The 516,449-nt window shown below is 50.6% G+C and overlaps 160 protein-coding genes and 5 non-coding genes across 165 annotated transcripts; 93 read left to right on the top strand and 72 right to left on the bottom strand.

The window, feature by feature from the left end:
• Positions 1-3,161: 3,161 nt before the first annotated feature.
• On the top strand, positions 3,162-8,325 carry BO83DRAFT_312100 (uncharacterized protein; the record flags this gene model as incomplete). Its single annotated transcript, XM_025527504.1, has 8 exons — positions 3,162-3,319; positions 3,524-3,668; positions 3,723-4,037; positions 4,089-4,216; positions 4,269-4,310; positions 4,867-4,897; positions 5,813-6,394; positions 6,481-8,325. 8 exons carry the CDS (start codon positions 3,162-3,164, stop codon positions 8,323-8,325), a joined length of 3,246 nt encoding a protein of 1,081 aa, XP_025388418.1.
• Positions 8,326-8,925: 600 nt separating this feature from the next.
• On the top strand, positions 8,926-9,603 carry BO83DRAFT_312057 (putative oligosaccharyl transferase subunit Dad1; the record flags this gene model as incomplete). Its single annotated transcript, XM_025527503.1, has 3 exons — positions 8,926-9,150; positions 9,265-9,458; positions 9,537-9,603. The coding sequence occupies 3 exons, from the start codon at positions 8,926-8,928 to the stop codon at positions 9,601-9,603; spliced, it is 486 nt and encodes a 161-aa protein (XP_025388419.1).
• Positions 9,604-13,277: 3,674 nt separating this feature from the next.
• On the top strand, positions 13,278-16,476 carry BO83DRAFT_398414 (putative prefoldin subunit 2; the record flags this gene model as incomplete). Its single annotated transcript, XM_025533247.1, has 6 exons — positions 13,278-13,317; positions 13,381-13,471; positions 13,575-13,800; positions 14,318-15,581; positions 15,637-15,939; positions 15,989-16,476. The coding sequence occupies 6 exons, from the start codon at positions 13,278-13,280 to the stop codon at positions 16,474-16,476; spliced, it is 2,412 nt and encodes an 803-aa protein (XP_025388420.1).
• Positions 16,477-17,116: 640 nt separating this feature from the next.
• On the top strand, positions 17,117-18,436 carry BO83DRAFT_398415 (alpha/beta hydrolase; the record flags this gene model as incomplete). Its single annotated transcript, XM_025533248.1, has 3 exons — positions 17,117-18,028; positions 18,049-18,081; positions 18,320-18,436. 3 exons carry the CDS (start codon positions 17,117-17,119, stop codon positions 18,434-18,436), a joined length of 1,062 nt encoding a protein of 353 aa, XP_025388421.1.
• Positions 18,437-19,383: 947 nt separating this feature from the next.
• BO83DRAFT_388351 (DnaJ domain protein) lies at positions 19,384-21,114 on the bottom strand (the record flags this gene model as incomplete). Its single annotated transcript, XM_025532754.1, has 1 exon — positions 19,384-21,114. The coding sequence occupies one exon, from the start codon at positions 21,112-21,114 to the stop codon at positions 19,384-19,386; it is 1,731 nt and encodes a 576-aa protein (XP_025388422.1).
• A 2,617-nt stretch (positions 21,115-23,731) lies between these two features.
• Positions 23,732-24,531, top strand: BO83DRAFT_378071 (uncharacterized protein). Its single transcript, XM_025531158.1, has one exon. The coding sequence runs from the start codon at positions 24,165-24,167 to the stop codon at positions 24,399-24,401; it is 237 nt and encodes a 78-aa protein (XP_025388423.1). The 5' UTR covers positions 23,732-24,164; the 3' UTR covers positions 24,402-24,531.
• Positions 24,426-25,791, top strand: BO83DRAFT_398417 (uncharacterized protein; the record flags this gene model as incomplete). Its single annotated transcript, XM_025533249.1, has 7 exons — positions 24,426-24,493; positions 24,616-24,717; positions 24,794-24,828; positions 24,964-25,194; positions 25,308-25,357; positions 25,442-25,618; positions 25,738-25,791. 7 exons carry the CDS (start codon positions 24,426-24,428, stop codon positions 25,789-25,791), a joined length of 717 nt encoding a protein of 238 aa, XP_025388424.1.
• Positions 25,792-26,277: 486 nt separating this feature from the next.
• Positions 26,278-26,367, bottom strand: BO83DRAFT_t152. The gene has a single exon. It is a non-coding gene; the product is annotated as a tRNA-Asp (tRNA).
• A 435-nt stretch (positions 26,368-26,802) lies between these two features.
• On the top strand, positions 26,803-27,747 carry BO83DRAFT_22739 (uncharacterized protein). The gene is made up of 2 exons (XM_025526868.1): positions 26,803-27,682; positions 27,741-27,747. The coding sequence occupies exon 1, from the start codon at positions 26,979-26,981 to the stop codon at positions 27,468-27,470; it is 492 nt and encodes a 163-aa protein (XP_025388425.1). The 5' UTR covers positions 26,803-26,978; the 3' UTR covers positions 27,471-27,682; positions 27,741-27,747.
• On the bottom strand, positions 27,489-29,123 carry BO83DRAFT_22640 (metallophosphatase domain-containing protein). Its single transcript, XM_025526856.1, has 2 exons — positions 28,585-29,123; positions 27,489-28,442 (listed from the first exon to the last, which is right to left on the bottom strand). The coding sequence occupies exons 1-2, from the start codon at positions 28,784-28,786 to the stop codon at positions 27,508-27,510; spliced, it is 1,137 nt and encodes a 378-aa protein (XP_025388426.1). The 5' UTR covers positions 28,787-29,123; the 3' UTR covers positions 27,489-27,507.
• Positions 29,124-29,460: 337 nt separating this feature from the next.
• On the top strand, positions 29,461-31,329 carry BO83DRAFT_311654 (putative serine palmitoyltransferase 1; the record flags this gene model as incomplete). Its single annotated transcript, XM_025527486.1, has 1 exon — positions 29,461-31,329. One exon carries the CDS (start codon positions 29,461-29,463, stop codon positions 31,327-31,329), a length of 1,869 nt encoding a protein of 622 aa, XP_025388427.1.
• Positions 31,330-32,293: 964 nt separating this feature from the next.
• BO83DRAFT_312313 (60S ribosomal protein uL13) lies at positions 32,294-33,477 on the top strand (the record flags this gene model as incomplete). Its single annotated transcript, XM_025527510.1, has 5 exons — positions 32,294-32,314; positions 32,499-32,634; positions 32,843-32,896; positions 32,986-33,244; positions 33,339-33,477. The coding sequence occupies 5 exons, from the start codon at positions 32,294-32,296 to the stop codon at positions 33,475-33,477; spliced, it is 609 nt and encodes a 202-aa protein (XP_025388428.1).
• Positions 33,478-35,207: 1,730 nt separating this feature from the next.
• Positions 35,208-37,738, top strand: BO83DRAFT_23011 (putative AMP-binding domain protein). The gene is made up of 5 exons (XM_025526895.1): positions 35,208-35,525; positions 35,619-35,814; positions 35,884-36,330; positions 36,387-37,016; positions 37,087-37,738. The coding sequence occupies exons 1-5, from the start codon at positions 35,331-35,333 to the stop codon at positions 37,389-37,391; spliced, it is 1,773 nt and encodes a 590-aa protein (XP_025388429.1). The 5' UTR covers positions 35,208-35,330; the 3' UTR covers positions 37,392-37,738.
• Positions 37,739-38,913: 1,175 nt separating this feature from the next.
• BO83DRAFT_311715 (putative ubiquitin ligase complex F-box protein GRR1) lies at positions 38,914-40,809 on the top strand (the record flags this gene model as incomplete). Its single annotated transcript, XM_025527488.1, has 3 exons — positions 38,914-39,645; positions 39,709-40,395; positions 40,453-40,809. The coding sequence occupies 3 exons, from the start codon at positions 38,914-38,916 to the stop codon at positions 40,807-40,809; spliced, it is 1,776 nt and encodes a 591-aa protein (XP_025388430.1).
• Positions 40,810-41,438: 629 nt separating this feature from the next.
• Positions 41,439-44,490, top strand: BO83DRAFT_378081 (M28 family metallopeptidase). Its single transcript, XM_025531159.1, has one exon. The coding sequence runs from the start codon at positions 41,480-41,482 to the stop codon at positions 44,465-44,467; it is 2,988 nt and encodes a 995-aa protein (XP_025388431.1). The 5' UTR covers positions 41,439-41,479; the 3' UTR covers positions 44,468-44,490.
• Positions 44,491-45,507: 1,017 nt separating this feature from the next.
• On the bottom strand, positions 45,508-51,384 carry BO83DRAFT_426641 (DNA-binding ATPase; the record flags this gene model as incomplete). The annotated part of the gene is made up of 4 exons (XM_025535295.1): positions 45,508-45,802; positions 45,856-51,219; positions 51,286-51,303; positions 51,374-51,384. The coding sequence occupies 4 exons, from the start codon at positions 51,382-51,384 to the stop codon at positions 45,508-45,510; spliced, it is 5,688 nt and encodes a 1,895-aa protein (XP_025388432.1).
• Positions 51,385-53,530: 2,146 nt separating this feature from the next.
• On the bottom strand, positions 53,531-54,180 carry BO83DRAFT_437052 (uncharacterized protein; the record flags this gene model as incomplete). The annotated part of the gene is made up of 3 exons (XM_025535998.1): positions 53,531-53,805; positions 53,889-54,025; positions 54,153-54,180. The coding sequence occupies 3 exons, from the start codon at positions 54,178-54,180 to the stop codon at positions 53,659-53,661; spliced, it is 312 nt and encodes a 103-aa protein (XP_025388433.1). The 3' UTR covers positions 53,531-53,658.
• Positions 54,181-54,375: 195 nt separating this feature from the next.
• On the top strand, positions 54,376-57,650 carry BO83DRAFT_359948 (secretory pathway Sec39 family protein). The gene is made up of 3 exons (XM_025529376.1): positions 54,376-55,939; positions 55,989-56,142; positions 56,197-57,650. The coding sequence occupies exons 1-3, from the start codon at positions 54,406-54,408 to the stop codon at positions 57,338-57,340; spliced, it is 2,832 nt and encodes a 943-aa protein (XP_025388434.1). The 5' UTR covers positions 54,376-54,405; the 3' UTR covers positions 57,341-57,650.
• A 904-nt stretch (positions 57,651-58,554) lies between these two features.
• BO83DRAFT_23080 (dual-specificity mitogen-activated protein kinase kinase) lies at positions 58,555-60,665 on the bottom strand. Its single transcript, XM_025526896.1, has 4 exons — positions 59,553-60,665; positions 59,204-59,495; positions 58,779-59,148; positions 58,555-58,718 (listed from the first exon to the last, which is right to left on the bottom strand). Exons 1-4 carry the CDS (start codon positions 60,288-60,290, stop codon positions 58,589-58,591), a joined length of 1,530 nt encoding a protein of 509 aa, XP_025388435.1. The 5' UTR covers positions 60,291-60,665; the 3' UTR covers positions 58,555-58,588.
• A 5,902-nt stretch (positions 60,666-66,567) lies between these two features.
• BO83DRAFT_378085 (GPI anchored serine-rich protein) lies at positions 66,568-68,064 on the top strand. The gene is made up of 2 exons (XM_025531160.1): positions 66,568-67,563; positions 67,621-68,064. Exons 1-2 carry the CDS (start codon positions 66,998-67,000, stop codon positions 67,724-67,726), a joined length of 672 nt encoding a protein of 223 aa, XP_025388436.1. The 5' UTR covers positions 66,568-66,997; the 3' UTR covers positions 67,727-68,064.
• A 1,438-nt stretch (positions 68,065-69,502) lies between these two features.
• On the top strand, positions 69,503-70,924 carry BO83DRAFT_23176 (uncharacterized protein). The gene is made up of 2 exons (XM_025526903.1): positions 69,503-69,949; positions 69,998-70,924. Exons 1-2 carry the CDS (start codon positions 69,770-69,772, stop codon positions 70,598-70,600), a joined length of 783 nt encoding a protein of 260 aa, XP_025388437.1. The 5' UTR covers positions 69,503-69,769; the 3' UTR covers positions 70,601-70,924.
• Positions 70,925-71,427: 503 nt separating this feature from the next.
• Positions 71,428-75,213, top strand: BO83DRAFT_311974 (uncharacterized protein; the record flags this gene model as incomplete). The annotated part of the gene is made up of 8 exons (XM_025527498.1): positions 71,428-71,593; positions 71,667-71,870; positions 71,923-74,045; positions 74,089-74,164; positions 74,208-74,341; positions 74,390-74,406; positions 74,457-74,498; positions 74,547-75,213. The coding sequence occupies 8 exons, from the start codon at positions 71,428-71,430 to the stop codon at positions 75,211-75,213; spliced, it is 3,429 nt and encodes a 1,142-aa protein (XP_025388438.1).
• Positions 75,214-76,782: 1,569 nt separating this feature from the next.
• BO83DRAFT_311917 (DnaJ and TPR domain protein) lies at positions 76,783-78,547 on the top strand (the record flags this gene model as incomplete). The annotated part of the gene is made up of 3 exons (XM_025527496.1): positions 76,783-77,017; positions 77,082-78,243; positions 78,295-78,547. The coding sequence occupies 3 exons, from the start codon at positions 76,783-76,785 to the stop codon at positions 78,545-78,547; spliced, it is 1,650 nt and encodes a 549-aa protein (XP_025388439.1).
• A 297-nt stretch (positions 78,548-78,844) lies between these two features.
• On the bottom strand, positions 78,845-80,308 carry BO83DRAFT_444343 (uncharacterized protein; the record flags this gene model as incomplete). Its single annotated transcript, XM_025536493.1, has 4 exons — positions 78,845-79,208; positions 79,283-79,767; positions 79,844-79,911; positions 80,188-80,308. 4 exons carry the CDS (start codon positions 80,306-80,308, stop codon positions 78,845-78,847), a joined length of 1,038 nt encoding a protein of 345 aa, XP_025388440.1.
• Positions 80,309-80,735: 427 nt separating this feature from the next.
• On the bottom strand, positions 80,736-83,115 carry BO83DRAFT_359960 (uncharacterized protein; the record flags this gene model as incomplete). The annotated part of the gene is made up of 3 exons (XM_025529377.1): positions 83,077-83,115; positions 82,216-83,022; positions 80,736-82,182 (listed from the first exon to the last, which is right to left on the bottom strand). The coding sequence occupies exons 2-3, from the start codon at positions 82,887-82,889 to the stop codon at positions 80,736-80,738; spliced, it is 2,121 nt and encodes a 706-aa protein (XP_025388441.1). The 5' UTR covers positions 82,890-83,022; positions 83,077-83,115.
• Positions 83,116-84,510: 1,395 nt separating this feature from the next.
• BO83DRAFT_378090 (putative serine/threonine protein kinase) lies at positions 84,511-87,904 on the top strand. Its single transcript, XM_025531161.1, has 4 exons — positions 84,511-84,572; positions 84,671-85,631; positions 85,678-85,775; positions 85,822-87,904. The coding sequence occupies exons 2-4, from the start codon at positions 84,749-84,751 to the stop codon at positions 87,826-87,828; spliced, it is 2,988 nt and encodes a 995-aa protein (XP_025388442.1). The 5' UTR covers positions 84,511-84,572; positions 84,671-84,748; the 3' UTR covers positions 87,829-87,904.
• A 1,840-nt stretch (positions 87,905-89,744) lies between these two features.
• nut2 (mediator complex subunit NUT2) lies at positions 89,745-90,769 on the top strand. The gene is made up of 3 exons (XM_025528465.1): positions 89,745-89,817; positions 89,866-89,962; positions 90,042-90,769. Exons 1-3 carry the CDS (start codon positions 89,787-89,789, stop codon positions 90,406-90,408), a joined length of 495 nt encoding a protein of 164 aa, XP_025388443.1. The 5' UTR covers positions 89,745-89,786; the 3' UTR covers positions 90,409-90,769.
• Positions 90,770-91,093: 324 nt separating this feature from the next.
• Positions 91,094-92,939, top strand: BO83DRAFT_378091 (uncharacterized protein). Its single transcript, XM_025531162.1, has one exon. The coding sequence runs from the start codon at positions 91,361-91,363 to the stop codon at positions 92,627-92,629; it is 1,269 nt and encodes a 422-aa protein (XP_025388444.1). The 5' UTR covers positions 91,094-91,360; the 3' UTR covers positions 92,630-92,939.
• A 1,514-nt stretch (positions 92,940-94,453) lies between these two features.
• BO83DRAFT_23276 (HET domain-containing protein) lies at positions 94,454-97,088 on the bottom strand. The gene is made up of 2 exons (XM_025526909.1): positions 96,402-97,088; positions 94,454-96,352 (listed from the first exon to the last, which is right to left on the bottom strand). The coding sequence occupies exons 1-2, from the start codon at positions 96,886-96,888 to the stop codon at positions 94,464-94,466; spliced, it is 2,376 nt and encodes a 791-aa protein (XP_025388445.1). The 5' UTR covers positions 96,889-97,088; the 3' UTR covers positions 94,454-94,463.
• Positions 97,089-97,627: 539 nt separating this feature from the next.
• On the bottom strand, positions 97,628-100,378 carry BO83DRAFT_359975 (uncharacterized protein). The gene is made up of 2 exons (XM_025529378.1): positions 100,268-100,378; positions 97,628-100,180 (listed from the first exon to the last, which is right to left on the bottom strand). Exons 1-2 carry the CDS (start codon positions 100,313-100,315, stop codon positions 97,883-97,885), a joined length of 2,346 nt encoding a protein of 781 aa, XP_025388446.1. The 5' UTR covers positions 100,316-100,378; the 3' UTR covers positions 97,628-97,882.
• A 69-nt stretch (positions 100,379-100,447) lies between these two features.
• On the bottom strand, positions 100,448-101,942 carry BO83DRAFT_359978 (putative erythromycin esterase; the record flags this gene model as incomplete). Its single annotated transcript, XM_025529379.1, has 1 exon — positions 100,448-101,942. The coding sequence occupies one exon, from the start codon at positions 101,940-101,942 to the stop codon at positions 100,602-100,604; it is 1,341 nt and encodes a 446-aa protein (XP_025388447.1). The 3' UTR covers positions 100,448-100,601.
• A 393-nt stretch (positions 101,943-102,335) lies between these two features.
• On the top strand, positions 102,336-103,576 carry BO83DRAFT_311978 (uncharacterized protein; the record flags this gene model as incomplete). Its single annotated transcript, XM_025527499.1, has 2 exons — positions 102,336-103,194; positions 103,269-103,576. The coding sequence occupies 2 exons, from the start codon at positions 102,336-102,338 to the stop codon at positions 103,574-103,576; spliced, it is 1,167 nt and encodes a 388-aa protein (XP_025388448.1).
• Positions 103,577-103,697: 121 nt separating this feature from the next.
• On the bottom strand, positions 103,698-104,714 carry BO83DRAFT_407903 (putative inositol phospholipid biosynthesis protein Scs3; the record flags this gene model as incomplete). Its single annotated transcript, XM_025533999.1, has 2 exons — positions 103,698-103,810; positions 103,872-104,714. The coding sequence occupies 2 exons, from the start codon at positions 104,712-104,714 to the stop codon at positions 103,709-103,711; spliced, it is 945 nt and encodes a 314-aa protein (XP_025388449.1). The 3' UTR covers positions 103,698-103,708.
• Positions 104,715-105,077: 363 nt separating this feature from the next.
• On the bottom strand, positions 105,078-108,011 carry BO83DRAFT_312004 (beta-glucosidase; the record flags this gene model as incomplete). Its single annotated transcript, XM_025527502.1, has 7 exons — positions 105,078-105,311; positions 105,362-106,220; positions 106,281-107,472; positions 107,524-107,576; positions 107,630-107,674; positions 107,723-107,865; positions 107,955-108,011. 7 exons carry the CDS (start codon positions 108,009-108,011, stop codon positions 105,078-105,080), a joined length of 2,583 nt encoding a protein of 860 aa, XP_025388450.1.
• A 293-nt stretch (positions 108,012-108,304) lies between these two features.
• BO83DRAFT_398440 (uncharacterized protein) lies at positions 108,305-108,732 on the top strand (the record flags this gene model as incomplete). The annotated part of the gene is made up of 4 exons (XM_025533250.1): positions 108,305-108,374; positions 108,437-108,517; positions 108,563-108,609; positions 108,643-108,732. 4 exons carry the CDS (start codon positions 108,305-108,307, stop codon positions 108,730-108,732), a joined length of 288 nt encoding a protein of 95 aa, XP_025388451.1.
• A 3,536-nt stretch (positions 108,733-112,268) lies between these two features.
• Positions 112,269-113,548, top strand: BO83DRAFT_426660 (arsenic resistance protein; the record flags this gene model as incomplete). The annotated part of the gene is made up of 4 exons (XM_025535296.1): positions 112,269-112,500; positions 112,568-112,710; positions 112,757-112,843; positions 112,892-113,548. The coding sequence occupies 4 exons, from the start codon at positions 112,269-112,271 to the stop codon at positions 113,546-113,548; spliced, it is 1,119 nt and encodes a 372-aa protein (XP_025388452.1).
• A 51-nt stretch (positions 113,549-113,599) lies between these two features.
• On the bottom strand, positions 113,600-114,396 carry BO83DRAFT_311646 (bZIP transcription factor; the record flags this gene model as incomplete). The annotated part of the gene is made up of 2 exons (XM_025527485.1): positions 113,600-114,316; positions 114,373-114,396. 2 exons carry the CDS (start codon positions 114,394-114,396, stop codon positions 113,600-113,602), a joined length of 741 nt encoding a protein of 246 aa, XP_025388453.1.
• An 838-nt stretch (positions 114,397-115,234) lies between these two features.
• BO83DRAFT_378096 (uncharacterized protein) lies at positions 115,235-116,717 on the top strand. Its single transcript, XM_025531163.1, has 3 exons — positions 115,235-116,124; positions 116,186-116,267; positions 116,320-116,717. The coding sequence occupies exons 1-3, from the start codon at positions 115,569-115,571 to the stop codon at positions 116,432-116,434; spliced, it is 753 nt and encodes a 250-aa protein (XP_025388454.1). The 5' UTR covers positions 115,235-115,568; the 3' UTR covers positions 116,435-116,717.
• A 10-nt stretch (positions 116,718-116,727) lies between these two features.
• On the top strand, positions 116,728-117,180 carry BO83DRAFT_23389 (uncharacterized protein). Its single transcript, XM_025526914.1, has one exon. It carries the CDS (start codon positions 116,835-116,837, stop codon positions 117,084-117,086), a length of 252 nt encoding a protein of 83 aa, XP_025388455.1. The 5' UTR covers positions 116,728-116,834; the 3' UTR covers positions 117,087-117,180.
• BO83DRAFT_378097 (putative C6 transcription factor) lies at positions 116,975-120,574 on the top strand. Its single transcript, XM_025531164.1, has one exon. The coding sequence runs from the start codon at positions 117,275-117,277 to the stop codon at positions 120,344-120,346; it is 3,072 nt and encodes a 1,023-aa protein (XP_025388456.1). The 5' UTR covers positions 116,975-117,274; the 3' UTR covers positions 120,347-120,574.
• Positions 120,575-120,814: 240 nt separating this feature from the next.
• On the bottom strand, positions 120,815-120,886 carry BO83DRAFT_t151. Its single transcript has one exon. It is a non-coding gene; the product is annotated as a tRNA-Gly (tRNA).
• Positions 120,887-120,895: 9 nt separating this feature from the next.
• Positions 120,896-120,966, bottom strand: BO83DRAFT_t150. Its single transcript has one exon. It is a non-coding gene; the product is annotated as a tRNA-Gly (tRNA).
• A 488-nt stretch (positions 120,967-121,454) lies between these two features.
• On the top strand, positions 121,455-121,526 carry BO83DRAFT_t141. Its single transcript has one exon. It is a non-coding gene; the product is annotated as a tRNA-Gly (tRNA).
• Positions 121,527-121,810: 284 nt separating this feature from the next.
• Positions 121,811-123,778, bottom strand: BO83DRAFT_359996 (putative vacuolar sorting receptor (Mrl1)). The gene is made up of 5 exons (XM_025529380.1): positions 123,182-123,778; positions 122,835-123,122; positions 122,629-122,787; positions 122,378-122,405; positions 121,811-122,201 (listed from the first exon to the last, which is right to left on the bottom strand). The coding sequence occupies exons 1-5, from the start codon at positions 123,553-123,555 to the stop codon at positions 122,016-122,018; spliced, it is 1,035 nt and encodes a 344-aa protein (XP_025388457.1). The 5' UTR covers positions 123,556-123,778; the 3' UTR covers positions 121,811-122,015.
• Positions 123,779-123,926: 148 nt separating this feature from the next.
• Positions 123,927-125,648, top strand: erg24B (c-14 sterol reductase). Its single transcript, XM_025534000.1, has 3 exons — positions 123,927-124,021; positions 124,073-124,377; positions 124,427-125,648. The coding sequence occupies exons 1-3, from the start codon at positions 123,942-123,944 to the stop codon at positions 125,533-125,535; spliced, it is 1,494 nt and encodes a 497-aa protein (XP_025388458.1). The 5' UTR covers positions 123,927-123,941; the 3' UTR covers positions 125,536-125,648.
• On the bottom strand, positions 125,619-127,355 carry BO83DRAFT_444365 (tRNA-specific adenosine deaminase; the record flags this gene model as incomplete). Its single annotated transcript, XM_025536494.1, has 4 exons — positions 127,163-127,355; positions 127,037-127,085; positions 125,925-126,953; positions 125,619-125,895 (listed from the first exon to the last, which is right to left on the bottom strand). Exons 1-4 carry the CDS (start codon positions 127,326-127,328, stop codon positions 125,619-125,621), a joined length of 1,521 nt encoding a protein of 506 aa, XP_025388459.1. The 5' UTR covers positions 127,329-127,355.
• Positions 127,356-127,491: 136 nt separating this feature from the next.
• BO83DRAFT_378102 (splicing factor 3B subunit 5 family protein) lies at positions 127,492-128,207 on the top strand. Its single transcript, XM_025531165.1, has 2 exons — positions 127,492-127,825; positions 127,906-128,207. Exons 1-2 carry the CDS (start codon positions 127,583-127,585, stop codon positions 127,915-127,917), a joined length of 255 nt encoding a protein of 84 aa, XP_025388460.1. The 5' UTR covers positions 127,492-127,582; the 3' UTR covers positions 127,918-128,207.
• Positions 128,208-128,224: 17 nt separating this feature from the next.
• Positions 128,225-130,303, bottom strand: BO83DRAFT_398448 (uncharacterized protein; the record flags this gene model as incomplete). The annotated part of the gene is made up of 1 exon (XM_025533251.1): positions 128,225-130,303. One exon carries the CDS (start codon positions 130,301-130,303, stop codon positions 128,225-128,227), a length of 2,079 nt encoding a protein of 692 aa, XP_025388461.1.
• Positions 130,304-131,701: 1,398 nt separating this feature from the next.
• BO83DRAFT_398449 (uncharacterized protein) lies at positions 131,702-132,930 on the bottom strand (the record flags this gene model as incomplete). The annotated part of the gene is made up of 2 exons (XM_025533252.1): positions 131,702-132,102; positions 132,141-132,930. 2 exons carry the CDS (start codon positions 132,928-132,930, stop codon positions 131,702-131,704), a joined length of 1,191 nt encoding a protein of 396 aa, XP_025388462.1.
• Positions 132,931-136,813: 3,883 nt separating this feature from the next.
• BO83DRAFT_398451 (uncharacterized protein) lies at positions 136,814-137,647 on the top strand (the record flags this gene model as incomplete). The annotated part of the gene is made up of 4 exons (XM_025533253.1): positions 136,814-136,990; positions 137,022-137,111; positions 137,380-137,466; positions 137,582-137,647. 4 exons carry the CDS (start codon positions 136,814-136,816, stop codon positions 137,645-137,647), a joined length of 420 nt encoding a protein of 139 aa, XP_025388463.1.
• BO83DRAFT_23416 (uncharacterized protein) lies at positions 137,536-138,215 on the bottom strand. Its single transcript, XM_025526916.1, has one exon. It carries the CDS (start codon positions 138,071-138,073, stop codon positions 137,720-137,722), a length of 354 nt encoding a protein of 117 aa, XP_025388464.1. The 5' UTR covers positions 138,074-138,215; the 3' UTR covers positions 137,536-137,719.
• A 334-nt stretch (positions 138,216-138,549) lies between these two features.
• Positions 138,550-139,513, top strand: BO83DRAFT_398452 (uncharacterized protein; the record flags this gene model as incomplete). The annotated part of the gene is made up of 6 exons (XM_025533254.1): positions 138,550-138,620; positions 138,729-138,875; positions 138,953-139,113; positions 139,194-139,266; positions 139,340-139,422; positions 139,449-139,513. 6 exons carry the CDS (start codon positions 138,550-138,552, stop codon positions 139,511-139,513), a joined length of 600 nt encoding a protein of 199 aa, XP_025388465.1.
• Positions 139,514-141,821: 2,308 nt separating this feature from the next.
• On the bottom strand, positions 141,822-142,638 carry BO83DRAFT_378109 (thioredoxin). Its single transcript, XM_025531166.1, has 2 exons — positions 142,359-142,638; positions 141,822-142,270 (listed from the first exon to the last, which is right to left on the bottom strand). The coding sequence occupies exons 1-2, from the start codon at positions 142,379-142,381 to the stop codon at positions 141,973-141,975; spliced, it is 321 nt and encodes a 106-aa protein (XP_025388466.1). The 5' UTR covers positions 142,382-142,638; the 3' UTR covers positions 141,822-141,972.
• Positions 142,639-147,394: 4,756 nt separating this feature from the next.
• On the top strand, positions 147,395-149,759 carry BO83DRAFT_416883 (uncharacterized protein; the record flags this gene model as incomplete). The annotated part of the gene is made up of 2 exons (XM_025534722.1): positions 147,395-149,665; positions 149,721-149,759. 2 exons carry the CDS (start codon positions 147,395-147,397, stop codon positions 149,757-149,759), a joined length of 2,310 nt encoding a protein of 769 aa, XP_025388467.1.
• A 643-nt stretch (positions 149,760-150,402) lies between these two features.
• Positions 150,403-150,819, bottom strand: BO83DRAFT_426672 (uncharacterized protein; the record flags this gene model as incomplete). The annotated part of the gene is made up of 1 exon (XM_025535297.1): positions 150,403-150,819. One exon carries the CDS (start codon positions 150,817-150,819, stop codon positions 150,403-150,405), a length of 417 nt encoding a protein of 138 aa, XP_025388468.1.
• Positions 150,820-151,119: 300 nt separating this feature from the next.
• Positions 151,120-155,372, top strand: BO83DRAFT_360022 (uncharacterized protein). The gene is made up of 6 exons (XM_025529381.1): positions 151,120-151,398; positions 151,491-151,507; positions 151,564-151,587; positions 151,647-152,059; positions 152,127-152,702; positions 153,050-155,372. The coding sequence occupies exons 1-6, from the start codon at positions 151,386-151,388 to the stop codon at positions 155,358-155,360; spliced, it is 3,354 nt and encodes a 1,117-aa protein (XP_025388469.1). The 5' UTR covers positions 151,120-151,385; the 3' UTR covers positions 155,361-155,372.
• Positions 155,373-155,485: 113 nt separating this feature from the next.
• BO83DRAFT_337075 (uncharacterized protein) lies at positions 155,486-157,372 on the bottom strand. Its single transcript, XM_025528466.1, has 2 exons — positions 156,731-157,372; positions 155,486-156,647 (listed from the first exon to the last, which is right to left on the bottom strand). Exons 1-2 carry the CDS (start codon positions 156,874-156,876, stop codon positions 155,687-155,689), a joined length of 1,107 nt encoding a protein of 368 aa, XP_025388470.1. The 5' UTR covers positions 156,877-157,372; the 3' UTR covers positions 155,486-155,686.
• Positions 157,373-157,443: 71 nt separating this feature from the next.
• On the top strand, positions 157,444-160,434 carry BO83DRAFT_378114 (phosphatidylinositol-3-phosphatase YMR1). The gene is made up of 3 exons (XM_025531167.1): positions 157,444-157,729; positions 157,812-158,312; positions 158,368-160,434. The coding sequence occupies exons 1-3, from the start codon at positions 157,706-157,708 to the stop codon at positions 160,123-160,125; spliced, it is 2,283 nt and encodes a 760-aa protein (XP_025388471.1). The 5' UTR covers positions 157,444-157,705; the 3' UTR covers positions 160,126-160,434.
• Positions 160,435-160,804: 370 nt separating this feature from the next.
• On the top strand, positions 160,805-162,063 carry BO83DRAFT_378116 (40S ribosomal protein uS3). Its single transcript, XM_025531168.1, has 2 exons — positions 160,805-161,494; positions 161,722-162,063. The coding sequence occupies exons 1-2, from the start codon at positions 161,162-161,164 to the stop codon at positions 162,052-162,054; spliced, it is 666 nt and encodes a 221-aa protein (XP_025388472.1). The 5' UTR covers positions 160,805-161,161; the 3' UTR covers positions 162,055-162,063.
• An 882-nt stretch (positions 162,064-162,945) lies between these two features.
• Positions 162,946-165,542, bottom strand: BO83DRAFT_337082 (phenylalanine--tRNA ligase subunit beta). The gene is made up of 9 exons (XM_025528467.1): positions 165,285-165,542; positions 165,188-165,228; positions 165,106-165,125; positions 164,971-165,047; positions 164,785-164,914; positions 164,462-164,728; positions 164,164-164,405; positions 163,300-164,108; positions 162,946-163,240 (listed from the first exon to the last, which is right to left on the bottom strand). Exons 1-9 carry the CDS (start codon positions 165,335-165,337, stop codon positions 163,077-163,079), a joined length of 1,803 nt encoding a protein of 600 aa, XP_025388473.1. The 5' UTR covers positions 165,338-165,542; the 3' UTR covers positions 162,946-163,076.
• Positions 165,543-165,839: 297 nt separating this feature from the next.
• BO83DRAFT_378120 (protein phosphatase 2A structural subunit TPD3) lies at positions 165,840-168,982 on the top strand. Its single transcript, XM_025531169.1, has 9 exons — positions 165,840-166,388; positions 166,462-166,567; positions 166,636-166,787; positions 166,851-167,342; positions 167,406-167,520; positions 167,570-167,714; positions 167,773-167,873; positions 167,928-168,265; positions 168,316-168,982. Exons 1-9 carry the CDS (start codon positions 166,326-166,328, stop codon positions 168,652-168,654), a joined length of 1,851 nt encoding a protein of 616 aa, XP_025388474.1. The 5' UTR covers positions 165,840-166,325; the 3' UTR covers positions 168,655-168,982.
• Positions 168,983-169,069: 87 nt separating this feature from the next.
• Positions 169,070-170,475, top strand: BO83DRAFT_378121 (ferric reductase-like transmembrane domain-containing protein). The gene is made up of 2 exons (XM_025531170.1): positions 169,070-169,503; positions 169,719-170,475. Exons 1-2 carry the CDS (start codon positions 169,179-169,181, stop codon positions 170,267-170,269), a joined length of 876 nt encoding a protein of 291 aa, XP_025388475.1. The 5' UTR covers positions 169,070-169,178; the 3' UTR covers positions 170,270-170,475.
• A 797-nt stretch (positions 170,476-171,272) lies between these two features.
• BO83DRAFT_360044 (uncharacterized protein) lies at positions 171,273-174,128 on the top strand (the record flags this gene model as incomplete). The annotated part of the gene is made up of 4 exons (XM_025529382.1): positions 171,273-171,360; positions 171,449-173,480; positions 173,535-173,603; positions 173,650-174,128. 4 exons carry the CDS (start codon positions 171,273-171,275, stop codon positions 174,119-174,121), a joined length of 2,661 nt encoding a protein of 886 aa, XP_025388476.1. The 3' UTR covers positions 174,122-174,128.
• Positions 174,129-175,627: 1,499 nt separating this feature from the next.
• On the top strand, positions 175,628-176,085 carry BO83DRAFT_24245 (uncharacterized protein). The gene has a single exon (XM_025526974.1). It carries the CDS (start codon positions 175,713-175,715, stop codon positions 175,956-175,958), a length of 246 nt encoding a protein of 81 aa, XP_025388477.1. The 5' UTR covers positions 175,628-175,712; the 3' UTR covers positions 175,959-176,085.
• BO83DRAFT_24246 (putative serine/threonine protein kinase (Nrc-2)) lies at positions 176,086-178,436 on the top strand. Its single transcript, XM_025526975.1, has 5 exons — positions 176,086-177,106; positions 177,160-177,333; positions 177,380-177,505; positions 177,559-177,940; positions 177,988-178,436. Exons 1-5 carry the CDS (start codon positions 176,212-176,214, stop codon positions 178,331-178,333), a joined length of 1,923 nt encoding a protein of 640 aa, XP_025388478.1. The 5' UTR covers positions 176,086-176,211; the 3' UTR covers positions 178,334-178,436.
• A 558-nt stretch (positions 178,437-178,994) lies between these two features.
• Positions 178,995-179,783, top strand: BO83DRAFT_416895 (DASH complex subunit DAD3 family protein; the record flags this gene model as incomplete). Its single annotated transcript, XM_025534723.1, has 3 exons — positions 178,995-179,297; positions 179,428-179,705; positions 179,759-179,783. Exons 1-3 carry the CDS (start codon positions 179,118-179,120, stop codon positions 179,781-179,783), a joined length of 483 nt encoding a protein of 160 aa, XP_025388479.1. The 5' UTR covers positions 178,995-179,117.
• Positions 179,784-179,914: 131 nt separating this feature from the next.
• BO83DRAFT_407930 (mitochondrial 37S ribosomal protein uS5m) lies at positions 179,915-181,538 on the bottom strand. Its single transcript, XM_025534001.1, has 2 exons — positions 180,410-181,538; positions 179,915-180,352 (listed from the first exon to the last, which is right to left on the bottom strand). Exons 1-2 carry the CDS (start codon positions 181,446-181,448, stop codon positions 180,105-180,107), a joined length of 1,287 nt encoding a protein of 428 aa, XP_025388480.1. The 5' UTR covers positions 181,449-181,538; the 3' UTR covers positions 179,915-180,104.
• A 173-nt stretch (positions 181,539-181,711) lies between these two features.
• BO83DRAFT_378126 (tRNA (uracil(54)-C(5))-methyltransferase) lies at positions 181,712-183,522 on the top strand. Its single transcript, XM_025531171.1, has one exon. It carries the CDS (start codon positions 181,883-181,885, stop codon positions 183,482-183,484), a length of 1,602 nt encoding a protein of 533 aa, XP_025388481.1. The 5' UTR covers positions 181,712-181,882; the 3' UTR covers positions 183,485-183,522.
• A 50-nt stretch (positions 183,523-183,572) lies between these two features.
• BO83DRAFT_337105 (MDR family NADP-dependent oxidoreductase) lies at positions 183,573-184,941 on the bottom strand (the record flags this gene model as incomplete). The annotated part of the gene is made up of 3 exons (XM_025528468.1): positions 183,573-183,793; positions 183,845-184,011; positions 184,314-184,941. The coding sequence occupies 3 exons, from the start codon at positions 184,939-184,941 to the stop codon at positions 183,656-183,658; spliced, it is 933 nt and encodes a 310-aa protein (XP_025388482.1). The 3' UTR covers positions 183,573-183,655.
• A 418-nt stretch (positions 184,942-185,359) lies between these two features.
• Positions 185,360-187,093, bottom strand: BO83DRAFT_378127 (actin-related protein 3). Its single transcript, XM_025531172.1, has 4 exons — positions 186,963-187,093; positions 186,871-186,893; positions 186,445-186,806; positions 185,360-186,377 (listed from the first exon to the last, which is right to left on the bottom strand). Exons 1-4 carry the CDS (start codon positions 186,995-186,997, stop codon positions 185,478-185,480), a joined length of 1,320 nt encoding a protein of 439 aa, XP_025388483.1. The 5' UTR covers positions 186,998-187,093; the 3' UTR covers positions 185,360-185,477.
• A 1,089-nt stretch (positions 187,094-188,182) lies between these two features.
• On the top strand, positions 188,183-189,906 carry BO83DRAFT_311721 (threonine aspartase 1; the record flags this gene model as incomplete). Its single annotated transcript, XM_025527489.1, has 6 exons — positions 188,183-188,289; positions 188,355-188,554; positions 188,624-189,520; positions 189,570-189,679; positions 189,723-189,829; positions 189,879-189,906. The coding sequence occupies 6 exons, from the start codon at positions 188,183-188,185 to the stop codon at positions 189,904-189,906; spliced, it is 1,449 nt and encodes a 482-aa protein (XP_025388484.1).
• On the bottom strand, positions 189,893-191,754 carry BO83DRAFT_337112 (TFIIH/NER complex subunit TFB4). The gene is made up of 2 exons (XM_025528469.1): positions 191,446-191,754; positions 189,893-191,343 (listed from the first exon to the last, which is right to left on the bottom strand). Exons 1-2 carry the CDS (start codon positions 191,489-191,491, stop codon positions 190,235-190,237), a joined length of 1,155 nt encoding a protein of 384 aa, XP_025388485.1. The 5' UTR covers positions 191,492-191,754; the 3' UTR covers positions 189,893-190,234.
• A 208-nt stretch (positions 191,755-191,962) lies between these two features.
• BO83DRAFT_426690 (glycerophosphocholine phosphodiesterase) lies at positions 191,963-195,729 on the bottom strand (the record flags this gene model as incomplete). The annotated part of the gene is made up of 4 exons (XM_025535298.1): positions 191,963-192,205; positions 192,256-192,656; positions 192,714-195,527; positions 195,594-195,729. The coding sequence occupies 4 exons, from the start codon at positions 195,727-195,729 to the stop codon at positions 191,963-191,965; spliced, it is 3,594 nt and encodes a 1,197-aa protein (XP_025388486.1).
• A 1,268-nt stretch (positions 195,730-196,997) lies between these two features.
• BO83DRAFT_378131 (uncharacterized protein) lies at positions 196,998-197,410 on the bottom strand. Its single transcript, XM_025531173.1, has one exon. The coding sequence runs from the start codon at positions 197,332-197,334 to the stop codon at positions 197,143-197,145; it is 192 nt and encodes a 63-aa protein (XP_025388487.1). The 5' UTR covers positions 197,335-197,410; the 3' UTR covers positions 196,998-197,142.
• An 820-nt stretch (positions 197,411-198,230) lies between these two features.
• On the bottom strand, positions 198,231-201,706 carry BO83DRAFT_378134 (UNC45-central domain-containing protein). Its single transcript, XM_025531174.1, has 2 exons — positions 201,244-201,706; positions 198,231-201,123 (listed from the first exon to the last, which is right to left on the bottom strand). Exons 1-2 carry the CDS (start codon positions 201,322-201,324, stop codon positions 198,694-198,696), a joined length of 2,511 nt encoding a protein of 836 aa, XP_025388488.1. The 5' UTR covers positions 201,325-201,706; the 3' UTR covers positions 198,231-198,693.
• On the top strand, positions 201,363-202,003 carry BO83DRAFT_24356 (uncharacterized protein). The gene has a single exon (XM_025526988.1). The coding sequence runs from the start codon at positions 201,589-201,591 to the stop codon at positions 201,910-201,912; it is 324 nt and encodes a 107-aa protein (XP_025388489.1). The 5' UTR covers positions 201,363-201,588; the 3' UTR covers positions 201,913-202,003.
• Positions 202,004-204,507: 2,504 nt separating this feature from the next.
• BO83DRAFT_311833 (protein arginine N-methyltransferase) lies at positions 204,508-207,243 on the bottom strand (the record flags this gene model as incomplete). Its single annotated transcript, XM_025527493.1, has 4 exons — positions 204,508-204,771; positions 204,832-206,393; positions 206,458-207,079; positions 207,130-207,243. The coding sequence occupies 4 exons, from the start codon at positions 207,241-207,243 to the stop codon at positions 204,508-204,510; spliced, it is 2,562 nt and encodes an 853-aa protein (XP_025388490.1).
• A 3,645-nt stretch (positions 207,244-210,888) lies between these two features.
• On the bottom strand, positions 210,889-213,616 carry BO83DRAFT_378138 (uncharacterized protein). The gene has a single exon (XM_025531175.1). It carries the CDS (start codon positions 213,468-213,470, stop codon positions 211,281-211,283), a length of 2,190 nt encoding a protein of 729 aa, XP_025388491.1. The 5' UTR covers positions 213,471-213,616; the 3' UTR covers positions 210,889-211,280.
• A 154-nt stretch (positions 213,617-213,770) lies between these two features.
• Positions 213,771-214,723, top strand: BO83DRAFT_378139 (nucleobindin SSP120). The gene is made up of 2 exons (XM_025531176.1): positions 213,771-214,028; positions 214,122-214,723. Exons 1-2 carry the CDS (start codon positions 213,914-213,916, stop codon positions 214,604-214,606), a joined length of 600 nt encoding a protein of 199 aa, XP_025388492.1. The 5' UTR covers positions 213,771-213,913; the 3' UTR covers positions 214,607-214,723.
• Positions 214,724-214,762: 39 nt separating this feature from the next.
• Positions 214,763-216,190, bottom strand: BO83DRAFT_360085 (tRNA(Phe) (4-demethylwyosine(37)-C(7)) aminocarboxypropyltransferase; the record flags this gene model as incomplete). Its single annotated transcript, XM_025529383.1, has 2 exons — positions 215,248-216,190; positions 214,763-215,169 (listed from the first exon to the last, which is right to left on the bottom strand). The coding sequence occupies exons 1-2, from the start codon at positions 216,110-216,112 to the stop codon at positions 214,763-214,765; spliced, it is 1,272 nt and encodes a 423-aa protein (XP_025388493.1). The 5' UTR covers positions 216,113-216,190.
• Positions 216,191-216,907: 717 nt separating this feature from the next.
• Positions 216,908-220,188, bottom strand: BO83DRAFT_444435 (uncharacterized protein; the record flags this gene model as incomplete). Its single annotated transcript, XM_025536495.1, has 5 exons — positions 219,284-220,188; positions 219,093-219,213; positions 218,701-218,981; positions 218,385-218,628; positions 216,908-218,223 (listed from the first exon to the last, which is right to left on the bottom strand). The coding sequence occupies exons 1-5, from the start codon at positions 220,118-220,120 to the stop codon at positions 216,908-216,910; spliced, it is 2,799 nt and encodes a 932-aa protein (XP_025388494.1). The 5' UTR covers positions 220,121-220,188.
• Positions 220,189-221,389: 1,201 nt separating this feature from the next.
• On the top strand, positions 221,390-223,210 carry BO83DRAFT_311746 (FAD-binding oxidoreductase; the record flags this gene model as incomplete). Its single annotated transcript, XM_025527490.1, has 7 exons — positions 221,390-221,840; positions 221,924-221,985; positions 222,118-222,208; positions 222,270-222,609; positions 222,664-222,736; positions 222,785-222,848; positions 222,933-223,210. The coding sequence occupies 7 exons, from the start codon at positions 221,390-221,392 to the stop codon at positions 223,208-223,210; spliced, it is 1,359 nt and encodes a 452-aa protein (XP_025388495.1).
• A 571-nt stretch (positions 223,211-223,781) lies between these two features.
• Positions 223,782-225,437, top strand: BO83DRAFT_444446 (uncharacterized protein; the record flags this gene model as incomplete). The annotated part of the gene is made up of 5 exons (XM_025536496.1): positions 223,782-223,917; positions 224,013-224,078; positions 224,186-224,606; positions 224,737-224,826; positions 224,890-225,437. The coding sequence occupies 5 exons, from the start codon at positions 223,782-223,784 to the stop codon at positions 225,167-225,169; spliced, it is 993 nt and encodes a 330-aa protein (XP_025388496.1). The 3' UTR covers positions 225,170-225,437.
• A 1,073-nt stretch (positions 225,438-226,510) lies between these two features.
• BO83DRAFT_360091 (cytochrome P450) lies at positions 226,511-228,461 on the top strand (the record flags this gene model as incomplete). The annotated part of the gene is made up of 5 exons (XM_025529384.1): positions 226,511-226,699; positions 226,760-226,885; positions 227,015-227,174; positions 227,249-227,887; positions 228,007-228,461. The coding sequence occupies 5 exons, from the start codon at positions 226,511-226,513 to the stop codon at positions 228,459-228,461; spliced, it is 1,569 nt and encodes a 522-aa protein (XP_025388497.1).
• A 1,144-nt stretch (positions 228,462-229,605) lies between these two features.
• On the bottom strand, positions 229,606-232,009 carry BO83DRAFT_378141 (phosphoinositide binding protein ATG18). The gene is made up of 5 exons (XM_025531177.1): positions 231,629-232,009; positions 231,408-231,562; positions 231,114-231,273; positions 230,181-231,057; positions 229,606-230,126 (listed from the first exon to the last, which is right to left on the bottom strand). Exons 1-5 carry the CDS (start codon positions 231,678-231,680, stop codon positions 230,078-230,080), a joined length of 1,293 nt encoding a protein of 430 aa, XP_025388498.1. The 5' UTR covers positions 231,681-232,009; the 3' UTR covers positions 229,606-230,077.
• Positions 232,010-232,196: 187 nt separating this feature from the next.
• On the top strand, positions 232,197-236,092 carry BO83DRAFT_444458 (tRNA methyltransferase PPM2; the record flags this gene model as incomplete). Its single annotated transcript, XM_025536497.1, has 6 exons — positions 232,197-232,301; positions 232,416-232,633; positions 232,717-233,081; positions 233,145-234,826; positions 234,883-235,173; positions 235,228-236,092. The coding sequence occupies 6 exons, from the start codon at positions 232,197-232,199 to the stop codon at positions 235,684-235,686; spliced, it is 3,120 nt and encodes a 1,039-aa protein (XP_025388499.1). The 3' UTR covers positions 235,687-236,092.
• A 2,538-nt stretch (positions 236,093-238,630) lies between these two features.
• Positions 238,631-240,946, top strand: pps1 (tyrosine/serine/threonine protein phosphatase PPS1; the record flags this gene model as incomplete). Its single annotated transcript, XM_025532755.1, has 6 exons — positions 238,631-239,381; positions 239,434-239,520; positions 239,571-240,464; positions 240,494-240,644; positions 240,696-240,752; positions 240,820-240,946. The coding sequence occupies 6 exons, from the start codon at positions 238,631-238,633 to the stop codon at positions 240,944-240,946; spliced, it is 2,067 nt and encodes a 688-aa protein (XP_025388500.1).
• Positions 240,947-241,688: 742 nt separating this feature from the next.
• On the bottom strand, positions 241,689-244,051 carry BO83DRAFT_416914 (mismatch repair ATPase MLH1; the record flags this gene model as incomplete). Its single annotated transcript, XM_025534724.1, has 4 exons — positions 241,689-243,347; positions 243,401-243,667; positions 243,723-243,902; positions 243,956-244,051. 4 exons carry the CDS (start codon positions 244,049-244,051, stop codon positions 241,689-241,691), a joined length of 2,202 nt encoding a protein of 733 aa, XP_025388501.1.
• A 361-nt stretch (positions 244,052-244,412) lies between these two features.
• On the top strand, positions 244,413-246,796 carry BO83DRAFT_337153 (uncharacterized protein). The gene is made up of 3 exons (XM_025528470.1): positions 244,413-245,177; positions 245,242-245,493; positions 245,549-246,796. Exons 1-3 carry the CDS (start codon positions 244,514-244,516, stop codon positions 246,703-246,705), a joined length of 2,073 nt encoding a protein of 690 aa, XP_025388502.1. The 5' UTR covers positions 244,413-244,513; the 3' UTR covers positions 246,706-246,796.
• A 164-nt stretch (positions 246,797-246,960) lies between these two features.
• Positions 246,961-250,336, top strand: BO83DRAFT_378147 (proteasome regulatory particle base subunit RPN1). The gene is made up of 5 exons (XM_025531178.1): positions 246,961-247,260; positions 247,362-247,426; positions 247,493-247,657; positions 247,714-250,023; positions 250,077-250,336. Exons 1-5 carry the CDS (start codon positions 247,113-247,115, stop codon positions 250,107-250,109), a joined length of 2,721 nt encoding a protein of 906 aa, XP_025388503.1. The 5' UTR covers positions 246,961-247,112; the 3' UTR covers positions 250,110-250,336.
• A 418-nt stretch (positions 250,337-250,754) lies between these two features.
• On the top strand, positions 250,755-252,202 carry BO83DRAFT_378149 (protein kinase RIO2). The gene is made up of 3 exons (XM_025531179.1): positions 250,755-250,886; positions 250,952-251,096; positions 251,168-252,202. The coding sequence occupies exons 1-3, from the start codon at positions 250,824-250,826 to the stop codon at positions 252,166-252,168; spliced, it is 1,209 nt and encodes a 402-aa protein (XP_025388504.1). The 5' UTR covers positions 250,755-250,823; the 3' UTR covers positions 252,169-252,202.
• Positions 252,203-252,423: 221 nt separating this feature from the next.
• Positions 252,424-253,400, top strand: BO83DRAFT_360115 (mitochondrial 54S ribosomal protein uL23m). The gene is made up of 3 exons (XM_025529385.1): positions 252,424-252,578; positions 252,686-252,976; positions 253,056-253,400. The coding sequence occupies exons 1-3, from the start codon at positions 252,490-252,492 to the stop codon at positions 253,264-253,266; spliced, it is 591 nt and encodes a 196-aa protein (XP_025388505.1). The 5' UTR covers positions 252,424-252,489; the 3' UTR covers positions 253,267-253,400.
• BO83DRAFT_378151 (putative LON domain serine protease) lies at positions 253,399-256,933 on the bottom strand. Its single transcript, XM_025531180.1, has 3 exons — positions 256,082-256,933; positions 253,767-255,999; positions 253,399-253,712 (listed from the first exon to the last, which is right to left on the bottom strand). The coding sequence occupies exons 1-3, from the start codon at positions 256,551-256,553 to the stop codon at positions 253,628-253,630; spliced, it is 2,790 nt and encodes a 929-aa protein (XP_025388506.1). The 5' UTR covers positions 256,554-256,933; the 3' UTR covers positions 253,399-253,627.
• A 207-nt stretch (positions 256,934-257,140) lies between these two features.
• On the top strand, positions 257,141-258,493 carry BO83DRAFT_337169 (porphobilinogen deaminase). The gene is made up of 2 exons (XM_025528471.1): positions 257,141-257,607; positions 257,674-258,493. Exons 1-2 carry the CDS (start codon positions 257,325-257,327, stop codon positions 258,393-258,395), a joined length of 1,005 nt encoding a protein of 334 aa, XP_025388507.1. The 5' UTR covers positions 257,141-257,324; the 3' UTR covers positions 258,396-258,493.
• A 95-nt stretch (positions 258,494-258,588) lies between these two features.
• Positions 258,589-259,939, bottom strand: BO83DRAFT_378153 (IGBP1/TAP42 family protein). The gene is made up of 3 exons (XM_025531181.1): positions 259,662-259,939; positions 259,322-259,598; positions 258,589-259,264 (listed from the first exon to the last, which is right to left on the bottom strand). The coding sequence occupies exons 1-3, from the start codon at positions 259,871-259,873 to the stop codon at positions 258,683-258,685; spliced, it is 1,071 nt and encodes a 356-aa protein (XP_025388508.1). The 5' UTR covers positions 259,874-259,939; the 3' UTR covers positions 258,589-258,682.
• Positions 259,940-260,314: 375 nt separating this feature from the next.
• On the top strand, positions 260,315-266,247 carry BO83DRAFT_444467 (putative RNA helicase/RNAse III). Its single transcript, XM_025536498.1, has 16 exons — positions 260,315-260,880; positions 260,934-261,127; positions 261,182-261,285; positions 261,340-261,605; positions 261,655-261,762; positions 261,811-262,492; positions 262,543-262,601; positions 262,655-262,724; positions 262,777-262,845; positions 262,904-263,086; positions 263,145-264,215; positions 264,266-264,666; positions 264,725-265,238; positions 265,296-265,481; positions 265,531-265,683; positions 265,738-266,247. Exons 1-16 carry the CDS (start codon positions 260,654-260,656, stop codon positions 266,032-266,034), a joined length of 4,584 nt encoding a protein of 1,527 aa, XP_025388509.1. The 5' UTR covers positions 260,315-260,653; the 3' UTR covers positions 266,035-266,247.
• Positions 266,248-266,737: 490 nt separating this feature from the next.
• BO83DRAFT_337175 (dynein heavy chain) lies at positions 266,738-280,073 on the top strand (the record flags this gene model as incomplete). The annotated part of the gene is made up of 3 exons (XM_025528472.1): positions 266,738-267,020; positions 267,091-279,395; positions 279,455-280,073. The coding sequence occupies 3 exons, from the start codon at positions 266,738-266,740 to the stop codon at positions 279,899-279,901; spliced, it is 13,035 nt and encodes a 4,344-aa protein (XP_025388510.1). The 3' UTR covers positions 279,902-280,073.
• A 3,805-nt stretch (positions 280,074-283,878) lies between these two features.
• BO83DRAFT_24765 (survival factor 1 family protein) lies at positions 283,879-285,621 on the bottom strand. Its single transcript, XM_025527016.1, has 5 exons — positions 285,418-285,621; positions 285,119-285,334; positions 284,613-285,037; positions 284,180-284,556; positions 283,879-284,125 (listed from the first exon to the last, which is right to left on the bottom strand). The coding sequence occupies exons 1-5, from the start codon at positions 285,435-285,437 to the stop codon at positions 284,027-284,029; spliced, it is 1,137 nt and encodes a 378-aa protein (XP_025388511.1). The 5' UTR covers positions 285,438-285,621; the 3' UTR covers positions 283,879-284,026.
• Positions 285,622-285,915: 294 nt separating this feature from the next.
• BO83DRAFT_378156 (mitochondrial 54S ribosomal protein uL11m) lies at positions 285,916-286,929 on the top strand. The gene is made up of 2 exons (XM_025531182.1): positions 285,916-286,187; positions 286,302-286,929. Exons 1-2 carry the CDS (start codon positions 286,059-286,061, stop codon positions 286,632-286,634), a joined length of 462 nt encoding a protein of 153 aa, XP_025388512.1. The 5' UTR covers positions 285,916-286,058; the 3' UTR covers positions 286,635-286,929.
• A 3,353-nt stretch (positions 286,930-290,282) lies between these two features.
• BO83DRAFT_398496 (Pkinase-domain-containing protein) lies at positions 290,283-300,177 on the top strand (the record flags this gene model as incomplete). The annotated part of the gene is made up of 13 exons (XM_025533255.1): positions 290,283-290,552; positions 290,725-292,102; positions 292,165-292,928; positions 293,987-294,897; positions 296,205-296,288; positions 296,613-296,632; positions 296,783-296,861; positions 296,976-298,212; positions 298,260-298,470; positions 298,523-299,517; positions 299,565-299,654; positions 299,691-299,867; positions 299,917-300,177. 13 exons carry the CDS (start codon positions 290,283-290,285, stop codon positions 300,175-300,177), a joined length of 6,477 nt encoding a protein of 2,158 aa, XP_025388513.1.
• Positions 300,178-300,484: 307 nt separating this feature from the next.
• Positions 300,485-301,478, top strand: BO83DRAFT_444481 (uncharacterized protein). Its single transcript, XM_025536499.1, has one exon. The coding sequence runs from the start codon at positions 300,853-300,855 to the stop codon at positions 301,096-301,098; it is 246 nt and encodes an 81-aa protein (XP_025388514.1). The 5' UTR covers positions 300,485-300,852; the 3' UTR covers positions 301,099-301,478.
• On the top strand, positions 301,179-301,520 carry BO83DRAFT_444489 (nucleoside 2-deoxyribosyltransferase domain-containing protein; the record flags this gene model as incomplete). The annotated part of the gene is made up of 1 exon (XM_025536500.1): positions 301,179-301,520. A coding segment is annotated over one exon (342 nt), but the record flags the coding sequence as incomplete, so codon positions are not given.
• A 4,109-nt stretch (positions 301,521-305,629) lies between these two features.
• BO83DRAFT_388433 (uncharacterized protein) lies at positions 305,630-307,292 on the bottom strand (the record flags this gene model as incomplete). The annotated part of the gene is made up of 2 exons (XM_025532756.1): positions 305,630-307,043; positions 307,150-307,292. The coding sequence occupies 2 exons, from the start codon at positions 307,290-307,292 to the stop codon at positions 305,630-305,632; spliced, it is 1,557 nt and encodes a 518-aa protein (XP_025388516.1).
• Positions 307,293-308,321: 1,029 nt separating this feature from the next.
• Positions 308,322-309,900, top strand: BO83DRAFT_360149 (uncharacterized protein). Its single transcript, XM_025529386.1, has 2 exons — positions 308,322-308,952; positions 309,017-309,900. The coding sequence occupies exons 1-2, from the start codon at positions 308,490-308,492 to the stop codon at positions 309,859-309,861; spliced, it is 1,308 nt and encodes a 435-aa protein (XP_025388517.1). The 5' UTR covers positions 308,322-308,489; the 3' UTR covers positions 309,862-309,900.
• Positions 309,901-310,771: 871 nt separating this feature from the next.
• BO83DRAFT_407964 (uncharacterized protein) lies at positions 310,772-316,331 on the top strand. Its single transcript, XM_025534002.1, has 8 exons — positions 310,772-310,989; positions 311,044-311,893; positions 311,954-313,641; positions 313,692-314,033; positions 314,083-314,691; positions 314,754-315,618; positions 315,673-315,981; positions 316,031-316,331. Exons 1-8 carry the CDS (start codon positions 310,817-310,819, stop codon positions 316,211-316,213), a joined length of 5,019 nt encoding a protein of 1,672 aa, XP_025388518.1. The 5' UTR covers positions 310,772-310,816; the 3' UTR covers positions 316,214-316,331.
• Positions 316,332-316,385: 54 nt separating this feature from the next.
• On the bottom strand, positions 316,386-317,704 carry BO83DRAFT_378164 (glutathione S-transferase family protein). The gene is made up of 4 exons (XM_025531183.1): positions 317,445-317,704; positions 317,221-317,355; positions 316,964-317,147; positions 316,386-316,888 (listed from the first exon to the last, which is right to left on the bottom strand). The coding sequence occupies exons 1-4, from the start codon at positions 317,479-317,481 to the stop codon at positions 316,558-316,560; spliced, it is 687 nt and encodes a 228-aa protein (XP_025388519.1). The 5' UTR covers positions 317,482-317,704; the 3' UTR covers positions 316,386-316,557.
• A 668-nt stretch (positions 317,705-318,372) lies between these two features.
• Positions 318,373-320,393, top strand: BO83DRAFT_378165 (cytochrome P450). Its single transcript, XM_025531184.1, has 2 exons — positions 318,373-318,523; positions 318,582-320,393. Exons 1-2 carry the CDS (start codon positions 318,485-318,487, stop codon positions 320,004-320,006), a joined length of 1,464 nt encoding a protein of 487 aa, XP_025388520.1. The 5' UTR covers positions 318,373-318,484; the 3' UTR covers positions 320,007-320,393.
• A 1,564-nt stretch (positions 320,394-321,957) lies between these two features.
• BO83DRAFT_312339 (MDR family MFS transporter) lies at positions 321,958-323,838 on the top strand (the record flags this gene model as incomplete). Its single annotated transcript, XM_025527512.1, has 4 exons — positions 321,958-322,176; positions 322,229-323,123; positions 323,197-323,657; positions 323,722-323,838. The coding sequence occupies 4 exons, from the start codon at positions 321,958-321,960 to the stop codon at positions 323,836-323,838; spliced, it is 1,692 nt and encodes a 563-aa protein (XP_025388521.1).
• Positions 323,839-327,278: 3,440 nt separating this feature from the next.
• On the bottom strand, positions 327,279-332,045 carry BO83DRAFT_398505 (S8 family peptidase; the record flags this gene model as incomplete). Its single annotated transcript, XM_025533256.1, has 9 exons — positions 327,279-328,301; positions 328,390-328,536; positions 328,703-328,863; positions 328,975-329,271; positions 329,443-330,711; positions 330,733-330,800; positions 330,997-331,727; positions 331,765-331,808; positions 331,928-332,045. 9 exons carry the CDS (start codon positions 332,043-332,045, stop codon positions 327,279-327,281), a joined length of 3,858 nt encoding a protein of 1,285 aa, XP_025388522.1.
• Positions 332,046-338,130: 6,085 nt separating this feature from the next.
• Positions 338,131-339,356, bottom strand: BO83DRAFT_25019 (uncharacterized protein). Its single transcript, XM_025527033.1, has 2 exons — positions 339,282-339,356; positions 338,131-339,208 (listed from the first exon to the last, which is right to left on the bottom strand). Exon 2 carries the CDS (start codon positions 339,089-339,091, stop codon positions 338,234-338,236), a length of 858 nt encoding a protein of 285 aa, XP_025388523.1. The 5' UTR covers positions 339,092-339,208; positions 339,282-339,356; the 3' UTR covers positions 338,131-338,233.
• Positions 339,357-339,741: 385 nt separating this feature from the next.
• Positions 339,742-340,704, bottom strand: BO83DRAFT_444506 (uncharacterized protein; the record flags this gene model as incomplete). Its single annotated transcript, XM_025536501.1, has 2 exons — positions 339,742-340,529; positions 340,594-340,704. 2 exons carry the CDS (start codon positions 340,702-340,704, stop codon positions 340,131-340,133), a joined length of 510 nt encoding a protein of 169 aa, XP_025388524.1. The 3' UTR covers positions 339,742-340,130.
• A 662-nt stretch (positions 340,705-341,366) lies between these two features.
• On the bottom strand, positions 341,367-343,231 carry BO83DRAFT_426731 (uncharacterized protein; the record flags this gene model as incomplete). The annotated part of the gene is made up of 4 exons (XM_025535299.1): positions 341,367-342,001; positions 342,051-342,313; positions 342,359-342,920; positions 343,153-343,231. 4 exons carry the CDS (start codon positions 343,229-343,231, stop codon positions 341,367-341,369), a joined length of 1,539 nt encoding a protein of 512 aa, XP_025388525.1.
• Positions 343,232-343,553: 322 nt separating this feature from the next.
• BO83DRAFT_444510 (MFS general substrate transporter) lies at positions 343,554-345,357 on the top strand (the record flags this gene model as incomplete). The annotated part of the gene is made up of 4 exons (XM_025536502.1): positions 343,554-343,685; positions 343,750-344,638; positions 344,697-345,154; positions 345,214-345,357. 4 exons carry the CDS (start codon positions 343,557-343,559, stop codon positions 345,355-345,357), a joined length of 1,620 nt encoding a protein of 539 aa, XP_025388526.1.
• Positions 345,358-345,990: 633 nt separating this feature from the next.
• BO83DRAFT_360171 (tRNA lysidine(34) synthetase) lies at positions 345,991-348,062 on the top strand (the record flags this gene model as incomplete). Its single annotated transcript, XM_025529387.1, has 3 exons — positions 345,991-346,135; positions 346,186-346,368; positions 346,423-348,062. The coding sequence occupies 3 exons, from the start codon at positions 345,991-345,993 to the stop codon at positions 348,060-348,062; spliced, it is 1,968 nt and encodes a 655-aa protein (XP_025388527.1).
• Positions 348,063-348,385: 323 nt separating this feature from the next.
• Positions 348,386-353,388, bottom strand: BO83DRAFT_25066 (putative Rho guanyl nucleotide exchange factor). Its single transcript, XM_025527036.1, has 3 exons — positions 351,013-353,388; positions 349,104-350,962; positions 348,386-349,038 (listed from the first exon to the last, which is right to left on the bottom strand). The coding sequence occupies exons 1-3, from the start codon at positions 353,240-353,242 to the stop codon at positions 348,478-348,480; spliced, it is 4,650 nt and encodes a 1,549-aa protein (XP_025388528.1). The 5' UTR covers positions 353,243-353,388; the 3' UTR covers positions 348,386-348,477.
• Positions 353,389-355,649: 2,261 nt separating this feature from the next.
• Positions 355,650-360,674, top strand: BO83DRAFT_398513 (Sec7 domain-containing protein; the record flags this gene model as incomplete). Its single annotated transcript, XM_025533257.1, has 6 exons — positions 355,650-358,828; positions 358,884-359,229; positions 359,280-359,668; positions 359,726-359,832; positions 359,887-360,269; positions 360,324-360,674. The coding sequence occupies 6 exons, from the start codon at positions 355,650-355,652 to the stop codon at positions 360,672-360,674; spliced, it is 4,755 nt and encodes a 1,584-aa protein (XP_025388529.1).
• Positions 360,675-361,782: 1,108 nt separating this feature from the next.
• BO83DRAFT_312359 (mRNA splicing protein SYF1) lies at positions 361,783-364,569 on the bottom strand (the record flags this gene model as incomplete). Its single annotated transcript, XM_025527514.1, has 5 exons — positions 361,783-362,068; positions 362,123-364,134; positions 364,228-364,281; positions 364,344-364,460; positions 364,528-364,569. 5 exons carry the CDS (start codon positions 364,567-364,569, stop codon positions 361,783-361,785), a joined length of 2,511 nt encoding a protein of 836 aa, XP_025388530.1.
• A 275-nt stretch (positions 364,570-364,844) lies between these two features.
• On the top strand, positions 364,845-366,304 carry BO83DRAFT_378169 (H(+)-transporting V1 sector ATPase subunit D). The gene is made up of 8 exons (XM_025531185.1): positions 364,845-364,950; positions 365,030-365,142; positions 365,208-365,218; positions 365,280-365,605; positions 365,658-365,706; positions 365,758-365,767; positions 365,818-365,858; positions 365,906-366,304. The coding sequence occupies exons 1-8, from the start codon at positions 364,936-364,938 to the stop codon at positions 366,133-366,135; spliced, it is 795 nt and encodes a 264-aa protein (XP_025388531.1). The 5' UTR covers positions 364,845-364,935; the 3' UTR covers positions 366,136-366,304.
• BO83DRAFT_416942 (uncharacterized protein) lies at positions 365,955-371,764 on the bottom strand. The gene is made up of 9 exons (XM_025534725.1): positions 371,584-371,764; positions 368,996-371,501; positions 368,667-368,949; positions 368,280-368,618; positions 368,066-368,231; positions 368,020-368,032; positions 367,392-367,513; positions 366,905-367,211; positions 365,955-366,822 (listed from the first exon to the last, which is right to left on the bottom strand). Exons 1-9 carry the CDS (start codon positions 371,755-371,757, stop codon positions 366,425-366,427), a joined length of 4,308 nt encoding a protein of 1,435 aa, XP_025388532.1. The 5' UTR covers positions 371,758-371,764; the 3' UTR covers positions 365,955-366,424.
• On the top strand, positions 367,670-367,740 carry BO83DRAFT_t142. Its single transcript has one exon. It is a non-coding gene; the product is annotated as a tRNA-Gly (tRNA).
• Positions 371,765-377,313: 5,549 nt separating the features above from the next.
• BO83DRAFT_416943 (uncharacterized protein) lies at positions 377,314-379,412 on the bottom strand (the record flags this gene model as incomplete). Its single annotated transcript, XM_025534726.1, has 2 exons — positions 377,314-377,934; positions 377,984-379,412. The coding sequence occupies 2 exons, from the start codon at positions 379,410-379,412 to the stop codon at positions 377,333-377,335; spliced, it is 2,031 nt and encodes a 676-aa protein (XP_025388533.1). The 3' UTR covers positions 377,314-377,332.
• Positions 379,413-380,359: 947 nt separating this feature from the next.
• Positions 380,360-383,223, bottom strand: pkcA (protein kinase c). The gene is made up of 5 exons (XM_025527042.1): positions 382,454-383,223; positions 382,009-382,404; positions 381,534-381,947; positions 380,945-381,476; positions 380,360-380,890 (listed from the first exon to the last, which is right to left on the bottom strand). Exons 1-5 carry the CDS (start codon positions 383,067-383,069, stop codon positions 380,659-380,661), a joined length of 2,190 nt encoding a protein of 729 aa, XP_025388534.1. The 5' UTR covers positions 383,070-383,223; the 3' UTR covers positions 380,360-380,658.
• Positions 383,224-385,580: 2,357 nt separating this feature from the next.
• BO83DRAFT_25178 (putative MFS efflux transporter) lies at positions 385,581-387,484 on the bottom strand. Its single transcript, XM_025527041.1, has one exon. The coding sequence runs from the start codon at positions 387,413-387,415 to the stop codon at positions 385,925-385,927; it is 1,491 nt and encodes a 496-aa protein (XP_025388535.1). The 5' UTR covers positions 387,416-387,484; the 3' UTR covers positions 385,581-385,924.
• Positions 387,485-388,108: 624 nt separating this feature from the next.
• Positions 388,109-388,578, top strand: BO83DRAFT_388455 (putative eukaryotic translation initiation factor eIF1a-like protein; the record flags this gene model as incomplete). The annotated part of the gene is made up of 2 exons (XM_025532757.1): positions 388,109-388,419; positions 388,473-388,578. 2 exons carry the CDS (start codon positions 388,109-388,111, stop codon positions 388,576-388,578), a joined length of 417 nt encoding a protein of 138 aa, XP_025388536.1.
• A 174-nt stretch (positions 388,579-388,752) lies between these two features.
• alg3 (dolichyl-P-Man:Man(5)GlcNAc(2)-PP-dolichol alpha-1,3-mannosyltransferase) lies at positions 388,753-390,153 on the bottom strand (the record flags this gene model as incomplete). The annotated part of the gene is made up of 3 exons (XM_025529388.1): positions 388,753-389,349; positions 389,422-389,966; positions 390,033-390,153. 3 exons carry the CDS (start codon positions 390,151-390,153, stop codon positions 388,753-388,755), a joined length of 1,263 nt encoding a protein of 420 aa, XP_025388537.1.
• Positions 390,154-390,364: 211 nt separating this feature from the next.
• On the bottom strand, positions 390,365-391,293 carry BO83DRAFT_378175 (uncharacterized protein). The gene is made up of 2 exons (XM_025531186.1): positions 391,192-391,293; positions 390,365-391,126 (listed from the first exon to the last, which is right to left on the bottom strand). Exon 2 carries the CDS (start codon positions 391,039-391,041, stop codon positions 390,607-390,609), a length of 435 nt encoding a protein of 144 aa, XP_025388538.1. The 5' UTR covers positions 391,042-391,126; positions 391,192-391,293; the 3' UTR covers positions 390,365-390,606.
• Positions 391,294-391,798: 505 nt separating this feature from the next.
• On the top strand, positions 391,799-393,158 carry BO83DRAFT_426745 (serine/threonine-protein phosphatase; the record flags this gene model as incomplete). Its single annotated transcript, XM_025535300.1, has 2 exons — positions 391,799-391,815; positions 391,895-393,158. The coding sequence occupies 2 exons, from the start codon at positions 391,799-391,801 to the stop codon at positions 393,156-393,158; spliced, it is 1,281 nt and encodes a 426-aa protein (XP_025388539.1).
• An 88-nt stretch (positions 393,159-393,246) lies between these two features.
• BO83DRAFT_25243 (uncharacterized protein) lies at positions 393,247-393,832 on the top strand. Its single transcript, XM_025527043.1, has one exon. It carries the CDS (start codon positions 393,334-393,336, stop codon positions 393,694-393,696), a length of 363 nt encoding a protein of 120 aa, XP_025388540.1. The 5' UTR covers positions 393,247-393,333; the 3' UTR covers positions 393,697-393,832.
• A 386-nt stretch (positions 393,833-394,218) lies between these two features.
• On the bottom strand, positions 394,219-397,148 carry BO83DRAFT_311805 (putative C6 transcription factor (NirA); the record flags this gene model as incomplete). The annotated part of the gene is made up of 7 exons (XM_025527491.1): positions 394,219-394,710; positions 394,864-395,368; positions 395,427-395,623; positions 395,675-395,795; positions 395,850-396,810; positions 396,866-396,920; positions 396,975-397,148. 7 exons carry the CDS (start codon positions 397,146-397,148, stop codon positions 394,219-394,221), a joined length of 2,505 nt encoding a protein of 834 aa, XP_025388541.1.
• A 1,251-nt stretch (positions 397,149-398,399) lies between these two features.
• BO83DRAFT_388460 (NRPS-like enzyme) lies at positions 398,400-401,524 on the bottom strand (the record flags this gene model as incomplete). The annotated part of the gene is made up of 4 exons (XM_025532758.1): positions 398,400-398,978; positions 399,028-399,569; positions 399,620-400,126; positions 400,186-401,524. 4 exons carry the CDS (start codon positions 401,522-401,524, stop codon positions 398,400-398,402), a joined length of 2,967 nt encoding a protein of 988 aa, XP_025388542.1.
• A 1,182-nt stretch (positions 401,525-402,706) lies between these two features.
• BO83DRAFT_398525 (aminotransferase class I/II-fold pyridoxal phosphate-dependent enzyme) lies at positions 402,707-404,109 on the top strand (the record flags this gene model as incomplete). The annotated part of the gene is made up of 5 exons (XM_025533258.1): positions 402,707-402,733; positions 402,896-403,421; positions 403,555-403,666; positions 403,747-403,830; positions 403,860-404,109. The coding sequence occupies 5 exons, from the start codon at positions 402,707-402,709 to the stop codon at positions 404,107-404,109; spliced, it is 999 nt and encodes a 332-aa protein (XP_025388543.1).
• Positions 404,110-405,102: 993 nt separating this feature from the next.
• Positions 405,103-406,608, top strand: BO83DRAFT_398526 (uncharacterized protein; the record flags this gene model as incomplete). The annotated part of the gene is made up of 7 exons (XM_025533259.1): positions 405,103-405,190; positions 405,228-405,299; positions 405,328-405,556; positions 405,578-405,636; positions 406,023-406,161; positions 406,300-406,358; positions 406,382-406,608. The coding sequence occupies 7 exons, from the start codon at positions 405,103-405,105 to the stop codon at positions 406,606-406,608; spliced, it is 873 nt and encodes a 290-aa protein (XP_025388544.1).
• BO83DRAFT_25327 (uncharacterized protein) lies at positions 406,392-408,380 on the top strand. The gene has a single exon (XM_025527044.1). The coding sequence runs from the start codon at positions 406,611-406,613 to the stop codon at positions 408,108-408,110; it is 1,500 nt and encodes a 499-aa protein (XP_025388545.1). The 5' UTR covers positions 406,392-406,610; the 3' UTR covers positions 408,111-408,380.
• A 5,640-nt stretch (positions 408,381-414,020) lies between these two features.
• Positions 414,021-417,927, bottom strand: BO83DRAFT_360210 (putative C2H2 transcription factor). Its single transcript, XM_025529389.1, has 6 exons — positions 417,588-417,927; positions 417,251-417,491; positions 415,581-417,120; positions 415,265-415,525; positions 415,072-415,216; positions 414,021-415,018 (listed from the first exon to the last, which is right to left on the bottom strand). The coding sequence occupies exons 1-6, from the start codon at positions 417,616-417,618 to the stop codon at positions 414,099-414,101; spliced, it is 3,138 nt and encodes a 1,045-aa protein (XP_025388546.1). The 5' UTR covers positions 417,619-417,927; the 3' UTR covers positions 414,021-414,098.
• A 1,234-nt stretch (positions 417,928-419,161) lies between these two features.
• Positions 419,162-421,128, top strand: irs4. Its single transcript, XM_025531187.1, has one exon. It carries the CDS (start codon positions 419,330-419,332, stop codon positions 421,010-421,012), a length of 1,683 nt encoding a protein of 560 aa, XP_025388547.1. The 5' UTR covers positions 419,162-419,329; the 3' UTR covers positions 421,013-421,128.
• A 1,585-nt stretch (positions 421,129-422,713) lies between these two features.
• BO83DRAFT_437152 (uncharacterized protein) lies at positions 422,714-426,196 on the top strand. The gene is made up of 10 exons (XM_025535999.1): positions 422,714-423,151; positions 423,330-423,375; positions 423,613-423,763; positions 423,817-424,021; positions 424,078-424,654; positions 424,710-424,748; positions 424,802-424,870; positions 424,941-425,200; positions 425,254-425,882; positions 425,943-426,196. Exons 1-10 carry the CDS (start codon positions 423,006-423,008, stop codon positions 425,984-425,986), a joined length of 2,166 nt encoding a protein of 721 aa, XP_025388548.1. The 5' UTR covers positions 422,714-423,005; the 3' UTR covers positions 425,987-426,196.
• Positions 426,197-426,948: 752 nt separating this feature from the next.
• On the bottom strand, positions 426,949-429,991 carry BO83DRAFT_407988 (uncharacterized protein). The gene is made up of 5 exons (XM_025534003.1): positions 429,731-429,991; positions 427,751-429,652; positions 427,610-427,689; positions 427,404-427,553; positions 426,949-427,342 (listed from the first exon to the last, which is right to left on the bottom strand). The coding sequence occupies exons 1-5, from the start codon at positions 429,872-429,874 to the stop codon at positions 427,087-427,089; spliced, it is 2,532 nt and encodes an 843-aa protein (XP_025388549.1). The 5' UTR covers positions 429,875-429,991; the 3' UTR covers positions 426,949-427,086.
• A 260-nt stretch (positions 429,992-430,251) lies between these two features.
• On the top strand, positions 430,252-433,098 carry spb1 (rRNA methyltransferase spb1). Its single transcript, XM_025529390.1, has 4 exons — positions 430,252-430,395; positions 430,455-430,604; positions 430,671-432,351; positions 432,420-433,098. The coding sequence occupies exons 1-4, from the start codon at positions 430,378-430,380 to the stop codon at positions 432,974-432,976; spliced, it is 2,406 nt and encodes an 801-aa protein (XP_025388550.1). The 5' UTR covers positions 430,252-430,377; the 3' UTR covers positions 432,977-433,098.
• A 201-nt stretch (positions 433,099-433,299) lies between these two features.
• Positions 433,300-434,423, bottom strand: BO83DRAFT_378183 (ATG16 family protein). Its single transcript, XM_025531188.1, has 3 exons — positions 434,157-434,423; positions 433,693-434,069; positions 433,300-433,632 (listed from the first exon to the last, which is right to left on the bottom strand). Exons 1-3 carry the CDS (start codon positions 434,239-434,241, stop codon positions 433,474-433,476), a joined length of 621 nt encoding a protein of 206 aa, XP_025388551.1. The 5' UTR covers positions 434,242-434,423; the 3' UTR covers positions 433,300-433,473.
• A 145-nt stretch (positions 434,424-434,568) lies between these two features.
• On the top strand, positions 434,569-436,117 carry rab7 (Rab family GTPase YPT7). The gene is made up of 6 exons (XM_025531189.1): positions 434,569-434,782; positions 434,866-434,919; positions 434,982-435,077; positions 435,148-435,327; positions 435,423-435,570; positions 435,626-436,117. Exons 1-6 carry the CDS (start codon positions 434,753-434,755, stop codon positions 435,733-435,735), a joined length of 618 nt encoding a protein of 205 aa, XP_025388552.1. The 5' UTR covers positions 434,569-434,752; the 3' UTR covers positions 435,736-436,117.
• Positions 436,118-436,374: 257 nt separating this feature from the next.
• On the top strand, positions 436,375-438,499 carry BO83DRAFT_407992 (DMT family transporter). The gene is made up of 6 exons (XM_025534004.1): positions 436,375-436,740; positions 436,823-437,182; positions 437,246-437,251; positions 437,305-437,377; positions 437,429-437,853; positions 437,931-438,499. The coding sequence occupies exons 1-6, from the start codon at positions 436,606-436,608 to the stop codon at positions 438,255-438,257; spliced, it is 1,326 nt and encodes a 441-aa protein (XP_025388553.1). The 5' UTR covers positions 436,375-436,605; the 3' UTR covers positions 438,258-438,499.
• A 200-nt stretch (positions 438,500-438,699) lies between these two features.
• On the bottom strand, positions 438,700-440,512 carry BO83DRAFT_25540 (PH domain-containing protein). The gene is made up of 3 exons (XM_025527045.1): positions 439,962-440,512; positions 439,169-439,900; positions 438,700-439,095 (listed from the first exon to the last, which is right to left on the bottom strand). Exons 1-3 carry the CDS (start codon positions 440,205-440,207, stop codon positions 438,865-438,867), a joined length of 1,209 nt encoding a protein of 402 aa, XP_025388554.1. The 5' UTR covers positions 440,208-440,512; the 3' UTR covers positions 438,700-438,864.
• Positions 440,513-443,818: 3,306 nt separating this feature from the next.
• Positions 443,819-445,820, top strand: BO83DRAFT_25620 (glycosyltransferase family 15 protein). The gene is made up of 5 exons (XM_025527047.1): positions 443,819-444,215; positions 444,282-444,683; positions 444,738-444,824; positions 444,879-445,284; positions 445,339-445,820. The coding sequence occupies exons 1-5, from the start codon at positions 443,944-443,946 to the stop codon at positions 445,678-445,680; spliced, it is 1,509 nt and encodes a 502-aa protein (XP_025388555.1). The 5' UTR covers positions 443,819-443,943; the 3' UTR covers positions 445,681-445,820.
• Positions 445,661-446,605, top strand: BO83DRAFT_25589 (uncharacterized protein). Its single transcript, XM_025527046.1, has one exon. It carries the CDS (start codon positions 445,961-445,963, stop codon positions 446,477-446,479), a length of 519 nt encoding a protein of 172 aa, XP_025388556.1. The 5' UTR covers positions 445,661-445,960; the 3' UTR covers positions 446,480-446,605.
• Positions 446,606-447,479: 874 nt separating this feature from the next.
• On the top strand, positions 447,480-450,520 carry BO83DRAFT_25670 (uncharacterized protein). Its single transcript, XM_025527048.1, has one exon. The coding sequence runs from the start codon at positions 447,648-447,650 to the stop codon at positions 450,180-450,182; it is 2,535 nt and encodes an 844-aa protein (XP_025388557.1). The 5' UTR covers positions 447,480-447,647; the 3' UTR covers positions 450,183-450,520.
• Positions 450,521-450,617: 97 nt separating this feature from the next.
• Positions 450,618-454,830, top strand: BO83DRAFT_437160 (Ran GTPase-binding protein YRB1). Its single transcript, XM_025536000.1, has 10 exons — positions 450,618-450,682; positions 450,745-451,064; positions 451,274-451,532; positions 451,589-451,717; positions 451,781-451,847; positions 453,347-453,498; positions 453,631-453,776; positions 453,854-453,994; positions 454,073-454,193; positions 454,254-454,830. The coding sequence occupies exons 2-10, from the start codon at positions 450,768-450,770 to the stop codon at positions 454,340-454,342; spliced, it is 1,401 nt and encodes a 466-aa protein (XP_025388558.1). The 5' UTR covers positions 450,618-450,682; positions 450,745-450,767; the 3' UTR covers positions 454,343-454,830.
• Positions 454,831-455,652: 822 nt separating this feature from the next.
• BO83DRAFT_25736 (phosducin family protein) lies at positions 455,653-456,844 on the bottom strand. The gene is made up of 3 exons (XM_025527049.1): positions 456,107-456,844; positions 455,813-456,042; positions 455,653-455,755 (listed from the first exon to the last, which is right to left on the bottom strand). The coding sequence occupies exons 1-3, from the start codon at positions 456,695-456,697 to the stop codon at positions 455,740-455,742; spliced, it is 837 nt and encodes a 278-aa protein (XP_025388559.1). The 5' UTR covers positions 456,698-456,844; the 3' UTR covers positions 455,653-455,739.
• A 777-nt stretch (positions 456,845-457,621) lies between these two features.
• On the top strand, positions 457,622-458,259 carry BO83DRAFT_25770 (uncharacterized protein). Its single transcript, XM_025527050.1, has 2 exons — positions 457,622-457,872; positions 457,976-458,259. The coding sequence occupies exons 1-2, from the start codon at positions 457,796-457,798 to the stop codon at positions 458,181-458,183; spliced, it is 285 nt and encodes a 94-aa protein (XP_025388560.1). The 5' UTR covers positions 457,622-457,795; the 3' UTR covers positions 458,184-458,259.
• A 1,259-nt stretch (positions 458,260-459,518) lies between these two features.
• Positions 459,519-460,910, bottom strand: BO83DRAFT_388476 (WD40 repeat domain-containing protein; the record flags this gene model as incomplete). The annotated part of the gene is made up of 5 exons (XM_025532759.1): positions 459,519-459,539; positions 459,610-459,729; positions 459,800-459,889; positions 459,947-460,659; positions 460,709-460,910. The coding sequence occupies 5 exons, from the start codon at positions 460,908-460,910 to the stop codon at positions 459,519-459,521; spliced, it is 1,146 nt and encodes a 381-aa protein (XP_025388561.1).
• A 6,354-nt stretch (positions 460,911-467,264) lies between these two features.
• samB (MYND-type zinc finger protein MUB1) lies at positions 467,265-469,825 on the top strand. The gene has a single exon (XM_025527051.1). It carries the CDS (start codon positions 467,554-467,556, stop codon positions 469,369-469,371), a length of 1,818 nt encoding a protein of 605 aa, XP_025388562.1. The 5' UTR covers positions 467,265-467,553; the 3' UTR covers positions 469,372-469,825.
• Positions 469,826-470,091: 266 nt separating this feature from the next.
• On the bottom strand, positions 470,092-471,687 carry BO83DRAFT_408000 (putative oxidoreductase, 2OG-Fe(II) oxygenase family; the record flags this gene model as incomplete). The annotated part of the gene is made up of 6 exons (XM_025534005.1): positions 471,404-471,687; positions 471,293-471,352; positions 471,174-471,227; positions 471,094-471,110; positions 470,854-471,007; positions 470,092-470,775 (listed from the first exon to the last, which is right to left on the bottom strand). The coding sequence occupies exons 1-6, from the start codon at positions 471,572-471,574 to the stop codon at positions 470,092-470,094; spliced, it is 1,140 nt and encodes a 379-aa protein (XP_025388563.1). The 5' UTR covers positions 471,575-471,687.
• Positions 471,688-472,905: 1,218 nt separating this feature from the next.
• BO83DRAFT_416969 (heat shock factor-binding 1 family protein) lies at positions 472,906-473,840 on the top strand. Its single transcript, XM_025534727.1, has 3 exons — positions 472,906-473,122; positions 473,233-473,332; positions 473,429-473,840. Exons 1-3 carry the CDS (start codon positions 473,069-473,071, stop codon positions 473,602-473,604), a joined length of 330 nt encoding a protein of 109 aa, XP_025388564.1. The 5' UTR covers positions 472,906-473,068; the 3' UTR covers positions 473,605-473,840.
• A 17-nt stretch (positions 473,841-473,857) lies between these two features.
• BO83DRAFT_378197 (disulfide isomerase) lies at positions 473,858-475,258 on the bottom strand. Its single transcript, XM_025531190.1, has 2 exons — positions 474,602-475,258; positions 473,858-474,535 (listed from the first exon to the last, which is right to left on the bottom strand). The coding sequence occupies exons 1-2, from the start codon at positions 475,110-475,112 to the stop codon at positions 473,964-473,966; spliced, it is 1,083 nt and encodes a 360-aa protein (XP_025388565.1). The 5' UTR covers positions 475,113-475,258; the 3' UTR covers positions 473,858-473,963.
• A 340-nt stretch (positions 475,259-475,598) lies between these two features.
• Positions 475,599-478,140, bottom strand: BO83DRAFT_312421 (MKT1 family protein; the record flags this gene model as incomplete). The annotated part of the gene is made up of 8 exons (XM_025527515.1): positions 475,599-475,688; positions 475,741-475,933; positions 475,988-476,219; positions 476,273-476,519; positions 476,570-476,656; positions 476,836-477,549; positions 477,612-477,709; positions 477,771-478,140. Coding segments are annotated over 8 exons (2,031 nt in total), but the record flags the coding sequence as incomplete, so codon positions are not given.
• Positions 478,141-479,599: 1,459 nt separating this feature from the next.
• On the top strand, positions 479,600-480,595 carry BO83DRAFT_398546 (RTA1 domain protein; the record flags this gene model as incomplete). The annotated part of the gene is made up of 2 exons (XM_025533260.1): positions 479,600-479,876; positions 479,937-480,595. 2 exons carry the CDS (start codon positions 479,600-479,602, stop codon positions 480,593-480,595), a joined length of 936 nt encoding a protein of 311 aa, XP_025388567.1.
• A 445-nt stretch (positions 480,596-481,040) lies between these two features.
• BO83DRAFT_311613 (WD40 repeat domain-containing protein) lies at positions 481,041-482,415 on the top strand (the record flags this gene model as incomplete). Its single annotated transcript, XM_025527483.1, has 2 exons — positions 481,041-481,297; positions 481,347-482,415. 2 exons carry the CDS (start codon positions 481,041-481,043, stop codon positions 482,413-482,415), a joined length of 1,326 nt encoding a protein of 441 aa, XP_025388568.1.
• A 27-nt stretch (positions 482,416-482,442) lies between these two features.
• On the bottom strand, positions 482,443-484,832 carry dbp7 (putative ATP-dependent RNA helicase). Its single transcript, XM_025536001.1, has one exon. It carries the CDS (start codon positions 484,777-484,779, stop codon positions 482,452-482,454), a length of 2,328 nt encoding a protein of 775 aa, XP_025388569.1. The 5' UTR covers positions 484,780-484,832; the 3' UTR covers positions 482,443-482,451.
• Positions 484,833-485,049: 217 nt separating this feature from the next.
• BO83DRAFT_360271 (pantoate--beta-alanine ligase PAN6) lies at positions 485,050-486,604 on the bottom strand. The gene is made up of 2 exons (XM_025529391.1): positions 486,333-486,604; positions 485,050-486,244 (listed from the first exon to the last, which is right to left on the bottom strand). Exons 1-2 carry the CDS (start codon positions 486,358-486,360, stop codon positions 485,178-485,180), a joined length of 1,095 nt encoding a protein of 364 aa, XP_025388570.1. The 5' UTR covers positions 486,361-486,604; the 3' UTR covers positions 485,050-485,177.
• On the bottom strand, positions 486,485-486,835 carry BO83DRAFT_426772 (uncharacterized protein; the record flags this gene model as incomplete). Its single annotated transcript, XM_025535301.1, has 2 exons — positions 486,485-486,680; positions 486,723-486,835. The coding sequence occupies 2 exons, from the start codon at positions 486,833-486,835 to the stop codon at positions 486,485-486,487; spliced, it is 309 nt and encodes a 102-aa protein (XP_025388571.1).
• On the top strand, positions 486,797-489,884 carry BO83DRAFT_360273 (lysophospholipid acyltransferase family protein). The gene is made up of 7 exons (XM_025529392.1): positions 486,797-487,532; positions 487,582-487,800; positions 487,850-488,105; positions 488,158-488,836; positions 488,888-489,199; positions 489,252-489,505; positions 489,578-489,884. The coding sequence occupies exons 1-7, from the start codon at positions 486,983-486,985 to the stop codon at positions 489,747-489,749; spliced, it is 2,442 nt and encodes an 813-aa protein (XP_025388572.1). The 5' UTR covers positions 486,797-486,982; the 3' UTR covers positions 489,750-489,884.
• Positions 489,885-489,909: 25 nt separating this feature from the next.
• On the bottom strand, positions 489,910-491,541 carry BO83DRAFT_426774 (arylsulfotransferase family protein; the record flags this gene model as incomplete). Its single annotated transcript, XM_025535302.1, has 3 exons — positions 489,910-489,918; positions 489,996-490,652; positions 490,717-491,541. 3 exons carry the CDS (start codon positions 491,539-491,541, stop codon positions 489,910-489,912), a joined length of 1,491 nt encoding a protein of 496 aa, XP_025388573.1.
• A 1,882-nt stretch (positions 491,542-493,423) lies between these two features.
• On the top strand, positions 493,424-494,228 carry BO83DRAFT_378203 (uncharacterized protein). The gene is made up of 2 exons (XM_025531191.1): positions 493,424-494,036; positions 494,093-494,228. The coding sequence occupies exons 1-2, from the start codon at positions 493,507-493,509 to the stop codon at positions 494,103-494,105; spliced, it is 543 nt and encodes a 180-aa protein (XP_025388574.1). The 5' UTR covers positions 493,424-493,506; the 3' UTR covers positions 494,106-494,228.
• A 2,970-nt stretch (positions 494,229-497,198) lies between these two features.
• Positions 497,199-500,993, top strand: BO83DRAFT_378205 (LEA domain protein). The gene is made up of 2 exons (XM_025531192.1): positions 497,199-500,292; positions 500,342-500,993. The coding sequence occupies exons 1-2, from the start codon at positions 497,437-497,439 to the stop codon at positions 500,867-500,869; spliced, it is 3,384 nt and encodes a 1,127-aa protein (XP_025388575.1). The 5' UTR covers positions 497,199-497,436; the 3' UTR covers positions 500,870-500,993.
• Positions 500,994-507,345: 6,352 nt separating this feature from the next.
• Positions 507,346-510,921, bottom strand: BO83DRAFT_426777 (uncharacterized protein; the record flags this gene model as incomplete). Its single annotated transcript, XM_025535303.1, has 6 exons — positions 507,346-507,557; positions 507,608-507,722; positions 507,770-508,040; positions 508,088-509,116; positions 509,163-509,876; positions 509,933-510,921. The coding sequence occupies 6 exons, from the start codon at positions 510,919-510,921 to the stop codon at positions 507,346-507,348; spliced, it is 3,330 nt and encodes a 1,109-aa protein (XP_025388576.1).
• Positions 510,922-512,404: 1,483 nt separating this feature from the next.
• Positions 512,405-515,178, bottom strand: BO83DRAFT_444597 (Zn(II)2Cys6 transcription factor; the record flags this gene model as incomplete). The annotated part of the gene is made up of 5 exons (XM_025536503.1): positions 512,405-513,389; positions 513,446-513,669; positions 513,718-514,016; positions 514,070-514,245; positions 514,321-515,178. The coding sequence occupies 5 exons, from the start codon at positions 515,176-515,178 to the stop codon at positions 512,841-512,843; spliced, it is 2,106 nt and encodes a 701-aa protein (XP_025388577.1). The 3' UTR covers positions 512,405-512,840.
• Between the last annotated feature and the right edge of the window lie 1,271 nt (positions 515,179-516,449).

Raw genomic sequence — 516,449 nt, forward strand, 5'->3', positions numbered from 1 at the left:
AGCAGTGGGACGCATACAAGCCTCAGTCATGTGAGAATCCAGCCACAAAGGGGGGGAAAGGCTAAAGAGCCTTTTTCGGTGCTTTTAAGGGCCAAGATGGTGCCATTGCTAAGAGGGGTTTGGCCTGTAGGAAAGAAGTCTAAGGCTAGTGCAATTTAGTCCCCTGTTCTCTTTGGCGAGCGGAAGGCCAAAGTGGAGAGATTAGATCAAGTTGGAACTATGGTACAGTTAGTCTCCCATCTTGGGTGCACAGTAGTCGGGAAGATCCAAAGATTAATTAGTGCCCAGTGAGTGCTTACCGCATGTAAGCTACAGTCCTATATCCCTGATAATGAATTAATCTCAGTCCCAGTGCGTTGCTGGACATGGAGTGGAAGTATGCCGTTGAACGGGCTCGAGACTCTCTATACCGCTCATGACTGTCTCCAGTAGAGCAAAGTTCTCAGGCGGCAGGAGAAAAGTCTCGATGTAGAGAGAGAGGCAGCCTAGTGCTTGGTGCACCCCGTAGACGATACTTGATTAGTACTATTAGCCCCCCAAATTAGCAGCGATAACCCCGAAGTCAAAGATAGAAAAGGAAGACATCCCAAACCTGACGAATCATCGGAACCGATTTCCCCGATGCGCCGGCAGACTTCCTCCACATCCCGACCAATCAGGCAGCCACATTCGGCGGTATCGAGCGCCGCAAGGCACCACTTGGCCCGATGTGGTAATCTATAAGGGCCCGTGAATATCCTTGATTCTTTAGTGGAGGCTCGTGTTTACTGTTCATCATGCGTCAGCTTCTATACCTAGATAGCTGCTTGTCTCCTACTAACTTTGGATAGATCCCAAGCCAATGGACGTATGCAAGTTACGGTCAATATCCTTCAATCCACCTCACGGTCTTGTTTCGCCGGTGTTATCTTCCACTACCACCTGACAAGTTTGTAATTGTGATAATTTACATAATCACATGTCGAGAATGATCGCCTACCGGCAAGCTGTCGGCAGGAGAGCAGTGAGCTCAAGCATCAACCATCCAAAGCAGTAGTGGTATCTTGGAACACCAAGCAATCAATGATACGTTTTACGCTTATACGCAGCTTTTCAGTCCGCGCTGAGTGAGCTTTCCATAGTAGTTCAGTGCTTACGAGCCTTCGACCCCTTTGTATGGCCTCATTTCTAAAGCTGACACTGCGTGCAGGCCGGTCATAACTCGGTTGAGCACAGCTCAAGTAATCCGGAAATATTTTTGGGTTTAGGCTCTACAGACTCTGTACAAGCAACGTCCTCAGGATCGACTGCGTGTCATGGTCCCTAAAGTTGAGCAGCATGTCTCGGCAGCCTAAACCCGCCTCCCCGACATGCGATACTACCTTTTGTGCAGTGATAAGGCATGTTTGGTAAGTACTAAGATGTTGCTTATTGTTATGCATCCTATTTCTTGTCTCGTGTACATGACTCGCTTTCTAAAACAGAGAATGTGCATAAGGTTTGCTGACGATCAAGGAGACCCGATACCACATTGTTTTGAGCAGAGGATCTTGTCAGAGATCTCAGTCGGTTCATTCCAAAGAATTTTCGCTAGTCTTACTAAATTTCTATAGTCGATGCTGAGACAATGTGGTCCTTGGTCAGCGCCCGAGACGGCAAGCTATGGCTGTGGCTTCTATTTATGTGTGAGGGCACAATAAAGGAAAAGACTGGCAGGAACAGCGGAGAGCAAGAATAGCATGATGAATGACGATCGCCGTAAATTCTAAAGCCAACGTTCTGTTCGATGCAGCGGAGGGTTCCCCACTTTTAACACTGCAGACTCCTCCCTACCCTTACAATTAACTACTGCGTGCAACACAAAACCGTCACCCCGTCACCCCGTCACCCCGTCACATTGGTGAGGGGGCTTTGGGGGAAAAGCTTGACCGACCGGAACAGTGATTAAAACCCATTCTCGTCATCCGAGCTAGGGGTGATGACAGCAGCAGGAAGGACAACTGTCACCTGAAACTAGAGACCAAATGGATGCAGAGCGGGTAATTCAAGGAAGGCATTGGACTCTGGCGGAGAGGGGGATAAATGCCGCTATCAGACTATGACGCGGCCCCAGTGTTTAGGGCCACTTTGCACGCATTTTAGCATTATAAACTGGCGAACCCAGGACAAAGGTAAACGCCATCGGACCAAGTCATTCGGAACAGGCCGTGTGAGATTCGTCATGCTATTGGCCTGAGACTACGCACGCAAGGTACTAAGACGGGCGTCTAGCGGATTTCTAGTGTCGGTGGTTGGTAGCAGTCGACTATTAATGTAGTGCTACTAGTCCAGTCGGAGAGATCAAACCCGAGATGTCCTGGTGGACTGGTGTATTGTTGTATTGATGTATTATTGATCTCGTCCAAAAAGGGTCTTTACATGACGATTTGTGTGAACCGACCAGGGTGCATCCGTAGGTTGGACACCCAAGGAAACCGATGAAATCGCTGACACCAACGAGTCAGACAGCACAGAGCGTGGCAGATTCTTCCAGGCGTTCCAGTCGGATCGGCACGGTACGCCCAGTAAGCCCATTGCCAAGACTGGCAAGGCTGTTCAAGTTGTTTCCAAAGTTCCTTGCCACTCTTTGGGCTGGACGGTAACTGAGCACGCGACCGGGCCCCCCGTAACAGTACACAGTAAAGTAGCACGCCGGTTTGGCGGCGATTCCTTTTATTCTTTTTATACGTCTCTTCCCTGCCGATCGCCCTGGCGATTCGTGGTTTTTTTTTCTAGGCGCCCCCCATTTGCACTCAAATCTAATTTATTGACGACTATTCACATTACTCCCTCTTGTGCGCCGCACTGATTACGTCGCTCTCCACTGAATAATTATACTCTCGTTTCTTGTTTCTTGTTCAATCTTCTTCTCCCTTTCTCTTTCATTCTGACTCCTCCACACACATACATACATACATCTTGTCTCCCTCTCTTCTCGAACTGGGTGGCCCCTCCAACTTGTCTTCGTCCGTTCCCCCTTTGGCCCCTTCGGCCCCTACAACAAATCCCGCCCATTCCGGTTTTATTGGCAGCGCGGACATTCCCCGTCTTATCTACGGCATCGTGCAACCTCGGATAAGAGCATGCGCTTTACGGTCTCTCAACATTGAAAGAACAAGTATCGTCTATCGTTTCCCACCACTATGTGGTCTTCGACGCCCCGTTTGATTCTCGGCCTCTATGGGTTATTATGTGCTGTTGGATCGGCAAGCGCCGATGTCGATTTCATGAGTGTGCGACCTGATATGGTCAAGGATTACTCCGGAAAAGGGGGAGAACCGGGAGAGAAATACTTCAGTAAGTCTGGCCAAGTGCTGCGGTTGTTATCGGCTTTGTCTAACAAGTTACAGAGGAATCTAGGTATGCCATAGGATATACTCGGGCGGTGATTTCTTTTGTTGTTTTTGACTAACTCCAATCTGAACTAGCTTCCACTACCACTATGATGGACGGTATGTCTGGTCCACCACTAGTTCATTTTCACGATTGCTGATCCCCTTGATAGCTTCGCAGATAAACCTCTCTCCGAGGCGGAGACTGTTCCGCATCTGTCGGAACTCATCCGGACCTATCTCTCGACAATGGCAGACCTTGGGGCTGAAACCTGGATAATGCATGGAACTCTGCTGGCTTGGTGGTGGAACCAGAAGGTGTGACACAAACCATGGGTGTTTACGATGCGCCACCTGCTAATGGATGGATAGATCTTTCCGTGGGACAACGATCTCGACGTTCAAATTTCCGAGCCGACCATCCATTTCCTTGCGGATTACTACAACATGACCGAGCACCACTTCGAGATTTCAGGCGTTGACGGCGGCCGAACCTATTTGCTGGAGATCAACCCGAACTATGTCGTCCGATCGACCGATGACAAGCTTAACGTAATCGATGCGCGGTGGATAGACACATCGTCTGGGCTGTTTATCGATATTACGGCGGTACGCAAGGACGACGAGCGGAGGAAGAATGATCGCGAGCCTGGGGCGTTGATGTGCAAGGACGGCCATCGGTTTGATGTGGGTGGCTTGTGAACTGGTGACACAACAATGTGGCTGACCTGGGGTTAGGAAACTGAGATCTTCCCACTGCGGAACAGTTACTTCGAAGATGTTCCGGTCAAGATCCCGTTCGAATACGTTCGTCTACTAAAGAAAGAATATGGGTCGAAGTCGATGACTGCTTCCGTGTTCCAAGGGTATGCTTTTTTTTATTGTCAATCTCTTCGCTCTCACTAATGCGTGGCACAGATACCATTTCAACCAACAGACTCAAGTATGGGATAAAATGAGGTAGGTTTGATGCGCCCGAGCCATTCGCGATTCTTGCTTACATGTTTGATTTAGCCGGAAGAGGCACTTTGGGCGACGGGAGACCGACATTCCCGTTCGGACCACGCCCCTCGGGCGCCTGTTCAGGGGTTGACTGTGCGACTGTATGATATCGACCGAGCTCCCTTGATGCGCTTGTATCACGTTGGGCTTGTGTATGACGATAACGATTTGAAGTGGCCCAGCACCTAGACCTTCGACTTTATTTGCATATACGGCGTTTGCCTTCGGTGCGCTACCAATTCCGCATGTTGGCTATATATGGCGTTTGGGAATGTTTCTATATATACACTGGATCTTGTTTGTTTGCTCTGGGACATGGGACATCATGGAATACCGTTTGAAAATGTGGTCGCCCATAGTTAAATGGGCTGCTGGGCATCAAAGCCCGTTGTGTGGCTTCTGTGAACATACTATATAATTTAACTTACTACCTAGTAGTACTACACAATGGTGTGAATGTATATAGTGAAGGTGTGTCTCAACTACATTATAGTGGTGTCTGCGATCGAAATAGAATTTACTCTTGTGACATCCTTGCTGTTTTCGTCTTGGCTCTACACTATTGTCAGCAGCCGACTCTCAAGCTTGGGCACTACTACAACGATCTCCTATTGACGAACAAGAGATGATCAGACATGAGCATCTGTCATTAAAAGTTGTATAATGCACTCGAATGTATGAGAGGGACTGATTGTTCCTTCTAAAGAAACATCCTGCAGATAGATACCAAGTTAGGCTGGACCACAACCTCCTTCGCAGACCACCCGCAGATCATCCGCGGATTGTCAAGTAGACTGGTGCAGTTTGAAATAAGTACAATCGGAAAAAGCTTGGGCGTCGGGAAATAGAAGCGTGTTGACTTGGCGGACTTTGGGGGTTAACTCCGAGGTTGATCTGATAACTACAGAGTCCTGTGTGTGGTCTCCGGTGGTGACAATCAGCAGCCCTGACCATCTGGATTGGCGGCACCTCGTCAGTGACGTGTGTCTGTACACTGACACTGCATGATCGCCCCAAATCCCGCAGCCAACAAAGTCCGAGAATGGCGCCGTCTCCATCTTATCCTTCTTTATCCTTGGCAACTACTGTAATTCTTGCCCTACACCTCCCCATCCACGTGATTGTCAGATGGGATTAGTAAAGCAGGGCTAGACATGACCAATCACAGATCGCTTAACCAAAAAGCGACGGGTCCAGATCAGGCCGGGTGTAGCCAATAGCGAGAGACCATCCATCCCGGGGTTCCACTAAAGTATGAGTCGATGACTGAAGAACCAAGTCAGGCGCGACAAGTTGATAATTCATCTAACCATTATTGTTGAAGTCAAATCCTTTATTTCTCACTCTGCTCTTCACAACCGCTCTGTTTCTGTTTTCCATGTCCATCAATCGTCTCCTGCTACACATTCTCCTTGCGTGAGGATGAGGTTTGGTGGGGCTCCTGTCATTATCAGCAACAGTTCCACGCCATGTCCACTTCGTCTATGATCTCACTCTCAGCCCCATCGTCCCTCTCGCCCAGGAACGGGTCTGACGTTGTGCCTGGCCCGCATAGCAGCCACGACACCCACGGCATCCCTTCCCATTCCACACAGGACCACAGCTTGCGCAGCTGCATCACTTGCCGTCGGAGAAAAGTTCGCTGCAACAAGAAAACCCCTTGCTCCAACTGCGCCAAGGCCGGCATCCAGTGTATCTTTCCCCCACCAGGAAGGGCACCGCGCAAAGTTAAACGACCACAAGATGCGGAGCTCCTGTCTCGCTTAAGGCGCCTCGAGGGCGTCATTGAGCATCTCAGCGAAAAGAAAGCGACCGGTGCTGCGGTGTCATCTCCTGATACGCCTTCCCCGCAGGTACAACAGCATCCTCAAAATCCACCCGCACCCCCGGCCAATGCGCAGGCCTCGGTGCCTGAGGGTGATGGTGATGGCTGCCCGCTTCTTATGGATGCAGCCAAGCTGGATCCTACTAGGCCGGTAGCGCCGCGGAATATTGAGCATGAGTTTGGTCGATTGGTTATCGACGAGGGTCGAAGCCGTTATGTTAGCAATCGATTCTGGGCGAGTCTCGGAGATGAGGTGATTATTCCTGTTTTCTTCTTATCTTGTATTGATGCTAATGTCGATAGATCGAGGAGCTGCAAGATATTCTAGATCCGTCGTCTTCGGACGAGGAAGACTATCCGTCTCCTGAGACATCGTCAAGCCATTCGGACAACCATGATGGGTTTTTATTCGGGTTCTACTCCGTTTCACACTCACTACACGATTTCCTACCGCCGAGATCCCAGATTCCCTTCTTATGGAATACCTGGTTGGAAAATGTGGCGCCCTTGATACCAATCGTTCATAAAGCAAGCGCCAGGCAGCTATTCACTACAGCTTCCCAAGATCCAAACAGCTTGGATAAGAATTTTGAGGCGCTATTCCTTGCAATGTGCATGGTCGCGGTTATCAGCATGTCGCCCAGCCAGTGTTCAGTTCACCTGGGAGAAGAGAGGGATGTGCTTGTCAAGCGATACCGGTTCGCAGTCGAGCAGGCGCTTTCCAAAGCGGATCTCTTGAATACTCAAAATATCACTCTCTTACAGGCTGTGGTCATATTCTTGATAGGCATTCGTCGAGAAGATGACACCAAATTTGTCTGGTCAATGACAGCGCTTGTTCTTCGCCTTGCGCAAGGGCTGGGTCTCCATCGTGACGGCACCAACTTCGGCCTGAAGCCTTATGAAACGGAGATGCGCCGACGACTGTGGTGGCACATCTGTTTGTTAGACATCCGGGCAGCAGAGGATCACGGATCTGATGCGCAGATTCATGAGCGATTGTACGATACTCGACTGCCACTGAATATCAATGACGAGGACATCACGCCGGACATGAAGGAGCCTCCTAAAGAGAGAGTAGGCTGGACTGAAATGACATTTTGCCTGATTCGCTGCGACATTACGGTTGCTGTGCGTCGAGTCAGCTACACTTGTCCTAACGCCCCTTTCATTTCAGCAACCCGACAGCTCAACCCTGATAACTGCTCCAAGGTGATTCGGGCGATCAACGACCGCATTGAGGACCGATATATAAAACACTGTGACATGAATATTCCGATTCAGTGGGTCTGCGCGACGATTGGTCGCCTCATCCTGACCAAACTCTGGCTTGTCATTCATCATCCGATGACCCGACCTGAACGGGGCTTAACGTTGAGCCACGCAAATCGCGAGAGCTTGTTTGCTACTTCAGTGGAGGTGGCTGAGTTCCAGCGACTGCTGGATGGCGACGTCAAGACGTACAAATGGAGCTGGCTCTTTGCCACAAACATGCAATGGCATGCCATTGCCTTTGTGCTGTCAGAGCTTTGTGTCCGCCCGCTCAGTCCTCTTACCGACCGGGCATGGAAATGCGTGAGCACCCTATATACCGAGTGGATCAAGAACAGCAAGCAGCGGAAAGGCATGCTCTGGCGTCCGCTTTCCCGCTTGATGAAGCGAGCAACCGCGTTCCGAGCCAAGCAAGAGGAGATGCGCGCGCAGATGAGTTCCGGCATGATTGCAGCTCACGATGTCACTGCCCCGAATTGCCCTGGAATTTCTATTATACAGCCCCCAGTCCTGCCCCGAGCACTCGACTTCCAGGCTTCACCAACAAACCAAGAGAATGAGCCCTTACATGGTGTGCCCGAGAACGGCGGACTCGATTTCGATCTGCGCGACGGACCGGTTAGCGTGATCAAGGATCTATTCCCCGACACGGATTGGCTGAACCCTGCCACAGCTGCCAACATACAGCAGGAGTGCTCGGGCGCGTCGATAGACACGCTAGTGAGGCCGGCGGAGCCGAGCGAGACCCAGCAGGAGATGCCTAATGCGAATCTAAACTGGGAAGAATGGGATCAGGTGATGACTGATTTCCAGATGGACCTGCAAGCGTCCAATACGCAAAATCCTTTTGGCAATGCCCTGGACTGGCTTGCTTGATGAGGATACCAGTAGTGTTGATACCTTGATGGCCCTGGTGGCTATTATCGGCATCATGAAGATGCCTCTGTACTGAATGTCTCCTCTCTACACGACTACCAAAACCTCTCCATTCACGATAATGAGAAATTTAGCTAGGAATGAGCTAAAAGCTAATGATGAATTATGTATGTACTATGTACCTTGCAATGCAGCCGAGGCAGTACTTTACCTGTATACCTACATAGTAGGGAGTATAGCAACACTAAATGAACATAAAATATCCTATTAAATCCCTAATCAGAACCCCATCATTATTCTCCCCTTAAATTCAAACAATCCAGCCAATTATTTCTCTAATAGAACAATAACAACACCCCCGATCTATACATCACGTGACACCGCGTAACAACCACCCGCCCAGGACAGGCCAGCTTGCGTAACTATACCTCCACCTACCTCCCCTTCCCAATCCTTCTTCGCCCTCAACCCAACCCCGACCTCAATTCCCATTCTCCTCGATAGAAAAGAAACAGAGAAATACAGATACACAACATGGCCCCAAAACGCACCGCCGCACCAGCAACAACAGGCCCCGTCCCCGCGCCCTCACCACCTACCATGCCCTCCGCATCATCCTCCGCACCCGCAGCATCCTCCTCCTCCCTCTCCTCCGGCCCCAAAACCCTCACCCAGAACTCCTCTATTTACGACATCGCCCACACGGTCTGGCAGCAGTATTTGGCTACTACGCCGCAGCGCACAATGCTGCTTGATGCGTTCATGGGATTCTTGGTGCTGGTTGGTGGTGTGCAGTTTGTTTATTGTGTCGTTGGGGGGAATTATGTGAGTTTGCCCATACATTCTTCCTTTTTTTCTTTTTTGGTTGGTTTGGGGGGAAAAGAGAGGGAAATATCTAGGTGTGGGAATTTGGCTAATGTGTTTGGGGTACTTACACAGCCGTTCAATGCCTTCCTGAGTGGTTTCTGTGCCGCTGTAGGACAGTTTGTTCTTACGGCGAGTTTGAGGATGCAGACTAGTAGTGCTGCTACTTCGTCTTCTTCTTCTTCGACTGGTGGTGCGAAAGGGAAGGGAGGGAAGAAGGTTGTCAAGGGAGATGCTGGGGAGGAAGGGAGTGGTATTTCGGCTGAGAGGTGAGTTTAACATTTTTACTTTATTACTATTGACTTAGAAAGGGTTGGAATTGTGCTAACTGGTTTGGTTTTGTGTAGGGCATTCGCGGATTATGTCTTTGGGAGTTTGATTCTGCATTTCTTTTGTATTAACTTTATTAACTAGATGCTATCGGGTCTGGTATGGATGGATTATGTTTGAAGTGTGGGTGTGCAGCGGATATGATGGGAAGAGGGTGGAAAAGCAGAACGCTGGATATGAAGTGACAGGTGAGGATAGGATAGGATAGGATAGGATAGGAAGGGTGCATGCACGCTGTTTCCCTGGTGGAGTAGCCTTGTCCGGTCTGGTTCCTATCCGGGTTAGAGAAGGTAAAACAAGTCGAGGATTTGTTATTGCGTTATGTTAGCTAGCTATTACTATTTATACCTGTGTATCAATGTATCGATTCTACTGTTTACTCTCAGCATCGACTCTCATATAGCAATGATATCAGCTAATAATCTATTCATATATCCCTGGGTATAATATATCCTATATTCTACTAGTATAAATCAAAAAGCCCGTCCCGGTTTGCGCTTGATCTGCGGCTTCTTCACCACGCTTCCGCCTCCGCTTCCGCCATTGCGCGCACTACCACCACTACTACTCGACGCCGTCACACCTCCTACACGTCTTGCCGCCGCGACAGGCCTCCGTACCACAGATCCCACTTCGATCTCCTTTCTGCGTCTGGTCGGATCGTTCCTCTCCGCTTCGCGCTGCTTCTCCGCTGCGGCGCGTTCGCGGTCCGCCGCCATTTGGGTCTCGATCTCCACGCGCCGGTTGAACTCTTGTTCCGTGATGCGGCGCTCGCGCTGAGAGTAGCCCTTTTCTTTGACGGAGTAGAAGACCCCTCCGAGTTCGGCGAGCCACTGTTACCGAATGTCATTAGTACTTGACTTGTATCGGGGTATGTGATGGAATCTGGTGGACTTACATGTGGATCTACAGCAGTCACGGTAGACATGTACTCCTTACTGGTGAGAATCAATTCATGGTAGACCACGTACTCCGGGACATATCCCAGACCGTAGAGGGCACTGGTCGGGTGGAGTTGCATGCTGACGCTGGTTCGGAGGTTGAGGAACTCGCCGATACCCTTGACGCGCGCGGCTTGGTGGTAGAAACCCGAGCAGATGCATTTGCGGATCTCGTCCCAGTCGGTGCCGCAGCTGACCAGGGGCATCTTCTGGACTGTCATGATGTCGTGCAGTTGGTCTCGCACTTCGCGCGCCCGCCGCAGGGCCTTGGCGTGGAGGAAGTGGCGTGTGCACCAGCCGTCGGAGTAGCCATTTGCTTTCCATTGCGTGTAGACGTGGAGGAGGGTGAGGTGGTCGGATTCCGGGACGAAGAATTTCTCGCGCGCAGCGTCGGATTCTTCTTGGCGCTCTTTGGGGCGGTAGAAGACGCTGGGGACGGATAGCATGGATACGATGGTTAGCATCTCCTCGCTGCAGCCGTAGGTCTCTGCGGCAGTGATGATGAGCTTTGCGAGCGGGGGATCCATTGGAAATGGTGTCATCTGACGTCCTAGTGGGGTGAGGTCACCGAGGTTGTCGAGGGCTCCTAGGGACCAGAGTTCGAAGAGGGATGTGGTAATTGTTTCTTGGGGAGGGGGGTCCATAAAGTCGAAGTCGAGAAGGTCTTTGACGCCAAGAGATTTGAGGAGAAGGACGGTGTTGGAAAGACTGGTCCGCTGGATTTCCGGAATCGTTTGCAGGTATAGCTCGTTCTTGTACGCCACTTCGGTATACAGGCGATACGCCTTGCCCGGTCCCGTACGTCCTGCTCGGCCAGAACGCTGGTTGGCATTGGCCTGTGATATAGGCGTGATCTGCAGAGTGTCCATGCCCATCTTGGGGTTGTACACCTTCAGCTTGGAGTAGCCCGAATCCACGACGAACATGATACCGTCAACTGTCAGACTGGTTTCGGCAATGTTGGTGGCAACAATGACTTTCCGCACGCCAGGCTCTGCCCGTTCGAAGATTTTGGCCTGTTGCTCGGCAGGCATCTGACTGTAGATTGGCAGAATGCTCAACTTCGGCGGATCGTTCAGTAGCTTTAAGCGCTCATCAACCAGCTCGCATGTTGCTTCAATATCTTCCTGCCCTGTCATGAACACAAGAATATCACCAGGACCTTGCGAAACGTGGATGGCCAAGACCTGCTTGACCGCGCTGTCAACATAGTCCTCGCAGGGCGTGCGTGAGAAATGGGTATCGACAGGGAAAGTTCTTCCGGGGATGATGAACTCCGGTGCGCCACCGTAGAATCTGGAGAAGCGTTCTGCGTTCATGGTGGCCGATGTGACAATAAGCTTCAAGTCCCTGCGTCGAGCTAGGACTTTCTTGAGAAGACCCATGAGCACATCTGTGTTCAATGCTCTCTCGTGCGCTTCGTCCATGATGATACAAGAATACTTGTCGAGGTCCTGCTGGACAAGTGACTCTCGTAGAAGAACACCATCGGTCATATACTTGATGACCGTCTTCGGGCCTGTGCAATCTTCAAAACGAATAGCATACCCAACTTCATCACCAAGATCCACCTCCATTTCCTCACTGACACGCTTAGCAACACTCATAGCTGCTACTCGACGAGGTTGCGTACACCCGATCATGCCAAACTTCGAATAACCGTCCTCGTGCAGGAACTGTGTCAGCTGCGTTGTTTTTCCAGACCCCGTCTCACCAACCACGACCACGACCTGGTTATCCCGAATGACGCGCAACAAATCCTCTCGGACCGCGAACGCCGGCAGGAATTCCCTCTGCTCCCGAAGCGTCTTGCTCTTGCTGAACGAACTCTGTCCACCTTCATCCTTTTTCAAATGTTGGGCGAACTTGTTTCCGCTCTTGTAGGCATCCTCCACTGGCATAGCGACCGCACTGTCGCCCTCATCCTCCTTTACACCCATGAGGTTTCCCAGCGCTGTTCCCGCCATCGTTGTCGCCTCCTGCGCTTGCTTCTGGCGTTCTCGCTGCTGACGTCGTTCGCGAACCACTTTGCTCCCTTTCCGACTGAACACAGCCATGTCACTCTGCGGGTCTCGGACAGCTGAGATAGGCTCGAGCTGTTTGGTGAAGATCGTGCGGCCATCGAGGAAGGGCGGACGGAGGTCATGGACCAGCAAATGAACTCGGGTGCCTTCTTCATCCTCGGGCATGAAGTCGCCATCGAAATCGCGTCTCTGGGCGACACCAGAGGTGAGCATGCGGTTCGTTTCCCAGTTGTCGATATCCTTGCGCTTTGCGTCGCGCAGCTGTGGCGGGAGATTGGAGCTCTTCAGCCTTTTGGCTGGCGGCTGGTCATTGGAAGCCATGATGGCGTGTGATTGATGATCGAGAAATACGATCGCTTGGTAGAACAATTGTTGAGCTAAAGCTTCGCAGAGGGCTACAGCTGTCTGCTCAAGCCCTCCCGCCGATAGTTGGAGAAGATGCAATCACCGCGAATTGCGGATTTCCATCGTTTCTATCGGAGTTGCGACAAACACTGCAAACATCGCCGCCCGCTTCGTCACGTGTAACATCCCCTCCCAAGAACAGGCAGAAGATGGTGTAGATAGCATTAAATCATGAAATAAAGCTCTGGTAGTTAGTTAGTTAGATAGTTAGTTGTAGTCAATTGTACTGTTTATATCTTATTCCTGCATTACTCGTGGTTTGTTCGTTAGCGACGCAGACATACTAGTTGCAACAGAGCGACGCCGCAAGCACCGCCGATCCATATCGAAACTCCCCGCATCGCAACTCCGGCTTTGCAACTGCAACTTTCAATCAGATTTCGACATCATGGCCAGCCAAGCACAAGTCAACCCCAAGAGGCAACAGGGTATGTCTTGTATCTATCTTGTTTTCTGTTGCCGTCTGAAGAAGCCAAGCTGATTCGAAGCAGAGCTCCAGCTCCAATACTCCAACTACAAAAACACGCTACAACAATTGGCGCAGAAGATCGGTGATATCGAGCAAGAAGCAGAGGAGCATAAGTAAGCTGGCCTATTTGGAAGTTCTCTTCCTGTCGAATTCTGCACAATCGTGCGCCAGTATGCGCTTGTTTGGGAATGGCAACTAACGCACACTCAACGCTAGGCTTGTTATCGAAACCCTCGACCCCCTCCCTAAGGATCGGAAATGCTTCCGGATGGTGAACGGTGTCCTGGTTGAACGGACAGTTGAGGACGTCCTTCCGTCTCTCAAGACAAATTCGGACGGATTAAAGCAGGTGTTGGAGGAGCTATTGAAGCAGTACAAGTCGAAGCAGACGGATCTGGATAACTGGAAGGTAGGCAGATTGTTCTCTGGAAAGGAGGCCCACGTATGTGGGATGCCGAATGGATTGCTAACAGTTCTGTCGCTTTACAGAAGAAGAACAACATCCAGGTTGTACAGCCTTAGAGCAACGGTGCTGGTGTTTTCTCACGGTTTCTGTATCCTCTTCATGCAGCGTTACACACTGGAAAATAATATTTTTATAGTCAAAACATGTAATTCTAGACATCCGATCTGCTATCTTATAATAAAGTAGAGAACACTTCAGATGACGGTGTAGGACATACAACAAGACTTATATAGACTAAGTACCATCATTATAGTCAAACCAGTGGGTGGCTGCTTTACTAATCTGCCCTTCCGCCAGTCTTCATCTACAACTTCAACTGAGCCGACAACTTAAACATATCCATCACCCAGCATCATTAAGATGAGATCGCTTCACCACGCATCTATATACTGGAATATGTGATAGCATGTCACAGCGCCGTCAATTTTCCAGTTGCGACCCATGCCGTCGCTCCAAGCGACGCTGCTTTTCCGCCTCTCCCCGAGGGGAGAAGTGTATCAACTGCCAACGACTGGGCCATTCATGCACCTTTGACTTTGCCAGATCTCGGAAGGTAAAGCCTAAGCAAGACCTAGTGCGGCCTTCCCCGTCGACAAACAGCAATGAGCTACCACAAAATCCACTTCTAGGCTTTGGTAGTCCTGATGGTTACTACCAAGCCGGTACCACGCCCCCCGGGGATACCCTGGTCCCGGGGCTCAACCTCAACGAAGGCCATGATACACAGAAGGGCCATGACGATATCATGGACCTCTATCTGGTGAATCGAATGGCGTCGGATTTTGTGCCTCCAGTGCAAGTATCAAGCGAGGCGCAAACGTCCGTTCGCAGCAGTCTGACGGACAGAGTGTCCTACGCGATGCCGTTACTTGCTGGTAGTTCACTGACGAGTCCTGTCCGCCTGCTGAATTCCAAGCTGGATGCAACAATCTTAGATGATCGCCTGGGAAAGATTTATCACGCGATCATTACGGGATGTGCTTCTCGGTTTGTGGATTACGACTGCAATTTGTATGCAACGGCGTCACGCTACCGACTGGAAGGTTGGAGTGAACAGCCCTCGCAAAGACAAACGCCTGCTACCTTGGATACCTCTATAAATGCTCCTTTTCCGGACACCCCAGCTTCGGTTACACCGCTGGATGCCATATCTTCTCCGGATTCCGGGATGCCACTGAATGACCTCTCCCGCACTTTTACTGTTATCGGAGCCGTCCGTTTCCTTGATCATTTCGCGGGTCTCTACGGCAATCGAATCAGTGTGACTGCGCGTAAACAGTCTGATGCTGCATTGAAGTCAGTGCTTCGCACGTTCTCCCTTCAGTGGCTGCCTACCGAGAGTAGATTAGCCGGCGACAGTATCTTGCAGGACAGTGTTAAGGGGATACCCACGAGCGAAGCACCCCAGAACGCATTCTACGATTCTTGGTCTCAGACAAAGGAGGTTCTCGAACAGGCACAGTCTGTCCGGTCGTTCAGGGTTGTCTATGCCATTTTGCTTTTTGGTGGCATTACCGTTCCGACTAAAGCTCCAGTCGAGTCAACACGCAAGTTCCTTGACAGCGGCCTGCAAAGCCTTTGTCCTTTGAATGAGCTTGTTAGGAAGCACTGTACTACTTTGGGAGCTCACTCTATATACAGTGGTCTGCTGGAAGCCAGTTTGAATGCTGTGCATTGGGGCGGATACATCCGTGACCTTGGGGCATCGCTCACCATAAATCGTCCATGCAGACTTCCTATTCCGGGTCACACTAAAGGTAAGCTCACTGTTCTGGGCGGTTAGCCTTGGATATCCAAGCTGAACTCGAGTAGTGCTTTTCAGTACCGGCTCGACCTTGTCCACATTCGACTGGTCGAATAACCAAAATCTTCCTCCCGGTCTGGATGACAGCATCCCAAGTATCTGTAAGAAGGCAGTTGCTGAGGCGTTTTACATATGCAGGCAGATAGTTGAGACCAAGAATTCACTATGCTGTGATCAGTCTTTGGCTTGCATAGAGGATGTCACCTCAACAATGGCAACCTTGAACAATTTCGACAAACAGTTCCGCCCGTTCATTAACTACTGCATCAACAACCTGGAGTGTCTTTCCTTACACTCTAGAACAGCTTCTGGTGGGTGCTCAAACTAGCTTATGTGTCCACTTACTGACAAATTGAACAGTCTCGCTCGTATTATTCTGGGATCTGAGCATCCTCATCCTAGCCGAGGCGGTGGCTCTCAGCAGGGGGAGCGGCTCTGTTGACGACACTATCATCACTAATATGCGCTCCTATCAGGCTGAGGCAGTCGCATCGGTCACAAAAACTGTAGACCACGTACTCTCGCTACCGCCAGACTCTGCCTTCAATCTTGAAAACGGTCTTGATGCTGAAGTCCCTCTCATTGCCTATCACATTACCCCGAGTTTAACGGCAATGGTCTACCAAAAGACCATTGAAACTTTGATGGACTCTCAGCAATCACCGCTCCATACCGGAGAGACAGCCGACGAAGTTTGGCAACGGCAGGTTGATATCGTGCTGAAAGGCCTCAGCTCACTCGGTGAGACCGTCGGCGGATCCGAGGCGACCACAAGAGTTTTGCAGTCATTATTGCCGCGATATGGGGATATACTTTCTGAGTGCTGGACTTCTGATTTCAGCACTTGACTGGTGTTTAGATCACCTGCGAAGTACAGCGGATCTGATATGCGACGTTTGCTATAAGTACAGGCGAAGCTAGAAACACGATTGTGGTTCCTCTGCGGGCATTCCACCGACTTTTATTCCGTGGCTAGGGGGGAGAAAAGCAAATGTGAAAGCTCTGCGATCACCAAGCTTGGCTTACTTGCATCGTGTTGAGGAAGCTAGTACTCTTATCCCAACCAGACGAAGGATTCTGTTCTGGCAGTGAAGGTAAGGCCACCGCAAGCACCCTAACTCCCCAACAACCGCCTGTTTCCCAGTAACTAATGCCGCTACTAGCAAGAATTATTTGAATATATGGATAGAACAGTGTGTCTCATAGTTCACCTGTCACTATGCGGATACGTCATTGGAATGCTATCGGATCCGCTCTGTCGGTTCCGACCATCGGTTCCGCAACCCAGAACTTTTCTCGAGATGCAGTCTGCTGATCCTCGATATCATCAAACAATTCTTAACATTCCAGAACAACAATCAATCGGCTTACAATCTTCAAAGGTCAGACACTTACTATACTCAAACAACAACACCACTACACAGCTTCCACACGAGCCCCTACTATCGCGGGAAATAATCCCTCGTCCTAACTACTATATAAACTACAATGCCTACTAGTACAACCTCCACCCCCCTCCCAACCCTAATCTTCATCCCGGGCGCCTGGCACCTCCCAACCTGCTACACCAAACTCATCACTCACCTCCAAACCCACCACCCAACCCTCAACTGCACGACCATTACCCTCCCCTCCACAACAGGCGACCCCAGCGCCACATTCAAAGACGACCTCTCCGCCGCCCGCGCCGCCATCACCCACGAAACCCTCCACCACGGACGCAACGTCGTCCTGATCGCACACTCCTACGGCGGCATGGTCGCCAACAGCGCCATAAAAGGCTTCACAGTCCCCCAAACACCCACATCCGGCACCATCATCGGCCTAATCCTCATCGCCTCCGGCTTCACCCTAACCGGCTTCTCCTTCATGGACCCCTTCCTCGGCCACCCCCCACCCTCCTGGCGCGCAAACCACACCACCGGCTTCGCAGAACTAGTCACTTCCCCCCGCGAACTCTTCTACCATGACCTCCCCGAGGAAGAAGCCCGGTACTGGGTCTCGCAGCTCAGACCGCAGAGTTTGAAAGCGCTGTTCGAGGGCGGTGAGTACTCGTATGCGGGGTGGAAGGACGTCCCATGCTGGTATATCGGGACGGAGGGGGATAGGGGGTTGCCGGTGCTGATGCAGCGGGTGGGTATTGGGATCGCGAGGGGGATGTGTCCTCCGGGATGGAGGGTGGTGTATCGGGAGGTGGTGGGCGCCAGTCATTCGGTTTTTCTGAGTAGGGTGGAGGTCGTGGGTGGGTTGGTTTGGGAGGCTGTAGGGGGGTTTTTGGGGAGGAAGGATCTTGGGTTCGAAGGGGACGGAAGGAAAGGGGTGGATGATTATTGGAAGAGTCAGGGTGTGATTGTGCCTGAGGCGGATGTTTGGAGGGTGTCGACGTGGTTCAGGTATGGGGTACCGGCGGCGTTGGGGAGGGGGTCGGGTGGGGGATTGGGTTGGTTGGATGGGTTAGGGGGTGGTGGTGGTGGTAGATTAGATTAGATATGTTAGTCTGTCAGTATATATATATATATAGTAGTAGGTGACATGGTCTGATGTATATGTTTATTTATGGGTTGTCTGATTACGTTCGAATCGGGGGTTTTTTTTTTATATTTGGTAGTTGGGAAATACTATCTTCTTCGCTCTTATGGTGATAACTTAGTAGCCCTCGGTGTATGTATGTATAATTATGGCGGTGTATAGTATACTTCAGAATCGAAAGAATCATACTGTCTATCTCTGCATGATGAAATTCAGGTTGTCTATGCCATCATACTACTTCTCTCTATCATCATCTCATGTGTATCAACTACTAGATGAACGTGTGATGTATGACTTCACCGATAGAATCGCCAGGAAGTATTTACCGCAGATACTACTACTACTACTACCTACATCATATCATATCCACACCAGTGGAATGATAGGTAAGTAAGAACTATCCTCCATCAACCTATGTACCCAAACCTCATCATCAGCCTTAACGATTGGGACACTAGTATTTCCTCGAAGTTCGAACAACTAATAGTTATATACTTATATACGAACTGCATAGATACCCGATCCCGGGGCAGTTCTTCATGCCTAAGAAACCTAAAGCAAGAAAAAAGGATTAAGAAAAAGGACAAAGTCAAATATTTCCATGTCTATGGTTCGTCTGTTTGTTTCTTTCCTCTGTAGTGAATAGGAGCGGGCAAATGCAAATAAAAGCCCACCCACACATTTCAACATCAATTTCGTCATTCGTGATCGTCATCATGTACTCCTAAATGTGTTCAGCCCCACCGCCGTGAAAGTCATTCATGGCCACACCATCCCAAAAACTAAACCAAATAATCCAAAAATAATATAAACCAAAATGCAACCAACAGGGTAGATAGATAGCCCTGGTCCGTGCGCCGACTGAGTGGCGGATGTTGTTATAGTAGTAATAAAAACAGGTATATCGTAGTGGGAAGAAGAAGGGGGAGGCGAAAATATCAGAATCGAAAGGGGGTAAATGACAAAATTATGACATGGTACTCATCGAACATGGACCGTATACGCAAAAAAGTGATAGCTGGGAGGCCGTGGCATGTATTGACGTCCAACGATCAGACAGGAAAGACGTCAAGGCATGCGGGTGCTCAGAGACTATCGACGAAGAAAATGAGCTTCTAGAGCGGGGAGGGTGTGAGGGTAAGAGGGTGGCTTGCTGTTGTCGCAGCCTGAGTAGTTCGACAGATGCGGTCAGTTGTAGACCTGACTTCTCAAGTCATCATTGACACTCATCCAGCATATGTGGATTGCCGCCGTTCAGGGGGCGGAACCGGGTACTCCCCGTATGGCTGTCGCATGTAAGCATCGCGGGGTGCGATGTAATCTGGTCCCACCTCTCGCGCATACCTGTACTCTTTGTCTTTGGGCGAGCGAACCTCGCCATACACAGGCCGGCTTGAGGAGTGCCGGGACACACTGGGACGAGCAGCAGACTCATAGCGCATGTGTTCTGTGGGGTAGGCGTAGGTGCTACTCCGAACGGGAGGCTTCGGCATAGGGCGTTCTTGACGTGGCGGTGAACCCCCCCTTGCGTATCTGGGGGACTTCTGGGGTAGCGGTATGCTGGGTTCTCTGAGCACGGTGTCCGGTTCCGTCACAATCTTGTAGCGAGTCGACTTGGGCGGACTCTCGCCGGTTGCCATCTCTGGTGTGCCCGGACTCGAGTAGCCCGAATCGTACTTGTCCGTTCGCAGTTTCGCGGTCCGACTCGCCTCATGAACCATGTTATGCAGTGGATTTTCGCGGCTCATTCTCCTGGGGCGGGAATGGGTTTGTGCAGCGCTCGCAGAGCGCGAGGGCTGAAGGGACGGCCGGACAGAAGACGGAATCTTCACTGACGGTGAAGTTGCCGCAGTTGGCATGCTAGGTACCTTGACTTCGTAGGATCGGGCTTGGGGCCCGAGCTTCTCATATGATCCATTGCGAGAATTACTGGTCCGAACACTTTCCTTGCTCGGTCGTTTTGTGCGGCCCGAGTGTCGTGACGAGGAAGACTCTGGATCGGCGGATTCATAGCCATGATTGCGCGGGGGCGAGCGGGAGGTTTGTGGACGTCTGTCGATTTCGATTGGAACGGATCCCTTGGAGCGTTCAATGTAATCTTTAGCGGTGGTGTGTAGCTTGTCATGCTTCGACTCATGCTTCGATTCATATTCATCCGTGTACTCATCGTCGTAGCGGGTCGACGTGTGCCGGCGCGGGAGATCCGCCGGTCGGGATTTGCGAGAAGATGCCTCCCGGTTGCGCCTTTCCGAGGGGCGCTTAATCTTCACATAAACCGTGGACGAGGCGCTGGAGTCAGATGCGCCGCCATCGTCTTCGGAGTCGCTGTACGGAACGGCCCGCTCATACTTCTCGTAGGCATCCCGTTGTCGTTCCCTGGTACGATATTTGGCACGACTGCTGTGGGTCGTCCTCGAGTTGTCGCGAGCCATATCCCTCGCCGCACGAGTACTAGGGCCATCATCACTCTTGCTCTTCTTCTTCTCGCTCGGGGGTTTGGAGGAATATCGTTTCTTATACTCATCGTATTTTCGGGATGTTGAGCGCGACTCTTCGGAGAATTGGAGGTCGTCATCGGAATAGGTGGCTGCATCAGCCGGCGTCCTCTCCTCGTAGTACCGTCCGTTGCGATACTCGCGAGGGGCGCTGGCGCGCGGGGTGGCATAGGCCGAGGTACCATTGACCGGTACGCCTTGTTCGTGCATTTGGCGACGCAACTCAGCCAGCCGAGCTTTCGCATCGTACTTGGCCCTTCTCGTCTCATCCGAAAGCGTCTCGTAAGCCTGCTGCACCTTCTGAAATTCGTCCTGAGCCTTGCTTCTCAGCGACTCATCTTTGATCTTGTCGGGGTGACATTTCAACACGAGTTTGCGATGAGCAGATTTGATATCCGACAAGGCCGCATCCCTTGCCACCCCCAACACTTCGTATGGATCGATATCTGGCGCGGCTGCCATGATGGTCTGTGTAAGACACTAGTGAAAGATGGGGTAGAAAACATATAAACCAGCCTCAATGCAGGATCAACAGATGATTTAAATAGAGAGTATGATGCTAAATGCAGAGCGACAAGAAAGCGACAAGTGCCGCGGTGTGGCGTTGTATAAGAAAGCGTGGAGGACAGCAGAAGCGGTAAGTACCTGAACGGAGGGAGGCGAAGCCGGAGGGTTGCAGCGATAGCGCGGATGTGTAAGGTACGCTGAGATGGACAAGGCGGGCGGATAGACGGCTCGATGGGGTGACGTGGGTGCTCGACGATCAATGGCGCATAGTCAGGATTGTCCCGATCGGATATGCGGCCAATTCATGGAGAAGGCCGGCGAAGACGAAAGAAGGGGAAGAAGCAGGATGACAAAAGGGTAGGGTGAAACCGGCAGGCAGGAGGGGGAGTCAGTCGTAGTGAATTGGGATGTGAAATTAATGAGTAATAATGAGTAAAAGGAGAGACACGGGGAGTTTATGATGAGTGAGAATATGAACCATGCAGAATAAAAGTCACTAGTAAGAGTCTGGTTTGGAATGTGCAGCGGGTTTAAACCAAAGAGAGGGACAGAGAGGGTGGAGGGGAGGGGAGGGGGAGGGAAATGGCGAGGCAAAATAACCCAAAATAATAAAGAATTAGTTGGTAGGTTTTAGGGATTGGTTACTGATGGATCCCCAAGTTGTATGGCAGGAAGATTCCCAAGTACGTACCCAAGAGAAAAAGTAAGAGGGGAACAGCTGGGGGCAGTACTTGGCCCGGGTAATTTCGCCCAGCAAACCAGACCCGAAGTTAGTTAGTAGTAAGAGTGGATGCACTCCAGTTCAATCAAGAGGGGGGATGTGCCTATCTGGTCGGGAGAGGCGACCGGCGCTGAGGGGCAAAAGGGGAAAAAGTCAAAATACTAAAGAGAAGGAGAGGAAAAATGGAGAAAATCAAAAGGGATTTTCCCCCCAACGGGCAAATACCGCCAAACAATCGGACCCAAGCACACTGCGCCACGCTGCTTCAACTGTAGACCGGAAGAGTGTAAGCTAAAAGTAGAAAAAGCAGCCAAATCGACTAAGACTAAAGGATGGTCAGATGAAGTGGCACCACGTTTAGTCAGGGTTGCTGGTCGAGTGAGGGAGTTAGGGAGTTAGCTGGTCAGACGCCAACGTCGATGAATAATGGCTGATGATTTAGTTAACTAGAAGACGCTCGATGATGCCACCAGCTGCGTCTGGTTGGATTGTCCTTGCTGGGGTTTAGGCCAACTGCGAAGTATATCGGTGGTATAAGAAGTGGGCAGGAGTAGCAGCAGGGAGGACAACTGGATTCAAACAGGATTGATTGGCAACAATGACGATATAAGAGTCGGATCGTCTCGTGAATGTCTTGGGAGTGATGATGATTATGATGAGGGGGAGGAGCAGCAGCAGCAGCAGGATGACTCTGAAGAGAGTACTATGATTATGATCCTCTTTGCATTCGAATTCCTGGTGCAGAGGGAGCCAACAGATGGACTGCAAAGCAGCGGTGAAGTGGGAAAGTGAAACCAACGATGGGGTCTTGTCACAATTAGGAAGCCCAAGGGCCCGCTTTGCGAAGAACAACAGCAACAACCGTTAACAGGCAAGTTGCAATAATGGAGAACCAACGATGAACGATTGGCAAGGAGCGGTCAATCATTGATGCCTTTCAGGAGAAAGGCAGGATGAAAACAGGACAATTGGTTCATATACAATGTCCAAAAAGTAGATCACAGGAGGCATAAGAATACGGAATACAGGATCGAAGATTATTATTATTATAAAACAGCCACCAGAAGGTGATATAGAGAATGAGACGTATCATCCTGCAAACGAAGGGAAATGAAACTGGACCTGATGTGGTACAAATACCCCGGTGGTGTTCGACCGTGGGTTTATCTCCGATCCATGAAGGAACCATTTTTATTGGAGAGATTGGTACCTGGCGAGAAGACTTCAAGGTACAAGAGAGAAAAAAACTAGTAGTATCTAAGCCTTGACTTTTGTTGACCTTCGTATCATGTTGGCTTCTCGCAAACCCTGAAGCCCTATGTGCAACTGCGGCATCAAGTGAGAGGGAGATGCTGGGCCGTTCTCAGTCACATCTTCATCACGGTCACGGCGGGCGCTTGGCCAGAAATCCATCTTGCCTGTCCCATTGCTAGCGTCGAAGTTACGACGCAAAGGAGACTAAGCCATGGGTGTCTGCAGGACTGGTTGTCTGTTTGGTCATCCACCTGGTGGTCCCCGGCAGATGAGCGAATTCGACTTTGCGACCGTCCGTCATCAGCCTGATTGATCTGCGGGGCCTTTTCCACGAGGAGATGTCCCTCTATGGAGTAAACTATCCATCTATCCGGTAGTACTCTGTAACTAACTAGCAGTAATAGGTTAGTAGTAGTAGTAGTAGTAGTAGTAGTAAATAGTAGCTGAACAGGGCACTCTCTGCCTGGTGAGCATCTAGTTACTACTAAGCAGTAAGTACTACTTACTACTGTTTGGTTTCTAGGTTGATAATGACTAGCAAGTAGTAGTATCTACTGCGTACTACCTCCCATAAGTACTCCGTACCTATGGTAGTACATCGTAACAGAATCTTTCTTCTCTCATTGCTCTGATTGAATCACCGAGACTTCCAACACCAACTAATCAACGACGTTTGCTTCGATCGGAACACACCCTCTCCCTCAGCACCGGGGGGACTTGACCAGTCAGGCCGAGTTGTCAACCACCAAAAAGACGCCGCGAGGAAAGAAACCCCGCACCGCCTCCACTTCCCTCACTTCCCTCACTTCCCTCTCTTTCCTTCCCAAACGCCGACTGGCAAACTGCCACTGACTGGATCGACTCCCACACACCACCTTGGGTCTGTTTTGCCTCCTTATAGGCTAACCCCATTAATGGTCACAGCCTTTGCCCTTCACCGGGAGGGATTTACAGTCCAATCACATCAGCAGTCACCTGCGTATGCGCTCTGCTAGCTGCATCCTATTTTGGGGTCGCCTCACCGGACACGATGCGCTGGGTTCGGCAGTCCATCTGGAATTGGCACAGCGAATTCGCTGCTCTCCTTCCTCTTACCTCCTCCTCTTGGCTTCTGCTCCTACAACAGCATCCTTACTACTTTGAATGGACTAGTCCGGTGGAGTGGAACCAGCCCATCGCAAAATGGTCTCATCCGTACAGGGATGATACCTCTTCCTATGCGTGGGGTAGAGGAAGAAGAAAAAAAAAAGGTACCTCGGCTGGCTGACTGAACTTCAGGAACATAATGGTTATGGTACCTGGAGGGGCGTCGTCCATGGTTACAGTCCATCATTATCCATCGATCCGGTCCGGGCGCGCGTGAATTAGTCCCGTGGATTGTTCCCGGAAGGTCCCGCCTTTCATTTGTCTCCGTCTGATTCTCCAGAAACTAGTACTACTCACTAGTTAGCTACTACTTCCGGTTCCTCACGGCTGTGAAGGGGAAGGGAAAGGAAAACCATGAATTCTCGTCAGTGGTATGGTCTTCCATCCCTCACGACAGTTATCTTCTGTCACAAGGTGTATCCTGCGAGTTTCGCGGGGTAAGGCCCCGAATCGTGTAGATCTATCAATTTGATCGGCATCAAACGGCCAAAGTTAAAAACGGCTGATACAGAGCATGGCAACATGGCTGGCTTGCTCACCCTGGGATCGTAACTAGTGGTTGCAGGGCTTGTCTTGTACCACGCAATGGCCTGTCAGCCTATCTCGCCTGTCCCACCCCCAGGTTATCCGTGCCCATGACACGCCGCACCGAACGTTCCTCGCCGAGCTGATTGTTCTCGAAGGAGTAATTGGACCCTGTGCAAAGTCATCTGCACCCGATGTCTGCTGCACGGCTCAGCCAACAATTCGCGCCCGCTGTCCATGCAATGATTGTCCCGGCATTAGTTTGCATGGTGCTGCTTCACTTTCGCGATCCCGCGCATCCAATGAGACGCTCCCAATAGCCTTCGATCAAGGGGCGCTGGTGCTCCAGCTCTTCGTCAAGGCTCGCAAGTGCAGAATTGATGCAAAACGTTAACAGGAGCTTAAGGCAGCTGTACTCAGGTTCGAAAGCTTTTCCCGGGCTCTGGACCATCATCGGCTCGGGCGCGCTGTCAGATGAAGCGCCCATTGTTTTGTCTGCCAGGCCGAGCGAGTCGGTTGCTGCGGCCCCGACATTTACCCATAGCCGAAAAGGTGTGTAGTGTGTACTATTACAGCATTCGTATGACATGTTCCGATGAACGCTGAAATCCTGGCCTGTTCCTTTGGGAGTGACAGGCAATAAGCGGGGGGCTTCCTGTGAGGCCCATGCCTGTGAGACTTGCTGACCACAATGTCCTATGGTACGTACCTTGCTGGCTCACATCATCCGCCAATGCAGGCCTTCATGTGGGGTGTGGAGGTCCCAAGTGCCTCGTGGGAGAGGTTACCTACGCGTTCAATGTTAGTGTTGCAGTAAGCATTGCGAAACAGGCCTCCCCTCATCAGCCAGCTGCACCCGGGGGATTTTACCACGGCGCCCACCACCAATGATGTTGGCGAATATCAACCCCAACTGCATCTTATCAATCCAGTTTGGCGGCTACCTAGCCTTCTTGAAAATCGGTCGTTACCCACCGGCCCCATAACAAATCGGTGGCTACGGCTGAATGGAGGGATATCAAGGCCTCTTTAGCGCGCTAACCTCAGTTCTGTGGCGTTGCTCGGTTTCATTTCACGCCCTGATCCCGGCAGCGTCGTTACGGGCGGGCTGCCTACGTCCGCATCTCTTAACCCTTTCAGCTTCTGCCTTCACAGCTGACTCTGGATGTAAAATCTATCTCATGCCTAGCATATCTAATCACTACAATGAAGAGTGGAGGAAATGGTGACGGTGTGGGTTCAATCCGCAGCATCAGGTCGACCCGTCGTCTGCCACCTTGCGACACAGTCAGGTGCTCGAGATGGTGGCTCGGTGCTCATGCTGTGCGATCGTAGGATGTCTCAGCGATTGAACCAATTCCATCTAGGAAGCGATGCGTGGTGCTGTCTCGACCAAAAGAACAATCGATACCAAATAGGTCAGTCGCAGGTTCTTGTGGCGCACTTGCGAAAGCCTCAAGTGCAAAAAATATCTCCCCGACTGGGAGTCGAACCCAGGTCTCCCGCGCTTGTTCCTATTAAGGATTGACAAGCGGAAATCATGACCGTTAGACCATCGAGGATGTTGAGTTGTAACGTGATTGATTATTTTGCTTGAGAATGTTGCTTATTGTTCAATCGGAAGATTGGCCAACCCGATTGACATCATAGCTTGTAGCGGAGCAGATCGGTTTCTTTCCAAATCGTGAACCATCCAAGACCCACTGTGGGTAAGGGGCGTCGATAACGATACAGATAACTCGACGATCTGATTCTCCACGCAGACAGCAGCATAGTACACAGCACTTCCCTGAGCTGTTCTGATGTTCTGATGTTCTTCATGCACGCAGCAATAAGGGAGATAGGCTCACAGGGTCCGCTCACACATTGCAGTCAGGAGCCTAAGTAGGGATTGGTAGGACCCGATGCTCCGTCTCAACCCCGCCACACTTCATCACTGTCACTCATAGGACAGCATCAAGCGCCTCCATTCCGCGGCCTGTTCTGAACAGTCTCTAGTCCTGGACTTTGACTGGTGTATGCTCAAAGGAATGGTCATGACTATCTCCGTCTGGCTCTGGTCACAGACCTCTTGCTGCCATACCCGTCTCAGAGTGACTTGGTGATCCTGCTCCAGTCTACAATAATGAGCAAAGGATGTCATTCACCCACATCACGTTTCAGATGATCTTCCATGGCCATTCGACACCTGGAACTGCCATTTTCATTTGCTGCTTATGAATTTCAACGTAAGCTCCCAGTGATCATTGTGTGCTGTTTACATCCCCTCAGCTACCACGCTACCCCTGCTTTCCCGATCTTCCACTTGTTCCATCCCGGGTTTCTGGTTCATCAAATGACGGCCCGACACAAGACAAAGAGCAAGGGAGCTAGGGAGCATCACCACCACACCACTGCCTTGCTGCTCTTGAGTCACAGCGTAACTTATTCCCGCTCCTCTACAATGACCGACAACCAGTCCCAACCAGGCCGGTGTATATACTCAAAACAGTATGGGGCGGAGTGCTCTACATGGCTGAAGTGTCTCCCAAATCCAAGGCAGCCAGTGATGCATCCCACCCGAAACGGTCGGCCATACGTCAAACCGCAGGTCAAAGCTCAAGCTGCCTGCTGCACGACAAGAGATATTCCACCTTGCACAGCCAATCGTCGGAGTCAATGCTAACCTGGCCATCCAGGACAGACGACATGAGCTACACATTCTAGCCGTGGGGTTCATTTCCTCCCTTCTCCTCTTCCCAGACCGGTAGTTCTAGATCGACCACAATAGGGGCATGGAACCGTTTCCCACCCCGATGCGGCCAACTGGTCGCCACGATGGCCGCATTGACAATACATGTTTCGCGTCGCCTTAAATTAGACCCGTCTTCATTCTCAGTGTGTCCTTCCTCTAAGCACAAAGGTCGGAAGGATGACGTTGATTGATCGGCTTCAGAGCCTTGGAATCCTTCAGATGGCCACTTTAAGGACGGTAACAGCAGGGCCGTTTGTGATGGTCGGAACAGTTGACTGGCTGGCGCTCGAAGGTTGTTGCCGGCAAAGTAATTGTTATCGATTTTGGGTGCCTTCTTGCCCGTGAGATCGACCAGGCTCTGCTTCTTACTGCCCGGGGCAGGCAGCATAACTGGATGCTTATGCTCTTGGACATCCACCGTTGGTGATGACGATGCCTGCGAAGAATACCATCGCACCCTCTCCGAGCCTCGCGACTCGTGTACATGGCCACATACTGCTAGTGATGGCCGAACTTTGCTTAATGCACCCCGCAGGGCTGTGCATCCGACTGAAATGCCTTCAACTCGGCTATCGCAGTGCGAATAAGGCGGCGTATGGGTCACGGTGATATCCGTGTCCAATGGAATGCTGTTCCAAAGCGCACCAGCATCTGAAGACTCGTATCCATACGCCCAAATTCCAGGTGACTGGGAGTATGGAGAGCCAAAGACCTTGAAGATGGTATTTGGGCCGTTAGGCCGGGTCAACCGGATTAGTGCTGACTGGTGCCTGAGATAGACTATTGACGGTGATGCTTGGGTTACTATTTCCAGACACTTCTGGGTATCTTCTAGATGTTGGCCGTGAAAGCTAGACCCGTATTCAGCGTAGAAACCCGGGTCTAGTGTGATATCATGGTTTCCTGATGATTACCGGTACTTAGTACGTATTCTTTGGCCATCAAACTTCTTCGTCTCCTTCAGCCCTACGAGTGGCCTTCTCGGACAACAAAGCCCGTACTTAGAGGCCCAATATTTGGCAGTCTGGGCGGGAGAGAGACGAACCGCAGATGATGATTTTGACTTCGAAGTCAGCTGCAGCAATCCAGCTCATTGTCTTACGCAGTTCAGGAGCGCTCCCATGGTTGGTGAGGTCACCAGCATGGATTAAGACATCTCCAGCAGGAAGCTTAAATCCGGCCTCTGACGGCGTGTAGGCATGCGTATCAGAGACACAGACAAAACGTGTCTTTCGACGCATCTTCATGCTTTTTGCCCTGATCCGACGCCCCCTTCGTGTTGAGCTGTCAGCACAGCCCGATGGCGTTACTGTTTCAGTGAAGGCTTAGCGAAGCCGTTCTGTGTTACCTAAAGCGGAGCGGACTATAGTTAACTAGCTGCAGTGACAAAGGCGTAGTTTCAAATGCTGCCGTCACTCTAAAGTTGTTGTCCAACATCAGCTGCCGTCCATATACGGATGTCAGCCCTTAGGCACAGAATTTGCTAGAAGGTTTTATCACGGTACCCCGAGGATTGTACCACCTGACGAAAGGACAAGCCTGGCTAATATTCTCATTATGTGTTTTAACATTAAGCAGCAGATGAAAATGCAACAAGTTGCGCCCATGTGCCATCAGGCCATGCTGAGTCAGCGGTCTGGCCAATGAACTCCGAAAGTCTCCGCCTGGCCCGTCGGAGGCATCCGGCATCAGCCACCAATGATCGGGCGCCAATCTCACCCCCCGAACAAGCCGAGTGGAACCGCCTCTCACCATTACATGATGGAGGAATCACGCTTCAGCGACCTCACGATACAACCTTCCCCTGTTCCCCTCCCCTTCTCACCTCACCCTGCTCAGCCGCCGTTATCTCAGCTGCATTCTTCAGCATCAATATTATTGCTAGTTGTGGCTGAGGGTTTACCGTCAGCCCCTCTGCTTCATGATGCCCCGCTGGAAGCGCAGTAAAGCGCGCCCCGAGAAGGATGCAGCAATCAGCGGCGGCAATCCCGGTGTATCCCCCGACTCCCCTACGGCTCATTCTACTGCTGTGGCCTCCCTTCGCGCTGTTAGTGGCTGCTCTCCCGATGCCATGAGAACGACAGCAGTAACCCAAGACCAGGCACCATCCGACCCGGAAGCGATTCGAAAGCTAGCCAAGCAGCACGCCGAGTTCGGGCCCCTGGGCGATCCGTCGCATCTCTACACCAGCGAGCATCCCGGCGGAGAGATCCCTGACCCGGTCATTGATGAGCCTCCGTACTTCGTCGTCCTCACCACCTACGTCAGCTTTCTCGTGCTGATCTTTCTCGGCCATTTCCATGATTTCGTGGACAAGTGGTTTCGCTCCCATACTTACCGGCACTTGAAGCCCCAGAATGGCTATGCGTCATTGTATAGCGACTTCGAGAGTTTCTATACGCGACGCTTGAAGCAACGGATTAATGACTGCTTTGAGAGGCCGATTGTTGGTGTTCCGGGCAGGCATGTTACGCTGTTGGACCGCACGACTGAAGACAACCTTCATTTCAGACTTACGGGCACAACGACGGATACGCTGAACCTGAGTTCGTATAATTATCTGGGTTTTGCTCAGTCGGAAGGCCCATGCACCGACTATGCCGAGGAGGTACTCCGCCGGGATGGCATTTGCATTGCATCGACTCCCGAGGGAGGAATCACGAAGCTTCATGCAGAAGTGGAAGATCAAATTGCCCGGTTTGTGGGGAAAGAAGCCGCAGTTGTGTTCTCCATGGGCTTTGTGACGAATGCGACTATCTTTCCCTCCATAATGGAAAAGGGATGTTTGATCCTGTCTGATGAACTCAATCATGCGTCCATCCGGTTTGGTGCTCGTCTGTCTGGCGCGGCTATTCAAGTCTTCGCGCATAACAACATGGCCGACCTCGAGAAGCGTCTCAGGGAGGCAATTTCTCAAGGTCAGCCTCGCACGCATAGACCGTGGAAGAAGATTCTTGTTACCGTGGAGGGACTGTTCTCTATGGAAGGTACCATGTGCAACCTTCCCCGGATACTGGCATTGAAGAAGAAGTACAAGTTCCACCTTTTTGTTGACGAGGCACACTCCATTGGAGCTGTTGGACGTCACGGACGCGGAGTTTGCGACTACTTCAAAGTAGACCCGGCGGAAGTCGACATCCTGATGGGAACGTTTACCAAGTCCTTCGGGGCGAACGGTGGCTATATCGCGGCCGATAGAGCCATCATTGACAAGATTCGCTGCACAAATGCTGGTCAAATCTTTGGAGAAGCCCCGTCGCTTCCTGTCCTGGCTCAGATCTACTCCTCGTTGCGACTCATTGCTGATGAGGATCCTCTTCACCCGGGCGAGGGACGCGAGCGGATGCAGCGCCTGGCTTTCAACTCGCGCTACCTTCGGCTTGGATTGAAGAGACTGGGCTTCATCGTCTACGGACACGATGACTCTCCTATTGTGCCGTTGATGCTGTACAATCCGGCCAAGATGCCCGCCTTCTCTCGAGAAATGCTGCGTCGCAAGATCTCCGTGGTTGTTGTGACATACCCTGCCACGCCCCTGGAGCTGTCACGGGCGCGACTCTGCATCTCAGCCGCGCACACTAAAGACGATCTGGATCGCATCCTGCAGGCGTGCGATGAAATAGGCGATGCATTGGAGATCAAATTCTCTTCAGGCATTGCAGGTGGTCTGAGGGAACCATTGTCTGCGCACGATAGCTCGAAGGGACCCAGGATGATTGAGCCTCCCCGTTGGCCTCTCGAAGAGGTCATTGCAAGGGGTACTTACGACGCAAATCAGCCTCTATACTAGGTGGATGTCACCGCTTAATGTGATTAGAAACAGGATATTTTTCAACGCCGCATGATGTTCAAGAATACACACGCCAAGAACATATAGCTAATGCCCTCTTTCTGGATTCGACTTGGGCGTTACGGGTTGTTTGAATTCTTTCGCTGAACAAAAAACGCCGGCATGTGAAGACGCAAAAGCGTACTTGATGATATTAATATTAATGTATACAATAATGTTTTCTTTCTAGACAATATACAAACCCTCGCTGGACCCGGAGATCTTGTTCATATGGCGCTTACTCTTTTAGATAATAAGAAGAATCCTATGCTAAATCGAGGTCAATTTTTGATTGAATTGCAATAGGAGTTTCATTTGCTGTTCTTGGGCATGAATGCGACCGTGGAAAATTCATATCGTTGAGTTTGAGTACTAGTATTAAGGAGTGCCTGGACTGTCTGGGGGAAGACTGGGTCTCTATCTAGTGTCGCGATACAGTATTTGCGGGGTGGACTTAGCATTGGTGTCGATGGAACATGACGGCACGCATAGTCACAATGAAGTCTACCATCCAAGGGGTGAAAAAGTTACACCACTCCCAATATAAGTAGATGAAATACTGAGCCAACCTATCAGACCTCCATGGCCAAACCCCAAAACCACATGGAGATTAGGACTCGCATAATAACAACCATAATAGATAAGGAAAATCAAAGGGCCCCTTGACGATCCGGAACGGTTCACGTGACCTACAAGCCACGGGCGTTAGGGCTGTGGCCCTCGAACGGGGCTCTTCCCGCACAAAGAGGAAGTAGCGCCGCTCGCTTAGCGACGACCAGCGAACTCATCCGACATCGTTGTGTGCGTTGAACCTAGCCCACCAACGACAACAACCGCCGACAACATACATCCCAAGGGAGTATCCTAGAGCAGCGCTCTTCCTTTCGCTGGATATATCCTTTTTGAACCGGTGACAGAGAGCAGGATGTCCGCCATCGAGCCAGTCGTGCGTACCGCCCCATCCCGAAACCTTTCACCCACATATACATACAATCTCCTTGAAATTGAATATACACACACAAAGACATGTCAAAATGAAGAGGGCGTCACAGGGCTCTGGAGTCGGGGAATTCACACATATATACAAAAGTACAATTTGTCGCTGACTTGAGTTCTTGGGTTTTTCGCAGGTCGTCATTGACGGCAAGGGACACCTCTTGGGTCGCCTGGCCAGCACTGTTGCTAAGCAGCTGCTCAACGGTCAGAAGATCGTCGTCGTGAGATGTGAAGCCCTCAACATCTCCGGCGAGTTCTTCCGCGCGAAGCGTATGTTCTATCCGACCCGGTTTCTTTTCGATTTCATTTTGCAATATGGATTTTTCTTTGGGATGATTGGGAAGAAGAATGGGGAATTGTGCGACGATTCGCGGGCATATTGAGGAGGACATCGACAACTGCATGGAATGGCTGCGGAGGAACAAGCAACACATTTGTGCTGGTGGACAAACGGGCTGACCTGGATTTCGCGATATAGTCAAGTACCACGCCTACCTTCGCAAGATGACTCGTTTCAACCCCACCCGCGGAGGTGAGACTACCCGATGACTTTCCCCCTTTCACGATGGGGGGAAAGACGACGCTTGATTTTTTTGGGGGCTGAGTGCTGAATCGCTACAGGTCCCTTCCACTTCCGTGCCCCCTCCCGCATCTTCTACAAGGCTGTCCGCGGCATGATCCCCCACAAGACCGCCCGTGGTGCCGCCGCTATGGAGCGCCTGAAGGTTTTCGAGGGTGTTCCTCCCCCCTACGACAAGAAGAAGCGCGTTGTCGTTCCCCAGGCTCTGCGTGTTCTCCGCCTGCGCCCCGGCCGCAAGTACTGCACCGTTGGTCGTCTCAGCCACGAGGTTGGCTGGAAGTACCAGGACGTTGTTGCCAGGTACGTTTATACTGCATTGGAGGGGATGATATGGGGAGATATTGGAATTATTGGGTGCAGAAAGCTAACGGATTCGTTTTTTCTACTTGTACAGACTTGAGGAGCGCAGAAAGGTTAAGAGCAGTGCATACTACGAGCGCAAGAAGGCCGCTCGCCGCCAACTCGTCCACGCCCAGAAGTCGGCGGGTGTTAACGAGCAGACCAAGAGCCAGCTCGCTTCCCTCGGATACTAGATACCTAGTTGCGCGGCTGGTTGCTTGTGTTTGTGATGGGATGGGATGGGATCGCGAAACGGTTCTCTGCGAAGAAGATGGACAGCAAACCGATCGACCTTTTTCTCACTGTCCCTACCTTTTCATGAAATACCACAATTCTTATGTTGTGACGCACATGGAGGCTGGAGAGATCGATTCTTTCTACAAAAAAAATACAGGAGTCACTTGGGATGAAAGGTTGTTCAAAATAGCTGACCCGTTATTTCGCGCCGTGGCGGTTTAATCCAAGAATTTCTTTTCAAGAGTTCAAATGACTTTGCTGTGACGAATCCGATGCACCATTTACCACCGCTACTACTACTACTACTACTACTACTGGCCCCCTGCAATTATGTGTATTTCTAGCCCGCCACCGGACGGAGAGAGAGAGAGAGTACTGCCTATCTTGTACTTGATTTGCGATATGCGACTACCCAGGATGCCGGACGAGGCTCCATGTTTCATCACCTACCATGCCGTGCCCACGCGATGCTGCCCCTATTTTGTTCCTGTGTAGAACGATGCCCTGAGCGCCACCGATTGCCAGTCCAGATGATGCGTACGACGTCACTAGGAGCCGTATCAGTCACCCAGTAAACCCCCCAACTTGCCCATTGGAGTTCCGATCCGATATGCACTCCTACGATAACCGATACAGATGGTAGATAGTACCTAGTAGAGATACATCACGACACCGCCTGGGCAGCGGACAGGATCAATGGGATCCACCTCTCTTTCAAATTAGTGGCCCCGACACACTTAATATCGCCTGGCGTATTATGTGACTATCTGTCTGATTTTTAGTTACCTCATATCTAGATAGATTAAATAATCCTCCTCAATCATGCCGCACTAACATAGCTGCAGACTCTCAAACACCGGTCTCGTCCAATTGATCATTAGAGGCCATTAGCGCTGCTTGCGATATGACTGGCTTGGTCATTGGCTGATTTGAAGACATTTCTTCAGCCGGTCTGTGCTAAGCAACATCCCTGTATGTATTCTGCATACTACATAATTTCTTGGTTCAGTATATCACAATTGTGTAAAGAGGGTTTCAAAAGCACGGGCATGCGATGAGTGTGACCAACTGACCATAGATTGAATTCGGTCCGGAGATTGTTCAAACTAAGTGGGTACAGACAGGCACTACTTACAGACAGCAACTGTGGGTGGAAACGGATCCGGATCCGGTGAGTTTAGTCTACCGTTTATTTGATGTATCGGTCTGTCAATGGGTCTAGAGAGGTAATGATGGTATGATTGTGGTATAGAGTAAATAAATCAATTGATTTTTGCCTGTGAACAATAGTACAAATTGATACTTCTGTAGGATATACAATCCTCATCATACATAAGATTATGTTGAACAGACCTTCATTAGGTATACACAGTAGATGGTCCTCCCGGCACTAGTTCCAGCCCCAGCCCAGCCCAAGAATTGGTCCCCGTCCGCTTTTCCCTTCTCCGTCTCCGCTTACCGACGGTGATGGATGATGATCTGCTTCCCCCGCATCTTGTTCCTCTTTTTTTACCTTGGCTACTATTACTACTACTGTCTATTGTAGTACTACTTACCCAGTAGTAATTAGTCTTATTACCCTCGGTCCGGAGGTATCCCTCACTAAAATCAACCCCAGGTCCCCTCCCATTCCCTTTTCCTCCTCTCATCCTCCTCCTCCTTCTCTTCTCATCAAATCTCTCTTCTCGTCACACACACACACACACTTGATTGTCCCCTCTTTCTTCCTCTCTATTGGCCAGTAATTCCACAAATCTCCAAACATTACTTAGTAGTAGGACTGGCCATCCACCCTTGAATCAATTCAACCATGTCTTCCGCCAAAAATAGATTATCCGGCCTCTTAGGCCATTTGATCCCGTCCTCTTCTTCTTCCACACCATCTACATCCGATACCCAAGGCCCTTCTACAGATCAGGGGCAAAACAGCAATAACAACAAAGTCAACTTCCACACACTTTCGCCCGCGTATTTCCTGCAGAGGTCGGCAGCGATTGAACCGGACGTGAGTTCATCTACATTGTTCTCCAACTGAATAGGCGCAAATGAAAACGTTAGCGAATTGTGGCTAAATGATGTCTTCTTTTGGTGGTTGTAGGCAGAAGCTATTTACCACATCACATCCGATGGTCAGGAACTCCGACGAACCTACCTCGAGTTTGCAGACAGGGCAAGAGGATTAGCGTATTTCTTGAAGAAGCGCGGGTTCAAAAGAGTCGGCATTCTGTGTCCCAATACCCCGGCTTTCTTGGAGTCTATTTTTGGGATTGGGGCCGCCGGGGCGGTGAATATTGGTGAGTCCATTGCTTTCTATTTATTCTTTGTGTGTGGTGTTTCATGCTGACGGTTCTAATCTCTGCTAGCTGTGAACTACCGACTCAAAGAAGATGATATCGCTTATATATTTACGCACTCGGAAGCGGAGGTGATCATTGTGGATAAGGAATTCCTGCCCTTGCTGCGCGTATATAGGGAGGCGAAGCCGGAGATTCCCATCATTGTGGATACGGATACCGATACCGCGGAGGGTCAATTGTCGGGTCCCTTTGACGAGGCGGTTTTGGAAGGTCTCAAGTACGATATTGCTACTGGAAATAAGGGCTGGGAGGGGCTGCAGGCTCAGGCTGGTTCGGAAGATGATGTTGTTGCTTTGGCATATACGAGTGGGACGACGTCGCGGCCGAAGGGTGTCGAATTTACAAATCGGGGTGCCTATTTGGCTGCTTTGGGGAATGTGGTCGAGTCTGGGTTGAATGTATCTAATGGTCGTTGTCGGTATTTGTGGATCTTGCCGATGTTTCATGCTGTTGGTGGGTACTGTTGAGCTCAATTGCATGTCGTGGATGGTTACTGATATTGTTTCTAGGTTGGACATTTCCGTGGGCTGTTACTGCTGCGCGTGGTACGCACTATTGTCTGCGCAAGGTGGACTATGGGCAGATTTGGAAATTGTTCAAGAAGGAGGGCATCACCCACTTCAATGCGGCCCCTACGGTGAACACGCTGCTTTGCAATCACCCGGATGCTGAGCCACTGTCAACGCCGGTTATCGTCCAGGTGGCGGGTAGTCCGCCTACGCCTCATCTGTTCGAGCAGATGACCAGCCTGAATCTGCGTCCCGTGCATGTCTACGGTATGACGGAGACGTATGGCCCTACTACCAGGTGCTATATGCTACCCGCATGGGATCAATTACCACGAGACGAGAAGTTCCGGAGGATGGCCAGGCAAGGCCATGGTTTCCTGACCAGTCTGCCAACGCGGGTCATCAAGACGGATGTGCCTGAGGGCACCATTATCGACGTCAAGCAAGACGGCAAGGAGATAGGCGAGATTGCGTTTGTCGGGAACATCTGTGCTCAAGGTTATTACAAAGACGCCGAGGCGACGCGGAAGCTCTTTGCTGGTGGCGTTCTTCATTCGGGCGATCTGGCTGTCTGGCATCCCGATGGAGCGATCCAGATCCTGGACCGAGCCAAAGACATTATCATCAGCGGTATGAGGACACCTTGACTATTGTGGTAGCCTTCGTAGGAGTCTGGGCGGTGCATGCTAACGTCGTACAGGAGGCGAAAACATCTCGTCTGTCGCACTGGAATCCATGCTGGTGACTCACCCGGACATTTTGGAGGTGGGCGTGGTGGCGGTGCCTGACACACATTGGGGAGAGCGACCCAAGGCGTTTGTAACCACGAAGCAAGGTCGGCACCTGGAGGGGAAAGAGGTGATCGACTGGGCCCGGAACCAAAGTCAGATCAGCAAGTTCATGCTTCCGCGGGAGGTGGAGGTGGTGGCGGAACTGCCCAAGACGAGTACGGGGAAAATCAGGAAGAATGTGCTTCGGGACTGGGCGAAAGGGGCACCGCGATGAACCTAAGTTGAGGGCTGGGTTGGGTTGTGCCCAGGAGAGGGGAAGAAGGGATGGTGTGATGGTGTGATAAACAATAGAAACTGCGTGGTGGTTATTTATAGGGCTATATGTAAATGAGGCTGTTATAGACTGGGAGGGGAACTCGCTATCACGGTCCATGTACTTTTCATTGTTCTCGGATAGCATAGACATGTTGGATATTTTAATCCGGACTCTTTTTTGATTCTTCTGAGACTGAACTTGGGACTTTATGAGCCATGAAGAAAGTACAGGTATTTTTAGACGCGAGTTGAAGATGGATCGGAGCGCACAGACATCCCCGGGGTTCTCGGTGATGCCCTGAAGAGAAGAGTTGGACAATAGTGGCATTGTTTGGGCGACGGACAACGATGAAACGGGATATGCAAGTAATGCTCGATGGATGGGTCGGGCTACCCAGATGGATACTTAACACAGATCGTCACATAGTGAAGCACACAAGTGCGTCGATAGTACTTTGTAGCAGTTGTGCTGTCTTTGGGCGCATCAGAGAGGGCAGGCAGGCAGGCATACTTACTATGCTCCCTCTGCCAGCATCCAGGCCTCGAATCAAATAACCCCAGCCTATTGTCTGTGCACAGGGCAGGGCGTCAAAGGGAATGCCTTAATTCACCATCCAATACAATAAATCTCCCTCAGTTAATTGATCATCTTCATGCCACTAGGGAAAGTCAAGATTGGGCAGTGCTGGTTGCTGCTGGGGCTTACCTCACCAGGCACAGTGACGGTGGGCTGCCGACCGGGGCTAAGATTCCCCCTCTCTTCTTCTTCTCTCACTCTCTTCTCTTTCCCTTTCACATATCGTCACACCCGCCCATGCGATAGTTACCCGCCGCCCTGCTTTGCCTGCATCCCTCCCTCTCCCTCACCCTCTCTCCCCTCTTCCTCCTCTGGTAGAACACTCAACTACCTCACAAACCTCTCCCTTCTTCCTCAATATTTCACCTTTCCTACCGATACTCTCTACTAAATCCCCCAGCTTTGCCTTTCAACGACTGGCGCCTTCTCTTGCTCCCCTCGCATGCCCTTCCGACGCTGGGCCTCCACACCCCTCCTCTCTCCCTTCCTTGCCTTCCGCTCGCCTCCTCTCCCAGCTGCAACTGCTGCAGGCACGCCCGACGCGCGTTCTATTTTATAAGCGCCCTTGATCCGCTGTCCCCTCAAGTGGAACTCGATTCTCCTCCGCTGACTTGGGTCTTATTGGACATCGACCCTTTCCCTCTATCCCTCACGACCCGGCTTCGATCTCAGGAACCATCCGCTCTTACACCTGCAGACAACATCCTCCCCCCGGTTGGATCCACTCGCATCGGACCCAACGCGCATCTCACTCGCTCTCTCTCTCTGTGTGTGACGACAGTCGATGAGACACATTCCATGCCGATCAGCCTTCCATATCCACGGTGAGCGAAACCAGGACGCAACTGAGCACGACCAGGGCTCCGTTCCCGCACACTTGATCCCCATCCCGACGGCGGTCCTGATGCCCCGCCAAAGGCAACCCGCTCGGTTCTCGAGCGAAGCTCCCTCCGAATCCTCGACCTCGTCGACGTCTCCGGATCGCACTGCAGACGAGGATACCGACTTCTTCACAGCCCAGGCGAATGACTCGCAATCGTCGGTCGGCGTCGCGACCCGTGATGCCCATCCCCACCATGACACCGACTTGTACCTGCCGCCGATCGGGCGTCTACCCCCGGAGATTCTCATCGCCATCTTCGCGAAACTATCCTCGCCCTCCGACATGTTGAGCTGCATGCGCGTATGCAGGGGATGGGCAGCGAACTGCGTGGGCATTCTCTGGCACCGGCCCTCATGCAACAACTGGGACAACATGAAAAGCATCACGGCCTCGGTGGGAAAATCGGACAGCTTCTTTCCCTACTCGCAGCTGATCCGGAGACTCAACCTATCCGCACTGACGGACGATGTCAGTGATGGCACTGTGGTGCCCTTTGCCCAGTGCAACCGTATCGAACGTCTCACGTTGACCAACTGCTCAAAACTCACGGACAAGGGTGTGTCGGACTTGGTGGAAGGCAATCGGCATCTGCAGGCTCTGGATGTCTCTGATCTGAAACATCTTACAGATCATACTTTGTATACGATAGCTCGGAACTGTGCGCGGCTGCAGGGCCTCAACATCACGGGATGTGTCAATGTAACGGATGACTCGTTGATCACGGTGTCTCGGAATTGTCGACAAATCAAAAGGGTAAGCGCTTGTGCTGGTATATCTGTACCATGTTTGGGGGGAGGCTCGACTAACCTAGCGCAGTTAAAATTAAACGGGGTGACGCAGGTTACTGACAAGGCCATCTTGTCGTTCGCCCAAAGTTGCCCGGCCATCCTGGAGATTGACTTGCACGACTGTAAGCTCGTCACCAACCCGTCAGTGACGTCGCTCATGACGACGCTGCAAAACCTGCGCGAGCTGCGACTAGCCCATTGTACAGAAATTGACGACACGGCCTTCCTGGAGCTCCCCCGGCATCTGTCGATGGACAGTCTCCGCATTCTTGACCTGACGTCATGCGAGAGCGTCCGGGACGATGCCGTTGAGCGCATTGTGGCTGCAGCCCCGCGTCTACGGAATCTGGTGCTGGCCAAGTGTCGTTTCATCACCGATCGTGCGGTTTATGCCATTTGCCGGCTCGGCAAGAATCTACACTACGTCCATCTGGGCCACTGCTCCAATATCACTGATGCCGCGGTGATTCAGCTGGTCAAGTCCTGCAACCGCATTCGGTATATCGATCTGGCCTGCTGCATTCGTTTGACGGACACGAGCGTGCAGCAGCTGGCCACATTGCCCAAGCTGCGGCGAATTGGCTTGGTCAAGTGCCAGAATATTACGGACAATAGCATTGAAGCCTTGGCAGGATCCAAGGCGGCCCACCATTCGGGGGGCGTCAGTAGCTTGGAGCGGGTGCATCTGAGTTACTGCGTTCGCCTAACGATTGATGTATGTTTCTGAGGGAGCATCTACTTGACATTTGATAGCATGCTGACTAGCGCACAGGGAATTCATGCTTTACTTAATAGTTGTCCGCGATTGACACACCTGAGTCTGACGGGCGTTCAGGCCTTCCTGCGAGAAGAGCTGACGGTCTTCTGCCGCGAGGCACCTTCGGAGTTCACGCATCAACAACGAGAGGTGTTCTGTGTGTTCAGCGGCGAGGGCGTCAACCGCCTGCGCGACTTCCTGAACCGCATCATCCCGCGTCCTCCGCCGACGCGAGACACCGAGGCCACGATGTATGATGATGATGAAGAGCTAGAGGACGAGGAAAACCAAGTGACAGGCTTGATGCATGCGACCGCCGCGACGGCCATTCACGACGACGACTACATTGACATTGGACATACCCATGGTTGATACCCCCGCCTTCTTACAGCGAGTCTATTCACATCGGAGCCTATCATTTTGCACTTGCTTGCTTTTTATTTTTTTTTTATTCGCCGCCTGTGTTGTACTTATCCGCGTTTTGCCCTAAAGGAGGGGTTGATTTTCCCTCCTGGCTGTTGCAATGGCTATTCGGAAATTTGCATCGGATCGCGGCTCACGGGGAGCTGCCTTCTAGGATCGAGGGAGGTTGTGGTTTATTTCTCTTCTATTTCTCTTTCTCATTCGATTGGGGACGAACATCTCTGTGGATTTTCTTTTTCCCGGAATGATATATACCAGGCGATGGCATAGTGCTGTAGAGAAGCAATCCACGGTGTGCGTGAGTGTATGGGGGGGAAGAGAAAGGGAGCGAGAGACTAGATAGAGTATCTATTGTTAACTGCGAAGGATGGCAGAGCGACCATGTGCATGGACGGAGTTTTAGCTAGCAGCATTTGAATCCCAGCATCGGCTTATTTTTATGGTGAATTTATCTCCGAGTACTATATAGTTAGTGACAGGGAGGTACTTGGTGGTACAACGTCACTTTCCCCACCGCCTTCCCGCCCACTTGATCATCAATCAATCGGCGTCTCCTCACTTCCTCCGCATCGCTGCTCCAACAACCAACGGAGCACTCCTGCAGAGCTGCAATCCTCCGATGGCTCCTCTCAGGCTATCGCGAGCCAATCCACTGGCCTTCACCCCCTGGCCCGTCACCCTGATCACCACCGTCGTCTATCTCGCCTTCCTCATCCCACTGCTTATCGTGCATCATGTCGTCCCCTCGCCTCCAACTGCCAACCCCAATGGTCTCGACCTCACCCAAGCCTGGGCCGATCTCCAAGTCCTAACCGACGGTTTCCACCCGTACAACTCGCGTCGCAACGACGAAGTCCACACCTGGCTTCTGCAACGCATCCACGAGATCCTCGACGCCGCACCTTCGGCCGACCAGTACCTCTCCGTCGATGAGGAGAAGCCGAAGCCCGCCGTCTTCGTCTTCGACGATACACAATCTAACCTCTCCTTCGTCGGCAACTCCCTGTCCAGCTCCAACACCGCTGTTTACTTCGAGGGCACCAACATCCTCGTCTACATCCGCGGATCGGACGATGATCCCGAGAACTGGTGGGAGGAACCCAACGGTGTGCCCTCCGGCAAGGGCGGCGTGCTGGTCAACGCCCACTACGATAGTGTTTCAACGGGATACGGCGCCACTGATGATGGTGTCGGTGTCGTGACTTGCCTGCAGCTGATTCAGTACTTCATGACACCGGGCCATGCGCCGCGGAGGGGCTTGGTCGTGCTGCTGAATAACGGTGAGGAGGACTATCTCAATGGCGCGCGCGTGTACGGCCAGCATCCGATCGCTAAGTTTCCCCACACGTTCCTCAATCTGGAGGGTGCGGGGGCTGGCGGTCGTGCTATCCTCTTCCGCAGCTCGGATACCGAGGTCACTCGTCCGTATATGAGTTCGAAGTATCCGTTTGGGTCGGTGTTGGCGGCGGATGGGTTTGCGACTGGTCTCATTGCTAGTCAGACGGACTATGTGGTGTTTGAGGGGGATTTGGGCCTGCGGGGACTGGATGTTGCGTTTATGGAGCCGAGGGCTAGGTATCATACGGAGCAGGATGATTCGAGACATACAAGTAAGAGCTCACTGTGGCACATGTTGTCTGCGGCGGTTGCGACTACGGAGGGGTTGGTCTCGGATAAGAGTGCGCAGTTTGATGGCGCGCCCAGGGATGATGCGAAAGTTGCGAGCGGGTCAGGGTCCAAGGCTGTTTGGTTTGATCTGTTTGGGACGACTTTCGTTTTGTTCGAGCTGCATACGCTGTTTGCGTTGTCGGTGACGCTGCTCGTGGTTGCGCCGCTGGCTCTGCTGGTGACGGGTATTGCGCTCACCCGCGCGGACAAGATGTATTTGTTTAGAACGTATGCAAAGACGGATGATGGTCTGGACTCGACTTCTCTGCGGGGTCTACGTGGTTTCTTCCGGTTTCCGTTCCTCTTTGCGATCCCTACGGCTGTCACTGTTGGTCTGGCGTACCTGGTGACCAAGGTTAACCCGCTGATTATCCACAGCAGCGAGTATGCCGTCTGGAGCATGATGCTGTCTGCCTGGATCTTTTTGGCTTGGTTTGTCGCGCGGGTGGCTAACACTGCTCGTCCGTCTGCGCTGCACCGCATCTACACCCTGACCTGGATGTTCGTGCTGGCCTGGGTACTCCTTGTCATCTCCACGGTCTACCAGAACCAACGCGGCCTGGCTGGCGGCTACTCCGTCTTCTTCTTCTTCTGCGGCACATTCCTCGCCACTTGGATCTCCTATCTAGAGCTCTTCTCCCTGCCGCGCAAGTCCGAGTTCGCGAACCAAAACCGGCCGATGTCCCGCCGGGCCAGCAGCTACGGCGGCAGTCGACTAGGCACAGCGTCAGGTGAAGACCACGAAGAAGACGACGACCACGACGCCGAAGAAGAGGAAGAGGAAGAACATGAGCCCACCGAATCGACCTCCCTACTCGGAGGCGGCCAGCGCACCACCTTCGCCAACTACGTCCGCGTTTCCGGCGACCACCGCGGCTCTGACACCGACGAGCACCACCACTACCCAGGCGTCTACGAGAACGAGCAACGCTGGAGCGGCTCGCTCCCAGCCTGGATCTGGACCCTACAATTCCTCCTCATCGCCCCGCTAGTCCTCATCATGGTTGGACCCCTCGCTCTCCTCCTGACCAGCGCCCTCCACCAAACCGGCCAAGACGGCAGCTCCTCCCTATTCATCTACGTCGCCATCGCAGCCCTAACCACATACCTCCTCACGCCCCTCCTCCCCTTCATCCACCGCCACACCTACCACCTCCCCGTCTTCCTCCTCCTCGTCTTCCTCGGCACCTTAATCTACAACCTCGTCGCCTTCCCCTTCTCCCCGACCAACCGCCTCAAACTCTTCTTCATCCAAGACATCGACCTCACCACCGGCTCCACCACCGCCTCCCTCGCCGGCGTCCAACCCTACGTCCACGCCGCCGCTTCCACCCTCCCCAGCACCACTAATCAAAACATCTCCTGCACCGAACACACCACCCGCGGCACCAAATGCGCCTGGCCGGGCCTCGCCCCGCGCGTTGTCCCAGACACACCATACTCCGACTGGCTCGACTTTACCATCTCCCAGCAACACAACACCACCTCCACTGATAACCAAAACAACGACGACGAAGACCACCAACACCCAAAGCAAGCCCGCATCACCTTATCAGGCCGCAACACCCGCGCCTGCAAACTCCTCTTCGACTCGCCCATCTCCTCTTTCTCCGTCCTCGGCTCCGCCACAGATCCCCGCTTCCCGACCACTTCTCCGCACGGCACGAAGGAAATCCGTCTGTGGAGTAGAGAATGGGAGAATGAGTGGGTCGTGGATGTTGCGTGGTCGGGAAACACTACCCATACTGACGATGATAATGGTGAAGAAGAAGAAGAAGAAGGGAAGTTAACCGGCAAAGCAGTCTGTCTCTGGAGTGACAACAACTCAAAGGGTGTTATCCCCGCGTTGGATGAAGTCAGACAGTTTGCGCCCAATTGGGTGGCGGTTAGTAAGGCTGCGGATGGGTTGGTGGAGGGGTGGAAGGGGTTTAGCATTTAGTTTGGTTTTTTTTTTTTTTTTTTACTTGTGGTTGGGATGAGGGAAGTGGTGAATACCTACCCACCCTCTTTCTTTGTTGTTTTGTGTGGTTTTGTGTTTTGTGTGTCTGTTTGTCTGTTTGTTTATTTGTGATTGTTATCGTTGTTGTTATTGTCTGCCTAGCTGGCTAGCTTACTTTACATTGTTTGTTTTGTTCTATTGTTTGTTCTATTGAGTGCTTTGATTGTGTTGATTACGAGGCGATGAATTCCATGTCATGCGTTGCAATGAGATAAATTATATCTCATTCATTTCACCGTTATTACTAACTATCTCCCTTCTACACTTCTTACACGTACCGTTCATCGGCACTACGTTACTACCACATCTCATCATCACTTCACTTCACATCATATCAATCACTACATGTTTGAAAACCCAGTATGGCATTGTAGCAATACAGGTATAATACATTATAACTGGGAGCGAATCGGGTGTGTGTGTGAAAACAGTAGAAAGAACTAGGATACATGTGGTTTGGTAAAAGGTAGATGCAGATGTAGATGTAGATGTAGTAGATGAAAAGACAAGAAGAGAAGAAAAGGAAAAAGAAAAACAAATCTATCTTCAGTTTCAAGGCCGTCCGTCCGTTCCATTCCAAAGGGGGAAATTTAATCTCGTAGCACTCCGAATCATTCGTTCAATCAATGAGTTAGGTCTTGATAAAAAGAGAAAAATAAGACAAAAACACAATGAGTAAGAATGGTAGAATAACATAGTAGATAAAAAAAAAAACAAAATGTCAAGTCAACTCCACGCCGGCTTCCCTGGTAAAGAAAGTAGTTTAACACAACACCGCCGTAATGGATGAATAAAAAGTGGTAGGTAGGAAAGGAGAGGTCCCGAACGCCTTGCTGGATTTTTCTTTCTTTTGGTACATGGAGATGTGTGTATGCGAGGATGATAGAGGGGATGATGTAGGTAGTGGGTACTAGCGCTGCTTGTTGCAGATGCTAGGGTATTGAACTGCCCTGGATAGGGAGGGCGGTTGGGGAGGTTGGTCATGACTTCATTGTGGCCAGGAACGAGTCCAGGTTGTATTCTTCCTGGTATTGGCGGTCGTCCCAGAGCTCGCCGAGATCGTCTAGCCAGCCCTTCTTGCCCTTTTCTTTGACTTCGCCGTCGATGTCGACCATGTCTACTTCGTTGCCGGCTTGCTCGTTGGGTTTTTCGGCGTTGTCGGCGGTTTCTCCGAGGTTGAAGAGGTCCAGGAGTTGGTCGGTGTCCATTGTATTCAGGCCCGCGTTTTGCTGGTTGACCACTGTGGAGGCCACATCGATCTTGAATCGTTGGAGACTGGAGAATGGTTAGTATTGGCAAATCAAGTGATCACTGTAGGATCAACTTACTTCAGGATCTTCTCCTCCAGAGTACCGCGTGTGATCAACCGGTACACGTTGACAACCTTCTTCTGACCGATACGGTGAGCACGGTCCATAGCTTGGATATCCTTCTGCGGGTTCCAGTCGTGCTCCACGAAGATGACTGTGTCGGCTCCCGTTAGGTTCAGACCCAGACCACCAACGCTGGTCGTCAAGAGCAGAACATCGTAGCTGGGATCCGAGTTAAAGCGGTTGACAATGTCCTGACGCTTGGTAGCTTCCACGCCACCGTCAAGGCGGAGATACTGAACCGAGGGGAGAAGCTTGCGCAGCACTTCGCTTTGCACGATGTCGAGCATCTCCTTCATCTGACAGAACACCAGAGCTCGGTGTGGGCTGACATAGCTTGCCCCGGTGCCGAGATCGCCTTCAGTGGGTGGGTCGACACCGATGCCACAGTCGAGTAGCAGGTCGCGCAGAGCGCTGAGCTTCGGTGCATGGGACACATCGCGAATATGGGACTGTTTCGTGGTGAGGTATTGCTGGACCTCGTTGTACTGCTTGTGTCCCTCTTTCACGACCAGCGCAGGGGAATTGCAAAGACGGCGCATGTATTGCAGTGCTTGGAAGATGTGCTCTTTGTCGGATTTCTCGGAGCTACCCAGCTTGTTTGCCAGTTCCTTCTGCTCCTTCTTAGTAAAGTCCTCGAAAAGTCTCTTCTGGAGGTCACTAGGGTCACAGTAGTAGTTCTGAATGATCTTCGGTGGCAGATCGTTCAGGACCTCCTCCTTCAGACGACGAAGCAAGAACGGAAGCACCTGCTTGTGCAAGGCCTCAATAGCAAGAGCGCCGGCCTCTTGTTCCTTGGAAGACGACTTGCTGAAGCGACTGGCCGCGATTGGCTTGGCGAACCGATCTAAGAAGACCTTTTCTGTACCAAGGAACCCGGGCATAAGGAAATCGAAGAGCGACCACAGTTCCAGGACATTGTTCTGAATCGGGGTACCAGAGAGGATCAGCCGGTGGTTGCTGGCAATCCGCTTGACTGCAACTGTGACTTTGGCCTTGGGGTTCTTAATAAGGTGTCCTTCATCCAAAACACAGTAGTTCCAGCTGATCGGTCGGAGAACGTCGTTGTCGTTCCGGCAGATGTCATAAGAAGTCACGACAATGTCGGCATCCGCCAAGTTACCCTGCAGCTTTGCGCGCTCCACCGGGGGACCAACGTAAGCAACGCAGTTCAAGAACGGGGCGTATTGTTTAACCTCCTGCTGCCAGTGACCGGAAAGAGACGGGGGGCAGACAATCAGAGACGGGAGCTTCCGAACTTCCGCTGACTGGGTCCGTGCATACTCATCAGCGCGCAGATGGTGGTCACTCGCGACAATGCAGATGGTCTGCAGAGTCTTACCAAGACCCATGTCATCACAAAGAATACCATGCAAGTTGTACCGGTTGAGGAAAGCAAGCCAGTTGACACCCTCTTGCTGGTAAGGCCGAAGCTCAGCTTTGATCGCAACTGGCAGCTGAAACTCTTCTACCTTGCGGACATCCAGCATCTGAGACATGAACTTCCTTTCCCGGTCTCGTCCCTTGAGCAGCTCCTCGGATAGGCCTGGCGGATCGGGAATGCCAGCTTCCAGAGGAACAAGCTTGACCAAAGTAGCAAAAGACGTTGTAGCCAAGAGGCGCACGTCATTGTCCGAGTCGCTCATCCGCCCCAAAACCGGCACCACGAGGAAGATGACATAGGGAAGGATTCCGTCCTCCATCACATGGATCAGGTGATAGATGCACTCCACAGCGCCCTGGCGGTGGTGGACATCCAAAGGATCGTTAATGGTTGGCAGTACCTTCTCAACCAACATAGTCATACCCTCAACAGTAATGACACTGCAGACGGTTGCGAAGCACTTGGCGGCGGCATATCGGATGACTGAAAGTCGGCACTGCAGAGCCTTGACAATGAGAGGCATGAGCCCGATAATCCAAGGGTGAAGACCCTTATCGAACTTCGGTAGCAAGGCGCGCAGTGTTGACAGGCCATCCACAACCTCCTGACCCAATTCGTTGTCGGGATTGAGGATCTCTGGGGGAAGTTCGCCAGCAAGAGCCTCATTTAGAGGCCGCTCCACCAAGGTTGCGAGGTTGGGAACCTTCTCCAAAAGCTGGGATCCGAACTTGACGGCCAATTGCTCGAGGGCTTCCTTGGCACCACGGCGCATAATCCTCGCCTCCTTCGCCTCTCTCTCGAACTTCGCCGCATCCGGATGGTCGCGCCTGTCCTCTTCCTTGCGCAGAGACAGAATGGACTTCTCCAGAGTCGCATTGTGGTGAAACTCGGGCGTCTCGGAAGTGTCCACACAGCAATACTTGACCAAATTGCCGATTACCTTGTCGACGGGGCCTCGTTTGGTAGCAGTGGTGTAGTATTCAACCAAGAAAGCGATAGCTGTGGCAGAGCGCTGTTGCAGCTCCGCATTCTCTTCCTTCTTGATACTGTCCATCATGCCCTTGATGATGTGGCTTGGCTTCTTGGGAATGTCGTGCAACGCCACCAACGCACCCGCGGCGGCAGCCCGCACACGCAGATCCCTTTGTTCCCGGACACTTCTGGCTTCCTCGATGGCGCTTTCTGCGGTCGCACGGGTGTCATTCAGAACTTGGAGGGCGGTGATACGCTGGGCTGGGGCCAGACCCTTCTTCAGTCGCTCAAAATCGGGCCCAGCAACCTTTTCGGCGTCGGCAAGGGAGAACGCACTGGGCCCAGCCTGCTCTTCTCCTTGGACAACGACCGCCAGCGTGGGTAGTCTTGACCCAGGAACATGAGCGTGGTCTTTGAACGCATAAAGGAGCGAGTGGCACTGTGCGCGGGCGACCTGTAGATAGCATGCGATGTCGCTGTACCACAGGGGGCGTTCGCCTTCGATGATTGGGCGTAACTGCTCAGTGAGAAGGGAAGCATACTTACTGCCAGGTCCAGAGACCCTAGCGTACTCCTCGACGATCATGGCTGTCGACAATTGCGACGTCGACGCCGTATGCCTGAGACCAGCCAAGATAGTTTGCCACAGGCTGGGAAGTTCATTCTTATCCCAGAGGAAGAGCAACTTGCCAAGTGCTCTGGCCGCGTAGATCTTCGATCGCAGCATTGTATCTGCGCCCACCAGATCAATATCGCCCTGAAGCATGTGCCCATCCACATTATGAGCTGAAGGCGGGGGCGCTTCTTTCTTTTCCGCTTTCCGCCCGCGCTTCTTCGGTCCATCGGCGGCGGCATTGTTCGCGGTGGGCGAGGACTTTGCGGGGGCCGCGGCACTATTTGGGAAAGGCACCCCAGATGGCTTGATGAAGAGTGAGGCGTCCATGGGAAGAGGATATCTGGGGACACCGAATGGTGACATTGTGAGGGTGATGAGCGGTTCGATGTAGCTCAGGAGGTCGCCATCAGCCTTGAACACCCCCCGAGATTCCAGGGAATTTAGCAGTTCCGACCACACTTGAAGCGAGAGCTTGAGCACCCCTTCGTTTCGTTCCACCAAGAGGTTCTGAAAGATCAAGCGCAGTGCTTTTCCATTCACCCATTCGTTGGTACCTTCGCCTTCCAGCTGCAGGAAGGTCATGAGGGCGCGAAGGACCGCCGAGCGAACGCTGGTGATCGTATGACGCAAAAACGGGTAGAGACGAGGCACGAGGTTTCCAAACGACGACTCTGGGTCCACGGCCGCGTTGGCCTTCATGGCATCCAGGACCTCGCGGAAGGTACACAACTTCGCCAGAAGATCCATGACTGAGCCGGTACTGGCACTTAGGTCGTCCTGTAGGTTTGAAAGACAGTCCCAAACAATGTTCATCAGGCTTCCTAGCGTGCTCTGCCTGGACGCAACAAACTCCTCCGCCATGGGAACAAGCGTCGCCGCACTCACGGCACGAACATCGTCGTCATAGTCTCCCAACCCTTTCATTACTGCCTCTAGTACGCCATCCATCAAACTCCGATCCTTGATCAAGATGTCTTTCCGAACAGCTACCAGGTACCTTAACCCGATCATACCACCGTGACACACCTCCCAAATGGGACGCTCCAAGCCCAGGTCATTCTGCATGACAATGCGGTAGAGGCACTTGTAGACAGCGACCACGGACCGAGAGGGGAGCTGCGATAGAAGGGCACCCAACGTCTGGCCAACTGTTTCTCGGATGGGGGCCACGACATTGTCGGAGATGTAGTCACCGAATCGGTCGAGTATAAGAACACAGAGAAGACGACAGGCCAGATCATCTAGCCATTTACGGTTTAGCACATCGTTCTCCGGCCTGCTTTTGCCTCTTAAGCGCCCAGCTCCAGCACCCTGAACACGGATGACCTCTCGGAGGGCCATCGCAGCCCCATGGCGAACCTCCCAGTTAGGATCGAAAATGTCCATCGTGAGAATTTCGCACATAGGATCATACGGCCAGGAGTTGCTAGGTCCTTCATCGGAGGTGTCTGGTTGAATCAACGGCTTCTCGGGGGCGGTTGACCCTTTGAACTCCGAGACGATCTTTTGGTCGTCGTCGCCTGACGACCTTTCCAGGGAGAAATAGTCTTGCTTCGAGTCGCCATTCTTCTCTTCGCCATTTTCCGCCTTGATGGGGTGGGGGGTCGTAGCCGACGGGGTGGTGACATTATCCGAGGGCCTCCGCGTCGACAAGTCCACGACACGAACCTTGTTGGCTCCCATCCTCGCGCTCTGCTTGTTTTTCCGCTTGAGCTGGTTCAATTGCCGCTTACTCAACCCAGACTCTTCTCCGTTAGCGCTTTCCATGGGAGATGCCAGCGGTGGCGCGGAGTTGTGGTGGTTTGTTTCCTTCTGCGGGGCTTCATCCTTGATAGCGGGGGTCTTTAAGACGAGATCATTGTCGTCGATCAAGTCCTCCTCGATGTATTCCCCGGCCAGTCCTAGACGGGAGGTTAAAGTTTTCTTCTGGTGCTGCAACCGGGAGACCGGATCCATCGCGGCTAGCGAGTACTCATACTCCTTACCGGCGCTACCCAGTAGCCGCTTGCCGTACTTGAGGATTGATGCCAAGTCCAAGGTCTCGAGTTGGAGTAGGGAATCACTTGGGGAAGAAGGTTGCTCTTCCTCCGACTTGATCTCTACATCATCCTCGTCGAGCTTCTTAATCGTTTCACCATCTTCCTCATTGGGATCGAAGGTGTCGGCGTTGGCCACGATCAAACCAATCGCCTTGGCAGCTGCTGTTCGGGTGTCCCATGACTTGGACTTGAGATAAGGTAGAATGCGCCCGAGCAGGTTGAACAGCTCATCGGGATGCTGTTTCTGAACATCTGCAAGCTGCTGGGCTGCAGTGTTGCGGATGAGAGGCGTGCTGCCCGTCTCGAGTAACCTACAAAGGAAATCATTGGTCAGTGCATTCATCCCGGCTGCGGGCTGCTGGCGCGGTAATACTCACGTGACGAGCCGGTCGAGTCTAGTGCGGCGCAGTTAGCGTCATGTACCAAACGGATGCGGAATGGGCGGAACGGCAGATGGAAACTTACCTAGAGGACATGGCTGGCTGGCTGTCACTCCTCGGAACTTTGAGGAACGAATTATTTCACAAATAAAATAGTTCAGAATCCGCAAGGAAAAGGGGTATCAGCAGAGAATAACATAAAAAAAGAAAAGTAAAACGTGGTCGCAAATGATCCACAATATTAGAAAGTAATTCACCACAACCCCCACAACACCTCTCTAAAATTATTAGGTATAGTAAGGTATGGTAAGACAGAGGGAGTAATAACGAAGAGAGGAGAGAGTGTGAGAGGAGAGTGAAGTGGACGAAAGAGGTAAGGTATGTAAAATATACAAGACCGTTACACCCACGTCACAGCCATCGAGAAGCGTCGAAGCGTGACTAATTAAGCAAAGCTGGACAGTTTCTGAAGGGCGATCGGGAAACAGAAGTGGAGATCACGGCTTATTGATGATCGGGGGGGGAAAGGCGGTTTGGACGTGACGCGGACCAAGGCGATATTACTTTTAAGTATGGTCAAGTAATGAATCATAAAACAAGTCACGAAGGGCAAATGCCGGGATGGGGAAACGGGACGAGAAAAATAAAATGAAAAATTGCGGATGACCAGGAGATGAATGGAATCGGATCGACAGGGAGTGAAGAGGTGGTGGTGGTGGTGCGTTGACTGGAATGGAGGTGGTGGTGAAGGGAGCAAGCCTTGTCTGGCCTGCAAAGTAAATGCGCAGGAGTATCAACAAGTCGTCCTCCGGTCCTGCTTTGCCTCCCCTCGAGGTCACGCAGCCTGTTTATATCATTGGGGGCATCTTTGGCTGGGCGCGCCTACCCATACTTGGGCCCTGCGCGCTAGCCTGCCTCGGGGTTAGCGCCCCCCACTCCCGTAAAGGTTTTCTGGTGGTCACGTGATTCCTCCCTGCGCCAAACCGCCGCTTGGATCGACAGGCGCGAAATTGCTGCACTGCGATTCCTTCCTTTGGAGTTCGAGTTCCCTTCCCCCCCAAAGCTGCCTGTCCTGCGTGTCCATGAGGCTGACCGGTCGGTTTAATCCACGGAATTTTGCGCCGCCCGGGATACCTTCGCGGCTGAACTCTCCAGTTTTGACCCTCTTTTGTCCTCTCAGCTTCCTGCACGCAGCACAGCTGAGGTAACCTCCTCTATTGGTGCCTGTAATGTAAAAATACAAAAAAGAAATGGAAAAAAACTCTACTCCGTACTTGTAGCGGTTTTTCCCTTGACTTTTTCCTCAAAACTTCATCTGCCTACGTATCACCTACGTACTACTACTAGATAGCTACTACTAGTAGTTATCTAGTTAGCAGCAAGATAAAATTACCTTCTCATCAAGTCCGCCATGTGAGCTTGTTTCGATCGCCCACCAACAGCGCCAAGAAATGCCAGATGGCCTCCTTCAGTTTCGGAATCCGGTCGTCCCCCAAACCAATGTTTCTTTCTCGGCGGTGATTCCCTCTCCTCTTGTTGTGACAAGGTTCTTGACAGTTGCCTGAAATTCTGTTAACTCCGTAGTTACCAACCAACCAACTACTTACTAGTTCGATTCCTCCCAAGCTGTCATTTCCCGCGTAGATGACGTTGGTCATTCCCGCCAATCAGATAGTCCGTATTTCAAGTGAAACCTATTGAAAAAAAAAATATAGATCACATACTACTAGTCCTACCACTACTTCACATCTAGGCGCGAACTATTCACTTCAACGGTCTATCCAACCAATCTTGGTCCTAACCAAAGGCAGCTTATTGTTTTGTTCAGTCAATAGACCATTGTGATCCACATGTGAAATTAACGTAACCTACTATTGATTGTGAATTACCGTTTCATGGCGGCATGTAGATCCTGAGGCCAAAATATATATATTGAAAGTTCGCTACTATGATATATCCCCGCGTATGATGGCAGCGGCTTTACCATGCATGACCCTTGGGAACATCATCAGAACAAACACCATTTCCCCAATAAATCAATGAACAGCTATACAACTAATTACCAAATGGAGACGCTGCTGAAGCTATACTACAACCAGTAGCTACTATTCAAAAAGCGTCACAAGCTTCGGTGGGACTCCGCTACTCCCAGACCACCGATACCTGTCACGTCCTACAGGGCTTAGTCGACCGATCAGATATCCTACCCTCCGTCGAAATCGCAGCAAGGACCCCCAAAATTGATCAATGAAACTGTCCATTTCTATACATCGAAGGACTCCACAGGGGTAAACAGAAAAAAACAGCATAGCTTTAGTGACAATGGAAAAAATCAATACGTATTCGCACCAGATATGCGCATATCATCCCTCAAGCCTTGGCCAAAAATGCCGCTGCCTCCTCCTCTTTCCCTAGCAGTCCCAGACTGCGAATCTGTTCCGCCTTGGGCGCGTTTTCACGGGGGGTTGCGGCCTCAGCCTTGCGGTAGGCGGCCTGCATCTTCATCGTGCGGAGAGCCTAAGCGTCGAAGGGACAGTGTTAGCAAGATCCGCAAAACTGAGTATGAAGTTGATCGCATGAAGCTAGTCAGATAGGCGTACCTCCTTCTTGTGGTGCAGGCACTCGTAGTAATCCTCCAGAGCGGGCACACACTTCTTCTTGCCAGCTTCACCCTCTCCGCCGTTAACGACGTAGCAACCGAGAACCTCCTGCCAGAAGTTGTAGCAGCGGGAAGGACCTGCACAGAGCGATTGAGATTAGCCGGGAATGTCCGCGGGAGAGTGACATGTCGGGCGCCCAATGTAGGCCAACCCGGACACTCTGGCTGTCAATGAACCCTGACAGCAAAGGATAGATAGACGTACCGCCGTTGTTACCGAAACCGGAAGCCATTGTGAGTGAGTGTGGTGGGGAAGGACGGGGGGAGCAAGACGAGGGGATTAGGACTGCGAGGGAGCGGAGGTGAGGATCGCGATTGAGGTTCTTCTTCCCTCGCCGATGATTCGCCTGTTCCGCCTTCCGCCCCGACCCTGGCCCGTGCACCTGACGTCTTTGTGTCTCCCGAACACATCACCCTCTTTCCATCATGCTCTCTCTGCTGCTCCCTCTCCAGACGTCATGGCGGTCCTTCAAGGGCTCTCAGGTGCTCATGCGATTCTTCTAGCGACCCATCTCTGTGCCACCGGCAATGTGGCTGCTCTTCCGCATTTGCAGGCAAAGTTCCCTGCCCACCTCCCGCTCGAGCGTGTCTTGCGCATCATCTTGACCTTTCTGCCCGAGAGTACAGAGCCTAGCTCCTACACACCAGTGCTGCAGGCGCTGGTAGACGAACAGCCACCTGAAACTAGTGGTGCTAGCATCGATACCTCCTCTGTTAAAGACCTACCCGCCGCGGTCGTGAGGAAACGTGTACGGAAGATCCGTTTACTACCATTACAGTATCCCGGTGACGAGGACAGTCAGGATCCCTCTGACCTTCTCACCAAATTCCTCATTCACCGGGCCCATCGCATCGATTTAGAAACCGCTCTTCAACCCCTCGTCCTCGATCTTCTCCTCCCCTTCTACCAACGCTCGGAAGTATTACGCACATGGTTGATCTCCAGTCTCTTACCGCTACTCCGATTGAACTACGAGTATTACCCCAGCCAAGACGAAACATTCTCGCTGGATATCTTGGAGTCGATGGACAACAGTATTGCGATCAACGTCCTTCTCTCGATGACTGGTGCGACAAAGAGCAGCATGGACTTGGTACGGAACCTACGCGGCCTTGTGGGTGCGTGGATGTATGGCAGTAACCGTTCTAAAAGACGGAGACTCAATGAAGCGATGCAAGAGACCTCGATTGTTCTACCTCAGGATGAAGCGCAACCAAAAACAGCCTCAGGTGTCGGATGGCAGCAAGTCAATGAGTGGCTGCTGGCACGAAGCCTGGTTGATCATGAGAGTGCGGTGAACGCCTTCGTCAATTGGGATGGGCCTGAGGATGTCGATTTAGGCGGATATTCCGAAGAGAATGAAGGCCTGTCCGAAGATGAGCTGCGAGACTTGCGAAGGAGGTACGGACAGACTGGGCTTGCTGTCGTATATGCGAACGCTGATCCCAGCCCTCCGGCGCTGGACGGCTCCGTTCGAGTACTCGCGCGCATCGCGGAGTTCCTGAAGCTTGAAGAACATTCGTTCATTACATCGGACAACTCAGAATACCCGAGCGTGAGCTTCGATCCAGCGCCGATTTCGTCGGCATCAAGGGTATCTCTATTGCAGAATTCTCTGCTGGTGGCCTCAAACCCTCTGACGCGCCCTTCAGCCTCTTCAATTTCCTTCCTCAGTGGTATTTGCCTCTCTCTTCGGATACTAAACGAGTTAGGCCACCCGACTCCGTGCAGGACGGCGGCAAGCATCTGTCTCCTCAATAATCAGGAAACGCAGCTGCTCGAATTGCGCAGTGTCATAGCCTCTGTCGTGAGACAAGCAAGATCGGGTCATGACTGGAGCAAGACTCGCCAACAATTGCTATGGCTACGAGACTGGCAAGCCGATCACACGGAACACACCAGCGACCATCCCGCCTACCATGGTCTCTTCTGGAGAGTTCCGCAGGATGTCATCGAGGCAGAAATATTGAAAGCGTTGCTTGAAGCCAAAGGTGAGCACGGAACACGTCTTTGTTGTTCTGCCTTTACTGACAGCAACAGAATACCACCTTGCAGTGAGCATTTACATTGTCTCTGGCTCAACTCTGAGCTCTACACAAGTTGAAGAAGCCGTCAAAGAGGCCATCTTCACAGCCTACGACAACGCAAGCAACGGAAATAGGACCAGGGGCGGAATGAAGCGAGCATACGACATGTAAGTCAAGAAAATAAACGCGCATTGCCTTGGACAGACGCTAATGCCCTGCAGTCTACAAGCTTTCCAACCTCACTTCTCAGATTCTGCCTCCTTCAAGCAGATCCAAGCTCTCATATCCGCCACACACGCCCTGTCTTTCTACTCCCTTACTTTGCAGCACGGCGTCCCTTTCCAGCCAGTCAGCATCCGTGTCCACCCAGACCCTCTCTCCCTGATCGAAAAAGTTCTCGACCAGAACCCTAAGAGCTACACCAAACTGGACGACTTATTAGCCATTGGCCGGAACCTTGTCCTCGCAGGCGTCTCCCACTCTCCATCTGACGAAGATGTCTCCCCCTTCTTATCCCTTCCCTCACAGGAAGATGCCGCTATCACCGCCGAACGCCGTATCATGTCCCTCGCCATTTCCTCCGCACTCTCCTCAAACGACTTCGGCACAGCCTACTCCTACATTCTCACCCGTCTCACTCCCCCATCCCTTCTCCCCACATCCTCCCCTCTCACCAATCCTACATCCCCCAAAGACGACATCACCTGGCGAGCCGTCTACAACGCCGGCCGCTACCGCGCCCCAGCCACCAGCGCCACCCCCAACAACCAAACCCAAATCACGCACCTTTCCCAACGCATGGAACTCCTTTCTCTCGCCCTTGTACTCGCCCCGACACCCGAACCTCTTCCTGAAATCTTGGGCGCCTGGCGCCGCTGCGACGAGGAACTCGCAGCCCTCCGCGCACGCGAATCCGAGGAAGAGGACATCTGGGACACCAAAGCCGACAACCTCACCTCCACCACCCTTCCAGGAGGCTTCGGCCCCACGGACAGCGAACAAGACGCGTTCGAAACGCGACAGCACCAAGCCCGACGAGCACGGGCGCATGCCTCACAGAACCGTCTCCATCATGAAGAAGCTCCCATGGGTCTGTTCGAGGTAGCCCGCGGCGCCGCATTAGCGTTGCAGAAGAATGCCTTCCCGCTCCGGTCAGCTGCAGCGTCCGCAAAGACAAACACCCACGACCAGGACGACCACTCCGTCCCCTCTGCATCTCATCTCCGCAGCGGCTCCTCCATGTCGAACGAGGACCCAGACGGCGAAGGCCGCGTCCGCAAGCGAGACGTCGTCAGTAACATGGTCACTGACGGACTAGTCAGTGGTATTGGCTGGGTGTTGGGTGCTCAGCCTGTCAATCGGTGATTCATTTACAACCACCACCCCCTTGAGATCCCACTTAATTCAAGGTCAGATTACGAAGTACGACATGATTGTTTGAAGTCCGTGAAATGGAATTGTCCCATCCAACACAGAAAAGAAAGCTAGAAGCTATCTTATTTTATTCGTTTGTTTTTTTTCGAGCGTGAAATCATACAACATTGCTCTTTTCTACTTCCCTCTATACATATATCGTCATATTTCCATAGCTTTGCATGACTGAGTGAGTGGGGTTAGTGAACGAGTTGAAGGTTGCATAATTTAGCATATTAATGAATATGAGGATAACTACAAGTCATAATCAGTTCCTGGTCTTTTTTTTTTTTTTTTTTTTGGGACAAGCTAGAGTTTTTGGCTACGCAGATTTTCTAGTAGTTCGATTACTTTGATATCATGTCCCAGGAAATGATGGATTGAGGGAGTAGTAGATCCACTGTAGGTATCTTATACTTGATATTTATAGAAGGACAACTTTTCTAATGAAATCAGTCTTGATATTCCTGTATCGCTATTCCGGTGCCAATCACTATACACAATATGCGGACCCTGCCTTGTCACAACGCACGCTCACAAGCAGAAAGAACAGGCTAATCAGACTGTGAATGAATATGTCTTCCGTGTGGCTGTATGTATGTATCTGCATGCGTACAATCGGAGAATGAAAGCCGGAAATGATGATAAACCAGATCAATGGATATGGATGAGGATGGTAAAAGGATAATGTATGATATATGGAACAAACTCGACAGGATAGATGATAGATAGAAACCAAGGATACCAATCTCTCCCCGTCTCAACCGGAAAAGAGGAACAAGCGTCAGCACCGCTGGCGATGGTTTTGAACAGAAACAACCTCAGGTTGCAGGATGGAAATGACAACGGTTTTGGGTAGAAATAAAGAACCGAGATGACAATCGGACGCAATGCACAGGACGGGACAAATGCTGAACCAGCGGGGAGGCAAATTAAAGGAAGGCGTGATCATGTCGGGTGATGATAATGAAGAAAACATTCCCAACTCCATGATTCCAATAAAGGATAGACAGTGCCGCGAAGAAAATGAGTGTCGTCATGATCACAATTCGTATGCTTTTGACATCCGGGTCAACCAAGGGCCAGCCACTTGTAAGCATCAAAGGAGAGACCGTTATGTGCGATCGTATTAGAGGTGGAGCATTCCGTCCGGAAGGTGCATGAAAGATTGCCGAGATCCAGTTGCTGCAGGCAGGTAGTCTAGTCTTTCCAATCCCAGACTTGCCTTACGAAGTTGGCCATGTTGACCTTTTTGTTTTTCATGTCCAGCATCCAAGGATGTTCGAGCATCCGCCAGGGAGTCGCTCGTCGCGGGGGTTCTTTTTCCAAACTAGACGGAAAGTTAGTATAATTCATACACCAGTAGACTTTTTTCCTCTTTCCAACGTACCAGCATTCGATGAAGTATTTGAAATTCTCGGACCATCGAATACCGTTGTCCGGCTCATCCTTCAGCTTGGGAATCGGTTGGCGGACAATGTAGGTCAGTAGATCGATCAAACCGGCGCGTGGCTGCATTTCGGTGCCGTCGGCAGGGAAGGGGAAGCGATGCTGGGCGACTTCGAGTAAGGTCACACCGAGTGACCACACGTCGGAGGTGATGGTGTATGATTGGCCAGTGATGCGTTCAGGGGCCATGTAGTACGATGTGCCGATAAAGGTATTGGCGTCTCCCTTGGTGCCAAACTCTCCACTGACACCAAAGTCACAAAGCTTGACCTGACCATTTCGGCAAAGAAGAATATTCGATGGTTTGATATCTGAGACACGTGTTAGCTGAATCATAAGCAACTGCGGATCTGGAACTCGACTGACCTCGGTGAATGATCTTTCTGCTATGAAGGTAGGTCAACCCGTTCAAGACGCCCTCGGCAACCTTGCCTAACACTTTCTCTCCCGTCCGTCCACCAAGCTTCTTGACCTCCTTGTAGATACTGTCCAAGCTGCCACCTTCGCAGAATTCCATTGCAATGGAAATGGTCCCCGTTGACTTGTCCATGAAAGCACCGTAGTAGCGACAGATGTGCTCTGAGGCACAATCTTTGTTGAAGTTGAGTTCTCGAACGATCTGCTTCTTCACATCGGGGTTGGGGTCCGTAGTGATAATCTAGAGAAGAGTATGAGCATCCCAACCACCAGACAATGCGAAATGAAAGAAACCCACCTTCAACGCAAACACCGTCTTGCCCTCCTTGAGCTTGCATCGAGTGACAGCACCTCCTGCGCCCTCACCCAAGCTACCCAATTCCACGATCTTCTTCTGTTCACTCGCTGCAAGCCAAGCCTCATCGTCCAAATCATCCACATCGAGGGGCCTGCCCTTTTCCAGACTCATCTTGTCCAGATCCGGAATGAGGCTGTTCACACTGCTATCGCGCTCCATCTGTACCCCACTCTCCCGGTCGGAATAGACAGAAATCGCTGACGACGGATCCGGAGTGCTGCCGTGAGGCTGGCGAAGGCCCATGGCGAACGATAGGGCTGAATAGTTGGAGGAGGAAGCGGAGGCGGGCCCACTGGCCTTCCCGTCTAGGTACGTGAAGCTACCCGATCTCGAGTGTCCGTTCGGTTCGTTCAAGCCGGTGGTCGCCAATGGTGGGGGAGCGGGTCGACTCTTCACTTGTTGCACATTCTGACTGCTACCCATGGGAGTTTTCAGGCGTAGCTGGGGAGGCGCTGGGCGAGCTGCTGGGCGCTGCAGCTGAGGGACCTCTGCTGGAGCAGCAGGCGCGGGAGCGGGAGCAGCGGCGGCGGTAGCGACAGGAACGCCGGTTCCCGTGACCGGACGAACATTTGGAGATGGAGGGATTCCCAAGGTGAGTTTGGGAGGTCGGGAACCACTGTTGTTGCCGCGGTTGCCAGGTACGGGCGGCTTGAGGAGAGGAACCGGCGAGGATGACATTGCGAGATTGTTTTGCCTCTCACCAGGCAAAAACAACTCGTTGGGGTCAGCCAAGGTAGCCAGATCGGCGGTGTTTGAGTGGGACACTTTGAAAGAGGGACTGGGGGAGAACTGGGGGAAGAGATAAAGTGAAAGAGGAGGAGGAAGAGGAAAAAGAGGAGAAGGTGTGATAAGTAAGAGGAGAAGGAAGAGGAGGAGTTGGACGAGGTGGTCGGAACAAAGAGGGCCGTGGGGTTAATTGGCTGGACGAAGCGGCGGTTGGCTGACAAGAGGGGTTGGCTGATCGGAGAGGGGGGGAATGAGAAGAGGAGGAGAGAATGAAGAGAGAAATAGAGGAAAGACAAGAATACAATAAAAAAAAACGATGAATCAAAGCACTAAGCGAATGTTTGATCCCCAGCGATGATGATAAAATAAGAATGGAAGACAAGCGTAAGTAGATAGTAGATATATAGGGAAGAAGGAGGAGAGAGGAGAGAGGAAGCAAAGAAGGAAGGAAGGGAAGGAAGGAAGAAAGAGGAGAAGATGTGACTCGGCGAGGCCAGTGATTCTTGCTTTTGAAACTGGGGCCGAGTTTTGTGTCGATTTTGTCAGTTGGCGGCTGGACTCCACCGCTCGTAGGGTGACCACTCAAGATCCTTCTTTCCTTTCCCACTTGACCTTGACTTGAACTGTCGTTTGTTGTTCCGTGAGTGAGGAGTTAGACTAATTTATAAACTAGTCAGGACAAGAAAGTCACTGCAGCATTGGTTAAATAGTTAAATAGTTCAATAGCCATACTCCTCTCATCAGTACTGATTCAAGCTCCGCACTCCCGACCGGCGAGGGATCGAATGGAGGCGCTGGAGGGTCGCCGGCCTGGTGGAACCGGCCTGTTTCAAAATGGCGCCCTAAACCGAGAAGTGCTTGCGATGAGAGATATTTTGGGAATCCAATGCTACTATTCTTGACAGCTACAGAGCTCCAGTTCATTCCTATGTCTAAGCTTTGATGTCTGTGGGTAGCAGAGCTGTTGATTGTTTCTAAATCTATTCTAATACTTGTCAATTTAATATACTAGTAGCATTCTATATTGTTTTGTATCAAGTTGATGGTTGAGTGGAAGGGGGAATCTGCTCGGGTGCCTGAATCATCTGGCCTGGCCAGTCAGGCATCCTACATCAAAAAATCTCTGAACTTAAAGATCGACTCCGCCTGAATTGAACCATGTTTCCTCCAAAGTTTCCATTCCACGAACCGTCACCCCGACAGACTTTCTTGATGATGTCAACAGGAGCTGCTGTCCTTCAAGAAAGAAAAATGAAAAATAAAATCTAGTGTGTCAGGGTCCAACACCTCAACCGGATAATGTCAAAGGACAATTCACCCAAAACGATTTAGTAGGGTGCGGATGTTTTACATCATCCGCCGGTTGAGTGTCTCTGATATTCGGTGCCACTATCGATATTGATGGCTGCTCCATCCAATCTGCGCCGGCATCTTGCTCCGGGGCTCCACCCTCATTATGCCCCGACGGTGCTTGTTCAGCAGAATTTCATCTCGGCGGCCGTTACGCAGTTCTAAGAATATACACAACACTCACGCATTAGGATTATGCTCCTCGATGCTGTCCGATCATAGTAACACGGGCCCGATATGATCAGACAATCGCATTGACATCGGACATACTAGTAGCACTCTGGTGCATAGCACGGCTATACATGCACCGTAATATTAATCTATCACAGTCTGATTCTCAACGGTAGATCCCTAATCATCACTACCAAGCAACTACTACTAGTTACCGTGCATCAACGCGTCAGCTACCGATACCGATTGACACGTGCCATTCTCAGCCTTGTCAAATCCCTCACTCTCACAGACACCGAACCGGACACTTCTTTCCCAATTCCCCCTATATGGATAGATAGCTACTGGTTAGGGACAACTGACATCATCCGGTCCATCTGTGACGAATCTCTCTACCGTCTCTCCTCGATCCTGATGCCCGCCAACTTGGACGATTTCCGCAGCCACAAATCGATCCAGACCCACTCCGGTTTAAAATAGCAATCCCTCTCCCCCCCAAGCCTTTGCACCGCCATAGCGACGGGGCCAAATGGCAACACTGCGCCCCCGACTGACAGGCCAATAATAAAGATGACACCCAATCTAAAGGATCCACTAAAGAAAGAAACACATCTCTTAATCATCATCATCATCATCATCATCATCATCAATCTATCTATCAATCAATCAGTCCTAACGGTTCGTCATGACATCTAAGCGAAACGCTCGGGTCAACCCAATGACGACGTTCAAGGGGGTTAGCAATGTTCATCATAGGGAACGACTATCTATCCACCCGGACCATGTCAACCAAGTAACTAGTGCCAGTAACTCCATAGAATGAACAACACTTCTTGGAAGTTTGGTGCAGGGTCCTGCCCTGCTGACCAAGTGTTGATTGTGCGTATCTGGAAAATCTTCCCGTAGACGCGCGGCATGACGATCCTCGCTTGGATAAGCCCTCCCCCACCTGATCATCCAGCCGTTTTGCTGGATCAGTGGTGGTTTGGGACCCCAAGGATGCTTACTGTTGATGATTTACTGTGGAGTAGAGGGCAGTAGGTCATGGGTGTAACAAACAGCCAGATTGTCGCTTTGACGCCGGCATTTGCCCAAAAGTACGGAGTACAGATTAGTAGTCTACTTTGTATATGCAGGGTTCCGTCACCATCTGTGCGGTCTCGTCACATATCACAAGATTTAGTCGCAAGCCTGTTGTTGACTTCATGCAGTGTATTCAATCCCTCTCCTTGCTCTTCTTTCCTATAGGCCGATATGGCGATCTCGTAGACGCGACGACCCAGGAAAGAACAAGACAAGGGCAAATAGCCAAGCACATTGGCAATCCTCCCTCCCGTAGAAGTATTTAGTTAACTATTAGCCGTCCAAGACGGCCCATACATACCATCATCATCATCCTTCCAACAACCCCAACACCTCCCCAGCTGGCGTCGCTTATTTGCCGCACCGATCCCAATATAGGGGCCATCCACTGGATAGATCAATACACGGGATAGTATGATGTAGTACGGTGAAAGGTACCCCTCGCCTGGACACCCATCGTCCACAATTTTGAGAAAATAAACAAACAGATGCACATACAATCTAGAGTTAAGAGAAGGGAGGGGGGAAATGCCTGCCTTTTGGACGTACGCAACACTCCATCGCAAAGAGCCCCTAAAACTGGGGTAAACCGTAAAGGATGTATTCCGCTGTCCGCGTCTCCCCTTTGGTAAGGTAGTCTAGTAGGATTTCACGCCGACTGCCAGCCCGCCTCTCCCCTGTTGATCGGTGGAGCGTTCAAAACTCAATTCTTGCACACATCATCAGCAGCAGCAGCAGCGTCGGCTCACTTGCAATAATTATGATGATGGCATGTGGTTCGATGTTTTCCTCGGTATTTATGTATTGATTTACCAACGAGTTGGGTCCTAGTTAGTTACTTACACATGATTACTAAGTAAGATCCTCTTGCTTGCTAACTCCTCTTCTTTGTAGTTATAGTCTCCCCTACTATAGCGGTTCACCTAACAAATAACGAAGACGGAAGATAGTATATCTTCAGATACTACTCCATATATAGAGATAAACTACGACTAGACACTGCGACTATTGATTTGCCAATCAGGGAAAGCCTGTCGTCTCTAAAAGACTGGGCATAAAACCCTGACAGATACCCCCTTTTTCGCAGTTCGTCACGAGAGCACGCGCCCTAAAAAAAGAAACCAGAAAATCTCCGTTTCTCAATGGGACTGGACTAACTACGGAGTACCGTGGGAAGGAATCCGGAGACCTACTGTAAACTACTTAGTCCCTTAAGTAAGTAACTAAGTAAGTAGTATGAACCAAATATTTGCAATGGCAGCACAAAGTCTGAGCTTTTAATAGAAAGAAAAGGGTTTCAATAGTTTCATTGCTGATAATAGTCATGATGTGCAGACGCAGATTTTTAGCCTTCGTGTTTGCTATACAGAGTACACACTTACAGCTCATCACTCAGATGGTAGACAGACTGGGCAATAATTCAAGACTTGGCAATTGGCCCTATTATTCATGCCACGGCATTTGATTCATAGATTTCGACTTTGAAGATCCATCCGATGTAGTTCACTTTCCTGATTGCTACATGATTGTCAACCGCCGTCTTTTCTCGGCGCTTAAGCTACCTACGTACTGTATGCAGTCTTGCGCACACACGATCCGTCTCTCTCGCTCGTACTCTCCCTTTCCCTCTGGCTCTTCCAATCAGATCATCGCTTGCTATTGCGCCATTAGCTAACTACAAGGAACACGGTTCGGACTCGTGAAGACCACGTCAAAAGTTGACGCACACCAAGCAGACATATGGTTCGGCATGAGTGTGCGATAATAATATCAACTTATTTCGAGCCATATATTATTATCCTACCTAGTTAGCATGGCTAACTAATATGATAGCTAGACTACTGGCTCATACAATGTCCGACATCCAGACTAGTCAGAGAGCAGCCTAGTCACTACGCACTAAGCTTTGATTAAGCAATTAATGAATGCGACCGTGGCGCCGAGCCAGGCCTGGCTCTCAGCAAATGAAGCCCCCCCATACCAATAGAAACGGGGCCGGAGCTGTATGGAAGAAGTATTTTACCTGTCGGATGAGCTTCTAGACCGATGCTGACAGGGATGCCCAAAAAGCGCCGAGAATTCTTCACTTCCTGATTTAGTAGAAGAGAGAGCGTGTGTGTGCTGACTTGCCTGCCTTGTAGGGTATATTCTGCTCGGGATAGAAACAGCGCGTTTGCATCAAAAATAGCGGGTATAACTGCTACATCGGAAGATGTGGTGGGCGTCATACGTGGGGTGACAACACCAACTTGCTAACTACTAAGTTAGTATCTATCTACTTCCTTTGTACCTTACAGTAGTAGATCGGCTGCAATTCACGCAAACGACGGGAGAGATTGCTTCCGCTGACGAATGCTTCTGACAATGACAATGGGAGACGATTAAACCCGACACGTTTTTTTTCTTTTCTTTCTTTGCCGTTTCTTCATTTTTTTTTCTCTTGTTTTTGTTTTTATTTTTAATATAATCTTGACGCCCTTATCTTATGGAATCATTTTTTGTGGGACTCTTGCACCTGTCACCCAAACAGTTAACGATAGTAATAACAACCAACCCATGCGCACTTAACCGAAGCGACCCTACTAATGAAACCTCCAGATAAAAATGGTACGTATCGAGGACGGGATTACTAGTTAGTAGTAGTTTCCAGGTGGAAAAAAGAGAGAGACAGGGGGCATAAGCGGGTCCAGCAGCCAACCAGCCATTGGGCCAAAAGCGGGGAAGAGAGAGCCACAGCGGGATGGTGGCCAGAGCGATGAGTGGCCAACGGCATCAGGAACAGCCTGCAGGCTCCACTTTTACTGACCCTGATTGGACAGCAGAGAGAAACATGAAACAAAGTCTAAGTTGGCATTCAACGTCCTGTGGCTCAGTAAAGCGAGGTTTCTGCCCCCTGAACTTATTTCCTTTTGATTATCGGGAGGGTGGATGATGATGACATCCTAATTTTTTGGAAGGTTTATTTACAATTGACTGAGGAAAGTGGCCAGTAAACTGAGCCCTTCCTTTGCCGCTTTTACCGTTGGGTTGTTGAATGTTACTGCCTGTTAGACCAAAATGATGACTAGTAGCTAGTAAGTAAACTACTCATAGTGGTGATGTACTCCGTACTTAGTACTAGTAGTAGTGACGGGACGATGTGCCTGAACTTGATGCAGGTACAGCAACCCGCGCGGTCCATCAAAGTAAATAATTGTCATCTACTATTGCTTGAAATCCAAAAAAGTTCAAACCTAAAAATCCAGTAGGGGAACCATTGATGACCCAACTAAGTATCTATCTACCGACCCCATTGATTTCACCCCCTCCCCTGAGCCGAAGAGTTAGTCGAAGTTGTTCTTCCGGTCGAAAAGAGCAATGGAGCGACCGATCAACAGGACTTGTCTCGCAACGCATGGACAGCTTGGACAGCATGGACAGTAATTCAGGGCCAGGGACGAAAGTCACTTGGCGGCACTAGTTGGTCTAGTCAGACAGGCGAAGGGGCTGGTTGGACCAACCAAGAGACGTGGGTAAGACGGCCGCAGAACCCACGAGGTGCGAAACGAAAAATGGAGCCATACAGAGTAGAACTAAGAAGAGAGGAAAGTGAGAGGGGGGCCAATTTGCGGGATTGCCCCAAACTTGCCTATGGAAAGGTTGCTCCTCACCCTCTCACTCTCTCACACCGCATCGGCGCTCTGATTGACTCGGGGGCCATCAACTCCACCCGCGTGCAGTTGCGCTCTCCCCTTTTCGTCCCTGAGACGATCTCCAGGTTAATCTCCCGGCTCATACAAAGGCCCCCCCGTTCCCCCCTCTCCCTCCCAGCTCGTTCCTGGTTCTCTCTGTTCTTTCTCTTTCAAGACCAGACTTCTTTGCCTGCTTGAAGCATCCCATTGACTTCGGTCAGCCACTCTTTTAAATCAAACCCCAACGCAAAACCCCAACTAGCCACACTCTCTTTATCTAAACGCAGCTCTCCCTGTGTTTCACATATCAAACAACCCACACATAAAAATCAAATTTATCGACCTTGACGGTTTTATTCTTTACCAACCACAACACAATTCAAAATGCGTTTCTCTGTTGCCACCGTCGCTCTCTTCGCCAGCCTTGTTGCTGCCATCCCCCAGGATGTCGAGACTGTCTACTCCACTGAGGACGTGACCGTCGTCTCCTGCGCTCCCACCGTCACCAACTGCCCCGGTACTCTGCACGCCACCTCCACCCCCGAGGCCGTCGCTGCTGCCACCACTGGCGGTGCTGAGGGTGTCTCCCCCGTTGGTGTCACCAGCGCTGTCCCTGAGGCTGCCTCCGCCACCCCCGCTGCCGGCAGCTCCCCTGCTGGTGGTGCTGCTGCCGTCGGTGGTGGTGCTGCCCCCAGCGCTGTTCCCTCCGGTGCTGCTGCCGTCGGTGCTGGCGCTGGCACCACTGCTGCTCCCCAGGTCACCGTTATCCCCGTGACCACCTGCGTTCCCACCGTCATCATGTCCACTAGCACCATCGGTGCTGGCTCCGGTGCCGGTGTCGGTGCCTACGGCTCTGGCTACCCCAGCGGCAAGCCCGCCAAGTCTTCCTCCCCTGTCATCCCTAGCGGTGCTGCTGCCTACGGCTCTGGCTACCCTAGCGGCAGTGCTACGTGAGTATCCTGACACCATTTCTTAAAAGTAAATAATCATACTAACAATACGCACAGCCCCTCTCCCTCTTCTGCTCTCTACACCGGTGCCGCCAGCTCGGTCAACGGCAACGGCTTCGCTTTCGCTGGTGCCGCCGCCGCCGCCGCTTTCTTCTTGGCTTAGATTCCCCTTCTTGTTTATAGTAGCCCCGGGTCACTCGTGAGTCCGGTTGCCGCTATAGGCGGGGATCTTGGGCGCATGTGAATTGGTGAAGAGTGTCGGGGATTGGTCCATACTTAGTTGCGGTTTTGCTTTGGGAGAGAAATCCGATTCGATGCTTTTTATATCCTTTCTTATACCACTTTTATTCGAAATTTCCTTCTAGATATTTACGCTTCCCGGATTGCTTCGGAGTTCTGTTGTGAAGCAATTGGTGGCTGGATACGATTAATGTAACCCATGAAGCTTTCACATACCCAATTCGAAGCAGTTAAGAGATTTAATCAATGCCGTGCTAGAGCTATCATTTCCATCCGGTCCAGATCACCACGCCATACAGCTGCTGTAGAACTGCCAGACGATCGGACATGTCCGACAACAGGGGCCGGCCCGGATCTCTATGGATGGATCTACCCATCACCTAAGTAATTGCCGTGATGACATGGGGCAAGTTGGAAGAACTCAGCAAACAAGTACTAAGCAGGAGGCTGAATGGAGGGCTGAATCCGGGGAGGCCGCTCGATCTTGGGGGCTACAGCGTAAATGTTTCAAGATCTCGAATTCATTTTTTTTTTATCTCTTTCATTTATCGGCGACCGGCTGTTATCCGAATTTTGCAGTTCGTCTCGTTGCTGGTCTGCGCCCACTGGTGTGTATCACATGGTCTCGCCAGTGCGGGCGATTGATTGGGTGGCTGTTTCAGATATTCTCTGGCTTAAAATCCGAGTGTTGCCCTCAGCCCTATTTGTGCCATATTGATTACTTCTTTAGGGGGGTTTTGCCGGGCGATTCTGGAAGAATTGGACGATCGTCAATTTGTAGACGCTGTCAGTGTGTAGTAAGTAAGTATTTTTCGATCGTGTGTGTGTGTGTGTGTGTGGCTGTGTTTGGGGGTTTGGGAGATCCGTGATCTGGAGGTCGGGTTTGACACTATTCTCCTTTAGCCCCAGGGCCACCAACAGACAACACGTGCTGTTTACTTGGTTGACAACGGCAACATCCTCGCTGTGTTTGACTCGACTAAGGCTACCACATGGCCATCGCGATGATTAATGCTATGCAATATAGGTTAGGGATGGAAGCAGCATCCAGTGCTACGCAAAATACTTTTCCCCTCTGAATTGGACTCATCCAAAGCTCGGACGACAAAGGATGTGGCAGTGTTGATTTTCCAACCTCATTCGGAATCCTTCAACCAACGAACCAAATGCCCCCATTATCGCGCAGCCTCCACTTGACGACATGCTATATCGCTCAGACCCATGGAATCTCTCCAGATGGCGTCTAAATTCATAGGGAATTCTACCTGCGCTTATGATCGCCTCCACGATGAAACTGCAGCTTCATGGTTACGATGACAGCACATCCAGTCTCGGACCCCAAATCCTTCTTCTGCCCCAGTTTCCGGGCCCATCCCGAAGGGCAAAAAAGAAACTATCGAACACCGGGAGATCCTTCTACGGCGGGGTTTAACGTGAGCCGACGGATTGGTTTCCTTGTTCGCTTCTGAACCAAGGCGAACATCAGCCGGACAAGCCGAAAGCTTTGCCAACAGGGCTTGCGCCCTTTCCGCAGCTGCAGTCCACTATAGGAGGTTGGAACGAACTACGAGGAGGAATCCACTGTGAGGCGCAAGGCAATTTCCTGACTGTCATGGGTGTTGTTGGCTCGTATTATTGTGTCTTTGTTGCTGTGCCCGTCAAAGAAATTGGCCATAGCCGTGCACACAGAAGACAACACCACCCTTTTCCCACAGGGGACATTGTTCCAGCACTGCCTCAAGTATCAACAAATGTCTGATATATGAACTGTGCTCTTCCCTTTTGAACCCCCAAGTATATTCTCACTCGATCCTTGACGATCATACTTTTCTACACCGACTTTAATTCCTTCATCGGTACATAGGTCGCGTGCAATGATCTTTCTGTGACATTTGCGTACAATTGCTTAGCCTACATCCACATTTTTTATCTACCTTCTCTTGAAACCGTCTTTCACATTATCACAATGGACCTTTCATCCTTAGAAGGCCCGCCTATCGCCGACACCCGGTTCACCGTCTCGCCGCGACGAGCAAATGTTCCTAGTATTCGTCTGGACACGTCCACCCCAGTCAGCCCGATCAGCCCATTAACACCTCATGACCTCCCTCCACGACCAAGCTCGACGGACGCGATCTTCAGTCCCGTGTCTGAATCGGAGTACTCATTTGCGCTGTTCCAGCACCACCATGAGCCGGAAGCCAATCTCAATTTCTACCAACGCTGCCACAGTCCACAGCCCCCGGTCACAGCCGACGAGCATGAGTACCAACAACAATCAAGGCCACAACCAACACTAAACCTACCTCCTCCCCCTCCTTCGTCCTCCTTCTCCCTTCACCCGTGGAGCTCCCGAACTCGAAGCGTTTCAGATCTTACCCCTCACCAATCGCCCAGCCCTCTGCTGAGCACAACCACCACGACCACAGTCACCACTCAGGCCGTGACCACCACCATCACCACCGAAGGTAACCGTCTCGTCTGGCTCGAGCACGAGAAGCTGTGGTTCTTGAAACCTTCCACAGACCCCTCACCACACCTCAGCCCCGACTACGCCGTGACCACCAGACCCACCCCTGATGCTCACTATGCGCCTTACCGCCCTTCTTCGTTTCATGGCCAAGTCCATCTTGCTGCTTTAGCACAGAGGAGAGATGTACCCCCGCCATATGGGCGGCACATCCTTGATCGGCCCTTGCCTCCACTACCTACGGATGACGACGAAGACGAAGGCTCGTGCGGATCTCGGTGGACGGCGGTTGCGAGAAGGAGGGCCAACCGGGCTGTGTCGAGGTGAGGGTGCCTGTTTAGTGTGTTGAGAAAGAGGCGGAGTTGTAGAGATGGATTGGAACGGATATTATCAGCTGCTGGCCGGCTATCCTAATTTGACATAATCCTTGTTCTAGTTTAGTGGCGTCCCCAATTATCAAGCATAGCCGGGTGTTTTAGGGGGTGCATGTGTAGTACTATTAGATTGTCTGTTTCTTGATGCGTTTCATCCTGTACATCATCTCATTCGCTCTTCTTTCTTTATCTGCTTACTAGGTAGTTGTTCTACTTCGCTCGAGATACCCAATTTATCATAGATCATTTACTCCTTTATCTCACTTCTCATTTCTTACCTCGTACTTACCATTTCAATTCATCTCACCTCGCTCTCACACTCTCTTCAGTCACTCGCCCATTCCCATCATGTGATAATACAATATTACAAACACCAAAACCAACCAAACCATACCACTGAAATCCCGCACCCATCACCACCACCTCAACCACCACCTCATCTCCCCTTCCTATACCCCCCCCAACACCCGATCACCATGGCCAACCCCAAGACGAAATCAAGCACGACTCTACTCAGAGACGCAGTGAATGACCATGGATAAACAAACAAAATCTGCTCTCAGTACACGCTCAATTCACTCCACAGCTTCGCGTCACCCCCTCAACTAACTATGTTTACTATCTTGATCTTCGCGTTCCGCTCCCTCATTCTCCTCGTCTACCGGCTCTTCTACATCTCCTTGGTAGTAATCTCCGTCTTCGTTTCTCTAGTGCTTCTTGAATGCTGTGTTACAGTACTTCATTGAGGTATCGTCGTGAGGGCGCTGGCCTGGGTTAACAATGGAGCAACGCGATCTCGTCTCGAGACCGAGGTCAATGTCTCGGACTCCCAAGGAAGGACCCCAGAGCCAGCATTCGGAGATAAACGTTCTACAATTCTCTGAGTTGCATTTCGTGGCTGAGCAGACTGCGAAACAAGCACGGTGCTGGGAGGGTCAGGTGGATAGTAAGTGTTTCTTTTCACCTCCGCCGTGATTACTGTACTTTTGGTTGGGTATGAAAGCTAATTATACGTAAAGGACCTGCTTGTCCTGACTTCAAGGCAATCTGGACTTGTATCACGCCTAGGATGCGGGAGCTGTACGTTGACCGCGTCAAGTATGTTGAAACGAAAGGTTGGGATTGGATATATGCGGACTATGAAGGTTTTTTGAAAGTCTTGTATGAGAGGTATTTTGCGGGAGTCGATCAGAGAAGGGCTGAGATGATCTCTTGTGTTGATTGTGAGTGTGCTTTTTCTCTGGTCTGGTTTGAGAGTTGACTGACGGGGTGCAGTTGCCGATTTGAAAGCTTTGGTTGACAATGTCGACTTGGAATCGGTCGTTCCTGAGTCTATGTCTGTTGATCAGGACGAACCAGAACCAGAACCGAGACTAGAACCGAGACTAGAAACGGGTGCTGATCTTCCAGAAAAGGATGTCGCCATGGCGGACTCGGTCGAGGAGTCTCCTGTGGATTGTGACATCAAGATCCCCGAGAACGAAGAAATCGTCGCCTTGGAGAACGCCGTGGGTAGAGGAGTTGAGATTCTGAAAAAGCTATATGCCATTTTTGCAGGATCGGATGCCTTCGGCAATGAGACAGACTGGAAAGCTGAGATTGAGCGGACCCAAAAGTTTGCCTGTACGGAAAAAGTGGTCATCGGACTAGTTGGAAGCACCGGCGCAGGAAAGTCGTCACTCATCAACGCGATCCTAGATGAGAAGAGTGTCTTGTCTACAGACTGCATGCGTGCTTCTACTGCCGTTGCAACGGAGATCTCCTACAACCAAGGAGCCACGAAGTACAGAGCAGAAGTCGAATTCATCAAGCGACATGAGTGGGAACGCGAATTGGAAGTCTTGTTTGCAGAGCTCCTTGACCACCAGGAAGAAGTGACTCGAGGTGCAATCCCCAAGAATCCCGATGCAGCGGTGGCCCTGGACAAGATCAAGGCCGTCTACCCCATGCTGACACCCAAAGACATTTTGAACGCATCCGTTGCCAACTTAATGGCCAGCGAGAGAGTCACTGATCTCCTGGGGACTACTATGGGTTTTGAGGGAGACGACCCTAAAGCATTCTCTACCAAACTGAAATCCTATATTGACAGCAAGGGAAAACGAGGCCGACCCAAGAAGTCTGCTAAGAAACAAGATGCCGATGAACACCCAGACTCTGCGAGCGACACTGACACAGCCAACCAGGGCATCGGTCTTTGGCCTCTTGTGCGTGTTGTGCGGATATACACCAAAGCCCCAGCCCTGGCAACTGGTGCGGTTTTGGTGGACCTTCCTGGCATCTTTGACTCCAATTCCGCGCGAGTTGCCGTCGCCGAAGATTACATGAGACGCTGTTCGGCTCATTGGATTGTGGCTCCCATCAACCGGGCTGTCGATGATAAAGTCGCGCGTGACCTGCTCGGAAAGAACTACAAGCTGCAATTGCAAATGGATTGCGCATTCAATGACATGACCTTCATTTGTACTAAAACCGACGACCTGGTTCCAACTGAAGTCATTTATTCTCTGGGCCTCGACTTGCCAGCGTTCAATGAAGTTCAACAGCTGCCAGCTAAGGTTGAATGGCTGGAGAACGGAATCAAAGCTTTCGAGAAACCTAAGAAAACAATCATCTCGCAGCTGGATTGGATAGAGACCGAGATTGAAGAACTTGAAGAACGACTAACTGGCGATGAGTTCGGCTGTGATGTATTGGAAATCACTCCCAAACGCAAGAAGCCACACGGAAGCGAGCCCTTGGAGATGGCAGCCATTCAAGAGGCAGGCATTACCGAGACTCCTATGGTGGAGAAGCTCAAGAACCGATTCTTGGACCTCAAGGTTCAGCGCAAGGATCTACGGTCTCAGCTAAAGCATATCAACGAGGAAATGGACAGCAAAGTGGAGGAGCTGAAAGAGTTAGAAGACGGAAAGAAACAACTGGAGCACTCTGTCATAAAGTCTTGCATTGAGGCAAGGAACAAGTTTTCAAAACAACAGATCAAACACGACTTTGCCTTGGAGGTTCAAAATTTGGACCAGGAACTTGAAGATGATGACGAAAACCCAGTTCAGACCGCAGATTGTGATTACGACGAGCTGGAAAGGAACCTTCCTGTGTTCTGCGTGTCGACCCGGGCCTACCAAGGTCTCCGGGGTCGGGCTGATATGGCAAAGCTCGTTGGTGGCTTCTCCGAACTGGAGGAGACTGAGATACCACTTCTACAGCGCCACTGCGTAAGGCTCACGGAAAAGGCCAGAGAAGAATCGTCTCGGAGGTTCTTGTCCCAAATGAACCAGGTCCTGCAGTCGATGAAGCTGTGGTGTTTGGTAAGCACGGCAACAGGCGACGCCTCAGAGCAGAAAATCAAAGAGATTGAAGCCGACTTTGGAAATGTGTTTGGCGGACTGACAGAAGTATGTCCACTTCCTCCTTCCTAATCCAGTTCTGACCTTCCAGGCTGCGGAGGCGCATTTGAACCATTTCGACAGTGTCGCCAGGGAGACTGTCCGAGTAAACATCTTCAATAAACTAAGTAAGTCTTCTGATGGCAAATCCTAGCAGCGCTAATGGTACAGACCGAGCGTCGCGACATGCAGTTGTCCAATTCCCCGAAGCTGTCTCTCGTTGGAATGCCCCAGGCAGTTCCGGGGGACTCCGATGGAATACATACAAGGCCATCTGTCGCCGTCAGGGAGTATTCCATGAGACAGTAAGTCCCTCCATGCAGGTGCAATAAACACAGCTGACAGGTGTTCAGGATTGGAATCAAGATTTGTAAGTCAAAGATTAAGCACTAGAATTCAAACCGACCTAATCGCTTGCAGAGCCCGACCAATGCTTGATAAGATAGCTACGTCCTGGAAGAGGTGTGTTTGCTATCTAGGCATGTTCTGGATCAGTCTAACGCGCAACAGGACTTTCACGGACCTTCTCCCGCATTGCCTTCGTTATTTAAAGGAAGATCTGGAAGCTGTGGTCAGTCGATTCCACACACAGGCGATTGAATCCGTCAAGCAAGGTATCCCTGAAGAAATCCGAGTCCAACTGCAAGATACGCTCGTCGCGTGCCATCAGACAATGGGAGAGCAGTTTCGACAGGCTGAAAAGTGGACCATGCAGGAACAGAAGCGTATCAACCGAACGTTCGCCGAAGCGATCGCCGAGCGACTGAAAGAAACCTACCAGGCCTGTGCCTCCGAAACAGGTGAGACTCTATTGCAGCTAGTCGAGAAGTATGCTAACATGCTCGTCACGACAGGACGAGGAAGCTTACAGCGTATCAGGGCGTTGATGCAACAGACAGCAAACGACCACGCCAACGATGTCCTCCGAGGAAGCACAGAGAATGCGAAGCACGAGCTTGGGAAGCTACTTGACGGCCAGCTAGCTGAGGTGGATCGGATTATCCATAATAGACTACAGCGGATTTCAGAGGACTACCATGGGGCGCTGATCGCACCACAGATCAAACTGTATACGGAAGAGCAGATCCGTAATAAGTGTGAAGTCGCTAAGATCGTCAAGGAAGCTGAGGCGGAGTTGCTACTGGGACACCTTTTGGGAGGAGTTCGTTCATCGTAACAGGGGAATAGCAGCCGTGCCTAAGAAAGTGGAGCACTGTGGGGAGGCAGGACCGATGCAGATGGAAGGCGGGAGAGCAGGAGAAGAACAGAGAGGCAGCCAGAAAGAAAGCCATGTTACACGTCTGCAGTTAGGGTAAACGTGGACTGGACGCACCAACATGCGGGTGGCCCCAGCTTGGGTAGAGAGTGGTGGACGGAGCGATAAGCCAACCGCAGTGTCAAGATAGTCTAGGCCACATAGTAAAAAGAGAAAAAGCTTGTCAAACTGCGACCGCCATGACAGACTAGAGGCGTAAGATTGAGGGGAATCATTGGCAGCGCGTAGTGTTGCTGTTGGCAACTCGCATGACGAAGGCAAGACGCTAGCCAGTGATGGTCGGTGACCCAGCCTCCGAATTTTCGAGCGACTGGGAGGGCCGTCTGGATGGAGACTATTAATATTAGTAGCAGCGTGACAGATGGAGGCCAGCGCCGTTGAACTTTTTTTCACATCACTTCATTCATCTGTGTTTGTTGAGTGTTGACTTTTGACTTGAAGGTTTATGATATTTGTTGTGCTGTGCTGTGCTTTGCTTGTGTTTTCTTCAGCGAGCAGTGAAGTGACATTTAAAGTTGATTGATACTACTCCGCGCTGGCATTCTTTTCCGAAGCTGCAACTGAACAGATACGACAGATCATGATGAGTGCTTGAGACGGATTAAGACCGATACGAGCAGTGATAGAAATCGGGATTACGACAGAACCGAGACAGACAGAGAGAAAGAGAGAGTGACAGAAACAGTGATAGATTAACACTGACTGTCCACCGACACGACTAATAATAATTGATAAATTAACCAGGTGCAGACCCGCGTCAAGTGAGGGATAACACCACCGGGATTTGAAGAGAGAGAGAGAGAAAGAAAGAAAGAAGAAAGCAGAGAAACAAATTCCACCGCCTTCGCTGCCCTTCGATCGGCGCCACCAATCACAGTCAGCCCAGCGGCGATGGGGCTCCCGCATCTTTTCTCTCGTCACAAATCTTCTTCCTCCAAATCCTCTTCTTCCAAGTCTAAATCTACTCCGACAACGACTGTTTCTGCTCCTGTTCCTCCTACTCCTCCCACTCGCTCGATTCCTGCTTCTTCTCCCCCTCCGTCTTCCTCTCCTCTCCCCCCTCCTCCTTATTCTTCTTCATTTTCAGCGAGTTCCCCTCCTCCCCCACGTCCATCCGCAAGAGTCAAGACCGACGACTCATTCCCGACTCGACCTCCGCCCCCTCCTCACCGGGCAAAGACCGTTCATTCGGCTCCCTCTCGCCACCCCCATCCTCCTCCTACGCCGCCGCTTCACCATCCGCAGTCGTTTCCTACTCCGACTCAACGTCCTTCCATTCCTCGAAAACCTACTCGTCCGGCGCACAGTCGTTCCACCTCCACTCCCTCCAAATCAGCCTCGGTCCGGTCGAAACCCTCGTCCGTCCCCCGGTCCGCGTCGTCGCTGTCTGCCGTTCATCATCGGTACTCGCACGACCCTAACTTCCACCCGCTTAACCTTCATCCCGACGAACTACGTCGCCTTTCCGCTATGGCTGCCGCTCGCGATGATATGCGAAGCTCGATGGACGTCGACACCAACGATCCCCGCCTCGGTTCCCCTTCCGCCACCAACGGTGTGAATGGTACTCACACGGAGAAGAGTCCGACCCCGCCCCCTCACCGGTCCAATGGGAACACCGCTGAGGCCGACTCCTTCAAGCTGGCTGGAAACAAATTCTTCAAGGATGGCAACTATGCCCGCGCCATTGAGGAATTCAACAAGGGTAGGTTAATACCTGACTTCATTTCAGGCAGATTCTGGTGGCAGTTTAGTTAACGATGGTACAGCTCTCGAGATTAGCCCCAACTCGTCCGTCTACCTGTCCAACCGGGCTGCAGCATACATGGCGGCCAACCAATACCTGGCTGCTCTGGAGGACTGCGAACGGGCCCGCGAGCTCGACCCCACCAACACTAAGATCATGTACCGCTTGGCCCGTATCCTGACCGCTTTGGGCCGTCCGACGGATGCCCTTGACGTGCTGTCACGGATTGACCCCCCGGCCTCCGCTACTGACCGTGCGGCCGCAGAGAAGATGCTCCGCTTTGTCAGCCAGGCGGAGGAGGCTCTCTCGCAGGACCGTGGTGTCTCGATGGTGCTGTTCTGCCTCGACCAGGCCCGTCAGCTCCTCGGACAAGGTGTCAAGGAGCCCCGTAAGTGGACACTGATGACTGCAGAGGCCCAGTTGAAGATGGGCAATGACAACTCGTACGGCAAGGCACAGGACATTGCTATTAGCATGCTCCGGGTGAACAGCCAGGACCCTGATGCGCTGATGATCCGCGCCCGGGCCTTCTATGGTATGGGTGACACGGACCAGGCGCTGAAGCTGCTGAAGATGTGCCTGGGTCTGGATCCGGATATGAAGCCGGCGATCAAGCTGCTGCGGACCGTGCAGAAGCTGGTGCGCACCAAGGAAGAGGGTAACACAGCCTTCAAGGCCAGGGACTACCGTCGCGCCATCGACCTGTGGGGTGAGGCGCTGACAGTCGACCCGAAGAACAAGGACCAGAACGCCAAGATTCTGCAGAACCGTGCGCAGGCCTACATCAACCTGAAGGAGTACGACAACGCAGTGGCAGACTGCAATGAGGCCCTGCGGCTGGACCCCGGGTACCTCAAGGCGCAGAAGATGCGCGCCAAGGCGCACGGCGGTGCCGGCAACTGGGAAGAAGCTGTGCGTGACTACAAGGCGGTGGCAGAGTCGAACCCGACCGAGAAGGGCATCCAAGAGGAGATCCGAAAGGCCGAGTTCGAGCTGAAGAAGGCGCAGCGCAAGGATTACTACAAGATCCTCGGTGTGTCCAAGGACGCGGGCGAACAAGAGATCAAGAAGGCGTACCGCAAGATGGCGATCCAGTACCACCCGGACAAGAACCGGGACGGTGATGCTGGTGACGAGAAGTTCAAGGAGATTGGTGAGGCGTACGAGACTTTGAGTGATCCTCAGTAAGTTTTCCTCGCTAAATGTGGTGTTTTGGCATTTGCTAACCAGCATAGGAAACGTGCTGCCTACGACAACGGCGACGACCTTATGGACCCCGCTGACATGTTCTCGCACGGCGGCTTCGGCGGCATGGGAGGCATGGGCGGAATGGGCGGTATGGGAGGAATGGGAGGCATGGGTGGTATGGGAGGAACCCATATCAACATCGATCCCAGCGTGCTGTTCAACATGATGAACGGCGGCGGCGGCGGCTTTGCGCACGCAGGAGGACAGCGCGGAGGATTCCCCGGCGGATTTCCCTTTTAGACAGCGTGCATGCTAAAAGTTGCTGCTGTTCCTGTTGATTGTTCGATTTGCTTCCTCTGATTCCCACCCGCATGACAGACTGGGCGATAGACATGGTTTTTTTTTATTTTCCTTTGGTTTTTCCTTCATCCGTTGTGGACGGAGTGTCTTATTGATTATTGATTGATAGTATGCTGGCGGATGCCAGAGGCGTTATATACCTGGGATGACTGATGAGTTGGGATAGGATGAATGTATGATCCTAATGCTGTACTGAGTAATTTTTGAGTAAATTATTTAAGTAGTGAAACACTGTATTTACACCCAACCTTCCTCCCTATTATCCCTATTGTCATTCTTCTCACCTCGTCCCTCCCCTTCTTCATTCTGATCATACACATTATCATCACCATCACCATTATCACACGAAGCAAGCAACCCCCCAGGATCATGAAGCACATCCTCCGGCGAACTGGTAATAACAATCGGAGTCGCAGTAGTGCCCCCACTACTAGAAACCCCCCTATCCCTCTTCTTCCCACCACTTCCACTCCCACTCCCATCCCCAGACGCAATAGCAGAAGACCTTGACCCCTTCCTCATCTTCGCCTTCACCCTCGACACGAGGATATGCAGCGCGGGTATACAGCTACAAATGAGCCCGAAGCCTCCTTCCGCGTTCCTAGATACCAGTTAGCATATCACACCAAACCCCCCCCCCCTTTTCAACCACCCCCTCAGTGAAAACTAACTTACCCCGACAACAGTATTCTAGCGTATACCTGACTATTCCCCAATCCCCGCACCCCCACGTCCACCACAAGCACAAGCCTATAAATACTAAATCCCACAGCCAACCCGCCACATCCCAACATAGCCCCCACCTTCACCTTCTTCACCACGCCTAGTCGTAGCGGGAACATCAACCCGATGGGCAGTAGTAGGATAGCCAGGTCTGTGATAACGCTCATCACCGCATCAGCGAGAAACACCGCCCCCTCGGAGAGACAATTAGGGTTATGCGGGTTGTTGGGCGACGTCCAGAATGTGGAAACCGGGTCGCAGATGAAAATCTTGATAAAGAAGATGGTGATGTAGTAGATTGTTGTGAGGGTTATGGTGAGATAGACGGTTAGGGTTTGGGATCGGCGGAGGATGAAGAGTCGGGCGAGGATGGTGAGGAGGGTTAGTTTGGCGAGGAGGGTCATTGGGACGTAGATTATTGTCAACGTATAAAATAACTATATTGGGGGAGGGGGGGAAGGTGTTAGTGTTGGGGATGAAAGATGATATGATGAAAATTATTGGGAAGTGTACCTTGTACACGATGGTTGTTTGTGATGGAGTGAAGGTTGAGGGCGGTTGGGTGCCGTTGTTGAATATATCTATCTTCTTTGTTAGTATATAAATATAGAGTATGTATGTGAGAGAGAAGGGGATAGGGACATACAAAAAAGAACTAATATGCAGTATGCGTCGAAGAATATCTAGTACCCTTTGCCATTAGTCTCTCATTTTATATGTACTCCGTACTACTCCCTACTCAGTATAATAGATAGGGTATATACCAACGATACAAAACAAAACCCTAGTATCAACTCCATTAGCCAATACAATCAACCTATATAAAGACAAAGAGTAGGGGGGGCAAGGGATCATACCATCCTCAACATCCACCCCCTTCTTTAACCTCCACGCTACAACTCCCCGTAGCGCTACAAATCCCGTTACCAGCGCCAGACACAGGATCTGTGTGACGAGGCTGATTGTCCAGAGGGACATTCTTTGTCTTTCTCGAGTATCATTTCATCTTTTCTGTTCTGTTCTGTTGTTTTGTAGTTGCTGTCGTAAATTATTATAATTAATGGGAATGGCGGCGGCGGCGGCGGTGGTGTTGCGATGATGGTTTTGTCGGGTTGATGTCGGTTGGGTCAGGTTGGGGTTACGCGGGGAGAGGTATTGTTTGGTTCCGACGTCATGACCCTGGATTTCTATCCATGCCTTGATTATTGACTGTGGGGTTGGTGATGCGGATTTTTATTTTATTTTGTTTATCTGGGTTGGTAATATTTTATCTATGGTGTGTATACATGCCATGTGTATACATGTGTGGAAGGATATCTGACTTAGGGCTAACGTTACTATACTACACCGGTATGTAATAAGTAAAAGGCTCATCATTATGTGCTATTGTATATACAAGGTATCATCACTCATATCCTAATCCTGATAATATCATCCGACTCTCATTCACTCCCAACCCCATCACCCCCAATGCCCGCGACAACGTCCCCCGTCGCAACCGCTGCAGCCCAATCGCCACCTTCCATCCCTCCGTCTCCTGCAGCACAAACACATACCGTTTGCCCTCGTGGTCACGTACAGACGCCCGCAACACATGCAGCGAGCGCTGATCCTCTCCTCCCCCAGTCGATAGTCGGCACGTGTTCTTGCACATCTTCAGCAGGTTGCCCAGGAATGCTTCCGATTCCTCTGGGGTCGGTTCATTCCCCCGCCGATTGAATGGCCCCGGCGGGGGCTTCGGTGGTTGACGCTGCGCCCCAAATTTCGGACACCATACCTCGACGAGGCTCATCGTCCATGCCTTAACGTCCCATTCGCGTTGGCCAACGCCGCGTACATCATCGTCGATGAAGAGTCCTTCTGTCGTGATCCTTAGAACCAGTCCATCGCTGACCATGCCCTGGCCTGAGACGAGCTGCGCCACAGGACTGCGCACAAAGTTGTTGTTGAACTCGAACACACCCTTGATAACAATCTTATCAGGGTCTTTGGTCTCATAGGCGCCGCGATTCGATGGTGGTGGGGTTGTGCGTGCTGTTGTCTGTGATGGCGCGTATGAAGAGTCTGAGTACACTGATGACCCCGAGGTGGCACCGCCGTACGGCCGGCGAGGACGGTCAGTCGGTCGAAAGTTGGAATATGAGCTGTCAGTGTCGGTGCGGGGATAAGCAGGCTTCTTGGGTGATGGTGTGCGGGGAGTGGACGTGCTAGACGCCTTTTGGCTGGCGGCCTCTTTGGCCGCTGCCTCCTGCGCATCTTTGGCTTTCTTCTCAGCGTACTTCTTCGCGGCAGCCTCTTTGAGTGCCGCGAACTTAGCATCCGCTTCCTTCTTAGCTGCAGCTTTACGCTCTTCCTCCTCCTTCTCTGCCTTGGCCTTCGCCTCGGCAGCCTCACGCTCTGCTTTAGCCTTGGCCTCCGCGGCCTCGCGCTCAGCACGGGCCTTGGCTTCGGCGGCGCGTCGCGCCTCTCGTTCTCGGGCTTCCTTTGCCCGACGTGCTTCTCGCTCGCGGGCCTCTCGAGCCTCTTTCTCCGCTTTGGCCTTGGCCTCCGCAGCTTCTCGCTCCGCCTTGGCTCGAGCTTCCGCGGCCTCTCGCTCCGCTTTGGCTTTGGCCTCGGCTGCTTCGCGCTCCGCCCGTTCTCGGGCCTCGCGGGCGGCCGCTTCCTTAGCGGCAGCCATCTCCTTCTCGAGCTGCTCCCTGCGCTCACGCAGCTCCCGCTCCATGGCCTCGCGCTCGCGCTTCTGCTGCTTCTCGCGCTGCTCGGCCTCCCGCTTCCGCTTGAACTCCTCCATCTTGCGGCGCAGCTCCTCCTTGCGCCGGGTCTCTTCACGGGCCTTCTCCCAATCAGCTCCACTTTGAGGTTTGCTTTCAGAGCCGGTGGCAGACGAACCTGTCTTATTTGATCCGCCTGCCTGCGGCGGCGGTTGCGGGGGTGGTCCACTTCCGGGCCCACCAGTACTTTGGTATTGATGGTTCCCACCGTACTGGCCTGCACCCGGAGGCGGACCCGAGTTGAAGTTGCCCCCATATTGCTGCTGTCCTTGCCCTTGTCCACCAGGATGACCATTCGGGCCCTGATTTTGGGCCCCATGCTGCTGTCCCCGTGCATACTCACCTCCGGCGCCATTGCCGGAGGGTCCACCCGCGCCTGGACCCCCGCCGGTATTAAATCCAAAATTGGGCCGTCGTCGGCCTCCCCCAGAATCGGATTGTGAGGCGCCCACGGCCCACCCGACGACCCCAACTCCGATAGCCAGCACGGCGATGGCCAGGCCATTGCCACTGGCGACAGTGGCAGCGCACCATGCTTTCAGAAGGGGTGATATGAGGGTCCAAAGCAGGACGGCGAAGAGTGTGCAGGCAGATCCTGCGATGAAGCTGTTGCGTTGTGGCTGGAGAGAAGGAAGGTAGAGGAATCCGGAGCCGGCGGAGTGAGGGGGGATGATAAAGATGTCGTAATTTCCCGGAGGGAGGTCGGAAGTTTTGCGATATTCACCCTGGGTGGTTTGTGGTTTCTCGCCGTGAGGGGGAGGGGGTGGAGGAGGAGGACCGTCGTCCATGGTAGGCGGTCGTTAAGAATTATTAGACTTGATGGGTTATATAATATATATATCGCTTGTTGATGACTAGTGGTGGCGCACTTGCGATCGTGGCGACATGATCAAACAACGGCAGGCGCTGGAATCAGCGCGTCTAGATCGAGATAGGAGGTCAGATAGCACAGCAATCGTCAGTGAGAGCACATACCTGATGGAACAATAATAGTAGGTGACACGATGATAGCGAGGGAGGAGAAAGAAGACGAAGAAGAAGAAAGGCGACGTGGGATGAGAGATCGGCTGGCGGCAAGAGGAGCGCCTAATCAGGATCGACTCCGTTTGTGTGATCCTCGCAGCAACGCTAACGGATCCCTGGCGACCAGCGTAATGAGATAGATGTACTATGTATATACGATATTGCTTTGCTACCCCGTTGAGCGGTGGGATATATCTGCTGTATGTGTAACGTAGCTGATGTGGCAGTGGAAGGAGATAGAATAGTTGACGATAAATCGGGAGCAAACACGATGATCAATGGCTGGGTTTCAGTTGCTGAGCACCACCGATTGATTGTCTCTGATTTGGTCCCTTGTCAAATGGAAATACCGATGGGATCGGCTTCAGCTATCCACCACATTCTGGAGAGCGATTGGAATTCTAACTGCACTACCAATGAGCACCGGTGCAACCTGCTATACAATGTCGTGATGAATGCAGTGGCACGTCCACATTCCAGCGGAAGTCTATAGAGCACAAGCATCCGCCGCGAACCCGGCTGGGATCTCACAACCTTAATTAGAACCCTGGCCGGATGGGCTTAGAGTTATCTACTGGGTGGACTACCATGGATGTTTTGTAGTATCCGCTGAATGCAACAATAGAGATCAGATATGCCGATATCTTTGCAGGATCACCAGATACTATCGAGTGTTTGTGTTTGTTTTGGTTTCGCTGTTTTGGAGCATCGCGTGGGGAACCGGCAGTCGTCTGATTGGTTGATGTCTCCGCACTCGCTGGTTGGTTCAATTCATGACTAATGACTATCACGTGTAAATATTCTTTCTTTGCTGCCTCAGGCAACAGAAGAGTCGGATGGCCTCACGGATGACTTCCAGTCACACCAAACACTAAATCTAAATCTCCGTCCAGTCGCAGTAGATACTTAAGCTAAACTGACCCCTGCCATCACTGCTATGGTCGGATTCTGACCGCCTGCAGCCGGGATGATCATGATGATGCTCGTCCGTGATCTCCAGGCACCAAGCGATCACGGGATGCGTTAAGTCAGTTGCGGAGATGGAAAGGAGAGAGAAGAGGGGAGATACTTTTGCCTCCAAACTTCTGTCTCTCCCACACTCTCCCCCAGTATATAGTAAAACCACTTCTGTCAGCCTGGAATCCGAGATCCGCCTTGTTTCAGCCTTTTGCTGCACCAAACTTACTGCCAGGCGGTGACTCCACGCTGAACGGAAGCCGGCCGACGCCATCCAATCCATTCAGTCTCCAGTCTCCAGTCCTGACGCCTGCTGCGTTGCTGCTGCTGGTCAGTCTGATCTCCATCCGGCTCTGCTGGCTGCTGTTTCCCATCCCCTCGACCTGTTTTCCAGAAATTCCCTTTTCTTTTTTCCTTCCTCCGCTATCTCTCCTCTCCTCTCCTCTCCACCCCCCCGTGTTGGCGTCATTTCTTGCCCCTGGCCCTGTCAGGTACCGCCCCCTTCCCCGCCGCCAACTGTCCTCTCTCCGTCCTGCCCCGGCTTCAGCCTCACCCGACCTCTATTTCTTACTCTCTCGCGCGCAATCAGCGTTTCCCTTTGATGCCGCTATAGCCTGTCCTTGTTGACCATCGCTCTCGTGCCCCTCGAGGGCCCGTCCCATCCACCATGTCCTACCAGTCCCAGGCGGCTCCGCATCTCCCGATCCCCGTCTACAACCCCATGGCCGCCATCAATGCCCCCGCCGGCACCTTTCTGCCCGGAACCAAGGTCCAGGTTGGCAGCCACCGGGTCGTGGTCGAGAAATACCTCTCCGAGGGCGGTTTCGCCCACGTCTACGTCGTGCGCCTGCCTCAACCCGTCGATGGCTCCGATCGTGCAGTGCTGAAGCGCGTGGCCGTCCCCGACAAGGCGGCCCTGGCCAACATGCGCACGGAGGTTGAAACGATGAAGAAGCTCAAGGGACACCGCCATATCGTCACCTACATTGACTCCCATGCGTCGCAACTGCAGGGCGGCGGATACGAGGTTTTTCTCCTCATGGAGTTCTGCGCCGGCGGCGGACTGATCGACTTCATGAATACGCGCTTGCAGAACCGGTTGACCGAGCCGGAGATTATCAAGATCTTCTCGGACGTGGCCGAGGGTGTCGCATGCATGCACTACCTCAAGCCTCCGCTGTTGCACCGGGATCTCAAAGTCGAGAATGTGCTGATCTCCCGTCACGGAGGCTCCACGATTTACAAACTGTGTGACTTTGGGTCTACTGCGCCGCCGCGCCCCGCGGCCACTTCGGCGGCGGAAGGCCGGCTGATTGAGGATGACGTGCAGCGCCATACGACGCTGCAGTACCGCAGTCCGGAGATGATCGACGTCTATCGGAAGCAGCCGATTGATGAGAAGAGCGACATCTGGGCGCTGGGAGTCCTCCTATATAAATTGTGCTACTACACGACTCCGTTTGAGGAGGTGGGACAGATGGCCATTTTGAATGCAAGCTACAAATTCCCAAGCTACCCACCCTTCTCCGATCGCTTGAAGATGCTGATTGGTAAGACTCTCTGCGTGAAAGGAAGGCGCAATGCTGACTTCTCCAGCCTGGATGTTGAAAGAACACCCGCAAAAACGCCCGAATATCTTTGAAGTGGTGCGCGAGATCTGCCACATGCAAGGCAAAGATGTGCCGATCCGAGACGTAAGTCCCATGCCTGCAGACGCAATGCGAAAGCTCACACAGATAGATTTATGCCAATCGCTCGACGTCGGAAGCCCGCCGTTACCAGGAGCTGCCGCCCTCGCCCACAGAAACGCCGCAGGTGGGCGCCGTCTTTTCTCCCCCAATGCAAGAGACGCAGATTATCCCCGAGATTGCCCCCATGCGACGAGGCCGCCCGACCAGACCAACTCCGTCGCAGCACAACTCGGCCAAGCCGAGTCCGTCGCCATTTCGCGGAGGTGGCGATCCATTTTCCGTCTTGGATGCCGGAAACCGACAGCGGGAGTCCGCGGATGAGTTCTCGAACCGGTTCCCGTCGCTGGATCAGTTCCAGATCCTGCACGAGAAAGGGGGCAAATTCGACTTTGAACCCACCGTGTCCGAGAAAACGGAAGATGAAGATTTGGCTCAACGACTTACCAATGCTCTGGCAGATGATGCGTTTGCCAAACACCCCGCGGCAGAAAATGATCCTCTTCCCAAGACAACTTCGGAGCCGACCATTCAACGTCGTCCTCAGCCAGCTCCGATCAAGACCAAGTCGTCCGAGGTGATCGAGACTTGCCGCGAGGAGGCCCGGCCTCAGGTTCCCTTGTACCAGCCTGTGCCGCAGAAACCCGCCATGGTCTCGACTGGTACTATGACCTCTCCGCCGGCGACGCCTGGCGTGCCGAACTCCAAGCCATCCAGCCGGCCCATCTTCAAGTTCCCGTCAAGCGACCACCAGCGTCGGCCATCCAGCCAACCGTGGCCGACAGAGGCGGACAAAAAAGCAGCCCGGCAAAGCAAAGCTCCGTCACCCACCTCGTCGTCCTTCCCCAACCCGCGAGTCTCGAACGACCGCGTCTCCGATCTGTCTGCCTCACCACGGCCGTCGCTTGACGGACTCCGACCTACCAATCTGGATGTGGAGGAGCCTGCTCGATCTCGGTCAGCCAACGGCCGCTCCCGGCCTGTTTCTGTCCACGCTAGCGCACGTTTCGAGCTGCCTCGCGGGTCAGAGAGCGCGCGCTCCTCCCTTGACCTGCCACGCAGCCCGTATGAAGGCGGCACACCGCTGCAACACGCGCGCACCGAAACGGACCAGCCGTACGACCGCAACATCTCGTCGGACGTGGACTATCTGCGCGCACGCGAAGAGGAGAGCAGCCGGAAGCGCGAGAAGCGGTACAGCGGCACGTCCAAGCACACAAAACGATCGAGCTTGTCGACGCTGTCTCTGTCGGGCACAAAGACGCTGTTTGCGGGACGATTTGGCGATGCGTTCCGGCGGTTCGAACACAGTAACCAAGAAAGCAAGGCGCAGTCTCCCGTGGCGGAAGAGTTCCCCACACCCGTGCTGCCTTCGGCGGAGGTGACGGCAGAGCCGGCCAGCGACCTGATCGAGATGGACAGGGAGGACATTTCGCCGGAGATGCGGCGGGAGCTGGAGCGGCGGCGGCTCTCCCAGGAGGAGAAGCGTGTAGCCAAGGCGGCGGAGGAGTACCGTCGGCGGGTGGCCGAGGGTGGAGCGGGCGGCTTCAAGGGCGGCGACGGGTCCCGGTCGCAGGCGATCCAAAGCAAGGTGCAGTCGCTGCTGAGTGAGTCGAACCGGCCACCGGTTCCGCCCAAGACGGCGACGGGCTACGGGCGATACACGGACGAGTCAAGCGCCGCTTTGCAGGCAAAGCCCACGGAGGCGCGTCCGGACACGCGGGGATCGCGGGTCAGCGGCACGACAGCGTCATCGATGCAGGAGCGATACGAATCGCGCGGACTGCCCCGACAGGAGACGGCATCGACAGGATATGCGGCCTCTCAGCGCACCGGGTCGTCGCGACCGGCCCTGCCACCCAAGCCCAAGGGGCTCCGGGTGGGGGGTCTCGAGACGCGGACGGAGAGCCAGCCGGCTAGTCCGACGGTGAGCTCGGCAACGACGGCAGGCGATGACTGGGAAGCCAACTTTAGTCGGCGATTTCCAAGCCTATCGGGGTTAGAGATGGAGACGGAGATTGAGATGGCGCGGGTGCCGCTGCGGACGCGCGAGATATAGCCGAGTCAGATGTGAGGGTTGAATATAGATAGAGCCTAATCTGGTATACATAGGTAGACTTGTTTCAGCGAGCGAGCATTGCATTGAATCATAGTTCTATGAGTATACACTACTAAACAGCCGACGGCTTTCCATCTTCACAACATGTCTAAATTAGCGCCGCTCTTCGCTCTGGGATCAGCTGGGATCGTGGCATGTGCTGATTACTCACGGACTGTTCAGAAGACTACTAAGAGAACATATAGAATGGTTACAACATATATAAGAAGCCTTTGCATTTGCAAAACAGTATAGGGAAACCTAACTTAATAGGGAAAACCTAAACCAAGGCGTCTAAAGAACCCTATTCACAGAATTAATGCCTAATCATTCATGACATACTCACAGAGGAATAGTACAATATGACTCGGACTTTCTAGTAAAAGTCCGTTAGTGAACAACAAGCATAATGTAATTCAGAGGTCTTACTTACTTGAATAAGAGCTTGCCGATTACTACAGTATCCGGCAGCTTACGGCAAGATTTTTACTATTTCAAAATTAGTATAACAAAAGATATGCCCAAGTCAAGATCATAGACAGAATGGGTCACTCACAGGAGGGCCCACTATTCAGATTTCATCGCTGTCAACCTATACTAGTCTCAAGTTTTCTCTGAGGGCAGGCAGGCAGAAAAGGTCAATCACATACCGCCTATGAAAATTTCCATGATACCAGTCTATAGTACTATAGTATTATCCAATCATGTCTGAGGCACAGGAAGGTCATTCACATACAGACTATTCAAATCCCATCACTGTCAGCCTATAATGTGAAGTTATCTCTCAGGTAAGAAAAAGGTCAATCACATACAAACTATCCATATTAATATAACTGTCAGCCTATATCATGTTATCTATCTTGGGATTAGGAAGGGTCACCCACCCCCAGGGATATCCTATCCACATTCATTCCTGTCAGTTTATATTCCCTGATTATCTCTATCTTAGACAGAAAGGATCAATCACATACACACTATTCATATGTCATGATCTCTGTCAATCTATAATCTCCACATATCTTTCAGACAGGAAAGATTATTCACATACAGGCTATCCATATCCCAGTACCGTCAGCCTATATTTTTCAAGTCATCAATCTCTCAAGCAGGGAACTAGACGACGTACACTCTGTCTCTTCTCAACTGTTTTCTCGTCTTGATCAATGGCTTGAGCGGGCATTGCTACCGCAAAGGTAGCGAGGAGCATTGCATAAAGAACGGTCACTATCTTCATCTTGTCGATAGTTTCTGTCTTTGTGTTTGTCTATTGTGAAAGTAGATATAAAAGAAAAGCAAAAGCAGTTGCAGGATATTGATGATATAATCGTAGTTCATCCATGGAAAGAGGACAAGATATGGGTACTATTTATATTTAACCCTTGGCCTTGATAATTGCTTCTTTCTCAGCTTCGAATGCTGTTAGATACGGACGGTGAGTCCTTTAGGGAATTTTGGTTCGCTGATCGACGTATATTGCATAAACTGCATGTGGATTACAATTTCAGACTCAACTTTCAATAGGGAAATATCATGGGGAAATGCTGTATGTATTGACTGCGGTGATCCTTTTGGGTATTTTGTTCATTGATCATTCATGTCTTTACGTTGATTGTAAATGTTGCGTAGGGTTCTACATGTCCTCGCAAGACGTACAGAATCAGCCAAATCGGCTTAGTACTCAATTGTTTCTCGAGCCGCTTCATTGGCAGAGTTAGGGACGCGACCATTCAAAGCAGAGTCAAATGTAGCAACGAGTGTACGTCTAATCATAAAGCGGCGGATCCGTAGTTGGAACATGGATGTAGCATCGTATTACCCAAAACGGTTAGTCTACCCCGGACTCGACTCTTCTCTGCTCTCGTCATCATCCAACAAGAATCCCCTTCAGCTCCAAGCTTCACGTTTCAGAGCAGCTCATCATGGCTCCCATTCCCCTCAGCACGGTCGACAGTACGTATACCCTGTTTTCAATCCAACTAATACTAAAATCAGCCTCAGCCGACCTGAAAGACGTAATCCAACACCTGTTCGAAATCCAATCCGCCGTCCACGGCTACCTCGGTCCCGAAACCCAACAAGAGCTCGTTCGCAAAATGTACCCTCCTTGCTATCCCTGCCATCTTTCTCACCTGATATTTATAACTCTACTAACGGATTACGTGTTACGTGTATAGAAAAAACCTCACCCTCGCGCTCTCCACTCTCAGCACACACACCTCCGATAATCACCCCGACGCACAATCCCAATCACCAGGAAACAGCAACGACCCTCCCATCCACAGCATCCAACTCCCCCCCGAGATCATCGATTACGTAGATGCAGCAAGGAATCCGGATATCTACACCAGAGAATTCGTCGAGTTGATCCAGCGCGGGAATCAAGATCTGAAGGGGAAGAAAGAGGCGTTTGGGAGTTTTCGGGATGTGTTGGCGAGGGAGATGAGGGGGGCGATGCCGGAGGTTAGGGGGGAGGTGGATAGAGTGGTTGCTTCGTTTGGTGGTGATGGAAATGGGAATAATAATGGGGAGGGCAGGGGGTGATGGTTAGTTGCTTATGATGATGGTGATGATGATGATGATGGAATAGAGGGATAGAATTATATTGGGATGGAGTTTGGGGGTGGAGTTATTTTTTGCATGCTTTCTTTTTGGGGTTAATATATTATTAGTGGTGATTTGTGATGATGGATGATGGAAGGAATGTGATGATCGGAATCCAATGCCGACTGGACTGAAACTCATGTCAGCAAGTAATGGGTTCAGCCTTGTGTGTGGCAGTAGCTGCTGCTGCTGCTGTTACTGCCCCCTAGAGTTATTATTATCTCTTCAGACAAGGAGCAGAGGGATAAAAATAACATGATGAATGATTAAAATAAAAATAATGGGGGATAATGCACGTGGGGATGCAAGGACTGTTTATTTTCTCCTTTATTCTTCTCCTATATGATTTCATATGGAAGGGGAGTATAGCATAGCAGGTATGCCAGCATAACCCTATCTAGTATCCACCTCAGGACGGTGTATCTCAGAGTTTAACACAACATTAACCAAACTAACAGGTTAAATGCTCAGCTGAACATTAATAATGACAACAGAGAGGACACACTCCCCGCCCAATAAAGCAGGCGAAGGGCAACTGCAAATAACAATGCACCGCGTCACGCCGGCCCCCGCCCGTCAGCCGGGCACTGACTGCCTTTCAATGTCCCCAGACGGCAAGGATCTGAGCCCGACGACCTGTCATGATTCTTGATTCATTACATGTCGGGTAATTGCCCGCCTGCCCCGGATCCTGCATCGGCCTCTGCTTCTGTCTGTCTCTGTCTGCCTCTTCCTCTTCTTAGTCGCTCTCTCGTCTAGCCTTACTCTTACTCGCTTAGTCTCGCTTCCTCTCTCCTCTTCTTCCTCTTTCTCTACTTCTGCTTCCTCTTCCTCTCTTCTCTACTTCCCTTTTCTTCCTTCCCATCGTATATCGTCTCTCTGCAATGGCATCATGATCACCGGCCCTACCGCCTCCCCCGGCAATGGCGTGGTTGGGCCCTACTCAGGCAACAGCCTGGCCCTGCGCATCGTCATCGCTACCATGGCCGCTCTATCCTGGTATAACGCCATCGAACTGGTCATTCTCGTCTTTGCGACCTTTTCCCAGTTTCGCGGTCCCTACTTCTGGTCTCTTTTGATCTCCGCTCTCGGTCTAATCCCCTACTCGGCCGGCTTTCTGCTCAAATACTTCGCTCTCACGTCCGCTACCGCCCTCTCCATCACCCTCATTACCATCGGCTGGTACGCCATGGTAACCGGCCAATCCGTGGTGCTCTACTCGCGCCTGCATCTCGTCCTCCCCAACCCCAAAGTCCTCCGCCGCGTCCTCACCATGATTATCGTGGACGCCTTCCTCCTACACATCCCCACCTCCGTCCTCACCTATGGCTCCAACCTCTCCTCCCATCCAGCCATCTTCATCTCCGGCTACAACATTATGGAAAAGATCCAAATGACCGGTTTTTGTCTGCAAGAATTCATCCTCTCCGTCCTCTACATCTGGGAAACCATCCGCATGCTCCGCCTCGATCCCGACCGCGGCAAACGCAAAATTATGTACCAGCTCGTCGCCATCAATCTGATCATCATCGCTCTGGATTTGGGACTCCTCGTCATCGAATATCGCGACCTCTACATCCTCGAAACCATGATCAAACCCGTCATCTACAGCGTCAAACTTAAGCTCGAATTCGCTGTCCTTGGTAAACTCGTCCTTCTTGTCCGCAGCACTCACAACCTCACCTGGAAACCTGATTCGCCGCTGTATGCTGCCGCCTCGCCTGTAACTATCCCGCCGCAGATCCCGTGCCGCAACGGCGACATTGTTAACGGCATTTTCAACAACAACAACAATGACTTGCCCGACTTCGTCGATGCCACGCGCGTCCCCTCAGACCTCAACCACGCCGCGGCCGGCGCCGCACCCCGTCGACGGCCCCCGCCCCGCATGGACTCGGAGGAACTCTCCATCGCCATGTTCGAGCACTCCGAGAGCGGTGGTGCGGGGACGGGCAATATCTTGAAAAGTGGGATTGGTCGAGACCGAAGTTTTGACCGAGATAATGGCCATAGTCTGGATCTCCCACCCACGGGACACTCGAACGGCTCGCAATCGTGGAGTGGGGAGACACAGACGAATAACTCCGCCACGGAGCGGGAATTAAGTCCGTTGGACTTTACCAAGCCGTTTGGAAGGCAGGATAGTGGGAGTAGTTTCTAAGCTGCTATGACGATGATGATATTGATGATGATAATGGTTTGATGAATTGATGATTGCCTTTTTTGTACAGTACTGACAACCCTTCTGACTACTAACATTGTGTGTGTGCAATAGTTAGTAGTTGTTGTGGTTTGGTTTGGTTTGGTTTGGTTGCCTTTGCGGAGATACCCGATACGATACCCACTTTTGATTATCTTTACTTTTTAACATTAGCCGTGGGTGGGAATCGATCCATGGGACGGCGTTTATCTTTCTTTTTCACATATTTGAATTGAGTATATAATTATATAGTTAAATACATAAAATAAATCTAGTCAAATAACTCCTCAACTTCGGTAAAATAAGCACATAAAATGAGCTCTGTTAATTAGGGAAAGTAAAGCGATAACCGGTAACCGGCAACCGGCACGAAATCCCACAGTTGAGAAAAGTAACTAAGTAGTAACTATGGTGAGTGAGTCATTTCTTCCCCACCAATCAGATAAATAATCAAGCATGGTTGATAATTCTCACTGGCCCAACACGGAGTAAAGTATTAGTGTACGGAGTAAGTAGTTTGGTAAATGGTTAGGGTAAGGTATTTACCCCTCATTTCTCCATGAATGATAATCATTGATTCACACAGAGAGAGGGAGAGAATCCACTTGGTTCCCGTTCTTGTTTCTTGTGCTATGGTACACTTTACCTGTTTGGGTTTGGGGGGGTGACATGGTTTGGGTTGGGCTTGGTTCACCGACTTTTTTTTTTGTGTGTGTGAGGAGGTAGAGGTAGAGGTGGAGGTGAATGGATGGATGTTGGGAGTAGGTTCTTACTTCGGTTGTTGTTTTGAGTTTTGGGGTTTGGGTTTTTGGTTTAGGGTTTTTCTTTGTTTGTGTGGGCTGGTGGGTTAGGTTGTTGATGCTTGGTTATTTTTATAGGGGGAGTTAAAGTGGTGGATTTGGTGGATTTGGTTATGATTATGTGGAAAGTGTGCATTAGGGAGGGGGGCTTGTAGAGATGATAGGGATGTTAATTGGGATGAGGTATCAATTCAATTCAATCTCATACGTTAGAATACATGATTGGAGTATAGGGCGATTGATGTTAAAGAGCAGAAGGGTACGTACCCTCTTGGGCTGGTGATTAGTATTCTATATATGTGCGCTATTACGGTGTAGATATTGTCTATCTAAGATGAACTTATGTGGAAGCGGGCTAGGTTTGAGGTGAATAGTAGTGGTATATTGTTGTGTATACATAATAGGTAGAAGTAGTTTGTAATACTCATCTTAGTCAAATTTTGTAATTTGCAATCCACTTTACCCGATAGCTGATAGCTATATATGATGTTTATGACTATTGTGCACTCAGAGTGCATGTGTGCTTGAAAAGTTGTGAAATGGTAGAATAGAATTGAGGTAATTCCATTCACGCATACATCCGTTTGAATTCTCTTGCCCTGTGTCCTTCTACTGATTGTTCACTAAGAGCAGTATAACATGAAGTGATAGGCTCATTTCCCGCTCGTTATGAGTCAGCTGTTGAAGTTATATACAGAGACGAGAAATGATTCGTCTTGTTTAGGCTTAGGTGGGAAAATATAGGCTTTTTGGACACTTACTTAGGTGAGTACCTCTACGAATATAGGACATAGTACCTTAGTAACAGCATGGGAATTGTAGGGGTGATCATAATAGATATTATCCTTGATCGTCAATTCATCAACTGCCATTATGCTCGTAAAGAAAAATTGTAACCAATATGATCTATATAAAGCAGTAATCTATTCCATTATATGGGCTCAGACAGAAGCTCAGTGCGTACTTATCTCCTGACGAAAGTCCTCTCCAGACTTCTAAACAAGAGTGAAGTTCCGAAATTCAGGCGACGCAGAAATCCAGTCATGAAGCTCGACCAACCCTGTAGTCACTCGTCGACTGAGTCCATCTCGAGTTTCGACAATCAATACATCGACCAGAAAAATGAAATCTAGGCCACAGGAGGAGCAGAGTATGCTTTCCTCGGAATCATACCATCGACCCTGTTTGCCTCGATGTTCATGTTCGAATAGGATGTCGTCCACATGGCTCATTGAAAGAGCAAGCACATTCAATTTGGTATCATGATCCGTGCTGTAATCATGGTCCAGAAATTGCCAATGGGCAGGGTTAGAGTTAATCCACATGTTTACCCTGTCATCACGCATGCCGTGCAATATTACCTGTACAAACCTTCCAAAAACGAATTTGTTTTTTTTGTCTCCCCACTGGATCATTCGAGCTTCAAGTGACTGGGTATGCCCCAACAATGCCCCCGGCTGATTGGCATGTTCCATGCAAGACGAGGAAAATATCTTTTCGATCTCCTCCTCCCCATGCAAATAGGCTAACCCAAGCGCCTCCTCGTTAAGCTTATCGAATGATGCCCATCCGGATCTGAGAAGGGCCCGATACTCTTTCCAGGTGGTGCTGACATTCAGCATTGACGGTAATGGTTTTGGAAAGCAACCCTCCTTCCACGCCAATGCGAAACCAAGTTCTCGAGCCCAGCCGTCCTCCTCGTCCCGTGACAGTTGTTGATTATGAGGCCAAATTATGTGCACCGTTTCGTTAGTCCTGGAAGATGGAGTACCCCATACACCCAGTAATGATGTATGGATGCGGTTGTATGAATCCAAGTAAACGGGCTCCATTACAGAAGACCATGACCAGGTCGGAAAAATATCCCCTGTATCTGTACGCCTGGCCACAGGTGTTTCATAAGCAAATATATCCCAGGGACACCAGAGCATACCCCTCACAAATTCACAATATGGTAGGCCAAAGTAATGCTCCGTCCCATATTTCCAATGCATGATGCCAGAAAATGCCCTGAGGACATCAGAGTTGATAGTAAAAGATCTGGATGAAAGTTCGAACACAAGTTTATCGTATGTTGTGGCCGGTGCGAACTGTAACCGCGTTGACGTCGACAGTGCAAATCTATCTTCCTGAGAAGCTTGGGAGCACTCGAAAAATACACCTGTATCTGTAAAGAACAACATCCTTGTCGATAGCATTGCCTCCTGGAACGTCCAGCCTCGGGATCTCCATTTTGATTTTTTGACAAGCGTAGTGAAATTATCTTCCATGGCTCTCATGCTCAGTCCGCATGCCTTATGAGTAGTATGGCTTGCTCTTGCTTGCGAAACCCCGGGAAGACCATGATCCATGGTGACGCCTTCTAAATCCACCAAGGTGAGATAAGAATGGCCATATATGTCGCCCATGGCATTGATCTGTGAGGCTTTCACGGTGGTAGTGTCATCTTGCACAATGCACAGTCTGTCGATCCAGAGGTACCGTATCCTCAATTCAATGCACGCACAGATGCTATCCTTAAATGTCACCGGTATAGGGGTTTTAAAAAGGTAACCCTCTTCCTCCAGCATTTTGATGGTGCTTTTTGTTGCCAGTGCATTTTCATCAGTAGTGCTACCCCACACGTAGCTCAGGGTAGCATACCTGCAGGAAGGAGGAGCCATTACTACGCATCCTCTTTCCGTGTCAATAAGTCGGAATTCGTGTGGCGGTGAGTTTAGGAGTCCATTGTGGCATGAGCTTCCATGCTCTCTGTCGCAATTTTCTAGCCAGATGCGGACTGTGCTCCAGTCTACCATCGGCTGCTGCCATATTGTCCGTTTGGTGTTGTCAAAAATCCCACCAATGCATTTAGCATAGTCTTTAGCGAGAAGCCTTGCAATACCTTACAATCATGATTAGTTTACGCTTTAACTAATGACTATGATACAAACCTTGCTCGTAGAAGTTGAACTCCAAGTGTATATCCTTGTATGGAGTTGCATTATCAATTCGCATAATCAAATTCGAATACTCGTTGCAACCCTTCAAGCACCCTTCTTGGATAACAATGCTGCAAAATGCACAATTGCCAGACCGCTGCTGTATGTCCTGAACCGTACCAAAGTTCAACACAAGTTGTTCGATGTGTTGAGTCATGTGATTATTCAGGTGCCGCAGCCTTAGATGTTTGCAAAACCTACAGAGCAAATCATTTGGGATATCATCACAATTTGGGCACTGCTCATGGAAAAAAATTTGCTGAGCTTTTAAAAAAGAATTTGAATTTGAATCCCTTGTTGGATATCTCCCATCGGACTCCCAATTCTGAATACCTTCAAGACACGAACACAAGGAACAACTTTCAAGACACGAACACAAGGAACACGTTCCAGTCTTTTCATTCACAACAGGCTGGCTCACATCCCCAGTCTCGTCCATGATGACCCTACTGATGAGGTATCCCACGCAGAAAGAAGACCTGGTACTGAAGGAAAAGTCTCTCTCAAGTGTGGAAAGGCAACAAGTTGAGGCAGACAGAAAAGCCTGTAGTCTGCTGTGAGGAGGCTGGGGTGGAGTTTATCTCCATTTCAATAAGAATCCCCCTCTGCTGAGTTGGCAGAGCTGAAAGACAGGGATCTGCCTCAATGCATGAACCCCACCTTTTAGGCGCCTGGGTAATTGATCGAACTAATCACATCGCATGATGTGGCACTTGCGTGCTTAGTGCTGAATGGATCATCGACTCGGACGTAAGCAATCGTGGATGAGCTGAAAGATCTTCAAAGGTGCTTGATGCTTTTTTAATGACTTTCTGGTCATCGTAAATAAGTGGCAGATATTATAGAAGGTGAAGATGCGCAAGTTTCCGAGAATTGCGAAGGAGACAAGAGGAAGAAAAGAGGAAGGTGTAGTCCACTGGATCACCTAATTCGACTGTCAGACAGGCTGCTTCTAGCATAGTATCCCCACCCCACTTGACATGGTACGTGTCAGTATCAGCGATGCCTTTGCACTGGCTAGCCTCTGCCTGTATCTTATGCGTTGCTCCCCAAGTGCCGCAAATGCACGCGATGTTATCACAACCTTCCTTTTGAATCTACTGCCACTGTTTACCACACAATCTAAGGCCAGAACAAGCTGCTGAAATAGTGGTATCATCTACTTCATCCGTGTAGTTGTGAGGATAACTCATTAACAAGTAATATGATACAGTCTCAATCTCTGTATTCACCAATCAATCAAATCATGAACGCCTTGCATACCGGATGCATCCCAGCGCCTACAATTTCACTAGAATCAAAGTCCCGGAGACACCAAGCCAGACCACTAAATACACGGCAGCCGCCAAAGAAAAGAAGCATCACAAGAAATGTCGCAGTAATCACCATGCGTCCAACGCTCAGAAATGCAATCAATGTTAGTCTCATTCAATTTAGCCACGGTTCTTCGGCTGCGCCAGCATGTTCAAGCGGCTGACGCTCAACACGCCCCGGTTGCGTGCGCGCACACTGGCCGGGGTGCTGATGCGCGGAGTGCTCATGCGGCTGGTCGTCGCCGATCGAAGGGGGGTGTGCGAGCGAGGCTTGGTGGGGCTGGGAGTCGCGGCTTTGGTTGGGCTAGGGGCCGCAGCCTTGCGGGCACTCAGAATGGGCGCCTTGATCGGAGAGGGCGAGGTCATCTTCATTCGCTTAGCACTGCGCGCGTCCGCGGTTGAGTCGACAGGCGGAACATTCTCAGTGTCGGTCTCATCCTCGAGGGCAGCGCGGTTTCTCTTCTTCTGGCCGATGCCGTGAGGGACACCCGCGACCTCAGGGAGATCATTAGTCTTGGTGTCTTCACCACTCTCACGGGTTCTCTTCTTGTGGCCGATTCCGTGCGGCACGCCTGCGACCTCAGGCAGAGGGTTGGCATGCACATCTGATGGGCGTACATGGCGGATGGTAGGGGTCGTCGCTTGGGCGGGAGACTTGGCGCTGACCCTGTTCTGCTCTGGAGTCAACACCGGCAGCGTGGGATAGACAACGTCGGAAATGGTCCGCGAGGGACTGGCAACCGGAACTTTCGATGGAGATGGCGAGAATATAACCTCCTCGTGGCGGGCCTTGACACTAGGAGTGAACTCCACGCGCTTCTTGGGCGACGGCGTCTGCGCAGGCTCCTCCGTGGTGCCTCGCGATCCGAACAGCAGGTTCGAGGTAAAGTCTGGAGCAGCCACGTGGGTGCCCGCGGCAATCTTAGCAGGATCCTTGGAGAACAAAGGCTGGTGGCGGCGGAGGATCGACTTCAGGTTACCCAAAGTGGGCAAGTTGCTCTTCAGCCGAGGGTTGAATTCCGTCTGAGGCGTGCGCGGCACATCGGCCGGCTTCGCAGCTGGAGACCGGACGAGCGACGGGATCATCGAGGTGCGGGGCGGCTTTGCGGTGACGGACGAAGCACGCGCCGCAGAGGACCGCGTCGGGGTCATCAACGAGCTGCGCACTGTAGATCTGGGCCGGGGTTGTACAGGCTTAGGAGGGCTGGCTGCAGTGGGACGACGCGTCGACGCATCATCAGCCCTGTCGTGCTTGACGCGTTTGTTGCTAGCAGGGGCAGCAAGGGCCGGTGAAGGACGTGCAATCTTAGATGGCGATGGCGAGTTGCGGTCCGACTCATCCAAGCGCGCCTTGGAGTTGGTTCTCTTGAGAGTTTTGACCACTGGCTGGAAGCGTCCCGGGGTGGCACGGAAAGCCGACGCGTGACCAGCAATGGAGTCCATCTTCTTAAATTCGGCCATGTGCACGTCGCTGAAGCGGCTGGCCTTGCCCTTGGGCTGTACGATCTTCCGGTCCGCTGCCTCGGCGCGGTTCTGGTCGGGCTCCAGGGTCATCTGCGCTTTGATCTTGGCTGCATCCTCGCGCACGGTCTCCATGAGCTTCTTCGCCTCGTCACTGAGCTGCGAGTCGCAGGAGAACTTGAATTCGAACGCGGGGGTGCCGTAGTAAGGAGCGGGTGAGGCCTTGGCTTTGGTTGGGGTGTTGTCAGCGAGAGTGTCTTTGATCACTTTGCCTTCGGCGTCCTTCTTGATTGGCTTGAAGCCCAGGATCAGACCGGAGTCTGCCTGCTTGGTGGTGCTCTGGCGGACCTTGCTGGGGTGCATTTCTTGGTGGGACGGACGCACGAGGGTGCTGGAGGGGGTTCTGGTGGGTGTGCTTTTGTGGACGGGCGTGCTTCTGTGGACGGGTGTGTTCTTTTGGGCTGGCGTATTTCTGTTGATAGGCGTGCCCTTGAGAGTTGGGATAGATTTCTTAGGAGTCGATAGCTTGGAAGCAGGTTCAGGTATAGCCTTGGGAGTAGGTTTCTTTTCAGTCTCAGCAGCAGCGGGTTCAGCCATAGCCTTGGGAGTAGGCTCCTTTTCAGTCTCAGCAACGGCAGGTTCAGTCGCATCCGTCTTGGACTGAGACTCAGCGATCGCCGGAGTCACCTCAGCAACAGGCTCTTTAGCTTCAACCTTGGACTTTCTTTTAGACGCGGTCTCAGTCTTGGTCTTCTTCCGCGACCGCTGCACGGGGGCATCCTTATCAGCATCAGCTGGCTCCTCGTGCTCCACGACGGGAGGCAATCTCTCCGGCTGTTTGCCGAGACGAGCCATGGTTGTGTCGACTTCGGACGTGTTCTCGGAGTTGTTGTGATTGTTCGTGTCGCAGGGGGCGTTGTTGTTAGTGACGACGGGGTCGGCAGGGGCCTCAGGCTCCTTAAGGTCGAGTCAGTGAATGTCATGCAAGGGCGCGAGCAACCCATCGGAATGGAGGCTGAGTTGGATGGGGGGTGGTGTGCTCACCTCAGTGGCCTGGCGGCTGCGCAGGCGGGCGGACCGTCGAACCGCCATGGTGGTGGTCAATTTGTATCGGGTGACGTTGGAATTGGGTATCGAGATGTCAAAGAATTGGATTGTGTGGGGGGATGGATCATGAATTAAATGAATGCAGGGCGAAGGCGAGATTCAAGAATAAACAAACACCCGCAGGCGGTGAGCTGACGTCAGGGCTTAGCTAAGCGTGTTGTGCTGTGCATGATCTAGTTATCACAATAAGTATATCGTCCATCATCATTAATTTGAAACACTATTTACTTTTACTCATTACAGTCCATGCTACCATTACTTACAGTCTACTCTACAACCCAAATGGATACGTTTCCTCCGTCCCCATCGCCGTCCTCGGCTGCACCCGCTCCAACGGCTTAACAGCCTCGGTGCTATCAAACCAGACATACGCATCGAACTGGTTCTGCAGATCAGCCTGCGAGTAATGCGACATGCGCTCAGTATCAGGCCGATAAATGACGCCAATGAATCTCTCCAACCGCTGATCCTCCGCAGCCATCAAGCTCCTCAACTCCGGACTCATCCTCGTCGGCCTCAAATCCAACAAGAAGCTCTCAATGCCCGTCTGATGCGCCAACCACTCCCAACTATCCGGTCTCGACGGCTTCACCTTCATCATCTCCATATCTTCATCCCACTCATGCGCAGCCGCCACAGTCCCGGTATGTGTCCCACAGCCGATCAGCGCAACCTTATCCCGACCGAACTGCTCGCGACATAGTTGCCCGATATTCACCTCATTGCGCCGACTGCCCATGCTGGTGTATCGCGCATCCCCGCAATGCGAATTATGCGCCCACACCACTGCCTTACTGCCTGGGGGCTTGTGACGAAGGATGCGCCGTAGCGTATCCACCATGTGTGTATCTCGCAGCGTCCATGACGACGCAGAGCTATAATACATAGCCTTGTAGTATCTCTCTGCGTCACGCACTAAATACGCGTTCTGCTGACTACTATGCGATTCTTCGCCATTATGCGGGTCCTCCTCCGCATACTGCAGTCGTTTTCGCAGCAGATCGCGCAACATGTCCACGACTCCCTTTTCGCAGTCCGCCAATCCGCGCAGTGACGCAAGTCCGTATGCCGTTGGATCGTCCACCCACGGCTGCAAACAGCCATAGCGACGGCGCGCCAGCTTGCCTGCCTCTGGGTCCAGGCGGTCGAGGTAGTCTATGACGGCGCGAATAGACGCCCCCATGCTGTACAGATCGAGGCCGTAGAATCCAGCCTTTTGGTGGTCTGGTAGGTTGGCATTGTGATCGCGCATCCACTCGACTAGGTCTTGCATTTCGCGATTACGCCACATCCATGTTGGAAATCGCTGAAAGGGCTCGTCCTTCTCATTGGTGAGGTGGGCTTGGGGGCCGGGGCGTTGGCGCACATAGCGGTCGATGGCTTCAGCGTCAGGCCAGTCGGCTTCGACGGCGACGGTGGTGAAGCCATGGTGCTCGATTAGGCGCTTGGTGATCTCGGCACGGGCGGCGTAGAACTCAGAGGTGCCGTGGCTGCCGTCGCCGAGGAGGACGACGCGGTAGTCGGCGAAGCTGTCGAAGTGGGTGGCGAAGTTGGGGTCGTGGATGGGGGGAAGGGGACGGGCGGCGGTGGTGAGGAGTTTTTGGAGGGACATATTCTTCTTTCTTTTGGATAGGAATTTGAACATATGTTATACCAGTATGGTATGTATGATACTGTGGTTAGTCCATGATGGTTGTAGTTGATGAGTATCGGGATGTACGAGACTGCAGTATAATAGATGATATTAGGGTTAGATGAGATCACCTCCCGCTCATGATGACTTCACTGCATATAGACACCAAGCATACAATAACTGAACTCTTCTGCCAAACAAATCAATTCATTTCATGCTCATATTCGTATATACTCCAGCTCTGACTTGACCCTAACATACCTTACAATTTTCACCCCACACCACCACCATACACCCAACGCCTACTACACCTACATTCGCACCCATACCCACCCATACTACCCTCAACACCATCCCACCTATACAACAACCATGCCCGCACCCACCCCCAACCCCCAAACCCTCTCCCTCTTCCTCCGTGCCCAAACCACCCTCTACGGCCCTTCCATAACCACCACCCCCTCCCCCAGCACCTGGACCCCACCCCCCTCCTCCGGGGGCCACCTCGGCCGGTACCTCTGGACGGACGCCATCGGGGTCCTAAACTTCCTCACCCTGCACCGTATCCACCCCAATCCCCCCAGCAAAAACCACTACCTAACGCTCGCCTCCCGCCTCATCACCTCCGTCCACAACACCCTGGGCCGAACGCGCGATCCTCCCCACGCACCCCTCCCCGGCGCATCCCCATCCCACCCATTAGCGGGCGGCCTACGCATCGGCAAACCCTCCGCGACAGGGCATGACTGCGATGGCCAATACCACCATTACCTGACGCTGTGGATGTTCGCGCTGAACCGGATGAGCGTGGCGAGTGGCGAGGGGAAGTGGAATAAGTTGGCGGTGGAGTTGGGCAGGGCGATACATCCGCATTTCTTCATCAGAGGGGTGGATGGGAGGAGGTTGGATCGGATGGTGTGGAAATTGGATACGGAATTGAGGAGGGTGCTTGTTGGGAGTGAGGGGAATTTGGACCCTGTTGATGGGTTTGTTGTTTTTAGAGTGGTTAGGGCTTATGAGTTGACCTATGGCGGTGGAGATGGAGGGATGGGGGAAGGGGTGCTGGAGGAGGAGATTGAGGATTATAGGAGGGTGATGAGACGGAAGGGGAGGCAGAGGGTTAGTGATGATTTGTTGGATTTGGGGATGGGGTTGTGGACGGCGCATCTTGTCGAGGGGGAGGAGGAGGAGTGGGCGGGGGAGTTGTTGGGGAGGGGGGTCGAGAGGGTTTGTATGTCTCTCTCTCCATCTCTCTATCTTTCTTGTTCTATTCATATGGTGTGGATGGTGGCTGACGATGTGTAGATGATTTGTTTGAGATTAAGCGCTATCTACAGCGTGATCCGCGGTATCGGTTGGCGTTCAGGGAGTTCGGTGCCGCGATGGGTATTAGGTGTGTTGCGGAGCAGCTGGCCGAGAAGGATACTGCGGTGGATTTGAAGGTGTATGCGGATCAGATTGTGGATTTCTGGGCCCCGTATATGGCTGGCGAGGAGGATGATGATATTGAGGATTTGAGGCCGATCACGCAGGTGATGTATGCGGCGGCGTTGATTCCGGGAGGTGAGTTTATTCCAGTTCTCTTGAAAGGTAGTGATTGGGCTAATTGGTAGCTTTCTGTCGGGGCTTCTTCGACAATGAGCCTGTTGTACCGCCGGTGCTTAATGTGTATTAAGGTAAGAAATGTATTCATCGTGTACTATACTCTACACCCATCTATCATGCCATAATCATATCATGTATACTCAAACACCCGGCAAGCCTACCACATTCCTCCACGGCAGGACCCGTCGAGGCAAGATGTAGATCGTATAAACCGTGCCGAGGGCAATCAACAGCCCCGTCAACTGCAATCATCAGCATCATCGTCATCATCATCACTCCACCCCCAATCAAACAGCAACATACCTTCTCAAACCACGTATGGAACCAAATACCCGTCATCAACAACATCCACCACCCCAACCCAGCAACCGCCCAAGCAAACCTGCCAGACCAAACCCTCACGACATCCACATCCTCACTCACCTCCTTCTCCGCCTCCCCATTCCCATTCACACTCACACCCCCCTTCCCCCATCCCTGACTCCCCCCGACCAACTCAAACACAACCAACGACGTCGCCAACACCAACAAAAACACATGTCCACTAACATCATGACCACCCCTCCACGCCCCACCCGCATGTTTACACGCCGCAGCCGTCAACAGCGTCTTGACATCCGCCGCGGCAGGCTCGTTCTCCGCCAACGGCACCGCCCGCTCACACTTCCCGCCCGTCAGCACAAAGCTGCGATCAATAATTGGCGGGCCGAAGAACCATTGCGTCGTGAGGTACCATACTGTCGTGGCGAGGGTGTAGCGGAGGACGGCCTGGCCAGTGCGTCGGGCGCGGTGGCTAGCGGCGAGGGTGTAGGCGGGCTGGGAGAGCAGGATAAAAGCGAGAGCGGCGGTGGTCCATAGCCAGCCCACTTTGACGAAGTATAGGTTGAAGATGTTGTCTTTGCGGGCGAAGTAGTTGACGGGGCGCGGCGGAGGAAAGGAGAGATTGAGATCCGACGCGATGGACGGGGCTAGGGGCTCAACGTGGGGGTGGAGGGTGCTGGAGCCGTCATCGCGTGTGCCTTGTGCGACGGGAGAGAGGACGGAGAAGAGTGAGCCCACGATTAGGGTCGCTGGGTAGATGAGGAGCGCTGTTATGGGTGGTTGGAAGGGTCGTATCGCTGGGGCTGGAGGGTCGGGAGAGGGCATGATGGTTCGTCTGTTCAGGCTGGTGTAATTATGTCGTTGTTGTGGTGTATATATTGAATAGGAGTAGAGTATTATGGCAATTAGTTGTTGTAGAGGCAATTGGCAATGGTCGCTGAATGAAGCGGAGGAAGAAGGCTGAAGAGGAAAAGAAGAAAGACTGGTGAAGTCGGCAGCGGATGACGTCGCTTGGTTTCCGCCCCAACTAGCGCCACTCTTCCCATCTTGTGTCGGCATCGCTTGTATCATGATCTACACGCTACTACGCAATACTCATTCTACATCTACATCTCAAGTAGTCTTGCTATTGGCATCAATCATTAATTCATATACCACGGCCATCATGGTATGCCATTTTAGAGCTATTTAGTGAACAGTAGGCAGAGACGCCCGGAGCGGCAGCTTCCGCGAGGAGCTTCCGACAAACACCATCTTGGGATACGACGTAATCTCCCAGTCCTGCTTCTCAACATTCCAGTTTGCAAGGTCACGGCGTGTCAGAGTCGTGTTCCACGTAGTCTCTTCCGATGGCTGCAGCGTGATGCGCTCGAATTGACGCAGCACGATCTTGGGCTCGTTGGGACCGCCAAGCGAAACATACTGCGACTGATTAGCTTTGTTCAACCTCGTTCGGTTCTTTTGTTACTTACCAGTTGAGGGACTTCATCACCAGCAACCTTGCCGGTGTTCTTGATGGTCACTGACACGCGGATGAGCTCGTCGTACAGGCGAGGGTTGCCGCCAGGACCGCCACCAGCAGGCAGGATCGGTTGCGCAGAGCCATCGGTGGCTCCCTCGGGAAGATAGTCCGAGGAGTCCTGCCCGTAGCTAGAATCCCCAGCAGATGCCTCGAGATCGGTACTGTTGAGCCAGGGGTAGATGAACTTGGTGATTCTCTGCAGTCCGTCGGGGTAGAGGTAATCCGACGCATTTCCAACCTCTCCAAAAGTTTGCGCTGCCTCAGTCTCACCCGAAGCAGGCTCGTAGGCAGGGGCGCTCAGAACTTGCACCTCAAGGTTCGAGTAGTTGAAAGTGGTGTAGCTCAGACCATAGCCGAACTCGTAGATCGGGGTCTCGTTGCGCTTGTCGAATCCGCGGTAGTCAATGAAGACGCCCTCGACGAAGTCTTCCTGGGGGGCTCCGTTGCCGTTGTTGGGCTCGGTGACCAAGTAATCTTGGTAGGCCTCACGAGTCTTGCCCCAGGTAAAGGGCGACTTGGCACCGGGATTGACACGGCCATAGAGGACGTCGGCAAGAGAGTTGCCAGACTCCTGACCGGGCAGACCACCCCAAAGAATAGCGGTAACATTAGGGTTGTCGTACCATTCGTTAACCAAGACTGGGCCGACAGAGTGAATGACAACGATCGTGTTGTTACAGTTGCTAGCAGCAGCCTTGATCACATTATCACCGTTCCTCCACAGGGTCAGGTTCCTGCGGTCACCCAGGTTTCCGTCGACATTGATGTAACCCTCGCCAGAGTCGGCGTTGACAAAGACCAGAGAGACACTAGCATGTTGTCAGCATCCATTGCACAAGAAAAACGGAAAAGACACGAGATCTGCTTACCTGGCGGTCTTGGCAAGTGCCTCAATCTGGTCGATAGCCCAGTTATCGGTGGCGGTGAATACACCATTCTTGTTCTTAAGCACCTCGTTTGAGATGGCCTGCTCGGGGGTCACCAGATATGGGAAGTTGGCAGTACCACTTCCCCAGCCCATCGCCAATGTTCCATTGTCGCATCCACGGTCACTGCAGCCGTTGGCACCATAAGGGTTGGAGCCCGCATCTTCTCCGATAAGCGCGACCAGGCGCTCCTTACCAGTCAAAGGCAGAGCGCCGTCGTTCTTGAGGAGCACCGTGCTGTCCGCTCCAATGCGGCGGATCAGTTCGCTGTGGTTGCGTTGCACGTTCACGTACTGGTTGACCTTCTCGTACGGCCCCTCCGACACATAGTAGTACTTGTAGCCGTATTCATCTCTGGTCCATGAGCTGAAGTTGGGAGGAGTCCACAGACGGTCACGTCCGACCTTGTAGTAGGCGGCCATGATGCGGACAGCCATGTCATCAACACGCCATTGGGGCACCGTTCCGTTGAGCACGCTAACGGTCAAGTTTGTACCCCAGTAAGACGTACCACTGTCGTAGTCGACGTCTCCTGGCATAGACATATCCAATCCTGCCAAAGCACCACTCACACCAGCATGGTGAGCCGCCCAATCACTCATAACAAAGCCCTGGAAACCCAGCTCGGCCTTGAGCAGCTTGTTCAGAGTGTAGCTGTTCTGGCAGCCATAGCTGTTGTTGATCTGGTTGTAGGAGCACATCACAGCGCCAGCACCCGCACGGATGGCATCCGCGAAGGGCCAGAGGTACAGCTCGTGCATAGTCTTATCGTCGAGGTTCGCGCTTCCACTCTCGGAAATATTAAATCCATAACCTTGGGCTTCAGGCGCCTGACGGAAATGCTCTTGCTCGTAGGCAATGTAGTGCTTAGCCGTCGCAACCACACCAGCATCTTGGATACCCTTGATGGTCTCTGCAAAGAGCACACCACTTAGGGCCGGGTCGGGGGAGAAGCCCTCCCAGTTACGACCACCGTCGGGACTTCTACCGAGAGGACCGGCAGCTGGACCCAATTGGATATCGGCACCCTTGTCACTGAATTCCTGACCCATAGCCTTGCCGCGAAGGTAGGCCAGATTCTTGTCCCAGGTTGCAGCCACGTTCATACCAGCAGGGAAAGCAGAGTTGTAGTCGGCTGCGCCGTGTCAGTAAGAGCATCAAAGCCTAACAACAGCAGATGGCTTACAGTCGCGAACGCCCAGAGGGCTATCCTGTAAACACATTCCCGGGACTCCCAATCTGTCGCCGCTAATCAACGAATGCCTCATCTCGACAATCTTTTTCAAACCTACCGGGGAACACCGCCAGTCTGACCAACACATAGTTCCAATTCCCATCTAGAAGTCGTTAGCCGGAACATACACATTGCGCCATGTAAGTCCTACCCAGTTCCTGTGGTCAGATTGACCTTCTCAGCCAATGTCATCTGCGAGACAATATCAACAGCGCGCTGGTATGCCTGTGCCCAGTCGCCCTGGCCATTGGCCCAAGGGGATGGGTAATACGGTGGGGAGTAAGCCAATTCATCCTATGAAAAGACCATTGTCAGCAATGATGAAACAAACAAATCTAATTGAGCAACAATTGCAATTCACAGGACAAAGGAACGGTACGTACAGCGCTGGCCAGCGAGACGGCAGTGAGAGCCACCGCCTCGATCAAAGTGAACCTCATGATGGCAAGGTCGCCCAAAGGGGGAGCAAAACAAACCAGGTGAGCAACCGTGCAACACCTGTCCAATGGAGAGACTGGAGGTTTGGGGAGGACAGAAACGAAAACAGCGAGAGAAAGGGGAGCCGGGCCATATTAAATAGTTTGAGCGCCACAAAGTGACCGTCCGCCACGGCATGCAAATTGAGGAACCCAACGATGATGTATGCCAGTGCAGGTGTCTCCGCAAAGCTACCCACTCATGCAATTCACAGTCCCGCATGCAGTGTCAAAGAGAGACACGCTAAGCATGGGCGATGGATGTTTGGTCCGGTATGTTGATCGACGTGGGATGTCCCGATTGGGAGACTGGGTGGGAACAGGCCAGTAGACCGGCCCTGGAGGAGTCGGAAATTAGGCAAGCAAGGCACTGTCGGGGAAGCTGGAAGGAGCTCGAGCGATGATGCATTCGGGCCGGCAGAGCCATGTACAAACTCTACATCGGTTGGCAAAAGAGGTCGGAGGGTCAGGTGAGGTTGAGTTGACCGGGGTAAAGGATTATTCCTAGCCTATAGACCAGCACAACATGGGGGAACGGCGTCCGTGGACCACGCTGGAACAAGTCTGGAGCCCCGCTTCCTTTGACCATTTTTAGTGCAATAGTGACCAAGCTGGAAATGGTCTTGGAGAGTGGGAAAATACGAAAAGCTGGGGAGAAAGAAGCCATTTGGGAAAAGGGATTTAGTTTAGTTCACTAGTTTGGCCAGGGGTCGCCCCGGTAATTACGTTACACAGTACCTCGTCCAGTCCCTGCAGCTGTGGGTAAACCGGCATCATTACCTGCATCATTCAAGTTTACGTCAATACCACCATAGTAATTATTAACTAACTCATAGAAGCATGATATTTTGCCTTTCTCAACTACATCCTTGTTGATGTATGTCTGATTTGGAAGGTGTATCAGATCAACTTTTACATTCTTCACTGAGACACCAGTCTAGCAGTTTATCTCCATGCAAGTCTGGCTCGTTCCCACCAACACTCGATACAGCAGGTGGAAAAGCCAAACAATACTCCATCCAGAGCGAATTCCGAGTGGCCCTGCGCGTTTTAGCTTCTACTTACTCGACGTGAATACCTATGGCGCATGGGGAAATTGAGCATGAAGCAGCAGGAGTTTTTCCGCGCTGTCGTCATTGGAGGAATTAGTCTTCCAACAGGTACTAGTTACCTACTTCGTACTACTACTAGCCAGAGTCCCATGGATCCGTGCCGTCAAGTCTATTGTTGGTCCGAATCCGGCTGGGCGTCTTACCGTCAGTCCACTCTTGTGTGTATCCAGTATCCACCGTGTAATTCCATCTTCTTCCACTCATCACCCCAGCATTCCCCGCATTTCCCTTCATCATCCTAGCAGCTTCCCAGCGGTCAGACCGATGGCACAACCAGATACTACACCATAAACCCAGTTGGTTAAACAGGTGCCTGGTGACATGTCAGACAAGCAGATACCGCCAAGCGCCGTCTCTGAGCACAATAAATGTCATCGTACCGACATGGCTCCAATGCACCTTACGTCGACCCAACGGCCTCCCGCAAGGGTCAGCCCATACCTACCACTTTCTAAACAATGCACTCCTCCCTTTGGAATCTCTTAATTTCGGTCAACAATAGAAGGGATGCTCCACCTTGGGAGGTGAAGAGATGAGGTAATCAGCTCCTTCTTCCTACAACACGGATGGGATCCCGTCGGAAGAAGAACGGGACGTCTTCACTGCTCTCAATGTTCCGGGCGTCACTCTTGACTCCGATTATCCTCGGTGTCGCCTAATCACAAATGTCGCTCATCATTTATCCAGGTTAGCGGTTAGCCTGGGGGAAGAAATTACCCCACTTTCGGCTAAGGTGCTGCTGACGGTGATGGGGCGCCACTGCAAAATAGTAGTGTCTTGTCAGAGTACTCTCTGAAGATGAGAAATTGCTTGCATGACCGTGAGTGTGTTTTTTAATTCTAGTCAAGACATCCACTGCTTGTACGCAGTGAGTTCTCGGACAAAGTCCGGACTGTTGATCGTCCACGCATCGCCGGTAGAGCGGACATTGCCGACCACATGGCAGTCTAATGATTTTGAACCACAACGCTTGACCGGGTTACTAAAAAAGCATCCTTTTCGTAGAAATTTCTCGGAGGGTGGCTGCTCTCGGTCAGGTGCCGCATGCGCTCATGCAGAGACACAGGCCATTTGGGGTTAGTTGAAGATGTGGGGAATTTCTCCGTGGGGTACTCACTACTACTCACTCGTATAGTCTAGTACACTAAGGACTCGGGTTTCAGACTCGATGAAAGTCTTGTTTCCGTCATGGACCACTAACTAGCCCGCTCGACCTCCGATTACGGGTTGAAATTGAGCCATTTTTTCCAATTCTTCTGCTTACCAATACGTCGTCTTCCTTTGAAAGGTAACCAAAGACCCAGTTTGCTTGTGGGTACGGGATATACTAGATTGCATGATCGAAGATGAATTCTAATCTTCAACTCTGAACTGCCGAATACTCCGGTTGCGGCCCCCTCTGAGCCCCGACATGCATTACTATTTGCCTATCGCTTGTCTTGCCTAGTTTTCTGCGATCAATCATGATCTGTCCAGGCGTCATCTGCCAAGATTTGGCTGGCTTTGATTCGAGCCTCCCACCCCCGCACCATCCGCGCTCCTGGTCTCACACACCCAAGGTAACAAGCAACGGCATCTTTCCGCATGACATCATGTTTACTGCTAGGCATGCCGACATTCGAAAATCATCTTGACGCCGAAGCCTCGAGGCGGGAAGCAAATCAGTTACATTGACCCGAATGCCCCGAGCCTGGTATCCGATGTCTACGGGAAGTCCAGAAAGTCGCATCTGTATCACTGATTTAGAGCAGGCTCAGGTAAAGTGTTCCAGCCGCTAAAAGCTTACAAGCAGCACGGTACCCTCGTACATGCATTGGAAATGAAGCCAGGGCTATTCTCCAACTGCGTACTAATCAAGCAAAGTCCGGCAGAAGGTACTCATTAAACGGTGCATTAGATACCCGAGTTACCCTTCGCTTGCAACCCTTCCCCGTGTGGGGTGTATCCCGGAACTGGGGCCTCCACCTCCAGCCACAACCGCGACAAACCCGGGGACATGTAGCAGCTCACCAAGGCTCATTGACGGGTGAATCCGAACGGCATCCACACTGAGCCTGTCTTCCAGCCGATGATTACCCGTGCGACGGGCAGGTGGTATGTCCGGTAGGATAATTCCAGTGTTTTCGTATCCTACAATAATAAGTAGTCCTATAGGTGTCCAACGAACGAAATCACGCCCCGCGGATATTCATCGGCGACTTAGACATTTAGTAGAGGGGTCCGAGCGAAGTGAAATGCTCTAGGCAGTCAGAATAATGAATCTGGAGGTGTTTACACTACCAAGTAGATCTAAACCAGAGATGTTATACTATACATCCTTATGCAAAATATAACTAAATTTGTGTCTGCCTTGTCGGGAAAAGAAAAAAAACACACGAGATTAATTGCTCTCTTTGTTTCTTCCCTGTCACAATTATGATGTTACCTTGCATGTATCCATGCCTATACCTTTCCCCATTATCCACGGCGCGTGCTCAATCTCTATTTCTTCCTTTGGCACTGATATTACTAGCTGCTGCGCTTCGGATCATCGGATCGGTTGGCCCCGAATCTTACCCTAGATATATTACCTCTTTTGCTGGGGTTCTTTTGCTTTCTCTCTCTCCTGCATTTCATCCCAGATGTGTGTCGTTTATATTGCCACTATTGAGTTAGGAGAGGGAACAGTGTTTTATCAGTTAGTGGGATTAGACAAGACATTTTATCAATCAAGTCACTACTAATTCACTTCAGACAATTTTTAGAACTCCTGTGACCTGACCTGGTCTACAGTGTGTACTTGCTATGGTTGGTTTCGAGCACGGGTTTCTGCCTCAATAGTACCCAGGTAATACTACTTCGGGGGCATAATGTTTGCAGATATCTGAATGAATATATGATGCTGTGCTCTGGATGCTGTGCTCTGGTAGTTCTAAGAGCATTGGATATCTATAGTAGTACCGTGGGCTCTGCGTATCACGTGATACACAGTATGTCACTGCTCGATTCTGATTGGATACTCGACTTGGCGTCCCGATGTATGGCATCAAAAAGCAAGGACTATGGAATGTAGGTATTCTCATTCTACGCCTGAGCAATCAATTATATTATCAAAGGTGTACTTCGCACTATGGCGCCCGAGGAGAAGGACCATCCCGATGTAGAGGCGTGCAGCGAGAGTCAACATGACCATTTCGAACAAGGCCCATCATCTGCTTTCCAGCAATTGGCTATACTGGATCGCTTCCTTGCGGTCTGGATCTTCCTTGCCATGGCGGTTGGTATAATTTTGGGGAACTTCGTTCCTAACACGAGCAAAGCGCTAGAGAGGGGGAAGTTTGTGGGCGTTTCTGTGCCTATTGGTACGTTGTTGTCCATTCAATGCTATTGAATTTGAATATGGAAGAGTGTATGCCAACAGCATCCTAGCTATCGGTCTCTTGGTCATGATGTATCCCATCTTGTGTAAAGTGAGGTTCGAAACGCTACATCGGTCATTTCGGGAGAAGGGACTTTGGGTGCAGGTTGGATTCAGTATCGTCGTCAATTGGATTATAGCTCCGCTGTTCATGGTAGGTCCGTGTCATATTTTGGGCGATACTGGGCTAATTGAGGTAGCTCGGTCTGGCCTGGGCGTTTCTTCCTGACGAGAGGGGTCTTCGAGAGGGACTTATCCTTGTCGGTATTGCTCGATGCATTGCCATGGTATGTCATGCCCTCGCTGGAAGTAGTACAATAAGCTGACGTGCATAGGTCCTCGTCTGGACAGGACTAGCAGGAGGCGATGGGGAATACTGCGCAATTCTCGTCGCCATAAATTCGATCTTGCAAATGGTCCTATTCGCACCTCTCGCCATCTTTTTCATTCGCGTCATTGGTGGAGCGAACCACGGTCTAACAATCGACTATTCGCTGGCTGCAAAAAGCGTTGGCGTATTCCTTGGTATCCCTCTGGGAGCAGCCATCGTCACCCGTTTCTCCCTTAGGTTCCTGATCAGCAGAGAGTGGTACGATAAGCATTTCTTGAAATGGATTAGCCCACTGTCCCTGATCGGCCTGCTGTTCACTATCTTGGTTCTATTTGCGTCGCAGGGGCGACATGTGGTCCACCAGATCGTATCTGTTATCCGAGTAGCAGCGCCTCTGGTCGTCTACTTTGCTGTCATTTTTGGTGTCACTCTTGCCGTAACACGGCGCTGCGGTTTCGGATACAGATTGTCTTGCACGCAGAGTTTCACTGCTGCCAGTAATAACTTTGAGCTCGCTATCGCAGTCGCGATAGCAACATTTGGCGTGGATAGTGACCAGGCTTTGGCAGCAACAGTTGGACCTCTCATTGAGGTCCCCGTGCTTCTGGGATTGGTATATGTGGTCAAGTGGGTTGCGAAAAGACAAAAATGGGCTCCTTAACCGTCTTGATGAGCCCATATTTAGTACCATCACAAAACAATAGACATACTATCAGCTGTTGCTTATTTCATCCAAAACCTGAAATAGTATATGGTTCTGTACTCTGCATCCCTCCTCTGTAGTGAGTCCTTTGGAGAAACCGGCCCAGAGTTTCCTGCGGATCTCTGACAGCTCCACTCCACGAGTATTGTACTGGTCGATCAATTCATCTGCAATGGCACAAAGTGTGGTATTCAAAACATCACCATTGCTCGGCCATGACTCCACGGTTTCCCCAGGGCCACAACCACAGACGGATTGGTCTCGGACGGGCACTTCAATTTCCGAGGCCGCCTGCACAATCTCCGAACGAGGCTTTGTAACATGATCACGGCTTTGTCCTGGACTAGAGAGGCCCGGCTCAATTGATTGTCGTGCACCGGTAGCAGCATTTCTCGCCTTTGGTATACAGGCTGGACTGTCTTGTGACTGGCATTGTGCTTCAGTCGCACGAAGCTTCGGAATGGCTACTTTTTCGGTCAACGCTGGATCATCGATTTGCAGATACTGTTCTAATAAGTCCGACGACAAGCCCGAGCGAGTCAGAAGATATCTCAACTTCCTGTTCTCCGCCTCAAGCCTCTGCACGGCCATTCTATGTTCCACATCCCGGTGACGCGCTTGTTCTTGCAAAGCAGCCAACTTCTTTTCCAACTCGCGGGTGTGCTGTTGCTTCCTAGCGCGACTATTTCGCTGATTTTCTCGGATGCGAGTAAGTCTATCGATATCCTTTATAGACAGGTTAGCAGCTTGTGTTGATCATAAGCATGCTGGTGAGCTTCAACCTTTTGGTGCTTCTTGGGGTCCATCTCTTACGGTCTTACTAGGTGAGAATGTGGTCAGTGCTCACCCGCAATGACCTTCCCCGCGAACTGGCAATTCGAAACGACTATAACGTAAGTATATGCTGCCCAAAAGAGTGGGCTTTTGTGGAGAAAGCTAGCACTGGCTCTGGGGACTTCGGCGTATCTTCTGCGCTATCTGCTTTTACGGCAAACCGTAGTCGCTTCGGGGCATCTTTCCCAACTGGGATACATGGAGCGAAGGATAACCGGAACGATCGAGGCAGGTCGATAAATTCTCATCTATGACAAGACATCCTCGGTGGGACTGTAGAAGGCATGATTGGGCATGTCTTTTGACTGTTTCCAATGCTTGGTCAGTGGATTCGGCCTTGGCCCAAGCTCCATTAAAGCCATAAGCACTCTATTTGGTGCAACGATCAGATTAGGGGACAACAACACCCACGACGACCCACAGGTTCGTGAAACAAAAAGGACCAGGTGTCCGCTAAAATGAAGATCATGGCTGGGCTATTGGTTCTAGACTTTCTGCATCCTGCTGCAGAGCGATGTCCAAGCAGAAGGTTTACTGCTGTGTATTTGGTAGGTACAGTAAGACACTATATCTAATTACAAATCAGATCATAGTGTTTTGCAGAGATGAAAGCTTGTCTACACTCTATTCAGCTCATTTTCAATAATGCAATGTCTGGGATCGCCTGACTAACGAGCAATGCCACTACGTGCTTGTTTCGAGGTCGACGCAGCAAGAGATAGCTATCGGATAAACGTAAAGAGCCAGGCGGCGGAGAGTATATCCCCCTTCCGCGCACCGCTGCACCTCCCACGAGTGGAGAGATCTTCAATCTCCCGGATCTATTTTCAACGAAGATTAGATATATCCGAGCTGTCTAAGGGTCCAGTCCAGATCGGGTCATGGAAAACTCATGGAAGGGAAAACGAACCCACCCGTCATGCTGGCGAACAGGTGGCGCTGGAGCTCAACTTGGACGACGTCACTAACCGTCACTCATACTTGGGAGCCCCCCGGATGGACTGGTTCACTTTTTCGCATCCATGCGCTCAATTTTGCTTAATGTCTTTCACATCTTTATCCTCACATGGATCTCGTGATTCTTTTGCCCTGCCAATAACCTAACTCTCCATCGATACGCTTCGTTGCTTAGACGAATATCATCATGGTTTCCACGCGACACCATCCCCGCGACTTTCCGCCCCCCGCGACAGGGAGAGCTTCGCCGCCATCAACACCTTCTTCATCTTCTACTGGTGCCAATGGCTCCGGGAAAAAATGGGTGCATGTCCCGTCTGGTGCCATTACCCTGTGGTTGATCTTCTCCGTCCCGCTAGTACTATGGGATGCCAGCTACGTGTTGCTGCGCCCTCACCTGAAGCTCGAAAGCAAGCTACATTCCCCGATCTGGACTCCGTATGCGCTGTATGGCACCATCGATTACCTCTACGGCTGGCCGGCATTCAATGCGCGCAATGAATTTACTATTGCGCAAACGATCCTGAACCTTGTTGAGACCGCTGGCTATATCTACTACCTGGTGATTGTGTATACGCATGGAGTCACAGCGGGAAACACGTCTCGAGGCCAACGCAAAACCAAGAAAGGGCCGATGTGGATGCTGAAAGATTCCAAGGTTGTTACTGGTCGTCCCGGAGCGACTGCGCTTCTGGTGGCATATAGCGCCTCCGTTATGACTCTTGCGAAGACGGCCTTATTCTGTGAGTCGCCATTATGCTGTCAGGGTTAGTTTGAATTATGATTCTAATGAATCTTTCATAGGGCTGAACGAGGCTTTCTCTGGTTTCGCGGACGTTGATCGCAACGACCCTTGGACCTTGTTCTTCCTGTGGATCATACCCAAGTAGGTTTCAGTTCTTTGGTGGAGTTGTTGTTTCATCTAACGGTCGCATTAGTGCTCTCTGGATCGTCTTTCCTAGCTATGGTGTCTATGCTTTGGGTTCGGAAATTCAGGCGTCACTAGAGAGTGCCACACCGCGTCAGCGAGTTGGACGGCCCAAATCGTCGTAGGATGGCCCCGGACCGCAGCAAGCTCGGGTTAATGCTAGGTTGCATCCGGCTAGAGACGCTTGACCAGGATACGAGAGGGGAAGTCGCGTGCACCACACTAGCACGAAGTTTGAGCACCGGCCATGGTTGAACTGATTGGGGGGGAGTGAGAGTGGGAGGAATAATGGAGGACATATTCGGATGTGGACATGTCGGAAGATTTGGGTTATATATCCGTACCGTAATACTATAAGCCCCGAGGTTACAAGCTTAGATAAAATCAACAATCGAGGAAAATGAGTAATGAGGCGTCTGTCAGCAAAGAAGCCAGCACTAATCTAACTAGTAGTTGATAGCGTAACTTTTCCCCGGGATCATTGCGGGATGACAGCAGCCAGTGATACTGCGGGCTAGAGACGCCATGCATTCGTTGGTATTTACCCAACGTCGCTGCAGGCTTCCGATACGTTCCCTCGCTGCACGATTCCATCCACCGCTATTGTGTACCTCATTCCTTTTCGATATTATTTGTTCTAGTTCTCCTGGAGATTGGTCTTGTCTAGTGGGTTCCGCAAGGGTTGGGGTGGTTGAGCCAGTTGATGGTTGTCCAATGACCGCAGCCCCATATAAATTACCACCGATCACACTCCGGACTTGCACGTTCAGCTATTGAACCTTCTTCTTTACAACACCCATGTTCTGGAAACTGGGTTCCTTATTGGCGCTGTACCTTTTTTCTTTATGGGCTTCATTATCATCACCCAGAATCCTCAACCTGACATATTTTACAACTATTTACTATAGTGAACAATATCCGGGGACGGCGAACATTTAAATTACTAAAGGGCAAATTCCCCCAGGATGACGACGGCGAGAGGTGCCAAGCCTCCAGTCAGCGCCCGTCCTAGCCAGCCTTCCCCATACCCACCGATTTCGACCACCGCCTCATCCCGCGGTTTCGTCCCGTCTTTCTCCCCAGAGCACCTGCAGGACCAGACCCTGTGGCCAACTCCCTCCGCATCCACCCCCTTCCTACCGAACGATGATCCGGGTCTTGTTCTTGGGGTACCTGCGCCCATCATGATCCCTCCGGAGTCCGACGAGTCCCCCTTGGCCTCCGGCCTGACCCTGGGCCACGACGATATCGTCCTTCCCGAAGACCTCGACAACCACAGCCGAGCCAGCTCGCGTGATCCCGGCAGCGCCGTTACTGCCGGTGATCCGGGTACCTCGCACGAGTCGGGGATTGATGCCAACCGGGACGACGGCAGAGGCGACCCCGCACACAATCACGACCAACAGGGAGGCGAAAAACCAGCGTGGAGCGAAATGAAGACGAAAGCCGGCAAGGAGCGAAAGCGCCTACCCCTCGCCTGCATTGCTTGTCGAAGAAAAAAGATCCGATGCTCGGGCGAAAAGCCTGCGTGCAAGCACTGCTCGCGCTCTCGAATACCATGTGTTTACAAGGTCACTACCAGAAAGGCGGCGCCCCGGACGGACTACATGGCGATGCTGGATAAGCGCTTGAAGAGGATGGAGGACCGGGTCATTAAAACCATCCCCAAGGAAGAAACTAGGGATATGGGTGCCATTGGCCGGTCGGTGGTTCGACCGCCTCAACCGGGACAGACCAACAAGGCGCAGAAGAAGCGGACAGCGGAAGAGGCTTTTGCTGCTGAAATGGATGAGTGGGCTCGGGAGAGCCGCAATGGTCCGCAGGATACCTTTCCGATGCGCCGTGAGAGTAAACCAGGTGATGCGTCGGGCTTAATGAGTGCAGGTGCCGAGTTTTTACCGTCATTGGAGATCCAGGAGCACCTGGCAGAGGTGTTCTTCGATTGCGTCTACGGGCAGTCCTACCTCCTCCTTCACAAGCCAAGCTTTATCCGAAGACTCAAGGCGAGAACCGTGCCTCCAGTGCTTATACTTGCCGTTTGCGCCGTTTCCGCTCGATTTTCAACCCACCCACAGATCAATTCCGAACCTCCTTTTCTGCGTGGCGAGAACTGGGCCAATCCAGCAGCTGCTATAGCCCTGAGTCGCCATGACGAACCTAATATCACTATTCTGACCGTGTTTTTGCTTCTGGGTCTTCACGAGTTCGGCACATGTCATGGCGGGCGGAGCTGGTCATTCGGTGGCCAGGCACTGCGCATGGCGTATGCCCTGCAATTACATAGGGAGCTCGACCATGACCCTCTACTAATCCAGAACAATGGCAATGGATCGCAGCTTAGTTTTACAGATCGAGAGATACGGAGACGAACCATGTGGGCTTGTTTCTTGATGGACCGTTATAATTCATCCGGGAGTCAGCGTCCGCCGATAGGAAACGAGAAATTCCTGCAAATACAGCTCCCTATTAAGGAGTCACATTTCCAGATGGAGATTCCAGGGCCAACGGAAGACTTGGACGGCAATGTTCTCAATCCAGTCCCAGACGATGTTGGTCAGCTTTCTAATGCGAAGGAGAATATGGGTGTATCAGCCTTCATCATCCGTGCAGTTGTCATATGGGGCCGCATCGTTGATTATCTCAACCTCGGAGGCAAAAGAAAAGACACGCAGCCACTGTGGTCGCAGGAGTCTGGGTACATGCGCCTCAAGCGGCAGATTGAGGAGTTTTCCGCGTCTCTCCCTAGCCATCTCTTGTTCACTTACGAAAACCTTCAGATCCATGCAGCCGACCGAATCGCCAACCAGTTCATCTTTCTGCACATTATCATCCACCAGAACATGCTCTTCTTGAATCAATTCGCCATACCGCTATCACCGGGAGGACGACCTCCCCGTGACATGCCCAAGGCATTTCTGAGCAATGCCGGCCGAGCAGCAGTGGAAGCTGCTCATCATATTTCTATCCTCATCGACCGTGCATCCGCTTACCCTCTCACTGTTCCGTTCGCCGGATACTGCGCTTATTCGGCCAGCACTGTCCATATATGGGGCATATTCTCGAAGAACGCACAGTTGGAGGCGCGTTCGAAGGAAAATCTGCGCCATACATACCGGTACCTCAATAAGATGAAGAAATATTGGGGAATGTTTCACTACATGGTAGAAAGTGCCAAGGACCGATACCGCCAATTCGCGGATGCGGCCATTAAAGGCACGGTGGTTACGCAGAATGGCGGGCAGATCGCGCCCATGTTCCAGTATGGTGATTGGTTCGACAAGTATCCCCATGGGATGTCGAGGTCACATTGGGAGGAACCCGATTCTCAAAAGGCAAAGAGTGACGATGGTGTCATGAGTCAACGGCCAGACCTTCAGAGCGTCGAAGAGTTCTTTGCCAGTCTTTCTCCTACACCACAGCCGAGCGCCCCGCGTAGGCATTCGAAGAAGAGTAGCAAGGCTGACAGCGTGAGCGGATTCGATGGACCAACTCCCCCGCAGTCAATGAATGAAATCGCCATGGACGGTGCCCCGGGCATGCTGGGAACCACCGGTACAGGATTCCCTCAGCCGGCCGTGTTCAACCAGAACCGCGCGGGACAACAGCCCTTCGCGCAACCCGGCTTCGACTTTTCCATGCCCGCAGCAGACCAACTCCCGCAGTTGGACCGACAATTTGTCTACGGCTCCTTTGGCGACTTTGACCCGTCTGCATCCCTCGTCCCACCCGAGAATCCGACGATGCCCGCTCCCGTGAACCGCCCCGATGCTCCCCCTAATCAAGACCCCTCCACCATCTTCACCGGTCAATTAGACCCTAATGCCCCCTCCGGTGCAGGTGAATACTATCAACCCAGCGCCTGGTTCTTGCCCTTCAACCTCGACCCCGTGGGCGCCAGTGGAGGCCTTGATCCAAATTCACAAGCCGCCGGTTCAGGTAACCCCGTCGTAGGAGGTCCCGATCTCTCTGGGTTCGGAAACATACCGATGGGAGCATTTGACTTAGGACTAGGGGTGAATCGCGGTTCACAGGCATAAGCAATTGTAATTTTTGTGTCTGCAGGTAGGAGGAAATATCATTTGATTTGGCTTTCAGTTTTCAGCGGGGTACATTCGGGCTTGGGGCGGACGGTCTGGTTTTGGAAAAGATTTTGGAGTTTATGAACGACCTCGGCTATGTGGTATATGCGACGCGACGCTTTTTAGTCTGGTCTGGTCATGTCATGCCTTGATGCTGTGTATTTATATTATGGTTATATATTCGACAGAGAATAAATATACCTCAATCTAGTAAGAAGTTTGTCCTCATACGTAGATAATTTGATGCATGATTAATACAGTAAGCTAGCTATTGGTTGGACACAGTTATGAAAGTGACCACGAACAGATTCAATATAGCCCACCAACCCCGCCATCTAAGCAAAAACAACAAAACTACCAAATCAGATACTACATCATTCCATCATTTAGCTTGAAGGAAAGATAATATATAAAAACATAAAAAAATGCATTGTCGGGGAGTCGAACCCCGGCCACTCGCTTGGAAGGCGAGTATCATAACCGTTAGACTAACAATGCTTGGAAGAATGCATCATCCGTGAATCGAACACGGGCCTCATCGATGGCAACGATGAATTCTACCACTAGACCAATGATGCTTCCTTGGAGAAAATTTCTATTTATTTGTCTTATACCCCACCATGCACCACCAGTGAAGTTGGATGCGGGATTTGCATGAGGTGGGGTGGTTTGAAGTTTAACCTGCATGTGTCGGAAGAAATTATATCTTATGTTGCATTCCTTTAGAGTAAACTGAGCTTAGTGTATGGTCAATGAGAAGATTAAATATTGTAGTATGTATGTATTTAGCCATATATAATTGCGAAATCATCCTACGTTTATTTACATTGTCTGTGGTCGCCTTGACTCATTGGGCAACCTAACTACATACAAGTACGTTGCGCTATACACGTTCTACCACGGGACAAGTCATTTCCATGTTTCCGATCACATACATATTCCCATTAAGCTCAACATGCAGAATATACGTGCTACTCTGTTCATTAGCTCAAGTGCCATACCGTAGATCTGACATTAGTGCTTTGCGGATTGTGAACTGTTGTAGGGACCATATTTCAACTAGCAAGCATTGTTAGTCTAACGGTTATGATACTCGCCTTCCAAGCGAGTGGCCGGGGTTCGACTCCCCGACAATGCATACTTTTTGGTTTTTCTATATTATCTTTCCTTCAAGCTAAATGATGAGATGATGTAGTATGCTATCTGGGTTTGTTGTTTTTGTATTTATCTAATGTTTCTTCGTCCAGGACATGCATGTATGTGCTTAATCGAGGACATGTCCAGCCAATAGGGTTAACATACCTGGGAGTTGTTTACGGGGTAGTAGCTGCTACACGTAGTTGACCGTAAATATATATAACTCTACTACTAATAGTACAAGCTTCGGCCTCGGGTGTGGTAAAATGCAAAACATATTCTCATGCACCTCATAGTAGTAATACTCAATGACGCCATAAAACAGAGCCAGCTTAATCAATCAATTGATAAATCAACCCATGCATGCTTGCACCATCCATATGATAATCGGCCATTGTACAACGAATACAACCAATGCTGGCAGCAATATATCATAGAGTTGCGCTATAAATCCCATAAGACAAACAAAGCTGGTTAACAAACAGATCTTTTAATCCTCCCACTCCTCATCTAACTGATCTATCAGTCGATTTTCGGCATCCACGTCACTGCCTCGACGGCCGAAACTGCCGCGGTGGTTGACGCTGTTACCGCGGGAGTGGCCGTGGCCGAGAGTCGGGGAGCGTTTTAAGCACAGGAGGCGGGCTAGGGAGGAGAAGAGGATGATGATCATGTCCTGTTTTAGAGGGGAAGAGAGAGGAGACGAGGTTAGCTTAGGGTTCGGTATAATGAATGTATTCTTGAAGAATAGCAAATGAGACAGTTGTATGTGTTCAGATAGATGTGTGAAGCAAGGAAACATTTCTAGAATCAATCAATCGAGCTATTGACATGTTTCCAGCTTATATGGACGTCTTTGCCAGGCCTGCACGAGCAATGACTGTATATACCGCGTTCAACACGGCTAAATGTCCAAAAGGCTAGATGTCCAAACGAGTGACTTCAAAGCCAAGCAAGAAAGACAAGCGTAAGGAAAGACGAATGGCAAGCACGCCTGATGTAATTGAGCTCCAGACCAGCCAAAGCAGATTCAATCCATCCTCGAAACAGGTAACCTTGCATTGCCAAACTCCTTGTACGGGGCCTGCTCGTGCCGCCAGGACCGTCGGAACGGGATTAACGCCAGTATACTTACTTTGATGAAGTCGAGCATTCCCGCCCAAAGACTGTAGTTCGGGCACTGTCTCCAACCGCGCTGGTGCATGACAGTTCGTTGGTATGCGCAACCACCGACCAGGTAGGCCGCCACGGCAATCAAGGCACTATGCTTATCAGTTATCGGTCCCATATTAGATTGTTCTTCACTTACATTACGCCGAAAACGCCGGCTGGCGAAAGACCCGGGTTATCCGGTGTGGGCGCGGTCGCGCCACAAGCGGCAGAGCTTCGAATCTCGAAAAAGTATGTGCACTGGTCCATGGTGCCGACAAAGGAGACTGTCGCCTGAGAGGCAGGGGTATCGCGCTCACAAAGGAACGACATGAGGGTGGATTTGGTGCGGGCGGCATTTCCGATGTAGTCGCCGGCACAAGGGGAGCCATTGGTATAGTTCATAACCAGCTTTCGGCCGCGGAAGAAGGGATCTGATGCTTGTTGACTACACCGTGTCAGTTGAGTGATTATAGCAGGTGGTAAAGAAGAATAGTGTCACCGTACCCAATGGAGTAGACTTTACCCTCCTTCTCGTAGTAGGCGCTAACATTCCTCCACCTTGCGCGGTCTACTCCCACCACATCCTTGATATCTTCGACCACGGGCGCACAGATATTTAACGTAAAGTTGGCATTGTAGTCGTGTCCTCTGGCGTGCCAACTCTCGTCCCGGGCGCCTTTGCGAGGTTTGTCCCCGTCTACTGGAGGCGGAGATAAGGAGAGGGTGTTGAGATCGTAGAATAGGCCGGTCGTGGGAGAGCGAACGACGCAGGGAGAGAGGGCATCCTTCGGAGCAGAGGAATCGGAGGCAGCCTGAGAGACAAGCGGAGCAGCCAGGAGGAAGAGGAACCTCAGCAAGGAGGATGTGGGTGGCTTCATGGTGGGAAGATGATCTCCGGTGGAGGCAGCCGGGACGGTCGGCGATAACGGTTCTAAGCCGAGGAAGGGAACGAGGATGGATCAGGAAGCTGGAAGTAGGGACTGATCGGTAAGTTTGGGAAGGTCGAAGAAGGGCAAAGCAAAGGAGAGACCAAAAAGATAAAGAGAAGAAGAAGAAGAAGCGAGAGAAAAGAGGGGAAGGACAAGGAGGAGCAGCAGATGAAGCAGGCGTCGTAATGCGCGGAGATGAAACGTCGCATTTCTTGCGGAGATTCCATCGAGAGCTTCTCACCGCCCGCATCGTCGGCTCCGCTTCTGCCAAAAGTCCCGCGGCTTCTTCTCCAGTTTCTCCTTAATCTCCATATCAAGATCCAGTATAAACCGTCATGGCTCCCAAGAAGGACTCTAAGACCAAGGTCCGGGTTCAGCCCGTTCCAGAGAAACGTGGCTATGAATTCGGAGGACCGTAGGTGTTTAATGCTCTGTTACAATTGGCAATTGCATACTGACCCCACAGTCTCGGTGCGTTTGGGATAGTGTTTGGTCTGCCCGTGCTGGTTTACAGCTTCACCTTCCTGTGTAACGATGTCTCCGGCTGCCCGGCTCCTTCGCTACTACACCCCTCTACCGTGACGCTTGACCAATTGAAGGCAGAGGTTGGCTGGCCCAAGGGAGGGTTTGCGGACTTCTACGATACAAGCGTGACACTTTGGGTACTGGGCTACTATCTGCTTAGCTTGGCCATGTATGTGTTCCTGCCTGGCCAGGAGGTCGAGGGCACAGAATTGGCATGTGGAGGAAGATTGCCCTACAAGTTCAACGGTTGGTTTTTTCAATTGACTCGTATCTGCCTCTCTAACATCCTGTGCAGCTTTTCTGTCGGCCGTCCTGATCCTCTCCGGCTGTGCGACGGGCACCTACGTCTATGGCGCGGACTTTGCTGTCTGGACCTTCCTCTGGGACAATTACTTGCAGGTTATCACCGCCAATCTGGTGATTTGCACTGTCATCGCCATCTTCGTCTATGCGAAGAGCTTCACCGTTCCGGCTCCCGGGCAGCCCAACCCCGAGCTCCGCCAGCTAGCTCCGGGTGGTCACACTGGCAACGCGTTGTATGATTTCTTCATTGGCAGAGAGCTGAACCCCCGGGTACGCCTGCCGATTCCCTTTGTCAGTGAAGCTTCGCGCACAATCGACATTAAGTCCTGGCTCGAAATGCGCCCCGGCTTGCTGGGGTGGATCATCCTGAACCTGTCGAACATTGCCCGCCAGTACCGCACCTACGGCTACATCACGGACTCGATCGTCATCTCGACTGCTTTCCAGGCGTTCTATGTCCTGGACGGCCTGTACATGGAGCCTGCCCTGCTGACTACAATGGACATCATCATGGACGGCTTCGGATTCATGCTCTCGTTTGGCGACCTCGTCTGGGTGCCGTTTATCTACAACTTCCAGACCCGCTACCTGGCCGTCTTCCCGTACGAGCTGGGCTTTAATGGCATCCTGCTCGTTCTGGCTGTTACTGCCGTTGGCTACTCGATCTTCCGGGGCGCCAACAACCAGAAGAACCGTTTCCGCACCAACCCGAACGACCCTCGCGTCAAGCACCTCAAGTACATCCAGACGGCCAGCGGCTCCAAGCTGATCACGTCTGGCTGGTGGGGAAGCGCCCGCCACATCAACTACCTGGGCGACTGGGTCATGTCGTGGTCGTACTGTCTGCCTACGGGCATTGCCGGCTACGCCATCGTCCACAGCATCAACCCGGCCACCGGGGACCTGCAGAAGCAGGCCGTTCAGACCCCCGAGAGCCGGGGCTGGGGAATGATCTTCACGTACTTCTTCCTGGTGTACTTTGGCACGCTGCTAATCCACCGCGAGCAGCGCGACGAGGAGAAGTGCAAGCGCAAGTACGGAGCCGACTGGGACCGGTATACGTCGTTGGTCCGGAGCCGGATCATTCCTGGCATTTACTGAAAGTAATGGGTGTAGACCGAACAAAAGCTCTTAATGTATGATACTATTCGTCTGAACGAGTCACATATCGGACATGACATGTATTAGCTAGACTGGACATCCTTATTCTTTTTTATGTCATCACGCTTTCTCTTCTTTCCTTTCTGATCCACCAATACCTCCAACCCCCATTCATCATCCCCATCATTCGGCACCCACGGCACCAGCACCTTTTTGGCCTCCAGCATAGCATATTCCCGTGCCTTTCCCACAGACGTCTCCAGTGCAGCCCTCTTGAACTCCTTATACGACGCTGCCCTAACCACCTGCCCTCCATCTCCGCCCTCAGAATTATCACCATCACCACCACCCAACACCCCCCTCAACGCCCCCACATCTTCGCCCTCGACAGCGCCGACGCGCCCTTCCCCACCGGCACCGACGCCTTATACCCCTGCTTCATCCCCCCAATGATCGTCTCATACAACCCGGTCCACGAACCACTCAATTTCGGCAACTGCTTTGCCCCATTCTCCGCCGCATAGCGATCCACCCCACCACCACCACCTTTATTACTCCCCCCAAGCACCGGCGCAGCCGTCCAAACAGCCGAGATATTCCCCGGCTTACACTTCATGCCATCCTCCTTACTCTTCGGTTTCCCAAACGCCCACAACTCCTCCACCACCTCCATATCAACAGAGAGAACCCGGAACGGATGATACCCATACCCATACCCACCACCACCTCCTCCTTCTTCAAACCTCGATATCAAAGGCCCCATCCTCCCTTCCACCCCCCAAGCCCTCACACACCCCGTCTCACTCACCTCCTCACGGGGCATCACCACCCCCGCCAGATACGCATTCTCCGTAACAGCCACCAGCAAACTCATACCCCTCGACAAGAGAGACGATACCTGTCGCAGGGCAAGTTTGTCCGAGCAGGACTTGCTTTTCGTGGATGGGGCGTCTGCGCGCGCGGGCTTGCGGCGGACGATGCCTAGCTGGGAGAAGTTGGCGCGGCCGGAGAGGAGGCCTGCCGATGCTGATTCCTCTTCTGAGGGGGTAATTTCCCATGGTGTCGGGTCGTCTTGCGCTGCCATGGTGAGTTCCATGCTTGCGTCGCCGCAGGGGGCGGTCGTGCAGTAGAGGTAGATTTTTAGTAAGGGGTGGAGTTCGAAGGGTGGTTCGTTGTTGTTATTCTTGTTTGGGGATTGTTGGCGCCGGCGGATGAAGGGGGAGGGATTGGATGTAGATGAAGATTGTTGATGTTGATGTTGATGTTGATGTTGATGTTCATGGTCTATTAATGCGCGAATCTCACTGAACAGCCAGTAGTTGAATGCGCGGAGGGCCAGGATCTCGGCGTGCCAGTCGTGGAGGACGAGGCCGATGCTGGATGCGAGTTGTGTAGTAGGGAGGCATTTTGCGCCGGAGCTGGATCATGCTTTAGTATTTACTTATAAATAATGTGTTCGTGGTGTAATTTATATAGGGTAGGTAGTGGTTGGTGAACATACGTGACAGCCACACAGGTCAATTCTTCCTCCGATATATCATCATCATTATCTACACCAACATATTGTAAGCATACTACACAACAATGCCTAACCATAAAAATCCAGCAGAGAAAAGAATATACAAACCCCTCACAACCACAACCCCACACATAGGAATCCACTCCCTCGTCCCGTCATCCCTCAGAATAGGTTTACTGCGTGCGGGCAAAGCATCAAAGTGCGCGTGTACAACTCTTGCAATTCTCTCTGCAAGTGCATCATCCCCAGGATCCTTTCCTTTTTGTCGTTCCATTACGATATACCGTTTAGTTAATGCATGCTGTAGTTATGCATGAACATACCTAACTCTGCACTGCCAACCCACTTTTATATCAAGTGGGTGAGCGTCACGTGACTTGTCATCAGTATTCTTATCCATGTCCAACAACTAACTTCATCAATATACCGCATTTCAACTACCTTCCAACTCAAACCCACACTCCACTCCACTCCACCACAACCACAATTAACCAACCAAAACCAAGAAGAAAGGGATAATCAATCAAAATGGCCGACAAACTCCGCACGATCCAAAACCTCGAGGCGATGCAAGCGCGGTACATCGGTACTGGCCACGCCGACACGACGAAATACGAATGGGTATCGAACATTGTCCGGGATAGCTACGCCTCGTATATTGGTCATCCGCCTATGTTGTCGTATATGGCGTTGGGAATGGGCGAGTCGAAGGAAAAGGTTCGCGCGGCGATGATTGAGAAGATGGTTAGAGGCGCGGGGAATCCGCCGGAGGTTGGTTCATTCTTTTCTTTTCTTTTCTTTTCTTTGTTTGTGGATGGGGGTAGGGATAGGGCTGATGATATGGTGTTTAGACGCAGGAATAATCTATTACTACTGCTCATAGAGTGATTGGTGGTGGGGTTTGAGGATTGGGTGAGATGAGATGATATGAAGGAGTTGAGTGTTTGATGATGATGATGGGATATTGTGGAATGGGATAGATGATGGATGGTGGGATTGTGTCATGCAGATGCATCTGCTACGGACACTTGCATACTACTGGAGTTCAATGGTGGGTTAATGGCGTTGGCGTGGAGGTTTCATGCATTACATTATGTTAAGGATATGGATAAGATGAGATAATATCAATCAATTATCTCATGCACAACGCTACGCTAATATACAATTACATTACATGCTAATTTCTCCCTTGTCATTTCCACCCCCCTGCGCCGCTGCCAACCGCGTATTCTCATTCTGCAATGACCCGATCAAATCCAGCCATTGCTTGCGCTCTCCGCGCAATCGATGCACCTCCTTCTTGAGCACCTCCACCTCGCGGCGCAACGCCTCCGTCTCTGCCCGCGAGCGATGCTTCTCCTGCTTGTCTGCGTGCTTCTGCTGCCGCGCCTCGATCTTCGATGCTTCCTTGACCTGGTCTTTCTCGATCTTGCCGAGCTGTTTCAGCAGCTTGGACTCGTCGTGGAACAGCCCCGACGCAACCTTGTGCATCTTTGCCGTTTCATGGTCGGGATTCTCGGCATGACGGCTCTTGCTTGACGTTTGGCCTTTGTGCATGCTGCTGGCTGGACTGCTGCTTGGCGGTTCGCTGCTGGCTTGCTCGTTCGTAGCTGCTAGAGCGGTCGTGGACATCTTGTCGCGCTTGGAACCTTCGACTGGTGAGGTCACGCGGAGGGCTTGGATGTCGGCTCGTACTTTATCCAGCTGTGCTTCGACGTTGCGTTTGCGTTCTGCTAGCTTTGCCAGCTGCTTCTCGTGCGAGGTCAGCTTGCCTTTCTTGTTCTTGGCCATTAGCTCCAGCGCGGATACGTCGGGGCCTGCTTCCAGTGATGATTCGACGCCCGAGTTTGCTGATGGTGCTATCGATGCTTTGTCGTGCGATACAGCATCCTCTTCGTGCTCCTTAACCCCCTCGACATCTGGCTCCGTGCTGCTGGCAGGGACACTCTGGGCAGAGACCTGGCGTGAGTGCTGCGGTAGGTAGTCCAGCACTGTCTGCGGCGCATACCGCTCCAGACCTGCGTTCACCAGGTATGCGAAGCTGGCAATCAACCCGTGATGTTCGACTTCAGTGTATGACTCGTCGTCACTGTCCTCCTCACTGCTGGACGCATCCTCCTCCTCATCATACTGACTATGACTGCCCACCGACCTGTCCGTGGACCTCCTCTTCCTCTCCCCGTCCCGACAAGCCCAATTCAAGAACTTGACAGCATCCGTACAGATGCTCTTGGGAGTGCCCTTCTCCACCATCCATCTGGGGATATTACCACCCGGATCACTCCTCGTCACCATCACCCATTCAACCGGATTCATCGCCCCCTCAGGCTTACCCTCCACAGGTATCTCCCGAATAAACTCCACACTCTCATACATACCCCGAATATACCCCGGCACCGGAGGCACCTCATCATGCTCGCACGGTCTCGACACCATCATCCACTCCCTCCCCTTCCCTTCCTGCTTCCGTTTCTCCTCTTCACCCTCACTATCATCCCAAGACACAATCAAACTCACAAAATCCCTTGCAGTCGTAGGTTTCGGAAACTGCGCCGAAACATGATACACCTGCACCCTACCAATCACCCCATCCCCATCCCCATCCCCACCATCACCACCACCCATAACCTCCACCCCCTCAACCAACCTCTCCGCCCCAATCCCCCTAACCGCCTGATCCGGCATCTTCCCCTTCCTCACCCGTTCCTGATTCCTCCTCAACGTCTCCCCCATCTCGCCCGACAACTTCTCCCTCCACCGCTCAAACCCTAACCCCTCATGCACGCTCCGCCTCCCGAACCAATGTCCCTTCCCATCTCCCCCCTGCAACTTATATATCGGGATCTGCAACGGGTTATCCCGAGAATTGGTCACTCGTATCGGCTTGCTCCATTGTTTCCGAAGTGCTTGCACCCCGCCTCCTTTCCCATTATTGTTGCTTTTCCCACTCCCGCTACCGCTACCGCTACTGCTATCGCCATTATTCCCGTTATCGTGATCCACCAGATCATGCACAGGAACTGCGCCGCTCGCCCGAACTACCTTGCTCGCTGGATGTCCGCCGTACGCGGCCTGCTGCGCTTGGATATCGTCGTCTGAAGGCAACGGCACGGAATCGACGATCAGGTGCGCTTTTGTGCGGAGGTCGGTGATGTAGGCTCGTAGGGCGGCGGGGTCGGTGCTCGGGACGTCGGTCCAGGTGGTGGGGGAGAGGGATTCCAGGGATTCTTGGAGCGTGGGGAGGGTCATTTTCTTTCTTTCTATCGACTTATGCTTGTAATTCGGGTCGGGTCGGGTCGGGTCGGTTCAATCGTGGTGTATGTGGTGTGATTTGACGTTGGTGGGTCATGTAGAGTATAAATGAATTATATTTGTTTCTGAATTTATGGAAGTTTGTTGTTCACTGGTGGTGAGGTGGTGTGTAAGTAGGAGTTATTGAAGTGGTGGTGGTGATGATGATGATGATAATGATGATTGTAAGACTGAAAGAGGAGACTCCCGGCGGAGGCAATAGGAGGAGGGTATGTCACAGGAGGACTTAGGCAACCAGGCAGACATAAAATAGAATAATATAAGAAACCAGAATACCCATTAGAAGCTAATCCGATCAAGAGCAGAAGTTCATCGTCAGAGGAAGATAATGAATCGTACCTCCGGTTCTGGTGGTGTTGCGGAGTTCGGGCTCTGACGTCACCGGTCCGGGGCACAAAAAGACCGTTCTTGCCGATGAATCCAGCAAGGTCCGTCTCTCCCCTGGCAGCCATGAGATCAGAGTTTACTATTCTACGCCTTACTCTACATCCTGTCTACTGCGCAGTGCCGATCGTCTTGTGGTCCATTATGTCAGACTAGGTACATCGTGCCAACTAATTCAAAAAAGATGGTAGTAATGCTTAGAATAAAGAACGAAGATCCAAAGAAGACTGGGCGCAGCCCTCCAGCATCCGATTCCCGCCCACAGTCTCACCAGTGAGGATGTGAACGGGCGTATCCAGGTAATTTCAAACCCAGCCTGGATGATAGGAGATGAACCTACCGGACAGCCACATTGATGGGACAGTGAGCCCAAGTTAGTCTCGTAAGGTTCCACTGACGGTCACGGACCATTAGTTGCAAACCCGATCAGGTCCGCCACAGGCGGATCTTCAGATCAGAGACGCCCCGGGGCTACCTGCGCCACATCATTTGTGCTGTAAAACTCTGCAGCCATCACATCCCAGATGTAGATAGCCACAGCAGTCGCTAGCCACCTCTGCCATCAATGGGTACCTGTACCCAGCAGACGATGTCGTCAGGACGACCACCATGCACAGCACAGTAGCCCTCCTGACTCCGCGACACGAAACGAAGGGCGAACATTCCTCATCCAAATCATATCCCAAGCCGCGAGGCTAACCAGGTCTTCATGACATATAATGCGGGATTGAAAGGGGGCATCCCCAAAAATCAGAACAAACAGCCGACCCGCCGCTCTTGATGCTATAGAACGAAAATCAAACAAAACGCTAGCGCTGTCAAAGGCAAACGAAAAGAACAGGGCACTTGTGGTGAAGACTGGTGTCATCGAATATCGAAAAGAGATAAGAAAACCAATGCAAAGACGTGAGGGTGTATCATGTGTTTCGCAAATCATCAAGGGTAACGCCGTCATTGATGCCAATTAGTCTGATGAGGGTATCCGTGGGGATAGGACCCCGGTCGTTCTCGTGACTGTGTATACGCGGGCCCCGGTGGCATGGAGCCGTAGTCATATTGTCGGTACGGATCCTCGGATCTATTCCAAAGACACGCGAAGTCAGGGATACCGTTAACATCAAGTGTCTGGTTCCATGGACCTGTTACATTGTTGTCCCGTATGGCAGTGTAAAATCTTGGTACCGGTTCTCCCATCCAAACCCCGCCAGACCAGCCACTGTGCTGCACGGTTGCACTAGCATGCTCGGCAGCGGGAGCGCCGCGATGGTCGCCGACGTCGCCGCTGTGCTGTAGTATTGTGTCGCATTGTATGGTGAAGTGGTATATGGCTGGCTGAACGTTGGGGAAGTAAGCTGCGCTTCTCCCATGCCGTTCATGGTTGCCCACATACCAGCGTTCGGCTCGCCAGTGCTGGTTGTTGCGGGGCTGGATGGGAGGACCTTCCACGACTCCAAAGGCAGTGTTTGTGGCATCGGCTCCTGCCACCAGGTTCCCGGTACGGTCGAGCTGGGAAGGATAGGGGTCGAGCGGAGGACGTCAACTACACGTGGCGGCGGGGGAAGTAGAGGCACGAAGAGACTGGTTATCGCCGCCTTCGCGTCATCGCTGCGGCCGCCAAGCAGTTCGCCTGCGCCATCCTCCTCGAGCCCTTCCAGCGCGAGTGCCTCTGTGCGATAGACAAACTTGTTGACGGCTTGCACGAATTCCTCCTGCAGCTTCTTCAGCTGACTATCCTTGTCGGACCAGTCCCAAGTGCTGGCAGCCGTGTCGACGGAATAGACATCCTTGTGGTAGTCGACGAGAGCCTCGATGGTCTCCGGAGTCAATTTAAAGGCGACTTCGTTCTGCGAAACCATGTCGACATGCACGACGTACGCTTCGATGTGGACCATCTGGTAGTTGCACATGGCCTCAACGAGGGGATTGTCGTCTTTCTTGAGTTCCGCATCGGGGGCCTTGGGAAACATCAGAGAGCACAGCGTCCAGATGGCGTCGGGGGATGACAGCGTCTCCGTAAGGCATCTGGTATGCTGGGTAACATTGTTAAGGGGTCGCTTGACTCGATTCACTCTTTTGAGGGTGGCAGTCAGCCAGGGTTCGATGCGCGCATTCAACACCACGTTCGGCGACGAGCGTGGAGCGAATGCGGCTGCCGACGAGGGCAGCAAGACGGTTGGCATAATTAGACTGCGCAGTGACGAGCAAAGACGGTGCTATACTTGACGACAAATGAACGCAAAAATGAAGGGCGGATCAGTAAAGAGAGAGATAAGATAGGGTGGAAAAAGAGCATAGAGGCGACATTCGCCCACAGCGAGTGATATATCCCGATACGGTCCGAAGCGTGACGGCAAAGTAACTTGAAGTCACGAGGACCGAGGCGTGTAGGGGCAGCGCGGAAAGACTAGAAAGAAGTCGGAAGGAAGGTTGCCTGCCCGGAGGGAGGAGGTTGGTAGTATATATTAAAATCCCCACCGTCAGGAACCGGGAGTGGAGTGGAAAGCAGTACTACTTGAGTAGTAGTAGTAGTAGTGGTGGAGGAAGAGGGTTGTATAGGTCAAAATTACTGTTTGTGTGTGTGGGCGAATGCGCAATAGAAGTGAGGGTAAAAGAAAGGAATGGCAACGATGATAAGCAAAATGGTTTAAAATAAAATCAACCAAAAAGAAATAGGACCAGACGAGCGGCAGAAGAGGGGAGGAAGAAAAGAAAAAGAGCGAGGCGGGGACAAACGGGGGAATGAGAGAGACAAAAGAGGAGGAAAAGCAGCAGGAAGCAGAAGAAAGAGGAGAAGAGAGGGAAAAAGAGGAGAGGGGCGAGGGTGACCCAAAAGGGAAAGCAAGAGTCCCGACCAACTTTTCGGGATGGATCAGTCAATCCTTAATGGAGGTAAAAGTCAACTGAGCGAGTTGATGGATGGATCGGATGGGATGCAGGATGGATACAGTAAGAGGCAGTACTGTATGAAGAGGGGGGAGGAGCAGCAGTAGCAGCAGCCAAAACTGTGGTTCCGAGCGGATTTATACAGCCGCCAAATGAGGTGAGAAGGGCAGATCTGTCAACCACTGTCAAGAAACGTTGGCTTTGACTGTCAGATCAAAAAGAAAAGAGATGTTGATGGATAAATATTAAGAGAATAAGAGAGAGATCAAAGGTGATCAATATAACATTATAGAGGTCACTCCATAAAAAATAATAATAAAAAAAAAAAAATCAGATCCAAATCCCAACTGTAAAATCCAGCAGCATACACACTGATACATACCCATATCCATACACACACCCACGCACACACACACAACACGCGCGCACTACATTTACCCATCCAGCTTTTGCCTTGGAGTTGGGGAAAATGTCTCCAATAGCGCAGACCGGCGAATTTCAATTTCCCATTATAAAAATTTTAATTATTTTTTCTTAATCTTTTCCCCTCATTCTTTCACTTGTTTTCCGATATTTTTCCTTTTTCCATTTAGTACTCTCGTTTTTCCTCCTTTTTTTAGAGGTGAGGATTTTTTTTTTCCTCTCTCATGCAGACGCGGAATCCCGATCGTATGGTACGAGAGAAAAAAAATTGGCCACCGTCCGGATTGACCGTCCGATCTCAGGTGCGCAGCAGCAGCAGCGGCGTCAGGTCTGTTCCCCTTCGGGCTGGGTTTAGCAGGATGCAGGCGTCCAGAAGTGTCGTCGGTGGTGGAGACACCCGACCAGTCCTGGCGTGGTCGATCCAAAGATGTCATTGCTAAGAGATTCCCTAACTACCGTCTCTTTTTCCCACACCTGAGTCAAGAAATGGGGCCAACTTAGACCACACTACGATCGGGGCGGGTAGGTAGCATATGTTAGTGTGTATGGCACACTAACTAAGTAGATACCACTACAAAATCTGTGTAGGGTGGACACTCTCACTCAACTCACACACATTGTACCTAAATACGGGATAAGTTTGGGTCAACAGGCGCTTAGTCTAGTTAGTATTATCCTCTTTCTTTCCACCCCCCCCCCCCCCCCCCCCCCCTTAGTTTATCTACCCCTCCTAAACAATACCGGGAACAAAAAGACGAGGAAATGTTCCAAACAACTCTTTGGCGGCATCGCAAGAAAGTTCGACCAAGGCGCCCGTCGTTCCCTGGCGGCATTACGACCTGGTTTGGAGGGTTTCGGATGGTTCCTCGGCGGTCGAATCGCGTGGGAGGGACAGCACAAAAGCTAAGTAAGTAGTGGTAGTAGTAAGTAGTAGTATTGTTGGAATTGCTCCCGGGCCTAGGTGCTTTTTTCCCACCCCTTTACCTTTTTTTTACTTTTTTCCTCATAGATTGTGTTGCGTGTATTTCTTCATTTGATTGTTCCCTTTGGTCATAAACTCCTATTTTTTTCCCCTGCGGAAATTGGGATCGTGTCTGGACTGCTCTGGACATTACAGAGTGCGACGGTGGGAATAAGAGGTCGGACTAGACCCTCGTCTGGGTGTCACAGGCACGACCCAGACTGACGGTCGGACGGACCGTCAGGTCTGACATCCCGTTCACGCATATGAGTTAGAAAGAAGTTGGACGTTACACTGGAGAGGGAGAAACGTAAAGGGAGAAAATGCATGGTGCATGAGCCGTCTGGGGCGGCAGCAACAGCAGCTGGGAAAAGTGGGAGGCGCTGCAGAAGACAGTATGCATTTCAGTCCGGCGTGCAGGTAGACAGGGCACGGCGATGCCAATTGCAATGACCAAGAGGGCTGGCTAAGCCCCGATGGCTGATCCACTTCCGGATGGATGGAGGGTTGGAGTGTATGCATGCACGGATGCATCTCTCTCGGCTCCTGGAAAACGGTCCTTGGTCGGCAGAATTGACTGGTCGGGTCGATTTATCTGATTCTGCTCTGTTGCCTTCACAGACATCATTGTTTCAGCAGTCATCCTGAATGCTGTCCTCTACGTTCAGACCCCATGGATCTGAATGCTGTCGTAAATGAAAAGAACGTGGTGAATATTCTCGCTGAACCCCCCACCATTATCCTGGTTTGTGAAGATCACCCGATTGCCCTGGAAATTCTAATACCCAATCGAGTAAGACAATAGCAGCCGGCGCCCATTCCGCCACCTGGTGGATCCCAACTTCAGCTGGGAAGAACATCTGCCTAGTAAACCGCTGCTTATGGTAGGTTGTTCGGCCCTCTCATGGTGGGTTTTTGAGAAGGAATCTGGTTTAGTTTCACTCTTAAAATACCCCAAAGAGGGCATTTTTCACTAAATTTGTTAAAATGGGTGGCTTATTAACCAACAAGTGTATTAAGTCACGGGACAAAAAGGAGAAAGTTAACCATAACTCATAGACACGAAAAAGCACAAGACAAATAAGACTGTATCATCATAACTTCATCTTCCACTGGAAAGAGTAAATCCCCCGCGCGCTCAAGTTTTGCGCGCAACGAGTTATGGAGACCGCTGCCCGCGGCAAAAGCACAATAGAACCCACATTTGCTTGCTGCATGACTCACAGTAGCAGCGCGTTGGAGTCGGCCGTGTACATAGTAGAAAGAATATGCCTTCAATAGCACCACATACCACATAACAACAATAACTACTACTACTACTACAGAGGGTCTTTCCGGATCAAGTGTAGAGGAACCAGATAATCTACCCGAGATCCCACGCTTTATCAACCAAAGGTTCAGGAGGGTCCACAAAGCGCTGGCCACCAGTACGCTGTCGCACCGACTCGGTTCCAAAGATTGTGACCCAACGGATACTGTCTGCCTGCTGCGTATTGTTGTGCGGCACACTGCACTACTTCTTATCGCTCTTATTCTATGTTTCTTGCAACATTGGAGAGAACAAACGCTAAGATAAACTTGTGATAGGAGGAACTTCTCTCCTCCAAGTAAGCCCTGATCGAAACATGGACGCAGCACGCAATGGGGAAAGGGCAACGTGAAACTAACTCGGCCTGGTCGTTGTAATCCACAACATTATTCGGATCCCCTAATCCTCTTCGGGTAGCGGAGGGAAAAAGACCTCAGACTCAGCTGATGAATCATGGAGGGGTTGAGGGCATCGTGGGGCGAGCTAAATGTCCTTGGAAGTTGGTACAAGGTCTCTTCTGGCCTCAGATTCGCTGACACCCTCACAGTCCGGCTCATACGCCGCAGCTGAGATCCCTGCTACGATCTACCATTGGACTGGGCTTCGTCGACGGTCATCTCCAGACTTTCTCGAATGGGAAGTCAGTCGGACGGGAGGCCTCCTCGTAAGAAATGATACTTCGTTATTACACGCAGCACAAAGGGAGCGAAAAGGGGATTTCTCCCGTCGAACCTCCCCCCGATCTGCATGCATGCGCTTCTCGCGTTGCCCTGAACTACCCTAATGTGTAGAACTTGTCGCTAGTCTGCACGCCCACCCGCTGCTTCACGGTTGGCTGACTGAGAGCCCTGGCTTGTGCTCGTATCATCCAGAAGACACCGGGATCTGGAGATATTACCATGACCAGGCACAAACTCCGAGCACATGGATCTGTGGCAAGCCAATGCACAAGCCTGGTATTTAGGGGTAGTGGGCGCCCGGCGACACCGGGACTGGCTGAAATGGAGATGAAAAAAAAAGTTCATCCATAGATGCGGTCATGTCATCCCCTAGCCGACATTGCACGACCCTCCTCGGACGGCATCAACCCAACCAGGGCCGGAGCATCAACCAAAAAGCGGCAGTGCCTGGGGTCAATGGGTGAGGCAAGACGATGCTAAACTTCGGTCTCAGCACGCGCCCAGCAGTGGACTCAATCAAAGCGGAGTACACTCACCAGGCATGGGAAGAGATTGGGTGGATGGAGGCACGAGAGGAAACAATGGCAGAGCGCATCGCTGTGTCGGCTGGAGTCGGTTCCGGGCACCAGATGGCAAGGTAGTCAGTCTGGCGTAAGAATGCGGCATAAGCAACCAGCGCGTCGTCAGCTGTGCACTAGAGACCATGCGACCCATCAGATTGGATGCGGAATGCTGGAACGACCGTTATGGCCCGCACTATGACATATCGTGGACCCTAGCCTATACATACTTAGCAAGGCTGGAGTCAAGAAAAGAGGCATGGATCGCCTCATGGGGGCAAATAGAGAGACGGCAAAAAGGTATAAAAAAAGAAATGAAGCAGCAGAGAGTAGGCAAGCAAGGATATGCAGGATGCAGGCAGGCAACAGGAAAAGCCCCGTTGGTGGACAAGACGTGAGTTGACTGACGGCGGTGTCGGCGATGGCCGATTGCTGCGCCTCACCCGTCGCTGCTGTCAGTTTGAGCCACATCACTGTGGCGAAGTTTCTGCAGAACCACCATGACATAATGGGCGGAGAATTTATTGAAACTAGGGGCACTGCTGGAACAATGTAGAGTCGAACTAGAAGAATATTGTTTGACTAGTTACCTATCGATAGTAGTTGGTAGTGAAGAATCTCCCCACTACTATCAGATACATCATGCTTAGCCTCGGGTCATATGGGCGATGAGATAAGCGGGACGAGTAACTACGTTAACTAGCCAACTAACTAAACTTAACTCTCCTGCGCGGTCTACTACTAACCACTACCTGCATCTGCATCCATTCAAGACTGTATACGAAGTACGATGCCTGCTAACCCAGAAATTACCCCCCGGAACGCAAAGGCTCTTCCTTCACATGACCATGACTTAGCGCTGCGCCTCATTGTCTGCCTTGATGACCTTCCCCCATCACACTCATCACACGCCTGGATGCAACGGGCGGCTTCGATTTTTGGAGATTTCATGCAAGATTCCGGATTCAATCCGGACCTTCACGATGGGGACACGGCATGGCAGCCTTGAAGAAAACATTGCAACCGCGCGCGCATTGAAGCCGCTCGCAGGCAGGTCTGAGATAGCCTAATGATACCGCTAGTGAGATGCAACCTGCATCATTACCATGCATTACCTTACATGCCCGCCTAAGCGCTGAGTCTTCGCCCATCTTAACCAGAGTCAGACTTTAGTCCCCGACCCGGACTGCAACTGGCCAATACGGGCTGCCTTGCTGAGGCTAATCCCTGTTCTGTGTTTCAGACAACCCCATCCCCGTGCGGGCGACCAGGGGGGCACTGGGTCAGCCATGGCAGAGGAGGGGGCCCCGTACTACTGTAGGGCATGCATACTACCGGGAGATATCTTGGGCTTTTAAACCTCTTTTTTCCTCCTCTGATCCCGAGTGTAATGGTGGTGTCGACCCACTTGGTTCTGCTGACAGTGCATGCCATTTTGGTCACCTGTTCTACTAGCCATCTTAGGAAGAGAATGGACTGGCCTGGATGCTCAAAAGAGTGTTGGAATGAGGTCATCTCGTTCGGATTCATCCTCCAGGGGAGCTGGGGTCATCTATTTACCTATCTAAGGGGACACCGAGCACAAACATCCTGGAGATAGGTATGCGTACTTTGTCCGCTGATCCAGGGGTCAAAGCTACAAGGAATAATGGTCTGGACTCATCACTCTCGTACTTCCGGAGAGGGATATTTATGCTGGAGTCCGAAGTAGGAAGTCCCTATCTTGCGAGCTGAGCTACTGATCGACTTTATAGTTCTGTTGTGAGACAACAGTCATTTTGCTCTTGACGTAACTGTTTACAAACTTCCCTCTTCGATACTGCCAATCCCCAATCCAGCTGAGATACCCCTCGCTCGTCTCCACCACCTCTTGGCCATCTAGACCCATCACATCGGTTCAGGTCACCCTCTAACCATGGTGTGTCGAAACCGGGGCACATTAGCTGATGTCAGCACCTAATTGCGACACTATTGATATGGCATAGCATGTTGACTGAGACCACCACAGCCAGCCACACTATATTATATAGATATCAAGACCATCTGAGCACAGAGTGCTTTGGCTCCAGAATGAGCCGAACATTATGCACAATATGTCACACTGTCACTTACCTCTGGTACGTACTAGAGAGGAGATCATTTTCAGCTGGCTATTTTGCTTCTGCATTGAGCGAAGAGACCTTGGAAAGCTGACTCTGATGTAACACCGCACATGCTTTCCGACTTTCTTTCAGCTGCTGTGATTGCTGAAACCGATAAGTAAAGGCGCTTGTGAGATCTGTCTTTGATGCCTGATATGTCACAACAGTGGCTTGAAGCTTGTACAACCTGAGGTAAAGTCGACCGGGTTACTACCATCATGATGACACTGCATGAGGTTCTGAAAAGAGGACCGGACGTCAAAAGTTCGACCCCTCTCGTTCACGACAGATGCGCTAATCACCTGACCTGTCTACTTGTGTTGCTTTTCCTGTACGATGTATGATCTGTTGCCTATGTGCGGAACATGTCAGTGGTTCTAATTGGTGTCCGTTGCAATATCTCTCTTTTTCTTTGAAGTCTTTGTTGGGCATTTACTATGGCTAGCAGAGCAAGCAAAAAAAAAAAAGCAGAGGGACTGCAATACATTATTAGTCTGCACGAGCTAAGTGATACCATGAAACTGAATCACGCTATAATTGCCTGTTACTTACCACTTTGTCCTTCTTATGCTTCCCATACTGACACTCCTTCCAGCGCATCAGCTAAATAATGGCACCAGATAGAGACCACAGTTTTACCTTCAACTCTCCAAGTAACACCAAACCAATTAGCACCAATTCTTGAGGTTACCTTCTCTCCCAAGCCATATTACTCACACTTAGCTTTGAAACTTTAACCAACTGCCAAGACGATTGGCAAGTCTAAGATTGAGCATGCAAAGTCTGCAGACCAACGGTAAAACTTTACACCCCATTATGAAGCTTGTACAGCCAACGTCACGGATAGAGTGTTACACAGCCACACGAAACTATCCTTCAGAAAAGAAAGTTAAATTCAGCTTCGAAAGAAACTTTGAGACAAAGTACTGTATTTCTTACGTGTTGGCTAGTCTGCAGGAGGAAGTTCTTTCAAAAGTCACAATTGAGTATGCGTGAAGTCAAAAGAATTATTAGTATGTATCCGGACGAGAAGTCGTTTGAAGATATGGTGATAACCATTAATATTCAGACTGACTGCAATAGATAAGATGATATGATTGCATTCATAGATTCTAGTATAAGATACTACTAGTATTATGACCACCAAAGTATATTAACAGACCCCTAACTTGAAATACCTATCCTATCCGCTATTATAAATATCTCATATATAACTTCTAGTAGCAGTGAAGAGTGCTAGTAAGTAGTAGTAGACATCTAAAACATATTTCAAAGCCACTCCGTATCTCAAGCATACTGGACCTATCATCACATTCTCAGTACCAACACCAATACTAACACCAAGCATGATCATAGCTAATGAGAAAAGTTAGAAAGGAAAAAAGGAAATAACCCAGACACACACACACACACACACACACACACACACCTACTCCCTCGGAAATAATCTCCCCAAGAAGTCAGATTAAAGATTTAAAATAAATCCCTCATTTCCGTCAGGACCCCTAGTGATCCGCAATGACATGTTTCATGTCTAATTAGCATTGATTGCTATTTACAGGGCATTCTTTGACAAAATTCACTCATGTTGGATTAGAGTCTGACTAATTCTCAGAATTGAGTTTACTTCTCTTTTATTATCCCTGGAAAGGTTATCACTGTGAGGTAGGCGTAGCTAGCTAGACTATCTTAGTGTCTTGATGCTCTTGATCGGAAGGAAATGGCTGTCCAAATGGGTTTAATTTAAGGGTATAAGAGCTGATTTGTGGTTTATGTAGATGGCTCAAGTAGGTAGTTTCCTATGGGATAGCAGCAATGTAATACAATTCAAGGTAACTTTATGCCATAGCGTTGATAGTCTATCAGAGACCGGTCTCACTCTTCGATCTCTTCAGGCTATAGCTTGTCTATATTATCTCTGTACTACTATAGAACCAGTGTTATAGCCTGCCTGACTGCTCACTATTGAAGGTGACACTGGAGTGTATAGTGCTAAGTGCATCATCCACGCTTGTACTGTCACTAGCGGCAGCTGTTAGTATAATCAAATCTTCCGTTAACCAATGAATGGAAATTAGTTATCGTATGTGCTTTACGTCTACTTCCTGCTGCTACAAGAATCGAAACTTATACCGTCAACAATAACAATGAAAAGAGAACCACCAAAGTGATTCAAGACATATACATAATCCAAATCCAGCAAACTCATATCGCATCACACAAAGGCACATAGCACAACATAAGTAGTATATAGTTTACCCAAAATCATGCATGGCGCTGAATAAGCGTATGCAGGCCTGGGGGATTAGCACCAACCAACTCGTCCAATTTCTGACCATCTTTAAACACCATGAAAGTAGGCAAGGATCTGATTCCAACTTCTTCAGAAATCTCAGGCTGGGTATCAATATCGACTTTGGTGAACTTGATCGCGCTCGACTCAGGAATGGAGGCCAGCTGTTCGAAGATCGGACTCATCATTCTGCAAGGACCACACCAGTCAGCCCAGAAGTCGACGATTACCACATCGCCAGAGTCGATGAGGGTTTGGAAGTCGCGGAGACTGATAGTGTAGAAGAGGAGCATGGTTAGTTACTTATATGGAAGGGAAGTTGATTAGGATATGTTTAAAATGATGATAAAGGTCATACCTCTCGATAGCAGTAACAGGCATGATGTAGAAAGTTATTGAACTTGAGGGGTGGAACAGCGGTGAGGAAGTGGTGCTAGTAGTTACTAGGTTTCTAGTAGTCACGGTTTGGATAGTAGGAGAGGTTGATGTTCAAGAGGAAAACACAGTCGTGACGGGAGGGAGATGAGTGGGTTTTATAGTAATCATCAACTCAGATCGTATTTAACCCCACTTCTCTTAGGCCCTCACGTTTGTTGAAATGGAGAATGGATTGGATTTGGATGAACTGTACGGCTGAGCAGCTGAATAGCTGAACAGCCATCATGGTCGAATCATGGCGGTGGATAATAACCACTAATGCATCGTCAGCCTCAGCCCCCACTTAATCCATGGGATAGATCTGCCCCTCCTTCAGCCGTGCAGAGAACCATCTCAGCTCTTCCAGACGATCAATATCGTTGAAATAATGCCTGAGACTATGTAGTCGTGATATAGTTGGTTGGCTTGAGGTATCTTTAAAGGAAAGCTTGAGCAAAACAAATCTACTTGTGTAGAAATAGCCCCAAATCCCAAGTAGGTGAACTATCGCCAGTTATATAAATTCATTCACGGAGATTAGTTTCTATCTTGAGATGTTGTGTATTGATTAGTACCGTGTACTCGGGATAGGGTAGGGCATGACTTTTACATTGCTGGTGCTGCCTGCTCTATCGAAGAGACTCCAAATATTCCTATACTATATAGCCTTGAGACTTTATATATATATAAAACCGGTAAGTAAGTCAATGACAATTGAAAGCTTGACCCACTATACAAAGATCATATATGTCACATATGAAGTGCCCAATGAAGTCCCTGGAAGTACCAAAGAGATGTTGGACATGCCATCTAACGGATACTCGAAGATGACGAAGGGAAAGGCTTCTTCAGTTTCTTATCTGGGAAAGAACATAGTGAACTTACACACCAAGATCAATCGCGTTGACTTAAGCCTGTAGAGGCAGAGTCTACAAGTCTTATTACCAATCTGGGCCTAATTTGTAGTACCTCGATAACATCATACCAACATATCAAACTTACCTATATCCTCGTGACGCAAGTCCTGTACACGAAGCGTTTCTATTAGAGCAGAAAGAGAGATGAAGAGGAAGAGAAAAACAAAACTAAAGCAGGAAGTATCTCTTTACAAGCTCTTGTCGATGCTTTCTTCGATCGCCTTTTGAGCATGCAAAGAAATTGAAAGTCTTGTCAATTAGACTGTAGAAAAGCTCAGTTGGGTAATGATAAAGTCTGAACCACTTCGTATCTATCAACTTTGCTGTTTCATATTCTGTCAGATCTTACTCTTCCAATTCTGAGTTGATAGATTCACTCCAGGCAGGGAACGCTGAAGATATCGAACTCGAATACCATACATGATGAAAGAGAGGAAAAGAACATAAAAATTCTCGAGGCAAGGGGACAAATAGATCTGATCTAGCTAGATTTTGAGAAGGTTGAGTTTGATGGTTAAGAGAGATGGTGATCAGAGACTACGTAGAAAGAAGAGGAGGCAAAGGATCAGCTGCCATCTGCCTAGTTGCAGTGAATGAGTCCACAAAATAACCAGCTCAATAGACATGCTTAAGGAGATAGAGTAAATCATACAGTTAGGCTTCCTCGTCTTCACCCTGACAGAGCATCTCTTCCCGGGAATCACTAGCAGGTTGTCCCACAGGCGAACCACTACATCGCTCAATGCATATTGCAGACAGGCCTGCTCAAGCGGTTCGGACAGGTCGGTCTCAACCTCTACTCTGAATATACCTAGCGAGACCAGAAACATGTAGTTCAGGAAATTGGGGATAGCGGTTGAAGATAATGAGTAGAGAACCCGAACACGTCCAATCCGAGTCAGCGAGGAAGGCTACACATATTAGAAGGAAGGAAAAGTCAAGTAGGAAGTATGCGGTGGATAACGGAGAGATAGGACGGTCACTCGCAGGTAGCAAGGCAGCCACCTGCGACACTCCTTTTTAGTATCTCTTTGCATGCAATTTAGCTAAGTTTAGCTGCGGCGACGACCTTCCTACGCCGTAGCATGCATTGTTGCAATACTCTTAAAGTTCGAGGGAGATAGTGCCTAGGGCCACATTCTTGCTTTAACTGGTGAAGAAATCGTATAGCTAGCATTTTACCTAGCAGGCTCGATCAGATATAGGAACAAAAAAGTGAGATAAGAACTGAATTGGATAGCATGTTGCTATGAGACGACACCACGGACCAACGCCAGGTACCTAGACCCTGAAAAAGTTTGCGACAGGAGTAGACGAAATCAGTGTTGAATAGACCGGTCAGAAAAATGGCAAGTAGTTTCCGCCTGCTCAAATATCGTTCCGATGAATAAATCACGCAATATGTTGGAGAGCTCATTTAGTGCGTCTACCCTCAAAAAGGCTGCTATAGCTAGCAGTTTCCTAGCCTGAGATGGTATATAGGTGAGTTCTTAACAGGTAATAGGGCTATTAGTGAAACACCGGCTCCTAAGTATTCCTTTTTGATATGCATGGACGGATGAGCCCCGGTGAAGGAATGAAAATGACCCGTAGAATCCGTTACATATTCCACTTAAAGTTGTTAAAACAAGTGCCTAGAAAGATATACAACGCAGCTAGAACCAAGTAGAATTAGATAAGAGAACGAAAAGGCGATAAGATGATCCTGGGTTTCGCATTGTCAGCTTGAAACAACTTCAAAGATATACCTGCCCCTTTGTGATAACCAACAGTGCAGCAGGAAGGAAAGAAAAAGGTTTTCCGAAATAGAGGAATAAGAATTAGGGAGAAAAGCTAAGTAGCAGATCATCCAACTGACTCCATATTTGGGCCATCCACTGAAGCAGGCTACCGTTACAAAATAGAGCGGAAGTAGATCCGGTCTGATTTTTGGGCCCAACCCAACCCAGACCACCACCACACACGCACACCATACTGCAAAAAATGAACAGAACATAGAATAGCAATGAATTAACTTCTCGTACCTGGATCATTCCATGGGATCTAGAAAGTGTCTATAATTATCATCCTGGTAAAAAAAACTTATCTGGTTATCTACGATAGAAGTGGAAGTAAGTCAGCACGTTTTGGATGCGGCAAGTTCGGCCTCCCTTGCTGATCGAGAAAGTAGGGCCCGAGCCGTCAGATGACTTTCCCCTTGCCAGGTCCAGTTCCTGCTTTTGCCTCTGAGGGCGTGGTAGTCTGGAAGTAAGGTCTGCACTGTGTCATGTAGCACAATGTTTTAGTCTGCAATATGCGATCTACCAGAGATAGGGTAGCCCCCCCCTTCGTTGTCTCATCTTCTTGACATCCCAAGGTCGGTGGTGGCTGATGCGGTCGTCGCTGCGGATCACAATCTTTTGGAGCCATGATAGTTGAATTGGCTTCTGAAATCGGATTTTTGAAATCTTGAATTCCTAAGATGAGACATTGTTCTGTATATGAAGGATGAGGTGAGATGTTCTGGTGGTGAGAGGGAATCACTTGGAGTTACGCAAAGTTAATGCGGGTGTGGAGGCCACCATCTGCATAAAATAGCCCGCACACTGCATCGTGGAAAGTTTTATTATGCAGGTCCAGTAATGTAAGATTCCGTTTCTTTCTTCAATTGATGCACTGTCATGACGTTGAAAAGAATAACTCGCGACCAAGGGGGATCTTGTGCTGTCTGGCGAGGTGTAAATGAGGGAGGGGACCATCCTCAATAGATGATAGCCAACTCAGAACCAACGGTTATGGGTGTGCCCTGACCCATTCCTTCCCCAGCTTGACCAAGAAATCCTTCGTGTGTTTGTCGAGGAACCACGGCGCCAACCCCGCTTGATGGTCGCCGTCGATCATCAAGCTAATTTAGACCGAGTCCGAGGGGAAAACCTAAATCGCCAACTGCCCGCTCGCCAACTCCAGTAGCCAGGGCCATTGCTACTTCACATGTTACCGAGCATCTCTCTTGCCGAACCTCGCAGCACGGCAACTGCTCCTTGCGCTGTTTCGCGGACTCCGAGTGCAACCTCGCTGCTGCGGGTGGGTTGGGCACTTATGTTGGCCATTGCACTGAGGCCATTCCAACGACTACTCGTGCGAGTACATTGTGGTTAGCATCCATCACTGGAGACCCAGGTTCTACCGGTAAACTACTATTGTTTCCACCCGTCCCCGCAAAATCAAGTCGGAGAACATTTGCCGTAGATGGCTTAGGTGATAATCACCCACAGCTTCCAGACTGATAGCCAACGTGAACGGCGAACACTGCCACTGGGTAATAGTCGAAAGAGTGGACCTCCCAGGTCACACCCCTTAGCCAGGAACTAGGACTCCTGTTTCCCAAGGCACATCCAATCACTGTTGGGGTGTCAACACCCACCGCGGAGTCAATTGCGACATGGCATCATAGCCGCAAGGGCAACTTTTGTCAGATGCTCGCTTGACTCAAATTGATGGGCTTTGGTGTCGATCACCGAGGTACCCAGGAAGTTAGAGCGGAAAAATAAGCCCATATCGGGAGCCAAACCATGATCCTAAGTGCACCTCGTAATTTCCCTTCCCATTCATTCGCCCCCCCCGCAAGGCTAAGTACCCCTAACGCAGCTTAAGGTGCACGGTTCACTTCGACAAACATAGGCTGCTCCAAATCAAACCATCTACTCGGTTGGATCAGAGGAGCACTCCCCTGCGGTGGGTAGCCAGTTCGGGTACTCATCTGGTGGTCCAATACGGACGATCGTCACGTTGTCTCTGACCAGGGACCGAAAAGGAATCATCCCCGTTAGGTTAGGAAGAGGCCAGTCCGCATGGTCTCGGTAGTATGGCTATTATGAGACGCCCCAGCACGTCCTAGTCATCTCACATGTGGGGTTAAGGACAGCCCTCGGCCTTGTCTTGATATTTGGATCGATGTGGAGAGCGCGGGTGGCTGCCGTGTATCTGCAGGTATAAAAAGAGCCCTGCCGTCTGCATTGATCTGGACCCTGACCCGTCCGTCGTCAATTGCTGGCATTCCCTGGTGGAGAGCACCCTCAATATGCGCGTCTCGTCGGCCCTTCTTTCCGCCCTTTTGCTTTCCAGCACTTCGCTGGCAACCCCGGCCCAGGTTTCCTCATCCGTGGCCATCTCTACACAGGGGAGCCCAGCGCCAGAGGAACATGTTGCAGCACAAACAACTGCTGCTGCAGAGGCAACTGCGGCGGCGGCAGCGTCGGCGGCAGCAACTGGTGCATCCGAGCAGACGGCCAGTACGAAGCAGCAGCCAGACAACGATGGTAGTGCCGACCAGCAAAACGCAAATGCTGCCACTCAGCAGTCAAACGCAAACACAAATACAGACACCGGTAACCAGCAGCCATCTGCCGATGTAGCTGGCCAGCAAACCACCCCCAGTGCCGTACAGCAAACAGCCGCAGCTCCGGAACCGACAAGCCAAACAACCGCCACCCAGTCACAGGGTGGAGATCTTCTTGGCGGACTGGTGGGTGGCATCCTTGGTGGTGGCTCCAGCCAAAATGCTGGAGCAAGCAGCACTGCTGCCGCATCCCCCTCAGCAGCAGGTCTTGGTCAGTCTGCCACCTCCACGCAGGACACCGCGTCTTCTGCAACGACGAGTTCTTCATCATCCGCAGGCGGCTCTTCCGGAAACCTTTTGACGGACATTGGTGATGGCCTCGATGGCCTCCTGGGTCTCTTGTCGCCAACATTCTTGAAGAATGTGGAGTCGTTCTTCAACCACTTTGCATATCTGTTCGATGACAAGACTACCGACCAGACGAAGTCATTGATCGACACTGCGTACAACCTGCTCACCAAGCAGTTGATCACTGAATTGACCGGTCTCCTCAACAATGCAAACAGCCTATTGACGCCAAACTTTGTGAACGAGACCCAGCAACTGATCAACTCGGTTGGCCCACTCGTCACGCCACAATTGTTCAAGAAGATCTCTACCTTGCTTGATAATGGCAACAACCTTTTGACTGCTGAGTTTGTCAAGGAGGTTAACGGCCTGATTGGCAATGCAAACAACTTGTTGACAGCCGACTTCGTGAAGGAGACACGTGAGCTTATCGAAGCTGTCTCTCCTGTACTGACACCAGACCTACTTGGTGAGGTTGGCACGCTGCTTAACAACGCCAATGATCTCCTGACTGCAGACTTCGTTAAGGAAACGAAGTCGCTCATCAGCGCGGTCGGCCCGATCCTGACTCCAGAACTGCTGAAGGAGGTCAACACGCTATTGACTAATGCCAACAGCTTGTTGACTGCAAACTTCGTCAAGGAGACAACATCTTTGATTGATACAGTCGCGCCTAATTTGACACCAGAATTGTTCAAGGAGATCAACTCGGTCCTCAGCAATGCCAATGGCCTCTTGACACCAGGCTTTGTCAATGAGACTCAATCTTTGATCGAAACTGTTGCTCCTAACCTGACCCCCGAATTGTTCAAGGAGATCAACTCTGTCCTGGGCAACGCTAATAACCTGTTGACCACCGACTTCGTGAAGGAAACCAAGAGCTTGATCGGCGCCGTTGCCCCTGTACTTACACCAGCTGTTCTCGCAGAGGTTGCTGGCTTGTTGGGCAATGCCAATGACCTGCTCACACCGACATTCGTCAACGAGACTCAGGGCTTGATTGGCGCCGTGGCTCCAGTCTTGACACCTGCTCTTCTAAAGGAAGTTGGCAGTCTCTTGGGCAACGCCAACTCTCTGCTGACTACCGGATTCGTTGATGAGACCCAGACATTGGTTGGCAATGCGAACGACCTACTGACGACCGATTTCGTCAAGGAGACCCGTAGCTTGATTGGCGATCTTTCACCGGTCATCACACCTCAATTGCTATCAGAGGTCTCAGGATTGCTCGACAATGCAAACTCCCTATTGACAGCGAAGTTTGTCAATGAGACGCAAGGATTGATCGACGATCTCTCGCCAGTCATCACACCTGAGTTGCTTGGCGAGGTCGGCGAACTTCTCGGCAACGCCAACAAGCTATTGACCACCAAGTTCGTTGAAGAGACCCAGAATCTGATCGATAGTGTGGCACCTGCAATCACTCCTGCTCTCCTCACAAAGGTGAACTACTTGCTGGGTAACGCAACGAACCTGTTGACGCCTAATTTCGTCAATGAGACGAGCAACCTCATCGACGAAGTTTCGCCGATCCTGAGTGAAGTTGCGCCAATCCTTACACCCGAAATGCTTGGCGAAATCGGCGGTCTCCTTGGAAATGCCAACGACTTGTTGACTTCGAAGTTTGTCAACGAAACGCAAGTACTCGTTGAGGACGCTTCTGAGGTAAGTCTCTTCTGAATAACAGCCGCACAGTGAGCCACAGACTAACTTTTCATAGTTGCTTCCCGCTTTGGTTAAGGTCTTGGGATCGCTGTGAATGTAATGAGGTGTGATATTTGAAGGATATACGATCTGATGGACAACGAGTCTACTTTAATCCTATGAGTAATTATGTGTTTGATGTTGATGCATTCAATGTTCACGACGCTTGTGCTGCCGATTTAACGTCAAGTACAGACGACGTCTTAATATTAGCACATCCATAGTCATAAAACCTCCTAACGCCGTTCCTGTCGTGGAGCTGGCTTTGCCGTAATCGCAAGAACAACTCATCGCGGTGTTCATGGATGAACACTTCCTGATTGCCTTTAAGCCTTGTAGAGAGGAAGTAGCTCGATTTGCCAGTATGTATTCCGAGCCGTAGAAGAGGTCTCCATCGAAGCCGTACCGTATTCAAATCTGTCACGCCGGGTTCTTGGAGACACAATTCTAAATAAAGCCAAGCACACGGTATGGCTTATTCATCCCATAACTGGGTGCCGATTCCAGTAGAGCGGCTCAAAGAGGAGTTCAACCTGCTCGGCGCCATCTGCTAGTCGTTTGGACTTCGAGATCGCACAATGATTCATCTCTCATTGTATTTGTCCCCTCTGAGAAGACTGGCGGTGCCCTTTTGTTGATGGCCATGTATGAACATGTCTGCATGGGTTGTGTAAAGCTTATCTGACTGAACACAGTATTTAAGACGCAATGTTCGAAGTCTTGACTTCCTGGTATTTGGACAAGACCTTCATCTCTGTGTTGCGTTCCTTGATCTTCTTGTCCATAGCTTTCTGCACTTCTTCGCGCTTCTTCTCGGCATCTTCCAGCTTTTGCCTCACTTCCCTGGCAGCTTCTTCTTGCGCCTTCAAAGCCGCTTCTGGTGTCGGATATTCCTGGCGTAGTTGTTCAATCTGGGAGCGTATTTCTTCTTCGTCGATGGGAGTGCAAGTAACCGGATGGTATTTGTGCGGCGGTAATGGTTCGCCCGGAATTCGAATCTCAGGTAGCAGTTCGTGAATCGCAGTGGTGCGGACAGGGGAGTCCTGCGGGACCGCCTTGGCTGTGGGAGAAGGCGTTGGCTCAGAAGGCGGAGAGAGAGGGAGTTGTTGATCCATATTGATGTGACTGTTGAGAAGGGGTGTTTGCTGAACAACCATTTACAAAATTCGAGTTCAATAGGGTAGATTGTGCCAGAAAATAGTGAGATTTCGCAGGTTATTGGAAACTGAGGTGATGAGAGTTCTTGAATATTCCTGGGATTTTGTCAGTCGCCATTACTGCCATCTGCCGGTTCACCGCCATTAATGGTCACCTGATCCGAGACGGTGCCCCGCAGCTCCATTTGTATTCCAATGAGCTTCCTTTACGGCTCGCAGCAATAACTGGCTTGTCCTTGCAGTTAATAGTACTTGGAGGCTGTCTATACTGCCTTTAGATATTCACGAAAGCGTTCATCTTTCCAAGCCTCGAACGTTAGCGCGTACGTGATCCTGATTAGATACGTTCAGGCGGTCAGTTCCTGCCGTCAGGGGGAAGCTCGCCGCCTTTGCTCCGGATGTGGGGGTTCGGGGAGGGCCTCGACCGGCAGCGCCTCTCAGGATGTCGTGAAGCTACCCGGTCACTCGGATAGATGAAAGACAGGTGATACAGGTCTGTTTACTTCGCTACGAGCTTGCCAATTATGCAGGCTTTCGGTATGTTACCCATCCTATATCTCATCAAACAAATCGGGTCACCAAGTAGGATGACATGTCTTCTGGCAATTGCGCTAATGATGCAACTCTAGTCCCCAAGAACCGGAGAGTAAGTCGATCATGCTCAATCCATGGAAGTATTGAAGATGCCAATTCCAGGTGCAGCCTCGGTTTGAGTTAATACTCAGAGTAAGGACCATTGATCACATTGCAAATGACCTACCAACTAACTGCTATGGTGGTTGTAGATCATTGACCTCAATAATGTCCCCCTCGTGAGCGGTACCGCTTTCGTCAAATGGCGCCTACCGTCATCTAGTGCGCCTGAACACTACGGCCACACAGATAAGGCGATCATCATAGATCATCGGGCATATTGGAACTATGAGAAGGTCCTGCAGGTCAGGCTCACCATTGACCGCAACCAGACTTTACACGAATGCGAGTTGTACTTCGAAGTCATTCAAGAGTTTGCGTCAGGGGGGAACAGTGAGAAGAATCTGCTAGGAAGGATCAGACTCAATCTTTCCGAATATGTGGATAAGAGTGACGATGACGAGGGCATTGTCCGGAGATACTTGATGCAGGATAGCAAGATCAACAGCACACTAAAAGTTGGTATAGCTACACGCCAGGTCGAAGGGGATCGGAACTACATTACGTATGTCACATACTATACTGGGATGCGCTGTAATAGTTTCGAGGAGCATGTTGCTGATGACATTCAGGCCGCCTCTCAAATCAGCCATGGTCTTTGGCGGAATCGCTGGGGTTGTATCCTCGGAACAGGGCGAACACGACGATCTTGGCCGGCTTCCCTCGATCAACACCCAGAGCCGGGAAGTGACAGATATGCAAGACATGTACCGCCGCACACTGGCCGCGTCTTGGAATTCGCGGGCGGACGATTTACCGGCCGACAAGCTGATCGAAGAACTGTTCTCCGGTGGCATTAGCTGGGCAGATGGGCATGATGCCCGTGCAGAGAAATCAGTCGAGAATCAGGCGGATCGACTGTCACCACATGGGCGCACAAGCGTAAGGCAAGCTTCATCAGACAATCGATTGTCTCCTTCCAATTTTGAGAGGCGACCAAGGAGTTCTTCAAGCAATCATTATCGCAACGATGTGAAAGGAACAGACTTTGCCCCGGTCGCTGATCATGCACGAAAAAGCGGAAGCATAGAACAGCAACTGTATGACAATCCTAAAGGCAAGGCTTGGAAGAATCGTAGTTCGGAATTTGAACTGTCCGAGTTCGATGTGCGCGAGGATCTGCGAAGTTGGGAGGTCATGAACAAGGAGTGATCCAGTATGGTGCTTTGTGGCGTTAAGCAGTCTCTTGTATAATACCCCTATGACTTTTACTCATGCCTCTGTTCTTCAATATGTTTGCTTTCTCACTTATGGCACCAGAATGTTGGGGTAGATAACTGCCCCATGTAAGCGTAGTCTCCGATAACCGTATCGATAATCGAGGAACTGCTCGAGGTGGGTCCAAACATGAGCTAGTCCACTTATGGACTAGCTGAAAGTTCATAATGCATCAATCTGAGCTTCAACTTTCCATCCGGGCTTTTCTTAAACTCCGGTCTGGTGCATTTGGTTTCGTGGTCCATATGCTGTCTCGATATTCCAACAGTGCAGCAAGTCTTTTAGGCTGCCGGCTGCTCCCAGAATGCAGAGCAAGCTTACTCCCTCCCTCCTTGCGCCGGCATAATGTATCTATCCGGTTCGAATCCACCGAAACTGATGCGAATCACGACGAGACGCCGCCGCAACACGTATCTTCGCGCCGTACACCTGGCCACAACCGTCTCCAGCACCACCGACTCCAACGGAGACTGGGTAAAAAAGTACCCATTTCTGTGAGCTCGCTTGGAAATCCTGGTGAGGTAGTAGTGGTCAAGGACCGGCAACGCCGTCGACTACGCATAGCCAAGGATGAGCCGAAGGAAGTCACCGACGAAAATACCCTTCCTCTCTTTTTGAGGGAAATCGACAATGACGATCAGTTTGTTGATAGTGAGCTGCTCAAAACACGTGTCGAAAGTTTCCGTCTTGATTATGAACCTCATCACAAGTTGCCCGTTGCCGATTGGACGGCGCTCCGAAACGAATTCCAGTCGTCATTTACCTACCGGCAATTATTGGACTATATAATAGAATGGAAGGAGAATGAGTTGGATAAGGACGGAACACCAGAGACGACGCCCACACGCTGGACACCCGGAGTCTCCGAGTTTCTCGAAAGTAGTTATCTCTCCCGAAAAGGTGTCGCCGATAGGGTTGCAGCGTCGCAAGGTCTCAAGGGGAAATTTCTACTGGCTGAAAGGATACTCCGTGACTGCTGGCATCTCGGAGTCCTTGATGAAGTTGGCCAACTAGACATACAGCTGCCGACGCATGTACTGTCTCTGCTCCTCAGTTCGCAGCATTTTTCTTTCGAAGAATTGGCCAACATGCACGACGCAAAAATTGATGTCACGCATTCGCTTGGTCTTGTGAGAATCACAGGAATGCAACGTATCTGCGAGTCAATCAGTGAGATTGTACACGATGCCATGGCTAGGGTTCGACAAGAAAGCATTGAATTGCCACCTGACGAAACGAAGACGAAAGTCAACAACCGCATCTACACTCCAGATTTCCTCTCGTGGGTGACCAAAACCTATAGAGTAGCATTCGAACAAAATACACCACATACGCCAAGCCAAATCTACTATCTTGCCGAAGACAAACAGGATGCAGATAATGCCCGTAGGGCCCTGCACCTTGCCTATTACAGTGGAACTGCTCCCGCTGTACCGTTCAGCACATACCTACCCTCAACTGAGCCAGCCAGTGTCCATGACATTGATCCTGAGAACAACACATCATGGTTCGAGAGGCAAAAAGCGTGGTTCCGATGGGCCACACCAGCAACGCAGTCTGACGAGGTGAAGCCCTCGGACACGGTAATGTTCGATAACCATCAAACTCGGGTATCCGATGAGCTTTTCAAGCTACTTCGACAGAAATCATCCGTCACTCATCAGGCACATTCTGAGACCGGCGCCGACTTCCATGAATCCATCACGGCAGCAGTCGGCAAATGCCTTTTCCTACGCAAGCCATTCTTCGAAGAGAGCTCGGTCAACGCTTCTCAACTCGGCAGAATGTCACTCCCAAGGACCTTCACCACCGACATCCCTCGCGCAGCGCAATTTCTCCGCACGCTCACCCCTAAACCAGTGGACGAGCACCAACAAGCCTACCGCTTCCGACTCGTCCCATCAGCTCTTAACGCCAACGTCTTCCCCCAGCTCGAACTAGAAGTCACTGCCGAGACAAGCAGCACACCCGAAGATGCAACCCCCGACTTCTCCATGCGCAGCGCAAAACTTATCCTCTCCGAAAGCAACGTCGATTACCTCCTCCCCGAGAACGGACTTGACCTCCGCTTTACCCGCAAACTCACCCGGGAGCTCCTCCCCCCGTCCCAGGACAGCAACTCCTTCTCCCTCTCAAACATCGAGGAATCCCTCCGAAGCCTCTTCTCCCGCACCTCCACAACAGACGGAGAACTCCCTCTTCCCCCGTTCACACAAGTCACTCTCCCCCGCGCTATCCTTCCCCAGGACGCCGCCGACAGCTCCGCAGAGTACATCTTCCTCCCCGTCAGCGATATCCGGGGAACTCGTATCCACGAGTACGATTTCCGTGGCCAGCAGCTCAATTATGCTTTTTACGAGAGCGGGCCGTTCAACCCGTACCGTACCACAGACTTGTTCTTGAACATGGATATGACGGACGGTTCTGCGTCGGCTGATTCCAACGTTGATGTTTCTTCCGAGACTGTGTCGCGGGATGTTGCTGCGTTCAAGGAAGAGTTCCACACGTTCTATAACACTGCTTGCGCCCTGGCTTTCGAGTTGGATAGAGCGAGGCGCTTGGGAGCTGTTTGGAATGATACTATCTGAGTTAAGCTGGCGGGAAGCAGTGTTCGATTGTATAAATAGATATTTACTTTGATGATATATGTACAGTATGATATAACTTGTAATTGGGAAGACTTTGCCCCTCTCTACTTCCATTTTTGTGTATTATGTACTAGTAGCTAAGTACTATTCCTCATGTCTGATCAAAGTTCCGGTGTTCTTGATCACGAAATATATTTCCGCCGCGGTCTTGAAAAGCCGATGCATAACACCCGAGAGTGACAACATCTCTAGCACCTAGTGCGCTTTATTGAAGAATCATAAAGACGCCTCTCTATGTAGTGCGAACCGATAATTGCTTTTTGAAATCAAATTCCAATAAAGTCGTAGAAATCATTAATCCCTCTCCGAAGACCATCCTCCCATGCCTCCGAATTTTCCTCCAGCTGCTCCGGGTCTATATCTCTTTTGCGCTGCTGAACCCACAACTCTATATTATAGATCTTGTCCGCACCTTTCCGCGGTGCCAGAATGCCTTGAACACCAGCGCCAAAGAATCGTAATGCATCATCGTATCCCAAGTTCCAGCCATGGACAAAGCTTTGACGTTTATTCGAGCCCCAAGACTCCGAGATTTGCAACAAAGCCTTCTCCTGTAATTGTGATCGTTCGGCTTTGGCTTGGTTGGTTTTCTCTCGGACCTCTGTTTCGGGTAGCGTCATTTGACTAGGTATTTGAAGTTTACCATTTGAAATATCAGTTTTGAATTGAGCAATGTCAGTTTCGCAACCCTCAAAGACCCGTTTGTTGCATGTTGCCTGGTGGTCGTTGATGTATACAGGCAAAGATGCATCAATGGCATTGGCTATTTGGATGATCTCGTCGTAGCATTCGCACATGTCTGGGGCGGGTTCACATCCGGAGGATACAGAGAGTCCGACCACCCCGGACATAGAATGAAAGGTTATCTCTTGGGCAAGGAAAGCGACGCAGTCCCGGGCTATTGTTCGATCTTTGGCACTCGCACAGAGGTTTATACCGCTGGCGCTGGCCTGAAAATCAATGAGGATACCGATCCCGTGGAACCAACATTTTTCGATAAGATGCTTCACGTTACTCCAGCATTGGTGGTACACTTCTGATGGATCCCCTTCGAAGGATGTTCCCCGACTGAATACGGGTCCGAGGGAGTAGAAGCTCAATGGTAAGCGGAGGGTTCGGCAGTGCGCTACGTCCTTGAGCCAGGCAAGGTCTTCGTCGGTCAGTGCCGAGTGCCAGTGGGATTCCCATTTCTGTTTGGTTTGCCTGAGTCCGGTGGATGCTATGGATCTGGTATGATATACTGCGGTTTAGTACCTATAGGGGAGGAACCATGTATGTGGGGAGGATGTCATGTATTTTCTAGTACCTACGTTTTGAGTAACTGTAGTTCATTTGACTCGCCAGCAGTATTACGCGGACCGAGTACAAAGAAAGAACCCAGACTCGCTCCAAATTGCTGCCGAAAGCGGTATATGTCCTTATCCCTGGGCGGTATAGGACAGTATAGTTCTGGCATGTTCTTTTAGTTGGTTCGAAAATAAAAAAAATATGTTATATGAGATATTGTTGGTCAGGTGACAGGGATGTCTATGAAAATAACAGATTGGATGTGGTATGAAATGGTAATATGGTACAAGGGTAAATAGTGACACTGCAATAGATCAGATGAAGAGCAATTGTTCCGCCAGCAGCATGATAGGAGTAGTAGAGGAAGATGAAGTGTTATGAGAAGCAGCACTTGACCCTGAAAATCAGATGAGTTTCCCAAAATGGCAACCCCTCACAAGCAATAGCTGCCCTAATGAGGAATAACATTCATCAGACTCAGAGATTTCAGGGGGGTAGTGAATGGAGTGCCACGTAAAACTTCCTAGTGAAATCAGGAATTTTAGAGGGTGCAGGAGAGAACAGAAGTCAAGAGGCAGAAAACATCATGATGGGGGTTACAGAATAAAGAGAAACCGGAGTGACCAAACCATAGGAACCCCGGGCGGGACTGACGTAGTTGGAAGACGGGAGTCTGGCTTTAAGGCTCTTTTTTTTCTTGGAGAAGTGATGGATGGTTCACTTCCATTCGGACTAGCGAGGGGCTCCGCATTTGGCCGAGTGTCCGTGCTGCTGTTACTGCTGAAAATGTCGCCTGTCATCTTTCACTTCTAAGCCTCGTTCCTCTCCATTTACATATTGTGAACTGTTTTGATTTCTTGCGCTCTCCTCTTTCGTTTGATTTTTCTCGTTTCACGGGTCTGCAGCTCCAGTAGTCGCCGACCGTGCTGCAAGTCCGTGGTGCCCAATCGGTGTGTGTTCAGTCATGAATTTGATGCAGACCGAGTAACCGGCCAGGCATGGAGAGAACACGGGTTGCTAAGGTCAGTACTGTTTAAGTGCCTCGATCCAGCAGTAAAGCGCACTATGATGATATCCCGACTAACGACTTCTGTGATGCTTCAGGTTGAAGATGTGACCTTGGCGCGCCGAGGCGAGCAAGTGGTCGGCACTCTCCACCTCACCCCTCACCATATTATCTTCTCCCACACTCCTCCTCCTCCTCCTCCTTCCTCCTCCACCGACACGTCTCAGGCTCCGGGCCCTTCTGGTCGGCCTAGAGAGCTTTGGATCACATACCCCATAATCTCCTTGTGCACCTGCCGCCCCACCCCCTCCGCATCCCGCCAGCCGTCCTCCATTCGTCTCCGGTGCCGCGATTTTACGTTTGTTTGCTTCTATTTCACCACGGAGAGCAAGGCGCGTGATGTTTACGAAACCATCAAAGGCTGGACCTGTAAAGTGGGCCGCATTGATAAGCTCTACGCTTTCTCATACCGCCCTCCCCCTCCTGAACAGAAATTCAACGGTTGGGAACTGTACAATCCTAGCAAAGAATGGGCTAGACAAGGCGTCGATCAGGCTGGTTCTGGATGGCGAATTTCTCAACTGAATACAGACTACGGAGTAAATTTCCACGTAAATTACCGTGTGAATTATTGTGCTGACTCTGACTTTCCAGTTTTCTGCCACTTATCCAGCCCTTTTACCCGTCCCCTCGGCCATTTCTGACAATACCCTTAATCACGCTGGAAAATATCGGTCCCGAGCGAGAGTGCCGGTTCTTACGTATCTTCACCCGGTGAACAACTGCTCAATCACAAGGAGCTCACAGCCTCTTGTCGGTGTGCGACAAAACCGCAGCATCCAAGACGAAGCGTTGCTAGCGGCCATCTTTTCAACCTCGCGCTCAGAGAGACCTCTTGCAAGCTTCACCCCGCCTGGCTTCGATTCGGATTCCTCCAATTCGACCCCAGGGAACGCCTCACGCAGTCATATGCTGGCTGATCTGACTGTACCTGATGACTTGGAAGATGAGTTGTTGAGCCCTGTCAGCGAGAATCCGGAGGGAAAAGCCCAAGTTTATGGTGCCCAGCAGCACAATCTCATTGTTGATGCTCGCCCCACGGTCAATGCCTTCGCCATGCAAGCTGTTGGACTTGGATCGGAGAACATGGACAACTACAAATTTGCCACCAAGGCTTACCTTGGAATCGACAATATCCATGTGATGAGAGATTCATTGAGCAAGGTGATTGATGCGCTCAAGGATTCAGATGTAACCCCACTGGGTCCAAATAAAGACCAGCTTGCACGGAGTGGATGGCTAAAGCACATTTCCGGAATCCTAGACGGTGCTCGGTTGATCGCTCGGCAGGTTGGTCTCCAGCATTCGCACGTCTTGATTCACTGTTCCGATGGATGGGATCGTACGAGTCAGTTGAGTGCCCTGAGCCAGATCTGCCTCGATCCTTACTATAGGACGATGGAAGGCTTTATGGTACTGGTGGAGAAAGATTGGCTATCCTTCGGTCACATGTTCCGACACAGATCAGGACACCTGAACAGTGAGAAGTGGTTCCAAATCGAGAACGAGCGGATTGGGGGTGATTCCAACCGTGGGTTTGGCGAAGGCGGTGGTGCAGGCAGAGCTCTTGAGAATGCGTTCTTAAGCGCCAAAGGATTCTTTAACAGAGATAACAACAGCCGCGACGCAATTGGAGAATCTGATGGGGAGATGCAAAGCTACGACGCAGAAAATCTGAAGAAGCCTAACAATGCTATACCCCGAACCGCCGCCGCCGACAAGGAGGTTACCAAGGTGAAGGAGACGAGTCCAGTCTTCCATCAATTTCTTGATGCAACGTATCAGTTGCTGTACCAATATCCTACCCGATTCGAATTTAACGAGCGGTTCCTGCGCCGTCTTTTATACCACCTCTATTCATGCCAATTTGGAACCTTTCTTTTCAACAGTGAGAAAGAACGCGCAGATTGGAACGCGAAGGAACGAACTCGGAGCGTGTGGGACTACTTCCTGGCGCGGAGGGAGCAGTTTACCAATCCACAGTACGAACCTCAGATCGACGACCACAAGCGTGGACAGGAGCGACTGATCTTTCCCCGAATCAATGAGGTCAGATGGTGGAGTGAGTCGTTTGGTCGCACCGATGCGGAGATGAACGGTGTGCGGTCCTCTGGTTCTAGGCCACCCATTGGGCGTGATGCGACTAGTACTCAGCCATCACCAGTGTTGACCGGAATTGAAACCGCTAATCATTCTCTCGGCGCTGGATCGTCTGGGAAAGATACTTTGAGTGTAGCCTCCACTGGAATGGCGGCAGTAACTGCGGGTATCTCGAATCTCGCCTTCCCTAAGAGCAAAGAGGACGGGCAGGATCCTAAGAGCATGAATCGGATGGAAGTCGAGATGCAATAGCCCACGCAACGAAAGCTGTTATGATGTGGTTACAAGGTAGTGGATCATGGTGAGCGATCTGGGTATGCCTGGTTCGAGCAAGAAATTTCGTATTATCTCTGCGACGTATGCTTGTGGATCTAGTGCCAGCTTGGGACGTTGCATCTCCGGGGAAGTAGAGTACAGTTTACAGTCAGACAGAGGGACAGAGAGAAGATTATGAATCAATGAATACAAAAGAGCGGGAACCAGCAGAATGCATACAGATGCTGGAATCGGGATATGGGCTTTGAGTGTTAGTTCCAGTTTGTGATCTTGGATTGAATTCCATAGCTACTGTAACTAGAACTAGAAAACAATCAGAGTTAGTTAACTAATGCCTGAACCCCTGAAATATGAGGCAGAAAGCGGGATTGTAGACTAAGAGGCTTGGCGCCCCAAAGAGGGAAGGTGCCCGCCGAGCAGCAAGCGAGGTTGAGCCCTAGCCCAGAAGGGCCAGCAGAAGCCCTAAAGGCAAAAACTGCCCACTAACGCCGGCTCTCTCAAAACTGACTTGACCGCCGCCGCCCATTTCGCCCTCGCACGACACACCCCCAACCTACGCCCTCGGCCGTTTCTTCGCCAATTCAATAAAACAGAAACGCAATCATGGCTGCTGTCCAGGGAGCTATTTCGAAGCGCCGCAAGTTCGTCGCCGACGGTGTCTTCTATGCCGAGCTGAACGAGTTCTTCCAGCGCGAGCTGGCTGAGGAGGGATACTCCGGCGTCGAAGTCCGTGTCACTCCCACCGTCACCGACATCAGTACGTCCGCCCGATATTTCATTTTGCATTTTGCATTTGATTCCAGACCCTGTGTGTTATGTTGGAAAAGGCCGGGATTGGGACATTTGAAGAACCGATATGGGACGAATGATTGGTTCATCCGGGAGGAGCAAAAGGAAAATAGTGATCGGAAAACGGCCGGGAATATTTCAACCAACAACTGGAGACCTTTGGGAATTGGAGACGATTTTTATATGCAAAAGAAGATGGAATATATGTGCCAGTTGCTAACGGATGCTCTCTTTCTTTACAGTCATCCGTGCCACCCACACCCAGGAGGTTCTCGGTGAGCAGGGCCGCCGCATCCGCGAGCTCACCTCCCTCATCCAGAAGCGCTTCAAGTTCCCCGAGAACTCCGTTTCCCTCTATGCCGCCAAGGTCCAGAACCGCGGTCTCTCCGCCGTCGCTCAGTGCGAGTCCCTCCGCTACAAGCTCCTCAACGGTCTGGCCGTCCGCCGTGCTTGCTACGGTGTCCTCCGTTTCATCATGGAGAGCGGTGCCAAGGGTTGCGAGGTTGTCGTCTCCGGAAAGCTCCGTGCTGCCCGTGCCAAGTCCATGAAGTTCACTGTACGTCTATCAAAAAGGATTGATTTTCATTTCTCGAATGGTCGGATCGGTCCCGAATCAGTGGTGGTATTTGCGCATATCCAACGACAACATTACCAACTACGATCTGCGAAAACGAAGCAACTGTGCAAGGACCGAACCGAAGATACACCCACCATTTGAAGAACCAGTCCATCATATGTATGACATGAAGTACCAGCAAAACTAACAATCATTCTTCCAAATAGGACGGTTTCATGATCCACTCCGGTCAGCCCGCCAAGGAATTCATCGACAGCGCCACCCGCCACGTTCTCCTCCGCCAGGGTGTCCTCGGTATCAAGGTCAAGATCATGCGCGGTTCCGACCCCGAGGGCAAGGCCGGTCCCCAGAAGACTCTCCCCGATGCCGTCACCATCATCGAGCCCAAGGAGGAGCAGCCCGTCCTGCAGCCCATGAGCCAGGACTACGGCGCCAAGGCTCTTGCCGCTCAGCAGGCCGCTGAGCAGCAGCGTCTGGCCGAGCAGCAGGCCACCGAGGCCCAGGAGGGTGCCGGTGCCGAGGCTTACGCCCAGGAGTAAAGAAAAAAAAATCATATCCCAAACAAAAGAAATTTCATTTGGTTTTTTTTTTCTTCTCCATTAGGCCCTGCTTCTCTTCCCTGTTCTCGAATATCATCTTCATTACCTAGTCTCCTGTCCCGCCCATTAACCTAACCTAACCTAACTCTCAAACCTCTTTCCTATATCTCTTACCTATGACGCTTCCAAATAAACAACTACTTTGATGACCTCTAAGCTGTTTATTCAACTCCCGGCTCTCTCTCTCTTCCTATCATAGATGATGGGGGAAGGATAGTTGCGAGACGCCCTTCTGTGGTTGTATATTTTTTTTCTGTCTAGTGGAGACTCTAGGCGGAAATGGGAATGAGAAGATGGAAAGGTTGATGAGTTGGTTGTTCTTTCTATTCTCATTGGCTTACGTCATAGGCTGGGTCGGGGTAGGACCTGGAATTTTTTAAAGTAGTACTAGTATCTAGGCACGTGGGGAAAAGAGATTGTTTGGTCTGCTGGTATTGGATTTGTGTCTGTTCTTTCGTAGGATTGTGTAGTCTTGCTACTGGTATACGTAGTTGGTTCCCTACATACTATGGTTTCATGTATATATATAATCGGTTAGTATTAATTGAATTAAGTACATCTTGTTTGTTTTGAGTTGCCCCATAAGCCTAGTACTAGTACTATAAGAATTTACCACTGTACTCTTACGGCAGGAAGAGTTAGTATGAGGTCCAAAGGGCTTGAACTAGTCAAGTACTAACCATTACTCGACCAAGGAAGATATAGTACTCCTACTGCTAAGGTTTACTGCAGCTGAGCCAAAGGAGTGATGGCGAAGCTTTCAACACCTGCTGTACTATATATCATGAGTATTATTGAACACACTAAACTGTGATAGACTACTTTTGGCTTCTGACAGTTCTCGTTTCTGGTGACGATGACATCAAGAAGTAACAATGAGATAAATCAATCATGGCATCAGCTATTTTTCTATGTAACATCTATCGTCTACGCATGACTTTGCTCTGACCTCACGCTGTCGCTTACAGGAAAGCTTCGACGTTGATCTCCAGAGTGCTGACGGGGTACTTCAACTCGTAGTTCTCCAACACCGTCGGGTGCAGGATACCGAAGGCACCGATGACGTGCTCCTTGCCAGCTATGCGCACGTGGACGGAGGCGGCGTGCCCGGGGAAGTAGGTGGGTTCTAAGGCGTCCAGTTAGTGACCTGTATATCTCGGGATGTCTAATTGCTTCTTGACTTACCGTCAAGCTCCTCAATCCAGTACTGAGAGTCAGCCATGGCGGGGTTCTCAAGGCCCTCCTCGCCAGTGATGAAAGCGCTCTTGAGCATGGCCATGACACGGTCCAGGAGACCGTGGACAACCTCGAAACCACTCGTCTTGCCGTACCAGGCAGCAGCGAAGTGCCTCTCGTTACGACTCTTACGCTCCAGAGACAGGTCCTTGAAAGCAACATCGCTGACTTCGAAGACCTTCATGGGCACGGCGTGATGCTTGTTCTCACGGATGGTCTTGAGCAGACCGGGCAGCAGGCTTGTGCGGACAACCTGGAACTCAGTGGTCTTGGGGTTGGCCAGCTTGACGGCGGTGTTTCCGTCGTCCTTGCGGTTGAGCCAAGCGAAGTTCTCGTCGTGCGAGCACAGGATCAGGGGCAGCACCTCAGACCAGCCGGCCATGGCGGCCTCCATGCGCACAATATCGGTAAGCTTGTTGATGGGGAGGGGTTGAGCAATGGTACCGGACTTGCTGGGGAAAGACCGGGGAAGGTTGTTGAAGCCATAAGCGATGGCGACATCCTCCATGATGTCGGCTTGGTGGAGAACGTCGGCTCTCGTCGGAGGGATAAACACATCAATCAGATCCTTGGAAGCGGTAGAGGGCTTCGCATCGTAAGCCATCTTCTTCAGGAGAGTGCAGATCTCTTCGGGGGAGAGCTCCAGGCCGCAGCACTGGTTGAGGTAGGAGACCTCGGCCTGAGTCGTACGGGGCGCAATGTCGGGGACGACTCTAGTCTCGTTGTTGTGATCGGAGATCACCTTAACAGGCTCAATCCTATTCGTCCAGTGAGCAGGGCTTTATTACTCGAACCGAGAGGAAGCGGGCTTACGTGAAAGGCTCGGAGGTGTATTGAGAGAACATGGACACAATGATCCGGTTAACAATCTCAACCTTCGTCTTGTCAAGTGCAGTGATCTCGATGAAGACGTTCTTGGTGTCCAGGGTGATCTTGGAGTGATCGCCGTTGATGATAGGAGGAAGAGAGCAGACGGTTCTCTTGGAGTCGTAGATCACGGGGTAAACGGGGGAGTCGCGGATGATGTGGAGGTACTTGCCCAGGTGCTTGTCTTTCTGTTACATAGTAAGCACCTAGTTTATTCGTCTCGTCAGACACCTGTGGGCCATACCTCGTAGAAAGCCATCAACTCCTCGCCGTTCATTTCTTTCGTCTGGTTGAGAGGGACAAACTTAATGTCCTTCGGGGGAAGGGCCTCGTATGTGAAAGGGCCCTGGATGGTGTCCAGATCGTGGGTACCGATGGAAACGAGGGTTCTTTGCCTGGCGAGGTTCTGGTGGAGCTTGTCTTGCAGGGCAATGAAGGATTCGTAACGCGCTTGGTCGAACTTGATATTGCGGAGAATGGCACCGGAGACGAGGGGGCGGATCTTCATAGTCTACGCTCATGTATTAGTTTCACTCATGTTGAGCCAGATTTTCGGTGGTAACATACGTCCTCCTTGACGATGATGGTCTGAAGTTCACCATTGGCAGGCTCGACCAGCTTGTAGTTGGGGAGAGGCTGACGGCCCAGGAAAATGTTGAGCATGAGGGCGATACCCTCGAAGCACAGCAGGTCATATCTAGATACCTTTCAGTATGTGTATTTTGGATCATTAGAGTTATCGCGGGTGCGTACCGGTTGGCGGGGATCTCGATCTTGAGCTGCGGGGGTTCTTGCTTGCCGTTCACAATCGGTCTGTCCGAGTTGGTGGTCTGGTTTGAGTTAATACTGCGACTCCCAAGGGGCGAGAACGGTCGAAGGAGAATTTACGTCTTCATCGAGTTCAATTCCTGTGGTAAAGTAGCAGTTAGCGCATTGCCCCGCCAATCCCGGTTCAGAATGTCCGACGTACCGAATTCGAAGCACAGCTCGTCGAACTCCTCGGTGGTATAACTAGGGAGGTTGGTCAGTATGAAGAAAGAGTATCCAAGGGGATGAATTGCGCATACTCCCGACCGAGCGCCTCGAAAAGCGCCTCCTTGTCGACGGAGATGGTAGGCATGGTGATGAGCGGGGGAGGTTTAAGACAGGGCGACAAGAAAAGTTGAGAGGAAGAAGAAAACCAACAGACTGCCTGAGGAGATGGATAGTCTGTGTAAGTCCCACCACGAGGTCAACCGCAAGTAATCAGCGGGGGGGAAAAGAGGACGGGCAACAAGAGCGCTGGGCTTCAATCGGACAGTATGCCACCGTTTGGGTAACTCTACAGTTAGTCTAGTCGGAGTCATAAAGTCTTTTGTTCCCCGTTGGGGCTTGACCCTCTGTGAGGGCGGCGGGCAAAGCCACTGAAAGCGCACCGCCACAAGGCCATCACCCCTCCTTTTTTTCTTGCTTGGTGGTTCGAACCTCACCGGACTCGGACTTCCGTACGGGACAGTACACCGCCTGCTTGCGCTCTCCCCTTCACCAGCCACAGTCCGGCCTCCAACAAGTCCAAAGCAACCTCTCCAGCAAGCCCATCTCGTCACCTTCGCAATCCCCCCCCCCTCCACGGATTAGCTTGATATCACTGCTCACAAGTCTTCCATTCTAAACCCCTGTCGCATCATATACGGGGGTCTTTTATTTTTCACGATAATCTTAGATTGGACCATAATCCCTGTTTGGTCCCGGTCCAATTGTCGAGGTATGATAATGATGTTCTTGCTGCTGCTGTTGTTGCTCAAGTGTCCTGCGGCGGCCCAAACCCCACGAAACCTCGCTCCGGGGTTCTCAACTCACCCTCTACTATCTCCTTCTCCCTCCCACCACACTTCCCCCCCGCTAACTTGATACCTTTTCACCTTTGTATAGGTTCTTAGCATCCTCCTTCCTCTTCACGATATTCCCGCCCCCTTTTGCCGGATTGCCTTTCTTCCTAGGAAATATTCGTCGTGTTCGCGTGCGAGCGGGTCGGATCGTAGCCTGAACGAGGACTTGGACCGGTCACATCCTTGCCTCTCTGCGTATTTCCCTAACATTCAACCTCACACTCATACATCATTTTCGCAATGGAGGGCCAAGGAGAGAACGACGAGCTTTACCCTATCGCCGTCCTTATTGATGAGTTGAAGGTATAGTTGCCCTCGTGGTCGTCCTATCCCTGACGCACGAACATCGGCAGTCCTGATCCTGAGAATGTCACAGCATGACGATGTACTCCTCCGCCTCAATGCCATCCACCGTCTGTCTACTATCGCTTTGGCCTTAGGGCCCGAGCGGACCCGGGAAGAACTTATCCCTTTCCTTGATGGTTAGTACCGTCAACGCAAGAAGGATAGCTTTCTGGTCAAAATGTTTCCCCTAACTCTTGCGCCATAGATTCCGTCGAGGATGAAGATGAGGTTTTGACTGCACTGAGTGAAGAGCTGGGTAATTTCATAGAGTATGTCGGGGGTCCGGAGTACGGGCATGTACTCCTCTCTCCGCTCGAGAACTTGGCCGCTATTGAAGAGCCTTTGGTCAGAGAAAAGGTTAGAGAGCCGCAACCGTTTTTTTGTGGTACTCTCCCTTCGTGCTGACATTCATTGTTTCAGGCTGTGGAATCCCTCAATAATATCGGCGAGCAGTTGTCCGAGAAGCAGATCGAAGAGAATTTCATCCCGATGGTCCTACGCCTGTCGAAAGCCGACTGGTTCACCTCGAAGGTTTCCGCGACCGGCCTGTACTGTGTTCCGTATAGGAAGGCTTCTCCCTCATCACAGCAGACCCTTCGGCAATACTACGGAGGCCTCGTACATGATGACACACCGATGGTGAGGAGACAGTCGGGCAACAACTTGGCGAAGTTTATCAAAGAATTGAATACCCAAATCGTTATCGAAGAGATGATACCCCTGTTTCAGCACCTTGCAACAGACGAGCAGGACAGTGTCCGCTTGCTTACAGTGGATGTTCTCATCTCGATCGCGGAAGAGATCCCCAAGGAGCAGCAGCCCAGCCATGGTGTTCTTTTGACCTCCTTGCGCAACCTGTTTGAGGACAAGAGTTGGAGAGTCAGGTACATGGTTGCTGATAGATATGAGAAGGTATCTTCTGTCCTGACGATGCTCCTTCCGCCGTGTGTTGTGCCTTTCTGACCTCGTTGGTAGATCGCTAAAGCTGTGCACGAAGAGGTCGTAACTCGTGATATGGTTCCCTCTTTTGTCAAGCTTCTGAAGGACACCGAAGCCGAAGTCCGTACTGCCATTGCTGGACAGATTCCAGGTATGATTCTCGCCTACTTTAGGCTCTTACCATGGCTAACCGGCGTTAGGCTTTTGCAATCTGATTGACCGAGACACATTGCTCAACGAAATCATGACTAGCGTGGAAGACCTTGTCTCTGATCCATCTCAGCATGTGCGCGCCGCGCTTGGTACTCAGATCAGCGGTCTTGCACCGATACTCGGAAAGGAGGAGTCAGTATCACCGATTCGCAGACGCCGTTTAACCAGCTTACTTACAGGTCATGTTCAGGACTATTGCGCACCTCCTCCCGATGTTTTTGCAGATGCTCAAGGACGAGTTCCCCGATGTCCGCCTTCATATCATCTCCAAGCTGGAATTGGTTAACAAAGGTGAGACGAACAACTCGCGTTTTTAATAAAGCATACATAATCTAATTGTTGTAGTTATCGGCATCGATCTTCTCTCACAGTCACTTCTCCCGGCTATTGTCCAGCTGGCCGAAGACAAGCAATGGAGAGTGCGTCTCGCGATTATCGAATACATTCCCCTGCTTGCAAGCCAATTGGGAGTCAAATTCTTCGACGAACAGCTCAGCGAGCTTTGCATGGGCTGGCTCGGTGATACAGTTTTCTCCATTCGCGAGGCTGCTACTCAAAATCTGAGGAAGCTGACGGAAGTGTTTGGTGTCGACTGGGCTAAGGGCTCTATCATCCCCAAGGTGATGGGGATGGGTCAACACACCAACTACCTGTACAGAATGACAACATGCTTTGCCATCTCCGTATGTTGATTGATCGCTCCTACAGACATTGCCCTGCTAACTTTATTCAGACTCTCGCACCCGTTGTTTCTCTGGACATCATCGAGAACTCGATTCTCCCCATCTTGGATCGACTTGTCTCGGATGAGATCCCTAACATCCGTTTCAATGTGGCCAAGTCTTATGCCGTGCTGATCGATACCCTGCGTCGCCTCCCCACAGAGGGAACCCTCACAGACCTGGAGAAGGCAGGTAAAACTGCCACGCCATCCCCGCGGGGTCAGGACCTCATCCAGCAAAGAATCCTCCCCAGCTTGGAGAAGCTGCAGGAGGATGAAGACGTTGATGTTCGGTACTTCGCAACGACTGCCGCAGGCGGCCACGAGGAAGTCATGCAGACTTCACCGTAGGCTACTTTCCCAACTCGGCGTAGGCCAGCACCTGCTTGTTGATGCAAAGCACCTTGGGTGTGAGTGGGAATAATATCAACGGCACTCGCACTAATTTGGGTGGAATTCAGTTTTGTCAAACTTAGAAATAGTCAGAGCGTCTGACTGGTACGAAATGCTCATGGCGTTCTAAATGTAGATTCTTTTGGTCCACGATCAACCCTCCTGCAAAAATTTCTCTCTTATGTTTCCCGAAAAATGTAATCGCAAATGTGTAGCACGCAAGTGCTACTTCATGAGAAACGCTGATTAGAAGCAGCAAACGACTTGGTAGATCCCATTCAGTATCATGTGATCCCGAGGGCCTAGGATGCGCTACTTCCGTAAAGCCGTCGGTGTAAGCCAGGCATCCGTCTATTTAATCTTTAGTCCACGTGTGATTCCTGAGTCTGAGAGGTTGCTCAATATCTCTAACCGCCATTGACGTTGCTAAGACGCCTCATTTCTCAATCTTGTTGGTTTATTTATCCGCAGCCGTGAATACAATGTCGTTTTCTTGGCCGTGGCATTTCACGTCTCTCACAGACGCTGAGAAGCAGCAACGTCGGGAGCTTCTGGATTTACGTGGATTCTACGCGCAGTGCTCGGTGTTGGTTGCTCTTGTTCTGGTTCGAGTATATAAGAAATCCTTTAGTGAAGCTCCTGGCTCCGAAAAGCCAGCCGAGAGGCGCTCGCGGCGAAAGAACTTGGAGAAATCATGGTTGGATACGCCCCCAGTTGCTGGCTGGATGGAGACCCGAAGACAATACATCGTCTGTCTCATCTGGCTTGGCTGGCTTCTGAGTCTTTGCATCTGGAATTCTGGTGAAGGTGGGTCAATATTTTCTATGATATTTCCTGATACTACTAGTACCCGAGATGGTCGAGCTTGGGGCATAGGATTACATTTGTCTGGGCTCCGATTTGCCAGAATCTACACTTTGTGTTCATCTAAGCTCCCGCGAACTACAACAATCCAGTTGTCTCATATTCTTATATCACCCACATCGTGGAGACGAAAGCTAAATTATTGTTGATGTAAACAGATTACCTTCACTTTACCAAAGCTCTAGCCCATGTCAGCCTCTCCCAGCTCCCCTTGCAGGTGCTCATGTCACCGTCCCTGTACATGAGTCCATCACCAGGATCACCGTCCGTCGTGTCGGTTATCACATCCGTTCCGCAGCCGACCATCAACGCCTACCATCGTCTATTTGGTCGGATCGTTCTTGCGCCGCTGCTCATCGCCCACGCTGTCATGTACGATTCTTTCTTCCTGCAGTCGAGCCACCCTGACTTCGGCTCGCTCTTTGCGAAACGTATCTGGGATTCTGATGTCCAGTGGGGTATCGCTGCTGCCACCATGGTAGGCGCGGTCGCTCTCTTTGCTCGTCCGGCAGCCATGCCTCGCTGGGTACGCTGGTTGAAACCGACTTCTGCCAAGTCCAGACAGCAGGTATTCTACCTTGTGCATGTTTCCATCGTGGGAGCCCTGGAACTTGCGGCTTTCTGCCATGTTTCGGTGGCGCGCACCTATATCCTTGAGTCATTTGCGAGCTCTGCAATCAATTTCGCCTGTTGCTACATGATGCAATAGACTCGATCTTTGTGATGCTCGGCACGTTCATTGCTGATAAGCTATGTTAGAACAGCGGATCATCAGAGTTGTGGCTTTGGGGTACGGGAATTGTTAACGATACTGGTGTCCTACACAATCATGTTAGATATTCGAGGACCAATGCTGTAGATATTCGAATAAACATAATAGGATTTCTAGATTATAATATAAAGCATGATCTCTCCGCAGCGCAAGTACATCGCATTAAGCATCCCATTTACTTCTGCTACCAAGGGGTAGCAATTCTTGATGAGCTTCTAGAGATCGTCAACTTATCATTTTCTCATACAGAAACACCATAGGACCGGTTACTACCTACTGGAGCCTTGTTTGACACAAGTTATGCTTCCTCGCTGTAAGTTCGAGACGGTGGGATGCTTTCTTTGTTGTGGTATCGCTCTTGCTGAGCTGCTTCAAGCGTCTATGTCTCCATCGTTCAACAGAATTTGGTGGCCATTTCACCATCACCACTCTGGAATTCTGGCTGCCAGAGCTATCTGTTCTTGATGATTCCTCCTGCAAAATATACCACACCAACTGATTGGGTGATCCGAATCCATCACTGCAATTTACGGTCCACCCAGCTGTGTATGTATTTCAACCAGTGATCCACTGCACTCGATTAGGCAATGTAGCTGGTACATGCAAAACAAACTCCATGAGACTCGCGCAGAGTTATCTTCGGCGCGCCAGTGCCTAGACTGACTAGGTGACTGGCTCCTCCTCCTTTTCCTTCCTGCTCATCCCAAGGGCAGGAGCAATACGTCCCGAGTCGCGTGCGCACTTTCCTAGTTCGTGCACGAAGATATTCCTATCAGCACTTCTGATACAGTCAATTCTTCATTGTAGCACGCTGTTTAATCAAGAGACAGATTCCGAACTTCTATCCCTTTCTTTCAAGCCTTTCACTCAGAGCCACTAGCTGCTTGCTCGTTTTTCCTATTTTGCATCCACCGGTGTGTTGTATCCACTAGGAACAGCCATGGTCAAGTATGACATTCCCACTCTGCTGGCACTCAGCCACCACGGACGGATAGATTTCAGCAAATTTACTGAGCAGGCCGTTGGAAGTAAGTCTTTCCTTTTTATCTCATTCTAGTAGTGAATGCTGGAAACGAAGAAAACATTTTACTGACACAGAAGTCTCTTCATCACTAGATAACGTCCTTCGACAACGCAAAACCAGTACGAGTGTCTTGTCGGAGCAGCCAGTCAACCGGTCAAGGAATGCCTCAAACTTGTCACGCCAGAGCGAACGAACTCTTTCAGTTCCAGAGCACGCTGTAATTTATCCCTCTCGGCAGCCAAGTGACCCTCCACAGAGCATCCGCGCACACGCAGATGCCGGATTTGTTCGGTTTCTAAAGGAGCATACATCCCCGAAGCACCAGCGCGTCACCGCTGGAGGTCGAATCGTTCCAATGGAACCACAGTCCCCTACCCCCAAGGCGAAGCAGCCGGTGCGCAACATAAGTGCAAGAGGCAGTGATCAGAAGATATCTAAGCCTTCATTGCGAGATGACACTAAAATCAAACGCGAAAATAAACATGTGCTGTTGCAAGATAACAACGCTAGTGTTAATATTTCTATAGCTGCACCGCAGCCTGCTGAAAGTCACGACGATATACGTACCATACTGCCTCAAAGCGGTAGTGCAATTGACCAGCACTTCTCAAACTATGGACAAGCACCGACTCTTCTGTCTACGGCAGCTACCACAGGGCTGTTCTCCCAACCCAGTCTTCCATGGGCCATGAGTGACCTACCAATGCCTCATATCGCCTTACCAGCTCCGGAAGTTATACCAGCGGCCTCGGACTACCCTATGTATGCCTTTGGAGATGGTCCATTATCGTGGGCTTCAAACCTGTATCCTACCCTGGGTACTCAAGGCCCCGTAATTTCTTCCATGCCAGCAGTCCAGCCATATCCCACTGTTACCACGACTTCTGACTATTCTGCGGAAAGCAATACAAGTAGCGGCAGGGCGACCTCATTTCTTGGTCAGCTTCCACCTACTTATGACTCTCTTTGCCCTTCTTTGGGGCATCAATGGCATCAATATGCAGGTGGACAAGTCCCAGCTCTTAATCATCCAATGATGGTTAGCACTCCTCAAACACCGACGTACCAGAAGTCTCTGGAAGATGCTGCAAAGGAGCATGAGTCACTTACCAGTAAGCTATCCGGTATTGATAGGTATATGGCTGTGCACAGTTGGGATCTCGACCCAAATGCCAAAAAGATTCTAGTTGATCAGCGAATGAGTTTGGTGAGAGAATTGGATGCGGTTAGAATATACAGAGAACATCTCGAATGGGTTTCTGGAAGATTGAACACAACGATCCCAATCAGGCAACATCCCTCGAACGTCGCTTCATTGTATGTCGCCAGCGGCCTCACAGGTAGTCCATCTCTAATGGGACCTTCGCTGTGCACACCCAGCTCCGCTTCTGGGCTTCCAGCTTTCTCAATGCCCTCACTAGCAAACGCCCTTTCGCAGTCGCTCTCCCTCAATGAGACAGTTAACGCATCAATGCCACTACATGCTGTATCTGATACCTACCCATACAATGCGACAATCGGCTCAACAGAGGTACGTCCAAACCATAACTCAATGAAGGATGCTAGCTTTTCGCATGCCGCACGAGGAATTGAGACCCGGATTGAACCCAAGAGGTCAGACAAACAGGTCCAGACACATGGCGAGGCCAAATCGAGAACTACTGACGGAACTGCTGGATGGCAAACACCTACGAAGATAACCGCTTTGGACGTTGAAAAGGTGCATCATCAAATTGAGGAGGCCACTCGCCGAGGCGAACCACTCGATGGGCTTCTTCGGGAACTATCAGCCGCTACTTCCAAATTGATTAAACAAAGGCGAGATGAACTTCATGAGCCGCGCGGGTTGCTGTCAGCCGTGCCTGCTAAGCACAACCGCAAGAACCGCGCGGAAAGTGAGGCGGGTGCCGTCAAGGGACTATCAGACAAGCATGAAGCTCATGCACCTCTGATGCGACACTCAGCCAAGGCCTGGAAGCCCGGGAAGGAGCTGCGAAGGCCTGGACTGCACAGCGCGATGGGCCCGTACATGAGTGCGAAAGAGATGGAAGAGGGTGATGACCATCAATCTATATCGTCGTATGTGTCAACGACGGATTCATGGGCTACCGTTCATCAAGGAGAGTAAGTACCGTCCGCCTTGGAATGGTATGACTCTGGAGAATACTAAGTTTGCAGGCGTCGACGTGACAAGAAGCTACGGAAGATCAAAGAAAAACGGGCGAATCGAGAGATTGCCGAAAGGTAGTAAGAATCTTCGAGCACAGGCAATCAAGCTGATGGTGTTGCGCAGCAGATCCCGTGGTCCACTTGAGCATCCCCATGTATCGAATGAAGCCTTTCTACCAGGTCATCAACGTTCTCGAGGGCAGAACTTGGGCCAGCCAGGAGGACCATCGATATACAAGCCACGCAGCCCCCCAACATTGTTAAACCCGACTGACCCGGCGAGGCAGACCAGCGTGGAGGAAATGAGACAGCGGTATCCACAGCTTCTGACGCAGTATTTCAACAAGAACCGTGGTCTAGCCTTTCAGAAAACGGCTGCCTTGGCTGTCTCGCAGAATGTTAATGCACATGGATTTCTGCCCCCTTTCGAAGGCGTAGGGAATGCACCTAGTAAGAGCAGGAGTGCACCAACGGACATGACCGAAGGTGGAATGTATCTACTCAGCGGAAAGATGTCGAACTCGAAGCAGCATGATGGTCCCGGACAAAGAGGCAAAGAGGCCCTTGGACCAGCCAAGCAAGCTGGAAAGCCGTGAACGAGTCGGGTAGAGCGAGGTCCCCGCGGCGTCCACATATACGATTCTTTCTGGAAGAGATGAATGGGGTGAGATTACCACCAGCAATCAGCGGTGAGTCCTAGGAGCAGGGTTCGAAGGGCATTGGGGAAAGCAGTTGGAGATATGGCCGTATGGCATCATTGTATTACTTGTATTTAAGGGTACCTCTTGTCCCACAGAGTCGGACCCTTACGGTTGGAGTATATCTTAGAATGAGGGATAGTGTTAGTATGGTATCACTGGGAAAAGTTATTTTCACAAGTCTTTGAGCATGAAGATCAGTCCACTTGTGCTGATGCAGCGAAACCCCCAGGGGATGGTTAGATAGCAGATGCAGTCGGACCTGGGTTACTGGTAAAACCGTTTGGAGTGGTATTTATCGATCAGTAGCGATCAAGAGAACTTGATATCAGCCCACCTTCTCCAGGCCAAGATAGTAGTCAATAGTTTCATTGCTGGAGAATCAGGTGTGCAGCGGGAAAGACAGAGTCGATCGTTACTCTGTAGCTGAGGAGGCCAGAGCTCCCCTTGCGTGGATGATGGATTCCCCCACATCCAGCATCCGTCGCCTGACTGGTTGGTCCTCCGCCACACACCCCGCAAAGAAAGATGTGAGGTCGCATCTCGTATTCTTGGTTTTTGACTAGGGAGAGAGCAGGTAGATGAAGATAGTAGACAAGTGACCAGCAGGATGTGTGAGTATAAAAGTGTATGAGTGTGTCTGTGTGTGGGTGGTGATGATACTGTAAAAGTATGTATGTAATAGAAAAAAAAATATATATATATATAAGTATATATACGGGGCTAAAACAAAGAAAAAGAAAAAAAAAAAAAAAAAAAAAAAGGCACAGGCACAGCAATAATAGCAGCGGCGATAATGGCTGTGTTTTTTTCGTTCCATGTATTGTAAATGACCCACGGCGAGGAGGCAAGTGGGCAAGTTTCGGGGAGGAGGGCCGGAGTGCCTGATGGTCCTATCAGATGTGCTGGCAGGCCCATGGGAAGTTCAAAGCTGAATCGAACAAGTCCAGAATGTGGCAACTGGTTAAGGCACCGGCCAATCTGCTAAGAGCGCTGGCTGTGCTTTTGTGGTGAACCCGATCGGACTGGATCTAAGATAACTTACTTAGTCGAGTAAGTACTACGGAGTAGGTAACTACTATACTGGTTACTTAGTTACAAAGAGGAAGTTGGCAGTTAGGGGATGAGCTGAATGAATGGCAGACAATACATAAGTAGTTACAGTATACAACAAGTAATAGTTTCTGTGTGACATCGGATATGCATACCGATTACATACCGAAGTCAGGAAGGATAGAAGGTATCTGGGCTGGGCTGGGTTGAAAGAAAGAGATGATTGCTGTGCTGATAGCAAGATGGTTACGACAACCCCGATACTACGGTGATAAGTGAAGTGACATTTATCTATCGGGCTTTATCGGCTCCCCTTCTACTTTCGCCTTAGTATTCCTTACTATTTACTCAGACAGTTTAGTGCAAATGGTTAGTGACGGTGAGAAAAACTAACTAGTGACCGTACTATACCCGGTATGGAGGCGTATGATGTATCATGCCGGGCAGCGTGACTAAGCCCAGGCTGTGCCATTCCAACTTTCCCTCCACGTCTCCACTCCGTCTCCGGCCCTTTCGCTTTCTCTCACTCTCTCTTTCTTGTCTTCTTTCTCTTCCCCTGCTGTTTCTTTTCTTTGAAAGCCCGTCCTTGGCCCGGGGATTCAATTCTTCAGCTTCTGTTTCTTCTTCGGTGATACCTTTGCGACCTCTGCGAACGCTGCGTTCTTCCCCGCCCGCGATCTAGCCGAGGTGTTGTCCCCCATTCACAGCCAACCCCCATCGTTCCCGGGCTGGAAGTGCCTCTAAATCCAAGTTTCTGGTGCGAACTAGCACCACCGCCTACCAATTTCCCCCGCGGCTTCTGGCCCGTTACTGGGGCCCCTTCCCTCCCGTCGCAATTATTATTCTCTCAATCGCCCACTTGCCCCGTTCGTTATCACCAAACTAAACTTGAGTACCTGGCCACGTTCCTGGATTCAATCCAGGCAGTCACCGGCATGACACAACTTTTCGCCTCCAGTCCGTCCTCCGTGACGAACGAGAAACGCGGGAACTTTCCCAGTCTCTCCCTGGCCTCTAAGAAGCATTCCAACGATTCGAGCCACTTCCCCACGAGGATCAAGAATTTCTTTCGCATCAACAGTTCCAGCAGCAATTCTTCCCATGCCAGCCATAACAACAATGACCCGCGTGATCGCGATGGCAATACCTCCCCACCCGCAAAGTCTGATGCCAAATCCGGCTTTAGACAATCCCGGTTCCTTCCCACTATCGGCCGAAATCGCTCAACCACCGTTGCCAGTGAAGGCAATCCGCTAGACGAAGGCGTCTCCCCGACCGCAACGGCCAACCCATACTTTGTCCATCAGGGCCAGCCTTCGTTGCAGCATCGGAACGATGGCTCGGTGCCCTCGTCCCCGCCCGATACCCCCGAATTGCAGGTGGACGGTGTCTCTGCTGCCGAGCAGGCGACTACAGCCAACAAGGTTGAGTTGGCTCGTAAGCTGCGCCGTGTTGCTTCGGCTCCGAATGCGCAGGGTCTGTTTGCCCGTGGCGAGTCTGACGAACGTCCTCAGACGGCCGAGACTGGAAACGAACTTCTGGAGCCGTCTGGGGTGGATGATCCACAAGTCACTACGGTGGAGGTGGCGTCCGACAAAGACGTGAATCTTGCCGTGCCCAAACTTGGCCCCCACAGTAAGATTCCTACTCCCGGCCAGATTCGGGATTCGGTTGCCTTCCGCAGGACGTATAGTTCCAACTCGATCAAGGTGCGCAATGTCGAGGTAGGACCGGGGAGCTTTGATAAGATCAAGTTGATCGGAAAGGGTGATGTGGGCAAGGTGTATCTTGTCCGGGAGAAGAAGTCGAGCCGACTCTATGCTATGAAGGGTGAGTTTATGTCTGCAGCCTTGTATATTGGCGAAGTGTGCTGACTTGACTAGTACTGAGCAAGAAGGAGATGATCAAGCGGAACAAGATTAAGCGGGCATTGGCCGAGCAGGAAATTCTTGCTACCAGCAATCACCCATTCATTGTTACTCTCTACCACTCTTTCCAGTCCGAGGATTATCTCTACCTGTGCATGGAATACTGCAGTGGTGGCGAGTTCTTCAGAGGTGTGTTCTACGTTCGATAGATACCGGCTGTCGCTGACTCTTCTAGCTCTTCAAACCCGTCCAGGAAAGTGCATCTCCGAAGATGCTGCGCGATTCTATGCCGCAGAAGTTACTGCTGCCCTGGAGTACCTCCATCTCATGGGTTTCATCTACCGTGATCTGAAACCCGAAAGTATGTACTGTAATAGTCAAAGGTGTTGACCTATGCTGACTATATTTCTCTAGACATTCTCCTCCACCAGTCTGGCCACATCATGCTGTCTGACTTTGATCTGTCGAAGCAATCCGGACCGGGCGGTGCGCCTACAATGATCCCGGCGCGAAGTGGCAACTCTACGACGTCTCTACCGACAATTGATACCAAGTCATGCATTGCTGACTTCAGGACCAACTCGTTTGTCGGTACGGAAGAATACATTGCACCCGAAGTCATCAAGGGCTGCGGACACACTAGCGCAGTCGATTGGTGGACGCTTGGTATCTTGATCTACGAGATGCTGTACGGCACGACACCATTCAAGGGCAAGAACAGGAATGCTACGTTCGGCAACATCTTGCGAGATGAAGTGCAATTCCCCGAGCATGCAGCGGCCCAGCCAACCTCCAAGTAAGCTCCCTCGGTCTGCTTTACCGCACTGTTGCTAACATTCGCAGCCTCTGCAAATCATTAATTCGTAAACTGCTCATCAAGGACGAGACTAAGCGGCTTGGAGCTCGAGCCGGCGCTTCGGACGTCAAGACCCATCCCTTCTTCCGGCAGACGCAGTGGGCGCTTATCCGGCATATGAAGCCGCCAATGATCCCTCACCAGAGCCGTGGTACGGATACTCTCAACTTTCGCAATGTCAAGGAGAGCGCGAGTGTCGACATCGGCGGACCCAGCACGACCAAGATGAAGGGTGTACCTATGGATTCGGGACTTGCGACGCCAAATGGCGAGATAGCCGATCCGTTTGAGGAGTTCAACAGCGTCACCCTTCATCATGACGGGGACATGTGAATGGCCTGATTGTCACCACCATGCTTTCTACCTGCCCAAGCATATGCTTTGCTAGAGGCTTATTTTACGACTTTGATGCATGAAAGATCTCTACACGGAGTTCACCATCTTACAGCTATTACCTGGAGTATCGGAAGTTTGACGTTGGGAGTTTGCTTTTCTTTTTCTTATACACACTGTGGTTATCGATATATGCTGATATCCAATGACTGCGTCCCCTCATGCATGGGCTAATATTCGGCTGTCACTTTATGGTTTGATGCGGCAGCGATGTAACAGTTTTGACTGTTTCTTTGTTTCTATCACAATTATTGCAGCAGACGGCGTTAGCGATTTCGGTTGTACCTTAGCAAACACATCTTTGAGCAAAACAGTGGTGTGGGCTGACTTGTTCACACCAGGACGGTTTTGGTCGGGGATGCTTTCTGTTCTTTATTCTGTATTTGTGGGCGACTTATTGATGCTTGGATGTCCGATGGGACAGGCCCGGTGCCTTATGGACATGATTACGTTTATGAATTTATATGTATTTTCTAGACTATCACAGATCTCTGTAGTGTTTTTCTGACCTAGATTCTGATCTAGCTAGATACTGGTAGTTAGTTGATGGGATGAGACACGACGGAAATCCATCCGCCGCGACCCAAACAAACCAAACCAGATCCAAACATCACCACCTACATTTGACATACACCAAACAACGCACCTCCACCAACTCCCAACACACGCAGAGACACCCAAAATCAAGAGCACAAAAGAAATTATCAAGAAGATACTTATAAAAATGTCCTCCCCACCCGACTCCCACAACCACACCCCCCTTCACGACCAAGACCCCTCCCCCTCCTCCGCGCCAGATGAAACCCCCAACAACCCTCTCCTTCGCACCACAAACCCGCTCGTCAGCTCCCTGGAACAAGAAGTCTTAGATGAGTATACTCGGCTATTAGGGAATGTGAATAAGGTGTGTCCCTACCCCAATACCCCCATCATCCTACACTCAATCCTTTCATCCATCCATCCAATCCTATGACTCCAAACACGCTTTACACATCACTACACGCATGCTAACCATAACCCCGAATGGGCTAAAGTTATCAACCAAACTCTCCACACTCGCCGAATCCCCCACGACCCTCACACTGGACGGCCTCCGCGGCCTAGAACGTCAAACCGCCACCGTCTGTACCCTGCTCAAGGCGAGCGTGTATAGTATTGTTCTCCAACAGCAGATTTTTAATGAGAGTGAGGAGCAACAACAGATGCAGATGCAGCAGCAGGAGATGGAGGGGGATGGGGATGGGTATTCGGGGATGATGGGGCAGGGGGGTGAAGGAGGGGAGTATGGGTATGGGGATGGGGGGTATGGAGGGTATGGCGCGGAAGGGGAGAGTTTTGGGAGGTATTGAATATATCTCTTTGCAGGGTTTATGGTTATGGGATATGGTGATGGTGGGTGGGGTTGTGACTTTTTTTTATGCTGTGATTTGGTTTAGGTTTTGGGTGTGGGTGGTGTTCGATAGATGTGATTGATATATTATATACCCCGTTTTGTATGTTCTAGGTTGATTTTAAATTGTTGATTTGTTGATTGAGTATTGCTTGATGCTGGATACAAATACATGTTTAGACTGTAATACAAGATGAACAGAATAGAAAAGAAAAAAAGAAGAAAACATTATATACACCGCCCATGACGCAAATGAACATGTCTGCTGTCTGTATGCAGTGTTGTGTTCAGAGAGATATATCTTTCTTTCAAACCCAAACCTCAAGCTGTTCGCCGCTCACGACGGCTTAGAACGCCCTTGCCAGAGTAGTACACTCCCCGTACATCGACCATCTTCTTACCCCGGGCACGGGCAATATCCTCGGGGTTGCGCTGGCTCATGAGCGCCTCGTAGGCGGCCTTGACTGTGTTCATGGGGTTTCTGGACCGGTTGACCCGGGCGGCGATATCGTGGATACCGGCCGCGCGGCACATTTCGAAGATCAGGTGCTGGCAGCGGAGACCGAAGCCTGTAGAAATATCAAATGTTAGCACTAAGCTAATAGTTCATATAGCGGACATCGTACCTGGAGGACGGTGCATCAACTTCAACTCCACAGCTCCGACCTTGCCCTCGACGTCACCGAAGATGGTCCGCTTCTCGTAGCGCGGAACAGGTTGCATGTTCTTTACAGCACGAGCGCGAGCTTGTTGGCAGGCATCGACGATTTCATCGGACTTGGCAATTCCAATTCCCATGAGACCATTCTGGTTACCGGCGACCGTGACGACGGACATACTCGGGACCTTACCCAGTCGAGTCTGGTTGCTGACACGGCGAATAACGAGGTCCTTGATGTACAGGGACTTGATGTACTCTCTACCGTAGCCCGTGACCTGGAAAAGTCTCTTCTCCGCCTCGTTGGGTTCTTCGGGGTTCAGATATGTGAGTTCTCCAAATCTGGTCCGGTATTGCGGCCTCGGAACTATCTCGTCACCCATATGTTCCAAGGTTTCTCCGTCTTTCAAGAAATTGGGCGAGAGCGCGCTGTGTCCGTTGAGCTCGTTCTCCTCCTTGCCGTGGGTCACCCGGTTGGTCTCGAGGAATCGTACGAAGTCTGCCGGCTGGGGGTCCTCCGATGATTCGGCAAAGAAGCGGGCGAAGTCTTCCATGAAATCATCCTCGGTCTTGAATGTCGCGTTGTAGTCGGAGTTGGTCTTGGGGGCGCGAATGTGCTTGTCGACGCCGGGCTCAATGACCGAGAAATCATCGAGATACTTCAACCTCATGGGATCCCGACGGAGACGGAACTGTTCAGCCAGGTCTTTCGGGTCAATGGTCTTCTCACCGGCCTCAATGGCGGCGATCTGTTCGGGCGTGTAATGTTCCCGGAGGGCGGCCTTTTCCTCCTCGGTGTATTGCTTGAAGTCGTCAAGCTTCACCTCCCGGTAAATTTCATCCAGAGTCTTTCCCTCGGGGGCCTTGTTGACTTCAGGGACCTTCGGTTTCCGATCGGAGAGCTGTATCGACGACAGGTGGAACTGGCGACTAGGCACGCGAGGGCCGGCGGAGGCCGCACGCGAGAAGCTGCAGAAGAGGCATCGGGCCGGACGTGCGAGACTCATGATGAAGCGGATGGGGTGCTCTCTGGCCAGCAGAGGCCACTTGAGAGCAAATAATCCGGGGTGGTGGAGAAGGGGGGAGTAAAAGAGGTGATGGACGGGGAAGTTCAAGACGGCGAAGGGAAGGACATTGAAGTTCGAGTGAAATTCTCAGCGGGTCAACTCCAGCCAATCCCCGCCCGCCTTTTCCTGCTCACTCACTTTTTCCTTTTCCTCCATCACCCCAACTTTCTTTTCTTCCTCCTACTTCAACTTTCTCAATCCCTCCATTTTCTGATTAACTAATTCGGGATTTATATATGTTTGCCTTGCGATCCTTGCGATCATATACTCTTCGAAAGCTCCCAACCAGTGTCCCTCGACAGGTCCAACGGTTGGCCCTCTTCCATCAATCTGCTTGCCCGCGCAATGCGCAATTAGCCTTCAATCCTCCCACCATGCAGAATTCCCCCAAGAAACCCGACACCGTCGCAAAGCGGCGCAAGAGAGCCAAGGCTCCCCGCGATAACAAGAGCAGCGGCTTCGACGAGGTCCTCCAGGCCGATATTGATCAGCTTCTCCGCAGACACAAGCCCGAAACCGAGCTCGAGACAGAAGAAGCTTCTACACCCCCGCAACCCACCCTTCCCGAGCCTTTCACCGAAATTGAAGTCCAGATCGCCGAGATTTCGTCAACCGGTGATGGTCTCGCATTGTCCGAGAGCCAGGATCATGTCTACGTTGTTCCTTTCACAGTCCCCGGCGACAAGGTGCTGGTCAAGGTGGTGCGGCACTTCCCCTCCCTGTCCTACAGCATGACAGATTTTATCAAGGTCATTGAGCCTGGCCCCAAGCGCAACGATGCCGGCATTGGTTGCCAGTATTTCGGCCGGTGCTCCGGATGCCAGCTGCAAATGATGTCGTATGAAGACCAACTCGCGCACAAGAAGCGCATTGTGGAGAAGGCCTACGCCAACTTCTCTGGCTTGATTCCAGAACTGATTCCTGCCATCGACGAAACTTTCCCATCTCCGCTGCAATACGGTTACCGGACGAAGCTTACGCCGCACTTTGCAGCTCCTGGCGGAAACAAGAGGAGGGGCAAGGGACCCCGCGAGCCGCACAAGGAGGTGCCCCCGATTGGTTTCACTTTCAAGAACCGACGCATGGATTTGGATATTGAAGATTGCCCGTTGGGCACCGATATTGTCCGACAGGGATTGAAGAGCGAGCGCAAGCGTGTGGCCGAGACCATCGGCAAGTACACCAAGGGTGCCACTCTTCTTATGCGTGAGTCGACCACTCGCGTGCCGAAAGAGCAGGACAGCGAGAACCCTCCTGCGCCCATCAACAAGCCCGGACAGGATTCCGGCGACGTCATCCGCGTCGAAAAGGATACATATATTGAAGAGAAGCGCTGCGTGACCGACTCGAACGCCACCAGCATTGAGTATGTCGACGACTACGTCTTCACCAACAAAGCCGGCGCATTCTTCCAGAACAACAACTCCATACTCTCAGGGTTCACCGAGTTCATCCGCCAACACGCTATGCCCCCGAACAACGACCAAGACGCCAAACCCATCAAATACCTCCTGGATGCCTACTCCGGCTCCGGTCTTTTCACCATCACCCTCTCCCCGCTATTCAAGTCCAGTCTGGGCGTCGACGTCGCCGGCGACTCCATCGCCTCGGCACGGGACAACGCCCGCGACAACAAGCTCCCGAACACCGGTTTCGCCGCCGCAGATGCAGCCGTTCTCTTCAAGGACGTCCCCTACCCTCCTGACCAGACTCTGCTGGTCATTGACCCCCCGCGCAAGGGATGCAGTGACGACTTCCTCCGGCAGCTGCTGGCCTTTGGACCGCGCCGGGTAGTCTACGTCAGCTGCAACGTGCACACGCAGGCGCGCGATGTGGCCGTCATGGTGCAGGGCGATGCGGAGAAGAAGATTCGGTACGAGATCGAGAGCATCCGGGGATTCGACTTCTTCCCGCAGACGGGACATGTTGAGGGAGTGGCTATTCTGAACAAGACGAGTATACCCGAGTCTGCTTGAATTCATATATATGATGGCGTTGGTGGTTAAAAAGAGACATGACTGATAGATTCGCGTACATACAATGAGCAAATACCATTTGCAGTTTGCAATTCTCTTCATCTATAGTACTCTACTTATCGTGCTGGTACTTCTGATAACTCGCTACAGAACTAAACAACTGAGCTCAGTCTACAGGTCAGGATCGGCAATCTTCAAAACCGCCTTGCCCAAGTTCTCCCCGCGCAACATGGCAACAAACGCCTCGGGACCATTCTCAATGCCCACCGTGATATCCTCCTTGGCATTGATACTGCCCTCCTGGAGCCACTACACATCATCAGCAATCACCTTTATACCCAGGAAGAATGATACACTCACAGCAGTAACCTTCTCATCCCTCTCCTTGATCCACTTAGGTCCCATGTCCTTATCCCCAACAATAAACCCACGCATGCGCAATCTCTTCGTGACAACATTATACAGATTCTTAACCCCATACCGCTCCTCCGGCTTGAGATTATACTGTGAGACCATTCCACAAGCCACTGCCATCCCATCCCATCATCCAGTCAGCATATTTCCCAAACCCAACATCCAACATCTAAGAAATAGAAAAGAAAAACTTACCAACCCTCCCCCATTATTCATAACCTCCAACACAGCATCCAATTGCTCTCCACCCACATTCTCAAAATACACATCCACCCCCGTCCCCCCTCTCCACCAACCAACCTCCCCAACGCCTCCTTCGCCCCCTCAACCTTATAATCAAAACACTCATCAAACCCCAATTCCTCCACCACATACCTCCTCTTCCTCTCCCCCCCAGCACTCCCAATCACCCTACACCCAATCCTCTTCGCCAACTGTCCCACCACACTCCCCACCGCCCCAGCAGCACTACTCACAAACACCGTCTCGCCCTTCTTCGGCTCCCCGATCTCAAACAGCCCCGCGTACGCTGTCAACCCCGTCATGCCCAAGATCCCTACATACTGGGACAGCTCAATCCCAGATGGTAGTGGGGTTGGGATCTTCCGGATAGGGCTGTTCGCTCCGTCGAGGCTGTTCTCGAGCATCCATAGCTGCTCTTCTTCGCTGCCGGCTTCGCCGGTGGCAGGGGCAGGGGATGCGGATACAGCCAGCACGCTGTATTCCTGGATAGGCAGACGCGCGTAGATGATCTCGCCCGGCTTGAAGGATGCGTGCGTGGAATGCACCACCTGGGCTACGGCGAAGGCCGTGATGGGCGAGTTGAGGGGGTATGGTGGACTGTAGGATTTGATGTGGGCGGGGCGCATGCGCCCGCGCATGTAGGGGTCCAGGCTGGCGTAGAGGAGCTTGGTGAGGAGGGTGTTTGGGTCTGTGGGTGGGGTGGTGATGTCGAGGGGGCGGGGGAGGGGGGTTAGGTCTTTGTGGGGGGTGGGGAGGCCCGTGGGGATGTTGGTTAGGATTAGGGAGGTGTTGGGGTACATTTTGATGGAGGTGTCCTTTGGGTACTATGTGTGTGTGTGTGTGTGTGTGTTATGGGGATGAATGGATTGGGGTGTGGAATTGGGAGTTATGGGGTGAGTATCATGCTGGTATTTATACTACTATTTCTCTATTGTGGTATATGCGGGGGGATGTATGGTGCGGCGTCTAGTCGGTTTAGAGTAGGTCTATGCTGCTCTAGGAGGGATCGCTGGATGCTGAATGGTGTGATCTCTGGTACTATACTAGTAGTAGTGTGCTACTGGTGCTTACTGCTTCTTGCTTAGAAATGCTACTAGTTAAGTAGTGCTTAGAAATACACTTGGCTATTTCTTGATTTCTGAGGATGTAGCGGCATTCACCTCCGATAGTGGCTTATGAGGCAGTGGAAAAGGCAGTCCTGAACATAACATAGCGGAGTAACTATACATTTAGTATATACAATCAAGACAAAAAGATAACCGTCATCTATTTACTATCACCGGATATTGGCAGAAGCAGGAGCATATCAAGTTAAACTATAGACAGAACCACATATTTACGAACTGCCAGGGCCTCCCAACAGCGCAAAGCGGCGCACGATACTAGGACCAATCTCATCGTACTCTGCCTTGGTGTGGCAGTAACTGCGGAACTCCGGCGTCTGTCCCAGCAAGCTACCTCCGAACCACGGTCCATGGCGCTGTCTCTTGTGTGTCACAACCGCCACGTCCAGTCCACCACTTCTGGCACCTCCGCTGCGCGCCTCCGACGCCCGAATGCGTGCATCCACCAGATGACGGATGTCACGCTGAAGACGCCGCCCAAAGTCCTTGTACAGCGTAGATCCACCAGACAACACAATGTTCTTGTACAGACCCCTTCTCACATCGATGGGGGACGACTGGATCACGCCGTCGACGACGTTAGGCAGGGGGGTCAAAAAGTCCGACGAATAGATCTCGGGGTTGAAGAAGATCTCCGGCGCCAGGAAACGTTCGTAGCCCACATCGATGCTCACGGTCCGGCCGTTGGGCGAAGTCACAGTGTGCTTAAGCAGGCGGTCCGGCTCACGGTCGTAGCGGGCGAATTCCTTGACGATGTCGGGGCACACGTAGCAGTACTCCTCCTTGACCTTCTCAGCCGTCTTCAAGCTGCTGTCCGGCTCACCGCGGTCACGGAGCAGGCTCTGGACAAAGTAGGTGATATCGCGACCGGCAATGGGTATACTCTTGATAGATGATCCGATAACGTAGCCTTCGGCGACGGGAATAACGTGTGTAACACCGTCACCGGAGTCGATGACGGTTCCGGTGAGAGAGCGGTCGGTCACCTTCGAGGAGGTCCACGAGGCAGCAAGGGCCAAGACAGCCTGGACGGCGATGTAGAGACCGGCACAGTTGAAAGACTCGAACATGATCTCGGCGGTGTTCTCACGGTTCTCGGGGGGGTTCAAGGGCTATGCACACAATATGCGGTCAGCATCGCATCCGCCGAAGGGCAATTGGAGGCGTCGGAGGTCTTACCGGCTCGGTGAGGAGGAAGTAGTGGTCCTCCGGCTCGACGCGCAAGTACTTGAAGATGGAATTCGACCAGAACCGCTCCATGTGGTCCCAGTTCTCGATTTGACCATGGCGAATGGGGTAGTTGATAGCATAACCGGGCCCGTTGGCCGCTGCCAGAGCTTCATCGCCAATGAAGAAGTCCAAGTCCTCTGTACCACGCTTCGCGGATAGATGGGAGCCTGCCCCACCACCGGTAGCTAGGAAGGAGGGTTTGTTCGCAACAGGAGGTCTACCGGCAGCGGAGGAGCCAGCGCCTCCGGCACCAGCTTTAGTCGCAATGGCGGTGGGAAAGACGAAAGAGGGCGAGTCGTTACCGGCGAAACCTGGAGACTTGTCAGCCTGGAGCTTGCCGGCGGAGCTCCACGTGGACGCTATCAGGAGTCCTACCAAGCTTGGAATAACCGGTACCGCTGAGCAGAGAGAAGAAGCGGGTTAGTGACTGCGCAAGTAGAGTGTGATGGGGATGGTGAAGGGCATACTTGTCCATGACAACGGCCGGAGTCTGGGAAGCCATGATTGATGATGTGGAGTGGAGTACACGCACACTCCCCCTGATCAGTGGTCGGACTAAGATGGAGATGGAAGAGGTGAATTTAGACGATTGAATGGGATTGCAGGAATGAGAGCGCAATCATCCAGAAACTCCGCCAGGAAGGACGGGCGAGAATTATGACGAGAAGGGGATTGGAGGGGAAGAGGAGGGGGGTAAAGGGACGGAGATGGAGATGAAGGCGGGCAGTCAGTTCAAGGATGGATGGAATGCCTGGATGCCCTGCCTGGATACTGCGGCTGCCCCATACTTTACGGGTAACGACGTCACGTTTGGTATGGTACACCCACTGCATCCACAATACACTGCAGATGTTATTACCTTCAATTCCACATGTAGATAGATAGAATCTCACTCCTTTTGGTGATAACCTTAACCAGCAATGCATAGTCAGGGACTATCCTGGTTCTGTAGTGTACCTCTCATGTGACTAATTCCCATTGGGAGGTGAATCAGTTCTGTTCTCAAAGTTGAAATGTAGACTCCATCTTCATGATAATTCGTGGAACAAGTAAATCCTCCTCAGGAAACCACCTCCAATGCAGTTACTGAGGAAGGAACTTGATCCAATGATCCCATCTACATGTTTGGGCTTCACCATTCCCCTTCTTCTATACAATTGATACCTACCATATCCTTAAACACCTCTAAACACTTCGACTACCTCAATTCTTATCTTCTTCTCCTACCTTCCTATCTCCCTCCCTCCCGCTCCGCATCCTAGGTGATCATTTTTACTATATCAAACCTATCCTTAACGGTTATACTCACCGTTTCACCTCTGCGTTCACTACAATTACGCCGCTCGAAATCAGAAAATCACCAATCGCCCCGGCAGCCAGCTAGTATCAAGAGACCCGCGTCTTCCTCTGAACAATCAATATTTTCTTTTGTGTGTTGACGAGTTCGTTTCTTCCTCTCTTCATCGCCTCTTACTGCTCGCTTCTACCATCTTCGTCCCAGTGTTGATACCAAACCCACCCCTGCAAGTCTACGTGTATCAAAACCACGGAGGGAACCTCAACAAGTGAGTTGCCGGGGCCTCCCGCCCTGAAGCACTCACAGCCTCCGAGACTGCGTCGTCTTCTCCAGTGCTTCTCCAGGTTGCACCTCTCAGTTCGCCTGAGAGCCCAGCAACTGGATTCTACAATGAGTCGCTCAAAAGGAGGCGGAGATATCTCTGCCATCTTCGTTCATGCGGGAGCCGGCTTTCATGCCCCGCACAACGAGAAAGCGCATCTAGAGACCTGTGAGAAGTGAGTTCTGCACGCCCAACCCACGCCTTCGCAGGTCAAGTCTGAACCGAGCTAACAAGGAGCAGAGCGGCGAGAGTAGCAATGTCGTTACTGAAGAACGGTGGATCAGCCGTCGACGCTGTTGAGATGGCCATCATGGTGCTGGAGGATAGTGAGATGACCAACGCTGGCTATGGTAGCAACCTCAATCTTGAAGGCACTGTCGAGTGTGATGCTACTGTTGTCAATCATCTGGGACGTAGTGGTGCTGTGGGTGCTGTCGGTCGTGAGTATTCCATGTCTTTTCCAAATTGATCTGTACGGTCAACTATTCAGTGCTAACGACCTGGTGTAGAGGTCAAGAATCCCATCTCCCTTGCACGGGTCATCCTTGACGCTTCCTCAAAGCCGCTCTCGCTGGCCCGAGTACCTCCAAACTTCCTAGTGGGACAGGGTGCTACGGATTTTGCGTACGAACACGGGCTGGTGGTGCTACCCCCTGATGGCCTAGTAGCTCCGTCGGCTCGAGAAAGGTGGACTCATTGGAGACGTGATCTGGAAAACGCTACTCTCCGGGAGAGGAAGCAGTCTGGAGAACATACTCGCCTGAGCTCGCACTTTCGCCGACCTCCCACCGCCAGTCCAGCCCAGCTGCTCTCTGCGGCTTCGAGCCCAGGACCAGCCGAGGCGACTGGTGGAAGCATTCAAAGTACCAAGAGCTCACCAACTGCAGACCCACGTCGTATCATGCCGCCGGCAGGTTCGGAGCTAGCACCCTTTGTTGCCCCCAGGGTCAAGGATGGCAAGCAAACCGATGGTGCGCGGTCCGTTGCTGTTGGGAACATGTCTACGAGTCACGATAACTTGTCTATTGCCGAAGCTCCCCATGGCGTCGACGCAATGGACGTTGATCGAGTCAATGATACCGTCGGCGCCATAGCTATAGACAGTAAAGGAAACATTGCAGCAGGCTCTTCTTCCGGAGGCATTGGAATGAAGCATCGCGGGCGAATCGGCCCTGCCGCACTTGTTGGTATCGGGACTGCGGTAATCCCCGTGGATCCTAATGATCCAGAGGCAACCTGCATTGCGACTGTTACTTCGGGGACTGGTGAGCACATTGCAACGACCATGGCCGCCAGTACCTGCGCGTCACGCATCTACTATAGCCATCGAAAGCGCGAAGACGGCGGATTCGAAGAGGTCACCGAAGATGAGGCCATGAGAGCGGTTATTTCCAACGATTTCATGGGTACTACGCGCCACCTACATTCGAAGCTTACAAGCTAACAGGTGATTAGGACATCCGGGCGTCAAGAACAGTATCTGTAATGGGGCTATTGGCATCCTTTCGGTCAAGAAGACGGTCGACGGAGCGTTCCTCCACTTCGCCCACAATACCGACTCTTTTGTAAGAAGCCCCGCCTCATAGAGGTTTATGCTAACTAGGTCAGGCCCTCGCGTCAATGAGTAGCGTGGATAAGAAACCCGTGTGTGTCATGTCTCGCAATGGCGGGGGCGGCAGAATTGCCCAGGGTGGCCGCGCCTGCAGAGCCAAAAGGTATTTGATAAAAGCTAATATACAGATCAAGCTAAGCTGACAAGATCAGACCCAGGGTCCCTAAACCAGCGAAATAGAGTCTATTCTGCGTCTTCTGTACTATGTGCATCTGGCATCTGTGAGCATTCCAGCGCTTGTTTCCGGGTCGATGACGTTCGCCGACAGAATGATCGAGTGCAGTGCCGGCCACGCCCCGTCCGTTTGGTTGTCAAGTGTCAGCGTACATCCAGATTGAAGCGATGCCGCACGGGTTCTGGGTATGGATGCAGGGGCGAGTAACTATTTGCTAATTCGAGCCGACGATACCTAAAGAACAGTATCCATTGGCAGCTCTCGTCCAGCCCATCCATCCCGTAGCCAGTACGTAGACAACTTCCTCTTCACGTAAGACGCCCACAAAGACCCTCACGGCCCCGGCGTCGGCGTAGGCGTCGGTGTCCCCGCCGCAGACACTCCGTTCCCCTTGACCTTCTTCTTCTTCTTCTTTCTAGCCACCACCGCCGGCTTCGCCCCATAATCACTAACATCCAACCGACTCCCACAAGTCAAACAAACCCCATCCCCCAGCGGCTCACAAAAAATACTCAAACAAATGGAACACACAAACCCCACATCCACGACCCGTCTATGACAAAAACACGCGGCCCTAAAATCGACATCCACCCTCGTCGGCAGCACCAAATGCCGTCTACTCCTCTGATCCGGCAAAAACGCCATCATCAAGTACTGCAATAACCCCTTCGGCTCATCCAACGCCATATACACCCCCTTGGTCGCATCCGACGCCTGCTGCAGGAACACCGCGTCGCCTGATACCTTGCATACATCAATCGGGATATGGAGTCTTTGGCATGCGAATATGGCGTTCATGATTGGGATGTATTGATGCGCTGAGCCGGTGGAGCTGGATACGGAGAGGATCAGGATGCGCGATTGCAGGGTGGATTCCGCAGTTCCTTTTGTATTTGATGAGGATGTGGATGTGGTAGAGGATGGGTCGTTGGGGTTGGAGGTGTCGATGTCGCCTCCGTGCGCTTCATTCCATGCTAATGTGCGTCGGTTGATGTGGCTTAGTGCGAGGGTTAATGCGCCGGCCATCATGGTGGAGGTGGTGGATTGGAGGGTTGAGGGGGTGGTTTGGGTCATTAGGTTGTGTAGGTGGCTGGAGACTTGTTCTTCGACAATGCGGAAGGGTCGGTATTTGTTTATGTTGGTTGTTGTTGTTGTGTTGGAGGGGGGTTGTGGTTGTTGGGTGGGCATGGGGATGTCGCCGTCGGGGTCGAGGTGGTTGTTGTTGTTGTTGTTGGGGAATTTTTCGACTGGGTATAGCCATGTTGCTTGGGAGGTGTGGGAGGATACTACGGCCACTTCGTTGGCGTAGTTGCTTGCTAGGTGGGCGTTGATGAAGACGAGGATGTTGGCGATGGCGGTGGAGAGGGGGAGGGTTGGGGATAGGAGCGCCCAGGCGTGGGGATTTGTGTCGAGGATGATGGTTAGGAGGGAGGGGGGTCGATCTGTTATTTTGTATATTGTTGTTAGTGTGGGGAGATGATATCTTGGGATTGGAGATCGGCGGAGTGGGATGGGATGATGATGGATGGCGGTGGTGGACGTACCGTGGGCGCTAGTTTCGTAGTGTTCTGTTGCGTCGATGGTGTTCATCTTGTATATATATGTATGTGTTTCGTGTGGGAGATTGAAGTGCGGAAGGTCGGGTTTGAAGCTGTTGGTTGGTATCTAAGCTGTATACATTGTCGTGTGGAGGTGAGCTCGGAGGTGTATGCGGTGCGGAGTTGGTTCGAAGCTTCGATTCTGCGTGGCGGTTGTGTGGTTGCGGGTATAAGTCCAGAGGGAGTTTTCTGGGCAAGCTGCCTATTTGGATATGTGAAGAAGCTGCGATCGATGGCCGGTGAGGTGGAAATGACCGATCAAGAAGTTTTTGTAGAAGAGATGCGATTACTTCGGACGCCGCACGGAGCTGGAAGATCTCCGGCGCACGTGATCTATACTGCGGAATGTACCGATACAATGAGCCTACATTTTCAGGCATATGTGAAAGTAACCAACAAACTAATAACAATATGCATTCAACTATGTCATCCAAAATCTAACAAATGGTAAATCACGCTCTATTTATCGAGGGTTAGATGTGATGGCCTCCGGCCTCACATGTAGATGGTCATCTTTCTGCTCCGTTTGGTTCAACACAGGGATATTGAGTGACTCCTTGAGAGAACCAGACGTCGCTCTGGTCAAAGGGCTAGGCTGCGGCGAGACGCCCGGCGTGTCACCCTTGCCCTCGTGCTCTGTGAGGCCCTTACGAATAGCGAGAACCGAGTCCACAATGACAGCGTCGATTCCCTCCGCCACTTGGAGCTGCGCAAGCAGTTAGTGAGTGGATGACACAACTGGTAGGAGCTACATACCTTGACGCTCTCTGGGTCGTTATTAATGGCGCCGTACGACACACAAACCAGACCAGACTCCTTCACCACCCGGACCAAACGCGGGCAAAGCACTAGCGCTTCGGCCTGCGAGACAACGCCCAGCAGGTTCCAGCGGGACGCGAATCGAATCGCTTCCTGCAAGCTGCTAGCACGGATGTCACCAACAGGCGAAGCACCAGAGTCCGTCAAGAAGAGCACCGGAATAGACGGCTGCTTGAACGAGAGCAGCAGGCAGATATCCGGGTTGAAGCTGGAGAATATCATGTTCCGGCCTTGACCCATGTCGTAGACCTTGGTGAGAACTGTGTCCACAAAGGAGTTCAGCTCCACCGCATACGTATCCATCTCTTCTTCCTCGCTCTCATGGAGCATAGGATATTCTGGCGATCTAGGTCAGATCGTCGTGTAACTGTTCTTTCATGGGAAGAGGTACTCACTGAGTTCGATATTAAATCCCACCGACTTGGGCAGCTTCTGGAACAACTCGGCCAATGTGGCAAATGGGGCCTGAATGTGGTTGCCGCGACTGTTTCCCTTGAATCCCTTCTTCTTGAAATCACGAGTATGCTTGATCTTCTCGTTGAGTTCGGTAGGGTCATACTCGGAACCGCCTACAGACATAGACCGCTGGCGGAAAGCAGCGGTCATCCCCTCTCCGATGCCGTCCATACCCGGTAACGGGGATCCCGGCCTGCGAGCTGGACCCTTGTCGCCCAACTGGAGGAACTGCTCCAGGGTAAGGGTGTGGACCGGCGCGTCGATACCCGTCTCGCTGACGAGGAAGTCATGGTAGATGACAGGAACATGATCCTTTGTGAGCTGCACATCAAACTCCACGTAGGACGCGCCCAAGTTCGCGGCAGCGATGAAAGACTGGACGGTATTCTCGCCCAGCTGCAGCGATTTTCGACTGGCCATGTTCTTGCCCAGACCGCGATGTCCGATCACCATCGTTGAGCTCATACTCCTCCAATAGGTCTGCTCTCCCGTAACCGTCATGTTGGGATGCTTGAAAGGCGTAATGATGAGAAAGTTGAAGGTCACCGAGCCAATGACCTCGAGGGTGTTGGCAGCCACAATAGGAACTGTGGAGTCGCCCTTGAGGTTGATACGGTTCGATCCCACCGATTGTTTGATACTAGAAAGCAGGGCAACACCACGCCCGACCACCTTGTCTTTCGAGCCAGCGTACGTAGGAATCAGATCAAATAGGAGCCTGACCTTCGTAGCGTCGGCGGCGTGGAAGACAATGGGTTCGGTGGAGATATTGTCATGCACAGGGAGATCGATCACCTCCGGCTCTCCATGAGCCCCGCTAGCAGAGACCACCAAAGACAGAGCAGTGTCAAGTTGGGTGGAATGCGCATTCTCCATCGGGATCCGGTCAAGGTTAACTGCTGCCGTATGCGCCCGCATGTCCATCGTTCCCAGGCTCACCAAAATCATGGATTCATCGGTGAGATACCTGTGCCCAAAGGTCTTGATAGGCTCTGCATTCCGTAGAGAGGTCGGGGCAGGAGTACCGTTCGATCTTCTCTCAGCAAGCGACGACAGGGGAGGAGAGGGCGGATCAGAGGCCACAGGAGGCACAGGGATCACAGGCTCCGATTCACTGATAGTCGGCGCGGGGGTGACCTTGGCAAGACACCGCGCGATGTCAAGGTGACCTCTCAGAGACGCATGCTCCTTCGCGGTCCAGCCAGAGGAGTCGCATCTCTCCAGATTGGCACCGGCCTGGATGAGCAGCTCCACTACACTCAGCGCGCCATCAACACAAGCAATAAACAAAGGAGTCCAGGAGTATGTGTTTTCCGCAAGCTCTGTATCTGCCTTTTGTTCGCCGTTGCCCTCCAGCAGGATCTTGGCGCATTTATCATGGCCGAAGCGGGCTGCAACATGCAACGCAGTTTCGCCTTGTTCGTCCTGATAGTTAATATCCACGCCGGCCTCAACCAACAGCTTGACAATGTCCACAAAGTTGGCTTTGGTGGCCAAAGCAAGCACTGCACTAGACCGCGAGACTTGCTTACGGATCTTCGCCTTGTCCTTGTTGGCACCATGCCAATTCTCTGCCTCGAGAAGAGCACGGGTCGTCAACGGGTGGCCCCCAACAACACTCAGATGCAACGGAGCCCAGCCATCGTTGTCTTGCCAGCGCGGACTATCAATGCCCTCGGTCACATCAAACAGGTCCCACGCCTGCAAATGCTCGATGATGACTTCGCAAACAACCTTGAATCCATACTGCGCCGCGTAGTGTAGCGGCGTGCGTCCCGCAATGTCCTTGGCGATGAGCGCACCTCGTTGGTTGGGCTGGAGCTGGTCCAAGAGATGCTGCAGAACCGACACAGAGGGATCGGACCGATCCAAATGACTAGGCTGGCCCGCCTCCATGATGACTGGGCGAGGGGGCTGCAGGGTCGGCAGGGCAGCGGGGGTGATGTAATTGGACGTTTCCAGAGGGAAGTCCAGCACCATGGACGCAGACTGCTCTGAGTCCGTGGTAGACTGCGCCCGGCCAATCGATATCACCAAGCGATGTATACAATTGCGCCTATTGATATCATCCTCTTCGTCCAGAGAGTCCATGCGACCCAGAAGGACCGAGATGCAGCGGGTGGAACGGTAGTTGATGGACCGCTGAAGGAGGCTGCTAAGGACCTTAGGGTATACATCTTCTCCCGACTCCTCTGCCGCCGCTTTGAGAGTTTCAAGTAACTCCAGCAGCACATGAGTATCATCCTTGCGCAGCGCCTCATCGACGGTCTGAAGCATGCTCGCAGGCAAGTTCAGGTTGGGGCGTGCAGGGCCGTTCTTCAATGACAAGGAGGAGCGTATGGAGCTCGCATCGTCGTCGATCTTCTGCTCGCCCAGGACAGACAAGCGGTCATTGATCTTCCTCAACGCGTCAGTGACCCGGGTATTCGAAGCGAACGGCGCCGGGTCGACCTTGGTCTGCAGATACTTCTGCTGCGCTTGAGCGCCAACCTTCTTGTCGAGCTTCTTGGTGATTTTGACGAATCCTTGACGGTTGAGCTCGCCGTACCACTGCAGTTTACGCATCTGGCTACGCAGTTCCAGCAAAGCCGCCAGAAGGTCTTCGACATCCTGGGAATCCAATCGCTGACCACCATCCAAGGACTGCCCGTATCTGTCCTCCAGCAATTTTAGACGGCGGGAGAAATCGGCGTACTTTTTGTTGTAGAAGTGATCGACATCCTCGAGATTTCGATCGAGGGAGTAGAAGAAACCTATGCGACAGAGTTAGCTAAGATCGCATTATGGTGAGTGACGCAATTATCCGAAGAGCGACTCACCAGCAAGGTCCGCCTCCTGGCCAGCCTTCACTTTTTCCGCCGCAGCCTTGATGAGCTTCTTCAGGGCCTTGTACTTGATGTAATCATCGCCCCACTCGGGGACCACTTTGTGGGATAATTGGCGTCCGAACTTCATTTTCGAAGAAATGTGTATGCAGGTTGTTTCGAGCGGTTTGTGAGAGAGAAGCCAATGAGAAAGGACACTGAGGGGGAAAAAGTATATAAATCTGGGATCTAAGACACCAGGGCTTTCTTTGGTTCAGTGAGATTCAAGAGAACAGACTTTAACCCACGAACCCAACGGTGTAAATGCCACGTAGATCAAATATTATTCGACGGGCAAATGCGAGAAAGACAAAAGGAAAAGGACAGGTGAAGCTTGAAAGAGAAGAGCGCCATGTGTCAGTCTTATTGCGGAGACATGGAGAATGGTAGAAGAGACAGTTGAAAATAATGGGAGGTGAAAACCTGAGGAATTAGGCAGCTTCAAGAACAACCCGTCTTTCGGAGAAGAAGATGTTGAAGAAGAGAAAAAAGAGGAGGAAGATGGAACAAGGCGAAGGAATTAGTGTGGTTAAGAGGGAAGGATGAAAGAAAGCGCAGTTCATATACTACTACAACTTGATTGATCGTCAAGTAGTAGTTAAGGCGAATCCCGATAAAGGGGAGACCAACCGACGGAACCTATCAGCACGTGCCCAAAGGGAGGGTTTTTGTAGCTTCGAGAAGTTCCAGCAAGGTCCAGCAATTGCAGCTGCACCCCAGCTAAAGTAAGCAGGTAAGCAAGCAGGAAGAGAGAGGGAGAAGAGGGGCGAGCAAAGGGCCGAGGCCAAATAGTCTTTAAGTCTAAGGCGGTGCTAGCGAAATTCGCTAGTTAGACATGGTCTCCATCGTGACTAACAAAGTAACAAAAGATACTTCGAATACAAACTCCACTTGGCGACGTAAGAGGCAGTCCAGGCGACTCACCTCGACTTATCCAGATCGTTGGCCATTAATCGCCGGACGCTGGATCTGCTGCCCGGCGGACGCTCTCTGATTTGCCCGCGGCGCAGCGCGGATGAGCGGTTCGAACCACCGGATGAAGCAAAATGCAAAATTTCGAGTTTGCAAGGCACGGGATAATTGCCAATAATCTGAGAGCTCAAATGGCGGTAAATGAATGGACGATGATAATGATGCTTGCTGAGGCTGATGGTAATTATTTTTCTTGGGATGAAACCACCCAGTAGAGGAAAGCTGATCCCTTTCACTGCACGAGTAAGGAGCAAAAGTAGATCATCACTATTGTTGCAGAGATTCTTCTTTCATCTCCATCCAACTTGAAACTTGTTACTTGTCAGTAGTGATAGACACTAACTTCTGTAACAATCCCGTCAGAGTTGAGTTAGTATGAGTCTGGAACCCCCATCCAGCACCAGAATCCCCACCCTATATATAGCCGGACGACCCGCCACCCACTCCTAGGGCATGAAAAGGATCCAATCATGTCACTATCGTGAGATATTAATCGGCCACTGGAAGGAAGGGGAGAGGGTGCTCATGATCATCATCTCCTCTCCATCTCCTCCTTTCCCAACACCGCTTTCTCTTGGGCGCAGGATGATGGGTGGGCTGGAAGGGAGGGGAATGGGAAAATCACATCAGGGGGAGCCACTTTGTGTGGGGGAAACTTCAGGCTTGCGGAAGGGTGGAAACTTGGCCTGCATGGAATGGATGGAAGAAGTGGGAATTCAACCATGATGCACGTCACATGCTCTCCTCCTCTAGTTGTCGGTGAGGTTTCGTTTCTTTGAAACTCCGAAAAAAGAAAAATAAAAAGATCTGGCTGGTTGTGGTTCCTGACTCTGGTTTCTCCTTCCTCCGATATTCCATATCGTGATCACTCGTCGGAGGGTTTTAGTCTTTGGAGGGGAATGCTACTGATTGCTCAGGTTTCGTCTTAATAAATCATATTATTAGGTTACTACAAAGTACCTATCAACTGGGTGGGGAGCAGACCATGTACTACGTACTAGTCCATCAACCATCTGCTTCCGACACCCTCCCCCTCCGATGTAGTATCTATCACTTCATGTTGATCACTGCCCTCATCCACTCAGCTCCCTTTTTCTAACGATCGACCAGCGGGAAAGCTTATCATCTGTCACTTTCCTTTCCCCTCCCCTCCATAACGGATAGTACCCTGCTCGTTGTGTAAACTAGTAAGGACAGTACTACTCAATACTACTAGACTGGGGGTTAGCATCAGCCAAACTTACAAAAGTCATGGACCTTCGCGAGCTAGTATATATATGATTCTGTAGCTTGTGAATAGTGTACCGACGTTTCTCGGTTATCAGCGGCATCCCAACGACTCTGTAGTACGAGGCCGCAATAAAGTATCCATTCCAGAACTGTGGAATATTCATCTAGGAAGATAGACCTGAATTCCTACTGCAACATAATAAGCATCTACACGGGACACAAATGCTATGGTGAGCCCCGCTCCAAGTGGCGTGTTCTGGTGTCGAGGCCAGTGCGACACCATCCCAACATCCATCGATTCCTATCAGGGCTGACTGCAGAGACAAGGATCCGGACGCTTCCGAACGGGACACTCTGGTTCCGACGGGGTCCTCCAAAAAAAACCGCGCATTGCATCGTGAGTATCATTCAGCTAGAACGAGTAGATAGTTACTTGGGTAAATCAGACACGGCAACGATCCTGTCGACCGGGTCTATCGCGCTGTCAGAAAAGGGAATCCCACTTGATAATCCCTCATATCGCATGAAATTCTTGTCGACACTGACCCGGACACCATTCCCACGCTCAGAAACAACCCAGATTTATAGACAAATTGACATCGGTCACAAAACGTGACGTGAGAAGGAAGAACACAACACCGGGCAAGTAAACTACCAACGCCATAGGGAAATCTTCATAAAAACAACATTGAATGTGAGAGAACACCAATAAAACCAGAGACCCAGCCCATGAACTTGCAAAATCGACATGACCGCTATCACAATCAAATCCAAATCACCCAAAAGGAACAAGAAAAATGTATTAACCGCCGGAAGATACCCCAGCAAAGCACGCCGCTCGGTTGTCGGCTATCTATTCGACCAATGGCTTCAAGGCTTCGACCCCGACTTGAAGTACCGCGGGGTTCTTCGTCTTCTTCAGCACACTGCTCAGTATATTAACTCCTCCGTTTGCCTTGATGGCTTCCTTGGCCCGCCGGCCAATATCCCCCGTGGCGAGGCAGGTCATGTTCCGCACACAGGCTACACCGCGGTGCACTAAACCCTCATCTTCTTCCTGGCACATGGCCAACAGTAACGGGACACCCCGAGGCCGTTCCAGGATACCAGCAATGGCTGCTTCGAATTCGGTCAGCATCGCAAGAGCTCCACCAGCAGCGCTCCGGGTTGCCATATCGTCCGTGTCGGTGAGAGCCAACAGCACATGCAGCCGTTGCGCAGCGCGCTTCGACCCATCGGCATATTTGACGATACCGGACTCGCAAGTCATCAAATTGCAGATCAGTTCGCAGGCAGCTCGCTGAACCATAGGACTACTGGAGAGCAAGAGGTCCTCTACTACGGGCCAGGCTTGACGGACGATAGCTTCAGGAGCAGTCTCATCCGGGTGAGAGGCCAGGTTCGTTAGAGCAAGTAGACTCTCAAAGACCGGTAAAAGATTCCGCGGTTGTTCCGCCGTCATGCTAGTCGTCTCCGGGCTTACCAGAAGCGCGGTCAGAGGCCGGATAGCGGATGTGATCTGGGGGAAGCCAGAAGACGGGAACACGTGGACCGGGTTGACGGAAATTAGAATTCGTGCAAGTGCTTGCGACGCATTCTGTACCGCTTCGGTGGCGTTTGTCCCCGGGGCCCCCTGCTTTGCGGCTGCCATAACGAGCAAGAATTTGACAGCACCTTGCTGTGCCAAGGTTCCCCGAGACTTTCGGTCCCATGACAGGGCAAGGACGATCTTGCCCATGAGACCTTGCACCGAGGAGAGATTCGTCTTGCCGCAATCTACCAGTAGAGGCATGACACCAGCCTTGATAAGCGCATTGCAACGTGCGATGACATGTTGCTCGTCATCAAGGGGGTCTGGCTTGGCTCGGGCTCCGCTAGGAGAGGCCTCGGCATAAGACTTGAGTTGGGACATTTTCTTCTGCTCTTCTGTCAAAGTGGGTGGGAACTGTGTGAGGTTCACAATGATCATGAGACCACCGTACAGCACTGACGAATCGGCGCAGTTTTCGCGCAGAATCTTGACGAGATCCTGTAGGAATGCCACATCTGTAGCGAGCTGTTCCTTGACAGTGGACTTTACTGATGCGTAGGCCAAGCCCTCGATCACGTTGGACAGGTTCTCAGTCTTACGCTTCGACATCAAGTCCTTGAAGCGATCGACGAGCTCGGTGACCCGGCTGTTTTCTTCCTCTACTTTGCCGTTGGAGTCGGAAGAACCAACTTGGGCAGCAGTACGGACCTTGGCCAGAATGACTGCGGCCATCTCGGAGCTCTCGTCGCAGCCATTGGTGAGAAGATGGGAAAGCCAGGTCGAAAGATGCTTTGAAATGGCTTCCCGACAGGCCTTGTTCATGCACGCAGCATTCAACAATTCCAGAAAATGGGGCTCAACCTTGCGGCTCTTCGCGTCTCGGGAGGTCAAAGGCGCCAAAGCGGCCAAGTAGCTCTCCGACAGGAAGAGGTTGGCCGCGACTTCTGGTATCACGGGGAAGACTGCAGCCGTGGCCGAGAATGCCTCGATGAGATCATCGCTGCGACCCTTGACGACCTTGGCAGTTACGAGCCGAGAGAACCTCTCTTCGCCAACTTGCTTGGATATTTCGAGGTACTTGACGGTTGCTAGGGTCGCCTGACTTCTCCACTCGAGGGGAAGCCGGCTGTCCAGAGAGGACAGGATCACGTCCAGTCCTTCATCGTCAACCAATTCTTGCAGCTTCGCCGCATCGACGGCAAGCAAACGTGCAATTCCTTTGAGAGAGCGACCGTCCATGTCGTGGCCCGACTCCATGAGCTTGGCAATGAAAAGCAAGAAAAGCTCGCGCTCACAGTGTAGACGAGCATCTTCGGACGGCCATACAGTGGGGTCCAAGACAACGGTGTCGAGGCATACGGCAGCCCCGTCGCCTCTTTCATAGATCTCATCGAAGAACGTGGTCACCGACACCTGGAGCTGCTCTGAGAAGTAGCGTCGCACGCTGGTGTTCTGGCGAACCAGTCCCGAGATAATGTCATCCTGCAGCGACGACAAGGCATGGGGCCTTTGCGCCAGCAGGAGCTTGACACATTCCAATGCAACCTCCTCGGGAGGCTTGAGTCCGTCGGTACGGAGATAGAGAGCGGCGTCTTTGCCCGCGGGCTCGTCCTTGCCACCGGTATAGCGTCGACAGAGGTCTAGCAGGTGATGGCCATTTTCCTCTTCCTGCTGAATCTTAACAAAAGCTTCCTTGACTGCCGGATGCTCTGGAGCCAAGGAGAGGGCTTCTCGGAGGTTTCGTGAGGCGGCCTGCAATGACATCACGAGCGAGTGGTTAGTCACATGGCACGAAGATACCTATGCTGGCGACGGATGATAACCATCCAGCGGGGTCTGATAAAGAAAAAAAAGAGAGCAGAGCAGACATACCTCACGATGCCCAGCATCAATTAACTCAACAGCCTCCCGTGTCAAATGTACAGCGCGTTCCTCGCTCGTAGAGTGAACCATTTCAGGCCGGGTACAACAAGCCGACAATTGTAGGGTGGGATACAAAGAGTGATGTTGATTCCGGTTTGGGGAGGAAATAAAGAAATCGGCGGGAGGAGGGACTGATAAGAAGAAACCGGTCGGAAGCGCGACGGAGGGAATCCGAAGACAAGTCAAATAGGTCGCCGGGGGAGTGGAGATTGAAGTAGTCGTAGTCAGAGAGAAAGAGGTAAAGTAGGTAGGTAAATAGGAAAAGAGCTGCGTCAACCCACGACCTCCGAAGCGATGGTCGAGCAACAGGACACACAGGCAATCATGGAGGGAAAAGGACGAGTAAAAGAAGTGCGTTGCGGTCGCAGAGACAGGGTGATGCTGACAGGCTGCAGGATGATGAATGAGAAGAAAGGTGTGGGAGGGAGAGGCTGTGTGGTGGGTGTGGTGTCTTCTTTTTTTTTTTTCCACTTGCTTTCCCTTTTTTTTTTTTTACTTCCCTTTTTTTTTCGCCTCTGGGCGTGGATGGAGGCAAGTAAGTTAAGTTACTTTTTTGGACTGAGCGTGTATGGGGGAAACGGAGGGGGAGGATTGGCGGGATGTGGGTTTGGAGCATGAATGGCTGATACCGTAAGGTAAGGTGTGACAGACCCTCGGAGCTCCGAACGCCCAGACAAACCGGGGGAAGACGAACGCAAACCGTTTCATTACGGGGGTCTCCAGCAGGGACTCTATTTCCACCCCCGGCGGAGTCTCTCCCAAGCAATCATCCATGGGAATTTCATGGAGGGTAATCTACTTAGTACCGGTCTGCAGCTTGCTCCCAGACGGGCCCCTTCCGCCCGACTGTCGGAGGTCTCCCCCCCCTTGGTTCGGCCGCCCTTCGGCGTGCGCTTAACTCCGGACTATTTCTGAAGAATATTATGGAGATTTGGAAGAGGGGCGACTTTATCATGTTCCTCTGAATCATCAATATCAAGTAACAGGATCAGCATCACATCAGCATCATCATCAGCAAGCTTATCCTCCTCCAGCTGCTCATCGCACCCCCATTAATATAAAATCCGGCCAAAGAGAACGCCGGGGAGAGGACAGCTAGAACTATAATTGTTCCCCGTGACAGGAAGCCGAAGGAGTAATAGGTCTATCCCAGACGGTGTGGATTCCCCGGGTGGCTGGAAGTTTGGGTGGATGTACATACTACTCAATAGGCATTTAGTGTGGGAGGCACCAGCGCCCTCCCAAGATAAGATGAATGGCTAAGAATAACTAAACCGGACACTACGGCCAACTTCCCACCACGCTTGGGAGTCGGGCCTTCTAACCGATACACACTAGAAGATACTAGTAGCAACCAGATCAGAGTTACAGACTTTACAGGAAGCTACGGAGAACGGTGGACTAACTACCTATCACACCCACTCACTCACTCACTCACTGTATACCTTCCCCTCCCCTCCCTCTCAACGCTTGGATAACAATGACGCCTTCACCGGCCTAGATTGGAACTGAAAGAGAGAGAATGTCTAGCCCAGCCCAGTCCAGCCCCATCTCATCATCACTCACTGCAAATAGACAGTAATGATAAGCCCACGCAGCTTCATTCACATCAATCGAATCGGAATGATTCTTTCCTCATGCCGATAACACCAACCACAGGGGTCCGTTGCATCACGTTGCCCTGCCCGCCCTGCCCGCCCTGCCGCGCCGAGCAGAGCACATCCCCCAACAGTACGGAGTAGTAGATACCTTATTCCCAGACGGACATACCCCCCTTTCCGTTCCAAGAAGGATTAAACACAATTTAGCCTGGAAAGAAGAAGGAAGGAAGGAAGGAAGGAAGGAAGGAAGGAAGGAGAGAAATGATCCGCAAAACCCCCAACTGTCTGTCCCATTCCGCCCCAAGAAGTTCTTGGTCCGAATAGTCCTGTCGCACTAGTGGTCGTCTGGTTGGCTTGGCTACATGTTCCGATCTACATCTGGGCTTTCCTCCTTCAACTGCATGTACTGCGCCTTCCCCCCCCGGCAGTAGATGGGTAGATAGATAGATAGATAGATAGATAGAATCTGTCTACTGCGAAGTACTAGTTCGTGTAACTGTATGTATGTATGGTCCAGCCAGCCAAGCCAAGCCAAGACTATCTACTCGACTACTACTCTTAACTACTAAGGTAGTAGGGACATGGATACCTACAGCTAGTAGGTAACTATCTATGTGAATATAAGGAAAAGTAAGAAGAAGAAGAAGAATGCACAGCCAATACGTTATCTGCTGGGGATAAACATACTGTATTCAGCCCCCTTCTGTATTCTTAAGCAGGGCAATGGGACCAAGTACCTAGATACTAAATAGATACGGGATCTACTACTCCGTACTTGCGTACTGCGTACTACAGTATACATAACGCATACTTTATGCACAAGCGTAACCAAGCCAAGTAAACTAAAGTCATGCAAGATTAGGGGAAAAAAGTTCGGTTCCATCATTCTTCTCAACATTTTCCAAATGAGACGAAGCCACGTCCTACTAACGAGTACCCATCCGGGGGGAGAAGACGCACAGATACATTAGTGCACCTTTCTTCCTCTCCATAAGTACTATGCTCGATCGGGGAGGAACCAATGGTAGCCTTTTCATCTGCAGTGAGGCAGACGGTGGGTTTTGGGCCCTTGTCAATCAATTTCAATGGATGGGTGGTTTGGTCCTCCAATATTTGTACAAACAAACACGAACAAAACAAATAGGATTGTTGGGGGAGGACAAGATATGATAGTAGGTTCGGATTTAGGTTTGGGTTTCTTACTTTCTTTTTGGAAGGTTTTCTTTTTGATCTGAACTACTAAGCAAGATTAACTATCACGTCAGATGGGATTAGTTAGTTAGTTATTTAGTTAGTAGCTAGTTGCTTATTATGTAGTTGCTTAAAATCCGTGCAAGTCCAGCCAGCCAGGCTACGATGCAACTTTACCTAGTCTTGACCGAAGCGGACGGCTGAAGATCGGCTGCAGCTGAGCTGACTTCTTACAAGGCCTTCTTCGGCGATCATCAATCCTTCTCGATCGGAATAATTCATACTTAGTAGGGTACTCGGTATGCTGACTACTCTTCATCATATGTAAATTTTGGGAAAAGAAAAATGTCCATCATCACATCTTAGTCAGATTCGTCTGCTTCTGCAGCCTTCCCTTCTTTTTCTTCTACACTTCACCGCATCACATGAGGCAACCCTCCTTGATGCTGGAGTGCAGCTCGCTCGTCCCAACCCGGACACGTCGCCCGCCACGTGATCGCTGGGGCTGTCGCTGCAGATTGCCAGCCGCTGGAGATGTGCCTTTGCCCCCACTCATCACCACCTCCTCTTCGTTGCCTTCCACGGCGAATACTTCCACCATCCACTCATACCATACCTTGCGGTCGTCGGTCTGCCGGTACATGGTCACCACCACTTCGCCATTGTCGGGCACATTCAGAGGGGTCTGTGGATAGCAGATTGTTAGCATCCCGCGTCGTAAAGCTAATATGTAGGAAAGACAGACCTTCAATGGGAAGTAGATCGGGAACCAACTGATCATGTCGGCACTCTTGGTGTCCATTGTGACAGGGTTGGTGGACAGCTCGATGTCGCGGTATAACACCGTCTCAAAGTACCCCGCCAGGCCATGGCACACTCCGCGGTTGTAGACTGGGAATGACAGACGAGTCCGGCGCACGTTATGCGAATTGGAGATCGTTGACGTGGTCGGCAACTGAGGGGGGATATGCCGGTTGGGATGCTCAAACGACCAGGTCGTCTGCACGAATGGGATGGGCGCTTCTCCAGAACCCGGTAGCGTGGAGATTGAGTCTCGGGCACTATATTTAGCGCCCCCATGGCTGGAGTTCATTAGTGTAGCTGCAGAGGGTTGATTCGTGGAGAGGAAGTCGATCGCGTGTAACATGACCACATACGGCGTCTCCGGCGCTGCTGGGTTAGAGACGGATTGATTCATGACATCGGCATGGAGCTTCGGCGCAGCGATGGGCGTAAGGTGAGCCGTGTAGGAAGCCGGAATGGAGATACCGTGAACAGGATTGAGTAAGTGCGTGACGCCGTCAAGGCATTCTGGCGAAAGCTCGTTGTCGCCGAACGAGCCCAGCAGCTCTGAGATCAGAATGTCGATCGTAGTGGGAACAAGCTCGGTGATGGGGGGCGCGGCTGCTGATTCAGACGTCTGTGCCGATTCCTGCTCCTCGTTGGCATTGTAAAGTAACGAATCTTCGATCCCAAGGGATTGCCCTACCGGTCCTGTTTGTGCTCCTGAGTCACCCTGCTTCTCAACCTGCGGGCCTTTCCAGGCTCGCATGTCCGACTGCACAAGCTTGACTTGTCCACCCCATTTCTGCTCATTGTGGCGTTGGAGAAGGACGAAAGCATTGGTGTTCTTCTCAACTGCCCATAGGTCAATCTTGACCCCAGTCTCGACACTGGCTTGGAGCGCCCGCGACACGAGCGGTCCTCGACCCGCACCAACCACGGCCACAACCACTCGGCCGTCGGGGTTCGAAGTTGGCTTCCCTTCACTTGCCCAGTCGGTAAGAGCTTTGGCGACCGCGCGCTCATACCATTTGTATTTAATAGGATCTTTCTCGAATACCTCATAAGTAATGCTTTCCAGGTTGACAGTCAACGGCTGCAAGGGTGCCTGAAGATAGTCTTGGTATCCAACTCCAAATCTCTCCATGGCGCTCCTAGAAGGCTGGCGTTGTTGTAGATTTCTGAGGTAGGAAAGATGAGGGGTCGGGTCATAATGCTTCTTGTTGGATACCGCGGCCTGAGTGAGACTAGGATAATCAGAGCCGGACAGAGCGGGGAGTTTGGTTCCTGTAGTTTCTTGCTCATCTACGCCGGGGATTGGGCCAACATCGCAAAGAAGGATCCATGGGGATGTCCGTAGGCGCATGAACCGACCGATGAGCGCCTGGTGTGTCTTAGACAGTACGGGATAGCCCTTTTGGTTCTTGATGAACGTGTTGGCATCAAAGGTGAGCATGTGAACAGGCTCGGAATACCAGCGAGACTGCACGGACATGGGAGGGAGGTGCTTAGGCATTGAAAGTGCTAATCACATCATCTTAGCAGCAGGTACGACACGCAAAATGAAGTCCATGGGAGATTATCTTACCTACGACAAGCCTGGAGTGGTATTTACAAGTTCTTCGTATCATGTCCCAAGCATCCCAAGTGCCAAAAGGATCCACTCGCAATGGCTGCCCTGTGAGCGGTTCTCCAAGGAACTCCTGACGGGCAAGGCGAGACAGATCAGCTATTCCATCTACTTCCAAGTCTGGGTTATCAACCATAGGCATCCAAATGTGAAACTGTATGTAAGGAGCGAGGTTGATAGCATCCTGTATAGCTCTCGCATAATAGCTCACGCCTTCTGCATGGAACTCTCCGTGGTGCAGTTTCGGGCCAGGAATCAAGAGGTACCCAAGGCCACAAAAAGCTGCATACGCGACCTCCCGCATGAACACCTGACGCGAGATGTCTGCAATTAGGGGATCCGGTGAGCATAGATCGATCCAACCGCTGGTGACTCCAACTATCTGCGACATCGTCTCATCCGGGGTCAAGTGGCTATCCGCGGGAGTTAAGGGAGGGATAACGATGGGGCGCATATTGTCGGTCGTCATCAATGTCCCATTGGCAGCCGGAGTCAAAGGAGCGTTTGGTTTGGAGCCTAACAGGGTGAGGATGCGAGAATGGAAGGCCTCCGTGGTAATTGGTGCCGTAAGCATGTCATACTGAGCGATCCAAGTTAGCACATGAGCCGGAATTTGCACGATATGCGTACATTGCTTTCATGAGCTGCCTGTACAATTGCAGCCGTGATTGGGTTCTTGCGGTTGGTTTCATGCTGTCCGATGCAAAAGCTAGGAGCCATGTCTTCTGGATTGAAAGAGTCCATGTTCGACAACGGCGGATATTCTAAGACGAGAAAAGGGCACTGGGACCTGGTGACGGGGCGATATGACAAAGTTAAATGCAACTAAACAGCAGACACATAGACAGAGATCATGAGGCAGAAAATCGTTAATCGAACTGTATATAGGGAAGGAAAGGCGATGAATATTGACAACGGTCTCTATCTAGGTAGTAGCTGGTTAGTCCCGCATCGCAGATCAGTTTGAGTTTCCCGGCAGTTTTCATCTCAAGGCCAGGCAGGTTCTGATATAAGAACGGCAACAAACATGGGAGAGCAAAGGAGGAGGTACAGTCGCGTAGGGATGCTAACCGAGAAATTAAACGCCCCTTCAGTGGGAACGTCGCGCGACAATGGGCTCCTGGATAGCCCCGCGTACCTGAGCAAACGTGCATCGCGACGGACTTTCTTTCATGCCTGGATGCCTGGATGCCCCTTGCCGGCGGTAAGCGATTTCTGTGGGGTTTCCAGCGGCAGAATACAGGGCGGTGAGGCGCGGAAAATGCAGCTGTGGCGACGGGCGGCCAACCTGCCTATCCGGGCCGCCTTTTTTTTCTGAAGCCGTTCGGCGACAATCCCATCTCTCGTTTGTCGCTCCGCAGCCAACTTCTTTCCTCCTCTTCACACCCCCCAATTTCTCTCCCGGCCTCGCTCTCTGCTAGCCGTCATGGTTGATCGACGATCGGATTCTGAAAACGGCTCGCGTGCTAAACGTCAAAAGATGGACAAGTCTGAAACCGATCCCAAGGACAACCCGTACCTGGCTCACATGTATGCGGACAACGGCAACTCCAACACATGGACCGATGGCACCACAGATCTTCACCCCGCCTTTGGGAAGATGAAGAGGCACCAGACCACCGCTGCGCTGGCTAAGAAGGTGGAAGATGGCGATATCAACCCGTTCAACGGTCAACCTTTCTCCAGCAAATATGTTTCTATCTTGCAGACTCGTCGCGATCTGCCCGTACATGCTCAGAGGTGAGTTTTCAACACCTGTGCAGATGATTTGCTACATCGCAAAAGGGTTCTAACCATGTTTTTTCTATAGAGATGAATTCTTGGAGCTTTACCAAAAGTCGCAGATTCTGGTCTTTGTCGGTGAAACTGGTTCCGGAAAGACCACGCAGATTCCCCAATTCGTCCTCTTTGATGACATGCCGCAAACTCAGCGCAAGATGGTTGCTTGTACCCAGCCTCGTCGTGTCGCCGCCATGTCCGTCGCTCAACGTGTCGCCGCCGAGCTGGATGTCAAGCTTGGAGAGGAAGTCGGTTACAGCATCCGTTTCGAAGATATGACCAGTTCCAAGACTGTGCTCAAGTACATGACGGACGGTATGCTTCTGAGAGAAGCCATGAACGACCACAACCTCAACCGCTACAGTACCATTATTCTGGACGAAGCCCACGAGAGAACAATGGCTACTGATGTCCTCATGGGTCTTCTCAAGGAAGTTGTGCTGCGCCGGCCTGACCTGAAGATCATTATCATGTCTGCTACTCTGGATGCACAGAAGTTCCAGCGTTACTTCAACGATGCCCCTCTCCTTGCGGTTCCCGGTCGTACTCACCCTGTCGAGATCTTCTATACCCCTGAGCCCGAGCAGGACTACGTCGAAGCTGCCATTCGCACCGTCCTGCAGATCCACGCGACAGAAGACGAAGGTGATATCCTTCTCTTCTTGACTGGTGAAGAAGAAATTGAAGACGCCTCACGGAAGATCTCGTTAGAAGCCGATGAAATGGTAAGAGAGGCCGATGCCGGTCCCATCAAGGTCTACCCTCTGTACGGTAGTCTGCCCCCGCATATGCAGCAGCGCATTTTCGAACCGGCCCCCCCTGCCCGCCGTCCGGGAGGCCGTCCCGGCCGGAAGGTCATTGTGTCCACCAACATCGCTGAAACTTCGCTTACCATCGACGGTATTGTCTACGTCGTCGATCCCGGTTTCTCGAAGCAGAAGATCTACAACCCCCGTATCCGTGTCGAGTCTCTTCTGGTGTCTCCTATCTCCAAGGCCTCCGCACAACAGAGAGCTGGTCGTGCTGGTCGTACGCGCCCCGGAAAGTGCTTCCGTCTGTACACTGAAGGAGCCTTTAAGAAGGAACTTATCGACCAGACATACCCCGAAATTCTGCGCTCCAATCTTTCTTCCACCGTGCTGGAGTTGAAGAAGCTAGGCATTGATGATCTTGTCCACTTCGATCTGATGGATCCCCCTGCTCCGGAGACTCTGATGAGAGCTTTGGAGGAACTCAACTATCTGGCTTGCTTGGACGATGATGGAAACCTCACTCAGCTGGGTCGCTTGGCCTCCGAGTTTCCCCTTGATCCCGCACTTGCTGTGATGCTGATCAGCTCCCCCGAATTCTACTGCTCCAACGAAATTCTTTCTATCACAGCCCTGCTTTCCGTCCCGCAAGTCTTCGTCAGACCTGCTTCTCAGCGGAAGCGTGCCGATGAGATGAAGGATCTCTTCGCCCACCCCGACGGTGACCACCTTACCCTTCTCAATGTCTACCATGCCTTCAAGAGCCCTGAAGCGCAGGAGAACTTGAAGCAATGGTGCCACGACCACTTCCTCTCTCTGAGATCGCTGCAATCCGCAGACAACGTGCGCATGCAGCTTCTGCGCATCATGGAGCGTGAGGAACTCGAGATGGTGTCGACCCCCTTCGAGGACAAGAAGTATTACGAAAACATTCGCCGTGCGCTGTGCGCCGGCTTCTTCATGCAGGTCGCCAAGAAGGAGACTCAGGGCAAGAACATGTATGTCACGATCAAGGACAACCAGAACGTTCTTTTGCACCCCTCGACCGTCTTGGGCCACGAAGCAGAATGGGTTCTCTACAACGAATTCGTTCTCACCACCAAGAACTACATTCGGACTGTCACGGCCGTCAAGCCCGAATGGCTCATTGTAAGTCTTTCCTTAACTCTTCTACCAAACACCAACACCCAGACCGATACTAACCCAGCGTCAACCAGGACATCGCACCCACCTACTACGACATCTCCGGCTTCCCCAAGGGCGAGATCCGCTCCTCCCTCCTCCGCGCCGCCGAGAGACTTTCCCGCAAGGAGAAAATGCGTTCTGATTCCAGCAGAAGACGATAGACTAGGTTAATTCTTTGTTGTCACGATATCTATAGATCATGTTTTTTTTTCTATTTCATGCCCATGATAATCATGCAGCTCAATTAAAAAGGGTGTATCCGGTTCTTCCTTTTTCCATATTTCTTTTTTTTTATATATCTTATTCACAGTACTTATACTTTTCGTCTGTTACTTTATATTATCTTTCATGTCTCCGGGCTTTTTCTTACTCTGTTACGGACTTTGGTCTTCCCGGGGACTTTGCAGTACTTATTTCACTTCAACAAATTTACCTCCGGACTTAGATAGGGGTACGGATTAGAAAGCGAGATTGTTTGTCCCGTGACATGTAGTGTACACATAACTTCACCCCAATGTAGATTGTAGTCATTAGACCTCTAATCGAAATGCCCACGTCCAGTAGTACAATTAAATGACGGAACAGCAGACTTTACTCCGCTAGTAACTTTATGCAAAACTGACAACCTCGTCACTCCATTCAATAGTCTGGACCGGATAATACCAATTCAAGGGACTAGGAATCCAACGCTCAATTCTAACCCTTATTTATCATCACAACAAAAATAAAATGATAAAGAAAAGAAAGAGTACAAGCTATAGTATGAATACTGTACAAAATGTCCCGGGTAGCATATATCATACCACCTAGAGATATAAAAACATTCAAAGCAATCCGAATGCCGGCCAGAGGTTGGCGAGCTTATCATCGATACTTTCATCGTACATGAGTGGTATAAGGTAGGTGTAGGTATAGGATGGGATGGGTATACGGAGGGAGTATGTTCCATCTGGATTTTGAGTTGGGGGGGAGAGGGAAAAGGGGGAATAGGAGGATGCTCTGAGAAACGTAATTATTCGTGGCCCAGAGAGTAGCGTAGAGTGCCTTAGGAGGTCAAGGGGGCTGAGTCTACGACTTCATGTATCGAATACTGACTTTGTTGAAAGAAGACTCGAGTTCCGGCGCAGGAGCAATATGTTCGTGTTTTCGACGGAGGAGGTGGTCTTGGTGGTGGGTAGAGCGAGGGGGAGAAGGAGGGGGCGACGGTATGGTAGACTCCTGCTTGCGGGTCTGGTGGAGGTCGAAGACCATTTGCTTAAGTTGTGAAATTTCGGCCTTCAGGGAGGTGATCTCTTGTTCCTGGGCTGCGGCTGTGGACTCGTTCTCCTTTTTGGCTTTTTCGACCTGTCTGCTGATTTCTTGGAGCAGGCTCTGGCGGTCCTTGTCTTCGAAGACTTGCTCGGGGACTTGAGGGGCGTTGGCTGACGCTGGAGATCCGGCCAGCATGGCGGTTAGGACCTGCTGCGAGTAGAGCTCTATCATGTCTTGCCACTTTTTGGAGGGCGATTTGCCCTCGTAAGCGCTCAGACGCTCGTTCATGACGTTCACGAAGGCGTAGGCCTTCTCCCATGCGAGCTTCTCTTGCATATCCTTTGGTGCGGCCTCCGCTGCCGATGACCATCTCTTGTGGTAGGGGTCGTGGGAAGACTTGATGTCTAGTTGCTTGCTGGCTGCTTCCCAGTTGAAACCGCTGTTCATGGCCGATGTGATGATGGCTTCGGACATGTCGTATTGCTCACAGGCATCGCACATGTGTACCATTAGTACGATAAGTCGTTCAAGGCGGAAGAGCTGGTGCTCTGTCGACGAGACCATGAACGCCAGTGTTCTTTTTAGGGTCTGGACTCCCTTTTCCCAGTCGGTGCGGATAGCACAGAACCGCAGGTAAGAGTTGAGGATTGCAAAGTCGTCCATATGCCCAGCCGATCTTGCAGCTAGGAGGTATGCATCGGCACGATCCGGCTGGTCGAAGCGTAGACAAGACACAATAAGTGTGGCATAGATGACGGGGTTCGCTGAATCCACTGGTGGGACGATGATCTCAACTCCATTGACCACTTGGCGCTGATACAGACCCAAGCCGTTCATGTCTACTGGATAGCCGTGTCCGTTCAACATCTCCAGGAAGATGTCAAAACCCATGAGGTTCTTGGATTTGCGGAAGAACGTAAGGATTGTGAGGATGAGAGAGGCGCTGAGCGGGAACTTGTGTGGAAGGATAGTCTTCAAGATCAGATCACAGAGATCGTTCTGACGGGTCTTGGTGAACGCAAGAATCATCTTCTTTATGACCTCTGGCCGGTCCGGATCCGTGCACTGCATCAGGTTGTTGGCTAGCCGGAGGAGGAGTTCCTGCAAGGGCATCTCATTCCGCATATAGATTTCGGTATCACGCTGGACGTCCCGATCGAGCCGATTCCGCTCTTCCGTCATGTGTCGTATCGAGTGCACGCGGAGGTCCTTGGCTAAATCATCAATATTAGCCTTCTCCGAGCCCTTCACTTGACGCATCCTGCGTCGAAGGCTGTTCAGTTCCGCTAGCAACTGCGGCACTCTCAATTGGGGTATTGAGAAGTCGGCACTGTAGTTCATCTTAACCCCCTGATAGCTGTGGGCAATTGCCGGCCGCAACAGAAGTCTAATGGCCAGCTGTTTAAGCGCGAGCTTCCGGATGACCTTCTGGCGAACCACATCCCCAGTAAGCCATGTGGGCGTATCATCATCCTCCAGCGAAAGGCCATAGTCCTCATTCGCGTCCTCGGCCAGCGGATCCTCGCTCTCTGCGACCAGATCACGGATTATCTGATTATCCCTCTCATTCGCAAAGGCAGTCGTTGAGTGAAAAGATGCGAACGGTGCGTTCCTCCTGGGCCATTGGTATCTCATAGGTGCCGGGCGAGTCGCTGTGCTGAACTGTCTAGTCTGTAACGTTCCATTGAGAAATCCCTGCTTCCGACGCGACATTAGAGCCTCCACCAGACGCTGTTCCTCATCCACCAGCTCAATGACCTCTTCCTTGACTGCCGCGATCTTTTCCTCCCATTCGTGACGGCGCTGGCCCTTGGCCTGGGCGTCTGCCAAAGCGGCGGCGGCGAAGATGCTGGTGTATAGTGCTGTTACCGAGTTTCCGAGCCGGAGGCGTTTCTTGCTGGCAGCCGAAGTACCTCTCGAGGCCACCCCATTGGAGACAGTACTTAAGCAAGAGACGCAGCGGCAGGTGGATTGCGCCGGAGCGGCGCGGGACCAAAGACCTTGCATTCTCAAGTCATTTCTGCCGTGAACCGACTCCAATGACGAGAATCAGAGGATGGGGAATGTGACCAATTGATTGATCACAAGGATCCGACGACCAATGGCGGGACAAAATCGATGTCGTGGGGGGGAAAAATGAAGGGGGTCGGAGGGGGAGGAAATATCGGGGCGGAAGGTCGAGAATCTTTTGATGATGATCCAAAACCGGCTAAACGAAAGTCGGACCACCGGCAATGCAAACCAAACAAACCGGGGGAACTTCCAGCTGTTGGAACCAAGACTAAAGACTGACTGACTTGGTTTGGTTTGGAATGGAATCAGCCATCCCTTTCTTTGTTCCCGGCGATCTGTCACATTCGCGAGATCTCATTCATTCTGCAATTTTACGACTCGTCGGATTTTCGCCTGGCCGCTCGTGGCTCTATAAATAAGTATATTCTCACCCGACAATGCTCGTCGTCCTCGCTACTGCTCTATTGGCCCTGAGCGGCAGCTTGGTGAGTGCCCACGGTTCTCACCCCGACCAGCCGCCCTCGTCGGATTGGGCCACCCGGCATATGCAAGGTATTTACTACTACCACTATCTATCATGTTGATATCCGTCTTGAAAGGGAAGCAATTGATCGTGTGACTGACTCTCTGGCCCCAATTAAACAGAGGAGCACCACATTGATGCCTTCGACGCTGCTTCCTTTTTCTCTCTTCACGACTATGATGAATCCGGGGCATGGACTCCCGAGGAAGTGCGCAAGACATACGGTATGGACGATGAGACGAACGCAGGTGCCACGGAGGATCACAAGAGCCAAGCTCTAAGAGAAGTGTTCACTCTCTTCGACCCCACGAATACTGGCTTCATCACCCGCGACAACTGGATGCGCATCATCGGCGAGGGCACTCGGCTGCCCGATCTGGGGTTTGGTCCGGGCCACCACGGCGACATTGAGTATGAGTACGAGATCCACCACTTCGAGAAGTACCATGGCGAAGACGCGACAGAGGAGGAGCTCACCCACCCCGAAGACATTGAGCACTTCCGGCGGCACGACGAGGAAGATCTGGCGATGGAGCGTCTCGAGCAGCTCGAGAGCATGCAGATCGTCGAGGCCAACATACCGCAGAAGTTCCTCAAGCAAGCTTAGATGAGTGTACATTAGATTCCTTATGTTGTTGTTGTTATAGTTGATGATGATACTGTACATAATAAATGTGTGATGAGACGAGCATCCTTATGGGTGGTTATACCTTGGAAATAATGCCAACAACCCATTCCAAACGAAGCGTCCATGAGCGTTATGTTATAACTCCAGCGCCGGCACCTTGACATCAAACACGCAATGCATCACCCCCGGAGCATACGTCTTGACCTGTTCAACATGCCGACACTCCGCCACGACCTCATCTTCCACCTCCAAAGCCTCCCCCCTCAACCTCCCAATCTCACTCGTGACCCGAGCCCTCATCTCCTCAATGCGCCTCACATCCACATTCTCATGCACATGCAACCAACCCCCCAACCTTCCATCCACCATTCGACACGCATCCCCCCAAGCAGCCTCCGACGACGGCAACAATCCCAAATTAACATGCCTAACAGGCGCCCACCGCCCCCTCACCTCCATCACATCCCTAATCTGCGCCAAAACGCGCGCCGCAAACCGATTATCCCCATGAAACACCACCACCTTATCCCCATCCTCCGCATCTCTCAACCCATCCACCAACTCCTCCACCCTCATCCCACCCTCCAACACTCCGTCCTCACCAACCCTAACAACCCTACACCCCCACCCATTAGCCACACACCCCCTCCGTAAGCCCTCAACAGACCACCCATTGATCTCCCATCCCCAAACCCGCCTCACCCCGCGCCGGAGGTACGAAAACACAAAATACCCTATCCCCGCATACATATCCACCACACTCATCCCTCGCCCTGCCCCCTCAATATCGTCCCTGGCTAACCCCTCCATCCCCGATCCCAATATCCGCGCCTTCTCCGTAACATTCCCCCTCGAGAACATCGTATACATAGGCGCCCAGATCTGCTCAATGCCATGATTCTGCACCGTGCTTACCCAGAACGCGCGTCCCAGGTCCTCGGCTGTTGGCGAGTCCAGGTTTGTGATTGTGCTGGGCGCGGGCCCAAAGTCCCCGTGGAGAGGGAGTAGGCCGCCGGGACTGCGCATGCGGTTCTCGGTGCCTTGTGCGTCGGTTAGGGCGATGGGGGCGTTCATGGCGATGTGAGTGAGGTTGTAGCGGGAGAAGGCTGAGAGGATGCATTCGTAGAGAGTCGTCTTTTGGGTTGGCGTTAAAGTGCTGTAGAGGGTGTGCCAGGCGGGTGGGGTGGTGAGGGCGTTGACGGGGAGGAGGAGGAGGGGGGCGTAGATTGTGAAGCGTTTGGGAAGGGAGGATATGGGGAGGGTGGTGTCCTTGTGATGGTGGGTTAGGTAGGTTGTGATGCCTTTTTGGAGGGGGTTGAGGAGCGTCGGTTTGGGTTTGCGGGGGTGGTTGTGGTGCTGGTTGTTATGGTTTTTCGTGGTGGTGGTGGTGGTGATGGCATTGTCGGTGGTGAGGGGGAGGGGTGATGTGGTGGTTGTGGTTGTTGTGTTGGTGGTAGTGTCGGGGATGTCCGGGGGTGGTAGCATGGCGAGGGAGGTGTGTAGGTGGGTGCCAATTGCTGGTGGAGGCGTGTGGAAGCTGTAGATGTAGATGCAGGAAGATATTGTACCTTGGTGGTTACCGATAGTGTATTGATCTGACGGGCGATGATGAAAAATACATGATCTGCGGGGAGTGGGGACGGTATTGTGGTTCGCCGGAAGTGGTAGGTTTAAAATTGTGACAGTCCGGGTCGATATTATGAAGTGCAAAGACCGAACTGGCGGGAAATCACAACATAACTCAAATCAAATGTTAGAGATGGTAATCTGATTGGGGCAGTCTGAAGTTGGTTATTCTCATGGGTGTCTCAATCAATGTCGAACGGCTGATTAATTCCAATTCCGAATTCCTGCTTGAGCGGACATGTCACTATACTACATAGATATTTTGCATGAAGTTCTACTTGCATCTTGATGCTAATGTAAACCGCCTGCTAAAAGACTAAGCGAACTATGCAGCTCAGACCACGCATAGCTTATGAGCATACTTGGACAACTTACTAAAGATACTAGTTAATCTGGCTCCCACACTGAGCTAGTGAGATTCACTTATATGATAGTCATCTATAAAGTACCCGAAATCCCATAGTTTGCTGAGTGAGGAGTGTAACGCCTTGATATAAACATTTTATGCTGCTGAATTATGTGAGATCGATCTGCCTTATATGCATCACCGGGGTGCACAGGATTGTTGGGACAAATACTACACAGAAAGTTAAGGTTTAACCTAACAAGAAGAGGTGAAGTGTCAATTGCCTATCTTATTTCAACATATGTCATTCATTTGTGATTGATATCTCGTGCTACATAAATCTGACCATAGAGATCCGTCACGGTAAGAAAAACTTTCCATGCATTCCATGCGGCTTTGGAGACCTCGGGCTGCAGCCGCTTCACTGCCAGTTCCAGGCATTCGCGCTCATACTGGGCAATCTCCAGCAATAACAAGCGCTTGTCCGTATATGTATTTGCGTGTTTTTTCTTCTCGTCATCCTCCTTCCCAACCATCAGAAAGTCAATGCTATTGAGGTTATGCTCCTCGCGGTCTCGACCCATTGAGCCATAATCATTATACTGACGGCACATGGTGGCCAGATGACGGCAGACATCCTGGGAGAGGTACTGGGCAAGAGGACCCGTGAAGCAATCCTTGCCTGTATCAGAAGCGACGAGACAGCGGAAGAACTCGAAGGAGTAAGGGCAGCTGGTGTGGTCCGCTGATGTGGTGCGAACCCACTCATGATATGTCTGGGTCATTGCCGTTCTCCTAGTCGCCTGCGGACCGCTATCCTCCCCCTGCTTGACATGTGCGAGGAGAAATGTGCAGAGCTCCTGCCGGACCCGACGACCCAGTGCGGGTGGTACCGACGAGACGGCAGGGCTTTGAAGCACGCCCTGGACGAACCGGGTGAGCGTACGCTTGACTTCGGCTAGGAAAGTGACTATCTTATCCTGATCCCCATCCATGGTGACCCCCTTATGGCCATTGGACTGTAAGGCAATTGAAGAAGTGCTATAACCGGTGAAACTTTTCACTTGCCGGCGCTTGTGACGAGGGTGACGGTTTGGTTTCTGCGGCGGTGGCGGCGACACTTGTTCCCTCTTGCGTTTCTTCACATGATCTTTCTCTTCCTCTTTTTTCTCGGTGAAAATCTCCCTGATCACGGACCTGAGCGCTGTCCAATCGCCTTGGAGGCGCGATGCCTCCGTGGTTTCCTCAAACCACTTGTCCACCTGGAAATTGAGCAGAGAAAGAACCATCATTTCTATCATCCTGGCGGTGGAGAGACCAAACTTTCCAGCTGCATTATTGGAGGTTGTCCACGTCAGAGGAATATAATCCAGGTATTTGGCAGTTTGATTCACAGTGGGGAAGGGGAAGATGGCCAGCTCGAGTGCCGTCCGCCGCAACGCCGGGAAGAGCAGATCCCCTTCGACAATAGAAGCTCGCAATCTCCATGTCGGCTCGCCTTCGAAAATGGGTAATCGAGCAAAGAATTGGCAGAATCGGTGGATTCTTTCCCGTGGGACTTGGCATAGGCCTGTGGTCGGCTTGCCCCAACGGGTCGAATCTGGCACCGTCCGCTGCAGTGCGGCTAAACAATAAGTCTCTGACAGAATGCTGGAGCCATAGTTCACCTATTCGACCCAAATTAGCTCAGGACTGTCCCAGCAATCCTTGTGGGCGCGTAGGTACTCGGTGGCTCGGTCAATGCACTCGTAGACAACTTGGATCCCTATCGCTGTTCGGACCCACGGCAAGCTGGCCAGAGATTGAGAGTCAAGAGCCCGTAGGCGGTGATCTCTGATGATTGCTTCCATGAACCAGACTCATCTGACTGCGCACTGAGCGTTCGCATGAGGATCTGCAGGGTCACCCGTGGAACGTGCTCGGCCAGGTAGTCTGCATCCATATCTCCTAGAGCGCCGTCATGCCAGCGCTCTATCAGACTTGACAAAGCATCGGCCATAAGCATCATGGTGTATTGGGACTCAGTATTCTATTTAAATTAGCTTAGATTGGCGTCCACGGTTCGCAAAGGCAAGGCATCGGCCCTGAAGAGAAAGCTTACCCATTTATCACTCCATTCGCCATTATCCCAAGCGCTGCAGAGAAACCGCAGGGCCTTGGAAATCTGCGCTAGGTGCTTTGAAGGCACCTGGCATGCGAGCAGCGCAATCATCACATTGCAGTTAACACTGAAAGACTCATTGATCTCAAGACTGTACGTCTTGAAGTGGGTGGGACATTCAAACGCCTGAAGCAGGGGTGTACAATCAATGGGTCGGCCCAGAAGATCGAGCGAATATATGCTCTTCGCCGTGTCATCTGCATCGGCAAGCATTCCGGGAGCTGTATTTCTCGTCCCGGTTACACGTCAGTATAGGTCGTAATTAGCATTGACTGAGATGGAGCGAGATGGAGCAAGAGAAAGGAAAAGTTATATTCAACAGGAATCCCTACCAAAGCCGGTGATCCCATTTTTTTCTGCGAGACGAGTCTCAAGGTAATTTGCCAGACTAGAAACGTTCTGGAAACCCAAGACATCTGGTTCAAATCCCGAGCTCAGCAGGGTTGATAGAACCTAGGAAGACGAGGTACATGGTTAAAACTATTCAACTGGGCCTGGATATGGTAAAGTAGGTTCCACTTACCCACGAAATCTCAAAGACACTAATGGGAAAGGCAGAAGGCACACGTCCATTGTTGTGCGCCACGACATGGCGGAGATAGTTCTCTGCTTCTTCATCCCAGTTGGGGCTATGGATTAGATAGGCGGCGGTCGAGGAGGGTGACCCCATCATTGAGCCATTGGTTAGACAGGGCGCCATCTTGCCCAACTCCACGCTTCCAATGAAGCCCTCAAGAGAATGCAGCAGCGTGGTTTGCGGTGGGCAGGGGAGGTCTAACGCAGGTTGAATCTTGTCCATTTTGCGCCGATGCAGCACCATGAGGGCTTCGCGGCCGGGAAAATCGAAATGCAGCCCTTCATCGTGCAATAAGCGCAGCAAACTGGGCACAAGGATCTCGAAACCCACCTGCACGGTGGAACTCACATCCCAGCATTGCAGGGCATGGTCGAGATATGCCCGAGCTCGATCGATTCGGTCTTGTAGATTCGACCACGATAGAGGAGCGAAGTGATTGGGAGCGCCAGTCTGGATCGAGAAAGATGGATCCTTCTGGTATCGACAGAGTGCTAAAACTGCAGCCATGGTGTTTAGGATGCCATCTAGCTGCTGCGGCGGCGCCGGCGACATTCCCTCGTTCACACCAAACCCTCCCCCCGGAGACTGGCTCTCAAGAACTACCTGAAAGCATTCAGGGAAGAACCACTTCCCCTCTTTAGCCACCATGGAGACCCAGGCTGTATCATAGAGCGAGGGTGTCATGGAGCTGGAGCCCTGATAAGGTGTTTCAAGAGACTTCGCCAGACAGGCGATAATCCTTTCGGCTCGGACGGCCATGCTGGTAGAAGCGATGTCCGACATCTCAAAGGATTCACAACAATGTTCGGGAGGATTGAATTTGGATGTCAATGCTATATTTTCTGTTTTTCTTTTCTACTTACATGTTTCTCTCCCCCCCCCCCCTCCCCCTTTATTGACAGACAAGGAATGGCCCAGCCAGCAGGGGAGTTTATTTTTGCTTGTCATAGATACACGAGGCTCGGTATTGCCAACAGTCGGTTATCGGGGAGCCTTGTCTGGTCGATTCGTTGGCGTGATAGGATAAAAGCCTAAGCAGGGAACAAACAAGCGAGGATACTGCTGGTGCAACTTTGGGATCCTCCCCGTGGAGTTCATTAGTCTCAGATAATCCCGGTGGGTGCTTCGGTTGACGCGTTGACCTTATCCCCAGAAGACCCAAATAGTGTCTCGCGCGAGCGTCTGTTTGTTACTACTCAGCACCACCTAGAGCAATAATGTTAGTTTATAAGATTGCCGCTTGTCCTATCTAACAGTGGGTACTTTGTAGCAAACTACTTGGGTATGGTACCCAGCTGGCCCGGTGAGCAAACGGCGGGTAAGTGTGAAATGGGGGCGGGATAACTGGGATCTGTGTGAGGGTTGTTATTGTACTGTATTATAACCAACAGACTGCTATCATAGATCCAATCAACTGTGACAAGTGCAATGTTTGCTGGATAGTAGATACTTAGTTGGGTAAGTAAGTCTGTTTCTTTCGGTTACTCTGTACGGCTACTTATGCGGGTGCTGGGGTACATTGTAGTATGACCGATCATCCCCGCGGGCGCCAATTTACATCTTATATGGGTACCACTGCTTTAGCGCTTACTGGCTTAGCCCTAGCCATTCCCCCAAGCTGGAAAGAAACAGGGGTCGGGTAGAGCGGGAGGGGCGCCTTGTGAGGACAAAGAGAGAAAGAGACAAAGAGAGAGCAAATAGAGAGTCTGTGTATGGCTTAAGTCACACTGGATCCTCGTTGACCATCTTTCGGTGGATCAAACAATGTACGTATGGGCACACCTTTCCCCCTTCCCCCGACAGAAACCGGAAACGAGACCTGGAAGGGGGGCGGGTGTGAATTACGGGTGGTGAATGATCACAGTCAGGCATCTCTTACACTTTAAAAAGTCCCAGACACCTCCAGTCGTCCCCGTGCTAGAATCGAAAAAAAGAAGAGAGACAAGAAAAGAAAGTGAAGGGTTCTCATCATTTCTTTGACTCTAGCACCATCTCAATATCAACCAGTAACAACACTCCTATTCCCCCTCCTCACCTCTACACGGAACAATCATGGCGGCCGCTGTCTTGAACCAGCTTAGATCTATCTTTACCGATGATTCTACCGATAAAGTGGTGATCAATGAATCTGCTGACAAGTACGAAGCTGCTGTGGCCTACCCCTGGTCACAGACCTGCTGGACTCCTGCGGCCGCATATGTCTACCTGGGTAATGTTCAGGAGCTAACTAAGGCTCTGGCTATCGTACAAGAAACTGGTACTAAGTTTGCTATCCGCACTACCGGCCATAACCCAAATGCAGGATTCAGCAGTGCTGGTGAAGCCGCTGTGGTGCTAGATATCAGGCAGTTTAGGTCTAAAGAACTACTTTCTGATCATGGAACTGCACGATTCGGGTCGGGAAATACCTGGGGCGAGGTATATCATTGGCTGGAGGAGCGAGGGCTGTCAGCCATTGGGGGGAGGGACTCTCAGGTAGGACTGGGAGGCTTTCTCTTAGGAGGTGTGTGTGCTTGCGTGCTTCCTTGCCTATCCCTCTATCTCTCTCTTTATCCTTGAATCAAGTCACTCACTGCTTCGCAATAGGAGGTTTGGGGGCTCTGCCCAATCTTTACGGACTCGGCGCTGATGGAGTGAAGAACTTCGAGGTAAGTTCAAGATTAAGTTTACTCTTTCTCCTTCCTCATCCTTTCTCTCTTCCTCTTCTACTTCTCATTTGGGTCTGGTAGGGTGTGGGGCATGGCAGGATCAGGGGGGTTCATAGTTAACAAGTTCTCCAGGTCTTACTCGCAGATGGCAACCTCATCAATGCTAATCAAAATGAAAACTCCGATCTCTACCGCGCTCTGAAGGGTGGCGGCTCTAACTTTGGTATGCCTACTGGCATAGTTGTTTTCAGGACATAGTTTGGCTAATTTCATTATCACAACAGGTATCGTCACACGGTTTGATCTCGAAACTCATCCGTTGATAAATGTCCAATATACCATCAACCTCTACAATCCTGAGGATCATGTGGCAATCAACAAGGCTACATTCGAAGTTCAACAGACTATGGAGGAAGATCCTAAGATTGGGCTGTTCACCAATTTCAACAATGGCTTTGTTGCAGTAGGCCTACTCTATGGAGACCATCCAGCTGAGTCTGAAGCCCAGAAAACCTTTAGGCCGTTCCACGACCTCAAAAGCCTGATGACAACAGTCCTGCCCTCTACAAACGGCACCCTTCTGTCTCTAGCTCAAGCTATGGGCCATGCCCAGACCCCTCTCAAGTAAGTATTGGTTGTGATTGGAATTCACTCTTATGATTACTAATATGGATACAGACGATCCATTTGTACAATTACCACCCGGAACTCACCTGAACTATACGAAGAAGTGTATAAGACCTGGGTTGAGGTCCGTAAGGCCCTTCCAGCTGATACCGTCCTACATTATACCATTCAGCCAATTGGTACAGCTGCTGTCCAAGCTGGTAAAGACCGTGGTGAGAATATCATGGGTCATGAGAGTATCCCACAATCCTGTATGTTATTAATCCCTTTCTTGGTATATTGGATATTGAGGTTAATGTAACTTTACTCACTTCTGATAGGGTGGGTTTTCACCTGTGAATGGCCTAAAGACGGTGATGATGCTGCTGCACAAGGTGCCGTGAACGCCATGTCTGTAAAGGTGCAGTGTCTGGCCAAGGAAAGAGGACTCCTTCTGGATTATAAGTGTATGACCTTTGCTACCGCTTTACAAAAGGTTTTGGGCAGCTATGGGGCAGAGAATATTAAGCGGATGCATGATGTGGCGGCCAAGTATGACCCTGAAGGCGTTTTTCAGAAGCTACAGAATGACGGCTTTCTTCTACGCAACAATGTCTAGAACGGAGGTGGAGCTCTGATATAGATCAATACTAGTCATGCGAGGTTTCTCCTCTTTTCGAGCGTTCTAATCTCAAGAACTGTAGTATGTGTAGAGCGGCACTAGCCGATTTGATTCGTTAGACGTAGCAAGGTACCAGAATCAGTCATGACCAAGCTGTGTACTGTACAGAGAAATAATGATCAGGATGATGTCGTCTTGGAAAGGGCTGGTGCATAACCTGTTGCCGGCTGAGCAAATCCCTGGTCAATCACAATAGGAAAGCCAAGTAGCGTACCAACCTTCAAACAAACCTATTCCTGGTACATGTGGGCGGTTAGCGACGTAAGCTGTCACACTGTTGGGGGAAGGGGGTCCCCAGAGTGCCTTTTGTTTGAGGCTGTGAGATGTTGGTGGATTGGGCCAGTCGAACCTGACACCTGCACCAGGTCGGCGGTCCCTCAGGTATTTGTTGGAGATGCCAGAACCTTTCAATGTCAAAACTTTATTATTTCTGCCTTCACCTGCCCAAACTCCGATCATTAACACGTGAAGTCAATTGTTTCACACCTCAGACGCCAAAGTCTTCAATATGTCGACTAAAGCCACCTTGTCACCAGATGCCTATGTGGCCGCCGGCACGCCTCTGATAGTCCTCTGTGCGGTCTTTGTGGCCCTGCGATGCTTGATGAATCTCAGAGTGCATAGAAAACTTCTCATTGCCGACTGTATGTTATTTTTCTCTTGATGTGGCTTTCAAACGCAAGCGAGAAAACCCCAAAGCTGGATTTTGCTGACGCCGTGCCCTTAACTACCCGCGTAGATCTCTCCTGGCTCGGATTCGCCTTCGTGACAATCGCCTTTTCTATGAACGATATAATAATACAGCGTAAGTCTATGCATTTTATTGCTTTTGTTCGTCTGCAAGCCAACTTCCCAGCTTCTATTCATCTACATCAAACACCCAACACTGATGCCCGGTGAGACGAAACACAGGATTCGTGAGCCCAATGGACTCCCTGAACTGGCTCAACCGCATGGCGGTGGTCATCACAGTGCTCATTGCCTTCGAGCTCTGGACGACCAAGGTTCCGATCCTCCTGGTCTATGTGAGCCTCTTTGGCATCCGGAAGTGGCTGCGCTGGACCTGCTATGCCTGTATAGCCGTCTCGGGCGTTGCATACATTTGCGTTATGGCGCCCACTTTCATGCGTTGCAACCCCAGCATCACCGCGGCAACCTTGGAAGATCTAGAAGTGTGTACAACAGGCACTACACTCACTGGAGTGCTCTCGGGATTTATTGCGCTCGCTGAGGACGTGTTGATATTCAGCTTGCCCATGCCCCTCGTGCGAACGCTGCATCTGCCCCGTCAGAAGAAGCTGGCGGTCATGGCGGTGTTTTTTTCAGGGATTCTGTACGTGATTCTTGATGCCTTATCACTCTGACGGAAGAAGACAAACAAAAAGAAGAGGAGGAGGAGGGGGATGACGAGGATCTTGAGAGACATTAATGAACTGACTCTGCTTTTGCCTTTGTGCCGGTAGTGGTATTGCTGCCTCGATTGCATCCTTGTATTTTAAATGGAGCGCCTACAAGGGTACGGTGTCAGATACTCTGGCTACTATGCTCTGCGCGTGAGTTTACGACTAAGTTTGAAGTCCCTTTCTCGTGCTATCTTTACTGAGTGGGAAATAAAGGGTCATTGAAGGAACCATCGCCATCATGATCGGTTGCGCCTCCTCAGTGAAACAATTCTGGAGTACAATGGTGCATCCCCTCCTCCCCTCGTGCTCCCCGACACGGCACCAGCCGGCCGACTATTCGTCCTCCTCGATGCCGCAACAATCCCGGGGTTTGCTGCGCTACAAGAAGATGGGTGTCTCCGAGGTGGATCTGGCGCCGTTACAACCGGAAAGGATTTCGGGTGCTAGTCAGAATCCTCTACCTAGTTCTGTCGTGGGGCTGATCTCTGTTTGATTCTGAGGCTAGCATCCTGGGTAAAATAGTGTGTACGGAGTACTGCATGTCATCTGTCAGATGAGGGGGGCCATAACAGAGCCTGGAAGGTGAACCTGTTCACTGATCTAGACCCGCTTACATGCAACAAGCCACTTTTTACATGGTAGGCATCCCTAATATGTAGTAGTTATAGCCTGAGTACAACAGCGAATCATGTTCGTTCATTATATGGACTACTGTTTGCCCTCCCCCCCTACAACCAACAGCCCTATCTTGTTGGTGGGCAAGTTCCCATAATCTCAAGATCAGCGGGGGGGCGGAGGGTTGGGGGCCCAAGAGGACAAACGTCCAGACCTCTCCTGATTGACCCAGCTACCCACCCGCCCGCTCCTGTCACACGCTTCTTTTTTTGGCGCACAGTTTGGCGGCTGATAGTGGCATTGGAGTTACAAGTCCCTCGATTACACCCCCGCCCACCTTGTCACGAACTCCGGTAGCATTGGTCTCCTTCTTGTTTGGGTAAAGAATCCAAATCAGGTTCCCCCTGCATACTAGGAGAAGAATCACATCAAAATCCCTCAATTTTGTTTGCTATATTAGACCTCTAGTATAAGCGAGGCAGAGAGCTACGCGCGGCTACTTGACTCTCTCAAATACATAATACGTTTCTTACTATATTACCTTGCCTCTGCCTGTATTTATAGTGTATAGTAAGAATTCACAAATACCGAAAGATACTAGGATACTAGAATTCTGCAAGAGTTTATGAATGATATAGCCAGTGCTTACTAGCCTACTAGTTGACTGCTGTGTTCTCCTGAAATTCTGTTTGAATACCGATAGGAAGGGATACCAGTTCAACCTTGATAATGTAGTACTAGGAAGGCAGGTAGAGGAGGCAGGTAGGAATTGAACTAAGAATTTTCTAGGTATGCCGTACTATACAGAGCAGTTAGAGTAATACATTACCACTATTCTAGCACCTGATTGCAATCTAGCCCTGAGGGGCCGGAGATACAAGTATCACGTACTAGTGATAATGTCAATGCCAAAATCATCATGCGCTTCGCTAATGCAAGCTACCGCTAGACCTTAACTTGGGGCTCATATTTCCTGCGGCTGCTATGAGCCGACTGTAGGTGAAAAGAGAGAGAGATCCTAGTTCGAGGACTTGGGGAAAGATCGACTTTCAGTGATATCTTTTCTTTCCCCTCCTTTCACGCTTAACTTCTTTGTCTTCTCTTTATGCGCGGTTGCTCAGGAACCATCATTTACTAGATGGATAGTCTCTCCTCCTTCTTCCATTTCCCGGGGTTCTTTCCTCTTCGCGACTATGAGGCCACTATCAACATCCCCGGAATGCGTGGAACACTTGTAGCTGCCATTCTCATCCTCCTCTTCGTCCTCTTTACTCCTTCTTTCATCCGCTCTAAGCAAATTCCCAATGCTCCAATATTTGGCTATCGTTCCTTTTTCGAGCCGACTTTTCTCCTGCAGGGCCGCTTCATCCTGGGTGCTCGACATATCATCCATGATGCCTACACTACGGTAAGAAAATCTGACACTATATATAATGTCTTCCATTTCTCACGACCCTGGGATCCGCAGATGAGAGGAAACCCATTCGTCCTCCGGCGTTGGGACGTGGATTTCCTGGTCCTACCAATGAGGTATCTGGAGGAGGTTCGACTGATTTCTCCCTCCAAGCTCAGTAGCAAAGGGGCTCAGACTGGGGTCAGTCTACTCGTTTTTGCTCTGTTGTAGCGCGCTCCCCCTTTACCCCCTGCTCTCGAAAGGGATAGAGAAAGAAGTAGAGAAGAACAATCTTGGCTTTTGCTAATGAGGGTGGACGAGGTACTGTAGAATCTAGCCCCCGAGTACACCTCGATGCAATTCCTCTACCACTCCAACCTCCACCTCGACGTTCTCAAGAAGAAGCTCATTCCTGACTTGTATAACTATGTGGATAAGGCCAAGGAGGAATTGGTGTATGGGTGGGAGCGCGATCTGCCGCATACTGATGGTCAGTCATAGACTATGAACTTGTTTGACATTCTCCTCATGGGCTAATGACCACTTCCGCCTAAAATTGAATAGAATGGACCTTGGTTTCCATTGAAAATCACCTGCGCATGCTCGTGGCCCGCATGACAGCCAAAGTCTTCATGGGAGCCCCGACCTGCCGCGACCCGGACTGGCTGCGCATCTCCATCGACTTCTCCGTCGATCTATTCACCACTGCCTTCACTATCAAGATGTTCCCGCCCTGGCTGTACGGAATCGTTGCGCGGCTGGTGCCCGCCCGCTATCGCACCTTCCGGCAGCTGAAGACTGGCCGCCAAATCGTGGGCGAGCTCACACAGCGGCACCGTTTGGCCCAGGAGAAGCGACTGCGCGGAGAAGCAGAGGACGAAGAAGACACTTTACTGAACTGGATGCTGGATCATGGTACTCCCAGTGAGGTCGCGGTGGATGAGATGGGCGCTCGTCAGTGCGTCCTGACCCTGGCTAGTATCCACACCACTGCCTCCAATGTTTCCAACATGCTGTATGACCTCTGCACTTATCCCGAGTGGTTCGCTGAGCTTCGGGCAGAGGTTCTGGCGATTGCTGAGGACCTGGGTGGACCCCCCGGGCAGGAAAACCCTCCAATCAGTGCTAAAGAGTGGTGTACTCGCTTGGACAAGTTGGATAGTTTCTTCGTAGAAAGCCAGAGGCATAGTCCTGTTCTTCTCCGTGAGTTCTTCACCCCCAACCTTTCCTTTCCTTCTCTTCCCATTCCCCCTTACGCTTCTCCTGAGGAAGGGGAGCGGGCTTCCAATAATCCCCTTTGTCTAACATTACAACAAAAAAAGTCAACCCTCAAAGACTAGCCTATGAAGATATCGCACTAAGAGACGGCACCCTCATTCCCAAGGGTTCACGGCTCGCCTTCGCCAACTACGAGCACTCGATGGACCCGGCCGTCTACTCAGACCCACAGGCATTCGATCCCATGCGTAGCTACCGAAAACGCATGGCCCACCCGGACCAGCGTGACCGGCATAAGGCCGGCATGACCCATCCCGACAACTTGGCCTTTGGCTATGGGAACCAGGCTTGCGCTGGCCGCCAATTCGCCGTCGCCGAGATCAAGCTGATCATGGCGCGGTTGTTGTATGATTTCGAGTTCGACTTCTCCGCTGATCAGAGGGCGCGAGGTCGTCCTCAAACACTCCATGTCAATGAGAATTGTTTCACAGATCAAGGGGCTAAATTGTTGATGAGAAAGAGAAGGCCGGAGAGGATTACAAGCGAGAGGGGCTTGTAGCTATTTGCTCTGTCTGATTATGAAGTATGGCTAACGGGGCATATTTCAATCAATGGGGATGTATTGAGTAATGTAGAATTCTGGAGGGGTCTTCCAGGGTTCTCTAGCTCCATTGACCGGAGACTTCGCACAATGATAAGCACATCCAAAGACACCAATTTCCTGACTTTTGGAACAACGACTCCTAGTGGCTTTAGTCAGGCCACATCTCAAATTATTGGACTGGAACTCTTATTCCAACAACGGGATATAAGAAGGTAAAGAGAGCCAGTAGATTTCTAAAACCAGAAGTCGAAAGGCATAGCTTGGCTTCTCTTCGGTGACAGTGGCTGCCCATGCTGGATATAGGCCCATTACGAGATAATCATACGTGATCCGGAGGCCACTCGCTAAACTATGATCTTGTGTAGGGTGGATGAGTCAGATGAATTGTGTAGTGTAAAGTGTAACAAAATACTGGCGTGAACGCGAGACGCAACTAGTTAGTTAGATAACTACACATGATAATGACTACGCATCATCATCATCGGGCCGGTTGCCTCTGGTTGCATACTAATCAATAAATACCAACCAACTATCCGCAAGAAGACAAGACTATACTACTAGTAACTAGTACTAGGTAGTTAGTTAGTTAGCGAGTGACTTAGGAGGGGGAGGAAGGGAAGCAAAACGTCGAAAGTAGCGAAAAAAGGCGGCGCTTTGTAAGTTGATGACATGATGGATGGGAATTGGTACTTGATGTCAACTTTTCTACACGGCTTTAACCACATTTTAATTCCATTTCCTAGTAGGCAAAATATGAATAGTACTTAGTAATTACTTATATATCCTTCATTATCCCGCATCTTACGAGGATCTATACTACCAAACACCTTTCAAGCATTGGATCACTTGGCTGCGCTGTCCTTTTCTTTTTATTTTTTATTTTTTTTATTTTATATTCTTTTTATTTTATTTTTTTTATTTTGATGTGAAGAAAGAGTGTTTAGGATATGGGGTGAGTTTGGGATGGAAAGAACGCTTGCTGGTAATCCTACCTAGGGGAAGGGGTGAAGTGGATGAAATTGGGAAAAGGAGAAGAATGAGGTATACTTGAGAATGCTATCGAACCTAACAGGCAAGGGAGTCTAGTCTAGTCCATGAATGATATGGCACAGCCTCAACTGTGATAAAGGTGCTGTATATTCGGCTCATACGACTTGTGGATTGCATTACAAGCGTCAAAATTGCGGGTGGATGGAGTCAAGTGGGTGTCAGACCAAGTTTTCATGCATAAAGTACAACCACATAGAGTACAGCGCTCGAATATCAGAGATGCGTGACACTCGATGCAGAACTGACCTCCGTCACAAAGATACCCAGGGTCTAGGACATATGGTATTACATGGTAAAGGCATAGAGACGAGAAGAAGTCAGTCATCACATGATAGTATTCAAGCAAGGCGGATAGGAGTAGCGCCTTAAGAAGGCTTAAACAATAGAGTAAGAACAAATAGGAAGGCGTATACTGGCCCTATTAGAAGTATATGAACGCTCAAATTAAAACAAAATGCAACGGGCGCTGTAACGATCGACTTGTAGTAGCAGTAGACGTAACGAGTGGTATCATGGCGAGATTAATAGTCCATCACGGAGTATCCCAGGCGGTCATTTGTGTCGAGCACACTGCTTATTAGTCAATATCAGTCCTTCTATACCTGTAGGTAAAAGCACACTCACGAGTATTGTTTAGTCAACGTCCCCTCACCACCCTTGGAGAGATCGATGTTGAATACATAGAAGTTGCCGTCGCTAGTCACCACCATAACCTGGGGAGTGTTGGCGCTCATGGCGACTACACTGCGCAACGGGCCGTTGTTCCCATTTGCTCCAGGTCCTTGGTTGGACTTGGGCAGTTTGATCCAAGCAAAGTCTCGGGTGGGCTCCCACATCTCGCTGACTCCCTTGGGGAGGTAGCCTCCAACCTTGGCAGCAAATGTGCTCCCCACGTTTTGTGAGGTGCGCCGGATCATGCCCATCAGAGTTCCATTGTGTTTCCTCGACGCAAGCTCGGATGCGGCCATGTCTCCGCCTCTATCATCGGCATCAGACAATTGTCCAAGTGAGCTTTGGCTAGACCTTCGATCAGCGGCCGTCAGTGAAGAAGATGGTGTAGCGTCTGGCGACTGTGATTGAAGGCTTAATTTGAAGAGGTGGATTGTCTCCGTGGAAGAGGATACACAAAGGAGAGTCGAGGTGGTGTTAAAAGACATGCTGTAGATTCTGGATGGTATTGACCCTCGTCGGAACTGGTAAAGCTTGCGCCCGTCGGGGACTGAGAATACTCGTATGATCGTTCCTTTGTCCGACGCCGTGGCTATAAGTGTTCCGTCGCTATTCAACGTGATGCACGCTAGCGGAGACCGATGCGCTTCGATGACGTTGATGGCTTCCAGCTTCAAAGTATCAAAAATCAATACCTCGCCACTTGTAGGTGTAACATGTGTCGTTCCCGGAGGAGCGTGAGCTGGAGGTTGAAACGTAGAGGGCGGCGCCTTTTGCGGAAGAGGGTATGCAAGATAGCAGTTATCCGAGGATGGGGAGAGGGCACAAAGTGCTGCCAACAGTTAGACAATCTACCACATTCATATCTAGAGGTAGTCGCAGCCTTACCGTTGGGGTTGGGAGAGGTCTCGATGGTATACAGGAGCTTCATCGTCTGGATATCGTAGAGGTATATCTGGTCCTCCAGCACAATGACAAGCCGTTTCCGGTTCAGCTTCACGGCCAGCACGGTCGTGGGAAATGTCAATTCGCATATCGTGGATTGGCGCTATAAGTTGCAGATGAAAGAATAAGCGTTAACCATTTGCGCCTCGTGAATCGCGCAGCAGAATACAGGGGAGAGATCATGCGATTTTTGAAAAAGAAGAATCTAACATCATGCGCGAAGGATTTCCTACGAACCTTGGTATTAGTTATTTGAAGGCGACGTGGTGATAGGATCAGCGCAACCAGAGACGTCGAGAACAGCATCTCAATAATAGCTATATTCCCTTCTTTCGTCTCATAGCTTTTTGCGAAAGGGTCCGTGGTGAAGATGCGAAACCCCTTGGAAGTCGCTGACAGGTGTCAAGACATAGTTCATGAGTGTAGAAGGGAGGAGTTGGGAGCAGGAAGAGCCTTACCCACAGCTAAATAGCTATAGTCCTGGTTAAACGTCACGAAGTTCATCGACATCGTTGCTTTGTCGATCACCGGGATCGACCACACCTCACTCCACTCTGCTTTCCTATTAAACCGATATATGACAGCACAGTATGCCGTGTGATGAATAAACCGAGAGATCCGAGATGAGCTTTGGTGATATCACGTCGCCTGGAGGAGTAACACGCTTTAGTGTCGGGTATGGAGGGGTTAGCAGATCTCTGGTTAGAGCCGGTTCCGTCACTGTTAATGGGCCTTGATTTGCATGTCTCGCTTGCGCAACAGTCACTCGAGTAACGGTTCGCCGTTTATATACTCCGAGCGCCTCCACAACCGCGAGGTGACGCCGACTTGGTTGGTTGGTAGCGGAGGTATCCGGGGGGAAGAACAACAGTTCCTCTCCTTTGCCGCGGTCTGCGTCAGGCGCGGCAAGCGAAGCACCTGACGCTTGGGCCACATCTTGATCGACATTTCCGCCTTTCTTTTCGCAAATTTCCACTTTATTTCTTCCCTCCCCTACGATTAACCCCGCACAACGTCAATTTCACCATGACGGCAAAAAAGGAAGCCGGCCCTGTCAAGGCGGCTACGAAAAAGCCGGCCATGGCTACAGCCAGCACGAAAGCTGAGAAGGAGGCCGATCTGGTTATGGGGGTAAGTCGCAATTGCATACTATGACGGAGTCCCACTATGCGCCTGGCGCAGATACAGACCACCCCCAGCGCCTACATCTCTCTCGATTGCCTGTGCTACATCTAACAGTCCTAGACCAATAACAGTAGTATCGTATCTAAACGCAGCGTCGAAATGCTCTACTACCCCAAGCCCCATTTCTTTCGGTATTTCGTCAAAAAGCCCCAGCGGCGGTCGCCGTTGATCAATCGTGGATATTGGCTTCGTATGCATGCGATGGCAGAGTCGGTGCGACAATTCATGAGAGAGCCTACGGGAAAGCCCAAGTTTGTCCTGAACTTGGGGTGTGGATTGTGAGTCGTAGCAAACCGGAAGCAACCGCTTGGTTGCAGAACCTATTGGTACCTGGATCGTATGCTAAGAATGGTTATCGTAGTGATCCCCTACCGTTCATTCTCCTCAGTGAAGATCCATCCCTGTGTAGAGATACGCAATTCGTCGATATCGACTATGAGAAGCTCATGATCAATAAGAAGACTGCCATCAAACGGACCGATGAAATCACACAGGTTCTCCAGAATGTAGAGTTCCTATCCGACGAAAGCGCCGTGCAAATACGCAGCGCGAAATACCTAGGCATTGGATGCGATCTCAAAAATCTCAAAAAGTTGGACGATGTGCTGAGAGCCGAGGTCCTGCCCGCTGAGTGCTCAGTCCTCTTCCTAGCTGAGGTTTCCTTGACCTATATGGATGTCAAGTCTGCCAATGATGTTGTCGAGTGGGCGTCAAAGTTGAACAATGGTATGGTGTCTATTCCGTGCGGCTTCCGTGGCTGATCGCATGCAAACTAACGTCAAACCTCAGATGCCAAGTTCTGCATTCTTGAGCAGTTCTTCCCCGACGGACCCGATCATCCTTTCGCCTCGACCATGATGAAACACTTCAAGAAGCTCGGAGCACCGCTGTACTCGATTCATGAATACCCTTCACTTGACGAGCAAGAACAGCGGTTCAGGAACGCCGGATGGCAGCAAGCCAATGCCAGGAGTCTGTGGGATCTATGGTCTGATGACGGATTTGTGACCAGTTCGCTGCGATCCTCCTTGGATGCTGTGGAACCGTTCGATGAATGGGAAGAATTCGCACTTTTTGCTTCCCATTACTTCCTTCTCGTCGCCTCTACATCACAAGGAGAAACAGATCGCAGCGCAGCAAAGACCACGCAGGCCGAACAGGAAGTCGACGCGTCCAACCAGTACGCGCTTCTTGCAAAGTATCCGGCGGGAGGTGGCCAACGCAGGTTCGGAGCGCTTGTTCCAGATGGCACAAACTCGGTCGGTTACCATGCTGGGCTGGGACGGCAGACGCGACTAGCAACGACGGATCTGTACGCGAACACAAGCGACGTCACCGGTCCTACCCTGCCTGTACCTTCCCGCGACATCCCAGCCAGGATGTGTCATACCGTAACACAGCTATCTGGTGGCGATTGTTTACTTGTTGGTGGCCGGGCTTCACCCGCTGCTGGTCTTCAGGATTGTTGGCTAAGACAGGGGACCCAGTGGCGTCCGACACATAACCTCCCAATCGAGCGGTTCAGACATAGTGCGATCAGAGTAACCTTGAGCTCAGATTATGTCTTGGTCTACGGAGGAAAGACGAGCAATGGCACGACGCTGGACACCTGGTTGCTATGGAGCAAAGAGGACGGGTGGCAACCCGTTGAATCGGTCAATGGAAGCCCAAATGCTAGGTTCGGGGCATGCCTGGCAAGCATAGACAGTACGTCTGGATTCCTCTTCGGAGGAATTGGAGCGGATGGCACTATCGTGGAAGATTTCTGGACATGGAAGTTGCACCAGCGCAGTGACGGATCGTACTATGTGGAGTTGCACGATGGCACAGAAAAGTTGCAGAAAGCTTCACCCACCTTTGAATATCTCAGCCGCTTCGGCGCCACCCTCAGTTGCTCCTCCCGGGGGTTGCTTCTTATTGGTGGTATCATCCCTCGACAGATTGTGCCCTATGGAAAGGAAATCATGCTACTGAATACGAAAGCGACTGTCGAGTGCCTTACTGGCGACTCTGCATCGCACTCTGGTAACATACTGTCTGCAGTAGGCCTTGGGCTAAATTTTGGTGGGCCAAGACCTTTACTGGTCGGCCATGCGGCTCATTCCATCGACGCGGACGAGGTTTTGCTGCTAGGCGGTGGTGCAGTTTGTTTCTCTTTTGGGACCTTTTGGACGGAAGGCACCTGGCTTCTAAAGAACATTGACACAGCTCATGAGAACGAGTGGGGTCGGGTCTCTGAGATTGCGCAACCGTTGAAAGCTGAGGAGCCGTTGGTGGAGCCATCCAATGTGGACCAACAAAGCACCAAGGATGTCACATCGATTCCTCGTGTTAAGGTTGAAACTGCCGCGCAATTCCAGCAGATACTTGTGGAAGGGAAACCAGTGATCATCGAAGGTTCCGACCTTGGTCCGTGCACCGAGCGTTGGACAAAGGAGTATCTCGCGGATGCTGTTGGCAGGGACCGCAAGGTAGAAGCCACCGACCCTGCTTGCCCTGAGAAATCTGGCTAAGAGCCTCTCGATAGGTTGTCGTGCATGACGCTCAGTCCGACCATATGAGTTTCCAAACGAAGAATTTCTCCTACACAACCAAGGAGTTCGGCGCCTTCCTGGATGAAGTGCACGCGGGTGGTCGTCAATATCTTAGAAGTATCTCCACTGAAGAGCCAACCAAACAACCTGCCAAATTAGCCGTAGATTTTCCCAATCTCAAGGATGATTTCAGACTCCCGGAGCCTTTTGCTATGGTTGTTGAGAACGAACACAGTTCTCCACTCAGGATCTCTGGACCAGTCACCCTGTGGCTGCACTACGATGTGAGTGTGCATGTGAACAGATACCTGCAGAAGTGAGGCACTGACTATGTCCAGGTCATGGCAAATGTTTTGTGTCAGATCCGTGGCGAGAAGAGACTTATTCTCTTCCCACCTAGTGATGTTCAATACCTCCAGGTCCCTGCTGGGGCATCAAGCTCCACCCTTAACATATTTCAGAATTCAGTAGACGGTTCAATTGCTTCGGTGCCACACACGACGCCACATGAAGCAATTATGCGTCGTGGCGACATCCTGTTCCTTCCCCCGTTGTGGTTACACACTGCATCTCCGACTGGCCAGGTCAGTGTGGCCGTGAATGTTTTCTTTCGCAATCTATCGAAAGGATATGCAGCTGGACGGGATGTCTACGGGAACCGTGATTTGCAAGCCTATGAGAAAGCGAGGACCGATCTTCAGAAGATGGCAAAGTCTTTTGATGGCCTCCCGCCTGACATGGCTCGTTTCTACTTGCTGAGACTTGCAAAGGAGCTCAGAGACAAGGCCGAAGCATAGATGAACGGAGTGTCCAGCCTTGACCCAAGGAAGCTGTATTGGCCGGCTGGCGTTAATCGCCAGTTGGCAGTCTATCAATCTCGCCACGAGATCGTTTGAGAGCAAGGTGGCACGACTTGTCTCAGAGCCTGGCCCTGTATTCGGGACTGCACATTCTGTCTGACCCCTCAACGACTGACTGCCTCACGATGCAGGCAGGTTGCATGTGTGAAGATCGGGCCGCTTTTCAAGGCCAGCAAGGCGAGAGGCACGTGGTAGAGGAGTCAAGTAACGCCGAGTGAACGGGTGGTGGAGTAGGCAGGAGCAGCGAGGAGCGGTTTTGGGTGGGAAGAGGGGCTGAGTTCTGCGGAGAGATACCCGGTTTAAGCTTGGCTTCTAGGGAAAAGCCGAAGTGGGGACGAGATGGACACGCCCGTGCACTCCCTGGTTTGACACTTGGTTCGGGTTGGTTACAGCCAACGCAACACGGTCGGGAGGACTAACTGTGGGTGACCGATGCCCGATCTGCAGCAAGTGAAACCGTCGAAGCCATATCAATGGAAAAGCAGAAGAAAATCGTGATACTGTGATCGGGTGGATTATTACTGTTTACCCACCCAGAAGGTTCAGGCGACACCATGGAAAGCCTTACTTTATCCGGTCAACGTTGGATCGGCCTCAAGATACTTAATATCACGGCTTATAGGACCATGCTTGTCCACAGACCCCTCCCCTTGTCGCGTGCCTAATCTTAGGCATGTAGATGGCTCTGCATGGCTGTGAGCTGCACTTTGTAGAACCAGGGTGAGTGCGCTACATGATTACAACGCATACTACATGCAGGTCCACCACGAGACAGAAGAATGTACTACAGTAATAGACCAAAGGAAGCAATGAGGTCCGTCGACTAGAACAAAGGGGCAGAAAAAGGCAAACGGCATTAAATTTTGGAGAAAAGTCAAAAGAAAGGACATGCATACCATGATGGTCACGCATATACCCAGGGGTACATCTGCACTAGGACAAACAGCAATTAATGGGTCGGTAATGTAGATGTCATGTCGTTCAGATGAGTCCGCACCCAGACTGTGGTTGGGTGATAAGTTGGAGATGGGGGGTGGGCAGACGCATGACTTGACAAGAACCACGGGTCCCTGTCATCAACCGTTGTCGTCAAAGAGATCAATGGCGAGGAGGGTACGGTACGTGCGTGGATGCCAATCATAAAGCCGGAGCAGTCAGACTGAGTTTGACGGACCTGCCACTGCTGTCGACCAACGACCTCTCATTCGGCAGAGCAGGTGCCGCACCTTGTCTTGTGTCGCCGTATCTGCGGTCCCCAGCCGGAAGACCACTGCTTCAAGGCCCTATTGGGCGTTACACTAGAGGTATTGGCGTCAAGACTTCCGGGGAGGTGTGGGGGGTTTGGAAATCTGAGACGACCCAAGAGTATTGAAGCAGCCCAGCCTATTGTGTAGCAGCGCACAGCATATTCTGGGCTCTAGTAACTAGTGAGATTTGCCTGAGCGCCGGGGGGTGTGTGGAAGGAGAAGGGGGAGGGTGGAATCATTGGCCGCAAACGGGGAAGTTGTATTATCTATCATCTTAACACATATCTTGGACAGGTCGGATGTGGGGACCTTCTGCCCGAAATCAAGGATGGCCGATGGTGACGACAAGGTCGGGCCAAGGTTCCTGCTATCTACCACACTAGATGATCGGGAGGGGCTGCATGAGATAGGTAGCAGATGAGACGAGAATCTGTGTTCAGTGGGAGTGAAGTGGCAGCAAGGACCATTACAATCAATTGGGATAGATTGGAAGATCGATGCACTAGATACTGCAGTAATGGATGGATGATTTGAATTTCTTTCTTTCTTTTTTGAGGGGGGGTGTGAGAAGGAAAATGGAAACCAGACGGGGCAGCCCCATCGCAGAGAAGCCGCAGCGCTACGGCGGGACTAAGTGGCCACTAGTGACGGAGGCCCACCGCGCGTTTCCTTAAGCCCCTCCCCACCCCCATACTGGATGGATGGTCTTGACCTGCAGTGAGTAAACTATTGGGATTCCTCTCCCTGGCTAATTAATTAGTAGTAGTAGTGGTAGTCTTATTGTACTACAACCTTCCCTTTTCCCCTCCTCCTCCTCTCCGTCTCCTCCTCCTTCTTTCTTCTTCTCCTCAATTTCTAGTCTTCCTCTTCCCCTTCCACCTCTTCTACTCTTCAAGAAGTCGTCTCCCTCCTCCATTCCTCCCTTTCTCCCTCATGATTCACTTCTGTTGGGTTATTACTTAACTTCACCTTATCTCCTACCCTTATCTTTCGCTGACTTCATCTTCATTTACACTTTCCACTCTCCCACTCTTTCCCCCCACATCCTGATCGTTTCTGGATCGCCTTGGGGTGCTTGTGTTTCTGGTTCCCTTTATCATTGTGGGGTTGGGCGTATCTTAGCTTGCTATCTGCTGTGGGTAAACCTTCTCCTCCCAGTTCCCAATTTAATTGACTTCCCCCTCTTTTAACGATCTACGCTGCCATGTTGTATCTTATCACCTGTTGTCTCTTCTCATGACTTGCAAATTCATACATCTCATCTATTCCTGTTTCTTGGTTCCCAGACATACTTTCACCGGAATTAGATCTTCTAAAGTTTAGTGTCTTGCTGGTGTATTGTGTATGTCATCGGCTCCCCCACACCCCACCGCGTCCCCCTTCCTAAGCGGAAACACAATACGCGTTGTTGAGCCTCGATTCTAAACTACAGATGCTAATTCTATTCTAATTACAGAGAAGAATCGCTCTTTGGCGACTGAACCCGCGCGTCGTATCCTGCAGCGTCTCGAAAATTAAGGAATGCGTTATTGATTGGCCTCGTTTGCACTGTCAAGATATTGGATAAATTCCGTTTCAAGGGATATACATCGCGGGCGGCACACGGAGTATAGAGGGCTTCCTTCTTCTAAATCATGGCGACGGTTGTGGTGCAGCAGCAGACGCTGCGACACTCAACACCTCCCCCGACCGGCTTGACTCCCGCATTGAGTCTGAACAGAACTTCGTCTCCCATCCCAAACAAGCATATACCTGTTTGCCCCACGGGTCCCTCTTCAATCAATGCTCATGCACCATCTCCAGCTGCCAAAGACAGCTCTAATGATCAGACCTCATCGCTCTTATATCCACCTGATAAATCCCGGCGACTGACTCATTCACCTACGGTGTATACAATTGACCTCAAAACCCTGTCCGCTTCTTTGGAGCATTGGGCCGCCCAACCACTGCCAAACCCTGAATCGATGTTTCCATGGCTGCACGGACTTCACCCAGATAATCACTTGCAACTGGGATTCTTTACGAAGGGAAAACGTTCTCTTCGTCGGACTCCGAGGTGCTGGCGGGGTATCACCATTGTCAAAGTCGGCGGTAGCCTATCCTCCTGCAGGATCAAGGGTGCGGTAGCTCCAGAGGAGGTTCTGGCCCCGTCAGGAGTAGAATTCCTCGCGGTTGACCCTCGGGAAGGCTTCTCCGTGCGCAACTTCCAGATACAGACCGCAAAGTTGGCACCCTTATCTGACATTATCGTCTACGGTGAGAATAGTACAACCCAGCAACAGATTCTGGATATTGCAAGGCGAATGGCAACGGCACAGCATAATTGGAGAATCAAGAACGACCCTGACCGTAACTTTCCTGCTTATAACACCTTTGTTCTTGATTGTGAGTAACATGGGTCCTTCTTACGGGAAACCGCGAGCTAATCGACCACTAGGTCCCTTCTCTGAGGTTGAGAAGAGAGCGCCGCACTTGGTGGCTATCAATTCCGGTGGCCAGCTTACGGGACAGGTCGTGGACTTCTGTAAGTGACATATAGGATGCTCGCCGGTTGTCATTCTAACATGTTACTAGTCCAGTGGGAACGGTTGGAGATGTGTGAGATGTCCAAAGCCTCCGAAATCTCAACGAATGTCTGGCTTGGCCCTACACCTGATTACCTATTACGGCCTGGATCTTGCGGGCCTGCACCTACCGAGAACTTCGACCTCTTGATCGAGGCCAGCGAGCTCGCAAGTATTCCTGGCCCTCGCTTCCTGGCGAATCTCAATAAGCAACTCGAGGAAGGCCCACAGAAGTTGGAGTTCCCCTCATCCGGTTCGATCCTTTTGCCCTCAGGCGAAACCAGAGAGATTGATGATCTAGTGAACACGGTCCGCTGGATCTATTACCTGGCGAACCCGGATGAGCCAGAGCAGAAGGCTGATGCGGATGGAGATATCCCAATGATCCCCCTCACCAAGACAGCCCGCAAAATTCTCATCCATTGTCCGGACGGCTACACTGAAAGCTCACTGCTAGCGATAGCTTATTTGATGTTTGCAGAGGGCATTTCGGCTCCGAATGCTTGGCTCAGACTGCACTGTGAGAAGAAGCGAAATTTCTTCGCCTACCCTTCTGATATTACCTTCATGAGCGGTGTACAAGCACGACTATTGCAGGAAAGCCCTGCAACTCGATCACACAAGATCAGGAGCCTTCCCGATCCTGCTTGGTTCAGATATTGCGATGGTTCCCTTCCAAGTCGCATTCTGCCGTACATGTACCTGGGCAACCTGTCCCACGCCAACAACCCGGAGATGCTTTCCGCGTTAGGTATCAAGCGCATCCTCAGCATAGGCGAAACCGTAACGTGGAACAACGACTCTGCTAAGGTGGACGAGAAGATCATTCTGCACATCACTGATGTTCAGGACAATGGGATTGATCCGTTGACACGATCGTTCGATCGCTGTCTAGAATTCATTCGTAAGTCGATATGCTGCTGGCACCGATAGAACGAATGCTTATCAGGACTGGTCACTTAGGACAAGGAAAGCAGGACGGAATGGCCACCTTGGTGCATTGTCGCGTGGGTGTCTCACGTTCAGCGACCATCTGTATTGCCGAGGTGATGGCGTCATTAGGCCTATCGTTCCCTAGGGCATAGTAGGTCCACTGGATCATATTACATGCCACTTACACTAACGTTTGCCCCAGCTGTTTTGTCCGAGCACGAAGGCTTAACGTAATCATCCAGCCTCATCTACGATTTGTGTAAGTCCCAGCTCTACACACCTGCTAAGCATAATCCTGGACGCTGTTAGCTAACGGTATACTTTAGATACGAGCTTCTTAAATGGGAGGAGTTACAATTACAGAAGCGAAACAAGCCTGCAAGACGGGAACTAGAATGGGCTACCGTGGCTCGCGAGATCGCATTGATGAACAAACCGTATTCTAGACAGTGAAAGCGACTTCGATCATGCAGGAAGCCTGCAGAAGTGTGACCCTGGGAGCTGTGCTTCACACGCCACATTCCGCCAGGTATCCTCTATACGGAGACAGACCGCCTCTCCTGCAACAAAAGACAACAGATATGATGATGACCGATATGTTTGACATGAGGGCACGAACAACAGCTAAATGATCTACTTTCTTTCTTCGCCGTTCTTGATTTTGGGCGTTCAAGGGACTTAATCTAATGGCACTGAGATGTTTGATTACGCATCCAAATATATGTTATGTGTTGTGTGTATGTGTGGGATTTCTGCAAGGACGGCGTTATCGTGGCTTGGCCTAGGAATCGGCATGATGTCTATCGTTAAAGGGTCGACTTGATTACTGCCATTGATGTTGGGTTTGATCCTAGTATATTCATGCAGCTCAGACGCGCCGTCGTCTATGTTCAATGCCAGTTCGAAAGTCTAATTCCTGAACAAATGATACTTACTAGTAGTTTCTTTTACAGTACACTGTATGGCTATGAATAGTAACTCGTATCGCTGCCCTGGTAGAGTTCGCATCTGTACCACTGAACGAAGATACTAAGTTTCAGAACTATACAGTAATAACCATGTTGTTCCGGATACAACCCATCACCACATCCTTCAACATAACAGCCAGATGTAGTAGTTTCGTTATTATTACATCTGAACGAATACACACTCTCACAACCATCAATAGATACTCGAATATAAAGATCCAGCTAAATCAACACCGCTCAAAAACCCTATACAACCCCTTCAAATCCGCCACCTCCACCACCCCCTTCAGCAGCCGCGTCGTAGCAACCATGCGCGCCCTCAAAGCCGGGAATACCACATGTTCCAACATCCGCGTAATCTGCGCCCGTCTCTGCGTGATGAACTCATCTTCCGTCTCCACTTCCCCTTCTGCTCCTGCATCATTACTCTTCGGCACGTTCGGGGGCGGCGGCAACTGCTCGGGAGTATAGAAAGCCGCAAGCTCTCGTAGGAATGTGCGAAAACATTCTTCCTCGTTTGTCCAGTCGACGTAGGGACCCAGTCTGAGGAGAAATCGGGGCAGTTTGCCCAGGCTGGGGAGGTAGCCTTTCAGGAGTAAGGGGATGGAGAGGAGGTCGCCGTCTGGTGAGATTTCGAGGGAGAAGTACTCGTTTAGCATTTCGCGGCGGTCGATGAGGGTTTCGGCGACGAGGTCCGGGGCGTTGGTGAAGATTTCGTTGGCTTCTTCTGCTGTTGATTCTTGGGACGATTGGGTGCGTTCGGTGTCTGCGGCGATGCGGAGGAGGTCGATGAGTTTGGGTGGTGGGGAGAGCTTGATGACGCCGAAATTGGCGAAGTCTGTAAGACCAATTTGGTAGAAGAATTCGGTGCAGAACATGCCGTAGTCGATTAGGTAGAGTTTGACGCCGGATTGGATGGCTGCGATTCGGCGGCGTTCGTCGACGAGACCGACGTAGGTGTGGGAGGCGATGGTCTCGGTTAGGGTGTTGTGCATGGCGTTGCGGACGGAGGCGCGGAGGTTCTTCACGGATGTGAAGCTGATGCGGTGGGGTTCGCGGGGGGTGGTTTCGTATTGGAGGCCTTCGTCGAGGATGGTGGTGGTGTCTGCTTGGGAGGCTGTGGGCGTGTGAGGTGTGGCTGGGGTGAGCATGGAGGTGATTTTGCGGACTTTGGAGTCGGTGCGAACGAGATTGTGCTCGTATGGCTTTTTGGTCGTGGATGGGGTTTTGGGTACGGTGTCTGTGCTGCCTTCGGCGTCGCGGTTTGCGGGCTCCATTGTTGTTACACCTGGGAGGAGGGTTTGGGTTAAGAAGGTCCGGCTTGAGTCCACTTGGGCCAGTTTGGAGCGGATCTCGTTGCAGATGCATTCGATGATTTCGTCTTCGTTGAGGAAATTCACTTCGCGCTTGGTTGGATGTACGTTGACGTCGACACGCTGTGGTTCAATTTCGAGGTCGATGTAGGCAAATGGGTGTCCTCCTTTGGGGAGGAAGCTGGAGTATGTTTGTTCGACTGCTCGCTTGATGGCTGTGGATTCGACCGAGCGGTGATTGATGAAAAGGAGTATGGTAGTTCTCTTGACATGGTAGTTCGCGTTCGTGGCAAAGCCAGATGAGCGAAAGCCCAACTTGTCATCTTCGACATTGAATTCGACAAGTTCGTTGGCAACTGCGCTGCCGTGAATTTGACGAATTCGATCTATTGTATTCGCTGCTGCTGGAGTGGAGACACTGACGCCTGAATCACCATGCTTGCGGCAGGAGAAGGCCACACCCGAGCAATGGACGGAGTATCGACCGACTACATCGAGGATCTTGGCGTATTCTTCACTTGCTGATCGGAAAGCCCGACGCCTTGTCGGTACATTGTAGAATAGGTCCTCTACCTGAAGTCAAATGAGCCATTGTACTTTCAAAGATGAAATAGTATCTCACTCACAGTTATTTGCGTGCCGCCGCGTCCTGCGGTGGCTTTGGGCGCAGCACTTTGTCCAGGTTTAGGGGGGACAAGCTTCCCATCGCTATAGTGTGCTCTCCATGCGCAGCTGGATCCGGCGGTTTTTGTGGTCACGGTGAGATGGGCAATATGGCTGATACTTGCCAAAGCCTCGCCTCGGAAACCGTACGTGCCTATGGATGAAAGGTCCTCAAACTGCTTTAGCTTGGACGTTGTAAATCTTTCACACAGGATAGGGAGGTCGTCTCTCTGTCTCTGAAAGTCAGCCACTTTATCGCTGAAGAACTGTGCTCTCTCTACTTACGTCGATGCCATGGCCATTGTCAGTAATCTGCAGGAGCTTCAATCCACCGTCTTTCACCAGAATCTCGATCGATGTCGAGCCAGCATCAACAGCGTTCTCAATTAGCTCTTTCAACGCATGCATAGGAGCCACAATAATCTCCCCTGCTGCAATCTTGTTTACAACATCGGGGTCTAAGGCCTATGTCGCGTTAATGTACCTAAGCGAAGATACGACTGAGAATGGGAACTGACTCTGATCCTTTTTGGTCTCTGTGGCTCCTCACTGTCCTCGGCAGATCTTTTCGTGCCTCGGGGCTCTGTATTGTCCAAGTCCATCTGGGGGTCCATGGTTTGAGATCAATGGAACAACCGAATCAGCAAAAATGTTGCTTTTCTGGTATTGTGCGCGACTATATGAACTAATCTGAGCCACGGGTTTGGTATGAAGCAATGTCCCAACCACTGAAAGCACGGGATACTGATGATGACAAAGAAGCTGTCAGCCCAGAAGAAATCAGCTATAGCTCGACGCCAGTCAGATGTATTGGCCTGGCAGGCTTCTAGAAGCAATGGATGTTGACTGGAGGCGGTGGAGAAAGACCGACCGAATGAATGGCTGAAGGATCGGGGATAAGCTGCGGAGAGCCCATGGCTGATTAGTCGCCGCGGTCATCCCGCAACCGTCGAACCTCCACCGCGTGGCCCCTTTCAAGATTCCATACCATTCATTCATTGCTCTTCCGCCCCTCTCTTCAATGCTTACATCTGTCGCGCCGGCTCCAACGGAGCAGCTATTCTTATGTTTGAATAATGTGGCCCTCCAAACGGCCATTTTTGGCAGATGAGGAGCTTGGGAAGAAGGACGATGACCATCGGTCTCGCACAGCCCATAGCCAACCATGGCGCTCAAAGCAATGGAAACCACCACGGCCGCGACGATTCGTGTTAGGCATTGTGGCTCTGTATTTACTTTATCTGTTCTTCAAAAATATGCCAACTGATCTTGCTCCTGCTCCGGAGCGGTTCAACCCTGCATTGGCTCAAGCGCGACAGGCCGCACTTCGATTCCAGCAAGAGCACCTGCAACCACAATCGCAGCAGCAGGAGCAGCAGGAGCTTCAACCTCCACTATCTGGCGCTCCTCCGCAAGGCCCTCCCGAGCGAAATGAAGCCGACGCAAAGCCCAGTGATGAACTCTATTACAATGGAAAGATCAACTTCTACTATTTGGCTAAGTCACTACATCGGTTTCAGGGACAAGTCTCCCGCTATCAAAAGCCAACCAGTCACGCCGTTGTCTTTGCTGCTGCAAGCTTGGAAAGCGTGTCGGATCTCCTTCCTCTTGCCTGTCAGATGGCAGGGAGGAAGCTTAACGAGGTACACATGGTGCTGCTGGGAAGAGACGACGTGTCAATCGAAGGCATTCAGCGTGTCAATGGTATAGATGATGCGAATTGTCCAGTCAACTGGCATGGTACGTTTTGCTACTATCAACCCACAATAGTCGTCCTCAAAATACTCACTTATTTGCACTGCAGATGCTAGGCCAGACTATGCACAATGGTCAACAGATGCCCGTATGGAGAGAGCGGTGGCGGCGGGTCTCACTTATGTTCGCTCCTACCTCCTTCCGCAAGTAATCCTGACACAAGGCGAGCAGATGGAAGAACTTTTCTTCTGGCGCGGCGTGCAAGGTTGGGCAGATGAATCAGGTGTTCCCCATGTCTCTCTCCCTAGCGCAGCAAGGGATCTCATGTGGATGTCAACCCTGGACAGTGGCGCCCTTCAAGGTAACCTTCGAGACTCTGTTGATCAATGTCTAACTCCGTGCTAATTCTTTAACAGCCTGGAATAACGTTCAAGTTGAGTTTCTTGTTCATGCTCCTTCTGAATCCTCTGGTTCCCTGATCAGGTTGCTCCGGACGTTGCAGAATGCGGACTATCTTGGCGGGACACCTAGCTTGACGATTGAATTGCCCCCTCAAGTAGACCCAGAGCTACTTCGCTACATTAAGTCGATAAAATGGCTTCCTCATTCTTCTGGAAAGGTCACTCTCCGTCGTCGAATCCAGCCACATGACATGAACTCCGCCGAAGCCTCCTTGAAGTCTGTTGAGGCCTTCTATCCTAGGGACCCGGCTGTGTCCCACGTGCTTGTGCTTTCTCCACAGACGGAGCTAGCCCCATCATTTTATCATTATTTGATGTATACCATGCTAAAATACAAACATTCCCGCACTAAACAGCTGTCTAGCAAGCTTATTGGCATCTCGCTTGAGCTTCCGTCTACTCTTTTGACTGACGGCAAACCATTCGAACCACCAGAAGCTGACAGCAACCATGTCTCTGACCCGGGCGATGGGGAATTATTGCCTTTGTTTCTTTGGCAGGCCCCCAACAGTAATGCAGCTCTATATTTCGGCGATAAGTGGGCCGAATTCCACGAGTTCTTGTCAAACCGGTTCATGGTTCAGGAAAGTATGGGCCAGCAATCACCCCAGGAGAAGCTCTTATCGAAGAAATACCCAGCCGTGATGGAGTACCTCCTTGAGTTTATCCGAGGCAGAGGATATTACTTGCTTTACCCGACGTTTCCTGCCAAGGGGAGTTTTACCCTTGCTACGGTGCACAACGAACTATATCACGCTCCCGAAGAGTTTGTTGAGGATGACTCACCCCAGCTCACCGAACCGTCACCAGAAGCGATAACAGACCCGTCGAAGCCGCTTACACCAGGTCCTGCGGAGGGGCTCGGAGTCGTTGAAAAGCCACTGAGTCGAGCCTCAACAGTAATGCCGCTTCTTGAACGATTTTCTTTCAAGCTGCCTACCATTGATCACTTGCCATTGTTGTCCTACAGCGGTGAGAAGCTCTCTGGCTATGCTTATAGCCGGGGCCTCGATGAGTACAGGGAATGGTTCCGCACTCGATATGGGGGATGTGCCGATGGAAGCCTCAGCAGCGAAACGGGTTCAGGGGGCTTATTTTGTCTGGGCAGATGATATTCTCTGTATGTAATGATGCATGGTCTGGGGCTATAAGAAGCTGCGGCTCATACCCCGTGTAATTCGTTCAACAATCAAGTTAGATTTTGGTCAGTACATTGGTAGTAGAACATTCCAATCGATGCCTTAAGGCTGAAAATGTAGTAGTTGATCTCTTGGCGGGCGCTGTCTTACATAAGCGGTGGGAGCTCCACAGGAGCGCAACGCCCGAGCGGCGACGAAGAGCGAGCTCTCTCTGTTTCCCATCAACAAGCTTATAACCCAATCCCAACTTCATCGCCTAGAGTGAGGAGGCTTATCGCATCAAAGCTCCCACTCTCACCCTCATCACTCGCGTTTTCTATATCTCCCGTCTATCCGCGTTCCCGAACACACCCCGACTACTCGCCATACAACCGTCAGAGATGGCGCAAGACGGCGAGCGGTCAGCTCCCGCCGACAAGGGCAAGGGCAAGGTTGACGATATCAAGGAGTTGTCTGGAGGAAAGAAGACAGCGGCTGATGAGAAGCCACAAGTTGATGGCAAGCAGAAGGATGACGAGTCGAAAGAGGGTAGGTGGACATGTCGAGTCAGCCCGCGGACCTCCCGACGCCGCACCTGACATCACTAACGCCGTGCTCTGATCGAGGTGCTAACACGATGGATATTACAGAAGAACTCAGTGAAGAGGATCAGCAGCTGAAGAATGAGCTGGAAATGCTCGTGGAGAGGTTAAAGGTACGGGGATGAAGCTGTTCTGTTGGGGTCCCGAGCGATGACGTTAACTCTCAACCTGCCATCTAGGAGCCCGATACCTCGTTGTACGCCCCTGCCTTGGACGCGATTAAGAACTTCATCAAGACCTCGACATCTTCTATGACTGCTGTTCCCAAGCCCTTGAAATTTCTAAGACCGCATTACGATGAGCTCACGGAGCTCTATGAGAAGTGGGCGGCCGGCCCGGTTAAGGTTCGTTGCCCGTCATGCAGACCATCCTATCAACCTAACCAAGTATGTATCTCTAGGACTCGCTCGCCGATATGCTCTCGGTTCTTGGCATGACCTACGGAGATGAGGAGAAGTTCGAAACCCTGAAGTACCGTCTTCTCACCAAGTCCGAAGACCTCGGTTCCTGGGGCCACGAATACATCAGACACCTGGCGCTGGAAATCGGGCAAGAGTACCAAAACCGGCTTAACGCTGAGAAGGATGTACAGGACTTGATCGATCTGTCGCTGTCTCTTGTTCCCTACTTCCTGAGCCACAACGCCGAAGCCGATGCTGTCGACCTTCTCAGTGAGCTCGAGATCATCGAGGAGATCCCGCGCTTTCTGGACGAAAACACATACGGAAGGGTCTGCTTGTACATGGTCAGCATGGTCAACCTTCTCACATACCCCGAAGACCAGCAATTCCTTCGTACCGCCCATGAGATCTATGTCCGCTACAAGGAGCTCACCAAGGCCGTTGTTCTTGCTATCCGTCTGAACGACATTGACCTCATTAAGAGCGATATCAATGCCACTGAGGATAGGTCGCTCAAGAAGCAGATGGCGTTCCTTGTTTCCCGGCAACAAATATGGCTTGACCTTCCTGAGGAAGAGGAAGACCAGTCTTTCATGGACAGCTTGAACAACACCTCCATTCCAAAGCACTTCAAGTCTCTTGGAAAAGAGCTCAACATCCTTGATCCCCAGATGCCGGAAGACATTTACAAGACCCACCTCGAAAGCAGCCGCGGTGCTGGCCTTACAAATGTCGACTCCGCCAGGCACAACCTCGCCAGTGCCTTCGTCAACGCCTTCGCCAACGCTGGATATGGCAACGATAAGATGATGCTTGTGGAGGGTGACAAGGGCCCCTGGGTCTGGAAGACCAAGGATGACGGCATGCTGTCGACGACTGCTTCGATGGGTATGCTTCTGCACAGGGATGTCGAGATTGGTCTGGACAAGATCGACAGGTATACCTACGCCTCGGAGGATCAGATCAAGGCGGGTGCATTGCTTTCTATCGGTATCCTCAACTCGGGTGTGCGGATAGACTCCGACCCTGCTTTGGCTCTCCTCAGTGACCCCGACAATCTCGAGGCCAAGAGTGTGCCCATGAGAGTTGCTTCTATCATGGGTCTCGGTCTGGCTTATGCCGGATCGAACAAGGAGGAGTTGCTTGAGGTTCTACTCCCCATTGTCGAGGATGGGTCCTTGGACATGCAGCTGTCTGCCATGGCAGCTGTATCCCTGGGTCTTATCTTTGTGGGATCTTCTAATCACCAGGTCAGTGAGGCCATTGCCACCACATTGATGGACGAGGAGCGGCAGAAGCAGCTCAAGGATAAGTGGACTCGCTTCATGGCCCTGGGTCTGGCGCTCCTTTACTTCGGTCGTCAGGAAGAGGTCGACGTCATCCTTGACATCCTGAAGGCAGTCGATCACCCTATGGCTAAACCGACCTCAGTCCTTGCTTCGGTCTGCGCCTGGGCGGGTACTGGCACCGTCCTGAAACTGCAGGAGCTCCTCCACATCTGCAATGATATCATCGACGAAACTGAGGAGAACAAGGGTGATGAGCTTGTTCAGTCGTATGCTGTTCTGGGTCTGTCGCTCATTGCTATGGGTGAGGAGGTCGGGCAGGATATGATCTTGCGGCAGTTCGGCCACCTGATGCATTACGGTGCCAGCAACATCCGCAAGGCTGTTCCCCTTGCCATGGGCTTGATCACACCCAGCAACCCTCAGATGAAGGTTTACGACACTCTGTCCCGGTACAGTCACGACACCGACAACGATGTCGCTATCAACGCCATTTTCGCCATGGGTCTTTGCGGTGCTGGTACCAAGAACGCCCGTCTGGCGCAGCTGCTTCGGCAGTTGGCCAGTTACTACCACCGCGACCAGAACACTTTGTTCATGGTCCGCATTGCCCAGGGTCTTTTGCACATGGGCAAGGGTACAATGACCCTGAACCCCTTCCACACAGATCGCCAGGTCCTCTCGCGCGTATCAGCCGCAGGTCTGCTCACCGTCCTGGTGTCTATGATCGATGCCAAGCAATTCGTCCTCGCCGAACACCACTACCTCCTCTACTTCCTCATCACCGCCATGTACCCACGCTTCCTTGTCACCCTCGACGAAGACCTGCAGCCTCTCACCGTCAATGTCCGGGTCGGTCAGGCCGTGGACGTTGTTGGCCAGGCGGGTCGCCCTAAGACCATCACCGGTTGGCAAACACAGAGCACGCCGGTGCTGCTGGCCTACGGCGAACGTGCAGAGCTCGAAGACGAGCAGTACATTCCTCTCAGCAGCACCCTAGAGGGTCTGGTCATCTTGCGCAAGGTAAATAATCCATGATAGTAATTTGATAAGCCGTGATGCTAATGATATGACAGAACCCCAACTGGGAAAGCTCCGACTCGGTTTAATGGTCCTTCGACGTGACACGACTTTGTGGGTGAGCTGGGCAGGGAGCTTGCTGCTCAGGTACTGTGTTTTCATGTAATCAGCACGAATTGGAAAATAGCAGGCACCGATTGTCATTATATTCGATCTATCAATTAGACTGGTGGATGTGGCACGGGTGTTTAATGCTAGTATGACTTCTAGGCTTATATATGTCTGAGAAATCTCAATTGAAACAGATTCTTTCGCCAATAGAATCAATTAGTAGTAATGATACTAGTAGTACTGCTATGAAGTGATTCTTCGAGCTACTAGTACTAGTTTCTAAACTTGAAGCCATTCCTCGACCCCGTCCGTAGTAGATGTATATATTTTGCAGCCTAACTACCAGCAAATCCCTGGGTTCGAAAGGGGATGAGCAACTTCGGCTGAATTCATAGATAGGCATCTAACAAGTCAAGTAGACTTATCTCTACGATTCACTACTATTTTAGTGATTCGTTATATTCTAGGTTGGATATTTTCGTTGAGCAACCAACTACTCAGAACTGTATATTCTGTAGGACCTTGGAGACATCCGAAATAGGAAACTAGGGCATAGGGCAGCGGCATCCTGACTTTTCCGCGCATCAATGTAATGGTCGACGCCTTCATCGACAGCGCAGACTCACGTTCCACGCTATACGCAGTCGGTAGCTTAACTTGTGAGCCGATTCCGACATCGAACACACTGCATCATGAAGCTCGATCCGAAAGCGATCCGCTACCTCACCTCTGAGGACTTCCGCGTGCTCTCCGCGGTATGCCCCTCCCCCGCCCTCTGGTCGCAGCCTGTTGTCTGACAGCTAACAGAACTGTGTCGCAGGTTGAACAAGGAAGCAGAAACCATGAAGTCGTGCCCACGCCTCTGATCGCGCAGATTGCTGGCCTCCGCGGTGGCAGCGGAGTGCACCGGTCTATCTCCAATCTCGCCAAGACTAACCTGATCGCTAAGGTTAAGAATGCGAAATGTACGGTTGTCGCCCTTGTTGCTGTACGGAACTGAGCATAGGCGAAGATTTTACTGACAAATGCTTGGTAGATGATGGATACCGTCTCACCTACGGAGGTCTTGATTACCTCGCTCTCAACGCCCACCAGAAGCAAAAGTGCATTTACTCCGTCGGTAACCAGATTGGCGTTGGCAAGGAGTCCGATATTATCGTCGTCGCCGGTCACGATGGAACACAGCGCATTTTGAAGATTCACCGTCTCGGTCGTATTTCTTTCCGTACCGTCAAGACAAACCGCGATTACCTCCGACACCGTAACACTGGCTCGTGGATGTACATGTCGCGCCTGGCCGCGATGAAGGAATATGCCTTCATGAAGGCCCTACGAGAGAACGGCTTCTCCGTTCCCGAACCCATTGCCCAGAACCGCCACACCATCGTCATGAGCTTGATCGATGCGTTTCCGCTACGACAGATCTCCAAGGTCGCCCATCCCGCATCACTGTATTCGGAGCTGATGGATATGATCGTGCAGCTGGCGCGGTTTGGTCTGATTCACGGTGACTTCAACGAGTTCAACATCCTTATCAAGGAAATAGAGGATCCGGATGCTAAGGGGAAGGGCCGTGAGGATGACGAGGATGATGAAAATATCCGGTTGGTGCCAGTCATGATCGATTTCCCACAGATGGTGTCGATCGACCACCCCAATGCGGAGATGTACTTTGACCGTGATGTCAACTGCATCAAGCGCTACTTCCAGCGCAAGTTTCACTTCACTAGTGATGCTCCCGGCCCTTTCTTCAAGGATGCGAGGAAGCAGCTCATCCAGAACCCCGGGAAGCGGTTAGATGTGGAAGTTGAGGCGTCAGGATTCTCGAGGAAGATGGCGCGCGAGCTGGAGAACTACATGAAGGAGGTTGGCGCCAATGGCGACAACGATGAAGACAAGGAGAGTGACGAGGAGGAAGAAGAAGAAGAGGAAGAGGAGGAAGCCTCCGGCTCTGAAGGGGAGGAGAACGAGCAATCACAGGAGGTGGACGAGAGTGCCCGGCGACTTGGGAACCTGCAGGTATCGGAAGGACAGTAAACAGCACACCAGTAAATGAAAGTAATGACCATGACGAATATAAAATATTTCTCATTCAACCATATTTCAAATGAACAAAATCTCAATTCCCTCGTACTAGAAAAAATAATCTCCAGGACCTTTTGCAGAACTATTCCTACCCCCGAAAACTACACCCAAATCACACTACGGTACCCGACGCGGCCAACCACGCAATTTCACGTTTGCTCCCGACGAACTTTCCGCCGGGAGCATATCAAATCAAATCAATCTTCCCTCACGAATATCATCACCACCACCACCACTACCACCTCGATCGGATCCATTCAATTCACCCTGAAAATGGTCCGACGATTCTCCAAGTTCCCCAAAAAGCCCGCCGACTGGGTCGGTCCCGCGGCGCCTCTGTCCGAACGGAAGCAGATCTTCCTGTACGGTCCATCCTATATACAATTCCCATACCAAATACCCACTTCATAAAGAACTATGGGGGGACAAAAATAAGAATACACTAACAATTTGATTCTAAATGAAATAGTCCCGACTTCACAATCGCCCTAATCCGCACGCCCTTCCTCCCTCCCCGCTACGCCACCTTCTACGTGCCGCTCAACTTCAACAAACTGGATATGCGCGATTACCTGCAGCGACTGTACGGCGTGGGCGTCGTCAGCGTGCGGTCATTCGTCGAGCAACAGAAACTGACGAGGTTGAAGTCCCTGGGTCGTTATGGATATGGCAAGATTCGTCGCCCGCAGTCGAAGAAGAAGATGACGGTGGAGATGAAGGAGGCGTTTGTTTGGCCCGAGGCGCCGAAGGATATGGCTCCGTATGTTTATTCCTTGTTTATTTATTGTGGAATTGTTGGGTTTAGGGATAATGCTGACTATATGGGTGTTCGTGTGCAGATGGGAGAAAGACCAGTTCTTCAAGGCTCAGAAATACCAGGAGGAGATCCAGGATAAGCAGAAGCCGGATGCGGGAATGAAGGCGGATGAGAAGGAGAGGGAGGTTTATAAGGAGGATGCGAAGAAGTTGTTGGAGGGTGCTAAGCCGTGGAGGCCGACTTGGAAGGCTTTGGGGTTGGGCCATTATGAGAGGCCGTTGGTTAAGTCGTGATTTTCTTGATTCATCGATATGTTGGTTTAGAAATTTGTTGCCTGTTTGGTATATCAGGGTTTTTAAGTTAGACAGTTTGTGATTGAGGGCTGTCGCCGTGTATTATATTTATATTACTACCTACTTGTGTGTGTTCAATACTATCCATTGTATTTGAGATGAGCTGGGTGAATGAAATAGTATTTGGAGGTAACTGACAGATAACTATGTGTGGAATTGAGGATATGTTGACGCTGGTAAAGGAAAGTGGTCGCTGCGCTTAGAAGGACAATAAGAGAGAACAAACAATAAAGAACAAGTACTATCTACACGGACCATTGGGTCGTGTTGTGATTGAATAGTGAGTGAGTGGAGAGAGCCCTTACAGTCGGCTCTCGATGAAGTTGGTGTGCTGACCGGGCCAGTGGGCATCTGGCCACACCTGTCGGATAGCTTCCCAGATATGCCTGTCAAATGTTAGCAATATGCAGACAGCAAGTAGGGATGATTGAAATACTCACGTTACATAAACAATTTCAAGTCCTTCGCTGACCTCCTGCGGCACGTCCTTGACATCCTTGCGGTTGTGATGGGGCAAGAGGACGGTTTTGACGCCGGCGCGGTGCGCACCGATCAGCTTCTCCTTGATGCCGCCAACAGGCATCACCTTGCCGCGGAGCGACACTTCGCCGGTCATGGCAACACTGGGAGGTACTGCCTTGCCGGTGAATAGCGAGATCAGACCCATCGTGTGTGCCAGGCCTGCCGAGGGGCCATCCTTCGGTATGGCTCCGGACGGGCAGTGGACGTGCAGGCTGCGGTTCTTCATGATATCCTCGGTGGGATCCGCAGTCAGTCCAAGCTCGAACGCATGGGCTTTCACCCATGTCAGAGCCACCTCCACACTCTCCTTCAGCACGTCACCTAGCTTTCCAGTGAGCTGGACCCGGCCGTTGCCCGGCATGTCTGCAACCTCGATGAATAGAATGCTGCCTTGACCTCCAGTGGAATACGCGACAAGTCCAGTGACAACACCGGGACGACCATGCTTTTCGGCGATTTCTTCCTCAAAGCGCTCGATACCTAGTATATCTTCCAACTCGTCCATGCTCACCATTGGGTTGTACGCATCAAGTCGGCCTGCATCACCCGCATCCGCAAACTGGACGGCCTTGTATCGACAGACCGAGCCAAGCTCACGCTCTAGGTTACGAACACCCGACTCTCTGGTGTAGGACGTGATGACTTTGTCAATCACCTCGTCAGACAGAACGACTTGGCCATCCGAAAGCCCATTCGCTCTGATCTGCTTCGGAATGAGGTGTCTCTTGGCAATGTGTCGCTTCTCAACCGTAGTGTAGCCAGACAGAGAGATGGTTTCCATCCGGTCGAGTAGGGGTGCCGGGATAGTGTCCAAAGAATTAGCAGTAGCAATGAAGAGTACCTTGCTCAGGTCAATAGGGATGTTGATATAGTGATCCGAGAATGTATGGTTCTGCTCAGGATCCAGGACCTCGAGCATGGCTGCTGATGGGTCTCCTTGGAAATTGGCGCCTCCGACCTTGTCAATCTCGTCGAGCAAGAACACTGGGTTGGCAACGCCGACCTTCTTGAGACCACTGACAATCAGTCCCGGCATCGCAGCAACGTAGGTCCGGCGATGGCCTCGGATTTCAGCCTCGTCTCTAACGCCACCCAGAGAGATTCTGTGAAACTTGCGACCGAGTGATGAGGCCACTGATCGCGCCAAGCTGGTCTTACCAACGCCTGGTGGACCAACAAGCAGGAGGATGGGCGACTTGTCGCCCATGCGACGAGTCTTCAGCATATGCAGCTTTGTCTCAACAGCGACTCGATCCGTCTCGGACAACACAGGTACCTCCTTCTCGAGGTCGCCTCCATCGGATGCTTCAAGCTCTTTCGACAAGGACTCAATCTGGCGCTCAACATCTCTGTTGGTAGACTGCTTGAGTCGGAGCACGGCCAAGTACTCAAGAAGCCTCTTCTTGATCTTCTCCAATCCATAGTGATCATCGTCTAGCTGCTTCCTGGCTCTCTTCAATGTCTCCGGTCCAAGCTGGTCCTCGGTCATCTTAGTCCAAGGGATATCCGCAATATTCTCGAGGTAGGTCCGGCAGACACCGTACTCAGCATTTGCCGGGTTCATCTTACGAAGACGTCGCAGCTCCTTGTCGGCAACCTTTCTAGCCTCAGGGCTGAGCTGGGCCTCTTGCAGCCTCTGCTGCAGCTCATCGACCTCGTTTGATTCCTTATCATCGTTGTCATTGTTTCGACCGGCTGACAACCCGGGTGGCGTCAATCCGCTGAGACCAGCCATCGCCTTCCTTGCCAGAATCTCACGGTCACGAGGATCGATCTGATTAATATCGAACCCAGAGCTAGGAAAGCTGTTGGTAGTGATTGTAGTGACCTTCACATTGCTCTTGATGCTCTGTAATTGCCTAGTTAGAATCTCAACAACTCTCTCTAGTCTGATCTTGACGTCAAGCGATGCTAAGATCCGAAGCTTTTCTTCGAAGCCGGAGTCGGCGACGTCCGCCATGAAATCGGCCAGTCTACCCGCATGGGAGACATCAGACTTGGTAATGAACAGTTCAAACTTCCGGGCAATGAGTGGCGAAAGGCGGCTTCCAGGAGAAGGTAGTAAGGAAGACAATCGCAGCAAGGTCAGGAGCTCGCGAGATAGTTGTCGCAGCTGTTGGAACAACTCTACTGTTTCAGCATCGCCGGAGACTGTTTCTAGAAATGACCAGATTAGACACTCGTCCAGATAAGAAGTAGCAACAACAGCGCAGAGCAACAGAAGAAAACCGACCTTTCTCATCATGAACAATAGCTTCAGCCTCGAAGTACGGTCTTTCCTTCAAGACGCGCCTAACAGTGAACCGCTGGACACCCTGGACCACGAGAGCCGGCTCCGAATAGGCACGGCGCTGGATACCAATCACTTTACCAACGGTACCATGACGAAACAGATCCTCCTTTCTGGCTTGTCCAGCATCAATCATCTCAAACTCCTCCCTCCGGTCTTCATCCAAGCTTCCGTCATCGATGAGTCGCTGACCGTCCTTGCTCAGATAAGGTGAGCTGAGGGGAACGCAACCGAAGGTGATAGCCGTTCCATCGCGCTTCGCCACGGCCGATCGATCAACGATTGTCGACAGTAAATTGGCGAGATCCGGGCGATTCGAAACAGGAATCCGTAGCGTAATGCCAGGAAGTAGGACCGATCCTTTGGGCAGCGGAACCAAGGGGAGCTTGGTTGTTCTGCCGCTGTTGGAACCCATCTCGGTACGCCAGAACACAAAGGCACACACTCAGTAGCGATAACAAAATTAAAGTTGATGGAGAGGTGAAATGAAGGGTTGGTGTCGTCTGGGGAACGATGGTAGATCAGGTCGACAGCGCACGGGGCTGTCGTGGCGGTCGGGTTATAAGGCAACTAGTAGAGGTGAGGTTCCACTGTTCCAGAACCCCGTCGATAGATGAAGGCGTGACTCTGGGGAGGAGATCCAATCCGATAAGCGCCCTTCTCTCCGATGCCGAGGTTCGCACGGGGCAACGTCAATTCCCCCGTCTGCGGAAACCGGAGTCCTGCAGCACAGCTTCCGCTCTTCCAGAACATACCATGGTAGGCTGTGAGTCCCTGAAGACATTGTGACCAATCTACTATGTATCTTCTCTACTGGAACTCCGAGGCAAAGTACATTGACCGGGGCTAATCAGCGTGATGTGGCACTCGATGCCCCAGAAGCACGAGACCCGCGAAGAAAGGCGGTGTCTCCTCATCCGGTAACATTACCCGGTTATATAATTACCGCCGGGGGCTGGGCCGAGTCGTATGACAAACGCAAAATACGAGTAAAATACCCAGCGTCAAATGTCAAGATTGTCTCTGAAACATTTCCCCTCAATGCTTGAGAGCCGTGCAGCCCACTCTTCTGTTTAGTACTTCGACGCCCGCAATATTCTTCGCCTAGATCACGGCAAGATATACCTCAATCCGACCATCTACTTAGAAACCCGATCGCTTCCTGCATACACCAACTATCGTCGCAATGGCTTCTGCCCCGCCCCACGCCACCAACCCCTCATCGCGCAAGACCTTCACCATTGGCACGCGCAAGTCCAAGCTTGCTCTGCTTCAAACGGACCTGGTTCAAGCGGCGCTCAAGCAAACATGGCCTGACTATGAATTCAAGATCCATTCCCGAGAGACCGCAGGCGACCAGAACACGACCATTGCGCTCCGTGACTTCACGACCAAGAACCTGTGGACCCAGGAACTGGAGGACCTTCTGATTGCTGGCCAGGTCGACTTTATTGTACACTCTCTCAAGGGTACATATCCGCTCGTTCTCTTTCTCGCCTTAAGAAATGAACACTGACTTATCTCTATCATTGCAGATGTGCCGACTCTCCTCCCCTCCTCCTGCACCCTCGGCCCTATGATGAAGCGCGAAGACACAAGAGACGTCCTGGTCATGAAGAAGGGCCTTTCATACAAAAGTCTGGCCGAGCTGCCCGAAGGCTCCGTCGTCGGTACCTCCTCCATCCGTCGTACCGCCCAACTCGCCCGTCGCTATCCCCACCTGAAGGTCATGGATGTGCGTGGTAACATTGGCACTCGGTTGTCGAAGCTGGATGCAGAGGATGGCCCATTCACGTGTCTCATCCTGGCTGCTGCTGGCTTGCTGAGATTGGAGCTGGGCGATCGTATCACTAGCTATCTGGACTCGAAGAACGGGGGAATGCTCTATGCTGTCGGTCAGGGTGCTCTCGGCATTGAGATCCGGAAGGATGACCAGCAGGTGCTGGAAATGCTACAGAACATCGGTCATAAGGAGACCACTTTTGCTAGTTTGGCAGAGCGCAGCCTTCTGCGTACCCTTGAGGGTGGATGTAGTGCGCCGTTGGGTGTTGAGTCCGAATGGGTCAATGGTGCTCTGAGGATGCGTTCCGTTGTGGTTAGTGTGGATGGTAAGGAGAGCGCTGAGGTTGAGATTGATGGGGCTGTTGATTCGCCTCAGGCTGCGGAGGAGTTCGGTGTTACTGTGGCTAAGGCGTTGGTCGAGAAGGGCGCCGGCAAGATCCTGGAGGAAATCCAGCGCAACAAGCAGACTGCTTAGATATAGAAGCTGTAAAGTCTATGTGGTGGAGATGCTGGTCTTCTCCTTCACGGGAGATATGATGATACAATGGACATATATAGATGGATACCCATATGAAAAAAGATGAATGTTACGTGTCTGCTGAAAGTACTTCTCCATCACAACTAACTTGCTGAGTAGGCTTTCTGAAAGATTCCCGACACGGTGTGCAGTACTATTCTATTATTTGGCACTCATATCATATTGGCTAATTTGAATGGCCAATCAGCCGTTAGAGAGAGAGATATATATATATTTCATGCACATCAACCCCGATTCAATGTATTGCCAGAGCCTCTAGGATTCGCCTCTTTATACTCGTCCCAAGCTCTGGCCTTCATTGTTTCTTCATCAGCCAAATCCATGTCATCTTCATCAACCTCAGGCTTTATGCCTGACTTCTCTCCCCCGCCTTCGATAACATTACCCCTCCTTTTCTCTTCTTCAAGATATTCATCAATCGTCATAGTGGGTAGATTATGTCCCGATCGGAAAACCCCTTGCTGGAGCTGCGTCCTGCGATCAAGCAACGTGAATGGCTGCATAGGCTTCCCCTCCTTACTCAGGATAGGTCCGAACTTCCCTCCTCTCAGCAGTTCGGCAATCGGACGATCTAGGCGCTCGGAGTAGCTTGACTGGCTTGCCTGATTCCGCCGACGTGGATCATCCTGCAGTGACTCAGCGGGGTTTGGCGGAGCACTGCGGATGGTTGACAGCATAGTCAGTTCTTGCGACAGCAGATCCAAGGACTGGAATGACTGGTGGATGTAGAGGTTGATTTCGGCGAGGTAGAGTTTCCGAACATCCTCCTCGTCGCTTTGTAGCCGGCCTTGATTATTCGCAAAATACTTGAGAGAGTGTAAGTAGATCGCTCAGTAGCATAAAATGAGCAAAGCCTATCCAACCTCTAGTTTCTGCTTCAGCTCCTTCTCCTCCTTGAATCTGTTTATCTTCACTTCTCGGCGGGTCGCAGCATCATTTGTTGTGGTCAGGGAAAAAGAGGTGGGGTTTGAGGTGTAACGTTCATAAAGCTTCTTGTCCTTTTCATTGAGGACGTCGTAATCGTCTAGTCGGGCGAGGAAGCGTTCATATTGCCCAAGCGCACGTCGGAGGAGAGCTTCGCGGTCCGAGCTGTAGGTTCTTTGGAGAAGATCTGCAAGATGATACTCTACCGTAAGGTATCTGGAGGTAGGCAAGAAATTAGCGCATCCTCAGGCAGCTCCGCTAGGTATGTCATAGCTATACTGGATATCTGTCGTGGAGATGTCCTCCAAAGGTTCGTTCGAGCTGAACAGAGATAGCAAGCCCACTTGCCGCTGGCATTCCTCAAGCTTGGCTATTGTTGCGTTGACATCACTGCGGTATGCATCCGTGTTGCTGTCGGGGCGGGCTTCTAAAGCAGACTTTTCAGCTTTCGCTTCCGCAAAAAGGGATCGTAGACTTTGCGGCTGTTCCATTGCGCTGCTTCACGGGATTGTGAGGGGTAATGTTGTATGAATTCAAAAGCTCCGCTGGAGAATGACTGCCGATCGGCATATATGAGGGCTGTTTCATACACCGGCGTTTCTTTCTTACATTAATTACTGCCCAGTATCCACCTCACTAAGCTAAGCACAGCATAAGTAGTGCCACGTGATATATGCACACCATAATGCATGGTTCATCTTTAAACGGTGAAAGGAGGATTACTTACGAAACGCCTGGGTTATTTTACACCATTGCGAGAAATATCTATTGGAATCAGGAAAGCAACGTAAAAGGACTAAGTAATATTTGGAAAAATCCATGCATGGATTGCCCCGCGTATATAGCCTTTGCCCCGCGGTGCTTCCCTTTTCGGAAGTATATATAGTGACCCATCTTGTAGAACTTATGACTCCCAGTACTCTTATAGAAATGAAGTATCTTGTTGAAGCAACTCGTCGCTTAATAGCTTTCACAACTATCAGCAATTAACGATCCTTCATCTAATAGCTGTCACACATATCAACCTTGACCAACTAACAGGGGTGAAAGCAATAGCCGGTCTCCATCTTCCGCTGTTTGTCTCCGTTTGTGACACGACCACCGGCTGCCAGTGACTGCCCCCAGTGACATATTCACATCCTTCTTTTTTTTCAAACTTATTATCTTCACTTACTGCTTTTAATGGGAAACACAGTCTCCTCGCATCTTCGAATGTTGATTCAGCATTGAGCGGTTTTTTACTTCAGAACTAACCGTAGGATAAGACCACAATGCCATCAGCTCACGCTTTCGATATGGGAGTATATACCGATCTTCATGGGCCTGATCAGAATTTACCTGTGGAAACACTAAAAGGGCGTGCCGTGACTATGACTGAGGATATACTACAGGAAGATGACAGATCATCGGATGAATCCGACAATGACGAGCACGAAGACCAGAGCAAAGCAGGAGTTTCACAGCAACGTATTACCCAGAACGCAAAGTTTAAAGACCTGTCAGTACTTCAGTCCATAAATCGAGCATGCAAGAGCGCTAATATCCATCAAGTCTTGCACAGCGTGCTGATACAGGCCCCATCCATGACAATAAACTCACCCATGACCTGCCAGATGCTCAGCTTTCTACTGCTCACTTGGTAGCGAAACAAGACCTCGGAATTGGTACGCTGGACCCAAGAGAGTACCAATTGGAACTATTTGAGAGAGCGAAAGCGCAGAATACAATTGCTGTACTTGATACGGGTACTATCCTCACATAAGAATGAGTTGACTTGATGCGAGCTAATGATAATGTAGGCTCTGGGAAGACTTTGATCGCAGTGTTGCTACTTAAACATACACTGGAAAAGGAATTGAATGATCGCGCGGAGGGGAAGCAACATCGAATAGCCTTTTTCCTTGTGCGTTTCGCAATCTTCTTCTGACCCGGAATAGATGCTCTAACACAGGAACAGGTGGATAGCGTTACACTCGCATACCAACAGGCCGCGGTACTACGCAATAACTTGGATCAGAGTGTCGGGCATTTCTTTGGAGCTATGGGAACTGACCTGTGGAGCAAAAGTGCCTGGGAGCAGCACTTCCAAAAGAACATGGTGATCGTCTGTACAGCGGAGATTTTGAACCAGTGCCTGCTCAACTCCTACGTCAAGATGAGCCAAATTAACCTCCTAATATTCGATGAAGCGCACCATACAAAGAAAGATCATCCCTATGCACGGTGTGTATGATCTGACTTGAAACACATACAAAAGCTAATTACACTTCAGCATTATACGTGAATCTTACCTCGAAGAAGACCCCTCAAAGCGTCCACGAATTTTTGGGATGACTGCATCACCCATTGACACAAAAGGTGATATAGTCGATGAAGCCACGTATGTTATGAAATCTGGAGTAACAAATGTAGTACTAATTCAGAATAGGAGACTTGAGAAGTTGCTTGACAGTAGGATAGCGACGACTTCCAACATGTCACTTCTACGGCAGGTGGTCAGGCGTCCAGTGGAGAGAGTATGGTCCTTCAACAGGTTGGAGCAACCGTTTGCTACTAGCCTATATAAGCAGCTTGAAGATCGTTTTGGAGACATGGCGTGCTTGGAGGGTATATTCAGATTTGCTTGGCAGGCCAGCTCTGAGCTAGGCCGATGGTGTTCAGATCGAGCATGGGCGCGTGCTTTAGCAGATGATGTATTGCCCAAGCTCGAAGGTAATGTTCGTAAGACGGCAAACTCTGAAACATCTTCTGATGTGCCTGAAAGTGCTTACAAAGAGATCTTGCGGATAACGGAAGCCAGTGAGATAGTGAAGGGCTATGAACATAGCAGTCCTGAGACTTTTGGCCAGCTTAGCCCCAAAGTGCAAGTCCTTCGCGAAGAGCTTGTCCACTATTTCGGACGACCGACGGAGACAAAATGCATTGTTTTCACGCAGAAGCGTTACACAGCTTTGATTCTGTCTGAACTTTTTCAAACCCTGAATATTCCCTTCCTTCGGCCTGGTGTGCTTATTGGTGTCCGGTCTGGGGATTTAGCAGGAATGAATATAACGTTCCGCCAGCAATTTATTTCCTTAGTCAAGTTCAGGACCGGCGAGATCAATTGCTTGGTAAGTACTCGGATTCGTCTCACAGTATAGCAAATGCTAACCAATCTCAGTTCGCTACATCAGTTGCTGAAGAGGGTCTAGATATTCCTGATTGTAATCTGGTCGTTAGGTATGGTGGTAACTCTGCTGTTCCCTACCGGAGTGCCTAATCTGATAAAATAGGTTTGATCTCTATCAAACGTTGATCCAATACGTGCAAAGCCGTGGGCGGGCGAGGCATTTCAATTCAACGGTAAGACCAGATGCTAGATGTGTGTTACAGGAAATAATGTCCGGAATTACAGTATGCGAGTATGGTCGAAAGAGGAAACCTGGATCATGAGCAGAGGCTACTTGAGGTTCAAGATGCTGAAGTAAGTCCCTATGAGCAAGAAGCTGTATTCAAACTAACATGCCAAACTAACATGACAGAAAATGATGCAAAACTTTTGCAGAACACTCCCGGAGGATAGGCTATTATATGGCATTGACCACGACCTTGATACAGTGTTACAGAAAGACGAGGGCAACAGGACTTTCAAGATCAAATCTACAGGTGCTAAGCTAACCTATCATTCAGCAACGGCGATACTTGCTCGGTACGCTACTTCTTTGGTATGTGTGACATTCAACTAGGATTACGTGTCAATTTCTAACGAGTCGCGGTCTGTAGCAATACGAAAAGGAGATTTCGGCCCAAGTAACTTATGTAGTGCTTCCTATCAACGGTGCCTTTGTTTGCGAGGTTATTCTACCGGAAAAGTCACCTATCCGAGGCCTCACAGGAAGCCCAGCAATGAAGAAGTCCATGGCGAAGCGCTCTGCGGCCTTTGATACATGTCTTTTACTTCGGAAGAACAAGTTGCTCGATGACCATTTCAATTCAATATACCATCGCCGCCTTCCGGCAATGCGAAACGCGAAACTTGCAATAACATCGAAGCGCACCAGCGAGTATGACATGATATCGAAGCCATCTCTATGGGGCCAGAAACAAGGAATGCCCCCCAAAGAACTTCATGGCACCGTTATCACGTTCTTGCCCTCCAGTCAACTATCGCACGGGGCCAGACCTTTGCTACTGTTCACACGAGAGAGACTACCACACTTTCCACAGTTTCCCATCTTCCTCGATGACGACATAGAGACTACAATACTCACGACTCCCTTGGAAAAACAGATTTTACTTTCAAAAGAAGAGGTTGATGCCCTCACAGTGTTTACTCTTCGTGTTTTTCGTGACGTATTTCACAAGACTTACGACAACGAGCCCGAAAAGATGGCTTACTGGCTAGCCCCGGTAAAGGTTGAGAGCCCATGCATCCCTTCATTTGACCCAAGGCAAATCCTTGACTGGGAGAGCCTCAACTATGTGCGCGACAACGATAGTATTCCATTTTCTACGGAGACTCACCCAGAGAACTTGGTAGATCTATTTGTGTTCGATGCCTGGGATGGAAGATGCCGCTTCTTTACAATAGCGATCGAGGATAGTCTGACTCCCTCTGCTCCTCCACCACCCTTTGTAGCCCGGCGCAGGCACATGACCGATATTATGAACTACTGCTCGAGCCTCTCCAAGAACTCCAGGGCTAAATTTATGTCGACTTGTCACTGGGACCAACCTGTCTTAAGGGCAGAGCTCGTACGACTCCGCAGAAACCTTTTAGACAGAATGACAGACACCGAGAGAGAAGTTGAAACGAGGTGCTTCATTTGTCTTGAGCCTTTGAAAGTATCTGCTGTAAGTTTATCCTCTTTCAAACGGAAAACAGGCACTGAGCCCTAGCGAAGATTCCCGCAGCTACAGCATTCTCCTGTCTCGCATTCCCAGCAATCATCTCTAGAATTGATGCATACCTAATCTCTCTCCAAGGCTGCGAGAGCCTGAATCTCACCGTCAAGCTGGACCTCGCCCTTGAAGCATTCACAAAAGACTCCGATAATACCGAGGAGCACCGAGCTCAGCAAATACATGTCCAACGAGGAATGGGAAGAAATTATGAGCGACTGGAATTTCTCGGAGACTGTTTCCTGAAGATGGCTACCTCGATTGCTCTCTTCACACAAAACCCAGACGATGATGAGTTTGACTATCACGTAAACCGGATGTGCCTCATTTGCAACAAGAACCTCTTTAATGCAGCCGTAAAAAAGGAGATTTATAAGTATATTCGTAGTCGAGGATTTTCGAGGTAAGGATCCCTCTGCCGTGTGTGAGGGTTGAACCAGAAGACTAACAGTTGCGGCAAGACATACATGGTATCCAGAGGGTCTGAAGTTACTACAAGGTAAAGACCACAGTAGAAAGGCAACCACGGAGAGCAAGCATGCCCTTGCAGAGAAAACAATTGCCGATGTTTGCGAAGCTTTGATAGGGGCGTCTCTGCTTTCCGGTGGTCCTGAACATCGATTCGACATGGCTGTCAAGGCAGTGACTACTCTGGTGAACAGTCCCAGTCACATGGCTAAGCGATGGAAGGACTACATTTCTTTATATACGATACCGAAGTATCAGCGACGAGCGGCGGATGGTGCCGAGATACACCTTTGTCGAAAGGTCGAAGAGAAGCTGAGCTACCGCTTCCGTTACCCGACGCTTCTTGGATCAGCTTTCACTCATCCTTCGTATCCATCCGCATGGGCTAAAGTGCCCTGCTATCAGCGCTTGGAGTTTCTTGGTGATTCACTGATCGACATGGTGTGTGTGGAAGACTTGTTTGCCAGGTATCCTGACCGAGACCCCCAGTGGCTCACAGAACACAAAGTAAGAAGTCTTGTACAACCATGAGTAACCAAGCATTCATTAACAATACTGCTGTAGATGGCCATGGTGTCCAACAAGTTTCTGGGTGCTTTAGCCGTGAAACTGGGGCTCCATACGCATCTAAAATACTTTAGCGCTCCTTTGCAATCTCAGATCACTCAGTACGCCGAAGAGATCCAGACAGCAGAGGGCGAGAGTGAGGGCGCGGTGGACTATTGGACTGTGACAAAAGACCCTCCTAAGGTAATGCCGCCCTTCTGCAATGCAGAACGCAGCTAACGTGGATGACCAGTGTTTGCCCGACATGGTTGAAGCGTATGTAGGAGCAGTTTTCGTCGACTCCGGTTTCAACTTCGAAGTCATCGAGAAGTTCTTCCGGGATCACATCAAACCATTCTTCGAGGACATGGCAATTTATGACAGCTTCGCAAATAAGCACCCTACGGTAAGGCTGACCCTGACTGATTGTAATCTGGGCTAGATGGCTGAACCGAACTAGACTTTTTTGTACAATCGACTGACTAATGAATTCGGCTGCATGAACTATTGTCTGAAAGCTGGTGAGATGCCCAGCATCGATGGGGCCCCGGCTGGGGTTTTAGCGGCCGTGATCGTGCATGATGTTGTCATTGCCGAAGGTACAGCATCATCTGGTCGCTATGCTAAAGTTAAGGCCAGTGAGAGGGCACTCGCAGTGCTGAACGAGCTATCGTCAGCAGTTTTTCAGAGAAAATATCACTGTGATTGTCGAGAGTCAGGAGACTTGGCAAGACCCGACATTGGAACGGCTATCTGAAGGAGATTGGGACTAGGAGCTTAGTACATGCGGTGAAACAGCCTGGGTCATTAGCAGATGAAATGGTAGGTGCGTGACTCAAGGAAACATGTAAAAGGGGCCATAAAATTGTGCTAACGGCAGTGTTTATATCATTTAAAATATTTATTTTCCCTCTGTCTTCAGATGTTGTGCCAGAATACTAGTAGATGCCCAAGTCGAGAGCAGTACTCCGTAGTTAGATAGGTGGTAGTCTATCTAGTCTAAGAGTAGATCCATGGACGCCGTCAGACCCGCCCGCTGCTGTCCGGGACGCACTAAGCCCCATCTGGATTAGCGGCAGTTCCCCCTGAAGTGTACCACTTTCTTCTGGGCCGTCGCTCGGGCTCGCAGCAGCATCCGCAGCAGCAGCAGAAAACACGCCTGCCGCGTCCCCCAACTGACCACCACCCAACTCGACTGGTGGAATAGACGACGACGGAGCTTTAATATGAACCTTTAGATTACTTTCTTTCTATTCTGTACAACTTTTGTTTTCTTCCGTTCTCTTCGTCCTCTTTCCCTCATCCGTTGAACCTTCCCGGTTAATCCTCCCCATTCGAAGCCGACACCGCGCCTATTTCCCGTCAACATACAAACCAGCATTCTGTCGCGAATCCACGTCACAACCTTCGGTCGGCCTCTATGAGCAGCTCTGCGAGCCGTCTTTCATAGAGTTACAACTATGGAGGTTGCTAACGCGGAGGTGTCAAATGGCGTCCCTGCGCCAGCGCAAACACCTTTGGTTGATTCAAATGCAGTGATCGAGTACCTGAGCGAAGTGCTGCGGGTGACTTTGGGAGCTCTGAGAAGTGAGCTTGAAAGCACCGGCAGTTTACTCTCCCCTGCACGATACAACGAGACCGTGCAGCGGTGTACGCGATTTGCGTCGGACTCGCAAGTTGCCCTCTATGTACAGAAGGATGTTGTGGCCTCCGAAGAAGCAAATGGAACGGAGACAGGTGAAGGTACGTTGCCCCCGCGCATATTCTGCTGCCAGTTACGGCGTGCTAACAATTAACCATCTCACGCTTCCAGACTTGTCATCTAAATACGTCTACAACCTTTCTGCCGAGATCTCGTCCTCCTCGACCACGGTCGCTACGGTAGTTTTCATCAAACGGCCCACCGCCATTGACCCATCGCTCCCCATACCATCGCAGATCCAAGTTGTGAACTTCCCTGGTCCAGCATCGCTCAGCAATGCCCAATCCCAGCAAGGAGCGTCTCAGTCGCCATATGAGATTCTACACTTGCTGGTGCACCACGGACTGAATCCCTACTTCGAAGCCAACACTCGGAGCCAGGAGGCAGCTGGTGGCGCAAAGCCTAGGACAGATACAGAGGCAAAGACCGGCGTGTCTAGTACGAAGAAGAAATTTGCGGAACTGGAACTTGGACTTCGGCATTTGCTGCAAAATGTTGAAATCCCGGCTTTGAACCTGCCACTGCATGAGGTGGTCCAGGCTGCTCTGGTCGATGCGGAAAAGCGAGGAGTCAAGCCTTCGGTCGAACTGATCGACCCTGCCATCCTGGAGAACAGTACGTTTGTCAACAGCATCCAGAACACCGTGAATGCCTGGATCCGCTCAATTCAAACGATTACCAAAATGTCCCGCGATGCCGATAGCGACTCGGCCGCCCAAGAGATCAACTTCTGGCTGTCCATGGAAACTGCACTTGAAGGAATTGAGAACCAGTTGCGGGGTGACGGAGTCCAACTGACTATGGACATCCTCCGACATGCGAAGCGCTACCAGGCCACTCTTAGTTTCGTAGCCGACACAGGTCTTCGCGAAGCAACTGATCTTGTGCAGAAGTACAACCAGCTCATGCGGGATTTCCCCCTCGACGAACTTCTCTCGGCGACTACCCTGCAGAAGGTGCAAGAGTCTCTTAACTTGATCTTCAACCATCTCAACAAAAAGTTGAAGATCTGTCCCTACCCGATCAAGCGTGCTCTTGCTCTTGTGGAAGCCATTTCCGGGGACCTAGACAACCAAATTCACTCCTTGCTCCACGGCCGGACCATTTTGCACTTGGACTACCGTGAGTTCCGTTCTCTTATGAAGACTGCTGGTGCGATCTGGCGGACTTGGGACGAAAACCTGAAGGAGTTCACCAATGTCGCTCGAGAGTCTACTAGACGCCGGAACGAGAAGTTCATCCCCATCAAAATCGCCGCGCGCCATGAGAAGACGCAGGAAAGATTGAAATATATCAACACATTCCGGGTCAACCATGAGCAGTTGCAGCGAACGATCGTCAACGTCCTTGGCCCGAAGACTTCGTCTGCGGGAGATACGGCTGCCGGAGCTGGTTCTGACGGGGCCGTTATCGTTGAGGAAATCGGCGACGTCGACGCAGTTGAAGAGGTGGCGCAAGCTTACGCCGCTCTGCGGAACGTGGATGTGCTCGATGTTTCTCCCGAAGGAACTCAGCAGTGGATCAAGGAGGAGATCGCGTACAATGAGCGTACCTCGCGCGTTGAGAACTCGATCATTGCCCGTCTGCGTGATCGCCTTGCTACCGCAAAGAACGCAAACGAGATGTTCCGCGTCTTCTCGAAGTTCAATGCTCTTCTTGTCCGCCCGAAGATTCGCGGTGCAATCGGCGAGTACCAAACTCAACTCATTGAAAATGTCAAGCAGGACATTTCTTCGCTGCATGAGCGGTTCAAGCAACAGTATGGCCACTCTGAAGCACATGCTATGGCGCAATTGCGAGATCTGCCCCCCGTGTCAGGTGCCATTGTCTGGGCACGCCAGATTGAGCATCAGTTGGATGGCTATATGGGCAAGGTAGCAAACGTGCTTGGAGAGGACTGGGCCTTGCATTCCGAAGGTCAGAAGCTTCTGGCCGAGAGCAATTTGTTCCGGAAGAAGTTGGATACTCGACCAGTCTTTGAATCGTGGCTTCATGACGTGCAGAGACGGCATATCACGATCTCGGGACGTCTCTTCAACATCATTCGTAACCGAGCCGCAGGGAATACGTTTGAGCTGACCGTCAATTTTGACGCGCAGATTATTGCTCTTTTCAAGGAGGTCAGAAACCTCATCTGGCTCAACTTCCAGGTACCTCATGCGGTGAGCAACATCTCGAAGGAAGCTAAGCGCGTGTACCCGTACGCCATTAGTTTGATGGAAAGTGTCAGGACCTTGCTCCAGACCAATCGCTCTATTGCGGCCATGACTGAAGTTGCGATTCTTCTGAACGGCTACGTCAATGACACCCAAAGTATGATCATAAAGGGTGTTCCCCTCCGTTGGGAATCTTTTGTGCATTCCTACGAACTTCATGTCAAGCAGTCAGCATTGGCTAATGGAGCCATTGACGCGGCCATCCCAACCAGAGGCGAGAGCAAGCATGTTCAATTCGTTCGGGAGTTTGCTGGGTCGGCATCTGTACTCCAGTCGAAGACAGCTGTTTTGGCTTCGATAAACGAAAGCATCCAGAAGGCAACCCATGAACTCAAGACTTGCCCTTACGAAGCGGCTGCATTTAGGCAGCGCCTGGACGCCATCCAAGTTGCCGTCGATAAGCTGAACCTCGAGAACTATGTTAACCTTGGTTATTGGGTGGCCAACTTGAATCAGAAGATCGAAGGCATCTTGCGCGAACGGCTTCATCGTGCTATTCGCGAATGGATCAACTCGTTCCAGGAAGCAACTTACAGCTCGCAGAGCCTTCAAACATCCAGCGGAGTGCAGACAGGCGAAGGAGAGACACTCTCGTACAACATCGAATTCCCAGAACTCACCCACGAGATCTCCATGCGCAACCAGTTCCTCCATCTCGACCCACCGCTCCAATATGCTCGCGCGAGCTGGTTCGCGCACTTTGATAACTGGCTTGGTGTGATCTGCAACCTCGAGAAGATCAAGTCGTCCCGTTATCAGATCTCAATTGACGTACAGAAGGTCCAGCTGTCTGAAGCATGCTTCGCCACTCTCCCACAGCACTGTACCAACGAGTTGGGTCAAGTCTACAATGCAGTCGAATCGAGGTTGAGTGAAGTATCTGCGTATGTTGACAAGTGGCTGCAGTTCCAGTCGCTCTGGGACTTGCAGTCCGAACAAGTCTACGACATCTTGGGTGACGATCTGTCTCAGTGGCTCCAGCTACTCCAGGAGATTCGCAAGAGCCGTGCTACGTTTGACACTTCGGAAGTGAGCAAGTCGTTCGGAAATATCAAGATCGATTATGAGCAGGTTCAGACACGGGTCAATGCAAAGTATGACCAGTGGCAGCATGAGATCTTGCTGAGATTCGGCTCCAAGCTCGGTGGCCGGATGAGAGAGGTTCATTCTGAAATCGCCGCTGCCCGACGCGACCTTGAAGGTCAGACCCTGGAGGCTGCCTCCACGGCCCATGCGGTTTCATTCATCACGATTGTTCAGCAATGCAAGCGCAAGGCAAAGGTTTGGGAACCGGAGGTTGACCTCTTCCGGCAAGGTCAGGCCACACTCGCACGACAACGCTATCAGTTCCCCAGTGATTGGCTTCACGTCGAAAACGTCGATGGTGAATGGGCCGCGCTGAACGAATTGCTTGCACGAAAGAGCAAGATTGTCCAGGACCAAACAGAAGGATTGCGCGCAAAGATCTCGGCAGAGGACAAGGTCATCAGCGACAAGATTACAGAAGTCATCAGCCAGTGGAACGAGGAAAAGCCCGTGTCTGGTACCATTCCTCCCGAAGAAGCATCTCGTACTTTGAGCATGTTCCAGTCTCGACTCGAATCTCTTCAGTCCGAATATGAAATGGTCTCGAAGGCGAAAGAGGCTCTTGATCTCCCGGCCGGCGTTGGATCTTCTCTGCCTGCGATCCTGGAAGAGGTCCAGGATTTCATGTCTGTCTGGGCCGCTCTGTCAACTATCTGGAAGAGCCTTAATGACCTTAGGGACATGCTTTGGACAAGCGTGCAACCGAGAAAGCTTCGTCAATCTATCGATGGCTTGATCAAGATGACCAAGGAAATGCCTAGTCGGATGCGCCAATACGCGGCTTTTGAACATATTCAGAATGTCCTGCGTCAGCTGCTGAAGGTCAACCCCTTGCTCTCTGATATGAAGTCCGAGGCCGTCCGTGAGAGACACTGGCAAAAGATCTACAAGGCCCTGAAGCCAGGCAAGCGATTCTCTCTCGTGTCGCTGACTCTGGGTGATGTGTGGGACCTCCAGCTTACTGCAAGCGAGGTTATTATACGCGATATCATCGCACAGGCGCAGGGTGAGATGGCACTGGAGGAGTTCTTGAAGTCCGTCCGTGAGACATGGCAGAATTATTCACTGGACCTTATCAACTACCAGAACAAGTGCCGACTCATCCGCGGGTTCGATGATTTGTTCGCAAAGTGCAGTGAGAACCTGAACTCCCTTCAGGCAATGAAGCATTCTCCATACTACAAAGAGTTCGAGGAAGAAGCTACTTCCTGGGAAGACAAGTTGAACAGAGTGCACGTTCTCTTCGATGTCTGGATCGATGTCCAGAGACAGTGGGTCTATCTTGAAGGTGTCTTCACTGGTAACGCGGACATCAAGCATCTTCTTCCCCTTGAGTCCAGTCGCTTCCAAAACATCAACTCCGAATTCTTCGCTGTAATGAAGAAGGTGTATAAGTCTCCCTTTGTACTGGATGTACTGGCTATCAATGGTGTGCAGAAATCGTTGGAAAGATTGGCGGAGCTGCTGAACAAGATCCAGAAGGCGCTGGGAGAGTATCTTGAGCGTGAGCGTGTATCTTTCCCTCGCTTCTACTTTGTTGGTGATGAGGATCTTCTGGAGATCATCGGTAACTCCAACGACATTGTCCGGGTGGCGAAGCACTTCAAGAAGATGTTTGCTGGTCTGTCTGGTGTACTCATGGATGATGACAACAACATCGTTGGCTTTACTTCGAAGGAAGGTGAAGAGGTCCGCTTGAAGAAGGAAGTCAACCTCGTCAAAACGCCCAGGATCAACGACTGGCTTACTGCTATTGAGACCAACATGAAGTTGACGCTGGCCGAGCTACTCGCTGAAGCTGTGGAGCAGTTTGAGCCGCTTTACAACGCCTCAGAAGTTGACCAGACTGCTTTCAACGACTTCCTCGCCAACTACCCAGCGCAAATCGTTGTTCTTGCCAGTCAGGTTGTTTGGACCAGCGCTGTCCAGAGAAGCCTGGAGAACGGTGGCAGCACTCTTCAGTCTTTGTTCGACGCCCAGGTTCGGATTCTGGAGCTGCTCGCTGCCACCGTCCTTGGTGAACTGGATGCAATTAGTCGAAAGAAGTGTGAGCATATGATCACCGAGTTCGTTCACCAGCGCGATGTTATTTCCAAACTTGTTACTGCGAACGCTACCACACCCATGCACTACCTCTGGCTCCTCCAGATGCGCTATGTTTACCAAGCCGAAGGCGACTTCCTTCAAAGACTGTACGTTCATATGGCGAATGCGAAGTTGAACTACGGCTTCGAATACCTGGGAGTTCCGGAACGTCTTGTCCGCACGCCTCTTACGGATCGCTGTTTCTTGACACTTACCCAAGCACTGTGCCAGAGACTTGGTGGTTCGCCTTACGGACCGGCTGGTACTGGTAAGACCGAGTCTGTTAAAGCGCTCGGTCTTCAACTGGGACGCTTCACTCTTGTGTTCTGTTGTGACGACACCTTCGATTTCCAGGCCATGGGCCGAATCTTCCTTGGTATCTGCCAAGTTGGTGCCTGGGGTTGTTTCGATGAGTTCAACCGTCTCGAGGAGAGAATCCTCTCTGCTGTTTCCCAACAAATCCAAAACATCCAGATCGGTCTCAAGAACGGTGAGACTGATGAGAAGGCTCAGATTGAACTGGTTGGCAGACGGTTGTCCGTGAACCCCAACACTGGTATTTTCATTACTATGAATCCTGGATACGCTGGACGTTCCAACCTTCCCGACAACTTGAAGAAACTGTTCAGGAGCGTTGCAATGTCTAAGCCCGACAAGGAGTTGATCACCGAAGTCATGCTCTTTTCTCAAGGTTTCAAGCAAGCCAAGCACTTGTCGAAGCAGACCGTGCCCTTCTTCGACCACTGCTCTACTCAACTGTCAAAACAGGCACACTACGACTTTGGTCTTCGTGCTCTGAAGAGTGTTCTCGTCAGCTCCGGAGGACTCAAGCGTACTAGAATCGCCAGTTCTGAGGAGGACCTGGGGCCTGATGAAGTCATTGAGCCTCAGATCATCGTTCAGAGTCTTCGGGAGACCATTGCTCCCAAGCTGGTTCGGGAAGATGTGGACAGGATGCTGGAGATTCAGAAGCAAGACTTCGCCGGTGTGGAGTACGTGCCAGCCAACTACGAGAAACTTACCGCGGCAATCCGCGACATCGCCAAGGAACAGCATTTTGTCGACAGCGAGATGTGGATCACGAAGGCTTTGCAGCTTTACCAGATCCAGAGCATCCATCACGGTGTTATGATGGTTGGAAAGTCCGGTGCCGGAAAGTCTGCCGCATGGAAGATACTCCTTCAGGCACTGCAGCGTACCGAGGGCGTTGAAAGCGTTTCCCACATCATTGACTCCAAGGTTATGTCTAAGGAAGCTCTCTACGGTAGTCTGGACGCCACTACTAGAGAATGGACTGATGGTTTGTTTACCGGCATTCTGAGAAAGATCGTGGACAACCTTCGAGGCGAAGATTCCAAGCGGCACTGGATCGTGTTTGATGGTGATGTCGACCCAGAGTGGGTTGAAAACTTGAACAGTGTGCTTGATGACAATAAGCTTTTGACGCTTCCCAACGGTGAACGTCTCAACCTGCCGCCCAATGTTCGTATCATGTTCGAAGTCGAAACCCTGAAGTATGCAACACTGGCGACGGTCAGTCGTTGTGGTATGGTCTGGTTCAATGACGATACTGTCACGCCTTCTATGATGATTTCGAACTATGTCGAGTCTCTCAGAACGCGGACTTTCGAGGACCTGGATGATGACAGTGCTCCTTCTGGGCAAGCTGCCATCAAGACTCAGGATGCTCAGGATATGCTGGCCACCATTCTTAAACATTTGTTGCAGACCGAAGACCTCGTCCTGCAGGCCCTCGAGGAGGCTAAGAAGTACAACCATATTATGGAGTACACTTTCATTCGCGCCCTCAACACTTTGTTTAGTCTTCTGAACAAGGCCTGCCGCAATGTTCTCGAGTATAACATCCAACATGTCGACTTCCCCCTTGACTACGACCAGATCGAGGCCTATATCTCTAAAAAGCTTCTTCTTGCGCTGGTCTGGTCATTCACTGGTGACTGTCCTCTAGCGGATCGCCAGTCTTTCGGACAGTTCGTGTCTGCATTGACTACTACCGATCTACCACCTGATGGTGCAGCATCCATCATTGACTTCGATATCACCCTGCCCAAGTGCGAATGGGCGAGCTGGCAGTCCCAGGTTCCTACTATCGAAATCAACACACACTCCATCACGCAGACCGATGTGGTCATTCCTACTGTGGACACTGTTCGTCATGAAGATGTTCTGTACTCTTGGCTCGCCGAGCACAAGCCTTTGCTGCTTTGCGGTCCTCCAGGTTCCGGTAAAACCATGACTCTGTTCGCTGCTCTCCGCAAGCTTCCAAACATGGAAGTGGTTGGCCTCAACTTCTCGAGTGCTACCACTCCTGACCTCCTGATCAAGACATTCGAACAGTACTGTGAATACAAGAAGACGCTGAATGGAGTCGTGATGTCCCCTAACCAGATCGGTCGCTGGTTGGTCATCTTCTGTGACGAAATTAACCTTCCGGCTCCTGACCGTTACGGAACCCAACGAGCGATTTCCTTCTTGAGACAATTGGTCGAGCAGAACGGCTTCTGGAGAACATCGGACAAGACCTGGGTAACCTTGGACCGCATCCAGTTCGTGGGCGCCTGTAACCCTCCCACCGACGCTGGCCGTACGGCCATGGCAGAGAGATTCTTGCGCCATGCTCCTTTGGTCATGGTCGACTACCCAGGAGAGGTTTCATTGAACCAGATTTACGGAACATTCAACTCGGCCATTCTGAAGATCCTTCCTTTGTTGCGGGGATACTCGGAGTCACTTACAAAGGCCATGGTGCAATTCTACTTGGAGTCTCAAGCTAGGTTCACGCCCAAGATCCAGCCTCATTATGTTTACTCGCCCCGTGAACTTACAAGATGGGTGCGTGGTGTGTATGAAGCTATCAAGCCCCTCGAGACTCTCTCTGTTGAAGGCCTGGTTCGCATTTGGGCGCACGAAGCTCTGCGACTATTCCAGGATCGTCTGGTTACGGAAGACGAGAGGAATTGGACCGCAGACGCTGTTCGGCGCATTGCCCTCGATAACTTCCCCACTATTGATGACCAGGAGGCTCTGAAGGGTCCGATCTTGTTCTCTAACTGGCTGTCTAAGAACTACGTGCCTGTTGAACAGGAGAGGCTGCGTGATTTCGTCAAGGCTCGTCTGAAGACCTTCTGTGACGAAGAGGTCGACGTTCCCCTCGTGCTGTTCAATGATGTCCTGGAGCATGCTTTGCGCATCGACCGTGTCTTCCGCCAGCCTCAGGGTCACCTCATTCTTATCGGAGTTAGTGGTAGTGGTAAGACAACGCTTTCTCGTTTCGTTGCTTGGATGAATGGTTTGAAGGTGTTCCAGATCAAGGTGCATGGTAAGTATTCATCGGAAGACTTCGATGACGATCTGAGAACCGTGCTTCGTCGGGCCGGTTGCAAGGGCGAGAAGATTTGTTTCATCATGGACGAATCGAACGTCCTCGATTCTGGTTTCCTGGAACGAATGAACACTCTGCTTGCAAACGCGGAGGTGCCCGGTCTGTTCGAAGGAGACGAATTCTCGTCTTTGATGACCGCTTGCAAGGAGGGAGCCCAACGCCAAGGTCTCCTTCTCGACACGCAAGAGGAACTCTACAAGTGGTTCACTTCCCAGATCGTTAAGAACCTGCATGTCGTGTTCACGATGAATCCTCCCGAGGAAGGCCTTTCTTCGAAGGCTGCAACCAGTCCTGCCCTGTTCAACAGATGTGTACTCAACTGGATGGGCGATTGGTCAGACCAGGCTCTCTTCCAAGTTGGCTCTGAACTCACGCAATCCGTCGACTTGGATAAGCCGAACTTTATTGCTCCTGATAGTATCCCGGTGGCCTACCGCGAGTTGAGCCTGCCAGCCTCTCATAGAGACACAGTCATCAACGCCATGGTTTACATCCATTACTCGCTGCAAAGATTCAACCAGCGTTTGCAGAAGCAACAAGGACGCACAACATTCCTGACTCCGCGCCACTACCTCGACTTTGTTGCTCAGTACGTGAAGCTCTTCAACGAGAAGCGCGAAGACCTCGAGGAACAGCAGAGACACTTGAACGTTGGTCTCGAAAAACTGAGAGATACCGTCGATAAGGTCAGCGATCTTCGAGCCAGTCTTGCTCAGAAAAAGACGCAATTGGAGAAGAAGGACACGGAAGCAAACGAGAAACTACAGAAGATGGTTGCAGATCAGCGAGAGGCAGAACAACGTAAAGCAGTCTCTCTTGAGGTTCAAGCTGCTTTGGAGAAGCAGGAGCAGGAAGTGGCTCTCCGAAGGGAAGTTGTGCTCAGTGATCTCGCTAAAGCTGAACCTGCCGTCATTGAGGCCCAGAAGAGTGTCAGCAACATCAAGCGTCAGCATCTTACTGAAGTCCGTTCCATGGGTAATCCTCCTGCTAGCGTCCGACTGGCACTTGAAGCCGTCTGCACCCTGCTGGGCCACAAGGTCGATAGCTGGAAGACGATCCAGGGTATTATAAGAAGAGATGACTTCATTGCTAGCATCGTCAACTACGACAACGAAAGACAGATGACTAGGAATCACAGGATCAAGATGCGGAACGAATTCCTTTCCAAGGAAGACTTCACCTATGAGAGAGTCAACCGGGCTAGTAAGGCTTGCGGTCCTTTGGTGCAATGGGTCGAAGCTCAGGTGAACTACTCCGAGATCTTGGACCGTGTTGGACCTCTGCGTGAAGAGGTTGATCAGCTCGAGGAACAAGCCCTGCAGACCAAGGCCGAGGCCCAAACCATTGAGAACACCATCAAGGGTCTTGAAGACAGTATCGCTACATACAAGGCTGAATATGCTGCGCTTATTAGCGAAACTCAAGCGATCAAGACGGAGATGTCCAGAGTGCAGTTCAAGGTTGATCGAAGTGTGCGCTTGCTCGACAGTTTGTCATCAGAGCGGACCCGTTGGGAGGAGGGAAGCAGGTCTTTTGAAACTCAAATCAGCACTCTTGTTGGAGATGTCCTCATCGCGGCAGCCTTCCTTGCTTATGCTGGTTTCTACGATCAACAGTTCCGTAAGGCCATGATTGACGAATGGGTCACTCACCTGACGCAAGCGGGCATCAACTTCAAGCCACACAACCCGATTACCGAGTACTTGTCTAATGCCGATGAACGTTTGGCTTGGCAGGATCACTCGCTGCCGGTTGACGACCTCTGCACCGAGAACGCCATCGTTCTGAAACGCTACAACCGGTACCCCTTGATCATCGATCCTTCGGGCCGTGTCACCGAGTTCTTGGAGAAGGAGAGCACCGACAGGAAGCTCACTGTTACTAGCTTCTTGGATGATTCGTTTGTCAAGCAACTGGAGAGTGCTCTCCGTTTCGGAAACCCCATCCTCATCCAGGATGCTGAGTATCTTGATCCTATTCTCAACCACGTCCTCAACAAGGAATACCAGAAGACGGGTGGCCGTGTTCTCATTCAACTCGGAAAGCAGGAGATCGATTTCTCGCCATCATTCAAGCTCTTCCTGTCGACAAGAGATCCTTCTGCCACCTTCCCACCGGACGTATGCAGTCGCACAACCTTTGTCAACTTCACTGTCACGCAGAGCAGTTTGCAGACCCAGTCTCTTAACGAGGTCCTGAAGTTCGAGCGTCCAGATGTAGACGCCCGTCGTACCGATCTGGTCAAGTTGCAGGGTGAGTTCAAGATCCACCTGCGTCAGCTCGAGAAGCGACTCTTGCAGGCACTAAACGAGTCGCGCGGTAATATTCTCGACGACGACAATGTCATCGAGACCCTCGAGACTCTGAAGAAGGAGGCAGCAGAAATCTCCAAGAAGATGGTGGAGACCGAGGGAGTCATGACCGAAGTTGAGAATATCACGCTCAACTACAGCATCATTGCCCGTTCTTGCAGTGCTGTTTTCGCAGTCCTGGAGCAACTGCACCATGTCAACCATTTCTACCAGTTCTCACTGCAGTTCTTCGTTGATATCTTCAACTCTGTTCTTTACCAGAACAAGCGCCTCGCTCAAGAAAAGGACCACGCTGCACGTGTACAGATCATTCTTCGCGATCTCTTCGTGACAACTTACCAGCGTACATCATTGGGACTGATCCAGAAGGACCGCATCACGTTTGCAATGCTTCTTGCCCAAGCAGCCCCCTACCCTATGGACAAGAGGATCATTGATATGATCCTTGACGAGTCGATGGAGAGTGTGGACCTGTCAACTTCACCTGAACTCAAGGAGCAGGTCCTGAACAAAATTGCCAATATGTCGCTCTACAAGTCGATCTTCCCTACGATCACCACCGAGCAATGGGAGCAGTTCTTTAGCGATGAGCTCGCGGAGAACTCAATCCCTGTTGTCTGGGAAGAGACCACAGAGAACATTGACAGGCTGCTGCGCTCATTGTTGCTTGTGAAGCTCTGCAGAATGGACAGATTTGTGCCAACTGCGGAGCGCTTCATCGAGGCCGTCTTTGGCAGAGAACTCTTCGAGGGAAGCACCGACTTGAAGGATATCGTTAGCCAAGTCACAGCAACTACGCCAATCGCCCTCAGCTCCAGCCCTGGATTCGATGCCAGTTACAAGGTCGATGCTCTTGTCGAGCGCATGAACGCAACCTGTGCCAACATCGCTATGGGTTCGAACGAAGGTCTTGAGAGCGCTGACAAGGCAATTAGCAATGCAGCTGCCGCAGGTAACTGGGTTCAAGTCAAGAACGTACACCTGGCGCCGTCATGGCTGCAGAGTTTGGAGAAGAGGCTCGAGTCACTCAAGCCTCACAAGGACTTCAGACTCTTCCTTTCGATGGAATCAAGTCCCAAGATCCCAGTCAACCTCCTCCGTGCTTCTCGCGTGCTCATGTACGAGCAGCCTGCTGGTGTGCGCGCCAACATGAAGGATTCTCTGTCCTCGTTGTCTACCCGGGCCTCCAAGGCACCGGTCGAAAAGGCTCGTGTCTATCTCCTTCTGTGCTTCTTGCATGCGGTGGTGCAGGAGCGACTCCGCTACGCCCCGAGCCTGGGCTGGAAGGGATTCTGGGAATTTAACGACAGTGATGTAAGCCAAACCACCTCAACCCCCTAATTCAGGACATTCCACTAACATGATCACTTTAGTACGAATGCTCTGCCCACATCATCGACTACTGGGTCGATACCATCGCCCAAGGCCGATCCAATGTCGCTCCTCAGAAACTACCGTGGGACATGATCCGCATTCTCGTGACCGAGACCTACGGCGGCAAGGTCGATGACTTCGCCGACTTTAAGCAGCTCGAGGGCCTGGTGACTAATCTTCTTACACCGGCCGCTTTCGAGGACGAGCACAAGATCGTTTCTGGTGTCGAGAATGACGACTGTCTTACCCTGCCTGGTGGAACAAGCATTCGGGACTTTGTCGAATGGGTCAATAAACTACCGGAGCGTGAACCCCCGACGTACTTGGGTCTGCCGGCTAATGCGGAGAAATTGCTCCTGGTCGGACATGGTAATAAGATGATTTCGGACCTGTCTAGAGTGACGACGTTGTTGGATGAGGGAGAGCAGTTGATGATTGAGGCTTGATTTGAGGGGTGATAATAGAATTTTGGGGTTGTGTGACATCGCTTGTTCATCCTGTATTTGATAGAACTTACATTGCGTTCAATTTAGATCGTTGGTCCGTTATATTTCCTTCTATTTGTATGTTTACTGCTACCACTGGTGTCACTATTGCAAGGAGCATTAGAGTAACGGGCGCCCCCAAGAAAGACCCCAGACAAGAACGATTTATATTGTAGCTTGATCCTTTAGCGTAACTCCATGCTAGAAACACACAATACCCCCCAGCAGATAAACTGTCAATGCATAAACATCCTCTACCCTACTCTACCAACCAACTCGTAAGTCTAGCTTCAGATAAACCATGCCCTATTTATGAACCCCTGTATTTCAGCGAATACTTCTCAAATGTCCGCCTTTCAGCAGAAACCCGGAGAGCTAGCCCTTGCTCCGATGCCTCTTCGTGCACCTTATGTTGAACAACCCTTGGCGGGCGATGCTCCCCAGCCCGGCGAGTTTCTCTAGGCGCAGTGCCGCTTGGTCGAACCTACACGAAACCCTGTGTTTTCTTATCCTCCTCCTCTTCCTCTTCTTCTTCCTGTTCCTACTCATTGTCCTCGTCCTCCTCTTCTTATTGTACCAGGACATCTTCTTCTTCTTCTTCTTCTTCTTCTTCTTCTTCTTCTTCTTCTTCTTCTTCTTCCAGGTCATTATTATCAGAGCCAAAGCCTTCAGGGGCTTCTGCAGCACCACTCAAAGCCAATACCCTGGTCAAGTTCCGCTGCATTCGTCAAATATCAATCAATGGAAGGGGTAGTCTGTCGGGATCGCTCACCGTGGAACATGCCTTGGCAATCTTGATAGGTGAAATAATCTCTATTTCTCCTTCTCACTACATATGATTCGATGAATGAAGGGGGAAGCCGTTATAGATTTGGCCTAGACACCAGCAGGATCCTTTTTTTTCATAGGGCTTCGGTAAGAGTGTCTTTGTCGACTGTGCCCAGGCTCCGGGAGTAAGGTGAACTCCACACCGAGTAGCGAGAACCGCAGTGTATGCGGGCATATCACCCCACAGAAAACACCCTCGATCGGCAATCTAATCATGGAGTGTTTTACTGGTAATAAAAGTTATCTTGTTTCCTTTAGTGTATTTGGTATAAAGGAGGAATTGATGAGTATAGGATGTTTAGTCTTTATGATAAAGTCCATGGTTGTGTTTAGTATGATGTTGAAGTTGCTCCATTATCCTTGGTTCTGTGTAATATATGATGTTTGCTGGTTGCTTGGCGGCGGCTCCGGCGCTGACCGTGGCAGTGCCATAGAGACAACCGTCTGTTCGACGGGATGTTTATAGTCGATGAGCCAACTCTTGCTCTTACGCGCAATGTCGCCGCCCAGCACGTAGAAGCCGCTGACGACATCATGCTACCATATTGCTCCGTGCTGGAACAAACGGATCTGTCTCTAAGCAAACGAAGGAAAAGCAAACGAACGTAAAGCAGGAGATGTAGTCAAATTCGTTCTTGTTGGCTCTCATCCTAAAGTTGTTTTTTTTTTTCTAAATATATATGGTAGGAGAAAAGAGAGGAGGCACCTACCCGCTACCCGATTTGGTAGGCGCGTTGCACCTGCCAAGCAGTAGTGTAGTACCATATATACATATATATCATATAGCTAGATTGATTCTTCTTGATATTAGTAGTTGTTGTAGTAGATCTCTCAGATATGTTATAAGCTTCAAAGCTGGACGTGGAGACGAAGAAGAAGGAGAAGCAAGACACGTTGGGGAAGGAGATATTTATACTATTGCTGCTACAGACTACAATGCACTCTTGACACAGTGAAGAGTAGGAATAGTACTACTGTGAAGTTTAGGGATAGAAACGAATCCTACCTATTCACAAAACTTATTCCCAGCAGGTTTGTTGGGGAATAGATATATCAGTATCACTGACAGAAGAATGGAAGACTACTGCTAGTTCGTCTATGCAGAGTATTAAGCTTATCAGATCGTAGTTAATGGCGTCATGTTCGGTTGGTTGTTAGGCGGCTTGGAAGTTTATTTTAACTTGCTGTGGCAGGATCTTTGTTTTCGATGGATAGTAGTATATAGTATGATGTATGTAGGTAGTTTGATGGAAGAGGGTTATCTTCGCGGTCAGTTCATCGTTGGTGTCAAGTGGGTGGTGGTGATCTGGTGGATTCCGGTTACTCCTAACTTTTAGATCGATCATATTTTCTATATGGGCTCTACAAAAAAGGAAATAGGGGGTACATATGGATGGATATATCGATGCTTTCACCATCCAGTCGGTGCTCATTAGAACTACTGACCATCTTCGATGGACGGCCATTGAGACTTGCCTGTTCCTGTCCTACCCCTAGGAAAGTGGACTACGATAAGTGTCTTCATAACACCGCAATGGATACGCCACATAAGAAACATACTACTAGTACTATTCATCTTTCCATGGCAGGTCTTAATCCAGTCTCATTCAAATAACCCAACGTAAACCAGGTCAATTCTTCCTTCCAAAGAACAACAAATTCAGAAATAGCAACAAAAAGAAAAACACGGGGAGGTTCAACAATCACTTGTTGGATTAGATAATATGCCAATCGAAAGGAGTCATCGACGACATCACCAGAAGACAGCATCAGAATGACGAGACATATCGGGATTTAAAGTTGAAAGTTGACCTGGCTATCTTGCACTACTCTCTCGTATGGACCAACCGGATGATAGCTGTACAAGGCACCTTTACCATCCTCATTCAAGCCTGTTAGAACAGCATGCACCTGATAAAGGAAGAAGTTTTTCTGATGAAGGATCATTGATGAGCGTTGGGCACATGCTCTCGCGAACATGAGAATTCCGTGTTGGTTTTTGTACATGAAGAGTGGTCTTATCCAAAGCCATAGAGGGTATGGCCCATCTATTTAATTGAGAATATGTTAATCATGTCCGTCTGACAAGACTGGAAGTGGAGGTAGATCCAAGTAATCGGATTTACTTACTCTGTTCAACGCAAACACTACCTACGCCATCTTATGTCAGTATACGCATATGAACTAGGTAGTATGCTGGGTGCTCACATCTTCGGTACGGACAACCTAGAAGAAGTGATGTCAGTCCATGTTGTCAAAGCCGTTTAATAAAATGAAATATTCATCGAAAATATACCTTGCGTTCGTGGCCAGGAGTGGTGGAGGATTCCATTACCAGAAGAATTTGCCGGATTATCTTGAACTATCAGCTGATAGTTCCCGATATATACGTATCAAAGCCTCGTACCTCAGTCAGCCGGTTCTTGACAGTCTTGCGGACTTCAGGATAGACATCAGCGCTAATGCGAATGACGCCACCGCGGCGGGCAAGACGACTATATTCAGTGACGAGTTAGTGGTGTTATTCATGGTATACGTGCTGCCATCTTAGGAGACGCATGTTTGATTGAGTTTGCGTACCGGATCGAGGGGCGGGCTAGCCTTCGTTAGTGGGAGACTTGTAGTATTGTTTGTAACTAGGTTACTTCGTTGACTTACTAATTCCGTCTATGTTGTTGCGCAAAATCTTGCTGCAGTGGGATCCATTGTTAGTAATTTCTACTGGAGTAGGGCAGCGTAACTCCGCAGAGAGATTCGTGAGGGGATACGATACCGAAATCGCTTCTTAGGGAGGAATCTTTTGCCTGTTCTGTCCGTAACTAGTCTCGGGTCCATGGTAACTGGATCTGTATCTACAGAAGACTTGTAGAGGTGACCTGGGGAGATTGGTAGACGTGATCTGGAGACGAGTTGTAGAGTAACAAGATGATGAGATTGGGAGAGGCTTGATATACTGCATCATGAACTGAGTGAATGCACCGTGCAGTTGCCATGCGTGTTAGTGCTCGGTGCATGGTGCATGAAGCAAACGGGGCCAAGGGGAATGTCATGGCAACAAGCGGGTCTGTGCAGTGAAGCATGAGGTTGAGGAAGACATGATAGAGTAACATTAGATATACCCTCTGGGAGGTTTATGAACTATTAGGGATGGATATTTGCGTAGCATAGCGTATAGGTAACGTCAACGGGAAAATATCAAACAACACTCAGAACGCCTTCGATGGGGTCCATAACCATGCCATATGCACCTGGATCGGTCTATGAGATGAACGTGGCCTCGGAGAACATGGTTCCCTCCTCGGTGACTTCGGAGTCGCCGACCTTGAGCTTCAGAGAGAGCTTCTCCTGGGGGCAGTACTAGAGACCGAAGTTAGTATGCTACACCAATAACATACGATTCAAAGCACATACCTGGAAGATGTATGGTCGCGTGCCGGCAACGCTACCAGCAATGGTCTTGATGAAGCCGGGCACTTCCGCCATCACGTCGATCCGGTCCAGTCGGTTGCCAAGAGCCCCGTCAAGCTCCGCATGGACTTCTTGTCCTTCCTTGGACTTGCCATCCCAGACCCACTTGATGGACTTGGGCTCGGGCCAGTCACTTTCAGCATCTTGCGATGAGTCGGTGTGGGTGGCGCTGTTGTTAATACCAGCATAAATGATCTCTCCATCCTTGACGATTCCGCCGACGTTGACCGTTGTCGATCCGTACGACGGAGGGGTGGTGTATTCCATCATCATGGCGGAGTAGGTAGGGGTCTGGAAGTTGACAAAGTTCCACCGCGCAGCTATGCAAATGTCAGAAACTTCGCTCTTCGAGATGTCGGCTTTGAGAGAAGCTTACCCGCGTGGTGAGGCTTCATGCCCTGAAGGGCATGGATGAACATTCCCCGGCCCGTAAGGTCGTACGTCTTCTCCTTGGTCGTGATGGTACCCTCAACGGCACATCGGGGCCAGAAGGCATGGCTCATCGAACCCCATGGGTTCTCGGGGTCCGTGCCAAAGTAGGATGTGCCGTCCTTGCCGATCATGAAGCCAGGGGAAGATCGCTTGAATGTCAGGTTCACCAGACTATCCTCGTTCACAGCGGACTTGATGGTATAAGTATCGCCATCCTCGTTGAGTTGGACAGCGAGGTTGTCGGCACCAAAGGAGAGCATGCTTTCATCGAACATGAAGTTGGACAGGGGATCCGAGTGCCAGTTGTGGGGTCCATCGCCTTTGAGGTTGAAGATCTTCGATGTGAACTGAGCGGTGGTGTGGAGACCTCTGTGGGAGCACGAGCAGCATTAGAATATGAGACGAGAGCGAGGCGATGTTGAATCATTGGTAAGTCAAGGTACAACTCACACGATGTTGCTGTAGATCAGCTGAACCATCGCCAAGGTACCATCATCGGCCATGATGTAAAAGACCTTGTTTTCGACATTGGTGTACTGGTAAGCGCGCCAGCGCAGGTCATTCTTGCTGAGCTCGGTATAAGGAGTCTCTTGGGCCTGGCGGGCGACAGATTGAATGGCTTCAGGCCCATAGATGGGCTCCTGCGTTCCGGCAACGGAAGCGAGACTAGAGGCGGGGGATTTAAAGTTAGCAAACAAAAAACATGTATATTAGCTGATTCAGCAGAGTGAAAAGAAGAGCAAGCATACGTTGACTTGAGCCAGTTCATTATGGGCGATATGTGAGGTGTCGTGAGGAGTTACAACGAACAAAGGGAGGTTGTGAAAACAAGAGAATGGGAGATGTGAGGAAAGATGGAAATCAAATCGATAGCGCGCGGGGCCACAAGGGGGGTTCGGTCGATCGTTCTATAGTAGCTTCCGGTGGTCTGGACAAATGCTGGGACGAGCAGCTGGCGAGCGGGACAAAACGGGAAGAAGAGCCCAAAGTTCACTTGGGAATCACTAACAATTCACAGCTGGTTTTCTGCCAACAGCAAAGGATCAATGGGGCATTAATTCAAACGAACTTCAGTGCAGCAGATGAGTGTGTTGGTGGCAGGTGAAGCGCTGACCGCCAACTGGGCGAGGAATCCGGATGACGTCCAGCACTCGAATTGCAGGCGGATTTCCTGTTTGGGCTTCGCTTGTGTCTCAAACGGAAAGTAACGCCGACCCCGCGGCGCCATCCCGAATCCAGAACCCCAAGAAAACTTGGCCGCAAAAGACGCTCGCCGACTGCCGCATTGATTGTTGTCAGTTGCTGTCCGGACACCCCCATACGCTCCTTCAACAACTTCAATTCGTTGTCGTTTTACTCTTCATCAAACGTACCATCGACTTTTATCATCATGGCGAAGAAGGCATTGGCCAAGGACCAGATCGTGAAGCTCATCGTGGGCGCCGGTCAGGCCAGTCCCAGTCCCCCCGTCGGTCCGGCCCTGGGTAGTAAGGGTGTGAAAAGTATGGACTTTTGTAAGGTAAGCTGAGAGCACAGTCCACTGACGGTTTCAATTGGATTTGTCTTCTGCCGGACATCCAATGTGGGCTATCTGCACTCGAAGGACGCGCAAGGCTCATATGGTATACTGTAGGAATTCAACGCCAGAACTGCGCACATCAACACCGGTGTCCCCATTCCTGCGCGTGTCACTGTCCGCCCCGACCGTTCCTTCACATTCGACCTCCGCACTCCCACCACCACCTATCTGCTGTTGCAAGCGGCCAACGTGGAACCTCGCAAGAATCGCATTCGTGGCGCCCAAAACCCGGGCCATGAGTTCATCGGCAAGATCTCCCTCAAGCATGTCTACGAAATCGCCAAGATCAAGCACTCTGAGACGCGACTGTCTGGACTGAGCCTACAGGGATTGTGCAAGAGTGTCATTGCCCAGGCCAAGTCGGTTGGCATTCAGGTTGTACCATGAGGTTATTGCGGAGCGGGCGATTGGTGATATCGTTGTACACTATCTTGTGCCCTTACTCCCGTAAGGTTACTCCTCTTCTTGTCTTGGGCTTACGAAATTGGCGTTATGTGGAACTGGGTTTGTTACCATCTGTATCATAGGCATTGCATGTTGTATAGAAAGCGTTGGCTGGTGCCTCAAGCGATCACATGAAGTGGATTTGACTGTCTGACCATGAAGGGCTCGGCTCTTGGGTATAAGGGTGGGCGTAGGTTGCTGATGGGCGATGATGCATTCCTGACCAGGGCCTGCGTGCGGGCTGGTTGTCACGATACCTATATGAAGTAGTAAGAAGTCGGGTGGAAGCCCGCGAGTCAGCAATAACAATATACACGCCTTTCTTCACCTATCAATCCATGCCATACCCTCGCCAGGGAGCTTTTCGATCACTCCCAATACTCATCAGCGGGTTAGAACGTGTTAGAAAAGGAATAATAGACAGTCTGTTGCTGAGCAGTCAATATTGGCGCTGGTCCCTCGCCAAGTTGGAGATCGGAGCGAAGGGGAAAAGCCGAGCGAGACACAACAGCGTGCCCAGAAATACCGCCGAGAAAGCCAAGAGGCGGAGGACACGCAAGTTTCCTCCTAACGTCTTGGATACGCGGCCAGGTGAGAGGTCGGGGGGAAGAATCGTCGTACGGTCTTGTAATGACAAGCCCCTTTCTCCCACTATTTTGCTTGGCAGGCATGAAAGCTGTTTCTCCGCTCGACTCTTCAGCAGTGCTCTTCTTGGCCTCACAACACAGTAACTTAGTCGACGGACGGCAGAGGTTGACAATAGCAGCAAGCCAGGAAGCAGATAGGTAATGGCCTGAGATGATGATTCCATAATTTGCAGATGTGATGTGATGGGGCTACCGCACATTCTATACGTGCTTCTGGAAGTGTACCAGAACATCCTTGACAAGGGGCAGGTGGCGACTATGTTGACAAAGTAAGTAGCTGGCCAGATTGGGAAATAGCGATATACACTCCTGGCTGGAACTAGCGCTCATCAGAAAATCGATTAGTTGTTGGGGGCCTTCAGCAGCCTGATTATACTTGCAGCGGATAGCCAGCCTTTTACTTGGACTCATGATAGTGCTTGTAAGGCGGCTGTTTCTTCATTGTTGACTTTTTATACCCCAGCCGCACTACTCTATAAGTAGTAGAGAGACCCAGCCGTCATTATTCATTATCTCCATCGAAACGGAAACTTTCCAGATCGGGCTGGGTTTACCGTCCACTGGATACCCAAAGCGGAATGAGACGCCCCACAGGAGTACTAACCCCAAAACAGCATGGTGACGCTATCCGAACCAGGGCGCGGGTTACCTACCTGAACAGACAGATGAGGTGCTAGTTATCAAATACTAAGGTTATAGTCCAGTAGAAATTGGGTTAAATTGGCGAGAACATTGAGCGGATAATTTCACGCGTCTCCGATCCCGAAGGCTCCGATGATTGACAGGAGGTGTGTGAGGGTGTCCATGGACAAGGGCAGGCAGCTGACGGACGGACAGATGATCAAAGGGTGGCCGATTCATCAGCTGAGTGGACCGTGGGTTCGCCCTCACTCCAACCTGCATGCATTAAACCCACGCCAGATGAGATCCAGAAGAATCTAGCGGGGTAAGCGACCAGCCCATCCATGCCTGTGGGCTGTGCGGATCGGGGAATCTGGAGGGTCGTCCTCCAATACTGTTCGCGGATGACAAACTACCCGGCTAGACGGCACCGGCAGCTGCTGTTCCTCCTCTTCTCGGTGCCAACTGACCTCCGGAGCAGATAGGATAGATGGATAGATAGATAGTGGAATGAATGAATGGATGAATGGATGAATGGATGATGGCAAAAGCCCGTATGCAAGCCATATGATATTACTAACTAGCCACTCACTGAATCACTAATCATCGGCTTATGACGGGCGGCCGTTCGGACAACTGGCGTTGGACGTTACCGGTATTTACATGCCTGCCTGCCTGCCTTACCCGTAACGGCCGTGCCTTTGATGTCATGGCAGCCGTTCTCCGGGTCTTCTTGTTTGTTCTCCATCTGTAGATGGTAGACCACGTCTGGGGGTAAATGACTCCTACTTATGTACGCTACTCCGTTATGATTCATGATCCACACCCATCCCACATCCTCGGTTAGACAGATGCTTGCTTCAACTTCACTGTAAGAGGTGGGTTATTCCCGCACCATTTCAGTGACCAGCTGCCTTTTTCCAAATCTTTTGTTTCCCCTCCTCTCCGCGGATTTCCGATCGAGAGAGCAGTCAAGATCCAATCTTTGGAGCACGGGGGGAACGCTTCGCTCCGACCGACCGCCAAGTAAACACGGTACAGACTGCATGTAACTTTGTGTGGGATACATTCGTTTCCTTTGGGTTGGGATTTGCAATAATAATGATGATGATGATGCTTCTGCTTTCCTGTCCAGCCCTTCTGTTTTCTATTTTAGGCCGGGTGACCAGCTGGGTAATCTAGACCTGGGCATCCACCCCTTCCTGGGAGAAAACGGGCGTGTGGAGGAGGCTTCTAGAACGGGGGCTAAAGGGATCGAGTGGTAACATGTAGATGTATACAACTCACCTAACCTCGTTTCAAATGCAAACATTCAATGAGGTGCAAGTACTTGAGTTGGTGGAAAGTCCAGTAAAGTGAATGTGGTGGTGGTGGTGGTGGTTACAGTATTAAAAGAGAAATTATCATTAAATCCACCGCCCCAAAAGAGAAAAAGTATTTTTCTCCCCGTCCATCCCGCCGCTATTGCCGCCGCCGTCGATTTGGCTGGTGGCTCCCCAAATCCCATCCCCAAGACCGCCGCCGCACCTGCTTTGCTTTTTTGCTTTTTGACTTTCTTGTTCAGTTCGAGTTCCAAGTCTTCCCTGCCCCGGTGGAACCTCTCCGGTCTGCCTTCTCCCCTCTACTTTGTACTAGTCAATAACTAGACTAGAACGAACTGCCTGACTAGTCTAGCTCCTGCTCTTGCTCCTCCTCCTCCGTCCCTCACTATTATCTCCCTCCCTCAACTCAACTCTCCCTCTCCCATCCTTGTCGTCGCTCCTCCTCGTTTCTTCACGACTGTCGGTCTCTCTCCCCTCCTCTTGACTCACCAACGCAGCCGTTCTTGGATGGGGCGAATCTCTCCCCGCCCCTCAGCATCCTCCCGCCCGTCCAAGTTCCTGCACTGCGTCGACCTGAGTTCAACCACTACTTATCTCCCTCCCGCACCTGTTTCTCGACGAAAGATTTGTTCCGTCGCGCATACCGAAACCTCCGTGCCTCTCCCACTCTTGTCCCACCAACTGTCCTGAATTGTCTCCTCCCCCCCCACCAAAGCGACATCGCTATTATATGAAGTATTATCGCTCTCCTTATTACTCTGCAGCCGTTGTTTCCCCATTACTGTTGAGTTCAATCTCCCGGTATCTCCCGTGGAGGGGCATGTGTCCCACCCTGTGGTCTTGACCAAGTATGACGTCTGAAGCGACGGATTTTGCCCAAGCCAACGCCAACATGAACTCCGGTAAGCACCACCCTTCCACTACAACCAATTCAGACTCTTCACTCTGACTCGGCAATTTCTCAACTTTTAGCTGCTGAAACCCCTCAATCTCCTGCCCAGATGACCCCTGGACAGGCGACCGAGTTTAATGACAATGACTATAAGTTCAAGTCGCAACCCGGCCAAGTCCGGTTCTCGACCATAACGGAAGAAATTGAACCTTCGGATTCCTCGGCCCCTCCCCAAGTACCACCGGCCGATGACACGATGAACGATCAGGAGCAAGAGGAGGAACTGCGGTCCTTGGCTGCCAGCCTACAAAAATCACAGTTACAAGAGACGCGGTTGCGACAGTTCTCATATGACCCGATTTCTCTTCCATCTTCTAGGGTATGTACCCCATCTGTCTACTCACAATGGCCCTGTACCGCTATCCAGCGTCGAGGGTGGCGTGGAAGATCATGCCGCCTACTCCGGGACTGTCGGTTCCTCGCATGGCCCTGCATGATTTTCCAGATCTTCCAGATCTGAACAGAAACTGACTGCTGCATCCCCCTTACAGGTTGCGTCGCGAGAGTCAAGCGACCGCAGTGGTCGCGAAGCCAATGGATCAGGCCTGCCCTCTCCCCGAGACTCCCCGACGGTGTCCGCTATGCAGTCACCCCCGCTTACACCAGCCGCTACTCACTCACGTGAAGCCAAGTCTACTGATACCTCGTCAACCTCGAACACTACGGACAAAGGAGCCCCGGGGCAGTCCGCGGCCATGACCCCCACTACTTCTCCACCGACAAGCGCGACCCTAAAGAACAAAGCCTCCCAGAGTGCCCCCTCTTCACGACCCTCTTCAACCGACCAACTGTCGAAACAGAATAACGTCGCGCAAACATCGTCCCATCCGCTAAATTCCCCAAAACATAGGGCGCAGTTCTTTGTTGGCCCTGCGGCTGACGGAGGTGCACAGGATGAAAGCCCTCCGATGACCCCGAGGGTTGAAAGCTACACCCCTCCTGGTGCGATTACACCCGTCGGAGAGCCCAATGATCCATACGCTCGCAGCAAACGGCCCCCACCGCCAAAGAACCTCGCGCAACTGGACCAACGCTTTATCTTCAATGGCAGAGATGCGAAACGTCGCACAAACACCTCCTCGTCTTTCACCCGTCCCATGTCTCCTCGGTCCGCCAGTGCAAGTGATCTCAGGTCCACCGAAAAGCGCAGCGGCTTTTTCGGCAGCAAAAAAGAGGTCAAGCAGCAGGAACCGGAAAGCAAGCCGCACGGCCACATGTCCGAGCTAAAGCGCTTCTTCAAACGGAACCACCACAAACACAAGCGTGCTGATTCTCCCTCATCCATACCTTTCAAAAAGTCCAGCCGGTCTTCGGGCAAGAATGGCCCTTTCCACACATCGGATAGTGTTCCGTTTGCTGATGACCATGGTCTCAACTCAAAGTACGGGAAATTGGGCAAGGTCTTGGGTTCAGGAGCAGGTGGATCCGTTAGGTTGCTCAAGCGTAACAGCGACGGCGTGACCTTCGCTGTCAAGCAGTTTCGTGATCGCCATTCTTGGGAGAGCATGAAGGAGTATTCGAAGAAGGTGACTGCGGAATTTTGCATCGGCTCGACTCTTCATCACGGCAATATCATCGAGACACTGGATATTATCCAAGAAGGCAGCCATTGGTACGAGGTGATGGAGTATGCCCCGTTCGATTTGTTTGCGATTGTCATGACTGGAAAGATGGTCAAGGACGAGATTGCCTGCGCTTTCAAGCAGATACTCAGCGGGGTGGCCTACTTGCACGGAATGGGTTTGGCCCACCGGGATCTGAAATTGGACAATGTGGTCGTCAATGAACATGGTATCATGAAGCTTATCGACTTTGGGAGCGCGGTGGTTTTCCGGTACCCCTTTGAGAACGACATTGTTCCTGCTTCTGGTAAGTCGCGCCCTGCCGATCGACATGGGTGAGTTGGGCTTGCACCTTCTAACGCGTGGCAGGAATTGTCGGCTCTGATCCCTATTTGGCTCCGGAGGTGTACGATGAAAAGAAATATGATCCTCGCCCCACGGACGTCTGGTCTCTGGCCATCATCTTCTGCTGCATGACCTTGCGCCGATTTCCCTGGAAGCAGCCCCGTGTCAGCGATAACTCTTACCGACTCTTCGTCTCCCCGCCCACTCCCGGCACACCAGTTCCTGATACAGACCCCAAACGTCACCGAGTCGTCAAATCGTCTCCTGATCTCCAATCGGTGGCTCACGAACAAAAGGCCCCGCAGGTTGTTGACCCCAAGAAGGGGCCTATCGATCAACCCGTGCAGGCTAATGGACGTCAGGAGCCCCCGAAGAGTACTGCTCAGACAGGGCCTACCGCTGGAGAAGAGAACCGTCCTCCGGAGAGTCCACAGGAACGTACACCTACCAACAAGACCGCGGTAGAGGACAAGAACGGCCCTACTCACAAGCCCACCCGCACCACAAGCAAAGAAGCCCCCCCTCTTCCCGCTTCATCCCAGCCTTCCGGCCAACGCCAGGAAGTAATCAAGGGTCCCTGGAGACTTCTGCGACTTCTGCCACGCGAGAGCCGGTATATCGTCGGGCGCATGTTGAAGGTGGGCGTCAATGAACGCGCAACCCTCGATGACGTCCTGACCGACGAATGGGTTCGCAACATCAAGGCATGTCAGCAGGAGCTTTCTGGTGAGGTCATCCGGGCCCCTGGTCATACCCATGTTCTGGAACCACCATCCGCCAGTGTTCCCGTACCCAGCAAGGCCAAGTGATCTACTTCCTCCACTAGGTGTATGCGCTAGTGTTGATCTCCGTCCCCGTTTCTATGTCTTATCATGCCTTATAATTCCCCTGAACCGATTCATCCTACATCTTTTTTCCCATTCTCGATTGGAACTTTTCTTTCTATTCCCTACGGCCATGATGTTGGTCCGTTTCTGGGCGGGCTGTCATCATGATCTGGCTTGTTACTTTCTCGACGGTGGGATTCCAACTCGGCCAAATATACACCTGGAATCCACAGTAATCACCTCCCTTGTCCACTGTTTTGTTTATCTTCTCAATGCGCTTGTGCTGTTGGAAAGAGGATGTGGGTTTCCTATACTTCTGGTGTTTTTTTTTTTTTTTTTTTTTTTTTTTTTTTTTTTTTTTTTTTGTTTTTTTCCTTCGATCTAGGCGTTGAGGTCACTGTGTTCGTGGAGCGGGGCTGCTCAGGCAAATCACTCTCCCCTATAGAGGGTCGGCTGCTAGATTTTCTCCCTGTGAAATGCTGTTTCGCATGTTTCTTGCTGCGATTTCGTTCGCTTTGGTGCTTTTGGCTTCCGCATCTGCCTCGGGGGGGTTTTATCGTTTGCGCATCTGTCATGCCTCGGAGCCTTGTTTTTTCACCCAAATTGTCCTTTCACTGTAACCATGGAGAACAACTACTTTAGTAGATACTATAAATAAACGAGTGACTGTATACCTGCTCAATTTGACGTTTCATTTCGCTCCTTGTAGTTTCGTAGCATCTGTAACACCTCGGAAGCAGTTGACGTAAGGCAGGAGATGCGGAGATTGCGGAGTTTAGACCGGGGCGATAATCGGAGCCCATCAAAGGCTTCTTCCCACGCGACCGGCTCAACAGATCCTGGACTTCATCTTCCACCACCCTTCCACCCACCAACTCTACCTGATCATGGCCCAATCAGGTGAACCGGAGCCATTGGTCTCCTCCCTATGGACGCGATCCCTAATTGTACGTTCTCCCCCTTCTCCCCTCCCTGCATAGCCATCCTCCAACTAACTAACCAACCAACCACTCACTCAGTCCGGAGCCATCGCCGGCCTCACCGTTGACTGCTCCCTCTACCCCCTCGACACGATCAAAACCCGCCTCCAAAAAGCGCGCACACAAGGCCCTTCCACAACCTCCGCCGCCGCATCCAGCCTCTCCCTCCGCCAAACCATCCGCGGCATCTACGCCGGCCTTCCCTCCGTGCTCTTCGGCTCCGCCCCGTCCGCCGCATCCTTCTTCATCGTCTACGATGGCGTGAAACGATACCTCCTCCCTCCGTCCCCTTCCTCTACCTCTAACCCCAAGGATACCCCCATCCCCTCTCGCTCACACATCATCCTCACGCACTCCCTCGCCTCCTCAATGGGCGAAATCGCCGCCTGCGCCGTCCGCGTCCCCACCGAAGTCGTGAAGCAGCGCGCCCAAGCCGGTCTCTTCGGCGGCTCGAGTCTCCTCGCCTTCAAGGATATCCTCGCCCTCCGGAATGCCCCGAATGGTGGGGTGGGGCAGGTGCTCGGCGAGTTGTATCGTGGTGCCGGGATTACTATTGCCAGGGAGATTCCGTTTACTGTGTTGCAGTTTACTATGTGGGAGAGTATGAAGGAGGGGTATGCGAAGAAGGTCGGTGGTGGTGATGGGACTGGGGTTGTGCCTGCGTCGACGAGTGCTATGTTTGGGAGTGTTGCCGGAGCTATTTCGGCGGGTTTGACCACCCCGTTGGATGTTGTTAAGACTAGGGTTATGCTTGCGAGACGCGGTGGGGATGGTGAGAGGGTTAGGGTGAGGGATGTCGTTAGGGAGGTTTATAAGGAGGGTCTTGGGGCGTTTTGGAGGGGAATTGGGCCAAGGGTTGCGTGGATTGGGATTGGTGGGGCGGTGTTTTTGGGGAGTTATCAGTGGGCGTGGAATACGTTGGAGGGGAAGAGAGAGGGGGAGAGGGAGAGGTTGGAGAGGGAGGTGGTTTGATGGGTTATTAGTCCTGTATATAATTTTGTGGTGGGTGTTGGTGGTCTGTATACTAATTAGGCTATTGATGTTGGGGTGGTGGTGGTATACTCATAGACTAGATGGATGGGATTGTTATATAGAATGTTTTATGTTTCGATTGATGGTGGCATTTAGCTTTGGTTTTCCTCTATGGAGTTCTCCCTCAACATCCACGCCATATCTTCTACTTGTTCTGGAGTAAGGAGCTCCTTCATCTCCTGCAATGACAAGAAGTCATGATCCTCTATCGCGAACCCGGGCTCAACTGTCTACACCTAGCGTCAACTACCTGCATTTAGGATATTGTGTTATTGTAAAGAACCCACCTCAGTAATTAACAACCCCCTCTCCTCCCCATCGTCATCCTCATATTCCTTCTCAGGCAACAAATAGCTTCCCTTCCACTTGCCACCCTCCACCACCCACTCCACCTTCTCCCCTCTTTCCACATCGTGTCCCACCACAAACTCCTCTACCGGCGTCTTTCCCCCTTTCCGCTCATCCGCGTGAATCACCACATATCGCCCCCGTCCACGATGTAGTGTATGCACGGTTCGACTCTTGTTCCGGTGGAACGCGCCGAGCGGCGACCCCGGCGTCAGCAAGTAGTGGATGCGGCTACTGGCGGAGCGGGTGGCCGTGCCGTTGGCTATGGGGATTTCTTGTGGATGGCGGAAGGTCTCCTGGTAGTAGCCACCTTCGGGGTGTGGGTGGAGGTCGAGATATTGGATAGTTTGGGTGGCAGAGGGGGGTTCTTTGGTGGGTTGGGAGGGTGGGGGGAATGGAGGGTGGGTTTTGGTCATGGTTATGGTGGTGTAGTGTTGGGATGTGGATGGAGGTGGTTCTTTGTTCAGAGTGCTGGAGACTGTTGGATGTGAGCTGTGAGGTGGTTTTCAGTGGAGTTAGTATGCGGTTTGTTAGTGAACGGGTTGAGGCAGGGTATGTAAGTAGTATAGTGGATGAAAGGTGGATTGAGATGACATCAGAGAAAGAGAAAGAGGTTCTTGACTATTGCCGCATTGAGTAGTTGATTGATTTTGGTCATTGAGTGAAGGTTTGAGATGTCTAGATGGCCATTTGGCTTCTCTTATATAGTTCAAGTGCTGTGATATCATGGTGGAGATTAGTGCCGGTAACTGGGAACTCAAATCCGACTCTCAGCATAGTGAGAACAGAAGAGGGAAGATAGGAATAGCCCTGTAGATTCCACATCGTATTTGGATGGCTGCTCATCAGTAGATCGAGTGAAGATCAATAGCAGGAGGGGGGAAAGGAAGAAGGTGGAAGATGAGCAGATCCCCGAGGGAAGCCGGGGCTCGTGCCTCCCGCCAGAAAGGGAAGGAACGAAGTGAGCCCATCGTCAGTAACATCTCCCATTTCCATCCCCCATCCGCCATCCTTCCAGGCAACAAACTTCCCTCTTTTCCTTCTCCTCCTTCTCCCCGTCCTGCTCGCCCTCCTTTTCTGCTCTCTGTCATATTCATTCCTTATTGTGCTCTCTTCCCCTTCGGGCCTGTTTCCACTCCCTACCAGTCGGGGAATGTTCCCCTCCCCTCTCTCTCTGCGTGCCTGAGCGATCGTCGCTTCTGCCTCCGCATCGTCCCTTGCACCTCCGCATTTCCTCTTCCACTGCATTTTCTCTCCCCGCCCACTGCATGGCCCGAAAACCAAGCCACCAGAGGGTCACTTATGGTATGTCTATTGTCTGAAGTCGGTCTGCTGGGATTCACTGCCATCTACTCCCTGGTTACACCACGGCTGCGTTCCGCGCTTATCTGATCCTCCCACTTATGCGCCAAAGTGGACTCGAGACTGACATTCAATCTCTTCTCTTCCCTCTAGTCCTCCCTCTGCCTGATGCCCCTGGCGGGCATAGACTAGGCGTTAATGGTCTGACGGTCGATACGGACAATTCCATCCTGTGAGCTTTCCCCGTCCTCTTGCGCCAGTTGGTCGTCCGCAAACCCGGCTGTGATAAACTCCGCCCGTTCCCGAGTCAAAGCCACGCCAGTTCTAACTCCACATTCTTGCAAAGGTATTCCGCTGGTCGCGATGGTGTTGTATGCTCGTGGGACCTCAACCGACCCCTCTCCGGCGCATCGGCGTCGAAATCCGGTTCGACAACCTTCAGAAACCAAGTCCAGGCTCACAGCCATTGGATCAACGATATTGTCTTGACTAAGAACAACTCGGCGCTCGTTTCCGCATCGTCCGATACCACTGTGCGATTATGGCGACCGCACTCGGAAATCACCGAGGTGCCGCAACCCATCGGCAAACATGCCGACTACGTGAAAGCCTTGGCAACCCCCGGAAATCACTCCTCATGGGTGGCATCAGGCGGCCTGGATCACAAGCTCTATTTATGGGATTTGAATGGCGGCGGTGAGGTCCTTGGCATCGATGCGTGCGGGGAGGATCGGACGGCAAAGGGTTCGGTCTATGCACTAGGCGCTGTATCGTCCGTCCTGGCCAGTGGTGGACCGGAAAGCGTGGTCAGAGTGTGGGATCCGAAATCCGGAAAATTGATCACGAAGTTCGTGGGCCATACCGATAATATTCGAGATATCCTCATTAATCAAGATGGCGATACCATTATGACCGCGTCCTCCGACCAGACGGTCAAGGTTTGGTCACTGACAGCAGGAAGATGCATGCACACCTTGACAATGCACAACGACAGTGTCTGGTCGCTTTATTCGAATCATCCTCAGCTGTCGGTGTTCTATTCGAGTGATCGATCCGGCTTGGTCGCCAAAACGGACACGAGGCACTCTGCGGATATCGAGCAAGGTGTCTGCGTTGCAGCGCTGCAGGAGCACGAGGGCGTTATCAACGTCGTAGCTGCCGGAGACTATATCTGGACAGCAACACCAAAGTCTAGTATCAATCGGTGGAGGGATATTGATACCACAGCCAAGATAGAAGCCCCAGCTTCAGGGGAACGAAAGTCCAGCGCTGAAAAGGATGCGGCTAAAGGAATGCCCAAGAAGATACCATACGAATCGGTTCTCTTACTATCAAACACATCTACGTTCCCTAATTCGAGAGTTCCTCACGACGCGGCGCCAGGCGGCGCATCACATGCACAGGGCCAGGCTTCCGGCTCAGACATGGAGGATGAACTGGGATTGACCCTGCCCGTCCAGTCCTTGCCAGAGGAGACTATCGAAGGACAGCACGGATTGATCAAACACTTCATGTTAAATGACCGCAAACGGACTTTGACCCAAGATTCTGCGGGTGAGGTTGTCTTATGGGATCTTCTCAAGGTATGCTATGATCTTGGTCGGGACCGAACAAATGCTGATAGCTACAGTGTAAACCTATTCAATCCTTTGGCAAGCGGCATATGGATGATGTGGCCTCTGAGATTAACACCACGGAGAGTATTGCTCACTGGTGCACGATCGACATCCGCACCGGAAGGTTATCAGTGATTCTGGAGCCAGGACGCTGCTTTGACGCGGAGATATACGCCGACGAAACCGACATAGAAGATAGTTCGCAGTTCCGCGACGACCAGAGAAGTATGACAACAACTCTATAGTTGCTGCGTGATCGAGTGCTGATGACGAGCAGTCAACCTAGGCAAATGGATATTGCGCTGGCTCTTTGCACCACTGGTCGATGAGCACGTTCGGCGCGATGCCCAGTATCGTGCCATGGCAGTTGCAAGAGCGGAGGAAATGGCCAAATTGACCACAACGAGTGCCTCTGCGCCAATGGATATACCGTCAGCAGATGGTTCAAGGCGGCCGTTAGGTCTGCAGACTCCTATAGATGCCTCATTCTCAACCTTCCGGTCCGGATACGACACTCTTGGTAGCCCTACGACGCCCGGCTTCGGTATCGGCTACGCAACGAGTCCGGGGACGTTAGGGTCACCCGTGCTACCACCACATAGCTACAACAACAATAGCTACTTTGGAACATCTATCGGCGAGACTTCGGACTTTCTGTCATCACAGCAAAACCCGGACCTAACTCGAACATCTTTCTCGGACCGGTCGAGCGATTACTTTTCCTCCTCATCCAAGCCCCCGGGTCTGACTCCGCTAGACACAGAGAAGGCGCCAGCGACACCCGGAGAGCCGACGCCAACTGCTCTGCCTCAATCACCGGCCGAGCCTGACAAAGAGGAACGAAAGCGGGGAGGATCTATATTTGGGAAGAAATTTCGGATGGATTTCCCCAAGCGAATGGGCCGGTCCTCGTCGGAAGCCAAGCCCCAGATCCAAGAAGAAAAGATTGAAGAATCGGACAAGTCGTCTGTCAAGGAAGAGAAGGTTTTTGAAACTAATCTGGGTGGCTTCATCGAGCGAACCCGGCACGAGTACGAGGAATGGCTGTCTGCCAACCCGGGGCAGGAGTTGGTGTCTGCCTTTGCTCCTAGTCCTGACAACGAGACACCCGAACTGCAGATACCTCCTCGCACGGCCGTATTCATACAAGAGGAATCTGGCGACACGGCAGTGGCTTCAGACTTGTACAGGGGTACTGTGGCAGGCATTAGTCAGGAGATTGACAAGTTGGAGAAGTCCATCCCGTTATGGCTTGCGGACTTGCTGCTCAAGGTATGAATACCCCTCCTTTGGATATGGTATCCAGCTAATATAGGTAGAATCAAATGCCATTGAAAGAGCCAGTGAAGATTGCGTTCACGCTGAAACCTTACGACGATCTTCTGCCGCCTGTGGTCAAGCCAGAGTATGTACAGTGTACCCGTGGAAGAGTTGTGACTAATCAGGACAGGCCGGCTACGAGCGCAAACGCGAACAACAATCGACTCAACGCCAATCGCATGCTTCGAGCCAAGAAGATCCTTGCGTATGTTGCAGAACGGATCGACCCACCTAACCCCGATGAGCCCGAAGAGGATGCGATGAAGCCGGAAGAGTATCTGGAGTTGTATTGCCAGAAGATGGTATGTAGCTTTAGTGTCCATGTACAAGTGGAAATGCTAACCAAAACAGCTGATCCCGCCAAACATGACTCTTGCGACAATTCGGGCACATATCTGGCGCTCGTCTGGGGATATGCTACTGTATTACAAAGCGAACGGAAAGAAGGAGATCAAAACCACTCCCGACGGAGAGAGCAACCACCTTGAGGTTGGCTCTCATCGATTCCTTGATCCCGCAAGCGCCGGCGGAGAAGCTGGAAGCATGCCCCCAGGGAGCATCCACTCGCTGACAGCCTCAGGATCAGGTGCTGCCTCGATCAGGAATACCTGATGCGTGTGGTATTATTTCTCTGTGTATATTGGTGTTGGCATACCGAGTGTATGGCTGTACATAAGCAATAACAAGTTAGCGTAGATCAACCATTTCCACGGATATGTTGAATGAATGCATGCACACCAGACTATACTAAGAGGTGGGAGTGACGTCTGCATGAATAGATGATCTTCATGCAGGAACACGGGTTCGGAGACTATTTTGGTTATCTCCAGTGTTAACGGAGCTCTCACGTGCTGTCACGGGTCTAAACAATATTTATTGAATGGGGGAGGAGGTTCGAGAGAACGGAAAACAAATGACAGTACTATCATTCCCTTTTATCTTCAAGATCATTGATTGGTAAACCTACAGGAGACTTCCAATGTAACAGGATTATCATGCAATCTCACACCCCACTTGGAAATATATAAAGGCACCATCACATCCTGATATGGCTACCAACAGTAATAGTGTACCATCTTCCCCTCATCCCCGCTTCCCTTCACAACTAACCCACATACCAACTCAACTACTCACAACAGAATGTCCAAATCGTCATCTTGATTCACCCCCTCCTTTCGCCTCCACAAACAACGAACATCTAATAGTACCTCCCCCTCAACCCAACCCACCTCGGAAACAATATCCGATCCCGCTCCGCAATCCTAAACACAGACCCAGACCCAAATCATGAACCCCAACATCAACCTCACCATCGAAACCATCCGCGCCCCCTCCACCACCCCGCCCAAACCAACCAGCATCACAATCTTCCTCGCCGGCAGCACTCCCCCGGCACCCACAACCACCAGCAGAGACTCATCTAATCCGATCCGCATCTCCTCCTTCTCCTCTCGCTCCAGACGAGACAACCACCAACAACAACCACCTCCACCCCACCCCCAACATGGCGCGATACCTTCTCCACCCACCTAGCCCACTACTTCCTCCCAAAGCCACAACTACAACCGGACCCAGACAACACCAACACCAATACTACCCCCCAAACCATCCACCTAACAATCCTCGACCCCTTCCGTCCAGACTGGGACAGTTCGTGGCGCGAAGACCCATCTTTCCCGCCGTTCAAGGAACAGGTCTCGTGGGAGATGGAGCAGCGAGAACGGGCTGATATTGTGCTGTTTCACTTTGATCCTGCGAGTATGGCGCCGATTAGTTTGTTGGAGTTGGGGCTGTGTATGCGGGAGCCTGGCAAGGTGGTGGTTGTTTGTCCGAGGGAGTATTGGAAGAGTGGGAATGTCAGGTGGGTTTGTGAGAGGTTTGGGGTGCAGGTGGTGGAGGGTTGGAGGAGGGGCGGGTGTTGTGGGGGTTGGTTTGGGGTTTGGTTGAGGGGGTGAGGGGGAGGGTTGTTGATTTTTGGATGGTGATGGGGGAAGTTTGGAGTAGGAATTTGTAGAATGGTTGTTGTTTGGTTTAGGGGCTTTGTTTGGGTATTGGCAAGTATGATAGATTATGATAATAAAGCCTGATTTTGGTCAACGGATCTGCCGTGTCATAGCCCGATATATTGCATAAATTTATGAGTTCGGGAGTAGATTATGTAGCTGAGCGAGGCAGTAGTAAGTATAATGTCTCTACAGCAGACGAAGCAGACCGAGGCTAGAAAGCGGCAACACGATTAGCATTAAGTAGGGGGATAAGTTGCTGTTTAGTTCAAACTTTTAATTCTGATTGCCATGCACTCGAGAAATGAAACGTAGAACACTGATAATAAAACGTGCTGGAGATACCGAAACCCACATTGAGTTCTTTCTGCATGCCTTTTTTGCTTCAAGATATCCTGCTACTTCTGTCCAGAAACATGGTCATAGCACAGACCATCTGCTCTGTTGTAGATGATGAAAATGAACATCACCATAACTATATATAACCCATTTTTTACACCACAATTCAACGGAAGAACAAAACCGCTGAAGTAGGGCAAGGGGTGAGCACCACACTAGCAATTGAAATACACATATTCTGCTTGCTTTGGATTGTATACCCGGCCCTCAACATATCCTGTGTGATGACCATCAGGCATCAGCAGATATAGGTACAGTCTGGTTTGAGAGGTGTGCTTGGCATCAGACATTATGATCCGTCTGTGTTCGTATTTGTACTTCTTAGACATTCACGAGAGGTAGAATTGATAGAAAACCCGCCAAGTCAGAAGGAGTTAGAGGCCATTCATGAGTATGACTCCCTGGAAGGGGGTGTTTTGAACGAACAACTGCATTAGTATCCATCTATCTGGTGGGGGTGAGGCTTTTCTCTGTCTTGCATTAATCATTTTGAGCGTAACTGCACAGGAAAAGACAAATGCTATCGATAATCTGTAACAGTCATGAGAATAACATGATTATGACTTGTCTTCCAGTTTCCGATTCGTAATGTCCTTCCTAGTAATGCCGTATATTACTCATGTCACATGGCACATGTATAAACTTGAAAGCGCGAATACGGGGTATTACTCCAACGCAGATAAGCCGTTTCGAATTGGACTTTTGGCATTGAAGCGAACCCTCGCGTATTCCACTTTCCCCATTCCTAATTAGTCCAAGAAGACTACTACTACCTAATCTTCCCTTTCAGGTCTAATCTTCTCTCTGTCTATCCAGTCAGATACAATCCCGCACCCCCCCCGTGCAAGTCAGGCACATAGCTGAGGGTTCAGCAAGGTCCGAAATAGTCTTTATGTCGATGTGAACAGCCGCACCTAAACCCCCACGTGATGTTCTATCATTTTGCAGGTGATAGTTGAGTTTGGATTGAGAACAACATTGGCAATCATTAGATAGGGGAAAGGTAGCAATATTAGAGATCGGAGAGAATGGGTAAGGGTGGTAGCCATAATAGGGAAGACGTAGATGTAACTGTGAGAGGATATGGTGACAGTACTGATGGAGGTGGTAGTGGTAGTAGTGATGGTTGATAGCAGTGTTGACAAACCAAGATACACCATGACCTGATGTATGGTAATTTTCTCTTGGTCTTCTTGGTAGTATTCTCTTCAATCGTGATAGAAGCAGTTGTGCTAACGGTATAGATGGCAGAAATAGTAGTCATGGCAGTCACCGGCGCACGAGCACGGAGTGTATGCCGGTACAGACTCATCGATGCAAATATGCTTTATGTAGGTCCACATCTCAGTCAAACATGCAGAGTGTTGCAGGATCACCACACCCTCGTTATCTACTCCTGATTCTGAGAAGACGGGGACACCCAAGGAGTCCTGCAACAGGGATGATAGAGCAATATTAATCCATCCTAAGGTTCAACTAGGGAGATGATGCACGATGAACCTCCTGGAGAGTACAGGTATCCTCAGATGAGGCCGGAATCATACAAAAACCGCCCAGGACAAGGTATATCCTTGAGCTGCGCGTTGTCTCTGACTGGCTGCTCGGAATCACTGTAGCAAGACAATGGCTTGCTGGCCTATTTTTCTATTACCAAGACTCAGAAATTCTGTTCAGGCAGTCAGTCGTCAGTGTGTGAATGATTTCGAAGCAGCCATGGGATAATTCGTATCTGTTTCTCTAGAGATTATATTTTCTGGTCCTTTCTGAATGAACCCCTTGTGTTCGACGGTGTCATGTCGTCATGGTGCCGGGAGGTGTACCAGTATGAAACGCTTGCAAATTAGTAGGAGCATTCGGCATCACACCAACAATTATGCGCTATATCCGTGCTCGGTTACTTGGCGCGGTACTGGAGCGTGTTTCCTTGTATGCTGCTCGACGGCCACGCTGCATGTTGTTTCAGAAAGGTGACATATCTTGTAATATATATAATTCTCTCCGACCAGACCGTCGGAGAACCCCACCTGTACATATAGAATCTCTCTTTATATATTCAGTAAACGCATAGAAGGCACAGTGAGCGAGACTGAGCGTCGCTGATCAAGAACGGTCGCATCCAGTTGTCTCTAAAAGCAAGGGACGAGCACCCACATGGGCTAGTGTAGACACTGTTAAACCCTAGATTGACCATATCCCCGGTACTATAGTTGTCAAAGGATTCGTGATATGTGAGTCTGTATCCTCACATCTATGACTTTGGAGACGTAGAAGCGATAGTATATAGGCTGATCATATCTGATGACTGATAATGCATGTGGAAGAGGCACTGTTGGTCATATCTTTCTGACCGAGGAACGCCAGTCATGCGTGGTCGCTGCAATATCGGCACATGGTTTTGGTCTTGGGGCTTTCATCTTCATATTTTCTTCGAAGACTGTTGCCACTGGGGATAGAGATCGACTATTGTGTCCCACAGATCTTCTACCTCTACATGCCTCCAAATGCAGTTGATTTCATGAGCGCCAGAGACGTAAGAAAAGATGGAATGAAAAGACCCTGGTAGGAAGACCCTCCAGGGTTTTAGCCCATATATTTGCTTGTCCGAAGACTGTGCTGAAGAGTATGATAGCTGGAGAGAAACGGCCGGCCTTTTTATAAGGTGGTTGCTCATTGTAGGCTTCCAGATTGTATAGGGAGCTTCCGACAATTTGGAGGAGAGACCCAGAGGCAGAGATAGCGGGATGCCCCGGCAGTGCATCTAGAAACAGGCAAAATGGATTTCTCCGCTGTTGTTAAGACTTCGTGGAATTCTGTAACATACTGTTTAAAACATGGGGTACTAGGTGTCTGTATTCATCTGAATCAATCTTTCTGATTCTATTAGGCTCTCTGAATTATCATGTTCATCCAAACATGACTGCGTCCAAAAATTCGAGATACTAAAGCCACTGTCCAGGACCACTATAATGACCCGAGTCGAACCTATAACCAGACCTATGAGCTTTTGGTATTCCAAGACGAAGTGTGATACAATAATCCATCGTTTTCATCACTTAAGGCCAGTCTTCCTATATTGTTCCATCATCTGCCTAGCAGTTAAAGGCTTAATTTCCGGGAACACTTCCTTCAAACTCCCCTCCCTCGCTATCCGCGCCTGACCCGTAGCCATCCAAGTCTCAATCCTTGGATACGTCAACTTAGAATTCAACATAGATCATGTGTGGCAGATTGCCAGCTTCTTTTGCTGGAAATGTGCTATTGAAGTCGTATTCAATGTATCTGTATGCTTAATAAAGCACCAATGTCACAGCGCAAATTAATTTTTGAGGAGCACCGGACATACATCGTAAGAGGCATAATCCAGAGTTGCACCGAACTTTGCCCAAGCCCAGGGAGTCCCACATTCAAACAAGTCTAATTTGACCATGTATATCAAACTTAGGATATGATTTAATGAAGAGGACATCGTCGTAGGCAGCCCTTTATTATTCTTCGACCATGATAACTAACAGACGCAAAGGAAAGACGCCTTTCGAATCCCGGCAAAATAAGACACTGTGGACCATAAAGGGGATGATGAAAACTATGCTGCTCCTTTCGCTCAATATAATAACGCTCGCTATCAATTTCCCATAACTACCAGTTTCGATCTTCTCTGCCTTTCACCCCCATTTGGCAAAATCAAACGATTGATGTTGGGTAACGTTACCCCACCCATTGTCGCTTGCGACTGGCATATCCCAAGACCCAAAAGATGAACTTGACCTGGGAGCTGGCTCGGGCTCGGGCTCCGCCGGAGCCTCAGGTTCAGGCTCTGGAACAGCAGGGTTTATATCTGGAACAGGGATATCGAAATCTTTACCCGGGATAGGAAGCCCCGATTTGATCAAGCTCTTTTCCCGCTTCTTTCTGTCTTTGCTGGAGAGACTGTTCCAGTTGTTATAAAGAGGGCTATCTGGTATTTGAGGAGCTATAACGATACGCCTAGAAGTAGGCTCTGGATCTTGCTCTAGCTCCGGTTCTGGAGCTGGTATCGCCACTTCTGTATCGGGTTCGAGTAGTGGCTCAGGATCACATGCAGGCTCAGGCTCAGGCTCATTCGCGAACTCGGGCTCAGATACAGGTTCGCACTCAGGTTCGCACTCAGGTTCGCACTCAGGTTCGCACTCAGGTTCGCACTCAGGTTCGCACTCAGGTTCGCACTCAGGTTCGCACACAGGTTCACACACAGGTTCGCACACAGGTTCGCACACAGATTCGGACACAGGTTCGCACACAGATTCGCACTCAGGTTCGCACTCAGGCTCACACACAGGCTCACACACAGGCTCACACACAGGCTCACACTCAGGCTCACACTCAGATTCAAGTATAGGATCAGGCACAGGCTCAGCCTGAAGCACGGGCTCATGACCTCCCATTGAAATGACCAAGCTCTTCAAATGGTGTATCCTGTCTTGCTCCCTTTCGTAGAGTGCCAAGACCTCATCAACAACGAAAGTATCGAAGTGTCCACTATTTCCAATTTCATAGTCCCTTATGATTTGTCTCAGCTTTCCATCTGTGTTCATAAATGCCACATCCAATTGGTTTCGAACAAAACCCTCAAGCCACGTGCATCCAGAATGTTTCGAGAGAAGACTTGCGTAAATACATCTTATGGCACGCAGAATATCATCTATCGACAATCTCTCGGCGAATCGGGCCATGAAGTGCTGTGCCATGCTTAGTAGCCCGGGGATCTCGTACCGAACGGCAGCCTGATATACATAGGCTGCGCGCTGGAACTCTTCTCTATCACGGGTGTTGAGTATTGTGGGGATGTCATCCGCTGACTGAGGGATGCTGAGTGGGGTTTCAAGTGTCTCATACTGTCCAGTGTACAAGTAATGAATGAAGGTATGGGCACTTTGCGGCTCAATGTCCAGCTGGTGATGATGGCGCTCACTGCCCCAATATCCCTTGTGCATAACCTCCGGTTCGAATTGCAAAGTTTCATATGGTCGGAGGTACTGCTGTGGAATCCTGTAGTAGTTGTCGTTGACCTTGACGGTGATGATGGGAGTCGTATAAGGACTACATCATCAATGTTAGCAACGACTCAATAGCACTGAAGGTATGGGTCTATTAGACCATGAAGAGAAGGTACGATAATTGAAAAGGAGAGAGGTAGGGCCCTTACCATTCAGCTACCTGGGCATACTCTTCGAGCTCTGGAATGACTAGGTCCGTGGGTTGCTCAGGCAAGTCATCCTCAAGAGGAGCAATGACTGTGTTGAATATTCCCTTGTTCTTCTTCTTCTTTTTACAATTACTTTTAGCCATGGTGATGGTCGTGTCGGAAATTTTGTCCACAAGCAACGGTGGTGGCCTCTAAAAGTCTGAGTGGACACCTTTATATCTGGGTTCCCAGGCGGTAATAAACAGGGCCAAAATCCAGGTGCTACCGCGGGGATGAATCCAGCCCCTAGACGCAACGGACACGTCATACTCTATCGCTGCATGCAAGGCTACGATGCTCGAGACATGTTGGTGTGTGTTGGCACGCAGAATAGTTGCGGGGTTCTATACTGCTGGAACGAGGCAGCCTGTAAGAGTGGCAGCATGGAATACATATCTGGCTCAAGAGCCATGCATGGAGCTGCGAGACGCCAGCTGATACTATTGCCTACAGTAGCACCCTGTGAGCTATACAACGAAATTGTTGGTGGTGTTGTACTTCCATTTTAGGACAGCTGGAGCAGATTCAGCCTTGCATGCTTTCTGCCGGTGGAGTATTGCATGACAGTATCTCAAGGGACTCCAGAAAATACTCCCAGAAGCTGAGAGCCTATCGATATGAGTGACTAGCAGATAACCAAGCGCTTAGGTGGAGTACATGAAGCATAGCATCTAGGTGCCACCATGATAGCTGTTGGACGGCTCAGCATAACCGGAAGGAACCCCGATCATGTTGTCCGATATCTATTGGGTCTGCTAAGGATGCAAGCTCGCTGGAAATTTTTCTGGCTGTGGTAGCCAACGTACTAATGCCGTTATGCCACCTTGCCCGGCAAGCTTGCCCGAGGCTGTACACATACCCCGCCGGACACCCCTGCTAGGCGCCTGCGCCAACTTGCATCTGCCTGCTGCGGCGGCAAAGGAATATTTTCTTGACATCCAATCAATTTAAAGATTATGACCAGCGATGTCTAGAATATCGTTAACGTCTTTATTCTCACTGTAGACAGCCTTGTTAGGGTTCCCTTTGGGCTCGTCCGCCACAGCCACTTCCCCAGCCACACATAGGCGCTGGAGAGAAGAAATGACGATACTTTGCAGATGGGTGTCCAATATATAGTGAAGCAATAAGCCAGGTTAATTACCATAGGAGTGACCTGCCTGAAAAGCTTCTTCTCTGCAGTCTACGCACCTTTTCAGCTCTAGGCATTCTATTCTTCGGCAGGATCTCATTAAAAGATACTTCTTTCCTCCCATTACTGCCAGCCCTATCAGATCTGCCCCTATTACATCAGCCCAGTCATGCCAGCAGCTCCAACTTCTGAAGAACGACAAATCTTTCTTGCCTGTAGGGCCATCTTCAGTGGAGGGCACGCAGGCATACGAAAAGCGAAGGCTATCCGGACACGCTTGGAGATGCACGAGAGCTCCTTGAGAAGACTGATTCCAAATTACGATATCACTAGGGTTATGCCCATTGTTAAAGCTCTTCTAGAGAAACGTCTTTTTGGATCGAGTGCCAAGGCTGAAGCATATTTTCCTGGTCTCTTTGACCCGTGTCCCGTACGGCAGACGCTGAATGCAGCGCTTGAACAGGAAGCGTCTCGCTCAAATGAAGAAGTGCTCGAGGTGGTTTCACAATCGTACGAAGAGCACGGGAGTGAAGGGGAAGACGAGCGAGTGGACGCTGTTGCAGTTCCAGCCCCTGCACCAATAGATGTAGACCTCACCCATGAGGTAAAGGTTGAAGAGGGAAATGATTCAGGTATGTCGATTTTCGTAGAGATTGCAATCTCCGTATAGAGTCATTGGTAACATTGATATCACAGATGCAACATTATCACTCGAGAGATCAACAGCTTCACTATTCCCGTTGTACCTGCCCTATCATGCCCAGCATCGAATCTTGACCAATGTGCAGCAAGTCCTCGAGGAGTGCATATTCGACTTTATGAAGAAGTGGCTCCCTAACTATCTTGAAAGGAACGGATGGGACTGTGCTGCAGCTGTTGAACTGACCAAGTGGACGAGACCTCCTTTCCGATGGACGACCCAGATCCCAGAAGATGCTCTTCATCCAACAGACCTCAAAATCGAGTCGATCCTGTCGAAAGTAGTGAAAGTACGTCATACCGCTGTGCATCGACTTCCGACGACTGCACGCGGGGTTTGCGATCTTGTTGGAATCGCTAAGCAGCTGGCTGAGACTCTTGGAGACACCCTACGCACTTCACAGCTTGAAAGTCTTCATAGTGATCTGCAGGATAAGATCCAAATACTCGAGTTTAACAAGAATGTTCTGGAAGAAAATCTAGCTTGTCAGCTCAGAGACATTGAAGCCGAGCGGCAACTGTTGACTCGCCGGGAGGAAAGGCTGAGAGCCAAGACAGTTGAGGATGATAGGGAAAATAAGCTTATGATGGGCCTCCTGTTGGAGGAGTCGATGGAACAGATATTCAGAGTTGAGGAGGTTCAGTCGGAGACTGGGCGAAAATGGTTGCGTCTTGGCAACAAATGGACATCCTTTACTGGAACCGTTGCGGGCTGGGCTCAAGACAGACTGGCTAAAAACGCTTTAGCGCTTCGTCTCGGGATCTTTGTTCTCTTCTGTTTTATTATGGTGTTCGTATGTGTGGTAGGGCGGCGCTTCATGTATTTAATTCGCATTTTGTAGGACAGATGAGCGATGATCGGATTTAGCATTGAAGAGCACTGCCGTATTCATTATCATAGCGACTGATCAATGGGCGTAACTCCCCATGAATGGACAGTCCTTGGCCACAGGTACCGCACAGCATGGGCTGGGAGATACTGTGAACACATCATCAAAACACTCATTCTTGAGCCGGGAGAATATTGTAGGTCAAGAGATAAGATTAATGAAAACGCTATAAAATAGAAGTTTCTTGCTTTTGCGTGGATGAATTGCTCTAAGAACTCGATTTCCTTCTACTTCCTATTGTGATCTCCACGGTGATCACCGTCCCATCACAGTCAACTTCCTATTTCCGAAGGTGTGGCTTAGACACTGTGAGTATCTGGTTGGACGCAACGCCGCGCGATGCGCTGTGACGGCGTGGCCCTAACGCAGTCGGTTCCCTTTAGTGACACAAACCAGGAGGGGAACTACTACTAGTGACATGAGGCCCACTGATACTAGTTGATGAATCCTATTGGATAACAATATAGTGTTGTTATGTACATAGCCTAGTAGAACGGCTCGTAGACTTTAGGTTGGAGGGGGCATAGCCGCCCAATTCCGGTGCAGTCTAGGCTAATGGCCATAGTGCAAAGACTAATTTACTAGCTGGGCGTCGTGATGAGAGACATTGTAGCATAGAATACTGTCTGGCGAAGCACAAGGCTGGCGCTAACTGACCCCAGCACTAACAGCCTGACCACTAACCTTTGGGCCTAGTGAAACAACGAGAGGCAAGTGCTGTGCCGCTCATCCATGGGTGTCTGAAGGTGCCGCTCTTGGACGGGTTGAGGCAGCGTTATTCTAAACCCCTTTCTTTAGTAGTGTGAAATATAATGCCGCCGGCGCTCCTTCCTCTCCGTATTTCTCACTTGAACCTTCTCTCCTTGCCATCATATCTGCAGTTTGCTTCCAGTATCGGTGCTTTCACATGTCTGATCCAGTCACGGGCCGAGAAAGGGCCCGCAAGTTGGTCCAGGGGATCTCCGAGAGACATGGATATCTCGGAGAAGATGTTCTCAGTCTGATGTCGGACGAGGTCCGTCGCCAAGTCGAGGAAGCGATGCTAAGGAAAGATGAGATGATTGGGTCTTCTGTGGTGACGTTAGCAGCTCTTCCTGGGTTTACTTACTAGTCATTTCTGACAAACGCCACCAGATTGTCCAAGAACCTTTACAATAGCAGCGCGCGCTTCGTTTTCGAGCTGGTGCAAAACGCCGATGATAATCACTACACGGTAGCCAGAGGGCGCGGAACTGTTCCCTCGCTTGCCTTCCACGTCTACCCGCGTCGTATTGTCGTAGACTGCAATGAGGATGGCTTCACACATGAAAACCTTGTGGCGATCTGCGATGTCGGAAGGAGCTCCAAGACAGGTGCACAAGGTTACATTGGTGAGAAAGGCATTGGCTTCAAGTCAGTCTTTATGGTAGCCTGGAAAGTGCAAATTCAGTCTGGTGACTTTTCCTTCTCGTTCCGCCATAAGCCAGGAGGTTCGGGAATGGGGATGATCTCGCCAATTTGGGAGGACGTTGAGGAACAGCTGCAGAGACCGATGACCCAAATCACTCTCTATCTCCATGAGGATACGGCTCCGCGTGAAACCGCTATGCAACAATTTCATGATCTTCAGGACACCCTGCTGTTGTTCACAAAGAACCTCCAACGGCTAGAAGTCTCTATGTATGACGATAATGAAGAGCAAATATCGTCAACGGTGTTTGCAATTAGCAGCCAGAACGGAAATCACAAGGTGCTGAGAAAAACAGTCATTCGAGATGGTACAATGGAGGAACTCGCGCGGAACTACCACTTGACCAAATACATCGCGCACGGCCTTCCTCGAAGTGAGAATCGTACATATACTGACGAGGAAGAGGGGGCCCTGGCGTATAGTAGAGCAGACACAGACATCATACTCGCATTTCCAGTGAGCCAGGATTTTGTACCGATCATTGAACCACAGGATGTTTTTGCCTTCCTTCCCGTCCGCAGTATGGGGTTTACCGTAAGCATTCTACAGTGAGATGCTTTTTTTATGAATGTCTGCGTTGACCTTGCCTGGCAGTTTTTGATCCACTCAGACTTCGTTACCGATGCAAGCCGACAGGATATCGTCCGCTCTTCGGCGCGAAATCGCAAGCTACGAACTGAAATCGCCAACGCCTTCAATACAGCGATCTTAGAGATGTGCAAGCATCCTGCATTACGATATACATGGATGCGCTACCTTCCTAAACGCGACGGACATCATTGGGATCTTTTCTGGGTGGACCTGTTGGATGAGTTGAAGTCACGATTGATATCGAGTCCGATTATACAAAGCCGTACCAGTGGACTTTGGTATCCCATCGAGCAGATGCGGCGTCTATGGGACTTTTGGTATGATAAATCTGGAGACCCTCTCTTTCCGGATTTGCCACGGGAACAGTATATTTCTGCCCATTATGCGGAAGAAGACATTGCGCGGCTCATGGATTATGGGCTAAGCTTTATGGCAATGTCTGACATGATTGCAAGGGCTAGGATGGACCTTCAATCCACACATTCCAAAATGAAAAACAGGGAGACCAGCGAGGACTGGCACTCTCTTGCTGCGGCAGCCCTCAGCCACTCCTTTCGCTTGGGATTTGATACCTGTATGGAGGAGGTCAAAGCTTTGCCCTTGATTCCTCTGGCAACGGGCAAATGGGTGTCTATCAAGAAGCGGGCTGTCTACCTTTCATCTACTAGTGGTGTCGAAATCCCCAGCAGCCTTGGAATTGACCTTGTAACTACACGGGCAGCGAGTAACCCACAGCGTAAACAGCTGTTCAAGGATCTAGGGGTCCAGCAGGCACCTGTCGATTTCGTTCGGAAGTTGATCAAGGAGAAGTCTTCGGGGCTTTTTGCTACTCCCATGTGGCGGGAACGTCTGCTTTTCTTGTATTTCACAGAACGTCTCGGTTCCACTAGCTCTCAGGCTCTACTCATGGAATTATTCAACGGTAAGGGCCCGGCATTTTTCGATCATAAGGGTCAGATAAAACAGCCAAAGGTCGACCCGGTCTACTTTCCCAATGATGATCCATATGGTGCGAAGGCACTGCTGGAACCCATTCAAGGCGGAGCTCCAGGCTTAAACGTCTCGTTCATTAACGAGGAGATATATTTACGTGATCCTCCATCGTGTCCTCCAAATGAGCAACGAACATGGATCGAGTGGCTACAACAGGTATTCCATGTCCGGGAGACCGTCTCACTCATAGAACCGAGGGATTGCCTGTCAAAAGCCAGACTAGGGCGAGAATGCCTTTATGTCGCGCAGCACCGACCGGAAAAATTCATGGGGCTGCTTTTAACCTGTTGGGCGGTCGACGGGTCTAGGATCATTCGACAGCCAGAACTGGTAGATGAGATTCGCAAGATCAAGGTACTCTGCGAAAATGGCTCGAGATATCCATTGGGCAGTACCTACATTCCCATGCCGGACCGGAGGGCGACGGTTTCAAGGTTCCTGAAGGACCAGAAGTTCTTCCCGTGGTTGCAATTGGATCAGCCCATGGATGGAGGGAGCCTTACACAGCAGTGGATAGTATTGACAAAGGCTCTTGACTTTGGTCATCCCAAATCTCAAACTCACTTTTATCTCGACATACTGAATTATCTAGATTATGCTCTGCAAGATGGGGCCTCTGAAGCGAGCCAAATGTTTGACCTTTATGTCCACATGCAGATGGAATGCCATGCCAATCCGTCTGCTGCAGATGCAGTTAGGTATACTTTAACCACCCAGACAGTTCTTGGAGATTGCTAATTAAACATAGGGACGGTCTGTATAAGCGTGACAGATACATTTGGATTCCGCCGCATACCTGTGCAAATCTGGATTATTGTCTTTGGGAAGCACCACACCATATGGCGAGCAAGTACCCCCTCAAGGCACTGTTTACAGAATACTGTCGGCAAAATCAGGCAGATGCTGTGTATCTCAAAGACTTCTTTCAAAAGACGCTCAAAATCCCCGATGTTAGAGCGGATGATCTCGTGGTCGAGCTGGCGAAGCTGAAGTCTGACAAGTGTAGCGATTTTGACCAAATCAGCTCAGTATATTTGAATCTGCATCGAATGTTCAAAAGGATGTCTCCAAGGACATTGACGACTTACCGGTAAGTTGTTTACTTACCTCATAATAGAGATCTTGGCTTATTCCTTCAGAAAACGGTTTTCTGAAGATGCTCTCATCTATGTGCCCCCCAATTGGTACACCACGCCGGAGTGCCTTTGGTCAACGGCTACCTCTATTCCTGGTCGCATTGCACTCAATGACCATTACCAGGACTTGCAAGAACTGTTTGTCCATTATTTGGAAGTTCAGACCCTGACCATGCAAATGGTCGTCGAAAAGCTGCGAGACCAGGGTCGGGCGGGCTCGTCTTCCGTGGCCGAGGTCAAAAGCACGATTTGGACCTTGAACTCTTTACTCCAGGGTCAACAGGCAGATATAGCACCTGCTGAGCAGGTGGTAAACAATGCTGTATTTCCTGTTCGGTTTCCGCACGGTGGTGTGCAGCTTCAGACTGCTGCGAGTGCGTTTGCAATTGCAGATCGCAAGCACCTCTTCAGTTACTTTAGTTCGAAGGCCAACCTGCTAGATTTTGAGGTCGATGAAGTCCCACGCCTTGAGCCATTCATCCAATGGACTGGACTGAATGGCCGCTACTTATCGTTGTGTATCAAGGAGATCACAATGGTGGGGGGAGACCACGCTCGAGATTTATCTAATCCTGACCGCGACATTTCTCAAAAGGCACACGGGCTCCTTCGGTAGGTTATGTACTTCCAAAACACAATGTTTGTTGCCTTATCTGACCATGATATTACTATAGCGTTGCAGTCCATCTCAAGAGCCCTCGAGTAGCTCAGGATGAAGATGTTTTTTATGCAATCAGCATGAAAGAAACCAACGGGATCTCATCTGAGCTTCATCTCAATCAGGATGGGAGGGATATCAAGGTAGAAGTTTCTAGGAGTGAATTGCACCTCGATGACCGAGATGGCCAGCTCACTGTGTATATTCCACAAGACAAGCGAACTCAAGAAATCTGTTTTCTTGGCCGCATTCCACTGGCTCTGCTGCAGTGGATGATGACCAACCCATTAACACAGATTACCCACGAGTTCAGCGACAGCTTCGTCACTATCATCCAGACCCTCCTGCATGCTAAGAGCAAGTACGTCTCGGATCTTTTGGACCTCGCTGGTATCATGTCCATTGCGAGGGCAGACGACACAGTTGTTACGGCAGAGAATGAAAGCCAGCAAACACAAGAGATTGAAGATCAGCAATCCCACAGCGATTTATCATCGGCTGCCGTTAGTAACAGCTCAATTATTGTCCAGCATACCCCTCAGCGTGATGGGCCCGCACATACGCCACCTCGACCGAGACAAGGCTCTTGGGTGTCAGAAACTACTGTTGTCTCTGCCTCAATGCGGTCCCTCCCTGTAGCTCGCCCATCTCCAGTGCTCCTACAGAATTATACAAACACGACAGCCGACCCCGAATACTACCAATTGCTTTCATCTGTGCTCGCGTCTGCTAGGAATGCCATATTCCCCAGCCAAGGTACCTTCGACATGGCAGGTCTGGACGACTCAATCACATCGGTTGCATTCTCCGAGACCATTCGTCTGCGGGCCTCTGACCAGTTTGAACGGGACTTCAAGGTCGGTGCAGCCGGAGAATTATTCGTAAGTCATCTTACCTATACCCTTACCAATAAGAATATATATTGATCGCAGCAGGTATTCGAACTCCTCTCACGACTAGACCCACCCCTACCTGTCTTCACCCGCGACAACTGGCAAAGCGTGATCCGCAAATTCGTCACAATTCTCCCCGAGTATTCCGACATGACAGCATGGCATGGTCGAGAGACAGCAGACATTACCTACGATGATCAGGATGGAGTTCTCACTTCCCTTTTTATAGACAAAGGATACCTGCGGGATGATGTGTGGAGGGGAAAGACACCTCGGTTCTATATAGAAGTCAAATCTTCTACTGCGGACAACCGTACGCCTTTCTTCATGAGCAAGTACCAGTACCGACGGGTAAGAGAAGCTACATATCTATTGCAGTCATATTACTAACCTATAGCAGATGCAAGAGATGTCCAACGGCGAAACACAGTCTGATAATATGGACATGGTGTATGTGATCTTCCGAGTGTACAATCTAGGACAGCAGGGCATGAGGATGAAGATTTATGTGGATCCAGAAATGATGCGCGTGAGAGAGGAATTAATATTTACTGCTGAAGGGTGGTCGGTTGTTCCGGCTTGATGATATGTTTCGGGGTGGCATTTGGATTTTGATGACCTTTATGAGTGTGCCTGTTATATTCGTCTATGACTCAGAAGTAGAGCCTGTATGCTTAGTATCAGGTACCTTTCGTTCTTCCAGGTTATATATTACAACTTCTACGTATCCCTTCCCTTCCGAACTTAATTTTGCATTTGTTTAGTAAAGATGACAAGGAGCTGTGACCGCGCTTTGTGTGTTCATCGCACCGACAACTGCATTAGTACCTAGGAAAGAAATATATAACCAACAAGACTTATCGAAGATATCACCGGCGAACATTACAACTACTTGTATTTCGCCTATCATCGAAACCACCCATCTAATCAAGGGCTCTTCACCTCTTTATCCATCAACACCCCAACCACCTTCTTGACCGACTCCCTCGCCAGCATGGCTTCCTGCCACCGTGTGAAATGAGGAAACTCCTCGGGACGCCACGCCTGATCGCCTTCACGACCAGCCATGAAGAACGCAATCTGCATATTCCACATGACGAACGCCAGGTCTGCGTACGTGCACTTGTCACCCACGAGCCAATCGCGCTCCTTCAGAACAGAGTCCAACACACCCGCTACACGCTTGACCTCAGCACCGTAGCGCACCTTGGCGCTTTCGGGGGATTCGCCGTAGATCTTCTCGTGAAAGAGGTTGAACCTATTGATGGGTACATGAATGTGTTAGACAATCAAGAATTGGGCGCATAAAGCTGGGTGGCATAATTTAACTTACCATGCGGATTGTCCAAAGTACGGACCCTGTCCTGATGCCTGGAAGTAAGACCATTGGATCAACTGATATTGTTCTGGGAATGTATTGTAGGAAATTCTGTGGTCTTTGTCATATGTATCGATGAGGTACTGGACAATGGCACCTGATTCCCAGAGAGTAAGACCGGTATTGGGATCGATGATAGCTATCAATCCATTTTTCATCAGGACCTGCAGTAATAATGGCTTGTCTTAGAGGAACCTATTTATTCTACATACCGGGAACTCGGCCGTTAGGGTTCACGTCGGTGAAGGGCTTGGTCTTCAGGCCGTCGAGTTCGACCCATGAGGATTCGTAAGGAAGGTGAAGCTCCTCCAAGATGATGAGGACTTTGGAGGGATTGGGTACTTGGTCTGGATTTGTTTTCCCGCTTCTTAGCATTGCTTGTTTGGACGTAGTGTTCAATTCACTCTCAGGGGTAGACTACGGAGACAGAACGTACTTCGCCAGAAAAGCTTGATGGGCTGCAAGGACGTCATGTTGGAATTGCCGGATTCTATTTCTTGCTTCGTTTTCGGGAATTGAGAGTCAAGGGCGCTTGGAATTGGTAGTGAGGACAATAGCAACGAGGCGTTGCGAGTAACAAGGGCTATTATGAGTAAAAGGCCAGGCTACACTGGTCACCAAGAAGACTAGTTTACCGAGTGGTGGAGCAGATGTTTACACTAACGCATCAGAAGCACTTTAGCTAGAGATAGAGGGGTTACTTCGCCTCATTTCTTTGTTCCGACAGCATATATGGGAGGGTCGGTCCAGGAATTTCCCGCCCGACGCACCGATGGACCAGCGGACCGAGATCCTTAGCAGATCCGGATATACTATACGCAAAAGACACAGACAGGCATTACGTGATACCATTTGCGGAGGAAGGGCGGTATCTAGTTTGCCTTGTTTCGATCAATCTAGAGCGAGGTACCCCTGGCACCATAGAGCTGCAACTAGCCTGATCAAGCAGGTTATTACATGAACTGTGATTTCAGGTGCGGAGTAGGATGCTATCTACTAACAAGCCTGTCATGTCTGGGCCGCTTTTAATTAGCTACTAGTCGCAGGCCTGTGTGGTAAATATAACTACTATGCCCTCTGCTTGGGCTGTCAGAACGAGAACCACACAGGGTATGTGGGTCCCTCGGTTCTGGGGCGCTGTTTGTCCTGAACCTACTGTGGCATACCCTGTGTAAAATACGGCGTAGTTAAGGGACATATTTAGTGCTTATTGTGGGGGCAACATCACTTTCTTGTTTCCATTCGAACCCCGGACCTTACTTAGTGTCAACGAACTAGTATGCGTAGCCCTCATGCTAGTTAAGGATGTAAACTCTCCCTCTCGCTAATCATGTTGCGATCGTTACCGAATATGCCCAGTGTACGGAGAGGCTGCCTCACCCCGTGCGTTTGCACTTCCTCGCCGGGTGTATGTGCCAATTTCTTTTTCTCAGTATCCCCCCGTCCAAAACCCCTCTCCTTCTTCACCCCAAAGCAATGGCTCTTTTCATCATTGCGGCCATCCTGCTTATTCTCGTAAGTACTCATCTCTAATTCCCGGAGATCGTGCAAGTCAAACTAAGTAGAAAGTCAGTATCTCACCACCCTCGTCATTTATAATCTCTTTCTCCATCCTCTCGCCCGCTACCCCGGCCCTACCCTCTGGCGTGCATTTCGTTTCCCCTTTATTCTCACTAATATCAGCGGCCAACTTCCTCATCGTATACATGACTTCCACACCCAGTATGGTGACATTGTCCGTGTTGCACCTGATGAACTCTCGTTCATAGACGCGCGCGCCTGGCGGGACATCTACACCTCAGACCGTGAATTTGTCCGCCCGCATCAATACAAAGACCAACCTCCCGGCAAGACAGCACCGAATCTAATTGCCTGCTCGGAGACTGATCATGCCCGCCTTCGCAAGAACCTGGCACCAGGATTTTCAGAGAAATTCGCTGCCTGTCAGGAACCAATACTTCAGAAGTACATCGATACACTTTTTGCTAAGCTGGACGCAAAGATTACGAGCAGTGGAGGTGACAGTGCCACACAAAGTGCTGATTTAGACCTTGTAGAATGGATCAATTACCTCGCCTTCGACGTGATAGGTGATCTCACCTGGGGTAGCTCATTTGGGTGCCTAGAGGGTCTGCGGTACCATCCCTGGGTGCAAACAGTTAGCCAGTTCAAAGCTGCCATCGTTGTTGGCTCGATGAAATTCTATCCTCTGCTTTATCGTTTCATGATGGCCATCACCCCAGCGGATGCCCTGAAGCCAGTTATGGAGATGTGGAAGGTCACAGATGAAAAGGTGGCGGAGCGGGTAGCCACCACTACTCCTAGTACTACCACGCGACCAGACTTCGTGGGAATAATGATGGCATCGGGCGCCATGACGCAGGAGGAGATGGAAGTGAACTCCATGCTGATCATCGCAGCGGGGAGTGAGTCAATCACGACCATCATCACTGGTGTCATCAATTATCTTCTGCGGGACCAGAGGACCATCCGTGAATTGGTAGACGTGCTCCATGACACCTTCCCTACGGAAAAGGATATTACAGCCACCCGGCTGAAATCTCTCCCATATCTCGACGCAGTTTTGATGGAGGGCATGCGCCTATGCCCAACTATTCCAGATGCCATGCGACGACAGGTCCCGCGGGGTGGAGCCAGGGTGGCCGGGCAATTTGTACCAGAAGGGATGATTGTCTCAATCCCTCCATTTGCTAGTTACCGCGCACCCCGCAATTTCACAGGGCCGGGTGAGTTTGCCCCGAAACGGTGGCTGGGAGAAGATCTGAGCAAGCAGAAAGAAGCTTTTAATCCATTTTCACTGGGGTCGCATAATTGCCCTGGCCAGAATTTGGCTTGGATGGAGCTACGGCTTATTCTGGCACGGTTGTTGTGGAGGTATGATTTAGCTGGGGTGGATGTGCCGGCCTGGGAGAAGCAAGGGATTTGGTGGTTTTGGGACAAGAAACCTCTTATCGTGAGGATTAGAAGGGCTCAATAGGGGTGTTGATGTGATGGATAAGACTGCCACTCGTGGATCCACCCCCGGGGATAAGATCACTGGCTACGATTCGATCATACCAGATCCGCTTGTTATCCGCTACGTCGCCGAGTTCATGCTGCAAACACGTTTTATCATGCAACTCAATCAGGCCCGGATATACCTCACCAAAGCCAGGAACACGTAGCCTCGGGACCGTGGAGATAGATGCTGAAGATGCTAGAGAGAAGAAAATAAATTTCTCCCTAAAAGTCAGCAGGGAAGGACACACATCATGGAAAAAACAAATACATTAGAAGCAGAAGCATGGACAAATAATAGAGAGAGAGTAGTAAGTCACAAATACCTGGCTAGACAGGTGACTGGATGAATGCGATACTCATATGCAATATCAGTCTTACCTTTCGTCTTACTTCGCTTTGCTTTCTCGTATATTTTATTGTGTTTAGCTACGGCAACTACTTTTGCTACATGTACCTTGCGTTGTTTCTACGTAATCCAGTGCGAAATTCGAGAAATTTGACAGCATTACGGGCATTACTCGTTTCCCCAAGCAGTGGAGCACCCCCACAAAATTCCGTCATATCACCTCATATCATGATATTACTCAACTAGTAATGACAACATCTTCACGGGTCCATGGTAACTATTTCTACCGACACATTCACCGGTCATTCGTAATTTCCTCCAGCCAATAGAAGCTCTTGAATCTTCGAGATATTGGAAGAATCGCCAAAATCCACTTGGATCCCTGGCCAATAGCAACGCGTCGCTCCAATGTGTGGGACGCGACTTGTGGATGTGAGGAAGGATGGGGTAATTGAAAGTCAAAGGAGGATACGGTGGATGATACGTCAAGTGCTCATCATCTGTTGAGACATCTACCTGGGTAACCGCTGCTTCTTGGTAGCCATCAACATGTTATTTCAGTTTACTTGGTAAATATTCCAACATCATCTAACTACTAACTATACTCCCAGCTGTATAACTTATATAATATAGCATAAATGGGTCTTCTATCATTACACATTTTACAGCCCTAGTCAGAAACTTGTCCGACGGTATTTTCGGTACAATCATATAGCATAGAGTTGTTATACCTACTTGCATAAGGACTATTGAGGACTTCACCCAGCTTAGGTATAGCGATGACCTGCAATGTTCTGTAAATAAGGCTTTACATATTTCTATCAGAAGTGTGTGGTGACAGACGCTTGATACTATCCTGAATAATATTATTCTTAAATTTGGGTAAGTTGCCTTTACCCTAGTAGTCACTTGTCATAGTCCTCGAAGGAGTGGTGCAAAAATATATAATGAAAGAATATAAGAGAAAGGAGGGATTGTTTTGAGATACAGAATAGATGAGAGAAAAGTAAAAATGTACATGACATTCCCTGCTAGTAGAAGGCTAAGGTCGACCCAAATCGATTTCGTAAGACTTCGCTGATAGGAGCTAGGAGAAATTGGACTGATGCATACCAGGCGGGGGGGTAAGAAGCCGCGAGGCTCAGCTCGTAAAATTGGCGCTGATTGGCTGGCTCGTCGATCACCTTCCGCGAAGACGAAAAATGTGCCCTAAATGTCTGGACATATCTAGAGATAACATAAAAAATTCTATGGCAAATGAGATAGGAGGGGGCATTACGACTTGATATATCTGTGTATTTCCTCCCTTTTGCTTCTTATCATTGCCCAGCGGCAAGATCGCTCTCACAATGCCAGCAAAGCCACACTAAGACTTATAGTTCTGTTTGGGATGCGGCTAAGCAGGGATGTACGGTAGGAACCGGTGTCGTTCAGGTGTCGCAGGAATCGCACCGGTCCAGCACTCTCCCGAGCCCGATCACGAGCCCGAAATAGCCTCCTGTGAGCTATTAATTTGACTCATTCTTCGACTATAAGAAGCCTCTACTCCCCTTGTTTAACAATCAACATTTATATTCCCAACATGGCTGCAGCCTCCATAGATGAGACCGGCATAACTACCAACTCAGGACAGGATGCTAATACTTCTACCCAAGGCCAGCATGCGGTCAGTACTGATGTCAACAATGAGGTGCCAGAGACAAACCCGAATGCGATGTACGGATTCAAGCTCTTTGCCATTTTTGTAGGCATATGCTTTGGCGCGTTTCTGATGTCTTTGGACATTTTTGTCATTGCGACTGTACTAATCCTACTCCCCTTCTTTCTCTATCGGGAGATCTAAACATGCCTAGGCCATTCCCTCCATCACAGCTGATTTCCACGATACCGCGCAATTAGCCTGGTATCCAGCTGCCTACTCGCTCACAACATGCGCGTTGACTCCGTTGGCAGGAAAGCTCAGCTCAATGTTCCCGCTTCGTTGGATCTATGTATCATTTTTCTCCATTTTCCTAATCGGCAGCCTGGTGTGCGGCTTCGCACCAAACAGCAACACCTTTATCGCGGGTCGCGCCATTGCCGGTATCGGGGCATCCGGGGTTGCGAGTGGGGGCTTCGTTATTGTCCTCACTGTATCTCCCGAAAAGTCCAAACCAGTGCTGCTCGGCATATGCAGCAGCTGCTTCGCCATGGGCCTTATCCTAGCACCCGTCATTGGTGGTGCATTTACGCAGTACGCTACTTGGCGGTGGTGCTTTTGGGTTAATCTTCCCCCCGGTGCTCTGACGCTGCTCACCATGCTGTGCTTTTTCAGACCCCCATCCATACAACGGGATCGGACGGCCGCCCAACGGATTATCGATTTGGATCTCATTGGTTGTGCCATTTTCATTCCATCTATTTTTATGTTACTGCTCGCTATGATGTGGGGTGGGACGAAAGAGTCATGGGACTCAGCAACAACTATCGGACTCTTTGTGGGCTCTGGTGTCATGCTTATGATCTTTGTATCCTGGGAAGGCTACAAGGGCGAGGACGCAATGATACCGGGGAATATCGTCGCCAGAAGGACGATCACCTTCAGTGTCTTGTTCTCCTTCTTCCACTTTGGATCTGTTGGTATCCTGAACTATTATCTCCCCGAGTGGTTCCAGGTAGTGGAAGGCGCGAGCCCGTTGCAAAGTGGTACACGAACTCTGGCTTCGGTGCTGGCCCAAATCGTCGGAACTTTGTCTGCTGGTTTCCTTGGTGCGTTCAACATACTCAAATCCCCCTTACTATCCTTATCAAACTTGAGCACACTCTGACACAGCATTGACAGCACGCAAAATTCACTACTACAACCCCTGGCTATACATCGGCCCCCTCTTCATGTGCATCGCCGCAGCGCTATACACGCACTTCTCGACCTTTCATACCCCGTCCAGCCACTGGATCGGCTTCCAAGTCATTCAGGGTCTTGGTGTGGGCATGGCACAGCAAATGCCGTCGCTCATTATCCAGCAGTCTGTCCGCGACAAACCAGAGCTTATGCCTGCCGCGATTTCATTGAATCTCTTCTTCCAGTACTTAGGTGCTACTATCACACAATCCCTTGGTGGTATTGTGTTTCGCTCGATTCTACTTCCCGAACTAGCTGATCATGCTGGTTTAGATGCTGATCAGATTGCACTGGTCTCTGCTGCTGGAATGGCGGATGTGCGTGATACCGTGGAAAAAAATTTTCCGGATCTGCTGGACTTGGTTTTGGAGGCTTATAATCAGGCTATTACTTCAACCTTCGTGAGTGTTGCTTCTTGTTTCACTGGTACTGTTGTTATTTGGAACTAATCAGATGAGATTATAGTATGTCGCTGTTGGGACTACAGCTGCGGCGTTTTTCTTGGCTTTTGGGGTGAGGTGGGAGAGGATTAACGAGAAAGCGACAACTGGACCAGAGGAAGCCGTAGCTGAAGAGAAGTAGATGTTTCCCTCATTGTGGGCGAATTTCTAGTGATTTACTTTTCCGTCCAATTCTGTATGTGATAAAGATAATAAAATTTCTCATCTCATCTTCGACTTCCACTTGTCCACAGGTACAACTGACCACTACTTATTAAACTTCAAGACCACACAGGCCCTTCGACTGCTGCCAAGTATGTCTCGCATGTCGAAATACAGCTTTTTACTAGCATTGATAAGTAGATGTAGGCGAAATTTGCTCGAGACATTGAATTTCTGGGCAACAATCAGAATACCTGCTCAACTATGCTAGAGCAAAAACACAAGAAAGCATGGGGCTGCCTTACCTCTCACTCCCGTTACGCGCGCCGGTGTGCCGACGAAACATAATGTGAACTGATGCACACAAAAGTGGAGCATGGTCGAGCAATCTCCGGCCAGGAGAACTCATTAAGCTAGATAATCAATCGGGCATCTCCCGAAGGATTTTGGTTGTGTACAGTTCCACAGTGGATCAGAGCGATGGATTCAAGTTTCTGACTGGGCGATTGGGCGAACTGTTAGAGGCTAATTTAGTGGTGCGATGGATTGTCTAGGCAGTGACATAAAGAGGCAGCTTACGGCGAACGGACCGTCCAATTGTTATATGTAAGATTAGGCTTAAATGTCTAGAACGGCTCTTTGACGCTGAGATTCCTAATTGCAATATATTTGAATGCTGCGTTCTTTGACTTCGGAAATCTCGTGATATGAAGGGGCTAATTACAATGGGGGAATATTCTTGGACTTACAGTGTGGACTTCTTTAGGGTTATTTTAGAGTTAGTACAGACTGCTATGTTAATGGCTGTAAAGATAAATTGCACATCGGGTCATTTGGCGTGCGAAATGAGTAATGCCACAAAACAAGAATGTCAGCCTTATCAAAAATCGAGATAAATTAAGATATCGTGTACGTATATGCTTGGGTTCTAACATGAGTAGTTTCATTAGCGTTGTATGCGGACTCTACTGGGAACAGTACTAATCTCCTAACGATTAGACTAATAATGGTCAGTGAGTGGACGGGAAGACTCGGGCCTTTGCGCCATTCTAATGCCGGCTGGACCTGTTGATCACTCACGCCACCAATAATTGCTTATGGTCGAATGGCCAGCGGTTGATGATTGAGCGAGCGATATGATCTGCGGTGGTATTATATCTATTTTTTTCTATGTCTCTACGATATCCAACAGGGTCCATTACCTGGGTGACGCAAACAGGTTCCTGAGGTTTGATAACAGTATCACCTTTGGCCACCTCGCTATGTTTTTTTGAGCAGAAAAGTCCGTCGATGCTCATATTGAGTAAGTAAAGATGGCTGTGGATACCGTAGTTCAAAAGTGACACACTAGCTGCAACGACATACAACTATTATCGGTTATTCAGAGCCTTTCACAGTTCGAAATAGAAAGTGGCAATGGGATATTCGATCTTCATTGCTTTAAGACGCGAGGATACCCGGTCTTGAACCAATTCTCGATAGAGTCCTGGTATTTTGGACCCAAGACTTGAACCTTTTGGCAGAAAAATCTGATGTTCTCCAACATGAAGTGAGCATAATTCCCTACTACTGTCCAATGAGCAATCTAAATCTGATTTGGTAACATAGATATAATCCCGAACTCCGAGATTATGATTATTTGTTCGCAGTCGAACCTCTACGGAAAGTAAAAAGTGCTTATCGAGGCCATTTCTATAATAGCAAACTGATTGTAACTACCTAATGAGTCTGGATAAATGCCAGTCTGCTTGACAATACGGTACAAGAGCGGTGCTCGACCTTGCTCTTTCGACAGCTTGGTGTTCTGTCTCGTGAAAGGCGCATCAAAGATGTAGGCTGCTAGATAACTGCGGAGAAAGATGAGCGGTCCTAATGTCCTAAAAATCAGTCTGATGCAGGCTTCAGCAGTAGTGTGATTATATACACATAAATCATGAGCTATGGTGGTCAGGGACATACTAGTCAACCATGGCGTTCCTAGGTTTGGCACGCCATACTAGAATAAGCAAAATATGTGGAGACGATGGTGTCTTCCCCTCTTCAGTCCAGCGAGATCTACTCTGAGCTGAAGAACATGTATCCGAACTAGTTATCGTAGAGCTAATAGTTCATGCACTGTGATGGTGCTAAGCAGGGTGATAGCGTTGCAGAATTCGGGATTTGAATGATGACGAGAGTAACAACAGACGAATTCCACCTCATACCAAGTATGTTGAGCAATCAGCGCAGGACGATTCTGCGAACTATCCGGATAGATCCGGGCGATCACTAACCACCTGTACAAATGCATGTCAAACAGACGTTCCAGATGCCTGCATGAATGTATCCCCACATCACAATCCGCCAAAGACTTCAGACACACGGGCAACCGCATGAAATGCCTCATACCAGCATGCTGTTCACTAAGTCTTCACAAATATAAATAGCCACCCATTTCAAGTTCGTTTCTGAGTATACCGAAACCAAACCCTCATACTATCACAACGAAAGCTAGCTACTGCTGCAAGAGCACGAAGAATACCTACATCATGCGTTCAATGACCCCTTTTCTGGCCGCCGGCATCTCTCTCCTCGTCAACACCGCCACAGCCCTCTATTAAATTCCCCTTCCAGAAGGGAACGGCTTCTTTCTGATCTACTCGGCAGATAACGACCAAGATGCCATCGGCTGCCTTGCCACAGACGGCAAATGGACAACCGCGGAGGTCACTGCATGCGATATCCCCTACTCTGATGGGAAGGGATACGTGGAAGGGTTTGACGGCTACTTCAGAGTTAATGCGAACCGTGTCATTACGACTCCGGAGGATGAAGCTGATGCCTCGGATTGGGGTTCATCTGCCAATATTGACGTGATTTATCTCACACTCCTCTTCTTTCCCAAGATATTGCCTGGACGTACATGTTCGAGATATGTAGCTCGCTATTTCTCTCATCTCGAAGGCTCTCCCAGCAATGATCCTGGCTGATGGTGGTCAATAACTGCTCTTCGGTGGTGGTGGACCCTTTTGGTATGCTGCGGCTGCTCCGTCGGGGGCGGACACGGTTGAACTGAATGCTGTGCCTATGAATGGGGATTAGGTTCAGAATTTTACGCTGTCGTGGCTGGACTATGTTGTGTATAAGGCATGGGGCTCGTCTAATGGTGCTGGCGAAGAATAAAGAGTGGCTGCTAGGTAGGCCTTTGAAATTTTGAGGCAAATGTGGGGTATACATATCAATGTGTACTCGTGATATATATGTTGGTCGGACAGGCAGTCGCGGGCAAGTTGCAAATCGTGGTATGTTGAGTTTGTTGGTGTTTCGATAATTCACTCTTTTGAAAGTATTGAGGTAATCGTACTACGCGAACATCAGGCGAGCCCTTGAAGCGGCAGACTGGACTGAGCCGGGCCGCGTTCAAGCCCTGAGAGTATTTCATTAGGCCTCAATGCCATGACATAGGTACCTGACTAAATCCCCCAACCTCTCAACCTTTTGCCTCCCCTTGGCATTGTTCAACTTGTTGGTTGTGTCTGCAAAGAGACGATACACAGGAAGCTGTTTCGAATCTTCTGGCTCATCTGACCCATGTGATCTGGCAATATTTCTCAATGCGATCTGCATGTTCTTGTGTATACGAAGGTTCTTTGCCAATTGCTGGAATTGATTTTTCTCACTGGAGGCATTCTGTGCGGGCTCTTGAGCTTCTTGACACTGGTCTACCCAACGAGCGCAATGGAGGATAATAGATATTAACCCTGCAGCCAGCGCAGTGGCTATCGAAGACCCGTCATGATATACAATTGGTTTCAAGGAGTGTGGTCTTTGTGCTTCTGGGACTTGAATCCCCGGGAGAAAATAGGAAATGGTTGTTCTGTTTTCAGTCATGGGGTCACGCTGCGCTTGAGAATCGCAGGAGCCGATGCGAAAGATATTGTGCTCCGCTGCACAGAAGGGTAGATTGTCCTTCCCGAGGAGTTCTATATCGTCCGCCGCAGAACAAACCATGAGAATATTGTTTTCCGCCGCCTCCCTTATGGCCCTTTCCAGTCGCTCAATTCCGACCTCGTCGATTGACTTCTTCCCCAATGATCCAGGATCAACGGGCGAGCTGTGCAGTTGTGAAAATTGCTTGCGTATGGTCCACGACATGGAAATTACATCGACGTTAAGCTTGATTGCTGCCTCGACGGCGCGGGCAGCGCTGTCGGGTTGGATGGTCCGCGAGGGCGATCCTGGATTCGCGTAGGAGATGCCATCCTCAATTCGAATGACCAAGAGATGTACCCACGGATTTATGCGGAGGATCATATTGGCCATTGCAGTTCTATGCCCGTTGGTCGACTTGTGCCATGGATGCTCGGTCTGCCCAGTGCGTGGATAGCAGCTAAACCCTCGCACTTCTGTGTGTGGATAAACGTCGAAATCACCGTAATCTAGGCCATCGTCGATAAGGGCAACCTGAAGAGTTGACATGGTTAGGACAGGTTAAGTAGTAACATAAGCAAGCCAGGCATCCTACTTTCACTCGCGATAAGTCCGCTTCAACTTTTGGAGAAACTTTATGCACCTCCAGCATCGCATCACGAAAATCTTCCAGCCGATTTATCCAAAGATACTGCTTCTCGTTTGTATAGTCGCCATGGCTGGGGATAGTACAGGTCTCTTCATCTTTTCGTGTGTCTATCACTCTTTCCTTATGGAATTCGTTCTTCACCTGTACTCTATTCTCTGTTATGCTTTCTACCTTTTCTTTAAATATCTTTAGCATGATGTCTGTTCGCTCTTTAGTCTCAGATCCCTTTAATGAAGAGATGTGGGAGTTAGTCCTCATACTCATATCGTAGGACAAAGATTAGTACCTGATATGCATGCAGATAGACACAGGTTAGTTCCTTGAATTGCGTGTAAAGCACTAGGATTGCGTCCGCCCACCCACGAAGAACAGTCTGACCACCGCTCCAGTGCAGGTGAATGGACTTTACGTTGGGTTCTGCATCGTGAATCAATTCAATGTTTATGTCTGGCTTTCGCCAATCCCTAGTATGTATTGTGAGCCCGGGAAATGTCCAGGTTGACCCAGATGAGGGAGAGGAATACCAGGTTTCTATATTCAAGGCCCCGGTTCTAGTACCGAAGGAGGTTAACTCGCCACGATGGTCCGAACCAGTAATAGCCCTTTCAATAGCTGCGTCTGAATGGGCCATGACATCGCCGTTGTCTTCGACTTGGAGCCGTAGAATTTGCCGTACACCTGCAAGGGCCAGCTCATCGAAGACGGATATTAGTGAGATGCGTCCCCTCAGGGCCTTCTTGGAACCAGATGCACTATAGATTCCTCTTTTCTCGCTGGTTGTATTGGATATGGTAGCAGTCTCTGGGAGCCCGTCTGGCATTAACACTTGGGGGATTCTGACGTAGGACAGAGTGTCTTCGAAACCCCCAGCGCGGGTTAGTTTTTAAATTAATTGGACAATCTGCGCTGCCCCCCGTCCTCTCAGGTGAGTGGCATCGAAGTACAAACTCTTGTCTAGAATGCAACGAACAGCAACATTAACTCCTCAAGTATTCAGAACGATATTTTCGACTGTTTCCTACCTACCTGAGGCGATATTGCCATAGAGCAATTTCCTGGCATCCGCGTCGGACATGTTTCGTATGTACCACGTCCTGAGATACTGCCGAATTGAATCTGCAGCCTGCCTTCTGATTTTGTCGTCAGCTTTATCTTGCTGTATTTGATTGGGTGTCAGCTCTTTGGTCGCACTTGAGCGCGGCATCGCCGATGGGAACTGTGGGGTAGACGCCGGTCCTGTAGCCTTGCTGTTATCCTGGGAACACTGGGGGTTTTGTTGGGTGCGAGAAGGTGTCGAATGAGGCGGCACTGTGACCTTGCCGATTGTGGGAAGCTCTGAATGTGAAGGCATCTGGGGCGGCTTGAACAAACCATCCTGCGTCTTTCTGCTTTCTGTATCTTCACCCGTCTTTTTTCCTTCTGCCCTCTTCCCTTCGAGTCCGAGTGCCGGCCGATTTGGCTTCGACCAAGAAGTCGTTTTCATTGTATCAGGCTTCCAAGACGATGAAGTACGTTTCTTCTCAGCAAAGTCGGCTTCACTCTCGAGATAAATTAGGTAGGGAGATTTGCCAACTCCGTTCAGTTGGTCCTCGGCCTGCATCCGGCGACAGAGGCTCCTGTCGATTAGAGCGACGACAACTGGTCGGTAGACTTTCGAGTTCAAGTAGTAGCATAGGTTATAATGCATTGCATAATGCAGAGGAGTATTTCCATGAACGTCTTTTGCCGCGATGGCCGAATCTGGGGCCAGCTCGACCCACTTTTGGATAATCAGCGTGAGCATTCCCAACTCTGTTCTCTTTTCCTGCCTGTAGCTGTAGTCCTTGAACCGACCAACATTCTTCTGCCACCGAAAAAATATTGAAAATGCCTCGTGTAGTGGGTTGCGACCATCACCTGTATGGGAGATCTTGAGAAGGTGTGGCAAATGGTGCTGAAAACGGGCCGCGATGGTGTTGAGGAACCCAGTATTGCTATGTTCGAGGGCAATAGTGAGAATGGGATAAGGGTGCTTATCCTTCCCAATTGTATTGGCCTGAACGTGGTCTGCAGTCGCGCTTTGCTCTTCCAGATGAACTCGAAGGAGAGAATCAAGGATGCAGTCGCGCGTAGACTCAGGAAGGTCGTAGAATCCATGTGCAAACTTGTCCTTCGACAGGTGATGAAGTATGGTTGGGACATCTCTGTTATCATAATCGCGAAATCCGCTCACTGTTGACTCCATTTCTTCCCATATCCCCCCATTCGTTAATTGTCCCGTCAAGTCTTTCATACGTTCCTCCCATGACAACCTTTCTCACTCGTACTCGGCCTCACTGTACGTGGCATCGTCAGATGTAGCGTCCAGCTCAAAGGAGTCCATAGCCGGGGAACTAAGAGAGACACTATGTGATATTGAGGCAGGGACCACAACAATTACCATTAGGGGAAAATGATCCCCGTATATTAGGTTAGCTATGCGGAAAGTAGCATCACTAACACCATACAGGCCACGCTCACACTGAAAATAAGCTATGTTTGTCTTCTTAAGGTCTGGGAACTGAGGGTACGACATTCTCTTTACGTCCAGCCTTCCCCTACAATGAGTCAACAACATCGTTGCATGTTGTATACATGGTACAACCCCACAGCCGATCTAGATTGGTGGCTCCCAGATTTTCCGCGTCAACTACAATCCCCTTTTCCAGCTGATCGAACGCCGGCTCAGAGGGACGAAATCGGATAGGATCATCCCTGTCCCGAGACGAGAACAGCTGTCCAACCCAAGTCTTGAAGTCTGGAGTGACATGGATGTAGGGAACACAAGCAAAGTCATCCTCCGTTCCCCGCTTCAAAAGGATACAGGCTCTCAGTCGCGTAGGAATCCCGTCCTGCTGTGATACATTTTCTGACAGCGAAAAATGTGCCTCATGCTGACTGCCGTAGATATCTGCAGGCCGGTCCCCAGTGACAACCGTGTGATGAACTGTAACCTTCTCCACATTGTTCGAATTGGAGACAGCGATTGAAGTGTTCACAGCTCCTGCCAGTGGCTGGGACCCAAGCGTAAGCTCAAGGCCGGTTGTGGATTGCTCGGATTGCTCGGTGCGTGCAACTTTAAATACACGATTTGGCTGAATCTCAGCGACAGACAGTTCATTTAATTGACCTGGTATCGGCTCGAATCGGAAGCGAATGTCGGCTGCCTTGAGTCGGCATCCACGGTAGGAATGGAATTGGAACTCATTTACCAACAGAGTGGCCCAGTCGCACGAGTCCTGATCTCCCCCTCCCCACCGGCCATGGATCATAGCCTTTGCCTGACAGCTGACCTGGTAGGCATCGTCGCCCCATCTCAAAATTGGACACCATGGGTCTCTGTAGCTGGCCTGGTTTGTTGCGAGTCCGGAAGTCTATTCCCGTCCGTCCGTGTTACAGAGATGTCAGTCACATCAGGGAATGAGGCGAAATGGAATCAGGAAGTCACCGATCTGAAGAGACGTAGGATTTCCATTGTCAGAAACTGACTTACCACCAACAGGTCCTTGGTACGTCAACTCTAAGGAAAATGAACGAGGATCTGTAAACCCACATTCCTCCTCTTCAGTCTGGTCGCTCAGCCAGAGCTCGTCATCAAAGCCAAGACTCATCCATCGTCTTTCAGCACTCTTCCGGGTCTTGCGTACTAAAGCGATAGGTTGATTTGATGTTGAATTGCTAGAAGCCTCCGAGGGAGGACACGTAGGGGAGACTCTCCTTATGACTACCACACGCCTATGATTGACCCCTGGTGTGTTCCAAGGCAACACCATGTGAGTGATACCCTAATGGAGCAAATGCCTAGGGTGTTGGATTAGCTTGCGAGGCTCGCATGTCCCCCTCTTGAAGGGTCCCCGCCAATCGGATATTTTGCGTCAAATTGGGTATCCCTTCCCATGTTGCATGTTTGGGATCGGGCTATTGTGTATGCTAGTAAGTAAGACTGAACTGGTAATACCTCTGGTTTAGTTTTCCCTCTCTAGTAATCTTAGGCTAATTTGGTTCGGGAAGAAAGGTTTACACGGACGCGACTTCCCGTCAGTTAGTTACAAATTGTCGTCCATGAATGACTAAGAGGCAACACATCCAGGATTTGCTTGCTATCCTTCTTTCTTCTCCAACTTAAGGACTGATTATTCGTATGTGCGTTAGAAGATGATGCGGGAGTCATCGAAGCACCCTGTTGCATTCAAGATAGGGCAGGCCTTCCACGGCCTTGAACTTTCCCGGCAATTACCAACATTTACACCTGACGCGGCCAGCGAGGATGACACTTCATCGGAATATGTGGAGTAAGAACAATTCCCTTCAGCAATATATGTCCTAACTACTAAGATTCAATCAAAAAGTATCGTGCATGTAATGGGAATCTCACGGCCGAAACGTATGAGCTTGGAAGCTGTCTTCAATGATCACTTCGCCTCTCAAACCGAACGACGAGAATTCATTTATCAAAGCAATGCGAGTCATTTTCTCTTTGGAGACCTGACTGGCCACTACGTTGAGAAAGAGGCACTTCAACTGTTAGCTGGGTTACTTCAATTTCGATGGTCAGGCGAAGGGGTAGGTGTTCTAAGAATTTCAGACTTATACGTATCCACTTCTCACAGAAGGACAACAAATACTGACATTACATGAGGCAGGCTAGTTACAGTCGGTCTATCATATTCATCGCTTATGAGCTGGGGAGCTTGGTTGTGGAAAGAGTCGGTTCTCCCCTGAAGCACATTTAACAGTCTGCTGGTAGCAGGATATTATTCTGATACAAGGGATGTACAGGCTGTTGCGCTTGCCAGTTCTCATGAAACAGTCTGGACTAGTATATTCACCGATACTGTGAGATTTGTGAGTTGAATATGGACCCGTTGGAGTGATCGCGAGCACCAGGTCTTATTTTGACATTGTGACAGATTTTCGCAGGCTGTTTCCACCGCAGGACGGATGCCAACTCATTCGATGCCCAAATATGGAAGTTTCTAGAGACACACAAAACCGAAAAATGGGGTCATCTCATCAATTTAACTTCAATCAGGGCGTTGGCGGATACAGCCATGGAATCAACCGGTCTGTTTCTTAGTTCCCGCATCACCTTGCGCACTCGGATAATTAGCATCTATGCCAATCCGGAGACACCGGGAAGGATTGATTCAGTGAGTGATCATCAATCAGCATTATACACAGGTCTATGTGAGGTATACTGGTTCTGACTTGAGGATTGACTCTAGGTCTTTGATAAATCCACCGCAGTTCTAGGTATATGTACTGAGTTGGCTCTGCCCGAAGAGCCCACCGGCGAAGCGCATGGCCCGCTCAACTCTAGGCTGTCTGACATTCTCTTCAATGGATCATGCAGCTGGAAGCGATCGTCATCGCGCATTGCCATTGAACAATCCCTACTATCAATGGCCCTTCCGCACCATCAGTTCTTGTCAACACGAGTCATAGACTCACATCCAATTTTTAGAAGCTCAGAGTATAAACTGTGGAAGACATCCAGAGGCCCCCAGAAATTGTATATTCACGGTGAAGACCAGCGGTTGACTACCGAGGCAGCTGAGCAGGTTATTCTAGCATGGCAACGGGAGCGGTTTGACAAGAACCTAGATGACGCCGAAGTACACTCTTTCTCTTTCTCTCGCCATGATCGAGCGCGTAACTCGATGGACGCCATGGTTAGTACCCTTCTGGTCTACAGCTTTTCGCGCCTCGCCGAAGGCGTGCCCAACTTCACTACCTGGCTCTTGGAAAACCAGGGTTTGCTGCAGCACGGGTGGACCACCAAGGATCTGCAAAATATCTTGTGTCTAATGCTGCGAGATCATATGGAAAGTACAATGCTGTTCCTACAGAATGCTGACGACTGTAATATTGCCGAAAGTCGAAAGGGATACTGGAAGACCATTGCCAAAGCCTATGGCTTTACAGACATGTGTCCCAAGCTTCTCATAACAGCAAGGAGACCCGCCGCCTTGAAGGAAGAGCTCCAGCTCAGTGCTCCTAACATGACCCTACACTGTTATAGGGTAGAATTGAACAAGCCGGATGACTGTGGACAGGAGCACTGTGGCAGCGAAATGCTTATATCGCGTTTGTGTCCCTGTGGGCACGGAAAAGCTTACATGCAAGCTCGTTTAAGGGAACTCTCATCGATGAATCATGATGTTCTCAGTATCATCGTTGGTATTATCTCGTCCTATACGGGATGGCCCGAAATACCATCATCACGGACACATGTGCGATTTCATCAGTTCTTCAGCCGTCTATCTGTACACAGCACGGCTGCGAGTGTCCTCAATGACATTCTATGGGCTATCCCAGATATCACTTGGCTTCGCTCAACACTCACATGGATCTTGTGTGGATATCGGCCACTGACATCCCAGGAATTGACGATGCTCTGTCGCTATCACTCTAAGTCAGAAGCCAAACAGCCGGACATGAATGACGAATCCAGGACAGATCAGTCAGATATGATCACCTGGATGAATGGGTTGCTGGAACCTGATCAGAACCAAGTCCGCATTCGTCAAGAGACCTTGGATGTTTTCGCACGCGATGGTAAATATTTATGGACTGATATCCGGTCGGAGGGGCCTCAATGGACCTGTCGGTTCTTGTATAGTTTTCTGACTTCTGCGAGGATTCAAAGGCAGCTCCTAAGTATCTACAATAAATATCAAGAGAGGTACCGGTCTTCAACGGAGCATATCACTCCACCACTGGTGTCAGATGGTCGAGATATAGTCTATTATGCGACTGAGTCGTTCCCATATCATCTATCGAAGGCCCCACTAGCACTTCAAGAAATTGCACCAATCTTGCTAGAGCCCAATGGACCGTTGAGCACTTGGATGAAAGTTTATTGGGCCATGCAGAACCCTTTTTCTCGGCCGAAATTGTGCGATCTGGACCCTGCAGGCGTGTCCCTTCTGACATTGGGGCTCCAGAGTTTTGGGCTTCATGATCTTCTAGGTCAAAGTGGGCATGAACTGCCTGTCAGGGTAGGTGGGCTCCCTGAGGCCATGCGGGTAGGGGATGAAGATGCTGCTCTCCACTACCTGAACCAGTCCCATGATTCCTTATCCGTTTCGCTTCTATGGAGAGCAGTTTTTCTAGACATGGGACGCGTGGTGGATACCCTTTTGAAGTATGGGATGGACCCCGATCCTTCCCCGAATCCTAGCATCTTCTATCCTTCTCCGCTGTACCTAGCATGCAGGCTCGACCATTGCCAGATTGTACAGACCTTACTGAAAGGGGGTGCTGACATTGAAATTCTTATGGATTGTCATGTTGGCATCATGTTCAAGGCAGCTGCAGAAGGGGCTGATGACACCATCCAGGCAATCGCGGCTGTCCAACACAAACTCTTGGATGCGCCCCGACCATACACACCCCTCTACGCGGCATGTTCCCGAGGTTTGTGGAAGACAGTGGAAACTCTGGTACAGCTCGGCGCCAGCGTAGACCTCCCATTCGACGGCAACAATGCTGAGCGAGGGTGGCAACCTCTATGTATTGCTGCCTTGTATGGCTATCCCAGAACTATTCGATCTCTCTTAGACAATGAGGCTGATCCTAATCTGAGGGGCCCGGGTGTCAATATCACGGCTCTGTCGCTGGCTGTTTGCGAGTCAGGAGATCCAGAATGTGTCCGCTTGCTCCTTGGCCACGGTGCGAATCCCAACCACGAGCTCCACCGGCCTGCCTTTCCAGTGCTTCTGTCCCAGAAGACGACGCAACTGGATGCCAAGCTTGAAATTTTGGATGTTCTAGTTAACCATTCTAACCCGGTCAATGTCAATGCCGTCGATGACTGCTGGTACCGTGCTATGACACCTCTGATGTATGCTGCAGCATCTGGGGATTTCGAGCTTGTCAGGTGGCTCTTGTCGCATGGGGCAAACATTGCCTTAGTTGATGAGAAAAAGCAGAATGCACTGTTTCATGCCGTTGAAGGGCATCATGACTCAGTCGTGCAACTCCTGCTCGAAGAAGGCTCCCCACTCATAGAGAAGAACGCGCAGGGGACTGCAATGCTGCAACTCGCCATCGAGGTCGTCTCAATTTTGCAGCTCCTCTTGGACGCGGGAGCCGAACCGGAACTGGTAAGCAGCGACGGTTCCACCGCGATCAACAAGGCCGCCAGCCAAGGCCAAGTGGATTCTATCCGTGTGCTCATCAGGCGAGGTGTGAACATTCACCACCGGGACGAGGCGGGGTGGAGTCCCATCCTTGATGCTTGCGGAACAACTCCCAATGAAGAAGCTGTCCGCATCTTAATGGAATCTGGGGCTAGATCGACAGACACAACCCCCGGGGGACAGACTCCTTTGCATCAGGCTGCAATTAAAGGGCGATTAGACATTCTCAAGATATTGCTTGAATATCGCAATGTGCTGGATATTGATGCACAAGACAATGAGAAGGACACTGCTCTTGCGGCCGCTGTCCGATGCAATGAGCTTGAGTGCGTTGCAACGCTTATTCGGGCCGGTGCTAACATCAACCAGGCATCTGATAAAGGATGGACAGTTTTTCTCTATGCTTTGGTCTTGGAGCGACCACCAGAGCTCATTGATATGCTTTTATCCCAGTCAAACTTGAATATTCATAGCGTCACAGAGGGGTGGGGAGCCGGGATTCACATCGCCTGTCAACATCTGCAACTCGACACGGTTGCTAAATTGATATCCCGTGGAGCAGATGTCAATCAGCAAATAACAGGGCCTAATTCTACCCCTTTGATTTCCATCTGCAACCCCCGGCCCTCTGGAAAAATGAACCGCCAAGAAAACCTGGACCGACATGTCGGCAGTAGCACAGGATCTGGATATAAAAAGAACGATGGGTTCTGGTAGAATAGGGGCTCGAAGTGGATTATTGCTTGACTTACATTTTAGTATGACATAATATTCTGATGGAGACATGTTATATGATATCGATAAGATTTTCTTAATTTGTTGTAGGAATGGGTTCATGTCTTTTGATAGCTCGGCAATTATTACGAGTGTCTGGGATGTCGCAGTAATCCACTACGCGCTTTTTGAGGTAGGTAGGGTTAAATTACGATGAACAAGCTGGCTAGTTGGGAAGACATACGGCTCATCGTAGGCTGCAGAGCGCTTAATACATCATGGATACTCTCTTCTTATAAAAGGAGAAGAAGAAGATGAGTGGATATGTGAGATATATGATAATAAAGTAATGTCACAGTCTTTATGTGCTATCATATCGAATTATTCCCGCGATAGAGCCGGTATGAAAAGACGCTCCTATGCAATATTGCGTGTGCGCGTGCATTCTTTCAACAAATGTCTCCTATCCTGCAAGTTCAGCACGATACTTCATTGAAACATCACCAATGGATCCATGCATTCAAATGTCGGATAATAACCACGGAGCATACCAACGCTCCTGGAGCCGCCCTCTGAAGCAGTGTTAGACAATCGCGTCGTTTTATTTCTTGACATGCACGCATGGTGAATAGTCACTTGTATCGGTGTAAATATTCTTACTGTGTGAGAAGGATGAGTACGACGCGGGTTATGAGTCGTCGGCTGAAAGGTCTCTATCGAGTGTATTTTGTATAGGATTGGGCTAATGCAGGGTCTGCCAGCAGTTGGTTTTGGAGGACTGTATGTAAAGTTCAGACACACAAGAGATGTGGCGCCGCAAATCTGCTCGAAGGACAGTGGGTATCATTGTAGAATATGCGGAAATGTTCATCCAGAATAGTTCCACGATATATAATCATTTATGAGACGCGAGTGTCTCCATAATATTATATCGAAGGGCACTATCCTCCAGGCCTCTCGTTCATTGCTGGCAGTTCAGCCGGATATCCTCCATCTGGGGGTACTTTATATTCCCCCGCCCCCGGCATGGGATAGTACGTATCAGCTGGTAATTCCGCCGTAAATTCTTGCTTACGACCCTGCCGATACTGCTGCGCAAAGGCATAGGGCGTCTGCGAAGTCATTGACTCCGACCGTGAATACTCACTCGGCGACATGGGCACCTGGTATGACGATCGTCGTGACCGTTCATCCGGCTGCATCATCACGGCTGTATGTGTTCGGTCCGCTGGGTTATACGTTCTGAGCACCCCGTCTTCCATGATACCATGCAAGACACCTGCGTCAATGAGTTCGGCTTTCTTGATCAGGCGATCCACTAATACCTTGGATGCGGCGCGCAGCTGGCTCTTCACGAACGAAATCAGTGTTAGGTTGCATTCGATCTCGACGTCTTCGCGCAGACACAGTCCTCCTTTATTAATCCTCACGGACTCTGTAACTGCGAGTTGAAGTGACGGGTCGTTGATTGGGTCCTCCACAATGCGATATGTGTTGTGCAGATCAACGCCCATGGGTGCGTAGGTGTGGGTTTTCAGCCCCCAGGGTTCGTCGTGGAAGCAGCCTCTGAAGCTGATTGTGCCGGGGACGTAGCGCACTCGCTCAGTAATCTCGTACCATGTTGAGTAGTACTCGTCTGCTGAGGCGTTGCGTGGGGCTTTGATGGGGTGGTGGGAGATGACGAGGGGGTTGAGGGAGATGATCTCGCCGTGGCTGTGGAGGATGTCGATGGCTAGTTGACGGGGGATATTGGAGGGGAGGGAGATAATGTTGGTGTAAACTTCTTTCTTGCGAAGCATTCTGGTGAATTGCCGTCAGTTGGGGACTGTGGTCGTGGAGATGCAGGGCAAGATGATAGGGAGGTGCGCAGACTATGGTGGTGATGATGATGATGATGACGAGAAAGTTGTTGATGCCTGCGTGGAAGAAGAAGTGGGGGTCAGCCGACCTCGTATTCGGCAGCTCAACTCAGAGTTTATCATGACGGACCAATGTCAGCCATCAGAGCGGAGGCAGAGATAGGAGTAAGCAACAAGGTGATCATTCGCCTAGCAGGTTGATCTTTGACTTAGTATACCTAGGATCAACCTAGTATATAAAGGGTAAGTAATTCGCGAGAGTGTATTCATTCAGCTCCTGGGCATTCAGTGACCGTGTATCGCTGCCATGACAGTAAATAGTATGCTTTGATATCATTTCAAAGGGCCATAGGCCATGTTCAACAAGGCATTGCATTAGGGGAAAGTCAATTGTTGGCTTCAAACTCCCAATGAACTATGGAATCAAATAACTCTAATGGGTTAGACTCAGAAGTGGGGGGCCTGGGAAATCGCGAACTTACCAAATCAAGATTCTGCCTTGTCGGTTCAATGTTTCTCCCTTCCGAAGGTAATCCCACACTCGTTGATTCCTGGGGCACCAATGGTGATTGCACCTCCACCAAAGAATAAACTTGTTCAAGCAGTGACTTCGAGCCTTCTAGCCCGTGCAGTCGCTATAGCCCCCTTATGTTTTGTTTTACAACACTTCCTTCCCTTCATTTCGTGGGGGTCTGAAGCTTCTGTTGCGATATATTAGTCCGTTGGATATACTACCGAGGTATTGATTTACATACTCATAGTAGCAAATCCAGGCCTCATGAATCCTCCCAAGCTTAGCATCGGCTGTCTGCACCGTCGTTGGGTTAGGCTTTGATAAGAAAAGGAGAAGGGCTTCGCATCGGAGACTAACCAGGCCATCAACAAACTCATCCATCATTCTTTGTTCACGTTCCAACCAATCCAGGTGAGATTGTTTAATCGACTCGGACTTGAATGTCTGTGCGCGGTTGAAATCCATTCATAATACTCTATCAGATTTCACCTGAACCATCATGTTGCGAGGATACGGATCCCCATGGTAAACGCCAGCACGGTGAATCTCAAACAGTATCTGCCGGAGCTTGTGGAGCCGTTTTGCGGAGTAATTCGATAGATCAATTGGGTGAACATCTGGTATATACTCCATTAAAACTGCGTTCACAAACAAGGTATCCTCGATGAAGTCTTGAAGATGTGGTAGATGTTGAACTGGGTTTATGTGTTCGATTAGACCATAGAAATCTGGGATATCTCCTCGGTTACAGAAGCCATGTTCTCGTAGTCGCATCAAGGCTGTGCTCTCGCACTCGAATGGATTGGTCTCGCGATTTCGTGGGCGAGGTCGACGTCCGATAGGTAATGGCTGTGGAGAGTGATACTACGTGTAATCAAAGGGTCAATAGCCGTGGCAAGAACTAGGCCGACTGCTTCATGACACTTACCATTTTCAAGACACAATCTCTCCCGCACCATATCGTGCGGAAAATACAAGATACCGGTGACTTCCTGACCTGATCCACAAAGAGCACCTCATGAAGGCTGATAGCTGTCATGGCTGCTGGTTCTGGTGGTGCAAAGGCCATCGAAGTTCTATATTGTCCGCAACCCCTTGGGTGACAAGCAATAAACGATAACTCCATTCGAGGCTGGGGCCTCCTATACCTCCTCGCATGACCCCCACATGATCTAATATTTGTTCCGCAGCCATGCAGAAAGGAGCTGGCCCTCTGTAGAAAGTTGGCAAGCAACGTTTGAGAGAAATTCACTGATTGAGGGCGGAGCTTACCGGATACACAGGCTGCCACTCCCGATATCTCAGTAGTGACGACTCCATTCAGGGTAGATAGTCCTTTATCTCCAGAATAACCAAGTCCCTCTCGTCATGGCTTTCCACAGCTTTTGAACTAATAGTAGCTCTAGGCTTTCACACTCGGCCTTCTCAAACCACCCGAGCCTCCTATCAGAACGTCACAACAGTGATTATGACTGATGGTTGGCTGTGACGGAGACTGTGGTATGGGGCAAGTGAAAACATACAAGTGACTTTAAGCTGTCCGGGCACCATGCATTTAATGCGCACAGTCTTCCAGTGCTGGAGGCTACATTATAGATAGTGCGGTGGTGGCATACTTCTCCAACTACTACTCCTACTCAGGTATGCACGCTTCCCTTTCAGTCGATCATAATATATCATTCAGTGGAAGGGGTGATAAATTCAAGGCCCCTGAAATGAATGTACAGCTGATTGCTGCTCCACTGGGATTCCTCCTATCCATGTCAGATCTTGTAGCATCTGGTGCCATACTGTAGCATCCCAATCTTCGGTCACAGCGGACACTGTGACTAGAGGGGAATCTTCAGGTACTGGCTCCGGCAATAGATCGGGGTTCTCAACTTCCTGTTTCCTTGATGATTCTTTATGTAATTGTATTTCTTTAGACTTTGTGCGACTTTTTTCTAGCCATGAGAGCATGGACCCAATCACTGCACGGCAATTATCCCAAACATCCTTGCCGCGAGATATCGTCTCCATCTTCTGCATAGCTGCAAGGCCAAGGTTGTGAATATCTCTGCTATGAACTTCGAGTGAATTGTCTTCTTTCGCGGCATCCGAAAGCAAGCTCAATTTCGATAGAACAAGAAGGCCGTACCAGATAGAGGTGTAGCTGAACATAGGAAGATTGGGTGTGACTGAGGTCGGCGTTGCGAGGAATACTGTCACAATGTTGAATGCGGAACGCGCAATACGAAGCAGTCGACGTTGATTATACTGGTGATGTCTATCTCTTTGGCTAAGTGCATGCCCGAGAACAATTGCGGGAGTCGCATTCAGCTCCAATCGCAGCGCCCCTATTGAAGTAAGTGAATGACGAAGCTGAATAGTGTCAGGTAAGCATACAGGTATTACACTTTTTGTTCTGTACAAAAAGCTGCTCAATCTTATTCTCAAGTACGTCAATAGACTGAAACAGTTCGTCATTGTTTGTTGCATGAGCAGGGTTTTCGAGTTCGAGCTCTGATTTACGGGCAAGCAATTGGATCTCAATCAGTGCTTTGATATACTGGTCACTGGGGTACTCTGCTCTCTGCCCTAAGCATTCGGCACAATGATTGACCCAGTCCGTATATTTCATGTTCAGCTGTCGCCGGAATATTGAGGCCCTTATTTCGTTAGTGGATACCCCGTACCAATTGCGAAAGTCTCACTTGGAACATAGATAATAACAACCTAAAAATGCGCGCTGCCCATCAGGGGTCAGACAGAGTACTTGTTCCCTCTGTGAACCCTCCATGTCTTCCCCATGGTCATATATGTGTCGCATTCTGAGATTGTCGTATCTGTCAAGCCCCAAGTCAACAACGATAGCCATAGCCATCTGAAGAAGCATATACACCTGGGTATGGTAGTTGCGCCAATGATAATGAGACCATGCGATATGAACCAATAAGCCACGAAGTATGTCCATGTCCCTCTCCATATTCATCATTATACGGGTAGATATCACAGATCGAACTTCAAATTCGAACCTCTGCTGAAGAGCGGGCTTGTGCTCGAGACAAGCTGACATTATGCATAATAGGAGAAAGGGAGACTTCTCCCGCAATTCACCAAAGTTTACTTCATGTATAAGGACGAATGGGAACAGAGGCATCAAGTCGGTGCGGAATTTCAGGAGGAGCTCTTCACCTTCCGCAATATTGAGAAGTTCCCTATCAATGAAATCGTTACGCCATTTGGGCTTGGGGCTCACAGAACAGGTTTGCGTTTCTGATACGGGTGTCAGATTATTTTCCGAACCCTATCGAAGAAAAGTCAATGTATATTAATCCGGGGGGCAAGGGCCCGGATCAGGTCGGAGTAGATACCTTATCAGCATGCACTTGAGCAGCAAGTCTGTCGACCTGGCGCTGAATGGTATCAATGCGGCTATTTCTGGAGACAGGAGTACAATGTTACCCAACAGCCTGCACCGGCATAGTGTAAGTAGTCATGGGCGAACCTGATGCTTGTATTCCTGAGCGAGCCGTCTGGGAAAGTACAATGGCGATCAAGTCGCGCACATCGCTGACACCGTCCATTGTCAATCAAGACGCATTTCGCTTTCAATTGGATACATCGTATACACGCATGCCGCCTTGACGGGGTTGTTGAATGCATTGCACTCTGCGTTGAGAGATACTTTGGTCTAGGGTGGTGAATAATGGTGAAGTAGAGTGTCGGAGACAGACAATGACGGCTCGGATCGGAGTCGGCCTCGAATCGGTCACGGGGCCGGAACCGGCGCCGGCCTACCCTACCAGTAGACTACCCAATTCAGTAACTGTCAGGGAATAGGGTTAGCATAAAAAGTGATTGCCATGAACACCAAATCTAACGCTCTGATCATGATCAGACTTCTCCCTGATGTCTTCAAATTCACCTGACGTGATGTGCAGGACACATGCCGTTGGTTCTGTGAAGCTGTACAGCATCTTGACCGGTATCATGATAGCCACGTTCCTGATATCATTGGATGTTTCTATCATTGCTACTGTAAGCTCACTAAAATTCGCTCCTTTCATTGTCATTCTTCGGGTAACTAAGATCAGCTCTCAAGGCCATTCCCTCGATAACGACTCAATTCCATGCTACAACAGACATCGGCTGGTATGGAGCTACCTATCCACTCACGATGTGCGCTCTTCAACCTATCAGTGGCAAGCTCTCTTCGTTGCTGTCATTGCGATGGACATACCTCTCTTTCTATGGCATATTTCTTCTAGGATCTCTGATATGCGGTTTGGCAAACAGTTCCAAGATGTTCATAATCGGAAGAGCAGTTGCTGGTGCTGGAGGGTCTGGGGTAGTATCGGGTGGTCTCTCAGTCATTGCGCTGATAACAACTCCGGAGCAGCGCCCCTTGTTTACTGGGCTGGTGACATCTCTCTATGCTTTAGGGACTGTTGTCGCTCCAATCATCGGAGGCGCTCTAGCTGAACATACCTGGAGGTGGTGTTTTCTCATCAACCTTCCAGCAGGAGCAGTGACTGTCGTGACGTTGCTTTTGTTTTTTCATCCTCCTCAAAACACTGGGACACAAGGTGTGCCCTTCTTGAAACAACTTGATTTGTTCGGATGCGCTCTCTTCATACCTTCCGTCATAATGGTGATGTTGGCGTTGCAGTGGGGAGGTGATGAATATTCCTGGAACTCGGCGACCGTGATCGGACTTTTTGTCGGCTTTGCCGTGACGATGACAATCTTCATCTGCTGGGAGTGCTACATGGGCGATGAGGCCATGGTCCCCGTTGTACTTCTGTGGGACAGGCTCACATTGTTAAGTATTGCATTTGCCTTTTTGTTTCTGGGTTCATTCGTCATTCCGGTCTACTATCTACCGGAATGGTTTCAGATCGTCAAGTCAGCAAGCCCTATCCGCAGCGGAGTCATGCTTCTACCTTCGGTGTGCACTCAGGTTTTTGGTTCTCTTGTCTGTGGAATCTCAGGTAATTACAGATGATTTGCTTCGTCTATGTACAATCTACTGACGCTTTATAACTATAGCCAAACACATTAGATATTACAACCCGTGGCTCTTGGTGGGCTCTGTCTTTCTCTGCATCGCCAACGGTCTATATACGACATTCACTGCATCCTCATCATCTGCATCTTGGATTGGTTATCAGATCTTTCAGGGCCTGGGCTGTGGATTTGCAGCCCAGGTTCCCTTGCTTACAGTTCAGCTTGTATTGAAGGACAGACCGCGGTACATTCCAGTTGGAATAGCGACTGTCCTCTTCTCGCAATACTTCGGAAGTGCAGTAATGCAAAGCATAGGAGGCGCTATCTTCCAGAACGAGCTGAAAAAGCAGTTACAAGTTCAAGCGTCGTTGAACAGTAAGCAGATTGAGATGCTTTTGAATGCTGGAACTCTAAGGGTGCGGGAAGTTGCTGTGCAAGCATTTCCGGACCGCTTATTCGATATCATCAATGCATACAATAAAGCCATTACGACTATATTTGTCAGTTGACCCCCAGTTCTATCTATACTTTCATCGGGTTACTAACAATGATAATACAGTATCTTCCAATAGCTGGTAGCGCTCTGGCATTCATTCTGGCCGGTGGTATTCCATGGCTCAATACTCGCTCGACTCCGAAAGATGATGTAGACTGTACAGAGAAAGCTGATCAACTCCAGTCTGACAAGAGTGCCAATGTGTGAGATCAACACCGTGCCTGTGGTCATGAGGTATGTCACTTCAGCAAAAATATATTCAGTATTAGTACCTCAGACCATTAACGGGCGGTATATTTTCGCACGACAACGGCATACGCCACAACTACGTTCTACTGTTCAGATACCCCTCCAGATTGTCTCACAGACGATCCTATGTTTCTGCAGGGTGTCGAGCACAAAGCAACGACAATGCATTACTTCACTATATTTCCTAATAACGTACTTCCTTGAAAGTGTCGGAACTTCATTTTCCCGATGACATAATCACGTGACTTTCAGTTTCATTGGTTGACAGAAGTCGACCGGATTAACATCAATATACATCCTGCCCTCTAATAGAGCTTTTCGCATCTATTACCCCAACAGCCATGCCGATCGGGCTCTTGTAACAGTATATATACATATAGAGATTCAATTTGAATCCGCATGCCAGTTGCTGGTTCAAAAAGGGCAATCATCCAAGCCGTCCTCATCGCTTAGTTGAATTCCCCTGTACCGTATGTCTATAATCCTACAATCCACAAACAGTAGAACTAAATATTCATAGTATCAGAAACAATTACCTCATGCTTCTCTTCATAGCATTTGTCTCCATCTCGTTTAATTAGATCATTACCAATGGCATCATCCCACCTCCTTCGCCACACATCCCCCGGCCCCTTAACAGTCAAACACTTCATCGACTCCTTCCAGCGCATATGGCTCGAATCACGACCAGCCCGAACAGGCCAGAAACATGACTCCCACCTCCCCCGCAGACTCGGTTTGCTCCCTCTCCTGCACCTACCTCCATTTCAAACTAACACGCTCCAGGCCTCGCCATAAGCGGCGGCGCCGACTCCATGGCCCTCGCCTACCTCTGCAAACAATGGGAACTAACCCAGAGGCAAACAAGCAACAACACCGTCTCCGTGACAGCATTTGTCGTGGACCATAAGGCCCGCGAGGAGAGTACTCGCGAAGCGAACATGGTTGCAGGCTGGCTTGACGAAATGGGTATATCACTCCCATACATCTCAACATTCCATCATATATTAAACACAATAACAGGCCTAACGACCCAAATCCTCCCCCTAACCTGGCCATCCCACTCCATTTCCGCCTTCGAAACCCACGCCCGGCGCCTGCGCTTTCAAGCTCTCGGGCAGGCCTGTCGAGCACGGAACATCGAGACCCTCCTCATGGGCCACCACCAAGACGACAACGTTGAGACGACCCTCTGGCGTCTCTGCACGGGGGCAAGGGGCGCCGGACTAGCGGGTATTCCAGCGGTGACGCGCATTCCGGAATGTCATGGGTTGTTTGGGGTTGCGGAGAGTGGATTTTCAATGACATTATCGAAACTGGCAAATCATAATAATTATCGCATCAAGACAACGAACACCAACGAACTAAGACTTACAGAATCACCACCAACCCCCACAACCCAGGACCAACAAAAGCAGTATCAAATATCAACAGGCGGCATCTCAATAACCCGCCCCCTCCTATCCTTCCCCAAACAATCCCTCCTCGCAACATGCAAAGAAAACAACATCCCCTACGTCGACGATCCGACGAACTTCGATCCTACTTTGACTCCCAGAAATGCTATCCGGAGTCTCCTCGCGGGAAAAAAGCTCCCACGCGCGCTGCGCGAAGAATCGATCCTTTCACTGATGAGGAAGAGTAATTCGCTTCTGAGGTCTGTAACGGAGAACTCGAATGATATTCTTAGTCGGTGCGAGATCCTCGAGTTCGCGCCGGATACGGGGTGTTTGATTATCAAGTTCCCATCATCATCATCATCAAAGAAACCCACCCCAACTGAAGTGTATAATGACACATCATCCCTCACCCTCCGACGCATCACCGAACTCATCTCCCCATTCCCGGAGAATCATTTCCCGTTGCGGAGTTTCGAGCCTTTCGTTCCTCGTGTTTTCCCTTCCCCTTCTCCTCCTTCCTCTTCCTCTTCCTCTACGATCTTACAAGAAGGAGTACATACTCCAAAACAGCACTCCTTTACATTAGGCGGCGTTATGTTCCAGCCTCTTCGATGCGATTCATCACCACCTTCATCATCAACCACCACCACAACCACACCAGATATCACAAACGATCAAAATACCTACCTCCTAACCCGCCAACCATACATGCGGAACCGCCTCCCCTTTCTTCCCATCACTGTGCCTATCTACCCACCCTCATCGTCATCCTCATCCTCATGCTCTTCAACCCAGCACAGCGGAAACACGGAAACGTCCCAAAGACCAACCGACGTATCGGACTGGCATCTCTGGGATAACAGATACTGGTTCCGAGTTACAGGGACGAGTATACCACTTTCATCAGGGGCAGGGGCAGGGGCAGGGGTAGGTGCAGGACCGACGTCGCTGTCGCTGGTTGTGCGGCCGTTACAAAAGTCTGATTTGAAGGGGATTCGCATGGCTGCGTCTAAAGAGGAAATGAGAGTATTGATGGATCGGTTGGGACGGGATGCGCCGGGGTTGGTTCGCTTTACTTTGCCGTTGTTGGTGTATGTTGGAGATGGGGGGATGGAGGTGCCGATGGCGTTGCCGACTATGGAGATGTGGTTGCCTGGAGCTGAAGATACTCTAAAGTCAATGTCATGTAGTGTACGGTGGGAGTGGATGTATAAGATGATTGATCGGGAACCGTTGGAACGGATGGGTTGGTTAAAGAACTAGCTAAGCTATGCTACAAAGAGATTTCCAGACAAGGAATGTACGCACAAGTGAAGATATCACAGAGAATAGGAAAGGAAGAGATCGACATGCATAACCCGCCAACCCGAAGCAAACCCCGTCGGATGCAGTCCAGAATAGCCAAGCAGACCCGCAGGCTATGCCACGACACAAAGGAAAGAGAAGTGTTATGCACAGTGCGGAATAAATGAACGACGCTCCTGAGCATCACCATGGCTCAGACGCCAAAACCACCGTGAAATAGATTCCAAGAAAGAAAAGAAGGAAGGAAAAGAATGGCCATCTCCAAGTAACAGGCATACACTCATATCCAGTTCAAAGACATCCCAGGAAAGAAACAAAACATTAGAATAATGAAAATGTACGTCAATGATGCGAGCCTGCTACCATACAGCGCTCATTCACTTGCTTTCAATAAGGCTACCGCGGCTTGTTGCGCGCGTAAACCTCCCACTTCACGTTTGAGCCGGAAATTTTCCTTCTTCAACCGGCCAATCTCCTCCAGTGCCGACGACAGTTGTGTTTTGAGCGCATCCTCGACATTTCCAGCTCTCACATCTTTAGCGATTTTGCTCAGTTCGGAGTTGAATCGATCGTAAAGAGCTTCGTTTTCAGCGCTGGCTTCACGATAAAGTTCGTCGAGCTTCTTGGCACGTTTCTCGCTGACCACCAGAGACGACTCCAGATCCTTTTCAATCGCCGCGGTGCGGCCATTGAACTCCCCGGATAGCGTTTCAAACTTCATCTCGAGGTTGTGGACGCGGGACACCAAAAACGAATTCGCGGTTGGCGAGGCAAATGGCTCGTCAAGGGACTCGTGCCCTTGTGCGTCACCTCTGACTAACGATGGAGTAAGTCTCATCGCCCGTAGTTCCTCACCAATGAGATCGAGCTCATCCTTAAGACCTAGCTGCGCCATGTTCTGTGCTCTCTTTTCACTATTCAGGCGATCCCGAAGCTGTACCATCATTGTTAGTCGTCATGTCTCCTATAGATCGCACATCCAGCAAGAGACAAGCTTACCTTTTGGGGACTCTGCAACCGTAATTTGGGGGTCTTCTGAGAAGAAGTCGGTTGCAGGCGTCTCGCATCAGAGCCATTGACTTGAAGCGGTCTCTCCTTCAGACCAGGGGCCCGAGAAGAGGGAATACTCGTAGCCCGTGACCTTCTCTTGGCCTCTTGCGTAGGAGACACCGAGGCTTCGCCTTTTCTTCTCGTGGCGCGTTCCGTCTGCGGCATTTTGGGATCGATGTTTTCTTTACGGCTGGGCGTCACTGGGCGTGTCGGTGATCGGCGGGTTGGCGAAGGCATCCGGGTGGGAGAGCCACCCTTAGCCGGTGATGTGCTTCGGACGGTAGAACCTGAGCCATGACTAGTTTGCGGTCGCGCCTGTCCAGCAGGAGTCGCCACATCGGCCCGGGGTTGATTGGAAATAGATGACGGAGTTGCAGGTCGTTGTCCCACACTAGACACAATAGATACATCGGAAGAGGCAGTGCCGGGTCGCAGGTCCGAGAGGGAACTCCTTCTCTTGCGGCGCACTTTCACCACTCCATTTGTATTTGTCGGAATCCCACGAACGGAGGACAGAGACGGTGGTTGCTCCTGAGAACTACCTGGTCGTCGGAGATGTTCTTGGGAAAGGGATGCACCTGGGCGGTCTCGGGAGCCCGGTCGTAACAAAGATCCTAGACTGGTATCGATGTCGATCGACTTGGACCGTAGAAGCGACCCCCTTGGCGTACCGGGCTCTGAGTCACCCGAGCCCTTACTCTTGCTCAGTGTGCGGAGGATCGACGAGACCTTGCTTTCGCCCTCCAGCTTAGAGTTTTCTCGGTGCAGACCGAAGCCGAAACGCTTCCGGAAGGAGGACGCGTTCGAGTTCATGGAACCTGCAGTCTGGGAAACTGACTTTGTTTGGTCGCAGTTGAGAGTCCCTTCCAATGAAGCACCACCAGGTATGTATTCATCGAACAGGTTGTCAAAGTCATCCACTAGTCGGTCCAGCAGAGAGATGTGCTGCATTGGGTCGCCGTCGATAGTCAGAACTTCTGCAAAGGCCGCCGTCAAGGCTCCCCGATCACCATCACTACCCGAGGCATCCAGCAGCTCCGCCAGCAGCCGGATCATAGAAGCCAGCGCACGCCGATTCTGGGGGCTCTGGTCTGCCAAGAACCGTCGGAAGCTCTCGTCAAAGTCCCGCGGGAACATGTTGTCAAATTGCGCTTGCAGAATCCTTAGCGACGGAGAGTCGATAACGGGGCCCATGTGTTCCCTCCACGCATTGGTCATGAATGTCTCGAAGGCCACGAAAAGCGTGTCGACGGAAACTTCAGCTGCTGCTTGGATGCGCCCAGGGTCTTCCAGCAGAATGTTGTACAACTCATTGACCGACGACCGATCGACATTATCTCTCCCGCGAAGAGACCGTCCGACAATGTTCCCACTCCGAGACTGCAGGGCGAGTGCATAAGCAGCAAATGTTTGCTCCAACGCACTAAATGGACTTTCTTCGCCCTTGGTCGGTGGAGCGCCCACCACTGAGATCTTGACCGGGCTCTCCTCCTTTCCAGGAAACACCGAAGGCAGTGTGTTAGAGCGTGACATGTTGCCTCGGGGCGGGGGCATTTTAGGGTACTCTCCCAGTAAAGTTGCCGAAGTCGGTGCCTTGGAGCTGGATGCATTGCTGTCCTTGGACGGACTTCCCCCGAGAAGGCTGGAGAGCAATTTTGAGGGCGAAGGGGGGCGGAAGCCACGGGGAACCTTAAACTGAGCCATGAGGTGGCCGGCAAGGTACCGAAGAATGTCAAAGTTGGAATGTACGATCGACTCCGTCATCGTCCGATTTCGAGGCCCATGAAGAGGGAGGAGCACATTTAGCACTGCCAGAGTCAGTATTCATATCAGTATCGGTCAATTGGCGAGTACTTACAGCGCTTGGAGAGCACGGGCACGAAACTATCCACGGTGACCATGTCTGAGGAGGCAGTGCCGACCACGGAATCAACATCTACCCGGTATTGGTCTTCATTGGCCAGAGACACGGATACTATCACCTCCAAGTCGGAATCTTTCAACTTTTGGCTGCACGCCGCCCTAGGAGTATCGAAAATCACCCGGATCTTCGACAGATTGGCTCTCTGCGCGGCCTCTTCCGGCGCTTCTTCGAACACACATGCGAGGATCCCCAGATTACCAACTGTACCGGTGGGACTGCGCAGCGACCACTTGCCACTTTCACGCTCGGTTTCAGAGAATCGGCCCTCGATCTTGGCCTTCGCAATCTCCTCTATGATTCGGCTCGCACGGCCTTCGTACATGGACACCGGCTCGAGTGCAAGCAGGTCCACTGTCGTGTTCTGGTCGGGCCTTGAGGTGGCGGATGCCGGGGCCAAGAACAAAATCCGGCCACACGTGGACTGCGTACATCGCACAGTGTGTAAGTCGTATACTTGCACCACTCGGAGTTCGGATGAGGCGGGCGAATTGGGTGCAGTATTGGTTGCCGCAGCGGCGTTATCCAGATCGGCCAAGAGACCACGCGCTGTGGTCTTCGCACCCACTGGCTTCGATAGTAACACCAGACAGTTCTTGTAAATCAGCATAATGCCCGCGCTGGGCTCGGTGGGTGGGACATCGAGATGATAGGGCGGGGTTAGCTCGTTGAAATCCACGGCGGTGATCAGGCGGCCGGTCGGTAGAATTGTAGAGGGCCATCCGTCCACCAGCTCTTTCAACCGTCGGAAGCTCTGGTCGTGATTCGTTGACGAAGCGTCATCCAGCGAGCAAATGTCCTTAATAACATCGCGCGCTTTCAGTAGTGGTCGGACGGCCGGGTGAACAAGAGGGAGACTGCCGGTCATAGTGTCGATCAGGAGACTATAGCGAGGAAGACGTTGCACCGGCTCCATGAGGAGGGAGCGCAGCTTCTGCTCTCCGGTTTCATAGACGCGCTTCGAAAAGCTCGAGTGCTTGTCTCTCATGAATGAATTGAGCGTCTGCGTGAAGCCGGTATGAGCCCGCATATAATCGGCGTACGGCTGGGAAAATCGGGGAAACCAGTCTAGAAGCGCATTGGCAAAGGCCACCGCGCCAATCGCATCCGTTTCCTCCCGCGAGAAAGACCGTTGCGACACCGACCCCGGCAGTTCTGTATCATCGGCGAGGTCGTCAATGGCTTCTTTTTCCGTCTCCTCGAGAACCTGTCGAATCACCCCTAGGAAACCCATGTTGACCTCAAGAATCTCATTCAAGCATGGTGGAAAGAGCGTGGCCAGATCGGACTCATTGGGGCTGGTGCTGGATGGGCCTCTGGCTTGGGCCTTTAACCGGAACTCCTCCGCCACATGACACACCAAGGTGTAGAGCTTGTTCACATATCTCTCCTCCGTGTCCACCACTTCGCACATGGTCAAGCGCAGAGCTTGTTTCTGGCCCTTCGAGAAGAGCCGGGACTTGCTCAGGTTGGTCGGTTGCGACGGGGCGCGCTTCAGTCGGGAAGTGGGTAGGAACATGGGCGCTCCGAGGGATCGTACCAGAGACGTATAGCGTCCGTATTGAAGATCGGGGGCATCGTACAAATCCGCATTACCATCATGAACATCATCATCATTATTGGGCGGGGCAGGAGGCTGGATGACACCGGCGGGGAGGACCACATCGATATCCACCCAGGGAACCTTGCGCTCTTGGAAAGCGCCACGAATGTCGCGCACAATGTCGGCGGTCTGTTCTATTTTCGTCATGCGATTTGCTATTTCCGCCGCGTGCATTTCATCGAAGAGCTTAGGCAGTCGGAGCCCCGGTTTCCCGGCGCGGGCGAAGGTCTGCAGGCACTCCTTGGCGGGGTCCGACAGCTCTGCGAAGTACTTCAGCATACTGACGGCGAGACCACGACTGACTTCATCGCCTTGCTTTTCTCGGGGCAAGTGGTTGACCGCAGCGTACAAGGGGGCGGCGGGGGAGACAGTGATGCGCGGGTAGCTTTGGAAGCCGGCGGGGGTGAGGATATGCGCCTGAATGCGCGAACTGCTGACGGTGGCATTTGCAGTTGCGACGGGACCGTAGAAGATGAAGATGGACGATAAATAGGGATCGGAGGCATGGTATAAGGAAAGCTGCTCCAGAGGCAGGTCCGATGGGGCGGTTGAGACCGTCGCCATGATGGCGGGCGGGGGAGAGGAAGGAAGGAAGGAAGGAAGGAAAGCTGAGTTATCGCATGCAACGAAAGCGTGGGAAATGGCCGACCGATTAAGTGGCGGGGGTGTTGGATGGAAAGAGCGATCAAGGATTAGTTGCACTAGTAGATAGCCAATAGGTGGGACAGATTATTTAGGGAAAGGCCAATCTTAATGTCAATCAGAAACCGAGAACGATAAGAGAAGAGCTAAGCAAGTAGCAGGAAATAGGAAATAAAAAATAGGCAGAGTTAGTGATCACTGATCCGCGATCAGTGATGCCCAACCACAAAAGAACCGGATGGGCAGGTCCCAGGGAGGGGATTAAAATTAGTAGGAAAGGACTATGGCAAAAGAAGGTCGATGTAGTAGATGGACGAAGACATAATAGAGAAAAGCGGCGATGTCGCACAGTCAGTGGGCGTAACGAATGAGGGTCCTCATACAGCGGAAGGGGAAAGAGAAGGAAACCCCTCCATGGGAGGAACTGGTGAGGAGTGATAAGAAGAAGAAGAAGAAGAGTGAGTGAGTGAGTTGGGGAAGAGAAAGGCGGAGGAGGAGAAGGGAAGAAGAGGAGAAAGAGAAAGTCAAGCAGCGGCGGTGATGGCGATGAGTTAATCAATCAATGGATCGATCGGGATCGTAAGACGCGTTTCTGAGGGGAAGGGCCCAGACACACAGACACTGACAAACTGAGATGGGGGGGAGAGAGAGAGAGAGACGAGAGACACAGAGAGATCCAGGAATAAGCTCGTAAGTGTGTTTGTTTTCGTCTTTTGACAGCCAGGCGAGGGACTTGCAGGGGATGTGCAGCGTTGGACCGAGCGACTGGCGACTAAGTTGGTTGCTGATGGATTTAGTGCTGCTGCAGCCCTCCACGATGAGGGGAAGACAGAGAGAAGATCGGGTCTGGCCGGTTTTGGAGTGTGACGCGCCTTTTTCTCTTTTTCTTCTTTTTTTGTGTTTCGGACACGCGGGGGAGAGGATCTGGCAAACCCTTAATCTGGTTTAGTTTAGATCGGTGGCAGATCGACTATCCTCTTTCCTTCATTCACAGTGAATGATTTTATTTAAGAATGACAGATAGTACGGAGTATGACACTCTTAATTTGGGAAAGGAATGCTAATAGCTTATTTCCTACAGTACATACATGTACCCAAGTATACCATCTAAAAAAGGTCCGGTTTACTTCTAGTATTTTTTTCCCTCTTTCCCATCAACGCAAAATCGAAGAATCACACGCCGACACGTGTAGAAAGGGGGAAAGTGCGCCAGCTGTCAACAATTGTCCGGAAAAAGAAAGAAAGCCACGGGAAGATTCATGGAATGTCCACGAGAGGGTTACACCCGCTGCGAAGTGACTCAATTACTACCCAGGTAAGGGTGATTAGGGTGCATGCGTTGATCATCCTGAAGGGAACAAGCAGTTGTTCACTCTCTATTATCAGTCAGGTAACAAAAGCAATACTAACCAATTTGTTAAAAAAAAAAAATAAAAATGGAAAAAAGACCAAATGTGGGACCGGTACATAGCTGCTGCGGACTGCTAGATTGATAGATCGAGGCTACTGCTTCTCACTGGCCACACCGCCCATACCTTCAAAAATCATACAATCCCAACCATGGATCCTCACTATCCTTAAACCCAAGAAACCAAACAATCAATATCAATCAATTGTTCTTTATGGGTGTGGATCGGGAATACCCTCCCGTTCCTTTTTATATGTTCATGATGGAATTCTACTATGACCATCAGCTCTGCTCCTGAACAAATAATCAATTACAGGTTTAACTTTCTGAGGATCAAGCAAGGCATCCTCATGCAACCCCCGCAACTATCCCCAGCAAATTGCAATGGGAGAAGCAACCCTTGCAGATTTCCCCTCCCCAAGTGACAAGAGTTATAATAAGTAGTTACTGCAGCGACTGAGTCTTGGGTGCGTAGTAACCATGAGAATTTTTTATCTTTAGGTTGACGTATTTTGAAGGGAACTTAATGTCATAAATATATTACATCACCAGCCAAGACACTGATTATTTATTTTATAGGATATACCGATATGAAATATCTAGACACTAATGAATTGCATCGCATCTGCTGCAGTAATTCGACTGTTTGGCCGCCGGAGACGGATTCGGGCCTAAACCCCATCGGGCAGGGATAGAGAACCTCAGGCAGACTCTCCGCTCGCCGGAGCCCAAAGAAGACCAGCTGTTGTGTTCCTCCCGCTCGCCGAACTCAACTTGCCTCCTCCCCTCGGCTCCTCCAACTTCCTCTCCTCCTTCCCCCTCCCTCTCGCTGCTCTGTTCGAGTAGGGCCATGATTTGAATTGCCTCCCACTGTTCGGCGACTTTCTTTTGGCCGTTCCCTCTCCCTTCCTGCTCTTCATCATGTCGTCCACGCCTTTACCCATCGCGGTCGATCCGGTCGCGTTGGTCATTACGGAATGCATCACAGTCACCTCGGCCATGCGAAAACATGCCCGTTGGGCTCACTCGTCCGTCTCTGCCATCCTCGGCGGAGGTGCCGTCTCTCGTGTCTACGACCGAGATACATCGGCGCCCCCAAGCCCCCGCAATGGGTCTACGCCGCCCCGTCCACGATCGAGAATGTCCTCCGCCGATGAGGATCACGTCCTCGCGAACCGCTGGGGTCTCCGGGGCAAGAAGGGCAAGAGTATGCAAGACAACCCACTAATTTCTGCCTTTGCCAGGTTGCGGAGCGACCTCAAGGGCTGCAAAGATATCCGGTCCTTTGACGCTCCTGCCTTGCTTCACCCGTTCCTCCAGGTCATCCGATCCTCTTCCACCTCCGCCGCCATTACCTCCCTGGCCCTTGTCGCCCTGACCAAGTTCTTCGCCTACAACATCATTAGTTGCGATTCCCCCAGACTCCCCATGGCCATGCAACTCCTCTCGGCCGCCATTACCCATTGTCGCTTCGAAGCCAGTGATTCGGCCGCCGATGAGATCGTCTTGCTGCGGATCTTGAAATTGATGGAAGGGATGCTGTCTCGGCCCGAGGGCGAGCTGCTCGGAGACGAGAGTGTTTGTGAGATGATGGAAACCGGTCTGAGCATGTGTTGTCAGGTCCGCCTGTCGGAGGTGTTGCGGAGATCAGCCGAAATGGCCATGGTCAACATGTGCCAGGTCATTTTTATGCGCCTGTCGCACCTGGAAATCTCCAAGGACGACGAAACCGGATCCCAAGCTCCTTTGCGCACCGAGTCCGAGCAGACCAACTTGAAGATGGACCCGTCTGTCGACGGGAATACCGTGACCTCGCAACATCCATCCGCCATGGGTTCCGACACCGGGGTGACTGATCGAGATCGTAGCAGCCGCGACGGATCGCCCGAGCAGATGCTGAATGGGAGTGCCGTTGCCGCCCCACCAAACCCTCAGGACGACACCGGTGACGAAGTGAAGCCATACTCTTTACCGTCTATTCGTGAACTCTTCCGCGTCCTCATCGACCTGTTAGATCCGCACAACCGCCAACATACCGAGCCGATGAAGGTCATGGCATTAAGGATCATTGACGTTGCCCTGGAGGTCGCGGGTCCGTCTATTGCGAAACACCCAAGTCTCGCGACGCTGGCGCAAGACGACCTATGCCGGCACCTCTTCCAGCTGGTTCGATCAGAGAACATCGCAATCTTGACTGCGTCACTGAGGGTCGCCGGCACTCTGTTGCTAACTTGTCGGCCGGTCTTGAAGTTGCAGCAGGAGCTTTACCTGTCCTACCTAGTCGCATGTTTGCACCCGAAGGTCGAAATTCCGAAAGAGCCCGGCATCAATCCGGCCCTTTACGACGGTGTCCCGCAGGTGCCCAAGCTCGTGAAGCCGTCGCCATCGCAAACGAATAGTGGAAGATCCACGCCGGTTCCCGTTAAGGATAGACAACAGTTGGGTCTGGAAGGTGGGTCGCGGAGGCCGGAGACCCGGGAAGCCATGGTCGAGAGCATTGGCGTGCTGGCACGCATCCCGAGCTTCATGGTAGAGCTTTTCATCAACTACGACTGCGATGTCGATCGGGCCGACCTGTGCGAGGACATGGTCGGCTTGCTCTCACGTAGTGCGTTTCCGGATTCAGCTACGTGGAGCACGACCAACGTGCCTCCGCTGTGTCTGGACGCCCTACTTGGTTACGTTCAATTCATCTACGATCGACTTGACGACGAGCCGTCGCACGAGGGTTTCCCCTCCATCGAGCAGCTCCGGAGCCAGCGCAGAACGAAGAAGCTGATCATGCACGCCGCCCAGAAGTTCAACGAGGATCCCAAAGCTGGGATTGCTTATCTGGCATCCCACGGTATCATCGAAGACCCGAGTGATCCCGCCCTTGTGGCTCGTTTCTTGAAGGGGACGACTCGGTTGTCGAAGAAGATGCTGGGTGAATATTTGTCCAAGCGCAATAATGAAGAGCTGCTCGATGCCTTTGTCGAGCTGTTCGATTTCACTGGAAAGACCATCGTAGATGCCCTCCGGGATCTCCTGGGTGCTTTCCGTTTGCCTGGCGAATCACCCCTGATCGAACGTATCGTCACCACCTTCACCGAGAAATACATGCAAAAGGCCCAGCCCACTCAGATCGCCGACAAAGACGCTGCCTTTGTGCTAACGTACGCCATCATCATGCTTAATACAGAGCTCTACAACCCCAACATCAAGTCCCAAAATCGCATGTCATGTACCGATTTCTCCCGGAATCTGCGGGGCGTGAATTCAGGCCAGGATTTCGCACCTGAATTCTTGCAGGAGATCTACGATTCAATCAAACATAATGAGATTATTTTGCCGGATGAGCATGATAACCAGCACGCATTCGACTTTGCGTGGCGGGAGTTGTTGCTGAAATCCTCCTCTGCCGGAGAGTTGGTTGTTGGTGAAACCAACATCTATGACGCTGAGATGTTCGCCGCTACCTGGAAACCGGTGGTCGCGACTCTATCTTATGTCTTCATGTCTGCCTCGGATGACGCAGTTTACTCCCGGGTTGTCACTGGATTCGATCAGTGCGCCCAAATCGCTGCCCGTTATGGCTTAACCGACGCCTTCGACCGGATCGTCTTCTGTCTGTCCTCGATCAGTACCTTGGCTACCGAAAAGCCCCCCAGTACCGCTCTCAACACCGAAGTGCAGGCCGGTCAGAAGAGCGTGATGGTGAGCGAACTTGCGGTGAAATTCGGACGGGATTTCAGGGCTCAACTGGCCGCGGTGGTACTCTTCCGTGTGTTGGCTAGCAATGAAGCCGCAGTTCAGCAGGGCTGGACCTATGTGGCTCGAATCCTTAGCAACCTGTTCATTAATTCTCTCATTCCTGCGCTCGATTCCAATCTTACCGCTGAGCTTGATATTTCGCCAATTCCATTGCAGACTCCATCGCAAGTCGTGGACCGCGATGGACGGAATACGGAAACTGGGCTTCTATCTGCTTTCACGTCATACCTCTCCAGCTACGCAGCTGATGAGCCTCCGGAGCCGTCGGATGAAGAGCTGGAGAACACCTTGTGCACTGTGGACTGCATTACCGCTTGTTCTACAGCCGACATCCTGGCAAATATCAAGTGAGTAGTACCATTCGCGGTTCTTCATTACTCGTATCTCTAACCTGATTTCTAGGTCCCTTCCATTGGAGACGGTGACTTTGGTTGTAGAAGCGCTATTGGCCCAGATGCCCGAAGAAAGTGCTCCGGCAGTCATTGTCGTGAAGCCCGAACGACCTTCAGCTGGCTCAAGGGCGTCCAACGGCAGGACCGATGGCAGCAGGTCCAACTACGACCCAGGCATGATGTACCTCCTTGAACTAGCGACTATCCTGACCTTGCGGGACTCGCAAACCCTAGAGGCTCTCGGGGAGAGACTCCTGACCACATTACAAGCGTTCATTCGCGACGCGAGAAACATCCATTCTTTGGCCTTGTCCCGCATCATTCATTATCTGCTGAACCTGCTCCGGCTGAGCCACGTATGTCAGCTCCCTCCTTACGACCTTCTAGTACACTGACCAGCGTTTAGGATCAGCCTTTCATGAGGGTTCCTGTAATCTTGCACGGCATCTCTGGCTTTGACCAGGACATCTTGGAAAGTGTCGCCGTTACGATTGTGAAGAGCTTATCTCGCTGCATCTCGAGCCCCGGGCTTTTGCGGAACGAGATCACCGTCTCTCCTGATTTCTGGTCCATCTTGCAGAGACTGCTGCCTCACAAGGAAGCTGCTCCGCTTGTATTCGATCTGCTGCACTCCATCGTGGACTCAAATCCTCCCATAATCACTGCCGATAACTATGAGGCTGCCGTTGGCCTTGCGAACGACTTCACCAGCGCCGGTAGCGTAGGCTATATTGAAGAGCGTCAGCGTGACGCGCATGGAAGACGTGGCAAAGCTGTCAAGCCTTCAAAGCCGAGGTACGCCCTTATACTACTCACGCGTGTACAGACTTGGTAAAACTGACGATGCTGTAGTGAGAATGAGGTGGTTTCTCGTGGTGTGAAAGCCATCGGTTTCGTCCTGCAACTGACACGCCGTGTCCCGAGCCTAATCAAGCAGTCACACCTCGAGGAAAACGAAGGTTCGTCTAAGAGGATATCTATACATTCAAACTTGAAATAACCTATGTTCATAGCCTGGTCCGCCTACTGGTCTCCTATCTTCCAGTCCTTGACTGCACAATGCATCAACCCATGCAGAGATATCCGTCACCATGCCGTTTCAGCTCTCCAACGAACTCTCCTTTCTCTCGAAATCAACTCCACCGATGAGAAGGAATGGACAGCCATCTTCGACCAAGTTCTCTTCCCCCTTATCCTCCGGTTATTGAAGCCTGAAGTGTACCACTCCGATCCCTTGGGAATGGGTGAAACCCGCGTCCAAGTGGCCATCTTGGTGTGCAAAATCTTCCTGCGCTACCTCGACCAGCTTCCCCACCGCGACGGCATGCTCGATCTGTGGCTCAAGATCCTGGATATCCTCGACCGGATGATGAACAGTGGCCAAGGAGACAGCCTGGTACGTTGCCCTACGGCAACCCTGAACACAAACCCCAACACTAACCCCAAACAGGAAGAGGCGATTCCCGAGAGTCTCAAGAACATCCTCCTCGTCATGGCAGACGGAGGCTACCTGGTCCCTCCTTCCCAGGATCCCAGCAAGGAGCCCATCTGGACAGAGACCAAGAAACGCCTGGAACGATTCCTGCCTGATCTGTTCAAGGAAATCTTCCCCAATGCATCTGACGAGAAATCCGCCCCCGTCTCCGTGGCTCCCTCCCCTGCCCCGTCAACCCCAACTCCCCCTGCTGAACCCCAAGAGCAAGCCAGTACCAGCGCAGAAGAGCAGCCGGCCTCATCTGAAGCTCCCACCGAAGTCAAAGCAGAAGAAGAGGCCGAAGCACCGGCTACCAAAGAGGATTGATCACTCCAGTTACCTGAGACACGTCAGGGACTGACGGGCACTGTGATGATCAATTCTGTTCCCAATATTCACTTTTTTGTTACCCATTGTTTTCCATGTACCTCGGGCATTTTATAGCGTGGGTTTTATTTCGATTTCGGCTTTGCCACTTACCATCCATGTTTTGCAAAAATACCTACCTACCTACCTGTGTACCCTGTAAATATAATCAACTGCTCTTCATGAAGAAAGACCGTTTTGCCTTTATTTGGTTTGATACATTGACTAATCTACTGACGGGGACTGACCTATCCCCAAGCATGCATATTGCGTGTTTGTGTTTGTGTTTGTGTGGAAAGTTTGCGAGGTATAACTACCTACTTTAACTATAGAACCTGCTGTTAATTTCTCTCTTCTTTACGATAGTATTGATACAACTAGAACCATTCATATTAAACAATCAATGAGGATCAAAACGAGAATCCTACTATTTCCATCCACCTTGGTAATCATTAACCACGAATACCTAGTAGATAGACATTGGACGAGAAAGAAACAGCTCTACAACCTCTCCTCTCATTCATAGCATGCATCGTATATGAAACGTAAAGCCTCACAATTGATCAGCAACAGACAGACAAACAGGCTCAGCTCCGATTCAGGGTGTCTATACTATATTATATAGTAAAGCAACGCCGAAGAGAAAAATGGGATGTACTAACTAAATAGGTATCCTATAAGTATAACAAATATAGAGCGAGGTGGCAAGAAGGAAAAACGCGTGAGTGTACGCGGACAGGTAAGATGGGTTGTGTTGAAGATCGAAACAAAGGAGAAGGAAGTTAGATGGTCGAGTGGTACAGATGATCTGGAGGGGTTGTTCTGGGCTATTCAAGAAGGGTCCAGTAGCCACAGTGACTGCTTGATTGGGGTAGATGGTAGGTGGGAAAGTATAGAAGAGTGATTGATGGCGATGACGATGAAAAAGTCACGAGATTTGCAGCAATTTCCATCTTGAATTTGATGATGGATGATGGGATGTTGTCATTGAGATTGCAGCGCAGCTATTCAAAAGATAAAAGGAATGGTATACAGGTAAAATTGAGCAAAGAGAAACGAGAAAGAAAAACTAGTCAGCGTCCATGTCGTCATCGAGGTCAATCGCATCCGGGTTGACTGGAGCAGCCGAAGGCTGCTGTTCCTGGCCAGCTGGAGGTGGCCGGTTGCCACCTTCTGGTCCGGTGCTGGCGGCGACAAAGCCCACGGGGGCACGAGCCTGTCGCTCCAATGCTGCCATTGCGTCTGCACGCTCCGCCGCCGCGTCCTCGCCGTCTTGCTCGTTGTCTTTGCCGCCGTCTTGGGTCCGCTGTTGACTGCGGGCAATCGCCTGGGAAGCGATGAAGTTGACGTCGGTGCTGTTTCGAGGTTAGTCATGAGCTGGTTTTTCGCTATATGTGGGCATCACTTACTTGTACTGTGCTTGAACACTGCGCTTGATACGAAGCATCTCCTTGAAGGTGTCCTCGTTTCCATGCTGGACTTCGAATGCCTCCCATTTCTGCCAGAAGGGCGCATTGGTACGCGGATCGCAGAACTGAGACGCGTGTCCATAGATCGCACGGGCCCGGTCGATTTCTCCGAGTCTCCGCTCCATTTCTGCAAACTTGAGGCACATTTCCTTCGCTTCTTGGTCGGGCAAGGCTGCAATGGCCCGTTCGTAGATGGGTCTCGTGGAAGTTAATCCGAAGTTTGAAGCCGACTTCGTGATGTAGAACTCAAACATCTCGAATCTATCCTCGTCGGAGACGGCCCGGGTAGCACGCTCGTAGATTCTCATGGCATGTCTGGCCAGACCGCGCTCCTCTTCCAGGTTGCCGTACATCAAGTATAGGGGTTTGGCAAATTTAGGAGGACATCCGTCCAAGGCCTGTTCGAACAGATCGCGGAGTCGCTCGATTCCAATCTTCCGGTCAACGGCCTTGGTCAGGTAGAGATTCCACAGTTCGAATGCAACTGGGTAACTGAAGAGATCCAATCCACGTTCGTAGACCTTGAAGGAGTCTTCGAAGTATTTGTTCTCCTCCAGGAGATTGGCGTAGTTGACGACGGTTTGAGGGGTAGCAATGCGCAGTTCGAAAATCCTTTCGTACACCTTCTTCGTCTCCTCCAGGGAGGACACACTTTCGACCAGATCGACATAGAAACTCCACAGCTTCCAGCTCTTGTGCACACGTTGCTGAGGCGAAAGGTTCTCGTCGAAATAGTCCACAGTCGATTTCTTCGGTGCTTGCGTTGCCTTCGCCATTATTTCCACGGCCTTGTCGAAGTTCTCGCTCCGGAGTTCCATTTCAGCCCACTCGCACCATGTCTCGGCCAGTTCAGCCACTGATTTAAAAGGAACCTTGACAGCCTTTTCAAAGATTACTCTAGCTGTGTCCAGATCACCTCCAGTCTCATAAAATTTGGCATAGTTGACCCAGAGCTCGGAGAATTTGCCGTGAGCCTTCTTGGGGTTGATAGCTGCAATAGCCGCTGTGTAGGTTTGCACGACTTCGTGCTTGTTGTCTCCCCAGAGGGCCACTCTCTTCTCCCATTCGATCACATTATTGGGGTTCTGCCTGAGAAGCACATCGTTAACAAGGAACGGTCGTCGATCCATCAGTTGCTCAAATCGCATCATCCGCAGATCAAGGTCGAAGTCGGCTTCTTCGTCACTTTGTCCTTTGTCAGTTCGAGTTGCTGCTGACTCCATCAAGCTTCCGATAATAGACTCCTCGAATTCGACATAAGAGTCAAAGATCAGGGTAAAGTCTCTGACTGTCATGACCGTCGTGATACCTTCCTCAAAGACATCTCTAGCTTTTTCGAAATTGCCTCTGGTGATCCAGTACGTGGCCAAGCCAGCCCACAGCTTGCCCCTTTGGTCGGCAAACCGATCAATGCCGCTGCGCAAAATGGCGTCAACATCGATTCCTACCTGAGGGCCAGTCTCGATCTGCTTTGCCTTTGATACCAACAAATCAACCATCTCCGTCCACAGCTGAAAGTTGCTCTTTCCTTCCTTGGACTGAAAACGGGGGTTGTCGAGGATCTCCATGTACCGCTTCACGGCCTCCGTGTACTGGCCCATATCGACGAGCAATTGAATGTACTCCTCGGCATTCTCAGGGTGAATCTGCATGTACCGAGCCCAGATCTTCACAGCGGTCTGGCCTGACGCGGAACGCGCAAAAGTCTTGTAGAGCTTCCAAATCCGATTGTGTTGTGTGATTGGCAGAGCTCGCAGTGCACGATCGAATGTCCGTCGAGTTTGCGTGACAAGAGGCTGCTGGAGCAGGAAGGAGAGGTACATTTCCCATATCCGCGGCATCTTATTGAGCAGGATTAGAGCACGCTCGAAGAGCGCGTTCACTTTCTGGTATTCGGCCCGATAGACAGTCGCGTTGCGGCCCTTTAGGTGGTGTGTCCGGAATTCGAGGTACTGCCTCTAGTCAGCTGTATTCTGACACCACCATGTGACATGGAATATAGTAATATGAGGGGTTCCGCAGGTAGAAAAATAAAGGTTCCATACCATCTTCCACAGCTTGTAAGATCTCGGCAATTCTCTGCACGCACGCTCCATGACCTGCACATGACTTTGGTTAGCACGTATATCGGGACGTCATCGCGACGGCAGAGAAAACGTACAAAAGCTTGCTCGTAGAGCGTGCCATGTTGCTGTTTATATTCGATATAGGCAAGCCATGGCTTGATGCTACCGGGACTGCGAAGGAGATCCTGTTCGTAGACAGTATCCTGATCGGCCTGCAATCACATCGCACAGTTAGCCAGGGTTGTCTGGTAAATCAATGGATGCGTCGCCCCCACTTACAATCAGGTAGAGGTCCGGCCCTGAGGCCGACGTTCGGTCCATCTGAGCGTGTTGCCGGTGGGATCTCGGGGGCAGGATTGTCCCTGGCATTGCGCCACTCAATCGAGCGGGACCAACTCACACGGTCAACACGAAATCCGCAGAGAAGGGGGTCGCATGAACGGGTAAAGCTTGTCTGGTCGCGCGGGTTGGAGAAAAGCGCCGAGCGCTGCGGGCGATGAAGTCGGACGTTGTGCACGTGACCGGCAGTCATGCGGGCGGGCACGGGGTGGCCCAAGCTCACTATCGCGCATCGTCATCGCATATCGCGGCCCTCCCTCCTCGCTGCAGCTATCGTGGCCTTTGTCGGGATTGGAGTGGCCCTTCTTGTTCCCTCTTTTTTCGTTTTTGTTTTCGTCTGCATCGATCATGTCGGGAGCTGTGGTATGTCCAGATTTTATCCTCCGGTCTCCTTTCAAGAGTTGTGCGGAGGCATGCATACTGATTACAATCACCTATTCAGGGCCGTGAGGCAGTCTTTCCGACTCGCCAGTCGTTGGGGTTGATGAAGGGTAAATTAAAGGGTGCTGAGACTGGACACAGTTTGTTGAAGCGGAAGAGTGAGGCTTTGACCAAGTAAGTTCTTTGACTTGCCCTATCTAATTGGGGTCTTGTTATCACTAACCCGTCCCGATCTACAGGCGTTTCCGGGGTATGACAGCCCTTCCTCACTGAAGCTCCCTACCATGTCGGAGACTAACCCCAGTGTCTAGAGATCACTCGGCGCATCGATGAAGCCAAGCAGAAGATGGGACGGGTCATGCAAATCGCCGCTTTCTCGCTTGCCGAAGTCAGCTATGCGGTCGGAGGAGATATTGGCTACCAAATTCAGGAGTCCGCCAAGCAGGCCCGGTTCCGTGTGAGGGCCAAGCAAGAGAACGTCTCTGGTGTCTTGCTCCCTCATTTCGAGAGCTACACGGAGGATGGAATCAACGACTTTGGCTTGACGGGTCTCGGAAAGGGTGGTATGCAGGTCCAGCGCTGTCGGGAGACCTATGCCAGAGCGGTGGAAACGCTAGTGGAGCTGGCGAGTCTACAGGTTGGTTTTGTACACTCGTGTCGTTGGTCAGACGAGTTAATACAGTTCTTAGACCGCATTCGTGATTCTAGATGAGGTTATTAAGGTGGTGAACCGGAGAGGTACGTGCTACTGTCCGAACTCATATCATTCATTAAGCTAACTTGTCACAGTCAACGCCATGTAAGACATGCAGCGCTTCGCCCATTAACCCAGATACTAACCGGTTACAGCGAGCACGTCATCATTCCCCGTACTGAAAATACCATCAAATGTTCGTATCCCTACCCTGACATCCTCCTACCCACTAACACCACCCAGACATCAACTCGGAGCTGGATGAGCTCGACAGAGAAGAGTTCTACCGCCTGAAGAAGGTTTCCGGTAAGAAGCAGCGCGACAACGCCGCTGCAGACGCAGAGATCCTGGCTGCGCGGCAGAAAGAAGCAGCCAGGCTGCAGGAAAGCGCAGATGCTGAGAAGAAGGAAGAAGAGGCACCTGAAGCACCCGACGTCCTCGGAGAGCAAGAAGATGCCGACGTGATTTTCTAGGCGCCGTTCAGATTCCCCATCGCCCTGTAACTAGTACCTCCCTCACCTACACTTTCTAGCCTGGAGCAGTTCTTTTTCGTCACTTCATATGCCTTACACTGTCAGATATCACACCGCCAGCCGAATGATTTACCTCAACAAAAGACATCAGACATGCTTTCTTCCCAGATACCATCCAACAAATCAAAGTAGGTAGTCATAGTAATAAAACAAGAGACATACTAGACACGAGGGAGAAAATAAAATAGAAATACCCACCCCAACGCCAAACAAGCCACAACCACCCCAATCATTGTCTCTGGTAAGTAACGCGAATGGGCTTTCCAGCCTCTCCCATAGGCATCCCCGACGTCGCCTCCTTGGCACTGATAGCCCCAGACTCGTTCTCGTACTCGACGAACGCAATACCCTTGCGTCCGGGGACCAACCGAACCTCCTGGAATCCCTCGAACCGACCAAACACAGCCGTCAGACTGTCCTGATCCGCAGTATCGGGCAAATCGCGCAAGAAGAGAATCTTGTTCGGAGGCAGATACTCGTCCGGAATAACCGCCGCCGCAGCCCCACTGGTAGGCTTGAGACCAGCGCCCTTGGCGGTTTTCGCAGGACGGCCAGGTTCCGTAGGTGCGCCGGGGGGTCGCTTGAGCTTTTTCTGAGCTTCGAGGGCTTCGTGCGCTTGTTTGCGTTCTACACCCGACACACCATCATTAGCCATTTGCACCAGAACGCGACAACAAGAAAAGCGAGGGAAGGGGGTTAACTAGCATACCCTTCTCAGCCAATCTCCGTCTCTTATGCGCCTCCAACTCATCCTCCCCGCCCTCACGTAACACCGTCATATCACTTCTCGTCTTCGCGTAATCCAACACCATGGGTTTATCGAAGAGTTCGAAGCCATTGATTTCGTCGATGGCGCGGGTCGCCGCCTCCACGGTGTCGAAGACAACAAACGCCTGTCCTTTCGCCTTCAGGTTCGTTTTCGCGACGATTTCAAGTACCGTGCCGTATTCGGAGAAGATCTCTTCCAGCGCTTCTTTTAGCTGGTCGACTTTGATGCGCTCTTCCAAGTTGCGGACCTATTTTATTTCGTTGGTATGTTAGAGATGTGGTGTAGTTGTGGAGAGGGGCATGGTGGAGGAGGTAACTGTACGTAGACTCTGTGGGCTGGTGGTTAGCTTTATGTTATTGCTATATGGGTTTGTTGCGATGCGGGTTCGGAGGATGGAGATCAGATGGGGGGAATGGCTTGGACTTACGTGCAGTTGGGGGGTATCGGGGTGGGCGCTGTTATGGACGCCATTGTTGCTATGTTTTTTTGTGGGGTGTACCCTTGTTGGTGGAGGAGTTGGAGGATTGGTGTGAGAGCTCTCGGAATTACCTACCTGGAGTAGGTCTCGAACTGTAGATATGTCGGCGACGGGGCCGGTGGATGGGTGCCGCTTTAGCGGGTGAGCTTCGGGTCAGGTGATTGCTGCTTTGTGGAGCGAGCTATTCCTGTATAAGACAAAATTAGGAGTCTTCTTCCATCACACCAGCATCATTGGTCTAGTGGTAGAATTCATCGTTGCCATCGATGAGGCCCGTGTTCGATTCACGGATGATGCACAGCAATTTCCTTTTTGCGTTTTGCATTTCTATTTTGCCGCTACTTCTTAGTAGACTTGGGCCTGTCTCTTTTTCTTTTCTAGATATTCTTTGTAAAATTGAAAAAGTCGCCAAATCATGGGATATCCAAAATTGCGAAATGCGCTAATTACAACCCAATGTCCTCCTCAACTTCTCAACCTGCTCTTTCAACTGCTTGGTCGGTTTGGACCAATCTTCCGTCTTGACTACTTCAACCTCCGTCTCTATGTATATATACTCGGCCACAGTGTTACGTACCTATTCTGATTAGCTGTAAACACCGCAGAAGAATTGAAAGACTCACCCTAGGGAACGGATGCAGTAGCAGCGCCGTCATTTTCTTGATCACTTCCGTATGTAGCTGCTCTATCCTCGACAGAGGTGCATAAGCCCGGACTGCCGCTTCGAGTCGGGCGATGTTTGACGATTTGAAGTGCGCTCTTTGTACGAGGACAAATAGCTTCCGCAGACTACTACATGTAAGTAGACGTCGTAGCCTGCAAATGGGAGAAAAGTACCTTGGGATCGAGTCATCGCGCACAGAAGAGACAAAGCTGTCCAATAGGAACGCCAAGACCTCAAGCACAGGAATCGCAAACCGATCGTCTTGCAGGTTCTCGCCCAATATGGCAGCCAGGTCCTTGATTATGGCCAATACTGCAGCCTGCGGATCTTCTGCTTCTTGAATGCTTTGTACCAGAGCTGAGCGAGACGACCGAATCAGTCCTTCGCTACCAGCAACGGCCGAAGTTGCTAGGCCTTGAAACAGAGGCTGGCGCAGCCAATCAATACTCTGCAACTGGAGCAGCTGCAGCAGATACTCCGTTGAGGATACATGACTGAAGTGTTCGTATTTCCTGATGTAATCAGTATCCTTACATCTTGGACACACATGGTAGACGCACCTTGTCAACGGCGGAAAGCCATTGGCTGTTTCCCAGTAGCCCTGAAGACAAATCCAAGCTTGCACACGTACTTTGTCAAGCTTTTCCGCTGCAAGTCGGCAAAGGCACCCAACAATATCTTGCACCCCAGGCAATTCATTGGGAAGTCTTGGTCCTGCTTCTAGAACCGTCTTTGCGGCCTGGATCGCTTCAAGCCGAATCAAAGAACCGATGTCTCCTCGCCTATCGGTTGTATAATCATTCAAGAAACGTACGAGATGATTGAGGATATCATCGGTTACGTCTTCGAAGCATCAGCAACTGCATTACGTTTTGACAGTCAAACATACCTATATGCGGCAAAACACCGGTAGCCAAGCTCTTGACAGCGGCCACTCTCTTCTCGATTAGTTCTTCTTTCTCTGCACATTCTATGATGCTGTCTATGATAGCTTTTCTGAGAGAACTGTTCTTGTCAATTTGTTTGAACACTGTGCCCAGGGCCGTGATCTGGCCGCGGCCTGTTGGCAGGTTCCAGGTAGTATGGATGTGGGAAAACCACCCCTGAATCATCTTCTCTTGTTCGTCAGGTGGTAAAAGAGGTAGAAGCTCGGATACTGCATTGGATGAGCTCTCGATAGAAGTATCCTCGCTCCGTGATATGCATAGCAAGAGCGTTTCTTGGGCCTTGCTTAGTAAATCCACTGAGGGTTGAGAGATTCGTGGTTCACGGGCCAAGGTAACTGATCGAGCAAGAGAACAGATCAACTGAGAAGAGGCCTCCGCTGTCAGCTCAGGCCGGAAAGTCTGAAGGGTGAGGTCATCTTGGGTTGGTCCGAGCGAAGAGCCGAATATCTCCCAGGCCTTGGCCACATAATGCGAGACACTCGTTGCGTCCGATGCATCTACGAGATCCCTCTCACGGTGGGCGTTGAATGCGTCAACCGTAGCTGCGATGGCCAAAAGACAGCCATGTCTAGTTTCCACGTCACTGTGTGGAATACTAGATAGCCTATTCAGCAGCCGCTGGAACACTTGTTGCATTGTTTTGTATGACTGCTGCGTACTCAAAACTCCGATTGCTTTGGCTGCATGCCTGCGAGACTCTGCGTCAGGCGAGCCAATACCTCGCCAGTGCATCAATGATTCGACAAGGGGGCTCCAGTAATGGAGGCTGAGAGCAGCGGTCGCATTGGCAACATCGATCATTGCCCGCGAGCGCCGAGCCACCGCATGGTAGTCCACAACTTGCACAAGAGGTATACCTTCGGCAATTGTGTTGGGATGACGCCCGATGAGCTCTTGCAGTGCTGCAGAAGCACCCCTCCGAATATTTCCAGACGGGTCAACGCACGCGGCACACACAAGTTCGATCGCTAGCATCTGCAATGTGCTTTCTTCTTCACCTTGAGCTGTGGCTGTGCTGATTGTCGACGGTTTCAAGGCAAGCAGTTCCTGGGTGGTATACTTGCGAGACAGCGCCCAAATTCCGAAACACGAGGCGTCGCGTACACCTGTTCCGACAGAGCTTCCAGTTGATGACCGTTGCTCGAAGTCAAGGCCAGAAACAAGTGGTTGAAGCACATCGCTAAGTTGATGGGTAGGAGGCGCACGGCGAAACAAGAGATGGCCGAGCGTCAAGATAAGCCCCTGCCACCTCTGAGCGTCGACTGCGCTCAAATTTCGTTTCAACGTGTTGATCCCTATCCTCCGTGCCTCCAGCGGTGTCACTATGGCCCCGTCTCGCTTCTCATATAGGATGTTCTCCTCCAAAGAGCCGGTAACAGCCTCGATGACCTCCGCGGCCATATCTGGATCCAGCTTCAAAGTAATAATACTTAGAGCCTTGCTCGCTGCAAAGCGTACAGGGGTATCCTTATCAGCAAGAGCGACGAGGAAGTGATCAATTGCATCCTCTAAAATTGTAGAAACCTGGTCGTCCGAGATTGTACTGTCGCCCCTCTCATTGAGTGACAAGGCCATAACTGTTACCGTACGCAAGATTTTGATGATAGTCTTCCGTGCCAGCGCAGAAGACTTGATAACTTCTGAGACAGCTGAGTTGCCCTGCAGAATTTGCAGCGTCTGTCCAAAGACGGGAGACACCAGGGGAGCAAAGTCCTCCACCTGGCCCGACGCACCCAGGCGAGCGATGAAAGACAACACCCCAATACACGTGTAGACTGAAGGGGGTTCAAGATTACCTGCAGGCTGAACAACCGAAAACGCCCAGTCCGTCAGATTAGTCAAAAGCCCAAGCGCCTGCATATCACGCCGAAGCACCAGTCGTGCCAAAACAATTGTAGCGGCTTCCCGCTCTTTACCTGAGACGTTAACATAATTCAAGGCCACAGAAAGTAGAGACTTTGTAACCACTGGTGTGCGGTTTGGCATCTGTTTCAAAGTCCCAAGGTTGTCATACGGAACCGGGATATCATCTGACGACATCGAAGCCAGGTCGAAGGGAGCAAGTAACAAATGCGACAGCCAAATCAGCATCACATATCGTTCTTCCCAGACCAGTCGCAGGGGAATGTCTCCAAGGCCTAGCTCAGGTTCATCTTTGACGGCATCCCATTCGACGAAAGCGCGGAGCAGCGGGTCAAGGTACTTGGGCTCATTGTTCAAGAACCTGCTGATGACTTTGACTCCACGGACTTTGCAAAAGGTATAAAGCAGTCTGCAGATCGCTCTTGGAAGAGGATACGCTGTCTTCTGACCTTGCAATCCTGCGGGTTTGGACGCGTATTGATCGCGATGCTTCAGCAAATATGCCAGAAAGGCATCAACTAAAGGGGGTAGAAGGGCCTGCAGGTGGGGGTCCAACAGCTGCGGCCACTCCTGAAACGGTTCCAACTACAAAGTGGTCAGCTGTCACTACAAGAAAAATTCGTAGACTAGACATTGATATTAGGCACGGCGTGGGCAGCTTGCTTACCAGGCCGACGAGTCTTTCTGTTTTTGCGGCGGGGGTCCATCTCCGTGGAATGCGGGTGTTTGGCTGGTCGGGTCGAGTCTTCCAAAGGAGAGATGGCAGCTTCTCGGAAAACTCTTGGACGAGGTCTCCAGAGGCACGCTGGAGCTTAACCTCCCTATCCTCGGCCGCATCCATGATGGAGTGCCACTAAGTATACTGAAGCGTTGGAAAGCATCGAATCAGAAAGATTGAAGTCGCCGCGGGGATTCCATCTGTTGGTTGGTGCTTAGTCATCACTATACAGATCGATTCCTGCATGGCCATCCTTCTTAAAGCAGTTCAAAATGATTATAAGTACCTAATCGTACAGAATTATTTACTCTACTAAGTCCATTAGCAGTTAGCCTGAGTCAGTCACTGCCAGGTTGAGATTATCGATTACGAAAATTGGGTTCGCCTGCTGGCAGTGTGTATTGAAGTTTATATATTTCTATCCATCATGATCTGTCCCATACGGCTGTCAAAGTTGGACAACTCATTCTTGACCATAGACCAATATCTAAAGATTTATTTAGATTATGAACAACATATGTGTTAGAAACAAGAGTTGTTTAAATTATCTTATATTGAATGTAGATACAAGCCCCTTGATTGATGACATTCACAGTTTCTCACCAAACAGCATGGAATCGCATAAATCGCATTTTGGAGCACAATCACCAGCTGTATAGACTCACCATATTGTGAATGATGCCCTGTCGTGGGAATGTAACGATACAGATTTACGTTGAAGAGTAAATTTAGCTCAATGACGATGCGATTGCAGTGAAGTCTCCAAGAGACCCGGTCTATATAAAGGCCTCAACCACCCTGCCACTCCAACTTCCCAAAGTAATCCGACAAGATCTCTATTACATTACTACAAAGCTATACAACACTATTCATATTTAAGCCATTACTGCCGAGCAATGACATACAGGGATACTTCATAACTCTACCCTCAATTGCAGGAGCATAATAGCATCTTCATGAAATCCATGATACAAAGATATCCGTACCCGAAGGCAAGGACTTTGACCTACGAGGTACCACCAGGGTAGGCCGACTTAGTGGTCCAGTAGATCGCAGATACGGTATGTCAGCTATCTGACCGAACTTGAAAACCTTCCTGACCTTATCTTACCAAAGGCCGACATCATATTCTTCAGAATCGGTCCTCTGGACCATTCCGTAATGCGTGCGGGATCCTCGCTCTGCATAGTGAGAGCTTGAGACATGACATCCTTCGTTTTATCCTTCTTTCCAGCTAATATTCTCTAAATGGTCGCGCTTGGCCCTTCTTGCCTCGCTTGATTAAAGAGCCACCACGCGACTGCGGCTCGTTGGAGCAGCGCTTACAGCATGGTTCACCATATGGACCAACAATCAGTTGATATAACCAGCTAGACATGAGACTTGATAGCTCATTGGCGCAGTGTCTCCATTGGAAAAAGTCTCTCTTTTGAACAGAACTCGAAGCCTTTTCCCCAGCTCAAGGCTTTCTAAACGAGGGAAATATAGTTTAAGTGGCTGTTCATTGGTTAGGAACCCCTGTGAGCCACATCAACAGACAGTACGATGAGAGTACCAGGCAGGAGCCGGGCTATGGAGAGTATAGGCGTGCTCGGTCTACCATTCCAACATTACGTGGGTTTGGAACCTGAGCCCGAACCGCACCGTGTGAATGAGCCAGAAGAAGACGTGTTACCGAGTGAACACGTCCACGAACTTGATTATACCAGGCACACAACGATTGATGAAACAAAACACCAACAACAGCAGCAGATGGCATTTTGGATAGCATCCTCCAGTGATCCCAGAAAGACCGGGCCAGGGCTACCCGGCGCCACACAAGTGTGGCTTTCTGGATACGACGGAGACGGAGAACCTTTATTCCCAAGACCACGCATTTGTTGCTTGCGTCGAAAACACCAAACTCCAAGTCTCTGCTCCGTAGGTCGGGGTTGAGAGAGATAACCACGAGACTACTGGGGCTGGGTCCCTGTGTGACTCGGAGGACGAGGCATAAGCTACAGATTACTGGGATCCCCGGCTCAGCCAACAGCTAATCTGATAGATATCCCCAAGCCGTGACCAATTGGTAACCTGGTGCTTAACAACATCAAAATCGATTAAATTCTGGGATATAGCAAAGAAACACCACAGGAAGCGACTTGTAATCGTCATAAGTACTCCAGCTCCGTGTTTTGAGCGGAAATACTGTCGACTGTCCTTGTGAGTGAGATGCGATTCTGGGAAGACATGAGCGATGCAAGACAACTGATATTACTTGACATTGTTATATAGGGACATAGAGTCTTCCTCTTCTTCGACCGCAATAACGAGCAAAAAGCGTAAAGCACAACATTGAATGCCGGTCGCCTCTGTTATCATCCGACCTTGGGTGATACAAACATTTTGACAGTGCCGAATCCGCTCATGCTCGAGAGCACCCCATGAAAAGCATCAAGAAGGTTGTTCATGTAAGCATCTGCTGGATCGTCACGATGGCGAAGGGGACTCGCCCCCCAAAGCGATACATGCTCGTGAGCATGCAGTTCAACTCCTGTGTGCATTGTCTTCGCCACGCGCTCAACAACTACAAATATGCCCAAGGAGTTCCTTTTGATATCGGGTGCCAAATGGATGCGCGTGCATCTATTCTGTATAGCTTCTATTTCAAGAATAATAAGCTATGCGAACCAGTGACTTTCGCGCGCTCCCTTTTACTTAGTGTACTGGTTGAGATTCGAGAACTCGGCGATGAGGATGACTTATTCCGCTGCAATACGCATCCCCGAGTCTTATTGCCTGGTTCGATGTCCCTTATATACGCCCGGATGCTAAAATCAGCTTGGATGAATGGTCGACTGCCTCGGCTGATAATTTCCAGTTTCATCCAACGATACAAAGAACCTCCGCCCTCAGAGAAATGTTCCCATCCTGACAAAGTGCCTCGTCGGACATTGAAGGCTATATCCATGCTAGAGCTCCAGTATTGTGCAGCTTCTATTACGGCGGCAAAAAGACATGTGATCCGATAAGATTCGTATGCTCCTTGCATATCGATTGTTCACTAACACCATGGTGACCACTACCCATGTCAGGCATATTTGGTAACGCCCACGAGCTAGTGGAGATCATCGAGTGATGATCCACCTTGGGATTAGAGCAGGAGCATTGGAACGACGACGCAAGCTATCGATCCGGGCAGATTCACACATTTAGCTATTGCTTTTGGCAATGCCGAGGGCACGCACGCCCATGAACACATAAGAAAGAAATGTGGTAATAAAGCACGAAGATCCGAAACCATGTTCTCGATCTTCCTCAATCTCTCTCTTTATTCGACATGAAAGATAGCACAGGACAGAGGCTCAAGGTCAATCATACTTTCTGGCTTGATATCAGAGTTAACCACGCAGCGATGAACTGCCTGGTTGGCTGGTTTCCGTACCGCGATATAGGCATGTTAATGAACGAATAGCGCAAAATGCCAAAGAAAAGGCTGGCTTTCTTATTCTTCGCTTGAATAAATCACAGCAGGCACCAAGGACGGTCATGACGAACCCACTATGATCTAGCCGCCTCGCTGCGTGGCTGCGTGGCCGAAGATTCCCACCCCAGAATATGATTATTTCCATGAAAAAGCACCAAGCGACAACAATAGAAGATGCGCCTCTACAAATGCAGAGTGTTACTAGCGCCTTGATCAGGAACTGGCGGATCTCACAGAGACCATATCAATCCATGCCTGATCTCGATATCAGAGAAATGGTGGCTTGCTGCGAGTTGATCAGTGGTTCCTATACCACAACCGAATACACCAAATCTATCTAGCTGGCAAAAGCGCCGAGTTCCAGTGAAAGAGAATCATCCAACATCATCCGTCTCTGCTCATCACTAAGAAAAGGATAGCCAGCAAGGAGAGGATGATATGTTAGTACAGTATTGCCGAAATACTGGCTAGCCGAATGGTTTTTTGGTGGTTGGTGGTGGCCACCACTTAATCCTTCTAACGCCGACAATGTGTTCAGCCTAACACATACTCCATATCTCAGGTCCTGTGATACCACACGTAATATCAATTCAAAAGTGTCATCAGCGAGAAAGTGACCCTACGCTAAATGGCAACCTAAACTACAGCCTTGTCGAGTGGCCATCTACTGCAAGTAATAGAGACGTCTGATCTAAGCTTTCCTGGAGAAGATTCACGAGAAGGAATGGGTTGTTGGTGAGGACGAGGTTCAATCATTCTACTGCAAGCTCATGAAACCACCCGAGACCGATCTGGAACAAGATGCGCATCAACTGGCCGGCGTGTTAAAAGGCTCTCCCAAGATGATATTTATAATTGGAATACTGCGTGATCAAGTCCTTCTCCAAGGTAAGAAGGCACTCATGTAGACATAGATTTCAGGCGACGTTTATGCGACTCTCAAGGCGGCGGGTGTTTTGATTGCAGGATGCTCCACTCCAGACTTGATCACAGCGAACGTCATAAGCTCGTGAACAACTTGAGTAAACACCGAGATGAGTTCATGATTCTCATCATGTCCTATATGGTGAACTCAGCGGGGTGAAATCTGCAGCTATTTTTACAGAAACGTCCATCTTTTCAGCGTGACTCTCCGCCGGGCTATTACTGAACAGGTAATTAGCAGGATATGCAGATTCGGACAGATTCATATTGTTCAAGTGTTCGGCTATAGGGTCCGAGACTCTTTTCAAATTGTTCTCACTAACCGCGCCACTGAAAAGGCGCTGCCTGGCATAATGACTGAAGATGAGTCTGTGGTCGCTACTTCATGGGCTATCCGAGACGGCTGGCCGGTATGGCCATCTGGCAGACTTCTCGATGGTCTCTCAAGCATCACAGTCATTGATGATCTGGATGATGTTGCAGTCCTACACATCCTGTGGAGATACAGACATTTCCTCGGAGTCCACCTGGAGACAGATGCTATTTGGTGATTACTGTGGTATCTGGGAGGATAATCAAAATGATGACTGCAGGATCTGGACAGCTTTATCCATTATTCATAAGTTGTTGTTAGCAATGAATTTGGATAATAGCCCGGTAGTACTCCTGGCTCTGTGTAGTAACTTCCTGGTTGGCAGATACGACCCACGCCTTCTGGCATCACGGGTGGTAAAGTAGACTTGACGTTCTGTCTGTCTGTGGTTCACGCTTGCATAGAACTGGGATGGGATGTGGTAGAGTTGATAATCATAACTATGACTTGTGAGAGGGAGAGGTTCAGGGCATGAGGAAGGATCGACATCATACAATGGTGCATATGGTATGATATTAAGATATATATGCTTTGGGGGTATCTGCACCGGCTACTGTATCTCCTCATATTAATACTATAGTAGAATCATCATAATACCAATTAGGCAAGAAACTTGAAAATCATCCAGCTTACACTCTCCCCAAAACATCATCATCGGACTCACCACTTCCTCCGTAAACCTCCATCTCCTGTTGATGCCAGGAAACCAGAGTGGGTAGAGTAATACTACAGAAACAGGGTCAACTAACTTCGACCTACGCTTGTAAGTTCTCTATTGCATGGGACAAGCAATTATCCAGTAAAACTATCATATCATGGAATCATCTCAAAACAAGCAAGTAGCTGAGCTATCTAATTTGCATTGCAAGTTAAATCGCTAACCATGCAACTCCAAACCCATAACAAACAAAGCATTCATCAAACCAACGATCACCTCAAAGATCTACATCAAAAGCCGAAGGACTACGCTTTCGTCCAGGCCGATAACTCCCCTTCCCTTGATGCGCTAACATCAACATAGTCCGACGAACATGCATCACCGTAATAGCAATAGCTAATGAGTTCCACACATCCTGACCGCGTTCCGACAAGTCAAACTGAGAGATGAACCGACCGTCTTCTTGGCCGTTGCCGATCTCTCGAGGATCAGTGCTATGTGTCAAGATGGCGACGATGGGACCGCAGATTATGAACCCGGTAAGAAGGGGGAATTTGGTGTTCTCAAGTATTTCCGCCATCTTTTTCTCTGTATAGGTGTTGTCTGCCACGCCAAGGTCTTCCTGGTGCTGCCGGGTAAGCTTCTGCAGCCTTGCGTTCATCTTCCGGACGGCTGTGATGGTTTTTTCGTGTTTCTTTTGAGCGTATATTACATGGACTGGTAGTGCATCTTTCATGGTGTGTAGGTTGACGTCAAAGAGAGCCCAGGAGATGTATTTCTGGATCGCTTGTCTTATCAAGGGTTCGGGCTGCTGGTGTAGAATGTCGCAGTCGCGGACACGGCCTCCGACGGCAAAGAGACTTGTCAAGGCTTTAATAGCTGGATAAGTATTAGTATCTCTCTTGTAACGCAGTAAGTGAAAACTCACCATAGAGGTTAGAGCTTCGAGTGACGTCGATAATCGGCTTATCAGTCTCCTCGGAGCTCCTAGGATACAAAGATTCAGGCAGCGTCGGAAAGTCATATCGCCAGCTTCTGGGGACAACCGGCTCAAATCCACGCATGGCAAGGCGAAAGAACAAATCCTTCTCTTCCTCGTTAAAAAGACCCTTTGGTACATTGATCGCGCTGGCCCAGCGCTTGGCTCTTTCTACCGAAAAGTCAAAGACAATACCCGTCTTCTCAGTATGATGAATAGGACGGTCCTGATATTCTTCGTTATCATCCTCGGTAAAGTCGGCTGGGATTCCGATTTCTGTTTCAATGGACTTTATCGGAGTTGCCTCCGGTCCGGGAGACACAGATTCACCTGGAACGTACTCCTCGTATTCTTTTTTCGGGCTCTTCTTCGGGACATGTCGAGCACGAGGGAGTGCAGACGAAGTGATTGCAGCTTTGGTTATAATCTTCTTTCGAAGAGTATCCGGCGTCGGATATGGGATCGCACCTAGATCCGTCGTTGCATGATCCTTCTGTGAAAACCCAGTCACCCCATGTTGATACACAGGATCGGTTTGAGCAGACGGCGTAACAGGAACCTCTGCCTTCACCGGCTTCTCAGGGGTCAAACGACGAGCATCAACAGATGATGCGAATGCAGGATGTGGCATCACTCTCCTCTTCTTGGAAGCCCTGACCGTCGCTTCTTCGCCCTGGCTGCTATCCCCATCATCTTCTTTCCCAGGCATGTATGTAGCATCCACATCTGGTCTCCTCTTCCTATTCCTCTGAGCAACCCTGTCGATGAGCTCACTAGGATCTATCTCATTCGCATCGGGGTTGAAGACATCATCTTCCTCTGCTTCTTTGCTCGGAATGTATGTAGCATCTACTTCCCTCTTCTTCCTCCTAGCTCTCTTAGCATCATCAATCTTCAGTTCATTTGGATCAACCTCATCCGCATCTGACACAAACTCCTCATCATCCTCTTCGACCTTGATATACTCTTGAATGTAATCCGGATCCTGCGTCGGCAGCGGCCCGCTCCTTCTCAGAGACCCCCCTGAAGATACAGATCGCGCACGAATAGTCATCAGTGCGTTATTTGCCGGAGAATGAAACGAAGAATGAAGACTCTCGCTGATAATACTGCGTCGTTTCGCCGCTCCTTGTACCACGGTGGGTACACTTAGGACAAAGCAATCACGATGCAAAGTTGGAGTTGGTAAGGGCGGCGATATATATGACGAACAGAATGAAAAGGCTGAATCACTCGATAAGAGACTCTTGAAATCGGACGAATCCAGCTCTGTAAGGTTCGGGTCGGTATCGGTGTCGGGGGTTAATGGTGTTGGTTCGGAGGCATTTTGAGGCGGAAGTGAGGAGAGTAGCTCGAAGAGGAGTTGAGAAGAAGACATGATGTCTTTGTCTTGTAGCATCAATGATTTTATAAGTAGGGGCTCCTTGGATCATGCTTTGTTGAGCTGTGGATAAAGTGTTGGACGTTGGACAAAGAGGGACAAGAACAAACAGAGGAGGGGATGGGAGACCGAGACAACATACGGGTCTGGGGCAACAATGGAGTAAGCCTCAAACCTTGGAGAAGTAACACTGCAGTCACTGGGTGAAACAAAGAATCAATCTAGTGCCTTCCCTCCGCATCTTGATTGTGGTGATTAAGAGGACAAAGAAATCTGAAGAATCGGCTCTATAGAGCATCTACATTATATGCTATTCCAGATGCATTCTTTCACTCCTCGGTTCCGCGTCTTCCATTCAGTCATACAGCATTAAACAGTGAGTCGAGAGAAACGCTGAAGCAGAATTACATTCCAGGAACGGGGACTCGCCCGCAAAAGAACAGGAATTAAAAACAGCCTAAGATGCTGAAGACTTATAAGAAAAAAAATACTCCCCAATCAACCCCTCATTCCACATTCACAAATGCCATCATAGCGCTTACACCAGCTCTCAAAACTCTTATGGGTATGTGGGAATCCTTTCAGCGCAAATATGCCGAGCAGCCGGCATCAAGAATTCCGAGAATCAGACCGTGCCAATGTTGACATGAGGTAACGAGCAAACAACAGAAATTCGGACAACATTGAAGACGGCGCAATTACGCAAAGTCCGCGGTGTACGAGAAGCCACGGAACTCTTCCTGCATTGCCTGGGAAAGGACTGGATACGATGTTAGCGGGGAGACTAGCGGACACAAAACCTATTAGAATCTTACCGGATTGTACGGGTGTCAGGACAGGAGTGACGCTGGTGAACTCCTGGTCGAAGTTGCTAGTATCGGTAGGGCTGCTAATTTGAGGCAAGAAAGGCGGGGGCACCCGCTTGTGGTAGATGTCATCCCAGTTAATGTTCCTAAAGAAGGCATGGGACATGACTTCTTGGGCGTCGGTAGGTCCGGAGCCAAGACGTAGTTCTGGCTCACGGGTGAGGAGCTTCTGGAGAATCGAAACCGAATCGCGAGGCATGTGGATGGGGTATAGCGGCTCGTCGGCAAGAATAGCATCGTAGATTTCGTCCTCATCTTCACCACGGAATGGAGACTGCTGGAGAAGCATCTGGTAGATAAGGACACCGAATGCCCACCAATCAACAGCACGGCCATATCTCTTATCCAGGAGAATCTTTTGCAAGCATTAGTACCGACTAGACACGGATCACAAGCATTGTACTCACCTCGGGCGCCATGAATTCCGGAGTACCACAGAACGTGCTCGTGGTCGCACCATACCACATGTTCTCCTTGCAAAGACCGTAATCAGCAACCTTGATGTGACCATCCAGGGTCAACATGATATTATCGAGCTTCAAATCACGGTAAATGACACCGTTCTCGTGGAAATACTTGAGTGCCAGCAGGACCTCCGCAGCGTAGAACCTAGAATAATCAGCAACTTTTCATTGCCGGCCACCGTGCCCGTGTATAACTTACTGTGCTCGCTTGAGACCAAACTGGCCGCGCTGAATGTGCAACATCAGATCACCACCGCTAATGTATTCCATGACGAAGTAAACACGAGTCTCCGTCTGGAAACAGGCGTGCAGGTTCAGCAAGAAGGGGTGACGCTCTTTGTTCGCGATCATGAAGACTCGCTTCTCGGACTTCGTGCTTTCCACTTCGTCATTCTCGATGATGAACTCCTTCTTCAACACCTTGATGGCGTACAGCCTCTTGGTGCTCTTCGTCTCTGCCAGCATGACCTTTCCGAAGTTACCCTTACCCAGGACTGCCAGGAAATTGAAGTGGTCCAAACCAATGCGGACCTTGGGCTGCTGAGGAGCCTCAGGGGCCTGCTGTGGAGGCATCTGCATCATAGCCGGCTGCTGTGCAGGCATGCCATACGCGGCAGGAGCTGCATGCTGCATCGCTTGAGCCGGCATGCCTTGCGGAGCATTGGCGTACGGCTCGTACGCCTTGGGATCATATGTAGGCAGCTGAGGCTGCATTGGGCGAGTCTGCTCCACTGTACATTTCGAGTCAGTATCTAAGCAATGTTCGAGACCTGAAGACGTGAACGAACCTGGCATTTGCTGGGGAGAGGGCATTCCCGTCGCGACAGTAGCAGCAGCCACAGCCGCACTCGACGACGTTCTCGGGGGCATCTGCTGCCTTGCAGCGGCTGTCGGGGACTGAGGAGGCATGTACGAGTTGGTCGCTGCGCTCACAGCTTCAGCGGAAGGCTGCCGCTGAGGTGCCCCGTATGGGCTCTCGACGGGCTTCTGTGGGTAGGCCATAGCCGCACTGTCCTGAGGGCCCTGGGGTGTGCCGCTGGGCCGCAGGGTGCGGCCACTAAGACCGGAACTCACAGAGGCGGTCTTGTTATGGTTCTTGGTGCGGATCAGGGTCTCCAGGATTTGGTTGGCTGCCTCCATAGACATACCACAGAAATCAGGCACCAGATGTGTACAATGCGAGTGACAAGTAAGGCCACATTCTGCGAAAAGTCAGCATATTCCGTTATTGCAAATTCCTTATATTTTTGTAAGACCGCATACCTGTGCATCGCTTGGCGTTCTTCCGCCCAAAGGGAAGCAAATAACCACAGTGACAGCACCAGTTGGCGGAGATGTTGGAGAAACCCTCGAAGCGATGGGGAATGCGGTGGTTGATCTTTTCTTCGTCGGGATCGGTTTCGTAGTTGGCTTTGCTGATACACTTGGTGACAACCTTCGGGTAGCACTTCTTGTGGCAAGTGTATTTGCAGTCGGCGCACTGCATACCGGCGGCGTACTTGAGAAAGTCACCGCAGAGGGCGCAGCGCATGATGTTGTAGAACTGCTGGGTGACGAACTTGTGGCCCTGCTTCTCGTGAACCTCCTCCTTCTTCTGACGAACTGCACCCTGACGGTTGAGACCGATATCGAATGGCCGGCGGTCCTTCAATTGCTTGGCTACAGATTGGGTCAGTACAATCGGGGTGCAGCTTTTGAACAAACATACCGAAACTCATTGACAGGTAGATACGACCAACTGGCTCCAGCGCGAACCATGAATCGATCATGACCTGGTTCCCGCCAGGCGCTCCGGCGCTTCCATCTCCGTAACCTTGACTCGGCGCCGCACCAGGGCCTCCGGGCCCTGATGGGTGAGCAGAGCCTGGTCCCCCAGCGGTGTCCGGTCGTCCCGGCGCACCTCCATGCTCCATCTTATCCGCAGACACCCAACCCGATGCATTGAACTCAGACTCGATCTTCTTACGACGCATCTCTTCAGCGATGTCGGAAATGCGCACCCAAAGCATACCAATCGGCGTAGGTCGGTCACCCGACTTATCGTAGACTGTGAGCTCAATCTCGTTCGCCTTGTCGATGTCGATGTTGAACGTTTCGTCCTGCCACCTGTCGATGCGTGTCGCTTTTGTCCGAGCCTTGATGGTATCCTCCACTTTCAGCACAATGAACGTCTCGGGACCTCTGGAGAACCTCGAGCTGGCGGCATGGTCGACGTCCTTCACGGCGTGGATGCGGAGGGTTAGCAGACCAGTTAGTGGCTTGCGCAAATTGGGAGTGCTTAAACTTTCATCTATGGAAGTGATATTAGCACGTTTAGCAAACATGGCACAACGGAAATATAAGGGGAAACCTCAATGGCAGGATTACATACCATCGGGAGTATCCGTCGATTCAATGTCGACATGGAGATCTTCATATCGCTTAAGGGCCTGCTTCAGCAACTGAATCTTTTGGTTACTCTCAATCCGCCGGCCTTCGGCGTCCGCACGGCTCTTCCGATCACCCTCATCCTGATATAAGCGAACCATCTTCTCAATACCAGCCTTGTACTGCTTCTCCACACTCAATTTGAATTCGAGCTGCGACAGCATGAGCTGGATCTTGGGTCCGAGATATTGAGTGTCATATTTGATCAAGTCTAGCCAACAACGACGTCAGTTCGAGAAGAGCTAATGCAACAGACAGCGACCTGAGCTCCAGCAGCTGCAGAACAGTACATACCAAGCTTTGTGTAATTGGGCCGGGCCTTGGGCACGGGAGCGAAGGGTCGCGGGTCTGCATATGGGGCCCCTGACGGCATAGAACCAGCACCACCGTGCGGGTAGGCTCCGGAAGCATCACCAGATTCCTCGTTACCCCCATAACCCGGAGCATAATCCTTCTGAGGAGGGACGGGACCAGCCTCAGGATTAGGCGGGAGACGCTTATCGGTGGGGGAACCACCACCCTCGTGCTCCATGCGACGGAGCTGCAGCTCCCGCATCTTCTCCTCCAAGTAGGCGATATTCTTCCGACCATCACGGATATTCGCATCGACTCGCTGTTGCACTAGAGGATTATCGGTCGACTGTCGCATATTCGAGGCGGCGGTGATGAGGGCCTTTTCCCGCTCGATCTTGCGGTAGACCGAGGCGATGAGATCGTCCCCGTCCATGGTGTGAGGTGTGGTCCGCGGACAATGGGAGAATCGAGGGGAATGATGGAACGGGATCGACGCAATGCGACCGGGAGGGGGGTTGCGGGTTGGGAGAAGGTGGGGGTGTGTCCCTTTATGAATACGGAGGAAAAGAAGGAAAAGACGGGAGGGAGGAAGAAGAAAGAAAGCAGAGGAAGTAACTAGATAAGTTACAAGGGGGAGAAGGGTGGGAGAGAGAGAAAGTGAGAGAGTAAGGGAAGGGGGAGGGGAGGGGGGGGGGAAGAGGGATGAAGATGGGAAATGGCCGACGATCGGGGGAAGGAAGTTTGTTGTGGTGGTGAGGTTACGGAGAAGAAGGCAGAAAGAAGAAAAGCAACGGCAATAACAGCAGCAGCAACAACAACAATAGTAGGCGTCGCGGGGCTCTTGTTGACAGTTGCAGGGAGGGGAGGGAAGTCCGATCGATCGCGACGACGGGATGTCAGGTCAAGTCAGCTCTCTCCAAGGCAGGCAAGGCAAGGCAAGAAAGTCCAGGGTTTAAGCCACTCGGAAAACGTGAGACAAAGTTGGGCCCGTGGCGATGAACTTGACGGCTCAGAGTTCCTAAATTCCACCTGTGGCTGAGGCCGTGTGGAAATGTGGGAAAAATAGATAAAACGGGTGTGAACTCTCAGTACCAAGTTAAGTATAGGGTTTCATTACAGAAATAAGAAGAGAAAGAAAAAATAGGGAGGTAGTAGTAATAGTAAAAGTTAGGAAAAGTTAGGAAGAGAAAAGAATAAACTCTGGTTCATTCTTCATGTTATTATTTTTTCCTATTCTATCCATTCTGTTTTCTTACCGCCCGCGATAGTCACTCACACTCACACTCACTCACATTCACGGTTCTTTCTCCTTCAGGCAAGCAGTCGCGAGTTCGGAATGCGATGGACTGACTGACTGAGTAACGGGATCAGGCAAAAAGTCAATCCGCACTGCTTTTCCTGTCCCCATAATAGATGGACTGATCTCTGGATCGACCATCGGGGCAACGACACGGCCGGGAAGAATGATGCAATCAAATCAATTCTCCCTCTTCAACTAACTAGATAAACTGATCTAACTGACTGACTGGACTGGGGCTTGTTCCGCCCAGGGTCTCTGGTCCATCCATGGATGATCTGTTTCATCTTGCACGCACGGAGAATATTTGCCCAGAGGAACAACAAAAACAACCCCCAACATCAGTAACTCTTCAGCCCAGGCACGTAATTCGGGCCCAATCACCCGAGATTTCCTCGCCGGAGATGCGAGATAAACTACCGTTAAACTATAACGTCGTGTTCCCTGTCTTTCGGTCCTCTCTCCTACCATCATTCCTGCCGTGGTTTTGATGGAATTGGCCCGATTCCCCTTCCTCTTGTGCCGGCCTTCGGGTGTCCACTTCTTGACCGTTTCCTCTAACCCTGCGTCTGCCGATAATACTAAGAAAAATTCTGTTAACTAAAAAAAGGCAAAAAGGCACTAAACAGTTTGTTTCCATGGCTGCTGCTGGGATCCTCCCCCATCAAAAGTATTGACTCCCACTTGGCATCCGAGATCTATGATCCCCTTAAAACCCACAGCCACAGTCCCCGTGAATGACGTCTACAAAAGGGTCGAGGTCCACCCTCCCCTCCCCTCCTGTCGCCTGGATGAGGGGTTTGCTGGGGCGATTCTAGTGCCCCTTGCTTTTTAACCCACTCCCATGGCTGCACCACGCTGCTTGCAGGTCATGTGCCGTCGGATCATCCGTCCATGGCTGCCTTACTAGCTTGGAGTCCTGCGATTGGGGAGACATGCACCTAGAGAGACACCTGAAGACCGCGAAAAAGAAATGGGAAAGGCAACAGCTGAACAACCCCAAATAACAAGAACAAAATGAACACATATCCGAGAAGTAGGGAGGACATACGGTACGGAAATCAGAAGCGAAGGGGCAAAAGCTACTACGATGAAGTTTCGACATCAAGCGTGACGCGAGATGACAAATTGAGACTGCACCCTGCAGGATGGCGGACCGGTTTACTCGGATCTCTTCGAGATACGAGGAAGGGACAGCCACCCCATAAGCATTACGCCGTACAACCCAATGCATATCGGATGCAAGACGTACGTGCTCACTGTTTGGGCCAGCAGACCGGTGAAGAATGGCGATACTGCTCCCCCGCTGCTTCCCATGGCACTGATAATGCTCAGACTGGACGTCTGCATCGAGCGCGGCAGTAGCTTGCTGAACACTACCGTGGCGCAAGGATACACTGGTCCCAGTAGTAGACCCACTACGGCTACGGCCACGGCGTCCCCGATGATGTTGGGAATGAGCCAAGTCATGAGCTGAAAGGCAACTGATCCGAGCACCAGTAGGATGACAGATATCTTCTCCCCGACTAGGTGGGCGGGATGCGATAGGACAAACCGTCCAACGGTAATGCCAGCCCAAAACCCGGCACTAACGTAGCCAACTCGTGAGGGGTCCCCATGACGATAGTTAATAAGGAACGAGACCACCCAGCCGGAAATGGAGACTTCCGCCCCTTGGTAGGCGAAGATGAACAGAGCTCCAAGTAGAGTGGGTCGACTCTTCAGTGCTTGCTTCAGAAGGTCTGTTCTGGCCGGATGGACTGGGCCAGGCGTTTGCTGAGAAGTGGTTCGATGGAGCGCCGTTAGTAATTGTGTTGGGAGTTCCTTTTCATATTTCCGGAACGCCCAAGCGGAGAACACCATGTTGATCAGCGACATGGCCAGGTTAATACTGTAGAAGTAGGACCATCGGACCCCGTGAGATGCCAATGCCGTCGCCACAAGCGGGCCTATGATGCCGCCGATGCCATAAGCACCATGAAGAGCGCCCAGAGCTGCAGTGCCGTTCACAAGGTTCGCGCAAAAGACATTATTCAGGGCTAGGTTGACAGCCATGCCGAGGCCTAGCAGGAAGAAACTGGCCACAACGGCAGGGAATGGTGGCTTGCAGACGAGGATGACATAACCAGCGGTCGTCAAGCCTGTAGCCAAAGAATAGGTCTTTGACCGGCCGAGCTTTAGCTCCAGCAGTTGGGTCAAAGGGGCAGCAAGAATGAACCCCACCGCATTTGTTACAAAGATCAGCGACACGATAGCATAACCGATATGGTAGTCTTTCTCCATATAGGGAATGAGGGCTCCAGGAGCGCTGTCGTTCAGTCCCCCGGCGAAGTTCATCAAGCAAGCACTCAACAGCCGCCATTTAGTCATTGGCGGACTCTGTATTGCGGGAATGGAGTCCACAGCTTCCTCTCCCGGCGAAGTGAGATGGCTTGCCAATTCCCCGGGGCTCACAGGCATCTGCAAACCCAGTGACTGCTGAGAGGGTATCTCGGCGGTCTGTTGACTACGTTCTCGTCGGAGACCCTCTAGTTCATGGTCCGAGGGAGCATGAGGAATCCCTTGCTTATCCTTGCGCACCACCGCTGCAGGACTCGTGATTAGCGGCGGACTCTGAATGTCCACGAGAGTACCCAAGGCTGAGAACGACATCTTCAGCGGAGTATCCAGTCAGTAAAGAGATCCCCAAGAAATTGTAGTACGAAAACTGTGAAAATCCTAGGAAGAATGATTCTTTCAGGGAGCTCTGGGGATCCCCGACGTGTCGGGATCATTATTAATATCAAAGGAAGTGAATTAGCTTCAGCAGAATATCACCCCGCAAACCCCACCAGTAAGCAAACCTCAAAGAGATAGGATTCGGAAGCCAATCAGGCACATGCAAGTTTCACCATATGATACATCCACTCCAAGTGCCGGCAAAAGTGTCCAAAACACGAGCTCAAGTGGTCTAGATGCCAGGTTTTGCCCAGACATTGTGCAGGAGACCTGACTCGCAAGCAAGACCCTGTTTCGAGGAATTCCGTAATGCACTGTGTAGCTGGCTTAAATGTCACGTTTCTTTCGACCTTCCACTGAACATGAGCAAGGCACTAGGTAGTAGATGAAGAGATCTAGAAGGCGGGGGAAGAAAGAGGGAAGAGAGAGCGAGACTGGCAAAGAAGCGGATGGGGACCCACACACTCCCCACCGGGGATTTTCTACCGCCCGAATTTCTTCTTTCGAGAAAATCCTCCGCAGTCGACGGTTTTCGCATTTTGCTCGCGCATTCTTCAGTCTCCATAATACTCAATCAACGTCAGATTTTCATAACCTCCCACCGAACCACCCGTGTGTACTTTCGATATGGGTCCTCCTAGGCGCAAGGTTCTCGCTACGGCGGAAGAGACCATGTTCCCGCCGGATGAGTTGCCTCAGGGCCATCTGATCGCCCGGGCTATCAAGGCGACCGGAAACAACATCTACTCAGTGGAACTTCCCTCGAAGGAATCGGTTTTGGTGGAGCTCCCTGCCCGCTTCCGGTCGACCATCTGGATCAAGCGGGGTTCCTACGTGGTTATCGATGCCAATGCCCTCGAGGGCCGCGACAACAAGCTCAAGGGAGAGATTGTCAACATCGTCCGTGATGAGAAAGCATGGCGCAAAGCCCCGTTTTGGTAAGTGGATACTTTTATCGCGATGCCTGGGGCTATTACTGATCCCTTTGCAGGCCAAAGGAATTCGCTAAGCAAGCTGTTGTTGTCGCGGACGACTCGGACGAGGAGGATGAGTCCAATGTCGGCAAGATGCCCTCCTCAGATGAGTCGGATGCTTGATTGGAATCTGGCTTGATGCTTCAGGCATCGGGCTTTATCGCATGGGCAATAGACTACTTAACAGAGCAGTCTTACTTGTTCACGGCTTCTCATTTATTCCTCCTGGGTACAAGGCCGATTGCGATCATCGATGCACCTGTCACAGCCCGATTTCGATATCGGCTGGAGTCACTTCTATTGGATATGCTCTTTACCGCTAGGTTTCGAACGCATGGTATCAAAGGCGCTGGCGCTATTCGCAAGGACGCCGAAACTCTGGGCAGCAAGTGCGAGAACAACAACGACAGAACTGAGGTTGGTGCTGGGGAATACATTCCAAGCCCACTCTTGCATAGCCCAGATGAGGAACAGCAAGATGGGATGAAACCCTGCGCGCCAGAGGAGGAAGGGTGTCGCCCAGGAGAGATAGGCGAAGAACTGGTAATGAAGGGACCTTGCGCACAACAAGCCAACTGCAAGAGACGATAGCATCACAGTCATGATGTAGGGCCTGGTGGGAGATACTGTGCGCTGTCGACCCGCAAGCAGATTCTGGATGAATACGGGCAAGCTAGACCCATAGGGCCTCAACCAACCAGTGACGGCAAAGGCGCCCAGCAGCACGATGTGGATGGCCAGCAATGCCAGGGAAAACTTCTTGGACAAGAATAGTTCTTCACCAACAAACCTCCAATTGACTGTCCACTTGAACATGAACTGTCTGGTTAGCTCGAACGCCCGCGAGAGATAACCTGCGGGGTTGTTTTGTAGGAACGGTATAGCAAGTAAAACCTGTAGCTCAAGGTCAGACTAGTCTCCACGCAACTCGCCCTTGGCCAATTCTGCAGCCTCACGGGGACCTACCTGGATAAGGACGGCCAGAACCCCCAGTCTCACACTAGGACCAAGCGACAGACTAAGCACCGTGACAACGGCAATAGCCGGAGCCAGCAGCAACAAGGTCATCTTAATCGCAACACCAGTAGACCACAGCGCGACCGCAGCCGTCCACTTCCGATTCATGAATAACAAAATGGCAACCCACATCGCCAGCGCCGCCAAGCCATCATTGAACAGACGCAGGACATAAACGCTATGAAGTCTCTTGGAAAGGACCAGCAGCGGGAGCAAATACGGCGGAGCACCCGACTGTCTATAACAGCACAGCACAACCACCAGCGTGATCAAGTAGAGCACAGCAAACAGTATCTGACCGAAGAAAATATCCCGCCCCTCATCGGTAAGATGATAGAGAAACGTATAACTGTATACATGGCCGGCCGGATAGACAAGGGGGCCAGTGGATCCTTTGATGAGAGTGTAGTCGCGTTCACCGGACAAATACAGCGATATCTGTTGCATATATGTGGTCCAGTCAATCTCGGTATCTGCGAGTAACAGCAACGGGGCTAGGTTAGTGGCATTGCTTCAACTTGTCGCAAAACGGCGTGAACGGAGCTTAGCTTTAGCCTTACAGGGGACTTTCCAGATGATCAGCGCGCAGAGAAAAGCGTCGCCCAGGACCAGGAGCGGAGCCATCCATTTTGTGTGTCGGGGATTGAGACACAGATCGCGAATTAGGTGCATCCAGTCCATCTTGCGTGTGGTTGTTGATTCAGACTACATTCTTTTACAGTTGTAGATGTCGGGTGGCCTCTTCGTGCCGGAGAGCCAATGAGAGCTGCCCCGTTTGGGATTAGCGTTCATGGACACACACAAGTCCGCGCGGCCGCATGTCCGCAGAACAGATGGGTTCGTTACCATAGAATTGAGGCGAATTGTACATCAAGTGACAGTTGTTTTTAATCGCGTATGCATAATCATATAGTAGACAGTAGTTGTAGGTACACTATCGATACAAAGATGGGTATATTGCTGCCATGGGTCAGATTTTGTGCCCGGCCGAAAATTTCCGAAGCCAACCTCCGTCGAAGCCAACACGACTGCTTCATGGCTTATCTCATGGTGGAATCCATAAATCCTTCACGCTGTACATGCTCAAGGCCAAGTTGAGCCTTAATTGAGTCCTTCCCGCTTTCCTTTTGTCCGCTACCGACCCTCCCCAACCCGTTGTGACTGTGTCGTCGTCGATGTCGGCATATCTCCACTACTCGTAAAACCCAGCAATTCGCCCAAAATTCCTCGCGGCTTGGGAACTGGACACTCGTGGCCTGCCTTGGCCAATCTCTGTGCTTCTTCTTCTAATTGTAGAAACGTAGATACCTCCTCATCAGCAGCCGGCTGCGTCTGGGCGAGCGGATTTCCATCCTGGCTGAGAAGTTCTTCGTCTTTCCGACGTCTTCTGCGAATTCTCTGAATTGGTTGCCCATCTGCCGACATTATCATCTCGGAATCGGCGAATGTGCGACGCGGGGCGGGACAGGGAAAGACATGTGGTAGGCCGACGACGACCAAGGAAGCCAGGAGCGTCCCGGCGAAGAGGGAGGACGTTGACCGTGACCGGGGATGTAGATGCGGCGGCATGTTGAAAGATGGATGTGATCAATTGAGGAGTGAGGAGAATTCTTTTGCGGAGCGGAGGGTGACGGTGACAATGATAATGCGTTGACTAGGTCGGGGACATCGGTCAGTTTCGGTGCATAACAACCATCGAAAAGAAAGGGCCAGTCAAACCTTGTAGCGACGAGAGCACAAATGATTAAAGACGGGCAAGGCAGGAGGCCCCAAGCACGGTATGGCCTCACCAATGGACAGCGGGGGACGCGATAGAAGGACCACCGGGGAAGCCGGGGAGGGGAGAGAAGTTATGATGGGGAGACTGGAAAGGGAACCGAACTGAGGCAGCAAATTCAGGCTACAAACTTCCCGAACTGGATGAATTCGGTCTAGTCTTGGCGATCAGATCTAATCTTATCTTTACTGCATATGATTGGCCATTAGGGACAGCGGCGAGGTGCAAACTGGAATCTGAAGGGACTCAAACCGCCTGAGCTGCCATCGCCCACCTCTCTCACCTCTGCCTCCACTCTTCTGCCCCCTCCCCTCCCTCCTCCCATCTCGCCCGTTCTCGCTCTGCTTCAGTTGAGCACTGCATTAGACGAGAAAATGAGCGTTCTGTTTTTCTGCGCTTAGCGGTTTCCTCCTTCATCCATCTTGCGCCCTCCCCATCGGCATTGACTCAAGTGCCTCCTCCATTCTTCTGCCGTCAGGACCCACCCTCCCTGCTCCCTGCTCCAACTCAGTTGCTCATTCCGATTATCTCCTGCTGCGCTCGAGCACCATGAGCGATCTTGACCGGTATTCCCTCCATTCCCACCCCTCCTACCCTCTCCCCTTGAGACCACGATAAGCTAAGATCCCACTTTTTGTCGCGTAGGGCTATCGCGCAATTACGCGCTTGTCGGTTGATACCCGAAGCCCAGGTCCGCGAACTCTGCTACAAGGCGCGCGAGCTCCTAATCGAAGAAGGCAATGTAGTCTCCGTTGACGCGCCCGTGACAATCTGCGGCGACATCCATGGCCAGTTCCATGATTTGATGGAACTGTTCCGCGTGGGCGGCGACGTCCCGGACACCAACTACCTATTCATGGGCGATTTCGTCGATCGCGGATTCTACTCCCTCGAATCGTTCCTCCTCCTTCTCTGCCTCAAAGTCCGTTACCCCGATCGCATCACCTTGATACGTGGCAACCACGAATCGCGCCAAATCACCACCGTCTACGGCTTCTACGATGAGTGCATCCGCAAATACGGCAGCGCCAACGTCTGGCGATACTGCTGCGAGGTCTTCGATTACCTTGCGCTCGGGGCCCTCGTCTTAGGCGCCAGCTCAGAGCTCGAGCCCACCGGCCCCAGCATGGATACCACCCAATCCACCATGCCGATCGATGACGAACTCGAGACCGAAATCCTCAACTCCAGAGGCGAAGTCACCATGAGCACCTATCGCCCCCGCCCACAACACTCCTCCGACCCATCATCCATCTCCCCACCCCGCGACATATCCGCCACATCCAACCAAGCCCCCTTCCGCTCCGGCGCTGCCGGTACAAGCGCCTCCGGCGACGCGGGCGGGAGCTACGGCAGCCGCACCGGAGCCGTGCTCTGCGTGCACGGCGGCCTCTCCCCGGCCATCGACACAGTCGACAAAATCCGCCTGATTGACCGAAAACAGGAAGTGCCACACGAAGGCGCCATGTGCGACCTGCTCTGGTCCGACCCCGACGAGATCGACGGCTGGGGTCTCAGTCCCCGCGGCGCGGGGTTCCTCTTCGGCGGCGACATCGTCAAACGCTTCAATTACCGGAACGACCTATCATTGATCGCGCGCGCGCATCAACTCGTCATGGAAGGTTACAAGGAGATGTTCGACGGCGGGATCGTAACTGTCTGGTCCGCCCCCAACTACTGCTACCGGTGCGGCAACGTCGCCGCTATCCTGGAACTAGGCGAAGATACAAGCAACGGTGGCACCGTCGCCAGAAGTAATGGCGACTATGGGAGGAGTAACGGGATCCTGGGATCGACCAATAAAGCCGCCGTTCGGAGTCCCGGGAGACGGTATAGGGTGTTTGAGGCCGCGGCGCAGGATACCAGAGGCATGCCTGCTAAGAAGCCTGTTGCTGATTATTTCCTGTGATACCATTTGCCGTATGAACGAATGCATTTTTTTTTCTTCATGCCCTTTATCTATCTACATCTGTTTCTGCCTGTGCGTCTGCGTCTGCGCCTCCTATGTCTGCGTCCCAGCCGTCCTCCCATCCTCCCTTATATCCTCGCATCACTTCTATCCAGTTATATAGGCCGGCCTGTGCATGAACATGACTTGTCTTCCCCTTGACTTCTTTTCGTTATTATCTTCTCAACTACGATGTTCAGTCGTAAATGTATCGTGTTTGTTGGCTGGGACCGCCGTTTATTGGAGACTTAACATGATGATACATGCATGCTTTCTTGCATTTCACATACAGAATTTGAAGCTTTTAACTTCCTTGATCTCTTATTCCTATGTACTGTTGTGTTGTGTTTCTTTATTTCGGGCAAATGAACGACGGACGGGCTTTGTATGTGTGTGTGTATGTGCATCATCCATGACTGCTAGCATTTGGGTCACGATTGCCTTTTGTTACTGTTTGTTTGTATCTTTGTGTATGATCGGGTTGACCGAATTCATTTGACTAAGGCTCTGCTTACACTTTACACTTACTCTGGTTTAGGTAGTTGATGGGTAGGTTTGTATATTTCGGGTTTTCATGGTAGTTGGGTTTGGGCATCCGCGATCACTACTTGATTGCCCTGCTGCCTCCGGGGCGAGCTAGTGAGGGGTTCTTGAAATGCGAGGAGGGGAGCAGATGTTAGCGATAGGTAGGGTCAAGGCCGATCCTTTTGTAATGATTTTTTCCATTATACTGTTTGAATCGATGTCTCTAATAAATCGCCCGAAAGGGTATGGTATGGTGTCCATCTTCATATGAACTATACAAGAAGCCTGAAATGGAACCCGAATGCCAGCATCCAAGGATGATCCAGATATCCATGAAAGGCGAAGCAGATAGCACAAGACAATTCATTACTTCAGGCACATATGCCAAACTTATCGTAACATCGTAATTATTTTTCTTTATCTCAAGGCACCGCGGGGTGCAACTTGCGTTGCCAAGGACTGCAACGGCATTATCACCTTTTGATTGTCCCAGCAATCACACGCCACTGTAGCCAGACATCCCTGGATGCTGCTCCGGATTAGCACTCCCTGGAGGGGCTCCAACCCCAAACCCCATCGTTGGGGTTGGTCGAGAGCTATTCTCGGCTCCCGATGTCTGCCCAACGTTGGCGTAATGGTTTCCGAACCGCATGTCGGGTTCTCTCCCAGTCATACCAGGGTTCCATCCTGGTACCCAATGGTCCATTCCAAAGGTCATGGCGCTCGATTCACGAGACCACCAGTCTTGGCTCTCTTCTACAAGATTTTCCGGCCCATCAAAGGGTGTTACAGGAGACGACGTCGTGGTTGCAGGAATGTTCTGCCCAGTGGTGAATGCGCGGATCTGTTCTTCGTCTGGGGCATACCAGACCTCCTGCTGGGCCACCGGAACGGGCTGGAACTGATTATAGGCGTTAGTTACGGGCCGGAGATACGTAGGCTCAGGAAGCCGGGTAGCGCCCTGCGCAAGCTGGACGTTCAATGACCGCTGCGCTGCACGCACAGCCGACACAGAAGGTGGTATTGGAGGTTCCATTGTGTGTGAAAATCCCAAGGACCCCACCGAAGGGGGTGGCGACTGCATCACAGGACCACCATGTTCATGTGAACCCATCGGTCTCCCAGCCTGTGGATAAAGCACATTGCTTGGATCTGCAACCGGATAATGCATGGTTGGAGCTGGCGGTGACTCCTCGGAAGGCGGAGGAGATATCGCTTGATCCCATGAGCCCCAAGATCCCCATTTGGCATGTGTTTGTTCAAAGGTGGCTGTAGCCTCTGCCGGCAGTTCGACATGCCACTTGTTGGCAGAAATCTCTAGAATCCTGAGGGTGCGCCGTGCGCAGAGCCAACTCTCACCCATCTCTTCGAGATGCCGCAGGCCATGTATGACATCTCGCTGAGCATTCTTCTCTGGAAGATTGAGAAGATGTACAGTCAACGCGGTATGGGCAATGTAGACTGCAATGTTGCAGATTTGCTTAAACCCGTAGGTCCGTTTATACATCCTCAGCAACTTTGAGATTGCAGAAGCAGCCTGTGTGCACAATTTCCGGGGAGACACATGTTGGGGAAGCGGAGAATTGACTTTGGAGTATTTGAGGAAAGGTCGATAAAGGTGTATGAGAAGGAGCTGGTAGAACATACTTTTGGTCTGTCAGTGATACACCTTAATGCGACAGCAGCCATCACCATGAAACTTACTGCATTAGAAGTGCCTGAGGAAGCTGCCCCTCTTGTGGTCTGAGTTCCTTTGGTAGATCCTTCTTCCAGGCTTCAAGCCTTGTATGCAGATCGCTGAGTTTCTTGAGTTCTGCCTGCTTAGTGGTAGGTTTCTCCTTTGGGGTCGGGTCGTAGAAGAATACAAGCAGGTCGCCATTGATCTCGCACAGCCGGAAGATCTGAGAGGCAACGGCTCGAATCCGCGAGGGTTGAGTGTGCTCACGACCTACTCCCGTATCCATGTATGGGGACCATAATTCAGCTTCCTCGTTAGGCAATATATCCACTTTCGGGACGCTAATGCTAGATCCCGCCAACTGAGGCTGGCGACCGAGATAATTAGACCAGCACCTGCGAATGTTAGAGCTCATCAAAGATCCCCTAAGAGACAATATGGTCACGTACTTATCGAACAGAAAGCAACCCCAGAATGTTATCCGGCGTGCATCCACTTCTTCTTCGCCCAGATCCCGCGCCCCGAGGCTGGTCGAGTCAAAGTTGAGGCCCAAATCGAAGGCCATCCGAAAGCTCATCCCGCTGTAGACCCAGCCCTTGCTCTCGCGGCCACAGCCCGCTTCACGCACCGACAGCAGAGCCAGCGCTTGTACGGTGCATAGCTTTGCATTCGCGTGTTCATCGTTCTCGAAGAATAGCCTTTTGGCCTCTTTGAAGAAATGATCGCCCGCCGTGGCAGAATTCTCTGGATCCTCCCGAGCGCCTTCCCAGGAGCTGAAATGACAACCCAGGGCTAGCATTGCATTGACGAGCAAAGTCGAGCAATACTGGCTGGGCACCCCGCGTATATAGTCCCGATAAAATGAATCCTTAGAAAGGGTCGTGAAGAACGGGTAATGCCAGGTAAAATACATTGTCATGAGATGACTGATCAGTCTCTCATCCTGGGTAACACGGGTCCACCGTGTGACGGAATAATCACCATGGCCCTGATCCGACTCCTGGGCACCTAGGGATGATCTAAATTCATTCAGCTCTGATCCGGGAGGCAGAAAGATGAGGTTCGACGTGCCCCCAATGAATTTGCGGGAGCCGTCCAAGACAAGTTCACTCATCTTCCCCGCTAACTCCGACTCGAACTGGTCAGTCTGCGTTAGGGCTTCATCTCCACTAGCTCCTGTGTCCTCAGGGCCCGCCGTGGAACCTCTCCCTTGACCGAGGATCGATTGTGCGACATCTTCGAGATTATCGCACGACCGAATCTGGCGAACCAAGTCGAATGCATCCTCCTCCTCGTAGTTCAATAAGGCTTGTATCAACGTCAACAATGTTGTGTTTTTCGTTCTCAACGCGTCGGTATCCTTCTTGTATACACCTTTTCTGCGATGGTCGGAATTCGGATCGTAGACGCCTAGCGTATTGTGAGCCTCTATCTTTTGATACCAGCATGAAAGGCAGTACTATACAGGCTGTGTGATAGACAGAGGAACAGGCTGCGCAACTCGGTAGATTTCCATCGCACTAGACCACACCATCAGCTACAAAGAGCATGTACAGCGGTAGGGTCGGTCGTACCTTGGATTTCCTCCTGCGGCAGGCGATACACGCCGTACTGACACAACGTCTTTTCGAAGCTGGGCCATTGTCCGATTTTGTAGCTTGAGTTCTGGTCGAAGCTTTCCCTCGAGAGCCTGTCAGGGTGGGCGTGTCGTCCATCTCTTGCGACTTCTCCGCGGAGCTGTCTTCCATCGCTGTCAGGTCCACCCAGGAGTGTTCGGAGAAAGCGTCACAACAGGGCGAAGCATGCTTCTCGAGGGGGGAAAGAGCGGGTCGGGCTGCTGGAGAGGGAACCCAGAAGGCCCCTGCACAAAATGGGTGGAGGGGAACTGCGGGTCGAGGGTACCGGCATAAGCTCGACAGCAAAAGAGCGAATCTGAGGCCGTGGTAGAGGCATTAGTTAGGCAAGCGCGCAGGAGCTAGGACGGTACTATTGGCAAAGTCGCAGAAGGAGCTAGTGCAGAGGGAGGATGAAGTGTTGCGCAATCGGCAATCGGAGGATGTCAGGAAGTCGAGAGATGCATGTTGGGCGACTCACAAATCAGTCCAGTCAGTCAAGCCGAGATCTGCCCACAAAATGAATTAGGCTACCCCGCGACGTGCAGGAATGGGTTGACGAAATGACCCGCAAGTGGAGGCGACGGATTGCTCTGGGTAGAAGATGGAACCGGGGAGGGGGTTTGTACGGGGTAAAGCAATGAGCATAGAATGAATTAAAATCGACGGAGGATGATAAGAGGAGATGATCTGGACGGAATGATTGGACAATGCTGGAGGGGGGGTTAAGTAAAAGGGAAGAGATAGCGAGTCTGTGCAACTGCGCGCCGGCAGCTCGACGATCTGGCCCGGTTGGTTGGGATGTGCGGCGATAAGAAACGGTGGATGACTAATGCGCCCTTCCAGAGTCAACTTTATAACTATTGTAGCAGTTAACTATGAAAGAGGGTACTGTGGAAACATGAACGTCAGTTAGGTATCGGGCCATATTATAGTGATGTTGAACAGACCATGTTGGATACTTGGTTATCTTTTAATCTTCGTCCATCTTAGAGTTTTGCGTGGAAACGACTAGTACTTCCCAGTGGTGTTCATATCTGCAAGATAGTCAAGATACCTTATGCTTTCTTTTTTCTTTGTTCTGCCTATCCGACATATCTTATTGGAAGTAAGAATGACATCCCGCTGTCGAAGGAATGATTTGGATCGTTTCCGGTCGGCACCATCGCAGTTGTGTCACATGGCCCTCCATGCTTCATAATACAATCTGACCAGTTACAAGTAGTTGGTTACAAAGTACTGCTGGTTGGTTATTACTGAAAGAGGTTTAGTGTATGTGCCTGATCTATGAGGTCGGGATTTGGCCTATCTACTATCTATCTACTACGTAGCCATATGTTTCATCATCACTCCATGCGCTCCATCCTACGGATAGGCTAACCGGATTTACACATCATAGAATCCTTTTCGCTTCCAGAATGCCATGCAGCGTCTCAAGACATCGATGGTAAATGGTTTATACTGTGCCTCAGGGCAACCGGCAAGGGCACGAACAGTATTCGTGCATTCATATACTGGCGAAAACTGAGCGCATTCCCAGCGCGTCAATTTTCCAAGCACTCGCTCCTGTAGGACGGGCATCAGCGGCGCGAGTGAGCCTTCCGACGTGCCTGACTTGACTGCCTGCTCCACCCAGTCGCTGTAATCAATCATCCGCACGGGATACCCGGCTTCGTGGAGGAGAGTGATGGTATCCTCAACGGTCAAGCACTTGGTCCGGTCGGGGGACAAGATGTGGTAGGCTTGACCAAGATTTCTGTTCTCTGACGCAATCTGGAGCACCGAGGAGCAGACAAAGTCGATCGTGCAATATTCGAACCGCATGTCAACTATTCGCGGGAAGGTCCCCATCTCGATGCACCCGACAATCCATCGCGTGATAAAGTCATAAGGGTTACTGGCGCCAGTGACTCTATCTCCAATAATAAAGCCGGGACGGTAGATGGCGATCGGAAGGCCCTTTTCCTGCATACGACACACCATCGCCTCGGCGGTTCACTGGCTCTGTCCGTACCCAAGGTCGTATCGCAAGGCAGGCAGGTGATTTATCAGTGGACTGTCTTCGGGGATGCTTCGCGTGCCTAGAATCATGCCCGATGGGCCGAAGACATCGATACTCGACATGTAATGTTAAATGGAACGCCTTGCGGCGACCGAGCGCTGCAGCGTTCAAAACGTTCCGTGTCCCTTTGACGTTGTCGCGGTGATGTTCCTGGTAAGACTCGCAGAAGTTGACCTTGGCTGCACCGTGGAAGATCACACTGGCCCAATTGACCAGCCAATTAAACTGCGTGGATCCAAGCCCAAGCTGCTCGTCGCCAATGTCTTCCTCCAGAACCAAGATCTTCTGGGGGAGCTCCAAGGAGTCGGGAAACAAACAGTATTTCTCCATGGCCTTCTGCACTCTAGCAACGGCGCTTTGACCGTTCCTAGCTTGAGCAAGGCACGCGATTTGCTTCACACCCGGCCTCTCAATGAGTGGGCGGAGGATATGCGCTCCCACGAATCCAGTCGCACCCGTGAGGAAAATGCGTCCTTCTGCTGCCGATTCCCAGTCTGGAGCGAGTGGAATGTCATCGACAATATCAAGTCGTTCGCCCAAATACTAGTATGATCTGGGGCGTTCTTGTGTCTATCTTCTACGGGCGCCTGCCCGGCGTCAAGAAAATCACACAAACTTGAGAAGCGGGAATGCGCATGTAGCTCATCCATGGTAATCAGGCTTTCCAGCCGATGTTGTATGAGAGCTATCAGAGCCGCCGCCTGAATGGACGAGGCACCTAAGAGAAAGAAATCTTGCTCGGGCTTGGGGCGGGACACTTGAAGTAGCTCCTCCCATATTCTCGCCAGAACAGACCTCGTGTCCTTGCCGTTGGTGCTGATACATGTGCCATTAAAGACGTTCCGCTTCCCTCCAGCCTCGCCTTCACGTGAGCCTTGTGCATAACTGTCCAGAAGAGCCTGGCGGTCGAACTTACCATTTGCCGTCAAAGGAAAGGTCATGATTCGTTCAAATGGCTCCGGGATCATGTAGGACGGCAGGGTTTCCTGTGCAAATCGAAAGATGGCGTCTTGATTCTGCTTATTGCCGCCACTGGGGATGATATACGCGACTAAGATAGCCGAGTGGAGAACCGAAGAACCGACAAGGGTAGTCTTTGCATGACCACACAAGATTTCACAAGTGGGTTCGACTCCGTAATTCGCGAAATTTCCTCAAGTTCGACGAGAAATCCTTGATGCTTGACCTGTGTATCGCGACGACCGATGTAGTCAAGGAATTCTGGTTTATCCCGTCGCCACTGGCCGATGTCACCAATCCGATACAGTTCGACAATTGAACTACCAGCGACAGTCGTGCCGTCAATTATACCTGGGCCTTTTGTGTGCCGGTTTGAAATAAGTATTTTGATAAATCTTTCCTCATTCTCACGGCTCCGGTGGAGATAGCCAGCTGACTTTCCCGGCCCGCCAATACATAGTTCGCCATGGATGCCACTTTCCTCGATAGGCTCCAGGTTATCGTCTAGCAGATAAACAATTGCTTTTCCAATGGGCTGGCCAATGCTGATGCGGTCTCCCAGGCAGTCCGACAAGGTTACCCTGTACATGGTCAGGGTAGTCCCCTCGGTAGGACCGTATCCATTCCACAGGTTTTCTGGAGGTTCCTTCTCAAGGACAGATCGCAGCGCTCGTGGATTCGCTGCCTCGCCAGCTGTTATCGCATGGTGCAAAGCACAAAATGCATTGGGGGCTGTTGACGCAATTACATTGAAGAGGGCCGTTGGGATGATCATCACGCTCGCTCGGGTGTCAGTCAAAAAGGCAGGAAGACGGCTTGGGTCGGTTGCGACTCCCTTTGGCAGGACCACGATAGTCCCCCGGGCTATCAGCGTAGCCCACATCTCAAACAGACTCAGATCGAAACCAGGATTGTTGAATGCGGTCACGCGATCGGTATGTGACAGCGGAGTCATGTTGTTCTTCATTGCCAGATGGAGGATGCTGCTTGTCTGGATCTGAACGGGTTTCGGCTTTCCCGTAGACCCCGATGTGAAAAGAATGTGACTGCGTCCATCCTCTTTCTGGAGACAGTCTTTCTGGGTAACCAGGTGACTATCGTGGCGGAATAGCGCCGGTTCGAGGTGTCCCATCGGGTAAAGGTCGAAGCCTTGATACCTGTTGGTAGACAAATCCTCAATGATCACTCGTCTGACGGCAACATCACGTAACAATTCATAGATCCGCTTCGGTGGCTGGTTAGGCTCGAAAGGGACGCATGATGCACCGACGAGACGGACGGCCACTTGGGCCACCACTTGACTCAGGCCAGGGCTGAGGAGAATGCCGACGGGCTCTTCCGCCTCAACCTTGTCTTTCAGCTGAAGCCTGTCCGCCAGACATGTGGCACGGGCTAGCAGTATCCCATACGTGAGGGCTGGAGGCCCGTCCAGCACGGCCATAGCGTCTGGATGCTCTTGAGCATGTTGCGCCAGAACTCTTTCCATCATGGTCTAGCAAACCATTGTGGAATTCACCGTTCGAATTGGACTCTTGTCTTAGCGAAAACTTGGCTCCAGTTCAGTATATAGGGACGGTATCTGAACTGAGCAGCTACATGTAAATGGAGGGTCTGATGAAATATGTATTGATTGACAATCAAATGTCTCGATGCTTTCATTTGTGGTTTCTTCCTACGGGCAAACAAGAAAGCAGCAAGGCAAGTACTTGTCATAAATCCACGGCACCCTCCAAACGGCATCGCCGTTCAATACGTACTCCGCTGAAGTCGCTCGGGGTTTCTATCTCTACGGCAGTCCAACATCAACCTCGCGATTCCGCGGTCAACTGCCATGTTCGGAACGACAGCGACCCGATTGCCGTCCCATGCGTGGACGACGGGTGGCTGAGATCATCACTGGTCGCGACAAGGTGATGTAGTCGACAAGAATCTGTCACTGCAACTCGCCGGATCCAGCAGGTGGACGAACCTTTGACTTTCACGTCGTCACGAAGGCCGTCCTTCTGGCAATCTACTGGCCCGCGCATGCTGATCAATGAAGGTTTACTCCACAAGAGAATAAGAGATCCGGTGCAAGGTGACAAGAAGATAAAAGCCGTCCAAAGGAGCATGGCAATCAGTCGATCATTGTGTATAATCTGATCTCAGATGTGAGTCAATGCATATGCATAACCATCATCAGATGAGTGGGTCTGATAGCTAGATCGATATGTCATGTGGCTATATTGTTGAAAAGAGGAATCATTGATATCATAGCATTCCATGTAAAGTTTGACCAAGGACTGACAGAGAATTTTTCATTTGCTGTCCATGCCACCTGTACCCCATATTGCGAATGAACTCCATTGGGGAGCGAGAACTAGGGTTTGGGTCCTATCCCGCAAGCGTCGGCCGGACGTTTGTCACTCATGGGTTTGAGCATTTCCTATTCAAGATGCACACTGGGTGCTACCCACCATATGCCAGCCAGTGTCGTTTTGTGTGTCCAGATCGACGTGCCCTAAGGACAGCAAGAACACACATTACCATGGATAGGAACAAGTCCCAGACTTCCATGCTTTGACTTATAAAGTCTCGCCGACAAACTTCATCGACAAATCAACCGCCCTTTCACGCTTGGCTTCACCTTCCTGCGAATCAGTGGAAGAAACGCTATACCTGAACTCACACGATGCAGCTCTCGCTCTCATTGACTGCGGTACTGCAGTCGGGCATCGCCAAGCGACGACAGCAAGGCCAATACTTTGAAATGAGCCCCCCCTGCCATCGAATTGGGCATGGTTGACTTCGGGTCCAACGACACGCTAGGTCTCCGATCCAGTCCCGCCATGCACGAAATTTTTCACAGTGAATTAAAAAGAGCCCTGAGTTCGTTATCGGAGCTGGCGCAAGCCGATGCTTCGGTGGTTCCACCAAAGAGGTCACCAAACTGGAGAGACTACTAGCCGACTTCCACCACGGCAAAGAGGCTATGTTCTTCAACTCAGGATACGAAGCCAACGTTGGCGTATATAGCACCTTGCCTCAACCCGGGGATGCCATTATCCACGACACCATGGCCCATGCGAGCATCCATGATGGGATCCGTTATGGCCGCGCGTCCATCGTAAAAGCTTTTGCACATAATGATCTCCAGTCGCTAGACGCTGTGCTTGAGAAGGTTAAGCTCGGCTCGGCCGATATTAGCTGCGGGAGACGAACGGTGTTTGTGGCTCTAGAGTCGTATTACAGTATGGAAGGGGATATCTCGCCCATCCCGGAGATTCTCTCGCATGTTAGAAGTGCTCTACCGGCCGGCAATGGAGTTCTCATAGTTGGTGAGGCTCACTTGGGTATAGTTGGACCCAACGGCTCTGGATACATGTCACTTGGGACTGGAGAAGGAAGTCATTATTTTGATGCAGAGCTATGGCAAAGGCCCTGGCCCCTTGGGTGGTATGTACCCTTCAATTTCCTGCCTCCATCACTGGCTAGCTTAACGTGCACCATGTGTGGTGCATATGCAATCTTTGATCAAAGAATACATAGCCAACTTCGCCCGAGGCCTGATGTACTCGACCGGGCCTTCCTTCCCCACAGTCGCCGCCATCAGAGCTTCGATCGCCACCCTCAGCAGCACAGACAGGGAGCAGTTAAGAACGCTAGCCATCAGAGCCCTCCAATGTATATCATAAGTCTACATAGTGGTCACCATAATTAGCGCCGTCAGAGACTCCGCGCAAACATCATGCTCTTCTACCAGCTCATCCTCATGCATCCAAGGCGACAAGCTCTATCTAAGTCCGGGATTTCAAAGTTCCCCTCCATTAAGCACAAAAAAAAAGAGAAGCATTCGTGGCCATCATCCCCATCATTACCAAGCAAGGACAATGCCATAAGCTACAGCAGAGACTGCAGGTATACGGGTTCCGTACCCATGCAGTCCGATACCCTGCCGTCCCAGAGGAGGAGCGTGTCCGCTTGATGCTGCACGCAGATAACAAGCCGGACGAGATCAAAGGCTTTGCGCGAGTGTTGATGGAATGGGGCTGGGAAATCATGCAGGTTGGGCCCAGGCCGGAGACTCGACTGTAATTGGGCAGGACAGATGGCTCGTGTACAAATGTTGGTTCGGGATGGTAGGTTATTACGCTCCTTGGTATAGTGCACAGATCACACAACATCACTGCACATAGTCACTGCTGCTCAACACAAGCGATGAGACTCAGCGTCAGGACGGGTCAAGTTCTCATCTATGGGGACCATGTCGATAATGTCCCCAATAGATCAATTCCGGCAGATGCTCTTTCTAAGCCACATGATATGTTTCTAGAACGCAAGGCGAGCCGAGGAGAAGGGCAGATCGTTCACAAATCGTTCGAATCATCATCAGTCGTAGTCGTAGCAAGGGAGCAGACAGGTCCGACTCGGAAGGAAACTCCCTCCTGTACTCGTGGATGAGCCTGTCTTCCAAGTCGTTAGAAAGGGATATCGCCAAGAAGTAAGCAGCATTACTGTTTGATCACTCCTTTTCTCCTGTATTAGTAGAAATATGTTAGTTTCGCTCGAATTGCTCCCTCCAATGACTAAGGATATATAGCAGCATGAATTGGACCGAGCAGCTGTCTCGTCCGTATCTGGTATGGTTATCACTGCACGTATCTGCAGATAGCCTGAGGTTGCTTTTTGCTGGGCTCAGTAAAACCGGGCCCCTAGAACAAACGATAATGACATTCTAGTAGATATCCAGTGGGCATAATCCCATGACCTTCGAGTTCCAGCCACCGGGTTTGTTTGGCCGACTTGCTGGAGGCCTTGCATAAGTCCACTGCTTTGTACAATGACAAGAACGGCCAGAATCAGATGAGTCATCTTGCTTTACTGCTCATTGATCAACCGTAGACAGATTGAATAGAAGAGGTAAATGTTGACATTCCCAAGGGACACTTTCTGCGCTTTACCGCTTCTTTCCAGCCGCATATATGGTCTTGGCTTGATGCTGTTCTCAAAAAGTAGACGAGACATTGGTCCTCGGCAGAGTGTGCGTGTATCGGGGAGACTCCGCAAGCGTCCTCCGTGCTTGACCCAATGAAGCCCAAGCAAATGCGATCCTCGGCGCCAAGCCTTGCTGATCGTCTGGAGGATCCCGGATTATTAATCACCGGAAAAACAGAATGTTGGAACCTCTTTAGGGAAGAAATCGATATCTGCAGGCAGTCAGCCAGGCACAAGGCTGTCCCCGTCCTACTGTGTATGGTACTTTGGTGATACCCGGCGAAATCAATGTTTACCAGTATTTCACGGGACAGTCAGTCAGTATGTTTGCATGGAGAGGGAAACGGACAAATGTTCCTTTGTTCCGACAGCATTTCCGAGGAAATGACACCCACCCCACGAAGATCAATATGGGTGGTTGGTGGTTGGGCAGACACACAAAAGTCCGACCACCCCCATCTCCCATAATAATAATGATGCTAATCGGTGATGGTAATTGCGAACCACCAAAGTTACGGTGTGACGGGGGAGAAGTACGTAACACTCGGTAACATGGAACATTCTTTAGTGGGGAAGGAGACATTCTGCCGCTACCTCTTTGGGACACTGGCGGTTCCAGAAGTTACCGTGAGCCGAGGTGATACACGGTTGTTACCACGCTAGAACAATTCAGGGTCACACGGTGGGCGTTGGGCAGACTGCTGCGGTGTACGAGGGATGTTCCGGGAGTCGGCACCCGCCCTTACCGCCTGAAACCAACCAACCCCCATTTGGCGCCTCACTGTTAGGTACTGGGGCTAAACTGTTTGGGGGGACTACAGGCGACGAAGGCGCTAATGCTGTTCGATGCGGTCAGGCGCCTGCAATCTTTCTGTTATGCGATCAATATTACCTTTGCAGTCTAGTGGACTCCGCCGGGACCCGATGTTACGGACAAACCGTCATCCACCCACGTAACTAGTACTGGTTCAGCAGAGGTTAAGATTTATTGTTACCGTCACTTTCTCTTTTAGTGTGTTTCCCCGTTATCTGCCTTTTCTGGATTTCCTGGTTTGAGATCATTACTACACAGTTATTCCCTTTGCCGCTGACTGTCCTGGCTTGGCTTGGCTCTTCCTTATCCTCTCCCTCTCTCTCTCTCCCTACTTTTCGGTTCCTCTGAATCTTCTCCCTTGTCTACTCTCTTTTCAACCTCTTCGTCTTCGTCGTCTCCCTATTCTTCTCTCTGGACTCGTTCCGGTGGACATCTGCTTCACTTTCCGTCCCCATCTCTCTCGCCGTCTGCAATAGTCGCGTGCCTGCATACGGACCCAGCCGTCTTCCGCTTTTGGCATCTTCCGCTCGGCTGGGTCTCTGGCCAGTGCCAACACAGCAAGTGTGTTGTTGCTAATAGCCGATCTGCTCAAACTACTACTAGTACTAGCCTATATCTATCAGATATACTCCCACTGGGGAACCGCCCACTGGACGTTCCCCTCCCTCCTCTTCTGCTCTCGTGCTCTCTTCCCATCCATGTATCTCGTTCAGACTCTCGACCAGAGCGCCTCGACGGGCCTAGGACGCCTTATTAAACAGTTTTCCTCTGGATCTAAATTGTGAAGATGATGGTCCCAAGAGCTTATCTTTTCAGTTCCCTACCTCCGTCTCCGAAGACTTCTCTCCGTCAACATGGTGAGAGAACTCCAGTCACAAAGTCCTCCCTGGATCTTCTCCCCGTCCAAGACTTTGCGAGTCTCGAATTCCCATCCGACTCTTCTCCGCAGACCATGCACACCAGTCCGGTTGTGATACCCCCGAAGCGGGCTCCTCGCGTGACCTCGGTACATTCGCAGACCGCAAAGAAAGGGCCAGCCACGCCGAAGAAGTCTAGAACGGTGTCTCACAAGTCGTCGTCGGCCACTTTGACTGACCGGTCCGTGCCAAGTTCGATTGCGTCGATTCTGGAAGCCACGGCGATCCCCGTGCCTCGCCGGGGCTGGACTGTTCGAGAGTCTCGCAACCGCAGAAAACTGCCGCGTGTGGATCATGTGCAGCAATTCAGCAAGCTGTTGATGGACGGTGTAGGCGATAATTCGATGGAGAGCACGGGCAACACAGTGCTGGATCTACTTCTGAGTCCCCCGGATGAGGTCGACAAGTCTACAGTTGGGAGTGATTGTGACAGTGAGGCGCCGTCTTTCTCCGCTTGCTCTATGTCCCTTGAGTCGACGCCGTCGTTGGAGCGCGACTACGACTCACCGTCCAGTCTTCCGGCACCGTCTACGCCGTCAAGCCAGCGGAGCCCGTTAGAGCGAAAGTTTCACCGCCAATCACCTTGTGAGAACTGCATCTTCGACCACCCTTTGCTAGACAACGAAGTGTCGGACACGGAAGAGGATTTTGTCGAGCAGGCCTCATTGCCCGATCTGACCCCAAAGAGCCCGACACCGTCTCGAACGTTCCCGCGGTTAGGATCCACATTTAAATCTAACCTAACGGCTTCTTTGCGAGCAATCAAATCTGCTGCGCAGAGTGTCTCGGCCTTTGCTACTCCTTCCGTTCAGCCGGACGACTTTCTGACCCGGTCGCTCTTCACGATCACGCCGGAGATGACGGACGACCGACGGCCTCCGCCCATGAACGAGCCGCCATCTCCCGCACTCCGACGGTACCTGAATCCAATAACGGTCTCACCAGCGGAGATGTATGCTTATCAGGAATACCCACACGAGTCCCTTGATAGCCCCAACTGCCCTGTTTCCGTGCAAATGCAAACGTACCATCGCTCGGGTAGGCGCGGCAGTCGCAGGAGCGGGTTCCATCTGGCACGCTCCGAGGGCCGCGACCGACAGCTGCTACCATTCGACCCGGAGATCCCGCCCATGTCACGCCAGCGCGAGCCGCGGGAGAACAGTGATTTCCTGCGCATGGTAGTTCTCGAGATGAACATGCGACGCAGCGGCAAGCTTCGGGACGACGTTCCGACGCGGGCCCGAATCTGGCTGCCTCCCCGCAAGGGCAGTCAGGCCCGTTATGTTCGGTATGACTATTACGAGGATGAGGATGAGGACGAGAACGCAGTTCCCTCTCGTTGGGTCGGGATCTCTGTGAGCAGTCTGTAAAACAGTGCCGCTTCACCTCAACTTACTTTCTGCTTTACACACACTCAATGCGCACAGCGAGGCGCATGGATTCCGGACTTGGCTATTCTTTTTACTTTGCTTTTCTTGTACATATTTTTGCATAGATATTGGAGGCGTTCCCCTTTGGGTTAAAGGGGCATAGCGAGGCGTTTGGGAAGGGGGGAGCACCACCTATTCATTTGGAATATTGCTAGAATACACCTGGCTGGCTTTAGGTAGAACAATTGCTACTATCATTTACTTTGGATATCATCTACAGACACCGCTTATGTGCGGGACAAGCCGAACACTGACAGTGAAACAAGTTGTTATCACCACCGAGTCGAAAGCGATAAGTGATAAGTAACGGAGTCCGGAGTACACTACAGCGACTAAGACTACTAATTCCGGATCGAACCAACTAACTAATGCAGCTACTAAGTAGTCCTTCTCTAGCGACCTACCTAATTCATCTAGCCCCAGGCTGTTTACCAGGCTACTCTACCCGTGCAGGACTGTCCCGATACGTGCTAGATTATTCTGTATTGGGCTTAGTTGGTTGGTCTTGATGCTTAAGTGCGCCTTACCGGAACGACCAAGTTCCGCTGTGATTAGATCATCGTGATTTGATTTGGTTTGTATATTCTATCGCTAATAGAATAGCTCTTATTTACGAAGATGTTTCAATACATTTGTAATGAGTTAATGTCAAGACAGGAGATGATCATAATGAAAGCATGCGAATGACAGAAAGTTTATTTCAAGTTGTTGTTGGGTATCACGCGAGCCAAGGCGCATTACTCCGTGCTACTATTATATTATTTCTAGGATAAGATAATATTAATAGTATTATTATTTTTTCTTGTTTTTTTTTCTCCTGTTTGTGTTGTCCCCTGATCCCCGAGCCCAACCGCTGCATGTCACTTATGTCGTGTGTTGTGTGTCATTAGGCAGGGGGAGACTGTCCTGTCTGCCAGGAATTTGAACTTTAGGTAGTTATTTTCGAAGAGTCCAAAATCATTCCCCGAATTAATTTAGATAACCAAGACAAGGGTAATTTATGCTTTAACCTTCACTTCCCCCCAAGACGAGACAAGACAAGACAAGACAAGAAATTAATACGATCTGATCTACAACCCTAGAATAACTACTGGTTGAGTTATTGTTCCACCCCACGGTCAATAGGAAAAATAAACTCAACACGCGGAGGTTAAATAATGGCCTGATGACGCCATGACAGGTGGGATAGAGTTCACGCCTATTGTCATCACTTGTTCGCATTTATCCATTCATGTTGGGGTATTTATGTATGTACTGTATGTATGTAAGATACTCCCGTTCGTATGTTATGTTATGTTTGTATATCTATTTCAGCCTATTCATCGATACAGGGTAGGTATAATACAAATTAAGAGAGCTTGGAATAGGAGGGACCCAATTTCAATACGAATCCAGGTCTGCTTGTAAACTGGGTATGGCTGGTGATGGATGACACCGTGCAGGGTTTCCCTTATCTCTGTCCAATGGGGATTCGATATTCCCAGGACTCTTTCAATATGATGTCTCAGCCATCAGTGTTAGGTTTCATTCCTTAACTATGGATTGCCTGACTGACTTGGTCGGATTGGGAGTTAGACTAGTCTGTTGGTGGTTTGTTAGTTAGTCGAGTTGGCGGTAAAATACTAGTAGTAGGGAGTAGCTTGTGGCTAGATACGGGGCTAGATTGCAGGGGCTGAACTGGATTGGTTCTGGTTTCTTTCATGAATGATGGGTGTATGATTTTAATACTAGTAGTTCTACAAAGTAATATCGTATCCAATCCATGCGATTGATTTGGATGAAATAGTGGCATTTATGTCCCTTTTGAATGGGCGTGTATTCTCCCGATCCGCGAAGTTTAAGGGATGCTACCATAGATAGAACCGGAAATGATTCTTAACCCACGACAAATGGCAGAGACGGATTCCAAATATGTATGTATTGGTATATGAGATCTCAAGATGGTGGTTGGTTGGTGGTAAAAGGTCATTGTCAGAATCCGCTCCTAGTGTGCTTTAATATTGAATCTTCCGGATTCAGTATCGGTAGGCTATTCGGTAGATAACTAGAAACGTGAGTCAACAGACTCAGAAAGCGCATTCCTTGTAAGCTTAGAAGAGAGAATGTGGGATTGACCGGATCCTCTCAGTGGTGGTAGTGGTCAGAGACCTCGTAGGTAGAGACGATAGAGGATCAGGTAATGCCTGGCTATTATGAGTGTCTCAACATCTCACATTCTGCAAAGCTATATGAGGATAGAGAGTATGATATCCTTTTGAATGATATACGAGATAGTACAGAGTATCTAGTATGGGAAAACTACTAACGAGAAATGAAGAGTGAATCAGCAGCATATGGTCACTATATTGTACGACTGATATATTCTTCCGCTCCGTTATCTGCCTTCCACTTGACGGCAGTGACCCACATCGTCGCTCGCTGCTTATCACTACTGGATTAGTTACTACTACTAGTAGTATCATCGCTACATGTATACTTGCAACCATTGATCTCATTAGCACCCTTGCACACGAATAAATTATTTCTGTCTTATCTGTCTAGCAAGAAGCTACATCAATGTTTTATCGTGCGGCTTACCGTTTCCCCACTACCTTGTACAGGACCAGACGATCGCCTTCAGCTCGGTATTTGCATCAAGTTACAGCAGACTTTTAGAACTACGACTCAAAAGGGAATCTAGTCACTGAAAAGGTCCCTGTCATCGCCGGTGATCCGGGAGAAACCTACCTTCTGGTGTATCCAGAAGTCGGCAGTGCTTTCCGTGCTGCTGCAAAGAAAATACATATCTCTGCGCCTGTTGCGGACGTTATACCAACATGCAAACTGATGTTCTTCCATGAATCGCAACATTTTGGGTATGGTAAGCAGTTCTCTGTCATTCCAGTCAATATATATCCTGTTTTTACGTATTTGCTCATGAATCGATATCAGAGTCGCCCAGTTATCCCCGCCTCTACGCCCCAACGCACATCTCACGCCAAACGGAGTCAAGTATATCCCCTGCGACTTTGTTTCTGGATGGGAAAATGCATGAGTTTGTCCTAGATGGGACTGCAGATGGTATATAAATGCATCACATGTTTATGATCGGATAAACTCTAAAACTGACATAGCTCAATTTGCTTATCATGCTAGCGCTAGTGCACAGAATCTCAAACACGTCTTGGAACAGTTGAAAGACGTGTGAAAGGCTACTTACTTCTTTTCATTGCAAGCACATCTAATGCCCAAGTCCTATCTTTGATCATTACTCATGACTATAGGCATGTTTCGCACAAACCAGATCATATCTTAATGACGTTTGATACTAACTTTGATCATGCTGAAGAAACTATTCTAGCTGGATTGCTAGAGAGTAGATATCGAATCCCATCCGAAAATTTTCCAGATCTTATATTTCCATTGTCGCGTAAGGTAGGTTAAGTATGAGGTCTAGATTTTCTTGGGGTAGAGACTCTACTCCTTATTGTAGAAAAAGCCAGTCTCGGTCCAAACATCAGGCGCACAGCTGTGTCGACAGTGGTATCAAAAACAGTTACTTCATCACATGATACACATAATAGTACACTGTCTTATGGAGAAACATCCCTAGCATATTTAGGAACTCTATTATGAACTAGCTACTGCTCACCATGCTGAGTATATAAACAAGACAAGATCCTTTATTTAGTATATAGCTGCAACACCTCAAATCTCCTTTCTCTCCTCCTATCCACTCCAGTACAGAGTTATGCACTATCCATCGAAACCTATCAAAAGAAACCGGTAGTAAGATAACAGACTACCTGTAAGATTATCGTCAGTTAAAACAGTCACAAGACCATAACACGAACAGCCAATTCCACATTATTCATCGAGATTGAGCTTATAACCTATGATCCACTGTAGCTAAGTAATCATGAAACGAATCCCTGTCAATAGCAAGCCTTCTTATATTGTAGTGATCTCACAGCTAGCCTAGTCGGTGGAATCATTACCCGTTATTGATACTTAGTACTTACATCATAATATACTATTCTCAGATCTGACCCTAATTTATAATCACTAGTCATCTGAACCAGAACACTGTATTTGGTACTCATGACAGAAAAACCATTCCCTACAGTCCCTCAAATAAAGATCAACATTATCTTACAGACTGCTGGATTTCAAATAAAATATTCCCAGCACATCCATATAAATCTATCTAGCACATCCCACCAAGACAAACGAACAATACATCCCCGCCAAACGGCCCGTCGCGGCCCAAACAAACACAAACAGGCACAAAAAACAAACTTTACAGCCGCTATTGAACTAAAGCTCCATCCAGACTGGCTGTAGATAAGACCGTCACACTCCTCCCCCCATCCCCTCATTCATCTATTATAGTTTTTTCTTTTTTTTTACTGTGGCTGTGGCGGTCAGACTATTGGTGGGACAGGGGAGGATTGCAGATAGTAGATCCCGTGGGGTGATGGTGGAGAGGTTGTTTCTCTCCGGTGATCGTGAGTCAGAGATAAGCACAACCCCATGTTCAGCCGTGTATGGGGTACATATCCGTCTATCTACGGAGTACTTACTCACCTACCTACCTATCAACTTTGATCTTCATGCATTATTTTTCTTTCTGTTGGGTTCATTTTCTATGCATCGATTGTAAAGCGTGGGGGTGTACAGAATAATGACTAACTGACTGATCGGTACACATGCAGCCATCATCTGAGAGAGATCACAAAGCACCAAACCAAGCAAAATGATTTATGTATGGATGGATGGATACTAGGCACAAGGTTGCACCGATATGGCTGCGTGTATACCCGAGCTGATAAATCCTTGGGGTTTGATTAGTCCCCCTGCATTTCGGTCGATCCCTGTCCTGCCGACCTTGTTGTTGCCTTGCTGGATTTGTTTTTTTTTTTTTTTTTTTTTTTTTTTTTTTTTTTTTTTTTTTTGCTTATCTATCCCGTAAGTGGTGTATTCTGCCGGATGAGTTGATAGATCGAAACTGTAAATAGTAGTCTTTGTAAGTAATGGAATGGGATATGTTACCGTCTTGGTATGGATTGTCTACCCTTGGTAAAGTACTGATAAAGTACCTGTGTGGTTATTAGGCTGTCCCACAGTGCAGGCTAAAATTTTTAGACAGCGTACTTTTGGCTAGTCCTCTAAAGGGCGACTATCTATCTAAGCTTTTCAGTAGCTTCTCGGAGTGGTAATTATAGCTGCTGGATCCACTGATGGAGGTCTGAATATGGTCGCTATTTGACTGATCTAAGATGTTAAGGTCTCATGGGGGGTGAGTGGTCAGACACTACCTGGGTGACATCAACAGTCTCTCTAAGCTACCAAACAAGATAGACATCTCATCTAGACACGGTTCCAAAAAGTAGATTCATTTATTCTAATGCTACTCGCATGTCTAATTTATTGCAGTGATGAACATTCGTATACTATCTTCGTCTAGCCATGAGTCGGAATAATGTACAGTATACAGTGCTATTTCATCCCATAGAATGCAAGAGATATGGTGATAGAGGTCACATTGCTTGTCAAGTATACTGAATATATAAAGATGAGCTTGCCATGACGGTCAGAATATGTTGTTGTAGATGAGAACGATGCGTTTTACTTTCAGGTTCAGTCATAGTTACATTGTTGAGAATTGTTGGAAGCCTCTGTCTTGCCACATGTCTGTTCGTCAATTACTGGCGCATTGATGTTGGTGTGTTGGATTGAGCATGCACTAGATTGTTAACAGCCGTATATAGCTGTCGACGGAAGACTTTGGGAGCATGTGACACGACATCTCGACCACTAAACACAATGATCGAATGCTACGAGAATACTCAAATCTAAAGTATGACGACTGTTCTTTCATGATCTAACTATACAATCACTAATATACAACACGCCAGCGCTCATCACTTCAACGTGCTCAAAATCTGTCTACGACTTGGATTTTATCTCAGAAAGCTTGCCCAAGATCGCGGTGAATCGTTTCGAGATCCCCCACGACGAAAGGCCAGCAAGTATCAGACAACCAGCTTTGAGGGTCTCCACTGGTCCTTGCGGAGCACATACATCCCCAACACCGGTCAAGACAGCTTTCATGCCATGGCCTTCGCGCACGAAAAGTTGGGCTAGTTCATCATCGCAGGGTCTATCGAGATGAATAAATAAAGGGTTTTTTGGCATGCCGTGTCCTGCTTCACGGCAGCTCGTCATGTCAGATAGTGAGGGGTAGCATGCGCCATACGCCCATAGGACTAGGGTTGCCAGGAAGACAGCGACTGGCTCATGGAACGAACGGCTTGAGAAATCGCGGGCATGTCTTAGCAGTGCGCCTGCGTGTACAACTGCCAGACGAGCCTTGTACTGGTCATGTTTGACCCAGCGTAATATGTAGTGCCATTCAAGGGTCTGTTCGCGTTCATGCCAATGGGATTCTTCCATTGCTAAAGATGTTGCGAGTGTCCGTATTTCACGAAATGGGGCAAGAAGGATTATGCGAGCCAAATGAAGATGCAAGATTGTGGGATGTTCGAGGCCAGCGGACCTGGCTACTGTGCTGCCAGCAGCCCAATGGAGTATGTCGAGGCAGTCACATGCACTGTTGCGCCATTTGGAATACGACGGTATACCGGGTAGCCATACAGAGCCAGATGGGAGTGCGGAATGCCGTGATTGCTTCTTCGAGGTTGGGTTCCAGAAGGACAAGGGGCGGCGGAAGTAGTCTCCCACTTCCCACATGCGGTGGTACAGTGCGTGAATGAGAAGAAGCTGGCTGAACTCTCCAAGATCAGGTACTAGCTCCTTCTCGATGTACATTATAAGGATGGCGTCATAAAGGGAGGATTCTTTCGGGTCTTAAACACAACGTGTTAGCTGTATCCGAGCTGAAAGACAAGACAAATGATACCTGATATTCCTCTCCGTACTTCTTCCCAGGCCTCTGGAGACTCTGCCTCCCAAAGAGCTTCATGAGAAGGCAGTGTTGCTTGGCTCTCGTCAAGAGAGAGCAGAGGGCGCTTGTCAAAATGGTATGCTATGGTGCAGTCGAGAAGCTATTTACGGTTAGTGTTAGACCTCCTAGACGAAAGCAAAGCACGTACCCATATCAGGTAGCCTGTCCGTCTTCTGATCTCATCGTCGACCCAGGATACCCAGCGCAGCTCGTTCGTCTCCCCTTTTGAGGATTGTATAGGTCTGTGACCAAGAAGTTTCTCGCGGGTCACAAAGCCTACCAAGTTGCCAAAGGTGTTCAGTGCCAAAAGCCTAGCCCGTTCATCACAACTGTAGAGTATTCCAACGCAGTTGAGTACTGATGCGTGAAGAAGCCACACGGGTACCCGATCGACAAGATACTTTTCTTCCTAGAGACAATACTAGGTCAATGGTGGATCACCCGGGATCAAAAGACTGTCTCACCTCAACATTCATAGCGCGTCTAAGAAACTCATGAAACACCGGTGCGCACTCAATCTGTTCTAGGGAACCAGCAAAATGGCAACCAACGGCCGACAGAGCTAGCACCACTATCCAATGGCACTTGTTTATATCGAACGTAGGAGTGTGAAATATTGGGTAAACAGGCTGAAAATGCACAAAGTATAAATCAATAAAGCTTGACAGTGTCTCCGCACCAGGCAAGTGATCGGTTTCAAACTTTGGATACAGTATACTCTCCACGCAGCACAATTGATTGAATGCACTGCGTATCCTCTCATATGTCGATGGTTCAAGTGCGTGGCGATAGCTATTCTTTATCTTGTTCGTGGCATGGCCCCTCGTCTCTGGAAATTGAGGGAACAAGTATTGACGCCGCGCATCTGCTTGTTGCAGCTGTAACGACGCATCCGCGGAAGCGGCACATAATAAAGACCAAGAGTCCTGATCCAGTCTAGAGCTCGATGAGTTCGGAATAGCACCATCCACTGAGTGATTTCTAGCACGCCGGTTCAGATGTGATTGGCTTGGGCTTTCAGTGGTACCACCTAGAGACGTGTACCCGGATGGTGTCTGAGAGACATTTTCTGACACCAGTGAGCTACTATCAGCACCATGAATGGCGGATGGATACCACGAAGCTCGATTAAGGGAGGTATTTAGAATTCCGGAGGTCTTTTGGTAGGTATTTGTCGAATGACGGTGGTTGCTAGACGCATTACCAAGGTTCTGAGGCAACCAGTTGATTGTAGGAGCAGTGGTCTGATCCAGTAAAGGCTGTATTAGTTCCATTGGTACCTGCTGACTTCCCACTGTTGGCATCATCGCTATACTATTAGAGCTTTTGGCGGACTGGAGCCCCTCAGTTCGGTGAGCGGGTTCTGTCATGTCTTCAGTCGATGTTGCGATTTGTGAGTATAACCCTTGTGTTCCCGCGTCACCATATTGCACAGAAGGGACCCGCATCTTCTTGACCTCTCTAGTAGAATCGCGCAAGGATAAGAAAGTAGAATTGTCTTCGGCGCTGGAAGATTGCCCATTCATCCTGGTCTCATCCGAACACCTGTTTCCCGGTTCTATATTGTTGTGATCTGCGGACAATTTAGATGAGACTGCGTTGGATGCATTCGACATGGGCATCTGTAGCTGAAACTGTGTCATCTGGTAATGAAAGGGCGGCGGCATTGATTGTTCTCCATTGCGTGAAGGACGCAAGTCGGTGCCATTTGTCCATGTGGTCTGAGCCAGATGAGAAGATTGATCGTACGATGCGTCGTCTTTTGTAAAAGAGGGCTGACTCTCCTTCCGGGTCTTCGCCTTCGATCGTCTCTCGGTAGGATACTGACATTCCAGGGATCGACTCTCGCAACGTGCGCATGGCGAGCCCCCACTGCATCGAACCCTTGCTATGGCGCATTTATAACAAGCGCGGAAGGTTTTGACGGTGATCCGGTGCGTACGATCCTTTCCCCCTTCCATTCCAGCATTATGATGACTGAGTTCGTGACGATGGAGAGTATCCCTAACGACGGTGTCAGTTGACCCTGCATCCAATAGATCAAATCCGGTAGATCAGGGGTCGTGTAAGATCTGCCAAGATCCTAAACAGCATTGGGGTACAAGGTAATGAAGGACTAAGCAGGGGGCCATACGTTCGGGAGAAATGTCGGCCACACTGCGCACACTCGAACGGCTTCTCCTTTGTGTGACTGCGAAAGTGGCGCTTTAAGTGCTCTGGCCTTCGAAAGATGCTTTGGCAGATGGAGCATTTAGTCTGACCAGCCCCTGTCGAGCTCTGTGGTGCGTCATGGTTGTGGTTGCTGCCGCCGCTGCTGCTGCTGCTTCTGCTATCGTCTTTCGTCGGCTCTTCGGCCTCAGGGCGGGTCACGGTTTCTATGTAATCATTAATCTACCTGCACGCCAGCGAGCCACTACAACTGCACACCCCCTCATATGTTCTGCAGATGAAAGCAGGTCTGATCTTCTTACCTTGCCCGACATCGCTGTTCTCCGGAGACATGGCGTCTCATGGGCGGTTTTCCGTCGAGAAACAACCGAGGGAAGTCTGGCATGGCACCTGAGATTACTGGTGGGAATCAAGAGCGAGTCGAACACTGAACAGCATCCCCGGGAAGTCTGTAGACAATCACCATTGTGTCGCTCTCAGGGACTCCCGTCGCTGTGGTCCAGGGGGGTAGGAGGGGTGGGAAAGAGGTAACCGGGAAGAGAGAATCGGTGGAACGTGGTCAGACAACAACAGTCTGCGCTGGACAGTAGACTAGTAGTGGAGGGAGGAACCATTGGAACCAGTCTGGCTGTTAGTGTAGTTTAGAAGGGGAGAGGGAGAAGCGGGGGAAGCTGGAGATTTGACTTGTGACTGGCGGAGGAGCCTCTTTTAGTGTCTTTAGCGCCGTTATTTCCTCGCGGGGCCCACGAACCCATCGCCCTCCGCGTGGGCGCCAATCGCCTTGATTGGAGGGGTCCCGAAGGTTTAGATTAATGTTGCATGTCTTGCCCAACAATTTGCGCCCGGATCCTGAGCATTTAGACCGAGGTCGGTTAATTACGCCTTTTGAGGATCGATGACCGAATGGAAAGCCGTTGGTGTGAATGTACCCTCAAACAGGGATACCTACGGTATACCTGGGAACCCCATCAGACACTACATAAAATAGTAAATCTTAGTACCGCCAAATGATGACACTCATACCACTTTGAATCAATCAAATCAATAGTTAGTTTTAGTCATCTAAGTTGACTAGTTAATCTTACACAATAATAATAGGCTTTACTTCCCCCCGAGTCATGTAGTGCTGCCTTCTCATCCCTCAACGACGAGCATAACTGTATATGGAAAGAACACCCATTCTCCACGGTTGACGCAGAGACCCAATTAACCTCATTATGTACACTAGTTTGTGGCCTTATACAACTTTAAATAGCCACGAATCGTAGATATAACTTGCATATGACACACGCAAAAGTCATGAAGGCAAATGTCAACACCACCACCGAAGCTGTCGGACAGAGTTTATTGCGATGCATATAAGCGCCATCCGATCGATAGCGGTGCTTAGCAAACCCACATGGTGGTCGCCTTAACCATAATGTGTCATGGAGTGATATGTCAGATTCTTTTGTTTCTGTTGTCAGATATAGTTTTGACAAATACTTGTTTCCTTTTTTGTAGTATATTGAAATCATCATACTATTAAGTTACTTTAGGGATGCGGGAGTGTCATCACTCATCATCTCCATGAGTTTTTATATATAATATATATTATACGGCCGGACAAAGCCGATATTAGTTCCCACCATTCAGTATTCTCAATAAACTCATGAAATCCACTTATACAGATTGAGAGGTATTATTCTCATAGGCTAGTGCTTTTATATATTATCTGTTTTGTTTATTTACTCACCATTAACCGCAAGTAATTATATGATGTTATGGTGAGGAAGAGACGCTAAACTTCGGACGGCCGAGAACGCACGGACCCATTAGCTCAGCAGACTTGCAGTCAGGGTGTCAGTTGCCTTTCTGTATCTCAACCCGTCCAAGAGTTTCAACAACGTACTATTGAAGTGTGCCCATTCTCCTCAAAGACTCTTGTTGGTGCCTTTGGATTACATAAAGTGATCCCGCCGTGGTCGCCTGTCCGCCCCCGGATCAAAACCTAAACTACCACTCTTACGACCGCCGCAGAACCTTGGGTCGGGGGTCCCCATGAATGGCAAGTCCGACATCAGCTCTGGATAGCCGGTTGCCTCGCCATGCATCATCGGCACATGTTAATAGTACCGTGACAGCCCTTCAAGGAGCCACAGCTGCGTTCAATGCAAATTTTGCCAGCAGAGTACGGTCACCTATTGCCCATTATAGGTCTGGTGCATCACCCATGGAGTCTGTAGGGGTCAGCCACAATAGTCCCGAAATGGTTCCGCCTCGCAACATTCAGACGCCAGAATTGCCCGAAAGTGGCTCAGTCAAGGACAAGATCGGGAAGTTTAGTGCCTATCAGCAGCAGCCCTCTAGTCTGAAAGATGCATTCGGGAAAACTCCAGTCAGCATAGGGGCGAATAGGTCACGCACTCCGCAGCAGATCGCTGCCCAGCTGGCCGCAGGACGATCGACGCCAGGTGAAATCATTGCCACGCATACGGGCGTCAGCAGGACGCAAGGTTCGATACCGAAGCCCTCAAAACGCAGTGATGACAACGGGGGCCCGCCGTTGCTGGCCCCGAAGCCGGTATGGGCTTCAAGTGCAAATTCGGCCTCGTTAGACAAGCTCCTTCACAACGAGGCCAATTTGCCGATTAGAGACAAGTCGCTCCAGCGAAGGCCAGTAGCTCAGATATCTCCCATAGAGGCAGCAAAGCTGGCGGCGAAGAAACCTCGTCCTCCGCCTGTGCCACGAAAACCAGCTGCGGTTGTCACTGGTCCTACCTCAGTTCCTATCAACGTACATTCCACGGGCCCAAAGAGTCCAGAGCAGACCTCCAAGAACCACTCCTCACGTCCCCTTGAGGATACTACTATCCCTTCCAAGGCTCCGCCAGCACTTCCTCCCCGAACGGGTGCTTCATTCGTGCCCCGGAAAGACCTGACAAATCATCGACGGCTTTTAGAAACCAACCATGGGTCCCGAACGCGACCATCGACACCTGGCACTGCATCGCTGTATGCTACATCATTGAGCAATAGTACTACGAGTTTGCTCGACAGCTCCTCAGGGCGGGACGAAGGGGCGTTCTCGGATGCGGTCGTGGCCTCGTCCAGAGCATCGATTCGGGCTTCACAGGAAAGGAAAGTCCCACCGCCCCCACCGCCAGAGCGCCGGGCGAGGTCTCGATCAATCAAGCAATTCCCGCATACTGCCAAGGGAGAACACACAGATTCCCCTAGTCCATCTACACGTTTACGACAGACCCTCCGCGAGCCGACCAAGATCGCCGAAGATGATGAGGGGTACCAAAGGCATAAGCATCTGCTTCGCAAGCATCCGCATAAGCATCACGAAGGTGATCGCAGAAGATGGCGGAGTGAGATTACGGAGAAAGAGCGAAGGCGGTACGAGGGTGTCTGGGCTGCGAACAAGGGATTATTACTCCCACCCTCGCACTTGAGGGTCCCCGAAGCGTATCCACCGGAGTGCTCCGAGATGGTGGTCAATCTAGTGGCCGCTGACATCTGGTCACGTAGTCGCCTGCCGCGGCATGTGCTAGCACAGGTTTGGGAGTTAGTGGACGGGCAACATATTGGTCTTCTGACCCGAGAGGAATTTGTGGTAGGGATGTGGTTGATCGACCAGCAGCTGAAAGGCCACAAACTTCCGCCCAGGGTGCCCGCCAGCGTGTGGGGAAGCGTCAAGCGGATATCGGGAGTTCACATCCATGGTCTTCCTCCTGCCTGACGAAGAATGATAAATCGCGGGCCTTGATAAAGGAGTGGGGACATGTAATAAGCCACGATGGAGAATCCACGCCGATGCCTTGTGGCTAGACGATCGCATAGTTTAATAAAATTACGCTAGTGAGGAAGATTTCTTGACTGCCTTGTAGGAGCGGGAAGGCTCCCCCCGATTGAACATTATTTGCAGCGTGCATGGGCCACGGAGGACCGGCTGTGAGCTCGGCCGCGTTACGCCCGAAGATATTCCTTGTTTGAGAGAGGGATAGGTGCCGGTGGCTATTTTGCTCATTATTTATGGAGACTAGTATGGATGCTGAGGAGGGACAGATGCAGATAGGCTACCTACCTACCTAACTAGACCCCGGTAGTAATCTCCCGTGAGGAACCCAGCAAAAGGAATTATTTACTTACTTGCTTGCTTGCTTGCTTTCGTGCGTGTGAAGATTTGAAAGTGCAGAGTGTTATTATAGGCCAAGTACTTACAGTAGTCGCTCGGGGTTTCTGTGGAGCCCGTGGATCGATCCGAAGTTTGCCCTCCCCCGCCTTCTCTATTTGGTTTGAGGGGGAGAGAGTGTACGAATGTACGAATGCAATAATGCAAATGGGAGAGTAAATAGACTACACCGTAGATAGATAGTCTGGGTGAAAGATGCCGGTCTGTGACAGGGGTGCTTCGGGAGAAGAGAGGGGAGGGGAAATTTCCCATTTCCAGGATACCAGACAGCCGCCCCTCCCGTCGCCCTGATTCAAACCAACCTAAGAGAATGGGGACCTGATCCACCCGGACTGACGCGAGATCAATTCATTCCCTTGACGACAATAGTACCCGGAAGGTACAAGTGGTATGTGAGTGGTGCATCGGGTGCGGTGACCTTTTCCGGTTCATATCACGTGATGGGCTGAGACGGGCTGCTGATCGCCTGATGGGGAAGGAGACGGATGGCGAGTGTGTGTCGGGCACCGCCACTCGCTGATGGTCCCCGAACGGTAAGTTAGTACGTAGGTAAGTAGTAGTACTGTACTAGTAGTGGGAAGAGGGCTAAGAGGGGCAAAATGAAGGAGAAAAGGAGGGATTGAGGAATTTTTTCGCAAAAGGAAGAGAAGGTAGGGTAACGAATCAAGCAATGCAGCAGCTGCAGCTCGTTAGTAGCTGCAGGCCCTCCGAAAAAAAAAGAAAAAAAAAAAAAAAAAAGAAAAAAAAAAAAACCGCTGTCGCAAGTTCTAGATAGTTAGTGTAGTACGTATATTGTATGTAGTCTGCTTACTTTTAGTCCGATCTACCCCCAAAAAGCCACACTTTCTTTTAGATCTGTGACCCAAAATAGAAAAAGGAAAAGAAAGAGAGAAAGAAAAAAAAAAAAACAAAATTCAAATACATATTGCAGAAAAAGGGAAATGAAAATTAGGCCATACCAGAGACACCCAAGAGTTCAACGACAGGGGATCGACGATCGTGATTCGAAGAAATGCTGCCGACCCGGCGTGCATATTTTGCACTAGAAGGACTAAACTAATCGGGGGCCCCAGTTTGAAGCGCCACCTTACGCTGGCCTGCAATTTGGCTGGCCTTCCAGCAAGCAAATCCCGAACGGCCACACTACGGGATTTGCCTCTTCGGGCCTGGGTTGATGATTAAGCCGTGCAGGGTTCCCTTCAGCTGGAGGTCATTGACGCTGTGTATACCAGTCCTCCCCATCCGTCGATTGGCATTAAAAAGGGCCTGACACATTGGCTCCCCTGAGTCAGGGAACTTCGATGGCTTTATTGTCTGTGCCATTGTTATTATCGTCGTCGTCGTCGTCGTTGTCGTCGTTGCGGTTCAGACGGGTTTTGGCTTGGGACGCTTCCCAGTACTAGTCAAGTCAAGTCGGTCAAGGAATGCTTTGCCTTCGGACGCCAACGGTAACAGTAGGACACTCGGATAGGCTTTTCATGACCATCTCCTCGGGCAGTCGCTCGTTTCGTCCTTCTTTGTTTGCCCAAAACCCGCCGTCATGGTGCTAGAGGATCCCGGACAGCCTGGTGGAAAGAATGGGATCCCGGCTGTGGCACTGGCAGTTACACAGTCCAAGACCGCTAGACCCACGGTGGTCCGCAAGAAGTTCGCCAAACCTCCCGTCAAAGTAGCTTGTTTGGCCTGGTAAGTACACTGACCTCCCCCCCATCCCCCTTCCCTTTCCTTCCTTCTACCTTCCTCTCCGTGACTTGATGGACAAGGATACACACCTTGCTGTTTTTGTCTTCGTTTGCTGCGGCAAACCTATCTTATCATGCGGTTGGCTTTCGAGACGGGACTAATCGGTATCTAATTCTATCAGTCGTGCTTCAAGAACACGTTGTGATGGTCAAGACCCGTGTACCAATGTAGGTATACGTCCTCATTCTTTTGGATTGTCAGCTTTTCAATATCTTACCCGAGTGTTCTTTCCTATCTTCATGCTGGGGACCTCTTCTCTTCCCTCTTTCCCCTCTGCAGCTCCTTTTCTGTTCTGCCATGGCTCACCGGGCTGTTGTGGCTCTCCACACCTTGGTCTCCAAGCTTTTGACTTCCCTCGATTACTCAGAGAACGTGTATGCTAATCTGCTTATTTGGGACTCAAGTGTTCCAGTAGGAATAAGAGTTGCTCTTATTTGCCCAGTAAGCGCGGTGGCCCAAGGAAGAAGAAGAACAAGCCATCTGCAGCTGCAGAACCTCAACACGATGGTGTCGAGGATCCTACTATTTTCCCGGTGTCTTCGGGATTTGACGAATGTGCGGTCAGACCCCAGTTATAACCCCAAGGTCATCCACTAACGCACGTTTAGCATCCGGGCTGTTTGGACAAATCGACGTTTTGTCAATCCCGGGGGCAGGGTTGAGAAGCTTGGACTTTCCCTCTGATGTCCACGCCATGTTTGCGGGTCTTTTTGTTCCAGGCACAGAGAACACCCACGGCCTAGAGCCGACCACTTCCCCATCAAACATACCGTCTCGGGCCTTGGTCAGGACGTACGGCAGTGAAGATGCTATGTGGGTGCTGACTCGTCTCATTGAATTCTTCACAGCATTCTGACTTGAGATTACAGTCTTAACGCATACTATGACTTTATCCATAATTATTTCCCCATACTTCCACCAAGGGTTGACCCCCCGACTCCTGACCGGCCCCTGGATTGTGCTGGTTCGTTCACAGATTCCCCGTCAGAACAACCAATCCTCATCTATAAACCGAGGTCTCCTTTGAGTCTGGCGATTTCGGCGATCCTGGCCCTGGTACCACATCCAAACGACCCAGAACCGTCGGGGCCTGCGTCCGTCATCCGCCGTCGCACTTTTGCACACACATATGCCCAGCTGGCAAATACAGCTATCGAAACCGATTGCGAGCTTCACGCTTCGTCCACCTACCCTTCAGATGCATTGACAAACGAACGGCCTCTCATTGATCGAGAGTCTTTGCATCCCAAGACTCCAGTGGAACTCGAAAGTCTGCTCGCGCTTCTCGTACTTTCAATCTATGAATACAACCAACGAGGCAATCTCCTCAAGATGCGTTACCGTGCTGGTCAGGCTCTGGCCATAGCATTGGATATGTCTTTGCATTGCCTTGGGGAAGAGTTCGACGAGTTTGCGGAGGCTCGAAGGAGAGCTTGGTGGATGACCGTATGGATTCTTTCTCTGCTTCGCGCCATGGTCACTAATATCTGTGCGTGTGCAGTATTATTGCGTCTTGCAGGGCTCTATCGTCAGCACTACAGTAAGTATTTTCTCGCTCCCCTGACAGTGCGAATGCTAATGTCCGTATCACAGCCTTTAGCTATCATCGCGAACGACCCCCAATTTGTCACTCCTTATCCACGGTTTTCGGCCGATCCTGATGTATGTGCCCCTATCGCTGAAAATTAAAAGCTGAGTTATGCGGATAGTTGGCTTCTAACACGCTGTACAGGGCTGGTCAGTATTAATACAAGCTCAGCAAGTTCTTGTATCAGCAACTCAATTCATCATCGACCTGAATAAATGTCTATCCACGAGGATCAACATGTCATACATATTTGAACGGATGCAGCAACTTGATGCATGGGCGAGCTCTGTTCTGGCACAATCAAATCTACTTCCAATTTTGCCTCAGTCTATGGCATGTGGCGGGGAGATAGAGCTGACAACAGCTCAGAGTATCCGTGCAATATCACGAATCAAGTTGTCAAGGTGGGTTATTTTATGGGCCCCTTGACGACAGTCTTGTTACTAATGGTTGTTAGCGCTCAAATCAAAGTGCATCGGTTCAGGGCATTCTCAGACTTACCAATCTTCATTAAGAAACACTGCGATCTGACCTCAGCTAATTCGAATAACACAATGCCGAACAATGCTTCCAAGAATTCCAAATCGCAAAGTGGGATTGCAAATATCGGATGTTCGTGTAGCTTGGAGCCGTTTCAACAGGCACCCAGTGACTACTCATCGTCGTCGTCTTCTGTGGTGTCAGATACGCAGCAGTACCCTTTCGTTCAAGGATTCCCATACAGCATTCAGCATTCGGCGAAGACGTGTCTGAGAGCATCCCTTCTCATCTCACGCATGTTCTACAGCCTACCCCTGCCGCAACCGCTTCTTGATGAATGTCAAACTCAGCAGGGGTTACACATGCCGCCGGATCAGTTACCGCGAACCATGCCGTCGTTTGCGTGCTGCCTAATGCAGGGCAGCTATGCTATGTTGATGATCTATTACAAAGCGCGCGGGGAGAAAAGGTCCCCAGATAGTGGAAGCGACAATACCCCCAACCCCTCGGACAGACTCATCGAAGAAATCCGCAAGGGGCTAGAGCGAATAATTGCTACTGTTACAAACTACGCGATTGCATTTGAGGCGTTAGATGGGATGAGGGGTAAGTCCAGTGCAATCTCAAATTCATCTTGACAATGACTGACCTAGTATGGATCTGCAGATGAGATTGAGTGTGCATATCAAACGGCGTTTTCTCAAGCGTAGGCCTGTTTTTGTTCTAGGTGGACTCAAGAGTTCTATTTATTCTTCCAGGGTGGGACTAGTCGCATACTACTACTTTATAGTATCCGCAACACATGGCGCGGGAGCCAGTGATCTTTTCAATATACTCTCAGTTCCATCCAACTCTGATACATCAACACTACTAAGAAACTAATTCACGATGACACGATGACGCTGATACCGCTTTCTCATGGTACCTTTCAGCTCCCTGGAATATCTCCTACTAGATAGATGCCCACTACTCCATAATGACCGATAATAATATTTTTAAGTATGACACAGGCCACGATGTAAAAAGAAAATCAAAACGCCAAAGAACCACGCAGGATCATTTATCTACTTAGCTCACATGCATGAATTTATTTATCTAATCCATCTGCGTAGCCATTGCTAATCTAGAAGCTAGCTAGCTATTTGAAATTCCCGCCAAGAAAGAAATTAGATTTAATACGTACACACACACACACAAAAAAAAAGGAATAAAACAAAGAATGTGTGACGACATAAAAATTGAAATATGCAGATCGTGAAACGAGCCAATGAATGCATGAAAGGGGAGAAACTTAGATTTCCCTATGCAGTAATATCATAAAGTAAAAGATCAGATCAGGGAGGGGCCGGAGGGCTATGCTAGGTTTCCTGACAGGGTTAAATTACTTGTTAGAGTATGACCCAGGCTGTTGTGCATGGATTGGAGTGACCTAGGTCTTAGGATTGAAGGTACTAATAAGTAAGTAGCCTTCGGCTGTGTGAGTACTTAGTTCTTTAGTGGAAAGTATGTCGAGGTGGGTTTGAATATGAACTGGGGATGGATTGGGTACTACTTAGTAGTACTAGTTATGGTTAGTTAAGAGGATGCTAAGACGAGGATGATATATACACATATTAAATGAAATACAGTACGTTGGGTCTCGAAACTTCTAGCAATCAATCAAAGAAACAACCTCCCATTATTTATCTATGCTTGGCTTAGCTTGACAAACTATTGTACTTAAGTGATAAAGTAACTGCTATCTATAGTGAAGATTCTCTTTTTTGTGTTAAGGAAAGAGAGAAAGCTGGGATAGGAGAGGAGATAGGCCTCATAGTTTCGACCGTATTCCCTCTAACCGGAATTTGACATCCTTGAGCACCTTGCTTGTGGGCTTCCAGTCGTCGAATTGGCGTAGGAGTTCCATGGTCTCGTCGTAGAGTTCGCGGCGGACGTATTCCTCTTCGAGAATACCGCGCATCGCGAAGGGGAGGATGTAAGGGTTTGCAGGGGCCGGTTGGGTGCGTTTGATGTGCAGATTGGCGCTGTGAATGGTGGATGTTTCGAGGGCAAATTCGATGGCCAGACTTGTTTGTTCTTATTAGTATTGTGGTTGGGAGGACACTGGGGCTGGGGGTAGAACCATACCGGTATACAGATGGGTCATCGTAGAGACGGGAGTGCCCTTCTCCACTGTATAGACTGCCTGCTAGGGGGGAGCTGAGCTCGCGGATGAGACCGTGGTCTGGGATGCCTAGGTTGCGGAGCTTGAGGACGAAGCCGACTAAGTGAGAGAGACTGGTAGTGTGTTAGATGCGCTTTTATTATGTTGAGAGGGAAAGAAGTCGGCTTACAAGCTTGGGGCGTGGACTCTGCCATCGACGAAGGCTGCGCGGTAGATGTATGGATGGGTTACCGGGGCGAAGAGGGAGGACTAGAACATGTGGTTTAGTATCTGAGCATGAGAAAAAGGGGTGATGTAAGGCTCTCTTTACCTCAAGAGAAACCAGCTGGTCATCGATGCTTCCAATGTACGATATCCGAATGCCAAAGTCGAGACAGGTTCTCAGCGCCGATTCATAGTCCTTGGAGACTTGGCTGTAAGGCAAGGCAAACTCGAATAGCTCTCCGGCGGAGCCACTGATCCAGCGGGACCTGAAGTCTGCAAATGGGCCTAGGTTGACACCAGCCATAGCACAGATGCCGACACGCGCTGCATTGAGACAGCCGAAGGATATCAACTTGGCGACCAGCATGATCGCAACAGGGACACCCTGACTATGGCAAGCTACCAGGATGAAATCGGCTTTTCTGATCTCCTCCATCCAATTGAGTAATAATTTCCACAACAGGTCGACACGCTCGGCTATACGTCCCTCGCCTTCCAGGGCAATCTTTTCGATGTCGCATTTATAACCATGGTCGTCAGCCCAGGTATTTATGGCTTCCGCTGCCATGTTCGAGAATCGGATCGAGGTGCCTGTTGGTTGGCCGAGGACACTCCGGATTAACGGTGCAGGAAAGTACCCATGTATTCCGATTGCCAATGCCCTTTTGATAGGGGGCGTATCCTTAACCATATGGACGTGTCTGTTATTCGATTCTTTACCATAGTGGAAATATCGCCCTATTGTCTGCAACAAACTGGGCTTTTCTTGCACAGCAAAAGTTTCGTGAAACTTTGGCAAAACCTGATTGGGTAAGACTTTTCGCAATTGTTTCGAAGCTGCAGCCTCAGGTGGCCCCGGAACCAAGTCATTGAGACCTGCTTCTGGACGTAATGTGGTTTTATCAGGTAGTGCAGAGCTGCTCTTATTGTTCTTAAGCTTAACGCTTCCCTTTTTCGCAATCTCAGCCCTTGCTTCTGGCTCCGGTTCGGCTTCAATGGTTGCTTTTTTCAGAGAAGAATCTGGCATAACAGAGGCGCTAGCGATCTGAGATTCTTGTGGGGCCTCTTTATCAAGTCCCTTCGAAGTCTCTTTGAACCAGAATGACCATCCAGAGGGCTTCGGGTCCTTCACAGGTATCGTAGCGGGACTGCTTGCCCCTTGCGTATCATGATCTTGAGTTGGTGCAGGTTCCGTCTGCACGTCTTGCGTGGTTGGCTTATCCACGTCATCTGGAGGCTTGCTTGCAGGCTCTTCTGGCCCCTTTGTTGATGAACCGTACCACATTTGAAGCCAAGAACGTTTTAAAGTGTTCTGCGAACTATCATGCGTTTCTTCAGGCTTACCCTGTTCCGGCCTATCTGGCTCTGTTTGCTCCTGATCTTCCGAGGTTGCCTGCTCTTCGTCTTTCGATACAGGGGGTTTCACGGGTGATTCTTCACTAGGCTCTGGTGGACTGGGCTCTGGCACAGGGGCTGGAACAGGATCTGGTACCGGATCTTTTGGGGCAGAATTGTCGGTTGTTGACGGGGCATAAAACCATGAAAACCATCCACCCGTTTGGACAGTCGACGTCGGGCCTGCGTCAGCACTGTCCCGGTTATCATCTGTAGTAGACTTGGGAGCAGCACTCAATTGACCCTTATCAGCGTCATCCGCAGCTACTGTCTCTTGGTCTCTCGATACTTCTTCCTCGGTCGGTTGCGTTGTTATGCCAGCCGGGCACGACTTAGCATCCTCTTCAGGGGTGAATGTAGTGCCATCAGAAGCTATGTTTATCTTCGTTGTCGCAGCGTCGGCAGGAAGAGACCTGCTGGATGCGCCGACTTTCCGAGTAAGCTGGAGGGAGGGATTTCGGAATGGCTTAGGAGAATCAAGCTGAGGAGTTGAGCGGGAAGTGAGTCGGGGTGCTAAGTTTTGAGCAGCGGAGATGCTCTCACGGGCAACCTCGGTAACGGGAGCCGCTTTGGATGCTCTGGAGACTGCCGGCCAGACAGCAGGATACCAACTCTGATAGTCCAAATGAGATATTAGATATACAGGACGGATGCAGAAGAAGATATAGGGCTACTGAAAACCCGGACTCACCGCAGTGCTCCCCCTGTTCCTTGATTCTGCATGGTCTCCGCCTGCGGAAAGCGATGTAGCACCATCGTCGGACGCTGTTGGGGACTTGGAGTCCGCGCCGAGGGGGCTGGGCTTTACTCTCTTACGAGATCCCATCGACGGCATGAAAGCTTAACTAATAACATCACCGATGCGAGATGAGGTGCAGATCAAAGCATGGAAAAGCCTAAGACCAAGTGAAAGGAGATGCTATGATGGGGGCAAGGCCAGCAGACTAGCCACCAGCGATGGCAGCCGGAGGATCAGCGCGGGTCTTTGGTTGGTTATCAGCCAAATCGGGCCAGCATCACGCCTGACATCACGTCACATGCTCTCTGCTGACCGTCTTTGTTTGCCTCGCCGCCTCAGGCGGTGAACTGGTGTGGTGTGGCTGGTGTGCTGCTGGCTCCTGCACCGCCACATGCATCCGGGCTGGAAGGGGAAATTTTTATTTTTCGGGGCCGATGTGGAGAAGACCAGGAAAGGATCCATCCAGGCCGCCGATAACTTTTTTTCCTGGATACATTCTTTTGTACCGCTTTCACCATTCCTACCCACTTGCATCCGCAGTCTTCTGTTTAGCGGTTCGTTTTTTTCGTCGAGTGTGTCTCGACCTCCCATCTCTCAAGATGGCGATTCAAAAGAAGGTAATGCGGCATTGGTCTGTCCCGCGGTCATGGGAATCCCAGTACTGACAATGACTTAGCATGGTAAAGGTCGTTTGGATAAGTGGTATCGCCTGGCGAAGGAGAAGGGTTACAGAGCGAGAGCTGCTTTCAAGCTGATCCAGCTGAACAAGAAGTATGGCTTTTTGGAGAAGAGCAAAGTCGTTCTCGATCTTTGCGCGGCACCCGGTGTGAGTACAACCCATCAGTGTGATTTTTAACGCCGAGTCCGGTGGCTGACTACTTCCGCAACACAGTCGTGGTGTCAAGTTGCTGCAGAATGCATGCCCGCACAGAGTATCATTGTCGGTGTCGATCTTGCGCCTATTAAGCCGATCCCCCGAGTCATCACTTTCCAGAGCGATATTACGACCGAGAAGTGTCGCACAACAATCAGACAGCACCTGAAGCACTGGAAGGCTGATACCGTACTTCACGATGGTGCTCCCAATGTCGGTACCGCCTGGGTTCAGGATGCTTTCTCTCAGGCAGAGCTGGTGTTGCAGTCTTTGAAGTTGGCTACGGAGTTCTTGGCGGAAGGTGGTACATTCGTTACGAAGGTCTTCAGATCCAAGGACTACAATCCGCTCCTGTGGGTTTTCAAGCAACTCTTTGCGTCCGTGGAGGCGACGAAACCTCCGTCTTCTCGAAACGTTTCTGCAGAAATCTTCGTTGTTTGTCGCAATTACAAGGCACCAAAGCGCATTGACCCGAAGTTCCTCGATCCCAAGCACGTCTTTGCAGAACTTGCGGACCCTACCCCCAACAACGAGGCCAAGGTGTTCAACCCGGAGAAGAAGAAGCGCAAGAGAGAGGGTTACGAAGAGGGCGATTACACGCAATTCAAGGAGGTCCCGGTTACTGAATTCATCAACACCACTGATCCCATTGCCATCCTGGGTTCATGCAACAAACTTAGCTTCCAACAGTCCCCAAGTGGTGACCTTGCCCTCGCCACTCTGGAGAGACTAGAAGAGACGACCGACGAAATCAAAGCCTGTTGTGAGGATCTCAAGATTCTGGGTAAGAAGGAATTCAGGAACCTGCTCAGGTGGCGACTGAAGGTGCGGGAGCAGTTCGGTCTCGCTGTGAAGAAGGGTGGTCAAGCCAAGGAGGATGAGACCGAAGAAGTGGCGGAGGTCGCTCCTATGGATGACGAGCTGGCCATTCAAGAGGAGCTGATGCGCCTTCGTGAAAAGGAAACCTCCAAGCAGAAGAAAGAGCGCCGTAAGGAGAACGAGAGGAAGCGCAAGGAAATCGTTCGGTTACAGATGCACATGACGACACCCATGGATATCGGAAAGGAGCAACTGGGACCTAATGGCGAGGATGCCACATTCTCGCTCAAGCGCGCCGAGAGAGGTGGAATCAGGGACACCATTGCTGCCGGCCATGAAGCAACGATTGAAAGTGATAGCGAAGACAGTGCTTCCGAGTCTGACTTCGAGGAGAGCGATGACGAGGAAGACCGTCTGGAGCGGGAACTTGACAACTTGTACGAGCAATACCAGGACCGCAAGGAGGACCGGGACACGAAGCTACGGGCAAAGAAGGCCAGGAAGGACTTTGAAGCCGACTCCTGGGATGGCTTTTCCGATGATGACAAGGAAGATGATGAGGACTCCGACGACGAGGGTCTTGGAGTTAGCTCCGCCGGCGACAAAGCTCCCAAGTCAGCTTCCCTTTCCAACAGTGCATCGCTATTCTTCGACCAAGATATTTTCCAAGGTCTAGAAGACATCGACGATGTCGAGGATGAAGATGACGAAGTGGCAGATGAAGATAGCGCCATCGAAGTTAAGGAGGCTCGGCCTAAGGGCAAGGAGTCTGAGAAGAAGAAGGCAAAGGAATCCAAGAAGCCTGTTCAGGCGATGGAAGACTCGGATGAAGAAGATATTGAAGAGCTTGAGGATCCACGGAAGAAGAACGGGCAGCTCGGTAAGTTCGCAGATGTGGCATGTCTTTGCCTTGTACCCTGGACAATTAATGCTGACTCTACTACTCAGATATCGACATCATCACTGCTGAAGCTATGGCTCTCGCCCAACAGATGGCCACTGGCGAGAAGAAGTCTTCTGATGTCGTTGACGATGGCTTCAACCGATTTGCGTTCCGCGATAGTGATGGTCTCCCCGAGTGGTTCCTTGACGACGAGAACAAGCACAGTATCCAGAACCGTCCTATCACCAAGGCGGCCGCAGCCGCAATCAAGGAGAAGATGCGCGCCATTAACGCTCGCCCGATCAAGAAGGTTATGGAAGCCAAGGGCCGTAAGAAGTTCAAGGCCGCTCAGCGACTGGAGAAGTTGCGCAAGAAGTCTGCACTGTTGGCAGATGACGAAGCCCTCAGTGAGCGTGACAAGTCGCAGGCTATTGCGAGATTGATGAGCAGGGCTACCAAGAAGAAGCCCAAGCAGCAGGTGAAGCTGGTGGTTGCCAAGGGAAACAACAGGGGTATCTCTGGACGTCCTCGTGGTGTCAAGGGCAAGTACAAGATTGTGGATTCTCGTATGAAGAAGGATATCCGGGCTCAAAAGCGCCTTGCCAAGAAGAAGAAGAATTAGTGATGGGGCTTAGCTGTGGAACTCGAAGCGATCTTTTTCATCATCGTCCATGTATATACCCGGTTAACATTATAGATCTCTGTATCATATCCATGGTGAAAGGGGTACGTACCTATTATTGCGAACTGTAAAGTGTTTTGATCTCGTCACTCTAGACGAAGGTATGGTTTAAGGCATCAAGTTGTCTCTCATTCAACAGTGCTAATCAGCATATGGCAATAACACTACCACACTGGCCAGTTTTCTGCTTACGTCTATAGGAGTACTCTGGCCTCTGGATTAAGATGTAATACGTAGGGGAAGATAATGTTGGGATGATAAAACGTAGTAGATAAAGACATTTCTTGAGAATCATAGCTTCTGTTCGTGTGCCTATGACAAGACACAGCATCATTCGGATATAATATGTATTCTACGAAGGTATTATATATCAATGAGCCATCCAATTTGGGCGGGTAAAAAAATCATGGCCGTGTCGGTTCGTCGCGTAGCCCTCTCTATGAGAATTTAGAGGCTTCGTTCAAGGCTTCTGCTTCCTTACCCATCCTAGCCATCCAGCGATCAACAAGATCCTGGTTCTCCTTCTGCAGCCGGGATGACCGCTCTTCAGCCATATTCAGTTGAAGGTTCAACGATGCCAGCTCGTCTTGGAAATCCTGAAGTGGTGTCAGCGACACTAGAAGGACCCCAAGAAAGGAGGGAAGGGAGCAGCATACCTCCAATAACTTTGCCTTCCCACGCAACTCCTCATCTCGATCCTTTAAGCGTAGTTGAAGATGGGCGATCTCATTTTCAAATGAGCGAATCCGTCTGCTATCCTGAGTGCTTCTCTTTCGCAGCTTCTCCAAATCAGCAGTCATGCGTGTGAGCTGGTCCTGCAGTTCGGAGCGTGACCGCTGCGCCTCAGCCAGGTCTGCACGTGTTGCTAGGAGGGTCTCTTGTAGAGATGGGTCTTGTGCTCCTGCTCCTGATAGCGCCTTGCTGGAGCGGGATGCTGAAGTGTCGGATGGTACATGCTGTGCTTCAACCGGATCTGAGCTCGGTGGATTGCTAGCCGCTGCTCCCTGAACCGTGCGATCGGCCAGTTGGGTATCTAATGGTTTTGATCATGATGGTCAGCAAATGGTCAGAATACTTCCGGAATGTGAACTACCCCAGAAAGTGAGGGTGATCGACATACAAGCATCGTAAATAGCTATGCTGGCTTTCTCTCGTCGATCACGAGCCGCCAGCGCGGCGGAGTACTCCTCTTTCCAGTGGGCCATTTGATAGCAAGTGGTGATAAGGTGAGAGTCTATCTAGCGGACGGACGGCGGACCCCTCATATCATGGAGCCATGGTGGAGCTCAGAGTCGCCGAGGGAGAGACGTATAGCTATATTCACAGATGTTACTAGGTTAATAAAGGAACCAAACGAGTTAAACCACGACAACCCCAACGACCTGCCACACTAATTGAAAGCGTGAGGGGAAGAATGGACTCTCTTGTCACTGACGGGTGGATGGGGCGCTGACCGCCATCTCCACCGCCCACGTCCGCGTGCATCATCGAAAGCCGCCGTCGCCGTTAGCTCGGCTCAGTTCACCGTCCAGGCCCAACCATCACTCTTCCTGTTTGTTACTTGACAACAACTACCCGACTCGCTCGGTGTCTCTGCCAACTGACTGCATCCCTCGCTGCGCTGACGGGATTATATCGAACATCTCTTTGCTTTTTCCCCTTCTATAGACAGAGCTTGACTTGTTCATACACTCACAGCCCCCTCATATCTCCACCATGTCGTCACGGAAGAAGGTCTTGTTGAAGGTACCTCGCCTGCCCCGACTCATGCAGGCCAAGCCGCCTCGATGAAAGCTTCAATTACTCACATAGTTCTCGGAATTTCTTAGGTTATCATTCTGGGTGATAGCGGCGTCGGTAAGACGAGTTTGATGAACCAATATGTCGGTGGCCTTATCTCCCAGCTGTTCCTCGGATCCCCACTCATCCTCATCTCGCTCAACAGGTCAACAAAAAGTTCAGCGCAAGCTACAAGGCCACAATCGGAGCCGACTTTCTCACCAAGGAGGTTCTAGTCGATGATCGGCTAGTGACAATGCAGGCATGTACTTCCCCGCTTGCGAAGATGAACGGAGCGATTTTGGGGATTGGAGTTAACCAGTTGTCAACAGATTTGGGACACTGCAGGACAAGAGCGATTCCAGTCCCTCGGCGTTGCATTCTACCGCGGTGCGGACTGCTGCGTTCTGGTCTACGATGTCAACAATTCGAAGAGTTTCGAGGCCCTTGACAGCTGGCGCGACGAGTTCCTGATCCAGGCCAGCCCTAGGGATCCTGAGAGCTTCCCTTTTGTAAGGACTTCTCTTTCCTTCAATCTTATCTGACCTAGGCGCATGATTTGCGCGATGGTCAAGACTGGTAGACACGAATACTGATTAGAGTTCAGGTTGTGATTGGTAACAAGATCGATGTGGAAGAGAGCAAGCGGATGATCTCTTCGAAACGGGCTATGACGTTTTGCCAGTCGAAGGGCAACATTCCCTACTTCGAAACGAGTGCCAAGGAAGCCGTCAACGTTGAGCAGGCTTTTGAAGGTTAGTTACTTGTCCTGTCTACTTGATTGTAATGCATGGCTGATTTTGCACTCAGTCATCGCCCGGAGCGCTCTGGCACAAGAAGAGGCAGAAGAATTTAGTGGGGAGTTCAGCGACCCGATCAACATTCACCTTGATGGTGAGCGTGACGGATGCGCTTGTTAATGACTCCTTTACTAGACATGCCTTGCGAACGTTTTATATTTCTGCTTCAAGCCCGCTCCATTTTCGCTGTACGCGCCTCCGAACGCTCCCACTTCGTGCTTGTCAGAGCACATCAATGCCTCGTATGAACTTTTGAGCTTGGAAGAGCGTAGCTGTTCTGTTGGGAACACCTGCACTTATACAGTTATGGAGCTCCTCATGTGTCACGCTCCTTGTCTTGTGTTTGCCTGTCAATTCGCATGGGATATCCGTTGATGGTCTTGATTCTGCTTAATATTTCCCTTTTGCTTTTCTGGTACGAAGGTACTATCATGTTCTGTAGGAGTCTGGAATATTATTGCTTATCTGCTGAAACCTTGTACAGTATAGCCGGTTAAGTAGGCAATTACCACACATCTAGTGTTGTATTACGCAAGACCTATGTTTCTCATAGTTAGTTCTAATTCCTTCCCAATTAGAACCCGAGAAGCAAGGAGGATCCCGCTGGCCAAAGAACCAGTGGTATGGTGGAGGAGATCAGGATCGACTAAGCGTCGCGTGCTTATCTCGGCGCATCTCGTGATGCTCGGCGTTATCAGTTCGGGTTACACCGCAGAGTCACTCCGCCTCCGGTTTCCCTCTCTCTCCTCCGGTGAATCCCCCCGATCTTGCTCCGTCCACGCCCCCTTCTTTATCGCCTGCTGGAACAGGTGGTGTCTTTCAACGTGTACGGCCTTTTATTTGCGCCCATGATCTAGGAAGATCACTCGCGGTCCGGGGGGTCTATTATACCTCGTATCGCGTGCGCCGGCGGGGAACTCTATAGAGCCTGGACTCACAGCGAGTCCTTCTCTTATCGCCCGCTACTGACAGCCAGAGAAAGTACGCGGAATGGACTCAGAAACCATGGAAGCACCCGAGACTACGGATGGCTCGATCTTGGTCGGCGCCGCAAGACGAACATTGGGTATTTGTCTGCTGCTTGTCGTGGTCTTCCTATGGACGGCCTCGAATTTCCTCGCCAGTGTATGTGCTTGACTACTCTTGACCCTTCGTTATATAATATACCCGGTGTCGTGCTAATTTCGTCTCTATCTATGTGTCACAGACAATATTCGCCGACGATACATACTCAAAACCGTTCTTCGTGACATACATCAACACCTCGTTGTTCATCCTTCCTCTTTTCACAATTCTCTCTAGGCGGCTCTTGAAACTATGGCGGGCAGGGAAGCTCTACCGTATTCGGTCTTTCAAAAGTCTGTTGGAGCACCTCGATTCTCATGATACCAACGTCGAGGCACAGGGTATACTCAGTCACAATGCAGGTGGGGAGCGTTGGCGCAGCGAGGATGAAGACCCTGAAACATGGGCTGGTGCTAGATTCAATGCTGCACCCCGAGGTCAGCCATCTAAGCTGGGATTGAAGGCGACAGCTAAATTGAGCTTTGAGTTCTGTCTGTTATGGGTAAGCATATCGCTACACTGAATCTCCCAACTGTATAAAGACGCAAAAGCTAACACGCACTAGTTCTCCGTGAGTACTAGCGATCAATAGTGTCATCCATCCTCCAATACTGACTCAATCAGGCAAATTACTTCGCAATGGGCTGTCTCCAATACACAACAGTAGGAAGCACCACTATCCTCACCTCAACAAGCGGTACGTACGTACCCCAACCACTTCACACCACCAAAACTAACTCCAAACCAGGAGTCTGGACCCTCATCTTCGGCGCCCTAATCGGCGTCGAGCGCTTCACCATCCGCAAACTCATCGGGGTAATCGCCTCTCTCATCGGCATCATCCTCATCTCCCGCGTCGACATGTCACCCGCCGACAACCCCAGCAACAACAACACTAGCAGCGGCAGCGGCAGCACCTTCCCCTCCAAAACCCCCGGCGAAATCGCCCTCGGCGACGCAATGGCCGCATTCAGCGCCATCCTATACGGCGTATACACCATCGTGCTAAAAAAGCAAGTGGGAGACGAATCCCGCGTCAACATGCAACTATTCTTCGGCTTAGTAGGCCTATTCAATACGGTCCTCCTCTGGCCGGGCTTCATCATTCTTCACGTCCTCGGTATAGAATCTGTAGGAATGCCTGATACGGGGAGAGTCTGGACGATTATCTTGGTATTACCCCCCCACATCCCCAAACCCTCTCTCACGTCAGCAATACACAGATAACTAATACCAATTGTAAAATATAGGTAAACGCCCTCGCCTCCCTCGCCTCCGACATCGCCTGGGCCTACGCGATGCTTCTCACCACACCACTAGTAGTAACCGTGGGATTGAGTCTGACGATCCCGCTCTCGCTCGTGGGCCAGATCGTGCTTCAGGGACAGTATGCGAGCGGGTTGTACTGGGCTGGGGCTACGGTGGTGTTTTTGTCGTTTTTGGTGGTTAATCAGGAGAGTCGGGAGGTGGATGGGGAGGGGCCTGCGGTGGTGGTTGGGAGGGGAGGGGCTGGTGCTAGCGCTGGGTATGAGGCTATTCCTGGGGATGGTGGTAATGAGTATGGAAGGGATAGGTGATAAGTATCTATACCTGCTATGGAGGTGTTGGTACGTTAGATAGGTAGTAGGCAAGGGGCTTACTTTACTATTACTGATTGAGGAACTGCTGAGGATGGAAGCAAATTTGGTAGTGAAGTTAGCATTGATACAATGTTGCTCATGTCTGAAGCACAGAGAGCATTATTGGTACTAAATAGAATTACAAGACCACTGACAGACACAAGGTGTGCTGGGTGGGAGGAATAGAAGGGTGAAGAGATACATGAAGAGCACGCAAAACCCGCATCACTTCTCATGTCATCCAGGACAATCAAGCCATACGCGAGACTAACCCAACTTGTAATGTCTCTTACTCGCGGGGTCTCAACATCTCGTACAATCAGTTATAAAATCACAAGACATTAAGACAAAATATCATGAAGAACATTGGGTATGTATCATCAAACAGGATCAAGTGCGAAGTAATATAATACCGGCGAACATGGAAACCACAAAGGAGAATAGTTGGGTAAGAATTGAAGTAGACTAGCCAGAATCCAAAGGGGATATCGAGAAAACTTGAAAGAATGTATAGAAGGGGCGGGATCCGAAGGGGTCCCGGAATCTGTTATACAGTGTACTTCCTTTAACGGAGGCCTGCTGCTCCGGGCGCAGGCTCCAGTTTCTTGCGGGCGACGAGAATGCTCTTCAAAGCACCTAGCCACTTTGCAAGAGATTCTTCATCCGGTGCGCATAGTCGATACGACTTTTCTTCCGCGATGATTTGAAGACAGAAGTGTTTCGAACGTGACATAGGGTCGACTTCAGCAGCGTCGATCACCTGTGCCATGGGTATGACTTTGACGGCAGAGTACTCCTTGAACATGGCATGGTTAGTCATGACTATAGAATTCAATGCTAGAGGAATAGCAAAATAATAAAATCCATACCTGTTCATCTTTGTAGAAACCAAGGCTTTTCGGGCGCAGCACAACCCATAGTCGCTTCCAGTGGCGCATAGATCCCTTGATTTTGAGGCATTGAAGATACCCATTGCATACCACTCTCTCCGGGTCACGTAGGACTGCGGACTCATTGCGCGGAATCGAGGAAGGTCCGTCGCTATGAACTGATGCAGGCTGGTTTTGAATGGAAGGCGATGTCATGCGAACGCCATTGTTGTTCCCAGGGCCGTCGGACCATTCTGAATATGACGTGATATCATTTCCCGAGTGATCATGGGGCGAGGCGAAACGCCTCGAATGGTAAGTGGGTGACAATGAATCTCCGACTTCCGGAGAACTGGGTCGTCCGCGCTGATCAAAATCGGAGTGGTCGGTGGTGTCATAGATGCGGCGCTTGGTGTTTCCGGCGGTGTCGCTATTCTTTGATAAGGCGAGGAAGGCCTCTTCGTCTTCGTCCATGCGGGTTTCCGACCGGATGTGTCTAATCCATTGTTCGGCCTCTTTTTCTGAAGATGCCTGGAAACGATAATTCTTCGACGGAGAGAAAACGCCAAAAACGTGCTGTCGGTTGGATCGGGGGGACCTGACCGACGCAACTGCCGTGACCTCAGACAACGTGATAGAGGCTCGGAGCCTCGTGGCCTCCTCATCCTTGTATACCGACAGAAGGTTGGGACGTAGAACGAGATATGCCGGTTTCCAGGAGGCCCTGAATGCCTAGTTTGACAGAGTTAGTTTGGTTCTAGACCGAGCTCGGCTGACGGCGCAAACGACTAACATGTTTGTGCTTCACGCGGCGAAACACCTTTCCAGTCTTCAGGACCCGATCGAATTCAAAGCTCCCATTTTCATTGACAGGCGAGAAAGTGTCCAAGTTCACATGGCCGCTGCGATAATGAGCAGATTGATTATTCGGAACTAGAAGCGCCGACGTCTGGACGGTGCCATCGGGTAGCTGGATCGCGGGCGCTTTGGGATTCCCTTCTGCAACCGGTGCGTACGATGTGGGAATTGATTGAGTCATGATTATAAGAAGCTCGTGCTAGGATCAAAGGTCTGTGTCGGAGATAACTGTCGTGTGCAAGTGGTATTCAAAACGGCGCGCGAGCGGAGAGAAGGAGTGTATAGCGCTATCTATACCGGGCTGGACGGCAAACCGGGACGGGCGTCCACTTTAAGAACTGTAACGAGAAAAGATCGATAGATAGTGAGTGGTAGTAGTTCGGCAAGCAAGATTAGAAGAAGGTAGGCAGAAATATTGGCCAAGTAGTAGTATCTGGCTGCTGACGATTAAAGTCGGTCGCGGCCGACAGGGTCATGGAGGCTGTGCCAAAAGGAGTGGTGAGCGGGTGGGAAGCGACAACGGGGGGAGGAGCAATGAGGGAATGCGATGAAGTAACGAAGTGCTCGCCGTGACGACAACCAGTAAGTAGGTTCACACAGAATAGAGAAGTATCATGACTCAAGTGAAAAAGGCGGCGACTCCCTCACCAAACGGATCCCAAGGGTTAGGAGGAGAAAAAGGGGATCCTTTCTCGGGGACGAAAAAGAGATGAGGAGAGAGGGGGCGGAGGTTCTTTTTTCTAATTTTCCCAATTCAACGGGACGCATGGACGTTTTTTTTGTTTTGGAGATCATCTGGGTTTAGTCCCGTTGGAAGCTGGAACCTCGACCCTCGACCCTCGACGGGCTCTTTCCCCCTGCCGTTTCACCTTCGCGCCTTCTGCCATCCTTTTCCTCGCAATAGACCGGTTTCTCACCCCCCCCTTCCTTGAATGGGACTGCAAGACTCCCTTTATGAAACCCTTTGTTGATTCAGTTTGAAGGAAAAGGGGGAGGAGGAAGAACAACCACAATATTAGGAACAGATGCTGGAAAACAATCATAGGATGATATTTGGCAATGATAATTAAGTGTGACTGAAAATTAAGTGTGACTGAAACGGGCTCCCATACCTCGTGGGTAGTAGCCATGACCCAGACCCCCATTTCTACTATCTACTAGTAGTAGTTATCATCTGCTCCCTCACGCAACAACCACACCACCACGTTTTTAAGTTTTCCAAGACAGGTCTTCTCCCCCGACATTCTTCGGGTTCATCACCTACGTGAATCATGTATGGATATGATCTCTACAGTTATACACGGCAGATCCACGGATCTGATTGCCCACACGGGGTGGCTAATAATAGGACTATGTATGTACTGTAAGTTATTACTTACTCTCCGGAGAGTATCGAGTAGTAGATAGATAGATGGACAGTCCCTTGACCGCGCTGCAGATCATGACGGACAATACGTAAGTACTACACTACATACAGTACCAGCAATGATGCCTGAAGACGGACGTGCATGAGATGAGTTATCGTCCCGGCATGCATGTTGCGTGTACCTACATAAGTTGTAGCATATAAAGGTAGCTAAACTATCTACCGACCTACATGCTTTCACCGACGCATTGAGTGATGTGACAGCTCAGCCGCGAAAGCTCCGCACGATGCTTCCTCGCGCCATGAAAAACTTGCAGTTATTCTCCCGGTAGTGATGTCATTTGTGAGATCCCGCGATAGACAATGATCAAACTTACTATGTATGTATAAGCTCTGTCAAGCCAGTTGCCATGCCCTGGGCGAAACTCAAGCGGGAGTTTCTTTCGGGATCCTAACGAAGGCATCCGTTTCTATCCAGGATCCGGGATAAAGACTGCCGTGTGTCCCAGTAAAGCCTTAAAAGGCCACCTTGACAGATTCCCCCCCTTAGGACCGGGGTCACGTGTGGGTCCCGGTGGGATTTCAGGGTTCTGGATGCATAAATTACCGGCTCGTAATACCACCAGGTACCAATGGCCCGCTTTTACCATACAATACACCTCCTGCTCAGTCGGGCCGAATTCACCGGCTAGAACCTACTACTGAGTATCTATTCTATCTACTTAACTAACGGTATGGAGTATTTATCTCCTAGTAAACCACGTAGCTAGGTTGCTAGAGGTAACCTATGAGATAGTAGATAAAATGCTACCATTAGTCGACTACAGATCTCCTATTCTCCTGCCATCTGTGTAGGAGATTATCAGTCTTGATTTCATACAATGAATCAACCCCAGCAGAACTTGCATCCGAAAACCGAGTCAGATCTCGGACCCGAGTTTGCAGGACAGTGAGAGAGAGATGCGAACAGATCCATTTATTACAGGATGAACGAGCCATGTCCCTCCGTCTCCATCGGCTCATGGCTAAGTGTGAAGATGAAGGTAAGAAGATCTCGGTGCTCTCTCGTTTCTATAAGAACTGTAGAGGCGGAGAAAAGCAAAACAATAGCTTGAAGCAAGCTAGTGTTGGCCCCTTTTAGGGTAGTTTGTCTTGCCTACTACTACTTACCAAGACACACATGCGTGGTCAAGGGAGAGTGGTTGCATCCCGCGGTGATCTAAACCCTCTGGTGTCTGACGACGGTCGCGCCAAGCTAACGAACGAGAGGAACTGGTTCTGGAAAAACACTAAACATAAATAGAAATCCAATGTGGTCTCTCAACTTCTAATTGCCCTTCAAGGTGGTTCGCCATGCTGATCGTGAACTCAAAGGGCCCAGAAAAAATACCCTTTGACACTTGCTGACGACTGCCAGATTCCGCCCGGCCAAAATTAAGAATGATTCAAGGAGGACGTGTTGTGCAGGTTAAGCTTCAGGGTCTTTTGCATGCACCAACTCTCCCAACTTCCAAAGTCCCAAAGGCTGGGTCGGTAAGGCCGGTACAGATAATAGATTCCTAGTTCTTACCGCTCATCAGGCCCGAATTTTCTCTCGGTGGTGCTGTCTTGACTCGTTTCCCTTTAGTGCCCTCCAATAATCACAGTACAAGGGTTGTGTGGTTTCTATAGTCCCTTTTTTAGACGTAATTTTGGTCATTCTACTAAAGTGCCACCAATCTAACCGACCAAGTCAGCAATAATTTACCGCCAGTGATTTGGTCTCGGAGAGAGAGAGAGGGATTTGGGAAGAGGGTGAAAACGAGACAAGAACGAAAGGGAGAACCAGTTGGACTACCGCAAATAGGCTAAGTGTAATACGTTACCCAGAATACCAGCCTGGAAAGGAGAGCCGCGACTCCCGAGCTGGAGGGTAGGCTGTAAATTACCATCTGTGACCACGACCGCTTGCGCCTCCCTGGCCTTGGCGGAACTTCCACCCATCCCCATCCCCAAATAATCCTCTCTCGAGCCTTCATCTCCATCGGTTGCCCTCCCGCAGCTCTCGGCTTCTACCCAGCCTCAGCCTGCCACCTCCCCCACTGATCGTGATTAATGACCTCGTCGACCACAATCGTGTCTTCGGCCTCATTGCTCCGGACACCAGTCCTTTGCGTTGCTGTCGACTTTCCCCCCGCCCACCTCTGCTTGGCCGACTGAGAGGGAAAAGTTGGCGAGAAAGGAGGCTTTCCTCCGGCCGCTCTTTATTTCGACCCTTCGCTTCGTCTAGATCGGAATTCTCCATCCAATCTCGATTATAATACTCTTTAATCGCTCTCTTGTGTTCTCATATCGCTCGGCTTTGGAAAGTGAAATATAAATCAAGAGTCTCGCTCTTCGGCGCTCGCGTGCGGACGTACATATCTCTTGTCATCGAGATTCCCTTTGGGTTAATATCCGACAAGAGAGGTCTCGATCTGAGAAACTCGTTGTTCCATTTGACTGCTGATACTTGAAAAACTACTGTGTGCCATCGCTGTTCAATCAGCCGTGTGGCCCATCTTTTGCACCCATGGGCCTCGTTCAACGGGTTACGAAATGGCTGCCCTCCACGCCGAGTCTGCCCCTAGATGACTCGTCGCGCGAGAAAGGCCGTAATCTGTCCAGATTCGCTTTCTTCAAACGGAGGATACGTTTAAAGGGCAACTCCTCGATCTCGATACCCCTGGGATTTGTTTTACTATTTCCATGCCTTGTAATAGTCCTTATCCTACTACTTTTTGTTCGACATCCTGCTTCCCCTGGGGGTATCCTCATCCCTGCCGGTACTCCGCCTTCTATCAGGTTCGTTCTACTCGCTAGGCACGAGATACAGAATTTTCGATAGCTAACCACGCACCGATTTTACAGGAAAATTAGCGAGAAATATGACAAAGTCTTCGCTACCGGCTGTCTCCCCGTCGAGAAAACAGACGCCCCGCGCGCAAATGCCGCTTTCGTCGTCCTTGCCAGAAACAAGGAATTAGACGGAGTGATTCAGTCGCTCAAGTCCATTGAAAGACACTTCAACCGCTGGTTCCACTACCCTTACGTCTTCCTGAACGATGGTGATTTCGATGACGCCTTCAAGGCGACGGTCAAGAACTACACCAGCGCCCCCGTTGAGTTTGGCAAGATCGATGAGTCTATGTGGGGTTACCCCGACTGGGTTGATCATGAAGTCGCCAAAGAGGGCGTTCGGAAACAGGGTGACGCCGCCATCATGTACGGAGGCATGGAGAGTTACCATCATATGTGCCGATTCTATTCCGGGTAAGTTTCCCAACCATTTCCACTCCGCTGTCGCTAATCCTGACCGTTGAATAGCCACTTTTACAAGCACCCCCTGCTCATGAAATATGAATGGTACTGGCGTCTCGAGCCTGAGATCAAGTACTTCTGCGATATCACATAGTACGACCCCCCACGGATCCTTGCGTATCGGTAGTATACTGACATCCTAATCAGTGATCCATTCATCAAGATGGCGGAAGCAAACAAGACCTACGGCTTCACGATCGCTGTCAAGGAGCTTCGCGAGACCGTCCCCAACATTTTCCGCTACGCATCTGCCTACAAGCGGAAACACAACTTGGAATCGAAGGGATTGTGGGAGATGTTCCTGGAGAAACCAGAAGAAGAGCCGAAGCCCGAGGAGGAAAAGCAAGAGAAACTCCCTGAGGAGATCCTCCAAAATGAGCCTGGTGAAAATACTGTTCCCGATGTTGACCCGGAAGCCATGGAAGGCGAGAAGTACAACATGTGCCACTTCTGGAGTAACTTCGAGATTGCGCGGTTGGACTTCTTCCGCAGCAAGGAATATGAGGAGTTCTTCGACATGATGGATAAGAGTGGAGGTTTCTGGATGGAGAGAGTATGTCCTCGCGTACCTGACCTCGTCTTGGATATGACTAACTGATTGATCTAGTGGGGTGATGCGCCTATCCATTCATTGGCCGCCGGTATTCTCCTGTCCCCCAGCGACATCCACTACTTCCGTGACTTCGGCTATCGGCACACTACTATTCAGCATTGTCCTGCCAACGCTCCTGCACGGCAATTGCCCCGAATCCCCTGGCTGGAGACGACAACCGAGGACGAAAAGGAGCGCATTGAAGAAGACGAGTATTGGGCGAACCCTGATCCCGTCAAGGAGAACGGTGTCGGTTGCAGGTGCAGGTGTGACACCGACATTGTGGATGTTGAAGGCAAGCAGGGCAGTTGTCTCGCCGAATGGGTCGAAGTTGCTGGAGGATGGGCATCCCCATAGATTCGGATTGTTGCCCTTTAATGTTCGCTGTATAATCTTCGCCTCCTGGTTTCCGTACCTATTTGTTCGACTATGAGCATTACTCGGTTCGCCCTTGGAGTTATTTGCTTGAGCCTGCATGTTACGTTGGCTGTGGGTTTCTGGACGGCGTTATACGGATCTGACGGCTTCTTACGTGGAAGACGGTGTGACCATTCTCATCAATATGGACAAATACATCTAGCGTGCTTCGTATATCTCACCTGGTTTGCCGCAATCACTCTAAAAAGAAAACAAGTGTATGCTCAGAAGGCCGTACTGTTGGGAATCCAAGTCGGCTACCAAATCATTTTCGTCTGGACCACGTTGCTGCTCGGTTCTTTGGGCCGATGGCAGGCCAGAAGCAATGTCGTTCCTCGTACTGAGCACAAACATACGTTGCGAGGTTGCGTGGCTGGATGCGTCTGCTTGCGATACCCAATGTCTGGTGGTAGACATGCTTTGGGTGGTTTCTCATTCGCCCTCGTCGTGGCTTACCCCTGACATTGTCAGGCAGCGAACAGCAAATATCCAGTTGTTATTGGGGGGGGGGGGGGGGGGGTGTTGTATGAACAAGAGAAGGATCGCCGACCGACAACGAGCAGACATTGTTGCAGATCTCTTGGGGCCTATTTATTTACCTCCTGCTGAACGGGCCATCCCTACCATACTAGCACCTTACAAATGCCTTTTGTCCCTACTTACCACCACCTGGCGCAAGCCTCATGTGTTGCTATTCTGCTGTTTGGACATCAATCTGCTGTTTTCTTTTCCCCTTTGAATATTTCTTTTTGGTTCGACGCCCCGTTCTTCCCACATCATGTCATGAAATGTACATATCTACTTTATATGCTTCTCTTTGTTCTCTCCTGCTGAAACGGGAAGTTTTATTCCCTTCATTCAATTACACTTTTACGCGCATCCAGATATTTTCATGGTTCCAAGTCTTGAAGTTACTTGTTTGTCCATAGTTGCATGGGATACTCTAGTAATGTGAAGTACCCCTGGTATTTGGTGGTAAAATAATACTATCTATCTATCTGTTCGGTCATCTTCAGTTCTCGGAAAAATAAGGAAAGGGTCAAAGGGGAGAATCAAGACCAAGACTTCCATGGACCCTCTCCCAAGATTGGGGGAGGGGCCTACTAGTCTAGATCGGGTGTAGTGGCCTGATAGTCGCCTGATAACGGATGCCTTATCGGGGCGATAGTTTGGAGCTGGGGTCACTGGCGTCTCCTACAGCCATGATAGACAGCCAACATACACCTACTACTACTTCTTACCGCTAAGCCTGAGCAACGGAAACCTTAACTCCCACCTGACCCAGCCAGAAAGAGGGTGGATGTATACTTAGTGACCTCCAGTCACGACTGCCGTGATATCCCATGTCAGGTGCCCCGCGCAAGATAGCCGTCACCTTCTCTTCCGGTCCAGTCACTCCAGTCATCTCTATCTATCTATCTCCCTTGACCGTTGCATTTCCCTACTACCTTTGCTCCCCATTTTCCACAACTCACCCTCGGTCGGTTTCTCTTTACAAGGCTTTCCCCCTTCCACTTACCGCTAGTTTCCGAAAACACGTTGATGAACTACATCCATCTTGCCCCGAGTGAGGCACCTGACCTAATCTTCCGCCCGGGCCGCGAGGAACAACAGCAGCATCAAGCGCCTCACCCCCCACTTGCAATTCATCGTCCGCCTAGGCTGTCATCGGGCATCTGCCTATTAGGCTCGGACAATCCAGGCAGACTCTCCCCAGCCAGAGTGTTCCTGTAGTAGACAGCAGAACTTGCTTTGTTGAAGTTAACGTATACTTCCGCTGACTCTTCATTCTCTTCATTCCTGAGCTTATCCGTCGTCCTCTGCTTCCGGTCAAAGCTCCACTCTGCAGCTCTTCACTTGCTCTTTCCCTCAAGAACCTTACTGATGAACATTCACTCGCAAACACCATGGCTGACTCTTCAGAGCCTCACCCCAGGCCTTCCCAACACCCTTCAACCGCTTCGAGCTTACAATATCCCACTCTCCCTCCGTTGAGTGCCTCTGTAGAGGAGTGGTTATCGCGATCGCGGCCTATCAGTATGACGTCAACTCCAATGGAACACCACTCCAAGTCCCTAAGCGAAAGCTGGGCGACGATGAGTGCATCCGACGTACACTCAGAAGATGGCACTCGATCTGAACAGACAGATCTCGGGTCTTTGATCGATCAGACCGGCCCTGATGACGTAGCAAGTCTCGATGGCCGGTCCAGCAACAGCGACATTGATACAAATGACGAGGACGGTTTCGATGGTGACGGCTATGAATCCAGGAGCAACGTTTCAGTGTCCCAGGAACTTTCATCGGCCTTCCCTCACATAAGAAACTCGATCGATGACAGCAACCTAACCACCAAGACAGCTTTACGGCAGTCGGTTGAGTCCATCGAGTTCATTGAACCGGAGAACTGGCCCGAGATTGAACGGGTAGAACTGAAGCATACCATTCGAGTGTTCGAAGGATCTGACACAGCAGAACTGGAGCAGGAGCTTCCTCACAGGTCAGAAGGCTCCACTGTCACGGCCACTGTGCAGCAGACTATGACTAGGAAAAGCCTTGACACCGACAAGCCTTTCCACGTGGTATATATTGGCAGCCCTGAATTTCGAAACATCATTCTCGATAAAATCGGGGATGTGTTAGTGTCGAGCACCTATAGCGGTTTCGAGAGCAGTTCTACAGAGTCGTCCAGGTATCACGTCGTTCCAACGTCCTTTGGTGCAGGCGCAGTTCCCAATTTCGCCGAGCTCCTCCCCATTCATGTTCAGCTTATTGTGGACGAATGCACCGAGGCTACCGCGGATCCCCATATGGACAAGCCCAGCACAATCACACTCAAATTCAAGGGTCGGCCACCATGCTCTTCGATGTGGTCAGGGGCCGATTATTGTATTTCATCTTCGGTCCAATGGGCGCTACCTGATGTCGCCATCTTTTTCCTATCTGGCACTGATACTCCCGAAGACATCGAGAGCCAGAAAATGGCCCGCATCCTCATGGAACGACACGGTGTTCCGACTATGGTCATCTCGGAAAAGCCGCTCTGGACGATGTCTAGAGACCCTGTCCCTCTTAATCCCCACAGTCTCCACATGTGTCTGGAATTCCGCAATGCCCTGGACGGAAAGTCCAAGGTTCTCAGGAGGTATCCTATCGATCTGAAGACCTTTGAAAGTATTACACCCGGGCAACTCAACAGAAACCTGGCGTCCCTAGCAACCATCTGTCCCAGAAAACCATGTCAAATGGCGTTGGAGAATCTGGATTCCCCTCGCACCAACTCATTCTGGGAATGGTGCACGTCCATCCATAAAGACTTCTCTCGTCCTTATATTGGCGACTATGGGGTGTCGATGTCTGCGTATCGTTTCATTGCTTTCAGTATCCTATCTATTGTATTCGTATTCTTAGGCCATACAGCCATGCTGGCCGCTAACTCGACCTTTTCTCGACAATATGCTGACCATACACTAACCAAAGCTGTCACTCCTGTTTCGAGCAGTGTCCCAGCTACCAGCTTCTTGCACACGGTGACATCACTTTCCGTATTGCCTTCATCGCTTGGCGACCCTGAGCTGCGAGGGGACCATGTGAGCAGCAACACGCTATTACACGACCTGATAGAAGGCGTACAGTATGTTTCCGAACGGCATGAATTGACGGACTCGTTTGAAATCCAGGTGGTCGGTGATTGCCATCTTGTAATCAAGCCGCCTCACCAACTTGGCAAAAAACAGCCAAAGTTTCACGTCCAAGTCAGTCGGAATGGCAAGCCTCTCGAGTATGAACTCTCAATGTTATTCGACGGGGTGTACACGCTGAAACTAGATCGCGCGGATGCATACGGTCAGGTGGATGTGACACTAACTACGATTACAACGAAGCCCCACATACAGACAACATCTGTGGACTTCGGGACACCGTGGTTGAAGATCCAGAACTGGAAACGCGCAGCCCATCTTATTGCCTCTCAGATTTTACGAGACTTTGCCACTGCGCAGACCGGACTGTCCGAGGTCTATGGTCGGGTCTGCACCGATTTGCAAGTACTCATGGGAGATGTTGTAAGAAGGGCCCACTTTCTACGGAAAGAGGCGTCTACTTTGCGACCCGAGTCGGTGCAAATATCCCGCGAAACGAAGGACATAGTAGTGTCCCGATCAGAGCAGTTTACCGAAGTCGTCAAGAAAGGTGCTGTGCAGCCACTTCTAGCTGTCTCGTCTGCACTGCAGGCTCAGACCCATAAAGTGCATACAGGAGCCAGAGAGATGATGAGTGGCACATGGGACAAGATCAGCTCTCATGCACATGCACTTGACCTTGGTGCGGTGAAAGAACGCCTCCGAGATGCGAGGAAATGCAAGGCTTTGGATACGGCGCAGAAGAGAGCCCGAAGTTTGGTGAGACGGAGGTCTTGTCAGCAGTCGGAGTGTTCGCAATAGGGCTATTGTCGCTGTGCTTCATGATCGGAGGCCAACATTTCGGCAGTAGTTCTTTCAGAATAACATTCATTCCTTTCATGTAATTTCCTATGTTGATTACTTCTTGGGCTGGTTTATTGGGGTTTGCTCGCAGGCGAAAGGATGGGTCAGATATCAGGGTCGGACTGAATCATGGGATAAATTCCTGGAATACATGCTGGATTATGTATCAGTGGAGTATGTTGACACTTGCCACGTGCATGTCCTTTTCGATTTCCCTCATGAGTGAAATTCGGTCTCTAGACGTCTCTCTGTAAGGAGTAGTGATAGCAGAAGTTATAGTTACTGCGGATCGCCCGCCGGCATCAGCAAAGCCAGACTTGCAGGGCGGTGGCGCTAGTGCGGCCTTAGGCGCTTAGGCAATGAACCTACCCACCTCAAAACAACCCCGTCCATATTTTCCCACCCCTCCTCAGTGACTCCCACTTCCCCGATACATTTCTTTCTTTCCTCCTTCTTACCAGGTACATCCCCAGAAACAGAAACATCCATATCTATCGGAACTTCCCCGCTTATAAATTTGACAGCCAACGCATACCACCCACCATGTCTGACGTCGCTGAGACCAAGCCCGACCCCACCACCAGCGCTCCTGAGGGCGCTGAGAAGCCCGAGGAGACGACCACCACCGCCCCCGAAGAGACCAAGACCGAGGAGAAGCCCGAGGAGTCCAAGTCGGTGACTGAGTCCGCTGCCGAGGCCGTCAAGGACACTGCCACCAAGACCACCGACAGCGTCTTCTCCATGTTCGGCGGTGGCCCCAAGAAGGAGAAGCAGGAGGAGCCTGAGGATGCTAAGGACGAGCCCTCCGGCTCTTCCAAGGCCCAGAAGGGTGAAGATGAGGTATGCATTCGATTTTCGCTATGCTGGTGTCGATGGTCCCCTTACGCCAGTTTGAACCGTTACCCCGCTTTCCCCTCCATTGATGTCCACTTTGCCTCTTTACCCCTGATTCTTTGTCCGCCTTTTGTTGGATTTTGCAAAAAGTTTCACGACAGACCTGTTATATTGGCTATACTAGTGGCTAATACCATGTTGTTACAAACTTCTAGGACGAGGCCCCCGAGTCCCCTGAGGTTCACTTCGAGCCTGTCATTCGCCTGACCGAGAAGGTGGAGACCAAGACCAACGAGGAGCTGGAGGAGCAGACCTTCAAGATGCGTGCCAAGCTTTTCAGATTCGACCGTGACAGCAAGGAGTGGAAGGAGCGTGGTACCGGTGACGTCCGCCTGCTCAAGCACAAGGAGAACCAGAAGACCCGCCTCGTGATGCGCCGCGACAAGACCCTCAAGGTCTGCGCTAACCACTACAGTGAGTGTTGCCGTTTATCATATGGTATGGACTTGGATGGCTAATCGATCTTTCAGTTGTTCCCGATATGAAGTTGAGCCCCAACGTTGGCAGTGACCGCAGTTGGGTCTGGAACGCTACCGCCGATGTCAGTGAGGGTGAACCCGAGGCGCAGACCCTGGCCATCCGCTTTGCCAACAGTGAGAGTAAGTGGACATTGAAATATAGGAAGTGGGGAGAAATTCCAGTTTGCTAACATCAAATTCTAGACGCCAATCTCTTCAAGGACGCTTTCGAGAAGGCCCAGCAAGAGAACGAGAAGCTGCTTAGCCAGCAGTAAGCAGGTTCCTGGCCTCGGATTTTTCCCGGTCATCAGTGATATAGAGGGCTATTGTTAATGAACATTTTGATTCCCTTACCCCAGCATAACGAGTCTGATGTGGACTGCTCATGAAAGACCTATTTCACCTTCTTCCCGACTTATTTTTGTTTCCCCTTTCTCTTCTCACAAGCATCAAGCTCCTTACCATTTTCACTGCCCCTGCGTGAGAAAACAGAATTAATGACGCCGGTCATGGCGAGACCATGAGTCGATGCATGCATGGGTCCTTGGTTTTCGGCCATGTGGTCCCTTGCATGTCGTGCGACGACTTGGTACACAGTAGATAGACATCACATGCCCCCAAAATATACGTATGAAATTCACGAAGTCTCTGCCTGCACCTATTGTACCTATACAATCGATCGATAGACTTTGACTGGGCTCTCCCTGCTGATGATAATGGTAGTAGAGGGATTTCCCTTTTTTTTTTCTTTCCCTCAAACTTCGAATAGATGGATTATCCCGCGATGTCACATTTGAAAATTGGAGCAATTTCCCGAGCACAAAAAACCCCTTCCTTAGAAAAGCTAGTAGTAATGAGATGCAACTCGAATGTGGGTAGCTGTACCTGTTGGACGCTGGCGGTTAGTTAGTTAGTGAGTGAGTGACCCTTGGGCGTCGTCGCGCCGCCGCGTCGAAGAAAGAGGCCGTCCGGCAGTCAATAACCACTTCCAATCCCCCACCCGGCTTTCAGCCCGCGGAAAGCTTCACTCTCGCTCACTCCTCCTCCCTCTCTTGTTTCTACGTCTAACCCCCATCCCTCGCTGGTCGGACACCTTTTGAACTGCACTCTTCCCCCCGCTAACAACCATTCACTCCGCTCCGAAATCTGCAGGATTCCCGACAGGAACTCCCGCCAAAACATCCGACTTTGCCTCACCTAGGCATCGCGCGACCTCTACATCCAATAGCTCCTGCATCCCCATTCAGACTTTCGCGGGAAGGGTCTCTGGGAAGATAACCTCTAGTTCTTTTCTTCTGATTTTGACGGGCGATTGATCCACCCTCCTCTTTCAAGATGCCTGACGTGAGTTCCGCTTCCCTCCCCAGATTCAACAATGGCAACCCTCTCCCACTGGCTCTTGACGCGAACAAACTCGGTCTACTTTCCACTCGATCGCATGACACTGACGTGACGCTTTTGCTCTACTTCTACAGGTTAAGAGAAATGTCAGATTGGTGACCGAGCAGCACATCGTGTACGTTGTCTCCTACTAATCCTCCCGGTTCCCCGAGTCATTCCTGAATGAATCACCACCGCTTCTCTTCCCCGTCATCGCTGCCTATCCTTCTCCCCTTCTTCTCACATCCGTTGTCGGTCATTGCGCGATGGCGGTTCGATGTGCGCTTGGGCTCCTACACGGTCACCACCGCAGAGAATGACACAAGGGCAGAAGCTTGAAACGAGGAAAGTCCCTCTTTGCTGACCTCGTGCGCGTCTTCGCGTCTACAGGAATAAAGACTCCGGCGTTGAAGGATTCCCCCTCCGATCATGGTCAATTGAGATCTACCTTGTCAACGAACACGGCGAGCAGGTGCCTGCGAATGTCTTTGACAAAGTGACATACACGCTGCACCCTAGTTTCGGCGACAGAGCCATTCAGAGTACGTCACCTCCTCTGCGCTTCAGATACCCCTCGGTTCGCGTCAGGCCATTGAAAACCGGGCGATAGAGATGGTCGACTTTACATGGAAAAGAGGGAGATGGATCACTGGCAGCTGCTGACATCGGAACAGCTTTCAAGAACCCCCCTTTCAGAATCTCAGAGGAAGGATGGGGTGAGTTCGACATGCAGATAGGCCTCACTGCCGCCGACAAGGATCATTTCGTTACGCACGATCTGAACTTTGCTCAGCCTCGTTACGAATCCAAGCACGTTATTGTGAGTAGATGGCTCTCGGTGTCTTCCAGCACTCTCGGGGCACCATTGATCGTGCTAATTCTCTTTCTCCCGCACAGACGTTCAAGAACCCCAAGCCTGCCCTACTAGCCCTCCTCCGCGAATCCGGACCCGTCCCAGGAGACGAGAATGGCGTGAAGTCGAAACGCGCCGCGGCCGGAGAGGAGGGATCCAAGAAGAAGAAGCGGACAGAGAAGAGTGTAAGCGACGTCTCAGCCTCAGAGAAGAGAAGAAGAAGAATCATAATAGAAACACATCTGACATGATCCCAATCCCAGGTCGACATGGACAAGCTGGCCGACGGTCTGCAGCGACTCGGCGAAGACGACCTCCTTCAGGTAGTACAGATGGTGCACGACAACAAAGCCCCAGACTCGTATACCAAGAATGATGTTGAGCGTAAGCTACCACCACCCTTTCGAATATCTCATCTTACTAACCAATTCAATCTCATCACAGAGGGAGAATTCCACGTCGACCTATATACTCTTCCAGACACCCTAATCAAGATGCTGTGGGATTTCACGCAGGAGAAAGGCGCTTTGTGAACAAAAACAACAACGACAACAACAATAACTTACTAGTTACCCCACCATATTTTTCCTTTTTTTTATCTCTTTTTAAACTTATTTTGGGCGAAACAATTGCTATCTTGTTGTATCTCTCTGGCTGTTATTTTCCCTAACCCCCTCCCCCTTATTCCACTCAAAGTTTACTAACTAACTAACAAACTACTTACTACGGAGTACTTTACTTGGCTACATTTTGCATCTATGAACACTTACTAGGACTTGTTCTATCTTGCTTGATTGCTTACTTCTACCTAAACCTACTTGTCTATTTACTAGTTCTCCATTTGGGTTGTACTTTTTTTTTAAGTTTGCTTTTCTTTATCACCATTAAAAAAACAAAACAGGAAGAAAGGAGAAAGAACATGAAGTGGTAAATGGACGGACGGATGGGATGGATGGGTAATAATGATTCTTTGTGTGCAATATTGAAGTAGCGGAAACAAAGACACAGGCACCAGGGGCGCGGAGGCGAAGGCGGAGGCGGAGGTTGGGGGGGGAAGGGTTTGGTTAGTAGTATCAAAATAAAAAATAATTTCATTGGGTACTACTTGTATTCGTGAAACAGGCGGGAGAATTGAAAAAAGAGAATTACCTCATTTTGAAGCATGATTGCACACTTACTTGCCTGAATATGGATGGATACTGGCTTGACTTCAGTAGTAGTAGTAGTAGTAGTACTTTTGGTACTTGGTACTTGGTACTTGGTATTTAGGTGAGGTGGGTGTTCTAATACTAATACACTGGTTGAGGGTTTTGTTATACGGGAAGAATATTATTTATATAGTAGCGTGAATGATGTATGTTGATGAGTGTAGAGTCCGTTTTGCTATGTGTTTGAGAGCTATGGTATGATGTAATACAATGCCTGGTGACATGATGTGTATGCTAAGTATACAAGTGGTACTAAGTAGGTTCCGAGCAGTAGATAAATAAGTATATAGGTTAGTCGGTCTCGGATAATTACACATCATGGGACATCTGAAAGGAGATAAAACGAAAAGGAGGAAACCCAAGAACCATGTTGGATATCTCAAGCTCAAGGTCAATCAAGCAATGAACAAACAAACAATCAACCATGTAAACTTAAAGGCCCAGCCTTGCCTGCCTGAAACACCAGTAGTACTGTCACGTATGTACTGTAGATCCGTCTATATGCATGCATGTACCCGAACAAATGAAAAGAGAAACAAGAGGAAATAACAAACAACCAAGACACACTGCCGGCCAATCGAGGATGCAAGAGTAGGAAAAGAAGATAAAGATGACCTGGACGCCCGCTTTGCTGCATTTTGAATTGTTCGTGCAGAGAACATTATCGCTGTCATATGAACGTGAAGAGAGGAATGTTTAGCGTTTCTAGAATGCTTGTTCGTTTACAAGATACGGTATCTGTTGAATTGGTCAGTGGTTTGTTCATTGGTAAGGGATCCAGGGATAGAAACATACGATCTGAGCAGGTCTTCAAGACTGTCTGCGCTGCAGCTCCGACCCTTGGGAATCTGTCTCAAGATCTCGACGATCGTAGCAAAGACATCGCCATCCTTGTATGCTAGCAGAGCGGGGGCTTCGATGTGATCCATCTCGGCGATCTCGTGGTGGAGCTTGACGAAGTGAACAGTGGGTTGACGACGAGCAATGGTGTTGAGAGAGTCTTCAACAATGCTGCTGGTTGTGGACTATAGAAGGGTCGGGTCAGCGACAAGTGTTCTTGGACGAATGATACAATTGGGTAAAACATACCTCTGGGTCATAAACGCAGACGACTACTACCGTGCCGGATGTGACCTTCTCAATAGCATCCAGGTATCCCACCGCATCGACAATATCCACAGACCCGTACAACTTGCGACGGGGACTAGGCTTCCTCAGGCTGCGGGCCTGCATTTCCTGCATGCGGGCCGCGCGCCATTGGTGAAGGAATCGTTCCTCATCATCGCTAGCGGAAGATCCATCTGGTGGGGAGGAGTTCTGGAGGAGTGTAGCGTCGTCGTTGACGGACTTGTTGTAGTGGGAGCGATCGAGACCAGCGACGCCGAGAAGAGTTCTGCGGAAGGAGCTCTTGCGAGCACGCTCAAAGGCCTGGGCATCGGCGATGACACCCTTGGGGCCAGTGTTGGCGTCGAACACGGTGTTGGGGACGCGATAACTGCTGGGGTTGCGGGAGTGCATGGCAGAGGGAGTGTCTTCGGCGTCGGAGAATTGGGGTTCGTCGTGCTCCGAGGATGCGTCAGAAGAGTGAACCGAGTCGTTGTCACGGTCCTCAGGATGAGAAGAGAATTTCTCCCGGTTGTTGTTTATGAGTTGATTGAACTCGTCTTGAGCAGATGACATCGTGAAGGAGGAAGCGGGGGGGTTCCGGGCTTTAAAACAGGGTCGAAGACGATGACAATGTCAATGATATTCTTGGAGCTTGGCTGCGCCTTGATCTGCGTCGACGATGGGGCACCGTAAGGGCCTAGTTTATTTTTTCGGATTCAAAGATTTTTGGCCTGGTAAGGAGCAGCTGGCGGGGGAACAAGCGAATGAAACGAGAAAAAGAAGCGAAACCAATGACGAAGGGTCGTATCCAACACGAAAAATAGGGGGGTTTAGAGGAGCGTGTCCCAGAGAGTGTTAGTACACGTTTCAGAATAATTTTATGGTTTTCGCTCCGGTGCTTTTCCTAAGAGAGAGAGAAATCCAGAGGGTTGATCCAAGGGAAGGCAGCAAAAGGCAAGAGAGGGAGAAAGAAGAGAGGCTGAAGGGGGGGAGATGTGGAAAGAAGGAAGTGGCGGGAGATGAAACAATCGAGGCCCGAAGGATGGAAGGGGAAGAGAGACCTGAGGGACGGTCTGCCCGAAAGCGAAGATCAGCCAGTAGGAAAAAGGGGCGGTGTTTCAGAAATCGGAGATCAGCCCCCGGGAAAGAAGCCGCGAAGAACCTTCCATTTCATCCTATTCTGTTGCCCCAGGTGCCATGGTTGATCCCCCAATGGCTGTGGCCCTGGTGCGGCTGACGGGCTCAATTAGAGGACTAAGAATGGTTTTTTTATTATTCAGTGTGTATAAGATCGAGATATCAATCGACCAGGGCTGGAATTAAAGCGAATGGCTAGCTCAAATGTGACTTGGAAGTCCATGTTAAAAATCGTACTATAGAGCCCACAAAACCCGACACTCTAATTCATCCACAACGACGTGGGATCTCATGGCAATGCTTTGGCTCTCCCACACTCTTTTCTCCCCTTGTACCCCCCCAAACCTTCATGCCACCGCGTGATTAACCTTTAACTCAATGTCCGCAAGACTGATGACGTGGTGTGCTGGAGGACACGAAGGATGGGACTTCGCAAAGAGAGGGCCATTTGCTTGGATGGTTACCTCCAAATAGAAATCAGGATCCTCATTGCTCTGACAACTGGCAGCTCCCCAGTGGATCTAGCAGCGTCAGATGTGTTTCATCGCCATCCACGGAGAAAAAATCCTGTCGTTCCTCTCCTTCAGCAAGAACTCCCAACACCGCTTCTGGTAAGTTTTGCGTTCGACGTGTTCACCTCGGATCCTAACGGTTTGCGCATCGCCCGCGCTGGCCGCCCTTGTGGAGACAACAAGTGACACATCTTTTGGATAGGGCCCCCAGATCCAGTGGGCTCCGCCGTCGGGCGAGATCCGGACAATGGCCTTCCAGGTTCTGGCCTTCCACTGAAAGCTCGCCCTGCCCTTCCGGTTTGAACAGTACAATCCTGTACCTGTTGATCTGGCCCCGTCCCCGGTGGAGTACGGAATCGTTGCCTTGCCTGTTCGTTACTCCTCTTCCGCGGGCAGATCCTTCATCCTGAGAGTGGTACGTAAGTAAGTATAGGGCGATAGATCAGCCGACCCCACGCGTGTGGGAACTATTAATAACTTGGGACATCCCGTGTACGCTGGTCCGTTGCCAGTAGGACTGACCTTTTGGCCGCTGCAAGCGATCCCAGCGCCCTTTTATCTATCACGAATTTAGCCTCCTGGTCTCCCCAACAGACACTCCCGGTTCTATCCCAGCGAACCCTACCCAAGCAGGGTGAATCAAGCAGGAACAATGATACAAAACAGGATATTCCGAAGAGATTATTGAGCTTTTCCAAAAAGTAGTGCCTGTCATTTGTACTAGTGGCTGCCTAACAACTCTCTGCCACACCTTGGCTGACCACCGGCCGGGACATAAGAGTGCCGCGGAACATGACATCGTGGGGGCGAACCCCTCGAGGGATAAAGGAAAGATTTGCTGGAAACATGGTCGATTTCAACACCAGATATAATAAAGGAAAAGCCCGCTTGAAAACACTCAAATGACACAACCGACACTTTCAAGACGTAGGCTGATGATTAGTAACAGAAGGAGATCGCAGTAAGAGTCAAAAGGAAAACGTCATGGCCTATCCGGAAACATTCCCTCCCTTTCCATCCATCACCCGCAAAAAGTACAGAAGATAATGAGTAAGAAAAGGTCAGAGAAAAGAAAAAGGGGTGGAAGAAAGAAAAGGTGGAAGTGAAAAGAAAAAGATACTCGATCAGGGTAGTAATCGAGGTCAGAAATTGAAGAAAAAGACAAGGGGAAAGACGTCGAAGAAAGGGATGGGGTTAGTAAGGGCGAAGGGTAAAACGAGATCGAAAGAAATGGACACAAGTTAGAAAATCAAGCCCGCGAATACATAAGAACAGGGGCCTGCAAATCTTCGAAGCTCAAAAGATGACATGTGAGATGCGCTGCCTCTTGCCCAGCAACGCACTGATATCCGTGCAACGATCCCGAGGTCTCAAACATCAATAGCATTATTACAACCCACCGCACCAGTAGTCGAGCATTGTCGGTTCGTGTTGGCATTCTGCTCTTCTCTTTGCGTATTCTTGCGCGTCACACCCAGCTGGGAACGGCGGCAGAATTCCAACCCCGACATGCTTAGGCACCCTGACTGCCCCGTGATTTTTCGCTTCTTGGTAACTTTGCCGGTACTCCGAGATAGTACATTATGGAGCAAGGGCGACAAGATTTGCTCCCGGTGAAAAAGATTATCGTACAATGGCGGACATTTAGCCTAGTGGCGCAGAAAAAGGAAAAAAGAAACTTGGAATGAGGACGTCGCAAAAGACTGAGACAGGGTATCTTTGCTGTTTTTGTTCGTTTTGCTTTTTTACCAAGCCCAGACCTTGAGCTGTAAGACGGAGGACGATTAGTATGCTGCACAGCCCAGTCAACCAAAGTGATGCTTTTGCTAAACTTACCAGAGAATCCCAGGATCCAGTGCACAAGCTGATGCCGTCGTTGCTGACTCCCAAGCAGCTTACGCGGTTCTCGTGACCACTCAGGGATCCAACCTTGTCTCCGCGCAGAACATCCCAGACCTGCAGGTGGTGAAATATGATCAGCCGGTTGTCCTATACTACAAACTAATTGGGCGGTTTCGGGTCTTACCTTGCACTCGAAGTCATCGTAACCAGCAAAAAGCAATCTGCCAGAAACGGAGAAGGCAACGGAGGTAATACCGCACAGTATTTGGTCGCTCTGGAAACATCATTCGTCAGCCACAGATGAATTCGTCATACAGATTGACAGCATTACCTGGTAGGTGTTGAGTTCGCGATCCGCACGAATGTCGAACAGACGGCAGGAGGTGTCGTCAGAACCGGTTCCGAAAGCGTTTCCGTCGGGGAAGAACTGGATGGCGTTGATGTCGGATTCGTGTCCAGCGAAAGTTTGCACCGCCTTTCCGGTACGGATATCCCACAGCTTGGCGAAGGCATCGCAGGCGCCCGAAACGAAAACGTTCTGGTTTGTCGGGTTGATGCTGATCGACATCACGTCGCCAAGGTGATCAGCGAATTCAGTAACCTTCGAGCCCGATTCGATATCCCACAGCATGCAAGTCATGTCGCCGGAAGACGTGATGATTCTGCGATCGTTGATGAACCGACAGCAAGAGAGGTAGCCGGAGTGTCCGGAGAGCTCACGCGCAACACGAGTCGGACCCTCACGAGAGGAGAGGTTGTAGATCGAGCAAATGTTGTCGAGACCACCGCAGGCGACGTAGTTTCCACTCGGGGCATAGGCACAGGTCATCACCCATGATGACCTCAGCGGGATCGCATGGACCTTGTTCGTGGTGTAGGCGTCCCAGATGATGAGCTTTCCGTCCTGAGAGGCGGAGACGAGATGACGGCGGTCGGTCGACCAATGCATGGCGTAGATCTTGGCCAAATGTCCCTTGAGCGTCCGCCGGGGCTTCATACCAATACGAGGCAAGGTTTCAGTTTGGTTCTGCGCGACTTGACGGACTGTTGGGGGGGAGAGAGAAGGAACCAGAGTCAGCAAATCGAAACACACGGCCAATCACGAGTACAACGACGGCTGTTGACCCCCATTGCGAGGAAGAGGCCAAGAGGATGCGAAAGGGAAAAGAGGGATGCGTACGAGTTGTATCGGCCAACTCATCCTTTCTGCGCTTGATCTTGTCCTTCAGGCCTTCAGCTTCGCGCCTAGCCGCGGTAATCTTAGCCTGCATCTGTTCGCCGGACATGTCGGCCATCTTGACGGAACGAGCCCCTGGAGAGGGAAGATGTCAATTGTGAAACGGAAGACGGGCCTGAGGGAAAGAAATTGAGTTGACGGCGGGCGGCGGCGTCGTGAGATCCAGGGGACTGAAAGAAACCGCGAGAGGGGGGTGCGGGAAGAGGGCGGTAGGGGGAGGAGGAATGGGAATAGAGAAAGAGGGAAGGAGAAGGAGTGAGAGTAGAGAGAACGAGGAGGGGGGTTGATTGGGTGTGGAGCGAGTGCACGGCGGAAGCGACCGAGCGAGAGCAAAGAAAGTTTCGACCCGGGGCAATGGTGAGGTGGTTCGGGCGTTTAAGTCAGCAGGGGGGGAGGAGGAGGAGGAGGAGGGAGAGTAAGTAAGTAGTGGTTAAAACTAGTTAGTGGTAGGGAGGAGTAGTAGCAGTAGTAGTAAGTGTGGGAAGGAGGGGGTGGGTTTTTGGTTGTAAGTAAAGTGAGTGAGTGAGTGAGCAAGCAAGAAAGCAAGCAAGCAATCAACTGCTGAAGCAGAGAGAGAGAGAGAGAGAGAGCACGAGGTAGTAGTGGTAATCGGGATGGGATAGGATACGATCTTGGGAAGAGAGAAAAAAAAAATAAAATTAAGATAAAAATTTAAAATGAAAAAAGAGGGAAAAGGGGAAAAGAGAGAGGAGCCTGACGGACGGAAGGGCCAGAGAGGGAAAAGGCAGGGAAAAATCCAGTTGATGACAAGCAGTTAAGATGGAAGGTGGTCGTAGTAACTCCGTCGTAGCGCCAATAATAATGATGTATGGCCTCACCAGACTAAAGTAAGTCGTGCCCTTTACTCTATCGGGGCTCTGATGGCTGCTACTAGACGCGGCTGTACGGACTACGACCGCGGACTAACTACGACGCCAACAATACATAATACACAAGACCGCAGTGACCAGAGTTCAAGATAGGATAGGATTTGGATGGGAGGGGATGAGATGAGATGAGATTACATCTGATGTTACTCTTATTGAAGCGGTGGTGGGCAGCGATAATATTGGGCTGGTGATCCTGGCTGGTGAAACAATACCAATCATTCAAGAACACTGCCACCAAATGGGTTCACAACAATAAGACTGTGTGCCAGAAGAAGAAGGAAGAAGCAGCAGTAGCAGATGATGATTATCGGAGAACCGGTTAGTGAGTTAGTTAGGGGGAGAGAGAACGGAGCCTCCTGATGAAAAAGCCAAATCCGGTGGAGGATTAGGTTACCTACCTGTGACAATACGAAACCTTACCCGGCTGGCCCTTCATTCACCAGAAAGGGAACGTGCCATCCCTGATTGGCCAAACCAGCAGAAGAATTGGTCGGTTCAATTTCAACCGGTCCATCTTGTTCTCCTCGTTACATTACCCAGGGGTAACTTATCTCCTCCTCGTTGGTTTTAAGGGGAAATCAGCCGGAAGAAAAGACACTAGATACTACGACCACTAAGTCAAGTGGTCTAGCTCCAAGTACGTAGTGCCCAGGTAGGTAGGTACTCCGCCAAATGGTCCCAGGTCTCCATTAAGGTCACTAAGGGAGGAAAAGTGGTCTACACCCTGGTCATTCCGGTGGAGAATTTCCGCTGCCATTCCCCTCTGGTTGGCCAGATCGCCGACAAGTGGAGGTATTCGGGACGCGAAAACCACAGGGGAATTTCTGAAAGGGGGGGACATTTCATCGAATAAGTTGGGATTATTCTTCCGGGTCTTCCTTCGAATCTGAAATAGGGGACCTCCATACGGAGTAGTAGAGTATCTATCCATTTAACTAGTAAAGCTCCAGCAGTTGAAGGAATGTTCATGGAAGGTTCAACGTAGGACAGGGTTCACTAGACACTTACATAGTACATAATCTCTACCGTTGACACTTGACATCTGCCGACTTTCATTTCCTTGCCCACGGGGCAAAGTTAGACAGTGCATGAATCGCGGTTAGTCCAGGTTGCATATCCACAAGGATTGGTACCAAAAATACGCGAATTGCTCTCTGCATGCCGACTGGCGGTCCATCTAAGCCTTGCACGAGTCGACCCTCCTCCCCTTTCCCAAAACTATCTACTTAAACGGGTAGGAAAGAGGAGAATGAATGCTCTGCTTGCAGATCATGGTCATAGCTAGATAACGTCTATTTTACGGTTCACCATGTCTGTCTCCTGCGGAATCGAGTATCGAATCCGGGATAAATGGGGATTCCGACGGACTTCGAGATTTAATCCACATCTACTCCGTACTGCATGTTGCTTCGATCAACAGTTTGTCCCGTTCATAATGAGATACGCCCTTTCTCAAGGACCGTGAAGGCATAAATCTTTCATTTATTGCGCCAGGTTGTTGGAATTTTCCGATTTTGCCTTGCAAAAAGAGATCGGAATAGGTGATGACGAATATCTAGTGGATTAATTACCCGCCGCATCCTTCAAGACTACATACTATTAGAGCCGTATCGTCTTTCAACCGGTTTCGCAAAATATGCATCAAGATGTAAGTTCCAGCTCCAGCTTCATGCTGTGCATACCATGCAGCAACAATTCCTTGTGCAGAATTGATAGGCGTTAAGCCGAAAGCCAAGCGGGGATGGATTATTGCGATGGCTGGGGCAAATGCAAGTACAGAGGTTATTCTCCATTCATTCCACTTGTTGGCCAAATATCGGAATTTACTTGAGTGCTTAGTAACCCGCTCACTTACTGCATCCAATTGTATATCCGCAGTGAACAATGCTATTGTTTTACTTTTCCATTTGCTTTTGCTTCTGTGGTTTGACCTATCTGCTGGGGGATGTGCCGGACCGGGTAGTATCTACCTTGCTCCTCGGATTCCTCTAATTCTTTAATTCATCTTGTGCGGCAGCGAGCCAACTCTTGTCCGCAAAGCGGCAGCGCCTACTGGTCATTTAATCTATAGCGTTGGAGACGGTAATATCCACCTACGTCAGGTTCCCGAATCTTATTGCCGGCTGCAGCTGCAAGAACTCATTCCTTTTTATCACGGCATAAGTTCGGAATGCTCATCCTCAGTGATGCATCACAATTACTACTACTTACTATTCAGGGCCGCCCCCGGCAAATTACTTCCAATTGTTTTTTGAGAAAGTGTCTCATCACAAAGGACAAAAAGTCCAAAATACGGGAGTTGCACCCCCCAATGACTCGTGAGACTCGCAGGGGAGATGAATAGAATTAGATAGGTATGGTCAGTGTGCGTTAAAGCGGGTCTAACCTTCGGAAGGGAAATTGGTCACCACTTGTTGTCTAATTAGATGCCTATCGACTATCGACAGGAGGTCCAATACCAAGGCAGATATGGGGCGGGTATTGCTGCGTACGGAGTACGGCTTGTCCACCTGGAGAAAAGCGCTCCACTGGAGGAGGAGGATCGCTCAACCTGTGCCTGACTAGCCCATCCGATGCCCCCTCCGGCGGAAGGTCTTCATTTATCGGAATTATTAATGATATTGTCTAGTCGCATTCGTAATGGAGCTGCTGCGGCTTATTAATACCTGGCCAAGGCAAATTGTCCCCTGATGCCTTACGGGGAGGAATCTACTATCCGCAGGCATGTTTGTTGTCTCCATCATGATTCTGCTTTGACGGCCTAGGCATGCAAGATGTACCATGGAACTCCAGTCCCTTTGTTGTTTCTGTCTACAATGAAGCAGAGCTGTTCTCATATAGTACTTTCCTTCTAAGATATCATATCCAGAATATATTAATTCCATCATATTGCTCCCCGGGCAATGGTATTTTCATTGGTTCTACGTATTGGCAGTTCCGATCGTAACGACCCGCTGCATCATGATTTATAAAATCTCATGCAGAGTGCCCTTTACATGCAGATTACTACTGCCTGCAGGCTAATAAAGCAATACATCGGCCCCTTTGCAGGAATACACATTGGATTTCTGCCTGGTGCAGCGCCTCATGTCTACTCCGGAGTAAGCCGAGGCTGTGCCAGATCGACTAGTCGTACCCAGGATGTAGTGCGATAAAATAGTCCGCCTTACGGAGGACACCTTGTGCTACTGCAGTGTACCAAATTCATACAGCGGAGTTAGATGTCCGCGAGAAGCGCCAAGGTATAGGCAGTAGTAAAGCAATTCAGACAAGGCTGGGTTAGCGATCCTGATATCAAATATAGAATAAGTAGAAGGTGACGGAACGGTTGTCTCTAGTAGTCCCCCGGTTAGATTTTACTATCAAAGTGGTTTGATTCTGACACATGAACAAGTCTTGAACGTATACTACTAGCCGCCTGTGTCAATAATAGATATAGGCTCAACGCGAGACCCGAACGAATCATGCACATCAACAAAATCTCAACGTCGGCTATCAAGCAATCAATCACTGCGCATCAATGATACAGCCAGCCAGCATTTCCTGCGAAAGACAAACAAATCCCGTCCTTCCAGAAGCAACTCCCCTCAGCGCTAACTAGGAAAGCCCGTTCTATATATAGTCAAGGCTGACTTCAATTCCTGCTACGTACTATCAATCATCATGGACTCGAACCCGTCCATTAATGATGAAACTTGAACCCTGCACACTGTCTGGGGGATAAGCAGGCTTACTAGTTTCTAGTTCGCGGCATCTTCAGCCCGCTCGATGCATGTGGGTGTATCTGGAAGCTCCATGATCGTGCGTGATTCGTTCGAACCGGCATTGGCTTTTCTTCGTGGGCGGTTAATGCTGGATAGTATCTTGTCCGCAGCGGTTCGCGGCTAGATTGTGCCCTGTGTTTCTAATCATAGAATGTGACGGACTGTCTGTGCGCTTTGTGATAGAGGGGTAAGGGAGGTGCTTTGGTTGTTGATTGCTTGCCGGGTTTTTCAGGATAATAGTGATTGAATGACTGACCTGTGCCTATTCTGGGAGGATGGTCTTGATTTCTTCACGAGGACTGGTTGGTTAGTTTGGGGTTCTAGCAGGGGTGTTTACCGTCGACTTCTACTACTTCTAGATAGTAGTACTAAGTGTTCTGCAAATCTAAATATATCATTCGCGAGAGTTATTATGCAGGAAAATTAGATTAGTTTTGAGGACTTCACAGTATGAAGGTTTGGTTTATCGATATCCCTAGTATCTACTGTAATTCTATCATAGGTAAATATTATCTATCTCCTGTGAGAACCAGGAAATGAATGACACATATTAGGGGGGAGAGATTGCGGAAAGATAGCTAGATCGGATATATTACGAAATTATCAATAATGACTGAAAATCAGAAACACATATTCATATGAAAGGGATACCGATCATGTCGCACGGTCCCATACAATAAGATAGTAAACACCCTTCTGCCCCCCCTGGAATATTAACCCCTAAGGGTCATGAAGACCGGTGTACCTTGAGGGACTTAGCGTTGTAGTCGTACCACCAGCGACATGTTGAAGGGGGGGGAAGAACTCGTGACCAAGGCCGAGAAAGAGACTATAAGATGAGTATTTCAATGTTCTTAACCACTTCAGTCATATGCAGGACGACCGGTGGGTGCTCGGGCTGGTCATTGCTCCTGGATCTACACAGGACTCCGCTTGTTCTGGTAAATGGGGACCGTTCGAGAGGATGGATTATGCGCGCGACCTTGGGGGCAGCGACACGGTGCTATTACTGTAGATGTGAGAGTGGTTGACCAGGGATAATACTACCACTGGGGAAAATCTAGGACTGTGTAGCAAGAGAGTCACCAGGTAGATCTTCAGTCAGAAGGGGGTCAGGTTGTCGGAAGCTGAATTCGGTGGCAAACCCCGAGAGGCAGAGAAGAATACCGAAGGGAATTGGTCATCATGGTGGTAAGGGCGCAAAAAGACACGGCCAAATATCGCTCATTAATTGTCAGTTCCGTGATGGACCAAGTTGATAGATATAATTTCCGGGCGAGAGAGGACCTGGAGTAGATCCCTTTTTTTAGTAAATCCGAGAAGGAGGGAGAAGACAGAGAGGAGGCAAAAGGGTGGCGGGCCAAAAAGCCTGGAGGACGAAACCGCCTGACACGGCCAGCGGTGGTCTCGCTGTCTCTCTCTCTCTCTCTCTCTCTCTCTCTCCGCTTTCGCTTTTCCAGTCCGACCATCTCTCCTCCTCCCTCTCCTCCTTTCGATTCTCAACTTCCCCCTCGGTCGCCATTTTCATTCACCCTTCGCCTTAACCCCAAGTGCCTTTTCGCGGCATCATCCAATTTAACTTGGCGTATTCCCGCTGTCTTTCCCTCGCCTAATCTCAGTCCCTGCGTCTCGCTCCCCCGTCTTCGTCGACGCCTACTCTCCTTCCGTGATTCATCGTGGCCGCCAGGCTCTGACGGACCGGGTCTTGGCCTGAACAATCCTCTCTCCCCTTTCACGCCGCTCGTCTTATCGTTCTACGATCTCCTGTCCATCCTTCCCGTTCATCAGCCTGCGCAACAGCACCCTCTCGTTGTTCACCTATTGTATATCTGACTCAGACTTGATGACGGGATTATAATCGATACGGATTTCGCCTCAGACTCAATTCTCCTCCTTTCCTCGTTTCTTCGCCCGGTCACGTTCCTACCGTCGATCTTCCCATCTCACCATAGGGGCTGAACTACATCACCCTTGATCGAGACATCACATCCTCCTCTTCATCCGACCGGTCTTCATCCCGTGTCACATATTCATCCTCTCGCCCACCATGCGGGAGGTCAACTTCAGCATTCCAAATGTCAACAAGGCCTCTGTAAATATCACAACCACCCTCTACGACCGGCGTGCCTTGGATTGCACATCAACGCTACCACTCATCAACTCCCTCAACCATTTGGCCTATCTCACCACCTCATCAGCCCGTATCCGCGATATTCTGACCGTCGATGGCGGCATCGAACGGCTGGTATGTATCCTTAAGGAGGGTCGGAGTCGGGATTTGATGGAGATGTGGAAGTGGAGCCTCGCCTTCCAATGCGTTGTCAATATTGGTGTGCGGGGCTCGGAGAGCGTGAGAACTCGAGTCGTCGAGGCCGATATGGTGCCCGTGATTGCCACCATCCTTGATAACTATATTAAAGTGGTCGAGAAAGCCCGCGCACGGGCGGATTCAGAAAATCAGAGACATTCATCACGACACCACTCCAAAGGTGCACCCATCACCAGCGACGCTTCTTCGCGTCCAGTGTATGTGGACCAATCGACGAACACCGAGCAACGTCCCTCTCGCCGCCAGGCGCCACCGCCTCACATTGAAATCCCCCCTTTCTACCAAGACAGCCATGCCTCGGACTCGAACGCCATGGACATCACATCGTCCCCTCGGGTGCCTGTGACCTCCCCTCCGGAACGGAGCACCTTTGGACAGGATGCCCATAACCTAAGATCCAATGATACCCGCTATGCCCATGCTGCTCACCGCTACCGGGTGATGCAGCCCCTTGCCACGGCCCTTCCTCCCATGGATGCAGCTGATGGCTTTGGCCTACGCCCCGTGCGCGACACAGAGAGGCTTCCCAGCATGCTGCCTGGTTTCCAGAACGGCCTTGCGTCTCAGCCTGACTCCCCAACCACTCCCAGCGGTCCTGCGCAGCTGCGCAGCAACACACAAGCCCCTTCCGCCCGACCACGGCCTACCCTGAGGCAACAGCAATCAGCCTCTGGTGAGTCGGATGATGGAAATGGCGAGGGCTCGACTCTGGGTGACGACCCGGGTTCTGGAGAGACCGCTGAGCCGATCGTTGGTATCCAAAACCGGATGGAGATCGACGATGACGGCGACAGGCAAACTGTTCTGGAGGGTGTCTCCAACACGCACGACTTGACTGTCAATGATACCTCTGAAAGCCAGGAAGCCGAGACTTTCAACATCACTCACCGTTCTACTGTCGATGGCAGCATGATCAACAACGACGCAACGCGCACGAACGGGGCCTTGGGCCTGTCACCCACGCAAGCCCCCAATACTGCCAACTCGCCTGCTGTTGTTCCCAGCCCATACTCATTGTATGTGCGTGACCGATCAACCACAGCGGTGCAGGGCGTCTTGACGACGATGCCCAAGGACGAAGATGTCCTTATGTCGCTTCAGTTACTCGCATATGTTTCCAAGTACTGCAATCTGCGCTCCTACTTCCAGCACTCCCACCTCGTTCCTAAGCTCCAGGTTGATCGTGAGCTCCAAATGTTGGAGGACGGCGTGTCGCCCATCGAACCTTCGGAAGAGGAAGATGAATACCTGCTTCCGGACGATGTCAACATCTTCCCCTTGGTGGAGAAATTCACGGTTCGCCACCACTCCAAGGACATGCAATACTGGGCATGTGTGGTGATGCGGAATCTCTGCCGCAAGGACGAGTCGCGAGGCGGCATCCGGCAGTGCGCATACTATAAGTGTGGCAAGTGGGAGGAATTCCAGCGACAATTTGCCAAGTGCCGGCGCTGCCGGCGCACCAAGTACTGCAGCAAAGACTGCCAGAAGGCAGCGTGGGTGTACCATCGTCACTGGTGCCACACCACGCCATGATATGAACGCATGAAACTGTTTAATACCTCTAATGCATATCGGCTTGCATAGCGTCGTATCTGTCATGTGTTACCATTTTGTCATTCCGTTTCGTTTCCGAGGGTTTCACGTCTACCCGTGCATGGCATTTCAAAACCTGGCGGCGTTGCTCTTCATCCCAAAGATACCTCTTGTATGTCGTCGAATTTTATTTCATCATCATATTTCGATTTCTCACCTGTTTGATTAACGCGGGGCATAAAGCCTGATTCCCGGTCATATGGATTGATACTAGCGGTCATGAATGCGTGCACCTTTCTACCTTCTTCCTTGGATTGTTTCTGTCTTCATCATCTTTTTTCCTCTCTTGTCACTGTTCGAGCCCCTGGTTCCTCCCCCGTCCTGACGCCCAACGATTCTCCTTTGTGAGAAGCAGCCTATCTATCTAGCATTGTGAACCACCTCTCCCCCTCCCACACACAATCTTTCTGGAAGCGATTTCTTTGGGCATTGTGATTTACCTCTTATTGCTTGTTACTAAGAATCGGGCTGGGGCCGAGCCCGATCCAGTTTTAGTTGGGTTGTTGTGCATTTTTGGAACCTGTGCATACACGAGTGGCCTCCCTATGAATTGGACGGTGGCTATTGATCTAGTACTTATTCACTTGACATTTCACCATACACCACCCACCACAAATCTTTAGATCTTAAATAACCAACCCTACTGTAATCTTATCTTAATCATTCATCCTTCTCCCCCCTCCGAAACCCATACGTAGCATCCAACCTCGCCATTAAATGTTCTTGCGCCGTCAACGCCCTCTTCCCCTCCTCCAACATCCCCGCCCCACCCCCAAACCCAACCCTGACCCCTCCTTCCCCTCCATCCTTCTCCTCACTCCTCCTAGATTTCCTAAACTCCTCCACAACCCTACTCGGCACGGGCACCAACTCCGTCCGATCCAACGGATGACAAAAATACACAATACTATACCGATCCTGCGCATTAGGCCTCTGCTGCTCCGACGTAGGGAACACCACGCGGTGCACGGTACTCTTGAGTAATCCGTCCGTCCAGTAGCTGAGTAAATCCCCGATGTTGACTAGGATAGGTGGGAAGGGGAAGTCTTCACCCTTCTTCCCTTCTTCGGAGGTGGTGGAGGTGATGGTGGTGGTGGGAATAACAGGAACAGGCGCCCACCCCTTCCCATCCGGCGTGAGGATCTCCAGCCCCGGTTGTCCGGGACGCTGGAACAAGAGCGTGATGGAGCCGTAGTCGCTGTGGGCGCCGGCTCGAACGTCCGTCTTGTGGCTGTAGGTGGAGGTTAATGGGGAGGTTATGCTCGGGTAGAAGAGGTAGCGGAGGATGCTTCCTGTTGGGCCCGTGGTGGGGTCATGGCGGGTGGTGAAGAATGTTGGGGGGATCTGGATTTTATTTTAATATCATTCTTTTAGTTGGTATTGGGATTTGGTGGTGGTGATGATGTTTGGGGGGGAGCTTACGCCGAGTCCTAAGGCTAGGAGGGTCAAGATTCGAGTACAGGTTTTGTTGCACAGGGAGGCGAAGTGGGCGATTTCGGACTCGTGCGGGGTTAGGGATGCTGGGAGGGGCTGTTGGGCTTTGTTGGATTGGGTGAATTCGCCGAAGTTGAAGGCTCTGTTGGTTTTATGGGGGGTGGGTGGTTAGTTGGTGGTTGTGGTGGTGGTGGTGGTGATGGGTATAGGTGGGTGGGGGTGATATACTCTTTGAAGTCGCCGGTCTGTCGGGTGGTTAGTTAGTGAGTTGTATACTATGTTGATAGTAGGGGGATTGGCATGCTTACTCGTTGATGCTCAGGGTCCAGGGTCTCGGAGTGCATGCCGGACCAGCCTCGGTTCTAAGTAGGGTTGATTAGTTGTTGATGTCTATGGCTATAGATGGGTGGGATGGAGGGTCACGAACGTTAGGTTCGATGCGACAAGCGGCCTTTTCTTCAACTGGGGAGGCGAAGAACTTCTTGGACTGTAAAATGATATATTAGTATGCGTTGTCGACAAGACTATGGGGACGTACCAGTTCAAATGCCCGATCCACCTCCGCGGCCGTAAAATCGGTCCCCCGGCTGTCGACATACAAAAAGCCATACTTGGTGGCAGCAGCCAGAAGGGCCTTCCCCGCCTCGGGATCGAGGGGGTTGGAGATGTCCAGCACGGGGAGGTCGATGGGAGGGCCAACGTCAGACATGTTGTTATGCCTTGGCTGTATGTAAGATAGAATTAAGGTGATCCAGGAAGAGAGAGAAAGTGTTAAAAGAAAGTGGAGATTACGACTTTATACTTAACTGGAAGCGGACGTTGTTATCGGACAGCTGCAATACAGTTGAATGCGGGTCGAGCCGATGAGACAGTCATTGGCCCACCAAACCCTCAGGCTTCGGGTCCGCGGCCGTGGCTATCGGCTATCGATCGAATCGGGTCCAATGGCATGATTAAATGTCGGTGATTCGATTTGAAATGCGAATTCGGCTGGTGGATTGCTGCGTCGTTGTATTGTTAGTAGTTGCTGTTGCCGAGGATGTGTTCTGCAGAGTTATGTAGGGTTCACCTTTTATACTGACTGATATTGACTATGCTACCATTAACAACGTTTGAGATTAGCAGTCACCAACGTTTACTGTTTTCTAATAGTCGGGTTTGGGCAAACTAAGAACTCTGTACCCAACTCTGTTTACTTTGATACAAAGTAAGTGCAGGGTCTGAATGACTCAATGAAGAGGGTAAGCCCCACTACTGTCTTGCAATTGCATAGCTACCGTTCGGTTATGTGGACATAGAATTGAAATTTGTTTATCAGTGCTTTCTGTCATTCACGTAAGTCATATAATCCTCACCAGGCATCCTTCAAATTCCATTGATGGTGTACGACAATATCTACTAGCAGGAAGCTGTTCCTTTGATACACAGGTGTGCTAATTTCATTATCAACTAGCAACTGCATGTACTCATGCTGCTGTCATGCTACTATGTAAATCAATCAAGGGAACTCTTGAAGGTCCTAAGTGCAAAGATATATACTGATACTACTATGCCGCAGAAACCATGCTCGCACTAACAATTACCACTGGTTTAAGAATAACACAGGAACCCCCACTACTACAGTCACACATGACATATCATTTATATTGAAAAAAGGTGTTCAAAGGAGGTACTGAAAACAAGTACCAGCAAACAACCCGCCAATGCAGACCGCGGGACATTGACACATTTATACTTCAGAGACAATTGCATTCACCGAGGACAGTTCCAAGGTGCAGTACACCTAAACAATAAATTGTCTAATACTATATCATACTCCCAAAACAGTAACTATGATTACTATCACTATACTATAACAACTTCATAATTACCCAACAATCTATACAACCACCACCACCACAACACACCTGCCTCAGGCATACACAACGCCAAGCCCCCCCATCCCCGTAAACGCATGACACCATACCCAATCCGGCATCCAGCATTGCCATCATTCATACTAGTAACCCATCTTATATCACCATCATTAAACTTACCTCTGCCTCCTATACTCATACTCCATACTCTATACTCCCTCTCGCTACTACCATATATACAAAAACCACCCTACTTCACCAAATACCCTACACTCACACACCCCAAATCTAAATTCATACCAACTCAACAAACCACCCCCAAAAATAAACACCAGAACAGAAATAAAATGTCCGATCCCACCGCCGAAGCCGTCCCTCCCCCACCAACAACCTCAACCCAGGTACGCCCTACCCTTATCCTCTCCTCCCCCCTTCCCTTACTACCCAGTGCAATCACACCTACACGATATAAACCAGCAACAGCAGCAGCAGCTAATCATGATAAAACTAGAACTCCGACGCACAAGGCCAATTCTCCGCCGCCGTGGACGATCTCCTCGACCAGCTACAACATAAGTTCGATGGTGTTTCGAGGGAGATGTTTGGGAAGTGTACGCCATCCTTTTATTCCTCTTATATTTTTTTTTTTTTTTTCGTTGGGTAAGTTGTGGATTGAGCAGCGCTGATGGTGTGTTGGTATTTGATAGTGGACGATATGGCGAGACGGTTGGATGAGTTAGAGGCTTCGTTTACGGTTGTGGACGGGACGACTACGACGTCCGGGGGTGGTGGTGCGTTGCAAACGGGGACGGGGACGGAGACAGGGTCCGTGGTGGGGAGTGCGGTTGGGAGTGCGGCTGGGAGTGGGAGTCCTGAGAAGTGATTGATTGATTGATTGATTGATTGATTGATTGAGTACTGTTTATACTGTTTGGTGGGGTTATGGTGTTATGGGATTTGCATATATTGTGTATACTTGGGGAGCTCTCTTTCGTTGTTTATGGACTAGGGGGTGATGGTGATGGTGATGGTGATGTGATATACATACTGCTGGGTTGGGTGTGGTTTGAGGTGGAATTGAAGATACCCTTATCATTGATATACATTTACTACATATACACATAAGATGGATGATGTACTGTTCGCATCGATAACATTCTCGTAACTGCCTCTCGATATCATACAGAGTAATAGAATCTAGGTGACCGTCACCTAGCTAAGAAAGTCATATCGATACAATATCTACAGCTCATCCTTGGCATCCTCCCTCTCCTCACCAACAAACATGCGAAGGATGTTGCTGCGGGAGATGAGGTCGTCGACCTTCTCAGGGGCCGATCCTCCCTTGGCCAGGATCTTCTCCAGACGAGCAAGCTCCTTGGTGGCGTACTCGGCGTTCTGGCTCAGCTTGTCGGCAACCTTGACGTAGTACTGAGCGTACTTGTCCTTCAACTCAGCAGCAGCCTTCTTGACCGCGGCGGCGAGATCAGCAGCGGAAGTGCTGGCAATCAGCTCGTCCAGACTGGCAATGGTGCCGGCCTTGGTGTCAAGACCACCACCAACGGTACGGTGGGTGCCGGTCTTCTCGTTGAGGAAGTCAATAAAGGCCTGCTCGGAGCGGGCACCCTCGTAGGGAACGGATTCCGTGGAACCCTTGGGGAAGAACTTGATGGTGGGGTATCCGGACACGCCCTGCTCTCTGGCGGTGGCCTTGCCGTTCTCAGCGTCGGCGTCGACCTTGGCGATCACAACGTTGGGCTCGAGGACGAAGTCGTTGGCCAGGGCCTCCCAGGTAGGAGCGAGGTTCTTGCAGTCTATAGTTCGGCGACAGTATTAGTGAACAGTTCCCTAGAATGTGATAGCAAAGCTGGAATACGCACGTCCACACCACGGCGCGGTGAAAGCAACCAGAACATCATTGTCGCCACCAACAGCACCCTTGAAAGTCGCGTCGTTCAGCATCTCCACCTTGCTGGGCTCCTTCTTAGGTCCACGGGGCTTGACACCGGTCTTCTCAGAGATGAACGAAGACAGACTCTCCAAATCACGACCACCCTTGTAGTCCTCCGGCTCATCACTCTTTCCATCGAACCACTTCAGCGTGGGGAATCCCTGCACGCCGAACTTGCGGCCCAGGTCGCGGTGCTCGTCCGCATCAACCTTGCCGACGGTCACCTTGTCGGAGGCGTGGGCAAATGCCTGACCCAGCTCTTCATATACAGGCGCGAGGTTCTTGCAGTGACCGCACCAGGGAGCAAAGAATTCAACCAGAGCGGGCTTGCCGGACTTGAGGACAACGTCGTCGAAGTTCTTGGGAACGAGATCGACCACAGCTGCGGTGACCGCGGAGGCCAGGCCGAGGCAGCTCACGAGATTGCTGAGACGGACCATGATGGATGGTGTTGTTGTAGTTGAAGGAAAGGCTGAAGTAGGGCAATTGACAAGATACTTTGTCAATACCAGGTGTGTCCGTTCAGCGAGGAAGGGGTGGTTGCTGGGCGGAGTGTAGATATAGTCGTATGAGCTCCCGGCGTGGAAGGCGGAAGCGCTGCGGAGACCGAGCGGGTCGGAAGAGGACACTTGGTAAGTTAAGCATCACTAATCAACTCCAGCTCCATCAGCGGCTTTACGGCTAAATGAATCGTTGTATTCGCCACTACGCTCTCTTCGCAGGTTCTGACTACGCTGGGGGATAAAAATACTGGTGTAGCGCCTGCCAGCCCCTTCCATTCCTAATTATACAACGTGGTTGGAGTAGAATTGGGCGAAGCTTTCAGGTGGCCCTGGACCACCCAGCCGACATCACTGCCATGGTTCGTGAAATCGTGGACAAGTAGTGTTTCCTCTGGTTCTAGGAGGATACTCTATACAAGTCCCTTACCGCCGCTCGGCCAACCAGCGGTTCGCATCCTCCCACTGCTTACCCTCCTTGAGTTCCTTGCCTGCGCTCTGCGTACCGCGGTATACCTAGGAAGTAGATGAGTAAATATGCTGGCAAAGATAGACATTTCCGACTCACCGCATCCCACAGCTTGAACGCCATGTCCAGGTTTCCCGTAAAGCTGTCGCTATGCTGGAACCATTCCTTGCCCTTCGATTTCACTTCTGCCCGCGCCTCTGGCGATGTGGGATCCGCTTGCAAGGGCAGATCATCAAGGTAGGTACGGACAGCAATTCCAAGACCGCAGTCGTTGTCGTCGATGAACGGAAGCCTATATTGCGTCAGATCACGTCACATGGCGCATCATGTCCACATGTCCACTTACTTGATGCTCAGTTCGCCCCAATCGTTTCGCTCCCGGTCAGCATCGCCGCTCAGGAGCAGACTGGCCAGAACCACCTCGATGAGCGTCCGTAGCGTAGAACGAACCTCGGAGATCAGGGATCGGTAGCAGAGCAGTTGCCGGCTTAGTGGTCCAGAATAACCGATGCTCTTGTGCTGGAGTTTGGCGATGCAAGCAAGGCGGGAAACGAGCATGTTGAGGCTCTTATCCTCGTCTGGGGTGGGATAAATCAGCACCGTTTCATAGCTACAGAAACCTCAATCTTACCTGAACCTCTCATAGGACCTCCCGAAACATGGGAGAACCACTGCTTGGAGTTGAGCAGGCCAAACCGGATCATCTCAATGGCAAGGAATGTTGGCTCCTCAAGCGCATCCGCCGGATCAAGTCCCGACAATGCTTGCTCAAGGCAGACACCCCACTGGGTAAGCTGATGTTTCTCATCAATGTAGCCGCGAAGCTGTAGGAAGCGCCAGAAGACATTGGCAAGAAGCTCATCTTGTGACGATAATTGCTAGTACGTGTCAGCTCACTCGCTCGCGATCTGGGGCAGAAGATCTCTACCTTGGTGTCTTTTGTAGCCTTGGACTTCGCTACAAAGTCACTATCTTTCAAGCTCTGGACAGCAAATTGGAAGCGTCCACACGAGCCCTGATCTTTGGTTAGCAGCGCTTACAATGGTGATGGAAGATAGAACTTGCCTGCAGTTTCTGCAAGCTCTCGGGAAGCTGCTCGGTGGGAATCTTCCAAGACTGGATCGAATCTTTAACTGGAGGAAGATCTCGGAGGTTAATCGTCGAAGGGGATTTTTCATCAAACCACGTTCGCACATTGATAACCTTGGTCTGATAGAACCGATGGAGGGAGTTCGATAGCAGGCAAATCGACTGAGTCCGGATGGGTGTGAGCGTGCTGCCGGCAACTTGGCGGTAAATTTCCGTGTCCTCAACGCCCAATGGCAATGAGATGAGGACTTCACCCGACGTCAAATAGTTGGGCACATCAGGGCCTAGAATTCCCTTGGACAAGTAGAAGTAAAGCTCTTCTGGGAGGCGCAGGCCGATGACGGCGTGCATATCGGACGAGGCATTCTCCTGGTCCATAGGACCCACCCTGCCGTCAACATCGATATAGACATGGTGTTTCACAGTCATGCATGCGCGCTTGTAACGATCGGTGTATTCGAGCTCCTGCATCCGGCGATCCTCTTCGAATTGAGCGCAGAGAGCGAGAGCGCTTCGTCCTGCCGCGTTGAACATTGGCAGCGCATCTCGGACCGTAGGGTTCTTTCCGGGGAAGACATGGGTTTCGAAACCAGGGAAGGGCTGGAGGAAGGAAGAGCCCAAGAGAAGGCAAAAGTCCAAGAACTGATCATTTGATAGGCGGCCTAGTTCTTCCAGACATGTCTGTTTGTTGATCCAGAAAAATTGCGCCGGGTCAATCTCAATGCGGGTGATCAGTTTATCCACGTCGAACATCAACACTTCGGAGGGGCCACAGATAGCATCGATCAGCGGGTTCGGTCCCTTGGCCAGGTAGGAGAGCTATAATACACAAAGGTCAGAAAGGCGCAAATGGGGGCCAACCGAGGCAGCGGCATTCGTACCTGGGCTGCAGCACTATAGGGAGCAACGATATAATCCACGCCATGTTGAAGAAGTATGCGCTGCAAGAACCGGTATAGCGACTCGGGTCGAGGGGTGCCTAGGACAGACGATAGTCAGGGCCAAACGCTTTCAAAGGTTGGATTCCACCATTAACATACCGGCGCTGCTGAACGCATCCACCACTTGGTCCGCCTGCTGTTGATCGTAAAGATCCCAAGCCTGCTCGAATGCCCGGACGGACTCCTGCTGCACGTGGGGTCGTTGATCCTTCTTGCCAAAGTCGAGACCGTTGAACACGAAAATACAAGCCACGCCCAGATCCTTGTAGGCCTTCAGTTCTCTTTCAATGTTGCTCTTCAGTGCGAATGGAAAGCCGCCGAGGGCGACAAGAAGGGGCTCGCGCGTGGACGGTTGGAGGAGGTGTTGAGAAATGTAGTGCGACGCATCGATACCGACAACCGCCCCTTTGAGAGCTGAGAGGGGGAGGGACTGGGTGCGGGTCGCGGCCCATTCATCGAGCGGACGGACTGTTGTGACAGAGAACTTATATCAGCTTGGAAGAAGACGAGACACAGGAGCTCCGCGGGAGCCACGACCATAGCAGACTTACTTGGCATGGTTTTAGCTGTAGCTGTGTCGCGGAGTTAGACGCCGGAGCGGACACCAGGCGTGGAGAGCCCAGGTGGGGAATGAGGGAGAGGATATATGAAGAGTTGGTGCGAGGATGACGGGGAAAGGAAGAGAATGGGAGAAATTGAGGAGAAGAAAGGAAATGAGGAGGGGGAGGAGAGGAGGGCCGGCGAGAAACCAACAGCTCAGAGGGAGAGGGGAATGAATTGGTGGTGATGGGATGATGCGACAATTGAAAGTAGCAGTTACAGCTTGAAGCCAATCACGAAGGCGGTGTTGCCCCGGGCCAACTGGCGGATCCTCCCTCCGCTGCGGGATAATTGTAGTTCTTCTACTTCTCCCTCTTCTTCAGTTTCCACCATATATTCCAGCTGTCAACTATGGGAGATACTGACCCGGAAAGGCGTTTACTATCAGAAGAAGCATCATGGTATAGCCTGGCTCCCTGGCTTCGAGAACCCAATGGTTGATTATGAGTTCATTTTGACTTTTATGTTATCTCGACATCCAAACATGAAAGAATAGTGAAGTCAAAAGCTGCAATAATGACAGTATATCCTGGCCGGCTGGAAGTCTTAGAGCGCAGATTCTCTTCACTCTTACCTCACTTTACTAGCACTACTCTGCCATACTGGTACACCCTCGGCCTGACAGAAATATCTATACACTCCTGAGAGTGGAAACGGACTCTTACATCTTGCAAATTGCGACCTCGGATAATAGAGTCAGACCTCACCTAGCTATGATATTCTGCTTACCTACAGAGAACTGTCACTTATTAGTCTCGCTGAGGGGACATTCGGCCTGCTATTAGTATTCTCTTTTCGTCTCCTCTTCTCACTCTCTCCACTTCTTCACACCTCTATCCTCCTTTGACTTTCAGTCCTTCCTTCTGCCTCCCTATTCTCTTCTCCCTAACACCTGAGGTCGTTCATTTCCATATGCTTCTTCATCCACTCTTTGTGTGCACATCTGATGCTTTCCATCAATCTGAGCAGGACACATAGCGTCTCTTATTTTTGTGAGAACTCCACGCCCTTGCGGTACTCCTACCGTGAAAAAGCACCATTTAAAATTGACTGAAGCTGGATTAGAATGTGCGCGACGATATGTTTGACATCCTACGTTGTCCATAGATGGAGTTGCTAGTTATTGTGCCGAATGGGAGTTTGCCAGGAGCAGATTCCTTTCTCTGACTCCTGACTGCCGCTGCAACTGTCAGCCTCAACGCACCTGCCGTTTACTGATACCAAGGCTACCTTCTGCAGTCTTGATCGAAAGATGTGTCTTCTTCTTTTTCTCCTACTTAACGAACGTCCTACAAGTACGAGCAAGATTCCCCTAAACACACCGGACAATGTCAACGTGGAACTGCTACTCATTCGATCCGGAGGTTGCACCGCTGCTCGGTTATCGCCCTTCTATCACAGCTGGAATCCTTTTTACGATTGCTTTTCTTGGTGTCTTAACAACCCATGTTTCGCAAGCATGCAACACCATATATTCCTGGATAGGATTGGTGCTATCACTTGGAGCTGCCCTTGAGTTTATCGGATGGCTTGCTCGTACTTTGGCTTACCGCTGTCCATATAACTCCACCATATGGGCAATACAGCTGTCAGCTTTGATGTCTGGTAAGTATACAGTTCAATGAGTTTACATTGGCAACAATCCTGGCTAAAGCATACAACTAGCTCCATACTTTACAACCGTCGGAATCTACGGAGTCTTAGACCTCATGTACGCAATTATAAACCAAGTTCGACTGCCGTTCAGGCCGAAACGGTGGGCGATTACGTGCATGTTTATCGCGCTTCTTAGCCTCATCCTGCAGGTCATTGGGGGCTCGCTGGCACACAAGGCCTCCAGTGTTGACAACTCAATCAGCCTGGGAATAAAAATTTTGTACGCAGGCAGTCTCCTGCAACTCGCATCGCTTAGTATCTTCGCGGTGTTGTTCAAGTGCCTCATAGTTCGTATAAAAGACCGGCTCATCTGGAGGATGCCAATGATCAAAATGATAGGAGTACTTCCGTTTGCTTTGCTTTGTTTAATGGTTCGGGATACCTACCGCGCCGTGGAGTCTACGAATGGGTGGCGTGGTTATTCCTTCACATATGAAGTACTAGGCTGTCTCTTCGATGGGCTGCCTATGTTTATCGCCAATGTCACGCTTAGTATCTGGCATCCCGCAGTGTTGTTGAACGAGGCGAGGCTAATGGAGGCGACAGTTGCGCGAGCGGAGGAGGTCGAATTGCGAAGCATGGAAGATCAGAACGGGCGAGGAAGTCGCTTGCTTGCCGAGTACCGACCGGTTTCTGAGGAACTTGAGCAAGCCCTTCGTAAACGATAGTACTGATCTTATGGCTGTTCCAGGCTCATGGCTCAGCTCTAGTTAGCAGACGGGATCTTGCTTCAACTGCTTTATTGATACTTCACCAGATAGTACTAGTTGAAGTTGTGGATGGGCTAGCATGTAGCAGTGCTTGTCTACATCAGCATCGATTAATAAGAAGCCAGAAGCGCTTGTCAAACTTTCTCAATAAGAAACAAGAGATAAGTGCATTCGTTACAACCCGCACACTGTAATACAATGTAGCTGGTAACATCCATCTATGCTGGCGGAGACCAAATATATTGCCAAGACCGCAGTCATTCTGAATTTCCCGTTCGGCATCTTCTCTCACTCAATCGCACGGCAGTATCATGACAACTAAATGAACAAATTATCTGACTGAAACAGACTTATCAACACATTACACCAATATAATACACAACAACAAACCCAGAGCCAACAAATGAGCGCACAATCCCCGCAGGTGCGGCAACCACCGGCAACCCCCACTTACATTTTACGCGGCCATGCCGCTGCCATCCACGCGCTACAGATCTTCCACCAGAACCTAAGGCTCGTTTCGGGAGACGCAGACGGATGGATTGTCGTATGGGACCTAGTATCAAAACGCCCTCGAGCGACATGGAAAGCCCATGACGGCGCTGTTCTTGAAGTCAAAGGTTTTAGCTTTGGAAATGGTGCTGTCACAGAGGTGTTCACGTGCGTTACCTACCCATTCTTCCCATGACCTATCTAACCTTTTCTACAGGCATGGAAGAGATCATAAACTGCGCGTATGGAGATTCAGCGTCCAGGATGAGGAGAATCTTGAAAAGACTCTCCCCGTGGACATCGAGAAAACCTCCTCAGCTGCCGCAAGCCAGCCATGGCTCGTGCATTCCCTTCCAGTGAATGCGCTGAACTTCTGTGCCTTCTCCATGGTTTTCCTGCCCCAGGATAAGGCCAACATGGCAAGCGATGTCGGTGACTCCTCGAAAGAGAACACATCGCTTTCATCAGTGCTTATCGCTGTCCCAAATGCTCTGAACTCTGGCGCGATCGATCTCTTTCATCTTCCCCAGGAGAGACGTATCTGCACCATTCCAGCAGACACGGACGTACAAACTGGAATGGTCATGGCGGCTAACCTCGTCATATCCCCAATTGGGGAGCTATATGTTGCTTCCGCTTACGAAGACGGTCGCGTTATGGTCCATGGCTGCAGGGGATCCTTGCAGGAGAAAGACATGACACCGAGTGCCAAAACGCCGTGGAAGTGGGAGAAATTGTACATATGTCGGGCTCACTCGCAACCGGTCTTGTCGCTTCATGTCTCGCCTGCTGGCAATTACTTCTTTTCATCTTCGGCCGATGCGGTGCTGGCGAAGCATCCCATTCCTTCGCTGGGTACCCCAGGATATGCCCCGGAAGAGTTGCCAATCAAGTCGATGAATACGAAGCATGCGGGCCAGCAAGGTGTGCGGATACGGTCTGATGGGAAGATTTTCGCGACTGCCGGGTGGGATTCTAGGGTCAGGGTCTACTCGTGCAAGACGATGAAGGAACTAGCCGTCTTGAAGTGGCATAAAGATGGTTGCTACGCTGTGGCGTTTGCGGATGTTGATGTATTTGATGTGTCCGAGAAAGCAGATGAAGAAAAGCAGCCTACGGTTTCGTCGAACAGCAGTGGGGATGAGGAGACACAGCTCGCCGAAAAGGCAGAAACGGAATTCTCGCTTGCAACGGTGCATCGGCAGAGATACGAAAAGGTGCAAAATACACATTGGTTAGCGGCTGGGTCAAAGGACGGAAAAATCTCATTGTGGGATATCTATTGATTTGTCGTCAATTACTATTTACATGTGTCTTGCCGATCAAGCAAGATTGAACTCGCTTGCTCCCGCCATGTGCTCCTTCATCTTGGCCCTCATCTTCTGAGCTGCCGTGAGAGTGTCCGTTTGACGAGGAACATCGTCGTCGTCGTCATCGTGACCACCAGCCTTTCTCTTCTTTCCTGCGACTGGCTTGCGGTCGGCCTTGAAGTCCTTCTTGGTGTCGGCCTGTCCTTGGCGGAGACCAGGAACGTTGATCTTGCTGGGACGATCACGCAGAGCGAAACTCTTCGCCAGATGTCCGAGATGAAGCTCCTTGATGTTGAACATGCTCCGCTCGTTGGCGATATGTGTGGCATAGGCGCGAATGTGAGACTGATAAGCTCGGCGGGCCATTTCGAGGTAGTTTTTGTTTTCCAATGCCCACCGTTCCACATCCAGCTGCCATTCAGTGGCCTTCTCCTCCCAGTCTACGTTCTGTGACTCGACATTTCCTCCAAATCCGCGCTTCAGAATGTCGTCCGCGGTGTTGCGTGTCAGCGACTTTCCGCCGTCACGGTACCCCTTCTTCAGAATGTCGACGTAACCCTCCTCACAGCCGGGCATGAGGAAGATGTGTGCACGACCGTCACGTCCCAGACGCGCAGTACGTCCGATTCTGTGCAGATGGTCCTCGGCGCTGAAGGCAGGGTCGTACTCCACGACCAGATCAACGTTCGGCAGATCCAGACCACGAGACGCAACGTCAGTACAAATAAGCACGGATGGTTCGCGATTGCGGGCAAAGGCACCCAGGGTGGCCGTCCGGACATGCTGAGGCAGAGAACCGTGCAGTCTATGCAGCGTCACCGGGTTGGAGGGATTCGAAAAGGCCGTAGCAGGCGCGATAGTTCCATGAGCCGAAGCACCAAGCTGCTTCCTCTTCTCCTCTGCATCCTCCTCATCACTATCCTCGCTCTCTTCCTTCTTTTCTTCCTCGTCTCCATTCTTCCGCGTAAACACCTCAAAGTGAAAGTCCACAGAGTCCGCACAAGATACAAAAATGATAGCCTTCATGACAGACCCCTTCCTCATAAACGTCCGTTTCATATACGCCGTAAGCGTAACAAGCCGTAGCTTCGACGCGACAATCGCATACGACTGCTTCAGCTGTGCCGGCACCCGGAACGCATCATCCTCATCCTTCTTCTTCGGCTCGCCATCCTCATCCGCCGGATCCGCCTGAATATGCACCGCATCCTTCAAACTGATCTCTCCCAGCTTCTGCACCGTCATCTTCAACGTAGCCGAACACAATATCGTCGTCCTCTTTGCCGGAATCCCAGGAATCCGACCCGGCCGCTGCCTAGCATCCAGCTTCTGAATAATCCCCGCCAATTCCTTCTCAAATCCCAACTCCATCAACCGATCTCCTTCATCCAACACCAACCACCGCACATTACTCACATCCAACGCCTGCGTATTCTCCAAATGATCCGCCAACCGACCGGGCGTCGCAACCAAAATATTCAACCCCTTCCTCAACCGTGCCTTCTCACTCTTCTTCTTCTCTCCTCCAATCACCGTCCCCGCCACAATCCAATGCGCACACCGCAACAACCCCTCCAACACCACCGCTATCTGCTTACACAGTTCTCTCGTCGGCGCCAACACAATAGCAAATAACCCACTATCGCGCTGCACTTGCTCCCCTTCCTCCCTCTTCTTCTGATTCAGCGAAATCGTCATGATCCGCTGTACAAGCGGCAACAAATACGCCATCGTCTTTCCGGATCCCGTCTCCGCCTGTATAAACGCATCGCTCTCCTCCTTCAATAGTTGCGTGATACTCGCTTTCTGAATCGCCGTCGGCGCCTTCACCTCCAGCTTCGTCAGCAAATGCGCCGCCAGCGGTGCCGATAGTCCCAGGTTCGTGAATGTGTCCAGTCCATCAATCAGCGGCGCGTTCGTCGGCTTGGCGTCTTCCTCTTCTTCGGCTCCGTTCTTCTTCGCTTCAAAAGCGGTTCGAGGTCTCGGGTTCTTCGAGAAAAGCGACGATACGACCTGTCGGGGACCCCCAGGATGTTGTTGTTGCTGCTGCTGGCGTGGTTGTTGCGATCCTCCATTCTCATCATCGTCACCAATGCGCTGTCTCTTCACCGGCCGCGGACCGGATACTTGAATGCGATTCGGGTTCCGAGGGTTGCTAGTTTGTTGCTGCTCGCCATCTGTGGATGATTTCTCTTTGCGCGGGTTGTTCGTTCGGTGCGCCGCGATTTTCTTTGCGCTGAGTCGGTCCCGCCATGTGCCGCCTTTTACTTTGGTTTTTTCGGGCCTGAGGACGGTTGTGTCTGGGATGGTGAAGTTGAGGAGGAGACCGTCGTCGGCCATTTTGGAAGATGTTAGGTAGGTAGGTAGGTGCCTGCCTGCCTTTTTCTTTTTTCTTCTTCCTTTTTTGTTGTTTGCTGGGGGAGGTTCTAGTACTGGATCGATCCGGGAAGAAACTTTACTTTACTCCAGAGGGAAATTTTCTCGGGCCGGGGTGCTTCCGAAACCCTGCGATCTTGCCCTATTTTCTGTTTTTGGGTGATAGCTGGATATTGTAGAGGAGGGTTGTTATGGGGTTATTTAGGTGTGTCTGGAGTAGTGTATATGATTGCTTTTATTGTATGTGAAGGTATAGACTTTTAGGTACTCTATATACGCTATTGAGTTCTAGGTAAATGACGTCGGGTATATGACACTTGCTTTTGAATGGATCGGGCAACGGACAGACAGAACGAGCTTTTTTAAACCCGCGGCTTGAAGATCAAGTTGTCGATCAAACGCACAGGAACTTGACCATCACCGAGGCCGCAGTCCTCGCCAGGCTTCGCCTCCTCCAGCGGAGCCATCTTCACCGCGCCACTCAAAATGGCGCCCTTAGCGGGATCGACAACCTCCAGCTCGTCCAGAGTATCCGGATCAGCCAGGGAGATGTAGTCAACCTCATATAGAGCCCTCTCCGTGGGTGACAAGACCTTCTGCTCAGACAGAACCCGTTCAGTGACGCTGTTCGCTGCGTCGAGAATCTCACTGCGGCTGACCTTGCCAGCGTTGTAGGCATTCTCCGCCGCCTTCATGGCTTCGTAGAGGACCAGACCCACTGCCCGTCTTCTCTTGCCAAGGTAAACGTTCCTCGAACTCATTGCCAAGCCATCGTGTTCACGAACAGTATCCCCGATCTTGATCTCCGTGTCGATGTAGAAGTCCTTCACGAGACGCTTGATGACCACAGTTTGCTGCACGTCCTTCTGACCAAAGTAAGCCCGGTCGGCATGGACAATGTTGAACAGCTTCATGCAGACAGTCGCAACTCCACGGAAGAAAACCGGCCGAGAAGCTCCCTCCAATTTCCGGGAGAGAGGGGTGATGGTCACGAAGGAACCGTCGCCGTCGACATCGGACGAAGGCGGCAGTGTCGGGTACATAACCTTGGTGGTGGGCGCCAGAATGGCGGTGATGCGACCGCTGTTGGTGTTCTGGCGGGCCAGCTCCGCATTCAATTCCTCTAGCTTCGCAACATCACTGTCCCAAGTGCGCGGGTAGCTGGAGAGGTCTTCCGTTACACCGAACTGTGTCGGGTTAACATAGATGCTGACGAAGACGTCGGTGTTCTCGGCCGCGGCTTGTCGGATGAGGGCGAGATGGCCTTCGTGGAGAGCACCCATGGTCGGGACGAGACCGACGGTCCGGTTGGAGAGGAGGAGCTCTCGACGCAGCTTGCGAAGTGGGGGCACATCGCGGAAGACTTGGAAGGTGTGCTGCTGGCGGGAGGAAACGGCCATTGTGGTGGTTTTGAGGAAAGATGTGGCGGCTGTGAGAATGTGTGAGGGGATAATTAGCAGGTGTGATTCAGCAGCAGCAGCAGGGGATAAATGATTGTGCGTTCAGGGGGTCCATACTGGAGAAGCGCCGTGTCCAGCCGAACATGGTGAATGCGAGTTCTAGGAAGTTGCAACGAAGGGCCCTGTCGATTGTACCGCAAGTGCCTCTTAAAAGTCCCGCAGTGGAGCAGGTCGCGCAGCTCAGGCCCAATTAGCCACAGTGATGGTGTTTAGGAGGGAGACCGCAGCTGTTGGTGTCTGCGACGATGCTCAGCCCGGGTGAAGCCAATGTAACCGAGACGGCATGCTTGGTGGTGGGATAATTTGGGCATGAAAAGCGTGCTCCGAGCTGCCGCGTTGCGCTCATCCCTCAAGCTTTCGGTGGACTGAAGTTCCTGGACGTCCAGTGCCATTGCCCAATCCAGCCTAGCGTACGGTTGCACGGAGCGCAAGGCCGTTGGGACTCACGTGAGCGGCGGCAGCACGAATCGTCCCGAGGCATTTCTGGGGAAGAAGCCGGGGATCTTCGCCTGGTTGGGACCCTCGCTTGCCTTCTCAGGAACCAGGAGCTGGTCGATCATGACAATGTCTATTTTTGCTCTCCCTCTCACTTGATGTCGCTCGGCTCCATCCCAGCAGTCTATGACCGCTGAGATCTATCGACTTGCTTATTATCATCACAGAGCTCTCAAGTGAACATTCCCTCCCCTCTCCCCGCCCGAGACACTATGCCTTCCGATAAGTCCCCGGTCGGCGACTCCGCACCGGATCTCGAGATCGTGGGAAACAAAGTCACCATTCATCCCAGTGGAGTTACTGGAGGGCTGGAACCTCAAGATGAACAGATTACCGAACGCAACCTCGTCCGCCATATGGCGAGGTTTCGCGAGAACCCTTTCGATTTCCTGCGAGAAGTGAGCTTGTACATGTCAGGAACCGGTTGGCGCGCCTACGATGATGTGATCGGACAACCCATATTCTACTCTGGTTTTACGGATCGAATGAAGTCTCGGATTCTTGCAAGTCCCTTGTTGCAAGGGAAGGTGAAGGAGCTGGCGGAGGCACGGTTAACAGTGGAGGAGAAGGATGGATTGTTGGGTGTGACACCAGGACCACTGGAGCAGAAACGGATACACCGTCGGAATGAGATACAAAGTAATCTGAAAGAGGTGGTAGATTCTATGCTGGATAACATGATATGTAAGATGGAGAGCAAGAGATTCATCCGGGGGGCGTACTATCTCTGCACGCAGCTTCTGACGCGCGCTTACCATCAAGGTGAGAGGGTATCCGACGTATTGGAGGGATTATATTAACGAATACTCAGGAATACACGTGTCTAGCGAAGAAGTCCTCCGTCTCAGATCTTTTGCGCAAGACGCAGCTGCCAAGAAGCAATCTATTGTCTTTTTGCCCTGTCACAAATCGCATGTCGACTATGTGTCGCTCCAGCTTATCTGCTATCGCCTTGGAATTGGGCTTCCGGTCGTGGTCGCGGGAGAGAACCTCAACATTCCGATGCTCGGCCCTTTCCTCCAGCATGCAGGTATGGTCTGATCCGTCTCAAACTCTCCTGCGCTTGCTGACTTTCTCAGGCGCAATGTGGATCCGGAGAAGCTTCGGAAACGATCCGTTATATAATACCGTTGTACAGGCTTATATTGATACCATGCTGCAACAAGGGTTCAACTTTGAATGTTTCATCGAAGGTGGTCGTTCGAGAACTGGAAAGCTTCTTTCACCCAAATTCGGCATTCTTAGCTTTATCTTGGACAGTGTTCTTTCCGGTCGCGTTGAGGACACCATCATATGCCCTGTTAGCACACAGTATGACAAAGTGATTGAGACTGAGTATGTGCTCTTCTCCTGATAATTGACTACTGAATACTAACCATACGTTTAGGTCCTACATCAGCGAATTGCTTGGTCAACCGAAGAGGAAGGAAAACCTGGCCGATTTTCTGTCTTCATCCTCCGTCCTCTCTTTGAAGCTCGGTCGGGTTGATGTTAGATTCCACGAGCCATGGAGCTTGAGAGAGTTCATCAACCAGCAATTGACACGAATGCCGGAACAGATCGTCGCTAATGGTGGCCCGCAGCTGAGCTATGCTGATAGAGGCCGGGTTTTGAGATCCCTGGGATACAGGGTCTTGTCTGACATTAACGATGTTTCTGTAATGATGCCTACAGCTCTGGTTGGCACTGTCCTTCTTACGCTTCGCGGTCGAGGCGTCGGCAAAGGTGAAATGGTCCGGCGCGTCGAATGGCTGTGTGAACGTGTTCGGGCAAAGGGCGGACGGGTCGCTCACTTCTATCGTTACCCAACGGATGTCGTTGTCGACCGTGCGCTAGAGGTCTTGGGGCCGCAGCTTGTGGGCGAGGTAAGCGGACTGGTCGAACCGACATATTATGCTGTGGATCGTTTCCAGCTTTCGTTCTACCGCAACATGACCATCCACTTGTTCATCACGGAGGCGCTGGTATCTGCGGGAATGTATACGAGAATCAAGCAAGGCGGCGGGCCGTCTTATCAGCGCATTTCCTACCAAGATCTCCTGAACCAGGTTTCGTTCCTATCTCAGGTGAGTCAAATTTATCATCATACCCTGGGCAACCCTTGCTAACCAACCCAGCTCTTCCGTGGCGAATTTATCTTCCCTCCTGAGGGCCTGACAACAAACATGGAAAAGACCCTCCGCGGACTCGAAAGAGACAACATAATTACCGTGAGCCGGGACGCTGCCGGCGCGCCACAATTCGTGGAGCTCAGCGACGCAGAACGGCAATGTGGCCGCGAAAACTATGACTTCTACTGCTTCCTTGTGTGGCCATTCATCGAAGCCTCCTGGCTCGGCTCCGTCTCACTCCTAGGGCTGACGCCCCCCATCAACGGCGCTGAAGATGTCTGGATTGATCTGAACAAGGCCCAAAATAGCGCCCAACTGGTAATTCAATTCACCCCCAATCATTTCCAGTAAACGCTAACACACAACACAGCTCGGCAAAACCCTCTACCACCAAGGCGACCTCTCCTACTTCGAAGCCGTCAACAAGGAGACCCTTCGAAACTCCTACCAACGCTTCGCTGAGGAAGGCATCATCCAAGTCGCCAAAAGCAAAGGATCAAAGATATCCACGATGAAGCTAGCCCCCGAATGGACGCCCGAGCGGGACCCAACCATGGGAAAGCTTCTTCCTCGTGGTCGTCTTTGGGACTTTACTGAGCTGATTGCACAGTCCAGACGTGAGGGGTGAGTTGACCCATATGTTTTATTCCTTCTTATCGATTAGATCCATTGGTCTGATATACTGACCTTTCGCAGAAAAAACCGCCGTGACGGCGCAACAGTCTCGTCGCGAGTTCTGCACATGTCGGACGTTGTGGGCCGTAAGTTATTCGAGGACGCGAGTCCTAGTCCCGCTGCGGCGGAGGAGGTTGATGTCTCCATTCGACAGATGAGGAGGAAGGCGATCACGCCCAGTTCGAAGCTGTAGATGGATCGTGTGGCTGGTGCATGAGACGAAGCGTAGCGTAGCGTTTAATACCCTTTTGTATATTTAAAGCCTTGCACGTGAGGACTACCGTTGATATCAATATAGCCTACTCACCAAGCATTAATTCTCATATTGAAAAAACTCATTCACGATATATACCTTACTCTAGCTATATACAATCGACTATTAGTAAGTTATCATACTATGAACACCCCTCACCCACCTTGACAACCCCGGACTGCACACCATCCCCGACCCCCCAACAGCCTGCACAACCACCTTCTCCCCATCCCTCCCCTGCACCCCCTCCAACACAATCCTCGTCTCAAACCCATTCTTCTCCCTCACATCCCCCACAACCCCCAACTCACTCCCCATCCTTACCTTCCACCCCCTCACATCCGTCGCCCCATTCCAACTCACATAAACCACCACACTGCCACCCTCCCGACACGCCACCGCCTCCGGCCTCGTCGTCGGCTTCCCAACCCACTCGCGGAACCGATATCCACGATACGACTGCGTCGACTCATCGAATCCAAACCGCGCGTTCATCACCAACGCCCCGTTCTCATCGTATTCCTCGATCACCGGCATCGCGCCGTGCTGGAGCAGCACGTGTCCATTCGGAAGAGGCTGGAAGCCGCCCTGGCTTACGGCGAAGAGGGGGGCGTCGGGGTTCCAGAGCTTGCGGACGGCGGTTGCGGTATGGTTTTGCATGTCGAGGGTGAGGGTTAGGCCTGTGGTGATGGTTGTGGGGGAGGTGAAGACGTTGGCGTTTTCGTTGTTGTGTAGGTGCAGTGTTAGGGATGTTGCGTTCGGGGAGTAGTTAATGAAGCGTGGGTCGTGTTGGTAGCAGAAGCTGCTGCCGGGGAGGAGGGTGAAGGAGGCGCCTTTTTGGCCCTGTGGGTGTGTGTTAGTGGGTGTAGTAATGGGGGGAGCGAGATTGGGGGGGGGGGGGAGGTACGTGAAGGTGCCAGGTTACGTTGCCATGTTTGTCGAGGAGGAAGATGCTGCACATGAAGCGGGAGGAGAGGAGGTAGGAGTCGCCGTATTTGGCTACGGAGTTGAGGTGTGGGTATTCGTAGGGATCGGACTTGCTGGTGCCGGATCCTAGGAGGGGGAGTTCGGTGTTTGTTACGGGGATCTCGGACAGGTGTTCGACTGTGCTCCACCGGAAGAGGACTTTGTTGGTTTTGATGTCGATTTCGTAGAAGAGCCCGTCTTGGACCCAGCCGTCTTTGGGGCCGCCGATGGGGGAGAGGTCGAATTGGGTGACGTTCACGGCTGTTACGAGGATCGTGCCGTCTGAGGTGATTTGACTCTCGTGGATGTCGATGTAGGAGGGGAAGGTTTCCGGGTCGGCGGTGGTGACGAAGTGTTGGTCGGTCCCGGGGAGTGTTATGCGGTGGATCTCCTGGTAGGAGGCGTTGAGGATGCTGATTGCCCCAAAGCCATAGCCTAGGTAGTTGGCGCCCTGCCAGTAGGCGAGGACGGGTTCGCCGTCTAGCATTTGGGGCTGGTAGGCGGAGGTGTTGGCATTGGGGCCTTGCCATACAAGCTGACCGTCGTCGGAGTATATGGCTGGGTAGCTCCATTCCATGCTCGAGGAGGATGGAGAGAAGAAGAGGTTGCCTAGTTCTGTTTTGCCATTCTTGGTGACGTTCAGATATGGCGCTTGGATAGAGGTACTGCGGAAGGTCTGCTGGGGCCAGGTGGACTCTGCGGCGACTCTCGCGCCGAGGAAGAGAGTGAGGAGACTTGCAGCATTGTAGCTGCTGAATTGATGCATTTTCAGTCTTCTGTGATCTCTCAAAGAAGGCTTAGTCTCCAAGGAGCTGTGGCAGAGGAATTGACATTATTTATAGCTCGCGTGCGTCCCCGTATGTGATATCACAAGATGCAGTTTCGGCCATTACACCGGCAATCCCAGCTCGAAGGAGTGGACACCAGCGGGGTAACAAGATGAAGAGCTCTGTGGCATAACGATTCGGAAAGTGGACATTGCCGTTCTTCCAACTAAAGAAAGTAGTCTATGTTGGATGCCCAACCTGAGGAAGTCCGAGCGTATCCTCGGTAAAGCCTTCGCGGTGGGTGAGAGGGACCTCGCCGAACATGCCTTTCCTGAATGTGTTTAGTAGTAGATATCCATGAGCTATTGGTAAGTCGATTTGAGTCAGTGGAGGTGCCATCTGTTGATGGGATTGGATGATGGGATTTCCGAATGCGGAGAAGTTCCGGAACGTAATAGCAAGTGATGACATTGTGGGAGTTCATGCTAGATCGACAAAGTCGACAGGGTCGCTTAAGCGAAGATAAGATGCGGAGAGCTCGAGTTCTACTGAAAACTGAGCGGAATCGTTCCTGATGCGATACTGGGGCCCCGTCTCCCCGGAATGCTGTGGGGTGGCGTGTGGGGACTCGGGGGCTTGATCGTGCTGCTGCTGCTGCTGCTGCAGGGCATTCGCTCGCTACCGGCCGCGGCCTAGTATAACACCACGCTTAGAGCGCGGCATATATGGACAGGGCTTGGGGAACAGCCGACGGAATTGCCGAGCAGTGTTCAGGTGACATTTTGCTGTTTTTGAGCAGCTAGGCATCGATAGAATGAGGGGTACTCTTCTAGCGCAGACTGAAGCCAGGTCTAAACATCTTTTAGCACAATATCTTTTACAATATAGTAATTCAGAGGCGCTCGCGATGATATTTGCAGAAGGTGGACAACTGGTGGAAAGCCAGGCATACCGAAAATCGCGGCACGCTCAGGGTAAGAAGACAGGAAACAGGATGCAACCCAACGTTGAGAAGTTCCGAGACACCTGGTCCAACACCATTTCCTACCTCTAAATTTCGATTAAATTTATCTGTTGTCATTATTCATGTCGCTTAGCATGTCAACTGCTAGCTCAGAAAGCCTGTAGGATAATCAGAACTTGGGAGCCTGTGGGAGAGGCTTTTTAGACCACATCCTGGCACATCGGTGAGAAAGAAGGAGGAGAAGAGCTTGTATAAAAGATGATTCTTGATCACCTGACACATGCAAAGACATTTCGCCATCGCATCGTCTTATGTCGCAATATAATATTGCGTTGATAGTTATGCTTGAGGAATGAATGTCTATGTATGCATTCAGTCCTGCTCCGTATTGCTTTCAGGTAGAAAAAATACCGAAGTCCTAAATATCCGAGATGCACTAATCATTATTACCACTCCTCGAACTGGGCTGTAGTGGTGCTCATAATGTCCTGAGACTAAGATATCGTCCAGCGTCTAATGCAGCTGATATTGCCGCAGTTTCATCGTTTGATTTTCGTTCTTTTTCTTCTCACATCCAGACCTATACCCATAGCAAGTGAGACCATAACTCTTGTCAGAATTGCTTCGATCTAGCAGATCGCAGATTCCTATATCCGTGTGGGAGAATAATCTGTAGGGGTATATTCCAATAGAGGCAAGCTAGACGAACCAGCCTGCCTCCGAGATTTGATACCTGAATTGAGTTACATGGAACCTGATTCCCAGGTATACATCCGAGCTGTCTGACCAATGGTACTCCTCACAAAGGCCATTGTTGGTAGGGCAAGTCCTGACGTCAGAAGCGGACGGTCCAAGCGGCTCCCCCAACTGGCATCCCCCTGCATCTTCCCCGCCATTTCCACCACCACTTCTGCATCAACTGAATCATCGCTCCGATCGAGATCTGATTAACCAAATTCACTTCACAGCAAATATTACTATAACCAAGGGTGCGCTAAGCATGTTGCGAAATACGAAACTCCTCAGCACCAGATCCCATCCATTTATACCTGTAACTACAAGAGCTGGTCAGCTGTGCCACCCATCGGTATCTTCCTACCAGCATCGCTGCCTTGTGACTTCCCAAACCATCCACAAAGAAAGACATCTCGAGTCCGATCTGGACCGGCATCTACTCCGACCTGAGCATAACGAGAATACCAAGTCGGGCACCGACGACGAAGCTGCTCATCACTGGTCTTCGTACGATCCCACTATCACCGACCCGGACCTTGAGGTTCTCGCCTGCGAGGAAGAGTGCGAACTCGATGGTGAACTAGATGACCCTTTGTTCGTCAGCCCAGGCAATAGGGAAGTCAGTCGTTTCCTTGATCCGATGATCGGAGGGGCGGTGCATGGTGCTACGAGACCGGGCCCAAGTGGGAGGGGATGGACGAGAAAGCATAAGGAGGTGATCATCAAGAAAATCCCAGGAAGTCAGTTTGAGAAATATGATCGAATACTGCAGGAGTTGAGGAAGGCAGATAAGCGGTGAGTTGAAGACTTCCTCATCTGTATCCAGTGTGATCATGTTGATACTCGTCCAGGGCCATGAAATGAGTGTTGTAGTGAAGGGGTCTACCGGCCAGGAATTACTTTCTGCATAAAAGACCCCTTGTTGTCCGTGGTTTGCCAATTTCAACCCGGTATGGAGTTAGCATACATTGAATATGGCTTGTTAGGTGAGTTGTTGATGGATGTGCATGTATAGTGTCGGACTCGGTTATGGCCAGAAGACGGGCCACTGTGTCACTCAGTCCCAGATTGTACCAAAATGTGATATATGAAACAAAGTGAAAACGATGCACTACAAAGTCAATGTGAAGAGTTATCACCTGTTATACTTTATACCTTACTGAGCTGCCATCGACCGTACCTAGCCTTAGACCGAATGTGTAATGGGTTCAAAAAGACCATGTTCCCGGCATTGTGTGCAACTACAACATCACAGTTGGAATAACTAAGATTGTATATGAGCTATCATATGGATGCTTGATTACGAAAGTAGTACTGTATCCAAGTGCACTATAAAGCGAGAAAAGTCACTAGTCGACATGACCAAAACGACATCAACAAAGCCCCACTACCATCACCAAAACCGACAAGTCAGGGCCTTTTTTATTCATAAATAATTAGAGGGCCCATTCAACTAGTGACAGTCATATACTATTTCCTTATTCCATTTAGTCGTCACAGAATCCAGAAAAATCTCCCCTGAACAGCCTTACCACTATGGACAATCATAATACATGTAGATCACTTTCTCAAACAGGACATCGACATAATAGTAAAACTCCAAATCTTGGAGTGACCGGATAATGCCCTGGAAAATAGATTAAAGATAGATTAATATCCCACCCGCTAGCGTGGCCAGTCATCGTCGCATACGCCACCCGATCTCCAACCATTACGTCAGTCCGGGCACTGTGGCTGGATGGATGGGATGTATTGAATGAATAGACCTGGAGAGATTAGAGTTTGCTATTGTGATTGTACCTTGTTGTGATTGATTGATCTTTAGCTTTAGTTCATTGAATGATTGTTTTGGACGGACTGTTTTAAATGAGCCAAACAGGTAATCCGTAATGGACTTTAAGAGCAATCCTGAAAGTATGCCGGAGAAGATGTATATATTACACTGTTGTATAACGCTGACTTCATTGGGATGGAATATATACATGGTCAACTACTTCACTTCTGAATGGGAAGGAACTACTAGGTTAAATGTTTTTCGAGAGCGAGACTATCGCATGTACTGTCGTAGTATGTTGGTTATGAAGCTGGAAAAGGGCAAATCGAGCTCAAGTCCAGTGTTCCAAAACCGACACGACCCATTAGATTATACAGTAGAATTCCTCAAGTGCATATAGCTCCATGATAATTATTTCTGACTGGTGCGTAAGGCCTCCACTTCTGCATTCTCATCATTGGAAAAGGATTTGTATGCATCTATAACCGATCTCCGCGGCGCCGCGGCCTTTCAACTTCTGGTCGACTCTCTGCCACCAGACAAGCAATTGACAAACTGTGATCAGTAGACATGGCCTGCGATTTCTCTACTGCCCTAAATTATACCTGAAAATTGCGTACATAATCAAGAGGCTCACGAGTGCACTCGAGTACACAGATAGGCCTCCGCTATGTGCATGTTGGCCTAGGCAAAATAGATCCTTTAAGGACAGATCCAAAGCGTATAGTCGGGGCATGCGAGGGCTGATAACCCGGAGTGCGGTCTGTAGTGTACTCGAAAGATGGTGATTAGTACTTCATAGTCCATGCCTATCTCTTAACCTCTATTCGCAATTGTTTGTTGCAGGTCTGAATGACAAACGTGCACAGGATTGACTAAAGCTTAAGACCGTTTACCGCAATATACGATCACGGTAGAACTCTCACGATATTTTAGTAAACGATGCGAAATCCAAAACATAGGGTATGATATTTTCGGAACCTGGATTTCCGGGTCAGTGGAGTGGAAGGTTTGATGTGTAGAAGATCGGACATAGTGTCAGATAGTCACTTGTGGCGCGGGATGAAGTGCTAGAAGGAGATGCTAATTCTCCGACAGACTACTAATTGGCTGCTGAAATGTAGGTATTTGCAACACACGATAAGGATGAGAGTGTAGAAGAGACAAATGTCTGTATCGGTAATTTGCTTTCATTCACTTCATGCGCAATAATAATACATGATATTAAGATAAGAATCCTAAAAGTCGAACTTCGACCAAGCCACAGCGTCAAACTCCGGCCTGAAGCTGACCCGTCCACAGATGAGATCATTCCCCACATCTGCGACACGAATCGGAGGATAAACCGCCCACAATGCCATCATTGCTGAATCGCAACAGAGCCACGTTGTCCGCTCATTGGATCTGATCCTAGCCGTTACATGTCAGATCTCATTTTATTGACTGGGGAGTCAATGCGCCTTCAAGTGCTGGAGGTGGTACGGGATGACGTTATCCGATGCTCGGCCGCGTGTCGACAATGCGAAGCGCTGCGATCCGTGGTTGAGAGCGAAACTTTCGGCCGCGGACTTGATATCCTGTTTTCTGTACCATTGTGTTACTGTTGACGGGATGTGATGATTCTTGGATTTCTTGGGCGATGCTGAAGATGTATTCTGAAGTTGGGATATTGACAGTAGGATATGACAGTGAGGAAACCAGCGTAGTGAATATTATGGAGCTGTCAGGGCTTGAAGGCACGGTTCCTGACTAATCTGCACTAAGGCACCTGAGATCAGGTGTCTGCAGCGAACAAGAATAGACTGCTGCCCCAGTTAATATCCTCGAGAAGGAAAGCAGCAGAGATGATCCACCCACTTCTGACGCAAGAATGATCCAGCTCTTCGCGCTAACTGGGGCAGTGGGTCAGCCTTCATCTACTTTGTCTCTATTCTTTGTCTCTGGGCTCGATTCTAGATTCCGTGCATCTGATGGGCTGATCCTGCACACCATCGCGCTGCTTGCAGCGATGATGTGACAGGCTCCTTACGCCACGGAGGCCCTGCATGTATCTGCTCGACGGTGACGGGGATGATAACACCCCAGATTTGATCCAGGCGCAATGACGTAGGTGCGCTTCGCTGCATAGTAGATGCATTTAAAGGGTCTTGAAGGGTTGGACTGATGGTAAGCATCTAGTCAATAACTTATTCCTGCACATACCTGACCTTAATATCAAGATCAAACCTTACAATTGCTATCTACTTAGTTCTCACTTTTTCCTACCTGACGAATCACAAATTACAAAAGGCTGTACGACTGACGAACGCGACGACAAATCAGCTACTTCTACTACACTAAGACAACTATCCAATCAAGATCGGCGCATTTTTCTCTAATCCTTTTACGTCTAACCAACCTATCCCATCGAATACATCAACTATGGCCTCTCCTATCGCAAGTAAAGTCTCCAAGCTCAATCTCAGCCCCGACTCCAAGCGAGGCACTCCACCCAAGATCCGCCAGCAGACCCCCCAGAAGAAGACCCCTCCCAAGCTTCAGGCCCAGGAATCTGCCTCCCAGGCTGAAGAGCCAAGCGCCCCCTCTACCCCCACCCCCAAGGGTAAGGTCAGGCAGCTGCAGTCGGAGCAGCGCGCTTCCCCTGCTCCGGTCCCAGATGATGCCCAGTCCCAGGCATCCGGATCGGCAAGCCAGATCGAAAGACCCGCCTCTGAGCTTGGAGACAAAGCCCAGGACACTGCGCAGAGTGTGCAAAATGGCGTCGAAGACCAAGGTGTCGGCCAGATTGACTTGTCTGTTCTGAAGGGTCTGCAGGTCGGCGAGGATGGTCTAATCCATGACCAAGATGGCAATGCCATTGGCCGACTTGCAGAAGGCCAGGCCGAATATCTGACCGGATATACTGTTGGTGATAACGGAGAGATCCTCGACGAGGATGGGGATCTCGTCGGAGTTGCCGATGTCCTTCCCGAGGCCTTCCAGAATGACGTTGGCAGTGTTCAGGAGCAGGCCGAAGAAACAACCGATCAGGCAACAAAAACCATCAACAATATTGCCGAGCTGGCGGATCGCCCTGTCTCAGAGTCTGGGGAAATCAAGGATGATAATGGCAACGCCATCGGCAAACTTGTTGAGGGCAACCCCGAGGATTTGGCTGGTTATGCTCCTGACAAGGAAGGAAATATTCTCGATGACGATGGTGACCTTATTGGTCGGGTAGAGATCGCATCCCAAGCTGAAGAAGCAGCTGAAGGAGCAGCTGAAGAAGCAGCTGAAGAAGTTCCCGAAGCGAAACCAATCACCGATATTGCGGCCTTGGCTGATCGTCCCGTGTCGGCGTCTGGCGCTATCAAAGACGACCAAGGAAAGCCGATTGGAAAGCTGGTTGAGGGCAATGCCGAGGACTTGGCAGGATACGCCCCCGACAAGGAAGGAAATATCTTGGACGATGACGGTGATTTAATTGGCCGTGTCGATATTGCGTCCGAAGCCCGCCAAGGTGCTGAGAGCGTCGCCAGCTCCCAGAGACCTGCCAGCAAGCTGAGCCGTGAGGCTGTCGATGATGCGGAGCAAAGGGACACTTCAACCGCTGATCAAGCCAAGGAAGATGGCGAGGAGGCTGCTGAAGAAGAAGCAGAGGATGACCTTCCTCCCCTTTCTACGCTTGAGGGTCTCAAGTGCAACAAGATGGGCAAGATCGTCGATCGGGAAACCGGTAAGCCTGTTGGTGAACTGATCGAGGGCGATGCGAAGAAGATCTCTAGACTGGGAGCCCAGCTCGATGACAAGGGACAGTTCTGGGACAACCGCGGCAACGTTATTGGAAAGGCCAAAACCCTTCCCGTCGAGGAGCATCCCGATGAACCGCCCTTTGGCGGGTTGGAGGGACTCCACGTTGTTGAAGATGGTTGGGTGGAGGACCAAAATGGCAAGCGTGTTGGCAAGATCAGCGAAGGCGATGCTAAGAAGGTCCTTGGACGTCCCGTCGATGAAGATGGTGACGTCTTGGACAAGAACGGCAATGTCATCGCCAAGGCTGAATACTATGAGGCCGAAGACGAGCCCGAGCCCGAGCCGGAGGAAGCCCCTGACCTCTCCAGTCTAGAAGGTCTCACTCCCAACAAGCTCGGCTACGTGATTGGACCAAAGGGCGTCCCGATTGGCCGTGTCGTGGAAGGCAAGGTGAAGGAACTTGCCGGCAAGGAGATCCATGACGGCCAGATCTGGGACGGACCTAAGCCAGTTGGACGTGTTGAGCTTATTCCCCCGGAAGAGCGGGAGAAATCAGCCGAAGGCCCGTTCGCCGGATTGGAAAACCTTGTTGTAAACAAGGAAGGCCTCGTCGAAGATGACGATGGCAATGTCGTCGGCAAGGTCATTGAGGGCGACATCAAGACCTTGCGTGGACGTGCCGTTGATGAGGATGGAGAGATCATCGACAAGTACGGCAACGTCAAGGGCCGTGCAGAGCCGTATGAAGTAGAAGAGCCGGAGGAGGAGGCACCAGACCTGTCGATCTTGGAAGGAAAGACTGTCAACAAGGCTGGCAACGTTGTGGATGCCCAGGGTAACGTCTTCGGACGGATTACCTCTGGTGACAAGCGCCTTGCTGGACGGAAGGTTGATGGCAAGGGTCAGATCTGGGGTGATAACGGCAAAGTAATTGGCACAGCTGAGCTCATCCCAGGAGCCGAAGAGCAGAAGCCCGAAGGCGTCTTCTACGGATTCGAGAATCCCGTGGTCGGAAAGGACGGCGTTATCACTGATGCCTCGGGTCAGATCATTGGCCGCATTGTTGAAGGCGATGCGCAGCGTCTCCAGGGCCGCCAGGTTGACGAGGATGGCGACATCTTGGACAAGAACGGAAACACTATCGGCCGAGCTGAGCGCTGGCAGCCCGAGGAGAAGCCGCGTGATGTTAACCCGATGTCGGGCCGTAAGGTCAACCGTGAGGGTGAGGTGCGCGATGCTGATGGTAATCTCATTGGCAAGCTGACCTCTGGCAACCTGCCATCTCTCATCGGCAAGGAGATTGACGATAACGGATACGTGGTGGACAATGATGGTAACAAGATCGGAGAATGCACTTTGATTGAGAACATTCCCGAACCCGAGCCCGAGGAGCCTGAGGAAGAACCCCAGGAGCCGGAGCTCTCCCCCGAGGAGCAGGAAGCTCAGCGGAAGATAGAGGAAGACAAGCAGTTGGCCAAGAAGATGAGCGGTATTGTTGCTCAGACACTGGACCGCATTCGTCCCGTCTGCAAGATGATTTCCGAGGTATGTTCAGCTACTTTGATCACCACGACCATCACTAACCCTTCGATAGCACATCGAGAAGGCAGACCGCACACCCAAGGACGAACTTGACGAGGAGCAGCTGGTGAAGGATGTGAAGCCGCTCCTTGAAGAGGGAAACCAAATTCTGCAGGAGTGCAATGGTGCCATCCGTGCTCTCGACCCGGACGGCCATGTTGCCGCCACGGCCAAGGCCCGTGCTGCTTCTCACGAAGCTTCTTCAGAGGAGTACGCCTTGGCTGAGCAGCTCAAGGAGCTCACCGATCTGGTTGTCAAGACCATTGACAACGGCAAGAAGCGGATTGCAGGCATGCCTCATGCCAAGAAGAAGCTCAACCCTCTGTGGGCACTGCTGAGCGAGCCCCTCGGTCAGATTATCACTGCCGTTGGCTTGCTATTGAATGGTGTCCTCGGACTGGTCGGCCGGTTGTTGCAAGGTCTTGGTCTGGGCCCCCTTGTGAATGGATTGCTGGGCGGACTGGGACTGGATAAGTTGCTTGGCAGTCTGGGATTAACTTCCTTGACGGATTCCCTGGGCTTGACTGGAAAGAAGAAATAATTGAATAGGCGATGGGAAGTGTGCTTGTGATATTACTTTCTTGATTCAATATTTGCCATTGATGTCAGATTGACGATAATGATCTTCACTATGTCGATAGCTAGTTAATTAATCAGAGCTTCACCTTATTAACTTTATTCCATACTTATCTTCGTTCATAGTCGGAATTTACTCACTAGTATGCACTGCCTCCGAAAGACAGACTATAGAGTATTCCTGCCTTCCCTCCTTTACGCCCAAATCTTCTTCTTCCACTACACTCCCCAGACTTTCAGCGCTCTATATAATCCTTCCATATACCCTACTTACCTGCCATCTTAATGCCACATAGATAGTACTAGGTCACCATATCTACATTACCTATATTACACACATATACCACTTCCCTCACAAAGAGGAAACTGTAACGCTTGTGGATGCATCAAGGTTCCATATTCCTCCCATAAACTCAAGCCCAACAGTCACCACAACACTCGTGGCAAAGTCAGCATCGGAGCCAGAGAAGGGGAAAATAGAATTACAAGAAGAAGGCTTTCTTCTCATACTTCCTCTAAATCCCTGACAAATACCAAATCCGGCGATGATTGTCTAAGGACTCCTTCGTGAGATAAACGTCCTAGACACATCAGTGTTCCATTACGATGCTAACCATTGCAATGTATGGCACAAGCATGCCTACGTGTTATGAAGAACCGACTACCAAAGGATGCAAGCAAAGAGCCCAACGGGCATTGTGGTCGCTGCTAAGTTTGAAAAACTCCGTGTCGCAGAGGACTAAAATGCGTACAAGGCTGAATTTGGCACCCGGTGGCTACAGAAGCGAATTGATATGTTGTTAATGCTATTGGAGCCTTTGCCCAATTATGCCTGGCAATATATGCTTCTAGTATATATAACTACCAGCATGACAGATAAAGTGATCGTCGTCTTGTCAAAATTAAATATCGAGAAATACCTGAGATCGCTTGAAGTCTCACGAATTCGTGGGCCCTGAAAAATGCAGAGACATATTATGTCTTATTAATTAGAAGGAGCATGCGCTAATTGCAAAACCCGGTCTGGGTATGATATTTAGTATAGTAAGTTCTCTCTGTTCGGCTCACGCTTAGTTGCTGATGCCCGCATTATAAAGCTTAAAATTAAACGTTCACCGCTGTAGTACTAACTACGATCAACATTGAGTCGGAGTATGTCATGGTATCCGGTGCCAAACGCTCGCTATTTCCTAATTTGATTGAAGACATATGCAAGCGGAATATACGCAGAAACTATCCAATCAACGGTGTTAAGCTTTTACTATGAGGCTGGATTAGTATTCTTGACAACAAAGTTCCAACTTCTTTAACAATATCAGCTTACGCTACTCTGAACCGAGTTACCTCGAGGATAAGCCCACAAGGATCTCTATGTCAGATAACCTGATCTAGCTGCTTATGCAAATGTTAAAGGGCCATACTAAGCTTGCATGGAGTCGTTAACTTCGTGCATAACATGTCCATTGCGGTTGGAGAAAATAAAGACGATGGTTGCGCGGACTCAGAATGATGCTCCGTGGATCAGACAATCCGCCTTACAAGACTGGCACTCAACACCGGATTGTACTATCTCGATCCAGGATTTCGCTGCTGCGCATAGCCCCAACCCGCACAATGACACCCACGACTTTCATTTGGCTGAACCGACAGGGCACGGGTCGCCTCGATATATGATCTGCGTAATTCACACTCAGCTGGAGAGGCTAGGAGATACAGCCGAAGTATTTCCTCTACTATTCATATTACCTGCTTCATAGTTTGACCGGCAAGCTTCAAAACGCACACAGTTGATCGTCTTGGCCAGAGAATGAGTGTTGAGTATACCCTTGGATTTGCTAAGATCCGAGGAAGATTCCTTTCTACTTACCGAAGAGACTACATGGGTGACAAATGGCCGATAATCAACGAATCATCAGCCAGGGACATATGAAAGCTCACGGGGGCCATCTCAAGGCGGTTGCTTTCTTGTACCAGGAAGAAGGCCGCTACATTGATGAAGATGGCAAAGTGCAATCTGTGTCAATGGGAAACCTCCAATCCATTTCCCAACACTCGCACTATAACTTGTTGAACATTATCAAACAGAATGACAGATACGTTTAGACCACGGGTAAAATTGCAGACCAACTGATCTGAAGCGTCTTTATGTATCAATATCTAGTTTTGACGAAGTGTTGCGCATTGGATGATAGGGATAGCGTAAGGTTTCATGAATGGCAACTTCTGTCAGGATGTCGTTTCCACGTGCAACAAAAGATCCTGAAATGATCCCGTCAAAGTGATCGTTTCTATATATACATGCCGCTTTTTAAAGCAGCGACCTTGCGGACAGAATATATGTCAGAGGCAGATTTTCTCTTGATCTGTCGCGCGCGGGTATAAGTCATTCGGCGAGGACGCCGGATGGCCATGTTGCTGTTCGAGTATGCTCTAGCTGAGAAAAGGCAATACAGGATTGTTTACCACTGGAGAGGCTCATAGCTCTCATTCAATGCCCGTCCTTTTCAGTCCAAGAAAGCTGGCGGGTCAGTGTCCTTTATCAACGAGGAAGGCTGCCTATATTAATGCAATACTATATGGAGAGTTAAACCACCTACAGATCAGACAGGCCTGCAGTTGAACAATAATGTTCAAATGCCTTAGTATTACGGCCACGTTGACAAACTTCACAGATAATAGGGGTGCAGGAAGTGATATGTACTGCCTGGATGTTTTATTTATTTATTATTTATCAAATCCGCAGTAACAGCCCAGACTATATACGCAAAGCAGAAGAAGGTGATGAAGAAATGCGTTCTCTCATTACTGACTATATATTATCAGCTCTAGAACGACGTGATCAACGAATGGACCGAGTGCGATAGCAGATAATTATGCAAGCCGTACAGCTGTGCGCGAAATGACAACTGACCAAATGAACCACGGCTCCAAAGAAGCCCAAGATGGGTGTTTGCATGCAAACATGTTGCTATGGATATAGAGGCGACATGCCGAGGAAAATACAGTATCTAGTCTTCTTCCAATCAGGACTCCATGCCGAATCACGCTTTGAAGTAACGACTATCTTCACAGTGATACCCTCCATATCGATAATGGGACACTCTACCTTGAAATAAAGTTTCATAATTATTGCCAGCACTGTCTCAACATAGCGAAGACAATATCTACTCTGAAGCATTGCCAGAGCAAGCGGACTGCTTTGCAAACCTGACTTCAACATTCGACTTGAAGACCACAGAAGGTGTCATGGCATCGCTTATTCTAAAATTCCACCACACAAAGTGCGTTGGGATCTGTTTGTCTTCTCACACGAAAGATATCATTTGAGACCTACACCACTTGGACTAGATATGTCTGCTCGCAGAAGCCATTGCGTCCATTTTTAGGCAATTGTATTGAATGAGCTATGTTTCCATATTTCCTGAATGAATGCTCTCTGGCAACAGTGATACTTTGTGAGCACCATGCTTGAGGGTTAGGATTGAACACAAACAATAGTGGCAATTTCCATTCTAACCATCAATACTCGAAGGGCTACAACATACCTCGTGTTTACTCGATCAATCCATTCGAGACGTAGAATGTTGTCCTCATTTGTTGGGCATGCGACGGCTCTGCTATTTTTTATTGCCCAGATAGGCGAAGCTCATATGCCTGAGCCGGGACATATGCTCTGGCAAGCTTGAATGGGACATACAGTACCTTGTTCTATCATCATCAAAAGGAGTGCCTACATCACAAACTTTAGAAGATCTACTTTCCGGGAGAAGAGGTATATGGTCTTGCTGTCTGTGATATGCCAGATGAGATCTGTATCGCTCGAACAGAATTCATTGACAAAGGACAAGCCGCGCAGAGCCCCACGCCATTATAGGACCAATGGAATGCATAATGCGTGATAAAGGTTGTAGAAATCTTTTCTGACGATCCATGAACATGAGATTAAAGGAAGCCTTACTGTACCATCTCGCATACGTCGATCGCTGGTTTTTCCTGGCCTTGGGTTGATCGTCCTTGCTTGTTGCTATATTGTCTAATCTTATCCAAGGTCTTTCAGCTATCTTGGAGACAATACATTATCTGGTTCGACTTCCAAGAGGTCGAGTGGACCGACGGTTTTGCAAATGCTTGGGATATCTCACTATTATCTTGTGTGTCGATGTGTGCGAACCTGAAGGTCAAATCATCAAAGCATGGACACACACCAGCTTTAAGAGCACGACATGGCTGCTGTTGGATACGGGAGACAAGTATTACTTTACAGGTAAGAAGTACCTGTTGAAGAAAGCCAAGGCCACTGCCATGTACCTGGATATCAAACTGGTTAGCTCATCACATGAATACCCTAAGCATTTCTACATATAGAATTCTTTGACAGGAACCGAAAGATGGCTGGCAAAAGAAAATGACTCAGCGATCTGATGGAGGCATAAGCGGAAACACGGACCTGTTGGAGAGAGCACTCATTTGAAGTCTCCCGAGTATCACAACCTCGGTGTCAACCCAGATAAGGTAGATGAGGTATTAGATGCACTTACAGATCTACATAACAGCAGCGGCATATGTTTCAGAAGCTTTGGGTGCCTAATGTTCATTGCCCTCACACAGGACGTTTCAGATTCACCGGTAAAGACCAGCTGTCACTCTTGCAGCAGTGAGGTCCTCAAAATTGGGCCCTCGCTCCTGATTATTTTATCAGAACCCGAATCATATTTCCACAATCGTCCTGCGGATTCAATATCGGGCATGGGGTTGAGGGACCTTACATGATACACCAGCACTGTATACCGTCTGCAGCTGGCCCTCCTCCGAGACAGGACCAGTCCCATTAGGAATGCCCCATTTATATAGCATTAGAAAGCGGCCACCTACGAGGCTTTTATGACTACTAACCAGCGGTTCCCAAGCATAGACATTATCTTCATCGCATGCCGAAGGTTACAGGCTACGTTATCTGCTTGGCGGCGAACAAGGTTCCTAATTCTACATGGGCGGTAGCGAAGAATGGGAACTTGGTGTTGTTGTCCGGTACTGACAGCATTGAGGAAGCCGCTCGCGCATAATACCCGGATAACAAACATCACGATTCATACAAACACCAGAAGTCAACCAGAGAAAACAACCGAGGCTCTGGTACATTGAACAGCCCCCCAAGTAGTTGGGCTTTCGAATGAGCTCACGCGGCATGATGACGAAACTTTATTCTTCAAACAAGATTGGGCCTGAGACTGACAGCAAACCCTGAAAAACTGCGTTGAATATTCTGAAACACATAGTAGTATGGTTCGACCCTGGCTTCAGATATCTTGCTCAATATTAGGTATATTACAAACATGCCGCCGACACGGATAGAGTTCCCGCTTCAAGGTGGAAGAATTCAGCGATGAGTGAGTTAAAGAAAACGCGCCGAAGGCAGCTGGCTTGTCCTTCGATACGGGCTGGGGCATTGGTTGGCATAATGAAGTCAACGACGGCCAGTGACTGGCGTTATGACCTATTTCCCGGGCTTGAAATGAACGCACAATGAAGCGAGCCTGTCGCGATACTGCGAGGAAGGAGTGTCCTTTCTATAGTGTAGGTCTATTTATGACCAAGGCCAGCGACGCCGACGCCAGCAACGTCGTGAAGGTGAAGATGGACATATGGAAAACGACAGAAGCCAGCCTCCCGTTCAGTTTCTCCCGATGGGGAAGAGGACGACGGCGACGCTATTGATGAGTTAGCCGATCTTCAGGACAAACTAGTAGGAACGGCAGCAGAGGATCGTTCGAAAGAGTGGCGAAAGTCCAAAACCTATCAGTCAGAGATAACAGGGTATTTCGATCAATTCAATGCTGATGAAGGGCAAATTAATATGTAGCCGCAATCATCCCGCATGTAAACACCCCCTTGGACTTCGATTTCCCGTCCTTATAATTGATAGCAAAAGTCTGCTGCAACCGGAGGAAACCTCTACCAAGCACACAATCAAGCGGCAGTGAGCGGTTCGGCGGCACTTCGGATCTTTGAAGCCCTCTCTGATATGTCTAGTCACTGGTCCTTCTAGACGTGGAATTCAAATGATTTTTGACTGCTACGCCCATGTGGAACAAAGATATTGCTTATGCGGGTTCCTGGCATAGGGTATGCAACTATAGGAGGCGGTGGTTTATCTTGAATAGAGACGACTTTGAAAACCTAGGTTACTGGGCAGTTATATTGAAGACATGTATTATTTTGATCTGATTTAATAATCTATTTAGATACTCTGTTCCACATATGAGAAACACTTTCGAGATACCTGACTCCTATTCGAGTCTAAACTTATCCACCCTGTACTTGCCGTGTCACGTAAATATTTGATTCCCAGTAAACACCCAGGAGATTAACGCCAAACGAATGTATGGTAGCTGTCAATCGTTAACGCCGTATCGCGCCACCCGTCCGAATCTATATGTAAAATCATGCAATATTCATTATTCGTTTCAGGTCGTGAAGTGAGAGAGGTTTCACCAAGTAGTCGTCAATGCCTGCTGCAAAGGCCTGCTGTTGCATCTCGCTCGAGGCTACACCGGTAACCGCCATGATGGCCGCTCGTGGGAGCGAATGTTGTTCTTCGTACTCGCGGATCTTACTCGAGGAGACTATTCCGTCCATAATTGGCATTGAGATATCTGCACAATTAATAAGTGATGCACAGCAGTGGAAGAGGTAATGTACGTACCCATAAGGATGTAGTCAAAAGGTTTTGTAGAGCTTTTGTACTTTTCCAATGCAGCTTGGCCATTGGATGCGGTTTCGTAACTGCAGCCGATCTTTCGTAGGAAGGTAGCGAGGATCTGGGCATGTTAGTGCTTATTGTAGACAGCTAAGGGATTGTGCATACCTTAAGGTTGATGTCGTTGTCATCCACAATCAAGACGTGGAGGTTCTTGGTTATAGATTCTCGCGGAGGCGATGGGGCGAATTCAGACACGTTTTCTCGAACCACGGGTGGTGATTCCGTGCCCTTCGCCATAGCAAACGCATCAGACAAGCTCCGGCCTCGGAGCGGGACACCTGAAAGGGGCCCTAAAATGGGGCTCTCCGCATACGAAAGCCCTTGGTTCGAGTCTGTGATCCGTTGTAAAGCTTGTAAAATCTTGCGAGGTGCGATCCTGTTCATTGTTAGCGGAAAGCTTCAGAAATAAAAAAGTTGACTCACGGCTGAGGAACATAGAAGACATCAGCTCCTTTGATGGCAAAATCTCCGGGGAGTGTGACGCCCTGTTCGCCAATGACCACAACAGCCTTGAAATTCACGTCGATGAACCCCCGTTCCGAGAGGGCTTTTAACGTGGATTCCTCAATGACGGCAATATCTCCGGATGCCTTGTCTAAGTGATCGGCGAAAGATACCATCCACCCAGGCTGGCTCAGTAACACATTGCTGAGTGCGCCTCTTAGCGACAGCTTGCGCTTTGCTTCTGTGCTCAAAAGACCACTGGGTGCTTCTTTAAGGTCCGCATATGCATTAAGGCCCACCAAAGACACCCGGGTCATTGTCCGCGTTCCCGAGGCACCGCAATCCATTGCGGAGGTGTCTTCCACGAACTCCACAGGAATGTAAACATCCATTTGCGTACCAGCCCCTACATCACTCTTTACCTCCACTTCGCCGCCCAGGTATGTCACCAGCTGTTTTACTACACTCAGACCCAATCCAACACCCTCTGTCAAAATGCTCTCCTGCGCAAATGGCTTGAACAGGTGGTGTTCCAAGAAGTCTGGCGAGATCCCGCAGCCAGTATCCGTAATTGAAAGGTGGGCTAGAGTCTTCTTCGTGTAGCCGGACCTTTCCACCTTCTTCGCCAGGGAAACTTCAATGAAGCCGGTTCTCGTGAATTTGAATGCATTCCCCAGGATGTTCATGATGATCCGCCTCCATGCACCAGAGAGTGACTGCAGGTGCCACGAGCCCAAGTCCTCAATCCGAACGATCACCGATAGATCATCGGTTTGCGATTGTGGTGCACCAGCAGGCCTGTTACCTACGGCAGATCCACCTGGTAGGTAGCGACTGGCCACCTTCGCAGCCTTGATGAGAGACCGGTGGCCTGCGTACAAGGCATCAGTCACGTCTTCCACAATTTCGTCCAAGTCAAACTCTGTCAGCAAATTATCCATCCCTTCCCCATTTGAACCGCCTCTTTTGCGCAAATGTGTCAGGTTATTTATTTTTGTAAATTCAAGACTGCGGAGAATTAGTAACATCATACCACAGAAGAAGGCGAGCTTACAGGTGATTCATCGTGTCCAATAGCGTGAGACCACATGTTTCTACCATGGCGACCATGTCTTGTTGGGCGGTGTCCAGAGACGTAGTCTGCAAAAGCTCTGTGCTGGCAAGCATGCCATGCAATGGGGAGCGAAGCTCATGACTGACTGATGCCAGCAAGTCTGACTTTGACTTCTCTGTAGCCGTCCATTCTATCTGGCAGAACCCAGAAACTATTGTATCCCCAAAGGACCTGAGAAAGTGCAGATCATCCTTGCCGAGCTGCCGCTGGTCATCGCAGGTCCAAACAAGTGTTCCTGCAAGCCAGCGAGATTTGTTCCAGTTCCACAACGGAAGAAAGATCATGGACTTGGCCTCCGGATAATTGTGTGCCAAACGAGTGCTGATAGAGTGCCGCAAAGGGATCTCACCCTGGTTGCTTTGTATACTTTGTCTGCGTTGATGCAAAGAACTCAAGGCTGGCCAGCCGGAAGCCAGATGTGGGTGAATTATTTCGCCTTGCGGAAAGGCAGTGAACATGTCATGTAGCAGACCTTCTGTTAAAGGAATTCTAAACATGCTGGCGGTGTTTCCCAGGGCACGCTCAGACGAGGCTACCCCAAGAGGTTCACACTGTTTTTCAGACCACCCACCATAGGAAGATACACTAGGTGAGCGGAGAGAAAACCCGGAGTCACTCTCCTTGTCCCACTCTCCAACACTGGCGGTCGATTCACTGTGTCATCGTTAGCGACATTCAATCATTGTTGATAGGAGTATCATCACACTTACCCTCGAGTGTTGCTGCGTGACGCGTCGACAAAAAGAACCCCATCTAATTCCATACATTCCTGTAGTAGCCCACTTGCACGATAAAAGAGCATGGAAGCTTTATCAGAGATGGGAGTGCTTTCTGGCACCATAACGAGGTTGCTTGTTTCATCAGAGCTTTTCCTCACATGTCGCTGATGTATCCCATTTGGCACTGAATTGTTAGTCCCAAAAGCTGGTATCTGGAAGAACGGTGAGTCTGGAGGCTGTGGTGGAGGATGTCGAGTGGAAGATGGTGAGACGTCGCGAATATCGGTTGTTGACACGGAGAGGCGGTCGATCTCAGGGACATCGGATGAACGAGGCGAATTTGGCACTTCCGATGAACGAGGCGATACAAGACTAGCCGCCGCCGTACTTTTCCTTCGGCTCTTCCATCCGTCGTTCTCAGTTGGCGACTGGCCTTTGACGAACTTCATGAGCCCACCCAGCAAACGGTCGTTTTGGCGATAACGCCGTATTGCCCCGACATTCTCAAGGTGACTCGCAACAGCGTTGGCAACATCCTGCAGTTCGGCCAATTCACTTGCACCAAAATGATGGCAAGGCTTATTGTTCACAACACAATATGTTCCAATTACTTCTCCACATGATGCAGTCAATGGAACCTCCGCGTATAGTCTAGGCCGAAATCGTTCCACGAAAGGATGAGACGCCAGATTTGCTTCCATACTAACATCACGAATGATAGTACTGAGGCCATCACTGATGATGTTCGAAGAACGGATGCCTTGAGTTGCATTTTTTCCCAGACCTAGAGTGCTCATGCCTATCGTATTGCCGTTCACGGATGTCTTGTTCCTGCAGCGTGAGCCCGACGGCGTGGCTTCGGCGATAATATAGGTCTCTGAGTTATCGACCAGCGAAACAAAGGCGATAGTACACCCTAGTCGGTAGGTCCCTAATTGGGCAAGAGCTACCAACGCGGGATCTGAGGCTGGGGTAGCCATCGTGGAGTGGTTATGTCCATTGACGATCGAGCCTGGGAAGACTTTGTGCAGCAGCCCGTTGGCTTGATCCGGAGCCTGAGAGCTGTAAAACCTGTTGCCATGATCGATCAGTGAGCAGTGCTTCTATAAGGCACAGCAGCCAATGCTGATGGGATGGATGCTTAACGTGAAGTCGTACTTGAAAAGTTCCGCAGTCATCCGGGGCAGCTGCAGGGGACTAAGAGCTGCCGAACCCACAGCGTTTGGATGATCGCCTAGGACATTGCAAATGGCCGCGGAAATTTTTTCAGGGCCAGGAGATGGTACAATTAACGGAAAGAACAAGCACCAGATATATTCCCAGATCTCTAGCCACGGCAGAGTTAGTCAGAGGCAATAAGGTTTTATCATCCGGGCGCCACCGGTTTTGCAACAGATGCTTGCAAAGAGGGTGCTAGAGCTGACGAGAGCCGGCCAAGCGGTATGCATGCAGGTCTAGGCCACGGGCTTGATGTGCACGATTTTCTTAGTGCACCGTAGCGATGGGCGACCCCGCCGGCTGATGGCCCCGACCCCGGATAAGGGGATCATCGCAAGGCTCTGCATGACCGGCCCTGCCGAATCCCGGGTACGACCGTGGCGTGTTCCATGGTTCGGATATCCCAGCTCGCCGTACAGACATCGGCCGAATAGCTTCACATTACGGCCGTGTCGTCGGCTCCGACGATTCCCTCGCTTAGCTATAGGGAAAACAGCGGGAAACACCGCCCACTGATGGTGGAAACGAGAAGATTCGATTAAAAAGGGATGTTTTGACGATGCATAAACACTGCCTTGCTGAGATCAATGAATAGGAGGAGAGTGGGATGAAGGCAAAGGTGAACGGGTCATTGATGTAACCCAACTCTATAGACTTGCGCGTGACGCGCCGCGATTCGTCCGGAGTTACTTTTCCCGGAGCCGCTTTCGGATCGTGTTTGCCTGAGGCAGGAACAGACCTGGACATGCCCTGGCAAAGTCTCGTAAGATCTCACAGTGTGTTGTCCATTTTGACACAGCGGAAAGACAATCGGCAGTTTTCCTAGCACTATCGTGTGGGTAATGGTTTCTTCACTCTTCCCGTATACCATTGGGCGGAAATTTACTCGTAGAGTAAGCAGGATGTGGCCGGAAGCTTAAAAGTACTTAGGTGGCAGAGCCCCCCTCCTTAGTCGATCCGTCCACTCAATTATCAAAGTCTAAGCCATGTCAAATACTATTACTCTTTTGGAAGTGTGCACGCAAAAGTAATTAAGATAAGATGGAAGATGCCACGAGTATGTACGACTCCAGCTCATGGAGCTACTACTGCAGGGACCCTCAGTGATCCACAAAGGGAAAGGATCGGTGGTCATTACTCATCGACTTGGGACATGATTCATCCAGTCACGTGGCGGTCGTTGTCACATTCATCCAGAGTCGTCTCAACGGTCTAGATTTTCCTCCCCACTGCCGAACGACCCTGAGACTACAGGCTGAGCAACTGCTAATGATTATGTCTCAGGAAAGTTTCACTGTGGTACGTATTAGGTAGCTAAAGGCGTCGAATTCCGCTCGTTATTATGACGGCGCATACATGGGGTATCACTGTTTTAAAGCTCGTATTCGGGATCGCGCCCTGCAAGGGGCACATGCCAGTAGCCAGTCAGATCTAGGCTCGTGTAGAGCAATAGGCCCGCGTGCTTACTCTGTCCTCGTGAAGATCAATGGCCCAAGTCCAAGTTCTAGACCCACCCGTCCACGCATAGTTGGCTATGTAACCTTGCAGACAATGATCAGTCAGACCCAGTCAGACGCCATCTGATCGTATGGATGTAAGGTCGCCCAACTGTCCCCATAACAGAGCCCTCTGATTTCAAACTGGGCGAGTGTCGTTCAAGGCCATGATCAGTGGATCTCAGTCACTGGAACAATGGAGGGTCTAGAGTCGGATTGATAGAAAAGAAAGCCTCAAGGTCCATTGTTGAGAAGTCAAAGTCCCAACCCATGTCGGACTGGGTAAAGTCGAGCAGGTCCTCTCCACTACCCAAGCTACCACTTGGCATGCGTAGGCCATCTTGCAAGGAGTTCCCTTGAAAATCAGATAGCATCGAGAGACCTCCTCCCGCAACTAGGTCTGACTGGAGTGTGTCGGGAATTGGACCCTGGGGCTGATGCGCGACGCTGCTGGGGTACCGTCGCACAGCACTAGCAGCTTGGTCAATGTTGTAGGAGTTTCCTTTTGGCATTGTACCTGGCGACCATTCATACGATGGGTTAAGTTTTCTCAGGACGGTTTGTAAAGCAGACATGGAGCTGGTAATCGGTTCGCCATGTCGCATCGATGAAAGACCTTGCAAGGCGGCGTGTATCCAAGGAAGGTGAGTGGATTCCAAATTCTCTCCATGCATTAGATCATAAATTAGGGCGAAGCTAGAGCTGCCCAGAAAATATCCGTGGTAGCGGAGTTCCTGGAGCGTCATCAGCAGCCCTTTCTATTCGGCAAATGGACTGCGTCAAGACTCACCCGAACCAGTTCATTGTATATGGAAGCTTCGTATAAATGATGGATAGTCCTGCAAGCGGCACTGAGAGCTTGATTACAGGCTTCATTCAGCCATGTGGGGATTTCTGTTGGTCCCTTGGCCGTGCTGTTCCCTGGCTGTTGCGAGGATATCTTCATCTGGTGCTGCCACCGACCTCGAAATATCAAAAATGGTCGAAAGGTCAATAGAATGGTATGATAATAGACTGAACCGTCAGCTTAGATCCCAGGGCCCAGATAGTTTCGGAACATACGAGTTATTAGAATAGTCTGCCGTACGCCCAAGGTCCCCGGCTGAACCGGCTTATCAAGCCCAAACCCTAGTGCATGTTGCATTTTCGAGTCGTAACATCGCATGTCATCGGTTATTGATTTAGCAATCTTCCACATCTGCAGCAATGATTCATGCCGTCGGCCATACATCTCATCGGCTGATCGGGAGAATATTTTCGATAGATGGACTAGCACCTGCAAGAAGGGGTCCTTTGGTAGTGCAATTCCGATATCTTTTGCAGATAGGGATCTCGGTCGTCCAAGATGGAAACAAGTCCAGCTGTTCAAAGAATCAGTATACCACATATAATGATAAGCTCAGGAGTGACCGACACTTCGTAGAAGTACAATGACCAGAACGTGCATCGTCGTTCCTCAACACTATCAGCATCGTCACTCTCGGCGGGAGCTTCTTTGTGTAGACCGGCAGAAATGGCCTTTCGGGCAGCTGCGCCCATTAGGAGAAATGCGGAGTTAGGTCTTCCTTGCTCATTCTGGAAATGGGCGTGCTGGCCAGAAGGTCAGCATTGTGTTTTTTGACTTCCAAACAGGCGTTTACTTATCATGAACAGTGACAGTTGTACAGTCTGAAGGTTCACCACGTCGTCAAGAGAAGAGATAGACGTCTTTACACGCTCGTATAGGATATCTCCCCAGCTATGGTGCTGTGTTCCTAGCGAGCCGGTGGCTAGCCCCAGCAAAAGTAGTGATCGCGCCCATTTATCTGAGCGCGAATCTGGTGTTGGACGATACAAATGATCGAGTTGTTGATAGAAGACTTCCCTAGACCAAAACGGCACGAGGTGATACAACGTTGCCAAAAAGCGTTCCAGAAATACTTTAGCCAGGTCGTAGGGTAGAAAGAGCACATTCGCATCGGGCCCATTTAGGGCCTTGTTCGAATCATGCGAATCAGCCTGGGTTCCGAAGAAAATCCGACGGAAACTAAACATGTCCAAGCCAGCTCCGGCTTCTTCAACTTCGCCCTGTGGCTCCTCCGTCTCCGCAGATTGGTTGCCGGAAACCAGGCCCCGGTAGATTTCGTGCATGAGTGCAAAGTGAGAAGTCGAGCCATAATATAATTGGACTTTGCACGATGGCGATGCCATATGCGTGGCGGAAACGCTGTTGTTGAAGGTCAAACTGACGGAGGGATTTCTCCGTCGGGCTGGCTGCATCACCCCAGGAGACTGCTGCCGTGCGCCGTAGTCGGCCCGCGTGGCCCCATTCGAGATGTACTCATCATGCGCGGGAGCATCTGTATATTGGTGCTTCTTTTTGCGCTGTCGAATAACTTCGCGATAGATACATGGGGTATGGCGCAGTTCGCAGGTTTTGCACGGATTGACACCATTGCATTTGATCTTCCTCTTCCTGCACTCTTGGCACGCCTTGGGGATCCGCCAGCCTGAAGGCTGCGCTGGGGATATGGCGTCTGCCATTTGTAGCCGGCCAGCAAATTAGGGCGATAGAGGCCCCGTTATACTCATAAAATCCGTTGCAAGGATGTGTTGCTTCTCGGGTTTATTTTTCCTGATGTTCCTGCGTCATGGACTGTTGGAGCCCCGAGCGGTCGGATTTATCGCACGTAGGTTTATCCGTTATTCCGAACCCCATCTAGTTTAGTCTCTTTTCGCATTTGGCACCTGACTCTCGCATTCTATCCCAAAATTGATCATAAACATCTATTCATTTCAAGTAATAATTCATCTATGCTGGAGAGGTAAGGCCACATTTGTTGAAGTTGTTCTACCAACAACATAGGGCTACCACCACTGCTACTGCTACGAGCGGAATATATATAGCATCAATTTCCGAGTCCCCACCTGCCGTCCATGGATAGATCTGAATGATCTAATGTCTCCCTCCTCATCACTATTCCGTAATTTGGTGATTCGCGAATCTTGTACCTTAAGCTCAAACGACTGTATCGAAGACTTTTTCAAGGTGGTACATAACACTGTTAATATCTGGACACCTGCGAGCCATTGTCGCCGGAATGTGAGCATTGCTTACAACAGCTAGTATGGCCACTCAAGTTCTTTCTAACAAGGAAAGCCCTCTAATACGATAGAACCACAACGGTAATCGTTACACCAAGCCAGGAGATATTGCCTGGGGAGAGTCAAGATATGTCGTCGGTGACACGATGCATTCTCGAGTGGAGTACTAAGGACCGCCGGCGAATTTGAAGCCAGCCGATGACAGTTGGTGTTACAGCAGTTTCCTGTTCAAGAAATAGATCGATTATCACTGATACTGTGTAGTAAACATAGTCTCTTAAATGTGAAGTCGGCTATTGAGCGGTAATTAGTGGGACAAAGAGCTGCCAAAAGCCCCCCTGCGTCTCCCAATTGACCCATTCATTATTGTGGCAAATTCTCATTTCTAAGCGAATTCGGTGCAGCGACGTTGGATTTCAAATGCCACAGAACGGAGTAAGTGTTGATCATCATCATCTGCGTTCTGGTTTATAGGCTATTTGAGCTTACGACTTTCAAAATGATGGCATACATACTGTAGACAAGTCAAGTTCCGGACGCCTTTGTGTTTGCTTAATTTTACAGTAGCTCTACATTAGAACCTAATTCAGATATCCCTGCTTATCTTATAAATTTCGTTAGGTACTATCTAGTATAATCATAAAGAAGACGGAGAATTCGAATTTAGGTCGGTATCTGGAGATTCTACATGAGCTCCATATATTTATAGC

This window comes from Aspergillus eucalypticola (assembly GCF_003184535.1).
Source record: "Aspergillus eucalypticola CBS 122712 chromosome Unknown BO83scaffold_11, whole genome shotgun sequence".
Taxonomy (NCBI): Eukaryota; Fungi; Ascomycota; class Eurotiomycetes; order Eurotiales; family Aspergillaceae; genus Aspergillus; species Aspergillus eucalypticola.

Excerpts from the sequence above, each read along its gene's own strand:
- BO83DRAFT_407988 (XM_025534003.1), bottom strand. The coding sequence starts at position 429,874 with ATGCCGTCGATGGGATCTCGTAAGAGAGTAAAGCCCAGCCCCCTCGGC. Across the intron at positions 429,653-429,730 it reads GGAACAGGGGGAGCACTGCG|AGTTGGTATCCTGCTGTCTG; the intron begins GTGAGTCCGGGT and ends TTGGACTATCAG. Across the intron at positions 427,343-427,403 it reads GATGACCCATCTGTATACCG|TCTGGCCATCGAATTTGCCC; the intron begins GTATGGTTCTAC and ends AGAACAAACAAG.
- spb1 (XM_025529390.1), top strand. Across the intron at positions 430,605-430,670 it reads ATCTTTGCGCGGCACCCGGT|TCGTGGTGTCAAGTTGCTGC; the intron begins GTGAGTACAACC and ends TCCGCAACACAG. Across the intron at positions 432,352-432,419 it reads GAAGAAGAACGGGCAGCTCG|ATATCGACATCATCACTGCT; the intron begins GTAAGTTCGCAG and ends TCTACTACTCAG.
- BO83DRAFT_337075 (XM_025528466.1), bottom strand. The coding sequence starts at position 156,876 with ATGCCAGAACTATACTGTCCTATACCGCCCAGGGATAAGGACATATAC. Across the intron at positions 156,648-156,730 it reads GAACTACAGTTACTCAAAAC|ATCCATAGCATCCACCGGAC; the intron begins GTAGGTACTAGA and ends ATATCATACCAG.
- BO83DRAFT_378197 (XM_025531190.1), bottom strand. The coding sequence starts at position 475,112 with ATGGTCCGTCTCAGCAATCTCGTGAGCTGCCTCGGCCTGGCCTCCGCG. Across the intron at positions 474,536-474,601 it reads CACCGCGCCGTGGTGTGGAC|ACTGCAAGAACCTCGCTCCT; the intron begins GTGCGTATTCCA and ends GCCGAACTATAG.
- BO83DRAFT_378126 (XM_025531171.1), top strand. The coding sequence starts at position 181,883 with ATGCAGAATTCCCCCAAGAAACCCGACACCGTCGCAAAGCGGCGCAAG.
- BO83DRAFT_378164 (XM_025531183.1), bottom strand. The coding sequence starts at position 317,481 with ATGACGTCCTTGCAGCCCATCAAGCTTTTCTGGCGAA. Across the intron at positions 317,356-317,444 it reads CATCAAGCTTTTCTGGCGAA|ACCAAGTACCCAATCCCTCC; the intron begins GTACGTTCTGTC and ends AAACAAATCCAG. Across the intron at positions 317,148-317,220 it reads CCCTAACGGCCGAGTTCCCG|CTATCATCGATCCCAATACC; the intron begins GTATGTAGAATA and ends ATGGATTGATAG.
- samB (XM_025527051.1), top strand. The coding sequence starts at position 467,554 with ATGCGGGAGGTCAACTTCAGCATTCCAAATGTCAACAAGGCCTCTGTA.
- BO83DRAFT_337112 (XM_025528469.1), bottom strand. The coding sequence starts at position 191,491 with ATGAACACCATCGACGCAACAGAACACTACGAAACTAGCGCCCACG. Across the intron at positions 191,344-191,445 it reads CTACGAAACTAGCGCCCACG|ATCGACCCCCCTCCCTCCTA; the intron begins GTACGTCCACCA and ends ACAAAATAACAG.
- BO83DRAFT_378147 (XM_025531178.1), top strand. The coding sequence starts at position 247,113 with ATGGCGCAAGACGGCGAGCGGTCAGCTCCCGCCGACAAGGGCAAGGGC. Across the intron at positions 247,427-247,492 it reads TGCTCGTGGAGAGGTTAAAG|GAGCCCGATACCTCGTTGTA; the intron begins GTACGGGGATGA and ends CCTGCCATCTAG. Across the intron at positions 247,658-247,713 it reads GGGCGGCCGGCCCGGTTAAG|GACTCGCTCGCCGATATGCT; the intron begins GTTCGTTGCCCG and ends ATGTATCTCTAG.
- irs4 (XM_025531187.1), top strand. The coding sequence starts at position 419,330 with ATGGCAAGTCCGACATCAGCTCTGGATAGCCGGTTGCCTCGCCATGCA.
- BO83DRAFT_25736 (XM_025527049.1), bottom strand. The coding sequence starts at position 456,697 with ATGTCATCTGCTCAAGACGAGTTCAATCAACTCATAAACAACAACCGG. Across the intron at positions 456,043-456,106 it reads TCTGCGTTTATGACCCAGAG|TCCACAACCAGCAGCATTGT; the intron begins GTATGTTTTACC and ends ACCCTTCTATAG.
- dbp7 (XM_025536001.1), bottom strand. The coding sequence starts at position 484,779 with ATGGCCGACGACGGTCTCCTCCTCAACTTCACCATCCCAGACACAACC.
- BO83DRAFT_25770 (XM_025527050.1), top strand. The coding sequence starts at position 457,796 with ATGTGTTTCATCGCCATCCACGGAGAAAAAATCCTGTCGTTCCTCTCC. Across the intron at positions 457,873-457,975 it reads AACTCCCAACACCGCTTCTG|GGCCCCCAGATCCAGTGGGC; the intron begins GTAAGTTTTGCG and ends TCTTTTGGATAG.
- BO83DRAFT_416942 (XM_025534725.1), bottom strand. The coding sequence starts at position 371,757 with ATGGATGCGGCCGAGGATAGGGAGGTTAAGCTCCAGCGTGCCTCTGGA. Across the intron at positions 368,232-368,279 it reads CGCGATGACTCGATCCCAAG|TCTGCGGAAGCTATTTGTCC; the intron begins GTACTTTTCTCC and ends TACATGTAGTAG. Across the intron at positions 366,823-366,904 it reads ACGGAGATTGGCTGAGAAGG|AACGCAAACAAGCGCACGAA; the intron begins GTATGCTAGTTA and ends TGTCGGGTGTAG.
- BO83DRAFT_337082 (XM_025528467.1), bottom strand. The coding sequence starts at position 165,337 with ATGCCTACCATCTCCGTCGACAAGGAGGCGCTTTTCGAGGCGCTCGGT. Across the intron at positions 165,126-165,187 it reads CGAGCTGTGCTTCGAATTCG|GAATTGAACTCGATGAAGAC; the intron begins GTACGTCGGACA and ends ACTTTACCACAG. Across the intron at positions 164,915-164,970 it reads ATCGAGATCCCCGCCAACCG|ATATGACCTGCTGTGCTTCG; the intron begins GTACGCACCCGC and ends AAAGGTATCTAG.
- BO83DRAFT_378139 (XM_025531176.1), top strand. The coding sequence starts at position 213,914 with ATGCTCGTCGTCCTCGCTACTGCTCTATTGGCCCTGAGCGGCAGCTTG. Across the intron at positions 214,029-214,121 it reads GGCCACCCGGCATATGCAAG|AGGAGCACCACATTGATGCC; the intron begins GTATTTACTACT and ends CCAATTAAACAG.
- BO83DRAFT_437152 (XM_025535999.1), top strand. The coding sequence starts at position 423,006 with ATGGTGCTAGAGGATCCCGGACAGCCTGGTGGAAAGAATGGGATCCCG. Across the intron at positions 424,655-424,709 it reads GGAGAGCTTGGTGGATGACC|TATTATTGCGTCTTGCAGGG; the intron begins GTATGGATTCTT and ends GTGCGTGTGCAG. Across the intron at positions 425,883-425,942 it reads GGCGTTAGATGGGATGAGGG|ATGAGATTGAGTGTGCATAT; the intron begins GTAAGTCCAGTG and ends ATGGATCTGCAG.
- BO83DRAFT_25327 (XM_025527044.1), top strand. The coding sequence starts at position 406,611 with ATGATGGTCCCAAGAGCTTATCTTTTCAGTTCCCTACCTCCGTCTCCG.
- BO83DRAFT_378071 (XM_025531158.1), top strand. The coding sequence starts at position 24,165 with ATGCGCTGGGTTCGGCAGTCCATCTGGAATTGGCACAGCGAATTCGCT.
- BO83DRAFT_25178 (XM_025527041.1), bottom strand. The coding sequence starts at position 387,415 with ATGTCGTTCTCAGCCTTGGGTACTCTCGTGGACATTCAGAGTCCGCCG.
- BO83DRAFT_359996 (XM_025529380.1), bottom strand. The coding sequence starts at position 123,555 with ATGAAGCCACCCACATCCTCCTTGCTGAGGTTCCTCTTCCTCCTGGCT. Across the intron at positions 122,406-122,628 it reads GCGTTAATCCCGTTCCGACG|TCATTGCTCGTGCAGGCCTG; the intron begins GTCCTGGCGGCA and ends CGGTATATACAG. Across the intron at positions 122,202-122,377 it reads CGTGCAGGCCTGGCAAAGAC|GACATGATCATCATCCTCTT; the intron begins GTCCATATAAGC and ends CCTCTAAAACAG.
- BO83DRAFT_416969 (XM_025534727.1), top strand. The coding sequence starts at position 473,069 with ATGTCCGATCCCACCGCCGAAGCCGTCCCTCCCCCACCAACAACCTCA. Across the intron at positions 473,123-473,232 it reads CACCAACAACCTCAACCCAG|AACTCCGACGCACAAGGCCA; the intron begins GTACGCCCTACC and ends TGATAAAACTAG. Across the intron at positions 473,333-473,428 it reads GAGGGAGATGTTTGGGAAGT|TGGACGATATGGCGAGACGG; the intron begins GTACGCCATCCT and ends GGTATTTGATAG.
- BO83DRAFT_23176 (XM_025526903.1), top strand. The coding sequence starts at position 69,770 with ATGGACCTTTCATCCTTAGAAGGCCCGCCTATCGCCGACACCCGGTTC. Across the intron at positions 69,950-69,997 it reads CGGACGCGATCTTCAGTCCC|CCGGAAGCCAATCTCAATTT; the intron begins GTGTCTGAATCG and ends CACCACCATGAG.
- BO83DRAFT_23416 (XM_025526916.1), bottom strand. The coding sequence starts at position 138,073 with ATGTCATGGTGGTTCTGCAGAAACTTCGCCACAGTGATGTGGCTCAAA.
- BO83DRAFT_407930 (XM_025534001.1), bottom strand. The coding sequence starts at position 181,448 with ATGAGTCTCGCACGTCCGGCCCGATGCCTCTTCTGCAGCTTCTCGCGT. Across the intron at positions 180,353-180,409 it reads GTTGATGCACCGTCCTCCAG|GCTTCGGTCTCCGCTGCCAG; the intron begins GTACGATGTCCG and ends ATATTTCTACAG.
- BO83DRAFT_378090 (XM_025531161.1), top strand. The coding sequence starts at position 84,749 with ATGTCCTACCAGTCCCAGGCGGCTCCGCATCTCCCGATCCCCGTCTAC. Across the intron at positions 85,632-85,677 it reads TCGCTTGAAGATGCTGATTG|CCTGGATGTTGAAAGAACAC; the intron begins GTAAGACTCTCT and ends TGACTTCTCCAG. Across the intron at positions 85,776-85,821 it reads AAGATGTGCCGATCCGAGAC|ATTTATGCCAATCGCTCGAC; the intron begins GTAAGTCCCATG and ends TCACACAGATAG.
- BO83DRAFT_25670 (XM_025527048.1), top strand. The coding sequence starts at position 447,648 with ATGGCTGACTCTTCAGAGCCTCACCCCAGGCCTTCCCAACACCCTTCA.
- rab7 (XM_025531189.1), top strand. The coding sequence starts at position 434,753 with ATGTCGTCACGGAAGAAGGTCTTGTTGAAG. Across the intron at positions 434,783-434,865 it reads GGAAGAAGGTCTTGTTGAAG|GTTATCATTCTGGGTGATAG; the intron begins GTACCTCGCCTG and ends GGAATTTCTTAG. Across the intron at positions 434,920-434,981 it reads CGAGTTTGATGAACCAATAT|GTCAACAAAAAGTTCAGCGC; the intron begins GTCGGTGGCCTT and ends CTCGCTCAACAG.
- BO83DRAFT_378116 (XM_025531168.1), top strand. The coding sequence starts at position 161,162 with ATGCTCTCTTTCTTTACAGTCATCCGTGCCACCCACACCCAGGAGGTT. Across the intron at positions 161,495-161,721 it reads CCAAGTCCATGAAGTTCACT|GACGGTTTCATGATCCACTC; the intron begins GTACGTCTATCA and ends TCTTCCAAATAG.
- BO83DRAFT_378102 (XM_025531165.1), top strand. The coding sequence starts at position 127,583 with ATGGCCGACAAACTCCGCACGATCCAAAACCTCGAGGCGATGCAAGCG.
- BO83DRAFT_378109 (XM_025531166.1), bottom strand. The coding sequence starts at position 142,381 with ATGCCTGTTACTGCTATCGAGAG. Across the intron at positions 142,271-142,358 it reads CCTGTTACTGCTATCGAGAG|TCTCCGCGACTTCCAAACCC; the intron begins GTATGACCTTTA and ends CTACACTATCAG.
- BO83DRAFT_25066 (XM_025527036.1), bottom strand. The coding sequence starts at position 353,242 with ATGGCGACGGTCTCAACCGCCCCATCGGACCTGCCTCTGGAGCAGCTT. Across the intron at positions 350,963-351,012 it reads GCCCGTGCTCTCCAAGCGCT|TGCTAAATGTGCTCCTCCCT; the intron begins GTAAGTACTCGC and ends TGACTCTGGCAG. Across the intron at positions 349,039-349,103 it reads GGTTGCAGAGTCCCCAAAAG|CTTCGGGATCGCCTGAATAG; the intron begins GTAAGCTTGTCT and ends ATGATGGTACAG.
- BO83DRAFT_378120 (XM_025531169.1), top strand. The coding sequence starts at position 166,326 with ATGGAGGGCCAAGGAGAGAACGACGAGCTTTACCCTATCGCCGTCCTT. Across the intron at positions 166,568-166,635 it reads ACTTATCCCTTTCCTTGATG|ATTCCGTCGAGGATGAAGAT; the intron begins GTTAGTACCGTC and ends CTTGCGCCATAG. Across the intron at positions 167,715-167,772 it reads CCGATACTCGGAAAGGAGGA|GACTATTGCGCACCTCCTCC; the intron begins GTCAGTATCACC and ends GGTCATGTTCAG.
- BO83DRAFT_378151 (XM_025531180.1), bottom strand. The coding sequence starts at position 256,553 with ATGGGTTCCAACAGCGGCAGAACAACCAAGCTCCCCTTGGTTCCGCTG. Across the intron at positions 256,000-256,081 it reads TATTGTTCATGATGAGAAAG|TCTCCGGCGATGCTGAAACA; the intron begins GTCGGTTTTCTT and ends TTCTAGAAACAG. Across the intron at positions 253,713-253,766 it reads CTTGAAATTGTTTATGTAAC|GCATATCTGGGAAGCTATCC; the intron begins GTGAGTATTTCA and ends AACATTTGACAG.
- BO83DRAFT_25620 (XM_025527047.1), top strand. The coding sequence starts at position 443,944 with ATGGGCCTCGTTCAACGGGTTACGAAATGGCTGCCCTCCACGCCGAGT. Across the intron at positions 444,216-444,281 it reads GGTACTCCGCCTTCTATCAG|GAAAATTAGCGAGAAATATG; the intron begins GTTCGTTCTACT and ends CCGATTTTACAG. Across the intron at positions 444,825-444,878 it reads TACTTCTGCGATATCACATA|TGATCCATTCATCAAGATGG; the intron begins GTACGACCCCCC and ends CATCCTAATCAG.
- BO83DRAFT_378156 (XM_025531182.1), top strand. The coding sequence starts at position 286,059 with ATGGCGAAGAAGGCATTGGCCAAGGACCAGATCGTGAAGCTCATCGTG. Across the intron at positions 286,188-286,301 it reads AAAGTATGGACTTTTGTAAG|GAATTCAACGCCAGAACTGC; the intron begins GTAAGCTGAGAG and ends GGTATACTGTAG.
- BO83DRAFT_378131 (XM_025531173.1), bottom strand. The coding sequence starts at position 197,334 with ATGGTTGAATTCCCACTTCTTCCATCCATTCCATGCAGGCCAAGTTTC.
- BO83DRAFT_360210 (XM_025529389.1), bottom strand. The coding sequence starts at position 417,618 with ATGTCTCCGGAGAACAGCGATGTCGGGCAAG. Across the intron at positions 417,492-417,587 it reads GAACAGCGATGTCGGGCAAG|AAACCGTGACCCGCCCTGAG; the intron begins GTAAGAAGATCA and ends ATGATTACATAG. Across the intron at positions 415,019-415,071 it reads AGTACGGAGAGGAATATCAG|ACCCGAAAGAATCCTCCCTT; the intron begins GTATCATTTGTC and ends GTTGTGTTTAAG.
- BO83DRAFT_22640 (XM_025526856.1), bottom strand. The coding sequence starts at position 28,786 with ATGAAGATGCGTCGAAAGACACGTTTTGTCTGTGTCTCTGATACGCAT. Across the intron at positions 28,443-28,584 it reads AGTCAAAATCATCATCTGCG|GAAACCATGATATCACACTA; the intron begins GTTCGTCTCTCT and ends GGTAATCATCAG.
- BO83DRAFT_378175 (XM_025531186.1), bottom strand. The coding sequence starts at position 391,041 with ATGCCGCCGCATCTACATCCCCGGTCACGGTCAACGTCCTCCCTCTTC.
- BO83DRAFT_360271 (XM_025529391.1), bottom strand. The coding sequence starts at position 486,360 with ATGTTCGGCTGGACACGGCGCTTCTCCA. Across the intron at positions 486,245-486,332 it reads CTGGACACGGCGCTTCTCCA|CCGCCACATCTTTCCTCAAA; the intron begins GTATGGACCCCC and ends ACATTCTCACAG.
- BO83DRAFT_25589 (XM_025527046.1), top strand. The coding sequence starts at position 445,961 with ATGCTCAGAAGGCCGTACTGTTGGGAATCCAAGTCGGCTACCAAATCA.
- pkcA (XM_025527042.1), bottom strand. The coding sequence starts at position 383,069 with ATGTTTGCTAAACGTGCTAATATCACTTCCATAGATGAAAGTTTAAGC. Across the intron at positions 381,948-382,008 it reads GAACGCCAAGCGATGCACAG|AATGTGGCCTTACTTGTCAC; the intron begins GTATGCGGTCTT and ends GACTTTTCGCAG. Across the intron at positions 381,477-381,533 it reads CTCTCCCCAGCAAATGCCAG|TGGAGCAGACTCGCCCAATG; the intron begins GTTCGTTCACGT and ends CGAAATGTACAG.
- BO83DRAFT_378203 (XM_025531191.1), top strand. The coding sequence starts at position 493,507 with ATGTTGCGAAATACGAAACTCCTCAGCACCAGATCCCATCCATTTATA.
- BO83DRAFT_360149 (XM_025529386.1), top strand. The coding sequence starts at position 308,490 with ATGCCAGCAGCTCCAACTTCTGAAGAACGACAAATCTTTCTTGCCTGT. Across the intron at positions 308,953-309,016 it reads TGAAGAGGGAAATGATTCAG|ATGCAACATTATCACTCGAG; the intron begins GTATGTCGATTT and ends TTGATATCACAG.
- BO83DRAFT_378091 (XM_025531162.1), top strand. The coding sequence starts at position 91,361 with ATGATCACCGGCCCTACCGCCTCCCCCGGCAATGGCGTGGTTGGGCCC.
- BO83DRAFT_444467 (XM_025536498.1), top strand. The coding sequence starts at position 260,654 with ATGCCATCAGCTCACGCTTTCGATATGGGAGTATATACCGATCTTCAT. Across the intron at positions 261,606-261,654 it reads AAAGATCATCCCTATGCACG|CATTATACGTGAATCTTACC; the intron begins GTGTGTATGATC and ends ATTACACTTCAG. Across the intron at positions 263,087-263,144 it reads CTCGGTACGCTACTTCTTTG|CAATACGAAAAGGAGATTTC; the intron begins GTATGTGTGACA and ends CGCGGTCTGTAG.
- BO83DRAFT_24356 (XM_025526988.1), top strand. The coding sequence starts at position 201,589 with ATGGTCGAGCAACAGGACACACAGGCAATCATGGAGGGAAAAGGACGA.
- BO83DRAFT_24246 (XM_025526975.1), top strand. The coding sequence starts at position 176,212 with ATGACACAACTTTTCGCCTCCAGTCCGTCCTCCGTGACGAACGAGAAA. Across the intron at positions 177,506-177,558 it reads CCGTGATCTGAAACCCGAAA|ACATTCTCCTCCACCAGTCT; the intron begins GTATGTACTGTA and ends ATATTTCTCTAG. Across the intron at positions 177,941-177,987 it reads GCGGCCCAGCCAACCTCCAA|CCTCTGCAAATCATTAATTC; the intron begins GTAAGCTCCCTC and ends TAACATTCGCAG.
- BO83DRAFT_359975 (XM_025529378.1), bottom strand. The coding sequence starts at position 100,315 with ATGGCGGTTCGACGGTCCGCCCGCCTGCGCAGCCGCCAGGCCACTGAG. Across the intron at positions 100,181-100,267 it reads GCAGCCGCCAGGCCACTGAG|GAGCCTGAGGCCCCTGCCGA; the intron begins GTGAGCACACCA and ends CTCGACCTTAAG.
- BO83DRAFT_378085 (XM_025531160.1), top strand. The coding sequence starts at position 66,998 with ATGCGTTTCTCTGTTGCCACCGTCGCTCTCTTCGCCAGCCTTGTTGCT. Across the intron at positions 67,564-67,620 it reads TACCCTAGCGGCAGTGCTAC|CCCCTCTCCCTCTTCTGCTC; the intron begins GTGAGTATCCTG and ends CAATACGCACAG.
- BO83DRAFT_23080 (XM_025526896.1), bottom strand. The coding sequence starts at position 60,290 with ATGTCATCCTCGCCGGTTCCTCTCCTCAAGCCGCCCGTACCTGGCAAC. Across the intron at positions 59,496-59,552 it reads AGACGGTGTTTGCGTTGAAG|ATTATCACTACGGACCCCAA; the intron begins GTGGGTTTCTTT and ends ACTCTTCTCTAG. Across the intron at positions 58,719-58,778 it reads AAATACTTCATCGAATGCTG|TTTGGAAAAAGAACCCCCGC; the intron begins GTACGTTGGAAA and ends CTTTCCGTCTAG.
- BO83DRAFT_378149 (XM_025531179.1), top strand. The coding sequence starts at position 250,824 with ATGAAGCTCGATCCGAAAGCGATCCGCTACCTCACCTCTGAGGACTTC. Across the intron at positions 250,887-250,951 it reads ACTTCCGCGTGCTCTCCGCG|GTTGAACAAGGAAGCAGAAA; the intron begins GTATGCCCCTCC and ends ACTGTGTCGCAG. Across the intron at positions 251,097-251,167 it reads TAAGGTTAAGAATGCGAAAT|ATGATGGATACCGTCTCACC; the intron begins GTACGGTTGTCG and ends AATGCTTGGTAG.
- BO83DRAFT_378153 (XM_025531181.1), bottom strand. The coding sequence starts at position 259,873 with ATGGAACAGCCGCAAAGTCTACGATCCCTTTTTGCGGAAGCGAAAGCT. Across the intron at positions 259,599-259,661 it reads ATCTCCACGACAGATATCCA|ATACCTTACGGTAGAGTATC; the intron begins GTATAGCTATGA and ends GCCTACCTCCAG. Across the intron at positions 259,265-259,321 it reads AGCTGAAGCAGAAACTAGAG|TATTTTGCGAATAATCAAGG; the intron begins GTTGGATAGGCT and ends CACTCTCTCAAG.
- BO83DRAFT_378141 (XM_025531177.1), bottom strand. The coding sequence starts at position 231,680 with ATGTCGATGAACTTCGTGACGTTTAACCAGGACTATAGCTATTTAGCT. Across the intron at positions 231,563-231,628 it reads CTATAGCTATTTAGCTGTGG|CGACTTCCAAGGGGTTTCGC; the intron begins GTAAGGCTCTTC and ends GACACCTGTCAG. Across the intron at positions 231,058-231,113 it reads GACCTCTCCCAACCCCAACG|CACTTTGTGCCCTCTCCCCA; the intron begins GTAAGGCTGCGA and ends AACTGTTGGCAG.
- BO83DRAFT_378134 (XM_025531174.1), bottom strand. The coding sequence starts at position 201,324 with ATGGTTCACTCTACGAGCGAGGAACGCGCTGTACATTTGACACGGGAG. Across the intron at positions 201,124-201,243 it reads TTGATGCTGGGCATCGTGAG|GCCGCCTCACGAAACCTCCG; the intron begins GTATGTCTGCTC and ends ATGTCATTGCAG.
- BO83DRAFT_378096 (XM_025531163.1), top strand. The coding sequence starts at position 115,569 with ATGGTTTCCACGCGACACCATCCCCGCGACTTTCCGCCCCCCGCGACA. Across the intron at positions 116,125-116,185 it reads TGCGAAGACGGCCTTATTCT|GGCTGAACGAGGCTTTCTCT; the intron begins GTGAGTCGCCAT and ends AATCTTTCATAG. Across the intron at positions 116,268-116,319 it reads TTCCTGTGGATCATACCCAA|TGCTCTCTGGATCGTCTTTC; the intron begins GTAGGTTTCAGT and ends CGGTCGCATTAG.
- BO83DRAFT_378165 (XM_025531184.1), top strand. The coding sequence starts at position 318,485 with ATGGCTCTTTTCATCATTGCGGCCATCCTGCTTATTCTC. Across the intron at positions 318,524-318,581 it reads CGGCCATCCTGCTTATTCTC|TATCTCACCACCCTCGTCAT; the intron begins GTAAGTACTCAT and ends GTAGAAAGTCAG.
- BO83DRAFT_407964 (XM_025534002.1), top strand. The coding sequence starts at position 310,817 with ATGTCTGATCCAGTCACGGGCCGAGAAAGGGCCCGCAAGTTGGTCCAG. Across the intron at positions 311,894-311,953 it reads TCCGCAGTATGGGGTTTACC|TTTTTGATCCACTCAGACTT; the intron begins GTAAGCATTCTA and ends CTTGCCTGGCAG. Across the intron at positions 314,034-314,082 it reads AGGACATTGACGACTTACCG|AAAACGGTTTTCTGAAGATG; the intron begins GTAAGTTGTTTA and ends TTATTCCTTCAG.
- BO83DRAFT_378081 (XM_025531159.1), top strand. The coding sequence starts at position 41,480 with ATGGCTCCTCTCAGGCTATCGCGAGCCAATCCACTGGCCTTCACCCCC.
- BO83DRAFT_360022 (XM_025529381.1), top strand. Across the intron at positions 152,060-152,126 it reads GGGGATCGGAACTACATTAC|GCCGCCTCTCAAATCAGCCA; the intron begins GTATGTCACATA and ends GATGACATTCAG. Across the intron at positions 152,703-153,049 it reads TGGGAGGTCATGAACAAGGA|TCTTTTAGGCTGCCGGCTGC; the intron begins GTGATCCAGTAT and ends CAGTGCAGCAAG.
- BO83DRAFT_23011 (XM_025526895.1), top strand. The coding sequence starts at position 35,331 with ATGTCTTCCGCCAAAAATAGATTATCCGGCCTCTTAGGCCATTTGATC. Across the intron at positions 36,331-36,386 it reads GCCGATGTTTCATGCTGTTG|GTTGGACATTTCCGTGGGCT; the intron begins GTGGGTACTGTT and ends TATTGTTTCTAG. Across the intron at positions 37,017-37,086 it reads CAAAGACATTATCATCAGCG|GAGGCGAAAACATCTCGTCT; the intron begins GTATGAGGACAC and ends AACGTCGTACAG.
- BO83DRAFT_437160 (XM_025536000.1), top strand. The coding sequence starts at position 450,768 with ATGTCTGACGTCGCTGAGACCAAGCCCGACCCCACCACCAGCGCTCCT. Across the intron at positions 451,065-451,273 it reads CCCAGAAGGGTGAAGATGAG|GACGAGGCCCCCGAGTCCCC; the intron begins GTATGCATTCGA and ends ACAAACTTCTAG. Across the intron at positions 454,194-454,253 it reads TACCAAGAATGATGTTGAGC|AGGGAGAATTCCACGTCGAC; the intron begins GTAAGCTACCAC and ends ATCTCATCACAG.
- BO83DRAFT_378114 (XM_025531167.1), top strand. The coding sequence starts at position 157,706 with ATGGAGAGAACACGGGTTGCTAAG. Across the intron at positions 157,730-157,811 it reads AGAGAACACGGGTTGCTAAG|GTTGAAGATGTGACCTTGGC; the intron begins GTCAGTACTGTT and ends GTGATGCTTCAG. Across the intron at positions 158,313-158,367 it reads AACTGAATACAGACTACGGA|TTTTCTGCCACTTATCCAGC; the intron begins GTAAATTTCCAC and ends CTGACTTTCCAG.
- BO83DRAFT_25019 (XM_025527033.1), bottom strand. The coding sequence starts at position 339,091 with ATGCTTCGCAAGAAAGAAGTTTACACCAACATTATCTCCCTCCCCTCC.
- BO83DRAFT_378097 (XM_025531164.1), top strand. The coding sequence starts at position 117,275 with ATGACGACGGCGAGAGGTGCCAAGCCTCCAGTCAGCGCCCGTCCTAGC.
- BO83DRAFT_378169 (XM_025531185.1), top strand. Across the intron at positions 365,606-365,657 it reads TGGAGCTGGCGAGTCTACAG|ACCGCATTCGTGATTCTAGA; the intron begins GTTGGTTTTGTA and ends TACAGTTCTTAG. Across the intron at positions 365,859-365,905 it reads TACTGAAAATACCATCAAAT|ACATCAACTCGGAGCTGGAT; the intron begins GTTCGTATCCCT and ends AACACCACCCAG.
- nut2 (XM_025528465.1), top strand. The coding sequence starts at position 89,787 with ATGGCTCCCATTCCCCTCAGCACGGTCGACA. Across the intron at positions 89,818-89,865 it reads TCCCCTCAGCACGGTCGACA|CCGACCTGAAAGACGTAATC; the intron begins GTACGTATACCC and ends AATCAGCCTCAG. Across the intron at positions 89,963-90,041 it reads CAAGAGCTCGTTCGCAAAAT|AAAAAACCTCACCCTCGCGC; the intron begins GTACCCTCCTTG and ends TTACGTGTATAG.
- BO83DRAFT_378205 (XM_025531192.1), top strand. The coding sequence starts at position 497,437 with ATGGCCTCTCCTATCGCAAGTAAAGTCTCCAAGCTCAATCTCAGCCCC. Across the intron at positions 500,293-500,341 it reads TCTGCAAGATGATTTCCGAG|CACATCGAGAAGGCAGACCG; the intron begins GTATGTTCAGCT and ends ACCCTTCGATAG.
- BO83DRAFT_337169 (XM_025528471.1), top strand. The coding sequence starts at position 257,325 with ATGGCTTCTGCCCCGCCCCACGCCACCAACCCCTCATCGCGCAAGACC. Across the intron at positions 257,608-257,673 it reads TATTGTACACTCTCTCAAGG|ATGTGCCGACTCTCCTCCCC; the intron begins GTACATATCCGC and ends CTATCATTGCAG.
- BO83DRAFT_378183 (XM_025531188.1), bottom strand. The coding sequence starts at position 434,241 with ATGGCCCACTGGAAAGAGGAGTACTCCGCCGCGCTGGCGGCTCGTGAT. Across the intron at positions 434,070-434,156 it reads CATAGCTATTTACGATGCTT|ATACCCAACTGGCCGATCGC; the intron begins GTATGTCGATCA and ends CAAAACCATTAG. Across the intron at positions 433,633-433,692 it reads GGAAGGCAAAGTTATTGGAG|GATTTCCAAGACGAGCTGGC; the intron begins GTATGCTGCTCC and ends ACACCACTTCAG.
- BO83DRAFT_378127 (XM_025531172.1), bottom strand. The coding sequence starts at position 186,997 with ATGGCTTCCCAGACTCCGGCCGTTGTCATGGACAA. Across the intron at positions 186,894-186,962 it reads CCGGCCGTTGTCATGGACAA|CGGTACCGGTTATTCCAAGC; the intron begins GTATGCCCTTCA and ends CTCTCTGCTCAG. Across the intron at positions 186,807-186,870 it reads TACCGGTTATTCCAAGCTTG|GTTTCGCCGGTAACGACTCG; the intron begins GTAGGACTCCTG and ends ACAAGTCTCCAG.
- BO83DRAFT_25243 (XM_025527043.1), top strand. The coding sequence starts at position 393,334 with ATGAACATGACTTGTCTTCCCCTTGACTTCTTTTCGTTATTATCTTCT.
- BO83DRAFT_359948 (XM_025529376.1), top strand. The coding sequence starts at position 54,406 with ATGGCGGTCCTTCAAGGGCTCTCAGGTGCTCATGCGATTCTTCTAGCG. Across the intron at positions 55,940-55,988 it reads AGCGTTGCTTGAAGCCAAAG|AATACCACCTTGCAGTGAGC; the intron begins GTGAGCACGGAA and ends TGACAGCAACAG. Across the intron at positions 56,143-56,196 it reads ATGAAGCGAGCATACGACAT|TCTACAAGCTTTCCAACCTC; the intron begins GTAAGTCAAGAA and ends AATGCCCTGCAG.
- BO83DRAFT_407992 (XM_025534004.1), top strand. The coding sequence starts at position 436,606 with ATGGACTCAGAAACCATGGAAGCACCCGAGACTACGGATGGCTCGATC. Across the intron at positions 436,741-436,822 it reads CCTCGAATTTCCTCGCCAGT|ACAATATTCGCCGACGATAC; the intron begins GTATGTGCTTGA and ends TATGTGTCACAG. Across the intron at positions 437,378-437,428 it reads TATCCTCACCTCAACAAGCG|GAGTCTGGACCCTCATCTTC; the intron begins GTACGTACGTAC and ends ACTCCAAACCAG.
- BO83DRAFT_24765 (XM_025527016.1), bottom strand. The coding sequence starts at position 285,437 with ATGAACTGGCTCAAGTCAAC. Across the intron at positions 285,038-285,118 it reads CTGATCTACAGCAACATCGT|AGGTCTCCACACCACCGCTC; the intron begins GTGAGTTGTACC and ends GTGCTCCCACAG. Across the intron at positions 284,557-284,612 it reads CATGAAGCCTCACCACGCGG|CTGCGCGGTGGAACTTTGTC; the intron begins GTAAGCTTCTCT and ends ACATTTGCATAG.
- BO83DRAFT_25540 (XM_025527045.1), bottom strand. The coding sequence starts at position 440,207 with ATGACTCAATCAATTCCCACATCGTACGCACCGGTTGCAGAAGGGAAT. Across the intron at positions 439,901-439,961 it reads GCCGCGTGAAGCACAAACAT|GCATTCAGGGCCTCCTGGAA; the intron begins GTTAGTCGTTTG and ends CTGTCAAACTAG. Across the intron at positions 439,096-439,168 it reads GTTTCTACAAAGATGAACAG|GAGTACTCTGCCGTCAAAGT; the intron begins GTATGGATTTTA and ends GCCATGTTCAAG.
- BO83DRAFT_22739 (XM_025526868.1), top strand. The coding sequence starts at position 26,979 with ATGGCCATTCGACACCTGGAACTGCCATTTTCATTTGCTGCTTATGAA.
- BO83DRAFT_24245 (XM_025526974.1), top strand. The coding sequence starts at position 175,713 with ATGCCGGGCAGCGTGACTAAGCCCAGGCTGTGCCATTCCAACTTTCCC.
- BO83DRAFT_23276 (XM_025526909.1), bottom strand. The coding sequence starts at position 96,888 with ATGGACGAGACTGGGGATGTGAGCCAGCCTGTTGTGAATGAAAAGACT. Across the intron at positions 96,353-96,401 it reads GTTCAACTTCTACGAGCAAG|GTATTGCAAGGCTTCTCGCT; the intron begins GTTTGTATCATA and ends CATGATTGTAAG.
- BO83DRAFT_360273 (XM_025529392.1), top strand. The coding sequence starts at position 486,983 with ATGCCTTCCGATAAGTCCCCGGTCGGCGACTCCGCACCGGATCTCGAG. Across the intron at positions 488,106-488,157 it reads GACAAAGTGATTGAGACTGA|GTCCTACATCAGCGAATTGC; the intron begins GTATGTGCTCTT and ends CCATACGTTTAG. Across the intron at positions 488,837-488,887 it reads AGGTTTCGTTCCTATCTCAG|CTCTTCCGTGGCGAATTTAT; the intron begins GTGAGTCAAATT and ends TAACCAACCCAG.
- BO83DRAFT_360115 (XM_025529385.1), top strand. The coding sequence starts at position 252,490 with ATGGTCCGACGATTCTCCAAGTTCCCCAAAAAGCCCGCCGACTGGGTC. Across the intron at positions 252,579-252,685 it reads GAACGGAAGCAGATCTTCCT|TCCCGACTTCACAATCGCCC; the intron begins GTACGGTCCATC and ends TAAATGAAATAG. Across the intron at positions 252,977-253,055 it reads GCGCCGAAGGATATGGCTCC|ATGGGAGAAAGACCAGTTCT; the intron begins GTATGTTTATTC and ends GTTCGTGTGCAG.
- BO83DRAFT_444481 (XM_025536499.1), top strand. The coding sequence starts at position 300,853 with ATGAACCCCAACATCAACCTCACCATCGAAACCATCCGCGCCCCCTCC.
- erg24B (XM_025534000.1), top strand. The coding sequence starts at position 123,942 with ATGGCTCCCAAGAAGGACTCTAAGACCAAGGTCCGGGTTCAGCCCGTT. Across the intron at positions 124,022-124,072 it reads GGCTATGAATTCGGAGGACC|TCTCGGTGCGTTTGGGATAG; the intron begins GTAGGTGTTTAA and ends CTGACCCCACAG. Across the intron at positions 124,378-124,426 it reads ATTGCCCTACAAGTTCAACG|CTTTTCTGTCGGCCGTCCTG; the intron begins GTTGGTTTTTTC and ends CATCCTGTGCAG.
- BO83DRAFT_23389 (XM_025526914.1), top strand. The coding sequence starts at position 116,835 with ATGCATTCGTTGGTATTTACCCAACGTCGCTGCAGGCTTCCGATACGT.
- BO83DRAFT_378138 (XM_025531175.1), bottom strand. The coding sequence starts at position 213,470 with ATGCAAGGTCTTTGGTCCCGCGCCGCTCCGGCGCAATCCACCTGCCGC.
- BO83DRAFT_337153 (XM_025528470.1), top strand. The coding sequence starts at position 244,514 with ATGTGGCCCTCCAAACGGCCATTTTTGGCAGATGAGGAGCTTGGGAAG. Across the intron at positions 245,178-245,241 it reads TTGTCCAGTCAACTGGCATG|ATGCTAGGCCAGACTATGCA; the intron begins GTACGTTTTGCT and ends TTTGCACTGCAG. Across the intron at positions 245,494-245,548 it reads GGACAGTGGCGCCCTTCAAG|CCTGGAATAACGTTCAAGTT; the intron begins GTAACCTTCGAG and ends ATTCTTTAACAG.
- BO83DRAFT_378121 (XM_025531170.1), top strand. The coding sequence starts at position 169,179 with ATGTCGTTTTCTTGGCCGTGGCATTTCACGTCTCTCACAGACGCTGAG. Across the intron at positions 169,504-169,718 it reads CATCTGGAATTCTGGTGAAG|ATTACCTTCACTTTACCAAA; the intron begins GTGGGTCAATAT and ends TGATGTAAACAG.